At 52.1% G+C, this 569,150-nt stretch overlaps 18 protein-coding genes across 60 annotated transcripts; 7 read left to right on the top strand and 11 right to left on the bottom strand.

Annotated features, from left to right (window-relative positions):
• Positions 1–447: 447 nt before the first annotated feature.
• LOC144730909 (matrix metalloproteinase-17-like) lies at positions 448–20,533 on the bottom strand. Its single transcript, XM_078611760.1, has 10 exons — positions 20,214–20,533; positions 15,772–15,904; positions 15,304–15,442; positions 12,071–12,354; positions 11,053–11,226; positions 10,240–10,315; positions 9,858–9,943; positions 3,428–3,580; positions 1,851–2,108; positions 448–1,509 (listed from the first exon to the last, which is right to left on the bottom strand). Exons 1-10 carry the CDS (start codon positions 20,313–20,315, stop codon positions 1,289–1,291), a joined length of 1,626 nt encoding a protein of 541 aa, XP_078467886.1. The 5' UTR covers positions 20,316–20,533; the 3' UTR covers positions 448–1,288.
• An 8,381-nt stretch (positions 20,534–28,914) lies between these two features.
• LOC144730907 (lysosomal amino acid transporter 1 homolog) lies at positions 28,915–41,565 on the top strand. 2 transcript variants are annotated; one of them, XM_078611759.1, is made up of 9 exons: positions 28,915–29,076; positions 33,416–33,559; positions 35,173–35,495; positions 36,168–36,297; positions 37,239–37,323; positions 37,930–38,081; positions 39,165–39,266; positions 39,770–39,955; positions 40,565–41,565. In XM_078611759.1, the coding sequence occupies exons 3-9, from the start codon at positions 35,254–35,256 to the stop codon at positions 40,688–40,690; spliced, it is 1,023 nt and encodes a 340-aa protein (XP_078467885.1). In that variant the 5' UTR covers positions 28,915–29,076; positions 33,416–33,559; positions 35,173–35,253; the 3' UTR covers positions 40,691–41,565. The 2 variants fall into 2 exon arrangements, with proteins under 2 accessions (XP_078467885.1, XP_078467884.1); XM_078611758.1 differs by having other exon boundaries at positions 33,342–33,559.
• Positions 41,566–42,177: 612 nt separating this feature from the next.
• LOC144730906 (uncharacterized) lies at positions 42,178–57,327 on the top strand. Of its 4 annotated transcripts, none has more exons than XM_078611755.1 (18): positions 42,178–42,298; positions 42,869–43,007; positions 43,816–43,961; positions 45,137–45,254; positions 48,449–48,583; positions 49,340–49,566; positions 49,670–49,778; positions 50,668–50,742; positions 51,539–51,678; positions 51,840–51,993; positions 52,750–52,831; positions 53,162–53,251; positions 53,380–53,470; positions 54,050–54,139; positions 54,447–54,472; positions 54,571–54,629; positions 54,713–54,789; positions 54,970–57,327. In XM_078611755.1, the coding sequence occupies exons 1-18, from the start codon at positions 42,194–42,196 to the stop codon at positions 55,093–55,095; spliced, it is 1,989 nt and encodes a 662-aa protein (XP_078467881.1). In that variant the 5' UTR covers positions 42,178–42,193; the 3' UTR covers positions 55,096–57,327. The 4 variants fall into 4 exon arrangements, 3 of the variants coding, with proteins under 3 accessions (XP_078467881.1, XP_078467880.1, XP_078467882.1); XM_078611754.1 differs by having other exon boundaries at positions 53,162–53,263; XR_013587875.1 differs by lacking the exon at positions 54,970–57,327 and having other exon boundaries at positions 53,162–53,263; positions 54,447–54,629; positions 54,713–54,765.
• Positions 52,540–76,102, bottom strand: LOC144730820 (adhesion G-protein coupled receptor D1-like). Its single transcript, XM_078611594.1, has 29 exons — positions 75,542–76,102; positions 75,092–75,478; positions 74,714–74,819; positions 70,778–70,922; positions 70,572–70,632; positions 68,583–69,087; positions 68,239–68,337; positions 67,834–67,971; positions 66,214–66,456; positions 65,494–65,763; positions 64,873–64,940; positions 63,899–64,087; positions 63,163–63,222; positions 62,729–62,849; positions 62,149–62,256; positions 61,845–61,920; positions 61,557–61,698; positions 61,337–61,398; positions 60,954–61,080; positions 59,590–59,693; positions 59,281–59,392; positions 58,993–59,146; positions 58,605–58,671; positions 58,421–58,487; positions 58,217–58,308; positions 58,000–58,126; positions 57,801–57,842; positions 57,596–57,682; positions 52,540–56,270 (listed from the first exon to the last, which is right to left on the bottom strand). The coding sequence occupies exons 1-29, from the start codon at positions 76,100–76,102 to the stop codon at positions 56,163–56,165; spliced, it is 4,428 nt and encodes a 1,475-aa protein (XP_078467720.1). The 3' UTR covers positions 52,540–56,162.
• A 2,999-nt stretch (positions 76,103–79,101) lies between these two features.
• Positions 79,102–144,772, bottom strand: LOC144730905 (nuclear receptor corepressor 1-like). Of its 10 annotated transcripts, none has more exons than XM_078611743.1 (50): positions 144,678–144,772; positions 130,545–130,828; positions 129,982–130,085; positions 128,557–128,731; positions 125,694–125,876; positions 124,677–124,790; positions 121,143–121,199; positions 120,239–120,291; positions 118,809–118,875; positions 117,843–118,069; positions 117,548–117,638; positions 116,613–116,791; positions 116,432–116,486; positions 116,072–116,173; positions 114,735–114,791; positions 114,120–114,206; positions 107,716–107,888; positions 106,748–107,217; positions 106,503–106,574; positions 103,904–104,046; positions 103,094–103,220; positions 102,285–102,427; positions 101,864–102,156; positions 99,843–99,966; positions 98,877–99,135; positions 98,333–98,461; positions 97,692–97,858; positions 96,893–97,016; positions 96,587–96,682; positions 95,913–96,022; positions 95,294–95,402; positions 94,632–94,769; positions 94,298–94,384; positions 93,660–93,946; positions 93,094–93,153; positions 92,520–92,955; positions 91,534–91,743; positions 90,710–90,997; positions 89,957–90,106; positions 89,358–89,508; positions 88,385–89,094; positions 85,477–85,704; positions 85,232–85,344; positions 84,708–84,805; positions 84,390–84,545; positions 83,660–83,817; positions 82,936–82,986; positions 81,676–81,921; positions 81,081–81,260; positions 79,102–80,458 (listed from the first exon to the last, which is right to left on the bottom strand). In XM_078611743.1, the coding sequence occupies exons 2-50, from the start codon at positions 130,650–130,652 to the stop codon at positions 80,247–80,249; spliced, it is 8,157 nt and encodes a 2,718-aa protein (XP_078467869.1). In that variant the 5' UTR covers positions 130,653–130,828; positions 144,678–144,772; the 3' UTR covers positions 79,102–80,246. The 10 variants fall into 10 exon arrangements, with proteins under 10 accessions (XP_078467869.1, XP_078467871.1, XP_078467872.1 ...); XM_078611745.1 differs by having other exon boundaries at positions 116,613–116,779; XM_078611746.1 differs by having other exon boundaries at positions 117,897–118,069.
• A 376-nt stretch (positions 144,773–145,148) lies between these two features.
• PIGL (phosphatidylinositol glycan anchor biosynthesis class L) lies at positions 145,149–152,178 on the top strand. Of its 2 annotated transcripts, none has more exons than XM_078611737.1 (7): positions 145,149–145,815; positions 146,144–146,243; positions 147,731–147,821; positions 148,102–148,169; positions 149,339–149,370; positions 149,484–149,617; positions 150,097–152,178. In XM_078611737.1, the coding sequence occupies exons 1-7, from the start codon at positions 145,359–145,361 to the stop codon at positions 150,196–150,198; spliced, it is 984 nt and encodes a 327-aa protein (XP_078467863.1). In that variant the 5' UTR covers positions 145,149–145,358; the 3' UTR covers positions 150,199–152,178. The 2 variants fall into 2 exon arrangements, with proteins under 2 accessions (XP_078467863.1, XP_078467862.1); XM_078611736.1 differs by having other exon boundaries at positions 145,152–145,815; positions 150,094–152,178.
• LOC144730904 (centromere protein V-like) lies at positions 150,528–153,839 on the bottom strand. 2 transcript variants are annotated; one of them, XM_078611741.1, is made up of 5 exons: positions 153,767–153,815; positions 153,599–153,735; positions 152,785–152,854; positions 151,912–152,026; positions 150,528–151,271 (listed from the first exon to the last, which is right to left on the bottom strand). In XM_078611741.1, exons 2-5 carry the CDS (start codon positions 153,706–153,708, stop codon positions 151,147–151,149), a joined length of 420 nt encoding a protein of 139 aa, XP_078467867.1. In that variant the 5' UTR covers positions 153,709–153,735; positions 153,767–153,815; the 3' UTR covers positions 150,528–151,146. The 2 variants fall into 2 exon arrangements, with proteins under 2 accessions (XP_078467867.1, XP_078467866.1); XM_078611740.1 differs by having other exon boundaries at positions 153,599–153,839.
• Positions 153,840–156,776: 2,937 nt separating this feature from the next.
• LOC144730902 (uncharacterized) lies at positions 156,777–163,543 on the bottom strand. The gene is made up of 7 exons (XM_078611738.1): positions 163,275–163,543; positions 161,480–161,604; positions 160,643–160,768; positions 160,255–160,279; positions 160,026–160,152; positions 158,509–158,645; positions 156,777–157,836 (listed from the first exon to the last, which is right to left on the bottom strand). The coding sequence occupies exons 1-7, from the start codon at positions 163,483–163,485 to the stop codon at positions 157,661–157,663; spliced, it is 927 nt and encodes a 308-aa protein (XP_078467864.1). The 5' UTR covers positions 163,486–163,543; the 3' UTR covers positions 156,777–157,660.
• Positions 163,544–171,324: 7,781 nt separating this feature from the next.
• LOC144730903 (uncharacterized) lies at positions 171,325–184,144 on the bottom strand. The gene is made up of 7 exons (XM_078611739.1): positions 184,025–184,144; positions 182,653–182,768; positions 181,943–182,056; positions 173,925–173,949; positions 173,198–173,306; positions 172,039–172,178; positions 171,325–171,606 (listed from the first exon to the last, which is right to left on the bottom strand). Exons 1-7 carry the CDS (start codon positions 184,089–184,091, stop codon positions 171,500–171,502), a joined length of 678 nt encoding a protein of 225 aa, XP_078467865.1. The 5' UTR covers positions 184,092–184,144; the 3' UTR covers positions 171,325–171,499.
• Positions 184,145–187,806: 3,662 nt separating this feature from the next.
• MPHOSPH9 (M-phase phosphoprotein 9) lies at positions 187,807–210,178 on the top strand. Of its 4 annotated transcripts, none has more exons than XM_078611719.1 (23): positions 187,807–188,207; positions 190,915–191,158; positions 192,603–192,692; positions 194,479–195,221; positions 195,696–196,377; positions 197,380–197,497; positions 198,327–198,415; positions 199,114–199,209; positions 199,769–199,864; positions 200,233–200,621; positions 201,246–201,392; positions 201,926–202,013; positions 202,414–202,629; positions 202,742–202,789; positions 202,900–202,964; positions 203,101–203,208; positions 203,710–203,880; positions 204,444–204,676; positions 206,192–206,300; positions 207,184–207,287; positions 207,517–208,049; positions 208,397–208,465; positions 208,917–210,178. In XM_078611719.1, the coding sequence occupies exons 1-23, from the start codon at positions 187,972–187,974 to the stop codon at positions 209,016–209,018; spliced, it is 4,776 nt and encodes a 1,591-aa protein (XP_078467845.1). In that variant the 5' UTR covers positions 187,807–187,971; the 3' UTR covers positions 209,019–210,178. The 4 variants fall into 4 exon arrangements, with proteins under 4 accessions (XP_078467845.1, XP_078467844.1, XP_078467846.1 ...); XM_078611718.1 differs by having other exon boundaries at positions 194,404–195,221; positions 203,713–203,880; XM_078611721.1 differs by having other exon boundaries at positions 187,868–188,207; positions 194,404–195,221.
• Positions 210,179–210,989: 811 nt separating this feature from the next.
• Positions 210,990–214,052, bottom strand: TXNDC17 (thioredoxin domain containing 17). 8 transcript variants are annotated; one of them, XM_078611732.1, is made up of 5 exons: positions 213,944–214,052; positions 213,348–213,515; positions 212,830–212,911; positions 212,221–212,296; positions 210,990–211,457 (listed from the first exon to the last, which is right to left on the bottom strand). In XM_078611732.1, exons 2-5 carry the CDS (start codon positions 213,493–213,495, stop codon positions 211,389–211,391), a joined length of 375 nt encoding a protein of 124 aa, XP_078467858.1. In that variant the 5' UTR covers positions 213,496–213,515; positions 213,944–214,052; the 3' UTR covers positions 210,990–211,388. The 8 variants fall into 8 exon arrangements, with proteins under 8 accessions (XP_078467858.1, XP_078467854.1, XP_078467853.1 ...); XM_078611728.1 differs by having other exon boundaries at positions 213,348–213,539; positions 213,944–214,045; XM_078611727.1 differs by having other exon boundaries at positions 213,348–213,539; positions 213,807–214,017.
• Positions 214,009–227,158, top strand: KIAA0753 (KIAA0753 ortholog). Of its 2 annotated transcripts, none has more exons than XM_078611723.1 (17): positions 214,009–214,049; positions 217,133–217,302; positions 218,147–218,744; positions 219,237–219,346; positions 220,243–220,305; positions 220,673–220,873; positions 221,057–221,276; positions 221,542–221,696; positions 222,174–222,334; positions 222,775–222,906; positions 223,082–223,171; positions 223,575–223,662; positions 224,393–224,608; positions 224,740–224,821; positions 225,290–225,416; positions 225,579–225,794; positions 226,051–227,158. In XM_078611723.1, exons 2-17 carry the CDS (start codon positions 217,264–217,266, stop codon positions 226,193–226,195), a joined length of 2,643 nt encoding a protein of 880 aa, XP_078467849.1. In that variant the 5' UTR covers positions 214,009–214,049; positions 217,133–217,263; the 3' UTR covers positions 226,196–227,158. The 2 variants fall into 2 exon arrangements, with proteins under 2 accessions (XP_078467849.1, XP_078467848.1); XM_078611722.1 differs by lacking the exon at positions 214,009–214,049 and adding an exon at positions 214,193–214,269.
• A 1,068-nt stretch (positions 227,159–228,226) lies between these two features.
• On the top strand, positions 228,227–242,835 carry DDX55 (DEAD-box helicase 55). The gene is made up of 16 exons (XM_078611725.1): positions 228,227–228,407; positions 228,721–228,771; positions 230,796–230,882; positions 231,657–231,748; positions 231,944–232,006; positions 232,455–232,604; positions 232,935–233,124; positions 233,451–233,533; positions 234,103–234,234; positions 234,480–234,572; positions 234,848–234,962; positions 235,082–235,250; positions 235,637–235,828; positions 236,003–236,184; positions 236,335–236,464; positions 241,520–242,835. Exons 1-15 carry the CDS (start codon positions 228,312–228,314, stop codon positions 236,461–236,463), a joined length of 1,824 nt encoding a protein of 607 aa, XP_078467851.1. The 5' UTR covers positions 228,227–228,311; the 3' UTR covers position 236,464; positions 241,520–242,835.
• Positions 236,621–246,685, bottom strand: TLCD2 (TLC domain containing 2). The gene is made up of 4 exons (XM_078611726.1): positions 245,118–246,685; positions 243,941–244,023; positions 242,160–242,242; positions 236,621–238,338 (listed from the first exon to the last, which is right to left on the bottom strand). The coding sequence occupies exons 1-4, from the start codon at positions 245,300–245,302 to the stop codon at positions 237,952–237,954; spliced, it is 738 nt and encodes a 245-aa protein (XP_078467852.1). The 5' UTR covers positions 245,303–246,685; the 3' UTR covers positions 236,621–237,951.
• Positions 246,686–246,772: 87 nt separating this feature from the next.
• On the bottom strand, positions 246,773–274,622 carry LOC144730894 (helicase SRCAP-like). Of its 2 annotated transcripts, XM_078611717.1 has the most exons (39): positions 274,425–274,622; positions 271,290–272,228; positions 270,094–270,226; positions 269,644–269,710; positions 269,360–269,427; positions 268,961–269,242; positions 267,634–267,819; positions 266,904–267,044; positions 266,161–266,344; positions 265,123–265,508; positions 264,414–264,483; positions 264,198–264,287; positions 263,930–264,106; positions 263,422–263,657; positions 263,101–263,278; positions 262,716–262,852; positions 262,355–262,524; positions 261,947–262,139; positions 261,353–261,489; positions 261,001–261,187; positions 260,514–260,683; positions 258,974–259,556; positions 258,789–258,882; positions 258,356–258,661; positions 257,003–257,161; positions 256,562–256,702; positions 255,873–256,136; positions 255,415–255,572; positions 254,459–254,627; positions 253,902–254,061; positions 253,469–253,671; positions 253,164–253,333; positions 252,875–253,071; positions 252,617–252,731; positions 252,142–252,285; positions 251,524–251,715; positions 250,889–250,969; positions 250,679–250,739; positions 250,375–250,564 (listed from the first exon to the last, which is right to left on the bottom strand). In XM_078611717.1, exons 2-39 carry the CDS (start codon positions 272,198–272,200, stop codon positions 250,554–250,556), a joined length of 7,311 nt encoding a protein of 2,436 aa, XP_078467843.1. In that variant the 5' UTR covers positions 272,201–272,228; positions 274,425–274,622; the 3' UTR covers positions 250,375–250,553. The 2 variants fall into 2 exon arrangements, with proteins under 2 accessions (XP_078467842.1, XP_078467843.1); XM_078611716.1 differs by lacking the exon at positions 250,679–250,739 and having other exon boundaries at positions 246,773–250,564.
• Positions 274,623–283,801: 9,179 nt separating this feature from the next.
• LOC144730818 (uncharacterized) lies at positions 283,802–290,893 on the bottom strand. Its single transcript, XM_078611593.1, has 8 exons — positions 290,744–290,893; positions 290,408–290,586; positions 288,385–288,570; positions 287,683–287,853; positions 286,909–287,050; positions 285,962–286,140; positions 285,380–285,440; positions 283,802–284,575 (listed from the first exon to the last, which is right to left on the bottom strand). Exons 1-8 carry the CDS (start codon positions 290,891–290,893, stop codon positions 284,420–284,422), a joined length of 1,224 nt encoding a protein of 407 aa, XP_078467719.1. The 3' UTR covers positions 283,802–284,419.
• NOC4L (nucleolar complex associated 4 homolog) lies at positions 290,650–301,324 on the top strand. The gene is made up of 15 exons (XM_078611715.1): positions 290,650–291,131; positions 291,961–292,096; positions 292,484–292,593; positions 292,988–293,095; positions 293,243–293,389; positions 293,592–293,691; positions 294,773–294,804; positions 295,944–295,994; positions 296,371–296,482; positions 297,333–297,393; positions 297,534–297,644; positions 298,013–298,179; positions 298,292–298,374; positions 299,808–299,921; positions 300,705–301,324. Exons 1-15 carry the CDS (start codon positions 291,000–291,002, stop codon positions 300,816–300,818), a joined length of 1,578 nt encoding a protein of 525 aa, XP_078467841.1. The 5' UTR covers positions 290,650–290,999; the 3' UTR covers positions 300,819–301,324.
• An 869-nt stretch (positions 301,325–302,193) lies between these two features.
• Positions 302,194–565,386, bottom strand: AUTS2 (activator of transcription and developmental regulator AUTS2). 16 transcript variants are annotated; one of them, XM_078611701.1, is made up of 19 exons: positions 564,586–565,386; positions 515,276–515,773; positions 480,696–480,800; positions 474,447–474,482; positions 402,813–402,842; positions 328,504–328,552; positions 317,464–317,812; positions 316,667–316,989; positions 315,489–315,754; positions 314,678–314,725; positions 314,201–314,296; positions 313,046–313,117; positions 310,410–310,439; positions 310,020–310,085; positions 309,751–309,886; positions 308,918–308,995; positions 307,923–308,027; positions 306,789–306,978; positions 302,194–306,184 (listed from the first exon to the last, which is right to left on the bottom strand). In XM_078611701.1, exons 1-19 carry the CDS (start codon positions 565,111–565,113, stop codon positions 304,354–304,356), a joined length of 4,836 nt encoding a protein of 1,611 aa, XP_078467827.1. In that variant the 5' UTR covers positions 565,114–565,386; the 3' UTR covers positions 302,194–304,353. The 16 variants fall into 16 exon arrangements, with proteins under 16 accessions (XP_078467827.1, XP_078467826.1, XP_078467828.1 ...); XM_078611700.1 differs by having other exon boundaries at positions 310,014–310,082; XM_078611702.1 differs by having other exon boundaries at positions 309,751–309,883; positions 310,014–310,082.
• Positions 565,387–569,150: the final 3,764 nt, after the last annotated feature.

Genomic DNA, 569,150 nt, shown 5'->3' with positions numbered 1-569,150 from the left:
GCTAATTATTTGCCCAAATTTTTGTCGTAAAGACCCTCCGCCACCCGCATGCCAAACAAATGTGTTCGTCTCGTGTCCCAAGCTTCTGACGACGCGCCAGTGACTCTTGCTTTGGCTCTCCGATGAGAATCTCGTTCCCGCAGCCTCAGGCGGTGTTGCTGCATGTGTGCTTGGAGTTAAGGAGTGTGCTTTGGTGGCGACATCTTCCCATTATCGATTGCCTGAGGTTGAAGGGACGGGGGGGGGGGGGAGTTCCTCAATGTTCGGTGATCTCACTGCAAAGCTGGACATGACGTCCTGTTGCGCCAAGTGCCAGTCTTGTGCCCGCTGGCGCAAGGCAAGCTATCGGCGGCGGTAGATCGGCGTTGGCACATCTGAGGGTGACCGCGGTTTACGTCAGCGGTGCGCACACGGCTTGTGCTCGTCCGAGCCACGACTGAAGCGCAGTGTTGTAAAGATTTTAATAAACCGTAAAAAAATAACTTTAAATATTTAGTCATTATAGCTTTAGCACTGTCACAAGGAGACGGGTGAAACACGGTGGTTTTGTAAAAGCACCGATGTCCTGGGTCTGAGCATGTGCAGATGGCTCGACACACTTCTCCGGCGAAGCTGCTGTCAACACAAAATCGTACAAAATTCACATAATTTAGATGAATTCCCGCTCTGAAACCTAAAACACTTTGGTTTCATTGACATGCAACAAACACTCAATAACACTGGTCAACACACTTTTTCTGGCATAAGGTATTCCAACGGTTTTAAGGTAATTTTGGGGTGCTGATTCCAAATCTGGCATCAGTTTTGTCTATCACATCAGGTTTTTGAGATATCAAACATTGCATTTTCAATAAAAACTGCAGAAGAAAAATATTAAATAAATGTGGATATCTACATACAATGATATTATAAACACACTATCCTAAAATACAGCACCATATTTTAACACTAAAGCAGTCACTGTTCTGATATCAGATTTGGAATGAGCACCCTGAAATTAGTCTAAAACAGCTACAAAAGTCTAGGCCAGAATTTTTTGTATTTGTTGACCAGTCTAATAAAAGCTATGACCCCACTGTGGATAAAGGAAGAGCCGAGTGAAGCCGACTTGATTCTCTTCCGCACAGTACAACAACTTCATTCTCTACCCCAGCGTGGTGCACCACCAGCCCTGTGACGCTGATGGCACAATTAGAAAGTAATTGGGAACACAACGGGAAAAAAAACCACCGTGGAATTTTGACCAGTCCTTTCCCCGGTGCCGCCCTCGGCCACACACTCACAACCGCTATAGCAGGAGGGCGGCGAGCGTGACGGCGAGCGTGACGGCGAGCGTGACGGCCCCCCGCGAGGCGAGGGTGGAGGCCGCGGCGCCGCCTTTGCCGAGGCCGCCTGCGTTGTCTCCGCACGCGAGCCAGTCTGTGATGGGGCGTGGGTACCCCGGCTCGACACTCAGCTTCTTGTCTGACAGCTGCCAGTAGCTGGTGTCCTTGAAGAAGAAGGTTGATCCTGCGGGCGCCACCACACGCGTATTGCACGGCACCATCAACGGCCTAATCTACCAGTGATTGCATCTCCCGGAGGACCCGGTATCTTCAAAGGTCCAGGTTTTACCAGGGTGCTCATGTCTCCCAGGTGTTCCAGCCTTAACTGGCCACCTAATATCTAGTCTCAAGCAGAGAGAGCTAGCATCTCCCAGTGGGCCCAACTTCTCCCAAAATGCAGTCTACCAGGGACCTCTGCTCCCCCAGGAGTTCCAGGCTGTACCAGGGATCAAATATCGTGCAAGGGACCTAGTCTCTACCAGGGAGACAAGCCCCGCCCAGAGTTCCCTGGTCGCCGCCGCTCACCGTTGGTCCAGCTGAAGACGTCGGTGATGCCGTCGGGCAGGCCCTTCCACAGAGTCAGCTTCTTGGGGTAGCCGGACTCGACGCGGCGCAGTCTCTCGTCGTAGCGCCAGAAGTCGTCCTCGCGGAAGAAGTACGTCTTGCCGTTGTGGTACCACTCGAAGGCGGCGTGCACCCCCGAGGGGGGCAGCCCCATTTCTGTCACCGGGTGGGGGTTCCCCTTGTCCGCTTTGGTGTTCTCAAACACCCAGAAATCGCCACCTGCGTGTGGCAGACGTCGTGGTTACGCACCTGGTCATCAACTTGGACACACCTGGACACACCTGGTGGTGTACCTGAACACACCTGGTTGCACACCTGGTCACGCACTTGGTTAGGCACCTGGACACACCTGGACACACACCTGGTCACGCACTTGGTAAGGCACCTGGACATGCACCTGGTTAAACACTTGGTCATATTCCTGGCTATGCCCCTTACAAACGCCGGCCGATCTTCATCAGTGATGCTTGGCGCGCGACTTTGGTTTCATTTTCAAACTGCGGCTGCTTGAGCACAAGCCCACAATACCAAGTGGGCAGCAGCGAACAGGCCGAGGGAAGGTGTAAGAGATTAAGGGTTGACGGGTTTCTTGAATCGAGCAAGGGTCGTCGGACGTTGGGAAAAGATTATATTTCTAAATGCACAAAAACTTATATCCAAAAAAACATCAGTTCCTGAAAAAGTGCGTTGTGTTTCTCTTGGGTTACCACCACAATAAATGCGAGCAAATGTCACCGGCTGAGAGCGGTATGGGGGAAGCACAAAGATCATTGTTGTGACCAATGTGGTGAGTGAGTGTGTTGGTGTGACCTACAGTGTGGTGAGTGTGTGTGTTGTGATCTGCAGTGTGGTGAGTGAGTGAATGTTGCTGTGACCTGCAGTGTGGTGAGTGTGTTGTTGTGACCTGCAGTGTGGTGAGTGAGTGGGTGAGTAAGTACGTTATTGTGACCTGCAGTGTGGTCAGTGGGTGAGTGAGTGAGTGTGTTGTTGTGACCTGCAGTGTGGTGAGTGAGTGGGTGAGTGAGTACGTTATTGTGACCTGCAGTGTGGTCAGTGGGTGAGTGAGTGAGTACGTTGTTGTGACCTGCAGTGTGGTCAGTGGGTGAGTGAGTGATTGTGTAGTGACCTGCAGTGTGGTGAGTGAGTGGGTGTGTTGTAACCTGCAGTGTGGTGAGTAAGTGTGTAGTGACCTGCAGTGTGGTGAGTGAGTGGGTGTGTTGTGACCTGCAGTGTGGTGAGTAAGTGTGTTGTGACCTGCAGTGTGGTGAGTGAGTGAGTGGGTGAGTGAGTGAGTTGTTGTGACCTGCAGCGTGGTGTGGATGAGACGAGACAGTCAGTGTCTGGTAGACCGAACCCTCAACATGGGTGGAGGAATCAACGAGTGAAGTTGACGGGAACAGTCGCCGTGGCAGTATCAATAGACGAACGACAGCGAGAGACGGACCGATCGCCGGTGAGCGAGTCGCTGCAGCATTTTGTCATCAATTGCTGCATCGTACGCTCACGTGAGCGGCAGGTGAGGCGCTGCCCCCTCTCACCTGTCAGGAAGATGATCTTGGAGTCTTGGCTGCGCTCGTAGACGGCGTCCACCTTCTGCAGGTCATCGGGAAGGCCCGACCAGAAGTCCTGGATGGGCATCCCCTCGGGGGCCTCCAGCTTGAGGCCTCGCAGCAGCCGCCAGAAGTGTCGCCCTGCACGGGGAGGGCACAGACGCGGGGCCCGGAATCACGACTGGGAGACGTCTCTGTCTGGGGCCGGGCTCGGAACGTTTAATTGCGCAACACTCAGGGGGCCCACGCTCCCACTCCCCCCCCCCCCACACACTCAGAGACCCACGCTCCCACTCCCCCCCCACACACTCAGAGACCCACGCTCCCCCCCCACACACTCAGAGACCCACGCTGCCCCCCCCCCCCACACAATCAGAGACCCACGCTCCCACTCCCCCCCCCCCACACACTCAGAGACCCACGCTCCCACTCCCCCCCCCCACACAATCAGAGACCCACGCTCCCACTCCCCCCCACACACACTCTGAGACCCACGCTCCCACTCCCCCCCCCACTCACTCAGAGACCCACACTCCCACTCCCCCCCCCCCACACACTCAGAGACCCACGCTCCCACTCCTCCCACACACACTCAGGGGCCCACGCTCCCACTCCCCCCACACACCCAGAGACCCACGCTCCCCCCCCCCCCCACACACTCAGAGACCCACGCTCCCACTCCTCCCACACACTCAGAGACCCACGCTCCCACTCCCCCCACACACTCAGAGACCCACGCTCCCACTCCCCCCCCCCCACACACTCAGAGACCCACGCTCCCACTCCTCCCACACACTCAGAGACCCACGCTCCCACTCCTCCCACACACACTCAGGGGCCCACGCTCCCACTCCCCCCACACACCCAGAGACCCACGCTCCCCCCCCCCACACACTCAGAGACCCACGCTCCCACTCCCCCACACACTCAGAGACCCACGCTCCCACTCCTCCCACACACTCAGAGACCCACGCTCCCACTCCCCCCACACACTCAGAGACCCACGCTCCCCCCACACACTCAGAGACCCACGCTCCCACTCCTCCCTCACACACTCAGGGGCCCACGCTCCCACTCCCCCCACACACTCAGAGACCCACGCTCCCCCCCCCCCACACACTCAGAGACCCACGCTCCCACTCCCCCCACACACTCAGAGACCCACGCTCCCCCCCCCCCCCACACACTCAGAGACCCACGCTCCCACTCCCCCCCACACACACTCTGAGACCCACGCTCCCACTCCCCCCCCACTCACTCAGAGACCCACACTCCCACTCCCCCCACACACTCAGAGACCCACGCTCCCACTCCTCCCACACACACTCAGGGGCCCACGCTCCCACTCCCCCCACACACCCAGAGACCCACGCTCCCCCCCCCCCACACACTCAGAGACCCACGCTCCCACTCCTCCCACACACACTCAGGGGCCCACGCTCCCACTCCCCCCACACACCCAGAGACCCACGCTCCCCCCCCCCACACACTCAGAGACCCACGCTCCCACTCCCCCCCCACTCACTCAGAGACCCACGCTCCCACTCCTCCCACACACTCAGAGACCCACGCTCCCACTCCCCCCACACACTCAGAGACCCACGCTCCCACTCCTCCCACACACACTCAGGGGCCCACGCTCCCACTCCCCCCCCACTCACTCAGAGACCCACGCTCCCACTCCTCCCACACACCCAGAGACCCACACTCCCACTCCCCCCACACACTCAGAGACCCACGCTCCCACTCCTCCCACACACACTCAGGGGCCCACGCTCCCACTCCCCCCACACACCCAGAGACCCACGCTCCCCCCCCCACACACTCAGAGACCCACGCTCCCACTCCCCCCCCACTCACTCAGAGACCCACGCTCCCACTCCTCCCACACACTCAGAGACCCACGCTCCCACTCCCCCCACACACTCAGAGACCCACGCTCCCACTCCCCCCCCCACACACTCAGAGACCCACGCTCCCACTCCTCCCACACACTCAGAGACCCACGCTCCCACTCCTCCCACACACACTCAGAGACCCACGCTCCCACTCCCCCCCCACTCACTCAGAGACCCACGCTCCCACTCCCCCCCCACACACTCAGAGACCCACGCTCCCACTCCTCCCACACACTCAGAGACCCACGCTCCCACTCCCCCCACACACTCAGAGACCCACGCTCCCCCCACACACTCAGAGACCCACGCTCCCACTCCTCCCTCACACACTCAGGGGCCCACGCTCCCACTCCCCCCACACACTCAGAGACCCACGCTCCCCCCCCCACACACTCAGAGACCCACGCTCCCACTCCCCCCCCACACACTCAGAGACCCACGCTCCCACTCCCCCCCACACACTCAGAGACGCACGCTCCCACTCCCCCCCCACTCACTCAGAGACCCACGCTCCCACTCCCCCCCACACACTCAGAGACCCACGCTCCCACTCCCCCCCCACTCACTCAGAGACCCACGCTCCCACTCCCCCCACACACATTCAGGGGCCCACGCTCCCACTCCTCCCACACACTCAGAGACCCACGCTCCCACTCCCCCCACACACACTCAGGGGCCCACGCTCCCACTCCCCCCACACACTCAGAGACCCACGCTCCCACTCCCCCCACACACTCAGAGACCCACGCTCCCACTCCTCCCACACACACTCAGGGGCCCACGCTCCCACTCCCCCCACACACTCAGAGACCCACGCTCCCACTACCCCCACACACTCAGAGACCCACGCTCCCACTCCTCCCACACACACTCAGGGGCCCACGCTCCCACTCCCCCCACACACTCAGAGACCCACGCTCCCACTCCCCCCACCCACTCAGAGACCCACGCTCCCCCCCCCCACACACTCAGAGACCCACGCTCCCACTACCCCCCACTCACTCAGAGACCCACGCTCCCACTCCCCCCCACACACTCAGAGACCCACGCTCCCACTCCCCCCACACACTCAGAGACCCACGCTCCCCCCACACACTCAGAGACCCACGCTCCCACTCCTCCCTCACACACTCAGAGACCCACGCTCCCACTCCCCCCACACACTCAGAGACCCACGCTCCCACTCCCCCCACACACACTCAGAGACCCACGCTCCCACTCCCCCCCCCCACACACTCAGAGACCCACGCTCCCACTCCCCCCCCCCCCCACACACTCAGAGACCCACGCTCCCACTCCCCCCACACACACTCAGAGACCCACGCTCCCACTCCCCCCCCCACACACTCAGAGACCCACGCTCCCACTCCTCCCCCCCTCACACTCAGAGACCCACGCTCCCACTCCCCCCCCACACACTCAGAGACCCACGCTCCCACTCCTCCCACACACTCAGAGACCCACGCTCCCACTCCCCCCCTCACACTCAGAGACCCACGCTCCCACTCCCCCCCCCCTCACTCAGAGACCCACGCTCCCACTCTGCCCCCCCCCTCACTCAGAGACCCACGCTCCCACTCCCCCCCCCCCTCACACTCAGAGACCCACGCTCCCACTCCCCCCACACACACTCAGAGACCCACGCTCCCACTCCCCCCCCCCTCACACTCAGAGACCCACGCTCCCACTCCCCCCACACACACTCAGAGACCCACGCTCCCACTCCCCCCCCCCTCACACTCAGAGACCCACGCTCCCACTCCCCCCCCCCCCCCTCACACTCAGAGACCCACGCTCCCACTCCCCCCCACACACTCAGAGACCCACGCTCCCACTCCCCCCCCCCCCTCACACTCAGAGACCCACGCTCCCACTCCCCCCCACACACTCAGAGACCCACGCTCCCACTCCCCCCACACACTCAGAGACCCACGCTCCCCCCACACACTCAGAGACCCACGCTCCCACTCCTCCCTCACACACTCAGAGACCCACGCTCCCACTCCCCCCACACACTCAGAGACCCACACTCCCACTCCCCCCACACACACTCAGAGACCCACGCTCCCACTCCCCCCCCCCACACACTCAGAGACCCACGCTCCCACTCCCCCCCCCCCCACACACTCAGAGACCCACGCTCCCACTCCCCCCACACACACTCAGAGACCCACGCTCCCACTCCCCCCCCCCACACACTCAGAGACCCACGCTCCCACTCCTCCCCCCCTCACACTCAGAGACCCACGCTCCCACTCCCCCCCCACACACTCAGAGACCCACGCTCCCACTCCTCCCACACACTCAGAGACCCACGCTCTCACTCCCCCCCTCACACTCAGAGACCCACGCTCCCACTCCCCCCCCCCTCACTCAGAGACCCACGCTCCCACTCTGCCCCCCCCCTCACTCAGAGACCCACGCTCCCACTCCCCCCCCCCCTCACACTCAGAGACCCACGCTCCCACTCCCCCCACACACACTCAGAGACCCACGCTCCCACTCCCCCCCCCCCTCACACTCAGAGACCCACGCTCCCACTCCCCCCACACACACTCAGAGACCCACGCTCCCACTCCCCCCCCCCCTCACACTCAGAGACCCACGCTCCCACTCCCCCCCCCCTCACACTCAGAGACCCACGCTCCCACTCCCCCCCACACACTCAGAGACCCACGCTCCCACTCCCCCCCCCCCTCACACTCAGAGACCCACGCTCCCACTCCCCCCCACACACTCAGAGACCCACGCTCCCACTCCCCCCACACACACTCAGAGACCCACGCTCCCACTCCCCCCCCCCTCACACTCAGAGACCCACGCTCCCACTCCCCCCACACACACTCAGAGACCCACGCTCCCACTCCCCCCCCCCTCACACTCAGAGACCCACGCTCCCACTCTCCCCACACACACTCAGAGACCCACGCTCCCACTCCCCCCCACACACTCAGAGACCCACGCTCCCACTCCCCCCGCCCCACACACTCAGAGACCCACGCTCCAACTCCCCCCACACACACTCAGAGACCCACGCTCCCACTCCCCCCCCCCTCACACTCAGAGACCCACGCTCCCACTCCCCCCCACACACTCAGAGACCCACGTTCCCACTCCCCCCACACACACTCAGAGACCCACGCTCCCACTCCCCCCCACACACTCAGAGACCCACGCTCCCACTCCCCCCACACACACTCAGAGACCCACGCTCCCACTCCCCCCACACACACTCAGAGACCCACGCTCCCACTCCCCCCCTCACACTCAGAGACCCACGCTCCCACTCCTCCCACACACTCAGAGACCCACGCTCCCACTCCCCCCACACACTCAGAGACCCACGCTCCCACTCCCCCCACACACACTCAGAGACCCACGCTCCCACTCCCCCCACACACACTCAGAGACCCACGCTCCCACTCCTCCCACACACTCAGAGACCCACGCTCCCACTCCCCCCACACACACTCAGAGACCCACGCTCCCACTCCCCCCACACACTCAGAGACCCACGCTCCCACTCCCCCCACACACACTCAGAGACCCACGCTCCCACTCCCCCCCTCACACTCAGAGACCCACGCTCCCACTCCTCCCACACACTCAGAGACCCACGCTCCCACTCCCCCCACACACTCAGAGACCCACGCTCCCACTCCCCCCACACACACTCAGAGACCCACGCTCCCACTCCCCCCACACACACTCAGAGACCCACGCTCCCACTCCTCCCACACACTCAGAGACCCACGCTCCCACTCCCCCCACACACACTCAGAGACCCACGCTCCCACTCCCCCCACACACACTCAGAGACCCACGCTCCCACTCCTCCCACACACTCAGAGACCCACGCTCCCACTCCCCCCACACACACTCAGAGACCCACGCTCCCACTCCCCCCACACACACTCAGAGACCCACGCTCCCACTCCCCCCACACACACTCAGAGACCCACGCTCCCACTCCTCCCACACACTCAGAGACCCACGCTCCCACTCCCCCCACACACACTCAGAGACCCACGCTCCCACTCCCCCCACACACTCAGAGACCCACGCTCCCACTCCCCCCACACACACTCAGAGACCCACGCTCCCACTCCCCCCACACACACTCAGAGACCCACGCTCCCACTCCCCCCACACACTCAGAGACCCACGCTCCCACTCCCCCCACACACTCAGAGACTCACGCTCCCCCCCCCCCCACACACTCAGAGACCCACGCTCCCACTCCCCCCCACTCACTCAGGGGCCCACGCTCCCACTCCCCCCCCTCACACACTCAGAGACTCACGCTCCCCCCCCCCACACACTCAGGGGCCCACGCTCCCACTCCTCCCACACACTCAGAGACCCACGCTCCCACTCCTCCCTCACACACTCAGGGGCCCACGCTCCCACTCCCCCCCCTCACACACTCAGAGACCCACGCTCCCACTCCTCCCTCACACACTCAGCGGCCCACGCTCCCACGCCTCCCTCACACACTCGGGGGCAGGGCAATGTTCGACCTTTGAAGAAGAAGATGTCTCCTCTGAGCTGCGTGATGGCGTCGAAGTTCGTGTTGCAGCGGTCAGGGACTCCTTTCGCGGGGTTCCTGCGTGGTTGTGGGGATGGAGTGCGGATCAATCGGTGGTCAAGAAAGCCAGTGATGGGGTGATGGTGCCAGTGATGGGATGATGGTGCTGGTGATGGGGTGATGGTGCTAGTGATGGGGTGATGGTGCTGGTGATGGGGTGATGGTGCTAGTGATGGGGTGATGGTGCTGGTGATGGGGTGATGGTGCTAGTGATGGGGTGATGGTGCTAGTGATGGGGTGATGGTGCCGGTGATGGGGTGGTGTTGCTGGTGATGTGAGGATGTTGTGGGCGATGGGGCCGTGGGTCCCCTCACTTGTTGGGCGGTTTTGCTGAGGGGTGCGGCCCGGGGGGGTTGGGACGCGGGGGTCTGATGGTCGGGCGCTTGCTGCCTGCAGGAGGAATGCAGCGACCCGTCTCGTCATCATCCACCATCATCATCATCCATCATCATCCACCATCATCATCCACCATCATCATCCATCATCCATAATCATCATCCACCATCATCATCCATCATCATCATCTTACATCATCATCATCCACCATCATCATCATCTTACATCATCATCCACCATCATCATCATCCACCTTCATCATCATCCATCATCATCTTACATCATCATCCACCATCATCCATCATCATCATCATCCATCATCATCATCATCCACCATCATCATCATCCACCTTCATCATCATCATCCACCATCATCATCATCATCCACCATCATCATCAATCATCATCATCCATCATCATTATCATCATCCATCATCATCATCCATCATCATCATCATCCACCGTCAGCATCATCATCCACCATCATCATTATCCACCATCATCATCATCCACCATCATCATCATCGCCATCATCCGCGTCGCAACTCTAGGGTGTGCAGGGCTGATGGTCACGCTCCCAACTTTTCGTCGTAAGCTCCAGGTTGCACTCTAGTGGTAGTGCCTTACGCCGAGAATCCCGACTACTCCTGGGCAATTTTACCCCCAGCGATTGAGAAAATATCGAGAACTCTATCCCCCGGGGGGGGGGGGGGGGCAAACGACACTGGGCGGTAGCGACAGTGCGAGAGGGGTGAGCCCCCTCGAGTCCCCCTGAGTGGGCCCCCTCGTACCGTAGAGATGGCGGATCCCTCTCTTGTCGTCGTCCATGAGGGAGTATTTGTGCGGGTCCCCCACGGAGCCCTGGTAGTAGGGCCTCATGATGGAGTCCACCGACGAGTGGCCCAGGCCCAGCGCATGGCCCAGCTCGTGCACGGCCACGGTGAACAGGTCCGTGCCCTGGTGGTCTGCGAACACGGGAGACACGGCCACTCGCACTCATCGCGAGCACTCATCGCGAGCACTCACCACGGCTCGCCGTCATGCGGTTGCGTACACTGCGAGGTTCATGGTTTTTGTTTGTTGCGGTTGCACTCGATTCAAGAGCCGCATGGCTCACAGGGTTATTTCCACATGTATATAAAAGGCAAAGTTGTGATTATGTGTGTCTGTTCAAAATGTGTAGCGTACTTCCCGACATGCAACAAACTTGAAATTTGCCATGTGGGTACTTTCCAGACTGTACACCATGCAAAAATTATAAAAATACAATTTTCTATTTTGGGTGGGGGGGAGGGGAGCTCAATAATACAAATATTTTTTGCACGGCAAGTGAGCTGTGACGTCACATCTGTCACGTGACCCGCGCACGTGGAAGCGTAACGCATTGTAGTGTAGTGGTTAGCGCGCTGCGCTACGAACCTGGCGACCCGAGTTCGATTCCCGCTCACGGCCACCACCGGTGACGATTATTTTAACCGCTCCTGGGCCTCCCCTAGATCGACTCAGCCTCAAACGAGTAAGTAGTGTGGTGTGTGAACACCGCCACTGGGGAGACAAAGGCGGCCGGGCGTGGTGAATCCAAGTCCCGGGCGAAGCCGGGTAGTCCAGCTAGTGCATAATAAACGAAACTTAAACTGAACTGGAAATCGCCCATCGTTCGCCCACGCTCACCATGGCTCACCGATTTCACTCACATCAGCTACCGCCGGTGACTCGCGACACTCGCGATTGAGATTATCATGACGCTGACAATGCTGCTGCTGCTGCAATAAATGCTGATGATGCTGATGAAGAAGCACAAGGAGGTACCGTTTGGAGAGAGGGACCACTTCTCGTCGTCGTCGAAGTGCGTGTCCCCCGCGAGCTCGTACTGCCCGGGGAAGAACGCGTGCGCCAGGGTGCCACCGGGCCCGTCGAAGGGGTACGCGTCCGTGTGGTAGCCCCTCGAGAACTCGATCACGATGTCCACGGGGACCCCGCCTCGCTCCTCGCGGAACGTCAGCGGCACCGCGTCGCTCCACACGCGAAACGCCTGCGAGATGATCCACCTGATGGCCGCTTCGTCGTTTACGCGCGACGGCCAGCTGTTGATCCTGCCCAGGGGTGCACAAACATCGTCGTGGTCGTTAGCGGCCGTGGTCGACCCACTGCTAGACGACAACTCTCACGAGACGGGGGGGGGGGGGGGGTTCCATCTCGGGCGAGCCCCCCCCCCGCTCCTCCTCCTCTCGCGCTGCCACCAGCACGGGGCCATTGCATCCAGGGCGGAATCTCTCTCTCGAATAGTCGGGATCAAGGCACTATCAGCAGAGCACAATGTACGTCCATCGATAATTATAATAATACTTGTAGGAACCTCCTGGTTACACCAGCCCACAGGGGATTATTGTGTCCATCTGTCGTGCAGGGAGGGGCTGGGTGGGGAGGGAGGGGCTTGGTGGGGAGGGTGGGGAGGGGCTGGATGGGGAGGGGGGGGGTGGGGCTGGGTGGGGAGGGGCTGGTCACCCCGTGGTGCCCTTATAAAACTCAACGTTTAACCTACTCACGCCGGCTTGTGCCCGCCCTCATAGTCGGGCATATTTGCGGAATACACCACGCCGCCGTTGACCCTGGCCATTGACCGAGCAACCCAACGTTCCTACCAGCTCCCTCCGCAGGAATGTGTTAATACTAGGCCTATATATGATGATTGTACCCTGTATGCATTACCGTTATGCTATGTCTACATGGAGGGATGTGGCGAGCCAAAGCATTCCTGGAATTGCGTTCCAGACTTCCGCATACAATTGCGCATTGCGCCATGACCCAGGGGCGTCATCATCATCATCCAGATGTCATCATCATCATCCAGATGTCATCATCATCATCATCATCCAGATGTCATCATCATCATCCAGATGTCATCATCATCATCATCCAGATGTCATCATCCAGCTGTCATCATCCAGCTGTGGTACCTGCACACGAGACGGCGTCATCGCTGCGGCCTCATGTCGGTGGACGTCCTCTCTATCCCCTCACCTTAGCCACCACCACCATCATCCCTACTAGCGACGGCCACCACCATCATCATCATCCCTGCTAGCGACGGCCACCACCACCACCATCATCATTCTAGATTTGAAGCTTTCGTGACTGCAAGGATTCATATTCTTAGGTTTTTTCGGTAAAGTCACGTTGGTAAAAAATAAAATTAATAAAAGTAAAATAAAAATAAAATAAAAATCACGACGTTTCGGAGGCAACACAAACTTCCGTCTTCAGGTGGAACCGTCACAGCACGATAGCTGTATCAAGTAAGATAAATTCCAAGAAAACAGTCCTTGTATATATACTGGTTGAGGGTGGGAGGAGCCAAGGTAGGCCCTGGATATTATTATTGTGAGGTTCGGTGCGGCTGAAGCACGCTGCTAGGAATGAGCCTTTGTTGTGTAGACTGGTTGAACTCGGAGGTTCCAAAAGTTGTTAAGGTGCGGCTGATGTAAAGGTGCGTGTAAATGGGACTGAGCCTTTTGTTATGTAGAGGTGGTGCGGCTGAAATCGTTGCCAAGAATGAGTCTTTGTTGTGTAGAATGGTTGAACTGGGAGGTTCCAAGAGTTGCTAAGGTGCGGCTGATGTAAAGATGCGGCTGATGTAAAGATGCGGCTGATGTAAAGATGCGGCTGATGTAAAGATGCGGCTGATGTAAAGATGCGGCTGATGTAAAGATGCGGCTGATGTAAATGGGACTGAGCCTTTTGTTATGTAGAGGTGGTGCGGCTGAAACCGCTGCCAGGAATGAGTCTTTGTTGTGTAGACTGGTTGAACTGGGAGGTTCTAAGAGATGTTAAGGTGCGGCTGATGTAAAGGTGCGGCTGCTGTGAATGGGACTGAGCCTTTGTTATGTAGATGAAACAGCACTTTGCTACGTTGCTGGGATTAATTCTAGATTTGCCAAATATGTGTGGTAAAACTTAAAGTAGGAAAACCAGTGTGTGAAAAAGAAGAAGAAACTATACGGTAACTGAAGAATAGTGCCTGTCAAATAAGATGGTCCAAATAAGTGTAGTTAAATCTTTTTTGCATGGTTAATAACATCTTTCCAATGATTACTAAGTTTGTACCCATCACCACGGTTGAAATTATGTCTGTGTTTGTATATTTGGATGGCTTCGTGTACAAACCTTTGATGGTAGCCAGGAGGTTTGCAGAGCACTTTGGTCTCGGAAAAGACAATTTCATGAGAGCCCACAGCGTTGTAGCAATGATCGGCAACGGCCGAAGAATCAGTTTTGCCGTGTTTCAGATCTGACTTGTGCTCGCGGACACGATCAGAGACATGACGTTTCGTTTCTCCAATGTAGCAATCACCACAACTGCAACTCAGTTTGTAGACTCCAGGGTATTGTACCTGAAGATGGAAGCTTGTGTTGCCTCCGAAACGTCGTGATTTTTATTTTATTTTACTTGTATTAATTTCATTTTTTTTACTTACGTGACTTTACCGAAAAAAAACTAAGAATATGAACACCATCATCATCCCTACTAGCGACGGCCACCACCACCACCATCATCCCTGGGAGCGTCGTGACGCTTTTCCGAGCCCAATTACCGTTCTTCGCAGTCAATGTGATGACTTTAACCTGCGTGTGTTCTCCTAAGGCTCTTGTGCCTCTCGCTGCCTCACGATGTAACTCCACTCCACGGTGCTCCACGCACCGGCACCACAGACCGTTTCTTTAACCAAGACAGAGTGTAGGGCGAGAGAGTGCAGCGCGCCTATTGGACGGTAAAGGCGAGCGAGTATACATGAGGGTGAGTGGCGAGAGTGAGGGTGTACGTGAGTGTAATGGTGTAGTACGCAGGGCTGAGTGGATGAGAGTGAGGGGTTTGGCGACGGTGAGTGCGCGAGAGAGTGAGGTGGAGCGATTGAATGGTCGCGCCGTGCCAGTGATATCGGGAGAGTGAGCGCGCGACGGCGTTCGCGAGCGAGCGCGCACGAAGAGAGCGGCAGCGCACAGCCCGTTCGGTGCCAGGCTAGGTGCCCCTCGCGGATCCGCACCTGTAGGTAAGGTCGTGCTTCCTCCAGACGCTCCCCGCCAGCGCGTACCTCTTCCTCCTCCTCTTCATGATCTCGGAGGTGCCCACCCTGTCGGGCAGCGAGCACCGCGGGGTGTTCATCATGCGCACCGTCGCCGCGTCTGCCAGACACACGAGGGGGGGGGGGCACGGGGGGACACGGGGGGGGGGGGGGGGCACGGGGGGACACGGTGAGAGGTCGCGTGGTGATCACGTGGAGGATGTTATCCGCGATCTCGTCGATGATCCTCTTGCTGATGATTTCACTCGTCGTGCGGATGGATGGGGATCGCGCGTGATCTTGTCGACCACGTGCACGAAATCGCGTCTGATGCCCGGGGGAGGGGGGGGGGATCTTGTAAATGAACTTGCGGGTCACCGCGTGGATAATTTAACGGGAAATCGGGTGGATGGTCCCTCGTGATGATGGTGACGGTGGATCATCTCGTACCCACGTTCCCCGTCACGGTGATGCCGGCGAAGCGCTGCATGTCCTTCACGGCCTCGGTGATGGACTGCTGAGTCATCAGCTTCGACGACACGGGGTCCGGGGTCTGCAGGTACCCGAAGCGCATGAGCCAGTCCTGGGGGGCGCCGCACAACGTGAGCAGCGTCAGCGGGGAGAGGGGGGGCGCGCGGCTCATCGAGCAAACATCGAATATCGCTGCGCTCACTCCACGCGCTACCAATCGAACCCTCCTCGTGTCTTGTCCCAACCTCCAGAGGGGCTACCTGCAGCTCCCACCGGCTGAGGCCCCTTCCTTCCACCACCAACGGCCTGAGATGGCGATTGCAGGGCTGCGCCTCTACCTTTGTTTACACAACCCTGACGATCTCACACAGGATGAGCGACCCCCGCGCGCGGTGATGGCCATGGTGATTGTTTCACCATTCATCACCAGCGGGAGGGCACAGCGGAAACGGTTGTGGTCATGACTCGCCACTGATGTTAGCCGTGACCGGGAATGCAACTCAGGTTCGCGGTTTCAGAGCCCGGTGCGCTAACCACTTCGCCAACGCTCCACGCTCACGTACAACACATGCGAATTGGAACGTGTGGAGCGGTGGCGCAGTGGTTAGCGCGCTGCGCCCTCGCGCCGGGCAACTCGACTCCTGCCCTTCACCATTCACGTATCCGCCTTCATCCAGCAGTGGATTTATACCAATGCGTGCAATGCGTCATTGTTACCCGCTGGGATGTCATTAGTTTACGCGAACCCGCCAGCCACGACTAAGGCGTTACAACGCAGAGAATCAATACGGAGGACGAATACGGACTCCGCGCCGAGGGTACGGGGGGTGGGGGAGAGCGACGGGAGAGCGACGGGAGAGGGTGTGAGACTAAAGGAGGGAATGACAGAGTGTGGGGAGAAGCGAGGAGAGACAGCGGAGAGCGAGACGATTGGAGGGGAGAGAGTGAGAGAAGAGGCGAATGCAGAGCGAGCGAGGGGAGAGTGAGGCTAGCGTGGAAGGGAGAGCGAAGTGAGTGAGGTGAGTGAGGGGAGTGTGGTGAGTGATGAGTGAGGTGAGTGTGGTGAGTGAGGTGAGTGTGGTGAGTGAGGTGAGTGTGGTGAGTGTGGTAAGTGGGGTGAGTGAGGTGAGTGAGGGGAGTGTGGTGAGTGGTGAGTGAGGTGAGTGGTGAGCGAGGTGAGTGAGGTGAGTGAGGGGAGTGTGGTGAGTGGTGAGTGTGGTGAGTGGTGAGTGAGGTGAGTGTGGTGAGTGAGGGGAGTGAGGGGAGTGTGGTGAGGTGAGTGAGGTGAGTGAGGGGAGTGTGGTGAGTGGTGAGTGAGGTGAGTGAGGTGAGTGAGGGGAGTGTGGTGAGTGGTGAGTGAGGTGAGTGGTGAGCGAGGTGAGTGAGGTGAGTGTGGTGAGTGAGGTGAGTGTGGTGAGTGAGGGGAGTGTGGTGAGGTGAGTGAGGTGAGTGTGGTGAGTGAGGTGAGTGTGGTGAGTGAGGTGAGTGTGGTGAGTGAGGTGAGTGAGGTGAGTGTGGTGAGTGGTGAGTGAGGTGAGTGAGGTGAGTGAGTTGAGTGTGGTGAGTGAGGTGAGTGTGGTGAGTGAGGGGAGTGAGGGGAGTGTGGTGAGGTGAGTGAGGGGAGTGTGGTGAGGTGAGTGAGGTGAGTGAGGTGAGTGAGGTGAGTGTGGTGAGGTGTGTGTGGTGAGTGAAGTGAGTGGAGTGAGGGGAGTGTGGTGAGTGGTGAGTGAGGTGAGTGGTGAGAGAGGAGTGAGGTGAGTGTGGTGAGTGAGGGGAGTGAGGTGAGTGAGGTGAGTGAGGGGAGTGTGGTGAGGTGAGTGAGGTGAGTGAGGTGAGTGTGATGAGGTGAGTGAGGTGAGTGAAGTGAGTGAGGTGAGGTGAGTGTGGTGAGTGAGGGGAGTGTGGTGAGGTGAGTGAGGTGAGTGAGGTGAGTGTGGTGAGGTGAGTGAGGTGAGTGAAGTGAGTGAGGTGAGGTGAGTGAGGTGAGTGTGGTGAGTGTGGTGAGTGAGGTGAGTGTGGTGAGTGAGGTGAGTGTGGTGAGGTGTGTGTGGTGAGTGAAGTGAGTGAGGTGAGTGTGGTGAGGTGAGTGAGGTGAGTGAAGTGAGTGAGGTGAGGTGAGTGTGGTGAGTGTGGTGAGTGAGGGGAGTGTGGTGAGGTGAGTGAGGTGAGTGTGGTGAGGTGAGTGAGGTGAGTGAAGTGAGTGAGGTGAGGTGAGTGTGGTGAGTGTAGTGAGTGAGGTGAGTGTGGTGAGTGAGGTGAGTGAGGTGAGTGAGGTGAGTTAGGGGAGTGTGGTGAGTGAGGTGAGTGGTGAGCGAGGTGAGTGAGGTGAGTGTGGTGAGTGGTGAGTGAGGTGAGTGAGGTGAGTGTGGTGAGTGAGGTGAGTGAGGGGAGTGTGGTGAGGTGAGTGAGGTGAGTGAGGGGAGTGTGGTGAGGTGTGTGTGGTGAGTGATGTGAGTGGAGTGAGGTGAGTGAGGGGAGTGTGGTGAGTGGTGAGTGAGGTGAGTGGTGAGCGAGGTGAGTGAGGTGAGTGAGGGGAGTGTGGTGAGTGGTGAGTGTGGTGAGTGGTGAGTGAGGTGAGTGTGGTGAGTGAGGGGAGTGAGGGGAGTGTGGTGAGGTGAGTGAGGTGAGTGAGGGGAGTGTGGTGAGTGGTGAGTGAGGTGAGTGAGGTGAGTGAGGGGAGTGTGGTGAGTGGTGAGTGAGGTGAGTGGTGAGCGAGGTGAGTGAGGTGAGTGTGGTGAGTGAGGTGAGTGAGGTGAGTGTGGTGAGTGAGGGGAGTGTGGTGAGGTGAGTGAGGTGAGTGTGGTGAGTGAGGTGAGTGTGGTGAGTGAGGTGAGTGTGGTGAGTGAGGTGAGTGAGGTGAGTGTGGTGAGTGGTGAGTGAGGTGAGTGAGGTGAGTGAGTTGAGTGTGGTGAGTGAGGTGAGTGTGGTGAGTGAGGGGAGTGAGGGGAGTGTGGTGAGGTGAGTGAGGGGAGTGTGGTGAGGTGAGTGAGGTGAGTGAGGTGAGTGAGGTGAGTGTGGTGAGGTGTGTGTGGTGAGTGAAGTGAGTGGAGTGAGGGGAGTGTGGTGAGTGGTGAGTGAGGTGAGTGGTGAGAGAGGTGAGTGAGGTGAGTGTGGTGAGTGAGGGGAGTGAGGTGAGTGAGGTGAGTGAGGGGAGTGTGGTGAGGTGAGTGAGGTGAGTGAGGTGAGTGTGATGAGGTGAGTGAGGTGAGTGAAGTGAGTGAGGTGAGGTGAGTGTGGTGAGTGAGGGGAGTGTGGTGAGGTGAGTGAGGTGAGTGAGGTGAGTGTGGTGAGGTGAGTGAGGTGAGTGAAGTGAGTGAGGTGAGGTGAGTGAGGTGAGTGTGGTGAGTGTGGTGAGTGAGGTGAGTGTGGTGAGTGAGGTGAGTGTGGTGAGGTGTGTGTGGTGAGTGAAGTGAGTGAGGTGAGTGTGGTGAGGTGAGTGAGGTGAGTGAAGTGAGTGAGGTGAGGTGAGTGTGGTGAGTGTGGTGAGTGAGGGGAGTGTGGTGAGGTGAGTGAGGTGAGTGTGGTGAGGTGAGTGAGGTGAGTGAAGTGAGTGAGGTGAGGTGAGTGTGGTGAGTGTAGTGAGTGAGGTGAGTGTGGTGAGTGAGGTGAGTGAGGTGAGTGAGGTGAGTTAGGGGAGTGTGGTGAGTGAGGTGAGTGGTGAGCGAGGTGAGTGAGGTGAGTGTGGTGAGTGGTGAGTGAGGTGAGTGAGGGGAGTGTGGTGAGGTGAGTGAGGTGAGTGAGGGGAGTGTGGTGAGGTGTGTGTGGTGAGTGATGTGAGTGGAGTGAGGTGAGTGAGGGGAGTGTGGTGAGTGGTGAGTGAAGTGAGTGGAGTGAGGTGAGTGAGGGGAGTGTGTTGAGGTGAGTGTGGTGAGTGTGGTGAGGTGTATGTGGTGAGTGAAGTGAGTGGAGTGAGGTGAGTGTGGTGAGGTGAGTGTGGTGAGTGTGGTGAGTGAGGTGAGTGTGGTGAGTGAGGTGAGTGAGGTGAGTGAGGTGAGTTAGGGGAGTGTGGTGAGTGAGGTGAGTGGTGAGTGAGGTAAGTGAGGTGAGTGAGGTGAGTTAGGGGAGTGTGGTGAGTGAGGTGAGTGGTGAGTGAGGTGAGTGAGGTGAGTGTGGTGAGTGAGGGGAGTGAGGGGAGTGTGGTGAGGTGAGTGAGGTGAGTGAGGGGAGTGTGGTGAGGTGAGTGAGGTGAGTGTGGTGAGTGATGTGAGTGGAGTGAGGTGAGTGAGGGGAGTGTGGTGAGTGGTGAGTGAGGTGAGTGGTGAGTGAAGTGAGTGGAGTGAGGCGAGTGAGGGGAGTGTGGTGAGGTGAGTGTGGTGAGTGTGGTGAGGTGTGTGTGGTGAGTGAGGTGAGTGAGGTGAGTGTGGTGAGTGAGGTGAGTGTGGTGAGGTGAGTGTGGTGAGTGTGGTGAGTGCTGCTGCTACCATGCCCTTGGAGACGTCTCCCGGGGAGACGGTCGCCGCGTCAACCGCGATCAGCGCACACGCCGCGAGCAGCGCGAGGCAGAGCGGCACCGCGGTCACCATGGTGACGAGGTGACCTGGTGACCTGGTGACCTGGTGACGAGGTGACCTGGTGACGAGGTGACCTGGTGACGAGGTGACCTTGTGACGAGGTGACCTGGTGGTGAGGTAACTTGACGACGATGTAATCCGACGTGCTAATCTGACAGCGATGTATCCTACTAGCTATGTCGCCTGATAGTTGATGCAACCTGAAGTCTGCCTCGCGAGGAGTCAATCCCAGCGCCCTTATATCCATCTCCCGCACGGGGGTGTTGACGCGGGCTTGTTGCATCACTCCTCTTCTCCATATTACCACATCACCACCACTTCCACGCGCCTGCCTCGATGATAACAGCATTTGTAAACGGTGCAGGCGGTGTCTCGCTTAACGAGCGAGATGCGTTCCGCGAAAAGAAAATGCCCTGTCGCAAGCGAAAACTCGCCAAGCGATTGTCGCTTTCCCATTGACTGCCTCTCCCACGTTCAAAGCTGATCTACGTTTCAGCACCAAAAAGGTTCGACTCTTGAACAACATTTTTTTTACGTGAGAAATATACACGTTATAAATAAATAACACCACAATAAAGTAATAAAACATCATATGTAACGCTAAAACCACGGATGAAGGACCACAGTGCTTGCAGGTGCCTGGCATTGATGTTGTTTTGAAGGGTAGATGATGTTCGCGGGTGGACAGGACCGCCGGTTCAATTTTCACTCGTCACCGATGATGGTATCCGTGGCTCGGAATCGAACCAGGGTTGCTGGGTTCTTAGCCACGATGTGGCAGCGGCGGCGGCGGGGGAATTCCAGACGGAGCGCCCGCAATGAATCAATGTCAGTCTCTCCACGTGGGATGGAGGAGGCGCTGCTGCTGTTGTTGTTTCTGTCGGCCGTGACTCACACTCCCACCCTCCCCGACATCCGTGCAGGTGTGTTGGGGTTTCCCTTGAGTTGGAGGTTGCGTAAGGCGCCCTGGGATTTCTGCTCAGGTGAGGCTGGGAACGGTGGGAGGGGCGGGGTTGGAGGAGATAAGCAGCTGATTTTCAGCAAGTGATTAGCGGAACAGCGGTGTGTGAGCTGGCGTATCGCTGTGGCGTCGTTGGCCGGTGGTCTTGATGGGCAGGCAGCAGTTGAGAATGACGCTCCATCGCTTTAGATTTTAAGTTTTCGTGACTGCAAGGATCCATATACTCTTTGGTTTTTTCGGTAAAGTCACGTAGGTGAAAAAACGAAAACAACTAAATTAAATCACGACGTTTCAGAGGCAACACAACACAAGTAAAGACGGAAGCTTGTGTTGTGTTGCCTCCGAAACGTCGTGATTTAATTTATTTGTTTTCTTTTATAACCTACGTGACTTTACCGAAAAAACCATAGAGTATGGCTCATCGTTTGTTTTTCTCTGCAATCGAGGTGAAGGGCGGGCGTCAGGGCCCACAGGTGAGATAAGGTTGTCAGGGTGGTTGGGGGGGTGAGACCCAAATCCAGGTGATGGAGGTGCGTCAGAGCCCCTTCCTGGGCGCGGCTCCCGTCCCTGCACGCGAAGCTTGTCGTGCTGATCTCGCGGGGAAGCGATGCGTCGCCTCGCCTGACGACTCCTTTATCCGGCTAAATAAACAAACGCCTCTGCAGAGAGAGGGGGGCGCCTACCTTAACGGGGAAATTTTGGTCCGTCACGTGAGAGGATCTGCTTCTGACTCACGGCCGGAGTGTTGGTGTGGCGGGGGGGGGGCATCACGTGAAGCAGCTCCCACCACCGCCTCCTCCCCTCACACGCAGAAGACGAACAAAAATAACCCGCGAGGAAGGGCCATTGCTTGAAACGTCGCCTATGCTATGTTTTCCTCTTCCAGGCAATGCTACTGACGAGTTGAGTGTTACAGGGTGGGTGGGTCCGCTTCCATCCTTGCCTGCAGTCGTACTTTCCTACGCCTGGGCTAGGTCCAGCAGTGGAATGAGCCTGTCCAATGATCACTAATGCTGCGTACAGCGAGTACTCCAGGTGTCTCGCGCCAACATCAGAACTGTGGAGTGTGATTTTTGCTATAATGGCGCCAAATTCACGGACGGACCTGCCTCACTATCACATCACCGCACTGACGGGCTTGGATCAGTTCTGATTTTAAGTTCTGTAATTAGCTGTGAACAATGACACTTGTGCATTGCATGATGCGAAATAAATATATACTGTGCTAAATCTTTATTTTAGACATTGTATTTATTTGTATTTTATTGCCACATGTGTAGTGACACAGCGCTGACTGTTGGACAGCGGCAGGAACTGCAGGTGGGCACTTAGCGCACACGCCGCTGAGCAAATACACGGTGTGTGTGCCGGCAGGGCGGAGGAACTGGGGCAAGGATCACGGTAGACCTCGCGTGGAAGCCCCTGGAACGCTCTGGTGGCTAGGGGCGGAGCCAACCCGCGCCGAGGAGATTAAAAGCAGCGGAGAGCGAGAGCTCTGGGCTGCCGGTTCTGGGAGTGGTCTCGTCATCGCCGTCGTCGCTGCCGCCCTCGTCGCTTGCCGCCTTCGCCCGATCATTGCGTGGCCGGGCAGCGATTGGCTGCCCCGGTCGACGCCGTCGGTGCAACGCGGACAGGGTCGTGTCTGGTACGGGGCGCGTGGCAGCGTGGTCGTGTGTGGCGTGAGCTCGGCAACAATAAAAGGGGAGGACGGTGCCTCCTGCCACCACCTCGTCTCTCCGGCTGTGTGCGCGACGCATGTCACCCGCATGCACAGACGACACTACACATTGATTGGTTGTTCTGGTGGTGTATTTTTTCATCAACTTGGTTCGCAAGTTTAATCATTTTGCGTGAACTTCGAGATGTTGATACATATTGACTTTATTATGATGGTCGGTGCATACACACACGGTGGAGCGGTGGCGCATTGGATAGCGCACTGCGCCCACGAGCCCGGCCACCCGAGTTCAATCCCTGGTCACGGTTTTAAAAAGGTGGCGTATGTATGGCTGAGTGGATGAGAGTGAGGGGTTCAGCGATGGTGAGTGCGCGAGAGGGTGAGGTGGAGCGATTGAATGGTCACGCCGTGCGAGTGAGATCGGGAGAGTGAGCGCGTGACAGCGTTCGCGAGTGAGCGCCTGTGAAGAGAGCGGCAGCACACAGGCCGTCCGGCTTTGAACAGCGTGGTGAAGTATGGTCAGACGAGGGGGGGTTCGGGCGGCGGGGGGGTTTGGTCCCTCATGCTGTGATTGCACAGCCACTAGCAGATTGCAAGACAGAGTCGGTCACCACGCCGCGTGTTTCATAACTAATCTCATATCCGCGCTGACATGAATTACGTCTTCGCATTTCCTCAAACATTTTTACAGTAGACGTCCCGATATCTTCTTGTAAACTGAGCCATGGCGCAACGATTTTTTTTCTTTGCTTAATTTTGAGTTATCGTCTGAACTGGTGTACAGTGAGGGAAAAAAGTTTTTGATCCCCTGCTGATTTTGTACTTTGTCCACTGACAAAGAAATGATCAGTCTATAATTTTAATGGTAGGTTTATTTGAACAGTGAGAGACATAATAACAACAACAAAATCCAGAAAAACGCATGTCAAGTTCAAGTTCATTTATTAGGTATAGCCCTGTGAGCCATTCGGCTCTTGAATCGGGTGCAACCGCAACAAACAAAAAACAAAAACATGAACAAAAAACATCTTAAAGTAAATATGTGACTGAAAATCCAAGAAGAGACAGCAAAATATTGCAGAAAAAGCACCGTACACCAACACTGTGCAAAAATCCCAGTGGGATGCAAGTCAAACAACAACAACCACAAGACAACTTAGATTAAGGCCATCAGTCTAACTCTGTACTACAACAAACAAACATAGCCAAAGCAAAAAACTTTTTTCAAAATCACCAAAATAAAGCCATAAAAGCAATGAAACAGTGGTCTTAGGAACTGTGACCGAATTTTCACAATAAACGACGTAAACAACATGTACCACCAAACTCTGCAGCCATAGCTGGCTGCATGAGTCACTCCACAACAGCAGCAGGAGCATCAGTCGGAGTATCAACATTTTTCAATGCACCTTTAAGATCAGCACACTAAATCAAAACACAGGTCATACTTTGCAGCGATCATCCGGAGCGAAACATTGTATTTTAGGCCACTAAATTGCAGTGGCAGCTCTGGGTGTACAACTCCTCTAGAGCAGTTTTGAGTGAAGATCTCATAGGTAGTGATTCAAGTTGAAGTTTATTGGCAATAGCATTCCAGACCCTGGGGGCATCAATAGCAAAGGCCCTTCCTCTAGTATTTGTACGGCAATAGGGAATGTGAAGCTGGTAAATGAGCGAAGACCTTAGGTCACATTTGTTCTTTGAAACAGAGAGGAGATCCAGCAGGTAATCTGCGGATTTTTTTGTAAGTACATCGTGAATAATAAAATCTGATGCACAAGCCGTCGAACATTGAGAGATGTTAAGTTTGACCCAATGAAGAGATCACAGTGGTGAGTCCTATATGGGCAGTTCAATGCAAATCTTAAGGTCGAGTGATACATTGAGTCAAGCTTCTTCAGTGCAGTACTTGGGGCTGATTTATACACGATGTCACAGTAGAAGGGAAGTAATAAAATAATAAAAATAAATCATAATAAAATCATTCTCACGACGTTTCGGCCACAACGCAAGCAGCCGTCCTCAGGTGAAAACCAGGTCTGTCGGAGAGACAGCGTCTGAATGAAACAGCACACGAGCTTGGAGCGTGTATATAAGCTGGGTTAAAAGGGGCGCTTCGACAAAAGAATTTGCATATCAAGAGGAATTTAGCATATTTATGGGAAATGCAGGAATGTGATTAGTACTACATATGCCCGTGCATTATGCAGGACTAGCAGCATCAAAGGGAGGGGATATGGGAAATGCAGGTATGTGAATAGTACTAATTATGCCGGTGCATTATGCAGGATTAGCAGCATCAAAGGGAGGGGATAGGGGTAGCATTAATAAAGGGAAGGAGTGTTAATAGTATGTAGCTGCAGTAACTAAAACCAACACGTAAACAACTAAAGTATAAACTACATAGTATCATCAGTATACTAACTATACTCTACAATAAGCTGAGTTACTAACAGTAAGTAATACATTACAATTCTACGTCGTAAAAATTATATAATATGCTTCCATCTAAACTTTATTCTCTTACATCACACGAGTCTACACCGTACTATATACTGCCATAGACAAACCCAACATTAAATTATATACTGTATTGCTATAAACCACAGTATATAGTACGGTGTATGGTCGTGTGATGTAAGAGAATAACGTTTAGATGGAAGCATATTATATAATTTTTACGACGTAGAATTGTAATGTATTACTTGCTGTTAGTAACTCAGCTTATTGTAGAGTATAGTAAGTATACTGCTGGTGCTATGCAGTTTATACTTTAGTTTTTTATGTAGTTTATACTTTAGTTTTCTACGTGGTTGTTGAGTAACTGCAGCTACATACTATTAACATTCCTTTCCTTTGTTAATGCTACTCCCTGCACCCCCCCTTGGTGCTGCTGATCCTGCATAATGCATGGGCATAATATGACTATGAAACCCCCCCACCCACCTCCTACGCATTTCCCATGAATATGCTAAATTCCTCTTCATATGCACATTCTTTTTGTTAAGGCGCTCTTCCACCTCCAACCCAGCTTATATATAAGCTCCTAGCTTGGTAGTGTCTCATTCTTCACCTGAAGACGGCTGCTTGCGTTGTAGCCGAAACGTCGTGAGAATTATTTTATTTTATTATGTTTTATTTTTATTATTTTATTACTTCCCTTCTACGTGACTTTACCGAAAGAACCAAGAAGAAGGTGACAACAGTTGGTGCAATTATTCGCAAATGGAAGAAACACAAAATAACTGTCAATCTCCCTCGCCCTGGGGCTCCATGCAAGATCTCACCTCGTGGAGTTGCAATGATCATGAGAACGGCGAGGAATCAGCCCAGAACTACACGGGAGGATCTTGCCAATGATCTCAAGGCAGCTGGGACCATAGTCACCAAGAAAACAGTTGGTAACACACTACGCCGTGAAGAACTGAAATCCTGCAGCGCCCGCAAGGTCCTCCTGCTCAAAAAAGCACATATACATGCCCGTCTGAAGTTTGCCAATGAACATCTGAATGATTCAGAGAACAACTGGGTGAAAGTGTTGTGGTCAGATGAGACCAAAATGGAGCTCTTTGGCATCAACTCAACTCGCCGTGTTTGGATGAGGAATGCTGCCTATGACCCCAAGAACACCATCCCCACCATCAAACATGGAGGTGGAAACATTATGCTTTGGGGGTGTTTTTCTGCTAAGGGGACAGGACAACTTCACCGCATCAAAGGGACGATGGACGGGGCCATGTACCGTCAAATCTTGGGTGAGAACCTCCTTCCCTCAGCCAGGGCATTGAAAATTGGTCGTGGATGCGTATTCCAGCATGACAATGACCCAAAACACACGGCCAAGGCAACAAAGGAGTGGCTCAAGAAGAAGCACATTAAGGTCCTGGAGTGGCCTAGCCAGTCTCCAGACCTTAATCCCATAGAAAATCTGTGGAGGGAGCTGAAGGTTCGAGTTGCCAAACGTCAGCCTCGAAACCTTAATGACTTGGAGAAGATCTGCAAAGAGGAGTGGGACAAAATCCCTCCTGAGATGTGTGCAAACCTGATGGCCAACTACAAGAAACGTCTGACCTCTGTGATTGCCAACAAGGGTTTTGCCACCAAGTACTAAGTCATGTTTTGCAGAGGGGTCAAATGCTTATTTCCCTCATTAAAATGCAAATCAATTTATAACATTTTTGACATGCGTTTTTCTGGATTTTTTTGGTGCTATTCTGTATCTCACTGTTCAAATAAACCTATCATTAAAATTATAGACTGATCATTTCTTTGTCAGTGGGCAAACGTACAAAATGAGCAGGGGATCAAATACTTTTTTCCCTCATTGTAGGTTTAATCATCATCATCAGCCATGGTCTATCAACTGCTGGACGAAGACCTCGCCCACACCATCGCCACAATCCAACTCGCTCCCGCGCACGAACCGCTCTCATGTATCATCACTCCATGTCTGTGGTGGTCATCGTGATCCCTTCTAGAGACGTGTCCTACCCAAGTCCGCTTAACTTAACAGTTAATATAATGTCTATAGATTCTGCTCTCTGATCTATGTGTTCCTCGTTGTCTCTCAGTGCAAATCCCATAATGCATTTTCTTTCTCCGTGATTTTCTGCACAAGTTTAAACTTTTTCTGTGTTTTTGCCCGTGTCCGCCAATTTTTTAAAATTGTTTTTACGTGTTGCACTTTGAATGGCATCCTTTTCACGAAATAGTGCTATAGAAATAAAGACTTCATTGATTTATGACCCATGTCACGATTGGCACTTTGCACTGGTTGAAAGTAGCATTTTCAGACACAGTTGGTGTGTCCCTTTAAATGATCGGGTTCGGATATCGATGACTGCTCCAAATTCGTAAAACTACCCGCAAATTACTCAATTTGGATAACCCACAGCGACTAGTTAGTTGACCTGTGGCCGCATCTGCGGCACTAAAAAGCTCTGCTGCCTGCTGTACGTGCTTGAATTCACGCTCCTATGGTACCTGAAATCAACAGTGGAGTTCAACCTCTTTGGGCCCCACCCCTTCCTGACTTAGCCCTCCACCATAAATATGCTAAATTCCTCTTGATATGCAAATTCTTTTGTCAAGGCGGTCCCCCCTCCAACCCAGCTTAAATAGGCGCTCCAAGTCTGGGGTGTTTCATTCAGACTCTGTCTTCTCGACAGACCTGTTCTTCACCTGAAGACGGCTGCTTGCGTTGTGGCCGAAACGTCGTGAGAGTTATTTTATTATTTTATTATTTCCATCCTACGTGACTTTACCGAAAGAACCAAGAAGATGAGGCCCCCACCTCTTCGTCTTGCGCCTTTCCTTTTTTTAGGACCGCCCTTTAATATTAAAGCCCCGCCTCTTTCTGTTTAGGCCCTGCCCTTCCCTTCCCCCACAGACACTGGGTTTGGCTTATTTCATCAGTGGTGGGGGTTGTGGAAGGAGTGGGGGGGGCAACAGTGGAGGTAGCCGTGGGTGGAGGCCGTGGGGGGTGGGCCAGCTTCTCGCCTCCAGAATCGCGCTGTGAGCAGCGAGGGAGCGGTGGAGCATCGCCACCTACTGGGAAACGTTGGCAAGACCCTCGTGAAAACGAGTCTCGTTCATCCCTTCCTGGGTAAACAAGCTTAATAAATACGTTAATGTTAAGTTTGGAACGTGGGTTTTCGCGACCAATATTATCCATACGAGTTTGTTTTTGTTAAACATAGGCTAACCCAATAAACCTCAATTACAGCAATGTATATTCGTCTTCGTCCGTGACACTCCGTTTTGCAGCGGTGCACAACCACAATTTTACCTCCTGTGAAGAAATACCACACACACACGAAGTGGCATTTACGAACGTGTCCCGTAAAATAATGAAAGGAATTACAGTATGCCGGCGGCGGTAGGTGGAGATGACATATAGATGACATTTAGATGACATAGTTCTGGTTATGTTTTCCTGCCAGGCACAGCTGCTGCTGCTGCCGATGATGACGCTGAGACAAATGCCGCTCGACTGGTCGGAGCGAGACATCCGTGGAGCTGGCCACGAGCCCACAACACGAAGAGAGCGACTACCTCCTCCACTCGCTCCACAACCACCGCATCATTACTCAGCATCACGGACAGTGGGGGGCTCGCTGCTGTGAGAGAGAGAGGTGGTTAACACGGAGTGGGGGGCTCGCTGCTGAGAGAGAGAGAGAGGTGGTTAACACGGAGAGTGGGGGGCTCGCTGCTGTGAGAGAGAGAGAGGTGGTTAACACGGAGAGTGGGGGGCTCGCTGCTGTGAGAGAGAGAGAGGTGGTTAACACGGAGTGGGGGGCTCGCTGCTGTGAGAGAGAGAGAGGTGGTTAACACGGAGAGTGGGGAGCTCGCTGCTGAGAGAGAGAGGTGGTTAACACGGAGAGTGGGGGGCTCCCTGCTGTGTGAGAGAGGTGGTTAACACGGAGTGGGGGGCTCGCTGCTGAGAGAGAGGGAGAGGTGGTTAACACGGAGAGTGGGGGGCTCGCTGCTGAGAGAGAGAGGTGGTTAACACGGAGAGTGGGGGGCTCGCTGCTGTGAGAAAGAGAGGTGGTTAACACGGAGTGGGGGGCTCGCTGCTGAGAGAGAGAGGTGGTTAACACGGAGTGGGGGGCTCCCTGCTGTGAGAGAGAGGTGGTTAACACGGAGTGGGGGGCTCCCTGCTGTGAGAAAGAGAGGTGGTTAACACGGAGTGGGGGGCTCCCTGCTGAGAGAGAGAGGTGGTTAACACGGAGTGGGGGGCTCCCTGCTGTGAGAAAGAGAGAGGTGGTTAACACGGAGTGGGGGGCTCACTGCTGTGAGAGAGAGAGGTGGTTAACACGGAGTGGGGGGCTCCCTGCTGTGAGAGAGAGGTGGTTAACACGGAGTGGGGGGCTCGCTGCTGTGAGAAAGAGAGGTGGTTAACACGGAGTGGGGGGCTCCCTGCTGAGAGAGAGAGGTGGTTAACACGGAGTGGGGGGCTCGCTGCTGTGAGAAAGAGAGGTGGTTAACACGGAGTGGGGGGCTCCCTGCTGTGAGAGAGAGGTGGTTAACACGGAGTGGGGGGCTCCCTGCTGTGAGAAAGAGAGGTGGTTAACACGGAGTGGGGGGCTCCCTGCTGTGAGAAAGAGAGGTGGTTAACACGGAGTGGGGGGCTCCCTGCTGAGAGAGAGAGAGGTGGTTAACACGGAGTGGGGGGCTCCCTGCTGTGAGAGAGAGAGAGGTGGTTAACACGGAGTGGGGGGCTCGCTGCTGAGAGAGAGAGAGAGGTGGTTAACACGGAGTGGGGGGCTCACTGCTGTGAGAGAGAGGTGGTTAACACGTAGTGGGGGGCTCGCTGCTGTGAGAGAGAGGTGGTTAACACGGAGTGGGGGGCTCGCTGCTGTGAGAGAGAGAGGTGGTTAACACGGAGTGGGGGGCTCACTGCTGTGAGAGAGAGAGAGGTGGTTAACACGGAGTGGGGGGCTCGCTGCTGTGAGAGAGAGAGGTGGTTAACACGGAGTGGGGGGCTCACTGCTGTGAGAGAGAGAGGTGGTTAACACGGAGTGGGGGGCTCACTGCTGTGAGAGAGAGAGGTGGTTAACACGGAGTGGGGGGCTCGCTGCTGAAAGAGAGAGAGAGGTGGTTAACACGGAGTGGGGGGCTCACTGCTGTGAGAGAGAGAGGTGGTTAACACGTAGTGGGGGGCTCGCTGCTGTGAGAGAGAGAGGTGGTTAACACGGAGTGGGGGGCTCCCTGCTGTGAGAAAGAGAGGTGGTTAACACGGAGTGGGGGGCTCGCTGCTGAAAGAGAGAGAGAGGTGGTTAACACGGAGTGGGGGGCTCACTGCTGTGAGAGAGAGAGGTGGTTAACACGTAGTGGGGGGCTCGCTGCTGTGAGAGAGAGAGGCGGTTAACACGGAGTGGGGGGCTCCCTGCTGAGAGAGAGAGAGGTGGTTAACACGGAGTGGGGGGCTCCCTGCTGTGAGAGAGAGAGAGGTGGTTAACACGGAGTGGGGGGCTCGCTGCTGAGAGAGAGAGAGGTGGTTAACACGGAGTGGGGGGCTCCCTGCTGAGAGAGAGAGAGGTGGTTAACACGGAGTGGGGGGCTCCCTGCTGTGAGAGAGAGAGAGGTGGTTAACACGGAGTGGGGGGCTCGCTGCTGTGAGAGAGAGAGGTGGTTAACACGGAGTGGGGGGCTCACTGCTGTGAGAGAGAGAGGTGGTTAACACGTAGTGGGGGGCTCGCTGCTGTGAGAGAGAGAGGTGGTTAACACGGAGTGGGGGGCTCGCTGCTGTGAGAGAGAGAGGTGGTTAACACGGAGTGGGGGGCTCGCTGCTGTGAGAGAGAGAGGTGGTTAACACGGAGTGGGGGGCTCGCTGCTGTGAGAGAGAGAGGTGGTTAACACGGAGTGGGGGGCTCGCTGCTGTGAGAGAGAGAGGTGGTTAACACGTAGTGGGGGGCTCGCTGCTGTGAGAGAGAGAGGTGGTTAACACGGAGTGGGGGGCTCGCTGCTGTGAGAGAGAGAGGTGGTTAACACGGAGTGGGGGGCTCGCTGCTGTGAGAGAGAGAGGTGGTTAACACGGAGTGGGGGGCTCGCTGCTGTGAGAGAGAGAGGTGGTTAACACGGAGTGGGGGGCTCGCTGCTGTGAGAGAGAGAGGTGGTTAACACGGAGTGGGGGGCTCGCTGCTGTGAGAGAGAGAGGTGGTTAACACAGAGTGGGGGGCTCGCTGCTGTGAGAGAGAGAGGTGGTTAACACGGAGTGGGGGGCTCGCTGCTGTGAGAGAGAGAGGTGGTTAACACGGAGTGGGGGGCTCGCTGCTGTGAGAGAGAGGTAGTTAACACGGAGAGTGGGGGGCTCACTGCTGAGAGAGAGAGGTGGTTAACACGGAGTGGGGGGCTCGCTGCTGTGAGAGAGAGAGGTGGTTAACACGGAGTGGGGGGCTCGCTGCTGTGAGAGAGAGAGGTGGTTAACACGGAGTGGGGGGCTCGCTGCTGTGAGAGAGAGAGGTGGTTAACACGGAGTGGGGGGCTCGCTGCTGTGAGAGAGAGAGGTGGTTAACACGGAGTGGGGGGCTCGCTGCTGTGAGAGAGAGAGGTGGTTAACACGGAGTGGGGGGCTCGCTGCTGTGAGAGAGAGAGGTGGTTAACACAGAGTGGGGGGCTCGCTGCTGTGAGAGAGAGAGGTGGTTAACACGGAGTGGGGGGCTCGCTGCTGTGAGAGAGAGAGGTGGTTAACACGGAGTGGGGGGCTCGCTGCTGTGAGAGAGAGGTAGTTAACACGGAGAGTGGGGGGCTCACTGCTGAGAGAGAGAGGTGGTTAACACGGAGTGGGGGGCTCGCTGCTGTGAGAGAGGTCGCCATGGAAACGGGAGGGAGGTGCGGGTGGGGGGGGAGGAGGCGGCGAGCGCAGCCGGATCCGAGGGGCCCGCGAGGTTGCAGGCGGCGCACGTGGCAGCTGCTGCTGCTGCAGCTACTGTAGCTGCTGATGCTTCTATTGTTGCTGCTGCTGCTACTGTAGCTGCTGTTGCTGCTGCTGTAGCTGATATTGTAGGTGCTGATGCTTCTATTGTTGCTGCTGCTGCTGTAGCTGATGTTGCTGTTGTAGCTGCTGATGCTTCTATTGTTGCTGCTGCTGCTACTGTAGCTGCAGTTGATGCTGCTGTAGCTGATATTGTAGGTGCTGATGCTTCTATTGTTGCTGCTGCTGCTGTAGCTGCTGTTGCTGCTGCTGTAGCTGCTGCTGCTGTAGTAGCTGCTGCAGCTGTAGTAGCTGCTGTAGCTCCTGCTCCTGCTGCTGCTGTAGTAGCTGCTGCTGCTGCTGTAGCAGCTGCTGCTGCTGCTGTAGCAGCTGCTGCTGCTGCTGTAGCAGCTGCTGCTGCTGCTGTAGCAGCTGCTGCTGCTGCTGTAGCAGCTGCTGCTGCTGTAGCAGCTGCTGCTGCTGTAGCAGCTGCTGCTGCTGTAGCAGCTGCTGCTGCTGTAGCTACTGATGCTTCTGCTGCTGTAGCTCCTGCTGCTGCTGCTGTAGCTGCTACTGCTGTAGCTTCTGCTGCTGTAGCTTCTGCTGCTGTAGCTCCTGCTGCTGTTGCTTCTACTGTTGCTGTAGCTGCTAATGCTGTAGTTGCTGCTGCTGTAGCTGCTGCTGCTGTAGCTGCTGCTGCTGTAGCTGCTGCTGCTGCTCGTCGCCCCTGCTACTGCTGCCGGCGTAACTTTCTGCTTTTGCCGCCGCCGCTGCTGCTGCTGCTGAAGATGTCGCTGCTCCAGATTGCGTGTCGCTCCTCCTGCTGCTGCTTGCTGAAGCCGGCCCTGCTGCTCCTGCTGCTCTAGCTATTAGCCACCCCCGCTACTGCTGCCGGCGTAACTTTCTGCCTCCGCCGCTGCTGTTGTTGCTGAAGTTGTCGCTGCTCCAGATTGCGTGTCGCTTCTCCTGTGGCTCCTGCTGCAGCTTTGCTGAAGCCGGCCCTGCTGCTCCTGCTGCTGCTCCTGCTGCTGCTCTTGGTGCTGCTCTTGGTGCTCCAGCTGGCGTGCAGACACGGGGCGAGCGCCATCAGCAGCCGTGTTGACGCGACACGTGGCTCATCTAGCCGCAGCAGCAGCAGCAGCTGTAGCTGATGAAGCATCATCCCTGCTGTTGTTCCTCGTCCATGGACATCGACTGAGGAGGTGGGGATGAACGAGGAGGGAGGATGAGGTGGTGGTGAGAGACACGGGGGGTGGGAGTCGTGGCGATTGTGGCCGACTGCACCACGAGTACGGGATATGGCTGAACGATTAATCGATTTCAAATCGAAATTGCAGTTTGAAACAATGCGATTGGTAAATCGCAGAGGCTGCGATTTTTTTGCGATTTGAAAAGTCCTATTAACGGTCTTGTTGGAATTGTTTTATGTTTTGTTATTATAACTTTATTTAACTTAACAAGTGTAACATGTTTGATTGTTCTATTTCAATTAAAGCATTTTAAAAAATACATGTTGGAAGCAATTAATATATTTTAAGTTCTCATCCCTGCATTTAGAATATATAGAGCAGTTCATATTTTGATGGTATCCTGTGGTAATGCTCCATCACATGTTTTAAATCTATTACACACTGAATATTGCATATATGTACTGCCCTGTCTTGCCAAGTGGCACGTTCTGGCTGCTAACTTCACAATGCAGTTCATTAGCCGGCATGGCAACGTACTCCGATAATTACATGGTTCAATCATTTCAGTGTTACCTTTGTTTTATTTTTTTCAACAGTTGTGCAATTGTTTTGCTGTAGAGTACGTGTATACTGTACATCATAAAATAGACGCATATGCCATATTCTCATTGGGCCCTTAGCTGCTCACAGAGATGATCTGTGTTATTATTTTGGTCTTTCGGTAAAGTCACGTAGATAGGTTGAAAGAAAATAACAAAAAATAACAACAAAAAACTCCGACGTTTCGATCGCAACACAAGCGTTCGTCAACAGTTTTTTGTTATTTTTTGTTATTTTCTTTGAACCTATCTACGTGATTTTACCGAAAGACCCAAACAATATGAATTACTGCAGTCACGAAAGCTGTAAGTCAAGATGGTCTGTGTTAGTTTGAGATTCTAGGTAATACAGTACCATATACAGGTTACCTTGGGAGTCAGTCTCTCAAAGGCTTTGTAAATCTGTGCCGTGTAATTAAACTCAACAAGGTGTCTGGGCTCTTACCTGGTCATTAAAACGTAAAGGTCACATACAGTATATATATTTAAATGTTTAAAGCATATATGGTTCTTCAAATGTTTGCGTTTGGGTTTATGTAGGGTTCATAAGATGGGGGTACTGTTTGACATTCAGTTCTACAGCGTACCGTTTGCATTATAAAACTGGTTTGATGTCCAACGCAACGCTTATGATTGAATATGACCCACGTGTACCGAGCCTCGCTATAGCAACCTGTGGGACGATATAAATAGGGCCACTGCCCCGGTGGGATCACAGCATCGTGCTCACCAGAGGCAGTGACCGGCACGAATGTGATCAAGTACGTGCTCAAAAAACAAAAGGCTTTGTTTTAATATCAAAAAGCAGCATTTATTTTTTTAAATGTCTATTGTATATTCAGTTTAATGTCACTAGGCCTCAAGACTTAATTTCAAGTGGGTTGAGCAGTTTGACTGTGTCCATCAAAGAGCGATTTGTTGATCGTGCCACGTGCCCTTTGGTGGTGTGAGCCCACTTTGTGTGCACAGGCGGTGACGGGCAGTTGCGTTCGCACCGGGGGCCTTAACCGCCGCTCTACGCCGCAGGTTTTGCCATTGCCCAGTGGGCCATCGGCGCGGCCTTCACCCACCGAGGGCCATCCCCGTCTCGTCTGCTCGCTCCGAGCCATGGCCTACGGCGGGAACACCACGCAGGCCCAGCCCGGCGCCGTGGCCACGTGGGCTCCCGCCGTCCCCGGCGGCAACGGTACCGCCCCGGGCCCTGCGCCGCTCCTCCTGTGCCCCAACGCGTCGGCGGGCTCCCAGTGGCTGTGGCACGTGCTCGGGGAGTGCCCTGATGGGAGCCGGGACTACGCGAGCGTGGCCTTCGCGCTCCTGTCCATCATCTGCTTCCTGTTGGCCATGCTGCCGTGAGTCCGGGGCCCGTCGTGCGTGTTCTTTTTGCTGCCGCTGGCCACGTGTGGGTGATGAGGGGAATGTCGCGGTGGATCAGCCAGCGGTGACGGCCTCCATGAGACTGTCGCTTGGGCAGTTTGAGAGGCAAATATAAACATTGATAATGGCGGAAATTCCAGCAATGCAATGTCCACTAGCTGCATGCCAAAGTGATCTGCCACTTGAAATATGCAGTGCAGACAATCGATCTCTCCTTCGGTGTTATCCTTAACACTGAATACGTTTTAACTATATCGCGGTGCACGCTACTACAGATTGGCAATTGTAAAGTACTTGAAAGAACGGTTCCACAAAATCTGGAACCCCATTTTCGAGGTTGCTTCCACTCTTTTGTGAAAGATGGCGATTGGCAGCTAGCTGCAGCGTGGGGAAAAAGTGCTCCGTTCGCCTGATGAGAGCTCAACGAGATCGATAAATAATTATTGTCCCCTCGGCCGACCGGCATTGGGTATGGCCACCCAGATCACCGTTTCATAAGAGAGTGGATGTCTCCAAAGGGTCTGGCCCGCTGGAATGGTATCACTACTACTGCTATGACTGCATTGCATTGTTGAGCATGCAGCTCTCTGGCATGTCATGCCGTGACTGCCGTCCATGTCGCGCGTTGTTTGGCACGGTGCGAGCAGGCAGCTGTACGAATCGTACCGCTCTGGCAAAGCTGACCAGGCCCTCTCCATTTGGTTTCTGCTCGCTTGGCTGGGAGGCGACTGCTCCAACCTCATTGGCTGCATCCTGACAAATCAGCCGCACCTACAGGTACAGCCACGGCCTCACCTGCAGCTCTTCCCACGACCTTGTGGGCTGACGAACGCATGTGTGCGTGCACGTGTTGTGTGTGTGTGTGAGCGTTGGTCGGAGCGTAACGGCGTGCTTGTGCAGGATGTACACTGACGGTGTGTGAAACGTCGATGCATCGGTACGTGTGTATGGTCCCCGTGAGAATCGGGTTAACCCGTGGTGCTGCTGGCTCGATGGAGATGCAGGCTCGGCTCGAGCTCCCCTCTGATTAGTGAGGGGGGGCACTGGTGCTGTTGTGTGGGGGATCACCATCGCAGTGACATAAACCTTGTGCTGGCACCGTGGGGAAACCTGTTCATCATTGGAACCTCATTTGCCAGTAATAAAATATGATAATAGTTTTTTTACCCTTTTATCTGGCAACAAAACTGACACCTTTTTTACAAGGAGTCATGTTTGCATTGACCACAATACCTGCAGTCGGAATGCAAACAAAAAACATAACTCTGATAATGTATGCACTGTTTTTGAAATTGATTGGTCCACACCCGAGACAGCTTTCTTTAGAGCCTAGTCTCACATGGTGTTGGACCAGATGACGCCAAAAGGCGCATTTCAAGGACAGTGCATACATTCTAGATTTGAAGCTTTCGTGACTGCAAGGATTCATATTCTTAGGTTTTTTCGGTAAAGTCACGTCGTGATTTTTATTTTACTTTTATTAATCTTAATTTTTACCTACGTGACTTTACCGAAAAAACCTAAGAATAGTGCATACATTATCAGAGTTATGTTTTTTGTTTGCATTCCGACTGCAGGTATTGTGGTCAATGCAAACATGACTCCTTGCAAAAAAGGTGTCAGTTTTGTTGCCAGATAAAAGGGTAAAAAAACAATTATCAAACCTGTTCATGTTGCGCTGCTAACGCGTGCGTTTTCTGTGCCGCGCTCACACTCAGACGTTAATGGCCGTGGACTACGTGATGATGGACAACTTGGTGATGTCCCAGTACCTCTACTACCGAGTGAGAAATCGGAATGGCGGTGAGGGAGCAGTGTGCTGCTTTTGTTATCCATTCAAGCATGGCTGTCTGCGGACGATACAAGCAAAGAGAGACGGAGTCGCACACGTAGTGCTGCAATGATTGATCGATTAAAGCAATGTGTTGCTCAGTGATTGATTTAATTGGCAGCTGTTTTGAAATGGGTGACTCCAGGAATCCATCCTACCAAAAACAGGAAAGCGTGGCACGGTGATGATGATCGATTATGGTGAGATTGTCATCCATACCTGCCCATCTTCACCTCGGTAGGCTTATGGTATTGTTATAGTTTCAACTGCATGTATTTTGTTGCCTAGTTATGTTTTTACAATTCATAAAACAATTTATACCGTTTGCGATGTGATAGGTTATTGCAGTTTGGGGCTGAGATTCGATGCAGGAGTTGATTCTGTTGTTTAGATTGTTAGCTGCACGAGCATTAGCATCGAATTCGTATTGCTAACAGCTAATCGCTTCCCACCTGCACGATTTGATGCCTGTAACCGTGAGTGTTCTTCGAGTGAGTCAAAGAACCAAAGGGCCTTTGCGCGCCTACGGATCGGAGAGAGGTGACGCCGCTGTTGTGTCCGCCGCGTGTGCCCTGCAGATGCCGGCTGTCTGCAGTGGTCGTGCGTATGCTGGATGCTGTCCTGTACCCTCCTCGCATTGCTGCTGCCTTTCCTCCTCTTCTGGCACCACCCCCTGCTGGAGGCCCCTGCCCTTGGGACCAACTCCTCCCGCGCTCTTGCCCACGCTAGCGTGAGTTACGAGCGTTTTTACACTGTGCCGCTGTTGATTTTGCAAGTTTGTGGGAGTGCCCCTTTATCTATTTCTTTCATGGCACTGTGACCTTTATGCCCATTTGGGCAGCTTTGACCGTGAAGTGGAATCTAGACCACACGTGGCAACAGCACTAATGTTTATAGATAACCTCTGTGGCCAGAGCGCTTCAGTGAATCAAGTTTGTTTAAACCGGGGGAAAACCCAAAGAGAATAAGTACAGTCTCTAGTAATAGGTTTTTACCCTTTCAACTGGTACAAAACTGACACCTTTATACAAGGCATCATGTTTGCAATAATCAAAACACAAGCAGTCAAAATGCAAACAAAAAGAAACAACTCTGATGATGATAATGATATGCACTGTCCTTGAAGTTGATTGGTCCACACCCGAGACAGCTTTTCTTAGAGCCTAGTCTCCAGGTGACGCCTTTTGGCGTCATCTGGTCCAACACCAATGGAGACTAGGCTCTAAGAAAAGCTGTCTCGAGTGTGGACCAATCAACTTCAAGGACAGTGCATATCATTATCATCATCAGAGTTCTTTCTTTTTGTTTGCATTTTGACTGCTTGTGTTGTGGTATTGCAAACATGATGCCTTGTATAAAGGTGTTAGTTTTAGTACCAGTTGAAAGGGTAAAAACCTATTACTATATTTTGCCACTGGTAAAGGAGGTCTCATAGTGTAAGTACAGTCTCATTTGCGAGAGTGGTCTGTGCAGTGTTCTGCTGCCAGTAGGGGGCGATGATTGCTATGTAAAATCCCTTTTGAGTCATTTGTAGGTCATTTCGAATTTGGATCCCCCTGACACCGGCACACGATGGCCTTACTCTTGTGAATGATGTCAGGGAATCTGTAACGGCCACTGTGAAGTGGATGACACGTAGCGTTGTTATTATTAGGCCTGTACAAATATGGTGGCTGCTGGATTCAAACCTCTGCAAAAAGCGGCAAACGCCCTACTGCTGGGCCGCATCACCGCCCAGTGACATAGGCGGTGTTCATCGATAAACGGCTGGCCCAGAAAACGTTCAACGTAGCCAGTGGCTGTGCCCGTGCAGAAGCTGCCTTCGTTGGGATGGATGGAGCTGGTCGGCTACACTTCCGGCTCAGCCTCTGCCGCCTTCTACCTGGGAGGGAGGCTGCCACAGCTGTACCGCAACGTGAGTCGGCGCCGCTGGTGCCTCTCGACACAATCGACTCAATCGAGCGCACGCTTGGCTCTCTCCCGTGCGTGGTCGGCTTGCGCCACACCTCGTTCGGCATGATGTCGAGCCTTTTTCTGCACGTGCTGAGAGCCTCTTTAGGAACTGACCTGTTGAGGATATAATGCAGCAACTGACATATCTATATATACACACACTGCATTAGTCAAGAACTGAATGCAAGTTGTCGACGTATCTTCCGGCATGCGGAGTAAAAAGTTGGACGTCATGCCCAGCAACACGCGGTACAACCTGAGAGCACGCTGGGAGGCCGTACGGCTCAACCACGAAAACCCACGCTCAAGGAAAGGTTTGCTGACAACTTGTTTGAGGGTATTTGGCAGCGGCCGACCCAGATTGCGCCCATGAGAGTTGGTGAAAATAATAGATCCTTTGAGAGCACCTACCGAGGCTTGCGCTGCGCGTGTGGTGTGAGATGCGCTGCCTCTCCTCTGCTGCAGTACAAGCGGCACTCGGTGGAGGGAGTCTCGCTGGCGCTCTTCATGCTTACAATCCTGGGGAACAGCACGTACGGCACGAGTTTGGTGCTGAAGGCCCCCAGACCGGGCGAAACCGAGGGCCAGGCTATCGTCGCTCACCTGCCCTGGCTCATCGGCAGCTTCGGAACTCTGCTGCTTGACTCCTCTGTATCCTTGACTCACGGCGTTGTTTCGAGCGCATGGCCATTGGCAGCTCAATGGGCAGTTGTTGTATCAAGACTATGCAATAGATATCAACACAGATCCAGGCCGAACTGAATATTATTACAGGGTTTGACCTAAGCCAGATTTCCACTTTGGCAACCGTCACGGGTTTTATTAGGTAAACAAGGTAAGGGTGCAGTCCTGCAACTGCTAACTCGCCCTGGAGAATCAATTTTTTGAATATTTGGCCTACTCTTCATATCCTGGCCAGACACCTCGGAAAGAGATGGAAGCACTCACAGCTACAGTTTACCCCACCACATGTAACCTGCCAATCGACAAACAGTGGTGTATTCATTTATCTACTGCTGGTTGGATAGAGGTGGGGGGGGGGTGGATTTAAGAAACTTGTCTATTGTTTTAAAACTGCCATGCCGGGAGATCAAATTGAACCCGCGACCTTTGAATTGCAAGTCCAGTGTGCTAATGCTTGCACCGCAGTGGCACACCCAATTTATTTACTTTCTAGGTATTCATCAAGCACGTCTTGGGGATTGAGAAACTTGACGTGTAAATGTTGACCGGGCTGGCCCCTTAACCGCGATGGCTCAGATGGTAGCTCAGTTTGTGCGATACAGACGCCGCCACGGCGGCCGCCCTGAAGGAGAGGACACCATTCCGCTGCGGCTGGACGAGAGGGAAGGGGCCCCATTGCTCACCGGCTGGGGGGATGAGTGACGCCGCGCGTACCCAGAGGTCATTGCCGTGACCCCAGGTTCACTGCCGTGACCCCAGGTTCACTGCCGTGACCCCAGGTCATTGCCATGACCCCGCGATCCTGGAAGCGTTTGAGCGACGTTTCTTGGGCTTAGCACGGCCGCAAGGGAGGCCGTGCTTTACGATGTTCTTTTTTTAAACCATCAAGCGGGTGTGAGAATCTGCAGTGTGCTGCTTTCACATTCCTCTCTGTCATTCCAGGTCCCTCCTGCCTGCGGGTCCGACCATGGTATTTAGCCATCACCGCTTGTCTTAATTGTCAGTTGTGTCTCACGTCGGTGGCCTTCTTACTGTAGCGATGTTGAAAAGCAATATTTAGTGATAGCCCGTAACCTGATCGTGACGTGATCTTGAAAACTATACTGAGCCATACGTTGTCCAATATTGCGTCGGCCATAATGCCTTACAATGTGCCTCCAGTGGGAGACAGGGTTGGCCTGCACGGCCTCCTAGGAGCTCCCTGTGTCTCAGGTTTCCCCTGCAAGACAACTACACACGTCTCTCGCCCCTTACAGCTTAGCGACCTGGGTGGCCGCTTAACTTCCCCACCCCTTGATAAGGGCCCGGCTTGGCTCAGGGCACTACTAGCTTGTTGCTTGTTTTTCTATTGAATCAAACTTTAGCAGGGGATTAACTCACGGAGGTTACTTCGTTTACATGACATTGAATCGGTCTTCCGTTGGATCGAACTTGTTTTACATTTTGGCTTGTAAACTCTGTGCAATAATTTCCGAGTTGGAGACACGGGTTTGAGTGGACACTGAGTGTATCGTTATTTATGAGTGCTGGTGTGCACGCACGTAAGGCTGAAATAAAGGCGTCTTGTTGCTGCCATTCTCGTGACTGATGTGCGATTTGCAGGACGCGTCCAGGACTCGAACTCCCGTATCCTCGGGTCAGGGAACTGCGATTCGTACTGTGTACAATATCCTAAGCGACTTGTAGTTCCCTCGATTCGCAATTGAATGAAGTGTTCGTGAACTAAATGTCCTTGTAAGGAATGTCAGGCATCTGGTGTCGCCGAGTGTCTGAATGGCTCGCGTTGTACGAGCTCAGCCGACGGGCGTGGAGTGAACGAGGAGGAGGAGAAAATAACTCGCAACCAAGTCCCACAGTGCCTCTGCACAATTACATCCTGAGAGAGGGGCGGGGTCGAAGGGGGGGGGTGAATGGGGCGGGGTTAAGGGGGGAGTGAGGGGGGTGAAGGGGGAGGGGGGGACGAGGGGAGAGGGGGGGCGAGGCGAGGGGAGGGGGAGGGGGGAGCGAGGGGAGGGGGAAGGCGAGGGGGGGGAGCGAGGCGAGGTGGGGGAGGGGGGGGAGCGAGGGGAGGGGGGGGAGCGAGGGGAGGGGGGGGAGCGAGGGGAGGGGGGGAGCGAGGGGAGGGGGGGAGCGAGAGGAGGGGGGGGCTCCACGCGAGCCGTCACGTGACGCGGCGTTGCTAGGAGACGTCCCCGCGACGCCGCGATGGCGGCGGGCTCCGTGTACCCGGACGCCGCGGGCCTGGACCCCGCAGCCGTCGTGGACCCCGTGTGGCTGTGGCGATGCAAGCGGCGCGTCCAGGACACGAAGGTGCGGGGCGGGCAGAGCCGGGACAGCGGCTGGTGGCGCTCGAGTTTGGGATCGGAGCCTCATCTGTGTGCCCGTGTCCCGCGTCTCGTGCCTCGCCTCGCCCTGTGCTTTCCCGTAGTCCCACGTTTCACCTGCCCTGAGACCCGTGTCTTACCTGAGGCCCGTGTCTTACCTGAGGCCCGTGTCTTACCTGAGACCCGTGCCTTACCTGAGACCCGTGCCTTACCTGAGACCCGTGCCTTACCTGAGACCCGTGCCTTACCTGAGACCCGTGTCTCGTCTCTCTGCCGGACCCCATCTCACAAGCTCCCTGTTCCCATACCACGGACGGATCGGATCCCGAGATGGAGTTCGGGATGAGGTCTTTCACTGGCACCACGTTTCGGGGACAATTCTGCACTCGAGGCGTGGCACAACCTCTCGGTACCCCCACGTCTCCCCGGCCACTAGGTCGTCTCACCTGTGCCCCATGGATCCCAGGGTCCCCTGGTGTCGCCTCATACTCCCCGAAGATCCACGTGTCCGCCTTGTCCCCTGTATAACCCCGGGTCCACGTGCCCCTGCCGGCAGGAGTGGACGGCCTTCGCGGAGCAGCTGTCCCGCGGCGTGCAGTTGCAGCTCTCCGAGGGCCGCGTTGCGTCCTTGGGGGATCTCTCAGAGGCCGAGAAGTCGCTGATTGTCGAGCGGGCGATGTCGTCGCTCCAGGGAGGTTGGTGTTCTCCCCATCGCTCTAAAGCTCTCCCTCTCTCTATTCGGGATCTCTGGCCACGTGGGGGATTCTGCTCTCCCCAGGAGCACGAGTGTGTTTAGCAATCGTGGCTTGAGCAAGCTAGAAATTCCTCCTCGGATTTTTCCACTTTCAGATGGATGAATTTGATGGTTGTAATGAAAAGGCAATGCTATGATGATGTGCCAGTACTGGGCTCCGACCATAACAGATAGCAGTTCTCTTGGGCTATGACTGGTGGAGAAAGCACGGATACATTTACTGCCATTGCAATCCAATTACTCATTCTGCCTGCACGCTTCACCTGAGGCTGAAAACTTCAACCGGTAGTGAGGTACGTGGCTTTTCCCGCAAGAGTTAATTCTGCACTGAAGATGCCGTTATAGAGCAGGGGCGGGGAACCTTTTTCCTGTCAAAGGCCATTTGGATATGTATTACATCATTTGCGGGCCATACAAAATCATCAACTTAAAAAATAGCCTGTTATATTTGGTCAAACATTTAATTAACTCACCCCTAATGTGATGGCTGGAACTGCTTCTCTTTAGCGAGGCGTGTGATGTTAGCTGGTATTGATGACGTTGCTACTCGCAACTGCTTTTCCAGGTTTGCTCCTAGATTTATTAAATTTCGAGTCCCGCCTGCGGTTGCCTTGGCAGGGCCAGACCAAATGATTTTGCAGGCCTTAGACGGCCCGCGGGCCGGACGTTCCCCACCCCTGTTATAGAGAATCGCGTTACTCTGTGCCGATTCCTTGCATTGTTTTACGCCTCTGTGTTGTCACGCCCAGGAGACGTGTACAAGTCCGTCGTGGCCAAAGTGGCCTCCAGCTTGGACGAGCAGTTGGTGCAGCAGGTGGCCGTGGAGGTGGCTGACGATCGCGCCCGTCCCAGGAGCAGGGTCCAGGTGGTGCAGGAACTTCTCAAGAGTGGACTGGTGGGCACTGCTGCGGTCAGCGCACTACGGTTGTTTCATGTGACAGGTCTGTGGACAATGGAGACAAGTCAGTGCAGGCTGGTCAGGATAGAGAAGCTGAAGAGGTGGCTGGGATGGCTCAGGATATCAAATTTTAATCAGAGAATTCAAGAGACCAGGATAGAGTCTAATTTGTGAGCGTGACCAGGATCACCACAATGACAAAAGGGGCCGTCAATAAATGACGTCACGCGATTTTGGACGATTTTTGCCCCCCCCCTTCGTCCCACAGCGTCACAAAAAGTCAAACCCCCCCTCAAAAATGACGTCACAAAGCTCTGCCTCCCCTCCAAAAAAATATAAAACATGCTTCAAATCGCTTTAAACTATTGTCATTGTAGTGCGTATTTAATGTGGCACTGCACTCTGATGTAGGAGAAAACATTAAAAAGTATATTTAATTAAGTAGAACGTGTTGTCTATATTTATTTAAAATTGCGCATTTTGTTGTGACGCCACATTTCTCAAACGCCCCCCTCCCCCCATCATCACACATTGTCACAACTGTCTGACCCCCCCCCCCCCCCCCAGGTGCGTGACGTCGTTTATGGACGGCCCCAAAGCAAAATAAATCAAACAAAGTACAGCAATGAAGCAAAAAGAAATGGGGCATTGACCTGCACTACTAAAATCCTGGATTTGCATTGGGATTGCAGCCACCTGTGATTAGACTTGGTTCTCAAGGTTAGAGGTTTCATGGTCTCAGTCTGGTCACCAAGGACTTCACAAAATAATTATGGTATTAAATTAATATTTTCACTTAATCTGGTGATAAATTCCAGGTCTGATAATTGTAAACTATTGAGTTTTTTTGCTATGTGCTAACATTTCTCCTTAGCAGCAGGATCTGTGGGAAAGTGCGATGTCCCTGAGTGTGGAGATAAATATTCTTTTGAAGGGTCTCAGAAGCAGTTCTGTGATATTTCCTTCTGCATGCTGTTCTCGAACACAGGATGATGCAGTTCTATAAAAAATGGTACAAATTAAATCATAATAAGGATAGAGGACCTGCATTTTTGGCTCACCATAAGATTAATCGGCAAGCTTCTATATGTAAGGATGGGTATAAACTTCCCCCTATTGCCTTTTGTTGTATTTTCAACTTGTGCAAATGTGTCACTGTGATGTTGTGACAGGTCAGCATTCTCCACAAATGGCCAGAGTTGAGATCCAAGCTCGGCGTGCTGTTTAACCACCCCCTGCCATCTGGGATTCGAGAGCCAGTGTGGCACCTGTACCTCGCCAACGCTCGCGGTGAGATTCACGATGCCCTGCAATTACCCAGGAAAGGTTTACGGAGTCTCAAGACTTTTATTCAGAAGGGTTGTGCACTGGAGTGTTTGGCAGATTCCATTAATGAGCGTTTTGCATGTGGAAGAAGATAGGAGTTTCCGAAGGAAACCCACGCATGCAACTTGATACTATTCAAAGGCCCGCAGGGATTGATTCAAGAATTGTCTTGCTGTACTGTCATCATATTCAGCTCCAGTGGCTTACTGTGATGGGGTAGGAAGGCCTCTCCAAGCCATCGCCATCTCAACCATCCCTGCGATTTAACAATCCCCCCAAGCACCTGCACACCATCTGATTGTCTACTGTTGTATGTGTCGGAGTTATGAATTTTTGATGAAAATAATAAAAAAAAATAATTTTCCGAAAAATGCGCAAATCGCATTAATTATGTTAATGTGTTTATTAATATGCATAAATTATGATGCGTGTAATTATATGCATAAAATATGATAATCGCTGAGATAATCGTAGTAATTTATGCGGATGCTTGCGACGATGTTAATGTGTGCAGTTGTGATAATTAGGCTCAGCTTCGTTTATCCAGAGTTGTCAATCAGGATAACACGATTATCATCGATTAAACGTTTACCGATTATCCTAGTGTGTGTTATGATATTTAAGGTCACCAGTTCAGATCTCATCAGGATACAGCTCTTATGAATAAGACAGTTTTGCATGGACTTGGAAAGAAGCACTCGAACAGTTGGTGTTAAGCAATTTTAATTCTAAACAAGCACATGACACTCTCTTATGCGAAAGCAGGTATACGTCAATAAATTCATGGGCAAGATTATGCAATTAACGAAAATGAATGACTAAAAATACTTCTTCATTGGCGAAATTATGCAGTTAACGAAAATGAATGACTAAAACATTTCTTATTCATGTAACTCGACGGCAGCACTGCTTTGCACGATCAGTTGATATTGAACGCACCACCTCGAAATGGCAACCCTTTTTGAAACGCAAAGACAATATTTTTTTTTTTAAGTCTTATTCGTATGCGTGCTGTGTCTGCGTTGTCCCCTCGTAATATTAATTGTGTCGTTAGCTTGTGTGGTGTAGGAGGATACAAACAGCGGCCAGAAGTTTTCTCTGGCTTGGGCGTGGCCGCCGCGAGCCCCTGCGTGTCTCTGCTTGTGCGCTCTCTCTCTCTCTCCACTGCTGGATGACGAGTTGGCACGACGCTCAGTGACGCCCGGTGACGTCCGAGTCGTGCTGCTCTTGCGCTCTCTCTCCCTCTACTGCTAGATGACGAGTTGGCACGACGCTCGGTGACGCCCGGTGACGTCCGAGTCGTGCTGCTCTTGCGCTCTCTCTCTCTCCACTGCTGGATGACGAGTTGGCACGACGCTCGGTGACGCCCGGTGACGTCCGAGTCGTGCTGCTCTTGCGCTCTCTCTCTCTCCACTGCCGTTTGACCAGGCTTTCTCCACTGCTTCGCGCTCTCTGCTTTGCTCGCTTGGTCGACGCTTGGCGATCTCCGCCCTTTTACAGGTTGATTGCTTGTCGTCACTCGTCACTCTCTCTGCTCCGTGCTTCCCTTGTTCGTGAAGCTGCCAGCTTCACTCGCACTTAACTTCGTTCTGCGAGAAGCGACACCTGCTATCGGCATCGGTGTTTCGTTTCCTCACGACGCTCCGCCAGCCGGAGCACGGCTGAAACCCAGCCCCAACTCAGGTTGAACTCAGACTTCTGCGACTCAAACGACTCCTCCTCGTTCCATCACTTCTCGAGGCACAACCGCCCCAGCTCTCTTGCGAGCCCCCGTCGCAACGCTGCGTCGCCAGCCGAGTTGCGAGACCGAGCGCCTCGGACAGACTGCTCTCAGACTGTCACTTTAACGAAGTCTCGTCGTCCCATCTCTTCTCGAGGCACGACTGCCACAGCTCCCTTGCGTGCCCCGTCGCAACGCTGAGCTCGACTCGGACTGACTCAACCCAGACTGTCCTCAGACTGTCACTTTAACGACGTCTCGTCGTCCCATCTCTCCTCGAGGCACGACGCGCCTCCGCTCTCTTGCGAGCCCCGTCGCAACACCGCGTCGCAAGCCGAGTTGCGAGACTGAGCACGACTCAACCCAGACTGCTCTCAGGCTGCCACTTTAACGATGTCTCGTCGTCCCATCTCTTCTCGAGGCACGACTGCCACAGCTCCCTTGCGTGCCCCGTCGCACCGCTGAGCGCGACTCGGCCCAGACTGTCTGTTCGCTGTGTGCGCCCGTGCCTAACTCAAAACGTGACTCCCCTCTGCGCATTCCTTGCGAGCGGGCAACAAAACACAAACAGAGCGAGAAAAAGCAGACATCCCCGCGTCCCCTCCTCGCGACCTTCCTAACCCTCCAAGTATTCATGGGTCATCTGTTTGTGCTGCGGGGAGACAAAGGCGGCTGAGGAGATGTTTGTAATACATTTATGTGGTCCTGTGTGTTACATTTATTCTTGAATTATATTTTATGAGTTCCTTCGGTCTTAGTATCGTGGTAATCATTCGTCTATGTTTAATGAATATTCGTAATGATTCTCGTCACATTATTATTTTGGCTTCGCCAAGTTTAGTTCTCCAGAGATTGGTGTTTATTCTGAGTTATATTTTAATGTCCTGAGGTTAAGCGTAATTATGTTTCCACTTAAGCTTTCTGGAATTCGTACTCTTTAGTTTTTATTTTTATTTTTTTGGAAGGTCGTGTAGGTAGGAAACATATAATAATAGAAAAAATATTATTGTTTGTTGGTTAATTATCTTTGTTAAGTTTCTACTTTTCGGTAAGGAAAACGTTAAGAAAACGCGAAGTTTCAACCGTTATTTATTCTGCCCTTATCTGGACATCTCCAGATGTCTTGGGAGGCTAGTCCATACATCTTTTGTCCATCTGGATGTCCATGACCTCTTTGTGACCGAACTCTCAACATTTTAACCGCCCTCCATGTTTCATGGATTCCTGGTGTTCTTGTGAGGAGAAGTGAGTTGTTTTCATTAATTAATTTTAAAAAAGGTATATATATATAGATTAAAAAAAAAATTATTATATATTTTTTTTTGAATTGTTCTTAATTAAAAAAAAAAGGGTATAGACACAACACTACCCAGCTGGTCACGAGTGCGGATGAAACGAGGATTGTTGTAATAGTCGGTCGCCTGCTGTTTTCTTGCAGAGAGGACCGACTTCCTCGCACGGTTCACCGGCGACCCAGCGAGCGTGCAGTCGACGCAGGATGCGGAGATTTTCCTGCGCTGCGAGTCTCTCCTCTTCTCGGAGCCCACGTTCCGGCAGCTGGCATCCAGCAAAGGTGAAGACGCTTCGTCTGCCGCAGCTGCTGTGCTGCGTTTACCATACGGCGCATCGCAACACCACGCGTGTCGGTCTGCTCCTCCGTTTAACCATTCACACGGTGACTGCGAATTCCTTACATCCTGGAAATTAAAGGTCTGTTTTAAACAGCATGTTACTAAATTTTATTTTATTTTATACCGACGTGACTTTGCCGAAAGAACCAAAGAGTATGTTCCTAAGTGTTACATATGATTTCAAGATCTCATCTAGTATTGCGTAATATGTAAAACCTGCATATATGAGCCACTTCTCTGGTTGGAAAAGAGATAGCTTTTTTCTCCCAAGTTAATTATAGAAATTAAGTAGTTTTTTTTAATGAGATTGTATTATTTGTTTTCACATATGGATTATAACCATGGACATTGATGCGGACAATTAAACAACTGAAATCTGTGCAATAAGTGTGGAGAGATGCACGCTTGGGTTTACATTGAGAAATAGAAAGAGGAACAAGTCTTGTATTAGAGGACATATGTTTACCATTTATCGACGATATATTGGCTTTAAAGACAAGTGGGCTTGGGCAGGACATGTCGCTGGAAGGGATTATGGCCCAAGAGGATGTCCACCCCAGAGATGGAGTGATTAAGAATTAGCTCATGTGCAGGTGCTAGATGGATTGTTACATCACATTAAGGAGTGGATTGCGCATGACTGATGATGATGATTTATCTCCAGTTGCGCCACTCACTGCCACCCGTTGTCCACACAGCCACCGCGAGGACGATGCGCAGCGTGCTGTCGTACTACCACACGCGCAAGCGCCCACCTGGTGTGCTCCTCGACTCCGAGTATCTGCTGGTGGTGCCGCTGGTGAGGGTGCGGTTGGGCAGGGGAGCTCGCGTGGAGCCACAGATGTCCGTCATGGCTCACCTGATGGAGGAGTTCCTCACTTTCATGGAGTCCCGGCCGGCATACATGACCTCGTCCTGGACTAAGGTATCGGTACCAAGGGGTTGGCCGTCAGCACCACGGTGATGAGATCACGTCTCGGCCTCGGGTATTGGGGTCTCGCCGAGTAAGCAATGTCTGTCTCTCGCAGGGCACGGAGCATGGAGAGGCCGAACCGATGCTGCAGCAGATTGCGTCCACGCTGGTGAACATCGACAAGGACCTTGCCGTGGCTGTGCAGAAGGCGTTCGGACAGGCAGGTCTGCAACTTCTCAAGCGGCTCGGCTTGACACTTTGTCATAGCATATTTGAGAGCACAGATGAACATTGTTACTTTATGATAAAGTCTCAAGTGCATCGGACCTTGTCCTTCTTTTATCTGGCGAGACATTGATGAGCAATGCTTATACGTTCATAACGAGGCGTGAGCCAGCGGACGGCTACATAGGACTTATATTCTACCACATCATGGCCCAGCAGTGGGCATGACAACTCTACAATGCACACAGCAGAGTGGTCACATGGCCCAGCGGTATCGCGTTTACCGCTCGTTGCAGAGGTTCATTGGAATCCAGCGGCCGCCCAGCAGGCACCGTCTGCTGATGCAGTGGCCGTTGTGTGTTTGAACTGTGAAGCTGTGTCTGCCAGGTGTCTAATGATTCACTGAATTGTCAAGATTCGATTTGAATCAAGACTTGTTCAGTCTTTACCTCGTTTTCATCATGCCGTTTTGATAATTATCAACGTGGGTGTAATAACCACAATACTACTACTACTTGTCATCTGCTTCACAGTGGATGTTAAAGATCAAATGATGTTATTTGCAAGAGTGGGCCATTGTTTGCCAGTGTCAGGGCCCAAATTTCGCACTATTAGAAAAATTACCTCGAATTACTCAATTGAGATTATACAGAGCAATAATTTCCCCCTCCTGGCAGAGTAATGTCCCAGGTCACTCTTGCAATTGAGACTCATCCTGGTCTCTTGAGCTTTCTCCTTGCTAAACAAAATAAACTTTATACTTGAACATTCACATTCATTTTATAGCATTTGCAGGGCAGCATGCATGTGGCTTTATCTTTGCCGGTACTGTTGTTAAGAATTGTATTTATTTCTTGCCTGCTGTGGGTTTCTGTCGTGTTCTGCCAGGAGAAAATCCAAAGGAAGCTGTGATGATTGGCCTGGTGGCGTTGCTGCAACCCGTGGTTAGGGTCCTATTTGTGGGTGGGTATGCACTCACAGCAATCATCATTCGGTTGGAACATTAGGAGTTTCACGAAATCCAGCGTTCACTTTTCATGCGAGTTTTCCAGAATTCACTTCAAAGGTGCGATGTCATGTTTTCAATGCGCTGGTTCGCATTGTTTAGCATGGTTGGCACCTCCGATTAACACATATGGTGCGAAAGATGTTCAGCATAAATGCATAAATTGTTGAATAATGGTTTTCAAGATGCAACCCTCTGGAGCAACTAGTTATCATTGTTTTCTCTTGTCCACTGATCGTGTGAAAGCCATTGTGAGCTAGGGAAATATTCGGGCAATCATTGGTGGCAGTTGTCACCACCAGTGCTCTGACTAATAGCAACTATGGGAACTTGATAAGGCTGTGGTTTAGAGTGACAGAGTTCTGTCTAGCTAATATAATCAGAGTTTGTTGAAAAGTGTGTTTATGATTCGACAGACTCTACCTTTTGGATAGTCATGTGACCTCTCTCTGTGATTCTGATGGGAAGTTTGCACCTCCATTGAACACTCTGGAGAGCAAGGATAAGATCTGTCCAGTTTTGGCCAAATTATTGTGTTACAATATAGAATATGACAACCAAATGCCAGTAGTGATTGCCCTAAAGATTCCCAAATGCATTATGGCTTAAGAGGGCTTGCTGCTGTGTTGCCTTGGGGTACGGTGGCAGAGTAGGAGTGTGCTGTAAGAGGGTCACTGCACGAACGCGCACACATGCTGTGGGATGCGTGTGGTATGTGACGCGTGGTACACGACGGGGCGTGACGCGAGCCAGGCTTCCTGCAGCTGGAGGTGCTGCTCTATGTGTGGGACCAGTACATCCTGGGCCTAGAGCAGCCGGCCTACGACTGCCTGCCGGCCTTTTGCCTGTGCCTCCTGCTGCTGCTACGCGACCAGCTGTTGACTTGCGACAACGTGAGTGCAGAGCGACTCGCACCGCTAACGAACCCAGCGGCCTTCAGGCAAGCGGGGGCGGATGCCTGCAATTCAGGATCGAGCGCGGAGCCCCGTGTGAGCACCGCCCCCCTCGCTGCGGACGTGTGTGTGTGCGCGTGTGTGTACGTCCTGTGCTCTAGCCCAGCCGCATGATGGACACGCTGCATACTAACGGTCCCAGCCTCACCGTCCACGACTTCCAGGTCACCATCGTCAAGCACTTCTACGACCAGCTGTCTCGAGACCTCAACAAGTGGAACGTCGATGAGCTGCTGGAGCTCGACCCCGCATACTGTGAGCGTCACTCCACATGCACGCACTCATGCACGCACGCACTCACTCACTCATGCACGCACTCATGCACGCACTCATGCACGCACGCACTCATGCACGCACGCACGCACTCATGCACGCACGCACGCACTCATGCACGCACTCATGCACGCACTCATGCACGCACTCATGCACGCACTCATGCACGCACGCATGCACGCACTCACTCACTCATGCACGCACTCATGCACGCACTCATGCACGCACTCATGCACGCACTCATGCACGCACTCATGCACGCACGCATGCACGCACTCACTCACTCATGCACGCACTCATGCACGCACTCATGCACGCACTCATGCACGCACGCACTCATGCACGCACGCACTCATGCACGCACTCATGCACGCACTCATGCACGCACGCACTCACTCATGCCAGGAGGTACGCATCCACATCAGGCAACATCTAATCGAATGATGCAGCATTACATGCCTGTTGTCTACACTTTGGCCTTATCTAAGCTCTTCCAATTAAATTTGTTTTTATCTCAGACCACAAATATTCAGCAATACGCAATATTTATGTTTTTTTAAATCATCGCCACTTATCACACGTGTAGAAACTGTTCCACAGAGAATTGAACAAGAGTCACATTCGAGGCCAACCAAGTACAATAAGCATGTGCTTTCAGAATAACAGCTCCACCGAGACTGTGGGATAAATTAAGATTCTGATTCTCTAGTCAAATCACAAATCCTGTTTTCTGTGCAGCCATGGACGTCCCTTCGCTGTGGATGCGGCTGGCTTCCGTGGAGCCCTTGACGGAGCAAGCAGACGCAACGCACAAGGCCAGGTAACAACGCCCACTGCGGGGGCAGCTATTGCCGATACATGTTGCGCGACTTTCAAATGTTGATACCCCACAACGCTGTGGGGCTCGATGGTACCAAGTAATGTGGCAGCGTTGGGAGTCTATCGGGCAGGACCTTCCAAGCTGATCGGCTGATGGACTTAAACATAATTGATTTGCCTGTGGAGACAGATGTCTGCTTATACGAGTTACACGAATATCAGAGGCAAGTGCACACATAACTCTTTCTTAAGAGCCAATCGGCTGTGCAGGTTGAGTTGAATTATAACTGGACAGGAAACCCCTGTGTTGTTGTCGCCCATGTTGCTGCAGGCAGCCGCTCGGAGCTGAGCGAGTTGAGTGGCAGGCGGAGCGGTTGCCCGGTGACTGGAGGAGAGGCGACCTCCGGGACCGCAGCAGGAGGTCAGGGTTAAGGTCAGAGTGTGGGCGACTCGTTGTTTATCGCCGTGTAGCGATTGCCTCTTAACTGTGAGCTGGGGAGACCGTTGTGTGTCTGTTCACACAAACACGCGTGGGGGCCTGTGTGTCAGGCATGAGGACGGGAGGGTGCAGAGGCTGATGGAGGACAGTCAGAGGATGGAGTGGGAGCAGAGGCAGAGCCTGGAGGAGCAGCTGGCACAGGTGGGGCAGCACGTCGCTACCCACGGTCGCGTCTCCACTACTGTAGACCCACGCATATGGATTGTACCAGAGTGCAGAATAACAATAATAATCAATAATGTCCATTATATCCCCATGAAAAACTCGCTGAGGTTTAAGGCTCTTTTTCATGAGGGCCCTGCAATTGGGATGTTTGGCTAATTGTGTTGAATGTTTGGCTTGCGAAAAACCGGAGTGCATGGCGAACACCCACGCGTACAAGGGGGAAACACTCAAAAGTGCCGCACAGATTCAATCCGCGGATTTAACTCATGGAATATGCAGGGTGACCCACGATTGTGCTTCCATCTCCTGGCCACCACACAGCCCCAAGCCGACAGCACCTGGTAATCACTGGTCACCACTCATCCAAGTACTGACCAGGCTCAACCGTGCTTAGCTTGAGATGCAATGAGATTGAGCACATTCAGAATGATTTGGTGATATGTGGTTCAACATTTAAGATTTTGTCATGTTCCTCACAGCCAGGCCAATGGAATGTCTGGCTGTGATTCGTTGTAAAGTGCGGTTAAATGCAGCGCTGTGTGGTCATCTTGACAGGAGCGACACGCTCGCTACAAGATGCTACGGGAGGCCGAGGAGCAGATGGGACGTCTTCGTGGGGAGATGGAGCGGCTGCAGCGCCGGCAGGTGAGACCTGCGGGACATGGTGCTGTAGTAAGAGAAACACTACTGGATCTGATAAATAGCGCCAACGCTATACCTAATATCACCCCTATCCCCACACTCGTGCTGCCATATGTGGTTACGTCCACACACTTAACGGCACCTCCTGGCACCACAAACCAGTTGATTGGCAGCGGCAGTATTTTTGAGATGCATCTGTGTTTATCATCACGATGCCAGGCCCCATTGTTCTTGGCAGCTTAACGCGTGCGGTTGTGAAGCGGCCACCGTGAGAGTTCGGCCACTAAGCGGTGTTTCCTCTCTCTGACAGCCTCTGAGCGGCTACTACCCCGACAGGTAAGGAGCGCTTCGCACTCACAGGAATCGTTTGGACTTGTTGTTAGTCCACAGCTGCTCGTGTCAATCCGGTGACTTTGCCGTTTGACCTTTGCCAGGTCTCTCCCTCCGTCGCTGTCTCCGTGGGGGAGCACGGGGCCGGACCCCTTCCCACGCGGTGAGTGGCTGTGACGTTGTCGTGGTCGCGTGTTATTCCGCGTGTCCGCTGAGCCCGGCCACACCACTGTTTTTCTACCGCAGCGGCCAACGGCTGGAGCGGGAGTGACAGGACGGCGTTACCCCGGCTGCCCCAGAACTCCCACGGCACGGCCACCCAGGTGAGGAGCGGATGCACTGCACCACGAGTTGATATTTCTTAGAAGAATCGTACACTTGTCTGTTATATTACTGGGCTTGCAATGCAGCTACCGCAGTCCAGCTGTTCGGCGTGAGTGGAGCTGGCGCGAACGTCGTCGCGCTGTGCCGAGCATGACACCACCTCCTCCTCCCCACTGCAGTGGCACACGGCAACAGACAGGAGGCTGGACACGCTGGCAGATGGCGACCCCGGGAGCCAGCCAGGGGCAGCCACAAGCACCCGGCACGGGCATGACAAGCGAGGCAACCGCACCGGCACAGCATAGTGAGAGCGCAACACGGTGCTAGCCACCTCTTTAACCACAAAGCTAACCACGGTTCGAAACACAATTGGCATCACAGCACACCGGGTCCATTTGGAGCCACCTTATCCCTTCGCTAGGGGTTCTTGGCTTTGATTTGTAATAAGTCAACATGTTTAAAATTGTTAACAACTTTACTTAGCTTTGTCACTTCAATCGGCCCACAGCCTGAGAGCAGGGAGGGGTTCGGATAGTTTCATGACTTTCGCCAAACGGGGAATCTGTAAAAGCACTCATCGCTGTCTGCCCTGCCTGCATTCTCAGCCGGAGTCTCGCTAACTTCCTGTTTTGAGTTTGGGTTCGAAGTGGGCGGAGGTCTCTCCGCACGGCGGACACCACGCTGACCAGGGTAATGCCCGGACGCCTCGCTCTGCTTTAACGACCTTGCGGCCCTTACTCAACCGGACACTGACCGGACACGCCTTGCCAGGGACACGTGCGGGTTTCATCTGCTTCATTTTGCTTGCATTGTCAGGTTTACGTGCAAGCGTGGTGTGTTCCAGACACACATTTTCACGCATCACACGGCAACGTCAGCAGCACTGCGCGTGGGATTAAAGCATGGGATCATGTGCGTGCAGGCTGGAAACAAAAACAAATACTACTACCTGGTACAGACTCACCGCGTCATACGAAACAATTCCTTCATTATTTGCACTTTCGCTTTGCATCGCAGTAATTCAAAACGCTTTGCTAAACTACGTAAACATAATATAAAACGCCGAGTATAATAGGGATAGCCTAACAGAATTACGTTGACCAATATGATTCTGTGCATTTTGTGTTGATGCACAGACGTTTAATTAGAGGGGGGGCACATTCACGCGGTGTCGCAGAGGCGTGAAGTCGCGCTGCGGCGTGATTTCGGCCTCAGGGGAACGGCGCTCTTTCCTCCGCGTCGTGATTAACACCGTCGCCAGGCGTGGCCAATGGTGGAGACGGGAGACCTGATCCTGCACTCGGTCGCACGCGGCCCAGTGTCTCTTCCACCACCCCGTCCACCGGCGGAGCGCGAGGCACCGCCAGCGTCGTCACGGCTGTGCGGGGTCGGTGCGGTTGTCCGTGTTGTGCAGCAGCTGGCTGCTCTTCTCCGCCATGTTGAGCTTGGTGTTGGGGATTCCCGTGCGGTTTCCATTCAGCTGTAAATACAAACGTGCAGCCACACGCTAGCCAAATTATCCTCGTGAAAGGCGGTGGGCAATCGCTGTCAAGGTCAGCAACGCGTCTCGATGACTTGGACTCTCGAGTGCTGATCTTGACCACGCTGCACCTCTTCTCACTCGTCCTGTGCCCGATGGCGCGTCTTTGGCTCGCACTCCCTCCATCCTGTTTGGTCTTGAGCTTCTTCATTCACTGTATGACCTCCTCTCTGCCTTGAATAATTCCAGCAACATATTTCTATTTCTGCCTCTTGGTCTCTTTTTACCAACATCCTTCCAGAACTTTCTTCATCAATTTTCACATCTGCCTTCCCCACTCTCTTTTGCTATTTCTGGATTGTTCTCATAGGACTGCTCTCCTCCCAAACCTTCTCTAGAACTTTCTCATTCCATATTCTTGGTTCTTTCGGTAAAGTCACGTAGATAGAAAACAAAAATCTAAATTAAAAGCAAAAAACCCACGACGTTTCGATCGCAACACAAGCGGTCTTCTTCAGGTGTTTTGTTTTCTATCTAAGTGACTTTACCGAAAGAACCAAGAATATGAATTCCTGCAGTCACGAATGTTTTAATTCAAAATTTCTCATTTCATTTCTCTCCGTCCAACGATGTTCTCTATTCGACGCCAGTCCGGCACACTGCACCACGTGCTCATTTTGGGTTTAAGCGAGGCGAGGCGGGCGCACGCACACACACACACTTGCCCTGAGGGGCGGCCCTGGGCGGCCCTGCCTAGCATGGCCTGCAGTGCTGGCCCCACTCCACAGCTTTGGGGTGCGAGTCACAACGATGCTGGCCTCTTCCTCACCCCGTTAACATGCCCAGTCTCATTCGTTATGAAGTAGACAATGTTTCAATGAATTGCTGTTAGCTACTAATTTAAAATGATGAAATGGAAAATGTATAAACATTTCAAGGAAAAAAGTACGTGCGTTCTGTTTGTTGCCTGATAATAATCTGGCACTATCCCCGTTATTGTATAACTCAGAGCAATACGTGTATACAAACTGAGAGTAATAAACATTCATGGAAAGTTTGAGAGCGTAGTTTATTTTTTTATTTTTTCAAGACAACATATTGGTGTTTTCAATCAAGAGAAACCGGATAAACTACCACCCTTGTGTGAAAAGAGACCGACTAACATGTACACGTCTAATCTTCTGGCTGCTGAAGATAGTCGAAGATTTATCGCACTACTACAACAAAATGTTGCAAAGCAACTGAACGGTGGCAATGTTCCAAACCGTGTGTGAGTAAAAGGAAAGGCTTCAGGTGCTACGGCGCTGCGACGGCGCCGCACTCACCACGTCGGAGTTGAGGGGCCGGATCGGCCTCCCCGTGCTGCTGTTCAGCGTCCACACCTTGGTCTTGTGCTTGAAGGCCGCTCGCACCTGGCCGAGACACACAAACGAACGGTTCCTCCTTCACCCCCGCCTCGACGCCTCGTTCCCTGCTCACGGCAAGACTCCAGCGGTGCGTGCGATGCCTCGGGGGGGGGAGGGGGCTTACCTCTGAGTTGAGCAGGCAGTGGAAGAGGAAGATGAATCCACCCTGTGGAGAGAGAGAGAGAGGTCACATGGCAACGGCAAACGAAGGCTAGAAATTGGCCGCGCGTGAGCTCGGTATCGAGAGGCCACGCGAGGGAACCGGGAGTGTCGGAGAACATCTCCCGGTCGTCAGATGCGCGAGGGGTTCACAGTGCGAGTACCTGCAGCGAGTTGAAGATGGCGAAGAGGTACTGGAAGAGGACGGTGCTCTCGTTGACGGCGAGCACGCCGAAGAGCCACGAGATGCCGAGGATGGGCAGCAGCACCGCGACAGCCTTCACCGTGAGCCTGGAGACAGAGGCCCGGTTACCCAAGACCCCGCGGCCATGGCCCTCGCCCGCATCCTGGCACACCGTGCCCTCTCCCCCGCCCGCTCACCTGAAGGAGTTGAGGTCGCCGTGCATCCTGTAATTCTCGGCACTGATGCGAGTGATGATTCGCGTCACCGTCACCAGGATCACGATGTTCACCTGCGCCACGAAGCGCACAGAGACCGCGTCACTGCGAACCTCCGTGACATCGGCGTGCGTCGCGGTATGGCTAAAACTCCCCAACGGGGGACCGAGAAGTGGCGGCACTCACCGCGATCACGCACAGCGCGGGCGCCACGAAGGCCCAGATGGCGCCGCCCGTGATGGATAACCAGCAGCTGCGGGGTAGAGGAGACGGTGAGGGGCTGTGGGGACAAACCTACGCCCTGAAGCCAATCAACCACGGTGAAGCTCACAGCTCAACCACAACACTGGCACGCAGATGATGCGCTCACTTGCTCTCCTCGCCGTAGCTGCCCAGCGCCGACGACACGGAGACGATGCTGATAATGAGAGGGGCCCCTGCTCCCCGCACACAGCCACGGAGAGAGAGGACGTGTGCGATCATCGTGGTCTGCGTGTGGCGAACCACTCTTGTGCGCGTGCAGACATTCGGACGTCGACCTCCCGGTTGGAAATTTTGCTTGTATATCTGTTTCAAGTCTATTTGTCTACCCAGCGTAGAACTCAAGACACCAAGATCGTCTCATTTGCGAGGATCTCAACCGTGTGCCGCACAGGGACAGCTCCTGTTAGGGGATTCCCCGGGCTATACTCTGAAATTCATAGTATCGTTGCGGCGCGGTATAAACGCGAGTCTCGTCATCGTTGTTGTAAGCTCACCCCAACCGATGCCGTAGTAAAGAGCCTGGCTGCTGTCCTCAGAGCCGAACACCTTGACGACCATGCTGTACAGGTGCAGCCCCTCCACCAGCATCCACGCAAACGCACTCAGGTAGAGGAAGTGCAGCAGCACCGACAGCACCTTGCAGCCCAACTGCGGGCGGGGAACAGGGTAACGGTGAGGGGGATCAGGGCAGGGATCAGGATGAGGGATCAAGAGTGTGTGTTGTCCAGCCGGTTTTAGTGCAGAGCAGGTGTAGGTGCAGGGTGCAGGGTGCGGTGCCTCACGGTCCCGGGAGAGAAGTGGCCGCTGATGAGCAGGAAGACCTGCGCCAGCAGAATGGCGAGCGACAGATTGGCGTGGATGAGGTAGCGCTGGTTTCTGATGGTGCTCACTGACCTGTGGGACACCCACAGGCATCGTGTGAAGGCGAATGTGGTGCAGGTGAGTGTGGTGGAGATGATCGTGACGTAGATGATTGTGATGGAGGCGAGTGTGATGGAGATGATCGTGATGGAGGTGAGTGTGCCAGTGAGTGGTGCAGGTGAGAATCTGGTGAGAGGGGGAAGCTGCAGGGAGCCGGGGGCGTCACTCACGAGAGAATGGCGAAGGTGATGAGGGTGATGCACAGGCAGGTGATCGAGATGGCACAGCCTACGTAGCTGATGGTGGAGAGGGCTCGCTGGTGGTGCTCCGACAGCTGGGAACACACACACAGCCTGCCCGGTCACGTGACGCCTACCGCGGCCGCATAGGTTCGAGCCCTGTTTAAGGCACAGTTCAAGTTAACGTCCCGGTAAGCTCCTGAGTTTCGGTCATAAAACCCACGGCTCGCGACACCCATCCCAGGCCACCGGTGGCTGAGTCGGGGGTGTGTTGATTTGTGAGTTCAACAACCTACGTTCAAATCCACGTGGATTTTAATTGCGCTTCAACATGTTTGATACTTAGCAATGTACAAATATTCAAGAAAATTCGTGATTTTGCAAACCCACACACTCCCCACTCAGCCACTGGACTCTTGGCTTAGCGTGCTGGTGGCTTGGTATATATGATTCCTGGGATGTGACTTAACCAAGAGCCGAACTTGAGCATCGTTCATATCTACCACAGCCCGCAATGAGCATTCCAAGCCCTCTCGTAGTTGAGTGGAGCGTGTATGTGCATGTGTGTGCCTGTTGGAGACTCGAGGTTCAAGTCCGACTGTATTTTGTGATTTTAATGCAAATTTTTTTTATTTTTAATTCTCACGAGGAAACACGTGCCATGACTTCGCAAGATTTGTGTTTGTTCACTCTTCTACGGATACCAGTCAAAACGTGACCGTGAGGCGACGATATAATCACCGGAGCATTCCCCCAGCCTGCAGCCGGCACTGCTGGCGTGAGCCACAGGTCGCCTACCTCTTGAGTTTAGGAAGTTGTGTGTTCGACTCCCGTCAAGTCCGTTTTTGTAATTATTTTCGGCGTACGTGATGACAGATGGTGAAGGAGGCCGAGTGACGAGGAGAGGGTGGAGAGGAAACAGCAGCGTATGGAAACGAAGATTTTGGGGGATTTTTTTGTAGATATTATCACTAGGGGTCGCTGTTGCATTAGGGTCCCCATTTATACTGGTTTAAGCTGGTTTCGGGCACAAACATGGGGTTAACTGGCAAAAACGGGTGAAAGCAACCCATTAAACCCGCAATTTGTATGCAAAAACACAGTTTTTACTCATTTAATCGCGAATGTAGCGTCTAAAGCCTCATTCCCCAGGTAACACGAGACCAAAACGTAGCCCCTCAACCAAACACGGCAAAACACAAGCACTCAAACCTACAAACAATTTGTTTTGCTGCAAAATTTCCCATCCAAAGAAAATTCGTGAGCACGTTTCTCAACCGGGGGGGGAGGGGGGGGGGTTGCGCTCAAATTATTGAGGCCACTCCCCGTTCCTGTGACGGGAGCGTGCACGTCACCTGGAGCGGCGTGACCTGCATGAGGATGGCGAAGTTGGTGAGGTGCGTGCACTTGCACACGGAGAAGGAGCCGTTGCCCTGGGTCCTGGCGCAGCCGGCGTTGGACCAGACGCCCTGGGGCTCCAAGCTGCAGTGCAGATACGGCGACGCAGATACATGATCAGTCCGTGGAGACAGCAACAGTGTGGACGCAGCATTGCCGATAGAGCGGTAAAGTAGCGTCAAGTATGCTTGCTGGATATGGGGTGTGCTGTTGGATAGCGCGGCTGCTGTGTGTGGTCGGTGTGTGGTTGGGGTGTGGTTTGTGTATGCTGTGTGGTGTGTGTACGTCGTGCGGTGTGTGTGCGGTGCGTGTGGTTGGTGCATCCAGGGGGCGTACGCACTTGAAGTCGAGGAACGCGCACCACAGCTGCACCCGTAGCGAGCTGTTAGAGGCGTCCATCTCCTGCAGCACAGGGGCAGCATGTGGTGAACACAGGGGGTGCACGAGCCTGGGAACGCACGCTGCGTGCGCTCACGTCACTCGATGGGAACGTGCCACACGTGCCCTGGTGCAGGGAGTCTCGGTGCAGGGAGTCGGTGTCACGGTGCAGTGAGTCTCACGCGCTCGTGCAGGAGCACGACGGTGACGAGTGGGGAGCCGGACAGCGAGGAAGAGAGGCGCGGGGGCGGCTGGGTCTTGAGGGAGATGATGCGACTCACCACCTCCAGTCGGTGGGTGTCCTCCTGGAGGGCACCCGACACCCTGCCCCACCGGGGGAAGGAGCGAGGCGAGGGGGGGGGGGGCAGCAACAGTGATGACGCTGGAAGTTCTTAATCAACGAGTCAGATATCCCTTACCCCCCCACCACCACCCCCCACTACCACCGCCCTCCCCCCACTGTGCCGCACCTGGTTTGGGAGGGAGAGATGCGTCGGTAGAACCGGTGCACCGAGTGGTAGAGCAGCCCCACGATGGTGAGCTCCTCTGCACAGGTGGGGGTGAGTGGGGGGTGCGTGGGTGAGCGGAGGAGATACAGGGGTGAATATCGGGCGCGAGTGTGTGTGGTGAGTGGGATGTAAGTGTGGCGTTTTCAGTCGGCAGTTGGAAAATAGGCGATGGGGTCAGTCCCCTCGCTCCCCCTCAACCCCAGCCCTAACGTGACCCCTGCCGTGACCCCGCCGTGACCCCGCCGTGACCCCGCCGTGAACTGACCGCGTGCGGGGAAGGCGGTGCCGGGGATGAAGATGTAGCTGGCGCCGTGCGCCGGGAAGCGGTACTCGTGCAGGTGCCAGGCGCCGGGGACCTTGACGAGAGCAAAGTCTGCAGCAGAGGGGAACAGGGTCACGCCGAGGTCAACCCGAGGTCACGCCAAACAGGTCGTGACCTCTCACGAATGTCCCGGTGAGAGCGGTGACGAGAGGCCCGCGGCCGCTTCGCAACAACGGGAGTCCGTGGTGAGCGGCACCGTTAAAGTCACGATGCAGAAAGTTTCACTCGCAGCAAAGCGCTGCGTGAATAACAATCGCAGTCGGTGCTGTACACCGCTCGGGTTCATTCGCCGGGCTGCTTCACACCACGTGCCGCAACTCTGCCGTGAGCCACAGTTATAAAACAGTGCCACCGGCAGAGCCTCGCTCTCTGGGTCACAACACTATTTTTGCAGGAGGGTCCTGCTACATTTAAGTAGGCGAATGAGGGAACGCGCTGAAGAGAGAGGAGGTGGAGTGGAGGCGATGTGATGATGAAGGAGGAGGGGGGCGCTGGGTGCTGCGCGTGCCGGGTGGCGCGGTACCGGCGGAGTCGGTGCGCCCGCGGATCGTGATGGGGCCGCCCGAGGAGGAGCCGAGTCGCGAGGCCACGCGGCTCGTCGCCTCGTCCACCGTGAGCAGCAGCCCGCTCACCACCGAGCCGGCCTGGGGGTCGTGAGTTCACGGGGTCGTCACGCGAAAACGAGGCGGGGGGCGGGGCACTGCTTTGGCTCTGGCCGGCAGAGACCTCAACTCTGTCAACGCTGCTCGACCATCATCGCCGTGGAAACGGCACCACGTGGCGCCCGGTGTCGCGGTGACTACATCAGCTCCACCCGACGGGGACTCCGGCTCACACGCCGCCCCGACTCATCCCTCCACTCTCACCACAGCTCATCACACCACGCTCACCACACCGCAGTTCACCACACCATACACCACCCCCTCCCCCACCCCACTCCCCCTCGTAGTGGGTTACCTGTGAGAACTGCGCCATCACAGGTGAAAGGAGGACGTCCTCCACCGAGCCCAGGAAACTCTGCAGGCCATACGGGGTCACAGGGCAGGTGGACACGGGGTCACAGGGTAGGTGGACACGGGGTCACAGGGCAGGTGGACATGGGGTTATAGGGGCGTGTGGACACAGAGCTGCAGGGATACCGGGCTTGTGGACATGGGGACATAGGGAGATGGGGACATGGAGATATTAGGGGGCCGTCCATAAATGACGTCACACACCTGGGAGGGGGGGGGTCAGACATTTGTGAAATGTGTGACGAAGGGGGGGGGGGGTTTGAGAAATGTGACGTCACGTAAAAATGCGCAACTTTAAATAAATATAGACAACACGTTCTACTTAATTAAATACACTTTTTAATAAATGTTTTCTCCTAAAACATCAGAGTGCAGCGCCACATTAAATACGCACTACAATGACAATAGTTTAAAGCGATTTGAAGCATGTTTTTTTTAGGGAGGGGGGCAGAGCTTTGTGACGTCATATTTGAGGGGCGGTCTGACTTTTTGTGACTCTGTGTGACGGGTCAAAAATCGTCCAAAATCGCGTGACGTCATTTATGGATGGCCCCTTAGGACAAGGAGACATGGGGGTACAGGGAAATGGAGACACAGGGACACAGGGAAATATGGAGAGACAAGGGGACACGAGGCAATCTGCGGGGCCACGCGGGGCGCTGGAGGACAGCGGTGCTCACCTGGGTGAGGTTACGCGCCACGTCAGGGCTGATGGCGTGAGCGTCCGGGAGATTGGGCACCAGGGCTCCCAAGTGCCCCAGATCCCTCCCGGGCCCCAGGGCCCGCCCCGACCCCAACCGTGCGGCTGCCCCCTCCTGGCTGAGCTGCCCCGAACCACCGGGGAGACCCCGAGATGCCCCCGGGGGCGACTGTGGAAACATCAGCATTAGCAGAAGTCAGAGGGGGACCTTGACCCCCAGTGTAGAATTAAGTTACGGAGACGTCAACATCGGTGCCGGGCGAACGCTGCCTGAGTGCTTCGGTGTATGGCCGTGATCTCTGACCGTGAGCTCGGTGACCCCCCCCTCCCCCCGTGCAACCTCACTAAGCCAGACACGTGCCCGGCCAGCGAACAGCTGACGCGAGACTCGCAGAGTGACGGCGGCGTGGCTCGCTCCAGTGACACTTAGAGCGGGGGCTCAAGTGGCATCTACAATGGGTTTAAGTACGGATTCATTCAGCTTCAAGTGGGGCCGAATTGAGATGTCAGGTTTGGTTTAATTAGCTTCAAGCGTGGGTAGACTGGCATTTGAGTGTACGCCTTCTGGTGTCATCTGGCCCTACACCAATGGGGACTAGGCTCTAAAGAAAGCCGTCTCGGGTGTGGGCCAATCAACTTCAAGGACAGTGCATATTATTATCCTTATCAGAGTTGCTTCTTTTTGTTTGCTTTATTGACTACTTGTGTTGTGGTCATTGCAAACATGATGCCTTGAATAAAGGTGTCAGTTTTGTACCAGTTAAAAAGGGTAAAAACCTACCATTGTATAAAATGAGGTTTACGTGCGGTTTTTTTTTGAGTGGGGTTTGAGTGAAACGCTCGGCACGGTGTAAGCGGGACTCGAGGGAGGTGTCCGTGTGCTGTGCACGAGGTGCGAGTGGAATCCCCGCGCGGTGCCGGGTCGGTGAGGCTGGCTGGGGCTGGCCGACTCACCGTTCGGCCGCCGGGCTCCGCGGTGGGAAGCGTCGCGCCGGGCTTCGCGGCGAGAGACGCGTCCGCTCCTGCGGCAGCGAAACCCAGGGCTAAGTCACAACGGGACCCCCCCCCCCCCCCACAGAGACCCACCCACAGATACTCAATGCACTCGCGCACACAGCTGCACAGACAAGAGTCACGTGCTCGTACACTCACCCACTCGCTCATGCACTTGTACACTCACTCACACACTCACGCATGCACCCACTCACCGATCCACCAACCCACTCATCCACTCACTCACCTCCCCACCCACCCACTCATCTCCCCACCCACCCACCCACTCACCCATCCACCCACTGACCTACCCACTCACCCATCCACTCATCTCCCCACCCACCCACTCACTCATCCACTCACCTCCCCATCCACCCACCACTCATCTCCCCACCCACCCACTCACCCATCCACCCACTGACCTACCCACTCACCCACTCATCTCCCCACCCACCCACTCACCCATCCACCCACTGACCTACCCACTCACCCATCCACTCACTCATCTCCCCACCCACCCACTCATCTCCCCACCCACCCACCCACCGACCCACCCACTCACGCACCGCCCCATGCTCTCACCAGTCGCCGCGGTGAAGTACAGCCGGACCTCGCGTGCCGTGAGTCTCCTCTCCCACACGATCACCTCGTCAAACGCGACGTCTCCCGCCGGCGCCCCCAGCGGGGAGGGGGGACTCCCGGCCGCCAGGACGAGCCCTCCCCCAGGGCTCGCCCCGTACCGCCCCCTGCAGGGGGCCCCGCGGGGGTCCCAGGCCGAGGGGGTCCCGTTGACGAACACCCGCAGGCCCGAGTCCCGGCTCCACGTGAAGAGCAGGTGGGACCACACGGCGCCTGTGGGGAGTGTGCGGGGAGTGTCGGGGATTCACTCGTGATGCTGTGCACCACCACCAGCAGTGCCACCCGCAGTGCCATCAACACCACCAGCAGTGCCACTAGCAGTGCCATTACCACCTCCACAAGCAGTGCTACCAGCAGTGCCATCACCACCACCACCTCCACAAGCAGTGCTACCAGCAGTGCCACCAGCAGTTCAATCACGACCACCACCTCCACAAGCAGCGCCACCAGCAGTTCAACGAGCTTCATCAGGCGTCGGCCAGATTTGTGGAGAAATCCTCCTGGTGACGCGGCGCGGCGTTGCGCAGCAGCGGATGCACCGGACACACCGAGGGTGGTCCCTCTCGGTGTTCCGGCACCGTCATCAAACCCCTTTTAAAAAGGCGCCATCACTCCGCCACGCTCACCATCCTCACCATCCTCACCCCCACGGACCCCACTCACCGGGGCCCCGTGCCTCGGCCTGCCACCTCCACGCGGCCACGAACGCGAGGATCTCCGCGGAGCCGCGCTCGGGGTCCACGCTGATCGAGAAGCCGCTTGGGGAGGGCGGCCTGCGGCTCGGAAAGGACGAGGAGGAGGACGAGGAGGAGGAGGACGAGGAGGAGGAGGACGAGGAGGAGGAGGAGAGCTGCGCTGCACGGGAGCCACGCTCTGTCCTCTTCCAGAAGAGAGACAACGTGACGCCTGCGTGGGGACAAGGGGGTCACAAGGGCACGGGGGCATCACATGACGGCATCGTTAACACCACTTGCAATACATCGACATCATTACATCATCACCACCATCACTACATTACCATCACTACATCACCACCACTACATCACCACCACCATCACTACACCACCATCATCACTACATCACCACCACCATCACTACATCGTCACCACCATCACTACATCGTCACCACCATCACTACATCACCACCACCATCACTACATCACCACCACCGCCACCACTACATCACCGCCACCATCACTAGATCACCACCACCATCACTACATCACCACCTCCATCACTACGTCGTCACCACCATCACTACATCACCACCACCATCACTACATCACCACCACCGCCACCACTACATCACCGCCACCACTACATCACCACCATCACTACATCACCACCACCATCACTACATCACCACCTCCATCACTACGTCGTCACCACCATCACTACATCACCACCTCCATCACTAGATCACCACCACCATCACTACATCACCACCTCCATCACTACGTCGTCACCACCATCACTACATCACCACCACCATCACTACATCACCACCACCGCCACCACTACATCACCGCCACCATCACTACATCACCACCACCATCACTACATCACCACCACCATCACTACATCACCACCACCGCCACCACTACATCACCGCCACCACTACATCACCACCATCACTACATCACCACCACCATCACTACATCACCACCTCCATCACTACGTCGTCACCACCATCACTACATCACCACCTCCATCACTAGATCACCACCACCATCACTACATCACCACCTCCATCACTACGTCGTCACCACCATCACTACATCACCACCACCATCACTACATCACCACCACCGCCACCACTACATCACCGCCACCATCACTACATCACCACCACCATCACTACATCACCACCACCATCACTACATCACCACCTCCATCACTACGTCGTCACCACCATCACTACATCACCACCACCATCACTACATCACCACCACCGCCACCACTACATCACCGCCACCACTACATCATCACCATCACTACATCACCACCGCCACCACTACATCACCGCCACCATCACTACATCACCGCCACCATTACTACATCACCACCTCCATCATTACGCCGTCACCACCATCACTACATCACCACCACCATCACTACATCACCACCACCGCCACCACTACATCACCGCCATCACTACACCGCCACCACCACCACTACACCACCGCCACCATCACTACACCACTACACCACCACCGCCACCACTACACCACCACCACCACTACACCGCCACCACCACCACCACCACTACACCACCGCCACCACCTCGTGGCGAGCAGAGTGCCGGCTGGCTGACGCACGACTCCCGCGACTCCCGCGCCGCGTGCGGCAGCAGCGCGGTGGCAGCGCCGCTCCCACGCAGCAGCAGCAGCACCCCCCGGCCCTCGGGCCAGTCCACCAGCTCTGGGGATCGTCAGATACATCAGCATCAGCAGCATCATCATCATCAGCATCATCATCAGCAGCATCAGCGGCATCATCATCAGCATCAGCGGCATCAGCATCATCATCAGCAGCAGAAACATCATTGTCATCATCAGCTTCATCAGCATCATCATCAGCGGCATCATCACTGGCATCATCATCAGTGGCATCATCACTGGCATCATCATCAGTGGCATCATCATCATCATGATACTCGCGTGTGCTGTGTGGGTGCTTGGGCCCTACCCACGGTGGCCTCCAGGCTGGAGTAGCGGGTGGAGCCGTTGGCGGCCGTCTCCGCCGTGGCGTTGAGCTCCACGAGACGAGACGAGGGGGTCACCTCGGCTGTGGAGACGCAGCCACCACGCGCCTCTCACACACCCGTCTCGCACCCCCCCCCCCCCGCGTGTCTCCCCGTGTCTCCTTGCCCCCCATGTCCCCCCCCCCCCGTGTCTCCGTGTCCCCCCCCCCCCCCCGTGTCTCCGTGCCTCCCCCAGTGTCTCCGTGTGTGGCCTCCCCCCCGTGTGTCCCCCCATGCCCCCCGTGTCTCCGTGCCCCCCCGTGTCTCCGCATGAGGGGGCGGGGCTCACCTTGCTCCGTGGGGTCACGTGGTCCCGGCGCCTCCAGGAGCCCGGGGACGCGGCCCAGAGGCCAATAGCGGGAGGCGGAGTGGACCAGAGACAGTCCGGGCCCTGGGAGACACGTGACAGGGGGGGACAGGGAGACACGTGACAGGGGGGCACGTGACAGGGGCACAAGGGGACACGTGACAAGGGGACACGTGACAGGGGGACAAGGGGACACGTGACAGGGGGACACGGGGACACGTGACAGGGTGACAGGGGGACACGTGACAGGGGGACAAGGGGACACGTGACAGGCGGACACGGGGACACGTGACAGGGGGACAAGGGGACACGTGACAGGGGGACAGGGGGGGTCCCGGGCACAGGATGAAGGCCTCCCCAAGCCTTCGCCACGTCTCATGATCGACCCCGCTCCTTGACTCTCTCTCCTCCTCCGCCTCCTCCTCTCTCTTCCCCGGCCGCGTTCGGGGGATTCCATCAACCGCTGGAATGGAGGCGCCTCTAGCGGCTGCCGGGATCGTGCGGACCAATTTACAGACAAAACCGAGAATTTGATGACCATCGGAATCGATGAATTCTCAACGCCACGGTTAACGTCATGGACGATTTCATAATCCAGGAGAGACGAGGGTGGGACTCCGTAGTGAAGCAGTGCGAGGGAAGATTCAGAAAGAAAATCGTTCTGACTTACAGTGTGGTGAGCGGGTGATGGGGTGTGTGGGTGGGTGAGTGGTTAGGTGAGTGGGTAGATGAATTGTGACCTGCAGTGTGGTGGGTGGGTGAGTGGGTGAGTGGGTGGTTGAGTGAGGGAGTGAGTGAGTGGGTGAGTGAGTGAGTGAGTGTGTGGGTGAGTGAGTGGGTGGGTGAGTGGGTGGGTGAGTGAGTTGGGACCTGCAGTGTGCTGGTTGAACACAATGCGACACAATCCACTGCTGGATGGAGGCCATACTTCACCACGGTGGTCAGCGTCGGTTGGTGATGCGGTGAGACTCAAGAGACATTTCTGATGCCATCGCCACTTACGTTAGCCGCGTACAGAAATGCAGCTCGCGTCGTCTCGCCGGGCTGATAACGCAGCAACTCGTGAAACCACCGACTGCGGCGCCGCTCCCGTGATCGATTCGCTGATGGCTCAAGCGATTATCGAGACTCCGTGTCCAGGAGGTTTCTGCTCCACTGGTCAAGTTTGACCGATTCCCCTTGAACTGAAGCCCACAGCCGTGCCCGCCTCATCTGACCTGGGAAGCCAAGCAGGTACCAGCCCGGCTAATGCTCGAGTAGGAGACTGCCTGGGACTACCACGTGGTATAGCCTTGGGCTGCGAGGTCGCTACATGATAGTACAGCAATGGATTATTAAATCTATCTGTGTGGATCTATGGGAGTTCCCCCCCCCCCTTAGATACGGTGTCTGGGTATTCTCCGGGTCTCTGGGTTCCTCGCACACGAAGCCAGACATCCCACGTCGCAGGGAAACCTCCCTGAGCCTCAAGAGTACAGTGGGGGGGGGGGTGGCCGTGCCTCCCCAATGTTCAGATCGAAATCCCTAATTTCGATCGAATCGTTGGAGTTTATTAGTTAAAAACGGCATTTTGCGACCCCCATTGCCACTGTGTAGCATATTATTACGTGCCAGGGACTATATGAGATGATAGGACAATAGTCTGAGTCCATTATTGGCAATAAGTAACGGCAAAGTAGTTTTAAGTGACTCAGAATTGTGCGCAGTTGTGTATACAGTACACGACTTCCCTGAAGGCAAACACCTTCAGTGAGCGCGATGCCGATCACACAACGCGGTTCGAATTCGACCCTCGATCGATGGCTGCGCCATCGCCGCACACGCGTCGAATACAAAGCAAGGGACAACAAGTCCTTACTAACAACTCCTCTTTCATTTTTCATTGCTGGAGGGGTTGCCCCCCCCCCTACCTGAAAGAGAGGCTTCCCTGGGTGAACAAAGGTCAATATGATGGAGGCGACTCGAACTCACAGATATCCGCATCATCCAAGGTCCCCTCTCCTCGCGGCGGGGTCCCCTCTGCTCGCCGGGTCTGCACCAAGCGCACGCACGGACACGCACGCACACGCACGTACACGCACGGACACGCACGCACACGCACGTACACGCACGGACACGCACGCACACGCAGGGACACGCACAGCACACGCACGCACACGCACGGACACGTGACTCGCCTCTCCGTGCCGCTCACGGGCAGGTACCAACTCCCCCCCCGGTGTCCCCGCGCGCGTGCGCTGGAGTCGCGAGAGAGTCCTACCGCGGTGCAGCTGACGAGCAGCAGCAGCGCCAGGACCCGCCAGCTCCAGGCGGGGATCATTGCTGCCGGGGTCGCGGTTCCAGGGGCAAGGAGACGAGAGGCCGGATTTTAAGGATCCAGACGGCAGGAGACGAGGGTATTATCAGACACCAGGAGATGAAGGAGCAGCAGCAGGATAATGACGAGAAACTCGAGAACCACGATCCAGAATACGAAAACCCAGGAACTAGAGGAGACTTGAATACAGGTAGTCGGAGGAGGCCAGAAGACCAAGTTCAGAAGAGACTCGGAGTCCAGTTCAGTCGCGACGTCGATATTGACGCTTCATCCAGGCACGAGGTCGTACCTCTCCACGACCTCCACGCTCAGCCCATGTCCCGCAGAGTCCAGAATTCGCTCTCTCCGCTCCGTGCGTCTCGCCCCGCAGCAGGTCCGGCCCGTGGAGTATGACGAGGACGAGGAGGATGACGAGCAGGAGGAGGAGGGGAGCGCGTGTTCTGCCCGTGACTGCGTTGCACGCTGTTTGTGCCTCTGGACTGGAATGCGTTTCGCGAGGGGCCGCGAGGCGCTGGAGGAGACGCGGCTTTAATTGAAACGAAGAGGCGCGTTCATTAGAGCAGGGGTGAGAAGTCTTACGTCGCGGTGAGGAGGGTGAGGAGTGGTGAGGAGGGGTGAGGAGGGTGAGGAGGGGTGCGGATGGGAGGAAAGCGTGGGGAAGTGAGGAGTCTCACGGCGCGGTGAGCAGGGCAAGAGGAGGCCCGGCCCCGTGTCCCTGCAACCCCATCACAGCATCGTCATCATCGTCGTCCGCACGTGTTGAGGACTCGAACTGCCAGACACTGTCTCGTCTCATCCGTCACACTGCGTTCAACCACCACACCGCAGGTCACAACAACGCAATCACCCTCCCACTCACCCTCCCACTCACCCACTCTCCCACCCACTCACCCTCCCACTCACCACACTGCAAGTCACAACAACGCACTCACCCTCCCACTAACGCTCCCACTCACCCAACTACTCTCCCATTCACTCACCCACCGACTCTCCCACTCACTCACCACACTGCAGGTCACAACAACGCACTCACTCACCCACCCACCCACTCACCCACCCTACTCTCCCATTCACTCACCCACCCACTCTCCCACTCACTCACCACACTGCAGGTCACAACAACGCACTCACCCTCCCACTCACCCTCCCACTCACGCTCCCACTCACCCACCTACTCACCCACCCACTCACCCACTCACTCACCACACTTTAGGTCACAACAACGCACTCACCCTCCCACTCACCCTCCCACTCACCCACCCACTCACCCTCTCACTCACCCACCCACTCACCCACCCTCTCACTCACCCTCACACTCTCCCATTCACTCACCCTCCCACTCACCCTCCCACTCACCCACCCACTCACCCTCTCACTCACCCACCCACTCTCCCATTCACTCACCCACCTACTCTCCCATTCACTCACCCACCCATTCACTCACCCACCCACTCACCACACTGCAGGTCACAACGCTTCTCTTTCCGCTTCTTCCCTCGCACTGGTCCACTTTGGACTTCCCCTCCTCCCATCACCGCCTCTTGTCCCCAGGCTCTGACAATCACCTTACTCGGTTTAAGAAACGTGTCATCATACTCTTACCGACTAGAACGTTGACAGTGTTGTTTGTTACTGCCCACCCCCTTGGAGTTGTGTGCGTTTGCGGTCTGTGCTAATAAAACCGCTGTTAACACAACAACGCAAACCAATCACCTCGCGCGCGTTCCTCCGACGAGCACGGTGAGCCACGTGCGGTGCCCGCCCGGATCGGACCCATCCCGGGCCCCGGGATGAGTCGGAGCGCCGCGCACGAAGCGAGACGGCGCCTCTCGTTCGCCCGCTCCTCCTCCTCATCTCGAGCCAGGCCCCCCCCCACCACCACCCCCTCGCTCTGTGAACTTCTTAGATACATTTCTGTCGCCCTGCGCTCTGCCGATGACGGCCACAGCCGTCTGCGTCCCCCCGTGTCCCCCTGCGGGGGGCAGCAGCGCCGCCCGTGGTGTCGCCACGCCACCGCGAGGAGCTTCAGCGAGAGAAGGGAGAGAAGCCCCTTGGCGCTCTCTCTCTCTCCAGCTCCTACTCATCACGCACACTCAAGTGTGCCCGTTTCACTCTCGTGATTGGGATTTCATAATCGACACAATCACCCATCATCACTATCGCTTATGACGTGACAGTGGGCTCGAAACTCGAGACGCGTGCTGAGCTCCCAGGAAGGTTCCCTCCAAAAGATAAAAGACAACTTCCACCAGGGCTGCCGTCCAGCCAGCACCGTCCGGGCCTGAGGCTCCGTCGAAATGCTTCCAGAATAAAAATGAAATCCTGATTTGTAATGATGCGCTGGCGTGATGAATGGCGGTGACGATGACGATGTTCGCGCTGCTGCTGATGATGTTGATGATGATGATGTTGATGATGATAAGTGCTGGCGGGGAGTAGTGGCGCCGTGGTTAGCGCTCTGCCCGCGCTAAAACATTCAGCGAGCCGAGTTCGATTCCCGGCCACGGCAAACATGGCTCGTCAGCCGCGAGTGAAACAACATGAACAGGTCCCGTCGCCCTCCTCGAGATGTGGGTGTACGGACACCAGCACCGGGGAGACAAAGGCGCCTTGGTGGGTTCTGGCCACACCACCACTCCTCGTGCGCTGCACCGGCGTTAATCAAGTTTCAAGTTTCATTTATTAGGTACTAGCCCTGTGAGCCATGCGGCTCTTGAGTCGGGCGCAACCGCAACAAACAAAATATGAACACAGAACATCCCAAAGCGACGACGCGCAACAGAAACATCCTGGAATAAACCAGCAAATATTGCCAAAAAAATCGTATTACAACGCTGTGTGCAAAATCACAATGTGGTACAAGCCAACAACAACCATAAGACAATTTAGATTAACCATATGTTTTCGAATCACGAAAATAAAGCTATAAAAACAATGTAACAACAGTAATCATAGGAACTGTGATTAAAAAATGTAACAATAAACGATATATACATAACACGTACGACAAAACCTGCAGCCATAGCTGGCAGCACGACACTCCCAGTGTATGATGTGTCAATGAGTCAGCGGCAGCGTGAGTGAGTGTATGATGTGCGAATCAGTGTATGATGTGTTAGTCAGCGCAAGATGAGTGAGTCAGTGTATGATGTATGAGCGAGTCAGCGGCAGTGTGAGTCAGTGTATGATGTGTTAGTCAGCGCAAGATGAGTGAGTCAGTGTATGATGTGTGAGCGAGTCAGCGGCAGTGTGAGTGAGTGTATGATGTGAGTTAGCGCAAGGTGAGTGAGTCAGTGTATGATGAGTGAGTCAGTGTATGATGTGTGAGTGAGTCAGTGGTAGTGTGAGTGAGTGTATGATGTGTGAGTGAGTCAGCGGCAGTGTGAGTGAGTGTATGATGTGCGAGTGAGCCAGCGCCCGATGAGTGAACCTGTGTATGATGAGTGAATGGGTCAGTGGTTGTGCGGGTGTATGATGTGTGAGTGAGTAAGCGCATGATGAGCGAGTCAGTGTATGATGTGAGCGAGTCAGCGGCAGTGTGAGTCAGTGTATGATGTGTGAGCGAGTTAGCGAGCGGCAGTGTGAGTGAGTGTATGATGTGCGAGTGAGCCAGTGGACGATGAGTGAACCAGTCTATGATGAGTGAATGGGTCAGTAGTTGTGCGAGTGTATGATGTGTGAGTGAGTAAGTGCATGATGAGCGAGTCAGTGCAAGATGAGCGAGTCAGTGCATGATGTGTGAGGGAGTCAGTGTGTGATGTGTGAGTGAGTCAGTGTCGGCTCCCTCTTCTCGTGCCGTCGGCACCCCCCCCGGCTCCGTCGGCCCCCTCGGCTCCATCGGCTCCCAACGTCGGCTCCATCGCCCCCCCCGGCCCCCTCACAAACGGCCCCGCCAGCCGCTGCTGTGAGCGCGCCCCGGGAGCGCGTGCCTCAAGGCGGCCACGCTCTTTCTGCTCGCTGACAGCCCTTGCCTCAACAGCCTGTTAAAGGCGGCATTTGTCTTTGCTGATGGAGGCGATGGTAATGACGACATCGCTGGTGATGGTGGTGATGGCAATGATGACACCGCTGCTGATGGTGGTGCCGATGTTGCTGCTGATGACGATGATGACTCGCGCTGCAGCTACCGGGCGCGACAGAAGCACCACCTCGCGAGTCTCGGCAACCACCGCGCCCAGAAACTCCCCTCGGACCCATCGTCCGCGGCCCCCGACGTGACAGCCACTGCGCCCGGGTTCCCTGCGGCGGCCGGGCCGAGAGGGCCGAGAGGACCCGGGGCCGCGGGCTGGGGTCGCTGGCGGCGGCCGCTGTGGCCTTGCGGGGTCACGCAGGCGGTCCAGTCGTGGGCCACGTCGGTCTCGGTCGCGCACACGGGGCACGAGATGCGCGCCCCGGAGGCGGAGCGCGAGCCGTGCATGGCGCTCAGGCAGGGCTCGCACAGCACGTGCGGACACGCCAGGGCCCAGGGCTTCCGAAGCGCGTCGAAGTGGTGGTCGCACAGGGGACACGGGGGCAGCGCGAGATGCTCGTCGGTGTCCTCTTGGTCCGACGCGGCGGGCACCTATGCCGGGATGTCCGGACTTTCGGAAGGTTCCTCGTAAAAGTCGTAGTCGTCAATGTTTACGTTGGCGGATCGCCGAGGGGCCACAACATCTGCGCGTTCCTCGTAAAAGTTGTAGTCGTCAATGTCGCCACTGACGAATCCTTGAGGGGCGAGAATGTCTGGACTATCGGAAGGTTCCTCGTAAAAGTCGTAGTCGTCAATGTTTACGTTGGCGGATCGCCGAGGGGTCACAACATCTGCACGTTCAAAACGTTCCTCGGCAAAGTCGTCGTCGTCAGGGTAGATGGACGACTCATCGTCCTCGATGTTGATAAATCCCCGAGCGGCGACTCCCGGCGCGTCGGCATCAAAGTCCCCTCCTCCTCCTCCTCCCGGCGGTGGCGCGGCGCGGAGCCTCCTGAGCACGAGCTCGTTGACGGGGAGGTTCTGCGCTTCTCCATCCACGTCGTGCTCAGTCCGGCACGCGGGGCAGGTGACGAAGCCCTCCTGCTCGAAGTCCAGGTTCTTGACACATTGCAGGCAGAGGGTGTTGAGGCAACAGCCGAGAATCCGCGGGCTGTGAGTGTCCTCGTCGTAATGCTCGCAGCAGATCTGGCAGCAGAGGTCGTCGTCTCCCGGCATGGTTCAGTGACTGACCGACACCACTGAGTGACCCTCACCACCAAGTCGGCCTCACCACTGAGTCACCCTCACCACCGTGAGACCCTCACCACTGTCACCCTCACCACTGATACACCCTCACCACCGTGTGACCCTCACCACCGTCACCCTCACACCACCGGTGCGTGAGCATCACCACTTCACGGTCCTCTTCCGGCCCTTTCGAACGGGCCACACCGCACGAGGCTCGTCACGTTCCACGACTCGCGGCCAAGTTCCAGGAGTCGTCGAGGGTCGACCGAGTCACAGCGGAGGAGTGGAGTGAGACGGGAGGCCGACGAGTGAGTGAGTGACTGCGCGCGATGCCTTCCGTGTTGTGAGAGTTCCGCGGACCGAACCCGGCAAGGCGGGACCGGCAGGACTGGCCAGTTTGGGGGCACGTGTTGTGTGGGTTTTGGGTGTCGAGGTCACAGCAAAACCCACGCACGCCACCACATCGCGGCGAGATCGAGGCCAGTGTCCCATATAAAGTTTGTGTAAGTTATAGGACATCGTAACCTTACACGGGTTAAGGTTTAATGTGGGGCAATAGTTTAACGCAGTTTTATTCGAGATGAATGGGAGCCGCGGACCCCCGCGCACTTGAGCTGAATTCCCGGTAACGGTTGACGTCAGTGTCGACCGGCGTCTCTTCTCACCCTGCGGCTTCTTCCCTCGCTTTGCTGCACGACGGAATTCCCTCCTCCCATCGTCTCTCTCTCCCAAGCTCGCAAAGCCATCGCCTCGCTCATTTCAAGACTCCTCAACTCTATTGCATTCTTACCGAGTACAACTTGACGAGAGCCCATTGTGACTGGCCGCTGACGTTTTGGATCTGTGCCCAGCAATCTTTTTTTTCTAAATGGAAATAAATAATGTGCGCGAATGCGCCAACCCCCGAAATTCACCAACCCCCGACATTCACCAGCCCGAACTGAGCAACGTAGTCGGGCACGGTCAAAACAACCTCGTGCGGACCGTGATGATCGACTTGACGCAACCGTGGATGAACAACGCGCTGCAGGCGGCAGCAGCTGCCCCGCGGCGTGGCGTCTGTGCCCAGGTCGCTCCTAGGGTTGGAGGAGGAGGGGGGGGGTCCCCGACTCTCCATGCTTAGGAACGACGGCGAAACTTCCACGTGAGCGGTCGCATTGTTCGCGTGTTCACGGAATCGGGCCGGTTTTGCCAAAGTCAGACGAAAAGGAACACGGTTGGTTAACGCTGCGAGATGGTATATACGGGGCCCCCTTTTTGCCAATGCCGTATCAAGATTATGAATGAATATTCATTTTTTCATCACTGTGAAATGTGTCTCGGCCGGGCACGAGAGTTCACCAAGTTGTTAACCACCAACCACCGCTCTGACAGCCCCCCCAGGTCTCGCAGTTAGAAACTAAAGCGCGTTGTGTCTATCGACATATGTTTACACGTGCGGTGCATCGGCAACCGGTTTTGCTATGCGGGTTTTAGGTTTTACAGAAAAAAAATCCCGTCAAGAAGACAATTCACCTCTCCTACATATATAGGTTCCATCCTGCGTAAAAAAATGTTGTTTTTCGCGTTTCCGCCATCCACGCTGCCTTCCGCGAGTGCATAATTTCAGCCACGTTATCGGCACAACAGCAGCAGACCCTGGACCGGTTTGGGCACGCGGCGTCACGCGGAGTGCCGCCCCCGCCTGCCCCGACCACATCCACGTGCTATCCCCGCATCGCACTCGCTCTGTTCTCGGCGTTGTGCGCACAGCAACTATGCGCGGTGCAGGCTCCATCAGGCGTGGCTCCTCCACCCCGTGACCCCGGGGAGGAGGTTTGGAAGAGTCGACCAAGTCAGCCTACGGCCCATCTCCACCTCTGAAGAAGGGTCATAGCCCGCGACGTCGGCCCACAACAGGATTGAGTATATACAGTGAGTGTGGTGTGGGTTTGAGTGCCCGTCCGTCCGGCTGTGATGATGAACTTAGCGATCCGAAAAATGCGGTCGCCGGCTGCTTCTGTGACGGGGATTCACGCCCGGGAAGCCCCTTCAGACGAGTTCTCTAAAAATAAAAACTCCTGATGCAGTCGTACGGAGCGGCTCGCCAACGAGGAGGAAGCCCAGATTTTTTAGGCTTTTAAGAAAAACTCACAACAATATACCTCAAGAGCCCCGACTGCAGATAAAATATTACGCTCCTTGAATATTTTTGGCAGCCATTGGGCCCCACAACCGTTCACAAAGTGACCTTGTTACGGGTTATCGCGAAACGCTCTCACGCGTGTCCCCAACACCGCCGGACACCAGCTTCACTCCTACTCGCCCGTCATCCACAACCAACCTCTCGACACGAGCAACCTACGCTCATCAAGTTGAAGCCTACAACTGGTCGAGCACTTTTATCATATTTTTTATCGTCACGTTCATCATCGCTCAACACCACGGCGATCGCATCCATTCCGCACGCTTGTAAACGTTACACGGCTGCCATCACACGGCGTCTCCATGAACGCACGTCAACGGCGGCTCGCCGCTCTTCTGATGTGCGGTCCTGCAAGGGCGTCCCCCACTTGATCGCGTGATACGCCTGCCACCTGTTGGAAACATCTGGGATAAAAAATATTGCACGTGGGAATCGGGATCACGGCCCACCCACGCGGTGTCTGTGCGTCCCCATGTTTCCGTTGCACTCCGTGGTCAATTCCAGGAATGTCCTAAATATTGCTGCTACATGTGAAGTATCCGTAAATTCAAAGTTTTACAGATATAAGAATATCGCCTAAGAATATCTTAAGAGGAGGCTCCTTTAACTGATGGGTGTGGGGCAGCTTGCATTGTGCTCGTGTACCCACTGACCAAGGTGTCCCTGGCAAAGCTTTGCGTTTTGTCGCTCGTTACCCAGATGGCACGGACGGGGCCGTCACACACGGCGGAGAAGCGCGGGCCACGAGGCTCGGTCACCGCCCCACGTCGTCAGTCCCAGTCACGGTCTCGCGGTGTACGTGTAAATGTTAACCTTTTATTACGTCAGATGAAACACTACGTGGATCAAGCCATCTTCGCCATCACGTTTACTACAGCAAAATAAAAACGAGACACAGAGGGGATGCCGTGGGGAGAGGTTCGCGTCTGCGCCTGGGTTCCACTTCATGTTGTCTAGGCCGGGCTGAGCGACGTCACGGAATAAAAACAGAAATGCAGGCAGTGCTGCTATGCGCCTCTTCCTCCTCCTCCTCCTCTTCATCTTCATCTTCTCCAAAGTTTGGCTTTGTGATCAGGTGGCTTCGGGTCCAGTGTTAAATTTACATTCCAATGTTAACGAGATCACGTCGGCAATTAATGAGGGTGGACCTGCGGCTAAGAGTTCCGAACATGTCTTGCGATGGAGGTGCGATGGTCGTTAAAGAGAACTCTAAAAACAACAATTAACGCGTTAGCGCATCTCCACAGCAGACGTGGCAGCCGGCCGGGGAGCGCGTCATACCAACGGGCATCTCACAAACGCTCGACGCCGACTAAACCGGGTGCCGCTTTGCTTTTCCTGTACAGTTTCTATTAGGTACAATAACGTGTGCCAGTCAGCTCTGAATAAATTCACGAAAGACCGTATGAAAAAGAAAACAAGATAAAAGATACACGTATATACAAATACAAAACTAAGCTGTACTTTATACTTTTTTGACCCAATATATAATCTGAAGATGTGTCTGGATGAGCAGGTGGCGACCGCGTCTCCGGGCAGGACGAGACGCCTGTTCGGTGCCACGCTCTAGCGCCGCGGGGAGGGGGTGGGGAGGGAGGGGGTGGGAGGGGAGGGGGTGGGGGGGGAAGGGGGCTTGCGCTGCGACTGTCCCGGAGGGAGCTTCGGCGCCGACGCTCGCCCGCAACGCATCCTGTTCATTGCCGGAGTCTTGACGGCGCTTTGCTTTGGCATTAAAGGAGCCGGGCGAGGCGGGCGAGGCGGTCGAGCCCCCCGTGCGCCGGCACGAGCATCGCACGTGCGGCGGGGGTTTCATTCAGCTTTCGGAAATTAACGTGGTTTCGTGTGGCGCGCGTTTTTTCCGGTCGTCGTGCAGATCGGCGTCCGCGCGGGCGACCCCCGGGCGACCCCACGGGGCGGCGGAGGAGGAGCGAGCGAGCGAGCGGGGGCTCAGTCGTCGCTGTCCGACAGCGTCTCGTACTGCGCGGAGAGCAGCGGCGCAGGCTCCCGCTCCCACGTGCGCTGCGGAGGAGGAGGAGGCGGCGGTGGCGGCGCCGGCGAGGCCACCTGACTTACGGCGGCCGGCGCCTGCGTGAGGGCGGAGGGGGGCGTGCTGCTCGGCAGTCGCATCATCAGGGGGTTAAAGGGGAACGGCGTGGATCCTGCGGGAAGTGGGGCGGCGGCACAAGAGGGCGAGGTCACTCTGCGCACGGAAGGCAGCGTGGTTATAACCCACGCCGGCTGGACTGCCCAGGTCACCACAAAATGAGCGACATCGCACGACAAGCTACTAATCATCGAGCAAGTGGCAAGTGAGCCATCCAAATGTAAGTACATTTATGCACCCTCCACTACCAGAAACATTCGTCTATTATATATTTTTTGCATTATAAGCCGTTGCTAATAACATCTAACTTGATTCTCCACCCCCGAGATTCTATGAATTGCCATGAATTTGGAGTTAAAATTCAAGAAACGATTCTTGTTTCCAATATTGTCAGGAACGAAGACACCTCTCGTGGCCGCACGGAATCAGAACGGGGACACGGATTGTCAAAGGCCCATCCACGCACAGCGACACGGAGCACCAAAAAGAATCCCCACCGACAGGTCGCGACCAGGGCTTTCGTTTCTGGGTCGCGGTTCGACTGGAGCTGGTGGCGCGTGACAAGCAGCAGCCACAGCCACGGGTATACTGGATGCAGTTGTGCCCGGTGTGGAAAAACCTTCCTGGTCACGGACAGACCTGGCGGAAACGAAACCCTCGCACGCCGACTCGCTCACCCGTGGACGAGGGTCTGTCCTCCCAGGCGCGGTGCGTGAGCGGAGTCTTGCGGTTGTTATCGCCCTCCGAGTGGACCGAGGAGACCGATGAGGGCCGCTCCGCGTACGACTGTGCCGGCCCCGGAGATTTGGCCTTCCTGGCACTGGGCCTGCTTGGCAGCTTCACCTTGAGAGAGCTCGCTGCAATGCACACCCATCATCATCAACACCATCAATACTGGAATCACCACCACCATCAGAATCACCATTGCCAACACAATTAGCCGAAAGGTAACAAAAGAAACATTGACATTCGCGCAACTTGACGCATGCACCACGAACCGTTAATATACCGAATCTTTAATAAACTTGATTGGCTACTGCCACCGAGTGACTTCTGTCTGAGCCGTACAGCAAGCATGCTCGATTTGTGACTCAAAGAGTTATGAAGCTTAAACAAAGAACGCAGCAACGGTTTCAGCTACTAACAGCGTCACAAGATTACAGCTCTACACAACGACAATCCTCGCGAACCGTGCGCTTCAGGCAACACAGTGACAACAACCAAACGGGACGCAGCGAGAAACGAGAGACAAACGGAGCCCAGCGCCCGAACCTTGTGCAGAGGAGGAGGAGGAGGAAGGGGAGGGGCCGAGGGCCTGCTGACCTCGTCCATCTAGCGCAGGCGACACCCCCGCTAGGCCGGACATGACCCCCACTCCGGCCGCCGCCACCGCCGACATGGCCGAGGCCTCCTCGTTCTGATCCTCAAAGCTGCCAATGAGGGCCTTCCTAATGATGGCCTCCAGGCCCATGGGCCCCACAGAATCTGCAAAGGAATGACTCCTAGAGCTGACTGCTCCTGGGAGACGGAGAACAGGAGGAGCAGGAAGGAAAAACAAAAGCGGAAGCACAAAACACGGCATGCAATGAAGCGGCGTAACGATCTCGCCAAGAGGACGACGCGAGGACACTGCTGCCGCAGGGCGAGCGGCGACGGCGGCCAGCGCACGGCACGCAGGGGAGGGGGGGGGGTACAGAGAAGACGGACGGGAGTGCGGTATAGACAGTAAGGAAAAAGAGAAGAGTCAGCGTTTAGGAAAAGTAACGGCCACAACTCGTCACCGGAACATGCGCACACAAGCAGCGAAGCAACTCCGACGCCATCGGACGCAGCATGCAGCCGTGGACCAGACGCAGCAACACGGGCGGCCACACAGCGTCTTGCCCTACCTGTGGTTGTGCCCACTCTGCACGTCGTCTAATTGGTACCCAATTAGCTGAACCTCGTTTCCACTAAAGACGTCATCATTGTGTTTAGAACTGCTCCAGGGATATGTGCAACGGATTTAGGTAAAGGACGACACATCCACTGCCAAGGGTCAAGCCCAGCAGGCGTTTGGGATTTGACCACCTTCATTACCATTATTCACAGCCCTCTGTCAATCCACTGCTGGATGAAAGCCTCCCCACACCGTGTGAGTCATGGAGATTGTTTGACCGTACACCACCACGCCGGTCAATGCGGGTTGGTGAAACGGTGAGCGAGGGGGGGGGTGGGTCGCCCAGGCGCGGTTCCGAATCAGCTCGCCACCGACGTTAGCCGTGGTCAAGCTGGCACGGCGCCGTGTCCCCCACGGCGTCTCCGTGCATCTCAAACGGCTCAACCACCCCCTCAAACCCCGCCCCCCTCACCCCCTCCTCCCTCACCCCCTCAAACCCCGCCCCCCTCCCTCCCCCCTCACCCCCTCCCCCCTCACCCCCTCACACCCCGCCCCCCTCCCTCCCCCCTCACCCCCTCCCGGTAGTCAGCACGAGCCCTGGCCCCCGTCTCGCGGCCCGGCATGCATGAGGCGGTGGGGGGGGCAGATCTCACCTGAGGACGTGGTCACGGGCATGTGGAAAATCTCCGTGCCCGGCTGCACTGCTGTACGCGCACGTACACACACACACACATGCGCTTGAGTTATAGATCGCGACACGCCAATGCAGTCTACGCGTGTGTTCTCATTTAGAGCCGACTAACTCTTTGTGAAGGCGATGTTTGGTCATACATTGTTACGTCAGGTAAATTATTTTATGCAGGGATAGGGTGAAGTTTTTCAAGTTTATTTTGTTTCACCAGATGAGAACACAAAATACCACAATAATCAAATTTTCCATAAGTGACCTGGGCCTTAGTCTGCCAGAAGGGGACAGTGATTGCTATGTACGGTAGGGCCAAATTGAGTAATTTGCGGTGTAATATTCGAATTTGCTTTGGACCCTGAAGCCCGCACACGGCGGCCCGCCTTTGCGAATGACGTCAAGGGATCTTTCATGTCCACTGTGAAGCAGACGACACGTCACCTTATCACAGATATTATTACCGGACCATCTGTGAAAGAGCGCTTCATAGCTCGTCGGATTCCTCCAGCATAAATAAACGTTATGATTCCGATGACACCGGAGGAATGATGAGGGCAATCCCTCTCGATTCAAACCGGGAACCTCTGCGTCACCGCTGTGCTACGTCGCCGGCTGAAGTGTAAAACGGTGACAGAGACTGGGACGTGGGCCACGAGTGCGCGGGCAGGGCAGCGAGAGTCGGCTTCACGCACCCATCTCCGGCTCCCCGCTGCTGCCCGCCGAGCTGTGCTTGCGGAATATCTCCTGCTTCTTGGTCTTCACGATGGCCGAGCTGTTCTCGTCCAGGTTGCGGAAATAAGCCGGCACGCTCATGCTCAGGTGCGGCGAGCCTTGCCTCAAGGCGGACGACCTACGCCAGCGGCCACAACAACATCGCCACACAGCGGTCTTAGCGCACCGCACGCACCAGGGTAAAACTATGGGTTTAGTACAGGAGTGGGGACTCGTGGTCCACGGATGAACGGGGCCTACCACTTATAAACGGTCTACACATTACATTAATTCACCATTGCAAGTATCTTAGGCATACTAATCGGGTACGAGAGGGGAAAATATTCTGCCTGGCAACCACACCGTGCTTCGAATGTTAGCGCCACGCTGCATCACTTCTGTCACTGTAAGGGCACCTTTTAAGCCAATCAACAAGTGCGTTGCTTTCCACATTATTATTGCAGGACGCTGGGGTGTGTGTTAATGCGTGTGACCCTATTGGACCCTAAGGAAAAGGTTCCCCACAGTCCTGGTTTGCGAGTCAACATCACAGCAGAAACTCGACTGGTGACCGGTGCAGGGAAAGAGAAACGATCTATCAAAGCACAGCATTTGATCTCAAATCTTTGCACAGAGAATATTTTTTCACAGATTCACGGACTGGGCTGCGCCACGTCTGGCATCATTGGCCGAGAGGCCGTGTGAACACACCCGTGGTCGTCCCCGTCGCGATGGGACAGGCCGGGGGCGCCGTCAGCGCGCTCTGAGCCCGCCAGCTGCTGCTGATGCTGCGGGGGTGAGATTGGCTCGATGAGCACCTCGGGGTTGGCCGGGGAAATCCCAGTCCTCTCTGGAGACTTGCCAGGCCTGAAGATAAGAGCAGCGCCGAGTCACGGGCATGTCCCGGACGCCGCTCGCACCCCGCGCGTGCAAGCGGCAGTTTTGAGTGGCAACTATGCTTGTGGACGTGTGCCGTGCCGTGTGGGTGTGTGCCGTGCGTGTGTGCCGTGCGTGCGTGGCCGCACACACCTGAGCCGGCCCGACCCAGGGAATAAGTACTGCTGTGCTTGCTGCGAGGTGGCTTGAGAAGGTGCCCCAACGCTTTGATAATCTTTCGTTATGATTTCCTGAAACGACAAAACCGTGTGTAAACATCGCGTTGTGCCTTCTCTGGCGTGGATCCGTGGCGCGGTCATGAATGCAATGTACTTTGAACTGGGCGACCTGAGTTCGCTTCTAGGCCATAGCTAATAACATTGGACACCTTTGATTATCGCGGTTGGCTACGTATAGTGCAAAAGAATTTCAACATACGTACATACATATCTGAACAGATCCCGAACGCCTTCCTTCGACCGACCCACACAATGGGCAGCGCAGCAACATCCACTGTTGCACGTCTACACTCCCACGTATGCCAGTGTTCACAAGCTCTCATGCCCCACACGGTGTGGCAAGACCCTCATCCACCAGCGGATTTACAAAAGGGGCGTGCGCGCAGACAATGACAACACACATCTACGGGTTGCGACTGTCTGACACACGCGACTCACGTGAATGTGGTCGGCCAAGGTAATGACTCGGTGCTGCATCCGCCCAGACTCGGGGTGGTGGGGCCGGCCCTCTTGCAGCCACGGCTGCCCTCCTCCTCCGTCTGCCAACGCTGCTGGGTCAGAGACAAATGCAAGGGAATCTCGGCTTCCACGCCAGCGCTGCGCCAACTCCAGAGACTCCAGGTGCTGTGCATCATCGTTGGCGGTCCACCCTGGAGGGCCGTGTGTCGTTGTTGTCATCTCACCGTCCATGTGCTGTCGCTGCGCCCTGGGCATCTCGTGCCGTGGCGGCGTCGGCGTCGACGGGGGGCTGATGACCTCAATGCCATCCGCGCCCCCCACCTGGTAGCGCTGCTGCTGTTGCTGCTGCTGTTGCTGCTGCTGTTGCTGCTGCTGTTGCTGCTGCTGTTGCTGCTGCTGTTGCTGCTGCTGCTGCTGTTGCTGCTGCTGCTGCTGCTGTTGCTGCTGAGCGGCTGTTGGGAGACAAGCGCGGTGGCTGTAACGGCAGCCCGTCTCATCCGGCTGGCCGCCACAGCTGCCAGCGTAAAGACGTGTCCACACAACCGAACCAGGGAGTTGCGCAGCGAGGAAAACTAGAACGTGTCTGGCACAGCTGCAGTGTAACTGGCCACACCGGTTAGAGCTTAGGCACGCCCATTTTCTGGTCATCTCGACTACCCCTACCTACCCACAACACAACTGTAACAACCAATCGTGCGTCGTTCCCAAATGTGCATGTAATAATCAACTACGTCGCTAGAAACTAGCCGAGCAGGTGGCTTGCAAGTCAGAGTCTGTCTCGAGCGTGAGCAACGGGCTGCGCCGCGACTGCTCGCAACTCGCAACAGAGATGCGATTGCATGCAACCAATTTGTGCAATGGATCGTTCGGCGCGAGACAAAGTCATGTGGCTCAAGGCCCTGCTCGAGCTTCATGGGGGGCACAATAGGGGATTCATTTCAGATGGGGATGTCCGGGTTGGTGATCAAGAAAACATTTCCGTGCCCAGCACAGCACATCTAGTATGAGTCACATGATCACGACAGTGACCCATTAAACACTGCGAAAGAAGTTAAGCCCCAGCTAGCAATGCATCAACACAAACGATAATGGTTTGGTGATGCTGCTGCGGCGTTGGCAGTGGTGCACAAAAACAAATAACAAAATCTCACGCTCGTTGACTGCGCAATTACGTTGCTCTCATACAGTGCCAGCGACCAATGTTTTGAGTTGAATTAAAAAATGTGAATGGGCGACTACATCAAAATTCACAAGAGAACTAATGTGGTGACTTGCAAATGTCATGATTCGATTCCATGATTAAAATCGATTCTCGTGCTCAAGATACACGGGTCGAAGTGTGCATACGGAAAATAGATTATTTTTAGTTTTATTCACGATATATGCAAATGTACTCATGTACATTTAGGCTAATGGAGTGGTGAAAACTGTACAAAGGAGAACCACAACAAATTAGATGAAAAATATATCCTTGAATCGAATCGCACCCCATGGATCGTGACAATTCATCGGATCTGCTGGGCAGGATGGCCAACTGTTATGCGCCGACCGCTCCCGTCGCAACGGGGCCAAATTCAAGCAGTGCCAGCCGGGTCACGAGGCCGCCTAATCCAGCAGCTACTTACTCACGCATGCTGCTCGCGCCACAGCATCATTAAAAGGGACACGTGTGTGGATTTCATCGTTTAAGTGCAGGTCGAGGAACCCGAGGAACGTCACCAACGTAGGCTAATCGGGACGAGTCCGAGTGGCACACGCAACTGTGTACACACGTCGGGCGCTTCTCAGGAGTGTTCCTTGAAGAATACCGGCACAGGTAACAGTGCCACTGAGTGTGTTTTTAAGACACCTCATTAACGCCGACATTCACTCACAATACAGGTGATATTTTCGGCCAGGTGTCTCAGAGGTTGACTGTCCATCATCCCTCCGGGGGTTAAAAATACCAGTACCACTTTGCGGTGAAGTCAAAAGTGGTTGTCCTAGGGACAGACTCACCCTGGCATAGGAATGTGGAATTTCCACCACTGTCTCAGGGCTGTAAGCATGAGATTAGCACCAATGCCTCAATGCTCGTTTGAGCAGGAGATCATTGAGACTTTTCCTTTTGTTGTATATGTGACAGAGATGGGCGACTCCACAATAACGAAAGTACGAGATCACTGCCGGCGAGATGCGACACGGCGAGGAATCGGCGTTCATGGCGCCCGTCGACCGTGTCCGCACATTCCGACACGGGAAAAGCCGAAACGGTGACTTTGTACATTAAATTGCGCGATTACGCGGGTGTCTCCCAAACACCGTAATTTCATCACAGTGGAGTTAACCGGACACATGATCACACTTTTTTAACGGGTTTCTATTTTGACCACATCCTATACATGCATCTCCATGGAAAAAAAAAAGGCATCTCATTTGTTCATCCGTTCAGCAATACGAAAGTCTAATTCGTGTGAACCCATTCAGCACCCGCAACCGGAGACCCTTTAAGAGGGCGACCACTGTGGCGGTGGCCAGCGCGGAGGAGTCAACTCCACACTCCACGCCAGGCGGTGGGTGCTGCGGCTCCACTCAAGCCTCTCGCCCACAAGGCGCCTCTTCCACGGCGATACAAGGGCAGCGTGGATGGATCGAGTAAAATCGATCTTCACGTGATGTGCGCATCACAACGTGTGTGCGCAGGAACAAGTTGGTTTTAACTTGCGCACATTTTATGCAGTTGTTACCACCTTCAGGTGACCTAATGCGATAAGACACCGTAATAAATTAAGGCAGTGCGAATGAGGCAAAAAACGTAATTCTTCAATTGGAGCCGTGGCTGACTCGCCGCGTGCCAATTTAACTCGCGCTCTTCGCCATCCTCACCGATGCCCTAGACGAATGAACAAATCGTGGCACATGCACACGGACAGCACGGATGGCTCAGACACAGCGGGGGGCGGGGCAGGGTGGGGCGTGGAAGGGGAACAAAGGGGCTGTGTAGGGGTGACAACCACGACCACAGGTGGAAGGGTGGGGTCGCCATGCCGGGCTGAGCCTTACCGTCCCCAGGCGCGGCGTGCACAGCGTGCGTGGAAATCTGCCGAGTGATTACAGCATCAATGAAGCTTGCCGCCGTCATCGTAGTCTTACCATGGGTTCGCAGCTCCTGCTCGTGCCGCGACAAGGGCTTAGTCTGTGGCCGCTCCTTGCCGCTGCTGTTGCTAACATCGGGGTACTGAGTCATAGGCTGCATGGCCTGACCCCGCTGTTTGCCAGCGCTACCGTCAGAGAACTGCTGCTGCTGCTGCTGCGCCACGGCCTGCGAGCGCACGTCCTTTTGGCCGAGCTGCTGCTGCTGCTGCTGCTCGACGTAGTGGGCAGCCGCGCGCAGCTCTTTCCCGCCACCCACTTCGCTGTAGGGGCCGTACGACAGCGAGGGCAGCGGGCGCACCGACTGCGCCGTGCTCAGCACCGACGTGTGATAGCTCGCTATTTCGGGCCTGTGTTCGGGCCTGTGCTCCGTCCTGTGTTCCGCCCTGTGTTCCGTCCTGTGTTCAGCTCTGTGCTCCTGCTGCCTGTTTGCCAGCTCCGCCCGGCGCCAGGATTCGTGTTGCGCCGACAAGGCGGCGGCGGCAGCAGCGGAGGCGGCGGCCTGCCCGTCGGGGTACGGGTGGTGGGACTTGACGGCCGCGTGGGGTTCTGCACCCGAGTGCTGGGACTTGCTGCGCGACGACGGGTACTCTTCCCTCCGCCCGGAGAACGACTCGGCCTTGCCCTCCTTGCCCTTGTAATGCTCCGAGTTGGAGCGCGACTGCATCCCGCCTCCCTGGGCGTTGGCCGAAACCTCCAGCCCGTGAGACCTGTAGGAGAAGTCACACCCAAAATTGACTACCACAGCAGCACTCCCACCAGCAACCTCAACTCTATACATTTCTCCGTGACAAATTAACACAGCAGTATTCCGTAAAGTCTGGCTCTGGGACACCACAAATGCAAAACACTATCAACACAGACGTTGCACATTAATTTAGGTGCATCTCACAAACGTTGAAGCGCACTACAGAGCAGCGAGTCCGAATCCGTCTCGGCGGACAGCGAGGGAAGCGAGGGAAGCGCCGCTCACCCGGGTCGTGAGTGGACGAGCGACTCGGTGGACGTGATCACCGTCTTGCCCGTGCCCTGCACGATGCTCGGCCTCTGGATGACGTTCTCCCGGGGGCGCGGAGACGCGGGCGATGGAGACCCTTTGGCGTAGAGCCCCGTCGGGTCCACCCCTGCGGAGACAGTGCCACGCAGCAAGCACGGCGCCGTCAATGACATAGCAACTGTGCCACCGTACGGCGAAGACATGCCCTTGAGTGCACCACCCTGTATCACAGAATAGCTCCAGAGGATGATGTCACTTCACCTCGGGCCCTTCATCCACACTCGGGAGCACATCATTTATTGAGCCTGTCATGTCAATGAAATCGATTTTGTTTAAAGTCTCAAGAGCTGGAAATTATTCAAATTACATGAAAATTCAAATGTCCTTTGGTGGTTTTGTTTGTGCAGTCATTGGCACCTGAGCTGAGATGATCAACCCGCCACAGCTGAGAAGGCGGTGTAACCTCAAACTCAAACCCAGGATCCCAGGGGTGCCGAACGATTTGGCCAACATCCGCGGTCATGAACCAGGCGCGGTGCCACGACAGGAGCTGTCCGCGGGGCGGTGGCGCTCACCGGGCGAGAGGGGCGAGGCGGTGTAGGGGCGGCTGAACGCGGGCGAGGTGCCGGGCATGTAGGTGATGCGGTCCATGGGCGGCGTGCTGGTGCCTCCGGGCTGCGGCACGAGCATGGGGTGGTGCGACATCTGGGCGAGGTTGATGATGCCTGAGAGCACACAACGCGCACGGCTGTAGAATCCAGAAGGGAATCGTCCATTTCGGTGTTCTTAATTCACGATCAGAGCACTGCAAGTCGCGTAGCTGTTGACGATTATAAAGATAACATGATAGTAATGCTCCTTATTTAGCCAGGGAGCCTGAGGCTCAGACTTTCTCAGGAGGGTGCTGCATTAAAATGTTTGGCAATTACTTAAATGAGAGTTTGGCTACGCGTGGGAGGAAACTGCAGCACCCGGAAACTGCAGCACCCGGAGAACACCTACACATACGAAGGAGTAACAATCGAAGCTCCGCACAAGTTCCAATGTCCTGCAATCCCCTGGCCACATTGAAGCCCAAGTCTACGACTCCTCTTTAAGTACTAACCCTGCTGGACCCTGCTTAGCATCAGGTCTCTGACAAGATCAGGCACAAACGGTTCTTAATTAAAAAGGACCTTCCTAGAAAAGTCTTGAGACTCAATAGAGCTGTCGCTTGAGTTCCCAACAGAGCGATACAAACCCAACCACTCTAGTTCTAAGAGATGGCTAAAAAGCGAGTTTGTGGCGTGTGCGCATGCATGCATACGTGCATGCGTGTGCGTGCGTACTTGGGTGGAGGGGGTAGGCGGAGACGGTGACGGGGACGTCGCGGGGGGACAGCCCCCGGCCCCCCACCTCGGGGCGCAGCATCTGCTGCGAGGTGATGTAATCGTTGAGCAGCGTCTGCCGGTTCTCCATGACGGCCGCCGACTCGGAGAACACGTGCGGGTGGTGGTGGTACAGCTGGTAGGCACCCGGGTAGGCCGGGCCCGGTGACAGCTGTCGGGCCCCCACCGTCCCAGGCCGCGCCATCAGGTATCCCTGAGCTGCGGGGTTAAGAGCGTAAGGCCCAACCGCTAAAGATAACCGCAATACCAGAGACGAGCGTCAACAACTGCACTTGCTACCCCATGCATTCACCCATCTCCCTCAGTCGCAGGCTCCAACACTTCATTACACAGCACTCGAGTTGCCAATACACAGCAGCAACAGGAACCACCGCTACAGCAGCAGCCATGCTTCCATGACGTTTCAAAGAATGCCCTTGGCAGTGATCATCTGAGAAACCAAAATGTGAAACTATTTGGAGGATATACATATTCGGTCAATGCCGTCACTTAAAGTGTTATTTGACCATACTTCACCACGCTGGTCAGTGCCGGTTACTGAAGAGAGGGAGCACAGAATCACAGTACAACAAGGGGACCATGCTGTGGTAGCTTCTCCTGCCCACCACGTAGGCCTGCGGCCCTGTGACCATAGCGGCCGCCCAAAACTTCGGTTCCAAGATTGGATGCGATTCCGAAAGCCAGGTGATTAAGCTCCCCTTCGTCCGAATTTCTTTACGGTGGGCGGGCGCGCCGCGTGGGGTGCGGGGTGCAATGACGCTCGCCTTGCAGGAAGGCCGGGTGGTAGACGGCGTTGGCGGGGTCAAAGCCCAGCGGGAGGTGCGCGCGGTATATGTCGCGCATCGCTGTGTCGTAGGGGCTGTGCGTGCCGGCGCGCTCCTGCACCGAGCCCGGAGACTTGGGCGCGGCGTTGTCGCGCGGCGTGGGCGTAGATTTGCGCTCGTGAGACACAGGCTTGCCCGTCGTGATGCTCCCTGAAAGAGAGTTGTTTTTTTCCGCGATTAATGTGGGTCGGCACTCGCACGATCCGCAAGAACAGAATTCTCTTCCCCGGCACTTTCAAGAATCTTTCAGAATTTTTAGTGACATCATTAGTCAGGCCACCGTGATGAGCCAGAGTAAACAAAAAAACACCCTCAAGCCAAGCCAATTCCTTTTTCTCAGTTTCTCTGGGAGGATTTTTCTAATTGACTACGTGGGTGCCAACGATTTATGTCGGAAAAACGCAACCTCAGCTGTTATTAACAACAGTTGCTGCATCAGAATTTTTGGAATCTTTCCACAGGGAAAATAAAAACTAGATTTAATACACATTCCCTTCATGGAATCTGCAACCAAAAACAGATCCCATCAAGCAGAAGGGCCCCTACGTTGCGAGTTCCAGACTGTCTGTCAAAAGTTTCAGGCTACATTATCGAGGAAAAATAAGTACGTTAAAGTGACTTTGCGGTATGCTCCACTGACTTCACTGCAGTGACGTTGTATTATCAAGCACAGAAGTGAAGAAGCAGTCATGCCACCACAGTGACTGCTGACATCAACATTATGAAGTTTAAAATGTGCACCGAAAAGCCCAGCAGACACAACCTGGGCACCAACTTGCGGAACGACAGCAGTGGTTTTTCTTCCGCATCTTCCTTTAAGCAGCCAATAACAAACTAAACCCGGTTTAATGCAACCAGGCATCACCGTGACCACAGATCCGACGGTCAGACTCCCCACACCGTGATGCTCGGGCTGCGGTCGGCACCTTCAGACGAGCGGACGAGGGCGGGCGACGAGCGAGCGATGGAGCCCTGGTAGCCGACGGGCAGGCGCATCGTGGCCAGCTGCTCCTCGTACGTGCCGGGGCTCAGCTGGGACTTGCCGGCGTCATGGGGGCCGCCCCTCAGCACCGATGAGCTGGGCACTGCGCTCACTACGGACGTGGAGCGCAGGCGCGACAGGTCCTCGGGTTTGCCCTCCTCGTAGCGGCCACCGCCGCCACCGCCACCGCCGGCCCCCCTGTCGCCCGACTGCCGTGAGGACGCGTCGCCCCCCCCCACGCCACCCCCCCTCTCCGCAGCGCGAGCGTTGTCCGCCATGAGCAGGTGCTGCGCCAGCCCGGCGTGGGCCAGGTGGCTCGGGCTGCCCAGCAGCGACTTCACGTCGTGCTTCAGGCTGCTCTCGTACTTCACCGGCGTGCCCTGTGAGGCACGCGCACACGCACGCACGGGGACGCTCAACTCCCGCTCGATCGCCGCTGTCCGGTGCGTGCGTTAAAAATGAGTGAAAAATTCTTCAATTGGGTACTCGGGTTCAATGTGTAATTTCTTTTGACCTACCAGCACATAATTTACAGCTGTGGCAAGCTGGATTTTTGATCCAGCATGAACCCCAGCAATCTGGAGTGTGAATGGGAAGAGCTTGGGTGAGCAATGAGGCACCTACACCATAGACGCTCTTCCACGAGGGATGGCCTTGCCGCCGCATTCTCTGGTTTTCTTCGTGCACGCTTATTATTAACGCTTCTTGGTATAAGAAGCTATTTCAGTAAAAACTTGCTCTCGTGACTAAGAACACACACTTCGATTTGTACATTTTTTTCAGCATCAAAATAAAACACCGGCTGTGCCGGACCACCAGCTGGGGGCAACGCACCGCAGTGGGAACGCAAGCGCAGGTGGTTCCGTTGGCACGTAAAAAAATTCGCACACAACAAAACAAGGTGTATTTATAAACAGCTGCATACATTTGGGCTGATGTACCCCGGGTACAAACGGCCGTGAACCTGGAGCTCCGCACCTGTGAGAAACCAAACCAAAACCCATCCCAGCTCCCTCTCCTCCTTGTCTTGTTAACAGCGGTCACTGCAGAAATGCGAGGCCATGGCAGAGGCACGAGTGGTCACCTGTGCGATGGAGCCCTCGTGCAGGACCCGCGTCGGCGCGTGGATCACCTCGGGGGTGCGGCGCTGCTGCTGTTGCTGCGCCGTCTCGGCCGGCTTACGGCCGTCGGCTCGTGGGAGCTCGTGGATGGAGCGGCCCGTCTCCTTGATGGTATGAGGCCCGTCGTAGGGCTTGCCCTTGCCGAGGCCACCCTCGTAGCCGCCCCCCTTGGGCGACATGTCCTCGCGCTTGATCTGCTTGCTCTCGCGCCGGTGGAACTCCTCCGGCTCCACGTGGGCCCGGGGCGTGCCTGCTCGCACGTGCCAACACACAACGCTCCATCTCAAGCCACCTCCAAACGGGGGATGCTGGCTGAGCCACTGACTTGAACCACGGTTTAGTTTCCCCACCTTCACAAGAAATGGAATTGATATTAAAGACAATCGGTACAATAACGGGACTCTTGACGAAGAAGAAGCGGACGTCTGTAGTCAAATCAGAATTGCGTGCTTATTTTAACTGTAATGGGCGCACAGCTACGTTAGTGACAGAGCGGGACGGTTCAAACTCCACCTCGTCGCCCCTCCATTGTGACCCCGAAACCAAACGTTAAATGGGGAGTGTGGGCGTATGAGCGACGGGGCTCGCAGGCAGAACGAACCGTGCATGATGGACCCGAGGACGGATGCGCGCTCCTTATTTTCCGGGACGCCGGCGCCCTCCCTGTGCTGGGCTCGGCTGTACAGGCCTGGCACAACAGCAGAGCGGTGGTGGAGCTCATTCAATAAAATACCTGGAGCACGTAAACATCTTCTCATCTCGTACGACAACGATTTACAACAGCATAACCGTGAGAAGCATCGAGCACAACCGACAAGAGACGGTCCCACAGCCCGTCGCCTTCCACCCTTTCCATACAACTCCCTCCGCGAGGTGGCTTGAGCAATCGCTGCCCACGGCCCTCCCTTGGCAGTGCCGGTGCCGTGGACACGCACCTTCGTAGGGGCTGGACTCGGCGAGGCGGTGCATCCTCTGTAGGTCGCCCTCCATCATGTCGTATGTGCGCTTGCTCCCCGCCATCTCGTGCGGGGCCCTGGGGCTCCGCGAGCCCTCGCCGGCGCTCTTCTGGAGAGCTACAAATGCACACCGATCGCCGGTACCTCGGACATCGCAATAGGGAACGGCACGAGCAGCGGCGCTGGTTGGCGAGTGGAGGGCGAGTGCAGGTATACTCAGTCATATCTGTAAAGTGTTACTCACAGACTCTTAGTGCGTTCAACCGAGTTCAGTTGAGACAAATAATAGAAAAAAGTGGTAGTTTAGTGATCAGCATCCCAACGAGAAGCTAAGCAGAACTGAGCCTGCCGCGAGCTTGGCTGGGTGACCAAATGAATAAAACAGGAATTGTAGGCTGCTCCGTGCACCAATGCGCATGCTACGTTGTTCGCAACTTCCATCATTGTGACATACCCAACTCAAAGCGTATACGCTCCCAACCTTCAATGATCATATTTGTGAAATATGGATGTCGAATAACCCCACGACCGCAAGGCTTGAGGAAGCCCTCATGCAGCAGTGGATTGACAAAAGGGCTGTGCGAGCACATCCCGGAATGTGATGTACAAATGCCTGTGCACTCGGTGGAAATGCGACTTACAGGGGTAGGACATTGGATGGCTCGATTTCCCGCGGTCGGAGCCGGTGGACTCATCGCTGGAAGCCAGCTTGGAGATGGTTCCTTTGTACAGTACCTCCGCAGGGATGCCCTGGCGGTGGAGGGGAGGCACGGGGCAATGAGCAACAAGGAGAGGAGAGGCACCAGCTCTCGGGCAGGCCGCCATGCAGTACCGGCCACTACGTGTGTGGTGACGGCCACGCGGTGGCCTCCTTCCCCAACTCAAGGCCTCACTTCCCCTTTTCTGCCTTTAACTAATCAAGTACGCCGCCCTGATCGTGCGCGAGTCATGCAGTTCCAAGTAAATGCGTTGAAAATCGAAATTGTGCTGTGAGCACCTTTCGGCTTAATGATCATTACACTCTTTGTTTAGCTTTGCTTAAACAATGTCTCACTTGTACACGAAACAGTTAAATCTCAACAGGCTCTCACCTGGTTTAACATCAAGTGAACATTTGAATGAGTTCCTTACTGTGGCTACAGCCGTTCAGTGGGTGCATAAAAGGCACGCTTTAACATTTGGTGAAAACGCTCACGAGTTCGAGCGCGACCTTTAGGGGAACGAGTTCACCACCGCCCTCGCCGCCGCGCATCTCAGCACCTGCGAGATGGAGCCACGGTAGTTCACGGAGGAGTCCAGCGACAGCTTGGCCGGAGGCCCCGACGCCTTGGAAACGACGCCCTCGTGCATGGGCGCCGCCGATGGCCCGGCTGCGCCACCGCGGCCGACAGGGAGAGACGCGCACGCGTGACGTGAAGCGACACGGCACAAGTGGCTGCCCTGCCGTATTCATTCAGTCGGCGTCGTTTGTTTTAATCCTGGTAAGTCTCGTGGATGGCAGCCTGCGGCGTTTTAGTTAAATCTGTGGATTTTATTTTGTCGAACTCTCAGTCTCATCGACTCAAACAATCATAAATGTAGTCCACACAGTTACTCAATATTGGTGCGACGGTTGAATAATTTATTTTCTCCCCAATATTATATCAGATTTGCCAATTAGCGAACTCAGTAAATATTTATACACGTTTCAATTTGCCATATTTGCCATAACGAAGCTGCTATATTGTCCCTGTCAGCGTCCTCGTCCCCACACTCATGAGCTCCGTCTCGTCACAGCCGGTCGCGCTTCGCTCTCTGCTGGGCACCGGTCGCAGTGGTCGTTGCGCTCGACGATCATCGTCCACTCAGTCACTGTCGGCTCACATTAAGAAGCCTTACTGACTAATGTTTCCCACCCTAGTTTCGTTGACAATGAGCAAGCGCTGGCTTCATACCTATGAGGATTGAGGGGTCCGAGCTCTGGCGGGAGTGCAGGCCCTCGGGCTGCCCGCGTGGAGACAGCTCCTCCTGCTTGATGACCGACACCGCCGCTGCACGTGCACGCGGACAACCATGCACCGTTACTTCAACTGGGATCATAATGCAGCAATAATCAACAACCTCCTGTGAAAATTTGGCAGAAACCTCCCCAAAAAGTCATGGGACGAGGTGAGGCTTTCAGAGGACCTCCGCTACCCTGCAAAGGCTCGTAATTTACTGCTGAGAGCGGGGAGCATAAATCGTGTGCGCTGCATGCTCACCGTGTTTGGAGGCGTCCGCGGGCCGCGGCGTGCCCATGAGGATGGAGCCCATGGCCACCTTGCCCGGGTCCGTGGAGAAGGCGACACGCGCGTGCACCGCGCCCGACGGGTACGCAGGGATGCCCTGCGTGCCCGCGGTACGACACAACCGCAACACAGCCGCAAAACAAGCACAACACAATTACAACACAAGCATACCAACACAAGCATGACAACACAACCATGAATGACTCGGTGCGGTGAGCAGGGGGTAGAGGTTAGAAGGGCAATCTGTACCACGCTATAGTGTGCTCCTCTCATGCAAAAGTTTTTTCCAGGTGCTCTGGATTGTGTGGTTGTGCAGTCTAGAGGAAGAAGTGTGTGCATGCTAAGGTGGAGCGGTAGTGCAGGACGCGTCCCCCCCCCCCCCCCACGCCACCCCCCCTGTCCGCGGCGCGAGCACTGTCCGCCACGAGCAGGTGCTGCGCCAGCGCGGCGTGGCCCAGGTGGTTCGGGCTGCCCAGCAGCGACTTCACGTCGTGCTTCTGGCTGCTCTCGTAATTCACCAGCGTGCCCCGAGTTCGATTCACAGTGACAACCAAGAACATTGGCAGAAAATATATTTTAACTGGTCCTGGGCCTCCCCTCGGTCACCTTAAACGAGTACCTGGTGCGATGCGTAAAGCATCAGAATGGGAGATACAAAGGCGGCTAGGCGTGGTGCTGGCCAACGGCCCCAACAGTCTGTTAAACACTATAAGGAGGATCTTTCTTTGTTTGCGTGTGCGCGCATGCGGCTGTGGTTGTGTGCGTGTCCCACCTGCGTGATGGAGCCTCCTCCGCCCATGATGACCGTGGGCTTCTCGGCCGTGCCGGCCTGCTTCCCCGACGGGATGAGTGGCGGGGGCCCCGGCATGGCGCCAAGCCGCGCCGGCCGGGGCACGGGCTGCCGGGTCACGTCCAGTAGGTGCGGGGCCGGCTGCAAGCCTGGAGTGGCGACACGCCCCCCACAGATGCCCCTCAACGCCACTGACAACTCGCTAGTGTGTACGGTTTCTAACACTTCACACCTCAATTTAACCTCCACCGAAAGCTCAATTAAACTGCACGTATTAAATCCAATCCAATCAATCAACAGTGAATGAGTACATGGGGAAGCGGACACGACCTTTACTCAACGAGAAGACCATGAGGGGCCCTCCCATCTCGGCAGAGCCTGCTCGCAGCACCGCTTAACACCAACACGACACCTGAGCTACGATCGGGACCTCATTTTTCACCAAATATATTCGGGGTGCCGGAAGACTTGAGTAAGCGGCACGTGACCGTCAGCCACAGCGAGAGGTAGACTGGATGAGGTGCGATTCCGAGTGTGAAAATATTTTCCAGGTCAGTGAACCCGGACGGACCCGGCTGAAATGAAAGGAAGGCGTGGCTGTGAAGCGGTACGTGTGCCAGCACCTGGCAGGGGGTGCCTCTGCAGGTAGAGCTCGCCGGCCCTGCCCGTCTCGCGGACAAACGCGTGGTACGGAGACGATGAGGGCACCGCTCCGCCGCTCGCGTCCTGGTAGAAGAAGGCCACCGAGCGGCCTGCTCGGCAAAGGCCCACGGAATATGCACGCATTACCACACACGCGCTCACTCACTTGGACACGCACACGGATACTTAGCATAAGCGCTCGCGTGCACACACGCAAATGAGCAGGCGTTTACAAAAGCGCGCCCGCGCACACGAACATAAGCGCAATCCCATATGCGCACAAACGGACGCGATCGCGCAAAAACACATACATACCACACGGCGTTTCTTTCAGTTCAAGTAAGCAGCACCATTTCTCTTCACTTTCACACAGCACAACACCATCGAGCCTCAACACACCCCCAAACAATCTACCGTGCTCCCCTGTTACCGACAGGCAAACTGATGGAGATAATTAATTAGCGCTTTGAACTTTAGTCGGGAGAATTAGAAACCGGATTCGGCGAGCTGTACGACGGAGCGCACCGTCTCTGTCGAGGCCGGCGGAGCTGCGGTTGAGCGAACGGGGGCTGGTGCTGCCATGCCGCTCCCCGTCGAGGGAGTCGCGCCGGGAGGCCCCCGCCGGATCCTGCGACTCGCGTTTGAGGCCGCCGGCGTCCGATGCGTCGTGCCTGTGGCCGCTGGCGGGGTCCTCCAGCGCCGACTCCTGCGCCACCACCTTGATCTGCTGCTGGAACATGGTGAGCGCGTCCGCCTGCGCCTTCGGCGGGCCGGCCGCGTACATCTGCGGCGCACACGCACACATGGCAGGTTCCTGGCGCGGCTCCCTTCCTGCTCGTCTTCGGTTCCTCCTCGCGCCTCCACCTCGTTCTCTCTATGAGAGCGAGCGAATACTACGTGGTATGTTACAAATTTCGATTTAAAGCTTTCGTGACTGCAGGGATTCATCTTCTTGGTTCTTTCGGTAAAGTCACGTAGAAGGAAAATAATAAAAATAAAACTAATAACGACGCCGACTGAATATAATAAAATAATTCTCACGACGTTTCGGCCACAACACAAGCAGCCGTCTTCAGGTGGAGAACAGGTCAGACTCTGCCTTCTCGACAGACCTGTTCTCCACCTGAAGACGGCTGCTTGCGTTGTGGCCGAAACGTCGTGATAATTATTTTATTATGTTTTATTTTTATTATTTTATTATTTTTCTTCTACGTGACTTTACCGAAAGAACCAAGGAGGTATGTTACAAGTTTATATAATTTTTATAATTTGTCAAATTTGGACTGTGGCGCCAGGAGAGAATGGCCTTCTTTTTTCGAATGACGTCCCAAAATCTTTTTAACGTCCACTGCGAAGCAGACGACGCGTAGCGTTCAACGGTTAATACGTGCGCGAACATCTGCAACGAGCGGCCAACGCGCGATCGTCGGTCCACACCACCGCGCACAAGTGGTTACAGAGCAAAGTGGTGAGGGCGATGTGTCACTTCACCATATGAGGGATGTCCGCCGCTCGCTGCTTCAGCTGCTGCAGGTCCATGGCGGGTGGCCTGATGGGCGGTGACATCATCATGGCGCGTGGCGGGCACAGGAGGCTCGGCTTGGGCGACACAGCGCTGGACACACGCACACGCGCGCACACACGCACTTTACACGAGAAGCCACACCGACGCCAAGTCTCATCTTACACGACACATTCCTTAAACACGTGCGTGTGTGTGTGTGTGTTTAACACGTCGCACGTTTTCACAACCATTAATGCGATTCGTAACTTTGGGTTAGGTCACGTAATGGTCTCACCAAATGCGTAGTTAAGAACCCTCCAACACCCGACATAGCCAACATAATTGTCACGTGGTGTACAAGTGTTTAACAATGCACTAATTATTAACATTTCCACTCACGGTCCAGTAAGTGGAAGAACAATCCTCAAAACTAAATTTAGCCATTATTGCCCAAAAAGACAAAATATATAATAGATGACGCCTGAGGGAATGGCCCTTCCTCACAACACAACAAGTTCAGCATCACCAAGTAATTTGTTGAATTACGATTTGTAATGCTTGGCTGCAAATACCTCCGTGCTACTTAAACCAAGTCACGTTTCAGGCAGAGTGTTTTAGAGGCGTAAAAGTCCCAGAGACATTAACGATGGCTCTCCAAACATTCGCCCGACAAACGTCACCTCAAGCCTCTCAAGCCACACAGAGCACAGCGACGTGGGTGGGCGGCCGGCGTGACACCCACGTCGCCGATGCGCCTAAAGTGACTGCCCTTGCCAGCCAGGCCCGACCTCAACGGCTCAACCCCAACGCGGCGCCCGGAGGATTTGGCACGCCCGAGTCGCGGGTACAGGCAGCCTCCATGTGACAGCCGAGCTGGTGGCCCCACGTGCCCGCCCAACGGGGGCACTTAGCTTCCACTCAACGCGCACGAACGCGGCTTCCACACGACCACGACGATGCACGTGTGGAGGTTTCACGAGGCCACCTCCTGCCTAAGAGCGGCTTATGGGAGATGTTGTGCTTAGGGAACTAAGCGCTAAGACACAGGGACGAAACTCCCACGGGGGAGCCAGGGCAGCAACACCCGGTCGGGTCACATTTTACATTCTAAGGCCCCTGCACACAAAGCACATTGCGCACACCCCCTACGCCTGCCATAGATTAACAAGCTCTAATCTCACGAGATCCCATCTCGCTCGAGCAGCTTAAGCACATTGTATTTTTACCTGTGCATGTTTTTTTTACGTTGCAGCTGCAAACATCCAATTATAAAATGCTCAAATAGTTTTCATGATGTCATTGCTTTGTGTACAATAAATGCCGCAAACGTGATAAATTGTCGATATTTTGAGAGCCGTAAAATGTCTCTCAAAGTTTCTGCACCACGGAAATTCTGGAGCCAACACTTTGCATTGGTAGGCATCGCATCCCCTCCGTAGTTTAAGTGACTAATCAGCTCATGGGTTGTGCTCATCTCAGTAAAGATTAAATCACACAGATACACAACAAAAAATGTAACTCCAGAGGGAGGGCACGGTTGTAGTCATTCTGTCAAGGTGCAGTAGTAATAGCGGTTCAAACCAGGCGAGAGTCTATGGGAGCTGCCTCCCCCCGCACCCTGAAAACGTAACGTGCCGGACCATGTGCCGCCTTACCAAGCGTTGGTGCTCAACGCCACCGCCACTACGGGTCACTGCTAATTGTCGTCATCATCATCCTCTTCCTCCTGGCAATGCCGGCGATCGTTCGTAGTGGAAGCTTAAGATATTGTCAACACGTGGCCTAACCCACAACACCAAGCCGAGATTATAAGTGACAGCAAAAACCCAAGTGTAACAATCACTCATCACAGAGGCATCGCACACAATACCCACAACAACAGCAGCACATGCTGCGCAAGCGGTGCCCCACGCTCAATAATTAGCACGGTGCAAGCCATGTCGACGCCGACCTAACGTCGTGCACCCGGGCTGCCTGGAAGCTTCGCCGGAAATCTCGCCGGTCTTACCCCGGCACAGACTCCTCCCCTTCGTCAGCACTGCAGGTGGCGCTCGAATCGTGGCTGGAGATGGATGTGACGCTGCCCAGCGGCCGGCGCACCAGCTCGCCCAGCTCCCCTTCCTCCTCGTTGGCGCGCAGTAACTCGACGGGACGCCGGACGTCTGCAGCGGCGACCGCCTTCGCCGGACGCTCCACCTCTTCCTCCTCCTCCTCCGTCTTGCACTCCGCTTTCACCTGCGCCCCGGGGGCATTGGAGTCCACCTCCATTGGCTCCTCCGGCTCCTCCACCTTCGCAGCATCCTGCTCGTACACACGCACAGATACGCAAAGGAATGTACAGGCACACACTGACAATAATATTCAATCGTACAGATATGCACGGAACGAAACGAAACCAGCCCATGCAGCCAGGTGCCGTCTGCCCTCACCTCCTTGTCGGCAGACAGCGGCACGGCCCCGGAGTTGGCCGGCTTGACGTCGGCGCCGCCGGAAACGCCTTCCTCCTCCTTGAGCCGTGTGGTATCCATGGGGGACGGCGCGCTCTCCGTGTCCGAGCTGTTATTGTCTCCGCCTGTCGCGGGGACGGGCAGCAGCGCGCACCGCCGCGTAAGCCGCGCTTCGCCGTTCCCCCTTCCGGCATCCCCATCACCATCATTCCCATTCCACTCACGATTGCATTCAATAGTCCGCCATTATTTTTAACCTCGTTTTGATAAAGCTCCTTGCATTGTTTCTCGATTGCAGATTTAGCGACACGCAAATGTTTTGCGTGCGATTTTTACGCTGCGATGAGTATCTCGGCATTTAGACATTTTTATTAAATTCGGTTGTACATTTAACTCATTAGCATAAGAGTTTAAAGATTGATTTTAATTGATGTATCAATGTATGAATACGCGCTTTGTAATTCGCGGCGATGAAAAATCAACAGTATGCACCACAGCTAAACAATTTCCCGCAGGAAACCCTCCTCATATTTATCACAGCTGCTACCTTCAGACCTAAACGCCCCTAACTGCAGCACAAGTGGAAAAAAATAAAGGCAGAAACGCATTTCTTCAACAGAGAAAGATTACAGAAACTTGGGGGGGGAGGGGAAACGACGCGAGGGAGTTCTAAACGTGAGCAATGGGAGTAAAGAAATAGCGAGAAAAAGCTCAGTTGTCGAACACAGCACGGAGGAGATTCCATCTCGGAGGGGACGGGCGTGTGTGTGCAGGAGTCTCCACCGCCGCACCTTCGCTCTGGTCGCCGCTCGCCCCGGACTCGTCATCGTCGTCGTCCTGGTCGTCCTGGGCGGACACGGTGGAGGCAACGCTCTCACACTGCGACAGCTCGCGATCGGCCCGCGCCCTCCACCGCGACTGCGGTGCAGAGCAACACCGCACGCCAACACCGCACACCAACACCGCACGCCGTCACCGCCGCCCTCCCTCCCTCCCCCTCTCTCCACGGTGCGCACGCACTGCCTTCTGCTGTGCTGCTCTCGCTGTCTAGAGTTTTATCTCCCCGGTCATCCGCTCTGCTTATTCCCTTCTGCCTCTAAGTCCGAACGTTCGACTTTTATTCCCTACCGCTGACGAGTTACATCTGTAAGAACGCTCTCTCCAATCTTCCCACGTCTACTCGTTCACCACCATTCTAGGGGAAATCCCTCCCCATTCTACTCGGCTTCCACATCACACTCTTGCGATGATATATACACGGTGTGCCGCGCCGCCAAGTAATCTGCACCAGCTCGTGGCTAGGCCTGTGCTTTATTTGCAGCGGCTACTACTTCATGCTTTGTTCTGTGCACTGTTCATATTGATATAGATGCCTTGAACAGCATCTTTCATTGAGATGCCCCGATAAAAAACCGTGCATGATATTAGCACGAGAATATTAGCCGCCCAAATCGACAGCCAGACAAGACGGGATGCTCACTTGGCACACAGTTTGCAGGCTGGACACCCCACAATTATCCATCGCAGTACCATCTACGTGCACTGCGTGTACGTGTCTGTTTGTGTCTGTGTATGTCGTGCTGCCAGCTGCCGCCACTCACCCCCTTGGCCTTGTGCTGCTGCAGCAGAGCGTCCAGGTTGTGTCGTCGCTTGTAGTTGAAGTAAAAGTTCTTGCACTGAGATTCCGACTTGGAGCCAACCATTCTGGCAATTGCTGGCCAGTTCCTACCGTGCTCCACCAACCCTGCGGGACATCACAAGCCATGACGGTCTGTCACATGTTCCGATTTCACCCGTCACTGCCTTCACAACACTTGGGAGACATAGCAATTACAATGACCACCAGCCTACAGTAGGTCTCTTGACTTTCCTGCCGAGGACACCGGGTGCGCATCCCTTCCGAATCACACTCTCAGCGACTCTGACAAATCGCTGACTGGATATTATTTTTCAGCATCCGCCAAGCGATAAGCAAAGAGAACAAATGGATCCTAGATTTTAGTATAGGTTGTCACCGACACGCTCCGACTTGGACACCAATGAGGAGCGTGTCAGTGACCACCCGAGCCGTCTCTTCTGTTCCTCGACAACAATTGCAGCTACTGACGTAAGAAGACGCTGTCAAGAATATCATCACCTGCGCAGGTGCCTCCACCGATTAAAACAGTTTTTGCAGCAGTGACGATAGCACTCATGGTAAAGAATGGTTTCATAAAATAAATTTTGCCAGATTTTTGGTATTTGTTGTGCATTTTTTTTAAGTCAACGGCGTCAATAAACGGCCGGCAGTTCTGCTGCTGGGGGCACCTGTTCGCTTACACCTCTGTAGTGACCACAGACAGGCGCTCAGCACAGAGCAGCTATCCCTGTGAGCGTACTCGCAACAACAACACTGGGCACCGCGAATGGACCAGACAGCAATTCACGTGGCATGATGGGCCACCCCTGCAGTGGACCAGACACACAGTCTCGGACTGAAAACTATTCAGGGCATGGCTCGCAAGATCGTACAACGGTATTATTGTTCAGACTGGGTTCGCATGTCATCCAAAGACATTAAACAGCCCCTAAATCGTAACCGACTACTTTGCCATTTTATTATCTAGTAACGATAGCGCAAAGTTAAATGTCAGAAAGGTAGCTGGGTCAGAGTGACATTAGGGTGCTGTTATGTTCTCTTCCCAAATTACAATGTTCCAGTGCTGACGGAGCGGCGATTGTCTTAAGGCACACAGCGGCTCTCATAATGGATTCAATTCTGGTTAGGCTCATTAGTGATTGACAGAGCAGCGTGACCTTGCAATCGCGCACACACATAACCACTCGGGATTACATTTTGCGAAGCAACTGAACCATAACCACCGGCATTTTGTGCTTCTATAAAACATAAACAAGGACTTGTTTACATTTCTAGAAAACCTCCCAATGCATTACATCACTGAAGCAGAATGCTTCTTAGATTAGGTGCCGTTTAATCCGATCATAGCTCATCTCTCCAGGCTGCTTACATTTCCCTACAGATTCTGGCTCAAAAGTCGAAATGATTTTCTGCTCAATTGAACGTTGAGGCCCGGCGCTTGTCATTTCTCTTCAAAAGCCTGAGGCAGGATATTCCACAATCCCATGGTGGGGACGAGTATATCCATAAGGCAACTGCTGTTTGACTTCCCCACATACATGGTACTAATTTCATCAACCCTAGGAGGTTGAACTCACAACCTTGCGATCTGGAGCTGCTCGCTCTACCGCTAAGCCACCAGGCTAGGTTTTCTGTCAGCAACAGCTGCTGGCAGCGATATTTGCTGACTCGCCCTTGCTTAAAACGGTCGCAGGCGTCACGGCGCACTGAAGGAAAATGCTTAGCCGTGACAGCCCACGGTTGAACTCGAAAGCTGCAGCCAATGCGGTTGAAGTAAACAAGAGTCACGTGGTGCCGAACACGACATTACGGCACGAGGGGAAACTTGTGGTTGGTACAATACGGTAACACACGTGACAACACGTGTGCATATGTGCGTGTGTGCAGAGACTGTATGAACGTATATATGTCGTCTACAAACTACGCAACTTTGCACGCGTTTGCTGTGTATCAGAATGCAATGCTCCTCCTCCGTTACGAACGACCAAAAGACACCCTGTCGGTGGCACACCCAGATTGACATTTCGGAGCGGGCAAATCTCGGAAGGGATAAATCACGGTCCAACTGTCTCGCGTGCACCTGCCATTGCTTGGAAGGGGACGGTCTGTTTTCTCTGTAAAGTTTTTATTACCGTAACTTTTAATATCCGCCTCCTATGTCGCATCCTACATCCGTGATCTTCCCATGCATCAGCACTTTCTGTATTGTCGTTTTGCACTGAAAGGACCCACAGCTCTTTCCAGTAAAGTCTGCAATCGCGACATTATTTACTTAGCGGGCATTGCTTTCCTGATGAGATTCAGAAGGTTTAAACTGGTTCATGGTTTTGTATGCTTAAACAAAAGCTGCTCGAAAACATGTCAGGAAGGCCAAGAGGTGGGCAAGCCTGACAAAAATTAAGCAAATTGCTTCATGTATAGAGGCAGACTTTGGTCTGTTTATTTTGCATAAATAAACCAGCGACCCTTGACACGTGGTTCATTAGTGCTGGGATTTGCTGGGCTCATGGTGCTGGGATGTGGTCGCCACAGCGATTCATGGCGATGCACACAGGCCGTACCTTTCCTAGCAATTTCCATTTCTTCCTCGGTCCAGCGTGACGACTCCACAGGTTCCGCGTTGGCTCCCATTGCTGATCACACCAAAGGCATGTGCGCACACACGCACGTGCACACAGCTTCATGTAGCAACACACAGATTCACATTGAAGCACAACTATTCGCAGTTTCAATACTCAACCACAACCACAGCACTGTAACGTACTGGAGAGAGTTGGGCAGCCATATATTGTTTCCCGGCACTCACCCGGCAGTGGCGTGGAGGAGGTGGAGGAGGTGGCGGTGGCAGGGGTGATGCCAATGCTGATGGTGGTAAGGGTGGTCGTGGCGGTGATGGTGGCGGTAGCAGTGCCGGTGGCTGCGGCGGTGGCGGCGGCTATGGTAGTTGGGATGGCGGCAACGGGCGAGGCACCGGCGGTAGTGGCAACGCCAGTGGTGGTGGCGGTGGCAGTAGCGGCAGTGGTACAGGTGGAGACGATTACGGGCTCCGGCAGGGGCGGCTGTGGTGCGGGCGGGGGGTCCTCGGGGGTGGCGCTTGCTGCTGTGTTGGCGGCCGCCGCCGCCGCCGCGGCTGCCGCAGCCTCGTTGGCCATGGACCTCGTGATGCGCCCTTTCCGACGCGACAGGCTGCCCGCCGTCCTTCGGCCCTTGCCGGCCGACGGGCCCTTCTCATCGCCTTCTTCGCCCGAGGAGTCTCCCTTTTCCTTCTCCTTCTCCCTGAACACGTTGACACACGGGGCAGCCGCTCAGTACGGGCAGCGTACGGATAGCCCGGCATGGATTGCGAGCGAGGGATCTCACGTATTCCGCTACGGGACACCAAGGGTAAAAATCCCTCCTGACGCAGCTGCGCACATTGACATGAACATCATGAACCTATAAAGCGAGCGATGACAGCCAACCGAGGAATGTTGGCCAAAATGAAGCTTGCCGATCTTTAAATACACGCAGCTCTCTTTTTAGCTGCGCAGAAACCATATTTATTGTAGAGCTACAGACCGGAGGGCAGCGCTTATATATACGACCAAAGCACAGGCCCACGTGCAGCTAACAGTGCGTTTTGTTTTCTCCTCCCTATTCTATTTCTCTCCCCCTGGGGATTCAACTCGGCTGGGACAGCGCGGCCGCGTGCTCGTTCTAACTGGACACGTCGCCATGAACGGGCTAAATATAAACTAGTCCATCACGGCGACACCACGGTCAGATAGAGTTCACCTGGATGAGTCGTCTTCCTTCTCTCGGCTCTCCTCGCGCTCCTCGCGCTCCTCCACCTTCTCTGGCTTTTCCTCCTCCTTCTCCCTCTCCTTCTCCCGTTCCCTGTCTTCCTTCTTTTCTTCCTTCTTTTCTTTTTCATCCTTCTCTTCCGTCACGGGTCGCGTTATCGCCTGCTGGAAGGGAAAAGGAAAATGTGAGAAACCAAATCATGGGAGCGTGAAGCTGACAAAGCGCGGCACTTTAGTTTCGATTCAATTCGCGGTGCCCGAGGCTCGGCGATGCGGAGTCACGGTCCTCGACCATTAATGTGCAATGGCCAATGGTGTCCCCACTCGTGCGTGAGTGCGTGCGTACGAGTGGCAGCCGGCCTGGACTGCACAGTCCCGCGTGCGAGACATATGTGGGCGGGCTGCAGCGCCGCTCCCCACAGTCCCCCCCTCCCACCTTCCCTCCACTGGCGGCGTGAGGCAACTTCACGAAACGGCACAAGATTCAAGCAGACAGGGAAAGTGACGTCACATCACCGGGGCAGCAATACTGCCGCTGCTGCTGCTGCATCTGTCGGTGCCAGTTACCAGTGCCGGTGGCATTTTGGAGAAGGGCCGCTGTCTGGTTTTGCTGTGCTCCCCCCCCACCCCCCCAATGGAGCCAAGTTGCACGGTCCTTGTGACCGTCACATCTGGGCCGGGGGCCAACACTGCGAGGCCCGTGTATACTTTGTGCACGCAGGCAGCACGGCGTGCGCTGGGAGAGGCAAGCGGAACAGCTCCGGATTGGCGAGAGGGCGGTGTACTCCTCTCTCTCTCTCTGCGCCACGTCCTTTCTCAAAGATGTCGGTGATTATGGCCTTCCTTCCGTTTAAATCTGTCCATGATATTTACTCAAGAACTTTGTATGAGATTCTCTAAGTTGTAACCGATTGTTCACATTGCTTATGTAACCTAATTGGCGGAGTTCCCTGGCTTCTTGTGGTATCTAGCATGCTTCCCAGTCAAAACATTGATATTCTGAGTCAGTATGGATGACACTAAGTTACCCAGTTACTGATTGTGTTTCACTCCGTTAAATAAAAAATAATTCCCCATCCTCTATTTTTGTTCATAAAATAATGCAGACACGTTTTCGACCGGTTGCCTATTTCTGTAACAAGTAAAGCATGTACCGGCTGTTCGTATCACAACCTATGTCACCATGACTTTGACGTATAACAACTGTACCGTCGCGGGACGCCCGTGAAATAGAACCTTGCAACTCATTGGGCCCTTTCTGCTGAAATACATTAAATCTAATTCTGTTAGACTCTCCATGCGAATGGAAGAACTGGAAGAATGTACGCTTTCCCAGTTATTTCGTTGAATCTCCTAGGCATCAGTCTAAGAACCCTATGTTTGATGCCCTCTATTTCCTCACGATGCGCATTTAGCATTATTTCATTAATTGTTATAAAAACATTTAAAACGATTTCCTTATAGCGCGTTCGGACGAACTTGTGTTGCTTCTCTCAGCTCCCGCACAAGGAGCAAGATTTCTGCCATCCATTTTGTTCCACCTTTCATCCCCTACTCTGAAAACGGTTTCATTTATGGCCTCAACCAACTTTTTTTTACCGTTTATATTTTGTGCGCACAATTTCTGTATTGTGAAGAACACTAAAATTCGATGTTTTACAGCCGCTACAGCCTTTTGCTGAATTTTTCCATCAGTTGTAACGAGTGACCCTGAATTGTATGGCTTCCTATTCGTTTCTTTAACTTGATTAATTTCACTCTCATCTTACCATCTTACTAAGGGAATATGGTCGCTCCCACAATCCGCATCAGGATGATAATATACCTTTTTACTGATTAATCGCATTCCGAAAACGTCTATTGATAGCCATGGAATCAATCTGGTGCCAACTATGGTCACCTGGGCTCTTCACAATCTTTTGGGATGATCTCGTCACTAAACGTGCCCATTTACCGTGAACTCTTCTATGCAATGTTCTCTTTCACTCCTCGTTAATAATCCATGTGGTCCAATAACATCATCTACCTTTACTCTCACCAACTTTCCATTAAAGTCTTCTTTCATCATTCATATCATCCAAAATGTACAACCTTCTTTAGCCTCATCGATCTCCTCATATTATACTTGAATGATGGAGATGTTAAATGGCTCGTAAAACTATTTCATAAGCAATACTTTGAGACACTGCAGAATATTGGGTCCAACAGGGAACTTGCTGCCTGTATGTCTATCAGCAGTCCTACTCCTGTCACATGTGCACACCTCCTTCTGAATAAATTCATAACTGCCAATCATTTGGAAAATATCCACGACCTTTCCACCTAACTTCACTCCGTCCTAAAACATTTTAACCGAGTCTTTTCATTTCTTGCTTTACAATTTCAAGTTTTCCCGGTTGGCACAAAGTCTGAACTTTTCAAGTTGCTACACTTATGTTTACTTTTGTTAAGGAGAGTCGCGTGGTAACGGGCGAGCGTCACCTGCTGCCCCTGACAGCCTCTACCGGGCAAGCTGTGGCCGCCGCTCACTGTGAAACCTCATCTAGGCCGTGGTAGACATGAACACTTCTATTTCTAGACATGACATCCTTGGCAAACGCAGCAACGGTTTGCCATTGCCTTCTCCTGGTTAATTTGTGGTTTACTCTGTAGCATATGGGTCACAACCTATCCCACAAGGCCACAGCGGGGGAGAATTTACGAATTGCCCTCAGTGTAAATTTCGCCTTAAAGTTGCCACCATAACCACGTGGTTTGGGTAGGCGGCGACTGTCGACAATCACCGAGTCAACACGATCCTGCAGGCACTGTGCTGGCCACACTGGGCACACAATCGTCCTCCATAGGTGGCATAATAACTTTATGTTGCCATAGCGTGAACACTATTCTTCATAAATTTGGCCCTAGTATCAGGAAATCCGGCCGGGTGGCTCAGCGGTTGAGCGAGTTTGCGATTTCAAATCCTGCTTGAGGGTCGACTCAGCACATCTGGAGTCGATAATATAAGGACCACGTCTGTGCATAAGTCAAGTGTGGTTGTCCGAAAGACTCGATCCACCCATAGGAATATGGAATTTCCACCACTGGCTCAAATAATGTAAACAGGAGAGGAGCACCATCCCCTGGCAATTGAGCAGAAAATCACAGTGATTTGATGATTAAGTAACAACATTTGAATCTTTAAAAAAACATGGGCAAAAAATTCGGCAACGACAAACCACAACAACACTTGCGCTGTTTGAACAACACATATTTAACGGGAGACATCAGGGAAAAAGATGTAATGTTTGCAAACCTATGCGCTGCTCACCAAAGCAATGCAGTAAATCCTAAGCAGACGGACCTTTGACTCAACATACGTTTAACTCTCACAAGTGAACGACGTGTGCCGAGTACATATTTACCGCACACCAGTGCTACAAACCTCAGTAAATGTACAGCGCTGCTGTCAGACTCCACTTCTTCAGGCATCCACGTAAGCTGGCGCAGACGTAAACATCGAACTCCCCCTTTGCGGTGGAAATGGCCGGCGACGCTCAACGCAAAACCGTCGTCTTGTTTTGAACCGTGCGGGAGCAGCCCCCTAGAGAGCTCCTTCAGACGGAGAATCCCGACGGCGAGAAATCCTATCGGGGTCCCATCCCATCCCCTCCACCGCCGTCAGCGAGAGAGAGAAGCACACGCGGCACGCGCGGCCCCGTAATCCCGCTCGGCGAGAGCGCCGGCACGTGGCACCGCCGAGCCCCGCCCACGCGCACGCACAGTTGCCTCCCACACGGATCCCCGCTACAGCAGCCATTACACTGCCCCCCCCCCCACTACGCCCCCATCTCCATGATATCCAGCACTGCCATCTTGACTCATAAAGCACATTGGACGTCGGGCAAATCCGAGAGCCACGCAGACAAATCCACCGCCGGCAATTGCCGAGACGCAACTTGACTCGCCGCAGAGCCAACGCGACGCTCTCTCCCTTGGCCGTGATGTGGCTGGGAACAAGCGGCTCTGCTTCAAACAGCCTTCGCCTGAGAAACTTGGCTGCACACGCCCTACTGTACAGCCGCTGCACAACATTGCGCCCCTCTGTGTTACGCGGGAGATTCCCCTCGCTAACGTACCACGAGCTTCCACACAGAGGCCTCTGAAAGTTTGAGGCGCTGGCAGACTTTGCCCGGCAGGATTTGGCCCGACGGGCACGGGAACGCAGCGCATCCAGGCGACCTCCTGTGACCCCGGCTCGGATTACGATGAGAGACCGGCCGGCATTTGACGATGCGGCGAGACTACCGCACATCTAAAACTTGTGACCGTGTCCCACGGCACAATGCCCATCGCCCAAGACCCAATCACAGGATCCACATCCCGCAGGAGGGGTTGCCATAAAACTCTGACGACCGACAGGATTCAACCCAAACCTACAGTAACCCCTGCGTTGGGGGTGGGGGGAAGGTAAAAAAGTGCAATATCCACAAATTCTGCCTAAATATGTTTTAGTTGGGAGTTCGGTAAAATTACAGGAAATGTGACCAAGGCAACAGGATGACCCAGCTGTAACGGGGTGTTCTGAGGTTTTCTTGGCCCAAGCAGAGGCGACACAACTACAAGTCGGCGCTTCACAGCACCGTGAAACGCACACTGAAGCACACATACAAGCGCAGGACATGTTTATCGACACTTCTACATTATTTAATAACCCAAAAGCAACTGACACGTGTTTATTTGAAGGTACATTCCGCTAACTAGGTCCACCGCGCACCATGCGTCCTGTTTACGTGCCACTGCATACGTGCCCAACGCCAAAAAATCCGGGCGCAAAGCCACAGCACAGAAAGCCCCACGAATACAACGCCGCCACCAACTAAAACTCATTCGCTGTAGCCGCCATAACGAAACAATCCGTTCATGTCTCGAGCACTCGAGGGCGCATCACGCAAAACCTGCAGTCAACGATCCCTCGTAGCCCAAGGAGCAGAGATGCCGAGCCTGACAGGAGTCGACTCATGGCGCTGGGCTGTGCCAGGCGGACGGACACTTCGGGGAGACTGCACCGCACGCATCCTTGTGTGTACCCGCACGGCCTCGCCGCTGTTACCGCCCTCTACACCCGGACCGGCAAATATCGGCGAGCACCCCGGGCCAGGCCGGGGCATGCACACACACTTCTTACATCAAAGAGATGAACGTGCTCGAGTAGAAACAATATCGGATATCAAATGGAAACTGTAGCAGTCATCGCATTCCGATGACTGCTACAGTTTCTACAAACAGTCCAGGCTGCGTCTGCAGTCACTCACCGTAACATACGCTTTCCCGACAGCAACCCCCTTGCACTGCATAGCAAGCGCTGCGGTTTATTACGGCTATCCCGACGGCTTCCCGCACACTGGCTCCGCACGCGCAGTCGGCGCCGCAAGATCTGCTGTAAACTTCACTCCCCGCGCTGGCCGTGAGCCAAACGAGCCGTCAGCAAACATGTGGCCAACTGGATCATGTGCCTGCGCCGCGCGCGGCCTGCAGTGACCCCGCCTGGCGCACACGGCTCTCAGCCGCTCACCCGCGCCGCAGCAAACCCCCCTCCTCGCCCCGCAAGCTTCCACTGCCACAAATTCCTGACAATTACATCCTCCGCAGGCCTCCCCCTTTGGTTTCTCTCGCTCGCAGTCGGACCGCCGAACCGAGCGGAGCCGTTCGTCTCGTTTCCCTCTGCGATATTCACCACCTCGGATTGCCGGTTGCTATGATAGTCCCCCAATGTCTCACACAGCGTCAAATGCACGCGCCTAATACTTGTAAGCTCTTATGTTTGCATGCACGTGCTTACGACTACAAAATTCCGTAAACAAGGCTCCAGAGGATTCAGTGTTCCCACTGAGGATATGTTTCCTGCCCCCAGGCAGCAAACAACAATGCACTGCAGCTCGCACTCCACAACTCAAGTAGCCCCGCATCTCCGTTAACCACGCTCGCCCACGCCGAGTCACCCCATTGCCTGCACTCGCGAACCTCACCAACACCACACCGAGTTGTCCTTTTACACGAATTTGCGAACCACCCCCCGCCCGTTCCTCCCCTGCGTCACGCCAAGGCACTCAATCACACGAACTCGTTGCCCTCCTTCAGTTCTGCTGAAAACCCTTCCCTCAAAGTTAGTAAGCACATCATACACCGTTTCCCGAAGTGCGTCAGTAGTGTCAAGTTGAGACATTTGCATGAATGTATTTGGCAAGCCACAGGGTATTATGTTATATAGCAAAGCGTTCAACAGACACACACACACGTGTCAAGGTGCATGCGGGACCGGCATGATGGTATGCAGGCGTGTGTCACTGGTGGTTGACGGTGGTGAGCAGCTGTTTGAAATGAATGCTTGTGTTTAAATTGAAGCCTTTTACTAACATCGTCACAGGCCTTGGTTCCTGCCATGCTGCACAGTCGACCTGCACAGGCAAAGCCATGGCACAAGCGCAGAGCCAGCGATGCTCGCTGGGCACAGCAAATTAACAAGTTACACTAATTTATACTTGCAATCGCAGTCACCACAAATGCAACACATCTGCTCCATTATAACAGCAATTAAAGGTGTAGCTGCGATTAGCTGATTTGTCAAAATTGCAGGCCATAAACGTGATGCAAGATTTAATCATTTCTATTAGCAGTGTTGTGAATGTAGTGGCCACGAGTGGCTGCAGGGTGCAAATGAAACCATAACAATCAACATGTTCGAATCGATAAACATCGATTCTTACATGCACGAATCGATAAAGGCGAGGTGAGCTTATGAATGTCATCTATGAACCGATGCATCGATCCACCTCCAATATTGATTATGCACATTAGTGTGTCACTTAAAAAAACAGAGCACAATGTGGAATACAACCCACACCAGCAATTAATTTCACCACCCTCTGGCCCCGGTAGGGTAAAACGCGCGCCAATAGGCGGCATCGCGTTACTATACGCCGCCTTGTCAGTGTGACTAGATTTGGAAAACCTAGCTGCAATCACACCCACATCATTGTCCACGGAGGAGTAGTTTCCAGAGCGCCACTGTCTGTCAGCTTGTGAATTCTGATGGAGAGATTCAAATGGCAGAATTACGCTGCACAACAATAGCCACCACCACAATTGCTTCCACAGCACAAAGCGCGCGCGCAAATGCCACACGTCACACAACGCGACTCGGTGTCGCGCAGGCGCCGCGTCGATGTAGGTGGTGACATTCTGCACGCGGGGGGGGGGGGGTATTTGTTCCACCGCTCTTCTCTCTTCTCTCTCCCGCACTGCACCAATCGTGTGCAGGAAAAGATGTCGCAGAAATTCAAATGGCAGGATTGAACATGCCCTATTCTCTATCCCGTCACCAGTCTTGCTAATCAGCCATCTCCCCCCCCTGCCCAAGCCCACTTACTATTCTTACTAATCAATACAAGGGCTTTAATTTGAACAAGTTCTTGAATCCATGTGTTCCTCTGTTTCTCTCTATCAGTGCCCATGTCTCTTGGCATGTTAAACGGCAGGGCAGGTAATGTACATTGATAATAAAAAAAACATTTGACTATTGGCACACTGCTCACTTGCTTTCATTTTTAAATAAAATTTTACAAAAGCACTTAATTCCCCTCTTGTATGTTGTTTTCTTCATTTAATCTCAGTATAATTTATCCATCTTAACAGTTTGACGAATGGGTATACATTTCCATTCATTACTTGGTTTGTGAGTGCTCAGATGACTGCATCCATTTATGCTGAATTAAATGCCTTTTCAAGGTCTAGAAAAACCAGGTATAATAGTAGCCTCGCTGAGACTCAAGCCTCTTTCCGGAGGGTTCTGCATTGGGAAATTAGACCAATTTCAAGAGTACATGGATAACGCTTAGAGCTCTACACAGTTAAGATTCAATAATCTACGTGCTGTAACGCCAACACATCTTCTCCTGGCCACCTTGCAGCCAAACGGAATGATGGGTTTTGTTTTGTAATCGGTGACCAGGCTGCCACCGTCCACTCACTACACTTGGGAACCAGATTTCATCCTGGGTAGCTGAAGCTCGGATTGGAACCGGGGCCCGCGGAGGCTGCAGTGCTCAGATCTGGCACGATCTGGCATGATCCGGCACGATCTGGCATGATCTGGCATGATCCGGCATGATTTGCCCGAGCCGCATGGCCACCTGCTGGGCTAGCAAAGCAACTGCATTCACGAGCCACTCCCTGGGGACAGTGGTTTTGGACCCTCACCGAGTGGGAGGGGAGGCAGAGATTGCCATAACCCCGCAAGTATAACAAGCCCCCGGCTTTTCCACCCCCAAAAGCCCGTGTATCGTGCGTGCCACCCAGCCGCCGCTCACCGTGCCCTTGCCCTTGCGCCGACAGTTGCTTCTCCGCACAAGGTTCTTGTAGTTGATGTTCTTCTTAGACAGGTAGTAGAAAAGTACGCAGTCCGAGACGCTCTGAGAGGGGACGGCAGGCGCGCTCGTCACTCACAAGCAACCGGTGACAGTAAACTAGGCAGGCTCTACCGCTGCACTACATGCACTAAGCGTCGATAATAAGGCAACGTAAACACCGGCCAGGCCACGTTCTCAGCTCATTTGAGTTGGTGGTCACGTGACATGCATGCAGGGCAGCATAGATGTCATGTCTTCCTCCGGTTTGCGGGCACATCTGTGTGATGTTGTGACTGCTATTTCAATAACCGATCTGCTTACCTTTCTATCCAGGTACGAGGCTATGAGGGCAAAATTCTTCGGATGCTGAATGAACCTATATTCGGAAAGAAAAAACGAGACGAAAAAAATCAACATTACCCAGCAAAGCATGTAACCTCAATCGAAGGTTATGACTCATTGTCGCCATGGTGCCAAGGTGCCAGAAGCGAGGGGCACTTGCTTCTCTTTGAAGAGCTCTTTCTCATGGTCGGACCACACGTTGAGGAGCTGCCGGTCGCGGTACAGCTTCACGGGGTCCTCAATGAGGCCGTTATGGTTGATGAACTTGACACGCCGCTGCTCCGTGTCGTACAGCATGGGAGGGATCACCGCCAGCTGGCGCATCTGCTTCTCGTTGTTCTAGACGAGCACGCACGCCGGACACGCGCACCGTCGCTTACTAAGCGCTGTTCACCAAGACACGTGCTAACTACTACGACACATGCCGGCCCCCCAATAGCGACGTGTTACGATTATAATAAGTCACTATTTGAACACCTTTGTCTATTTTTACTGGATCAATTGCAGTCCCCAAAAATTGCAATTTCCTTTCATGATGACCAATGCAGCCAGCAGTCTCACCTGTCCTGCATGGTCAAGATTCACAACCTGTATGTGCATTTGCTCATTCTCCTCTGCTGCCTCCGCAGTCAGGAAGTCCCTTGCCACATGTGCTGTCAACTTCCCACCCCGGTTCAGTCCAAGCTGAAGACCTTCCTTGTTTCCTATGACTGCCTCTCTCTGTAAGATGGAAATGCCCCCTATCTACTGCCCAGTGTCTGGAGAAACGGTCCAATAGGACACCAAAAAACTGCATTCCATCGGTCTGCTCGGTGTTGCACTATCGCACACTGGGGGCTTGCTTCGAATGTTCGCTCATGAGGTTGTGGGTGGGTCTGCTTTGAGAAGCAAACATTTCACGGAATGTGGACTGTTGTTTCCGTGGTCGAGATTAAATCCCGGAGGTTCCTTAAGCGTCAGTGTTTCTGGATATCGGTGTTCACTCAATTCCGTCGCCAATTCTCTGAGGTCATGCACGGTGCTGTGTGCGACTCGCCAGTTTGGGTCCCCTGTGTGCGTGCGTGCATGTTGAGCGCAGCGCGACAGGATGGTTACCTCTTGCTCTGACAGCCCGTCTATAATCTCGGCCATCTCGTGCTCACTCCGGGCCACCGTCGCAGGCAAACCCGAACCCCTCTGGCCGACCCTGTGCAGAATCCCACGCACACCACCGGCACGGCTCGTCACGCGCCCGCCACGCCGACAACTTCCAACGCATTCCCTTTCTCGTGCCAGCGCTCAGAACAATAGCATGTGCTGCAAACAATATCTTTCAACACACCCCGAAAATAAAGAATGCAACAAATGTGTTTCTGCGAGTATGCATGCGTGTGTACGTGCACATACGTACGTAACGTAACAGCGTGTGAACGTGTGTGTGTGGCTCCGCTGCGCTGCCCCTGACCTCTGGAAGCGCTCCTGCTGCTCGCGCTGTTTGCGGATCTCGGGGAACTGCTTCTCGTAATACTCGCGCGTCTTCGCCTCCTTGGCACGCCGCCGCGGGTTATTCTCGATGCGTTCCACCTTCTTCTCCCAGTCCTCCATAAGCTCGTCGTATCTCTTGCACAGCTCCTGCTCCTGAGGGCGCGCATTGCGCACACACACCGCGGCCCGCGGCCCAGCGGTCGCTCCCGGTTTAGCGCATTGGATGCAGGTACCGATGACCCCGGGGCCACGGCCAGTGACCTCTAAACAAGCTAAGTTTCTGCGACCACCGGGAAAGCGAACCGGCCAAGTGTGATCGGCCGAGGTTCCCACCAGAGCCTTACCGGGCCAAACCAGCACCAACCGGGCCGCGCGGCTCCCTTAGCAAGGGCAGCCTTGCGCTTTCATCCAGGGCACTCTAGGAACCAGCGGTGTCTCCGGCGGGTCAATGTGAAAGAGAGACGCGTGGTCAATGGCGTTTCTCACTTAGGTCACCAATTTTGTAAAAAAAAAAAACAGCAGGAAATAGTAATGTTTGTTTTAGCTTGGGACAGTAAACCTAACCCAGGCATACATTACTTAAACCTTGTTAAAAGAAACGGACCATTTCCCTTTAACTGGAGGGGAGGGGGTAGGGAGACTGGAGGAGGCGCCACACAGGTATGAAAGCATCAAGACAAGAATATAATTGAGCAGGGCCATTCAAACAATGCTCCAGCAATGCTCAGGTGCGAGGCAGACAGGCCACAGCATAGGTTTAGTTGAGGGCCACGCGCAGCCCCCAACTCAAACCGACAGCGAAGGTGTAAGATACGCCGACACACGGGGTACACGCGTGACATCGTGGTGTCCGACAATCACGAGAATCCGTGCCGTCGTTTGCACGACTCACCCTCTGCTTTCGTGCGTGGTTCCTCCTCTTGAAGTACAGGATGAGCTTCTTTCTCATTATCTGATTTCTGGAACGGAAAGACGAGGCATTGTCGCACACGTCTCCTTCAGCTACAGAGTGCGGTCACCGCACGGCCTCCTCGTCTCGTTGCGCTCATTCGTGCAGCACGTGCCCCCGTGGGCGACACGGAAAAACAACTGCTGTGAGTCACCGAGCGCTCAACGCGACTGGAAGCCTGCGTCCCCCCACACGTCAGCTGCCTCTACAAACCCACATTAGTCTATTTACAAAATTTTCGGAAACAGAAAAAACAATTATTAATAATGTCTTTCAAGCGTTTTCAAATCCAAAAATTACATTATCCCCACCATCCTTGACCCACATTTTCACAGTGGGGATTCAATAGGGACTAATCTCATTATCATTCATACAACAATATCCTGCAGAGATTACACACGCTGCTCAGAGATCAAACAATGAAACGGTCCAGCAGTCCAGCCCTTAAAACGATACACAAAAGCACGCAAACACACGTACACATATACAACAACCGCTCGCCACGAAGTGAAGGCATCATGGCGTTTGTGCCGTGCTAGGTGCACACAGAACCACACACAAACACATACACAAAAACCCACACACAACCATACGCAACAACAAAGATCCCCCGTATAGCCTTAACAGACGTTTGGGGCAAGTGCTGTTCGCAAGAATCTATGAAGGCCAGCATAGTACGCGAGGGGGCCGGTGGTCAGCACCATGCTACACTGCCTTCGATGTTTGCACATAGCAACAGGTACATATTAAAGGCCGAGTCGATATAAGGGAGGCCTTGGAGCCGTTCAGATAATAGTCAATAGTGTTGGCTGTGAGCGGGAATTGAACTTGGGTCGCTGAGTTCATAGCGCAGCGCACTAACCACTACATATCGCTCCCACACAAAAATACATGCACACACATGCGTACACATGTACCCATGCCCATACAAAAAAAAATATCCCCCGTATAGCCTGAACAGACTGTTGGAGCAAGTGCTGTTAGCAAGAACCTATGAAGGCCGGCATGGCACACGAGGGGGTGGATGGCCAGCACCACACCCGGCCGCCTTTGTCTCCCCAGTGGCGATTATTTTTACACACCGCAACAGGTACTCATTAGAGGCTGAGTCGACCTAGGGGAGGCCCAAGACCGGTTCAGATAATCGTCACTGGTGTTGTCCATTGAGCAGAAATCGAACTCGGGTCGCCAGGTTCATAGCGCAGCGCGCTAACCACTACACCACCGCTCTCCACCATATGCACACACACACAGAGTACAAGAACCCACAACTGGATGCAGCAGCATTCACGATTCATGAAACGGTTTGTGTCCTGTGCCTGTTCTCAAGCTCGGCACCAAAGTCAGCGCTGCCAACTCACGGGGCCGCTTACGTTTTGATGTTTTCATGGTAGACCACGGTATCCGACGGTTGGTTGTATAGGGGCTGCACGAAGAAAACCGGGCGTGCGTATTAGTTTCAACAGTCACCCTATAATACAGGTTTTTTTGGGTTAGATCGCGTAAATATAAATGTGTCGTTAAACCCGCCACCACCCGATTGCAATGCAGGGAATTGAATATTTAACCTTGATTTGAAAAATGATTTAGGCTTGCAACACTTTCTATTCCTCACGTGCAAAGCATTTTTGTTTATTGTTTGAATATTATTTCTTCATTGCCGTACTTTGTTTTACTTGACTTGCTTTTGTAATTTTGGTGACCTAGGTGATGCGTGCAAATGACTCTCCTCGGTTATCACCTATTTAAACAAAACTCACTTCAAACATGAAGGAGGGAGCAGGAGCCAGAGCGCGATGGACTGGGATTACGGCTCACCACCCGCATTCCGCCCGGCGCTAATGAGGCTTCTCAACAAAAACGCAAGCATCTCGGGGACTACTTATTACAGCTGCCTTCGCTCTCACTGGCCCAATCGATCATCTTATCGATCATCTTATTACAGGAGCCTGTAATAAGATGGTCGATGCAAGGAAGAAACTATGTTCCCAGCAACAGATCACGCAGGTGGTAGAATCACGGAGCGTGTGGCGGTTCCTCCCTGCTATCCAAACACGAGCTCCACCACACTCAGATCGCACAAAACACGGCTCTCGTGTTTGATGTTTGATGAAATCTCTGGGCACGAGTGTGCGTTGTGAAACGGTCACATCTGGCCGCGCCGAAACCCAGCGACGGCGGGATAAAACTCGCGGCATTGTGAATGGCGCGTCCACCTTTCATTCCTCAGGATCAAGGGGACAGCGGCTTCCCGCGCAAGAGACGCCGCGCGCTTACCAGCTCGAGCTTCGGTCCCAGGCCCTCAAGGATCTTGTGAGCAGCTTCTGCCTTTTTCTGCAAATGAAACAATGTGCAGCGGTATCAGCACAAAAGTCAACTGCGCATCGCTTTACACAATCATCGATTATTTAACAGCAAACACACCCCACTCCCCCCCCCACTGGTTTTTCCTGCAAAAATACCGTCAACTTATTTTCACAATTTTTTTTTTATCTCCAACCGCTGCTCCTCAGTAAACTGTGCTCGTCGCAAACTCTTCTCTTGCTTTAACCGCAGTCCATGTATTTGTAGGTGACCGTCTCGCAAAACCGAACCGGCGCCCGCTCGCTCCTGCAGCTCGAGTGCGTCGCGGAATGGCGGCTAAGTAACCTCGCCTGCTGGATGCCCAGCTTTAATGAAAGGTTTCCTGGAAATAACATTTTCTGCGGTGTTTTGCACACTCCGGTGACATTGCTGACTGAGCCCAGGCATGAGTGCTGCGCCGGCAACGAGTGGGAGACGATCGGATGGGGAGGTTAGTAGGGGGGTGGCGGTTGTCGGTTGTAATTGTGAGGGTAACCCTGGTCACGAGCATCAGAGAATTGTTAACGTCACCTCACAGCGGGGTTCTTCTCTACACAAGCAATCCACTGCCACTCATGCATGTGTAATACAGCCTGTAGCGGCTCTGGTAAACACACCCATGTTTGTAAACATCGCCTGGGTTTGTAAATGTTGGGGGATGCAGTAGCAGCCGCGGCAACAGTTAACCACGACCAGTGGATGAAGGTTGCGGTGTGCAAATGACATGATTCACGGTTCCCCCATGAGTTCTAAGACCCGCGCTTAAACCCGGTGGATCGATCATGGCTAATTACGAGATTGTTCTATACACAAGTAATAGCCCATTCCACAGCCACGATTCACATCAAGAATAATTATAATTTATTCTGTTTTACCATTCCTATAAATATAGCTCCTCTAGTGGTTGCAAGGGTCACTTCATTTCACTAAATATATATAAACGCACAAGAAGCAATTGTTACGATTTTATGCATGCACTGTGAACGTACAAAGTATCCATTTAACCTACAAATAATGCATCGCTTTGTGCCCTCTGCCTATCCACTAGAGGCGCCAAATTCGCGAAAAGGCTGAAAACGAGTCACGACTCTGCATTGTGACGATTCTGGGCGGTCGCGCAAAGCCCTCCCCACTGCTCGCCAAGATGCACACACCAAGGTCACATGCTGACGGAGCCACGAGTGGGTAACACTCTTCCCAGCGCCGCTAAAAATATCACACTAGGATTGGTTTGTGCAGCCGAGCCAGCGGCAGTGCCGGCCAGCCGGTCGCCCAGGGCCCAACGCTCACTCTGCAAGCTCCGCGCAAACCCAAAGCACTCCCACTGAGGCGCACACTTAATCATTCCACATCGACGGCCAACTCCTAGTACAGACCACCACAAACAAGTGAAACTCTCTCTACTCATTTGATTGTAAAAGCAGGAAGTCGAGATGATTTTAATTAACATAGAAAAAGACAATACTGATTCAGGGCAGCTTAATGAAATTTTAGAAAATGGTCGCCCGAGGTGAATATTGGGAAGTTGCCTCGGTTTAAAATGAAAACGTTGCGCATCACGAGCAGCAGCTGGTGAATCAAGAACTCACAAATAAAGCCAAAATCGGAAAAATGTGAACCACCCACAGGCATAATTGCAGTGAACACACATCCACACACGCCACAGTAACCATGGCAACATGGCACTCACCATGCTGGTCACACACCGAACAGCTCACATACCCACACTGCCACGCCACTCACAGACCCCACAATACTCACACACCACATTGCTCACACACACTACTTACACCACACACAACTCACACTAACACTCACGTATTACACCACACGCACCGCACCACTCACAAAAAATACGTCTCACACACCACATCACTCGCACCACAGTGCTGAAACCACACAGCACGTCAGTGCTCGCACAATGGACTACTCACTCACACACACAGCACCGATCACCGACTCCACACCACAAAGCTCACACACGGCAACACTGACACAGCATGCGGCTCACACACGATACAACACGACGATTGTACAACACGGCTGACGCGCACCACTGCTCACGCACACGACAGCTCGAACATGACAGCTCACGTACACAGCAGTGGTTGCACTGTGTGGGTCAAACACAATACAACATTCTAGATTTGAAGTTTTCGTGACTGCAAGGATCCATACGCTTTGGTTCTTTCGGTAAAGTCACGTAGATGAAAAAAAATACTAATCACTACAGTAATTTTGCTGTGGCTGTTCCACCTGATGACAGAAGCTTGTGTTGCCTCCGAAACATGGTGATTTAATTTAGTTATTTTAATTTATTTATTATTATTATTTTTCATCTACGTGACTTTACTGAAAGAACCAAAGAGTACAATACAACATAAAATAATAACGCTGACAATGGGAGGCACCTCCGTGTAAAAAAGACACATCTGCAGTAATGTACGACGTTGTTTTCTATAACACTTGGTGCAATTAAATTGGGGGGAAAATAATCACCCACTGGTGTCTACAACTGGCTGGTGGTGTAAGCAGAGGGCACAACGCGTGAATTACAACTGCCCCACCACGGCCTGTCCATTAAATTCCAAACACTTTCAGACAAATCACCCTGAGCAATGTGCACAGGGTCACCTTTTCAATCAGCACTCGGCTACAAGCGAGAGCCCAGTGAGTGAAAGCTACAAGTCGCAGATAATGAGCCACGGAAACACACAGCAGTTGCTCACAGTAACTCGATTCATACCGGAGCATCTACACAGGTTTTACCAGCATCAAAAAGTCCTTTTTGCCACACCACAGGGACACACGTACAGGCAAGACACGACACTCAGAGCTGGCACACAATGCGTTTGCAACGCGGACGGTGACATGAACCAGCAGTAGCGCGGTCGCAAAGGTTCCGGTGTAGTAACCGCACAAATGCGCAGTCTGCTTCAGAGTGGCCATCAAAGATCCCATGGCAACATTCGAAACGATGTGGCCATTATGTATGCCACAAATTACTCAACTGGGATCACAAGATTGAACAAGGGCTGGGAAACAATGACACATACGGCTGGGAGAAAAGTGATTTGTACCTTTTGTCTCATTCGTAGCATTTCAACCGTTTAATTTGTACTGCCGGTACCACACCTCCGATTAGCATGGTCGGCTACGTACGGTGCGAAAAAAGTTCAACATACACACATGTGCGTCGCCAGTCTTGTTCGTACCGTCTATATCGTTTAACAATGTCTCATTTGTCCGAAACATGAATTAGCCTTCAGTAAAATAAAGTGCATAGAGAATGCATTTTTAGGGGCAGAAAGACAACTGTGCCATGAACCAAACACCGACTGCTTTGCATACGTACCACTCAATCCACGCGCCCTGAGCATGAACATCAATCTAAGCGTCGAACAAGCGAATGCGGGAGAATGATCGACGAGTCCCCGAGCAGAGGCCGTGTCCGAACGTTTTACGTACGCGGTTCTCGTCGTAGATGATCTGCACGATGCTGCGGTGCTTCGACTCCATGGGCGGAGGAGACACGGGCTTCTCCGGCTCGGGAGACTTTGCCGCCTCCTCCTCCAGCTGTTGCTGTGATCCACACACGCGCCCAGGACACGCACACAAGTCGCCGATTACTTATATAAACAGTAAAATTATCAAAAGTCGCTATGTTTCGCAGACATAGCCTGCAGTCGCTTCCCAATAGGGAGCGATGTTACTATCTGTAATAGAAATCGAGTAAATTGTGGGTAATGTTTAGAATTTGGTGAATTTGGACCGTGTCGACGGTCCACAATGGCCTACTTCGAATTACGTCACGGGATCTTTAACGTCCACTGTCAAGCAAACGGCGCGTGTTATGGTTAATACACCGGCAGTAATAACAGGTAAAGCCTACGGAATCAAACTGCAAACCTCCACAACAAACACGCGAGATTGCATATTACGTTTTAAGATTTGTTTTCAGTCTTTTGCTATCGGCATCAAATCACGAGATAAATAATCCATTTTCATCTCTCGCAGAGCAGTGCAACCATCCTCCATGTTGCAGCCCACAGAAGCAGACATCGAAGTGCTACTTCTGAAACTGCTAATGAGGATATATAGGCCTGCTAAGTGCCTATGGTGACATCCTCTCGGGGGTCATCATATTACAACAGTGTGGTTCACTTCTCACAGTGAGAATTCCACATGTAAACATGACAATGCACACAACGGGAATATAACTGGGAGAAAAAAACATAGAGGCTAGGAGCTTGCATTGCCCATTATAGTGATGCCCGGCAGTGGTGTGGTTGGCATGGGATGGGATGGAGCTCCGTATCCAATTGTCTCCTCTTCGTAGGCTGGCACCTAGGTCCTCTCGGGCCGTGGATGCCACTGCAGTTGCATTTCCGGCACACTCACGAGCTGCGTCACCAGTGCCCAGCGCATGTCGGGTTTACCGTGCGACGGCACGGCTTCCCGCGCCGTCTCCTCTCGCCCACGCACCTGCTTCTTGCGCAGCTTGGCGATCTGCTGCTCCACCTTGGCGATCTCGCGGTCCACGCGGTCCATGCTCTGCAGCAGCTCTTCCTTGGACAGCTTGGACGGAGAAGTGTCCGCGTCCTCCGTGAGTGCCATCGGGACTGCTGGCGGAGACACCGGCTCAACTTTCCCGGTGAACAGCGCCTCCTGACGGAAGAGCAAGGGGAAGGTGGGAACAAGACATTGCGCGCACCGTCCAGGTCAGGTTCCGCACTGGCACAGACGGTAACTGCTCCTGCGGCATTAGCAGTAACGAGGTGTATGCACAGTAGTAAGGAATTCATTTATCAATTAACATTTTCCAGGAAGCAGGAAGACTTAGAGTAGGTGGCTCGTGACCGAGTAGCCACAGCGAGACTTATACTGGATGCGGTATGGCAGATGCAGATTTTTTCTGGGTCGTTGATGTGGACAAACCCAGATGACATCGAGCCCTGGCAGAATGTCAGTAGGGGTTCGCCCCCGTACCGTATCCAGGAGAATCAATTTAATGGGTGAAGCGTTGCTACATGCGTCACGTTATAAAATAAATAATAACCATCTCTGATTTGTTTCACTCCGCACAATACTCCTGTGGTTCAACGTGTTGGACACGTCACCATGTGCTCCACTGCAAACAAAAAACTAGAACGTTACGGATTTTTATTTTGTTTAAGTTTTAAATTATATTTTTAATTAATTTGAGTTTAATCAGTCTTGTCTTGCGAGCACCGGTGTCGATCACCCAAACTCGCCGGCTTTGTAGCTTCAGGCTCCACTGCTTGATGAAGACCTCCCCCAAGCCGTGTCAGTTATGGGGATTGATTGACCATACTTCACCACACTGGTCAGTGTGGGTGGTTGATGGTCAATATATGTATATGTTACACATTGCCCACCCTTTTAGAATCCACTGCTAGATGAAGAATACCCATGGCCATGTGCCATTGGGGCACAATACAGCAATGTATTTTGCTGGAGTGCCCTCTACTGCTAACTACGTAGCCCACAGCCCAGAACAACCTCAAGGCAAGAGCCGAGCAGCGACCTTTATCCTCATCACTGTCAATTACCAACTGCGGCACTGGCGGAGCCAGTGGGGGGGGGGGGTAATAAATCGGCATTTTGTGACCCCCACTGCCACTGTGTAGCATATTATTACGTGCCAGGGACTCTATGAGATGAAAGAACAATAGTCTGAGTCCATAATTGGAAATAAGTAACGACAAAGCAGTTATAAGTGACTCAGAATTGTGCGCAATTGCGTATACAGTACACGACTTCCCTGAAGGCATTCACCTTCAGCGAGCGCGATGCTGATCACACACTGTTCGAATTAGACCCTCGATCGATGGCTGCGCCATCGCCGCACACGCGTCGAATAAAAAGCAAGGGACAAGTCCTTACTCACTAACAACTCCTATCATTTTTCATTGCTGGAGAGGTTGCCCCCCCTACCTGAAAATCCTGGTTCCGCCATTGAACTGCAGCATCAGCGACTGGCAGCAGAAGCGGTTTTTAAATTGCCAAAGGAAGCAATGACTATCATCTTCATCCATCGTCGTTATCACAACCACCCATATCATCATCATACATTTTTATTATCTGCAGATAACCATGGATGAGATTCATTTAGTGCCATGCTATCCACAGCCTTGCTCTGCAGACCGTCCATAACGATAAGATTTTGGTATCATTACAAGAGTCCTTCCCTTATTTGCAAAATCTCAGTTAAGGGAAATAAACGTGGATCGGACACATCTGGCAGATGTTTGGAATCGCAGATAATAAAACCACAAGAGTTGTTTCATTATGTACAGTATTTGTCCTCTTTTAACTGATGAATCATGCTTTTACTGGGATATTAGGAACATACGTGGGGCATGGCTGCTTCACATCAAAAGTACTGGCACATTATTCTAATTTTCCCCAAAAGCAACTCTGAATGACACTGATACGTTGTGATATTCCACCAAAAGGCAGGTTCACGAGAAGTCAGATGAATTTCACAAGATCAAAAGAACCACACTGGGGGATTTTCTTTAGCAGTAATATCCAGCAGTCTTGGAAAATTTTAACTTAAAAAAGTTGACGATTCAAAACTGTCTGTGTCGAATTTCGTTCTAAAAGTTTAAAACCGGGTGACATCACATGCTGCACGTTTCAATATTTTATGTGCACCCGGCACCTCTGAATTTAGAAAATTTACATTTCAGTCATCAGCGCAATTTCTCTGTTGTGAACATTTCAGAGAAATTACAAAAATACCCCAACGGCGAAAGAGACGACGACATTAAAGAGCACAGAGCTAACCACTGGAAGTCCAGCGAGTAGCACGTTGCGACGTGATTACTTCTCAAAGTGAGCCTCACCGCTCCTTACAGCTAAAGGTATCTCCCTACAACCGGTGTGGGGAATCTATGGTCCATGGGCCAAAAAAGACCCTCAACCTCACTTGTCACATGAGGCCTACAACATTTAAATAGGTCTCGAACGAAATTTATCAATTACTGCATCTTTGCCGCACAAATCTGGTACAAGGAGAGGAATATTTTAACCTAGCAACATTGCGTTTATAACATATGCACGCTAAATCACCTGTAAGGGTGAGGCCTAATTATTTTTCACGTTATTTTAAATAATGATAAGCTGTGCCTTCATGCAAGGCCCACAAAGGTATGTGAAAGCCCTATTCGGCCCTCAGTCAGAAAAAGGTTCCCAGGCCCTGCCCTACATGGCTGGATTTAAGATTTGAAAGGCCTCTATGCCCCCGCAACCTCGGGCGCAAGACAACCCTCGCTTGTCGGTACTCTCGGTTTCCCCGCACGCCTCGATAAGTGCCCCTCACCTTCCTGACGACGCTGGTGGCCGTGCCGTCGAGCGCAGGCTGCGTCGGGGGCAGCAGCGTGCTGCGCTGCATGGCCGCCTCCAGGCCTTGCGGCTGCTCCAGCCGAGGCCTCTTCATGTCGAGGTTGTCGGTGTCCTGCACAGTGGCGGCCGGGCCAGCATAGGGAGGCCTGCCGCTGCAAAAAACAAAGACAAAGATCCCCCGTATGGCCTTAACAGACTGTTGGGGCAAGTGCTGTTCGCGAGCACCTATGAATGCCAGCATGGCACACGAGGGGGTGGGTGACCAGAACCACACCCGACCGCCTTTGTCTCCCCAGTGGCGATGTTTACACACCACACCACATGTAACATGAGCATCATCAAGATGATGAAACAGCGGCAAATACCAGAATACATTCACTTTCCCGTGAGTCCATCCATAGGAAAGTAGAGGGACGAATGATTGAAAGCGTGCCAACAAGACATGCAGCCTCCAGCAATGCCAGACCTATTCATGTGGTGAATCATTAAAATGTCACATTTGAGTATCATCAAGTGAAGAATTGATTCTGTTTCGTCTTGTTTATCCTGTCCCCATTTGACCCGTCTTCATTGTTGTGCCACATTCATTTTGCTATCCTAATGCAGGGTTCCTTACTATATTTGTTGGCGGGCCACATAATAACATCACGTGGCCCGTCTGCTGGAAGGTCACGTGACATCATGTGTAACATGGACAGATGTTATGAAGTCACATGGTCGCAACATCTGTACACGTGATTTCCAGGTCTGTCCTCTCCCTCTTCTGTTTAACTCACTCGTCTTCATGGCTTCTCTGCAGCTCTCTCATTTCCATCTCGTTTACCTCCCATTTCCAAAATTAATATTAATGTTTCTGCGAGCCGTATCTCTCAGCAAACTATAGCTCAGCGGGCGAATCCCAAAGCCCTCCTTCAAAGGCCACATCTGGCTCACAGGGTGCCAGCTGCAGAACCCTGTCCTTACAGTAACAAAAGCATGTCATTTGCACAAATGAATCAATTCTCACACGCGCGATTCAATACAAGTATCATGACCAGGGCCATCGAGACATATTTGGGGCCAGTTATGGTATAATGTTGGCCAGGGGCCCCCAAACCCTTTCCATCCGATATCGCCATAATTAACTTGTATTTAACAGTCTTATACTCAATTATTCACCACATTCATTTGCTCTTTGTTCATCAGGTGCATTCGTTCATTGGGAAAACAATCTCAGGTCGATGCCTGTGCGTTGTTTACACTGATGCAGTATTTATGCACCAAATTATCACATGATAGAAAAAAAAAATTTCTGGTAATTTTTGGGAGCCTCCCTGAGCTTGGGTCCCCCAGTACAGATGCACCCCCTTTGAAAGATTGTTTTGCCCCCCCCCCACCTCTCCGCCCCACCAAGCCCCCGCACCTCTCTCCGCTCGGTTGGTACTCCGTGAGGAGGGACGGCCGCCGTCTCTGTTGTGGCGAGCCGAAATCCTGAGCGTGCACCCGGTAATCAGCAGCGCTGTACTCCTGTACGTGCGTAGCACAGACGCAGAGAACAAGAGGCGTACATGCACGGTAGCGTAGTGTCATCATGGCAACATACATCTCCTCACCCGTCAACAACAACAAACACATGTAGAAGGTGACAAAATATCGCGTACAGCTTCACTAAAGTGCCACACATGAGAACACTTCTCTCTCCGCATGACTGGATGAATAGCAACTTATAAGCCTCCGTCCCAATCAGTTGCTCAGTAAAAGTGCTTCCATTGATAGGCAGACAGCTTCAATGCCTCGGATACACTTTTAAAGTTCCCAGTGGTTCACGGCGGTGAGGTTAACGGGCTGATCTGTATTCGCACAATCGCGCGCTGGGCACGATCTGCAGGCGAGGATGCCGAAACGTGGCGACAAGCCGAAAAACGCAGGAGGAACGGGGGGGTGGGGGAAAGGGAAGGGCGACACTGCCCGCGCGAGGTCACACACCTGTGGCTGCCGCGTTGTCTGGTATCCATACTGGAGGGAGGCGGTGGGGTAGCGTCCGGGCTCAGCGGCGAAGCCAGCTTGCGACGGAGGAAAAGCCGAGCCCGACATGACTGCTGGGAAAGCGCCTTGTACCGGGGCCGTGCCGGGGGTGGGGGTAGTGGGCCGGGTGCTCGCACGCTCAGCCACCAAGTCCAGGTGGCCAAAGGTGTTTGCACGAGAGCCCACCCCCCCTATGCGCACGGCGAAGCAGCTCACCACCCGCTCCTCCTCCTCTGTGGTGGCACCTGGGGGGGGAGCAATACAACCGCACAGGACCCATGAGTGGTGTATATTTGTGCCATTCTCCAGCCCAGGCAGTACCGATCAACCCCGTGGCTCATGGACTACGCGCGAGTTCAACTCTCCCCCGGGGAGGTAGAACCACGACCATCTCTGCTACCCACGATGCCTTACAAATCCCCCACAATGCACATCACGGTTCAAGAAACAACGGGACAGGATAGCAAGTGACTAAACTTCCAACGATGCACGGTGATGGTAAGCCAAGTGAAGCGAGTGCGTTCTATAATCCGTCGGTGATCGATGCTCACGCCGCTATGTCAAATTCCGCCACCGTGTGCCATTGCCATGGGCGGCCTCGCAAATGGACACACTCCAACGCAAAGCGGCGACACTGAAACACCCGTACGAGAAAAGGATCGCATGCACCATGCGAACACGGGCCAGCCAGCTCCCTATACACTGCAGCTGGCAAAGCTCGTACATGTACAACCCTTTTATCAATCCCTCCTGAAAAACGTCTTGAGACTTTCCTGGGTGAACTGTTATAATAATCATAAATAAATACACTGCTGGATCAGGGCCTCAACTCCACGTGGGTCGTGGAGGTTAATGACCATACTTCACCACGCTGGTCAGTGCGAGTTGAAGGCCTAGCATAGACGATGGAGCCTCGTACCATACAGCAGATTATGTAGCAATGCCCTCTGTCCTATAACACCTGTGGCCACCCATCCAAGCACCACCCAGGCTCAAACCCGCTTAGCTTCAGATACCTGCCGAGATCTGGTGCATCCAAGGTTATTTAGCCATTGGCTCAACTCCAAGTTACTTAGAAATATAGAATGGATGAAATGTGTCACAAATCATTGCATGAGTGTAGAATTTCTCATGCCTTTAGTCCGTCACAAAGCATATTCTGTATGAAGCCAAGGTGCCAACGCAACCTTAAAAAGAAATTGGCCAAACGTCAAAAATGCGGGACCCAGCTGAAAGAGAGCTTTAAGACTTTGTGATGCTTTCCTTGACGGATAAATTACGTGACATGATAATTATTGACGCAACGTACGGGGTATTGCGCAAGATGCAGGCTGTCGTTCTGCAGGCACTCACCAAATTGCAAATGTCTGTTTTACAGAAACAACAAAGGGCAGCCTATTTATAGGTGCACACATCTGCCACACAGCTACCAAGAAAAGACACAAGGACTTCCGATTATCCAATCCCACCATGACCTACTTTATGTAACGTGGGGCTTGTTTACTCACTGCCAGCAAACGACAGCAGCCGCTCATCGTACAGTGCGACACCGTACAGTGTAACGTGCAAAAGCCAAGGTGCACCTGCCCGGTATTCATTAACCCCATAAAGGATTTAAAAAGGCTTCCCAAGAAACGCATAAATAAGCAATGCTTTGCTTCCGATGAGTGTGATCCGTGCGCCTGAGCAGGTCAGCAATGAATACCATTGCCTGCATGTCAAGGATTCAAGTCACAAGCTCGGTTCACAAACGCGAGGCGACAGGGCCAGGCCAGAGCAGCCATCTCCGCAGTCAGGGCACGAGCATTTACGTGGCTGCACGCCGACTGCGTTCACACGGCCCCAATGGGTGACGCACACGCAGTGGTCTCACAGCAACGCGGCCGAGCCATGGCCAGGGACGCCACACACTCACCAAACACTTAACACACAAAACACACACACCATGCACACTCAACACAAAGACGATGCAGATTCAAAACAGTGATGTGCACTCGACACGAACACACATTGAACACACAGTCACAAATTCAAAACGACTTCCCGCACTCAATACACACGCACCACTCACTGAACATGGCCACATACACATACAATACACACAAGCACACCAAAATCAATGTAAACACAACACGGAATCCACATGTACACATTCAACTTTCTGTACGATATGATGATGGTGCTAACAAACTTCAAACATTCGACATGGCCACACCCTACATATTTAACACAGCAACACCACACACACTCGACACAGCCACACTCAACACGACTAAACCACACATCAACACAGCCGCACCAAACTTGGCCACACCCCACAATCAACACAGCTACAACACACACCATACACTCAACACGGCCACATACACTACACATGATCAGACCACACACATTCTACAAAGAATACACACACACGCAACACAGCCACACTACGCCGTCTCCATACCACGCACTCACACCACACACATTCAACAAAGAATACACACGCACTCAACACAGCCATACTACGCCGTCTCCATACCACGCACTCACACCACACATGTCCAGACCACACACATTCTACAAAGAATACACACACACTCAACACAGCCATACTACGCGTCTCCATACCACGCACTCATACCACGCACTCACACCACACACATTCAACAAAGAATACACACACGCACTCAACACAGCCACACCGCACCCTCCAGGTGGCCACACCCTACACACTCAACCCAGCCACACCACACACTCAACATGGCCTCACGGCCACGCTATAAAACCCGAATGCACTCCCAATGCGCGCAACGCACTCTGGGTGACGACACAAAAGCGAGACATCGCATATTCCGACGGAATGCACCTCGGCCTCAAACCTCAGACAAAACTACCCAGCCAAAAACGCCAAGGGCCCAATAAGGTTTATACAAATCGATCAATCAAACCTTAGCGGATTAGAAAACTTCTCCATGTATCCATCTGCAGTCTACAGGGTTCGGAGCAAAAGCCTCCCAGCCTTTGCTCCCAGCCAGGGTGTTCACAAACTATCATCAGGCGTGGCTGCTTAAGGCGAAGAGAAAGTCACTTAATACATGAATGAAAACATTTACCGTTGAAATTATTTGGTCACGGGGAGCCTGAAACATTTCCTGGGGGGTGGGGGTCCCCTGACCTGAAATAGCTCATCTGCGTACCCCCACATACATACAGTAATGTTCAAAACATATCACCACACATACTGTGCACATGTGTGTATGTGTGTGTGTATCAGATGTGGTGGAGAGTGGTAGTGCTGCGCTACGAACCCAGTGACCAGAGTTCGATTCCTGCTCAAGGCCAGCACCTCTCCTAGGTCAACTCAACCTCAAATTAGTACTTAGTGTGGTGTGTAAAAACAACGCCACTGGGGAGACAAAGGCGGTCGGGCGTGGTGCTGGCCACCCACCCCCTCATATACCGTGTGGCCTTCATAGGTGCTCACTAACAGCACTTTCCCCAACAGTCTGCTAAGGCTACACTAGGGATCTTTATCTCTGTGTCAGACGTTTCACCATTCACAACGCATCCTCTCTCAATCCCCCCACCCTAACCAGCGGCACGATGCAAATAATGTGTGGGTTTCATTAGGGTTGTTAAACTGAAACCGGTAAACCGGCAACCATTTTCACCATTGATTACCGGTTTCCGACCATCAGGAATGGGTAACTGCTGCCAGGGGAATGTTAGTCATGATGAATGCACGGATTTCAGAATCACAGCCAATTGTTTCCACTGCTACACTGAGAGATGGAGTTGAACGGTGGAACTCTGGATTGTCCAGTGGGCTGCTAACCACCATACCGCACCTCCAATTAGCACGGTTGCCTACGGACGGTGTTGAAGAAGATAAACATGCATACATAGCGACCACTGAGGCAGCTCCCTTCGTTTCACAGTTAACAGGTAAACATTTTGTGTGTGTTGATGTAGACGTGCGGCAAACCGGTAATCGTCTATTTTGCTGCATTTTTTATTTTAGTTAACGGTCATGAGGATTAAAAAAATCGATTGTAACTGTAGGTTTTATTAAACCAAGCAGTGTTTTCCTTGAACGGCTAAGAAAAACACACACATGCCAATACTGTACTGGTTATGACAAACGGGTAAGTACATCTAACAGCAAACCGCTGTAATTGTTCCCTCATCGTATATATAAAAATATTCACAGTCACGACAACCACCTTCACCTAAAGTGAACCTGGCCACCCCGTCACAAAACCACCCTTTCTTATTACGCTCTCACTGCAATTAAGTCTCCGGGTAAAATAATAATAAGAAGAAAACCCAACTCCACCAGGCCACGGCTGAAAGACGAGAGGGGGGAAAAAAAACAGCGTTTCCGCACTCACCAACAAGCGCCGGCTATTCAGGCTGCCCACGGCGGCGGCGGTGGTGGTGGCGGCGGCGCGGAGCGTGCACGCTTCTTTCACGACACTGTGGTGCGTCACACGCGGTTACGGCGAGCGCCGTGCACCGACTCCCTCGGGAGCAAACGTCAGCGCTGCACCCGGCGTGACCACCGCGTCGTCACCGCTAATATGGCTGATCCCGGCTCTGCAAGCCCCCCCACACGCTAATAATGAGCTTTCTCGCAGAAGCTCGTAACCGCGCCAATACGAAACACTCTCACCCAAACTCGGGGTCTATGCAGGCGTAAGTGAAATGCGTAACTATGCCTGGTAGTATTTCAATTCGGACGGATGGAGCACCTATTAATCAACGCACAGACGTCAGTCTTCTGACAAATCAGGAAGCGCCTGAGTTGGGAATCGAACCCTGGTCCTTCTTGCTGTGTCGGAAGACTGATGGTTGTCATTTAGGAAAAATGTAGAGACAGGACATCTGCAACATTAACAGTTAACGGAAGGACGCTGTCTGCTGCCGCCCTATCACCAGGAGGCGGCATTATCAGCACAGATGCTGCACGAAAGATAAGCGGGTACACGCTGACAGGCTCCCCATAGACACTGCTGGGCCACCTGGCCGAGGGGGCTCACACAACACCGTGCGAACCACTGTGCCACCGAGCCCCGGCTCCTACAACGCGCGCTCATCGGAAATAAGAATCGATGAAGCGAAACAGCGCAACTCCACGGTACAGGAGGTCAGGCCAAGGGCCTATCCGAGGCTAATGCCGGCACTGCAGCAGTAGTAGCAGCAACACTGTAGCGCATTGCTTTTCCTCTGATTAAACACACCGTTGCACCAATGAAACACCCAACACAAGTGCGCTGTCCCACTGTGATGAGGTCGTTCGTTCTAAATTGGGACAATAATTAAATTATACAAGACGCATTACAGTATTGTTAATAAATGCTGCTAAGTCGGTCATGAGCTGTGAGGATATTTGTTATGCGTGGGACAATTCATCTGGTTAGAAATTGACTCATGATCACAAATAAAATATTTTCCATTTTTCAAATGTACACAAATTGCAAGCACATGTTATCGTTCAGCTGAGAGATAGACAATACGAATGCCAGTGCAATAGAGACAAAAATAATGAATTCTGGAATCATACTGTGACTGCAGCAATATTAAAATTCATACAATCGTGGGTGGGTTCAATCACTAATTACCTAATGTTTATCATCTGCAAGCTTAGAAGACTCTACAGCCACCTCATCCATTTAACTGTGGAAGCACGGTTAATTAGGGGTTAACGAATGTGGGGATGATGGCGAGCTGGCGCAGTGGTGGCGTGCGTGTGTGACGCGTGTGGCGTGATGCTTGCGCCCGCTCAGGGCTCTCTCCTCCACGGGAGACGCGGCCACTCGAGAGGGCCTTTCACACCACACCACGGCCCCCGCAGACCCTCGCATAGCGGTCGCTAATGGCCACGTTTTAATGTTTTTTTTATCCGTCGGTGTTTCTGACGCCAGACCCATAAATAGTCGTACAGTAATCAAGTAACCCGGAAACCAGTAGAGCGTCACGAAACGGACACATGTCTATCACTGCACTGATTGTCTTTTTCCATTAAAGGATAGACGACAGACAGTGGCAAGAGGGAGGGTAATTAAAAATTATTATCCCGTAATTACAGGTGACCGGGTGGCTCGGAGATCACCATGCTGAGATGGCTCTTCTAAGATGCTGGGATTGAATCCAGACAACCTGCCCGCCATGACACCGGGTTCTCAAGTGTAAGGAGTTGATAGTCTCCACCCGACCACCAATAACTGCACACACACAAAACAAACTACCACATTAAATTTGGTTTCGCAGTCAAAGTTGCTAAATACCACCTTTCAGAATTATTAACACCGGTTTTGACTATTGTGACAAATACTACTTTGCAGTAAAGTGGGAAGGAAAGCGCTGCCCCCTAATGTGTGGATCAGAGGTTACTTGAAGGGATGTCAGGAAAATAGTCCTTGAACATAGAGTGGACCATTCTCCAACATGGCGTGATGCACTGCCCTATGATATAGCACAATTATGGCAACCAATTTGGGGAAAGACAAAACACGTACACATTTTAACAAAGCCTATATCACTGGTATCAGTAGGGAGAATACAACGGCAGTAAAACAAAGGATGTGAGCGCTAAAGTCTGGCCGTGTCGCTTGTTGGCAAGAACTCAACGGTCAATATCTTAGGTAGAAAGGACAGCACCATATTTTTTGTGCGTTTGGACACATAAACATGATGACTGTATACAGAACTATTAAACATGGCTAATCCTGCAATGCAAACACACGAAATGGCCCCATAAAGTCATGCACTGCAAAAGGCAGGCCTCACACATGGCAAAAAACAAACCTTACTGCTGCTGGTGCTAGTATCATGCCACATCAGGTGCAGAAGTGAGCGTTGTGTGGCATGCACTACCAAGGTGCGCCGCCGCTCTTCACAGAGGAGGATGTGGCTACAAGCGGCGGTGTGCGTACTCGCACGTAAACCTCGTGCGTCGCACCCCGGCCTAGCTCCAGACTCGCTCGCGCCTTCGCCAAACCGGTCCAGCAGCATGGCCACAGACATCACAACAAAACACTTGCCACGGCTCCATTCCTGGGGAAATCCTAGTCACTCGTGGACAATAACAAAAAAGAAACAATTTAAATGAGCTATCCCGTAGTTCATATGAACACTGTTTTCATTTCACTTATTCGTGAATAATTTGAAACCGAGATAGTTTCCCACATTTCAGCAGACCCATGACTACACAGACAATACCTGGGCTCCACAGAGTTCCTTTTGGACCAATCACCAATGGATGAGTACAAAATACAGTAAAAAATGCCTCTATTTCAACCACAACATTAACTCAATTAAAGCATAGAGTACACACAATTTTGAGTTTGGACAGACATTTCCAACCGCAGCAACCGGGAAAAAAACATTTAAATACCAAGTTATATTGTAAAACGGTTTCCAGTGTATTAGGTCAAAAGGTCCACTTGCATCGGGCCCTTTAACTAGGCCCAAACCAAGATTTACACCAGAGATCCCCCGTCTCTTTTACTGGAGCCACACCATGACAGCAGTCTCCGTCACTATAACATTCACAGGACACACCTCGTCTGTTTAACCACAAAATACTCACAAACCACACTCCGTCTCTTTCACTATCTCAAGACTCAAAGTACACACCGTATCCTTAACCATCCACTCACATCGTACCCACACCAAAAACCCAGCACACACCATTTTTCCTTTCTCAGTCACTCGTAGCACACATGCTTCCCAAAACGCACAGTACACACAGTCTTCTTCATCAAACCAATACCGACAATAGAAATATACATACCCTGGCTCCGTCACTGGTTCCACATCAACACTCACAGCACACACCCTCCGCTCGACTTCATTGGATCTACATCGACACTCAGAATACACACCCTGTCCTCTTCACCAGATACACATACACACTCATAACACACCGTTTTCTTTACCACCCAACACTCAACACACACGCGGTCTGCTTTATCATCCAACGCACACTCCTGTTCTCCTTGATCACCCAACAATCACAGAAAATAACCTCTCCCCTTCATCAGACCCACACCGACACACACAGCACACACCCAGTCTCCTTCACTAGTCTCACACCAACACACAGGGCACACCCAATCTTCTTCACCGGCCCCACAGCAACACACAAAGAGCATACACAGTGTCTACTTCATCAGACCCACACCACCACCCACAACGCACACCCTTTGTCCTTCACCAGACCCATCCCACCACTGACATTACATAGACTGTCTCTTTCACTAAACCCACCACAACACACCACACACCGTGTCTCCTTCAGACCCACAACGACACTCACAGCACACACATCCAGTCTTCCTTCACTGGTCTCACACCAACACACAAGGCACACACCTTGTCTCCTCCTTCAGACCCACACCAAACACACAGCGCACACCCTTTGTCCTTCACTGGTCTCACTCCAATACACAGGGCACACCAACACTCACAACGCACACCGACTCTCCTTCACCAGTCTCACTCCGACACAGAGGGAACACACAGTGTCTTCTCCTTCAGACCCACACCAAACACACAGCGCACACCCTTTGTCCTTCACCAGACCCACCTCACGACTCCGCACACACAGTCCTCCTTCAGACCGATACGAATACACACAGCGCACACATACCCTATGTCTCCTTCACCAGTCCTACACCAACGCTCACAGTACACACCCTGCATCCAGGCCTCCTTTACGAGGTTGACACGGAGACGAGGGTACCCACCCTGCGGCTTGCCCTCACAATTCACCCGTGCTCCCCGACCCATTATTTCATTGCCTGGCCTACATTTCATGGGCCTCCGTTCCATTTTTCCACCAGGAAATCCAAAAACACAGGAATGATGTTTCTAAGAGATTACTCTTCGCGGTATGTGTACACACCCTACAGCGGCGAGCTGGACATTTAAGCCAGTCAATATGTGCATTCTTATACATTTTATTAAAACCTAACACGGGCGCATTATCGCAGCTCTTCGTGGAAGACCGTTTGGCAGATATCATTACATTCCGAGCCTCGAGGCGTTGTTATAAACACAACAGCCGTAAGTGCTCGAGATGTGTGTGGATATGGTGTTGAGAAGTGTCGCATTGTTTACAATGAAATAAAATAAATAATGGCGCAACACCCCCCACCCGCCTCCCACGCCCGCCTGCTTGTGCCATGGGCTCGGATGTTGCTAGGCGACTGCCTTTCCGTCGAGGCCACAAACATTATGAGCGTAAAGGCTTCGGGACGCACGCACGTACGTACACACGTACCACTCTCACTCCCGGCCTGGTTTGCAGCAGGATGCGTGACGTCTCACGACGACGTTCGTCACCGCCAAAACACAGAAAAACATTTCGAGAGGATCCCACACTTGAGATATGTTTGGAGGGGGGTTGGGGGGCACTACAAATCGACGTTATCCACCAACCCTGGACTCCAGAGCACTGGATCAGATGTCTGTGAAATCTAATAAATTAAACAATGATTGTAAAATAATGGCCCTTTTACTTACTCCAAGCCCAGATAAACTGGTTTCCAGAAACCCATTATTAATTATTATCATTGTTGGAAACGTCATTAACCACCCTTGTGCCTCAGGTCAAAAGGTCACCACAAACAATAACACCAATGCCACCACACGTCACCATCGCTTCCTTCCTTTTGCCAGATTCCACAACTTATTGTGCAGATGACGTATGACCTGCAAGGGGTACAGCAGCCTGGACATTTAATAATCGGCTCTGTACCTTTTATGGCTTAACTGAAAGCAAGGCCACAACTTTGACGACAATCGTTTGAATGTGTTGTAAAAAAAATGTTACGTAACACTTGACTGTAAATAAACAGTTCTAAAAGTAGCAACCGCTTTTGGCTTCATCAAATAAGATTGCGCCTCCTGGCTGATACGTCACACTGTACGTGCCAGGAATCCATCTCTAGGTGCTTTTGTAACTTACCATTTAAGCATGTTTGCTTGGTCATGACGTCAAACGAAATGGGACCTTAATTAGAGCTTACATTCTCAGGGGAACCTACTTCTAGAACTGCCCAAGGGCTGCGTGAATGACAACCTTTGAAGCAATCTCTTTTGGAGCTGGCTAAGAGCCAGCCAGGTCAAAAATCATAACAAACCACCACTCACTGGGGAGCTCAAGGATATTCACTCGTTCTAGACATGGAAAAACTTACACTGTGCTTGACTACATCATAAACAATCATGACAGTAGTACAAGTTGGCCTTGGAATGGTAATATTAAACATTTTAGTTACACTTCAGTGTATACATCTTTAAAAAGGCAACATGCTTATTTTGCAAAATCAAATTCCATGTTTAAGATTCACGATTTCCCAGCTAACAAATATTACCAAAGTACGGACGCACAATAAATACTTATGTGACTGTACGTACCAAGGGTTATTAAAAATATTCTCCATAGTCAATCCACTGCTGGATAAAAGCCCCAAAAGTATGCCCGCCATCTCACATGCTCCTGCGATGTAACAACCCGCTGAGCGCCTGCACACAAGCTGATTCTATCGATACAAATTTTAAGAAAAAAAAACCCGTCATTGTCAAATGAATGTCAAATTTTTTTTTAATTGACCAACAGCGCTTCCTCAAATATCAGATGACCTTTTCACCAAACGACGTCCTTCTGTTTAGCAAGAGAAAGTAAATGGATTTTAAATGGAGTTATTAAAGGTGGAACGATTCAACGCCTCCCCTCCACCTCAATTTGATGAATTGTTTCGAATTCAGGGTCGCAATTCCGATTCAAGAATCAATTCTATTTTTAACATTGTGCCGAATGAATGTAGTGGCCGCTAGTTACTGCCGAGGTTATGAGAACCCACTGTACAGAGCGTATCCATACAAATGTAACCAAATTCAATGCTACACGTCTGATTTGAAGAATGTAACATTGAGCTCAGGAAGTTAAATTCATCTGTGAGTCATCTATTTCCAGGAATAATGTTAATAACCGACACATAGTGCTGAGCCCATGTACACAGAAACATATACAAAGAGACATCCAACTACCACTTGAGTAAAATACAATCCTGACTTGACTCAAAACCTGATTATTTTTTACAAACACATTTTCCCACATTCAAATGCTCTTCACTCGCCTGCGATACTCACTAATGCTAAGAATCCCATTTCGCTTGACAGTGAACACTTATCCTCACTTTTTTATTGGACAGTGGCACTCACCAATTAAGGGAGGGTAACTGTAGAAGTAAAAGGGGTAAATAAATCATGCTCGCAGCACTGGCCAAAGCATCAAAATTCTCTGTATTCATACAAGGCCGTTTCACGTGCAGGCATTTTCCCACAAGACCTAGGGTTCACACGGGGTCTTAAACAAGGCCAAATATCCCACCAAATGCAAATACCATGCAATTACTCTACACTTCCAATTACTGTAGCCTTGAAATAATGGGTTAAATTGTGGAAAGATGTGGTCAGATTCGGCAAAGCTTTTCGATTGCACCAAGCAAACTGCACGCGTTGACGCATGTTTCGGTCAATTAAATCGGCGAAAAACGAGCAACTCCCTTGTCGAGTTGCAAGCTACCAGCCACATACATCACTTAAGAAGACCATGGCACCGCAGTCACATGCACGGACACACTGCAACAACAACACCAGCACGTGCTGCTCACTGCTGCAGAAGCCCTCATCCCACCACCATCTCAACCATGTCATTCCTTCAGTGATGGCCGCTACTTAAGACTCCTTTAAGAATTACATCCCTTCTTCAACCGTACCAGGCCACTGTCCAACGATTGAGTACTTCACAGAGGACATCTGGGAAACTGCTATTGAATCCTTAAACTCGCACACTTGTTTTCAATGTCCATTTGATGCACAGGCCAGGTCATACTGACAGAAAATGTTGTTGAAAATGTTGTTGCAACAATACAGCAAATAATACCATCTGTTATAACACTGGCACGTACACAACGCACTGGTATACTAAAATGGCTCTCAAAAGCAACACACGCATTAGGTGCTATCGAAAGAAGTCACCAGGCCAATTAAGGCGGCGAATCGACCTCTACTGCCACTCTGCTACAGCCCTTCAAGTGAATCGGAAGCCCTTTCATGTGAGGATGAGGCTTCTTGGTCCCATGTCTCACGGTAGACAGAAGCTTACGTCTGCATACTTTGTAGATGACGGCATTTGTTTAACAAGCCCAAGTGATGCGTGGTTGTGGTGGTGATGAGGTTCAGGTGTGATATGGTGTTGGGTGCAACGTGGTATGTTTTGTGATGGTTTAATTTCGGTTGGCAGCACTGTTACCGAACACAAAACAAAGAAAATAATACGGTATTTGTTAAAACATGCAATATATCTGAACTGTGAAAAATCATAGTAGGTAAATGCATGTTTTTTTATGACTGGAAATTGGGGAATGATTGCTTAATACATCACACAGCTAATGATTGCTCCAAATATACCTTTACATACACCTGTTATGAAAACATTGCCAGCTATATGTGCTATCCTACCTACTAAACGTGATACTGACAAAATACCTTCTCTTCCACTGCAAATAACCAACTTCCTCCCTTGTCATTGTCACACTCCTCAGAAAATAAACAAGTGAGCACTTGGACGATGAGCATTTCTGCAAGCTCATCACAGGCACACACAGCAGCCTCGCACAACACACGGGCACTGACAGCCGCGTTTTGCTGCACTGCCCATCAGACTGCAGTCAGGACTGCAGTCGAAATCTCCCTACAAGACACTGCAGACATCCACGCTGCTTTCAAGATTTTAAAGCACTGTGACCAGAAGGATCATAGTAAGAGGACAATGGTGATTCTCGGGACCCTTCTGCGTGCCAATCTGCTGTGGAAGAGAGCGTTACACAGCATCCAGGCCCTGCTGATATATTCCATTGTTCCAGCACTAAGCGGGGCATATCACCGCCCTTCTGCTACACAGCGGGGTAAACACCCGCAAGTGCACGACATCATCATAATCATAATAATATGCTTTATTTACCAAGATACGAGGCCACAATGGGGCGACACCCAAAGCTCCGCACAGATGGATTCAATCCACTGCTATACTGATATATCGTGCCCACCTCGCAGCCCTTAACAGAACCCGCAGCCCAATACCCATTAACAGAGCGCGGCAAACAACGCTGGCGTCGACGGAACCTGGCTGACCCCGGAAAGGGGACTCCCCCTCCACACACGTTCGGGGCCGAAGACCGAGGGAGTAGTGGAGCCCAAACGGGCGGCCCTATAACGGCCACGACCCTATAACGGCCACCGAACTCCTCCTGGAGGCCCCGCGCGGGTGACATCTCCGTGACCAAACACAACCGCCAAACAACGCGTACACACAAGGCCCCCCAAGGCCACCGCGACCCCGGGGGCCGCTGAGGCTCCGCCACGGGAACCAGGGGCAATGGGTACGGGGTGTGAGGTCCGGGTTCCAGAGACATTGAGTGGATTTTATTCGTGAGACGAATGACCCCGTTTGGCCAGTTGTCCGGATATTTTGACAAGGGAAATCCGTGCTTCGGAAGCACAGGAATAACATAAGGGGTTGGGTGGCGGGGGCAGTCTGTGGACCTTGGGGACCAGGGTGTGGGGTACAGAGACAGCCATCTGGGCTCGATGATCTGAGGTCGGGGATCTCGAGCCGAGGAACCGACGGTAGCAGAGGGGGACGAGCCGCTGCGGGGTTCAGAGACAGAGGAAACGCGAGTCTGGGTCAAGGGACGCAGGTGATCAACATCTGGGATTCCATGGACCTAACGCTACGGACAGGCTTCTGGAGACCGGGGTTCGGTGTCCCGGGACCAATTTAAGAGCGGGGTGTCAGGGCCACGGTCCAGGGGTCACAGGGCCCTGGTCTCACCCCGCACCGCTCCGGATGTCACCCAACAGCAGCAGCAGCAAGGGGGCGGACAGGGGCCGCGCAGCGCTCCGCAGTCAGCCTGCGCGTAATCGCCCTCACCCCCCACGGCCACGCACCGCGAGATGGAGCCCTGCGGCCACGCGGGGAGGGTCGCCGTGGGGTCCCCTGTGGGCCCCCTGTGGGCCCCGTGTGGGGTCGCCGCTTACCGCGCTCCCCTCACGGAATCGCCGCGACGAGGCCCCGGGCCGCGGCCGCCATCTTGCAGAAGAGGCCTCTCGGGGGGCGTCACTGCGCATGCGCGCCGGGGGCGGGCCTTGCGCCGCATGCGCGCTTCCCATTGGCGGCGCTGCCCCGCGCCCCTCAGCCAATAGGGCAAGCGCAAAGGTTAAATGGGCGTGGAGGAGAAGGAGGTGGAGGAGAGGGGCGGGTGAGAGGGGGCAGGAGGAGGGGTGGGTGAGAGGGGAGAGGGTGAGAGGGGAGGAGGAGAAGGGCGGGTGAGAGGGGGAGGGGTAAGGGAGCAGAGGGGCGGGTGAGATGGGCGGGCGTGAGAAAGAGGGGGCAGGAGGCGGGGCTAACCCCGCATGCGAGCTTCCCATTGGCGGGCGCGGACCCGCGGTTCTCCGCCAATAGTGAACGAGCAAAGGTCTGGTGGGCGTGTCGAGGGAGGGGGGGGTCCCAGGACGACCGGCCGAGCTCATTCAGAGCGGGCCCAAGGCCCTGGGTCTCGGCTCGAACCGGGGCGCGAGCCGGTGACGCGCCGGTGACGAGCCGGTCCAAAACCCGGCTGTGGTGACTCCGGAGACGCGTGCGACCTTGCTCTCGCGCAGACTGGAGGTTTATTCCGCAAGATAAACATTGTCGAACCACCATCATCATCATTCTGCGCCATGCGGCATCAATCCCCGCTGGTCGTGGCCATCCTGGGTGTGGAAGGGGTCCTGCTGGGCCTGATGACGCCGCTCGTGGATTCCGCGAGACCCCTCGCCTCGTGGCTCCTGCTATTGGTCTCGTTCTTCATGGTGCTGTTCCTCGCCTCTTCGGTGTACACGTTGCTCACCTCTTGGTGTCTCCACGTCGCCCTGCTCACACGGCTCACGTGGCTCCTCGTCCCGTGGCCCCTGGTGCTGGTGCCGGTGGGTGCCTTGCTGGGGCTCGTGGCCCTGGTGGCGCTGCTGGCCTTCGTGGTGACATACCGCCACCTCCGCCACCACCACAATAACCCTGTGGACCCCGCACTGCTGCTGGTGACAGCGCATCCAGATGACGAGTGCCTCTTCTTCTCGCCGGCGATACAGCGGCTGCGTCACTCCAGCAGAGCCGCGCACCTCCTCTGCCTCTCCACGGGTGAGTAATCTTTCGTCCCGGCTGGTCATGGTCTATCCACTGCTGGGTGAAGGTCTCTCCGTGCGGACGTCACCTCGCAAGTCACTCTAAACTCCTCCTGCAGTATCGCCTCGCGGAACACGTGTTGGGGGGCCGCTGCTCTTGGCGCATTGGCAATGGCACTGCCCCCCGTTCGGTTTACCAAAAGCACTGCAAATCCGAAGTCATCTGCCTCTTCAATTTGATCCCGGCCCACTATCAGCACCTGGAGCTGTAGGCGATGCTGGTGAGTGGCTGCAGGGTGCTTACCATTGTTGATTGTGGTGGTGGTGGTGATGGTGTCCAACAGGCAACTTTTACAACCAGGGAAACCTGCGTGAGAAGGAGCTGCGAGAGAGCTGCCGGGTCCTGGGCATTCCAAACTCCCGGGTCACGGTCGTGGATCGCAGGTGACCCCCCCCCCCCCCACGTGCCCACACTCACCTCGTCGCCACTGCATCGTCGTCACTGCATCGTCGTCATATTACACGGATATCCTGACCAACATACAGCGCGTTTCAAAAAGATGGACCCGATTTCAAAGCCATATATTTCACGATGGCAACATGTTATAATTACACGAAAAGTTACAAACGGTTTAATGAGTTATCAAGTTTTACTAAGCATTTTATAAATGCTCTCTGTGCCCTCCATCTGCTGTACGGACAACGAAACGATAGTTGAATTCGTCCCAAACGCCTCTCAAAGTGTCTTCTTCCACTGAAGTCACCGCTGCCGTGATTCTGTTTTTGAGGTCATCCAGATTAGTTGCTAATGGTGGCACAAAAACACGGTCTTTTGTGCCACCATGCTCTTTGACATTGGCGGATCAATGCCAAAACGCCGTTGAAACGCACGCTGCACCGCAATTACGAATTCAGTCTTGCTGAACTGCACAAGGCAAAACGCCTTGTGTGTTGTGGGGTCACCATATTGCGAATGACTGAGGCTAGGAACTGTTTGTGCGCTGGGAGAGACATCTCGCGGTAATCATTTGAAACTCTATGCCCCGCTCTTTCAAGTGGGAAGAGTTTCATTCATGGGCGGTTCGTGGTTGCAGAGATATCGCGATTTCAAATCGGGTCCATCTCTTTGAAACACCCTGTATAATACGCTCACCACATGGCACGATCACCAACCACGTGATCAGACGACACAGATACCCTCCTCACACCATCATACACGTCACCCACCTCACTGCACTACACCGTATGCCATATGCCGCAGATACCCACTCACCTCAGTTGCACCACCCTCACCACTCGGATAAGAGGCCGTCCATAAATGACGTCACGCGATTTTGGACGATTTTTGACCCCCCCTCGTCACACGGCGTCACAAAAAGTCAGACCCCCCCTCAAATATGACGTCACAAAGCTCTCTGCCCCCCGCCCCCCCCCCAAAATAAAACATGCTTCAAATCGCTTTAAACTATTGTCATTGTAGTGCGTATTTATTTCGCTGCACTCTGTTGGAGGAGAAATATTTATTAAAAAGTCTATTTAATTAAGTAGAATGTGTTGCCTATATTAATGTAAAGTTGCGCATTTTGATGTGACGTCACGTTTCTCAAACCCCCCCCCCCTCGTCACACAACGTCACAAATGTCTGACCTCCCCCCAGGTACGTGACGTCATTTATGGACGGCCCCTAACCTCACCTTACCACTTCAATACACCATCAAATACCACATAAATTTATACACTTCACCATGGTATACCACAGGTGCCCACAAAAGGAAAAGTAACTCCTCTCTCTTGCTGCCCTGCAGCTTGAGAACACGATGTCAAATGTAGGTTCTGTGTGAAGCGACATGTTTTTTCCTGCTGTGTGCTGTTTAATTTGAAACGGTGCACAATGAGTACGCGTATGCATTGCTTCGTGGCGTTGTGTTTAGCGAGCTGCCGGACGATCCACAGGTGACCTGGGACAGTAGCCTGGTGGCTGACATCATACTGCAGCATGTGGAGAAGCACAACATCGGCTTGGTGAGTCGACAAGTTTTTGCACTCTCTACGATTCTCGATCCGAATCTGTAAGATGCAACAGTTTTCGATATCAGCGGCGCACGTTTTTTTCGTTTGTCGATGTCGCCGTCCACCTGAGATTTGGTTGTTGAAAGTAATTCCTGCTAGGGTCATGGAACATGGTGCGGAAAGCGTTTCAGCAACCCAGTGCTCGAAATATAATTCCTAACGTAATTTACATTATGCCAGCCCCCAAAACGTAACGTGTCCCTACCGGGGGGGGGGGGGTGTGATCGGGCAGGTGCTGACGTTTGACGCGGAAGGAGTGAGTGGACATGCCAACCACATCTCCGTTTACCACGCACTCAGGTGAGTCTTACCGTCTCCCGCTCACCAAGGCCTCGCACCGAGCCGCGAACATTGTCAGTGTCACGGTTTACAAGATCGGATGCTTGAGCAGCATGCAAAAAATCCATTCACCATCATTGGGGCCGATCTATCCACTACTGGATGAAGGACTCCCCCCTACATTAATACCATACCTCGTGGTCTTGCGATGCTAAAATCCGTCCCGCTTTCGCACACAAGCTGACCTTGTCAGTTGTCCACAGATTTTTCTTCCAGGCTAATGGGATGAATGAGACAAAACAGTGGAAAAAGACAGTACAGACAAGAAAGTAATGATAATAAAAAGTCCAAAACAATCCTTGCAAACCGTTACTCTAACAGTACAGACAAGACAGTATGAACTAAGACCTAATCAATTTAACACGTAGGCTTTCGCGACCAATATCATCCATAATACAGGTTTTTTGGGTTCGATCGCATAAATGTGTCGTTAAACCTGCCACCACCCGACAGCCAATTAGTGAGGTTTGTCACGTAAACAGAACATGCTAATTCGTTACTAGTACAGCACACCGGTGTGTTGAAGAGCAAAGCCACAACATTTAAATCTGAGCACGACGTTTTTCCAGTAATTACAACTGAGATCCACCCCTACTTCGCGCAAGAAGGGCACACAAGTAACGTCATCACATCTCTCCCTCTATGTAAGTAACGAAAAGGGAGGATTTCTCCACAAATATGGCTATTGCCTGATTTAGATAGTTGTCATTACTGGCGAAACATCACTCAGATTGTAAATGTTGTGGCTTTGCTCTTCAACACACCGGTATACTGTACTAGTAACGCATTGGCATGTTCTGTTTACGTGACAAACCTTAATAATTGGCTGTGTCGGGTGGTGGCGAGTTTAACGACACTTTTATATATTTACGCGATCTAACCCAAAAATCATGTATTATGGACCTAATCGATTGTTTATGTGCTTCCTGGAATGGTGACAATTCATCGAAATGCAGAGACAGTGAACCATTACACGCCTGGAGTTTGCTGTCTGAATCGCTGCATTGGTTTGTGACGTTGCCGGCATTATAAATAGAAGTTAAACTCGAGTTGACATCAAGGTAACGTGGTTGACAAGTTAATGATTACAAGGCGAAGTACTGAAATAAACTGGTCTTTTGTTTTTTTAGGAATCTGCAGTCTGAGAAGAGACTTCCTCCAGGTAAATGGTTTTAAATACCACATGCGCATTTCAGTCTTGGGCGTCTAATCTTCGCAATCCAGGTGTCTCATGATCTCTGTCTTCATGATCTCCGTCGGACCGTACACCCGCAGGCTGCCGCGCACTGTACCTGCAGAGCGTCTCACTGCTGAGGAAGTATGTCTCCATCATGGACCTGCCCCTCAGCGTGCTGCGGTCACAGGCGCTCGTTTGTCTCGCTTCTCTGGACGAGTACGAGATAGGCCTGGTAAGTCACCGACCCTGCTTTTTCCACCGCAACTGGACTTAGTTTTACCAACGCGGCAATTTCACGAAATGCCTGTGTGACGGGCGAATAAACAAGCGGAGCCTTATACCGGTAGCGATATCCCGTTTTAAGGGTCCGTCAGATTAACATTCTTGGCTGATTTTCTGCACGAAAGGTAAAAAAAAACAACGTACGAGTCATTGTAGTTTAGAACAATGACAACCACTGACAGATACCATAAAAAGCTTTCTGTCGTCATCTTTTGTAATATTTCTAGCCATTTCCGATTAAAGTACTTTCACATTAATGCACAAAAATACAGGGTCCCCACAGCGTATGATGTAATGAGATTTTACTGTATAATGAAATGGCCAACTTGCGTGAGACGGCCTGCGTGACCGAAGTGCATCCCGTGCAATAGTGCGGTCATCATGCGGGTGCCGTCGGCTTCACGATGCCACTCGCTTGTGTTGCAGCAGGCGATGAGACGCCATCGCAGCCAGCTGGTGTGGTTTCGCTACCTCTACATTGTCTTCTCTCGGTACATGCTCATCAACACCTTCTCCGAAGATGGTTTGTGAACTCCGATACAAGTTACGCCCCCAAATCTAAGAGAAATAGGATCTATAATTAAGGTGGGGCAATTGGATTACAAGGTGTTGGCAGGTGAAATGCAGTGAAACATCTAAATTTTATTTTCCAACCTTTAATATTGGAAAGTATTAGCCTTTGGTGGGTGTCTGGCAAATGTCTTCGCAGTACAACATAGTTGGGTCCTGCCACTGCTGCTGCGGTATTAAAATAATTGCCTGAGTGCCGCACACAGACATGCCACGACCTGCCAGCAGATCACACTAGTCTTCCGATCACTGTCAGACGATTCAAAACATTACACTTGAGGTCAGAAAACTTGTAGAACAAGGTTTGCAATTGTTTATTTTTGTAATGTAATTAGTGTTGGCACTGAAAGCCGGCATTGCAGGAAAAACATAACTGTAATTTTCTGTAACCATCATTGCGTGTGATATATAACCACACACAAAACAATATTTGACATTTTTCCAAAAGGGGCCAAGGCGATTGATATTTAAAATGTTGCCTTTTATGCACTGATTGCTCAGGACTACATCCAAAGCCATAGCGGTATGCAAGACGGTGACTTCATTTTGTTGTTTGCACATCAAGCTGGGGGCACTTAATAATAACTTGCACTTACTAGGTGCCTTTCACAAAAAAATCTGAAGGTGCCGTGTATGAAAGGATGACATTTTTTAAAGAGAGAACTGGGTGGCAGAATTATAGCCAGAGGACCAAAACTCTGGAAAACCTTTTTTAAACGTATAGCTTTTGAGTCGTGATTTAGAGATGCCAAAACACATCGAGAGCCTCATCTCCATGGTAGGGAGTTCCACAACTGGGGGTGCACCACCGTAACCGCCCGACCACCCGAAGAGCATTACCAAGATCGAGGTATGCGTAAGCACCTTGTGTGAATGTCGTCACACCTCGGGCTCTGCACAGCTGATCATTCACTCCTGGGATCTGCGATGGATGTCTTCGTGCTCAGCCATGGACTTCTCCCACTCCTGCCCATCGAATACCTCCACGGAGACACCGTCTACCGTCCCAGGGTCCAGACAGTGGGGCATCACACCTGCCAAACACAAGTGGGAAACGCCTTTGGGTTTCTCATGCACGCTGCTGCCTCTCGTGTCGCGTTCCCATGACCGGTGGCAAATAGACTCCTTAGCCCAGGAGGAGTCTACGGCCGCTTGTGCACGGCTCCGATCTTGTCGCCTCACGCTCCGTCATCCACGTGGCTCCGTGGGTTCAGGCCCTATTCCCCCTCAGTATCCTTTGTGGTCAGAGGGAAGCAATTTTAAACTTGAATGCAAGTTTGGATTAGGTTAGGCTATCCCAAAGTAAAATGTACATTTGTTATTTTCAGCCCCTCTGTATTAAAATAAAAACACAGTCCTTGATTTGAGCCAAAGTGAAGCGACAACATTGCATGCTCTTCTCTCTACCGTGTCGACCAATTATGTCACAAGTCCCAAAAGTGGCTGGAATAATAGCACCCACCATGCTCTACAAAAACACAGTTTTAACCAGCTCGATGCCGAATTGACCCGGTGAGGCTGCTGTGGGAAGCTCGGCTGAGCTCACCTGCTCCCCGGCTCGCACACTGGGCCATCTCACTTCCCAGTGGCTGAAGGAAGGCGGCATCGGTGCTTCACAGCTAAAACCGCAGGTTTCCCAGGCACAGCAACAGGTGACACCTCATGCCCTCTTACCAAAGCCGTCCGGGTTGGAGCGTGGCGTGTAGAAGCTCTGCACCCCGCACGTCTTGCAGAAGGTGTGCTTCGCTGCGTGCGTGTTGAATGTGTACGTTGTGAGGTTCTCGGCTCCCTGTTGTAAAAAAACAGCAGCGGCGATTTACAAGTAATTTGTCAGTGTGGTGAAAGTGGGAGTCAATTTGCAAGCGGAGCAATATCATTAGACATAATGCAGTTAATTGTACCAATCCGCAGTAATGAGATTAATAAATAATCACATTCCTATCCTGTTTGTATTTATGTTTTTGTCGAAATCATACGTTTCTATGCATGTGAGTATAACGATAATGGTCTCGGTCCACTTAAGTGTGTTGGAGAGCCAAGCCACAACATTTACAATCTGAGGACTGTGGCTTGGCTCTCCAACACACCGGTGTTGCTGTGTAACGAATTGGCATGTTCTGTTTGCCTGACAAACCTTACTAATTGGCTTTGTCGGGTGGTGGTGGGTTTAACGACACATTTATATCGCGACAGCCTACGTGTTAAACCTTTGTTTATTTTCTAATCGCCGTTTGGCTGCATTTTGGCTTGGGGTAATTTTTCGGTCATTGCACAACGACGAGGCCGCTTTGAAAAGTTTTTTTCGTAAGACGAGAGGTTTGTGCACGGCCTATTTGGACGCACCGGGGCCACGCTGCCGCTGCAACATATCCAAACGTCTTCGTTGTCTCGTGAAGTCGCCGGTATTGCACCGCTAATTTAATTTGGAGACGAAGTTAAAAAAAGATGCAAGGAATTGTAATTTACGTCGATACCTGCCACACTGACAATTCTTTGCGGTGCAGCAATGTTTTGGAGGTCAACGTTAAGTGTGTGAAACGCACGCACCTTCAGCAACTTGAATTGCGACGCTGGGACAATGAAGTGCCTGTTTTGCTTCTTTGTGCAAATGCTGCATCTGCACGGTGATGAGAGGTCACGGTGATGAGAGGTCACGGCGCCGCTGGTGAGTCGCCGTGCGGTGATCGATTTGTCCACAACAAACTCAAGCGACGCATTGGCCAAAACATTTGCGCAAGGCGCACGGCTTCCCGTGCATAACGTTGTTTTAAAGTCATCCGGCGGAAGATCTCGAAGAAACACGGAGAGACGCATGCTTGGCATTTCCCTAAACGGGCAATACATGGATCGGCGAATAACACCGATTTCATTTAAGACCATTGTTATAACAAGTTGACTTGAGCAAGAATGTATTGTTCTGAGCATCCACTGAGGTCTTGTATTTGTTACGTGCAACGCATGTGTTTGCACACAATGTTACTTTATGCATGGAACCCGATCGTGTCGACCCGGTGCTATATAGCTGCTGAATGTTTCCACTCCCAGAAGGCCGCGTGGCTGATGGAATGTGTCAAATTAACTTTTATTTAGTTTTCCATGTGGGAGGGACGGATATGCGGAGACGTTGCCCGCTTATCGATTCTGTTTCCTACATTCCCCACGAAAAGCAAGCGCTCATTTTTACACTTCGTAAAACCCTTCCTCACGCCGTGGGCTCGGGGCTCGTGGGGGGCTCCTTACGCCTCGTGGGGGGCCTCACGCCGTGGGCTCTGGGCTCGTGGGGGGCTCCTCACGCCGTGGGCTCTGGGCTCGTGGGGGGCTCCTCACGCCGTGGGCTCTGGGCTCGTGGGGGGCTCCTCACGTGCAGTCGAGGACGCGGAGGCGAGCCGGCGCCCACACGAGGAAGCGCACGGCGCCGCAGTGGCAGCCGCCTTCGTGACGCCGCACCAGCCCGGCCCCCTGCTCCTCCATGCGGGACACACGAGGAGGAAGGAGGAGGTGGAGGAGATGGAGGAGGAGGAGGGAGGAGGTCGTCCTTCCCCGCCGCACCGAGGCTCTGGGGGTCTGGGACGGGTGCGCGCCCACGGCCCTTTAACTCCTCCCCACTCCACGTGCGGATTATAAATTCGATAGCGATTCGATTCCGAGGTCGTGGGGCTGTCGCGATTCGATTCGTTGTCAAGACGCGATTTCGATATTGTCCAAAACAGAGGCGTGTTTTTGGGTGAGATCGCGTCAATATATAAATGTGTCGTTAAACCCGCCACCACCCGACCACTTAGTAAGGTTTGTCACGTAAACAGAACATGACAATCCGTTACTCGTACAGCACACCGGTGTGTTTGAGAGCAAATTCACAACATTTACAATCTGGGGACCCTGACGTCTCGCCTGTAATTACAACCGGCATCATCAGGCGGACAGCCAGAGTTGTGGGGAACTCCTCGATTGTGACGTGGCGGTGGGGGTGTGAATTGGGTTTATCTCAACGATTCTCTATGATGGTTGTGCAGATTGTCACGTGTGCGGGGTTTATCTCAACGATTCGATTCGTTGTCAAGATGCGATTCTTTATTCAGGTTGTGCAAATTGTTACATTGGCAGGGTTAGGTTTAGCGATTCGATTAATCGTCAAGATGCGATTCTCTATGCAGGTTGTGCAGATTGTCACGTGGGCGGGGTTTATCTCAACGATTCGATTCGCGCCAATTTTTGCAGCTAATCCCGCCTCACCGCGGAGATTCTGCCGGGGATTCGATTCGTTACGAATACATTTGGGCGTCACGACTCGGCTCTTGTTTTCGTCGCAAGCATCGACGCAATTTAGGGATTCACAAGGCGGATAAGCGATTCGATCCCTGGTGACTTCGTGGCGGATACGCGCCTCGAGCGGCTGGCGGGGAGATACGTGACCCCAGCCGAGTGCGGCGCTCGCTTCAAATAGAACTCGCAATGTGACCGACACGCGCGATTCGATTTCATAACGCGGACAGTGAATCGACTCCGGAATCGACCGCACCCGGACCCGCCCCTGCGGCAGCGCGGTCACGTGGGGGAGACTCCAGAAAGGGGGTGGGGGCGGGGGACGCAGATACGTGACGTCATCGCGAATGTTCGACCGTGACGTCATTGCCGCATCTTGTAACGTCGCGTTCACCGTTTACGCCTTTAAAAGCGAAATGACGTCATGTGACGTCCGCAGATGCCGTCGCTTATCACCGCTCGCGGTTGCTATGCGCAACAGCTGCCGGTGTTGCCATGGCGACGCGGCCTTCGCTGGCCAAGGCGCGACCTCAAGCTTCACATCAAGATTGCGATGGTGGCGGCTGTTGTTGTTCTTGCTGCTGCAGACCGCGAAGGAGATTGTCGCTCTCCATTCTACGTTTTGACAACGACCAAGACCGCGGGTCGCTACCCAGGAGCACGGCCAACACCGACACGAGTGTGGCCCCAAGTGCGGCGATAGAAGAAAACTCCTTTAACAAACACAAAATAACACCACCACCTGTTCACCACAATAATCATCGTCGTCTGTTCACTAACACCACCATGCTCCTGGTGCTCCTGCTGTTGTGGAGTGACTCATGCAGCCAGCTACGGCTACAGGGTGTTGGTGGTACATGTTGTTTATGTCGTTTAGTGTGAAAATTCGGTCACAGTTCCTATGATCACTTACATTGCTTTTATGGCTTTATACTGGTAGGAACCTCCTGGTTACACCAGCCCACAGGGGATTATTGTGTCCGTCCGTCCGTCGTGCATCCAAAAATGGGAGGGGTCGGGCTGGGTGGAGAGGGGAGGGTGGGGAGAGGCTGGGTGGGAGGGGCTGGGTGGGGAGGGGCTGGGTGGGGTGGTGAGGGTGGGGCTGGGTGGGGAGGGGCTGGTCACCCCGTGGTGCCCTTATAAAACTCAACGTTTCACCTACTCACGCCGGCTTGTGCCCGCCCTCACAGTCGGGCATATTTGCGGGATACACGACGCCGCCGTTGACCCTGGCCATTGACCGAGCAACCCAACGTTCCTACCAGCTCCCTCCGCAGGAATGTGTTTGTGAAAATTCGGTCACAGTTCCTATGATCAGTGTTACATTGCTTTTATGGCTTTATTTTGGTGATTTCGAAAAAGTTTTTGGTTTGGCCATGTTTGTTTGTTGTAGTACGGAGTAAGACTGATGGCCTTAATCTAAGTTGTCTTGTGGTTGTTGTTTGACTTGCATCCCACTGGGATTTTTGCACACAGCGTTGGTGTACGGTGCTTTTTCTGCAATATTTTGCTGCCTTTTCTTGGATTTTCTGTTTGCACTTAGTCACATTAAGATGTTTTCTTGTGCATGGAGCCGAATGGCTCATAGGGCTATACCAAATACATGAAACTTAAAACTGAACCACCACCAGCACCACCTTGCCCTGGAGCCGACACGATCGAGGCGATTCTCAGTTCCGTGCGGCACTCAGGGGCGATGGGGCTGCCCGTGCTGCTGCTAAACGAGTGCCTCCTCACGCGTGCTGCTTGTAGAGGTTGTTTTGAACATAGGGACCGTCCATAAATGACGTCACGCGATTTTGGACGATTTTTGACCCCCCCCCTCCATCGTCACAAAAAGTCAGACCCCACAACAAATGACGTCACAAAGCTCTGCCCCCCACCCCCCCAAATAAAACATGGTTCAAATCACTTTAAACTATTGTCATTGTAGTGCACTCTGATGTTGTAGGAGAAAACATAAAAAAGTATATTTTATTAAGTAGAACGTGTCGTCTATATTTAAAGTTGCGCATTTTGATGTGACGTCACATTTCTCAAACCCCCCCCTCGTCACACATCGTCACAAATGTCTGACCCCCCCCCCCCATAGTTGCGTGACGTCATTTATGGACGGCCCCATACCTCCCCACGCTCGCAATAGCCGGCTTATGCGGGCAAATGGTTGAGGTGGGGAGGTCATATAAGTACGGTACAGCAATAGCTGGTACTGCACTGCGCTCTGCTGACCAACACGTAGCCCTGCATTGGACTTAATTATTGTACACGTACAGCGATTACATTGTTATGCGATTTATTGAATACAGCAGACTAGCATAGGGTAATAAAGTGCAGCGTATAAACGTGGAATTTCCACCACTGGTTAATGGTTGACAACGGAGAGAAGCGCCAACCCCCCTTCTCTATGTGGGGACATCTTTGGGGAGGGGTGTATAAAAACCCATACATGTCAACCCATATAGTTTACCCGTATTCCTGTACAGGGAAATTGAGTTTCCAGGTCCATACTGCATACAGCAGTTTCAATACGGGAAAAAGTTTTTTTTGTCCATTTGTGTTTCTCCTTTGTGATGAGACTTTATAGGATGAACGTTGAGATTTATAAGGGCACGGGGTGACCAATATGGTCTGAATTGGTCTGTAATAAGGTAAGCCACTGATAATGGGTTGACAGGTATTAAAACTTCGCTTTTGGACAGTTGCCAAACTGACCTCAGCCAAAAATATGGCGAAACTACCCGCAATGTATGTACGCTGAACTTCTTTCGCAGCGTATGTAGCCAACCGTGCTCATCGGAGGACACACAAAAAACTACCTGCATGAATATACACAGCACTCGGCCACGTCTTGTTTAGTTGTTCTCAGTCTGAAACCTGGCCAGCCACAACCTCATTGAGCAACGCGTTTATGTTGTTGTCAGCCTTGGGCTCATGGTGTGCCAAGGGTTGTTACTCATTCACACCTCACTTCCGAGGCTTAGATTTCTCACCTAATATTTTCCAGGTCTCGGCAAGACCGGGAGGAGGTGGTACGGGACTAGTAGCCACAGCCACAGCGAGAAGTACGGTATGTGTCGGCTGTTAGAAGTATTTGAAGGGTTGCCAACCCGGCCGGACAAATCCTGCTAAAATGATGCCCTACTAGACACTCTGGTGACAGCTACTGCTCGTTTTCTTTCGCGAGTGCTTCCAAGTCAGCCAGGTTGCTGAGCGGCGCTGGCGGCTTGGGCTTGCGACATCTCAAGCACAAAATAATCGAGCCCCCTACTATGAGGACGGAAAAGAAGATGAGGACTCCAGTCACTGCCTTCAGGGTCTCTTCGTGAATGATTTTGTCTGCAAAAACAAACCAGAGATTGTGCCATTCATTACACAACATACATATTTTACATTCGCTTATCATGCGCTTGCGCATATGCGGGTGACGGCAAATAGGGTATTTACAAAGGTTCTCAGATACTTATCATTTTGTCTGACAGATCTATGAACACTTATATTATGCAAAAAAAAAATAATCACCAAATCTAACAGAGACCTTGCCATTGAATATCTGCCAGTTTACCAGCATTAGCTCAAGCAAGCCCAACTACCAATGAGACACCGACTGTCAAAACCAGTCCAAAGTTTGGCTTGTGCAGAACCAATGCTGCTGACATTATGCACTCCCAAAAGGCCATTCAGCTGATGGAATGTGCAAATTACCTCCATATTTTGTATAGAACGGACATATGCAAAGGGTGTTAGTTATCTGCTTATTTATTCTGATACATTGTGTAGGAGGTTTGGAATGTGCTCAAGGACCACCTAGCAATAATTTATTTTTATTATGTATTTTTTTTTTCCATTCTACGTGACTTTACCGAAAGAACGAAGAAGATGAATCCCTGCAGTCACGAAAGCTTTAAATCGAAAAATAATTGAAATGTTTTGGTGATAAATATTATGATACTTCAAAACAGGCAAGAAACTCTACAGACTTTACCACAAGGATGGAACCCTACTACTGACCTGTGCGGACTTTTAAGGTCACTGGCTGGCTCCTGAACCCAGGTAGAACACAAACGTACTCTCCACTGTCTGCCAGGGACACAAGAAGTTTGACATGCCCTTTGTGATTTTGGTCTTCCTCCAGTAGTCTTCCATGTCTGAAAGACAATGAGCAGTTGGCATCTTTACCCAAAATCATTCAAATGATTGTCACGCATAAATACAGCAAATCACTGCTTTTCAGCATTTCGAGGCTACCAATCAACCGACGCGTACTGTGCCTTCTCTGCAAAAGAGTTGTCATTGTAGCGAGTGTGCTTGGGCAGGACACTTTTCTAAAAGAGATGACGGAATGGAACGCGTTCGAAAGGACGTCCACTGTGGAGATGGAGATTAAATCAGTTTCTGTGCAGGTCCTGGGTGGACTGTTGCATCACAAAACCATGAGAGGTGGTGGTGCCGGCTTGGAGAGGCTTTCACACAGTGGATAGATCATGGCTCAAACGATTAAAGCTATTTGAGGTTAACTATAGTCCAGTCTGCATGCGTTAGAACCGCACCCACACAATGTAATCATAATTCAGGTGACTAGTTTAGCTCTCCAATACGTGTTCAGGTTGTACCGCATGACTCGTGCTGAAAGACACGTGGTACAACCCGAATACACATCGGTGACACAGCCCAACACATTATCTGCTTGTTGCAGGGGTTTGTTCAAATCTGGCAGGCCACCCTGGTTATTATTGCGGTTGTAATAACCATAATACTGTGCCGTCTGCTTCAGTGGACTTTAAAAGATCCCAGGAAATTCAAAATGAGAAAGCCATTATATGTCTGTCTGGGTCCGTGACTTTACCGAAAGAACCAAAGAGTATGGATTCCTGTAGTCACGAAAGCGTCAAATCAAGATCATACTTTATTGGGTATACATACAACAGAAATCATTGTCTACTACTGGCTATTTAATGCCCGTTTGCAGGCCAGGTGCCAAGTCACCTTGTACCTACAAGGAAAGCTGCCACTCTGGGTGCCCTTTCGAATGTGTTGATATGAGATGGGGTGCCGGGGTGGTGAGATGCTGCTATCTCCCTTGTCTGGTATGCAGGAGGTTGCGAGTTTCATCCCGACCCCTGTATATGTTAAATTTGCATCTTCTCCCCATGGTTTCATGGATTTTTCTCCGGGTCCTCGGGGTTTTTGCCCCTCCACATTTAGAAACCATGCATTTAGAGCATTTGGCTGCTATACATTTCCACATAAGCCACTTCGTTGAGCTATTATTTGTGGCCAGGTCGTTTTTGAGAAAGAGCTAATAGCTCGGTCGGATTTACCTGGTAAATAAAATAGTTAAATAACACACGTGAAAACACATACCATTGTCATCCTGCAGCACAACCAAAAAAATTCCTGTGCACTGGTAGAACTGGTTTTTACCATAAAATGGAGATACGAGGGTCAACAGGACAACTCAAAACCTTGTACCGATACTCAATGCTCCGAGTGTGTGGAATTTGTAACATCTGCGGAGTGCGACGAACCTTTCCCAGCGTGCTGGCTCATGGTCCTGCAAATGGTCGGTGGAGTTAAAGCTGGGCAGGCACACCAGGTCGACGGTACTGCCAACAGGAGCCGGATTATTTGGCAGAATGCCCACTGTTACTGGAACTGATGGAAGAGATATTAGAACGTGCAGGAAGGTCCTTCACATGGTCATTCAATGAAGTATTTGTGTAAATGCACGTGTCTGCGTGTATTCGTCTGTCTCACCAAATTGCCATGCTTTATCTTGTGCCTGCAACCAAAGTAAACGTGACACTGCATTTCAAACCGTGCACACTTCAGAACCCGTGTATGGCACACATCGTATGCAAGAGGCTATGGAATACGTTGTGAGGCTCATTTAATAACATTGATCATTAGTATTTACCCAGAAGACCTCACCGAGTCAAGACTTCAGGAGGGTCCCTGCAACATCGGGACGCTTGACCATTTCCTTTTAGAAGCAGATTTAACAACTCCCAAAGATGTGCTCACAAACTACAGGAAGGCACGACTCGCATTATGCCCCGATTGCATGTCATGTGACCTGAACATTACATGTTCAGCGCACTAATCCTCGTCCTTGTTAAGTATGTGGGACATTACGGAGGCTCACCTTGAGTTCCACGGTGTGGCAACCAGAGAGGGTGATGAAGCAGCTCGCCACGTTGACGCACTCCGGAGGGAAGCACTCATTTCGCACGGGCCCGTTCACGGAGGCAGTTAGCGTGTTTACGCCATTCTGCAACATTCACACAGCAGCACCACCAGTAGAGTTGGGAGAGTAATGCCCTAATATTTTCCTGCATTTGTTTACATGGGAGAGCTCTGTATCGGTGTTTCCACCTCTATGCCCTCATCAGCAGAGCAAGACCCGTTAAACCAAACAATTTCTGCTCTAGGTCATGAAATAACCTCCACTGCCAACATCCTCAAAGCGACAAACCACAAGTCACTTGTTGAGGAGCTCCACAGCCATAGGCAGGCAACTCTTCCATGCGCCCTGCGTATCACGAACCTCTCTCACGCTTGCAGTGTTATGTTAATCGGTCATCTCGAGGTGTTGTAGCCGTGCCATTTTTACACGGTTACAGCATAGATGGTAAGATTGATGGAAATTCCACGTTGCTATGACCTGTAACCGATGTGCCCATATAAACACACCCAGTGCGTATTGTACAGCTGGCATAATGTGCCACGTGTAATGTCTGCAGCTGCCTCGAGCAATGCGTGAGAAGAGGGGATAATTAATTTTGAGCCAAGGTCAGCCTGGAGACGTCAGAAGGAGTGGCCCCCTAGTCACCACACACTGACGTGCCAGGGTCCGGAGCGGCCAGGCGTCCCTGCTGTGTAGCCTGCAGGGTCTCTTGGCAGGAGACACGAGCCCAGTGCCTGGACAACGTGCGTGTGCTTTGCAAGTGCCGTGCGCTGCGTGCAACGTCAGGTTACATACCTCGGCCAGCACGCTCCAGTACTGCGTGGCGTTCGCGTGGACTGGCGAAGAGGCGCAATCGCTCGGATGCAGGGAGTGGGAGCCGGCACCTCTACACTCGTAGTATCCCATCCACACCGGCGTGGCTACGGGGGGTCCGGGAGAGGGGGGCACGAACAACAGGTTCACTACGAAATCGACAAGTCGCGTTGTGTTAGTTTCTCGCGCTTTGGCGACCGACGAACACGCTCCACGTGGACTTGGAGAATGTCGGTTCAAAGGTAGAGAGAGATGTCTTGTGGTGTGTGCGCGTGTGGTGGCCTCCACAGATAACACGCCGCCTACACGTGATGACACTCCATCCCTCTCGCCTCCCGCTGGATTCAACATCAGCATGCTACCGATTACGATGACAATTAAGTGTTGCCGGTTGGACAAGTCCTAACAAACACACATTGGACTTTCTACAACGATACTCGTTGGTTCTTTCGGTAAAGTCATGAAAGTATGAAATAAATCACGACGTTTCGGGCGCAACACAAGCGTCCATCATCAGGTAGCTTCCCCATGCTGGCTCCCACCTGACGATGGACGCTTGTGTTGCGCCCGAAACGTCGTAATTTATTTTATCTTATACCTACGTGATTTTACCGAAAGAACCGAAGAGTATGGGCTCCTGCAGTCACGAAAGCTTCAAATCAAGATTTCTACAACGAGTTTATTCATCTGGAATAATGCCCTGCGGAGAGGAGGGGGCCAGCCAATAACATCGCGGCAACTTCTACGGTTGCACTGTAGTTCTAAGCTCCTCTGGTGTTTACCGGAACAGAAACCCCCCACGACTTTGTTCTGGAAGTGAAAAATATACCAGCAGGTTGACTCACCGCGCCGCCCCCTCATTGTGTGAAGAAAAATGTAAGCAATGCGTCGGCGGCGGCGACGACATGTAAGCATTTACGTAAATCCACTGCTGGATTAACCTGCTACCCCCCCCCACTCCTCAACGCCATGCGCTTCATGGGGGTTATTTGACCATACTTCACCACGCTAGTCGGGGAAACACACGTTGGGAGGACAGGAGCACAGTCCAAACAAATCGATACGTTGCCGCACTGCCATCGACACCCTGTTTGTTCGCGCGGGGTTGCAATCAACCCGAGCACTATGCAGGCACGAGCCTGCTTGGCTTGCCAGATATGGCGAGATGGTGCGCGTGCTGGGCGACTGGGGTGAGAGAGAAGAGAGAGAGAGCGCGACCGTCACGCCGAGCTCAGGACGACCACGGCAACATCCCTCGCTCTGGCTCATCCCGGCCGCGGGACCAGCAGAAGGAGACCCCCACAGGTGGACACCCAACACCGGTCACGAATTGACCACGAACACAATTCGTACCCTTTTCCATATTGGTTCACTATTAAAAAATAGATTCACATTTTGTTTTACATCCCATCGGTCAATCGAAACGTCGTGATTTAATTTATTTTATTTTATACCTACGTGACTTTACCGAAATAACCAAAGAGTAAATGGTCTTTTATAAGTTCAGAATTTCAGCAGTATTAGTTCCACACAAACTCTGGACCGTTTGCTACATTAAGTTTCTCAACAGCAGTGACATGCTTTGCCTGAACAGACGCTGGTGAACTGCCAGATGGTGCGGGCAAAGGACCCTCTCTGTTAGATGGGTCCCAGTTCGACAACAACTCTATAATGCACAGCGCAGACCAAATCATTACCGTCGGTCTGAAGAATGCACCTAACAATACAAACACGGAGACAAGTTAGAACAACGAAACTTTCCGTCGGAGCTGCTCACCGACGGACAGCAGCACGGAGGTGGCGAACACGAGGGAGCAGAGGAACCCGTGGGGAGTCATCTCGGACTTGCAGGTGTGGGGAGGTGGCAAGGTCGCCTTCTCAACACGGTCCGCAACATGCACTGGGCAGGGTCCCGGGTACCATGAATGCCGACACCGCGTTTGGGCCGGGCCGTGTTTACGAGAAGAGAGGCAGGGCGAGTGCAGCATGGGGGTTGGGGGTGGGGGTATGGAATTAGGGGCATTCACTCGCTGACTCGGCGTGTGTGTGTGACGCCTTTATTACACGCCCATCATCGACACCACCACCACCATCATCATCATCGCCATGGCTCGCGATCGTTATTGCGAGGGCGTAATTCGAGTCAAGAACAGCCAAGCAGCTGACCCCACGCAGCCACTCGGCTGAGAAGGAGGCGATTTGCGACCGAGTTTGGCGCACAGCAGCGCGGGGTCGCGAGCGATGGTCGGTGACGTTGAGAAAATTGTTTTCATGCAGCAGTGGCTTTTACCGTGGCCGATGATGATGATGGTGCCGCGACTAGATTGCTACAATGTGCAATTGCATTAGGCAATGTTCTTAATTACATGCACAGCATACCTGTCAACCCCCTATCATTGCCTACTTTATTACGGACCAATTCAGACTGTATGTGTCACCCCGTGCCCTTATAAATCTCAACGTTTATCCTCCAAAGTCACATCACAAGGGAGAAACACAAACCAATAAAAACATTTGCTCGTATTGAAACGGCTGTACGCGGTATGGACCCGAAAACTCAATTTCCCTGCACAAGAATACGGATAAACCGTATTCTTTGACACGGTGTGGCACAGACGCGTCGTGCGTGACATGTGGGCGATTGTGACATCTCGACCGTGCGGTTGCCGAGGAATTGGATCTCCCCATGTGCGGTGGTATTGAGGCTCTGGGTAAAGCCACGGTCGCTGTGGCCACGATTTCATATTCTAACCCAGCGGGTTAAAGGCTCCCTTAGGAAGCCCGGAGACACGTGGAGAGTGTGCTCAGTGGGGTGGGTCGGGGGACACAGCAACTCGATCGGTGCAGGGAGGGAACTTGAAACTTCGGCCCCAGGTGCAGCAGCTCCCTAGCGGAGCGAGGTGGAGGCTAGGACCCGGCACAACCGGAATAACGAGACCGGCGGCACGGGTTCATGACTGAAGGCCCCCATGATATCTACCGTGAGCTGGCGGAGAAATACGCCAACATTCCAGTTACGGCGTTACGAGTCAGCTCCACTGATAGGATATGCATCGCACGTGCTAAGCATGTGCACGGAGTACGATCAGCAGCCGTCCTCACTCCGCACACACCTTGTCAATTACAGCGCATTATCTAATTGACAGATGTGTTGGTGCGGATCGTGTAAGGGAGCGCCGATTTGCTGCGTGACGCAATGAGCAAACGCCCTGGCTTCTTTAATCATCACCATCATCGTCAGTTATTGTTAATCTACTGCTGGATGAAGGCATCCAAGAGTCGCCGACAACTGCCCCGATCCCGCGGTGTCATCGCAACCCACCTAACAGCTGCCGAGACAATGTCATCGTCCTGTCGTGTTCCAGATGAGATGTAAACTTGATTTGAAGCTTTCGTGACTGCAGGCATTACGCTTTGGTTCTTTCGGTAAAATCACTTAGAAAAAATATATATATATAGTACAACGTTTCTATTGCAACACAAGCAACCGTCATCAGGTAGAACTAAATTTGAGAGAGAGACAAAACACAGACACGGAGACACACAGACAGACACACAAGCAGAGTGAGACAACACAGATACACAACATAGACACACAAATTTAGTTCTCCCTGATGACGGTTGCTTGTGTTGCAATCGAAACGTCGTATTCTATTATTTAATTTATTTTCTTTCTATGTGACTTTACTTTTCGATTTAAAGCTTGCAGGGATTCATCTTCTTGGTTCTTTCGGTAAAGTCACGTAGAAGGGAAATAATAAAATAATAATAATAAAATCATTGTATTTTATTATGTTTTATTTTATTGTTATTATTTCCCTTCTACGTGACTTTACCGAAAGAACCAAGAAGGTGACTTTACTTGTGATAATCTCTCTGGAGCGGCCCCTTACTCCCCCTGTACCACCACCGCATTCCTCTTCGTCGGGTGCCGGACGTATGAGCTCATCTCATGCCAGAGTGGGCGGACACGGGGGACCCCTCCTCCCTCGTTAGTGTGGTGCACGTCAGTTCAGGGTCAGGGCGAGGGTCTTCCTCTCCGTCCCCTCTGTCCCACGAGCCGGGGCCGTGGCGTGCAGCCAGCCACGAGTCTTCGTGTGTGTGGGCGGGGTTTTGTGTGCATTCGTGCATCTTACCAAGCAGTGAAACATCAGAACAGCTCCCTAGTGGTGCTGTGAACAGCTCCCTAGTGGTGCTGTAGCGGAGCTGTAAACAGCTCCCCCCTAGTGGAGCTGTGAACAGCTCCCTAGTGGTGCTGTGATGTTTTTCTGATGTTTTTAGAGGGTAAAAGTGCAGCCCTGAAACTTCTCGCTCACGCCACTGCTGGTGGAAAGGCATCCGCGAGAGGGAGCTCTAGAGAGCCACTCCTTGTCAGACGTACTGGTGGGAGTACCTCCATCGTATGCTACTCACCGATCAACTAACTTCGGTAAACCCATGTAAACTGCCACGATTGACGGACAATCATAACCGCTGAACATTACCGCGATCTTCGTTGATACAGCTTTAAACATTTTAATATAAATGCGTGTAACACAACCAAACAAACACATTTACAATAGCTAAAAAGTGTTTAGTAAAACATTCCATCATTATCATCAGACAATGATCAATCCACTGCTGCGATATAATAATCCACTTTACATTTGCTGATGTTGTTGCTCTATATCTTTGGTAGATGACTTCTCGGACGTGTTTCGTTCATAATGAGAGGCATACAATAGTGAAGCTGCTTGCACAATAAAATAATTAACACAAATTTATGGATACCTACATAAATAAATAACGACCTTCATCTGTATGTGTCAAAAACTTGTCGGGTGCTTCTTGATAAGGTCGAAAGCTGAAAATTGGTACACAGGTAGCTTTTAGGACACAAGCAGGAAAAATATGAAAATCCGACATCTCGATTTTAAGTGGCCCATGAACATGTTTGTCCGAGTGATTCAGAAACCGTTCAAATAATAAGATTGCGTTTTTTCGTTTCATAGAGTGTTAAACAGCAAATAAAATGTAAGCGAGAACCATTTTTCTATATTTTATTGTTCCGGAGATATTTCGGATTAAAGCGGGTTTTAACGAAAAAAATACGCATTTTATGGTGTTGAAATATGAATAATTCGAAAACGGTTAAAGATAGGAGCTTCCCCTCAAGGAGCATTAAGTTTATTATTGTTTGTTCTTCCTAATGAAAAGGAACGCAATCTTTACATTGAGTGGTTTCTGATGGGTACGTCTTTAAATTTAAGAAGTTTAATCAAGTAAACAATTTTTGTTTTGCGAAAAAATGCAAAATTTTGGAGTAGATGTCCGTGTCTGATCGTAGATAAAAAATAATAATATCAGGTTAATTACTATATATTTAAAACTTTTGCCTGGCAAAGACATACTTTATGAACTAGTCTTGAAATAAAGTCTTGCACCCCAGTGGATGTGCGCAATGCAGACACGAGGCACGATACATCTGCAAGGGACGTTGGCGAATGACTGTAGTGAGAGGACCAAGAAGACAGACCCCCACGAGTGGGGAAAACGCCAGGAAGAACATTAAATCAGCATCGCCTGAATTCCTCCCGAGCTCTTTGTGACCCAGCGATGACCACCGATTACAGACCCGAACGTGGCGCTGAGAGAAGCTTCCAGGACCTGTGATATGCGGCCGCACCCTGCATCGGAATACCCCCCCAGGGCACCGAGTCCATGCGGGTAAGGTTCATCCCGTGGCCCTGGTGTAAAGACCTTAATGCTTAAGCCATGCCGTTACTGGAGAATGGGATTCGGTTCATTGCCTGAGCTCCTTACAAGATTTTGTTTTCACCAGGGTGCGATCTCAACAGAGGCCAAGATGAGTCTCAATCGCAAGAGTGACCTGGGTCATTAAAGTCACAAAATCAGAAACATAAACACACAGGACCAGTAACGAAGACAATATAAATCGGAGCAGAAGAGAGTGCCGTGCCTTGCAGTTGCACGGTACCAGCGGCCACAAACGCCTCGTCACAGAACTGGCTGGGCCTGTGGCGGCGCTCGGCACAAACAAACCGAGCAATTTGTAGTAATAGGTTTTTACCCTTTCAACTGGTACAAAAACTGACACCTTTATACGAGGGATCATGTTTGCAATAACCACAACACAAGCAGTCAAAATGCAAACAAAAAGAAACAACTCTGATAATGATATGCACTGTCCTTGAAGTTGGTCCACACCCGAGACAACTTATCTTAGAGCCTAGTTTCCAATTTCAAGGACAGTGCATATCATTATCAGAGTTGTTTCTTTTTGTTTGCATTTTGACTGCTTGTGTTGTGGTTATTGCAAACATGATCCCTTGTATTGTGTTTTTGTACCAGTTGAAAGGGTAAAAACCTATTACTACATTTTGCCACTGGTAAAGGAGGTCTCATAGTGTAAAAAACCGAGCAATTGTTTAGAGCTCCAAGCAGCTCGAGGTGTCCCAGATTCACGAACAATTTTAGGATACACCATATATCGAACTCAATTTCATATATTAAAAAGCTAATTCATACCGACACAGTACTGCTAATATGCATTTCATTGTAATGAGTCAATTGCCTTCATTATTTCACAAATATTTAAGCTATGCAGCTTGGCACGCCTATGGTTTTTTTGCCACGTGGCACAACCAAGAATGTTTTGCAAAGGGCCTCTAATGGAGCTGGCACCACCACCACCGCCCTGGATTTATATTGAGACAATACTTCTCACTGATAATTGTTCTCTCAACAACCACCGCCCTGACAGACAGCCTTGAGACTCGGTGAGGCTTTCATGGATAAACAAAGGGCATTGTCACCATTACTGCTTGACAATTAACTTCGCAAAAATTATGGTCTCGAATGGGGTTCAAAAAATTACATTTGATACGTATGAACAACTAAAATTAAGTTCACACGTCTCTAACAAGAGTAAAACTTGTGAATTCTGAATTAAGAGATACCCCGAGTGATTGACGCGCTGTGATATATTCCCGGTGTGAGACGGTGCGTGAGGAATTCAAGGGCGGGGCGATGTCATACCCTGCGGCTGTCCGTGACGGACGCAAACACCCCGACACGAAGGGCAGCACTCTCGGCCCATTGACAACGAGTTTAGTTTCACAAGCAGAGAGAGACAACACAGACACAGAGAGAGAGAGAGAGACACACAACATAGACACACAGAGACCCAATGCCTCTGTGTCGAGGCCTTAAATAGAGAGAGAGAGGGGGGGGGCAGAGAGAGAGAGGTGGGTCTGCTGGGGCAGCTGTTGGAGCAGAGGAATTAGCATGTCCATGAATCCACCCCGAAGCGACCGAGGGGAAGAAGAAGATCGAATGGCCCTATGAGAGCCTGGTAAATTTTAGAGAGAGAAATCGTTTGAGAAAACAAAATTTAGCAAATCTTTTGGAAATGTAATGTAATGCAACACAGAGCTTCGGCTAACACGCAGTTAACGCATAGCCTGGTTGATAACGATCTCCAAAGTTTTAGTTTCACAATTTGATATCGCTACACACCCCCCATTGAGTTAGCGGTGGCGCCCTCTAGCGGACACCCCGTGCAACTGCAACTAAGTAAACATTTCGATTTAAAGCTTTCGTGACTGCAGGGATTCATCTTCTTGGTTCTTTCGGTAAAATCACGTAGAAGGGAAGTAATAAAATAATAAAAATAAAACATAATAAAATAATTCTCACGACGCTTCGGCCACAACGCAAGCAGCCGTCCTCAGGTGAAAACCAGGTCTGTCGAGGCGACAGCGTCTGAATGGGTCTGTCGCCTCGACAGACCTGGTTTTCACCTGAGGACGGCTGCTTGCGTTGTGGCCGAAACGTCGTGAGAATTATTTTATTATGTTTTATTTTTATTATTTTATTACTTCCCTTCTACGTGACTTTACCGAAAGAACCAAGAAGATAAGTAAACATTTTAACTGGTTGTCGCGACAACGGCGATACTCCGATGTCTATCGCTTTAACACATTACATTGGTGATGCTGCTGCGTTGGCAGCGGTGGTCAAGCACAAATAACAAACAACTCAACGCAGTTGAATGGCCTTTCCTTCTTTATAGCACATATCATTAATGTGCTGATTAGAGCTCCAAATCTAGAAATTTTCAGCATGGGTCGAAATATAATTGTACCATGTCTCCTGCTTCTCACCCAAAGTGCAAACTTCAAACCACTAAACTTCTCTGGTGGCTTACGTGAAGAATAAGTGTAATCTGTCCATTAGAGGTCAATTCGGACTTTGTTGGAGTGGCAGCCTTGGCCACGTGGTACAAACCACATGCCAACAGTGAAAATCACATTTTCTGGAAACGCGTAATTCCCCAGGCACGCGTCAATGCCTCCTCGATTTTACAAAGACGCTTACGCTGAGGACAAGGGGTCGATTTGTGACTGTAATAATCAATTACTTACAATTGAGCAACTGATATGCAAATTAGATGCTCATGTTATATTAAGGTTAAAGAGAGAACAACATCGGACAAACGAGATGGAACAAACGAGCACAAACTATGCATGCGTCTGTCGACACCAGGGGTGGGGAACCTTTTTTCTGCCAAGGGCCGTTTGGATATTTATAAGATCATTTGCGGGCCATACAAAATTATCAACTTAAAAATTAGCCTGTGAAAATTTGATCTTGATTTGAAGCTTTCGTGACTGCAGCACAGCAATCCATACTCTTTGGTTCTTTCGGTAAAGTCACGTAGGTAGAAAATAAAATAAATCACAACGTTTCGGGCGCAACACAAGGGTCCATCATCAGGTGGGAAAGCATGGTCTGCTGCTGAGGCAGACTGTTTTAAAAGGTTTGAAATGGGTGTAGCTCAAGGGTCATAAAGAAGTGGCCGGGGCTGGTGATGTCAATGTGAGAAATCAGCATGTAACTGTAAGATAGGAGAGCGGCCTCCTCGACGAGGGCACGGAAGTGGCTATGTTAATGTGATGGATTAGCATGATGTTAATGTGAGAAATAAGAGGGCACGGAAGTGGCTATGTTAATGTGAGAGATTAGCATGATGTTAACGTGAGAAATTAGAGGGCACGGAAGTGGCTATGTTAATGTGAGAGATTAGCATGATGTTAACGTGAGAAATAAGAGGGCATGGAAGTGGCTATGTTAATGTGAGAGATTAGCATGATGTTAGCGTGATAAATTAGCATGTAACTGTAGAAAAGAAGAAGATGAGCGGCCTCCTAGACGAGGGAGTGCAACCCAACGGGTGTAATCCGCAGGGCCTGTGAGCATGAGAGTGCAATCCAAAAGACATGTGAGCATGAGAGTGCAATCCAAAGGCATGAGAGGGCAATGCAACGGACATGTGAGCATGAGAGATCTAAGAGAGAGGCATAGAGAGAGACACACAGAGAGTCAAAATAACAGCTGACATAGGCAGGTTGGATGGAAACATCACAGTCTTTACCTGGTTAATAACGTCCTTCCAATGATTGCTCAGTTTGTACCCATCCTCTCGGTTGACGTTATATTTGGTCAAACATTTAATTAACTCACCCCTAATGCGATGGCTGGAACTGCTTCTCTTTGGCGAGGCGTGTGATGTTAGTTGGTATTGATGATGTTGCTACTCGCAACTGCTTTTCCAGGTTTGCTCCTAGATTTATTGAATTTCGAGTTGCCTTGGCAGGGCCAGACCAAATGATTTCGCGGGCCTTATAAGGCCTGCGGGCCAGACGTTCCCCACCCCTGCTCTACACCCTTGACACCCTGGCCAACGAGATGTTCCATCTCGGTAAAATATGAAATATTAAAAATGTGAAGTTGTCATTGCCTCTTTTATAGATTTGTTTCCCTTAAACGCCAAAGTGTTGTTGGTGAATGTGCTGCGTATGCTGCCATCTACCCAGTGTACAGGTGCACAGACTGGGTCTGCTTTAATCTCCTTGGAGTTCAGCAAGACAAGCGGTTTAATGCTTCTGGCTTGGAGTGGCAATCCTCATGTGTCCGTGTTCAGGTGAGGAGGAGGTCACGTCACAGCAGGCTACTCGAGTTTACGTCTCTCCGCGCAATGAATATCACCACGATGGCCACCACCAGCAGGGCAGACACGAGGAACGCAGTCGAGACTTGCTCAAAACCTGCGAGACAAGGGCAAAGATCCCACCGTATAGCCTTAGCAGATTGTTGGGGCAAGTGCTGCTAGCGAGCACCTATGAAGGACGCCACGGTACACGAGGAGGTGGGTGACAAGCACCACGCCCGGGCCGCCTTTGTCTCCCGAGTGGCAATGTTTACATACTGCACCAGGAACTAATTTGAGGCTGAGTCGACCTAGGGGAGACCCAGGACCAGTTCGAATAATCGCCACTGGTGTTGGCCGTGAGTGGTAATCGAACTCGGGTCGATAGGTTCCTATCGCAGCACGTTAACCATTGCACTACCGCTTCCCTCAAAACCCGCACACACGATGGTGCACTATTATTATCTCTGCGACGTGGAACAACCACACAAATTGAAGGAGGCAAATTCTCAGAGGGAGACGAACGACACAGCGAGGCAGCACGTCTCACCGGACGCCTCTGTGAGGATGAGGGCTGGGGTGCTCTCAAACTCCGGGAACACGCAGCTGAACCGCCCTCCGTCCGCTGGGCTCCTGATCGGCACGAGAATCGATGAGACGTTGGCCGAGCCGTCTATGGCCACTCCATTCCTGCAGCATCCGACACACACATTAAATAGTTTTCCCAGACGTAATAATAACACAATGCCATCCGCTTACCCAGGTACATCTCACAGGGCGTGAAAACTATTTTTCGAGAGGTGTCCTACTACTTTGAGTTGTATGGTCAATTCACGTCGATTCTTTGTGCGGGAGACAACCAGAAAAACCTCACCATGAATGCGAGGGCTTTAACACTCAGTTGTGGTGTGCGACGCAGATGCTGAACTGCCACCCTCTGGCCACCTCGCAGATCAGTTTTCACAAATCTCTTCGTGATCCACTATCCCTTATTACCCCCCAAAGCACTGGAGTCACAGGTATATGTCACCACTCGTGGTTCAAAACACATCTTCTTACGAGACCGACGATGACTCGCAAATTTCAGCCCGACGTTAAATGCATAACCAGCACTGCCTGCAACATCACAGGGGGTTCTAAGATCATTACTTTATAATAATGATAACAAAACATGCATATAAATCTTTATTTGAATAGACCATTTACAGTGTATTAAGATTATATACAAATCATATGCTAGTGGCACTTTTAGGATTGTGGTGTGAAAACTATTATACAAACGAGATACAGAGAATGGAAATCAATACAAAGGAGGGAGCAAAATAAGACAATAGGGCGTTGATTATTGAACTCAATTGTGACCCTGAATGGTGAAAAGTCATCGAATAGCTTAGGTTGGGGTTGAATTTTTACCTGCTTACCGAAAGATGTGAGTGCAGGTGGAGGCTACATCTTGCCTATTGGCTAATAGGCAATCACGAATGTCCCACAGTGTGACTACTGATCTCCAATCTCAAACCATGGATCACACAGAAACACCACTTCCCATTTCGATTATTCACCGGATATTCACCATGATGCTGCTCCTGAAGCTGGCTCACTTCCCAGCCTTCCCACGAACGCAGACACGTGGCTGATCATCTTCCCGCCGTATGAAAGGAGAAGAATCGGTGTTGGTCGTCGTATTTGCTAACGTGGATGTGACTTACCAGCTCCACCCGCTGGGAATGCGTCCGTTTTTATTGAAGCACTTGAGGGTGATGGACTTTCCTGGCCTGACCAGGGCCTCCGGAGGGTTCACAATGGCGGTGTCGGAGACTGCCAAAGAGAAAATAACACAAACATTTTTTTTTGTGGCCTGGACTTTTGCAGCTGTTTTAGACTAATTTCAGGGTGCTGATTCCAAATCTGATCTCAGATTTGCTCTATCACATCTCATTTTATGCTATCGGCATACCCCATTTTCATTGATTTTACCCCAAATTAACTCTGTCACTTATGATTGCAAGTTGTTGCGAGTCAGTGACTGCTTTAGTGTTAAAATATGGTGCTGTATTTTTAGGATAGTGTGTTTATAATATCATTTTATGTAGATATCCACATTTATTTAATACTTTTCTTCTGCAGTTTTTATTGAAAATGCAATATTTGATATCTCAAAAACCTGATGTGATAGACAAAAACTGATGCCAGATTTGGAATCGGCACCCCAAAATTACATTAAAACCGTTGGAATACCTTATGCCAGAAAAAGTGTGTTGACCACTGTTATAAGAGGTGTTGATCAACTTGATTAACACGTGGGTGTCACAGAATGTTTTGTTGTTGGCTTTGTGTGAAGTTGTGTAAACGTTATTTCAGAATATCATGGCATAAATATTGTATTAAATATTGTGCATTTTTTATATTGTGATAAAAATAGTAATTTTTACTCACTGTACACAGAGCTTGTGTTCGCCACCTTCAAAAAAGGAACATCATCATCATCAACACCATCATCATTTCTATATCATTTTCGTGTGCTGTTGTCATTATTTCATGTGTGGTTGTTAGTATGTGTGTATTATCATAATTGTCATCAATATAAATATATACATTCCAGCTGATTATCAATCCACCAATGGAAAAAGGCTTCCCCGCGCTTTGTCGACCATACTTCTCCAGGCCAGTCAATGTGGGAATACAACTTAGGTCGCCGGGTTCATAGCGCAACCCGCTAACCACTGTGCCACTGCACAGATGACCTCATTACAAATGCCTCATTTTGTACCACCTCAGCACCGCACCTCACCCTCACCTGGAGCAGCAAAGTTAGAATAAGGCTCTCATTAACACATTCCTGCGGAGGGAGCTGGTAGGAACGTTGGGTTGCTCGGTCAATGGCCAGGGTCAACGGCAGCGTGGTGTATTCCGCAAATATGGCCGACTGTGAGGGCGGGCACAAGCCGGCGTGAGTAGGTTAAACGTTGAGTTTTACAAGGGCACCACGGGGTGACCAGTCACTCCCCACCCAGCCCCACCCCTCCCACCCCCCAACCAGCCCCACCCTCCCCTCCCCACCCAGCCCCTCCCTCCCCACCCAGCCCCTCCCTGCACGACGGACACAATAATCCCCTGTGGGCTGGTGTAACCAGGAGGTTCCTACCAGTATTACTATTGTAGAGAAGTATTGTGAGTAACCAATGAGGAGGAAAACAGAAGGAGGTGCTAACGGGTTGACAGTCAAGGATGACGTAACGTCACGGGTTACGCAAGGGGCTTTCGAAGAACACCTTCGGGAACGTGGGCGGAGCCGAGCTGGGGGGAGGAGCCGCCCAAGGGGTTCTTAAGGGAGACCCTGTGACGGAGGGGGGGTGGGTCGTAGGGAGCCAGGGTAAGGATCGGCCGAAGATGGTCTCTCTCCTCGTCGCGGAGCGGTGTTGGCTGAACCCCCGCTCCGGGCAGACGAGTGAGAGAGCCCATAGGGTAGCCGAAGGCAGGACCCAAATAGTATTCAGTGTCCGGGGTAAAAGACCGAGACAGAGTGCACCTATACTGGTGTGAGTGTAAGATGTCGAGTGTGACAGTGTTTTAATAAACGGCAACAGCCCTTATAGAATTCCTCGTCTCTGCGTGGTTCTACTGCACTACACTATGATCATGCTTGCTTACCCAGGAAAGCCTCAATACATATGTAATAACAGCTATAGTGGGTTCACGTGGGGCATTGGCTTGCCGGTCCTGCTTGTAGCCAATAAGGGTCGAGATAGGGAGCGTGGGGCCGGCGTGATCACGGCATGTCATCAGGGGTGATTGGCCCAGCCATTGGGGCCCCAGCTAATGGGGATCCGGATAAGAGGCGTGGTCCCGGGAGTGACAGGGAACCATCGAGAACGGTCGAGATTTCCCATGGAGGATTGGCTGGGGGGACCACGTGACGAAGGGATTAAGAGGGAGCAGAGAGGGATGATCGAGAGGAGACGGGGAACTGAACAGGGTGAGAGCCACGCGCGAACGGGGATCCGGGTGCCACGTGCGCGGTGGGAGTTGTGGGAGTCTGCCGCTCTCCGTTGTCTGCCAGCAACGGAGCGTGTGGGAACAAGTGTACCGTGAAGTGAAAATAAAGAAGACCGATTCCGAATCCGTCTCCGGAGAATTATTACATTGGTGTCAGAAGTACTTCTGCGACTGTTTGGACGATCGTCAAGATGTCCAAGCACCCCAGAAAAAAGAACATACCTGTGCCTCTATCGGAGGAGGAGGTCGAGACGGATGAAGATGAGCTGTTGGGAGCTACAGCCCCTATGCCGCCTGCTGAAAATGTACTTCTCGACGTCTCTCAGCGTCGACCGACGGAAGATGCGACCGCTGCAGGAACAAAAGGCGAGTGGCGGCTGATGGCGGAGCAGATCGAGTCATTACGCGCCATTCTGCTTAGTCTGGTGACCGCGGTGGCATCCTCACCAGCCGCGGGCCGCCAGATTGCCGATCAACTGGACGCCGCGGGAAGGAGTCCGGTGAAAGAACCTGCGTCCGCCATTCCTTCTGCTACGCGGGAGGACGCCGTCATTCTGGGTGGAGCGGCTGCGCCGGAGCCGTCGGCCGCCATTTTGGGCGCGCCTACCGCCACGCGGCCGCCGGCCGCCATTTTGCCTGATACGGGTGGAGAGCGGGAACGTCAGTCGGAGACGCCCGCGGCGCGCGCTTGCCACCGCGGGCATCGCCTTCCACAAATCAAAGAATTCATCGCCGGGGGTGATTGGAGTGCTTTCACATGGCGCTTTGAATCGGCTTTTAGATCCGTCAATTGGACGGAGGATGAAGCGCTGGGAGCGCTACCTACACTGCTCGACGATGTTTCTCTGGGGGTCTTCCGTTCCATCCCGGCGGCCAAGAAGAAGACACTGCGGGACGCGTTCGCGGAGATGGCGGAATTCTATGACCCACCGACGTCGGCCACCAGAAAATTTATGTTACGTCGCCGAGCATCGGAGGAATCGCCGTTGGCCTATCGTGGGGCGTTGATGGCGCTGGCCATGGCTGCCTACCCCGACGCGACGGCCGACCATTTGGATCCTCTCATCCTCTCCCGTATGCTGGAGTTGGCTCAGGAACTCAAGATTTCGCTGTCAGTTTGCGGCCACGAACCACTTACATCGCGATGGGTGGCGCGCTGCCTGGACGCAAAATTTAATATCAGGCGTTGGGACCAGATGGCGGCGTGGACGGGGAAACCAGAGATCGACGGGCCACCTTTGGGGTGGTCTCCACGACTGGTGGTCCACTGCTCCGACGACTCGGGCGACGACGACATGCTGGCTGCTGCTGTTTCGCACGGGATTCCGGGACGGCGGCTGCGCGACCAGCGTGGCAACTACATGGGCCGTCCGCGTGCAAGGGCCGGGTCGTCCGACCGCCGGCCGACGTCGGCGGCGTGCTTCAAGTGCGGCAGACGGGGCCATTTCGCCCGTGACTGCCGCTGTCGACCTCTACTGTCGCCTCCTCCGACGAGGGGACCTCCATCTCCTCCACCTACTGCGGAGCCGCAACAACCTCGGGCGAGTCGGCACACATCGGACACCCGGCAGGTCCTGTCACATCACCCATCCATTCGCACTCATTCTCAGACTCCTCAGGAAAAATTTACTTCCCCCGCTACAGTTACGCGCTCTGCTACGCAGTGGAAAAAATTGGCTCGCAGGGTTGTAGCTGCGGCTTCGGGCTCGTCGACGGTACGCGGTACCATCGACGGCGTTGATGTGCGCATCTTGGTGGACACGGGCGCGTCGGCCACCATCATTTCTGATGTTATTTTTCATTTGTTGTCCATCCCTGCGTCGCAGATACGTAAGGTTAATGATGCGTGTGTCGCCGCAAATGGGGGAAGCATGGGTATTTGTGGCCAGGCAGATGTGAGCATCACTATCGGGAATATTACCGCCGCAGGACCTGTATTGATCTCTCGCTCGCTAGCTGTTCTATGCTTACTCGGTACTGATTTCCTGCGTCGGATGCCGCTGAAAATACGAGTCGACCAGGACTGTTTGGAAATGCCGGGGGGTCGTCGAATGGCGTTCCTGCCTTCCTTGCTGGCCAGCGCGCCTGCAAGTAACGCAGTTACTGCCGTTGTTGCTGCTACGGTAGAAGTACCACCGGGAGCACAGATGCTAATACCGTTGCGTTATCGTAAACCCCTTCGAATGGGGAAGGGTGCAGAAGGCGTGCTGCTATCCCCATCGAATTCGGCATCTAAATCCTTTTCTTTAGCGGTGGCACAAACGATCGTGCGACCGGGTCAAGCACCTTTTATACAGGTGTTAAATGGGGGACCTGACCGCGTTATTGTTCCGGAGGGGTCGGTGTTGGCTCACGCAACTACCGACTTCGCCTCTTGCAACGCAGCGCCGCGCGCACGAATGCCCGCTGGTAGGCCCCCACACGATCGCTCTCAAGAACGTTGGATCGCTGATTTGTGCGGAGAAAATTATTCCTTGTCGAACGAACAAAGGAACGCCCTGCGTTCATTATTGATACAGTACACTGATGTTTTCAGTAAAAATGATTTGGACCTCGGCTGCACGTCGCTTTTGTCGCACCATATTGACACCGGTGCGACGCCTCCCATCTGTATGCACCCTCATCGCATGAGCCCGGCGGAAAGGGATCACGTGCGCGGAGCGGTAAATGAATTGTTGGCGGCGGACATCATTTCGCCGTCCAACAGCCCTTGGGCCGCGCCCGTCGTTCTGGTAAAGAAGAAAGATGGTGGTACAAGATTTTGTGTTGATTTCCGCCGGTTAAACAAAGTTTCGGTGGCAGATGCATACCCCTTACCGAGGATGGATGATTCGTTGGACGCTTTATCGGGTGCTAAGTTTTTTTCCACCCTTGACCTGTCCTCGGGGTTCTGGCAGTTTCCCCTCGACGATGAGTCGAAGGCGAAAACGGCATTCCGCACGCCGCAAGGTCTCTTTGAATTTAATCGGTTGCCTATGGGCTTGAATGCGGCACCGGCGACGTTTCAGCGGCTCATGGAATTGGTGTTGACGGGACTGCAGTGGGAAACGTGCCTCATATATCTTGACGATATAATTGTTTTCAGCCGCACGTTCGAAGAACACCTCCAACGTCTAGAGGCGGTTTTTCAAAGAATGCGTACGGCTGACCTTAAATTTAAACCTAAAAAATGCCACCTTCTGCAACACTCTGTCCGTTACTTGGGTCATATTGTCAGTTCGGACGGCGTATCCACTGACCCTCTGAAAACGAAATGTGTACGAGAGTGGCCCACACCCACTTCGGTGGGAGATGTTCGGCGGTTTATTGGGTTCGCTTCCTATTATCGCCGCTTCGTTAAAAATTTTGCGACGTTGGCAAAGCCATTACACGTTCTGACTGGCAAAAATCAAAGGTTTAAATGGGGAGCGGAAGAGGAAAAATCTTTTATGGCACTTCGGGACCACCTCGCCACGGCGCCAACGCTGGATTACCCAGATTTCTCACAGCCGTTCATCCTCGATACGGATGCTAGTGATATCGGCATTGGGGCCGTTTTGTCGCAACGTAAGGACGGGGTAGAGCGAGTAGTGGCGTACGGCAGCCGAGTTTTGTCCCCTGCGGAAACACGCTATTGTGTGACAAGATGGGAACTTTTGGCAATTGTTCACTTTGTCCGATTGTACCGGCCGTACCTGTATGGACGGAAATTCCTAGTTCGCTCAGATCATGCGGCTTTACAATACTCCTTGAAATTAGATCAACCGTCAGGCCAATTGGCTAGGTGGTTGGAATCGCTACAGGAATTTTCCTTTGATATTACATACAGGAAGGGGACCCGTCACACGAACGCTGACGCGCTCTCACGGCTGCCGCCCCTTCCTCCGTGCACTTGCCTGACGGGCACGCACCGCTGTGCGGCACCAGCCACCTCGCCTTGTCCGGTTATGGGGGCGATAGCGGATGAGGATGCAGGGGCGAAAGTGAAGGAGGACGACCAGCAAGGGTCGGTGGACACGGATGATATCTTACGGCTACCACACGCGGTCTGGCTACGTGAGCAGGAGGCTGATGCCTCGCTGTCTCCGCTACGGAAATTGATAGGGAAACAAAAATCTCAATTGGCGGGTTGGAAATGGCAGATGTTCCGAGGCAAGTCGGGATTGTTAATGTGTACTGACGGGTTGTCTGACCGACCACGCTTGGTGGTGCCTACTTCGCTTCGCTACGACCTGCTTCGTGCTCTGCACGCTGATAAGTTGATGCACCTCGGTGTCCAAAAGACTTTGGCCGCGCTGCAGAAGGATTTCTTTTGGGCCGGTATGACGGCAGACGTCAAGGACTTTATTCGCTCATGCCAGGACTGTGCAAAGAGGAAGCCGCCTCGGAACTCCTATGTACCACCGTTACGTTCCATTGAGGTGTCCCGCATTAACGAATTGGTTGCTCTCGATATTCTGGGCCCGTTTCCCCCGTCGGCGAGGGGCAATAGATACCTTCTCGTCGGGGTGGAATATTTTTCTCGATGGCCGATGGCCTGGCCTCTGCCCGACCAGACGGCAGCATCCATTACCGACGCTTTCTTGAACGGGTATGTCATGGACAAGGGGGCACCTGAGAGGCTGCTCACAGATCAAGGGCGGAATTTCTCTTCCAAATTGCTTAAGGAAGTTTGTGACGCGTTGGGTACGAAGAAAATTCGCACTTCTCCTTACCACCCACAAACAGATGGTATGGTGGAACGATTCAACCGCACCCTCTCGGCTATGCTTTGTCACACGGTCAGTGAAAAGCAAACCGATTGGGACCTGCACATACCAGGCGTCTTAGCGGCTTACCGCATGGTTCCACACACGTCCACGGGATACTCACCATTCTTTTTGATGTATGGCCGTGAAAATGTTCCACCCATCGATGTGCAATTGGGTGAGCCGAGTAAGCGACCGTCCCGTTCCTTGCCTGACCACGTGCGTGACTCGCTTGAACGAGTGACGGAGGCGCGAGAGGCTGCCCGGTGTGCGACGGCCCGTGCTCAGGCAAGGAACGAACGTTATGCGCGTCAATCGCATACTCACATGTCTTGGTCAGTGGGGGACCGGGCGTGGCTCCACTGCCCCCAGGTACTGGCGGGCACATCCCCCAAGCTGCACAGGCCGTGGCGAGGGCCTGTGACACTAGTGGATGTTCGGAACTTGCAGAGTATCCGTGTTCAGTACGAAAATCGGCGGTGGTATGTCCACTCCTCACGGCTTAAACCCTATGTTGACGCGCGTGTCGGCCCTTCATCCCCACTAGTTGACCTGCCGGGTTCCGTCGAGCCGACCACGCCGATTGTCACATCCATTGATCCCAAGGGGGACTGTGTTGTGCCTCCTACAGATGAACAGGTTCTGAGGGCTGAGGCGGCCCCAGCCGCCCCCCCTCCAATGAGACCTGCCCTGGACGTGACCAAGCATCAACAACCTACTTCTTCTTCGAGCCTACCACCTCCTGTCCATCCGGAAGCAAGGGGATCATGCGCTGGAAGCGGAGGGGGTCCCGCGTCGCGTACGCGGTCGAAATCTCTTCCGTTTCGTTAACGTTTGATCGTTCGTTTATTTCCCTGTTGTTACTGCGCTGCAGGGGCGCCCTAATGTATGTGGTGATTCTTGTTGTATGGGTGACTTTTTTAAATGTTGTTGGGCGCAGGGACGCCGGTTCACCCTCGTATCGTTAAATGCACCTTGGTGCCCTAATAATGTGTTCGGAATTGGTTTATCACCCTTTCCCAGCCGAGACGGCTACTTTTTTTCACCGGGGGGGGGGGTGATGTAATAACAGCTATAGTGGGTTCACGTGGGGGATTGGCTTGCCGGTCCTGCTTGTAGCCAATAAGGGTCGAGATAGGGAGCGTTGGGCCGGCGTGATCACGGCATGTCATCAGGGGTGATTGGCCCAGCCATTGGGGCCCCAGCTAATGGGGATCCGGATAAGAGGCGTGGTCCCGGGAGTGACAGGGAACCATCGAGAACGGTCGAGATTGCCCATGGAGGATTGGCTGGGGGGACCACGTAACGAAGGGATTAAGAGGGAGGAGAGAGGGATGATCGAGAGGAGACGGGGAACTGAACGGGGTGAGAGCCACGCGCGAACGGGGCTCCGGGTGCCACGTGCGCGGTGGGAGTTGTGGGAGTCTGCCGCTCTCCGTTGTCTGCCAGCAACGGAGCGTGTGGGAACAAGTGTACCGTGAAGTGAAAATAAAGAAGACCGATTCCGAATCCGTCTCCGGAGAATTATTACACATACATCTGGACTGAGAAATTTGCAGCCAGTTTCGTTGCGTGTGTGTGTCTTTTAACTATTGTAAAAAAAAACAATGCAGACCAGGTGGAGAACATACAACCCTCACACAGAAAGGCATGAAAGTTGGGAATCGAACCCAGGACTTATTGCTGTGCGGTGCACGTGTCTCCTCTGCGCCACGCTGCTGCTGCTCTCACCTGCAGTAACACGGCTGGGCAGCGTGACAGGATGAGCGTGCAGTTTGAGAAGACGGCGACGCACGGCTTCACGCACGTGGAGTTGGTGGTACTCGCGATCACCTCCTGCTGGTCCTGTAGATGTTCAGAGACGGACCAAGGAGTTACAGGTGGTGTCATTGGCATATTTTACGTCATGAGAACGTAGAAATGCGTCGTCATCGCCAGAAGCGGATCTATAAACTTCCCATGGGGCGGTGGAGAGGTCCCGAAAAATCAAGCTTGTTAAATAGGGCCCTATACTACTATAAATAAGTATTAAATTCATCCCCTCTGGTAAATAAAAAATAAACAATATTTGGGGTCTCAAAGGGGAGCGATCGCCCCCATTGCTCCCTCTTGGATCCGTCACTGATCACCGCTGACACCGTGGGCGGAAGGCCTTGAGTGAAGAGAGGCATCTTCTTGGTTCTTTCGGTAAAGTCACGTAGAAGGGAAATAACAAAATAATAATAAAACATAATAAAATAATATAATTAAATTAAATAACTTCTTGCTAATATTTTATTATTTCCCTTCTACGTGACTTTACCGAAAGAACCAAGAAGATGAATCCCTGCAGTCACGAAAGCTTTAAATCGAAAAATTAAGAGAGGCAATTGTGTTCCATCAGACTTCCAATGGGTATTTAAAATGAGTGGCCTCACAGGTGAGTCTCAGGTGAGCCCTACCTTGTAGATGGCCCAGGTCTGCGGAACATGCGAGCAGTCCGAGCGATGGACCACGTATGGACCAGCTCCCTCGCAGTTGTAGTAGTGCTTTGCCTCAATCTGCGGCATCAGCCTGTCTGCAGGGAGTGCGGACACAGGGACATATTGATACTTTTGGTGTTGGCAAACATACATAGGTAGAAAGATACTCCACCTAAAACAGAGTTCAGTTCCTCAGCTAAATGTTTTATTTTACAGGCATAACTCCCTCCTGTCAAAGCCCCATTGGTTCTTCCATCAGTGCCTGTGTGATTCATTAAACATTTGACCTATGGCTAGCACAGACGACGATGACGATGGAACAACTCATGGAAGTTTACGTCCATAAAAATTACACGTTTCATGGAGATAACTCGACTGATAGAGGAGTAACTGGAAGATCAATATGACTGAAGTCCAAAGCGTCTGTCAAAAATTAATATTTGGTTCACACCATTGGAACCTCATTCGCCAGTAACAAAATATGATAATAGTTTTTTTTACCCTTTTATCCGGCAACAAAACTGACACCTTTAAAAAAAAAGGTGTCAGTTTTGTTGCCAGATAAAAGGGTAAAAAAACAATGATAATATTTGGTTGTCAGTGTAGACCCACAAACTACTGCCATTATCCTGTGAAAGGTACAGAAAGGCGATTTTAGACACCACGGTGTCTCCCTCTGAACAATCAACAAAACAGTACAGTCTGCGTCCTAACCACATTTACATTTCACAAGAGAATACTGGATAGGCAAATGTGAGAAGGCTGAGTAGGGAGTGTGAAGACATGCTGGAGAAGTCATTACATTATTAAACACACTGACGCAAGACTAAACCCAAGGGAATACGCTGGGATGTGGGGCTGCCATATTTACGCTCGAGACATCAGGAGTGGCGCTGCACCTGTCGGGAAATGTGTTCAGATGATGTGAACGTAGATCAGTTACATCAGGTACTCGGCGATTCTCAGCTTATCTACACAACCTGAATGTAACAAGTCTCGTCACTATTGCATCTGAACTTGATTTTGTGCAATACAACATTCAACACAATTTTAATTACGTGAATATAGCGTATGAATCTGGCCACGTCCTAGGATGCTGCGCAGAAACAGTGGGAACATTTATTTTGAGGCGGTCGGGCAGTCGTAGGCAGAGGAAAACAGGAAGGCCTTCAGTGTGGACTTGACCAGGAGCAGTGGGTGGGCAGCACCAATGGCTGTCGACTCCCCCACCCAATTAATTGTTCTGGCGTCTTTCCGACACACCCAAGTGCCCTGAAGCAGTGTGCGGCTTAGGAGCCTCGACAGCAGACATGGCGTAAAGTTACACTGCGCTGTTGTGCGACGTCCTTACCTTGCACAGTTTCCACGCCGAGAGTACAGAGGGCCCAGGCTGCGACGAGACCCAACCAGGGTGGCATCCTCTCGGTGAAGAGCCCCCTCCTGCTCCTCCACTCGTACCCCTGGCTGCCTCCTCCACTGAGCTCGCATACACAACCCACCTCTAAGATTTAAACAAAAATACGAACAAAATCATAAATACAATTTCCCCATGTACGTCAAAACACTCGTTAATGTAATTGGACAAACATTCCAATGCAGGGACATTCCCCCCCCAAAAAGAGTCCTGTGACTAAGTGAGGATTTCTGGGATCGTAAAAGACATTCTCATGACATTGATCGCAGTGGCTATGAATGAAAATAGTTATGGAATAGGTGAAAATAGTTATGGAATAGGGCCCTCTGTTTAATTGTGCCCCTTCTTCATCGCCCGGCGGCCCCAGCCCGTAAGGCCCCTTTCGGCCAGCACGCTCCATGGCTACGCCACTGCGTGCCAGGAGCGTGCCAGGTGGGTGCCAGGTGTCAGAATGAGAGGTGTGGGATTCGGGAGGGCCACTCACCAGAGCGTTGCCGCGTCGCGGTGGCGGCAGGGAGGACGGATGGAGGAACTCCGTGGTGCACGCAAGAGATGCTTCCCAGAGAGACGAGCTGATGTGGCACAAGCACGAGTCCCCTCTCAAGCGAATGCCTCGGATGCTTCGTTGACGTGACCAGCACTGACACCGCCAGTGCCCCACCCCAGCCCAACCGCAAACCCGCCGGGCAGGTTCACCATCAGACTCATTGCCATGTGTTGCAGTACATTTCCACGAAGTTAACAGAAGTTAACAGAGCTTTCCAACTGAATTTTGCATGAATCTCAATGTTGTCTTGCAGCACTCCGGGAACTTTTGTTGCTACGACATCTTCTGCATAATAATTTATATTGCACTATAACATTTGTTCAATGTTCTGCACAGTATTTTTTGTTTCCAGGTCTCCCCGTGGAAAATAGACTTCTGGTCTCATCGGAAGCGCACAGTCTTCTTGTAAATCCACTACTGGATGTGCGTTGAACTTCTTTCGCACCGTACGTAGCCAACCGCGCTTATCGGAGGTGCGGGGGAAGGACAACAAACTAAACACAAACCTGTCAAACCCATACGGTTTACCCGTATTTTTGTACGGAGAAATTGAGTTTTCAGGTCCATACGGCGTACAGCCGTTTCAATACGAGCAACAAAAATAAAATTAAATATTTGGTTGTCTATTTGTGTCTCTCCCTTGTGATGGGACTTTGTAGGATGAAAGATGAGATTTCTAAGGGCAGGGGTGAGGGGCCGCCCATAAATGACGTCACGCACTTAGGAGGGGGTCAGACATTTGTGACGATGTGTGACAAGGGGGGGGGGGGGGGTTGAGAAATGTGACGTCACAGCAAAATGCGCAACTTTAAATATATAGAAACACGTTCTACTTAATTAAATAGACTTTTTAATAAATGTTTTCTCCTACAACATCAGAGTGCAGTGCCACATTAAATACGCACTACAATGACAATAGTTTAAAGCGATTTGAAACATGTTTTATTTTTTCGGGGGGCAGAGCTTTGTGACGTCATATTTGAGGGGGGCGTCTGACTTTTTGTGACGCCTTGTGACGAGGGGGGGGGGTTAAAAATCGTCCAAATCGCGTGACGTAATTTATGGACGGCCCCTAAGGATTTGACAGGCATGTAAACACAATGAAGACCTCCCCACGTGGAGTTGGTCGTGAAATGTGTTTGACCATACTTCACCACACTGGTCATTGATGCGTATGGGGGGGTAGTTATTTACAACGTTGGGCCGACGTAGGGCCAGCTTTGGCTGCCGATCTTGACGGATCCAACCACATCCCAACGTCGCACCAACGTCATCATGTCTGCTTGGTGGTGGTTATTTGCATTCGTGCAGTCTAAGGTCCCAGTGTTACAGATCAACGAAAGTTTCTGCTCACCTCATTGGCCTTGGCCAATCCGGTATCCACCTTTGGATGAAACTCTCCCGGTGTTAAATGATCTACGTCGTCAAAAACACACCTCTTTAACCTCATGAGCGTGGATAATTTAAGTAACAAAATACTCTCACAATATGCCCGATTCTTGTGGTGTTTGTCTATCCTCAAAAAAACATGTTTTTACACATCCCATCAGCCTGACAGTCTGCGTTTCTCAACAGCATTGGATAAATACTGTACACAGGGTGATCCAGATGTCTTGTGACCCCCATTTAATTCTCTAAAACTTAATATTTGTTTGAAGGTGTATTTTAAACATAAATGAATATGCAAAGGAGAAAAAAGGGGGTCAATTAATTTGGGGTCACAAGACATCTGGACCAGCCTGTACATAAAACTGGAATGGTTTCGACAATCATTGTTCTCATCAGCAGTCAGATAGGATTACAACAATTACCCTCCTTGGTGTTTGTGAGCATCTTGTCTCTCAGGACAAACCTCGTTTACTTGATAACGAACAACCTCGTCTCATACTCTATGGCTTTTTCGGTAAAGTCACGTAGGTAAAACAATTAATAAAATAAAATAAAACAACTAAATAAAAATTTTATTTAAAGCTTTAATGACTGCAGGGATTAATAATCTTGGTTATTTCGATAAAGTCACGTAGAAGGGAAATAATAAAATAATAATAATTTAAAACAATACAATTTTTAAAATTAAATTAACTCACGACGTTTCTGTGGCAACACAAGCCTCCCTCATCAGGTGTTAAATGGTACAAATTACTCTCGCTAAAGTTATTTTGCATGTGCCTGTTTACACCTGATGAGGGAGGCTTGTGTTGCCTCCGAAACGTCGTGAGTTAATTTAGTTGTTTTCATTTATTTTATTTTATTAATTGTTTTACCTACGTGACTTTACCCAATAAAACAAAGAGTAGGAATCCTTGCAGTCACGAAAGCTTTAAATCGAAGCACTGCGTGGCTTTTAACAAAAAAAAACAGGCGACGTTTCGGGCAATGACCCTTCTTTCCTGCATGTAGAACTTTCCCGCCTGTGCGACTGCTTTTTCGGCGGGAGAGTCGGGAGCGAGAGGGAAGAGGAGGGGGAGGAGGGGGAGGAGGAGGGGGGGGGAGGGGGGGGAGGGGGGGGAGGAGGAGTGGGGGGGAGGAGGAGGGGAGGAAGAGGGGGGGAGGAGGGGGAGGAGGAGGGGAGGAGGAGGAGGAGAGGAGGAAGAGGAGGGGAGGAGGAGGGGGGGAGGAGGAGGGGGGGGAGGAGGAGGAGGGGAGGAGGAGGGGGGGGAGGAGGAGGGGGGGGAGGAGGAGGAGGGGAGGAGGAGGGGGGGGAGGAGGAGGGGGGGAGGAGGAGGAGGGGAGGAGGAGGGGGGGAGGAGGAGGAGGGGAGGAGGAGGGGGGAGGAGGAGGAGGGGGGGAGGAGGGGGGGAGGAGAGGGGGAGGAGGAGGGGGGGGAGGAGGAGGGGGGGGAGGAGGAGGGGGGGAGGAGGAGGGGGGGGAGGAGGAGGGGGGGGAGGAGGAGGGGGGGGAGGAGGAGGGGGGGGGAGGAGGGGGGGGGAGGAGGGAGGGGGAGGAGGAGGGGGGGAGGAGGAGGGGGGGGAGGAGGAGGGGGGGGAGGAGGAGGGGGGGGGAGGAGGGGGGGGGAGGAGGGAGGGGGAGGAGGAGGGGGGGAGGAGGAGGGGGGGGAGGAGGAGGGGGGGGAGGAGGAGGGGGGGGGGAGGAGGAGGGGGGGGGAGGAGGGGGGGGGGGGGAGGAGGAGGGGGGGGGACGTCGACTCCGGGCCACGAGGTGGCGCTGCTGCCCGGGCAGGGAACGGAGGCCGTTGCTCGGCTGCGCTGCCGTCCGGGGCCTCTGCTGCTGCTGTTGTTGCTGCGGCTACTGCTGCTGTTGTTGCTGCTGCTGTTGTTGTTGTTGCTGCTGCTGCTGTGAAGGGAACCTGAGCTCCATTGCCCTGTCCCCGGCGAACATGGACGCGGTAATCGTCTCTGGGGCCGAGGAGGACGAGAAAGAGCAGCAGCAGCAGCAGGAGCAGGAGGAGAAGGGGCCTCCATCGCGGAGCTCGCCGGGGCTACACGGAGACCGAGGCCGCTCAGCTGATGATGGTGCTGATGGTGCTGATACTGCTGATGGTGCTGATACTGCTGATGGTGCTGATGGTGCTGATGGTGGTGCCCACCTCGGCTGCTGCACGGACATACACAGGTGCTGCGCGTTTTCTGCTGCCACCGTGAATCTCGCGCTCACTTCGCGTGCCGGCTGCTCTCTCTCTCTCACTGCAACGTTACAATGGAGGTGTTTGGCACGAGTGGGAAGGGCACCTGGTGTTTGGTGCATGAGACTCGGCTTCAATGTCCTCTCGCCTGGTGATACATAGACACCATGTGTTCTGGAGCGTGCCTGTGAGCCCTTTGAGTCGTAATCGAGGGTTACCTCGATGGGCTGTTAATAGAGGACGTTCAGTGGGTGATGGGGTGGACTGTCAGGGGTCCTTTGAGACACGATTTGACATGTCTCATGGGGTCCTCATCTGGCTATAAATGAAAGGATGTTAACTGACTGGATCTACCTGAATCCCTCTGCAGCTGTTATTCGGATTATCTCATTTTGCTCTCATCTGGTTTTATGTAAATGATGCTGAATGCGTTCTAGAGCAGCATGTGGGATATTGGTGCCACGATGAGATCCGTCTCAATGTGCTCTCGCATGGTTACACAAAGTTAAGGATGCTTGACTGGTATAAGCCTGACTGGGGTAAACAAACAGCACGAAAAGTGATTTATGCAACCGGCCTGTGGAGTCAGCTCATAGCAAGGGAGGCACTTGGAGTGTTGTCTCCATGAGTTCTCACCCAGTGGCGATTCTAGTCCACGTTAAACTGGGGGGCATACATCCATATTTTAAACTCTCCGTGAACATTCCAGTGGTTGTCCTATAGATACACTCGCACCCCACCATAGGAATGTGTAATTTCCACCATTGGCTCAGGGCAGTAAATTGGAGATGTAGCACCGCCTCAATGCCCATTTGAGCAGGAAATCACTTTGCCTTTTGGGTGGAAAATTTCAAATGTGGGATGAGACTGCAAGAGCAGACCTAGGACGTCAGGTGCCCACTGTGTAATTGCTGGTGGGATCAATCAAAAGGAAGCCACCGTGTGGTGGCATCAACAGCATTGGCCACGATGACCTCTTTAATATGAACACGAGGGACTTCCCAAGCCACAACCCAGTGGGGGGGCTGCCTGTGAACAGGAGTGGTGGGTGGGGAAGCATTGCTGTTCATTAGCAGTGCATGGGCTTCCATAGCTTCCTCCTAGCTGGGTACGAATGAGTGATGCTGAGTGAATTCTGGAACTGGCTCTAGGCATTTTACGAGGTATGTAAAGTAATGCATATGCCCCCAGAGATTTGGTGTCGTAATTTGACCCAATAATTTATTTTATTTCTGATATTCTATCACCATCTAATTCGTATTGTTTCACATTGTCTGTCTCCTTTGTATGATTGTGTTCGCTTCATTAGCCTAAGTGTAACGTTAAAATATCTTATAAGTACATTTAGAATACAATTCTAATTCAGCAATCTATTATCACGCTCACGATTCAAGGCATTGTATAGTGAGTGCAGGGATCGTCTGTGATTGATGAGTCTGCATTGTTACGTAACCAGTGTTTAGTATTGGAGGGTGTTGGTATCGAAGCTCCTGTACTCGCGAGCTTTTGCCACCACCACGAGGCGCCACAGCGGAAAGGGACCCGTTGGATCGCATTGAGTGAAATGCGTTGTGACACATTCACGCGTTACCACGAGAGCCATTTTTTCATGAATCTCTCTTTTACGTTAAAGAGGCAACTCACATGGACACCCGTGAATACGCTTCCCAATTTAAACAACTGCAGAACATTTCTCATTAACAGACTAACCCTGTCATTGTTGATGAGAACAGAATGACAATTGCATCCGCTGTAGAAATGTGCAAAAGACGGTCCAAGCACTTTCACTGCTCATGCAGTAGAGCAGTAGACTCTCAGTGATTAGAATGTTAAAAAAAACGGCTTCAGTTCTTGGAAAGAGGCCCATATAGCCATTTGGCTCTGCAAAATCACGTGCACCAGTGTCTCTTCTTTTTTCTTAAAACAGAGTGATGCAGCTGGCGTAATGTTCTGGGATTTAAAAATATCCCTGCACCGATTACACATCCTGCAGCTTTGAGCAGCCACACCCAAAAACTAGCAGAAAAAATTACATTTTCTAAACTGATTTCGAAGTGACACACAACAATAACCAAGTTACAGCCTGCCAGCACCTATCTTCCCTAAACCCCTTCCCCAAACAAAACCAATTGATCCTTCTGCATTAGATTGGCTGTAAATCTCTGGTGCTCTGCATTTTACAATTTTCTGCAGCCAAGGAACAGTGCATCAATAACGTAAGTGTTTTGTAACCCATTCTCCGATATATGTAAATGGTGAGATATTTATTTCCCACATTTACAAAGTTATTTTTTTTAAATACAGTATTTGTAGATCGGAAATATATAGATAATTCTGAAGACGTCAAGTATACTATGGTAGTACTGGATTACATAGTATTGTCAATTGAACAACTTTAATCATGTCACATGATTTATTAGAGCCATTCATGTAATTCATTTATCCAATGGCAATCGAAGCAGCAATGGCCACTTGAGGTTTGTAAAAGCCCGGATGTCTGTCGCCGGTGTTCAAGCATTGCGAGTGACGTCAAATAGCCCTGCCGATCTCGCGGATTGAGGTTTAAATCACTCAGTCTGATCCTGCGTTCACTCCCGTGCATTGCATCCACACCCCTGCGTCGCATTGTTCAGTGGGTGCTTTACACAAATTTGCATTGATGTCGACTGAATTTGCCTGACTGTTTCATTCGCCAAGACGGGGAGAATCGGAAGGAGCCCATCTGGAAGAAGGACGATCACCGACAGAGTTGAACGGAGCGACTTCGGGTGCCGGGACGTGCACAGGAAGAGCGTCGCAGGAGGAAGCGGCGTGTGGCTCCGGCTCGTCACGTAGCAGTGGCGGCGAGAGGTGTCCAGCCTCCTCCCTCTCCGCCCTGCTCGGCCACATCCTCACCAGCAGGGACGGGCCGGTGGTTGACGCGCAAACCTCCATCCCAGAGGTGCCGCTCACTCGCACAGCCTCATTTTCCACCGATTGTTTACTCGTCACCGGTCGGATTAGCCACATGACTTATATCGTCAGCCAAGGCGGCGAGAGCGATACTAGATATGGTGTTCCGGGTGCGGAAATATTTTCCAGGTCATTAACCTGGCTGAATGTATGCCCTGGCTGCTCATAGAGACAGATTCAGAATCTTTATTTATACTGGAGGAATCCGATGAGCTACAAATGTCCAGTAGACTCCTTTGTGTGACCCAGAAGCCTGACAGAATAATGTTCATGTAAAAATGAAATTTTTATTATTATTTTATTATTTCCCTTTCTACGTGACTTTACCGAAAGAACCAGGAATATGATTCCCTGCAGTCATGAAAGCTTTAAATATAAAATGTTCATGTAGTTGTGTAATCCACTCGACCCCTTCCTCAAAAAAATTAAAATGACAAAATGGTTGTGTTTTCCATAACCAGTTTACAGAGAGATGAATATTTTGTACACATTGTATAGCATTTGTGGTTCGTGTCGACATTTCCAAAGGGCAGGAAAGGTTAATACCATATTTTGCCCAAAATTAATGAAACACACAAATGTACAGCGTATGGGATAAATGCACAATAATTTCGATTAACACTGTCATGTATACTGTTGGATTTAAATTATATTATTTTATAGTGTATTTTGGGCAATATGAGTGATAGTGCAACTTGTAAATGGGTTAATAATTAATGGTATTGGTGAAATATCTCTTTCCCCCTTGTTGCTAATACACCACAGTCATTTGAGCTGGGAGGGTGGGTACACTGTGTGCGTGTGGCCGGTGCATCATGGCACCGCCGATGCTCCATTAGGGCTGAGCTAGATGATGAAATAGAATCCTGTCTGCTAAGTGTGCTTGAGGCACGGCTAACATCGCCCACGGCTAACGGAGCCCTGACAGGCCCGACCCTGCAGCTCCGTACACGCTTTGCTTCCTCATAAACAATCCCTGGGTTTGCCGCTTTCCACCACAAATAATGGATGTGAGCTTCTTACTAACACCAACATTTCAATCACATGCCTGCGTGCTAGCTGTCATCGTGGTTTATAATAAGCAGAGTTTCGATTTAAAGCTTTCGTGACTGCAGGGATTCATCTTCTTGGTTCTTTCGGTAAAGTCACGTAGAATGGAAATAATAAAATAATAAAAATAAAACATAATCAAATAATTCTCACGACGTTTCGGCCACAACGCAAGTAGCCGTCCTCAGGTGGAGAACAGGTCTGTCGAGGAGACAGAGTCTGAAATTTCATTCAGACTCTGTCTCCTCGACTGACCTGTTCTTTACCGAAAGAACCAAGAAGATAAGCAGAGTTGTTATAAATGTGCATGTATGGCACCATCTATGTTGAGGTGTGGTGCACGCTGCTTTGCTTGTGGCCGTGTGATGCTGCTCGTGCGACAGGAGCGGTGGGTGCAGCTGTTTGAGCTGATGGAGCGACAGCACCAGGAGAAGATGGAAGCCCAGCAGCACCAGTACAAGCAGCACCTGCAGGTCGGCTGGTTGTTTCTTGTTACCTCGCAGTTACTGTACTGAGCACAGCCCCCGTGGACCCACAACCCAACGTGGCCAGCGGCAAGGAGCTCTGGTGATAGTGCAGCAGATTAAATTGAATAAAAAAATTGATGATTTCGAGCTAGGTGACGGGAACTTGAGGAAAAATAGACAGGGGTGCCACAGATAAGCATTGCGAGAGAGCAAGAAAAACATAAATGTAGTTTTCTGCATGATGGTGGTTGAACACAGTGTGGTGAGCGGGAAAGGTCATTCTGATAGAGAGTCGATCGGAGTAAATGAGTGTTGGAGCATTGATCAACTGGAGAACACATGCTTATTGGTGTGCTGTCAATTAGGCATGTAATGATTCGTTCCCTCGCATCCCGATGAATTATGACTTAGGATCATGATCCGATTCACGGATCTTTGATTTTTACCATTGTGGTGAATGTCACACCTCTAGTGACTGCAGGGGTCACTTGAACCCATTACATAGAACATATACGAACCGTAAATAATTAATTCGCACACGCACAATTTGGTGGATGTTTTGTGAGTGTAAGAATTGATTTTAATTGACGAATGGATATGTAGTTACATGGATACTGTCGATCAGTAACCGTCGCACATTGTCCAGTCAGTAAATGGCAGTTAATTTGGGATCGTTTGAAATGGGTAAGTGGACAGAGGGCACTGAGTGGATTGTCCGTTTTTCACAAGTGAATGCTGATGTCTGGCAGCTGCTGGGATAAGTGGGGCTCAGGGCCGGTGACCTTTCTGTGTGGAGAGGGACCAGTCTGCTCACGAATGGGCGCGGAATGCTCAGTGTGCTGCCCGCACTGCTTGGATGCACTCTTGATAATCCCGAGTGCTCATGAAACTTGCATGAGCTCAACATAATTTATGTATGCAGAGCATCAACGAGTTTTCATAGGGCTTTTAATTAGTTAGGCACACGGTGTACTTGGCCGCCATCGCGCACCGCTTCCTACTTCCTCGTGAAACGTCCTCCTCTAAGCTGGGAACATTTTCTTGCCGCCACATTAAACGGTGCCATGCATTGCAGTGAAGGTTAGGAAAAAGTTAACCTTTTAAACAGACATATTACTATCACATCGCTTTTGAAGACACTGAACTAAAAGCGAATGTTCTATTCATTACTTACATGCTTTATTTATACACCAGGTGGAAGCCCATAGATACTAAACATCTCTTTTTCACCGAAGACTTGGGCCACGAAACAATATAGTAAATTTGTCATAAAAAATTCGAAACATCTCACGTCATAAACTTGATCTCAACATCAACATTAAACAAGAATTAACGATAAAATATTACTGCCTGTGACCAAACCACACGAAACGCACTCGATCTCACCAGATCTCGGCAATGAAGCAGGATTGAGCTTTCATAGTGCTTTCATGAGCGACCACTGTGCGTAAAACATGAGTAACCACTGAGCGGGGCTACTTTGTCAGCAGAGGGCATTGTGGCAAAATCCATTGTTGTAATAGACTATGGGCCAAAGTCTACTGCTCTCCGCCTTCACCAGCCCCCGCACTGAACAGCGTGATAAAGTATGGTCCAATAACCCCCACGACCCACACGGTGTGGGGAGGCCCTCATCCAGCAGTAAACTGACGAAAGGGCTGCTTGTGTACAAAGCATTAAAAATAAATGCTTCCCCGTTTGTTTTTTGTTTGCTCAGATGCTGCACACCCAGATAGTCAACAGCATACACGAGAGGAGCCCTGACATCACCCCCAGTCACTCCTCTGTCCAGGAGTTGAACCTCACCACCTCGGAGTCGGAGGACGAGCGGAGCAAGGGCAGCACGCGGAGCGAGAAGTCACTTTCGCTGCGAGGTCTGTCGGAGGCCCCCGCCGGGTCCACCACCGACAATCGGGAGCTCCACACTCACCTCCACGGGCAGGCCCTGACGGCGGAAGGCTCGGCACATGGGGGGGCAGCTTGTAGCAACGCTCGCGAACACCTCGGTGCCGAGTCCCTACAGGGCGAGGGCTCTGACGATACGGAATTCAATCGCAGTAGCGACGGGTCAGCAACGGCGTACAGCGGAAGCTTCGGTGAGGCTCGGCATCTCGAGAACGTTCAAGAATCTCCACGAAGCTTGGCTGCATCACAGCGAATCTGCGCGGAGGGTGAGAATTTGTTCTCGGTCGGCAACAAAAATGGCGAACCGTTCGGCGGACTGGCGAGGAAAGAACAAACCGCGGGGTCTGCAGCGGAAACCTCGGCAGATGGAGCGAAGCAAAGTGCGGACGAGAGTCAGAAAGGTCTGCAGATTGAACACTTGCAGGGCTTCTCTGGTCACATGGGGTCTCAGGAGGACAGGGGTGCCGTGGCCCCAGATGTGTGTGTGACCGGAAAACTTTACCAGGAGAGAGGCCACCTGGCAGGCACAGTGGCTCTGGGACAGACCTATCGAGTGCTGAAACCTCCGGCTAGCACCGCTATGGTCGAGTCTGCCGATGACAGCAGAAACGCTTCTCCGACAGCAGAAAGGTGAGTGATGTACAGATGTGGTATTTTGAATTCAGTCGTATAGGAATAACATACTGTACTTAGATGTTACTGCCAAATGTTGTGAGTCTTGGGCGGCAAGGTAACCAGGAGATGGCAGTAGACACTTGATATCCATCTGTCATGACATTTGAGTGTCACCCCTCTGTATGTGTGGGTTTTCTCTGGGCACTCTGGTGGTCTCCCACATGAAGCCATACACTCAATAGGAAATGGATACGCATCGGTACAGGACCTTCCTTAAAAGAGTCTTCAGACTCAGTGAGGCTTTCCTGAATAAATAAAGGTTATTGCAATGGTTAACTGGAAGATTAAAAAAGCATTGCATAATAACACTCATGTTTGATGTAGAATATACATTTTAATATTGGAATTTTTTGTAATATTTACAGATAATATAAGGTAAAAGCATGTAGTAATTTGTCTCTCGTGTCGATGTATGAAATGCATATCTAGACCCCTGACGTCTTGGGTGGAGCGGCAGAAGCAGAGGCAGGTGTGGCAGAAGGATGCGCCGGCAGGAGCAGAATCGGCAGACGGCCCCACGGGCCACGCAGGGCCCCGGCCTGTAGGCCCCATAATGGCTTCCCGGCATGACAAAGCCACCCAGTCGATCGCGCTTGACCAACCGCGGCATTCGGAGCCTGGTTCCGACGTTGCTCATTTCACTCCTCGTGGCACTCGTCCCGTGGGTCCCATCGCTTCCCCACAGCACCACGCTAAGCACACCGCCTCCCTGATCCCGTCGCTGAGCCGCGCCGGGCCGCTCGGTTCTGCCGCAGCCCAGCGGCACGGCGATCGGGCCCCGGCACACGGCGGCCTGACGCAGCATGCTGCTCGCTCGGTGGCCGATGAGGCGTTCCAGCAGCAACACGTCCACCTGGCGGCGGGCCCCGGCACTTTCCCGCACGGCGCCGCACAACCTCGGGGAGCGGTCGAGTCCCCACAGCATGGCACGCAATCCAAATGGGCCCTCGCTTCGGATGAGCAGCATGACCGTGGGGCCCACGCGGGCCACACCGTTCCCCCTCATCTCGGCCAGCCTGTGCTTTCCATTGTCCCTCCTCCTCTGCAGCAGCGCAGCGCATTCCTGAGGCCGGCCACTTTGCCTGAGCACATGACAACGGCAACACAGCCAGTAGGTTTACCTGCACGCTTGCAGCATGCCGGCACATGGGCACACCCGTACTGCATCTCCGGAGTGTTCGCTTGGGGTGTAGCAATCCGCCAATTGATTCTTTAATATAACACATTATTTGGTGATGCTGCATTGGCAGTGGTGCACAAACATAATAAAACAACTCGACACATTGAGTTTTCTTATCACGTATGTGTTGAGTTTTCGTGAAATTGCATCTAGTTTATTAAGTTCACGACACGTGCATTCGATTCGTATGTTGTTTGTAATGAGTTTTCTCGACTGTTAGCCACTAGAGGCCATTACAGTCACTGCATGAAAAAATATTAATGAGTCAGATCACAACCCTGAATTGCGATGATCCATTGGATTGTTCGGGGGTGAGGGGTGTAAATCACCACATCTGTTAATATTCACCATGGGTCTCGCATCTTGTGGTGACATTCCATGTTTATTTGGACATCGTGATTTTAAGCGAGAATTAATTGATAGCATCATGTTTTATAATTAATTACAAATGCAGTACTGTGCATATAATTGGTGTGTGACCTCGTGTGATTGCCGTACGTTGAATGGCTTCCCGAATTACGGCGCTGTATAATTGTCATTAACATGATGACGTGCACTCCGTTTAGACAATAAGCCTGCATGCCATAACACTATGCCTGCATGTCTTTAACAAAGCGCCAGTGTTGCAGCACCACTCGGTGTGATTGTGTGCGCATGTGTTTGTACTCTGCAACACAACGAGTGGTGGCGCAGTGGTTAGCGTGCTGTGCTTCGAATCCAGCAACCCGAGTTCGATTCCTGCTCACAGCCAACACCGGTGACGATTATCTGAACTGGTGCTGGGTTTCCCCTAGGTCGATTCAGTGCAAACTTCGCCACTGGAAAAAAACCCATCCCCTCGTGTACCGTGTCGGCCTTCATAGGTGCTCGCAAACAGCACTTGCCCAAACAGTCTGTCTAAAAATGGGGATTTTTATGTTTTGTGCTCTGCAGGCCTGGCTTGCATCGATGGCCCTCTCCCCGGTGTACAGAACCCCCGACACGTCGAAGGCCGACAGCCCTGACTCGCTCTCACAGAGTGAGCCCGAGTCCCGGGCGTCCCAGGCGTCCGGTAAGAGAGACGCACGTCCCCGCCCACGCGTTAGTCGTACGAGCCACGCTATGAGTGGCATGGAGTGGTCTGGGTGGTCATTTGTGAAAATTGTGTAGAGCCTTGAGGTGGCTGGGTGGCGGAGGGATCATAGCATTAAGCCGACATGGCTAAGCTTTCTAACCCAGGTTTTGAACTTTAGGTTTCAGCCGCCAGTGATTAAACCTGGTTCTCAAGTGTAGCGAGTTGATGGTTTTAACGTCACCAAAAATTGCATGAAAAATTCGTGTTTTCACCACATTTGGCAACATTTCCGTTCTGAGAATTAAAATATCGTTTGGACTGCCATGCAGAAAACAGTTCACTGGAACGGAGTGTATGTGTGAAGTGCAGTGCCCCCTAGTGGGAATAAGAGGTTTCACAAAAGGGTTCTCGGAAACATACAATTGCATTTATAAAACGCACGGTTTCGTATTATGTCCATTCATTATGGCATGAAGTTACCTTCTTGATTGGCACCTTGATTGAAAAAGAAAGATTTCTCCGAAGCAAAATTAGTAATGGGAGTTAAAGCTGTGTTGTGGTGTGTGGCACACGTGCCTGGACTGCAGGTGGAATGTTTGTATATATGTTGAACTTCTTTCGTACGATACGTAGCCAATCGTGCTAATTGGAAGTGTGGGGGAATGACAACAAACTGCGGCAGCTCCTCAGCCAGCATTTCATGGGCATCTGTGCATTGGGTATAGATTTACCTGTAGCCTTGTATTCTCACCACCTGCTTGTGTTGTTCATGGGACTTGGTGACGTTTGTTGGCTGATGTTGGTTTGTGCTGTGTTTCTGATTCAGACTGCTCACTTTGGCACAAGAGTCACTCCTTCGGGGCAGAGACGATGAGAAACGGATCCCCGCTCCACGGACGTCTGTCACAGATTCAGGTTCCGACTGGAAAAGCTGTAGGGCAACCGCACGTTAGACACGGCACTGGGGTAGTTTTATTGACATCCGAGAGCTCATTAGCCCAGTGCTGCTGCAGTTCTCCAATATCGGCTCACAAGCGACACGTTAATGTTACAGCTCGCACAAGTCACGTTCACGTGGGAAAGCTCTCCTTTCTAAATGTCAGCTCACACACGTCACATTAACGTGAGACAGCTCTCTCGCCCAGTGCTCCAGTGACAGCTCACACAACACATTCCCATGCTTCTGTCTGCTACTTTAAACTAAGCTCTTCCCATAGGTGGGCAGATGTCTCAGGGGTGAGAGCACTTAGACGGTACCGCTGAGATCCTGGATTCAAGTACAGGTTTCTGTTGCCTGTGATTAAATCAGGTTCTCAAGGTAGTGAGTTGATGGTCTCAGCCATGTAACCAATGACTAATTGTAGATCTACAACTTGACCGTCCATGGATTGCTGTCTGACACCGGCTAGTGCATTTCTTTCCGAGAGTTCCAAATGGACATTGTTCCAGCTTGAGACTTGCCGTGAACAGAGCGTGCGAAATGAAATGGGCAAAATAAAAATAGCTATTCCCTTTTGACTACTCTCATAGCACCTCGGAGCTTGATTTTCATTCTCCACCTCCAACCACTTCCTGTATTCTGTCTTCTTCTTCTTCCGCTCGACCAACCGCAGCCACCCGGCGTCTCCCTGCGTGAGCTCTACAGGGAGCGGAGGAGCAGCTCGCTAGACAGTCGGCACCCGGAGCCTTTTGGACAATTTGGCCCCGAGGTAGGCGGCCCTGTGCCGACCGGCGTATGTCGGTGCCGGTTCCGATAGCTTCACGGGGAAGCCCTCTCGCAGGTGGCCCAAGCGCCGTCTCGTAGCTTCAGCAGACTCGTGTGCCGCCAGTTCCGTGGCAGCACCGTTATAGTTGCCCCTCATCAAATGAGATCAAACATCCCAAATAAATTACATTATTATAAACTGGTTATTCAGGGTGTGTCCCTGTGCTTATTGTGCAGGTTGCACTGGTGTATGTGTGTGAAGCAGTGGTTTGTGCATTGCACTCAAAACCCATTCACTTGAGTTTGATTCCCAGTCATGGCTAACATCAATAGCAAGTAATGTCAAAGCCTGTCCTGAGCCTTTCCTCAATTTACTTGTCCTTAAATGTGAATGTGGTACGGTGTGTGAACATCAGCACTGGGGAGACAAAGGGTGTCATGCTGACCAAACCTTTAATTCAAGCATCATTTCGCCTTTATAAACCCTCACTAACATCACTTGCCTCGACAGTCTCTCTGGATACACAGGGGACCTTTGTCTTGGGCTGTGCGTGTGAATTAAGGCTGGACTTGGATTCTGGCTGGACGAGTCGCCTCTGTCCCCCGTGCTCCACGTGCAGAACACAGCTGTCTCCAGTGATGCTGTCGCTGCCTCTCAGGTCAGTCACAGGTTTGCTCAGACTCATGCCCTGCACAGAACTAGTGAACGACACGGACTGATTTATTGTCTAGTGGTTACAGGTGAGATTATATCAAATACAAATAATTTCTTCAAGATAAATCACTTGCACTCATTGCTGACAAGCTTTGGATAATTACGTGCTCAAAGTCTGTGCTATACGCAGTTATTGGCGTGTTAAGTGAACGGGGCTATGTAAAATATTATTGTGGGCATTGATTGCAAACCAATGGAACGATGAGATGTTTTTTTTTTCTCGATTTGAAGTTTTCGTGACTGCAAGGATCCATACTCTTTGGTTCTTCCGGTTCTACGTGACTTTACCGATGAGATGTTTGTTTCATACAGAAGCAGAGTGCTACCTCTTCTCCCCATGGCAAGGCCGCCCAGGCGAGCGCAAATTACCAGGGCCAGGCTGATGTCAGAAAACGGAGCCAGGCACCTGCTTCACCCAAAGTGGCCTGCGCGACTCGCAAAACGCATTCCTGCGCTCGCAATGTGCCTGCGAAGGCCGCGCCGAGCTGCTCGGGGTCTCCAAGGCGTGGTGAGAATCTACCGCACTCGCTGCCGAGCGGGGGCTCCCCCAACAAGAGCGGGCGGCGCGCCGCGGCGAGCCAGAAGCGCGACAAGCGCACCGATGGCAACACGGGGGACGACACGTCGAGCTACGCCTGCTCAGAGAGCGACTGGAGCATGGAGACCTCGCCGAGCCCGCAGGACCCCGTGCAGCTCTCGCGGTGAGACTCGCAGCAGCTGCTCAAAGGAAGCCGCTGGTGGAATCATCGTGCGTGGGATTGCCACGTGTTTTTGTTGTCCATGGGGCTGGTGTACATGTGACGGTGATTATTGCTAGTTGTGTAGCAATGCATTTATTTATTCATTTCATTTGATATGCACATCCTAGGAGGTGGCTGGATAGCTGAGTGGCAATTGATATCTGAACTCATCCTGGGCTCCCCCTATGTTAAGCCTTGCTTGAGTATCTGGAGCAGCGTGTAAAACATCAGCACTGCGTTTACAGGCAGCCACGGTGTGGTGCTGGCCCTTCCACGCCCCCACCGTGCCGGCCTTCATAGGTGCTAATTATAAATTTGAAGCCTTCGTGACTGCAAGGATTCATACTCTTAGGGTTTTTCGGTAAAGTCACGTAGGTAAAAAAATAATAAAATTTAAATTCATAAAAGTAATAAAAAAAATCACGACGTTTCGGAGGCAACACAAGTCTCCGTCATCAGGTGTGACCGTCACAGCTAAATTTGCTGTATCAAGTGCTCGCTAACAGCTCTTGCTCCAACAGCCTGTTAAAGGCCACATGACGAATCTTTGTCTGTTGACGGCCGTGCTCGTGTGTTCCCCTCCAGGCTCCGCGTGCAGCTGCGGGAGAAGCACGCGCGGCACCTGGCGGACCTGCGCTCGTACTACGAGGGTGAGATCGCGTCGCTCACAGAGAAGCTGAGCAAGTCCAGCCCGCGCTCGCCACGCAGGGAGGCGCAGCGCGCCAGCCAGCGGCAAGTAGCACCACTCTCCACTCCCATGTGGAGCCTCGTGCTGTGCGGGAAAGACGTGGATGATAAAACCACAGCTGATTTTAATGTATGTATAAACTAATAACAGGCTAATAACAGGCCTGTAAAAAAATAATTAGGATAACGTTTTGGGTCGTCGACCTTATGGACCTTATGGACCTTCCAGGCCCTTGTTTTCTGTCAATATTTAAGTTGGTAAACCAGGGACTATTTTCATCAGCAAAGCATGGCCTGTTGAACAATGTCGCCGGATTGCCTGATGTTATGTTCAAGAGCCCTCGACAAAAAGCATGATGGGGCCCATTCAGCACAGTATGGTAAAATCGTACAAAATATGATGTGTTTTGATAACGAACCATCGTTTTCTACACTGCCACTGGCATATGTCGTGTTGTACAAAACAGAAAGAGCTAAGCATAAGTTCAGCAGTGCACCTGCTGTAGTAGGGTGTTCATCTGTCTTTCACTCGATGTGTTTATTTTTAATTACATTTGTTTCCGCTTTGTCTATCACAGGTGCGATGAGCTGGAGAGAGCCCTCAAAGTGACGCATCAGCGAATCCGGGACCTAGAACTGAGAAACCGGGAGCTTGAGGCTCAGCTGGTGAGTTGATCGCACAATTCTCACTCGCCACGATGTCACCATTAGAATGAGAGCCTGTGAAATGTGCCACTGGCTCTGGAGAGGGTGGTGCAGTCCCACTTATTGTAAAATGCACCGTGCTTGCTGAAAACATTTGGAAGAGGCACGGTGAGCATCAGGTTTCGTGTTAAATTATTCGTGGCAAAAGGGCCGACCCCTGCTGTGTGGACCCGAGGTCAGTTGGAGGGATCTCAAGATATTGTTCCGTGATATCCGCTTCCGTGGGCCGTTCTCCAACACGAAAGTCCGCACTGTTCTGCGAGAGATCCGAAATAAAATTCTTCGTAGCACCGTGCTCGGAGCGGCGCACGCTCGAAGCCGCGAACGCGAACCTGACGGGGCGGCGTGGCGGCGCGGGCAGACGGAGTGGCGCGAGCGCTACGAGACGGCGGCGGTGGCGGCGCGCGCCATGCAGCAGCGGCTGGAGGAGGCGCGTGCGCACGTGCGCCAGAGGGAGGGGGCAACGCTGAAACTGCAGGCGCGGCTGCGCGACGTCGAGCACGCCTTCGAGACGGCCTACAAACTGTCGGACGACAAGGAGGCGCGCATCCAGCGCGAGCACAAGATGCTGCAGGACGTACGCACGCACCTACCCCACCCACGCGCCCCCCCCCCCTCATGCAGAGTTGCGCGTGGACACTTCTCATCATGTGTAAACGTCGACATTTAAATCAATTTCCTTCTTGCAGCTGCTGGCAGAATACGAGTCGCTGGCAAAGGAGAACGAGCGAGTGAAGGTACGTGACGTGCGTTTGCACTGTCGGTAGATTTCTCTTTGTATGCCTCTAAATAAATGATACTGTTCAGAGCAGCTTTCTAATCGATGCCACCATCTTATTCTACGCAGGAGGCACTTAGAAACACAGAGGACAAGCTCTTTGATGCCAACAATGAGATCTCGGAGCTGAAAAGGTGGGTTCGGATTCATGTGGAGGCGTGTCATTCTCCAGCATGTGTCCTCACACTACGACTACTGGCTTCGCGGTATTTGTCCAAAGCTCCCGCTGCGCTGGGCCAACCGCTGGTGTCGTCCTCGCCCTGTGCCCAGGATGAAGTCTCGCCTGGAGGCCCAGATAAAGCAAATTGAGCACGAGCACGTGACCACCAAGGCACGCTCCAGCGACGGCATCTCCTCGCTGCTGCACATCAACTACAGGTAGCGCTGCTCAATGGTAGTACGCACGATCATTCGCAGTGTGATGACAGGTATTAATACAATATATTTGTAAGACATTCTCGCACAGAAGCAGATATTTCCGAGCTACCTCTGAGAGCCCTTCAAGTGACATTGCATCGAGATATTAGGAAGCAGCACTTTCCCACCCACTCTGCCATATAAGAGTCATATTTATTGCATGACAGTCAAACCGATATTTATAATTGCCAGAGCTGGGATTTGGCCAAAATTAAGTACTAGAAACAAGTTTTAAAAGCATTTTGTGCATGCGTTATTTGTGGGCTGGCTGAGGACATCACCTCGCTCCTCTTGAGAACCCGGTTTAGTTACTGATAGCTGCAGCCTTGATTGGAACTCTGGATCTCAGTGGTGCTGTATAAGAGCTCTGACCTCTGAGCCACCCGGCCACCTCTGAACCACGCACATTTTGAATGTCCACGCTCGCCGCCGTGCATACGTCGCTTTGTCGTCTTATTTCAGCAGCAGCAGCCCGGCCGTGGTGGAGAGCGGCGTGTCTCCTCCGGCCGGCGACTCCCCCAGCAGCCGGCGCCGCTGGCTCACGTCTCGTCGTGACTTCTCTCTCTTCACTGGGGAACCGGGCCCTGGGCCGCCGCTGGGCGGCGATCACCCAGGATTCTCTCTGTCTGAGAGGTGAGTGCATGAAGGTCACATCGGGTCATCGCCATCATCATCATCGTAACAGATGCTTCAATGGGAGCCTATTGGCCTGGCTTCTTTACGATTACAACCGTCATGCAATCTTGCAACCGTAACCCTTTACCAGACATCCACTGCGATGACATCTGCTCCGATTAGCACCTCCAATTAGCAAGGGTGGCTAACATACATACGTATATGCTTGTGGTTAGAAGCTAGGCGGATTGTTGCATCACAGAACCATGACAAGAGATGGTGACGGCCTGGGGAGGCCTTCATCCAGCAGTGAATTAATCACGGATGATGATGATGATGATTACAGGGAAAGATCAAATACAGTGATAACGGCTGTAAGAACAGCACCCATTTGGACTGTAGCAATGCTAAAGCGCAGGCAGTGAGAGGCTACTTACCGCTTTGGCAATAACAAATCTTACACATTTAAGTTGGCTGAGTATTTTACAGATAGCATTCCCCACTGAGAGTTATCGCATGGCTCAGTTGCTGTGGTATGAGGCAGGGCTGTCTCCTCACTGGCTGTGGTGATGTTATCCCAGAATGCACTCCCCGCCGGAGAAGGATGACACCCGGCTCCAGACGTCCCCAGACAGCCCTGCGGGTGCGGCAGCCGCGGTGGCAGTTCAGGCCTCGATCCCGCCGTTCCTACGCCCGTTCCCTGGCAACAGGGACAAGGGCAACGGCACCGATGACGGGGAAGACGCAGGGTCCCGGGAGGGGCCCCCCCAGCATCCGCACCCCCCCCAGCATTCGCACATCCAGGGCATTGGAGGTGCGCCAGCAGCCGATCTGTCCGTGACGCCCGTGGGTTTGAGTGGAGTTTAATTCGGTCACTGTGTCTTGTACGTAGTGTTTTTTGCACATCTTTCACGCTTGAGCTAATGTGAGGTTATTGTGTCAATGGGAAGTTCGGAATGGTTGTGTGCGGAGCGTGGCCGTTGAGATCGCCTAAGCGCGTGGAGTAACGAGTTGTCCTCCAGGCAAGGGTGAATGCGAGTAGAGTGACGTGTTTGCAGACGGAATCGGGCTAGTGGGGGTGGCGGGGAGCCTGGCCAAGCGGGACCCGCCCAGGGGGGGCGGTAAGGAGGGGAGAGGCCGTCCGCTCGGCTCGCCCCCGAACCGGCGCTCCTCTTCGGTGCCGCCTAGCGGGCGTCAGCACCATCCGTCGCCGAGTACGCCCCGCACGACGCCCGCCGCATCAAACCTCCATCGTCGCCGAGCGGCCCCGCGGCACTCGCCGCATGCCGGCCGGGAAGCCCCGCATGCCTCCTTCCCCTGTGCCTCTCATTCCTCTTTTCCACTGTAAAACCGTGTGCCAAGGCAGCCCAGTTTGGCTGGGGGGGTGGCGCTCTAGGTTATTAAATCCTTTATATTAAGTTCACTTGCTTGCTTGCTTGTGCGCTTACGACCGTGCAAATCTTTCAGACGTTTTTTAACCCACTTCCCGTGATCCAATCGAGCTGACATTTTGCACACAGACTCGTTGTGCGTGACAATTTATTTTCGTGAAAAAATTTTCCACTTTTTAGGAATTTTTTTTTTTTCATATTTAATTTAAAATACCAATGTGATAAAAATGAAACTCTTACTCAAGAAAAACAGAAATGAATAATAAAATAAAACCGATGCCACGCATATAAAGGATTTATAGTGAAAAACTTTGTTTTTACGGGTTAATTTTTTTTTTCCACTGCAAAATCCCCTGACGTTACACGCGACGAACGAGGCGAGATGCGTGTTGGTGACGCGGCGATGCTGTGTTCGAGTTGTACTGGCTGCTGTCACACGCAAGGAATGCGTCGTTAGCTCTACCCCTGGCCCTGCTTGTTCCGGAGTCAGATTTACATTTCCTAATGAGAATAATATTATAACAGATTGGGATCAGCACGGCGCAGCAAATAGCCAGTGGAAAAACCACCCTTATCGTGCAGGCTCGGCTCGGAATGTGTCAGTGGAAAAGAGGTGTAAGTGTAAGTGCTTGCTGTGTGTGGGGTCTGTGTCCTATGAACCCCAGTCTTGAGCCCTCTTCACCCATACGTGGCCGTCATCATCCACACAACCTTTCATTTTGTTTGTGCAACTGTTAAAGAGACAATTCGTCTGTTCGAAGCATGGCCATTTTCAATCACATAACCAATTAATAATGAATACCACGTTATTAATTGGATATAACTTGTTTAAGCATACATACTTTGTATTTTTAGAGCTTGCTTATTAAAAAGCTGGGCTCCGTCTAAACAAACATCATTCTTCCATGTCCCCGTGTTGCCCTCTGCTGTATATGAAGCCAAGCAGGCCTTGTCCAACTTCCCGTCACCCAAAAGGGGCAGTCCCATGAGGGACCTCTCGCTGGGGTTCAGCCGTCTGCTCGGCAAGGAGGAGGGGACGCCCACCAGGTACATGGCCGTGGGGGCTTCGGAAACCAAGGGGCAGAGTAATTAATAATCCAAAACTATAGAAGCACTGCTTGTGCGTTATGTGTTGAGGTGGGCTATTTTATTATCTAAGGAACTGTTCGCTACTGATTATCAGATTGATAACTTTTTAAATTTGATAGCACGGAAATAGTTGTGGAAAGTCGCCTGTGTTCCCACGTATGCCGCTGGACGGGAGGTGATAGGCGGCGGGGCTTGGTGACATAATGGGTGTCGCGTGTCAGGGAATTCCTGCCTTCGAGAGGCAGGATGTGCGGGTGGTCACCATTTTTAAAGGGCAAGTGACCACAGAAAAATATTTGATTACAATCTTTAAACAAATTATTGATTTCACGGACTAATAGTTCAAGTCATGTGTTTGTCATGGATAGGGTGAGTCGTGGGCCCAATAAGAGGGTGGTGGCGGGGGGTCAGTGAGAAATGGAAGAATGGGAGCTCTTAACGTGGGAGCGCCAGGCAATAATATAAAATTCAATTAAACCTTCAAAGCTGGTTTAAAAGTTTCTAAAGGCAAGGCAACAAACTGTAAAACACAATGCATATTCTTTATTGCTTTTTCTAATTGCTTAGATGGAAAATCAAGGCCCTGTAAATCTGCACGTTCAAAAATCTGAACTTCAAACGGTGCCAGAATGGCTGCTGGGAGGTCTGCCCTCTGTGACTGGACTTCGGATCTGTTTAGAAACCGTTGAGCCAAGTGGTGCATCTCTGGCTACGCTTGTGCTGCTGTGATGCATCTCCGGCAGGGATCCTCGTTTTGCTTTGCACCTGGGTTGGCACGGGGGCGTGCATTGGCGGTGGGGTTGAGTGTATTCCACGTGCCCGTCCTCGTGTGCATGTGCAGGTTTGACATTCAACTCAGCTCTGTAGATCAGCCCTGTCCACCGACTCCGACGGCCAGTCCCCGTAAGCGGCTGCAGTTCATCCCACTGCAAAACATTTCTACTGGTGAGATTTACTCCTGCTACTTTTATACCGCTTATGCGAACATCAGCCTCTTAATTAGCCCTGCTAATTGTAAACCTGAAAGCATCGGATCTGATGGCTGGCTTGTGATGGTGTAAATTGTGTACTCCTCACCACTACCTCCTCGCAAGTTGATGAATATTCGTGATTCGCGGTCGTGTGCCCGGTGCCAGTGTGTACGTTTCACCAGGGAGTCGCTCTGTCTGTGCAGCCACGAGCCCGGTGTGGAGCGACGGTGAGGGTGCGCGTCTGTCCCCGCGTGTCGAGTCGGCGCTCTGCGCCGTGCGAGCCGGGACCGTGACGGCGCGCGCCGCCTGGGAGAGCGACGGTGCCGCCGCGCTGCTGGCGCAGGGCGGAGGGGCCTCCTCCCACAAGCCGCCCACTTCCTCCTCGTCGCGGACCAACTCCCATTCCACCGGAATGGCTGGGGGAATCCTGCCTTCCCGACAATCGAAAGCGGTTCAGACGAAGGCGGGGACCCCCGGGTCTGCGCCAAGTCCGTCCAAGCCGAGCGGCGACCAGGCCCAAGGGCAGGGCCACCAGGGGAGGGACCTCCCTGCCGGGCCGAGCAAACAGGGGGTGGCTGCCATGAGCGGGGGCCCAGCGAGGCCTTACCCCACGGCAGGGGTGAAGCCGGTGGTTCTGTCGGCGCCGTACGAGACGGAGTTTTCGGTGCAGGAGCGCATGCGCACTCTGGGGCGGTTGGAGAAACAGCTGGACGAGCTGACTCTGGAGAAGCAGCAGGTGATGAGGACTGGTGCTCCCCACACACGATGTGCGTCGAGGATTTTACCATCTTCCGTTTGACCTTGTTTTTGATTATTAACACTTCAGCAAAGGTTGATGCGTTTATGCACCAACGTTTGCCTATGATGGAAGACACAAACCAGCTGCCTGCAAGCTTCCATTTTGCTTGTTGGAAAAGTTTAAACAACCATTGCATCTGCATGATTTTTAACCTGTTAATTATTGGATGTAATATGCTCCTTGTCCCCAGTAAGTGTTCACCCCCCGATAACAGCCAGGTTTATGTAGCACGCAGCAGTGCGCTCTTGCCTCGGTCATCAGCTCAGCCTCCGTGTGCCTTGCAGATCGAGTCGGCGTTAAGCCGGATCCCTTCCTCTGGAGGACGCGTCACTCGCCAGATCCGCATGGACAAGGTACCGCTTCCAAACGCACTCGTACAAAGTGGTGCCGTTGTAGTAATAGGTTTTTACCCTTTCAACTGGTACAAAACTGACACCTTTATACAAGGGATCATGTTTGCAATAACCACAACACAAGCAGTCAAAATTCAACCAAAAATAAACAACTCTGATAATGATAATGATATGCACTGTCCTTATCATTATCAGAGTTGTTTCTTTTGTTTGCATTTTGACTGCTTGCGTTGTGGTTATTGCAAACATGATCCCTTGTATAAAGGTGTCAGTTTTTGTACCAGTTGAAAGGGTAAAAACCTATTAGTATATTTGCCACTGGTAAAGGAGGTCTCATAGTGGTGCTGTTGTGTTCATGTATTAATTAGAAATGACGAGATGGATACCACGCCGTCTTGATAGTTTGCGCATGAGATGTTATTGCGCTTGTGCCACTGGCGCTGGCATGCAGGACGAGCTCGAGGAGCGGCTGGAGAAGGTGAACCGCGAGCTGGGCTCCGTGCGCATGACGCTGAAGCGCTTCCACGTGCTGCGCTCCTCCAACAGCACGTGACGGAACCGCCACTTCTCTCCACGTCCCATCTCCTGCACCGCGTGTACCCGCTAGCGCCACGTGGTAAAAACTCACTTTGTGAGACGGAGATGCTAGCCGTGCCACCGCCATCACTGCAGCAACTGTTCAGTCTCTACCAGTGCGGCACACGCTCAGTGGTATAGCTATCGAGTGTTGCAGGTGGTGCAACTACACTGGAGCCCATGAGCAACATGAGCAACATGAGCCCAGGTGCTGGGGTATGGAGAGGGTAAATGTAATTTCTTGCACCAGGCCACCAATGCCAACTATGCTACCCCACTGCTCGCGCTGGCACTTATCTCACTGAACAAGCCTTCGAAAGTGTAGAATGTCTAGCTATTGAATAGCACTGGTGTACAGGGTTTTATATTTTGCAGCCAACTCATGTAATAACAGCCTCTTTTGTACCATTTGCTGTGTTGCAGTTTGCGAGTTTTCAGTCGTATTTATATTTGCAGAGGTAGTCTGTGGTGTGATTATATGGAGTGGATTGATTATCAACCTCTAACAATTAAAATCAAACGTTGTTAAGACCTCAATGACGATGCAGCTAGTTTGGATTTTTATATGAAGCTAATTTATGTTAATATTTATTTACTTTTTACATTCTATGGCGTTGCTTAACATTCCATTTACAATGCTAATAAGAAATGGCTATGAGCAGGCATTCAGATGTGTACAGGGTAGCACAGCAGTCAAATGTCCAGTAATTTCAGTAATGACGATGCCGTGTGTAACAAGTTATCTTTGGTGTGCTTTAGTCTTGTAAGCCACTGTGTTGTAAAGTTGTAATACATAAAGTGTTAATGGAATACGACCCAGCGAGTACCAGACATCTGCCTTGCCTTATAGACCATTGCTATTTATGCACCAGTATGCACTCATTTCCAAATTAATTTGTAATGTTACAATGCACACAAACTTGTAATGTTACAAAGCACACACGACAGTGTAGGATATGAATCGCGGCGATTTGTTCACAGAACTTCAGCATGGCTATTGTTGCGCTGTGCAGCACTTGTATGCTTTGCCGCTGACTGTTCTGGTCGGCAAAACCTGTGTGCAGTTGTCTTGGTTAGATACGCGTGCTGTGGATTAAATGCACTGAACATTTTTTGCAATAAATGGTTTGTACTCCAGAGTTTTCTATGTACAATGGCCACGATGAACAGTTACCAGAAACCCCTGCCAACCATTTTAGTGTTCGGCAGTTGAACTAATGCGAAATCACGTCACGTCTCACCATGTAGATTCTGGATTTGAAGCTTTCGTGACTGCAAGGATTCATACTCTTAGGTGTTTTTTCGGTAAAGTCACGTAGGTAAAAATAAATAATAAAAGTTAATAATAGAAATAAAATAATAAATCATGACGTTTCAGGCATTTGTTTCTTGCTGTGGTTGTCTCACCTGATGACGGACGCTTGTGTTGCGCCTGAAACGTCGTGATTTATTATTTTATTTCTATTATTATTTATATTATTCTGTTATAAATTTTTCTTATTTATTTTTACCTACGTGACTTTACCGAAAAAACCTAAGAGTATGTAGATTCTGCCCAGGCACCAGGCTCCTTGGTGCATACAGTACGAGGCGGTTGGTGGTTGACATATGCGGGGAAACGGAGCCTCTTGTATTGAAGTGGTTACACAAAGTGCTGCACTCTGGTTACCATGGATGTGGCCTTGTAGGCAAGTAGCCATATAACATTTCGCTTCCCTCTCACCATTCGATAAATTGTCATGATTTGAGGTCGTGATATGAGTGTATCATACCACCTCCGATTAGCGCAGTTGGCTACGTATGGTGCCAAAGAAATTCAACATACATAAATACATGACTTGGGATTATATTTTTACATTGTAGAGAATGTAGTGCCTCGAGCAGCTGCTGGTGTCGCATGAACCGATAAGGTACAAACACAAAATACTAAATCTCTGCACACTTGAGATACATGGGTAAGAATAAATTTTAATCGATGCATCTTTACAAGCATATTACCTGGGGTCTGGCTGTCGTGCTTGAAACGTGGATTTGCATGACCAGATGCGATTAATGATATATCCAGTATCGCACTCCCATCAAAATAGCTGCTTCTGTGAAGCACTCAACGCTAATTGTACGTAACTTTGCAATGCATTAACCAAGACATTCCGTGAAATATTACCACATTCAACATTTACTAATTAAAGTACGCGAAGGCCTCTCACTGATCAAACTGACAAAACTTAGTGCAATCTTTAATTTCTAGTGTTCAGACATTCTAACAGTTGAGCAACTGGCAGGTGTTGCTGTGGAATGGATGGTGTTGGCACCAGGCGTGATCTTGTAGTGAAAATTCTGGTGGTGCTCAGTCCTCGGAGAACAGCATGGACACCAGTTCAGGCTTGAGGCACTCTTCCTCCACCAGCTTCTGCGGCTGAGGATCAAAGCAGTGGGGGGGGGGGGGGTTACGGTTCGACATGGGGACCAGGGATGCCACCTCAAGGCATACAACCAAATCACCCTGAATGTGCACAATATAATTCGATCTCCGAAGCTAAAGATGGGTCGAGTCAGAACCTTGATTGGGAGTCTGCCTGAGAATGCCAGGTTTTATCGGCTTGGGCTGTGAGGTGGTCAGGAGATGGCAGCATAGCAGTGAATTCTCGAATTCATCTGTGTGGAGATGTATTACCCCCTCATAAGTTTGGGTTTTCCGGTTTCTTCCCACATGAAGCCACTTGTTTATGGAATTGACTAAACATCCCAATTTAGCACCATTCTCAAAATAAACATTTCCAGGGTAATTAAAGGACACTTTCTATTACATGTGAGCTTAAGGTTTAATTTCCGCTGCATCTCTCTGGATCGGTGAATCAGAAAATATTTCCACATCTGGCAAACCACATCTAGTATATGTCACGCTATGCTTGTGGTTACTAGCGACATGTCTACTCTAGTCTCCCAGCGACCAAGAAAAAATTGAGTGAGAAGTTCATACACAGCTAGCACTGTTGTGCTAGCTGTGTATGGATTCTCGTGGCTGGTTGAAGCTAGATATGTGTTTGGTGGAATTGTATCCCGCTATCTTTGTGTACAGCTGACCCATCAATGCGGCCAGCAAAGCCTAGAGGCTACACGCAGTAAAGTGCTAGCTTGGGACCCCGGATGAGCCCCTGAGCGGTGCAGAAGTTCCTCACCGAGCCGTACTTGAGCAGTGTGGGCACAGCCGTCAACTGCAGCTGCTTCCGGAACTCGTTGTCTTTATTCTTCCAGCTGTGGGAGCAAACACGGCACGGGCTGTGAGATTCACTGCCGATCAGCGCTGCAATTAACAGGCAGTGGGCAGCGTTGGTGCTCATGGAGATGCCCTGAGCTGTTTGGGCTGCAGTGAGAGAAAAAAACCAGTGCTGCTCTGAATAATAATTAGCATCAGGTTTCGAGTCCAAGGGCAAGAGAATGGTTTAAAATTATCAGAGCATAACTATGCATGGCAAGATATGACAGAGGGCGTTAAGAATGGGTTGCACGTATCTGTAAATCAACTGCTGGACGAGAATGAGGCGTTATTTAAACATTCTTCTTAACATAGCCGGTCAATGTTAGTTCAAGGTGGGGAGCATAAATTGAGCAAATAAGCACCGTAAAATGGATTGTGCTGTGCTGTCCTCTGCTGCCCACCGCCTCGCCAACACGGCTCGGGCTACGGCTACCAACTTCGCGAGCAGCATTTCTAAAATAATGCTGCAAGAGTGCAGGGTGCCCAATGGGTGTGCGCCATGTAAAACAAGTGGCAAGAGATCCCTTACTATGCACGGTCGCCCACTTGGCAGTAGATGAAGACGGCTCCTTCTGGGAGAGTGTTCAGTGCGCCACGCACCACGGGCTCGGCTGCTCGCACCGCATGGAAAACACAGCCACACCTCAACCAGAGTGTACCTCATCCAGGAGACCACACCTCAAAGGAGCATACTTCATCCAGGCAACCACCACACCTCAACCAGGAGACCACACCTCATTCAGGGGACAACCACACCTCAAACAGGAGACCACACCTCAACCAGGAGACCACACCTCAACCAGGAGTCCACACCTCACTCAGGAGTCAACACCTCACTCAGGAGTTCACAACTCATTCAAGGGACAACCACACCTCAACCAGGGGACCACACCTCATTCAGGGGACCACACCTCAACCACGAGACCACACCTCACTCACGAGACAAGACCCCCCCAAACGCGGACGACCACAACTCCACGACAAAACCGCACTTCCAGCTCGGAGTCGGTCGCCCTCGTCCGACGGGGCCACGCCGCCCCTCCTCACCCGCCACGCAGTCCGGGCACCAACTCTGGCCGCTGCCCGCGTCTTTGCTGCCCGAGAAGAGAACGAAGATGTCGCGGCCCTGCAGCCGCCGCACGGCGCTCGTGAACTCGGCGTGGCCGCTCACGCGAACCTCCTCGCAGGTCGTCATCCTCGCGGCAGCCTCGGCGTCTGCGGGGATGGGACGTGACGATGCTGGGGGATGCGGGTGCGGCACGAGCGATGGTTCAAGTTTCATTTATTAGGAGGTGTGGCCCTGTGAGCCATTCGGCTCTTGAATCGGGTGCAACCGCAACAAACAAACTAAAACATGAACAAGAAAACATCTTAAAGTGAATAGGTGACTTTGTGCAAACAGAAAATCTAATAAAAGACAGCAAAAGATTGCAGAAAAAGCACCGCACACCAACGCTGTGTGGTGATGATTGATGAAAGCGGTCGAGTTCACGGTGAACTACGAACCAACACCGCTGACGATGAACTTAACCGGTCGACGGGCCTCCCCTAGGTCGACTCGGCCTCAAATGAAACGTCGCCACTGGGGAGACAAAGGCGGCCGGGCGTGGTGGTTGGCCACCCCCGGGGGATGAGCAACTCACTCGGCAGTAGCAAAAGCAGCAGCGGCAGGCGGCAGACGCGACCCTTGACCCCTCCCCTTGTCACGTGAGCCCCGAGCTCGCTCGTCACGTGGTCGGGCCGCTTCCGGTAAGGGAGCAGGGTGGGGGGGGAAGGGCCCAGAATGCAGCGCGCGGGGTTCAAACGCCCCTGCGCGGGGAGAGTAGGAAGGCGGCGAGGTGGTGGAGGAGGAGGCGAGGTGGTGACTTTGTTGAAGAGATGTGGGGGTGGTGGTGGTGGTGGTGGGGTGAATGATGAGGGGAGGGAGTGAAGAAAAGCGAACAGAGGTGGTGGAGGAGGTAGTGAAGAGGTGAGAGCAGGAGGAAGGTGGCGGTGCCCCCGCCCCCACCACCATCTCCTCTGGGCCCCGCGGGCCGCGACCCCACGCGGCGTCTCCCTGGGAGACCGGGGAGGGCCCCGGGTGTGTGTGGTGTGTGTGGTGTTTGTGGTGTCTGTGGTGTTTGTGGTGTTTGTGGTGTCTGTGGTGTCTGTGGTGTTTGTGGTGTTTGTGGTGTCTGTGGTGTTTGTGGTGTCTGTGGTGTTTGTGGTGTCTGTGGTGTTTGTGGTGTCTGTGGTGTTTGTGGTGTCTGTGGTGTTCGTGGTGTCTGTGGTGTTCGTGGTGTCTGTGGGGTTTGTGGTGTCTGTGGGGTTTGTGGTGTCTGTGGGGTTTGTGGTTTCTGTGGTGTTTGTGGTGTGTGTGGTGTGTGTGGTGTCTGTGGTGTCTGTGGTGTCTGTGGTGTTTGTGGTGTGTGGTGTCTGTGGTGTCTGTGGTGTTCGTGGTGTCTGTGGTGTGTGGTGTCTGTGGTGTTTGTGGTGTCTGTGGTGTTTGTGGTATCTGTGGTGTTTGTGGTGTCTGTGGTGTCTGTGGTGTTCGTGGTGTCTGTGGTGTTCGTGGTGTCTGTGGGGTTTGTGGTGTCTGTGGGGTTTGTGGTGTCTGTGGTGTCTGTGGGGTTTGTGGTGTGTGTGGTTTCTGTGGTGTTTGTGGTGTGTGTGGTGTGTATGGTGTCTGTGGTGTCTGTGGTGTTCGTGGTGTCTGTGGTGTTTGTGGTGTGTGGTGTCTGTGGTGTCTGTGGTGTTCGTGGTGTTCGTGGTGTCTGTGGTGTCTGTGGTGTTTGTGGTGTCTGTGGTGTTTGTGGTGTCTGTGGTGTCTGTGGTGTCTGTGGTGTTTGTGGTGTTTGTGGTGTCTGTGGTGTCTGTGGTGTTCGTGGTGTCTGTGGTGTTCGTGGTGTCTGTGGGGTTTGTGGTGTCTGTGGGGTTTGTGGTGTCTGTGGTGTTTGTGGTGTCTGTGGTGTTTGTGGTGTTTGTGGTGTTTGTGGTGTTCGTGGTGTTCGTGGTGTCTGTGGTGTTCGTGGTGTCTGTGGGGTTTGTGGTGTCTGTGGGGTTTGTGGTGTCTGTGGTGTTTGTGGTGTCTGTGGTGTCTGTGGTGTTTGTCGTGTCTGTGGTGTTTGTGGTGTGTGTGGTGTTTGTGGTGTGTGTGGTGTTTGTGGGGTTTGTGGTGTCTGTGGTGTCTGTGGTGTCTGGTGTCTGTGGTGTCTGTGGTGTTTGTGGTGTTTGTGGTGTCTGTGGGGTTTGTGGTGTCTGTGGTGTTTGTGGGGTTTGTGGGGTCTGTGGTGTCTGGTGTGTGTGGTGTCTGTGGTGTGTGTGGTGTTTGTGGTGTTTGTGGGGTTTGTGGTGTTTGTGGTGTTTGTGGTGTTTGTGGGGTTTGTGGTGTCTGTGGTGTTTGTGGTGTTTGTGGTGTGTGTGGTGTCTGTGGTGTGTGTGGTGTGTGTGGTGTCTGTGGTGTCTGTGGTGTTTGTGGTGTGTGTGGTGTTTGTGGTGTCTGGTGTGTGTGGTGTTTGTGGTGTCTGTGGTGTCTGTGGTGTTTGTGGTGTCTGTGGTGTTTGTGGTGTGTGCGGTGTGTGGTGTCTGTGGTATCTGTGGTGTCTGTGGTGTGTGTGGTGTTTGTGGTGTGTGTGGTGTCTGTGGTGTCTGTGGTGTTTGTGGTGTCTGTGGTGTCTGTGTGGTGTCTGTGGTGTGTGTGGTGTCTGTGGTGTGTCTGTGGTGTCTGTGGTATCTGTGGTGTTTGTGGTGTCTGTGTGGTGTCTGTGGTGTGTGTGGTGTCTGTGGTGTGTCTGGTGTCTGTGGTGTTTGTGGTGTCTGTGGTGTGTGTGGTGTTTGTGGTGTCTGTGGTGTGTGTGTGGTGTCTGTGGTGTCTGTGGTGTTTGTGGGGTTTGTGGTGTTTGTGGTGTCTGTGGTGTCTGTGGTGTGTGTGGTGTTTGTGGTGTCTGTGGTGTGTGTGGTGTCTGTGGTGTCTGTGGTGTGTGTGGTGTCTGTGGTGTCTGTGGCGTTTGTGGCGTCTGTGGCGTGTGTGGTGTCTGTGGTGTCTGTGGTGTTTTTGGTGTCTGTGGCGTTTGTGGCGTCTCTGGTGTCTGTGGGGTTTGTGGTGTCTGTGGTGTTTGTGGTGTCTGTGGTGTCTGTGGGGTTTGTGGTGTCTGTGGCGTTTGTTTCCTCTGGCCTCTGGTATTGCTGGAGGAGGCTCGCGAAGGACGCTGCTGCTGCTGGGCAGATGGTTGGCAGTCGCCATCCAGCAACAACAGCGGAGGGCAGAGGAGCGACGCTCACAACAACGAGCGGAGCGCCGTGCGATTAAAATAAAGCCAGTAGGCACAGTGGGTGGGGGGGGGTTCAGCTGGTTGCGTCTACCAGTCATCTCAGTCGGACAACCCATGGCACCTGCTGGGTCTGTCCCAAGACTTGTCAGCAGTGAGCATTCGATACTTCACGTGGCCTCAAAGTTCACCTAGCCTGGCACAAGCGTCGTCACTGAGTGGCGAATGGCGGGTATTGGTGTTTGTGTGCGCGCACGTCCACACGGCGCGTGTCGGCCAACCGCTGGATGAGGACCTTCACCTGTAGACGCGACTCTACGTCTTGGTCTCGCTTGTACGTGATTCCGTAATGATGCGTGTTCGTGTGATTATGGGTCCTTGGGGTTTCGCAACCTGCTGGGTGTCTCACTGCAAGAAGGGTTCACTCGCTTAGCTGTATTGGCCGATATTCCATTGATTTGTTTTGAAAAAAAAAGTTTGAAAATAGGAACGAGACATTAAATACGTGCTGGGTGGGGGGGGGATCGTGAATTTCAGAGTGCACGGGGATTAGTAACGGACGCTGCTCTTAACTCGGCCTTACAGAGAGGGAAGCCGCGTGGAGGTGCGGTGAGTGGAGGTTGAGAGAGCAACGGAGGCTGCCTCAGCTGCCGTAGGAGGAGACCGACGCCTCGCAGGGTTCTCCGCCGTGGTGGGAGAGGTCGGAGCCGCCCACGATGGAGCCAAAGGTCCGGCCGTCAGGACGAGCCACGCAGGTCAGTCCCCGCCTCGTGCACACAGCTGCACATTTCAGTGGTCACAGGATAAACCATTGGCGATCCCCTGTAGGGGTCTGGGGGAACATGCCCCCAACCCCCCGTGAACACAATTCCCCTCCCAAGAGCCCCTCACTCAGCGATTCAGAGGCAGCTCCGAGGTGGGGAGGGGGGGCTGGGGGGTGGGCTTTGGTTGAAGTTATAAAGGTCACCACACATCGCCATTGCTTCTTTCTGCCAGATGCTGCAGCAGATCCATGTCTGCTCTTTCAGTCTAATTCAAGGTTTTTATTATTATTTTACACCGAGGGTTTAAAATATGAATGCCCCAGGCCCCCTCGTGAATGCCACTCCAGAGACCCTGAGTTTACTTGGTTGAACTTGAAATGAGACAGACTACCCTCCCCCCTCTTTTCCCCTTCGTTCCCTGAAGAAAAGGGATCTGACGCACGTACCACATAACGCTACGGTCCTACACGTCTGCTTTGGTTGCCTGTCCAAGCTGCCTATCCCGCTATGCACAACCCACCTGTCGCAGAAGTTGTACACACCCCCCTCCCCACGTGGTTGGATCAATACAAATAATTTACAAAAAAATATGGATGCCCCCCTGACACAATGTGGTTTAATATGACATAGGATTGTCACTGGGTGAAAAGGATTGAGACAGGTCCTTGGCTCAAAAGACTTCCAAGTACCTAATTTGCTATAAGCTGACTCCAAAGGCCGGTTGCATAAGCTACGTCATATATTGGTTTCCTCTTAACTCTGTCTAACTCCATTTGACATTGACCGAATCCATCACGTGTTTGACTCTCACCCTGTTTTATTTGGCTTCTTGTAGTTGCGATTCAACCTCGACCCTGGAATGACGGCTCGGAGTTTGGTGACGCACTTCTCAAACCCGCGTCCCATTGTCATCGAGAAGCTGGGCACAAGCCGTGGCATCGAGCCACACAGCACTGGCGACGGTGACGACTCGGCGCTGTCCCAGTCGGGACGCTTCTCGGTGCTGTCTGCCGATCGCCTCTCGCTCGCAGTGCAGCTCGCACGCAGGGATCTCAAGAGGCGCCGCGCTGCCCAGAAGATGCAGGGAATGACCTCTGGCGATCTCTTCTTGGGGAGTCCGATTGCCGGGGAAGAGGCCGCTGTCTCGCGCGTCCCCGGGGGGAATGCTGGGAGGGAACAGCGGCGCTCCCAGCTCCCAGCGGGGACGGTGACGGCGTCGGGGGCCGTGGTTTATGTTTATCCCCCTGGGCGCAAAGCGCAGCCAGCGCCGGGGGTCAGGGGAGGGCGCGAACCCAGGTGCTCCAACTCGCCCCCAACGCGCGACCCCGGACCGACTCCACCATCGCAGCACGGGAAGGGGGCGGCCGAGATCCGCAGGCTGCGGAAGGAGCTCGGCCACTACATCAGCCGAGTGGAGGAGCTGGCCAGCCAAGGTGCGGGCCTCTCTGCACGCACTCGTGTTCGACAGCCGTGTTTGTTTCGGTCGTTCGCTTACCGCTGCGTCGCAAAGCGACAAGATAAATTCTGTGATATGTTGTGCGATCTGAGAAAAAATCTGACTCCATTGAAACTAACTGGACTTTTAGGCATGTAATGGTTCACTCAGCTACCGTTCCAAAAATTGGCACAATTCAAGAAAACACATGAATAGTTTTTTGTCTAAAATGTTCATTGTCCCATTTGATTATTGTTGTTTTTTCTTTTGTGGAAAATTTTGTTTTCCCCGTTTGCCTATACGTAGCTTTAGCATGTCATATAATCTGCATAATTCATAATTAATCTATTTTTATTTGCACAGTTACTTGCTTACCCACTATGCAGGAAACTCGATAATTTCCTGGAAACTGCAAGTGCTCTGCCTGTTTTATGGTGGGTGTGGGATTCTGGATGAGTTTAAGATACCTGTGACGGTGCTGCTCATGCAGGGAAGGGAGTCGAAGAGCAACTGGAGGTGGAGGAGAAGAGGAGGGCGCACACGAGGAGACAGGAGCAGGCGGCACGCACGGCCCGCGTCCTCTACATGCTCCAGCAGCAGGCGAGACGCAGCCGTGCACAACCACGCAACCACGCATCCATGCAACCACGCAACTATGCAACCACGCAACTATGCAACCACGCATCCATGGAACCACGCAACCACGCAACTATGCAACCACGCAACTATGCAACCACGCAACCACGCATCCATGCATCCATGCACAACCACGCAACCACACAACCACGCATCCATGCAACCACGCAACTATGCAACCACGCATCCATGCAACCACGCAACCATGCAACCACGCAACCACGCATCCATGCAACCAATCAACTATGCAACCACGCATCCATGCAACCACGCAACTATGCAACCACGCATCCATGCAACCACGCAACCACGCATCCATGCAACCACGCAATTATGCAACCACGCATCCATGCAACCACGCAACCACGCATCCATGCAACCAAGCAACTATGCAACCACGCATCCATGCAACCACGCATCCATGCACAACCACGCATCCATGCAACCACGCATCCATGCACAACCACGCATCCATGCAACCACGCAACCATGCAACCACGCAACCATGCAACCACGCAACCACGCATCCATGCAACCTTTAGACCTCACCCAGCACCGCACTACTCCTGCCTCAACCACACAACCACACCCAGCACAGATTTGCTGCTCCTCACAACCATGAAACTACCCCCAGCACCGCACGATTTCACGCCACAACAATGGCCGCCCCACACGACTGTCCTTCACACCAATTTGCTGACTGTGCATGGAAAACTTCACCATCTCACGATGCAATGCATTTATAATAAATAACAAATATATTGACATTTTGGAGAATGTAGGAGAACAGTGGTTCCGGAATGTATTTACACAGATTGAGGGTCATCATGTTCTTCCCATGTGTCACTGGATTATTTTAGATCAGGGAAATAGAGGAGGAGCTGGACAAGATGGGACCAAACAAGATCAAGCACACCAACAAGGTAACAGCCAGTCAGAACACACTTCACGTGTGTTTGTTATCATTGTTGTTATAGCAGATGTGTGCCAAATGTGTGTGGGGTTTGGCACAGCTCGTCCAGGAGGCGCTGCACAAAGGGCGCAGCGTGGAATACGAGCCAGAGATGTGTGCATCTCCCTTGCACAGCATGTCTCCCCATGACACACTCGCCTACTCTGAGAGCATCTGTACATTGAGCCAGGAAAACCTCATTGAATCTCAGCGATTTTATAAGGATGCCCCTGAGTGGCAGTAAACAAGACTTGAAAGCGCTCGCGTACAAGGGGATAACATTCACCGACCCTCCCAAGTCTTACCGGGCCTCGCCGGGCCCTGCGTTGTGGGTGCAGAGTCGTGCCGAGGCGCGACTGGCGGCAGCGCATCGGGGCGCCGTGCGGGCGCTGCAGATGCTGGCGTCGCAGCTATCGCAGCCGGCGTCGCGGGTTCCCCCGCACGCAGAGGAGCTGAGCCGCCTTGTGCGACAGCTGTCGCTGTGCTCGGCGCGCCTCGGTGGCGGGGACGACGTGGCGCACATCCTGCAGCAGCTGGAGGTGAGCGCCGCTCTTTATAATTCTAGCCTGTGAATTGCTTTGCCAGACTGGCGTTCACTTTGATGCTGCTGTAGTAAACATTTAGAGCACCACGGTATCTAATTGTGTTAGAGGTTCTGGTAACACTGCTTTCCAATTTTCTCTCCATTGACTTAGAAGCTGATATTTTCTGTTATGTTTTAGGATTTAAAAAGGCTGCTGAAAGAGCAGAAGAGCCCAGCAAGGCAGAGGGAGAGCAGCCCGGTTCGACGTGGAGAGGGCAGCCCTGTTCGACGTGGAGAGGGCAGCCCTGTCCGGCGTGGAGAGGGCAGCAGAGGGGGGAGACGCGTCTCGCCGGGAAAGAGGAGCTGGAGCCCCCCCGTGCGACACTCGTACCCCATCGCCAGGCAGCTGCAGTTCAAGGGTCAGACTGTGCGGGTGTACATGCCAATGAATGATCAGCCGCCTTGATAAAAAAAATCCGGTCACTTGATTATATTATTGGTCAATTCCTTTTTTCAAGATTGCGTAGCATTTAGATGAGATGTAATGTTAAGTGATTTGAAACACTGAAGCATTTCAGCACCCTATAAAAGCAAATCCTGATCCATATAAACTTGTCCGTTGCATTTGAAATGCCTTTCGAAGAAAATGATGATCATCATCTACATTTTGCCATGTGTCAGCAGACCGGGGCGAGGTGAGGGCAGGACGGGCGAGGGCCAGCAGTGGTGGCCGTGTGGACGAGGAGGAGAGGAAACGCGTGCTGCGATCAGGACTTCAAGCGCTTGTGCACAAGGCCAGGGGCGGTCGCTCCGGGGTGCTGCTGCCTGGCAAGGCCCAGGTACGGCCGCTGCGGAAGGTGGTGTGTGTGTGTGTTTCCTTGATATTGGCATCTTTGAACTGAGGGATGATGGCTTGGGGAGGCCTTCATCCAGCAGTGGATTTATGATGACTGATGATGATTTCACTCATTCGCAATTGGCTTGTGCACAGCAGAATGTGTTGAACTGTGCGCAATCCTGAGCACTCCAGGAATTCTCACCGGTGATGACACTCTTGGCCAAAGCACTGTCAAGCTTAACTTTATACATACCTCAAGAGCAGAGTACCGGTGCCTCTATTGGGAATTCCCCGTTTGTGACGGTGTATGTGAAACAGTGACAGCGCGTCGGAGAGCAGAGAGCTACATGATTGTACGATGTGTGTGGTGTAGCCACTACGCATGGTGTGTCAGTGTGGACGTGTCGCCCCTTCATAGGTGCTCGCTAACGGCACTCGCCACAAGTCTTTAAAGGCTTTGTCTTTGACGCTGTTGCAGGGGGCGAGTCGAGCGAGGGGCCGCGTGGCGGTGAGGGGCACGTGTTTTCAGCGTGCCACCCTAGCATCGCACCTCAAGCGGTCTCAGCCGGGGCCTCGTGACCCCAACCTGCCCTGGCTGCCCCCCAACCCCACCTCCCCGTCCAGCAGCCCCAAGCACAGGTCGGTTGGAGCCGAGTCTCCGGCCCATAAGAAAAGCTCACTGTTTAGTTATTTTTCTGCACTTGTGTGATTTTTTTGTCGAATACTTGTCAGATTTCACGAGCAATAACATATAAACGCACCCAAGAGGGCATCCACCACAGAGATGGAGATTCTGCGATGAAAGAAGCTCATGTGCAGGCGCAAGGTGCATTGTCACATCGCAGAACCGGGCGACGGCCCAGGGAGGTCTTCATCCACGGGTGGATTGATCATGGTTTATTTGGTGTTAATGCGCCGCGTAACTATTGGAGGCAACACATATTTATTAACAGTGGAATGGTGTGAGATAGCACGGTTTGGCATTAGTGTTTAGGTCACTCTGGGTGTAAGTGGTTGGTGTTTTTTTGTTAGTGTTTGGTGTCGGTGTTTAACACCGCCACGTCCTTGCCCTCCCACAGGTCCCCGGTGCGGGGCGGCTCCACCGAGCGCCGGCCCGCGATGTGGCGTTCGCCTGAGCGCGAGTGCTCCACCCTGCTGCGGGACGTGGTGGAGCAGGAGAGGCTGGAGGCTGCCAGGAAGGAGGCCATTAGGTTAGCCCAGGGCTCCTCCTTCGCAAATTCATGGATGTGGCACGCCACGTTCATACCGAGTTTCTTTAGGAAGTGGAAGAAGTCCTTGTAATATGGTATGGCGTGTGGCATGTTGTGCCATCATGTGGAGTTACGTGGCACTGTGTGGGGTCGTGTGACACGGTGTGGCATGCAGGTTGGCGTGGCTGGACTCGGAGACGGTGCGCCGGATGAGGGAGCTCAACGATCTGTGTCAGCAGGAGATCGATCACATCCGCCAGACCAGGTGCGGCTACGCGGAGGTGCTCCGTGCCTCTTGAAGCCTTTGCCACCTGTCACCTCGGTGGTAGTGTAGGTCGATGTTTAGCGTGCTTGTGCTACGAACCTCGGGATCCGACTTCGTTTCAGCCAACACTAGAGACGATTATCTGATTATCTGAGCCTCTTCTAGGTCGATTCAGCCTCGAATTAGTACTTGATCCAATGTGTACATATCACCACTGGAGAGATTAAGGCAGCCGGGCGTGATACTGGGCAGCCACCACATTGTGTGCCATGCCGGCCTGAATAGGTGCTGGCTAATAGCACTCACCCCAAGAGTCTGTCAAGGCTATATGGGGGATCTTTGTGTTTGTCGCACCATGTGCTTTATCTCATGTCCTGTGTCCTGCGTGCATGACGGGCCACAGGGAGGAGGCCGGGTCACCCTCTCAGTGGGCGACCAAGGCAGAGCAGGCCGTGCGAGAGAAGCTGCAGCCACTGCTTAAGCAGGCGCAGGTGAGCGTGACCTCTACATCTTCCTTGTCTCTCACGTGCCACCTGTAAAGCAATGACTGAGTTTATAACCGGGAGCTGTTAGACCAGGGGTGGGGAACGTCCGGCCCGCAAAATCATTTAGTCTGGCCCTGCCAAGGCAACCGCAGGCGGGACTCAAAATTCAATAAATCTAGGAGCAAACCTGGAAAAGCAGAAGCAACATCATCAATACCAGCTAACATCACACATCTCACCAAGAGAAGCAGTTCCAGCCATCACATTAGGGGTGAGTTAATTAAATGTTTGACCAAATATAACAGGCTCATTTTTAAGTTGGTAATTTTGTATGGCCTGCGAATGATGTCATAAATATCCAAATGGCCCTTGGCAGAAAAAAGGTTCCGACCCCTGTGTTAGACGGAGTCTGGTGTCAGCAGAAGGATTCCGTTTATACCTCCTGCAAAAACGTGCATTGGGCAGTGATCAGTGGCGTGAGTGACCTGAACCACATTCACACTTCGGCTCACAAAGGAGGTAGCTGCAGATGCCATGTCTAGTTCTAACACGGCTAAGTGTAGTCGAGTCTCTTTGAGATGAGAAGCCAGGTAGTTTGTTGGATCTTCACCTGACAGAGTGAGCTCCAGTGATGCACACACTGGTGCCCGTTGGAGCCAGGGGGATCATGCTGGTTGCACGCACGGGCTGTGATTGTCCTTTGTGACAATGACTTGAGCGATGACTGCACCCGCAGGAGATCTCCGATTCGCTGGAGAAGAAATTCTACGACCAGGAGGAGGGACGTGCGGATGGCCGAGGCAGCCGGCTGCCCCACGGCCCGGATGCCCTCCCGGCCGGGGGCCCCCAGTGGGGAGGAGTGGAGAAGGCGAGCGGCGTGCACGAGGCTGCGGTGGCCATGCAGGACGCGCCAAGCGTGGAGACCATCCTGCAGAGGCTACAGGACATGGAGGTGCACTTCAACCCCAGGGCACACCATTTCCCAAAAGCCGGGTATTCATAGGAATGCCGATTGAAACCGGACCACTCGGCACGCTGTTTAGGTTATGACACTGGGTCCCTCATTGCCTGTTTGTTTCTCAGAAAGAACAAGATACAATCAGGAGAAAATGGACTTGCATCACATATTCTGGTCCCGAGTTCTGGGCTCAAGAGGAATGGAAAGGTAAGATGTAGCTCAGAGCCCAGAACGTTTTTACGATGGGAGAACACGCGACAGAGATGATCAAAGAAAGAAACGCGAGCATGAGAGCAGCAAAGGAGCTTGATGCTTGGTTCTGTAATTCACAATTGGTCATCCACAGGGAGAATAATGGCACTGTGATGCACTATAGCGACAGAATATTAAAGTTAGCGGAGTCATTTCATGCATATCTCTGTACAATTAACACAGAACTTGATTTCTCCGATGGTCATTGGTAAAGTAATCTATAATACCTTTTGGATTGATCAGTATTGCCTTTTATTTATCTCAGAATTAAAACACAATCGTATACAAGAATACGGTATGTTCCCAGTGAGTGACGAATACACATGTTGCAATGCAGCACGAATTCTGCTGCATTGACGATGAACTATCATTGTCCGCCATTGTTAGCGAGTGTCCCATGTCCACGTGCGTATTCCTTTGTAGCAGAGCAAGAGCATCCATCGCGAGACTGCAGACCCGCCACCCCACGGGCACTGTGCATCAGCCGGCCCTCGGGGCACGAACACGCGGAGGTGGTGGTGCAGCCCCCAGCCAGCCCCACGCATTCAGAGTGAGCGGCTCATTCCACCTCGGTCAGGAGGCAAAGCATTGAACGCACGGTGTCTCTGGTGAAAGTGTGCGCGTCATCGTCGCGAGGTGTGGGTGCGGGCGATGACAACGGCCGTGGTGCCTGTGCTCGGTGCCTCACGTTCAACGTGTGTGTCCCACGCAGTTCGTCCGAAGAGCGCGACGGCGCGGACCACACGGCGCTGGCGGCACGCGGGGAGGTGCGCCCTCTACACGGCACGGGAGGCGCGGGCGTGCCGCTCGCGGTTCCCACGTCTGCCCTGCAGCGCCTTCGAGACTACGGGGAGCACTTCTCCCACCACCTAAGGATGACGGGACATGAGGCCGTGGGCAGCTTCAGCCCTTGGGGCACGGCATCCGAGTAAGCCGACTCGCGGGTCCCGATAGGGTGGCTCCAAGCTACGTCCACCTTGGGTTCTCCGGTCTCATGCAATTGGCGATCGCGATGCGACGGCAGCACGTGACGATAATGTCACATGATTGTGAGTTTGTGAGCTTGCGAGCGTGCAATGGAGAGCACGTGCGTTGGCGAGTTTGTAAGTGTTGGTGAATGTGCCAGTGTGTTGGTGAGCGAGCGTTGGCGAGTGACCGCGTGCCCCGTCGTTGCTCTCCCCCAGGCTGGCGGATGCGCTTTTGGAAGAGGCGCTGTGTGAGGTGTCGGAGGAGCTGCTCGGGATCTGCGAGGGTTACGCCGAGGCCGTCTACGACTCCGAGTTTTTGCAGCCGGGAGATGCGGCCTCCGCCCAGCCGTGCATCGCGTGATGTCCCTGCTCGGGGAGACGTGAGGCGTAGCTTGTGGAGGAGACAATGGCGCCGAAAATCTTTATGCAGTCCACTTTGTTGCTATTAATGGCAAAATCACTCGCTATGCCGTGCTGTGTGTAAATTATTTTTGAGTGTTTTTTTTTATAAAAGGGGAGTTCCTATCCCATGTGTAGTGGGCTCAACTGAGTCGCAGACGTACTTCTTGGAGGCAACACATTATTTATTAACACCAACACAACACAAAGGGGTTACTGCCCCTTTCCCAGATAACCTATGGTGGTGGACCACCAGGCTAACTACGCTCGTCACTGGGAGTAGCTACAACGGACAAGACCCTAGCTGGGGTCCTCGTCCACGTGTTGGTGACTTCTTCTTGGACGTAGAACGTAACACTGAACCCCGGTCCCTGTGCAGACCCCGTTTACATGCTGCTGGGTCGTGCTGGTCCCACCCTTGGCCACGACCACCTTCGAGAGGACCCTCTTGTCGATTCTCGACGCTTCCCGTAGGATCTTACCCTGACACGTGACCACCCCCAAGCCCCCCGCCTGGGGCCCCTGTGTAGATCTTACTTGTCACGTGCCTTCCAGGGTCAACCAGAGTGCCATGGCCCAGGGTAACCTCATCCCCTGGCTGACACTCCCACACTCCCTCCTGTAGGAGTCGGCACTGCACGCCACGCGTGGTGCCACTGAGCGCTATCCCAGAGCTCACCGAGCCCCCTCTAGGGCTGGTACTACACCCACCTACGGAGTGTCCGCGATGACAATGCATCGCACGCCTTGCCTCGCTATAGCCGGCATTTCACAGTGACATACACGATGTCACTACACATCGACGGTGTTTGTTTGCATGGTTTGACTCGCGTGTTTTTAATCTTGTCCGTTGCTGTAATTATCCATATATATACCACCCGAATCAACATTATTTATTGAAATTAAAGATGGCATGAAGACCAAACTGCACGGTGATATTTGTTTTTGTTTCGTTCGACCCGAGGCCGCTAGTGAAGTTAGCGGTGGCAAGTCCCCTGCCCATTTGTTCCATGGGAAAAAAACAAACAGGTTGTGTCCACACCGCAGCTGCGTGTCTTGGGCTGGCTACCGCGAGCCTGGAGGTTTTGTTCCTGGAAAAAAGTATATTTTAGAATCATCGTCGGACGCTCCAACTTCACTCCCTTGAAGTGATATCGAAACGTATGGCAGTGACGTCATTGTAGTGCAATGTCGCTGCTACCCGTGACGTTCGTGCTATTCGAACGGACGATTCAAGCCCCGTGCGAAATATCTCGCCTACACGAGTGGGGCTCTATTTCTGCCTGCACTGTTTCCACCGAGTGCCCCTGTTGCCCGTCTCGTGTGGGGGGATGACCCTCACGGGGAGTGACGTCGGAGGACGATTGTGTAAGGGGGAGTGACGTGAGTGCAGGGGTGGTCGTCATAAATCTCCGTGTTTTCCTATCGAGGAGGCTCGTGAAAACGCTAATGGGGCAGTTGGAAGCAGTCGCCCTCCCGCAAAAACGGAGGGCAGAGGGGCGACACTCACAACAACGAGCGGAGCGCCGAGCGGCTAAAACGCAGCAAGTTGGCAGAGTAAGGGGTACAGCTGGTGCATCTACCGGTCATCTCGGTCGGCCAACCCCATGGCATCTGTTGGGTCTGTCCCTAAACCTGTCAGCGAGCCTTCGACACCTCAAAGTGCAACTGGCCTGGCACAGGCTGCAGTGGTGACGTCACAGTCACTTAGTGGCGAATGGCCGGTGTTGATATCGGTCGTCGTCAGCAAGAGACTAAGGACGACAGTTCGGTGGCCGTCCTGAACGGAGGAGAAAGCGGAGGGAGACTTTCACATGAAATAAAAGATGACTGAGCTGATTCGTCTCCACTGACTGCCGGAGTTACTTGAGAAACAACTCCCCGTGGCCATTGTCTGAACGCCACGTGCAACGGCCCCCCACACACAGCCCTGCTCGCGTCACGTGGGCGGCCCCACGTGGTCCCCCCACCTCTTTCCCCCCACCCAGACCCGCCCCTTCCCTCAGCGCGTGACGTCAACCAGAAGCCGAGGTCGCGACCCCGGAAATGCGTGCGGCGTGCGGCGAGTTCGAGGCGGCATGGGCGACACGTGGGGCTCCCTGGGCGTGAGGCTGAGCCGCGGGGTGGAGGAGACGCTGGAGGCCCTGGGCTTCACCACCACCACCCCCGTGCAGGTGCCACACGCGGGCAGTGAGCGGGACATGCGGGGGGAGGGGGGTGGTCGTGGTGGGGGGGCGAGTCATTGGTGCGAACGCGACTTCTCGGGACCCCGCTACGGGCTTCTGTGTCCATGATTTCCAGGGCGTTTGGGTCGTCGGTGCTTTTGTCGTCGTTCACGAAAGTCTTGAGATCTGGCTGACTATGTCCTGATGCCGGGTGGAAGAGCCTCTTCTCTGGACCCAGGGCTCTGTGAACGGCCGCTCGGGGTCTCGGGCTGTGTGATGTGAGGCCGCGGCTGCTGAACCCCGTGTCCCCCTCTCTCCCCAGGCCGCCACGATCCCCCTGTTCCTCAACAACAAGGATGTCGCGGCCGAGGCGGTAAAGGCTCCTCGTTCCACGTCTCCGCAGACTCCTCACCCCTCACTCCTCCACCCCCCTCACTCCACTCTCCTCACCCCTCCTCCACTTTCCTCACTCCCATCACCCCTCCACTCTCCTCACCACTCACTCCACTCTCCTCACCTCTCCTCCACCCCCCTCACCTCTCCTCCACCCCCCTCACTCCACTCTCCTCACCCCTCACTCCACTTTCATCCACTCCACTCACTCCTCCACTCTCCTCACCCATTAGGGGCCATACATTTAGTAGGTACGCAAACATCTGTAAAAACTTGCCCCCTCCCCCCACTCCCTGTACGCACGCGTACACACCCCCTCCCCCCACCTGCGTACGCACCCCCCCCCCCCCGAATCTTATAGATCGGCCGATATTTAATCCACGAAGAAACGATCAAGGATTAATAATATTAACGTGTTTAAGCAAACAGTCCACCGCCAGCTTCATTATTATTATCGAGGCTTCAACCCCCTCCCCCCGTTTCCTATGCGTACGCACATTGTCAGTAGACCCCCCCCCCCATACACAAGCGTACGCATTTGGGTTAACCTCCCCCCTCCATGCGTACGTACTAAATGGATTGCCCCTTACTCCTGCACTCCCCTCACCTCTCACTCCTCCACTCTACTCACTCTCACACCACCACTCCCCTCACCCCTCACTCCCCTCACCTTTCACTCCTCCACTCTACTCACTGTCACACCACCACTCCCCTCACCCCTCACTCCCCTCACCTTTCACTCCTCCACTCTCCTCACTCTCACACCACCACTCCCCTCACCCCTCACTCCCCTCATCTTTCACTCCTCCACTCTACTCACTGTCACACCACCACTCCCCTCACCCCTCACTCCCCTCACCTTTAACTCCTCCACTCTCCTCACTCTCACACCACCACTCCCCTCACCCCTCACTCCCCTCACCTTTCACTCCTCCACTCTCCTCACTCTCACACCACCACTCCCCTCACCCCTCACTCCCCTCACCTTTCACTCCTCCACTCTACTCACTGTCACACCACCACTCCCCTCACTCCCCTCACCTTTAACTCCTCCACTCTCCTCACTCTCACACCACCACTCCCCTCACCCCTCACTCCCCTCACCTTTAACTCCTCCACTCTCCTCACTCTCACACCACCACTCCCCTCACCCCTCACTCCCCTCACCTTTCACTCCTCCACTCTACTCACTGTCACACCACCACTCCCCTCACTCCCCTCACCTTTAACTCCTCCACTCTCCTCACTCTCACACCACCACTCCCCTCACCCCTCACTCCCCTCACCTTTAACTCCTCCACTCTCCTCACTCTCACACCACCACTCCCCTCACCCCTCACTCCCCTCACCTTTCACTCCTCCACTCTACTCACTGTCACACCACCACTCCCCTCACCCCTCACTCCCCTCACCTTTCACTCCTCCACTCTACTCACTCTCACACCACCACTCCCCTCACCCCTCACTCCCCTCACCTTTAACTCCTCCACTCTCCTCACTCTCACACCACCACTCCCCTCACCCCTCACTCCCCTCACCTTTCACTCCTCCACTCTACTCACTGTCACACCACCACTCCCCTCACCCCTCACTCCCCTCACCTTTCACTCCTCCACTCTACTCACTCTCACACCACCACTCCCCTCACCCCTCACTCCCCTCACCTTTCACTCCTCCACTCTACTCACTGTCACACCACCACTCCCCTCACTTCTCTCACCTCTAACTCCTCCACTCCCTTCACCCCTCATTCCTCTACTCTCCTCACCCCTCACACCACCACTCCCCTCACCTGTCCTCACCGCTCACTCCTCCACTCACACCACCAATCTCCTCACCCCTCCACTCCTCCACGTCTCCTCACCCCTCATTCCTCCACTCTCCTCACCCCTCACACTCCTCCACGTATTTCTCCTTCACGCGTCCGCATTCCTCCCACCCCGTCCACTCTTTGCAACCCCTGGCCCGCGTGACCCACGCGTTCTCTCCCGCTCTCCGTCCCAGGTCACCGGCAGCGGGAAGACGCTGGCCTTCGTCATCCCCATCATCGAGATGCTGCTGCGGCGCGACGGCGGCCTCCACAAGATGGAGGTGAGGAGAGGCCTGTGCCCCGTGCTTGGCTGTGGCGCGAGACTTTTTGCAAGGGCGTCCTCCTGCGTCGGCACGTTCCGACCGTTTGCATTTAATCAAGACGTTTATTTTTTACTTTCGTGTGGGAGGAAACCGGTGTGCCCGGAGAAAGGCTAAGCATACGAGACGATGACGCTCAGAAGGCCGCGCAGACGAGAGCACGTGAACCCACTTGCGATTGCGAGCCCCGTTATGTTCATGTCATGTTCACGGGCCGGGAGGTGGCCAGGGAAAGGCAACACGTGAATATGACTGTGCGGGGATTTCAGTGTTACCCTCCCTCTCCTGTGCGTGGTGTTTCTCCCGGCGCTGTGCTTTCCTCTCAGTGGGCTTCGCCTTGTGGGATGGGAATGGTTTAGATTCATTTGTGTGTTTGGGTGATTTGTTGACCTTTCTTCTACTTTGCACTACTGTCAGTCACGTCTTTGTTGTTGTCACGCTCTTACCTGCCCCTACTGGACATGTGTGTAAAAGAGCTCTTTAACGCATCGGATTCCTCCTCCAGTCTAAACACAGATTCTGATTCTGAAGTCAAGCACTCACTCAACGCAGTGAGGAGCGCCGTTGCGCGAAAATGTTGTGAGACTCGTTGAGAACTCATGTGCGTGAAGCACAGGGCACGACTTTGGATTGTAATCGAAAGCAAACGCGGAGCGTGGGGGTGGGGGGGTTCTTGGCGTGACGTGGACGACATGAGAGAGAGAGAGACCCCCCCGGGTTCTTCTGCCCTGCCAGGTGGGGGCCATCATCATCACCCCCACGCGGGAGCTGGCGGTGCAGATCGACGAGGTGCTCGGACACTTCCTCCAGAGGTTCCCGCAGTTCAGGTCCGTTGCCCAAGTGCTCACTGGCAGTAACGCTCGGGTTGAGGCTCCCTCTCGAGTCTGGGAATCACGACGCTCTCCCTCCGGTGTCTGTAGCACACGTGCGGCCCAGTTGCGTTCAATATCGGTTACACCGGGAAACGTTCGCGTAATCCACGATGACGACTTACAACTTTAAATACAAATTTTCTGCTTCAGCCATATCCTGTTCATCGGAGGCAGCAACCCGATGGACGACGTTCACAAGTTCCAGGCGAACGGGTAAGTCAGTCGCGACGTCCCTTCCCCCATCCCGTCCGCCGTGACCTCCGTGAGCGATCGCACAATAGTCGCACCAGCCTGAACCAGGCGCAAGGCGTTTGCGTTTCCCTGCTCAGTGTTTCCAACTGTTTAAAGTGGAGCGTCAAGGGGCCGCTCTACGTCGCTGGATAGACCCTCTAGAGTTGTCAAAAATGTCACTCGGCAATATCAGCGGCGTCGGACGGTGGCGAACCGAGACTAGATCTGGAATGCGCACGTCGCGTCCTCGTCCCCTCGACAGAATGTCGCAAGGGAAACCCAGTAAGTCGCTAAATTTCGCGACAAACAGTCCCCGCTCCTGGTTTTGTTCACGACGCCACGGGATTCTGATTCTCACCGGTTCCTCCCACCGCCCCCGTGTCTCTTCCCTCGGCTCCCTCTCTCCGTTGTTGCCGTTGGCCGCGCCCAGAGGCCACGTTATCGTGGCGACGCCGGGCCGGCTGGAGGACCTGTTCAAGCGAAGCGACGAGGGCCTGGACCTGCGTGGCGCCGTGCGCAACCTCGACGTGCTGGTGCTGGACGAGGCCGACCGGCTGCTGGACATGGGCTTCGAGGCCTGGTGAGGGCCGTGTGAGGCGTGGTGCACTGTGACTGCGGTGAGGGGCGCGGTGAGCATCGGTGAAAGACCGGTGAGCGGTGGCGAGGTGCCTTTGTGTTTGGTATCGGTGTGTTCCACACCGATACCAAAGACCATATTTAGCCGCCACTGCAGTGTCTTAGCCGCATTAATGCGGTGAATCGAAAAACCCGAAACCGCGTTTCTGCAACTGCGACCCGACATCCTCGTGACGGAGGACAGCAGGCGCGGACGTCCTACGAGTGCGGTCCTGTTGCCGGCCCTTCCTGTAAATCGCTTCCTGCCGCCCCCTCCTCCTCCTCCTGCCCGCAGCCTCAACACGATCCTGAGCTTCCTTCCGAAGCAGCGCCGCACGGGGCTCTTCTCGGCCACGCAGACGCAGGAGCTGGAGGCGCTGGTGCGCGCCGGCCTGCGCAACCCCGTGCGCATCGCGGTGAAGGAGCGCGGCGCTGCCGAGAGCAGCACGCGGCGCACGCCCGCGCGCCTCGACAACTTTTACGTGGTGCGCTGCCCCCTCGCCCGCTCGCACCGCACCGCACCGTGACCGGGCACCGCGCAGCGACGCTTGCCACGATCGTGTTGTGGCCGTGAGGCCCGCGAGGTGCGGCCAGGAGGTGGCGATGCCACGGGCCGCCCCCTCGTATTCGCCGCGGTGCCGGGGTTTCTTCCGGGTTCTCTGGTTTCCTGCCACGCGAAGCCAAACTCTCATTGCTCATGCAGTTTTGTGGTCAGACATCCCAGTGTAGCAGGACCCTCCTGAAAACGGGTGCCGGGGCTCTTGGCGAGACTTTTCCTGGGTAAATAACAAAGTCACCGTTCTTCCCTCAGATCTGTCGGGCGGAGCAAAAGTTCAATCAGCTCATCGCGTTCCTTCGTGCACGCAAACAGGAGAAACACCTCGTGTTCTTCAGGTACTGTACTCTCGCGACCGTGTGTACGCGTGTCGCGGGGAGCGGTAGCGGTTAGCACGCTGCGCTGCTTTAGTTTGATTCCCGCTCACGGCCAACACAGGTGACGATTATCTGAACCGGTCCAGGGCCTCCCCTAGGGTGACTCGGCCTCAAATGAGTTCCTGGTGCGGTGTGTATAAATGTCGCCACTGGGGAGACAAAGGCGGCCGGGAGTGGTGATGGCCACCCACCCCCTCGTGTGCCGTTTTGGCCTTCATGGGTGCTCGATAACAGCACTTGCTCCAACAGTCTGTTAAGGCTAAACAGGGTTCTTTGTGTGAGCGTGTGTGCGAGTGTGTATTCCCGTGCATGATAGTGTGTGTAGTTGTGCGATGGTGCATGCATGATGGTGTGTGACGGTGCATGAATGTGCATCTGTGACTGTGCCCGCGCAATTGTGCTTTGAATGTGTGTGCATGGCGGTGTGTGCGTGACAGTGTGTGTGTGTGATGGTGTGTGCGTGACTGTGTGTGTGACGGTGTGTGCGTGACGGTGTGTAACGGTTTGTGACGGTGTGTGGCGGTGTGCAGCACGTGTGCCGGCGTCGAGTATTTCGGCAAGGCTCTGCAGACGCTGCTGCACGGCGTCACCGTGATGTCCATCCACGGCAAGATGAAGGACAAACGCAACAAAATCTTCGCCACCTTTCGGAGCCTTCCCAGGTGGGCGATCCACGCTCTGTGATGCGGCGCTTGGTAAAATGGTGACGGCGATGACGACGATGCCTCTTTATCCAGTAAAGCCTCAGGGTCCTGCATTGAGATGATGTTTGGTCACTTCCGTTCGTGAGTGTTCGGCGTTTGGAAGGAAAGCGGAGAACTTGGAGAAAGGTCACCCATACGAGTGTGTAAAGCTCTGCACAAATGGATTCAATAATTCATTGTCCCCCCCCCCCCGCGCTCCCCAGTGGCCTCCTGGTGTGCACCGACGTGATGGCGCGAGGCATCGACATCCCCGAGGTGGACTGGGTGCTGCAGTTTGATCCTCCCTCCTCCGCCAGGTGAGCAGCCTGCACTGCGTGCGTGTGTGTCCGCGTGTGTGCGTACATGCGTGTTTACGTGCATGCGTGTGTGTGTGTGCGAACGCGTATGCACGCATGCGTGTGCGTGGGAGGGATTGTGCTGGGTATGTGTAGTAATTGTGAATCTGCTAGTGTTTATGTAGTGATGATGGATGGGTGGTGGTGGTGACATGTGGTAGTGATTGTGGTGATGTGTGGTGGTGACCTGTGGTGACCTGTGGTGGTTGTGGTGGTGTGTGGTGGTGGCGGCGCAGCGCGTTTGTCCACCGCTGTGGGAGGACCGCGCGCATCGGGAACCATGGCAGCGCCCTCGTCTTCCTGCTGCCCATGGAAAGCGCCTACGTCAACTTCCTGTCCATCAACCAGAAGGTGCCTCCGGCCCCCAGCACGCGCGCCACCTTGCGGCGCCGGCCCCAACCCGCGCGTCGACTCGCGGCGCCGATCCTGACCCTCCCCCTTCCCTGTCCCCTCTCCTCACCGTGGCGCAGTGCCCGCTGACGGAGCGCGCGATCCAGAGGGACGTCGTGGACGTCCTGCCGCAGGTGCGCAAGGCAGCGCGCACGGACCGCGCCGTCTACGAGAAGGGCATGCAGGCCTTCGTGTCGTGCGTGCAGGCCTACGCCAAGCACGAGTGCAGCCTCATCTTCCGCATAAAGGGTGGGCAGCGCGAAGCTCGCCACGGCACCTCGTCTCACCTCGTCTCACCTCGTCTCACCTCGATTCACCTCGTCTCCTCGACGCCCCACGGAATGAACCGCAGCAGTCGCAGCATGGCACCTCTTCTCACCTCAAGGCTCACAACAGCACTCTTCATCTCACCCCATTGTCACACCACTCACCTCATCAACTTCCCACATCACAGCCCTCGCCTCTGTGAACGTCCGGATGAAGTTGTGAGCTCCCCCGCCGTGCCGCCTCCTCGCGTTTCCTGAACTCGTTTCCGTTGTGTGGGGTCGTGACCCCTGGAAGGTGGTTTAAGTTTGGATGTCGCGGCGCGTATGTGTGTGTGCGTTCGTGTGCGTGTACCCGGCGTTCGCACGCAGACATGGACCTGGGGGCGCTGGCACGTGGCTTTGCGCTGCTGAGGCTGCCGCGCATGCCGGAGCTGCGAGGGGTCCGCGTGACGGGGTTCGTGCCAGATACCATCGACACGGACACGATCCCCTACCGCGACAAGCAGCGCGAGAAGCAGCGGCGCGCGCGCCTCGCGCAGCCACCGCCACCGCCAGCGGACGGTGAGAGAAACGCCGCGGCCGCCGGTACCGGGAGATGCAGCATCCGGCGCCCATTGGGTCACTCCCTCCGTCGCGCCCCGCGCAGCGCCGGTGCGATCGACGTGGCAGAACCATCTTTTTGCGCGCGTTATTAATCTTCTCCCCTTGCCGTGCGTCCTCCGTGTGGTTGTGTAGGAGACACCGTGGAAGAGGGGCAGGAGGGGGAGGGATCGCGGGTGACGGGCGAGCCAGGAGAGGGGGGTCAGGTCAAGGGTCGAGGTCGCATTTACAATCCCAGGCCCAAGCCCTGGTCGAAGCAGGCGGAGCGACGGAAGCGCAAGCGAGCGCGCACCGCCAAGGCCAGCGCCCGGCAAGAGGTGCGTGGGGATCGTTGCTCCGCATGAGGCCACGGGGTTCACCGAGTTACAGAGTCACGGGCAGCGGAGGGGACACCCGGCGCTAAGCAGGGACCGCGCTCTGTACGCGTGCCGGCTACAGTCCGTGCCCCTGTGCGTTTTTTCCGTCAGGAGTCGGACTCGGATGATCAAGACATGAAAGAGCTGGTCAAGGACACACGGCTCCTCAAGAAGCTAAAGAAAAAGAAGATCAGCACGGAGGAGTGCGACCGGCAGATGGAGGGTGGTGCAGCGCAGTGAGGTAATTAGCACCGTTGTGCGAGGTGATGGCGGTGGTGGCGGTGGTGGCGGTGGCTCCGTGATGTCCCCGCCAAGCAAATGGCGCACGATCCGAGCGAGCCCATGTATCCCAACTGCGCCTCCGCGTGACAATTCCGAACATTCCAGGCAAGAAAGCTACAGATCAAACGTTTAATTACAGTATGCACCGTTACATAGATCGCTCGTCTTTCCGATCAGTAGAGGTCGGACTGGATTACTAGCAGAGAAGTGGAATAGTCTGCATCGTAACTCAAACCACAAATAAATACTGCCTGAAAAGACAGAGGCGGCTGCCCAAGGTGCGTCGCTAAAGACAAGACCACAGACATGGCTACTCCGCTAGACCGATTACATTTTCATTTCATTGAAAGTGTCACACGGTGGGGAGGGGGGGGAGCACAATGGCATGGGCGGGGGGGAAGTTGTAATCGCGCAAGGAGGTGCGCGTAGAGGTAGAGAGGGAGACGGGGACGTGTAAACACCGCTTGAAGCGCCCGGCACAGACAGCACGGCCACCGGACCGTGCAGCGAGCACCACGCCGCAACCTGAACCCCACCACGGAACACAAACCATGCAAGGAGCCGCAAAGCGCCCATTTTAAATTCGCCGCGTTTGTTGGCGCAATCCCCGGCGAGCGGTGCGGACTCCTGAGATCGCGAGGCCGCGGCGTGGGGAGAGGCGACCGATTGGCTTTTCCGGTCATTTCCCGGAGGAGGCGGCCGATGCGAGCGGCGCCCAGCGACACGTCGTTGATTACTACAGAAAAAATATACTTGAGGTTTTCACGATAAATATAAATTACTATTTAGTGTATTTACCGTAAAAAATTATTCCTAACACCACACGCCGAAATGATTAATCTCACACAGGCATGCAGCACCGGTCAGCAGTCTCTACTGGAAGGCAGACTGCAAGAATAAGATTCATAAGAGCTAGGCCACATGGAGAGAGGGAGAGGCCCGGCTCGGCTATCAGAGTAGAGACCACCGTAGTGATAAGAAGAATCGAAGCATCTCGGAGACCCACGGCACGGATTGTCGGCGTTTTCCGTGTTGGTTCGACTCGCGCGCGCCCCTTGCCACCCGCCGCCATCGCCCACGCTGCCCAAACCCAGCAGAGCGGGGCTACGGCAAGGAACGTGGCACCCAAGACCGGAGTAAGAGGCCGCGCGCGCGCGCGTGCGAGAGGGCGTACTGACACGAGTGGGGTGCCTTCATCGGCGGCCGTCGCGGAAGTGCTGTAATTTCTGTACTAATCGGAGCTTTAGTTACCGTCCATTCTGTGATCACCGTCTCTCGGCGCACGAGGCACGAGAGGGGGGGGGGAGGATGAGCGGCGGCGCGGTAGCAGGCGGTCTCGGCGCCGCCCGTGGCCTCGAGTCGACGGAAGGAGAAAAGCGTGGCCATCGATCCCAGGCCGGCGACGTCGGGCCGACGTCGGGCCGGACGCCGCCAGGCTCCTGCGGCCTACAGGCCGGTCTCCTTGCCGCGGAGCGGCGCGGCGCGTCCGGCGTGCAGGAGGTCGCTGCGCAGGAGGCGGTAGAAGAGCACGATGTTCATGACGGTCACGAGCGCCATGCCGACGCTGCCCGTGGCGAAGGCAGCGGCGGGGATGCCGTCACGGTTGAGCACGAGCCAGCGCGTCATCCACGCCAGCGTGCTGATTCGGAACGCGGCGAACGTGCCCAGGTTGAGCAGGCCCACGACGCGGCCTGCCGTCGTCTTGCCCAGGCCGGCCATGAGCATGAGCTGGCGGCCGTGGAGGAAGACCGAGTTGATCTCGACGAGGAGGGCGACCGTCGCGAAGCCCACGTAGCGGCGGTGCAGCACGGCGACGCCGAAACACACGATCACCTGGGGGGCCGGGGTGGGGGGGGAGCTCAAAACCACCACGGGGACGTCGCCGCCGACTCCTCCTCCACGTGCGCTACCGACGCGTTTGGGAGGTGCGACCGCGTGCTCGCCCTCGCGCGGGAACCGCTGCCAACGCGAATATGGGAAGATTTGACGAACCAGTTCATGCAAACTCCTTAAGCTACGTCCAAATTGGCAAGACTTTTGACTGCAACGATCGTCACCCCAATTCTCCAATCCCTCCACCGGCTCCTCAAGCCACTCCCGGATCAGTTTCAACATCGCACTCGGTGTCGTCATGATCCTCCATGATCCTCCATGGACACGCCTCTGCCTACCTCTCCCCTCTCATCTCTCCTCTCTTCCACACTCTCCCCTCATCTCCCTCTGCTCCCCTCCACTGGTTGCCTGCACCTAACCCACTCCACGCAAACCCCTACAGCCTTCACCCACTGCCCCAATACACAAACCCGTCTCACCCACTACCCTACTTCGCACTGACCCCGTCTCGCCCAGTAGCCCACATGCAGCTGGTCAACGTGTTTTGGTTTTTGCTGCGGTTGAACCTTTGACCCACTGGCCGCTCGGGGGGAGTTGTGGGGGACTGGTCCACGTCAGCCGAGGTCAGCGGATTCCCGCGAGGTGGCGACTCGGTCAGTTGTTAAATAACGCCGTGACGCATTTATGCGGAAAACCTCGGCGAGTCGCAAGACAACGCATCGCGGTGTTTGGCCCAATTACATTTCAAGGATCGATGACTTGTGGGAGGAAATCCCAGTGCCCCACGGAAAGCGGGCTATGACCACTCGGAGCTCCTCAACAGCCCACTCGGTGCGCTGCCATCGCCGGGGCCGGCTCCCAGCCCGGTGGCCTTCTGTACACGATCCGCCAACCCTCGCCTGCGTCGTTAACGACGCCACTAAACTCGTCTCTCTGGTTCCTCCCCGCGCACGCAGCAGTAGGGCAAAGGGCGGCATGCGGGTAGGGGGAGGGGGGAAGCAGGGGAGGGTTGGCCCCTCCCCTGCACCGCGAGGGGCCGCCGAGGGGTCGCGGGGCGAGGAGGGTCGCAGCTCCGTGTAAACAGCACAGCGGCGGCCGCGACACCGGAGAACATGGCGCACGTGCCGTCCCGGTGACTGTGCCGCATGCTCTCGGTGCCGTGTGCGCTCTCTCCACGTGTGCACCTCGGAACGCGGCACGCTCGCACAAATGTCCACGTGCATCGTTGCCAAATACCGCTACCGCACGCACGCGCGACGCGACCGGCACGGCTGTTGTTGGTGAACACCTTTGGATGGGTCGGTAAAAGTGCTCGGCGTGCACCCCTCTGCATTGCGTAACGTGCCGGCTCTTAATGGGCGCGACGCACGTGACGGCACGCCCGAATGAGGGCGTGGGACGGCGCTTGGGTAATCGGGCCCGGGAGGTAGATAACGACGGCAATCGACCTCGTGGTTTCTACAGCCCCTGCGGCGCGTTGTGTTATCGGCGGCTGTGGTTGACTTGGCGATCGTCCGCAAAAAACATCCGGCGCTGTTTGTGTATCGCACCCAACGCGTCGCGTGATGCGCGCTTGTGTGCTCGCTGCCCCGCCTTGGCGCTACCTGCACCCCGCCCCACCTGACGCCTTTCCCAATTTAGACTTTTTTTTTGCCGGATTTATGCCAAATGTGAAAACCGTGGTTTCCACATTACTCTTGCACTACGCCGCACGTACGTAACCGCTCGTGAAAACGGGACAGCGACGCGGCCCAGTGGTAACGGCGTTCACTGCTCGCCGCGGAGGTTCGTCGTTTGAACCCGGCCGGGCGGCCGGCCTGGTTAATACTGCCGGCTTATTAATTGTAAAATAATACGCGCCATCTGCTTAAGAGCGGACGTGAACGATCCCGTGACGTAATTCGAGATGAGTAGGCCGTTGTGTGCCAGCATCACTTGATCAAATTACAAAAATTGACACCACATCGCACTTTTGGGATCGTACACAGCAGCAACATCACCCCGACTGTGAAACGCAGCGGCCGCCTCGCTGCGTAACAGCCTTGCGCTGTAACAAACGTGCTACTTCATCATCATTATTAATATCTGTTGCTCTCCAAAGTAACGTCGTAAATCTTAGTGGGCACGGAGCGGCTGACAAGTCCCAGCGGCTGGATGCCTGCACCTGTGCGCTTCGTGTCAAGCGTGTTTTGTTCGGCGTCCCGCGCGTGTTGGCGTGTCGTTTGTCGGCCGGCCCGTGTCGTAAATCGTCGGTGATGCCTCTCCACGTTGTTAGCGAGCACTTCTTTTGCACTGTACGTAGCCAACCGCACTCATTGGAGGTACGGGGGGAGGACAACAAACTTAACACACAAAGGAGTTATAAAGAAATGAGTTTTCAATGTAGATAATTTAAAAGTACATAGCCCCATTGGCTTCCTAATATCGCAAGAAAGAGCGTTCAAGACGGCCGCAGAAGCGCATTTGAAAGCGCGCGATGCGGTGACCGTCTCTGTTCGATGGCTAGCCATAAGCCGCTGCTGCTGCGAAGGTGACCGCAGTTTGCGTGTTGGTGACCCGGTGGAACAAGTCCGATGGGTGCGTGCGCCGCTCCTGGTCTGACCCGACGTCGGCTCCGTGCCTCCCTGCGAGGCCCCTCCTCGTGTCTAAATTCCCCAGTGACAGGAAGTGCGTGCGACCTCGTGTGACCTCGTGTTTCTGTCTCCTGCGGTCTCGGACACCGCTGGTTTGCTTCACGGCGCTGCGGTTGCGAACGCCACCGACTTTAGTTGGCAAGCACAGCGCTTCTCATCAGGCTTTGGGTCTTTAAATAATTCACCCTCCCAATTTTGACCCTGCAGTGCAAAGTGATCAAAACATCAGGAGGTAAATGCAACATTATCCTCAGTCGAGAGTCTTAATAACCACTCGACCTTCCCCACCGCTGACGTGTGGGGCGTGTGTGTGTGTGTGGCACCGTCGGCCGGAGCTGACGGTGCCCCACAAGCGCGGCGCGTTTCCTGCAGCGGCCTCTTGTCACCTGAAGCGAGAGTGTCGTGGTTTCGTGCGATCGAGTGACCGCTCCTGCACTCGTCCGTTACTTTTAGTCGCGCATCTTGACGCGCTGCATTCGTACCTCTTGCTGCTTCAACGTTATCTGAACACCCCACGTGAACGGCCGCCATTGTCTCTTGCTCCGCAGGTCAGGCCGCGTCGCGCCGGGGGAGAGGGGCAAGCGTCTCCAGCTCCACGGCGCCGCTCCCTCGCCCTCCCCCACCCACAACCCACCACACCCCCAGCCTCCGGCCAATCGCGGTCCTTGCCCTCGAGACGCGGCTGGGTGGGGAGCGCGTGCCGAAGTCGCCACACCTTATCGCGGGTTCGTGGCGTGGGGTGAAAGGCCGCGGACCCCGTGCCGGCCCTCCACGCCGGAGTAGCCGAGTGTTTCGGCTGCTCTCGACGCCTCGTTGTGGATGACGCGTCAACATTAAACAGCGACGCCTTCGCACGTGGGGACGCTGCGGCGGGAGGACGCTGCGCTCGCCTGAAGAGCCGCGGTCGCGCGCCCAGCGGTGCGCACGGAGCACGTCGTTATTCGAGACTTCGCATCTCTAAAAAGGCCCAAGAGTCTAACCCTGCTCCGCCTGCCGTGGCCGTAATCTCAGATGCGACGGCTCCGCCATCACCCTCAAGTGTAGCTCCACCATAAAAGCGGTATCTCGCAGCTGTTGGTCTCTCTGATGTATACAGGTGCAGCGGTGTTATAAAACCCATGGGGACACGAGGCTTGTAAAGTGAGCAACTTTAACGACTTTGGGGTGTGCGGCCTGCGATGGACTCACCACCAGGTGATGCAGCAGCAATTCCCAGCAGCGCTGCACCTTCTGGTTGAGCAGCATGTCGACGAGGTCGTTGAGGAAGTAGCCTGCGCACGCGCGGGGAGAGGGCAGCGGGCGAGCGGGTCACGAACGGAGCGCCTGGCACTCCACGGCACGCGGACGCTCTGCGATGCGCCCGTGGAAGGGGGTGACCGCTCTGGGCCTGCGCCTCGCAGCGTCGTGCCGGACGGCCGCCCTGCTCGCCCACCAATGAGGCGGAGCGGTCGAGACGCCTTTCAGCTGTCCCTTGGCTTCACCTCGACTGGGACAAGGTGCCCCAAACGCCTGTCCACCCAACAGCATCAATGGATACGACCACTGTTATTGGCTGGTCGTGTGCAGTGGGGGTAAGGCGGAGGGACTCCCACCTCCAACTCGTCTGGCCAGCGTGGAAGAGTAGGCCAAATACCCTTACCACCAAATCTAATGTCACGTGACCGTAACATCCGCTGGGCCCTGCCACGCAGTGTGTGTTTGTCACCACGGGAGCGGCGTGGGCCTGCGGGGACACGCCCAGAGCGTCCCGCCGCACCGGCCACGGCTTCACCGAGTCGCCTGTTTTATGTGCGCGGGACGGTTCGCCCACCAACGACGCCACCGATTCTGGGTGTTAATTCCATTAAAAGAATGTATTATTTCAGTGCTGTTTCTCGCGCGAGTTTTGTTTCTCCGCAACTTTTACCGACCGCGCGTTACGTTGCACCCAAAAGGCACGGAAGCGCGCAAAATTCACGCGCGTGCACACCCACTTCGGGCGCGACGCTGCGTTGGGATCGACGGGTGCGTCCGAACGAGAATTGTTCTCCCCTCCCCCCCTCCGCTGCCACTGAGTGGAATCAGAATCTTGAGACTGGAAGAATCTGACGAGCATTTTTTTTCCTACCACAGATGTCCAGTAAGCGGGGCGAGCCGTTAAGCCGATTGAGAGCGATCGCCCCAGCGTGTCTGGCGGCGCTTCGGTCTGGCCTTAATAGGATTTACACCAATCCCAGTAATACGTTTAGTGAAGGCGTACGGAAGGCGAGCGAGCGCCAACCGTGGGTGGGTGGGCACCGGGGCTCCGTTTCGTTTCTTGCCGACGCTGCTGCTGCTGCCACAGATTCTGCTTTTCCCATTTTTATTGCAAAACGTCGCGAACACAAAAAAAGATGATACTGCGTGACTGCCGATAATTGCCTCCGATCTTGAAACGATCGAGGGCAGTCCCCGCAATTATCTGGCGCCTACCGTTCTGATCCCGTCTCACCGGGGGAGGGGGCGGGCGGGGTAACGTAAGCCGATGTTCAACAACCCAACACCGCGTCGGTGCTTTTGGGGTTGGAGCCGAGGCGCGGCCGTGAATTGAAACCAGCGGCGTGGCCGCGCAGGGCCCCGCTGCCGCAGGTTCCGCGCCGGCTGCAGCCAAGGGGGTGGCTTCACTTTGGCACGGAGCCGGCCGGCGGGGGGGCGGTGGTGAGGGCTTCCTCTATCGTGGGGGGGGGCGAGGAGGCTGCCCCTCTCGCGGGTGGGGGGTGGGGGGGACGAGTGGTTGAATGATCTGTAAGCGAGCGTGAACGACCCAAGTGAACAAATGCGTGGGTGAGCAAATACGAGCGAGGAAACGAGCGGGTGAATGGGCAAATGAGCAGGTGCAGTGGGGGCGAATGGACAAGTGGGCGAAGTGAGTGACCACACGCGTGGCTGGGTGAACGATGGGGCCGGATTCAGTGGCCGCTAGCGGCTGCCCGGTGCTCGAGGACTCGCACCGATGGAGACGGCGACGAGGCAATGCGACGCGGGGCTCCACGTGCCGATCAGGTCCTCCGCCATCTCCGGGTGCGAGTAGAAGCTGGTGGGGGGGGGGGCACAGGAGCCACCCGCTGTTGTTCGTGCGCTGTTGTCACCGCTACGCTTTTGACGACGAGGAGCGAGAGAGCTTCAACAACGCACGGGTGCGCTCGTCCTCCACTCGACGGCCCTGTTGGGGGCCTTACACCGATGGCCTGGCCAGACCTCACCACGCTGGTTATTGCGCGTTGGTGCAAGGGGGTGAGAGCAAGGACCGGTTCCAGATATCGATCGCCACTGATGTGAAAGCGATAATCCAGGAATCTAACGGACGTCGTCGAGTTCAAAGTGCGGTGTGTAAGGGGCCGTCCATAAATGACGTCACGCTATTTGACGATTTTTGACCCCCCCCCCCTCGACTCACGGCGTCACAAAGTCAGACCCCCACCCGTCAAATGACGTCACAAAGCTCTGCCGCCCCCCCCCCAACCATATTTCCATTTTGAAAATAAAACATGCTTCAAACCGCTTTAAACTATTGTCATTGTAGTGCGTATTTAATGTGGCGCTGCACTCTGATGTTGTAGGAGTGTTGTTATAACAATTAGTGTTGTTATACCAATTCTATATTTATTTAAAGTTGCGCATTTTGATGTGACGTCACATTTCTCACCCCCCCCCCCTCGTCACACATCGTCACAAATGTCTGACCCCCCCCAGTCGTCGAACCGGTTCGGAGCCGAGAACCCGGCCGGCTGCCTCGGTCTCGTCCGCGCACGCGGGCGATGAGACTCGCGGTTTGTAATGTATCCAGTCTCACCCCCCCCCCCCCCCCGTGTCTCCACACGAGCGATGACTTATACAACAGCAACTTAATTTATTCTATAGAACACGTGGCTTGGTATACATACATATCACGTGACTGCCAGAAACACGTGCGCGCCTCCTCCACGGCTCAAGTTACCGAGTCCGATTTGTTTAGCCACGGAGACTTCGAGCAGGAGTATCGTGCACAAGAGGGATCCGAAGCATGCCGAGACAGACGCGGGGCAGACTCCGTGTGCCGGGATCGCCACCACATCCACACGGGACAGAATCACTGCCCCAGGTGCCACGGTGCCGATAAGGGACCCCCCCCCCCCCCCGTGAGGTTACCAGAGAACGGCGCCGCTGCCCGTGACCGCGCCGTGCACCATGGAGGCGGCGCTGTTACGCCACTTCCACGCGTTCCGGAGCGCGCAGCGCGGCGCGGGCAGGCGCTGCGCGACGCGAGCCACGGCCCAGAACACCCCCGCGGACAGCAGCACCACCGCGGGGCCCGGGAGCGCGCCCGCCTCCATCCCCGTTCGTGCCACGGTCACCCTCCCCTGCCCACGATCCCAGTCGCGGGTCCACGCGGTCCGTTCCTCGGGTTCTAGGAGTCTGGACACTGCGGTCCGCGTCCCCTGCGTTGAGGCTGGGGGGGGGGGGTTCTCGCCGGTCCCGAGCTCGAGACGAGACCGCAGCCGGTTCCTCTGGTGCCCCGCTGGGGATGATCCTCGGCTCCGACTCTCCCACAACCACCACCACCACAACCCTCCTCCTCCTCATCCGCCGCGTGCGCTCACGCGCTTCGCTTACACAACACGCGGCGTCACGCCCACGTCGCGTGGCGCTGCCACAGCGGAGCCGCGACGGAGCGCGTGGAGTCGGGAGAGGTGACTAGGGGAGGGGTTACCAGGGGCGTGGGGGGAATGGTGACGAAGGGCGTGGAAGGGTGACGAGGGGAGGGGTGACGAGGCGTGCAGGGGAGGGTGACGTGGAGAATGCAGGGAAGGATGATGAGTCGTGAGCATGGAATGTGGGCGGTGGGGGTGAGCTGGCAGTGTGATACAGTCAGTGGGGTCTGTTTGGTGTTTGTGGCGAGCAGGGGGGTGGGGCTTCTCGGAGTGTGAAGATGGGGAGTGGGGCTCACGAGGGGTGGTGTGCAGGGCGTGGCGAGCGGGGAGCAGGCAGCCCTGGCGTTCAGGCCAGTGGCGAGGCACGAGGGCCTGGGGGTCGAGGAGGGTTGGGTTCGTGCATCGGGGCGATGGGGTCCAAGCGGCGGGTCGTGAGGACCAGGTCAGGGGGCAGCAGGGTCAGGGAGTCTGGGGAGCGAGCAGCAGGGTTGGTTTGGGGCGGCGTTCAAAGCGTCGCTGCTCTCTCGGCCATCAGCGCCCCCCGACTGCGCGCTCACCTCCACTCGAGTCCATGAGCCCAACCAGGCGATACATCATTACTTGTGGGTGTCACGTGAGGTGGGCATCATCACCTTCGCGAAGACAGCTTTTTGGACGTGTGGATTGTTTAAACCGTTTGAAATGCGCGGGGGGGGGGGGTTATCAATCTTACGAGCCGCAGAAATATGGACTTCGTTTTTCTACCTTAGGTGGTATAAATGTCTGTTTTGGCCCATGGACTCCAGAGCCATGCTGATGGATCATAAGATTGAATGGGTGGGTGTCCCCCCGTTTGGGTGGAAACATTGCTTTGGGTCGAGCGACACTGCTCGCATTTTTGAGCCACATTTTACCCCCATCTGCACGAGGATCGGGGGTTCTCGTTAAAATCATCTGCTGCAAAAAACTTAGCACCAAAGTATAAGGTGACCCACAGAAGCCACCAGTACAGCTTACAAAACAACCACATGAGCGGAGTTACAGCGCACACCTCAAGTGTTCCTCGACGATTGGGACGAGGAACACGCAACTTTATCCTGCGCTCGCTTATAGTAAACGGCGGTCTAACCCTGAGTTTCGTAACACCTAACACACTTAACAGACATTGGCGTGTGTGGATTTACATTTTAATACCGCATTCATTTTTCTGAACATCGCCATTTCTATCAATCGATACTTTTGCACACAAAAATGCAGTCTCGCGATTCCAATACTGCAGTTTCCGTTAAATTCTTATCAAAACAGACGTTGCATAGATAACACTTCTAATAACATATAATACATAAGATGTACAAGCGACCACGCCTGCCACAGCCTCTTCACACAATTTAAGAAATGGAACCAAAAAAAATCACCAAGCCATTTATACAGATTTCAACTTTGTTTGCACAACATAGTTGGTATCAAGTAATGGTTCTTTCAAGCACGTAGTACAGAGAAAAGCGAGACCCAAACCAAAGCACATAGTAAGGTCCATCACGAAAAAAGTGCCTGCATTTCTTGTCACGAGGTGTATATTCATGACTAAACTTTGAAAAATGTACAACGTGTTTTGCGGTAGAGTCCAGCAGCGAGCACATGAACTACAGCATCAAAGTATTCTGAAGGTACACACACACACAGCTAGAGGTCACTACACGTTGTGGCGATTTCCAAAAGCACATGGTTAATGCCAATACAAAGCGGTCAGCAATGCACGGCGACTCCACTCTGTAGTAAAACGCCCGTCGGCCTGTCAAGAAAACATTTAGAATGCCACATGGTAACCAGCCAGGATATTTACATGTTCAACCACATACAATGGGTGTCGCTAAAATACTACATTTCATGATGACAATGTTAGGCTTTTCATTTATTTATTTAACCCTAGGCTACACACAGGATTGTACAGCACATAAATCAAGGCATCACAATGTAATTGGAGACCCAAATGTTACATAATGGACAGAACTTTAGATTCTCGTTGCTAAAAATAATATTAAATCACCAATTCTCCCTCTCATCCATCGCTCCAGGTATCCTGAGCTTCAGCGCTTGCGAGAAATAGGGGGAAAACAGCGGGTCGTTTACTCTGGGGCTACGTCATGATAGCAGTGTCGTTACTAACGTCTCCTATAAGGAACAATGGCTGAGACAACACCCTGCCACATCCAGCCAGCCTATTGGCCCTGTGCCAATGAGCCACCCATATACCCTGCTCCACATGCAACAGGAAGGACCTCTTTCCACCTTCCCTCAATTTGCCAACACTGCCCCCTGGCGCCGAAAAGCGGGAGTCTCCGAGCTCGAGCTACTGACCCACTGCCGAAGCTACACAAATTACAACTCAACTTTTCCAATTGCTCAAGACTTAGATGGGCCCTTTGGTAAAAGTTGTAGGTCTAAAATGCACAGTGTTGCAGGGGTGAGACTGAATTTAGTCCTGTTGTACTACCCGCCATGCGTTTCCAAAACATGTCGCCAGAGGCACTGCCCAATTTTTTCGGATCATGATTCACCAAGGACCACTTGCAGGCATGGGTAAAACACTAGCAGTTACTAATTGGTCACGAGATCGTGGAACCAACATATGCAGACCATCAGGGAACTGCACTCTCTTCCCAGGTCGCATTTAACAACGGCAAGAGACCCAGCTGCGAGCTACCCGCTCTCCGTTGTGTCGCTGGAATATCCGATCCCTCGACGGATCGCTTGACGGGTCAATCGCCTATTCAGAGCAGCGGCAGCTTGACTGGGAGACCGTCGGCTGGCAGAGGAGCTGCTGCCACCCCGGGTGCGGCCAGCACCGACATCGCTGCCACTGATACAGAGGGAGTCGCTTCCGCTTAACCGCTCGTCGCCGCTTGCCGCTTGCGACGATCGCCGTCTCTTACGCGTCGCTTTATCTACAGTCCTGGCTGGCGATTGGCACAACACGGAACGGCGGAGGCTGGCGCGGGTGATAGTCGGGGTACTCGACCGACCGCCTTCGACACAAGTCTCTGAAGGTAAAGACGGCATGCCAGCCTCATCTGCACTTGTTCTGTCATCAGAATCTACTTCCTGCCGACATAAAATTTTAGCTTGGGGTTCTTGGTCATCGGAATTGCTTTGGTTGAGGTCTTTTCCAGGTGAGCTTCCCGTCATGTTGTGTTTATACAGCTGTGTTTCTCCATCAGAACTATTGATATGTTCACTTGGGCTTTTAATTTTTGCTGGTCTTCCCACTCTCCTCTTTACGACATCTGAATGACCAGCTTTTTTTTGCGTTTCCAAGTCCTTCCTTGACAAGGACTTATTTTTTTCACGTTTGTTAACTTCTCGACTACTCGACCTGAGATTCAGTCTTCTTCTTGCTCCCAGCATGCCCGACGACCTTTTTGTATCGCGCGATTTGATGCCAGACCTGGTTCTTATAGGGCTCCTTGGCTTCTCCTTGCCCGTAGCACTGTCCTGGCATTCCGTATGGCTTTGTACAATGGCATTCAAATCGGTTTTCCTCTTGCGGCCTGGTTTACCCATCCTCTCCTCCTTCATCACGGGCTTAACATCAGGCAGCTCTCTACCATCTACAGCATTTTCCGAGTCCTCTGCATCACAACCTGATGGCGTGTCCTCGCACAGAACTCGCTTAAGGGGTTTCTCAATCTCTGCTGCTTCCACTTCTCGAGATCCATCATCTGCCGGGCCAGCTGGCAATGCTTCTGCTTGTGGATGAGACTGACGTTGGATGTTGGCCACCTCTAAATCATCAGTGAAACTGGCATCCGTGACGGGAGAGGAACCAGCACGCTGCTGGGTGCTCACTTCCAGGGTACCCGGACTTACGTTCACAGTCAAACTAGAACTGGAGCCATTGTTACAGATTTCAGCAGATGCGTCCAAATTGCCTGTGGCTGGTAAATCAGCTTGTTCTACATCCTTGGCGACCGGTGAAGCACTATCAGACGGGTCTTCCATTAATAGCACTGGACTGTTTAACTGTTCATCTCTTACGGATGGATTTACACAGTTAGCATTAATCACGCAATGCACATCCAAATTGGGTGAAATAGTATCAGTTTGTTTTAAAATATCATTTTTAAATTTAAATTCTTGTGATGTTATCGTTAACGTGAATTTATTATCTGCAGAAATTGTAGCATGCAAAGTTTGATTTTCCTTGTCAAAATGTGGGCTTTCCAATGTTTCTAATGCATCGATGCACTTTGCTGCGCTGTCTTCAAGCTGCTTGGGATTTTCTGGCGTGCTTTCAAGAGATTCATTTGTGCAGTCTCGAGTACCCGCTGCATCAGCATGCGTCATTACACTGCGCGTACTACGTTCAGAATCGTCAATCTCCCTTACGCCACTGACAACCGGGGAAGTAGCCACGGCAGTTGCGGTACAGCAATTTTCCATCATGGAATCTGTTGTGGCACCTTCTTCCAAAACGTCTCCTTTGTGTGCATCAAGAAGCTCCTCCCTACCCTGATTCGGAGCGGACGCGGGTTGGCTCTCCTCCGGATGACCGCTCATGGCCGAGTAGCTGCCCGATGATTTTGAATTTTGCTCGGCAAAGGAGCAACCGGTCTCCTGTTGCAAGCTCGCAGGGGAATGCAATTTTTCGCACGCTCGGTCGGACGCTTCACTCAGTACTTGTGTGCAGTTACTCGCGCTTTCAAGCAGTTCACTGAAATCCGGCTTGTCAATGGTCATATCGCTTTCGTCGTGCGGAACTGCGTCAGATTGGTCAATTTCCTGAGAAGAATCTGCCGCCTGACTGGTGTCTGACCTGCGGCACGGGCGGCCTCTCTTGCGCGTCTTGGCAAGAGCGTCGTCTTCCGGCTGCGTCTCCTGCGTTTGAATTTCCTTGGCGGCATCGTCACCTTTCGGTTCGTCGGCCTTTGTTAATTTCACATCTTGCTTGCTAACGTTAGCTTGCTCCTGAGCAGTAAAGAACGAAGGAAAACAAATGTTAGATTCGAGTAATTCCAACTATGGACTGTCGTTTATGCTGCCTTGTCGAAGGCAGCTCCGCCTTCACCAACCCACACTGACCAGCATGGTGAAGTATGGTGACACAACCCCCATGGCCCGCACGGCGTGGGGAAGCGCTCATCTAGCAGTGGATTGACAAAGGGCTTTACATGTACGTATATACAGATTTAAGTGAATAACAATGTCAAGACACTATGCCTCCCTGACTATTTGCAGCCGAATTCACATTCCAGTGAGAATTTCTGCAGAATTTTCTTGAAGCTTGCTTACCTTGGTGCTCTTGGGTTCCTCCGTCTCGGCCGCAATTGACGCTTCGAGGTACTTCAGAGCGTATCTTTCTATTGGAGTCAGCTGTGCACACAGGAAAATAGCCTCTTAGCCAACAACTCAAACGGCTCCATTAACAAAAAGCACTCTCGCACTTTAACAACAACATTGTGCAATGGAAGCAGACAATTTGACGGCAGAGCGTGTATACATTCAAGTGCTGAAACTTCCTGCGTTCTGGCATTTTTCCAGAATTTTACTTGAAAAGTGCCCGTAATGGAATTACAAAAACTTTACATAAACATACAGTGGAGCAGTGATGCGGCGGATAGCGCATCGTGCTAACTCCAATTGCCAGCCACGGCTAGCGTCCGTAGCGAGTTATATCCGAACCGGCGCTGAAGGCCTTCCCCGGGTGCATACACCAGGCCGCACCGACCGGTGTGCTACGGTCAAACAACCCGCACGAGCAACACGGCGCAGGGAGGCCTTCACCAAGTAGCGGATTAACAAAGGGCTGGAAGTGACTGTCATAATAAACACGGCAAGTCCGTACGCTAGTTTACACCATCCGACGTGAAGTCAATTGGTCAACCGTGCGAACAAGTGACCTCGGAGGTGCCTCGCGCCGACCTCACCTGCTGCACGAGTGCGTTGATTTCCTCCTCGGCTTTGGAGGGCTCCTCCTCATCACGGCCCTCTCCCCCCACTCCACCCTCCTCGCCGTCGTCGGCCGCGTTCTCGTTAAACTCGGCCAGCTCGGCCACCTGCTCAGCCCGGGCCTGGCTCGCCGCTCGGATGTCCTCCTCATCCTCCGCTTTGCCCAAAGCCTGCGCACGCAGAGAGCACGCAGAGTGCACGCCATCCTTCGCTAACCACAAACAACTCCTAAACACGGGTTCATTCCTACTGCAAGCTATTCATACACATCCCCCAATGTAATTCTAAACCGAGTGGGTCAACGTTGCTGGCGTTATGGTCCACATTTTCCGAATGTATAAAATTACCCACAAATTACTCAATAGGAATCACACAAAGCAGCAATCACCACCCCCTACTGGCAGATTAATGCCAAATCGCAGGCCAGGTGCTGAGGGTGCCCTTTGAGCGTTTTGAGATGCGACGGCGATGCAAGTCGCTTGTTGCTTATAAAGTGCTCAGGCGCCCGTGCGTGAAGGACGCACTCTCTCAAAAACACATCCCTATCGTTACGAGAACTGTCGAGTTGAGGCTGTGGAGAGCCCAGGGCTACGCACCAGCTCCAGGATGTTGGTGTCCTTGGAGGGAACGGCGCCGTCCTCCTCGGTGGAGGGGGCTTGCTTCGGCACCGCCTCTGCCGCCTCCTTCTTCGAGGCATCCTCCATGCCCACCGGCATTTCAAACAACTCCCGTATCGTTTGCTAAGGAACAAAACCAAACAACAGCATGCCGCTTGTAAACCGCCAGTGTACACTCTTTTTATAGCGCTTTGCAGAAGTATGTTTCTAATCATTTGTAATTTAGTTGTAGTTAAATGTAATCAGAGCACCACAGCAATGCATGGATAAAGATATAACAGTTTTTAAATATAACAAATCCACCACAAATTCACAAAAACCAAACAATGTGAATGGATCGTCAAAGAAACTACTTATATACGTCTCATATTTTTAAAAAATGCATTCGTATCCAGTATGCCTTCCATACAACCAGACAATCTGCAGGGAGTAGGGCAAATGACCACTCCAGCACCTGTTTGAAGTAAGCAGTGGTGAAGTTTCCACCCTCGATGGCCACGTCCCCCAGCATGCGCTTCTGGTTGGCCTTTTTCAGGATGTTCTCTTCCACGGTCCGCTCGCTGATCAGCCTGTTACAAGAGGAAGTATCTCAATTTGACGACGCTCCATATAGCAGCAGTGCCTAGAGTCTTAAGCTGAAGAAACGATTGCCTAGCACCTTTAAGCGAGTATGTGGCAAACCGTAGTGCAGGAGGATACTTGAGGTAAGGACCTGTATATGTGGACATCGCGAGTCTGGCCGATGCGGTGGCAGCGATCCTGGGCTTGTGCGTCCATGGTGGGGTTCCAGTCGCTATCGTAGAACACCACCGTATCGGCACCGGTCAGGTTGACGCCTACGCCGCCACTCCGCGTTGACAGGATGAAGCAGAAGATGCGAGCGTCCGCGTTGAAGCGGTCCATGAGAAACTAAAAGACATTAACCGCCAAGCGTCACCGGATACCGTACAGGCACGAGACAGCGTGTCACAACCGCTCATTTCAATCGACCGCAACAGCACCTGTCTCTGTTCGACGCGCGTTGTGCCGTCCAACCGAAGGTAGATGTAGCCATGGAAGTTTAAGAACTGCTCCAAAACATCGAGCATGCGTGTCATCTGCGTGAAGATGAGCACACGGTGGCTGCCTGCTTTGAACTTCCGCAGAAGGATGTCCAGTGTCTGAAGCTTGCCTGCAAACACAAACGCGCAACTTAAGAACACAGCCGCTTGTATCCCAATTCGCAATAACTGTGATTTCACTGTTAAGCACACAATAAGACGCGGCTGTTCCAGGTGGACAACCGAGCCGAAATGTGGCAACTCACCACAGTCGTACTGGATGAGTCGCAGATCGGGGAACTGTGTGCGCATGTTGCAGAGGATGCGGTGCAGGCCGGCTGAGCGTGGCGACATCTCTTCATGCAGACGCTGCCACAGAGCCTTCTCCTTCTGCAGCATGGAAGGCGGGGGGTGGGGCGCGTGCAGCGAGATAGGCGGAGACTCCACGGGCGGCACCACAAAGATAAACCTACACGCCAGCGTGAGAGCCGACACGCACAACACATTGTCCCAACATCCCGAGACACAACACGCCCCCGAGAGAACCTCGCGTGCCGCAAAAGGCGCGGCGCACCTCTTCATTTGACTTGCATTTTTTTTCGCTACTCAACACCAGATTTGCCATACGCGGATGGTACACTTTTCAAGCAGGTTAATTCCCGTCAGCAGTTTGGTCGCGTAATAAGGAGATGCACATGCCTTTCTATTATTTCTTTCAGCTCCCTCAACCTCTGCTCCGAGTTGATGCAGAGACTTTGCAGAGTGCTCGTTTGACTCCAGAAAACATCCGGGTGGCTGGGCTTGCAGCACTGCCGCACACTGCGACAGTGCACGTAGCCGGACCACCTCCAGGCGCCCTCTGTTACAAAACAAAACGCAATACACATTTAGCTCTCGATTGTCCTCAGATGGAAGAAAACTATAAAAAAGGTAAATATCTAATATAGTGAAAGTGAAAAACTAGTACAAGTGACCATATTATTGCAGTTATGAGTTAGTTATCTGGTAAAGGGGTCAAAAAAATAAGACGTCAAGAGGCAAATGCCAGCTTAGTGTCCATCAGGGCCACCACAGATAAACCAGCCACTCAAAAAACCGTAAACAAGCGCACGCACAGGAAAACAATTAAACTAAAAAGACACCTAGAGAAAGATCCATAAGAATTTATGTTTAACACAGAGGCCCTTGGCACTCGGTGCGAGCAAAGTATCACAGGAGGTGGTGCGTGGATGTGCTGCGGCACGAGAGGGCCCCACCGTGGTGGTGCGGCCGCGAGCCCGTCTGCGCCGCGCTGCTCGACAGGTCACACATGCGCAGCACCTCGGTGCCGTAGATGGGTTTGGGCGCGCAGCGCGCCTCGTTGATGCGGTGAATGCGCTCCAGCCGATCCTGCTGCCGCTGAGCTCGCAGCTCCTCTACTCTCAACTTCACGTTTCGCACGCAGACAGACGCAGAAGAAACACAGTCACGTTTTCACACCCGATAAAGACACCACCGTCAACCTGGCCTCTGTGGCACGACGCGCAACGTCACAAGCGACATCCCCCGGGGGGGTCGAACAGAAGCACGCGATATGGACGAGCGGAATTATTTTTCGAGAAACAAGTGCAGTCAAATTGGCTGTCAATTTGTGTCAGTGTGGTTGATATCTGCAGACATGAAAAACTAAGAGAATGTATTAGAGACAGACTGGGTCATTGGGTGAAGGGTTAAAAAGTATTTCAGCTGTCAAAACACGCATATATAATAAGCCTAACTCTGAAGCGTCTCCTTGCATAACTAAAACATAAATTGTAGCCCATCAGCCTATCGACAGTAATACATTTTTGCATTGAACGGGGTCCCATATTTTACACGTATTTCTCTTGCCAGTGACACCTGGTAATCAAACAGCATTTGTTTAACGAGTCAGACTCTGGCGATGAGACCGAAAATGTACAAACCAGTATGGGGTTTTCTTGATAAAAACCAATACTGATTGATATAATTTATCTGGAAAGCCAATCGGATTATAAAAGCTACACTTTTATTTCGGCACTGATTCAACCGAACGGAGTAACGGTTTATAAATGCTTTTAACCCATAAACGTTCCACGGCAACGCCCAATGAGCTTAGTGCCAGAGCAAGGAACAACATAGCTGGACCTTGCTCCCAGTTTATCCTCCTGTGCACCGGGGCCCCGACCGTGTTGATGTGTGAACGCCCCCTCACCAAGTAAAGCGGTGACCTCTTTGCCGGCTTTTTTGGCGCCGGTGCCTCGGCGGCAGAAGCGCTATCCTTGCGTTTGGACGGGGCCTCCTCGGCCGTGGCCTTGCGATCCACGCTCCGGGTCGTAGGACCCCTGGTCAGCGGCGCAGCCGCGGGGACGGCTGACGACCAAAACCGAAACGCGGGCCGTCGTCAGTCCACAAAGCAACGTCACGATACGTAAACAACAATAAAAACGCAGTCGAAAAAATGCACCGATGTAATCTCTCCACAAAGAAGACTTAAATGGAGCAGAAAACACAACCATTTACACCATTTTAAAATAGCAAGGTAATTATTAAGAGTAAATAAAAGAGGCACTAAGAGTTAGGAATGTTACTAAATTACTTAAAACGTGTGAATTATGTGCCGTTTGCCCCAAGCTACAAAAACACAATGGTATCCCACCTTAGCAGCGTTACCTTTTAGGCCTGGCTTGGCGACCTGCGGCGAGGCAACCGGCGTGACCGTGGGAACCCTAAGCAGGGGGGTGCCGCTGCTTTGTGTCAGCATCCGGGCCGGCGGGGCGTGCGGCGCAGGCACAAAAGGAAGCCTCACAGGCGGGTAGACGGCGGCGGTAGAGGGACGTGGGGCAGCGCCTAAGGTGGCAGTGGCGGCAGCGTGGGCGGCAGCAGGAACGACCTGCCTAACTAAGCCAGCTGAGCCAGTAGAGGTGGCAACTGGAACTGCAAAGGGCATGCATGCATCAGGAAGAGTGGAGGAGAGGGAGCGGGTAGAAAAGCCACAGCAAGTTGAGAGGTTATGAGTTTCCCGCAGGGTTAGCGAAAATGAAGCTTTTCAAAGCGTAACGTTTGTAAATGCAGACGTGTTAACCGATACAATTATGGACATTCAAACATTGTTTTGTTCCCTCCAACAGTTACCATTATTTCCCATTAGAGAATGTTTTACCAGAAAAATAACCAGATATACGCTTGCATAGGTGTTTACAGGTATTTAGACGATCATGACAACCACACATCCACCATCAATATCACATTACATATAGGCAATATACAATAAAATGGGAATGTATAAATATGCTTGTTCAAATATTTGGATTTAAACACAAAACCAAGAGGAGTTCTGTAGAGGATGCAGATGGGATTACCTGCTATGGTTCTCGCTGGCATCGAGATGGCAGCACCTGCCAACTGCTGCTGGGGTAGGGTGGCCATGCCCATCTTGGTGTTGCCGGGCTGGGCAAGGACCTGTGTCTGTGACACGGGTTTCACCATGTGCACCACGCCACCTGCCACGCAACAGCGACAAGCAGCCACGCGCTATTACACAATGCTTTATTCCAGGTTGAGCGGTAAACCAACTTTCGTTGAGACCAAGAACATATTTCAGACACTCGTAAAAAGAGTGGGAAAAGTGCAGCACAGGTCATACTGGACAGATAAACAATTGGTTTGTAAAATGGCATCACATTTTCTGAATAACTATTACAGAACAGCAACAATGTAATGAAGAAAATAAACGCTGTATACATTTCATGGAGAAAAAATAAGGAAACGTGTTCATCAAGAAGGGAGCCATGCTCTCCTACCCTGTATGTGTATGTGCTGGGGTCCGGGAGCAAGGGTACGGATTGGGCTGCAGGCCAGCGTGAGTTTGTTGCCTTGGATGTGCAAGGTGAGCGGCTGCCCTGCCTGGCCCTGGCTGTTGGCCAATGCGGCCAGCTGAGCGATGCTGATGACTTCCCCGCCTTTCAAAACAACAACAACAACACACTCAGCATTAGGGCCAGAAAACGTCCATTGAAGCACCAACATCTTTGATCAATGATTTGGTTCACGGTTACAAGTTTATTTTATTATATTCTAACTTAGAAAAGAATCATGTTTAACGCCTCATGTCGAGCATTCTCTACACATTGACTAAAAGGCCATTTATTGTTGCGGTCTACCATGCCGGAGAGGTTAGTATATTGGCACTCTTCCATGTGCAGTCATGTTCGCGTTCCATGTTAATAAGTTAACAAAGTGGTGTCCTGCTGAAATGAGCATTGAGACCGTGCTCGCCCTCCTGTTTACAGCCATTGGCCAGTGGTGGAAATTCTGCATTTCCACGCAGAGCACAACCACGGTTGACTTCCTCACGAAGTGGTGGTACTATTTACCGACCCCAGCAGGACAATGGACCGAGCCAACCAGAAACCAGAGGATGTGAACTAGCAACATTCCAATTGTGTGAGCTGCTCACTCGATAACTAAACCTCCTGGCCAGATTATAACTGGTCAAATTAAAATTTGAGCGAGCAAGGGACATATCTGTACCCCAGAGCTCCTATGGGCATTCCCTCACGTGCCCAGCACGTGTTGCTGGGCGAGATGTAAGGAAGGGGCACGTTTAATTATTATTCCCACTCGTGTCACCTTGCGGCTCACGGAGCAGAGCCACCCGGAGCTTGTGAGGGGGTGTTGGGTTAGAGGCGATGGTGTGTGAGAGAGAAAGCATGATGAAGTCGATGATTACACCGTGCCTTTTTTAAGCTTCACCACCACAACAACAACTCGCATTGTGTACATGGTCCTTTCGCACTCGGGGTGAGATATTGCAATGGGTTCAAAATGATTAAAATTGCCACGAGGTTTCAATACAGGCAGTCAACCGCCGATCTCAAATCACTGCATGGGTATATGAGGTTTTATTGTACCATTACAATTAACTGCTGTTTTAAGATCAGCAGGTGTTGTTTTCCTCAACTACATATTACAGTTTAGGTATAATTCTATACCATGCATCACTTTATGAACACAGAACTTGCATTCAATATACAAGTGCTTTCAGAAGCCATTTGGTTTTTACACAAGTGCTAGAACATGGAATATGCCAAATCCACAGATATGACATCATCACTTTATTTGTTTACACGTAAAAGAGCAGGGAGGAGCCTTACTGGGTAGCCGTGCCTGCGTGTGTGGGGTCAGAACCACCCTCTGCTGCACCACTCCACTAGGCAACGTGTACCCAGTGACGAGCTGGGCCCTCTGGCCCTGAATTGCCAGCGGCGCCATGTGGCTGGCCTGGGCCACCAGCCGCAGCGGGTTTGTAGGGTTCACGGGCGACGACGTGGGGGTCAAGGTGGTGGCGACAGCAGGGTTCACAGCCGAAGCTGCATTGCGAATTATTTGGCCTCCGCTCGCCTGATGCTGCTGAATGGGAACTGCGGCGTACATGCGCGGGGCGTGCGCCAAGGCAGTTCCTGGTGAACAAAAAATAAGGCCATGTCTTCAGTCACACAATGACAAAACAAACTGGACTATAACGTACACATCTCCATTTTCTGCAGGGCATTAACAAGTGAAGACACAAAACCTGTGGAATCTTACCCTGGGTGGTTACAAAGTGGGTGGTGGGTCGAATCTGGGGCTGCCCCTGCAGATGTACGGTGGGGGCGCGCTGTGTGCCATCGATGACCAAGCCCTGCATTGCACAGAGGTTCCACAATATTAAATTACGATGCCTATGAATAACTGTTAAAACTGTTGCTTATTAACATCTTATGAGCTCCTACCTGTGACAGCCTCAATAGGGTGGGGGAAGCGGCAGCAGTGAGCTGGGTCCCCTCTGCAGTAAGGCCTTGAGCGACCCGCTGTGCCTGCAGCATGGCCTGGGTTCCATCGATGGCAATCCCTGGCGCGAGCCTCTGCAAGGTCGGGGATGCCACGTGCTGCGTCAGCTCGGAGATCAGCCTGGGAGCCACGGGCACGGGGGGCTGTGCGAGCGGTGCCACAGGCCGGGTCGTGTCAATGATGGCGCCCAGCGCCTGCCTCTGCACCACGACCGCTGGAGAAGCCACTCGCTCCACGGCACCGACGCTCTTCTGTCCCGCGGCCACGGAGTAGACATGCGCAGCCCCCGCCACCTCCGGCACCACGCCTTGCAGAAGCCTTTGAGGCAGGCCCGGTGAGGGCAACTGCTCTGTGCTAACCCCCGCGATCAGCCTTTGTGCCACAGCAGCCGGAGATGCCGTGGGTAAAATCCCATCTGTGGCGGTAGAAGGCAGAGGTTTCTGCAGGCTGTTCTGCACCAGTGATTTGGGTGCATTGACCATGACCACCGTACGGCCCTCTGACTTCTGCACAGGTTGCACCATTCTGTAAAAAAACAAACCAATATCCTTGCTGTTAGCATGTCACATCACACAACATATTGCGCAATTACAACAAACCAGGGATGCAACGATAATAATAACAAAATACACATTGTTTTTTTAAATAATAATTTATGCCACATTTTAAAACATGCCCACCTCTGCAGGCAACACCACAACACCCATTCGCACATCCGCCCACGCCTGTGGCCCCAACCCCAGGGATAACCTGTTGCTGCTGGCGACAACAAGAAAGTCAAAGTTGTTGAAGACACTAATGATCCAACCTGGTGATAACAATTATTATGTTGCTGCTGTTGACGACACTACCACTGCAGCTACTGATGCTCATAACGACGCTGTTGCTGATGGAAGGCTACGTTCCATTTCAATGTTATCTCCTCGTGTGCAAGGCTTTTCTTTAGTACTCTGGTTTCCTCCTACTTTCAAAACACAATAATTGCCAAAAAACTTCCGAAGCAGAACCTCTGAAAAAAAAAAAATGTATACGCTGTGAGGCTTCATGAATAAAGTAAAGATTATGGCCAATAAGTAAGATTTGTCACGAAAACAAAACATGCCAATTCATTACTAGTTCACACCGGTGCGTTGGAGAGTAAACCAACGGCATTCATAACTCTGGCTCTCCGCCTGATGATGCTCGTTGTAAATTACTGGCGAAACTTCGCACTCGAATTGTAAATGTTGTGGGATTTTACTCTCCAACACACCGGTGTGCTGTTTTAGGAACGAATTGGCATGTTTTGTTTATGTGACAAACCTTACTAATTGGCCGTGTCAGGTGGCGACTGATTTACGTGATCCATCCCAAAAAATACCTCATTATGGATAATAACACATTGGAAACAATGAATATCTCGGCCAGTACGCCAACATGGCTTGCGGGTGGAGAGGCACGCAGTGTGTGTGGGGGGGGGGCTTCCTCAGAGCGCTGCTGCACCTGTTAACCTTCATGCGGACGGGCTTGGGCCGGGGCGGGGGGTCTGGAGCAGTGGAGATCTCCTCGATCAGCTTTCGAGTCACCTTGCGGTTGGGCAGGAACACCTCGGCCTCATAGCGCGACAGCTGGTTCTCGGCATTCACCAGATCAAATATGGACAGGTCCACATGCTGCAGAGAGCACAAACCACACTGTGGTCATGAGTCACCTCAGGAATTTATGTCAAATCAGCTTTTATGACAGTTTATCAGTCGAGACACATCACAATGGTTAATATATAAATGTATATTTGGGTAGGTTACTAGTCAAGTCAATTTATTTTTGGTTAACGGATGGTGCCTTCCTAGCACAAATATGCCATTCAAAGTGCCAGATGTTGACGAAACATTACATTGATCGTTGTTAATATTTAAGTCGGCTGGAAGCAGAACTGTAGTGAATTACACAATGGGTATAGCGTGACAGGGAGTTTGCTAGCGGGGCTTACCCGCCAGGGATCGTATTCCAGCGCGGTCAACACGAGCGAGGCGGTGGTGTAGCAGATGCCCTGCGTGATGAAGGGCGACGTGATTGGCCGAGGATCAAACAGGTTGGGGTGGTTGCAAACTTTGCGAAGCTGCATGAGGATGTTGATTACACTCATGAAGTGACCGCTCGCCAGAGTCTCTCTTGTTCTGAGAAAACAAAATGATCCACGTCATTAATGTATACATAACCCAAGTCCCTTCTGTACACGCCTCATCAGTGAGTAGCACCATGAGCAATATCGTCAATTAGCCGAGTAATTAAAACCAAGAACATTAACCCCAACTTGTAAACTAGCGAGAGACTGTACGTACGTGGCTTGCGACATGAAGTCGTCGTAGAGGTAGCGCTGACGCTTGGACAGCCGGCACCGCACAATGTGCTCGTACTTCTTTGGCATCTGCTTCTCAACGTCCATTTTTATTCTCCTCAACAGAAAGGGACGCAGAACCTAACAGGAGACAATGATAGCAACACACATTCAGCAGCCCCTCAAATGGACCTTCCACACGGACTTACATTCAAAATATGCAGGTACCATGAACTGACAATGCTAAATAAATGTAACACGAGGATACAATACTAATAAACACAATGGATATAGTAAATATAAACATATACCTACACCAGTTGTTAAATCTCTGGACCAGCGAACCACTTGTAAAACCCTCAAAAAAAATTTGCAGACCACCATGCACCAATTACCTATTTCTCAAAATTTAAATTGCTCACAAAAGTAATATCTGCAGCAATTGTACAGAGCACTTCCCACGACCTGGGGACCACAACTTTGGCAACCACTGGCCTTTGCAATACAAACTCAATAAAACGCCTTTTGCACACGCTGGCCACAAAATGCATCGGAAAGCACAAATGTATATTATGTGCATGCGTGCATTGCACCACACCTTGTGCAGACGTTTGACCAGGCTCTCGTTGTACTCCTGGCTGCCTTCGATCATGCCTGTGAGCGGGTTGGAGAACCACTCGCGGAACTCGCGGTGCGACTGGAACACGTGCGGCATGAGGAAGTGCATGAGAGACCACAGCTCCATGAGGCTGTTCTGCAGCGGCGTCCCTGTCAGCAGGAGCCGGTGCTGGCTGTACACACAGTGGATTTGGAAATGTGACTTTGAGATTGACTCAAGCAGCAAAGGTACATCTACGTTCACGACTTAAAGCCAAGCTCTGAGCACATTATTCACTCAGCGTAAGGAAGACGGCACATCACTTTACAATCTTATTCCATAAAAACCTTTAACGTGCCACCAACAACGTAATGTCTTACAGTATAAAGCTGAACATTAAAATCTGACCTGTTGAAGTTAAGCAGTGACTGCCATCGCTGAGACTTAAAGTTCTTAATATTCTGAGCCTCATCCAAGATGAGATACTTCCACTTCTTGCGGCGGAAGGCCTGGTGATCCTGCAGCACCAGCTTGTAGGACGTGATGCACACGTGGAACGCATTGGGCCTGGTCCAGCCCTGCGCATTGCCAACCACACACAACAACAATGCAGTGACTACAATGGACACACCACAAACGTATTGGCAACATCAAAAACATGAACTGCACTGAAGGTAACATAAGAGGAGGTAGCAAGTGTGGCCATCACAAAAAATGGTATAAAATGTAATTCTCATTGCAGCAGGTTTTTAAATGGGAAGATACAAACCTGTCTCTTTTGCTTCCTCTCCTTGGGTACGCCATAGTAGGTGAGGATTTTAAACGCAGGAAACCACCTCTTGAACTCCATCTCCCAGTTTAACATGACGCTTGTTGGCACCACGACCAAATGGGGACCCCAGTTTCCTGGCAGCAGGGACGACATCACCCATTACATATGCTCTTGCACGCCCCACTCACAGGCAACAATCTTTATGTATGTCCGTTTGCATATTTGTTATAAGATCTCTACAATCCTCAATTGAAAATTTGAATGTAAAGCGCTGTCAAGACACTTGAAAAATAGCTTTACAAAATAACACACATTTATTTTCCCTGTAAAAAAATATATTTTAACATTAAAACATCCAAGAGCTTTAGGGTTAAGTACTCACCTCTGTCACAGGCCAGGTGCCCAAGCAGAGCGATGGTCTGGATGGTTTTTCCCAGGCCCATCTCATCAGCCAGAATCCCATTGAGCATCTTCTCATTCATCGTGACCAGCCAGTCGAGGCCGATGTGCTGGTACTCGCGCAGGGAGCCCCTCAGCAGAAAAGGCACAGGAGTCTTAACCTGCGCGCAAAAAATAATGCGACCACTTGTTCAACGTTCTCCAGTTATTTTGATAAGCGCATGTGTTAGGTTGAAAGGCACTCATTTGTAGAGATCCTAAAGTGCAAAAAAACCAGGGTAGCTGTTGCAAATTTCCACATTACCTGTGCGGTCGCCAGCGTGTAACCCTTGGGCTGCAGGCTCTCAGCTGCAGCTGCGATATCCGTTATTTCTTTCTTGGGGCCTACACCATCAGCACCTTCCTCAGCAGCCTGGGACTGTGGCTCCTTGTCGTCGGTGACAAGGAACTTCATCCCAAGGTCGCTTCCTTCTTCATCGCCCTCCATCTCTTGATCCTCGTTCTCATCTCGGTTTGAAATGGTGGGAGAATCTACACTCTCTAAAAGGCAAGACGGGAAAGTAAAAAAAAAACATTAAGGTATAGTAATAATAATGAAAAGAAAAATGTTCTGTAAGCCTTGAATACTTGCCCAGTAACTGATTTGGATACTGTTAGGTCATACAAAAATGTAAGCTATCCAGGCATGGCAGCCAACAGGAGCAAGACTCAGGGTGGGGGTCACAGATCCATCGGCAATACAGCTATTTACTTCTCCATCTGGACTTGATTAACTATTATGGAGATTACATACAATAGACATTTATACCAACCTGGTTTATTATCGTCATTCTTCACTTCTTTTTGGCTTTTTGGTTCCATTTCCTTCACCTCGACCTCTTCCCCCACATCCTCCACAATTAATGGAGGTTCAGGCACAACCTCATCTGCCTGCTGCTCTTCATATGCACTTGCATACATTTTATAGAGGTCTTCCAGAGGCATCTCTCCTGTGAAGCACAGCGCCAAGCACATTATAACACTGGAGACTGTTATAACACTGACGCCGATGTGGCACGTGGAGCGTGAAGGTCGTCTCACCTTCCTGTGCAAGTTCGTCCAGCTCCTGCTGGTAACTGGCAGTGCCTTCCACCCCTTCCTGCTCTTCGATCGTCTCTTCCACATCTTCATCTACTCCATACAGGATGTCAAACGTACAACAACCCAATCAATGAGCAATTTATGGACATTTAAACTTTTTTACATTTTGCCAATTTGTGTCCTAGGACAACCTCTGTACACGAGCGAGCTTCTCACCATCCTCATCCTCTGCATCAAACTCGTCGTCGTCGGTAATAGAGTCGCTGCGCTTGCCGTGCCCGCTGCCCTGCACCAGACGAAGAGCACAACCAACGTCAACAACGCACACCACCGCACAAATACAACCCAGTGGTACTCGTGTGGCATTCATGTCCGTTCTATAGTCTACTCGTTATGACAACACCACGGTAATGACAATTTTATTTTAAACGTCTACTGCAAAAAACTGTCATACTGTTTGCCAAAAATTAAAAATCTTTATGTGAAAATGTGCTTCTAAAAAGGATCATCTACAAAATTCCACATGCAAGCAGCATTGAAAAGAATATTCACGACGTGTTGAGGAATTCATTGACATCACAGTCACAAACACCGACAGTGATGTAAGCAGTTCCTACATTGATTTTGCCACAACATAAAAAGCACACGGCTACCTCACCAGCCGGCACCAGAAAAATGAGTGTGGCTAAAGCTCCATGGGTGCAACAGAGCTCATCTCTTATAGAAAACCGCAATGAAACGTGACCACATCCCGCTGCTATAAACTTGATTACCTTCACAATGGTTAAATTATTGCACGCAAACATCAACCAGTAAATCATGCTTGAAATAATACTCTTCGTAAATGGTGACAACTGATGTGAAACCACCGCTAATTTACACATTATTTTTGAAGACTGTAATATGGTTTAAAATACCTACAAACCTCCTTCACACTGTCATCCTCCGTGTCCTCGTCAACATCAACGTCCCCCTCCTCACTGGCGCAGTGAGCCTCATCTAGTTGCCCATCATCGTCGTCGTCGTCGTCATCCTGGCGGGTGGGCGTCCACGCCTTGCCGTTGGCGTGCAGGTTGCCCGAGCGGCGCCGGCTGTGCTGGCGACTGCCGACGCGGCCGTCGCTCTGCCAAGGCGACGTCAGCATTTCCGGAGGCAGCGAGTCAAGCAGCTCTTCCAGCGAGAGCTCGCCCTCGCGCCGCAGCAGCTCAATCTCGCGGCGCCGCGCCTCGCGGCTCGCTGCCTCTTCCCGCTCCGCCTGCGCGATCGTCTCCTCGTCATCGGACTCATCCGTCGGCTCAAAGTCCCCATCCTCTGCAACAAAATTAAGATGCAGACCGTTTTCATTTTTTAAGAAAAATACTATTGACAATATTTAATGAATCCATCAATATTACCAAAACTTTCAATTTAATCAAAAATCGTGTTTAGCTGAAACTGAAACATTTCAAAACCAACATTTACCAACATGGGCCACCTCAAAAATTACAATGCTAAATTGCATCAAATATAATGCTCGCATTTAAAAGTAAATAATCCTCATCGGTGAATTTGTAATTCCATGTGTTTAATTCGATTTTTCTACAGATGGCAGTGACATGCAATAGCCATCCTACATCAGGTACGGCGAATCGGGGTGACCGCCCTGGGCCCCGCACTTTGTATATATGTAGGACTTCTTCCACACCGTATATAGCCAACTGTGCTAATCGGAGGTGCAGGGGAAGGACAAACTAAACACAAAGCCCAGAGAGGGGCCCCACGCTTCCACATCACGGTGTCAGATGCAATAACCCTGGTTTAGTTTGAGGGCCTAATGGGGCCCCCCACACGGTGTGATTTTCCCCGGGCCCCACAACCCAATATAGACGGCCATGTCTACACTATATGCATTTGTAATAAGGAGTGCCGTGTTGTTTAGAGATGTGTTGATGTCTCAGTCTTGAAGACAACATCCCGCACTTACCGGCCTCCGTGCGTGCTGGGCTCGAGGAAAGGGACCCCGTGTGAGAAGTAGCTATGGAGTTGTTGAGGCCACGGCTCAACCAGTCCGAGTACTTCTCAGTCTGATCCACGATGTAGTTCAGCTGCTTGTCCAGGGCCTTTTTGCGCTTCTCCTCTGCGAGGCTCTGCTGCTTAAACTGCACCACCTGATGGACCACAGCCAGAGGTTCCAATCTCTTTGGACTATGTGCATTCTCACTGTATTCATCCCTTAGCCCCGTGTATTGTTTTACAGCCAGAGATCACAATGTAAATGTAGAAGCTTCCCGAAATGAAACCTATTTGTCCTACACCGCTCAGTTCAAACACTGGTTAAAGCATAATGTCAAATTGTAACAGGGCAGAAAACAATGAAATTAAATTATTCTATGTAGATTTTTGGGTTACACCACAATTATTTGATCAATGTGGCCTAACCCAAAAATGTAAATAAAAATCATAATGATGAAAAATAATAATAGATTTTACCCTTTCTCGGAATAAAACAAGTGTTAAGATATTTAAACACCAAAAAGATACCTTTTGCAAGGCATCAAGTCTGCATTAACCACACATACTTGTGGCAAAACCCTACTTATTAAATAGTATAAAGAAAAACACTTGCAGTCCTTCACATTGCGTCCTTTTCACATGCTGTTAAACTTAGGAGGCAATAGTTTCTACTGCAGAATAAAATGTGCGCCACAAGGCAGCTGTGAACCACACCTTCTCAATATTGGTCCAGAAGTACTTCACTTCTTTGGCAATGTTGGCAGCGATGCGGCGAAGTTTGGACAGCTCCTCCTTCTTGGCCCTCTCCTCCTTCTGCTTTTGCTCCTCGTGGAAGCGCACCACAGTGCGGGCCAGCTGTGTACAGTTACAGCGTGCCAACACGTCAGTGTGCGTGCCTCTGTCATGCTCAACAGCTCAGTCGAGGGTATCATGACTGAAACAAATCTGACAAAAGGCCACTGTGCCAACTGCTTGCGGGGCAGGACATGGGCATATTTGCCTCATCAACAAAACACAAATATAAACACACACACGGTAGATTTGAAGTTTTCGTGACTGCAAGTATCCATTCTCTTGGTTCTTTCGGTAAAGTCACGTTTTTGGCTGCAATCGTTGTCGGTGCTTTGCTCTCCCCCCACCAGTGCACCTCCACCGCACCCTTACTTCTAGCCCCGCCCACTTCCCCCCCCCCTGCCCAGTCTCACGTCCCATTCCCTAGCGCACACACAACGCTCCCCCTCCCCTTATTCCCTCCCCCGCACCGCCCTCTCTGACTTATATAAACCCCTTAACTCCGGCATCTCTCCCGCTTCAGTAAAAAATGCTCTTGCTGTGGTTGTCACTCGTGATTTAATGTATTTATTTTTATTACATTTTTTCACCTACGTGACTTTACCGAAAGAACCAAAGAGTACACACACGGTAGTCAACACAACATTGTTACCTTTTTAGCGAGCGCACGCTTCCACCGGCGCTCCTGGGCAAAATCCCCAGCCAGCCACTGCATCTCTTCAAGTAGATAGTCTCGGTGAGTCTTGGGTCTGGGTGGCTCGGTTACCCGAGTGAGTTTCTTGAGTGACCACAGGCCGGCCTTCTTGAGGTGTGCCACCCGCTGCTGGATATCTGCTTCCTGTGGCCAGACCAGACAGTTAATAGATTCTGCACATTGCCAAAGGCAAGACTGCACTTGCCACTAATTAAAGCACTTTTTTTTAAATGCAGGTGTGTCTAGCTTAACGAGCGTTAATCCTACAAGGATTCGCTAAAACAAGCAATTTGAACTCAGACCCATTTGTTCGCAAAACAAGCAAAATGTTCGCTTATCGAGCAGACAGATCGATAAACATGCATCCCGTGGCAGCTGGCGGCGCACAGTAGCCCGCAGCTGTTTATGTTGCAACTCTGTCCTGAGTGCACGAGTGTTTGGTCGTGTAAGGGAAGAGGGTCTTGTGGTGGCACTCTTAATGGGTGGGTGGCGGGAGGGGTCATGTTACGGTTAGCGCACAGTGCTACAAACCCAGTAAACAAAGTTCGATTTCCGCTCACGGCAAAGCACCAGTCACGATTATCTGAACCGGCTTCAATTTGTAGTACTCACATGAAAAAAAGTTGAAGGAAAATTTTGGGGTTCAAACTTAGCTCAGCTTTTAACATGGGAGCGAGTCGATGAGAAAATGATGATCGTTAAAGAAGTTTTCGCTTAGCGAGTAATTTGCGCGGAGCGTATCTCACTCGTTAAGCAAGACACATCCGTGAAAAAATGTTTACCTGCATAATCTCTTTGAGATGGAACATCTCGTTTTCAAGGGTGTCAAGTGACACCTAAATAGGAGTATATTATTAATACTACATTTATTTACCTATGAAAGCCTCACCAATACTTAAGACTGTTTTTCAGAAGGGTCCTGCATAGTATTGGCAGTAGGTGCAATGTTGCGGTGTGTAATCCCAAATGAATAGGTCATTTTAGCATTGGGATGTTTGGCCAATAACAATAAACGTGTATGTTTTTGTACATTAAGTAAAGCAAGTATTATAAAAGTTATGCTATTGGCATTAACAATAAAACAACACATTTTTATGACATTTTCGCACCTCCGATTAAGCACGGTTGGCTACGTACGGTGCAATAGAGGGTTCAACCTATATATTTTAATCAAGAAATATCAGAGCGTGTTTAAGTGCCTCCACTCCACAAGTAAAAACATCCAAATGAAGCATTCAAAGTTGTCCACAAGCTCTGCTCATAGACACCGACCAGGCCTGCACACCTGCTTTGCCCGCTCAGCGATGTCGTCCTTGCCATCAATGGCGGAGGCGCAAACGGAGGAAATGGAAAGCGATCGCGGCTGCGAAGACGCATGCCCCCTCGTCCCAGTGCTGTGGCTGCCAGGCAGGGAGGTCTGCAGGTTTCTGTTGACAGGGACGCCAGTCGACCCTGCCTCCGAAGTGAGCGAGCAGTGCTGCCGCGTCACCCGCGTTGACCCAGGAGATGAAACCAGCGCGGCAGTTCGGCTGCTACTTCGTAGAGGACCAATGCCTTCTGGAGACGCCTGCAACAAGCAAATGTGCATCCCCGTTACTATAAGCGCATGCACCGCTTGCCTTTCTGCTTTTGGTAAATTAAACAATTAAGGCAACATTCATGAACCATTGATTGTGTTACCCACCTGCTTTGCTAACGATGTAGTGTTATGAATAGTTGGTCCTTCTGAATTGCCAGAAGTCAGCACAGCAGCTGCGTGCAAATAAAGAGTAAGCATTTTTATACATTAGATAGCGGTAATAACCAACACCGACAAGTATGATATGTTTACTACTGGGCAAATTGCAAAAAAGACTCTGTAATGTGTTTCATACAAAACAAATAAATATACTGCTTTTAGAGCTCAAACAGAACAAAAACAAAGTGGGTAGCTACTCTGCAAAAAGGACTCAAAACCACTTTAGTTACCTGCAGGGTGGTGCTGGATACCGACGGCATGGCCACTTGAAGCAGAAATGGTTTCTGAAGAGCCCTCCTAGAGCAAAACAAAACACATTCAGCCCCGTCTTCTCGACCACAGATTAAGAAATGTATGTGTGGGGGGCTCTTTTGATATACTATTGCATTTACGGATTCTTGAATCGACAGACCCTCACGAATGTCACGATGGCTGGAGATAACAAGTGTCGCAGGCTATCATTGGCACCGTTGCGAGGAAAGACGACAACCATGCAAGCAAATCCTGCAGTGCTCTAGCCAGCCGGGTGTTGGAATGGTTGACACGTTAAAGTCACCTTCCTGTTAATTTCGGCTGGCCAAAATCATGACATTGCCAGGTAGCGAGTTCATTTACTAAACAATGCAACGTTTTAAACGTGTCCACTCACTCACTCAATGGAGTTCCAATACTGAGCTCACCTCTTCCACGTCATCAAGGCTCTTCTCCTGCAGAAACAGCTGCAGTGGCTGAGGCGGCGGCTTCTTCAGAAAGATCTGAAGGTCCACCATGTTGCCTCCACGTTGCAAAAAGTAGAGCTCGCTCACCTGCTCTCTGTGTGGAGGAAGCTGCGTGTGAGTATTTCCATTTCAGGTCAAACAAACAATTGGACTGCTTTGGCAGCAGGCATGTAAACCACTCGCTCCACAATTCTAGGAATTGTTGCGGCTAAACAATGGATATTTTTTGTCATGTACCTATATGCTGTACTGTCTTATGCGACGCATTAGCTTAAAGTACAATCAATTTACATTTGTATAAATGAAAAACATTTGATTACCAGTACATTAGATTTATAATGTAAATTATATAGAATTTTAGTTCATTTGTAGAAGTGACATGGCTAAATGGATGTGGACATGAACAAAAATAGTTCCCAAAATGAATGGGTTAATTCAGTTATGGGGTGCCCTGATGCGTCAGCCTGAACAAATCTACGTATTAAAACAGCTTTAACAAAACACATTATTTCCAGTAAGAGTAAATGTAGCCAATAAACAGCTTGGAATGCGTTTCAGATTGCTTTTCATGTCATGTTACACATTGGAAAAAGTTAATAACAAAAAAGAAACCACCGAAAATCATGGCCATTTATAGAGTACTAAATCCTATGCTACAATGGTTATTGTACATTTCTACTAGTAACTGGGACTGCCTGAAATGTGCCTTTTCAGTTCAGTGTGAAGTCACAGCTAAAGGAGCCACAATTGCTTTGCAGTGCACTTCACTTTGAGAGTCAAAGTAGTGCGATGTTCCAACGTGTCCCATTGGTTCGGGCCTCTCCAAAAAAGCATCATGTGGGACACAGTATATGTATGTCCGCTTTCACTATTACGATAAACTTGATCTTTTTCCTGATAAAACGGTGCAAATGACTAGGATGGTGAATTCTTAATACTGAGGATGCTCTATTCACACGCATTTATCTGTTTAAGCAATTGAGCATGTTTCATTTGCCTCAAAACTAATTTCTTTCCAACTGCTTTTGTGTTTAGTATGTTGTCCTTCTCCCCACACCTCCGGTTAGCACGATTGGCGATTGGCTACGTGAGGTGCAAAAGAAGTTCAACGGACATACATACAAAACCAAAATGTAGGTGATGAATGCTGTCACTACCTGTGTATCACCCGCAGCTTTTGCATTTCACTCTGGTCATGTTCGCAGATCAGTCCGCTCAGTCGACTCTTCTCTAGAAGTTCGGTTGCCTGCTCTATGTTTTTCACATCGCCGGATTCCTCCGGACACACGGAGGAAGGAGTGCTGTGCGGTTCAGAAATGGTCACTGTACTCGTCAGCTGTACTGAAGTTAGATTATCTTGCTCCATGTCATGTGACACAACGAAATCTTCTTGCAAGCTTCCCAACTCGCCGCTTTCCAGCGTTGTTGGCAAGTCTGCTTTGGTCAAAAAATTATCGAAGCTGGACAGAGAACACTCCTGCTGCACCACTTCAAGTGAATTCTCTACGACAGTTTCTATTTGGTTTGAGGGACATTCGCTCAGGGAATGTTGTAAACGATAAGCCACTGGCGAGTCCAGCGCATGTTCTGCAAAACATGCCTCTGACAACTCATGACCAGTCTCCAGGAGAGCCGCATTGACGACTTCTGGTGACCGATTCTTTACGCAAGGACTCTGACTACTCTGCCAGACGTGGGTTTGGAGTTGGGAATCTAATGTTAGTGTTTGGTCAGGTTCGAGAAGTCGCGTGGACAACAGTTCCTCCTTAAACTCCGGACTTGTTCCTGGAATGATGTTTGCATTTTGAGACGCGTTGGAATCTCTGCTCATCCCGGGAATGCCGTGCTGGGCTGTCGAGGAGGTCAACACAGGCCTGTGAACGCCCATGGCTTCTGAAGAATCCTGCTCTGCAGGCTCAGGGCTGTGGACGGCAGCAGGAGGTTGACTGGATATAATCCCATGACCAGTCTGTTTGTTGTTGCTGCTGCCGTCGTCGCTACTGCTGATGGTTTTCTCCGATCCCGGTCCCGACAGTCTCACATCCAGCTTGTCCTCCCCATGGTACATCCTCAGTATGCCACGCCAGTACCTGCCCCTTTAAACAGAACGGGAAGACGGATTGGAATGCTAATGGTTTTTTTTCAGGATGATCAATCCGCTGATCAATAACATTTACACATAGTGGGTAGCATGACTGCAGACGTCATAGATTTTAGTGGTTAGATATTTTTACATTTCAGTTTAACTATTTGGATTTCCTAATCCTCACCAAATGAAGACAGAAATAACACGCGCTAACGAGCAGTTGCTAACAGCCACTAACGTTTATGCTAATTCATTCCGTGCGTCTGAATATTCCGAAGGGAATCCGAATTCGCGGTTTCCAACAGCAACGGTGCGATGTTTATCCAGATCCTCACTCCCAGCGAGCACGGCGAAACGACCGATAATCAGTACAAACAAGAACATGACCACGGTACAACACAGAGCACGTAATGAAGCAACTCGCTCTGGGCAGACAGCCATACAAACGTGCAAGAGTACAGACGTAGAGGCAGGCGTACAGCAGGCATTCGTACAGAGACATAGGTACACAGACATGCGTACACGGAAACATCCATACACATACAAACGCACGCGGAAACATGCGTAGAGAGACATTCGTACAGACATGCGTACAGAGACATTCGTACACAGACATGCTTACACAGAAACATGATTACACAGAGACATTTGTAAACAGAGACACGAGTACACGGGAGACATGCGTACACAGCCCCGCGTTGGTAAACGAGCGTATAGGCCGCCCCTTCATCCCTGCAATGATGGAAACGCGGCACGTGACGCGCCCCACGTGGCCACGGTGCCGGCAACTCGGGGCCCGGCCTCGCTCTTTGTCTCTCCTCCCCGCGTCGCGGCCACCGTGGCCCCCGTGTGCGAGGCCACCCCCTCCCCATTCCCTCCCCGTGTGCCTTGGGACCCCAGGGACGTGGTGGCCTTGGTGGCGCATCGAAACAGCCACCGAACAAACCGCGCAGCCCTCCCGGCGCGCCACCGTGACCGACTGTCGAGATGCAGCTGGCGGTCACCGCATTAACATTCACGGGAATTCGCTCGTGGGCGCCGCCGGCCACAGACCCCACGGGTGGCTCTGCCATGGCGAATGTTGCACCCACCCGGTCCGAATCTAGTTAACCTGCCGCGTTTCCCCGTGTTGCACGAATGACTACAGCGGCGCCGTGTAGAACGAGGTACTGTAACAATGTTTGTGCAGCCATTACACAACCATGCTGCGGAAGGCTCGTGCGGAACCCTTTCTCACATTAACAGGTAAAGGTGCAACCCTGCAATTACTTGCTCACTCTACTGCTGGTGAGAGTGAGGGAGCTTTATGGAGCCCCTCCAAATTGTTTTTGGCTTCTTCCCAAGTTGGTGAGACGTCATGGGGAGCTGAGAGTACTCACACTTTACCCCACCACACGTGACACCCTTATGATCGAACTGTTAGCCCCTTTATTTTAATCTCACGTTCACAACTTCACAAATCCGCATTGACCAGCGCGGTGAAGTATGGTTATGCAACTCGGGGTTGATTACGTGGCGAAGCCTTCAGGCAGCAGTGAATTAACAAAGGGTACCGCCAATAAAGCTGACGTTGACATCGTACGAGCCTCATCACACGGTCCTATCCCGGTGTCAAGTCCAGTTTGACCAGACGCTAAGCCGTGACATACCAATGTCGTAACCGTATTAACCCCGTGTTAACTCGGCGCTAACTCCACGTTAACTCCGTGCTAACCTCATGGTAATCTGATGTACACCCGGCATTAACTCCATTGTAACCTCGCGTTATAACACACGGTGCCATTATCCCCACGATAACCACTATGGCAACATAATCTGGCGCTCGTTGCACTGCAATCGCCACGTTACCTCGAAGTAATCCCGGCGTTACTCATAAGTAATCCCCGCGTTACCCGAGGTAACGCCACCCCGCCCGGGGCTCAATACATTTAGCACTGCAAGGACCCCTCCAACCCCCCCGACACAAATAGTCGTCCAAGCCACACACGACTCGAGTGCCAGAACTAAAATACGTTACCATTTTTTTTAAATATAAAACCGGTACCAAGCACAACTCCACAACAAATTAGAGTAATTCTCGGCGACGAGACCGAGGCGCTGGGGGAGGGAGGACGCGGGGGGGCAGAACGACTTCAAATCCGCGCCGAGAAACCCGCGGCCCCGCGCGCCGCCATGTTGGATGGCCTCCACATCCGTCGCCACTCACCTAACTTTCCTTCACAAATATTTCGATGAAGGGCGCGGCATCCACCCGAATCGCGTCGGCATCCGTGTTCCCCGGAGCCCGATGTAACTTTTCGTATACAGTGAGCCCGCGAAACGCGCGCTCTGCGGGGCGATATTTGCGTGGGAAACATCCGCCGCGGTGAGAGGCCGAGCCGCGAGCGAAATGGCGGCTCTGGCGGGGGAGGAGGAGGCGGGGGGGGGGCGCTCGCGTGACGTCACGGCCGCCCGCGTCTCGCGCCGCCTCGCGATTGGCTGAGAGCGCGAGGCGGAGGGGCGCTTGAAACGTTCGCGGCGGGGCCGCTGCGAGCTCCCGCAAGAGGCCGACAACAAACATCGCCACCACCAGCAGCACCACCAGCACCACTACCACACCACTACTACCACACCACTACTACCACCACACTACCACCACCACACTACCACCACCACCACATCACCACTACCACCCACTACCACCACCACACCGCCACCACTACCACACCACTACCACACCGCCACCACTACCACCACACCACCAACACCATACCGTCACCACCACACCACTACCACACCACTACCACCCCGCCACCACTACCAACACCATACCGTCACCACCACACCACTACCACCAAACCACTACCACACCACTACCACCACCACTCGTGACTGACTGACGCGAGATGCAACACGAACACCCTCACACGGCACAACAACAAACACCGCCACCACTACCACACCACTACCACACCGCCACCACTACCACACCACTCAGGACTGACGCGAGATGCAACACGAACACTCTAACACTACACAACAAACACCACCACTACCACACCACTACCACCCCACTACCACTCGTGACTGACGCGAGATGCAACACGAACACCCTCACACGGCACAACAACAAACACCGCCACCACTACCACCCCACTACCACCCCACCACCACCACTCAGGACTGACGCGAGATGCAACGTGAACACCCTCACACGGCACAACCCTCACACACCACGCAGACCCCCACGCGTGTCACCTCGCCTCTCACAACACTCCACGACACTTAGTCCATGGGCCCAGACACCCCCAACAAAAAAAATGCACCTATTGGTACCACCTGAGGTGGCACAGTCGAGTAATGATTTTTGTAATCCTCCATGTGTGTGGGACATATTCTGACATGATAACCTTAGCGGAGTGGCAGCTTAGTTGCAGTTACCATGACTTTTATACACCCATAGCCCGTGACAGGCATCCGGAACGATGCAATGGGCATTATTACTGAAAAACTACCTCGACCTAAGCCAGTTAGGTCACAAGCTGGTCTTTGTTGGTTTAAATGCACAATGAAAACACAGGATAATAAGGAATAACATAGTGAGGTAAAGAACTACTTGAATATTTTGAACATTGACATTCGCATATACTTAGTCAATGATACATGTAATCCCATATATATCGTTAGTGATGGGTATATGTGAAGGTTACATTATTGTTATCAAGCTCTGTGTGTACTTAGATGGTGTTAACAAGGGTAACCAAGTCCAGAATCAATGGACACTACTACCACAGTAATACCATCAGAATCACCACCCTGTGTCACTCATCAAACTGCTCGTCTATCTCGTCATCTGACTCCCCGAGTTCAAAGTCAGGTTCTGGATCATCCTGCAGTTTTTGGTTACTGCAGGTCTGTAACCTGCACATATCTGTGCATGTCAGTCCTTTTGACAGGCACGTGCAGCTTGGCATTTTGCATGAACGCACACACGTGCATGCTAGCAGTTCCAAGACCACATCTGGTGCAGGTGGGGAGCGCACCCAGTAAATGGCGAGCTTGCCATCATCGTCTGTCCATCCATACTCAGTATGGCTTGGCACCACAGGGTGAGCCTGCAGACAGCACTTCCAGATTTCTGCCTGATAGTTGGCTCGTTGATCATGCATGAAGAGACAGTCTACATGGTGGCAGCTGGCTGGACTCGACTTCTCCCCTGTTGGTGCAGAAGAGCTGGTAGCGCAGTTCGTTCACCTCACCAGTGCTGCGATTAGCAACATACATGCGACTGGTGAACTGCTCAATTTTCTGGACCAGCTCATCACTCACATTCCATGACTACCCCAGTCGACTAAAGGTATCTTGGCAGGAAGTGTCCTTTCTCACCATCTTCAGGGCATTCAGCTTCCCTCGACCGGCGAATGCACTGACGCAGCCTGTGAAGGTGTGTAAGCCAATTAGGCTGTCAAAGATGCTGTCTCCAAGTGACTTTGCCAGATTGCTGATATCGACAAACCGTGTGTGATTCTGTGTCCCACACTTCTGGTAGATGGGACAGGTGAGGTCCTTCTGGAAGCCAAGACAAAGCACCATGACATCAGTGTCCTCAGCTGTGATGATAACTGCGTTTAAGCCCACATTTGCTGCATGCAATGCATGCAGGAGCAGACGGGTGTCAGCTTCTTCATGCGTGGAGTGCAGCTCTGCTACTTCCTCACACTCATCTTGTAGCAGGTTTCCTCACAGGAAATGTACAACACCTTGCCATGCAGCATCTCTCTGTATAGTTGGAATTTACACTCTTCCACCAGAAACTTGATGAGACTGGTCTTGTTGGAGGGACTGCACAGGAATCTTCTCCACTGCTGGACGTGGCACCCCCCTGCAATGTTCTTGTACTGGAGAGTGGTGTCTGCACCCCGGTTCAGTCGTTCAGCATTTTTGACCGAAGTGTCGGTAGACATCAAAAACATCAGTCCTCTCACTCTGTGCCCCCTCGTGGAGGACCTGGGTCAGGGCTGACTCTGCCACCTGTGCAAAGGTTTTGTTGTTGTCATTAATTTTTTGGACCAGGCTCATCCCATCAACGATGGAAGTAGATGGGGCTGGGATGTCTTCTGCAGGAGACACATTCTTTTCAAGCTTTCTGGCAAGTGCAGCCTTGTTTGTTTTTCGTAGGGAACCATCAGCATTTGCCAGTGCCCATGGCAGTGGGCCCAGTGGGAGGGCAAGGACATCCTTCATATTCATCGGGTCTTTTGGTAAAGCCACGTAGATATAAAAAATAAAAATAATAAGCGCCAACCTAATCATATTCACCTTCCTGCTTTCAGCCACCAGGGTCATGTGGCTGAACAGGTTTCTATCTGCCTTCAGAACCACATCCTGTGCTTTCTTTCCATGTGCTGTTTTTGTGCAGACTTTGCTTGGTCATCTTGTCGTGGAATTTCAGATGGTGGGTCCTCAGCTAACCTTGTTTGCTTGAATACCTGGTAGGCCTCTTCTCCTATCTCAAGAGCTCTCAAGAGATCCCTGGTCACATCAAGTGGAGCCATGGTGCCAGTGGAGAGGCTAACCAGATTGTCTCATCAGGGGACATTGGATTGCTCCAGTTATTCTCCATAATGTCAATGAGAGACTGGACATCTGCGTTATCTCTCTTGATCCTTGGACTCTGTAGATCTGGATGGGACAGTTTGGACCTGCCTTGACCTATCAGGTCTCTCAGCTGTCTGAAGTACATGCTTCTGTACTCAGCTGTTAGTTAATATTTGGACACTTGACACGTAAAAAAACAAGATTGTCGCCAATTTTAGATATAATACCACATAAAATAAAAAAAAATATTTAAAAAATCCCTCTGAACATTTCTAGCTATTCCAAGTAGGAAGCAGTATGTAGAATTATGTGGCTTTACCTATTATGAAACATGAGTTGTCACACTCGGCATGCAAAATGTCAGTTTGAGAAAATCGCAATGGCAGTTCTGGCACTGTGATGCTCGTAGCAATGAGAGTTCTACTTGTGTGTTCCCCCTGTTATTGCCATGACAGCAAAGTCAATAACCATGTGACTAAGCTAGACATCTGCTCCAGAGAATAAGCTTTTCAATGATATGCAATTCACGTAGGTTATTTCTTAAAATGCGGAGACAAATTGCGATGAAAGATGCAAAAAAACGCGAATTTAAAGCTTTATTTACTTACGAAGTTTGTATTAAATTGTAAAAACTAACTATTTATAAAATATAAATATTTAGTTTTTATGATTTTAATAATCAATTATTACCAATAACAACGTTATTGGTAATAATTGTGTGCATGTTATGAAAGTTTACAATTTATAGAAGCAAAATATTAAAATATATAAAAATTGACAAACTGAACAAAAATAAAAAAAATGTTTGCCTGTAGTACCTGGCCTTAGCTAATACTCTTAACAGGTACATTAACAATACATTGAGTGTAAAGTTAGCACTTTAGATATCTTTACTGACCAGAAATAATAAAGAACCACCAGTACTTGCCTCAACTGCCAGTAAATGATGAGCAAACAAGCTGCTAGAAACAGACTTCACTAAGTCACTGAAATTGAAGAACAAGCGAATATAAATGCAAGAATAGTATGAAATACATGCCTTGGGGACAAACATCCATTTTGTAAATTATGTATTGTCTTAATTAACAGCAGAGGTGTTGGAATGTTTTATTTGTAACGTCCGGGCAAATAGGCGTGATTGTGAAAGGTGCAAAAGCAGGTTTCTTGCGAGAAAACTTAAACAGCTGCTCATTTGGAAAGGTTATCATGTCTTATTTTACTTCTGTTGGTGTAACACATAAAATGGCACCATTAAAGTTTTGCCACCTTGGGTGGTACCGATATCTGGTCTGGCCCAAGAACTAACTCCAACAAAATGTTATTGTACTCGCAATACAGTAGGTTGTAAACAGAAAAACCACGGTCACGGCTACCCGGCAAAAAAAACTATTTTAGTCCTATATAACAAACTATACAAGATGTAATATATAGGAGTGAAATTCAAGTGGGCATAAACTCCACAGGTACATTGCACAGGGAGGCAAACATGCGTGGCACTCAATTCCCAAACCTGTCAACCCATCCGGTTTACCCCGTATTCTTGTACAGGGAAATTGAGTTTTCAGGTCCATACGGCGTACAGCCGTTTCAATACTGGGATTTTTTTTGGTATGTTTGTTTATGTTTCTCCCGTGTGATGGGACTTTGTAAGATGAACCTTGAGATTTATAAATACGCGGGGTGACCAATATGGTCTGAATTGGTCTGTAATAAGGTAGGTGCTGATAAGGGGTTAACAGGCATGAACTCCATGCAACACTATGGACTACAGGGGTCAAGGTTCAAACACCACCACCACGGGCGTTTGCACCTGAAACTCAGACGTGGGGGTATCGGATATTTGCGCCGATAAGTTCAACTCCAGAGTTAACGCGGTGACCACAACGCCAAGCGCTGTGATTCTATTTTGGTGGATCTCACCTGAGTGACCAATTGAGTCGCATTTACATTTTTTGAAGCCTTCACCATTCTGGCAATTTGCCCGATGATGCTGGATGTAATTACCAGCGAAACGTCGTACTAAAAATTGTAAATGTTATGGATTCACTCTTAAACACACCGGTGGGCTAAAGTAGTGAACTATTTGTCTTATGTAAACGTGACACTTTTGTACTGATTGGCCGTGTCGGGTGGTGGAGGGTTACGACACATTTATAAATAACGCGATCTAACCCAAAAACGTTTATTATGAAAACAAGTGTTGTGTGCTTATGCTAGTGTTCTGATTTGTCCCGAGATTAACGACAAAACTAATTAGCGATCATCCGCGTGTGGATGATCGTTTAGACCCACATACGGGGATTTAAAGTAGGGCACACAATTAAATACTTCAATCTTGATTTGAAGCTTTCGTGACCGCAGGAATCCATACGCTTTGGTTCTTTCGGTAAAGTCACATAGATAGAAAAAAAATTAATACTTATTATCTAAATAGTCGCCATGTGACAGGGCCTTACGTGGAATCACGTTTGGAGGTTCGGCAAGCACATCATTTGGACACACAAGTCTTTATTTTGACCTTCGCTTGATTATTATCACCACATGCTTTCATATATCATGTACTGTATTGCATTTCCAAGTCTAGTTTTGGTTCAAATAAAGTGTTGTTCATTGAAAGTAAAATCGTTAATAACAATCGGCACAAGAAAAAATGTGCGTCCTTCAAATGCACGTGACATTTGCAAACAGGATTAAAATTATATTCTTGGTTCTTTCGGTAAAGTCACGTAGAATGGAAATAATAAAATAATATAAATATAAAACAATAAAAATTCTCACGTTTCGACTGCAACACAAGCAATCATCATCAGGTGTGATGACTTTACCGAAAGAACCAAGAATATGAATCCCTGCAGTCACGAAAGCTTTAAATCAGGATTAAAATGCTTTATATTTTCAGATTATTTAGGAATCCGTGAATACTTTTGAGTTGACAAGCTACACGTGATCGATTCTATCCAGTTATAATCAGGAACACTCAAATCACAGTACGCATTCCGGAACCAGTGGCTGTTAAACACACGCAAACGATATTTGATGGAATTAGTGATTCCTCTTCATGGAAACTCCTGATCGTTATCGCGATGGCTGATGGAGGTCAGTGTCAACATCAGATAGTGGACAGCCACATCACAGAGCACGCTCTTCATCCAGCACTGGGCTCAGAATGGATTTGCTAATGTGCAGTGTGGTCTGCCAGACTGTACCCGAAGCCCTGGTACATTGTCAGTCCTGTCAGATTTGTGGTGGCAAATGTTGGTCATGTCAGGGCCCTCATTACAATCAGGGAACCTGCAAGCAGCCCTGTGTGTGTGGCACTAGCGGCAAGGGCTCTGGGCGAACAACCACCCATTGAGTAGTGGCGACACACGGTGCCTTGAACAGAAATCAGATTCTTATAATAAAGACAATTAGGCAGTTTCTAAACAGCTTTAATGAAAATGTTGATGCAAATTAGTGTAAAATATATTTCTCAGTACTCTGCGAATTATAACCAAACACAAAGATTGATGATGGCTGATTGCGATGTGGTATTTTGTAAAACGTGTTTTAATCAAAAGTCGTATTAACCTTTTATATTGCCTCATGAAACCGTGGATACTAATAAGAGACACTAAACATTGATGATGGATTTTCTTCACATCTCTGTCCATACGCATCTCACAATAAGCCCTGCAATCACAAATGTCAACTTCGCAAGTGTTTTGTAAGGCCCTTGAGCTGAAAGGTGTTAAAAGAAATGTACTATTGTATTGTTCACCCTATTCATTTAAGTACAGTTAATCAGCACCATCCGTTGAAATGTTTTAAGCAATAAGACTTGGCACACACAACTAACCGTGGCAGTATAAATCGCCTGTAACCTGCATGAAATATTAATGTTTTTTCTACTGGTTATTGGTTACCTTCCTCCGAAATTTACATAAAAGTTGTTTCCAGTTTTTGACGGCACAATAAAAAAATGCATTATCACCCAAAGGCCTGGGGCTGCATGAGGCACGAACAGCGATTGGGTTGGAAGCACTCTCATGAACCTAGCTTGTAAAGACTACAATCCATGTACTAACTGAACAAAAATAACATTTCGCGAGGGCTGAATCGATCCTAACAAAGATATACTCGGACCCCAGTCCTGCACGTCCAAACACAATAGTTAGCTGAAACGCAAAGCACACTTTGTGGATTTTGATGGTAAAGGTCCATGAGTATTACTTAAATATTGATTAAAGACCTACACATTGTTATATTTACGCGATCAAACCCAAAAAAACTCTATTTTGGATATCGGTCGCGACAGCCTCCGTGTTAAAGAGAGGGCCAACGCACATTGTGCCCCCTCGAGCCAATTTGCATGACGGTTGTGCAAAATCCACAGCGGCCGTGCGGTTGGACCTGCTTTGGTGATCAGGCAGTCCCGACCGACACCACGTGTCTTGTTTTGTGAAAGATTTATCACATTGTTTTGCTCATTAGCCTATTCAGCTGTTGAGCTTTTATTGCCATCAGCTTTACACACAGTCGTATTTTTTGTTAGCTTATGCCTGCCTGACTGTTATGTATCTAAGAAATTATCCCCTTTTATGCAAAGACCATGAAAAATTCATACATACAGTATGTCTATAAATTTATTTAACATTATAGTATATGTATCTCCCCCACCTTGGGCGATGATAAATGCACTATTATTGTGAGTGTACTTTAAAAAAAATCATTGTTTCCAGCTTCAATGTACCCTATTATATACAGGTTTTCGCAGTCGGTGGTCGCAATGTAAATGCACAAGTGCCGCTTTAAAACATATTCCATCTGCAACCCATGTTCACTGCCGTTTTCCTTCGGCCAAAACACCGTAGTGAAGGAATAGGAACCGTTCTGAAAAGTACCGGGACACATTCGGGGTTCTGGTGTCAGTCCGGCACAGCGGCATACACCAGCGCATCCCCACCACTCATTCCAGTTCCACACGACTTGCTGTGGTAATTTACCACAGCATAATCTATACAGTTGCACACTACATCAGCCGTACAAATTCGAGGGAGTGTATGTTGAACTTCTATCGCACCGCACGTAGCCAACCCTGCTTATCGGAGGTGGACTTAAGATACACAGTACTAGCTCATATATTTGCACGACATTTGGTAAACACCCCATGTCGGGTGTGGAGGTGGGGCTATGACACTACAGCACCACACTACAGTGAGGCTGCCCCAGGCTGGAAGCTGCCTGTGTGATTTTGCGAATTGCAGGCGCTCCAATCAATGTTTGCTCCTGCAGCAATGGTTGCCTGTGCTGCAAGGCTCCATTCTTCGTACACGGAAACCCGCGCCACATCTTGCAATTGTACGCACTCCACATTAGACGTCGGTGCCTGTACACACACACACCATAATCAACTCTCCACACATGATTCCGACTAAAAAGGGTCTGCCGCATGCAAGGGAAGACTGCCACGCCCACTCTCGTTCACCATAATCTGTTCACACGCAGGCAGCTCAGAGTGGGAGAACTAACCAGGGAAAGAGAATAACTCACCTTTTCTCAGGCAGTCATCAGCCTCTTCCCAGAGTTTTACCTTTCCCTGAAAAACCCCTGGTTGCGTTAGCTACAAAGTTGTTCGTGAAATGTTTTATCAAGACAAAATCCTGATGATTTGTAAAACTACAATAAAAATTAACTGAACACTGCATTCTCGATATACTGTAGATCAAAGTCACATGGTGCAAGGTCCTGCTTAAAAAGAGAGCTCCGAATCCAGCTTTGCGGCTTTTTATAGACGATTCGTAAGCTCGCGGTTTAAGTGCAGTCAGCAAGCGTATGAATGAGGTCCGTTTGAAACACAAATGGGTCAGTCCCTGTGCTGACCTGAGGTACCTTACCCACTCGACAGCTCTACACGTCACTGAAGGTAGCTTCACAATGCAGAGTCCATCAAAAGAACAGTGTTATGGTGTTATCTAACAGTCAATAACATATCTTAGCTACGAAATAAAACACACATGTGGATACTTCCACTGAAATATATTTTACTTTACCGTGTGGAGAATAATATGAAAACATGGTCGCAAAAGACACACACAGCTTTACAATGTAAATTACTCAACCATTCTCAAGTAAAGACAAACCAGTTATGAATTCCTTGTGCAAGCATGCCAGTCAGTCAAACATTCAGAGACTATTTCACTCTGAGTGAGAAAAATCTAAAGATAAATTAAAACAAATAAAATATTCCCAGAAACTATATTCAAATATATGTACACATGCAGCCGTGTCTCAATTAGCTGCCGGATGAGGGCTTCCCCATGCCGTGCTGGTCGTGGGAGATGTTTTACCATTGCCACGTTGGCCACTGCAGGTTGGCAAAAAGTGGGGAGCATAAACACGGCAGCATGGAAATGCAGTACAACAATGGATTTAGCCTCACCGACTTCTGTTTCCCACAACATAACCCATTGCTATGCATGGTAGTCGCCCATCTATGCACCATTTGGGCTCAACCTTGTTTAGCTTCCAAGATCTGGCACATTATTTGGGAAATATAAAGACGAAACTAACACTGTAGTCTATATTATGAGGATGGGATCTCATTGTGCAGAGTTCTATTTTTGACTTGCTTCAATTATTTCCTCAGGTCTTTTGCTTCCGTTTCTCCCTTGGCCTTTTCCTCTTCTTGTTGGGCTTTGCTTTGCCCGTCTGTGATGCAGTCACCGTCTTGGCTTTAGACTTTGCGGTCAGAGCCGGCTTCGCATCCGAGACAATGTTCAGTATAAACGAGTTGGGGTCCTTCAAAGGAATCACAAGGGACAAGAGGGCGCGGAGGCGGCATCAGGCATGAAACCAACACCACCGTGATGTGAAAAAAATACTAAAACCAATACATCGTGTAATAGCTGCAACGAGAATCGTTCATATTAACCCTTTCACAGCGGTCCCTTCTATTCTCGGGTGGCAGCGATGCCCTCTTCTGCCCACTCCAGATATGTCACGTGACTGAATGTAGGTTTTTGTTTGCGGACCAAATCTATTATGGAAATCAAACGTGTTTGCTTCCATCTAGTGACAATCTAGAAAATAAAAATATTTTTACATAAATATTGTACAATATAAATATTTTTACATAAATATTGTACAATATAAATATTGTACAAGTGGGTCATGCCTCCTTCATGTGTTTTTTATTACAAATAATCAAACTGTCCAAGTATAAAAAGTAAGAGTAGGTGTTACTCTTTCTGGCAATAAACCAGGTGTTAAGATGATCAAACGCCAAATAGAAACCTTTTGCAAGGAATCAAGTTTGCATTAGCCACACGTACTTGTGGTGAACATGCAAACAAACATGCTCCGAAACTGATTGGCCTACACCAGAGACAGCCTTTCTTCATGGTCTAGTCTCACCAGTGTCAGACCAGAGAATGCCAAGAGGCAAACAGTACAATAGCTCTGGTTTACAGAATTCATTTAAAAAAGTGGTTGGCTACAGAGTGATGTATTATAGCTAAAAAAGACACATGGCTGTGAAAGAGCTAAAATGCCATAGTGAGGATGTGTCACCCGCGCTGGATGCTGTGGTGATAGAGGACGTACCACCACTCTGATCTCCACACGATCAGTGTCATCCACTCCACCTTCACCGCACATCTCTTCCCTAAACACCCACAATACACGAGAATCACACGTCAGCTCAATCAATTAAACCCACACAAAGCCCTGATGCTGGTACATGATGTGTTTGCAGAATACAGCTGGCAGCATCTTGTTTTTGCGTATACTTGGACCAAATTAAACCTGCATTTTCATTATCTGAATAGCACTGCTAAATTGTTTCTGTACAACACTCTCAAAGGCTCAATAATTCCAATATTATTAGTTATATCGTAAGAGTCATAATTTTTAACTGGTAATGTTGCATTTTACCAAAAAATCTGAACTTAAACTAATTTGCTTTATTTACTCAGGAAAGCCTTTCGTAAGTGAAGACACTCTTTCAGGAGGGTCCTACATTAGGATATTTAGCCAGAGAAAATCCATGCGTGTACATGAAGATAACAACCACAGTTCTGCAGAGATAGATTCAAGAATACAGTGCCATTGCAATGGAACATTCTTGTCTACATTCAGATGTAGGAGAGGACACACCAAACGATTTCACGGGCTGCTTGGGCGTACCTGACATTTTCATCCGTGTCCTCGACTAAGGCCTCGAAGGAGTTGACCAGAAAGACATTCTCTTCGCTCTCGGTGAGGGTCTTCGTGCGCGTTCCGTTGCATATCCGCTGGATGTACTTGCTCCAGTGCTGCTGCTTCAGCTGCTTGCTACAGGCGAGCAGCCCCCAGACGGCCGCCCCCTAGGACACAACAACAACAATCCTACGACACACAACAACAATCCTACGACACACAACAACAATCCTACGACACAACAACAACAACAATCCATGGAAAGCCCGACCATCACAGGGCACCGAAAGAAACCCCTGCAAAAGACCGTTTAGTCTTTTCAAATCTATAAATGAATTTTGATTTAAAGCTTTCGTGACTGCAGGGATTCATCTTCTTGGTTCTTTCGGTAAAGTCACGTATAAGGGAAGTAATAAAATAATAAAAATAAAACATAATAAAATAATTCTCACGACGTTTCGGCCACAACGCAAGCAGCCGTCCTCAGGTGGAGAACAGGTCTGTCGAGAAGACAGACTCCATTCTACGTGACTTTATCCATAAATAAATGTTTAGTGCCGCATTTTATTTTATATTCAAACTAAATTCCGCTTTAAATGTTGTTTCCAAGCTATCATCTTGTATGGGTAGGTCGAGGGAATTATTGAGAAAATAAACTTAACACAATACAAGCAACGTGTAATTTTTACAAAAAATTTCATGTGATTTGAATGTACGATGGGACACAATACTCTTTTGCTTTTGTATGCTTTACATTTGTATATAAATACAATACACTACTATGATGTGGAAAACAATTATGGTGAAATTGTGAACAGTTGATGTTAGAAATGAGAGGTTTCCTTGCTTTACTCAATAAGACTTTAAACAGGCCTCGCCGATGGAGGCGATTCAGAGACAGAATAAACACAGATTCTGCAGAGGAGGACTTGAACCTGGTACTGTTGGATGAGAGGCTGAGGCAGACGCCGAGCCTTGGGAGAGGACGGGCGTGCTCCGCACTGTTTTGGCCCCTTTGGGGTACGGCTCTTGTTCTGATTGCGATGATGCAGCTCCTCCTCCTCCACCTGTCCTTTCCTGACAGTAGTCAGACACACGGCCCTTGTTCACATCAAGCCAAGTCTGCTCATTGACACAGTGCCAACCTCTCTCTACCTGCGGACAACCATCAACCCTCAAGCTATCTTTCATGGACCACCATGCAATTCAAAGATGGCGTTTTGTGAACAAATAATTGCATCTGGACTAATGGTCCACATACCAGAGGTTGAGCGCCACTGGTGTATAGAATTGTGCGTGAAGGTTATCGAGAGTAAGTAACAGGATGGTGACTGATTGTTCAGGGTTGTGAGAATCTGTATCACTAAAATGTTCTGCTGTACATAATATTGGCCGCAAAAAGTGATGCGTTCAGTTAACAAAGACGGTCAGGACATTTCATCAGATGGACAAGAACTGCAAAGCAAGGCAGGTAATGCACTGAAATTTTGAAAAAAGGATATTGAAAATAAATAATTGGAAACGATCGACAGGAATTTAAAGATCAATGGAATAACAAGAGATGATGTGGCTCAGCCAAAGTTGTTGCGAAACTGTTTCCCAATGTGCTGTCGAGCACAGGAAGGACTAAAGTCGTAGGTCAGATCAATACGAGGTATCTTATCTTCATCATGGAGTAGAAATCCTGGTCTGGAACTGGGGACACTCACAGTTTGTCACGTGGGGCCTCCTCCCCAGTAGACGTCCCATCCGCATCGCCGGTGCCACAGACGTCCTCATGTGACGCACTGGAGCTCCCCTCTCCGAGTTCGTGCGGGGACGCTCTCTTCCTCAACACCGGCAGCTGGGTGATGAACAGATCGTAGTCCGTGTCTGAGGAACTGTGGGAGTAAGAAGGAACTTCATCCGGACAGCGCATGCTTAAGCACCGTTGCGACTCGCGATTAGGGCCGTCAATTGATTATATATATTTCTATAACTGTTTTTATAATCGATTATCAATTTAAAAGATAATTGATTTGATAGTCATCGTCCATAAACAATCCTCTGCTGGATGAAGGCCTCCTAAATTTGTTGTCATCTCTATAACTGATAATCAAATCCAGTTAAATATTATGATTAAACCGATTGGCACACACGAACGTCAAACTGCACGGCGCATTCCAACGTGATTGGTCAGTTGCAGCCATCGTAATGCACCAGCGGCAGGGTTCACCAGTCACTGCGTGGTTCGCTTAAGCAGATACACACAGGGCTGAACGTGCATAATGAGACGATGCTTTATGGGCGCCAAAAAATACAATTATATTTTTGCACGTAATTATCGATCGTGTCAAAGAAAATGAAATTAACAACCCTGCTGCCGCCAACGCGTTGTGATGACAGCACAGCGGCTAACACGGCTAACGCACCTGCTGGAGTGCAGGGGAGGAGCGCGCTTCCGTTTTGTCCCCAGGATGACGTGGGAGATGCTGTCGTGGTCCGAGTCTTCGTCCCCTCCTCCTTGCCTCTCATCCTCATCCGTGTCCCCATCGTGACCGACGGTCTCGTCACCCATCACGCCGCCCAACTTCTCGTCTTGTGCCCCTCCGAGCATTCTGTAGCGACATTCGGGTCACGCGCAACGCGAGCTGTTACAGCACCTCCGTCACCATCGTCACGTGTACAGCCAGAGCCCCGTTTGTGTCAATCCACTGCTGGATGAGGGCCTCCCCACGGAACGGCATTCACTCGTAATTAATGTTGGCCACGGCTGGGAATCGAACCTGGCTGACCAGACTCAAAAGTGCTGTGTGCTGAGCGCTGCGTCACTCCTCCACTAGACACCAGAGGTCGCAAACGGGTTTTGATTCCTTACCCGTACCTGGCCGCACCAGGGTCGCAAACGGGTACCCGTACCCGGCCGTACCCGTACCCTACCCGGCTGGGTACGGGTAGGGTACGGGTATCGAGTACCTGAGTGCGACCTCTGGGATGAAGCCATGTTGCAGGCGCGGGTGGGTTGATTCTAGGAACTTGAATTGTGAGAAGAGACAAGACGTTGGGAAATGAGTGACAAACGGTGACTCACCAGTGACTCACGGCCTACCCGTACCCGTACCCGGCCGCACCAGGGTCGCAAACGGGTACCCGTACCCGGCCGGATACGGGTATCGGGTAGGGTACGGGTATCGGGTACCCGGGTGCAACCTCTGCTAGACATCGAGTGGTTTGTGTTTTAAAATAAACCGTGCGAGGCTGCGGCAGAGTGCAGTACAACGATGGGTTTCGCTGCAATGCCCTCTGCTGACCACGTAGCCAAGTTACAGTATCACGGCCACGGCCACCACGACGGACGCTACCGCGGTTGGGACGGTGGGCACAATCCAGAAGTCGCCGATTCGAATCCTGGCAGTGGGACAATAAAACAAATACAGCCGGTTTCTTTAAACAACACCCGCGCTATCCACCCCGCAGTAGAAATGTGTGCACCACAGTTTGTTTCATTGGGAGGTCGTGTGTGGTGGGGTCAAGTGTGGGTACTCCCACCACCTCCTCATATACTCATACTCTTAGGTTTTTTCGGTAAAGTCACGTAATAATAATAAATGAAAATAACTCAATTAAATCACGACGTTTCGGAGGCAACGCAAGTCTCCGTCTTCAGGTGGGACCGTCACAGCTAAATTTACTGTATCAAGTGAAGAGAAATCCAAGAGACAAGATCTTAAATACTGGTATTTGTGTTGCCTCCGAAACGTCGTGATTTAATTGAGTTGTTTTCATTTATTATTATTTTATCATATTATTTTTCCTACGTGACTTTACCGAACAAACCTAAGAGTACGAATCCTTGCAGTCACGGAAGCTTCAAATCTAGAACTCCTCAAAGACGTCTGGTCAGCGTGGAGGCGGAGGTCAGAAAGTGAACCCTTTGGAGGGGCTGACGAGAACGCCCTTTGGCGGACACCGTCCCGCCAGCAGTGGCGTGAGCGAGTAATTGCGAGGCTGCGCCTTAGCCTCAACCCTTTTGCCATCGCCGTGAAGTTGACCCGCGGGAAAGTCACGAGAACTCCGCACGGGGAGCAGTGCTGCGCACAGACACAAAGGTCCAAAACGCCAAGCGACCAGCAACAAACAGCACCATCAAAAATGTACGTAACGTAAAACGGGTTAACCCGTTTCTTGACTTGAGTAAAGTTGAGGAAGGGACTCCGCCAAAGGGGCCCTCGGCCTCACCCGACACTTGGGCCCCAGGGGCCGCTCCCTCACCCGCCACTTGGGCCCCAGGGGCGCCAGGGGCCGCTCCCCCACCCGCCACTTGGGCCCCAGGGGCCACTCCCTCACCCGTCACTTGGGCCCCAGGGGCCGCTCCCTCACCCGTCACTTGGGCCCCAGGGGCCGCTCCCTCACCTGTCACTGGGGCCCCAGGGGCCCCAGGGGCCGCTTCCTCACCCGTCACTTGAGGCCCTCGGGGCGCGCCGAGCTCCTGCCGGGGTCAGGGGTCGCCAAGGCCCGCGCGGTCCCCGTGTGCATCCCCCGCCGCCGCCGCCTCTTCTTCCGGAAGATGTCTGCAGGAAGCCGAAAGAAACGCGCGTGTCTTCTCTTCCAGGAAGACGGAAGATGTCTTCCGCCTCGTGGAGAAATTCTGGAAGACCACAGGAAGGCAACGCCCCCAATCTTCCGGAAGACGAAACGTCTTCTGGAAGACGGAAGATTCATTCCGGAAGACGGAGAAAAAAACACGGGGACCCTGATCTACTGTAAGGCCGGGGGAGTCCACGTGCGTACCCTGGTGACCACGCGGGGTTCATCATCTAGCGGGGGTCCATCATCTCTCGGGGGTCCATCATCTCGTAGGTTCATCGTCTCGTGGGGGTTCATCGTCTCGCGGGGGTTCATCATCTCGTGGGGGTCCTTCATCTCTCGGGGGTTCATCATCGGGCTCTGCTGACCACGCGGGGTTCCATCATCTCGCGGGACACTTTGTAGCAGCAGCAGGAGGAGGAGAAGGTTCCGCAGGCGACCCGCAGGTCACGAACTGGCGATGGGCCGCGGCTCTGTGCGGGGCTCGGGGCCCCGACGCCGCGCCGCGCCGCGGCTGCAGGAGGCGGCGCGCGCCGTGCTGGGCAGCCCGCGACACGCCAATCGCCTCCTGGAGCTGCTCGAGGCGCTGGAGGTGCCGTGAGCCGCATCCTCGTCCTCGTCGTCGTTGTTGTTGTCGTTGTTGTTTTAAGGGCGATGCTGTTGCTCGCGCTCCTGGGCTGCTTGTAAACTTCCGCGCGGCGAGCCACTTCGTCGAGATATCGTTTGCGATGGCTTCTGCTAAAGAAGCGATATCGCTCGGTGGGCCTTAACATGTTAAAATTTAAAAAATAAATGGTTTTCATTCAATTACAATTTTAAGTGATTACATTTTAAATGCAATGTTTAAGTTTACCGTTCATATACTTTGCACTCGTATCGTGTGTTTGTATCGTTTGTTGTAACGTTCTGAGCTGCATCTGTGAAAGAGATCTTCATAGCTCATCGGATTCCTCCTGCGGTATAAATACACAGATTCTGAGAGCTCCATTCACGTTGGGCCCTGGGTGGTAATGCCTGATTCCGCGGGGCGCTGATGATGATGATGCTGCTGATGATGCTGCTGCTGCTGATGATGCTGCTGCTGCTGCTGCTGATGATGATGCTGCTGCTGATGATGATGCTGCTGCTGCTGCTGATGATGCTGCTGCTGATGATGATGATGATGCTGCTGCTGATGATGATGATGCTGCTGCTGCTGCTGATGCTGCTGCTGCTGATGATGCTGCTGCTGCTGATGATGATGGTGATGCTGCTGCTGCTGATGATGATGATGCTGCTGCTGATGATGCTGATGATGATGATGATGCTGCTGATGATGATGCTGCTGATGATGATGCTGATGCTGCTGATGATGATGCTGCTGATGATGATGCTGCTGATGATGATGCTGCTGATGATGATGCTGATGATGATGATTGCAGTCGGAGGTGGAGGAGGAGGTGGTGGCTGGCATCACGGCCTGCAGCGGCCTCTTCGCGAGCCTCGTGCGGCGCGGGGCCATCCACGGCGGGGCCCTGCCAGCCGAGGAGGAGGACGGGGATGAAGAAGCGGCGGCCGGTGAGCAACCAGAGTGGAGGGGAGAGCGGCGTGGGGTGTGATGAGAGGTGGAGAGTGGCGTGTGTGTGGTGAGAGTGGCATGTGTGTGATGAGAGTGGTAGTGTGTGGTGAAAGTGGTGTGTGGTGAGAGTGGTGTGATGAGAGGTGGAGAGCGGCGTGTGTGTGGTGAGAGTGGCATGTGTGTGATGAGAGTGGTAGTGTGTGGTGAAAGTGGTGTGTGGTGAGGGTGGTGTGATGAGAGGTGGAGAGTTAAGTGGGGTGTGTGTGTGATGATAGATGGAGAGTGGACAGATGGAGAGTGGTGTGGGGTGTGTGGTGGGAGTGGTGTATGTGGAGAGATGGAGTGTGTGGTGTGTGGTGAGAGTACCGTGGTGTGCGTGCTCACAGGAGCAGAGTGTTCCGCGGAGGAGAAGTACGAGCAGTGGCTGAGACATCGCTACAACGACTGCACGACGCAGCTGCTGCAGCTGCTGTCGCATGACTCCTCGGACGTCAGGGTGAGCGATCGGTGCCGCTCGATGCCCTCCATCGTGACGTGCGTCGTTGTGCATGTCTGGTTGTTTGTGCGTGGATCTGTGTCTTCCTTGCCGTAGTGGTGATGGCCACCCACCCCTTCGTGTGCTGTGCCGGCATTCATAGGTGCTACTGACTCATGTCCAGGGATTAATTTCAGCCGGGTCTGTCTGGATCGGCGGCCCTTAAAATACTTCCATACCAGGCACACCACATCCAGTATACATCTCGCTATGGATGTGGCTACTAGTCACGTGCCACTTTCTGCAGTCTACCAGTGACTTGTAAAATATTCAGTGAAAAAGTAAGCCCCGATGATGATGATGATTAAACGAGTACTCGACTGGATGATCATGATGATGCCACCATGCCCTACAGGAGCTGGCACTGTGTGCCCTCATGAAGTTGGTGCAGACTGAAGGACATCACCCGCTGGGCAATCGGAAGACCTCTGCCGCAGGAAACTTCCCGTACCCGCTGTTCAAGGTGCGAGCGCCCAGCCGGTCCAGAGCGGCTCACCGCCCCACCGCCGGCCTTGTGAACGCTCGAGAGACGTGCACGTCGGCTCGGCCATCGCCGTGCGTGCGTGCGTGGCGAGGCTCGGTGCTAAGGGCCGCGTTTGTCGCCGCGCAGGCCGTGCTCGATCGCCTGCTGGAGGAGGAGACGCCGGCTCAGCTGCTCGGGCGCTTCCAGGAGTTCCTGCAGCACCACGACACGGGGCTCCACACGCTCACCGCGCTGCGCTCGCGTCTGCGCACGGTCGCCGCCACCACCGCCCAGGTGCGAGGTCGCACCGCATCCTCGTCATCGTCATCATTTAATATTCTATTCGTACCGTGCAGTGTGTCTCAAGGTGCTAATCACTGGAGCAGCACCACCCATGGTGCACTTCACTTGGCGATTCCTCCGACCGTGTGGAGCTGTGCGGTGTGGCCGGAGAGAGAGCGACTGTGGAGCTGTGCGGTGTGGCTTTGTGTTGCAGGGCCCAGGGCCCGGGCTCCAGGAGAAGGCGTTCCTGCTCCTCACCGCCGTTCAGATGCCATCGGAAAAGACGGAGCTCAGCCTGCTGGTGAAGGGCGACGGTACGGAGGGCGTCCTGGCGAGCGGCGACAGACAGGCAGACGTCGCGCAGTGCAGAATGCTCGGCGCTGACAACTACACCCCGTCGTTTGGGATCCTGCGTTAGCAGTGGTGCACGAGCACGTTTTAGGAAGTGGCCCATCTATGAAGAAGAGGCGTTGTCTGACATGTCACCTACTCCTTTACACGCGCAGTTTCCTGCTTCACGAACGTTGAGATTTTGTTAGAAACGCCACAAAACCTTAAGCCTTCCTAGTTTGGAACTTACTCCCGCCTCCCCCCAGCCATCCACGCAGTTGATTCCCTGCTTCGGTCGTAGTGCAAATTCAAAACCTCCCTTGTTCTCATATGCCTCTGGACTCTCTTGTCTAAAAACATGATATATACAATGCAATGCACAACCTCCTTCCTCATAGCCATGCGTGGCCCTCTCTTTTGGAGAGCATCGAGATGCAGTTATGTTTAGATTCTATCATAATGAGCCGTGATCTATCCACCGCTGGATGAATTTCTCTCCGAAACGTCGCCACCCCCACAGTCTCGCGATGCAGTGGACGTTGTTTCGGGTGTGTTCCCTCCTGTGGACGCCGCTCGGCCATCCCCGCTCTTGGCTGCGTCGCCTTCACGCCTCCCACGTGGCGACTCTTGACTCGGCACGCTCCGAATCTGGTCCTCTTTGTCTCCCATTGTAATTCCAAGCGTTCACCTGCAGCCTTCGGCTTTTGTACGTACGTACGTATGTTGAACGCCTTTCGCTCCGTACGTAGCCAGCCGTGCACATTGGTGTCTTAATTTTTCACAATCAAGTCGAGTTTGGGAGAAGCGCTTCGCCCTGCCGCGGCCCGGCTCTCTACGCGACTGGCACGACCGGCGGTCCGCCGCTCGCTCTCCGGCGAGCAGACGCGGTCCATTGCAGCGTCCCTCCAGCAGACGTCCCTCATTTGCTCGGCGAACTTTCCGCGCACGCGCGCTTGTTTGCTCTGCTTGCACAAATTGTATTCGTCCTGCCCAAAAAAATACAGCGCAAATATATTTGTTGCGGTAACCGTAGATCGAATTGACTGCGAATCTTTCACTTCACAGATACAACGGAAACCAAGGTGACGGACATCAAGGTGAGGAGACGGCGCCTGCTTGCGGCCCGCGAGGGCGTCGTGGCCCACGGCCCCAGAGCGGACGTCCCGCTCGCCGCCGGCACCGCCAGAGCGGACGTCCCTTTAGCGGTTCCAGTTGCTCGATGTGGCCAACCGGCGGCTTACACGATGGCCGTTTGAAACGAGTGGGATTATCGCGATTCGCTCTCATGAGACACACGCACAGCTGATACGTCGGTATTAGGTAGCACCAATTCCTGCTGTGCCCTCCGGATTACGGAGATTCTGTGGAGGGAGCCCAGAGTGTGTTGCTGCTGCCCTCTTGTGGCTTGCGTCGGGGTTGACGCGACACCCGCGGTTGGCTCCGCGGCTCGACACGGTCGTCCGTCTGACGAACAGGCAGCCGGTTGCATTTTGCCGGTTGGTCGCTGCACCTTGGCCCCGACTCGCACTACCATCACGTCAGGGGCTGGAGGGGCTGGGTTTAAAGAGGACAGATTGAGAAGTCCTCACCGGGCCTCGGGCGATGGTGGTGCTGCCCTCTGCTGGCCGGCCTCGGAGCTGCATGGGAGACAGGCGTTGAACGAACTTCCAATTTGTTCGAGATTTGAAGCTTTCGTGACTGCAAGGATTCATACTCTTTGGTTTTTTCGCTAAAGTCACGTAGGTAAAAAATCTAATAAAATAAATGAAAACAACTAAATTAAATCACGACGTTTCGGGCGCAACACAAGCATCCTTCTTTAGGTGGGGACAACGTAGCGAAAGCACAACCGCTTAAGCCAAGGTTTCTGATCTCATCAGTCGAGTTCACGAGTTACGTAGTGGTGACAGCCATGCCGCACAGCAGGAAGGACCTCGGTTCGATCCTAGACTCGGTCTACAGTTTGTATGATCTCCCCCTGTTCTGCATCGGCTTCCTCTTGAGTTCTCTGATATTCTCACATAGCTAAAAACAAAAGCACATACAATGTAAATGGTATTGCCGAAATATTCCAATGCTGAAACATTACCCGCATATTCCGACCGCAAAAGCTCGACAGGACCCTCCTGAAAAGGTCTTGAGACTCGGCGAGGCTGTAGGTAGGCTGAATAAGCGTAGAGTGGTGACAACGACCCAGAAGCGCCGTGAACGAGCACTGCTTTCCTCTCTCCGCCAGGAGCATCGCAAGGTGTTTGAGAATACGTGGCTGGAGCTGCTGAAGCACAAGGTAACGTCATGCGGCCTAGCGGGGGGCCCGGAGTCTGACCCAGGCCTCACTGCCATCCCTGCAGATCCCATGTCATGTTGTGCAAAAACAAGTTCCACGTGTTGCAATGGGATTTCCAGCGAGCTCGGGAGTGACGTTTGTGCTGTGTGTGCTGTGTGTGCTGTGTGTGCTGTGTGTGCCGTGTGTGCCGTGTGTGCGCTGTGTGTGCCGTGTGTGTGCCGTGTGTGTGCCGTGTGTGTGCTGTGTGTGTGCCGTGTGTGCCGTTTGTGTTGCTGTGTGTGCCGTGTGTGTGCCGTGTGTGCCGTGTGTGCCGTGTGTGTGCTGTGTGTGTGCCGTGTGTGCCGTTTGTGTTGCTGCTGCTGCTGCGGGACGGCAGCTGCCCCAGGGGCTGTACAAGCGCGTGCTCGTGATCCTGCACGATCGCGTCATGCCGCACATGCGCAAGCCTCCACTGCTCATGGACTTCCTTAAGGCCTCCTACGACATCGGTGAGGAGAGCGCGGCAAACCAGAGCCTCCTATAACAGTGGCGGCGGTTTCTGAGGCTCCTGAGCGGAGCCGATTGGCGGTGACCGACTGGGAAGTAAAATGAAAGCAGCTTGTGCAGGAGATTTAGCGGCATGCACAGCGCCGTCGCTCATGACCGGCGGGAAGGCGCCATTCTCTTGCGCTCGCGCCCTGCACGCGTGCCGTGTGACCGCCACGTGGCACGTGCACTTCTCTCGGCCGATGGCATCCAAATTTGAACGTGAAAAGTACAATTAGGGGCCGTGCATAAATGACGTCACGTGATTTTGGACGATTTTTTTACCCCCCCCCCCCTCGTCACACGGCGTCACGAAAAGTCAGACCCCCCCTCAAATATGACGTCACAAAGCTCTGCCCTCCCCCCCCTCAAAAAAATAAAACATGCTTCAAATCGCTTTAAACTATTGCCATTGTAGTGCGTATTTAATGTGCCGCTGCACTCTGATGTTGTAGGAGAAAACATTTATCAAAAAGTCTATTTCATTAAGTAGAACGTGTTGTCTATATTTATTTAAAGTTGCGCATTTGGATGTGACGTCACATTTCTCAAACCCCCCCCCCTCCTCACACATCGTCACAAATGTCTAACCCCCCCCCTAGGTGCGTGACGTCATTTATGACGGCCCCTTATGCACCACGCCATACGTCGGTTGTTTACTGGTTAATGGGACGTGGGCAAATGGTGCGCTTACTGCTGGGGCTGTCACGAGAGGCGTTCGCGGAGCGTCGCCGCGACAGCGCCCATCATGCACCGCTTCTGCGCTCCTCCTGGTTTCCACCGTTGGGACCCCCGTGTTTGCGTTTGTTCCAGGTGGCGCGGTCTCCCTGCTGGCTCTCAACGGGCTCTTCGTCCTCATCCACCAGTACAACCTGTGAGTGAGCGCCTCGCAGCGCAACGCCGCACGCCTCGCACGCAACGCAGACGACGATGACGACGGGGAGCGCCCGTGTTGCGCCGTGCGAGCCGTCACCCGTGTGCCCGTGGCTGCTGCTGCTGCTGCTGTAATTACAGGGAGTACCCCGACTTTTACAAGAAGCTTTACAGCCTGCTCGAGCCGTCCATTTTCCACGTCAAGTACCGAGCGCGCTTCTTCCACCTGGCAGACCTCTTCCTCTCCTCCACGTGAGATCCTGCGAGTGCCGAGTTGTCATGTTGCATTTGTATCGAACGTCGTAAAAAATTGAGACGCACTCTGTACGTATGATGCGATGTAAAGGAAAATGATCATCTCAAAATGCTGCTGGAGAAATGGCGCGGGAAACCACAGACACGCGGGAAGGCACCCAGAACCGGCACAAACAATCGTACATTGGAGCGTCGCACCGGACTTTAATCCGTCGTCACGACGTGGCGTCGACCGAATTGGACCTCTCCTGTAGCGTGGAGCAGCCCCCACACAACAACGCGCGCCCACCTACCCCCCACCCACCCAGCCACGTACCCACATGACGGCCTGCGGCGGACGCGTCTCTCCCCGTCTCCCCACGCAGCCACCTGCCCGCGTACCTGGTGCTGGCGTTTGTCAAGCGGTTGTCCCGGCTCTCGCTGACGGCTCCGCCGCACGCACTGCTGCTCCTGTTGCCGTTCATCGGCAACCTCGTCCGCCGACACCCGTCGTCGCGCGTGCTCCTGCACCGCGCCGCGGCCGGGCTCGCCGGTGAGTGTCTCCCCGCGGCACGCTGCCCCCCCCCCCCCCCCCGTCTCGCATTCTATGTTTTCGTGGCGGCTCACGCTGGTGCCCCCTCGCGGTGGATTTGCCACGCTTGCAGACGTGACGAGCGACCCGTACGCGATGGAGGAGGAGGACCCGGCGAAAAGTGGCGCGTCCGACAGCTCGCTCTGGGAAATCCAGGTTGGTGCCGGCTGCGCAGTTGGTCGTGTGTGCACCTGCACCCTGCGCTGGGCCTTCTCATGAAGGCTTCCTCTGTTCTGACATTTGGGCGAGGTTTACTACTGAGGACTCCTAGACCTGTCACGATTCAGTGGTTATATTCACGCATCGATTGTCATCTTGTTTTCAAGGTCTTGTTTGTACGTTCATATTTTTTCACAATCAAGACTATTTATACTGGAGGAATCCGATGAGCTATCAAGCTCTTTTTCACAGATGTCCAATAGAAAATATCTCCGTGTGCCCCGTGTGAGGATCGAACTCATGACTTTCAGATTGAGACGTGACGTGCTACCTACTGCGATTACGAGGCAACTCGTTTAGCTCAGTATTTGTGTCGCTGGCTTCAATAGCCCCAATGTTACATTGGCAAATAATTTGTATATCATTCATCTGCTTCTTGTACTCGCAGTACACACGAATTGATGTCACCATTGAGCCTTAGCATCAACTGTAATAGTTCAATACAGTAGAACCTCGGAGATCTAACGCACCAGAACTCGAACAAATCGGTGTTCGAACGATATTTCCGAACATTTTTTGCCCCGGAAACCGAACGAATGAAAGAACCTGTACGGCTGAGACGCGTATGGCCAGCGTGCATGACGCTTGCCCAGACAAAGGTTTTACTGTACGATAACCTCTTTAGATACGTTTTTAGTCAGAAAGAGTTCAAGTGACTCACAGTCAGTGGCATAAAAGAGGCACAAAAGAGAAAGAACCCCAGAAGGGCAGTTACCCGACATTATTATGGAAGGGGACTCCCCTTCCAAACAATAACACCATCACCTCCTCATCACCACCTTCCACTCAAGCCATCAACTCTCCTTACTACAGGTAAAGTGAAGTTCAATGTTCATTTATTTCATTTATTCAATTTATTTATTTATTGCATTTCTTGGTTTTTTGTATTATTTTATGTAATTACTGTAAACTTCATGTAAAAATGCTTATAATGAGAGATTTCTTGTGTCTGGAACCAATTAATGTCATTTACATTCATTCTTATGGGGAAAATTAATTCGGTGTTTGAACAAATCGGTGTTCGAATGGCCTTCTGGAACGAATTAAGTTCGATCTCCGGGGTACCACTGTACGTAGTTCACCCTTTCACAACCGTCTATGATGCCCTCTCGTGGCCGGTGCCGTGTATCACGTGAGCGGATGTCAGGTTTTGTTTGTGGGCCACACACTGCTGCTGCTGCCATCTAGTGGCAACATCTGTAGAAGAATCGGTGCACACGAATAGAATTCTGCAAGTGACGTACAGTTGAAAAACGCACGGCTGTGATTAGCCGCAGCCGAATTCTGCGGAGGTCACGTGACCACACGGTGTCGGCATTCGCTGAACGGCGGCGCTGTGGCCGTGCGTCTGTGGCCGTGTGTTTGTGCAGAGCCTGCAGCGGCACTACCACCCGGACGTGGCCACCGCGGCCACCGCGCTCACACGGCCGCTCTCCGACGTGGAGGAGGACCTCTCTCCACTGCTGGAGCTCTCCTCCACCGAGGTGGGTACCTCGCAACCCCTCAGCGGAGTCGATCGGTGTCGTATTCTCCCAGGTGGAGGCTAACGCGGTGGAGGCTAACGCGGTGGAGGCTAACGCGGTGGAGGCTAACGCGGTGGAGGCTAACGCGGTGGAGGCTAACGCGGTGGAGGCTAACGCGGTGGAGGCTAACGCGGTGGAGGCTAACGCGGTGGAGGCTAACGCGGTGGAGGCTAACGCGGTGGAGGCTAACGCGGTGGAGGCTAACGCGGTGGAGGCTAACGCGGTGGAGGCTAACGCGGTGGAGGCTAACGCGGTGGAGGCTAACGCGGTGGAGGCTAACGCGGTGGAGGCTAACGCGGTGGAGGCTAACGCGGTGGAGGCTAACGCGGTGGAGGCTAACGCGGTGGAGGCTAACGCGGTGGAGGCTAACGCGGTGGAGGCTAACGCGGTGGAGGCTAACGCGGTGGAGGCTAACGCGGTGGAGGCTAACGCGGTGGAGGCTAACGCGGTGGAGGCTAACGCGGTGGAGGCTAACGCGGTGGAGGCTAACGCGGTGGAGGCTAACGCGGTGGAGGCTAACGCGGTGGAGGCTAACGCGGTGGAGGCTAACGCGGTGGAGGCTAACGCGGTGGAGGCTAACGCGGTGGAGGCTAACGCGGTGGAGGCTAACGCGGTGGAGGCTAACGCGGTGGAGGCTAACGCGGTGGAGGCTAACGCGGTGGAGGCTAACGCGGTGGAGGCTAACGCGGTGGAGGCTAACGCGGTGGAGGCTAACGCGGTGGTGTTGCGCGGCTCCCGTTGCAGTTGTTTGAGCGGGAGGTGAAGAAGAAAATCAAGAACGTCCCCTTGGAGTTTGAGTTGCCCCAGGGGCTTCTGGGAAAGAAAGGCGACACGCTCACTTCTCGCTGGACCCTGTAGCACGACCATTGGCAGCGGCGCTGGTTTGGGGAAGGCACAAACTGCACGTCGGGTGTCGTCTCGGGTAAAGAGCACGGGGACGATTGAGTGAACCGACGGACGTGACTTCACCTGCTCAGTCTACGGATAGTCCCATCATTTATTTTTGCTGTAAATGTTTTGTCATGCGAATGAGATTTGTCACCGGTTGTACGGCAGACCTGGGGAGCTGCCAACCAAAATCTGCTGCTGCTGTTCAGGGGTCGTTCGCATAAAACAACTCCCGAGCACCGATTTCAGTTCGTGCCGGTTAAGGAAGCTTCTCATATCGGGGAGGGGCGGTGGGGGGCGGGGTTGTTTTATGCAAGCGGTCGTGGAAGCTGACGGGCGTCGTCTGTGTTTGTTGACGTCGCTTGAACGACTCATTTGGCGTTGGTCGTTTGCAGAACGAAAATGATGCTTTGTGGTTGTTATTTTTTAAGACGTTTGTGTTTCAAAGCCTCTTTAGAAATAAATGTGAAAGGACATTCGAGTGTTTTTTTATTTGTTCTCCGCATTCACGTTGCACCGTGTCCACCGGCCAAGCAGCGAGGATCACGCTGCTGCAGGGAGGCGCAGCATTCGTGCCGAACGCTCGCGGACGGTGCCGCCGCGTTCAGGGAAATTTCGGTGGCCGATTGTGGTCATAGCACGCACACCGACGTCTTCTCCATCGCGATGAAGACGTTATTGTGGCCAAGCCATCAACGCCACCACCACCACCACCCCTCCTCGTCAACGCCGCCTGCCCTCCAGTTCCCGCAGCTGCTGCACAGGCGACAAGCAGCGACCTCCTAAGATCTGGCCCGAACATCTCCCACCATCTGCCCTTGAGTCTCGTCTTCCCCTTGTGTCGTTGACATCTTGACGTCCGCTCCAATACCGGTCTCGGCAATGGCGCTCCCTCATCCTGCACGGACGTCCCACCCGGCGCCGCCGTGTTTACCTAATCCTGTCCACAACACCCACCTGCCACGTTCTCTTTCGGACTTGTGCATGGCTCAGTCCCATCTTCTACCGTCAACGTTGTGAGAATGGAACTCTCTAACAGCGTGTGCCAATCTACAAAAGGTAAACAAAGTGGATGCGGGTTCATGAGGTTTATATTGACGGAAAGCAATGGGTGGATATTCCACCTCCACGTTGAGTGCCTTCGACGCGATTCCTCGGGTGCGATGTTCACGGTGAAATCTGCTAAGGAGGCGCAGTGTTTGTTCAGGTAGTGTTACGTGTCCGCTACGCACGAGTCCCTGGACTCCCCCCCCCCCCTCGCAAGCGAGACGTTCTGCCTCCAGGGACTGTCCAGGTGAAATGTTTTAATTCGGCCGCGGCAACACTCAACACAGCAACACGGACGTCAGGAGCCACGTGGCTTTATTCTCGGCCGTACTTCATCTCGTATGAAATAGCACGAGGAAAACGGTGGCCAGGAAACGTAATTGTACGCGGCGAACGGGGCCAAACAACGTAATAATTACATAAAACATTGTGTGTATCAACAGGCTGCTCATACAAATAGAACGGAACATGGCACCACAAAAACCGCAAAGCTTTTTTTGATTATATAATCACGGGACGGACAAGACCACCTGCCGACCGACTCATAAATAACGCGTCCGCGAGGCCCCCCCCCCTTCCCCCCCCAGCCCCTGCCCCTCTAGTCTGTACACATCGGGCACGGAATATAAAAATTACAAATTTAATTTGTGTCACCCGCACGGCTAACGCTGTCCCCGCACTCCAGCAGCTATAAAACATATGTACACGTTCCCAGATTGTGTGATGCAATGGCAGTTTAACACGGGAGAAACGGCTTCCCGTCTCCCTCTCGAAACGATTCTCGTCAACGTCGCCGAAAAACGCGGTCGCTCGCGGAACTCGTCGACGTTCGCGCCGGACGGTTGCGGGGTAACTCGTCGGTCTCTTCCGACGACACCGGGTCTTTTTTGGCGTGACGGATAACGGCGGCTGTTTGTGCTATCCCCGTACACACAGAGTTAAGGTTTTGAAGGCAGGCAAGTTTGTTTGAAACGGAAAAGGCATGGTCTCCGAGCCGGCCCCGGAGCAGCGTGTCTGAGAGCCGCCACGGCGCGCCACCCCCGGCGCTCCCCGTTCGCCCGAGCGGCCGCCCCCCCACCCCCGGCGGTCGAGGCCAAGGCCAAGGAAGCGGCCGTCGCAGCAGCCGGTTAAATGGCGCGGTCTAAAAAAAAATAACACGACGCGCGTTCGCAAACAGTCTGGACGCGCAGAGCGATCGAAGCGAGGGCGCCAACGTCGTCCTGCCGAGCGGCGGCGCGACGCGAGAGGTCTGCGCGGCCTCGCTAATCGGGGGATCTAAATCGGATATGGATGGGATAATCGCTCGATTGACCGCACGCTCGATTGACCGCACGCGCAGTCGTCGGCGCGACGCGGTCTGCACACCGGCAGCTATGTACACCTTTATACACGGCCTTTAGGGAACCCCGGGGGTTAAAAATTCCCCTCGCGTGACGCAACGGCAAACCCTCGCGTGACGCGGAACACGCGAGGAGCCGGCGACGAGGCCGGGCCCACTTTGGCTTTGCCTGGCTCCCATGGCCCTACCTTCCAAAATTCTACAAAACAATTAAAATTATACAGCGTTAGACATCAAAGTTGTATTCATACTGCATCACACTTTAAATAGGTACTGTAATATAGACTTCTGTCACCTACGTATGCACGTATATTGAATCTGCCCGTGCTCTTGACGCCGTTCCTGCTGCGGCGGAAGGGCAGGGTCGTTATTTATTTATTTACACGTGGCAGTGGCACCCTGCGTCCGCCCTGCGTCCGCCCTGCGTCCGGGTGTCTCCTCCGCGACCGGGTGCCTCCGGCCGCTGGCGGGTCACGGACACCGGCGAAGGAGTTTGCTGCTGCGGACGAGGGGGACTCTGTAGAGAGCAGGGACCACGACAAACCCTGTGCCGGGACGGCGGCACAAAAACCACCCGACTTGAAACGCGAGCGACAACGGGGAGCTCTTGCGAAAAGGAGGTCGTGGCTGCACTGTGTCGAGACGTCGCACTCGTTCGAGAATTCGCTCCGACCGCCGTTAGTTGCACAATCAGAACCCGGGCCGCTATGGAGACTGGAACTAAGTGCTGCGTGTTGGCGAGTTGACGTGGAGCCTTCGCGTTAAGCACAGCCCAGACGTCGTCGGTCCCTCTACGGAGAGGGTCCGGGGAATCGTGGACAAAGACGACGACGCTTGGCAGAGCGGCCGGCCGTGCAAACCTCCGCTGTCTGCCAAACGCCGAGGCTCGTTTCGGCAGCTAAAACGCGAAGGCCGAGTTGAACTTGCAAGTCCGGCCCCTACTCCCCCGCTCCACCTTGCCAAGCGTCGGTTCGGCGCACCGCGCGTGCGCAACCAGCAGCAGCGGAGGCTGCGCTCCGCTGCGACGCCTCCACGCGAACGCCACTCGCTCCGCGAGACGCCGGCACGGAGACGCGCGCGCGGGTCCCACGCTCGGCGAGCTCCGGGAGAGGCCGGGGGTTACCGAGCCTCCACCTCGCGGCTGCCGCGCGGCGTCGGGGAGCGGTCACGCGCATCGCCCGGCGCCGCCGACAGCGGCGTGACCGGCGTGAGCGGCGTGGAGCGGCGCGGCGACGGCGCTCGGGCCGAGGCTGGGATGAGCGGCGGAGGGCCGCTCGTGGCGGGGGGCCCCGCGGGCGGGGTCTTGGCGAGCGCCCCGTTGTGGTGCCCGTGGCCCACGTGAGCGTGCGGGTGGGAGGAGGGGGGCGCGTGGCCGTGGTGGGGGGGGTGCAGGGACGGGTGCATGGAGCCGGGGTGGAGGTGGGGCCCCAGGAGGCGTGGGTAGTGCAGCCCAGGGAAGCCGGCGGGAAGCAGCGACGCCCCGGCCAGCGACGTGTGCAACTGCGCGTCGAGCAGCATGGCGGAGGAGGCGGCGGAAGAGACGGCCGGGTGCATGCGCGAGCGCTCCAGCTCCAGCGAGTGGAGGCGCTCGCGCTCGTCGCTCGCCAGCCGGCGCGGGTCCAACAGGAGGCCGCTCGCGATGGCCTGCTCGCGGCCGTAGTCGTGCGGCTCGCGGTCGCGGTACGCGCGGCTCTGGTCATACATGGCCTGCATGTTGGCGTAGCGCTGCATCGCCACAAAGTCTCGGCCCAGCATCTCCTTGCGGTGGTCCATGGCCGCGGCGTAGTGGTCGCGGAACGGGTGGCGGATGCCGTCCCACAGCGGGTAGCGGTCCCGCCCGGCCAGGTGAGACAGGCCCAGGTAAGGGTTGGTTGCCGCGGCCGAGACCATCCGCCCGCGCTCCAGGCCGGCCATGCCGTTGAGGCCGAGCGGGTAAATCTCCATGCCGTGCGGCGGCGGCGGGAACGCGTGCATGGGGGCCGACAGGTGGGAGTTGTCACTTGACCGGGTGTGGAGTTGCTGCGGATGCGGTTGAGGTTGGTGGTGCTGGTGCTGGTGCTGATGCTGCTGCTGCTGCTGCATGGGTTCAGAGCGCACCAGCACCACGTCGCTCTCCTCCTTGCGCTCCTCCTTCACGCGCACATCGCCGGGCTTCCTCGGCTGCTCCCCACGGCGCTCCATCTCCCGGGCGGAGCCCTCCGCCCGTCTCTCCGCCTCTCTCAGCTGCCGGCTCTCGTCGGCCGTGAGGAGCCGCGGAAAGGGCGAGGAGCCGCCCCTTCCATCCGCCGGCACGCCGCGCAGGTCCAGCCCGCCGCTCTTGGCGAGCTCCTCTGGGTTAAGTCTCCGGTCGAGGCTGCCCGACTTGCCATAGTCCTCCAGGCTCAGCCACCGGTCGCGGCTGCCGGGCCGTCCGTGATCCTCCGGGGCTTTTCTCTGCTCCGCGTTCCCCGACCGCGCGTGCTCCTCCGCACTCGGCCTCCTGTCGGTGCTCCCGGGCCGGACGTCGTCTCCACCGCCGCCGCTCTGCCGTCGCGCCGACGCGGCCTTGCCGTAGTCGTCGGCGTGCGCCCTGCGCTCGTGGCTCGCCTGCTGCTTGCCGGGGAAGGTGAAGTCCCGGGCCCGGTCGTCGTCCTTCCTCTCCGCACCCGGCGGCTCGCGCTCCGCCGTGCGGTCCCTGTCGCCGCCGCCTCCGCGGGCGTCGGCTGCCGGCTGGCGCTCGACCGAGCGATCGTCCCTCTCGACGGCGCCCCGGTCCTTGTCCCGCGAGTCGGCGTGCGCCCGCTCGGCCGCACGATCCCGCTCCGCGGGCCGCTCACGGGAGTCGGCGCGCGGTCGCTCCGGCTCGGCGGGACCCGGCCCTCGGCTCGCGCCATGGCCAGGCGTCGACGTTGTCGTTGTCGCCGCGGGAGACGAGGAGGAGCTGCAGTGCCGCGATTTGCTGTGCTCCGCTCTGCCGAGAGATCACCGCACGATCGCAATCATCGCACCGCACGCGCCGCTAGTCGGCTTCCGTAGAGAAGAACCCACGATGCACAACAGCACGTTTCCCGCTATTTCATGGAGCAGGCAATTTGGGCTTTTAGTTTAACTGGAGGTAAATTATTTCATGAAAAATTACCTCCGGATGTAGGAACGGGGTCATTAGCATCACGTCGTTCATGAGCGAGCATGTACAGCAATGCCAGTGGACAGCGCTAGCCCGTGGACGTTGCTCATAGCGAGCGCGTGACAACGAGCACCAACTGCTGCGATCGCGGTGCGGCAGATCTTACGAGTCGGCTCTCAGCCCAAGCGTTTAGAGGAGCGAGCGCGAGGACTCCAGTCAGGTTCGTATGGGTCGGGACAAAGGCTAGGATCATATTTGTCAAGCCTAGAGTAATGGTTGTTAGGACAATGGCAACAGTCATACCTCGGTATTCAACTGTAGGTATAGCTATGGTCGGGGCTACAGCTTCAGCTATGACTAGGTTCCACAACTAAGGATACGGCCAGGGTTGTATCTGGGCCCAGGTTGGGACGTGCCGGGCCCGGCCGTGGGGGAGCGGTCGCCTCACGTGGAGCGGTCGCGGTGTTCGCTGGGCCCGGCCGGCGCGCTGCTCCGCTCGGGGTCGGCGGGCGGCTTGGGCCACGGCGGCGGCGTGGGGAAGGAGGGCGGCGTGCGGTGGAGGCGGTTCCACGGGTCCTGGGAGCCACCCATGGCGGGGACGCCAAGGGCCTCCTTCTGTCCGTACACCCCGTTCGAGGCTGCAACAACAACGCGCAGCGGCGCCCACGCTTCACCTCCGGCCCGCGGCGCGGCGCGCTCCCACGGGTCGCCTTTCAAGTTTGTTTGGCCAGGTGAGGGCTCAAGAGGCCGGGGTAGAGTCTCGTTTCAAAGGGCGACCCACGAGCCGCCAAAGTGACAAAGGCAATAACGCGAAAAACACGGATGGCAACGGAGCATTTAGCTCCGATTTCTATTTGCTCCAGCTGAGCAAAGACTGAGGCTGGCAACAACCGCTTCTGTTACGCGTAGAAGCCTTGTCAAACAAAGCCTATAATGCTCGTACAATATTCACAAACGGTAAACACTGCAATGTTGATCATCTTGGCATGCGTACGGCGCTTGATCAAGAGTCTCAGCAACTCAAAGGGCCTTCACGTCGCATTTCGAACATTGAAACGGGGTACCCCCCCGGGCCCCCCCCACCCCCCCAGTGGCAGATGTTCCTGTACGCCGCACCGTGACTCGGCGCCTGCCTGCAAGTGGGCTTTACTCTGCCAGAACGAGGGGGGGGTGGGGTGACGATTGCAGCGTGCAGCCCCAACTGAGCAATTCTTATCCGCACGAGTCCATGCACGTATCGTGCGCCGACTCATCGGAGCTCGACGGTCGCGTCCGGAGCGACGAGAAAGACGAGAGAACCGCCGGAGCGCATCTGCACGAGTGGCGCAGCGCGCGCTCGGCACGCGAACCCCGAGCTCCCCCCCCCCCCCCTACTCCCGGACGACCCTCCTCCTCCCCAACGGAAACAGATGGGGAGCCATTTGCTTCCACTCCACGACCGCCGAGGGGTTTAACCGCGAGCCCCCCCCCCTCCACCCCCCCCCCCTCCACCCCACACCCCCCCCCTCCACCCCACACACCCCCCCCCTCCACCCCCGCCCCCCCCACGCAGCTTTGAGACAAGAGAATGCGGGAGTTCAACCTGCCACGGGGAGGCGCTTACTGAGCGCGGGGTTGCCGAGGCCGCCAAACGCATTGGTGCCGAGCGAGCAGAGACCTCCAAAGCTACTGGGCCGACTGAAGGGGTCTGTAAAGACAACGCAGCAGCAGCAGCAGCAGAAGAAGAAGAGTTACACCTCGAGTTTAGCATTGAAACTCAAAGTAGTAGTAATAATAATAATGGTGCTTACAGTGCCAGGGCCGTGCAGGGTGGCAGAGCAAAGGGGGCAATTTTCCCCGGGGTGGCCTCACACAGAAGGGTGGCCGCCCCCACAATGGGCCCACGTTTTTTTGTCGCAAATCAGCGAATAAGGGGGCCTTCACGTGGCGTTCTGCCCTGGGCCTCCAGCCCCCTGGCCACCAGGAACCACTGGGCGGCTCCGAATAGTGCCGCTCGTTTACCCAGGAAAGCCTCGCCGAGTCTCGAGGCTCACTTTCAGGAAGGTCCCGCTACACTGGGATGTTTGGCCGATCCCATGAATAAATGTTTGGCTTCCCGTGGGATGAAAACACAGTACCTGGAGAATACCCACGCATCCATACGAGGGGACAATAACACTCGCAGCTCCGCTCAATACAGACGTGACAATCTATTACGATGCTGCCATCTCGAGCCTATAACGTCTGGTATTCCCAAGCAAGTCTTTCCGCATGCGAACTGACAAGAGACTCAGCCCTGCTTAGCTTCCGAGATGTGACAAGTTCGGGGCACGGTCAGGGTTACTTGGTCGGAGGCGACACAGGGTCAGAGGCCGAGATGCTCGCGGCAAAGATGCCGGCTCTCTACGCTCGTGCGCCACGCACGCAACGCACCACGCCCTCACGACCCCTACAGCGTCGACCCCCCCCATTGCAACAACCCCGCCACCACTGCGTGCGTCCCTTGGCATGGAACGTGATCTTAGGAAGCGAGGGAGGCAATGCACGTTTGAGAGGAACCGTGCTGCTGCTGCTCACTGTGGAAACGCGAGGACGTACCGAGGGCGGCCGGGTTGAGGAAGCTGCCGTGATGAGTGGGGGGCCCGGGCATGCACTGCGTGGGGGGTGGCCCGGCCACTGGTGACGCGCACACACACACGCATACAGGCGTGAACACATGAACACACGTACACACGCAGACAGATACACGTACACACGCAGACAAATAGACATCAAATAAATATACAAAGATCTCCCGTATAGCCTAAACAGACCGTAGGGGCAAGCGCTGTTCGCGAGCACCTATGAAGGCCGGAACGGTACACGAGGGGGTGGGTGGCCAGCACCACGCCCGACCGCCTTTGTCTCCCCAGTGACGATGTTTAGACACCGCACCAGGTGCTCATTTGAGGCTGAGTCGACCTAGGGGAGGCCCAAGACCAGTTCAGATAATCGTCACTGGTGTTAGCAGTGAGCGGGAATCGAAACCGGGTCGCCGGGTTCATAGCGCAGTGCGCTAACCGCGACACTACCGCTCCCCAGATAGACATACGCATGCACACACGGACTCACATGCGAACATATACACGCGGCCACTCGTGCACACGCATTAACACGCAAACACACACACAGAGTTTTAAAAACATTTCTGCCGTCCATCGCATAGGCCTCCTGAACAGGGCCCTGGTCCTTCACGCGTAGCGTGATCTGAAGCCAGGGCTCCGGGGCGGGCTGCGGGGCGCTCCCCGCAGTGCACGAGTCCAACGCAACCTCCCGGCTACCCTCAACTTTCCGTGCTCATAACTCGGAGCCATTCACTCGCCCAACGCTCGGCGGTAAGAGGAGAAGCACGTAGCCCCCCCCCCCCCGCCACCCCCCCCCCAGTAACACACCTGCCGAGAAGAGGGTGGCGGGACGCGTCAGCTCGTGGGGGTGCGCAAAGCCCGGGAAGAGGCCGGGCACGGGGGGGCGGCCGAGTAGGTCGGCCTTGCCCCCGAAGTCCAGCTTGTGCGGGTCCAGCTGCATCTGCTGCAGGGGAAGACGACCCCCGTGAGGACGGCGTCGCCGCTCCCTCGCCACCGCACAACCACCGTCAACCCCCCTCCACCACCGCCGCCGCACTCGCACACACGCTCACACACGCGCACACACTCACCTTCACCTTCTGCTGGTGGTAGTAGATCTGCCAGGCCACGCGCACGTGAGCCGCGCACCACTTCCCCGGCTTCTGTGCAACAACAGACAACCACCGCCATTGCCGGATATTACTCCGCCCGGCGTGCATCACACGAGTCACTCAGCTCAAAACGAGCCCGGTGTTTAACCCCGCACCGCAGGTACACAGGGAACGCGCTGCGGACAATGCCCCGTTTACATCGAGAGCAGGGCCGACAATCGATCACACGCACCGTGCCAAAGGGTTAAAATGCTTCAACGGGGACGATAACGACGCCTGCTTGCCGCGGGTGTTTGCGCAGCGCCACAAGCGCACGCCGGTGTCGGTGCGCGCGGGGCGCTTATGAACGAGCAGGTAATGAAGTGATGCACTTACGGTCAAGGGTAGTCTGAATGGGTCCGTGAACTGTCGAGGAACAGAAAGGGGAAATCGTTACCACGGTGGTCAAGCAAAGCGCAACCGCCGCGTCTGCGCCGTCCCCCCGGCGTCGCCGCGCGCCGCGGGGAGCCGCGACTCGGAGCGCGCTCGTGCCGAGCTCGCGGTCGCCGCTCGCTCCTGACGCGCCACGGGCGGCTACGCCGGGGTAACCACGCTCAGCGCGCACGAGGGACAAAACTCCGTTATACATTATCAGAGTTGTGTTTTTTGTTTGCATTCCGACTGCAGGTATTGTGGTCAATGCAAACATGACTCCTTGTAAAAAAGGTGTCAGTTTTGTTGCCAGATAAAAGGGTAAAAAGCCAATTATCATATTTTTGCTACTGGCAAAGGAGGTTCCAATGGTGGACAAAACTCCCCCAACGAGAAATTAAATCGACTCGACAAATACAGCACCAGATCCGCATTTGCGCCGTCGTCGTGGTCAATATACGTAACAGAATAAACAGACGACGTGCCTCCTTCCCATACCTGGGACCACATCTAACAGAGAGGGTCCTTGCCAATCAACATCAGGCAGTTCACAAGCATTGGTTCAAGCAAGCCTGATTCTGCCAATGATGAGACACTGAATGTGAAAACTGGTCCAAAGTTTTGCTCATGTTGAACCAATGGTGCCGAGTGGCTGATGAGATGTGTACAAATATTATCTTATTCTTTTGTGTGCAAGGACAGATATGGGAAGGACGCGAGTTGTCTCGAGCACAATTGGGCAATCACCACCCGACGCCCTTGATGGGCACAACGAGCGTCGCGTGGCACGAGCGCTCCGAATCGCTCAGGAGACAGGTCACCGTGACCAGCAGGCCGCGTGTTGCAGGTGCAGCGGACCCAGCCTTCGGGGCTGTGCAGCGGACGGCACAAGGCGCCGTGCGCGAGCCAACGGAACACGCTGAGCGAGGGTTTACCGACAGGCAGTGGAGAGGTGGCTTAGCCAATGTTAGCAGGGAGGGAGAGTCTGGACGTCATGGGCGAATGCCGCGGGGCCCATGTGAAATATTGTCGAAATTTCGGAGCACAGCGGCGGCAAAACTGCGGCCTCTACGGTTTTCACGGCCACGTGCGGCGGTGTCAATTATGCATCCGTGCTGGGCAGGCCGCGGCTCATTCATTAACACCGTGGCGGCGCCCAAGGCCGTCTATTTGTGCCCGACGCTTAAAGAGTCGGGGAAGTTCTGCGAAATAACGACTCAGAAATGTTTCCAGGAATCGTGGAGCCCCGCGGGCCAGGCTATTTTGTACAAAACGTCCAGACGGGGACGGGGGATGGGGGGGGGGGCGGAAGCAGCTGTTAGCGCTGTGCAGGAAATGCTCAGGTGGTGCGCGCTTTAGAAACGGCGAACGGGACCCCCGAGAGGGCACGGCAAGCGGCGGTCGGCACGCGACGCCCTCCTCCTCCTGGCAGCCATTGCAGTGCAGTTGTGGTCACGCCGCTTCGCCCAGAGCGAGCGAGCCGAGATCGCTCACCGAGCACCGCCAAATAATCAGCTACGGAAGACGTCGGGCACAAGAGGTTGTTTCTGAAAATCCTGAACGCGTGGCGCTTTCGGCCTCTTACGTCAGCAGCCGCGATCTATTTGACCTGTGCCCAAAGTGTTCCCTGTGCTGCGAGTCTGTCCCCAGCTCTGCGCGTTTCAGATTTGAGCACTCGCGGCACCAGGCATTGTCATCTACTGCGCACGATCCAACCGAGACCTTGGTGCCGGTAGGGGCCGGCTCCGGGTCTGTGCCCTTGTGATGCGTTTAATGGAGCTGGCGCTCGTGACAGCGTCTCTTTCAGCAGCTCGGCGGAACGAGGCTCGGGAAGGATCTGTGATTGCCGCGGATCCCTTGAGGGGAAGTTTCGAGTTGATTTTGTCGAACCAGGTGAGAACTCAAGAGACCAGATGAGTCTTATTTTGAGGAGTCACCCGGGGCATTAGTCTGCTGCCAGTTGGGGTGATGATTGCTGCTGTGGAATCCAAATTGAGTATTTGCGGTGTAATTTCTGAATTTGTCAAATTTGGACCCTGACGCCGGCACACAACGGCCCACTCTTGCGAATGACGTCACAGGATCTTTAACATCCACTGTGAAGCAGACGGCACGTAGTAGTAGTAATATTCCGGTTATTACACCGCAGTATTAATCAGGGCGGCCGCTGGATTCGAACCACGAACCTCAGCAACAAGTGGCAAACGAGCTGCCGCTCGGCCACCGTGTCGAGATAGGGTGGCTCAAGCTTTCTGCGCTCTCCGCACGGTGGCAAGGAGGACGTGGCGCAGTTGCTGAACACAAAGACTGGGATTCCTTAGGGAGCGGCAGGGACAAAGGAAACGCCTCTCTGCAGAAGCCTACGGTGGTGCAATGAGACCAGACGATAGGGAATGGGACGCCTTCGTTTGCGTTGTCCTCGCTCGCTTTGGCTTTGATCTCATTCGAAGCACAGGGAGCAGCTTTGCTTGCGCTGGGGCTCTGCCTCACGGCCGGCACCGCCCGCCGCACGCTCCGCCGGCGAGCGTGGCCGGGACGCGGCGCCGCTACCCCCGGCCCTCCCGACAGCAGAACGCTCGGAGCCTTCTCGGCGCGTTTACCCGGGGGTCTTTGGGGAGCATGGAGTGAGGCGCAGGCCCTGGTCTGCCCGCTACGTCAACTGCACTGGAATTCTGGGAAGGAAGGGCGGGGCAACGCGAGGAGGTTACCGCGGCGACAGGCAAGCGCCACTCGGCCTATCGCAGGCCTCAGCAGTCAACGGCACCGACAGCAGCAAAGCAGCGGCAAAGGAGTCGCGAGGACCAGTGCTTTAATCAATGTCCGCTCAATGATTGTTCATCAATCGCTCCGGCCGCGTGCGGAGAACAGCGAGAGCCAGCACCGCACTCGCTCGCTGCTGCAACGGCCAGCGCATGCACAGCCTCGATGGGAGCAGCTCAGAGAATAGACGCAGCGCTCAACTGTAAACGAGTTAGTCACAAACGATCACACCAATTAAAATTAGTTTTAAATTATTGTTAAGTTTAGGATAGGTATGTTAAGATTTAAAACATTCTGAAATATAAAGCGTGCTTTGAATGACTTAGATGTAATCAAAAGGGGCAATGTTGTTTTAGGTCTCCCAACGGTTCATTTTCTCCAATGGTTAAATAAAGAAGACCGACTGAACAACTGCTGGGCAACGGAGTTTTCAAATCGGCATTCACCAAAACAATCGTCGACACGAGCAGCCGGAGCCGACAAAGACGCGGGGAGAGGCATGCGTTGTTACTGACAAAACAACCAGCGTGGCATCTTCCTTCCCAACACGACGTATTCAAGCAATGATTTACAAGTACATTCTATTTTGTGAAATATAGACAATATCCTTGAGCAGGCCACGACCTTCGTACGCCGTGTTTACCGGGTGCCAGGTCGTGACATTATTTTAGGGTGATTCTATGGGCGAGGATTTATATTGGACATCCGTGAAAAAGAGCTTCATAGCTCATCGGATTCCTCCAGTCTAAATAAAGGTTCTGATTCTGATATTTGGAGCGTGCTCTTTGAAGTCGATCTAAACGATCGACGACCAGCAGGTCGCCGGGCCCGGCAGCGACGGCGAGCAGCACCCGGCACGCCGCGCGGGGTGCAACTCCCGTCCCACAATGCCCCGGCCAGCTACGCCGCGGTGCCCCCCACGACGCGGTGCCCCCCACGCCGCGGGCGAACCTCCGTGGAGGTGTGCCGGCGGCGTCGCCGCCACAGGGCCTCACCTTGGGCTGGAAGGCGCCCTGCAGCGAGGAGAAGGGCCCGGCCGGGGGGAGGATGGGGGCCAGGCCGGGCAGGCCGGGGTGGTAGGGCCCAAAGAACTGCGCGGGGAGGGAAGGGCGCGGCCGTGAGCGGCGGTGACCAAACGCGCGCTCACGCTTTCGTGAGCTCGCCGGCGCGTGCGGCGCCGTCATCGCGGCTCTGGCGCGACGATGGAATGTTTGTAAAACTATTTTTAAAATCTAATTCCGTGTTGCGATGGATGCATTTCAACACGGCCAGCCTAAAACGCAGATACATTCGCGATAACATTTACGCTCGATTTAACGCGTCCTTTATTGCTTTTGGAATGTTTCGTTTTTTGCGAGCGCCGAAAGCGTTCGTCACTGCCCGTGCCAGTGAGCGAAAGCTGCCGGGAGAGGAAGCCGCGCGGCAAGCAGGTGGTGCGAGCGTGCGGTGGTAGTGGTGGCGGTGATACTCACGCTGTGTCGATAGAAGGGGTTTTCTAATCGGGGACCGTATTTGTCAAACTAGGAGAAAACACAACACCAACATGATTGCTCATTTCTACTGCCACGGAAAATGACAATAGCATCTCGTACCATTTAACATACTGTTACGCGATATACAGTTATTTTAACACGTAGGTTTTCGCGCCCAATATCATCCATAATACTGGATTTTTGGGTTAGATCGCGTGTCGGGTGGTGGCAGGTTTAATGACCCATTTATATACAGTTATATATGTGTGTGCAACATACATGCCTTGCTGTAAAGTTTATAAGTCACACTAAAACCAACACTTTTAGCCCAAGTAATGCTCTTACACAGTACGTAATGTATGCCCAGTTAGAAGCGTAACGACCCGCAGCACTCAAGGTGGAATGCATGACTCAATGCAAACCACGAAAACTAGATTCAAGACACGTCACGCGACTGTGCGCATGGCCTCAGTGTCCCACGGGGACGCAGCTTTGCGTGCTCCTGCGAGCACGCACGCACGTGGCGTATTCCACGCTCAGCGCGCGTCGCCTGTGTACGTCGCGCTCACGCAGCTGCCCGGCTGCACGCCAGCGTGGGGAACACGGCTCGTTCCTGTGATGTCGGGTATACCGGATAAACATCGACACAGCTGCAGGTCAAGTCGACCATTTATGCGCCCACAAATGGCCCACTCAGAACAGGACAACAATGTCATCTTTGACACGCAGAGCGCACGCACGCACACACGCTCCAAGTTACTTGGTCGCGCACACGCGCACACACGGAGAAAAGTTCAAAGTGCATTCTCACGTTTCTGGGGGCGGCGGTACCCACCAGGGGCGGGGGTGGCGCGGGTGCGGGCAGGAGGCTGGGCGGCAGGCCGGGCGGGTAGGGCGTGAACGTGTGCTGGTGCGTGTGCTGGTGCGTGTGCTGGTGCTGATGCTGGTGCTGATGCTGGTGCTGGTGGAACTCGGCGCGCATGTACTGCGCGGCTGGGCCTAGCGCCGGCCCCCGCTCGCCGCTGGCCTGAGATGCCAGGAAGCGGCTGTCCAGCTCCTGCCTCAGCAGCAGAGGGTCTGCGGGACACAGAAGAGTTGCGGGTGGCGGTGAATCACATCTGCAAACGCTCAGCGCCCACCCCGGAGACGTCCGGATGAACGGATGTCTCGGCGCGCGCGGGGAGTTTGCCCTCGCTCCACAGCAAAAACAAACAAAACAAAAACGCGATTCACGTAGGGAGACTTTCACGAGGACGTGCGAGACGGCTTCGCGAACCGAGTCGACGCAAGATCGTCGCGATCGTAAACGCGGGCCCCCTGGCCGTGGTCTGGGTGGCCTGCAGTTCACGGCAAAGTAGTAAGGAGAGTTGTGTTTCGGGCTCAGCCGGTCCGTCGGTCGGTCAAACGCTTGCCAATAAAACCACGGCCACCACGGCCGCACCGGCACGCACCGAAAACGTTCGAGCGCTGTCAGCCCTGGCTGCGGCGGCACGCCTGGGTGGCCAGGTCTGGAGCGGTTAGCACTCCGCTCTATGAACTGAGTGACCTAAGTTCGGTTCCGGCTCACAGCCAACATAAGCGATGAATATCTGAACCGGTCCAGGGCTTCCACTAGGTCGACTCAGTCTTAACGAATGCCTGGTGCGGTGTATAAACATCAGCGACAAAGGTGGACGGATGCGGGATTCTAGCCACACACGCCCCCTCATAGGTGTTCCGTGTCGGCCTTCATTGGTGCTCGCTAACAGCACTTTCCCCAACAGTCTCTATAGACTATAGAGGGCATCTTCGTCTTTGTGAGCGTGTGCGCGAGTGTGCACGAGTACTAGCCGGTGCACGCGCGTGCATCTGTGTGCGCGCCGCCACCGCAACGTGTCCCACTGTGTACGGCGCATCTCGCCCTCTGCACGGCACCTGCCCCGCAGTCTGTCGAGCCTGCAGGGCGGGGGGGGGGGGGCTCTGCCCCGTGTGCGTGTGAGCGGCACGCACCTTGGTAGCCTGCGGAGGACGGGTGCGCGGACACTTGCAGGCTGCCGGACGTGAGCGGCGGAGGGGGAGGAAGGCTGGGCGGTGGGGGCGGCACAAACATCCCGTGGCCGTGGTGGGGGTGAGGCGGGGGGAGGGAGGGCGGCGGGCGCAGGGGAACCCCCGGGTAGGGTAGCGGGGCGGCCTGGCTGCCCCCGACGGGGAAGGAGAGGGACTGGGAAGGAGCCCCCGGGGAGGGGTGGTAGGGGATGGTGGGCGTGGGGGGAGACCGGTGGTAGGGGGGGAGGTGCGTGGGTTGGGCCGGGCTCTTCAGAGGCGTCGCGCTCCTGCACGCGGCGGCGGGGAGACAAAGGCAGCTGCGTCACGACACGGTGGCTTGCGTGCACTCCCAGAAATTCACGTGGCTCGTGGGATGTGTAAAATGTACTTTTCAGACACATGTAAGAAAGGCTATAGTCCGGTTATTTATCTAGCCCCTATATAAACCATCACCATGACCCAACGCCCATTGCGTTTTGATTGTGGGTAGTGGATTTAACGTGTGATTTATTTTATGAAGTGAGTGCTCGAGGCCTGTGCCGGTATTCCTCCTGCGGTTTTTTGGGCCAGAAAAACCACAAGAAGTCTCCTAACCCCTGACCCCAGGCTCAAGGCTACGGCCTCCTCATGTCGTTTGCCCGGTCAGTGACGGTTCAACCCATCTCACCGAGCTCCACACGGCCACCGGCTCCCAGCGGAGTTGGTTGGCGTGCGTTCCCGGCGGGTCGGAGGGGTGGCTGGGGGAGGGGGGGGCGGCGCACCTCCTGGCGGCGATGTTGTGGGGGTGGCCGTTGGCGGTCGGCGCCGCGGGCGACTGGGCGGGGGCGACGTGCGGGAGGCTCCCGGCCGTGGGCGTCGCCGGCGGTTGTCCGGCAGCGCCGTTGCGGGGGTGGTGGTCGGTGGCCGACGCGGCGGGGGGCCGGCCGGCGGAGCGAGGGGCGGCCGCGCTGCTCGGCGGCGGCGGTGGCGGCACCACCGCGTGGCGGCCGACCGACGCGTCGCGGTGCCTCTCCCGGCTCCTCTCTAGCCCGGACACGGGCGGCGGACTGGCGCTCTCCGCTACCGCTTCTGTCTTCTCATCCGTCAGCACGGCAATGCTGAAGCCAGACACTGAGAACGATAACACGCATGCACGCACACGCCTACATTAAAAGGGCACTTTTACTTTAAACGAATTCTCAAATGGAGCAGTGCGAGGGAAGAAGCAGAAAGCGAAGTGAGGTGACCCGCTGTGTGGTGAGTGAGTGTGTTGTTGTGACCTGCAGTGTGGTGAGTGAGTGAGTTGTTGTGACCTGCAGTGTGTTGAGTGAGTGAGTTGTTGTGACCTGCAGTGTGGTGAGTGAGTGTGTTGTTGTTGTGACCTGCAGTGTGGTGAGTGAGTGTGTTGTTGTTGTGACCTGCAGTGTGTTGAGTGAGTGTGTTGTTGTGACCTGCAGTGTGGTGAGTGAGTGAGTTGTTGTTGTGACCTGCAGTGTGTTGAGTGAGTGAGTTGTTGTGACCTGCAGTGTGGTGAGTGAGTGAGTTGTTGTGACCTGCAGTGTGTTGAGTGAGTGAGTTGTTGTGACCTGCAGTGTGGTGAGTGAGTGTGTTGTTGTTGTGACCTGCAGTGTGTTGAGTGAGTGAGTTGTTGTGACCTGCAGTGTGTTGAGTGAGTGAGTTGTTGTGACCTGCAGTGTGGTGAGTGAGTGTGTTGTTGTTGTGACCTGCAGTGTGTTGAGTGAGTGAGTTGTTGTGACCTGCAGTGTGGTGAGTGAGTGTGTTGTTGTTGTGACCTGCAGTGTGGTGAGTGAGTGTGTTGTTGTTGTGACCTGCAGTGTGTTGAGTGAGTGTGTTGTTGTGACCTGCAGTGTGGTGAGTGAGTGAGTGAGTTGTTGTGACCTGCAGTGTGTTGAGTGAGTGAGTTGTTGTGACCTGCAGTGTGGTGAGTGAGTGAGTTGTTGTGACCTGCAGTGTGGTGAGTGAGTGAGTTGTTGTGACCTGCAGTGTGGTGAGTGAGTGTGTTGTTGTTGTGACCTGCAGCGTGGTAGTTGAACACGGTGTGGGATGAGACGAAACAGTGAGTATCTGGTTGACCTCAACATGGGTGGAGGAATCAATAAATGAAGGTCATGGGCACAGTAACCATGGTAGTAGTGGCAAAAGAGTGATAAGGAGGCGACTGACCTCAGGCGAGCGAGTGACTGCGGTGTATTGGCGAGTGCGATCGCACGGCACAGACAGAAGAGTGTTCCCCTGCGGACATCCGCCCCTGGCGACGCGGTCCCCGCGAGCGGCAGGCGATCCCGCCGTGGCACCGCAATCGCGCGCGAGCCCGTCCGTCAATCCGGCATTCACAGCAGGCGGGGCCACACGCGCGCTAATGCCGCCCGAGATAAGGGGCGGACACATACGGGGCGAACGTAGATAGCGCGCGGAGGAAGCGCGCAGGAGAGCGCCGTCAGCGCCGAGAGAGATACGAGAGAGAGGCGCGGTTTTATCGTCCCCGCTGGGAGATCGGCGGTGGCGGTGTGGCGACGCCCGTGAGGAGGATGCGTCGCACGCAACGGGATGCAAATCGGAGGGGAGGTTGCGAGCGGCGCGACGAGGGGAGAGGCCGTGCGCACGGACAAATCCTGAAAATGAGGCGCGCGAGGGCCCCGTGTTCAAGCCTCAAGTGTCTCTTCCTCCGCCGGGTGAGAACTCAAGAGACGAGGATATGAGTCTCAAATGCAAGAGTGACCTTGAGGTTTTGGGCTTTTGGGCCTGCGCTCAGCAACTGTCACGAGTCCACAGTGGCTGCCTGACCACCACCAATGTCTGCACTAAACACCAACGCAAAGCTACAGCCGCACGCCGGCGAAGCTACATCCACACGCTACATCCACACGCCGGCTTCCATGGGGCCCGGAGGCACAGCGCCACCCCCCAATGACGCTGACCTCACAGCGGAACAAAATAACGAGAGCTCGTGGAAAATGCCGGTCGAGAGGTCACGGGTCGGGTCCGTGACCGCGGGACCCCAGTTCCTCTCGAGGAGGCTCCGCACCCCCCCCCCGAAAGTGCGTCCGAGCCGCCGTTCCGTTTCATCAGAGCACGGCGGCGGCGCCGCCGCGTGTGGTGGGACGGGCTCGCCGGGAGGGAGCCGTCGCAGCGGGCGATAATAAGAGCAATTCCCGGTAATTGGAGGAAGCCTTGTGACTTATCTCGCAGGACGAGCATAAAGCAGCAGCGGAGGCAGAGCGCGCCGCGGGAACCGTACTTAGAGCGCGTGCCGCACAAGCTCGATGGGACGCCTCTGTGTTGGCACACTCGAGGACAAACAATCAGCCGTGCTCATCCTCAGAGGCACTGTCCCGTTGATAATCGGCGTGGCTGGATTCAAAACATAATCTCCGACTAAACAAAGGGAACGGACTGATTGAATTATGGAGTTTATCATTTAAAAAAAATCAACGACAAAGGCATCGACACACATGCTGCGCTTGACGCCAAAGAAAATCTGCGTTGGCAAGCGCTTGCCTGTGCTCCCCGCGTCTATACAAGGAAAAGCACGGAAGATGGATGGGAGTTGCAAACCGCGCTCCCTTCCGTATGATCGTTACGGCTCCGAGGAAAGAGAGCCATTCCGTGCGGGCAGCTCGTGGCGGCGGCGGTCGGCAAAACGCCGCAAATTCATTCCCCGGTCCTCGGGGGAGGGCGCTTTAACCTCTCCCTGCAGCCAGCCGTGTTTGCTTTGGAAAACGGCGCACGAGAGGACGCAGAGCGCGGTTTCGCACACTCCGGTAACAAATAAAAAAAAATTACTGCAAATTGAACCCTAAAGGAGGCCTGTGTTGCTGCAATGACAGGACCACCGGGCTTCCAGATCAATTAGAGCGTTTGGGGTGGGGTGGGGGTGGGGGTTGAGACGAACCCCGGTGTTTGGTTTGGCAGGAGCCGGGGCTGCTGAAAGGGAGCAGTCACGGCCTGCCAAGCGCAGAGACGAGGGCTCTGTGTGGCTTTTTTTCTGTTTTTCAAGGAAGTCCCTTGCTCCCAACACTTACTTGACACTGTGGCAAATTTACTTGGGCAGCTTTGGACTAATTCATAGCGACAGTGAAATTCTAAAGAGGCCGTCTGGCGAGGCAGGCAAATACACAAAAGGGAAAAAAAGGGCCACAGCTTAGGGAAATCAAAGCCTTGGAACGCTGCCCGCTCACGCATACGCGAGCAATTAAGGCTCGTTCAGTTGCACAGAAAGGCAGATTAAGCGCATGCTTGCGGCGCGTGTGTGAGCGAGCGCGCGCGCCGCACCTCCAAATCTAAGGCCCTTTCAAACGCGCACCTGCACGCTGCTGTAAATATCATTTCCTTTCGAACGACGCCGTATAAACACCGTGCGCGCACGGCCAAGTCGTTAGCGAAATTGAGGCGGTGATTATCGCCGAGGCTCGGGCGTTCACGAGACCGCCGACTCGGCCCCGGCCCATCGGCGCGAGCGACGACGACGACGAGTGAGGTGGGGGGGGGGGTACTGTTTCTGGGCCCGGCCGCCGCCCACTCAACGCTTGCACGATTCCCGTTCCCCCGGAGCGGTGGCTGCCGTGCAGCCCCGCGGGTATTAACCCAGTGGGGAAAATGTGCCCTCGACCGCAACGCGGCCAAAACAAACAATACCGTAGCACGTTTGGTGCTTGCGCCGTTCTTACGGCGCGACGATACTTGCGGAGGCGCTTGCCGTACGTCACGCAGTCGGCAGTAGTTTCACACCCGGGGGGCATGCTGCTGTTCGTTACCACAATTTAATTATTTTCAGGTAATTTTCTTTAAATTTGGCAAACTGCAACCGTGACGACGGCACACACGATGGCCTATTCTTTCCGATTGACGTCACAGGATCCTCAACATCTAATGCAAAGCAGACCGCGGGTAGTATGTCCCGGTTAATACTGCGCCATATTAACCGGGACATCCTCCCGAGTTGGAACCGTGCACCTCCGCACCCAGCGGCAAACGCGCCGTCGCCGGGCCGCTTCACCGCCCCGTAGGCCGTGGACCAGTTCGGTCGCGCGGGTGGTGGCAAATAATTAGCGACACCAGATTTTTTTCTCTACGGCAAACACAAGTGAGTTAGGGAAATTGGATAATTGTCACCTCCGATTATCACGGTTGGCCACGTATGGTGCGAAAGAAGTTCACTGATGGAATGTGTAAATAACACATTTGTATTTTCTCTGCAGAGTGAGAGACGTGTGATGGAGGCGCTAGCCTGCTCGTCTCTGTTGCTGGCATCACTCACGAGCCTTGCCATCTCAGAAGAGCGGCAAGGCGGCACGGTGGTCGCATCCTGAACGAGCGGCAACAGAGACCTGGTTTCCTATTTCTGACTCGAGCGCTTTTCTGCGTAGAGTTTGTATGTTCTCCCCCTGTTCTTGATCGGGTTTCCTGCGAGGCTCTCCGGCTCCTCGCCTATCTAAACACGTACAATGCCATTGTCGTTGGTCAAACATCCCCATTGCAGAGCTTTCGCACCGAGTGTGGCTTTCCTGGGTCGATGAGTAATTTCTTATCGTAAATATTATAAACTCTTCTTATTCTCGTGAATGGCATCAATGAAAGAATAGAAAGTCGTCAGGAGGTGAGAGAACTGGACTGGACGCATTCTAGGGATGAGAGCGAGAGGAAGGCTGAGGATCGGGATGCTGCAGGAGCTCACGGAAGGGTGCATTTGTGGGAATGAGGAGGAGGGCAGCGAACAGAGAGGCCCCGGCGTTAAGGGGGAACGCTAACGAAGCGACGTGCGAGCTCTGAGCGGCGTCTCCCCTTCGTGCGTGGAAGAGCGCCGGCGCGCGTTCCGCATGAAGGCGCCGCGAGCGCCGCCCCCCCCTCCCGCCCCCCCCCCTCCCGCCCCCCCCCCTCCCGCCTCCCCCCGCCCCCGGAGCCAAGCAGGCAGATGCAACGAGATGTCACTTCCAGATTGCATTCTCACGCACGTCAGCTGGCGGGCCCGTTGTTGTGCTCGCCCGTCAGGGGATGCGTTGAAAAAACAGCCGCCACATGGCGCCCGCTCGACGCTCCGCGGGCGACGTGGAGGAGTCGTGAGCTCCTGGCGCGTGCGGACGCGACGCCGCGTGCGGATGCAACGCCGCGTGCCGGCTGGGTGGCGACTCATTAACGCGGTTTCGCCAGCGACCGTGACCGCGAAAGGCGGCTTCTCTCGTGTGATTGGACACCCCGAGGGCACGCTGTAATTGGCGCGCGGGAGCTCGGCGAATGCGCGAGCTCCCGTAACAATTCCCGGTTGCGCCAGGAGGGAAGGTGCGCGCGAGCTCCCGTGCGCTCGCACGACGCATACAACCACACGCCCGCTGTTTTGGCAACGATGACTGTCGCCGCCAAAGTGGCAGGAGACGGTCGATTAAACCGTTGATCTCGCGGTAATGTGCGGTAATTGGTAGCGACCTTTTCAGGACACACGGAATTTAAAATAGACGCGCACATCCTGGAAGGTGCTGACCATTGCTCAATGAGACTGCCGGTTTACCTGACCCCTGACACCAAGGTTGAAGGTCATTGGCCCTGAAACAGCAATGAGGGCGGCCGCACAGAGCCATCACAGCTACCCCGCTGTGTATAAAAGCGACACTCACCTTCAACATAAACCAACAAACAACACTCCTCCTGCCCCTATCTCTCCACGTAATAAATTACAGTAGATATTACACAGGCCACCAGCCACACACATTCTGGGAGTGGAAAATTTCAGCAGCATTGCTTCAACACGAGCAAACTCTGGACCCGTTTCAACTTTCAGCGTAGCATCAGCAGCATCAGGCTTACTTGAAGCAATGATGTTAAACTGGCAGATATTTCCAGGCAAGGACCCTCTCCGTTAGATAAGGGTCATCCTGGTTTGACATAAAATTACACAATACGCACAACGCTCATGGTTATTTGTGGAACGTCTCATCTTGATGATGATGACAGCCATGATGATGGCAGCACGATACCACCCACTGGCACCGCACTGCCACCGCACTGGAACAGCGCCGACACTACGCCGTCCCACAAAGATCCAACGCTCCCCCCCCTCCCTCCCGCCCTCTCAACTCCCTCATTTCACTTTCAGTTCAAATAAAGGAAAAATGGATACAAAAATACAGCTCTGCATTTTTCTTATTTAAACAGATCGGAGGATATGCAATCGTATTCTCTGAATAATCCCGGTATTGTTAACGCACCCATTATGCTGCAAAGTGCAGCCATCGCTCTATCACTTAGCACGACCAAAAGCCCCTAGTGAACCCATCAGTCAGTAAGCTGTGGCAGCAGCAGCAGCAGTTACCCGCAGCCCCCGCTAAGAAAACACACGGCTGTGGCGGTGATGGCCAGATAACTGGGCAGATTGTGGGCGCTGTCGGCATCCCCATTCCAGGGCAGTCAAGCGGCATCGCAAACACTCGCAGAACACTCGCGCCCGGTCGCACCGTCGCTCCGTAGCATACGTGGGTGGCAGCGGGGTCAGCTCGTAATGAAGATAATGGAGCGGAGAGCTGTAGACCACAAAATAAACAAGCGGACGCTACGTACGCCTGCCTCCCGAATGCATCTCTCCGCATAAAAAAATAATCCAGCACTTTTTATGCTTCTCATCGGACACGCGACTGTCTGGAATTTTCCTTTTTTTTCAACAGCATTGGTTCAAAACAAGCAAACTCTGGATGGGTTTCGAGATTCAGTGTCTCATCATCAGCGGCATCCAGGTTTGATTGAATCAGTGCTGGTGAACTGCCAGATGTTTACAGGTAAGGGCCCTCTACTGTAGTTAAAACTAATTTTTCTCGCCGAGGTCACCATCAATTGCCGGAAACTTAAACGGAAATAATCCGTAACCTCTCGACAGTTTAGCACCTGCGGACGGTAAACATCGAACGACAAAACAATACAAAGACTCACTGCATAGGACAACGGCGAAGTTCACAGCTCTACCAGCTCACGGTGGGAGGGCACGGCTCTCCGTGGCAGGGCGCGGCGCCACTCCTGGAGATGGCGCAGGTACCCTCCTTGGAATCGGCAGCCACTGTGCTTTTAAACGAAGCACCGACCGGAGCGCACGGATTTTCTGCGTAAGGGGGCAACCTTAGCGTCCCCGACGACGAAAGATGACGCACGGACGAACAGCGGCGACGTTACGTTTTGATGTCGAGTCCAGAGCCTCGGGAGATGCGGGGAGCGAATGTCAGAGATGTGTCAGCAGACGGTCGCTCGCTACAAGTACCATGACGACGGCAATCGTGAGGTCGTCGCGCGCTCCGGCGTTGCCGTACCCCCACGACGGTGCTCTCGGCCAGCATCCCCCTGACTCGCTCGTCGTCGCACGAACTAACCGTATCGCCACCGCCAGCTGCTCGCCCACAAACCACTGCTCGGCCTCGGTGCAACCGGATTGGGCAGACCGCCCTCGAGTCAGCGCCGAGCCGGGAACGTGTACCGGCAGCCACTGAGTGTGACGGTCCCAGCTCCGGCCTTTTCCAGCCCGTACGCGCCACGGTTAGTTGAGGCTATTTGTAAGCGGATGTTTATGTTTTGAGGTTTTGAGTTTGAGAGCGATAATGAGGCCTCTGTCAAGGCAGAGTGCACTCGGGGCAAACGTCATATCGCAAAACCGGCTCCCGCACCCAATCTCCCTTGAACACACGTAACTACCTGGTACAACCCAACACCCACACACAGCCCTACCTAACACTCACACCTGCCCTACCCAACGAGTAGACATAGCCCTACCTAACACCCACATACAACCCTACCCAGCATCCACACACTGCCCTAACTAACAGCCAAACACAGACATACCTAACACCTACACACAATCCTACCCAAAACCCACACACAGCCCTACTTAACACTCACACGCACAGACCTACCTAACACCCACACACAGCCCTGCCTAACACCCCACACACAACCTAACACCCCACACACAACGCCCACACAGAGCTCTAGCACCGCGCACGCGCAATACCTGCACACAGCTCTGCCATCTGCACCGAGCACCACGGCGTCCGTGTGGCCGGCGAGCGGCGCGGCCCAGCGCCACAACCGCCGCCACCACCACCAACCACCACCAGCACGGTGCCCGTGAGCGCAGGAGGACGTACCGGGCGCAGAGTCCACCACGCACACGCGCAGCGCCGCCGACCTCAAACCCTCCCGACCGCCACGCGCGGCACGGACGCGGCGCCACAGGCCGCTCGCCTGCCCGGCTGATGCTATCGCTCTCCGCGCACCCTTCGACCCCGGAAGTGCCCCAGCACCTGTTTGCTGTACAAATACCGAGCCGGGCTTCCTGCGCGGCGGCGGCCGCCGCGTCGCCCACACCGGCTCCCGCGTCCGATGTGTTCGGCAGCCGCCGCTCGACGCTCTTCCGGCCCCCGAGCGCGCCCCGAACCCCGCCCTGCGGGCCTGCATGCCGACGCGACGCAAGCGCGCGGCCGACACCTGGCCTAAACGTTGGAGCCCATTGACAGCGGCGGCGTAGCTTCCACGCCTTTGTAAATTATAATGCACTGTACAACTTCGCAGCGGCCCGAAACGCAATCTACACATTTCATCGCGCGTCTACGCTTCGGCGAACGCACGCTCAAGAATGTTCGAGATAAGGCGGTCGGGGGAGTGATTTTTTTTGCCCGCACGCCTAAAGTTGCGGCGGTGTCGAGTGTCGCGCATGACGAGCCCCGGCGGCTCGCGTTTCCACGCGACGTCGGCCTCGCGACGCCGACCTCGCACCCCCAACGCGCCGGCGTCTCTCGTGACCCCCCCCAGAGACACGCGGGCTTCGTTTTAAAGTTTAAAGCTCAACGGGGGGGGGGTGGCGGTGGGCTCCTAGCTTCATACCCAACCGCGTCTCCAGACCGGGCATCGGGGCGGCCGACACACCAGGTGCACATATGGACAAATGTGGATTATTCGTCAACTTGGGAACTCATTGCAGATTATTGTTATTATACCAATAATTACCTATTCACCCGGCTAGGGCAAAGAGTCTGTTTGAGCAGGGTCCTGCTACATTGGGATGTTTGACCAACACCAATGACATTGCGTGTATTTAGCTGGATAGCCCGGAGGATATCCACGCGGAACAGGGGGAAAAGCACGAGCAAACATCACACAGAAAGGTACCCAGGTTCTTCTCTCTGTTTGGCACAAATATTCCCACCGTGCCACCCTGCCACTCATATAAGTGTGTACCACGCCACTCCTGCCTGGCCACCCCCACTCTAATCCCCTTCCCCCAGCCGCCCCCCCCCCCCCCCGCTGTGAGACCGGACACTGCCGCTGCTCTCCATGCAGCAGCAGCAGCAGCGTCGTGGCGCTGATGCAGCCTCTTCCTGCCTAGCCTCGTCTCTCTCCTGACCCCTTTGCCTCAGCAACTGTGCTTAAAAATGAAAAACATCGATTTGCACGCGAGTGACAAACGCGTTGAATTCTGCATGAGAGAACCAATTACTTGAGATTCAAACGAGTTGCATGCAAATTATCTGCCGATAAAAATATCGGGTCAAGTCTGAACGGGTTCTTCATGTAGCGGAGGGGAAGGGAGGACCGTGACTTGTCAGCTGACCCCTTGTCATCTCCGTGGTGGCTCCAAGGTCCGGCGTAATTGGTAAGTCCCCCGTCACCGTGGGTACCACGTCACCGTACGTACCACGTCAACCGAGGCAGCAATTCGACAAACCGTACGCCAGTGGCACAATTGCGGCAATCGCACGACTAAAACCAGGCAAACGAAATTGTGAAAACTGGACACAAGCCGATTAAAAACGAGGGCTTCGTTCAAAAACTTGGGAGTCCGTTGGGGACAAAAGAAGAAATCGTTCTTTGAATGAAATTTCGATGCCGATTCGCGACAACTCAGCGAAACCTCGAGGGCGTGAGTCAGTGGCCGATCCAAGAGAAAACCCAGAACTGGTATTTTATTGATATATACCAGACACAATACATTATATGTTTTTTATTATTTACAAGCGGCCTTATTGAGAAATCTCAACACTCTAGGATCGCCTGCCCCCACCCCCCTGCCGGGTAGTCTCCAGCGAGGCCTCCGCGGTGAATCTCTCGGCGCTGGCCGCTGAGAGGACGGAGGGACACGGCTCTTCACGGGGCACGGCTCGTCACGGGGCACGGCTCGTCACGGGGCACTCGCGCGACACCGAGATCCGCGCTCCGCCACGGCTGCGCAAGGCCGGCGAGAGGTCACCTCCAGCTGGAGGGGCAGCGGCGGCGTGCAGGAGGCGCGTGCACCGCACGGCGCGTGTGCACGGCGAGCGTGCGTGGCACGCGTACACCGCACGGCGCGTGTGCACGGCGAGCGTGCGTGGCACGCGTACACCGCACGCGAGCCGGACGGAGACAAATGCTCGCTGCACCTGTGCAAACACGCGCCGTGCGCTACGGCGCACCGCAGAGCCGCTCGGCGGGTGACCGGAGGCAAATGTGTTTTGACAGCCCAATCTGGCCACCTCCTGCTATACGAATTGAGCCGCGTGCTGGCACCGCGATGCGACGCATTATCGGCCGAAACAGTGGGGGAACTTGTGATTATGTTCTTGGCAAAATGCAGAGGCGCTCCCCGCCGGGGCGTTCCGACACGTGGACTTCGCTGTACGTCTCCCACAGGGCCGCCGCTGAAATCGCTCCGCCGCCAATCGCAGACTCCGAGGGGCGCCGACGCCTTAGAGGTCACGCAAGGTAAACAACTGCCGGTCGCCACGCGACCCCCGGTAACGAAGACGCGGGGCTTTCTCGCGGCATCGCAAACGGCGCGTCGCGACCTCCGTCCGTACCTTTAGTGGGCGCGGCGCTGAAGAGCTTCTCAGAGCTCACGTCGGAGACCTGCAACGGCAAGGGAGAGAAGTCGCTGTCAGAGACGCAGGATCAGGGAAGGAAACCAACAGCTTGAAGTGTGTACAGTGCTCAACGGTGCAAACCATTCGTCGGGTAGGCCGACTCGAAGTGATCTCCTGCTGCTCAAGTAACCATCGAGGTGGTGCTCCTCTCCTGATTACAACGCCGAGCCAGAAGTGGCAATTCCACATTCCTATGACGGGGGCGACCCATCGTTTCATCTACCAAAGGGCTTGTTAAATAACATGACATGCATTCAGCTTCATCCTCGATCACCAATCCAGTTACATAAAAACACAAACTTGACGTATTGTACGCAACACGTGTGCCCAGCGTGGAAGAGTCAACGAAACACTCTCTGGAGCCACCTCCCGCTAGCAGTGGCTCGAGCCAGACACTGCAGGGCTGAACAAAGCATCAAAAGCTGCGCCGGGTGTTTGGACATGAAGCGATCATCACACGCCCGACCTCGGCGTCGGTACGGTGAACGACGCGCTGCCATGAACCGGCGCCACCGCCTCTCTGCCCGCAGCCGCCACTCGCCGCGCGTGCGGTCGCCGAACAGCACAGCCGCGACAGAGGTGAACGATTCGTCCAAAACACCGCGACTCCACGCCGCCGCCCTGCAAATCTCAAACCGCTCCCCACCACCGGGCCGCTCGCGGGGCCATAGCGCTCGCGGGCTCATCTTGCGCGGAGCGACGGTGTTGCTCACCGCCGCCGCCATCACCGCCGCCGCCATCACCGCCGCCAACGCGTGCGGGCTGCGCCGGGCGAGAGCCACGGGACCGGTTTGTGTCGTTCCACTCGGATCAACCTCCCCGTCTCGGCAGACACCTGTCGCACGGCGTCTGTCCGCTCCGACTTCGCACGGGGCGCCGAGGCTTGACGCGCGCCCGCCGCAAATTACGACGGCTCCGCAGAGGGCCCACGCAACAAAATTAAACAATCAGGAGCTGTGTCCTTTTATTTAATCCGGCGCGGCAATAACGCCGCGGCCTTAAAGGACGCCTAATGCACAAGTGTAAGATCAAAGGCTCGACTGTGGCTATGAACTCCACACCAAGGGACCATGCAACGTCGCATTGACGTATAACGAAGTCTCTAATAACCCGCCGTGCGAAAGATGATGAAAGTTATGAACAAGGACCAATGTCTGAAACGTTAGCAATTATATACTTTCCTTTTGATGTCGCTGTGTTATTGCCGAATGTGCCCCATTTGTATTATTTGTACTTGTGCACCACTGCCAATGCAGTACCACCAGATAATTGATTTTTATTTTCAATACTAAATGGCTACTTTGTGATCGGGAATGGGAAAGCCCGGCTGTAGTTATGCAGACATGATAGTAATTCATTGCACTCCTCCGATAATTTTGTCTAGAATTCATTTGCAGGAATGGTTGAAATCAGGGATTTGCCTTTGGACAGACTCGTGGCCAATGGCATCACAGGCTCGTGAACGTTCTGCATCACTGCGCAATGTACCAGGTGCAATCCTGGGACACCACTTCGTCGCGGCCACGAGAGTTCAACCCCTGGCCCCGTGCAAAGTGGCTCTGCGGCGAGTACGCCAACTCAAACTAATTAAGCAGCCCATATTTACACACCAACCCCCCCATCCAACATTTACACACTTCCACAAACACTCTCCCGTGTAGCCCACCAAAGGACATTTAGACAAGCGTTGTTGGCGCGCATCCGTCACGGCGCACGAGGTGGTGGTGTGGCCAGAACCACGCCAGGCCGCCTTTGTCTCTCCAGTGGTCGATGTTTATACACCGCGGCAGGTACTCATTTAAAGCCGGGTGAACCTCGGGGAGGCTCAAGGATCGGTTCTGATATTCGCCATCAAAAGGGAATCAGAAGTCGCTGGGTTTGTAGCGCCGCTCGCTAACCACTGCACCACCGCTCCCCCGTAACGTACACAAGTCTTCTCACACACACACACGGGCGTGTCGGCCAGTGTCCCGCCCTGTCGACAGGTGGCAGCAAACCCACACGCACCTCTATCGCGCACACAGACGCAGGGACTGCACACGGTACACATGCTGCGTAGTGGAGGGGAATACAAATGCACCCCGAGGGCAGGAAGCAAACAACAACAACATCGCAGGAGAGAAAGTGCTTCTGCACCCACACGCACTGCAGGGTGCGTATATCGACACACGGGTGGACCAGCAGCGGCGCGTCCGCCGCTTGTTGCAAAGGCTCCCGGTGCCGATTCAGAGGCTGCCCTCTGCGGTGGCATCAACCGTGCAAATACCACGCGCGGTCATTCGCAAGAGGAGGCCCTTGTGTGCTGGTGTCACCGTTCAAATTTGCTAAATATTATGACACCACAACTTTACTCGATTGGGATTTTGCATGGCGACCCATCAGAAAAAGTCCTGAGACTCGGCGAGGCTTTCCTGAATAAACACAACTGTAATCATATTAACGATTGTCTATGAACACACACGAAGTAGTGTATGTTAATACAACCTCTATAAGTATACGAGAAGACAATCTGCAGCGTACAGGCCTGAAGAACACACACACCACATACATATTATAAACGCACACACATACACGCACGCTTCTGTTCCCTTGCTTCAAACACTGAGGATCCCATTCATTCTCGTCCCACATCACAATGAGCACAACAGCACGACCGCATTCTCTAAGCCGCAAGCGTCACTCTGAACAGAATGACGCCGTCGGTGCTTGACACGCGTTCCACGCACAGAGACGGGTGAAAAATACAACATTTATGGCTTCATAACCACGCTGAAACATCATCGTTCGCGTCGCTTTGCCGAATACAAGCAACAAAATTAATCGGCAGACAACTCTCCCTGTGATTCGTGTAAAAAAAACTGACCACACATCCTATCAGCCACAAGTGCATAATTTCAGCAGCATTGGCTCAATGCAAGCAAACTCTGAACCGGTTTCGACAGACGGTCTCTCACCAGCAGAGCCACGCTCCCTTGAACCAATGCTGAACCCCCAGACGTTCATAGGCGAGGCCCCGTGCCATACACCACGTGCTCATACACGCTTATAAATAACTCTTGAGTCAACTTAAAGGTCTCCGAGGAATAGCGCTTACAGGTCAGCACGACGTCGCAGACTGGAACCGCGCGGGTGCGGCAGCGCAGAGTGGCCCCCTGGCACAGAGCAGTGGCCGTGCGGCCGGCGCGGCGGGCGAGCGAGCCGGCTCGAGAAAGATCAACTATTTGCTCGCTCGTCAACAACTTTCCCGGGTTGTGCTATGCGCGTCGGGCGGCATTCTCGCTTTATATAGCGGCCGGCTAAGTCAGCGCTGGGCTCCGGTTACGACGGCCGGCCGCCCGCCAGGCCCCACCGTCGATTCCGTCTCCGCCGTGGCCCCCCCCCCCGGCCGGGCCACGCTGCCGTCTGCGCCCGCGTCTCTCGCGCCGGTTCCTTGGCGTGCGGGGTTTGTCGGGCCCCGCTCCTGCTGTCAGCCGCCAGAGCCGCAACCTTTTGGTTAAGCCTCTATAATCGCACCGCGCAGGCTCGCTCGTGCACGCGCAAACGCACACACGCACACACGGGTGATCCGCGTGTGCGTACAGGTGCACGTGTACACGAGGGCTCGGCCTAGACACCAACTCTCTCATCCGTACTGTGTTCCACCGCCACACTGCAGGTCACAACAACATGCTCACCCGCTCACCGACTCACCACACTGGAGGTCACAACGCTTCGATTTATGCTTCTTCCCTCGCACTGCTCAACGCTGGAATTCCAACCCACCATTTACTTTTCCCAGGCTTTTACAATTAACCTCGCTCAATTTAAGAAACGTTTAAAATCTTATCCGTTACCACTGACGGTGAGGTTTGTTGTTGGCCACTTGACGTCACGGGCCTTTGGGCCTGTGCTCATCGACTGAGATTCAAGAAGAAGAAGACACGTGCACACAACAACAACAACCGCCATTCGCCACTAAGTGGCAGTGACGTCACCATGACGCTTGTGCCAGGCTATGTGCACCATGAGGCCACGTGAAGTGTTGAACGCCCGCTGGCAGGAGGTCACGGGGCAGACCCAGGTGCCACGGGTCCACTGACTGAGATGAGTGGCTGATGCACCACCTGCGCCCCCTCCTGTGCCAACTTGCTGTGCTTTAGCCACCCGGCGTTCTGCTCGTTGTTGTGAGCGTCGCTCCTTCGCCCTCCGCGTTGCTGGAGGGCGACTGCCTCCAACTGCCCAGTAGCGTCCTTCACGAACCTCCTCCACAGAGGCCGATCTTGACACCGCTGGTACCAGTCCTCGGCAAGTCCACTCAGCTCTACATCCTCCTGTACCACATCACTCCATCTCTTCTCTAGCCCGTGCCGCGCCCGTTTAGCCACCTCGATCCGGCCGAACAAAAGCTGTTTGGGCATGCGGTGATTGGGCATGTGGTGATTGGGCATGCGGTGATTGGGCATGCCCAATCACGTGCACACGCACACACACACGCACACACGCCGAGCGAGCGAGCCGGTGCCGCCACGTTCCTCACAACCGCTTCACAGGTGGACTGTGCCCCAGATTGGGGCCTCACACAATTACTCGCACTTATTTCAATATCTCTGCACTTTCAGATGCTGTTAATGCAAAGATACAGCCGCTAAATATTGATCAAAATTTATGAGCAGACAATACACTTCCTCCTTCCTCGTACAAAAAAAATGTTAGGATTTTTTTCCCACATCTCATCAGCCACACAAGCCTTGTGGGTATGCATTTTTGAGCTCCTAAGTTCAACACAAGCAAAGCTCTGGAGCGGTTTCAACATTCAGTGTCTCATCAGCAAAGCCAGGCTCGTATAAACCAATGGTGGTGAAGTGCCGGATGTTTATAGGCAAGGGCCCTCTCTGTTAGATAAGGGCCCTCTTTAACGATCAGTTAGTGCTCCAAGTGGAGCCGCGGTGTCGGATGCCAGGGCCTGCCAGGGAGAAGCGCCCCCAGCGCCGATCCCGGCTCTCGCTGTGCCTCACCCAGGCCCCCCCCTCCGTTCCCGGCAGGAACCGCGCCGCCACGTGCCCAGCCAGAGCCGCCGTACGAGAACGTGAACGCCGCACTCTCCTGCCCAGGAAACGATTCCTTGACGCTTCACGTAGAAAAAAATATTCACCGCGCTTAAATCATGGCAGCCGCGTGAAAACACGAAGCTCCACGCTGTAAACGCTTATGATGAATGGACTCCGGTGATAAATATTGCACACTGCAGATGCATTACTGCTCATAAAATATAGCTGTTTGTAAAAACAGGGGATCTGAAGAATGTTAATGTGCAGTTCCACTCATTACGAGCGGGTCCCCGGTGAGGGTTCGCACAGCGAGCGCTCTGCCACCAGCGCACGCCGCTCGTAAAACAAAGCTGTTCTTCTCGTAAAAGTGCGGGAAGCGGTTTAACGGAGCGGGCGCTCTGCGAGGAGCAGCCGGGCCCGGCTGGGAGAACTGGCAAATGCTTTCCGACGGTAAACACCGACCGCTGCCAATATTTACAGAACGGCTCCTTTTACTAAACGGGTTACGCCACACACCTCAAAAACGAAACTCATTTTTGCGCTGTAAATTGCTTCTCAAAAACGTAAACAGCGGGAACAAAACTCCGGTTGTGCGCACCGACGTTCACGCAATTCGCCCGCGAGCGGTACGTGGCGAGCGCCACCGAACGGGCCCCGACGCGAACTCTGTCGCGATGGCATCGCTGGGCCCTCTCCCCGTCACGGCGTGCGCAGGCCCCCCCTCTCCCTGCCGAAGCGAGACGCCCACGCGCCTCCCGCGCCATCGCCCTGTGCGTGCGGTGCCGCGAACGACTGCTGCTACCGCCGCAAGTGGAGATTCTGCGGATGGAAAATGGCGTCGTGTTGCATTTGTGCAACACACAGATGCGTTTGCAAGGAGGAATAGGTTTGGCCACGAACACTGGGAAGTGAGGAGAATGCGTCACTGGAGTTAGGTCCCTGTGGCTGCTGCTGCTGTTGGAGGAGGAGGACGAGGCCAGCAGGATGCACTTGAACAAAAAGTTGCACGCAGCGCTGTTAACTCGTAAAGATCACAAGTGCTGTTTCAACGATCGGTCCGGAAGGCCCATTTGCTCAAGGACAACAATAAATATTTGTATTTTTTTGCAGCGATGGGCTTTTTCCAGCTCTTTTTATTTAATTATTAACTCGGCCAGCGGTGGTTTATGGTTCCGCCGGGTCAACGTGCGCGTGAACGGGAGCTCGCGGCGCGATTCTCGATGCGACGTAATCGGAGAAGTCGCATGCACGCAAGATGGGGCTGGCTGCCAGGCCCCTGCGAGGTCCAGTCTCATTATCCCAGACGGAGGCCTGCATCACAGATTGCGCAATTCGAGCTGTAGAAATGGCAGCGGTCAACAAATCGTGTTTAAATCTTGTTAAGAGGCAACTGTGCTCGCATGCGAAGAGATCTCTCTGTGCGCGGGGCTTCGCTGTAACCAGTCCGGCCGGCAAAGTTCATCCGGTGTCCGAGACGTGGGGACGGAGGGGTGGGGGTGGCTGAGATCCTGGGTTCAAACCCAGCCCCCTGTGATTAAACCAGCTCACATCAGGTGCAGTGAGTTGATGATCTCAGTACAGTCACCAATGCCTGCACGAAAAAACTCGTAACATTCAATTTTGTTCTACCCTTAATTTGGCTACATTCCCGCTCTGATACTTAAAATATGGGTTTGACTATCTTGCACCCTCCGATTTGCCCGGTTGGCTATGTATGATGCGAAAGAAAATAAACATACCTATGTGCAACAAAACCTTGCTATCATATACAGAGTGGGTGGGTGTGGGAAAGTGCTGCCCTCTACTGCGCGGAGCAAAGGTCCCTTGAAGCAATATTAGAGGTGCCTCTGCGATATCCGCTTCCGTGGACCGTTCTCCAACAGGATGGGCGGCACTGCGCCGAGAGGAGGGTCGCTGCACGATGCCGATGGCGCAATCCGGATAATATTGGGGGAGAAAATTACAAAAAGAATTCAACAAACTGTGTTCAGGCAAGTCATCGGTTCCTTGCAACGCTCAACACCGGTTGTTTACGCCCGGCGTATCGCGTTGGGATGGATGTCCCACACGGCGATAAACGCCCTCGCAGATTGTTTCTGCACAGTGCGCATTTTTACCATTTATCTATCGCCCGGCAGGCTCGGGTTTGTTTTTGCTCCCCTTGTTACGCCGCAGCGGAGCGCAGCTCGAGCCGACCGAGAGCCGGGCTCGGCGCAGGAGAAATTGAGCGCGGCGCCCGGTTGCGTGGCACCTCGCCCACCCGGGCCTCCGCGCGACGCGCCATCCCGCAAGGTCGCCGACCGCGCAATGGGAGCTATGCCAAATTATAAATTATTAAACGTTTTACATTATTCCCGACGGCTGGGTCGGGAAAGCACGTTGTACTTTGTTACTGCTGCGTTTGAAAATGTCTACGCGGAGGGCCCCCCCCCCCCCATTAATCCGCAGCAGAGTCCCGCTCACAATGAAGCCTTGTGTCGTTTTTGAAAACGGCAGTGTATTTATGGAGAGCAGCTCGGTTGCAAACAATGGGCCACTCTTTTCAAGGGGGACTTTAAAGGATCCTCCACTGCTGGCTTATAGAGCTCACTCATGTTTCCCTCCCTTGTGGGGCTGTCTGCGTCTGCTGTCTGTGTCTGGAGGCTGTGTCTGCAGGCTGAGTCTGTTGGCCATGCCTTGTGGCTGTGTCTGCTGTCTGTGTCTGGAGGCTGTGTCTGGAGGCTGAGTCTGTTGGCCGTGTCTTGTGGCTGTGTCTGCTGTCTGTGTCTGGAGGCTGAGTCTGTTGGCCGTGTCTTGTGGCTGTTGCTGTGTCTGCAGGCTGTGTCTGCTGGCTGTGTCTGTTGGGTTTTCTTCCACCAGCCATGTGTCAGACCCCTGCTGTGATGTGCTCCAGGGATATTTATATTGAGCTCACCGCTATGTTTGGGGGTCAGAATTAAGAGTTCTAAAAGGCACGGAATGTAAACACTGCAAGATCGTCTAAACATAGGCGACACCTCGCACGCCGGCGAGGACAGCGTTGGGCAGAGAGTCGAGTGCAAGAAACTGCAGCCGCGTTTAAAAGGAATCGCTCCACAGAACTGGCACCGCTCACACTTGAACGAGCAAGCGAACTCGTGACGTGCGACGAAGCAAGCGAGACGCGCCGGTACCGAACACCGGGGAGGGCTTTGCCAAATACTTGGCCCGCGGGCGGCGGGGCAAGGCATCGAGTTTCTTGTCCTCGTAAAATGGCACGACTTGAAGCCACTTTACGGCTTAAATTACTCGTAAAGAAAACAGCAGCGTGGTTGGCTTTTACTGCTCGGTCGCTAAACGCGCAGACAAAAGCCAAGGGCCCCCACGTGAGCCCACCCGGGGCTCGCTCCCGACGGCTCGCCAAACCAACGGCGACCGCTTCCAGACAGGGCAAACACGGCCTTCGCCAACGCAGCCTCGACCGCCGTCTCGCTCGGAAGTGGCAGTGATGTCTCCCGACTCCAGGGCAACGAGTCAGGAAGTGATGTGATCGTGTCGGGCATGCCAAACCTGAACCTTTAGCCTTTCACCTTCAGGGGTCAGGCTTTGATATCCCAATCTGACACTCCCCCGGGGCCACATCAGTCACATGTGCAATACTATCTCGGCTAAAGGCAGACGCGCGCAAATTACACTCGGCACGCCGAGCACGCCCGGCCGCCGCAGCCCAGAGGCTCGCTCTCTCCTATCCCCCACGGGCCGCATTGCCGGCGTTATTTCTTTTAGGCCCGTCTGTCCATCTCAGTTACAGGCAGATTAGCACTTCGGGGGTGTGACAACGCCTGCGACTCACGTCCTACGGGCACCGCTCTGACCTTTCTCTCGGTAACGCACTCGCACTCTCTATCGTGGCGGCGCCGGTGCCGCATCCCCGGGGCCTGTCCTTCAGCGGCACCGCTTGATACCGTGCCGCAGTACTTCATTTCGGCCTTCGTTGCGGCAGGGCTCGCTTGACGACCGTTCGGGGCCTCAGGGTGGCCCAGCGGTAACACAAGAAGAGTCTGGACTCGAGTCCCGTCTTGGGTGCCTGTCTGCGGGCAGTTTGCACGTTCGTCCCTGCTCTGCACGGGTTTCTTTCGGGTTGTCTGGTTTCCTCGCATAGGAAACACAAATCCCCCACACAATGTAACTGGTGTTGGCCAAATATCCCAATGCTGAAAAACTGCATGCAAAAGACTCCATTGGGAGCACGCAGACCTACGTTGCTCCCGCCCCCCGCCCTTTTGCGAAAACTTGGCAGGACCATCCTGAATAAGAGTCTTGAGACTCAACGAGACTTCGCTGGGTGTACGAGCGAGTGGTGCTCAGCGCTCGACTGCGTTGCTACAGAACGGCGGTGGGGAACCATAGGCAGTATGGGCACGAGCGAGCGAACAAGCGTGTGGATACCGTGGCGCACGCTCGCTCGTGCTAATGTGTGTGGATACCGCGCGACGGTGCTCAGTCCGTTGTGTCATGCGAACTTCCTGATCTCTGACCTGAGGATGCTTGATGCAGTTTCAAACCAAACACCCTAATCACTACATTTGGCTGCGAGGGTCATTCTTCAGCTCACCGGTGAGCTGAACCGATTAGAGTTTGCGGTTTGTCAAACGCTCATGCGCAGGGTCACAATTTAAATTGACTGGCTGTGTTATGTAGTAGAGGGTGACGCGACATATATGGCGAATTATTTGAGTCGCTTAATCGAAAACCAATTATGAATCCTAGTTCGTAGAAATTTCTCAAATATTTCATCAGTGCTGCATTAACCACACAGTGCTAGAGCAAGAGACACTTCAAATGGAATATTTCAATTAATTGGGAGAAAAAACTCAGAATTTCAGCCAAAACCACCAAGAATAGGCCTTCATCCAGCAGTAGAGACTGGTGACAGAAGCAATAAACAAATTAACGGTGACAGCATGCGCACTCTCACGTGCATGGAATAGTGGACTGCGTTTGACTCTAATTTTACAAAATATTTGTCACTGTCAAAAAACACAAAAGATGCGTAGAGGCAGTAATTGTTTGAGCGTGTCGTCTTGTAGCGACGTAACAATATCGGGTGCTCATTATCTCCAGCGACAAAGGGCAGAGCGGCGTTACGGCTCTTAATGATTGTTCCCCGCGGTCCGCAGTAACCCTGCCTTTCTCCCAGGAAGGACGATGGAAACAGCTTGCCGGGTCAGCGCGGGGTCTCGGGCCCTCTCAGCCAGCTGGTCTCCACCCCCCCTGCCGTAAAACGGAGGGCCTCGGGGGTTGGGGGTAGCGGCGAGGGGCAGGGGGGGGGCCGCCACGCCGCTCACAAAGCGCACGGCTCCCTCGTCCCATTCTCCCGCGCCGCTCTGCCCGCGACAGCCCGGCAGCACGCTAGGGTGGGCCCGTGAAGCACGGCGGCCACGTTTCTGGCTCGCTGAATAGGAGCCGACAAATCAGCGGCGCGAGCGGCGCAGCGCTCAAAAGAGCCGCTCCTTTGTTGTCAACATAAACGCAGCTCTTAGGACGCCGCCGCCGCCGCCGCCGCCATTCAGTGCGCTCGCCGAGAGAGACGAAGGCCCCGATGCCTGGCTCACGCACGCGGACGGGGGGGACGCGGTTTTGGGGGGGGAGGGGGCTTCTCCAGTCTCTTCCCGGCCCCTCGCCGACGAGGAGGCTCGGCGGTGGAGCGAAGCGGCTCGCAATGGCAAGGGGCCCCCCCCCCCCCCTGAGTTCAAATCCTGGTCCGGAGGTTTCCTCGGCCCATCGTCTTTCTGGGGTCCGTAAAATGAGCACCGCATTGAGAGGAAGTCAACAGTGGTTGTGCTATGGATAGACCCCCCCCCCGCCCACCTCCAATAGGAATGTAGAATTCCCACCGATGGCTATCAGGGCTGTAAACAGGAGACGAGCTCATTTGAGCCGAAAATCATTTCGAGGTTTGAATGAATTATCGGCTCCGGCTGAAAGTCTGCACTGCCGGTCACTGGAAGGTCACAAGAATGGCAACGTTTGGCCAGAGCAAGGCATATCATGTGACCGTCAGTGAAGCGGCTTCATTCTTGCTCTGTTGTTGGCATGCCGCTTCACACTACGATTTCCCACAAGCGGCCGCTTGAACATGTTCACTCGCAACCTCACCGCAACGAAAACACGGCCGCTCGGACACGCACACAAAGCCGGGCGGAGAGGGGCCTCGGCCTAATCACACCTAAACTGTAATAAGACGGGCCCAGATCGGAATTGATCCATTTTCCACCGGTAGTGCTTTAGATCACAGCGGCGCGACCGAAAGCCACATAAGCTGCACACTCACGCTCGCTCAAACACGCTCACTCAAACACGACCCACATGCTGCAGCAGAATCAGCATCGCACGCAGTGCCGCTCCTCCCCCCACCCAACGCACGCACCGCGGCTCATTATCCCCGCTGCTGCCGCCACACCTGCGCCTCCTCGTATTGACTCCCCACCGCGGAACTCTGTCGCTTTTATCCCGGCCACAAATTATACCGTGAGTGTGCGCCCGCACGCGGCCCGCCCTGGCGGCCGCGGAGCCCACGACGCGCCCCGCCACAGCGCCCTCCCCAGCCTGCGCGAATCCACCCTTGCCTAGCCACCGCACCCGCACCACCCACTCACCTGCACCACCCACTTATCCACACTACCCTTGCATAGCCACCGCACCGCACCACCCACTCACCTGCACCACCCACTTATCCACACTACCCTTGCCTAGCCACCACACCGCACCACTCACTCACCTACACCACCCTTGCCTATCCACCACACCACCCACTCACGCACACAACCCTTGCCAACCCACCACACCACCCGCTCATGCACACAACCCTTGCCAACCCACCACACCACCCACTCACCCACGCCATCCTTGCCCAGCCAACATACCACCTGCTCACCCACACCACCCTTGCCTACCTACCACACTGCACCACCCACTCACCCACACCACCCTTGCTTAGCCACCACACCGCACCACTCACTCATGCACACCACCCTTGCCAACCCACCACCTGCTCACGCACACCACCCTTGCCTACCCACCAAGAAGGGAGTGCAACGTACAGCGACGCCACGATCGTTTTGCCCGTTGTAACTGTGCACAAGCAATGTGGTAACGACCACGCTCACCGCTCTGTCTTTCCACTTGGATTTGGGAAACTTGTGAGACCTTCACGAAGTTAATAAAGCAATGGAGCGCACCCTCAACACTCGTGTCTTTTCAACCTGCCAGTTCATTATCACGACAGAGATGATGTCGCTCCGGATCGTTCCGTGGTTCTGCGATCGCGGATGAAATCCCACTGCCGACGGCCGTGCCCTCGGTGCCCGGCGACGCCGGCGTCTCGCTCTCCGGGCCCGTCGCGCCGTCGCTGCGCCGCGCGCAACCGGAGGGTCGCGGGCAGCGCCCCGGGGCCGCTCGTGGAGCGCCGCCGCGCCGCCACTTCGTGTTCACAACAGAGCGCCGATGTAATCCCCGCGGCGAGACAACAGCCCCCGCGCGCGCTCCATTCGCGCGGCAACAGAGTGACAACCGTGCCGCGCCATTTGACACCGCTTGCATGCACAAAGACGGATTAGTGCGCGCCTTTTCAGCCCTAAATCCTCCACGAGGCCTCTCGCTGGAGACCCTAATCCTCGCAACGCCGTCTTCCCGGCCTCTCTTCGTCATCCAGGCCTTTTTTGGCATGCACAATAGCCGCCTTTACCTGTCTCGTTCGGCACGGCTCCCAACAGCTTCCCCACCACCCCCCACCCCTCCTCTCTCCTGAGCTGCGCCGCATTTGATCCCAGAGAGGCCGCCACGCCGAGCCCTCGGGGCCCACCGCTAATTGTGGCTTTGAGGAGCGCGGGGGCGGAGGAGATGGCGTCCGCACGCACCAATTGTGATCGGGGAATGGTGCAGGATTCTCAGAGCCCCTACACGGCGCTCCTCCTCCTCCTCCGTGTGCCTTTGCCGAAGCCGAGAATGCGCCATCTTACCTCGGCTCACAAAGCCACGGGAGATTTCCTCTGCTGTGAAGCCGTCCAGAGATCCCTGCACGTCGAGCACTCGGGTGTCCCTCCCCACCCGCCACCCTCACCTTCCCCCCCCCCCGACCAGCGACGGACGCATTACACATTCAGACGCCGAGCTGTCAGCCGGCCGTTCAACTCCGGACACGGTGGCACCATGACTGGGTTACACCGCGTGACGGTGTCACACGGTGTTTACGCCGCTGGTCGCTGTTAATGTCACCTGGTCAACGGGCTAGTGCCCAAGACGTGGAGCCAAAAATGAGAGGCAAAAGGATTCGCCTTGGCATTCGCGATGTCGTCCCTGCGCGTGACGCGATGTCGCCGTGCGGTTTGAAACGTAAAATTATTATCAAACCAAACCCATGTTGGGAAGTGAGACCGAACCCTTCCTTGCTTGAAGTCAACATAAATTGTGCCAACGTTATCCGACGCGCTTAGTCCACGAGACGCAGCGAGAGAGTTGCCTTAAAGAGGACAACGCCGTAGCCGTGCGCGCCCAACGGTTGACCCCACCACGCGACGGGGTGACGCGTACCCCGCGTGCCGCGTATCCTTTGTTCTGCGCCGTGGGCCAAGTTCGATCGCCCCGCACACTCTCGTGAGCTCATAACGAACCTTTTAAAAAGTTTACAATCCGTTCAAAAAATTACAGCAGACGCCACGCCGTTGGGTCTGGCGGCGCCGCGGAATGCTGCCAACAGCCGCGACGTCTTTCAAACTTTTTACTTTATCGCCGTTGACAAGGTACAAATGAGTCTGCGGCTCGTCGAACGTGCGAACGGCGCGCGCGCAGTACCGTCTAAAAATAATCCGCAAGTCGGGCGAGCGAGGTCCACCTCAAGGACGGAGCGATGCTGCCCGCGCCCGTTGCGAGGAGGTGCTAATCAAGCTGTCATCTCCATCCCGTCCGAGTAGACTCCCATCCCACCGAGCAATTCATGCGACGCCCTTTGCTCCTGCAGTGATAAAGCGAAGCGTGCGATTACGCCGCACACACGCTTCGGTCCAAACTCTCCCGCGGCGCTCGCTTCCTGCACGCCATTTTACCTGCACTTTGGTTTCCATGGATACCTGCTATCAATCGCAGGCATAAAATGACCCAGATGGCGGCGACGCAGAGTGAAGGGCGATGTAGACAAGCCGACCGCACGAACCTCCGGCCCACGTCCGTCCCTCCGCGTCAAACATATCAAGGATCTTTGCACAAGGCCTTCTTCTAGGGAGTGTACAATTTCAGCATCGCTGGTCCAACAACAAGCAAAGTCGGCACTTGTTTCAACACTCAGAGTCAGGCTTTGCCTGAACATTTCCTTGTAAACTGCCAGAGGTCCCCTCTCCTGCCGATATGGGTCCTCGTTCAACGCAAAAACTGAGACTGAATTAAGAGTAGGACGTGTAACATTTATTTATTTAGTTACTCGTCCTCCACGATGCCAGTGGCTATTTTGTATGTTAAACTTCATTCGCACCGCACCGTACGTTGCCAACCGTGCTAATTGAAGGTGCGGGTGAAGGACGACAAAGGCCTGTTTCCTTCAACATTTTAAAGAACACTGGGCCTGGTTTTCAGGGCTGTCCCGGGGCCAACGGTCCATGTCCTTCTCTGCCCGCGTGTTACATGGGCCACCTTCAGCCCCTGTGTGATGCAGTGCCCAGCATGCCCGCTCGGTCCAGAGGACGAGATGCCACGCGGAGGCTGGGAGCACAGGTCACAGGTCACAGCGATCAGCGCTGTGCATTTCGACCGCGTGCAACGCAGCATTGCGCGGCAAAAATCCCTACATTACAATCACTCCAGTCACTCACTCACAGCCGGTCTCTGTTGCCTCCTTATCACTCTTATACAACTACTGCGATGCTTACGGTTGCCGTAAATCTCACTCATTGATTCCTTCAACCACGCCTCATCCACACTGCATGTAACCACCACCGCCACTGCAGCTCACAACAACCTACTGGCTCACCGCACCACCCGCTCACCCGCTCACTCGCCACACTGCAGGCCTGAACGCTTCTCTGCCTGCTTCTCCCCTCGCACCGCTCCACCGTGGGATTCCCACTCTCTCATCGTTCCCTTCCCCAAGCCTCTCACACAAATCTCGCTCAACTCAAGCAACGCGCTAACTCTTTATCTGTTGCAACTTTGATGGTGCTGTTTGTTTCTGGCCGCTTGATGGTGTTGGGCCTTATTGGGCTGTGCTCAGCAAACTGTGTAAGTAAAAAAAGAAATCAATCCAGTGTCTTCCTTGGACACTTAATGCAAAACAGCAAGACGCACATCCTGGAAGAGAGCCGCTACGCCTGATGAAACAATTCCATCAAACCTTCCCTCGTTTATAATAACGCGCTAATGTTCATGCAGCGCTAAATATAAAACAACTCGTTTAAACACTCGGAGTAATCGTGTTAACGAGCTGTGATCTGCCTGCAGACAGAGTCCCTCTGCCCCTCATGGGCCACTAGACACACACTGCGTGGTGCCCTGTATCACGTGTGGTACCCTGTATCACGTGGTGCCCTGTATCACGTGGTACCCTGTATCACGTGGTACCCTGTATCACGTGATCACCCTGTATCACGTGGTGCCCTGAATCACGTGGTACCCTGTATCACGTGGTGCCCTGAATCACGTGGTACCCTGTATCGTGTGGTGCCCTGTATCGCGTGGTGCCCTGTATCATGTGGTACCCTGTATCGCGTGGTGTCCTGTGCCGCGCCGTACGTATTGTACCCCGCTCCCGACTGTCCGCCATGGTGCGGCCCGTGGTGCGGGTGGTGGTGCGGTCCGCGCCGCATGCTGCGCCTGACAGCTGAATAAATGGAGCCCATTACGGTGTCACGCCCCACGGTGGGGGCCCTGCCACGGGACGCGCCACGCGGTGCCCGCTCGGGAGACAGAGCTCTCGACAAAAACGCTCCGTAGCACCACGGAGGGATGATGGTGGCCTCGGCGTTTCCCTCCCCATCATCACAGCCTTGCTCCCCAAATAGGGTCGCCAACCTTTTCCACTGTAAACAAAACCGGGACTTGTTTCTCAGTCGGCCTAGGCCATCAAATCTGCGCAATGTATCGAGATAAAGTCCAACACAAAACCGGTACCAGATCTTGGCAAAAATCAATTCCTGCCACCTGAACGCAGATGGCAATACCCGGACGATACGCGTTCAAACCCAGACAGGTGACATACCCTCTTCCAAATGGACAGGCAGGTTTTTGGTGGTAATCGTCGCAGTGTGGATTTGCTCCACCGCATTGCTCCTGCGTACAAGACGTGCGATTACGAACTCGAATATTTCAAATTCTAATGCTCAGTTGGCAACAGGCCACCAAATGACAACATCCATGCTTCTAGCGGCATGATTTTTATAAGAAGCTACTTTAAAAAGGCGGCTTAATTTTTTTAATGCACCGAGCACGATTCGTAATCTTTAAAATGGTTTGGAGGGCAGCGAATCAACTAATCCTTCGGCGGAATTGGGTTTCCTGTGCGTGCGTGCCTGCGCAGCCCCACAAGAGATGGAGAGAGCCTCAAATCAATGCAAATGACGTTAGTTGCACGGGCGGCGTTTCGGCAAAAACGTCCTGGCGGAGAACGGAAAATAAAAACGTCTATTTGTCTTAGTGTGACGCGGGGTGGGCTGGGGCGGGCGGCACGGAGCGCGGACGGCGCGGCGGCTCCCGGGAGACCGTACTAACAACTGCATTTTCCTTACAAATAACCTCCCAGGGACGCAATTAGTCTGCCGGCAGCGCGGTGATGGATTGGAGCCGCGTAATGCGGCCCGTGCAGCTGGCGCGCGATGCTCGGCGGGGAGGGGCGGCGGTGGTGGCACCGCGAGGGGGGGGGGGCAAGGCGCGCCGGCCGTGCCTCGCAGGTGGGGGAGGAAGGAAGGAGCTGTTGGGGAAGGGCTCTAACGCGAGTCGACAGCCGGAATGCGGCGGGGGCTACGCGCGGAGGGGGATGCGGTTTGGAATTCCCGCGCCAGAGCCACGGCCGATGAAGCGAAGAGCGGCCAAACGCAACGGGGGCGGCGGCGTGGTCGGAGTGGCCTGGAAAACCGGGCGATGTCTGCGAGCTATCCGTTTTCAACGGCACAATTAACAATGCAAGTGTGTCTCTGGAGATTAGAGCTCCGATTGTGGGCCTAGGAGCACGTAAACGTGATACGCGGTGATTAAGTAACCCAACATTACAGGGTGAAAGGTGGCGGCCCCGGGTAACCCTCATTCGCTCGCACGTCCCGTCGCAAGCCGGCTCTGGTATCTAATCCTAATCCACGTCACCTACGGCGGCTCGGATTCCCTTGGCCTAAGCCGGCATGCGTGGCTTCGAGGAAGAGATCACCTGACAGGGATTTCTCTCTCTCTCTCCGGTGAGCCACAAGAGTTCCACTCAGGCGCGGCATGGCACGCAGACGCCACGCCGGCGTTTCACAATGTTCGCAAACAACTCAAAAGGTTGAACAACGTCGATAAGTTCAAACGCCGGTGCGGCACGAGGGCTTCTTAAGCAGTGGAGACGATCTGCTCAAGTGAGCGGTTGCCGTCGCACGCCTGCTTCGGCTGTGCCGCCGGAGGCCCGGTGGCCCGGTGGCACGTGCAGCAGGTGCTAGCTGACCTGTTGCCAGAGCCTCGCATTTTCACACCGTCGCTGGCCTGACTCCCACGCACCCCGCAGTGTCACCACCGGGTGCCCCCCTGGTACTCGGGGTAGCCGAGTCAGCAGCGCCCCCCGCACCTCTCCATTACATCTCACGGAAACACATACCGCCGCCACCGCGTATTGCTTTGCAATTAAGCCGGCTTCAATTTAAAGTTTTCTCGGGCGCCGTTTATTAGTCGGTGCATAAATAAGTGTGACAATGTCTACGCATCACAATTTGACACCGTTATTTTCGCACGTGTCTGTTTACGCGATCGCTTTCATTTGCAGCCGCGGGATGACTTTCAGCAGCACGCTGGCTGCGCAGATGCAGCACGTGAAATATCGCTGAACTCAACACCGCGGGCTCAGTGGCATTTTCCAGTGGGTAATTTTAACCCTGGCTCGAACACAAGACTCGCTTGCGATACGAAAATAAGCAATTTACATTTGTAAACTGCTAAAACAAACACCTGCTTTGTACGGGGATTACGTCGCAGCGGGCTTCGTGTGCACGTGATGCGAAGGCCTCAATTGTCAAAACACATTCGCACACACGGCACGGATGTGTGCGCCAGTCGCCCTGTAAAGCATTACTTAGCAAATTAACGCACCGAGCGCTGCACGCCACGGAGCGTAATCCACGGCTGTACGGACCGGCTGGGCTCACGTAGCCAGGGCTCAGCGTAAACATCACTCTGACAATCCAGACAACTGGTATTTCTCGTTTCCCTCACCTCGACAGAGATGGGCAAGTGTCCGATCAAAGCTCTCTTTCAATTCCACTGGCCACACGAAGCGTCCCCCTGCAACTCAGCGAGCCGGGCTGCAGCGCTCGCGGCGCTTGTTTCTACGTGCGACGAGCTTCGCCATCTCCCAGGGTCCACGTGGGGCCTCGCTCGCCGAGGAGGGGGAGGGAGCGGCCACGTGACGCGCGCGGTATCAGTGTCACGACAGGCAAAACAGGAGATCGCCCCGGGGTTATCTGCGCGGCAGGCAGGACGGCCGATAAGGGCCCCCTCTTTTGTTTGCGGGGCTTATCGGCGGTGCGGCGCGGGGAGAACCAATCTTGGGATTTGAGCTGTCATGCCCTCCAGGGCTCACGGTGGACTCGCTCGCGCGGATTTAGAGGCAGACATTTTTGCAGAATTTACGCGACGTAAACTAGGATGGGCGGCTGGATTCATAAACAAGTGAGATTTTCTTTTTTTTTTAAACGCTATTACACAGTCGAGTAGATTTCGTGGGGCCAGGTCAGTCACTCTTGCAAATGAGACGACCCTGGTCTCTCGAACTCTCCGACCGGCCGAACAAAATAAACTTGAAAATATTATTTTTTGCAACGAATTATTTGCTTGAAAAACAGCCAGCAGGCAAGAAGCTATTAATGCGTGCATTTTTTTATCCCAAGGAATTTGAAAAGTGGCACACTAATGAGAAGTGCTCGTGCCACGCACTGTATTGCGTAAATACGGCCGTGTGTGTGCGGCGCACACGCAGCGTGAACGCTTGCTCCCCCGTTGAGCGAAAGGGCGGCTCTTAACGCGGTGGCCCCCGAGCACCATCTCGCTCGCTCGCTCCCATAATGAAAGCTCCCGCGTCGCTCCAGGCGAGCGCTGGCGGGAGCGTGGGTCATTAGCGGCGAACGCAGCGCGGCAACGACAGAACAAGCCATTGTTTCCTCCGCTCTCGTTGGGGGGGTGGAGGGCACGGCCGCTATGACCCCGGGAAGGCCTCTGCCCTCATCTGTCCTCGCGGTTAAATAGAAGCGGTGACCTCGACCCAAAGGAGCCGTCTCCTGCAGTTATTGCGACACCGCAATCGGCACGGGCGCGTACGGACGCGGCGCCGCACCGCGCCTCGCTAAAGCCGCCCTGTTCGGCGCCTCGGCTCGGGCTTCCCACTCCGGCAGGCGCATTCCGCGCGACGTCAGCGCTAAATCCGCAAGGCCGAGGCACGGCCGGCGGAGCCCCGCACGCCCGGCAGAAGGGGCCCGCCATGGCGCCACCGTCACGCCATCGCCCGCGTCGCGGTCGTCGCACGGCGGCACAACACGAACACCGGAGGCTTGCGAGCGCAACGGACTGAACGCGCTCGCCCATGCACACGTACCGTTCCTCTGGGAGCGTCGCAACCCACAAATGAACGAGGAGCCACCACAGACGCGGAAAGTCCAGCCGCTCGCGAGGTTCTCCGCACCCATCGGTGCGTGCGTGTGTGGGTGCGTGCGTGTGTGGGTGGGTGGGTGCGAGCTCAGGTTCACAGGTGAGCGCCGTCACGCTCTTTGCACTGCTCCAAACTCCAGCGTTTCCGGAAACACCGTAAACCCGCGGGTCCCACTCGCCTCCCTCCTCCTCCCCTCCCGCCCACTCCGCCTCTCGCCGGACGTACCCCCGCCCGTGGAGGCTGCGCGGGCCTCCTCTCTCGGGCTGGCTGATGGCAACGCGCAAATCGGCCCCGGTTCAAACGCGCCGCGGCGGCAGCGGCGGCGCTTCACGCGGCTATTGCTCAACATCGGCCAGGTGCTTGGCACGGGCTGTCAGGGCCCCGGGGGAGGTCACCGGGGCAACCGGGGGCAACCGGCGGAGATAAAGGAGAGGGAGGCGTGGGCGGTGACCGACGCGCGGGCGGGGAGGGGGAAATAACTCCCGCGCGACCATCTGCATTCCGAGCACGGGGAGGCCGAATGTAAAATCACTGCTCGCAGAGAATACTGCCATTGATCGGGGGATCAATCTCCTGGACCACACTTTCACAATCAATGCCATGCTGGCTCAGGCAAGCACTGAGGCAGAGAGCACACAGACGCCCTCCCCTTCATCCTCTTTGCAAAGCCTTTCATCGCTGCTTTTATACCCCCCGGCAAAAAAACCTCCAGCTCCTTTCTTTGCTTTCCCAGCCCCCCGCTCCCTCCCTCCCTTGGCCTTCCCCCCACACCCCCCCCCCCCCCGTGGATCTCAGCCGCAGTCAATACACGCAGGAGCCCGAGGCGTCTCCTCCTCCTTCGTGGGACGAGCCTGCAGCACATTCACAGGGCCGGCACGAGATGCACGTGTGGCGCTCGTGCGGCCGTGAGCGCCACGCAACTGCGTAGAGGGCTCGAGGCTTCCGTTCAGCTCGTGGCTTTAAGTTAGCAACAGAAAACTGCAAAGGTAATGGACACGTCTTTTTGCCAACGACAACCGCCGACCCATCAACCAAGACCTCAACACTGTCCCTCGCCCCGGACTCAAGTCCCTCACCACCCTCTGGAATCGTGCCGCTGTCGCCATCCCAGAATCTCCAGAAGAACGCCGCGGACCCAGTGGTACAATGCGGACGTCCAGAATAAAATCCTCCATTTGAGCCCCACAAATCGCACCTCCTGGATTTCACGTGTTCGTATGCGTGTGTGTTGGACTTCTTTCGTACCGTACGTAGCCGTCCGCGCTAATCGGAGGTACGATGTTCCTCCTCAAAGACACTGGTGTACATTAACGGCATCAGAACATCAACAGGCCAATACGCACATCCCTCCTTCATGAATGTAAAATTCAAGACAAGCCACAGGAGTGCCACTGTGACCGTGCCACTCAAACTATGTACCATATAGTAAACACTGTAGTCTGCGCTCCTCCAGCAGAAAAATCGATAAACTTTATAAACTCTCCCGAAGCCCTCTCATCGTGGCGAGGTGACCATGACCCTGGCATTTAGCTCCTGGACATAGTGCTGCCGTACGCGAGAATAGAATGGAATGGCTTTAGTTTATGGACGTGCGTCCCTGACCCAAGACACAACAAGGCACCAGTTGCATCCCAGTGAAGCCCTCTGTTTCTGGCTCTGCAGAGCACCAACACAAACTCAACCACCAACGCAAACACTAATACCAGCACAACCACAGAGACACATTTAAACCACCGACAATGGAGCCACAAATCACCACAAACTACATGACAAAAACACAACCACGACAAAAAAAACACAACCACAAACGCCAAGTCAAATACACACGCAGTCAATCACGACCACCAACAGCAAGTGAACAGCAATCACCGACACCAACAATAAACCCCTCCGCTGCGCCGCCGACGAACGCTTCTCTCGCGCACGCCGGGCCTGGCCGAGGTGTCCCCGGCTCGCCTAGCGGCGGGGATGACCCGTGAGGCTAACGGTGCACGACAGAAACCACCACGAGAAGAACCGCAAGGCCCTGCGTCCCGTGGTCCTCACGCTACACACGTAGGCCACGGCCATGGTCACGATCGCAATCATCCGGCGCTCACAGATTCACTCCGGCCACTCGCTCTCTCGCTCTCTCTCACTGGCGGCCAGTCGCCTCCTTGTCACCGTTCTATCGCTACTGCCACGGTCACTGTCCCCGTGAACTTCACTCGTTGATTCCTCCACCCATGTTGAGAGTTCGGTCGACCAGATACTGACTGTTTCGTCTCATCCACACCACACTGCAGGTCACAACAACTCACTCACCACGGTGCAGATCACAACAACACACTCACTCACTCACCACACTGCAGGTCACAACAACACACTCACTCACCACACCGCAGGTCACAACAACACACTCACTAACTCACCACACTGCAGGTTACTACAACACACTCACTCACCACACTGCAGGTCACAACAACACACTTACTCACCACACTGCAGGTCACAACAACACACTCACTCACCACACTGCAGGTCACACCAACTCACCCACTCACTCACCACACTGCAGGTCACAACAACACACCCACTCACTCACCACACTGCAGGTCACAACAACACACTCACTCGCCCACTCACCACACTGCAGATCACAACAACACACTCACTCGCCCACTCACCACACTGCAGATCACAACAACACACTCACTCGCCCACTCACCACACTGCAGATCACAACAACACACTTACTCGCCCACTCACCACACTGCAGATCACAACAACACACTCACTCACCCACTCACCACACTGCAGATCACAACAACACACTCACTCACCCACTCACCACACTGCAGATCACAACAACACACTCACTCACCCACTCACCACACTGCAGATCACAACAACACACTCACTCACCCACTCACCACACTGCAGATCACAACAACACACTCACTCGCCCACTCACCACACTGCAGATCACAACAACACACTCACTCGCCCACTCACCACACTGCATATCACGACACATCTCGTTCTGCATTTTCCTTGAACTGCTCCACTTCACAATTCTCTCCTATCGTTCTCGTTTAATCGTTTTTCTCATCTCAAGAAACACGTGAAACTCTTATCTGTCACCAGCTTTGAATAGTCGTGCTGTCTGCATCTGGCCGCTTTGACATTTTGGGCCTGAGCTGAGCAGCCAACTGTGTTACCAAAAAGTCAACCCCACGTGTTGACCGGCACTCAACCAAGCTGGGATCGACCTCTCGCTATCATCATCGGCCTTTGACAGCACGAACTACAATAAACAGCACCACCAACCACCATCACCAGCAGTGGCACACACACACAAAGCACAACCGTCGCGCAGTTGATGCACGCTCGCCACGTCTCAACACCACTCCGAGGATACACGCGGAAATGAGTGGCTGCATTGGGAGTTCCATTAACGTTCACACGTGGTAGTTAACGTGTGGACTGCATGCGGTTGACGTGCGCGTGTACACACGGATACCACCACTATCACACACAGCACCCCATCCCACTCTTACACACCACCCCACTCGAACAGAGACACCATCCCACTCACACACACACCACCCCACTCTCACACACACCACCCCACTCTCACACGCACACACCCCCACTCCCACACACACCACTCACACACACACACACACCCCCACTCTCACACACACACACACCACCCCACTCTCACACACACCACCCCACTCTCACACACATACACCACCCCACTCTCACACACATACACACACCACTCATACACACACCACTCACACACACCACTCTCACACACACCACTCTCACACACCCACTCACACACACACCATCCCACTCTCACACACACACCACTCATACACACACCACCCTAATCTTACATACACCACCTCACTCGAAAAGACTCCATCCCACACACACACACACTCCACTAATACACACACCACTCACACACAGCACCCCACTCTCTCACACACACACCACACACACACCACTCACACACCACTCTCGCTCACACACACCACTCACACACACCACCCCACTCTCTCACACACACACACACCAGTCACACACACCACTCACACACACACACACACCACCCCACTCTCTCACACACACACCACACACACCACCCCACTCTCTCACACACACACTAATCACACCCCCACGCCACCCCACTCTCTCACACACCACCCCACGTGTACAGCAGTACAGTGTCTGTTGTTTTTGGGTAACCCCTATTCACTACGCTACTCACACAGACACATTCTGCACATTCACAGGCGACCACAATCGCAATTTACGACCTAATTCATTGTAATGTTTTGATAAATTATTGGTAATAGTATTGCATCCTAGCGCAGCGAGTAACTTATAGTAGTACTGCAATTAAACCGTGCATTCATTAATCATGGTTCAACAGATAAGAGTTGACTTGAGACAAACATATCTCACACCCAGCACGGCACGTGTACCGTGCCGTGCACACAGACAAGACACAACATAGGTGTAACACGTGCCGTGACACATGCCGTGTGACACGTGCCGTGCACACAGACAAGACACAACTTAGGTGTAACACGTGCCGTGTGACACGTGCCGTGTTACACGTGTCGTGTGGAGACACGCGTGTTCACGTTTACAGGAGCTGCTGCACAAGGCGCCCACCACCACTACACCACTCACCACCACAACACTCACCACCACACTCACCACCACCACACTCACCACCACCACAACACTCACCACCACTACACCACTCACCACCACAGCACTCACAACACTCACCACCACTACACTCACCACCCTAGAATGCTCACCACCACAACACTTACCACCACTACACTCACCACCACTACACTCACCACCATAACACTCACCACTACAGCGCTCACCACCCTAGAATGCTCACCACTACAGCACTCACCACTACAACACTCACCACCACTACAACACTCACCACCACAACACTCACCACTGTCACCACTACAACACTCACCACTACAGCGCTCACCACCCCAGAATGCTCACCGATATCGCGACCCCCCCCCCCCCACCATTCGAGTGCTCACCACTCTGGTAGCCCTGCAGGAGGGTGGTGAGTGCAGTACACACACACTGACACACACACACTGACACAAAGATAAGGCAAATATCCCCCGTATAGCCTTAACAAGACTGTAGGGGCAAGTGCTTTTAGCGAGCACCTATGAAGGCCGGAACGGTACACGAGGGGTGGGTGGCCAGCACCACGCCCGACCGCCTTTGTCTCCCCAGTGGCGATGTTTACACACCGTACCAGGTACTAATTTGAGGCTGAGTCGACCGAGGGGAGGCCCAGGACCGGTTCAGATAATCGTCACTGGGTGTTGGCCGTGAGCGGGAATCGAACCCGTGTCGTCGGGCTCATAGCGCAGCGCGCTAACCGCTACACTGTCGCTCCCCACACACTGACACACACTTACACACACTTACACTGACACACGCACACTGACACACGCACACTGACACACGCACACTGACACACGCACACTGACACACACACACACCGACACACACTGACACACACACACTGACACGCACACACTGACACACACTTACACACACACACTTACACACGCACACTGACACACACACACTGACGCACACGCACACTGACACACACACACGGACACACACACTGACACGCGCACACTGACACACGCACACTGACACACGCACACTGACACACGCACACTGACACACACACACGCGCACACTTTGTCGCCGCAGCATCACACGAGTGTGGCCGCCAACTCCACGAGGCCTCTCCCCCCGCCACCGCCTCGCTGTGGCCACGCGTCGCTCTCTCCCGCACGAGCGGCGGCAACTGACCTTGAGTCGTCAGCCGGGGACACGACGACGACGACGACCACGGCGGCGGCGGCCCTCGCGACTGTAAAATCCACGGCTCCGTGTCTCAACTCGGTGCACTCTCCACGACTACTGCGATGGAGGGAAGCGACGCCCTGCGGCTGAGACGCAGCCCGGCCGCCTCGGCTCTCAATCTCTCCGATCCCCCAATCCCTCGGGGGTGAGGGTGGGGGGGGGTGGCTTCTCGGTTCGGCACAGGCGGCGGCGGCGCCTCCACTGGGCACGCACGGGGTTGGGGGGGGGTGGTGGGGGTCGTGCCCGTCCGCTACTCGCTCCCCCGGGCGCTTAGGTCGGCTTCGTGGCGAGACGCTCCGCGCCGCTGCGCGACTCTCGCCCGCAAAGCGCGGCGCTCATCTCTGGTGCCACAGCTCCCATCCCCTTCACTCGCTCCCTCTCCCTCTCTCGCTCTCTCCACGATCTTCTCTCCTCGCAGCGAGACGGATCAGCCGGGGTTCCTCTCTCCGCGGAGGAGCCGTCGCGCTCTCTCCATAATAAATAAATCAGCTGTTGTTTCTCGTGGGGGGTGGTGGAGGTTTGGCTGCTGCCGCTACCGCTGCTGCTGCTGCGTAAATTACCGCGTTTCCTGCGCCGCGTGGTGCTGAGCGATGCCGACAGCGGGCGGCGGCGTGGCCCTGCGGGGATGAGCGGCGGCGGACAGCTCGGATCGGAGCCGATTGGTCGGAGAAGCGACGAGAGAGAGAGAGAGGGGGGAGTCAAAAAAAATCGATGTGAAACCCAAGCTGTCTGTACAGCTGCTTTAAACAGAGCGTGGAAGCGGCCGCGCCTCCCTTATCGCTTCGGCGCACCGCCAAGGCGCAGCGGGGCTCTCCAGGGCGCTAGGAGGACAACAGCAGCAGCAGCAGCTCCGCGATAATCAAAGGGCAGACAAACGCTGCTCCTTGGGTGGCTTGAGACGGGAGAGGGAGACGGGAGGAGAGCGAGAGAGGGGGGAGGGAGAGCGAGAGAGGGGGAGGGAGCGCACGCGCGCCCCCTCCCTCCCTCCCCGCGCGGCCCCGTCAGCTCATTAAGGCACCCGGCAGGGACGCGGTTGTGATCCCGCGGCGGGGAGAAAAGGTCACGCAGATTAATCGCAGACTATTTCTCCCGCACAGATCCGTCTAATTCCCACGATGAGCCGAGAGAGATTACTCCCGGAGCAGTCACAGATTGCAATCCTGTTAGCCGCTCAGTCTCTAAATCAGAGAGGGGGGCTGCTGCCGCTGCCTCGCCCCCGGTGGAATTAGCGCCTTGGGGGGGGGGGGGCGAGAGGCAGGGGGCGAGAGAGGTGGGGGGGGGAGCGAGAGAGGTGGGGGGGGGGGGGAGCGAGAGAGGTGGGGGGGGGGGGAGCGAGAGAGGTGGGGGGGGGGAGCGAGAGAGGTGGGGGGGGGGAGCGAGAGAGGTGGGGGGGGAGCGAGAGAGGTGGGGGGGGGGGAGCGAGAGAGGTGGGGGGGGGGGAGCGAGAGAGGTGGGGGGGGGGGAGCGAGAGAGGTGGGGGGGGGGGGGAGCGAGAGAGGTGGGGGGGGGGGAGCGAGAGAGGTGGGGGGGGGGAGCGAGGTGGGGGGGGGGGAGCGAGAGAGGTGGGGGGGGGAGCGAGAGAAGTGGGGGGGGAGAGCGAGAGAAGTAAGGGGGGGGAGCGAGAGAGGTGGGGGGGGGAGCGAGAGAGGTGGGGGGGGGAGCGAGAGAGGTGGGGGGGGGGGGAGCGAGGTGGGGGGGGGAGCGAGAGAGGTGGGGGGGGGGAGCGAGAGAGGTGGGGGGGGGGCGAGAGAGGTGGGGGGGGGCGAGAGAGGTGGGGGGGCGAGAGAGGTGGGGGGGGGCGAGAGAAGTGGGGGGGGGGGGGCGAGAGAAGTGGGGGGGGGGGGCGAGAGAAGTGGGGGGGGGGGCATCACTCGGAGAGAGGAAATCGCTGGTAATAAATCGAAGGCAGTGGCTGCAGGGTGTGCGGTGCGCGGGAGAGGAGGCGCAGGAATACCAAGAGGGTCATTACGGGAGCGCGGCGGCGGCGGCAGCAGCAGCAGCTGCTGTAATCCAGGAGACTATTTACAGAAAATGAGGGGAAGCTGAACCCGAGCAGACATCACCCGCCACAGTGTGCAGGGCCAGCAGAGTACACAGGGACCGCCGCAGGCCTTACACTCGAGACAACATTGAGCGCGATCTCTCTCTCTCTCGGCTTCTGTCTCGCTTAAGAAACATTTCCCGAGCTAGGCGGCCACTCCCCGCCTGGCCGTGCGCGTTTTGCATTGCAAAGAAAGTCACAGAGCCATCTTGCTTTGCCCCAAACGAGCGAAATGTCTGCAGCGCGAAGGACGACGCCACGGGCTCTTGTAAGGGCCTTCCCCACCTCCCCCCCTCGCGCGGGACCGGTGAAGTCGAACGCCGGCTCGCCTTTTTAAAAAGCGACATTTTTCATTTCGAATCCGCCCACAAACCCTACCAAATATATCTAAATCGCGCCAGCAGCCACGGGAGAAGAGCAGCGTAGATGCGGGAAAGGGCCCTTTGGGGTGGCCCGGTGTGGGTGTACCCCCCTCCCAACCCCCAACCACTCCACGGTGTGCGGCCCCCGTGTTGTAACGAGGCGGCGGGGTGCGCGCAGGGCCGCTGCGCGGAAATTATTCCGCGGAGAAAGAATTGGCCGCGCAGCGCGGCGGTATCGGATCGCAGGCGAGGGAGCAGAGCGATGCCGCACCCCGCGTGGTCACAGCGCAGATTTCCCCCGAGAGCGCCCGACCGCAGCTCAAGTCGATGGCCGAGGGGCGCTGGATGCCAGGGCAGCAAGCGCACCGGCTCCGTCGTCGCACGCCCGTCGACGCCCTGCACGGATGATGCTGGCTCGCAAGTTCGATTCGCATCGCGGCGTTCACTTTCCCGCACGGGCGGCGTGGCACTTGCACGGCCACTTCAAATCTAGACCGATACGTCCCCCAGTGCGAGGCCCGCCCGCCCGCCCGCACCCTCGCGCGCGTGAGCGGGGCCCGACGCGCTCCTGAGCACCGGGCTGTCGAGCTAAGACGATTATAAACACGTGAAGTAAACAGTCACTGAGCACAGGCCCCAAAGGCCCAAATGTCAAACGGCCAGCAAAAAAAACCAGTACGATCACCACATTTCTAAGAATGTGACAACACGTTTCTTGAATTGAGCAATATTATTGTTAAAACTTGAGAATAGATGGGAGGGAATTCCAAAGCGGAGCCGTGCGAGCGACGATTCATAAAGAGAAGTTAGGTGACCTGCAGTGTCGTGAGTGGGTGGGCGGGTGGGTGAGTGGGTTGGTGAATGGGTGGGTGGGTGAGTGGGTGGGTGAGTGAGTGGGTGAGTTGTTGTGACCTGCAGAGTGGTGATTGAACACGGTGCGGATGCGATGAACCTGTCGATCTGGGAGGATGAGTCTTCAACATGGGTGGAGGAAGCAAGGGGTGATGTTCAGAGGAAAGACCAACTACGGTAGTAGCGAGAGAAGAGTGATAGTTTAGCAAGTAACTGGAGTGCACAGCTGAGAGCCGGATCATCCGTCAATGGAGCTCCGCCACCTCAAGGAACGGCACTTGTAGGGGGCCGCTGTGTCGCGGTTACGAGGGGCAAAGCCTCAGAATCAGCGTGGCCCAGAGGTGCCGCGCTCATTAGCGCTCTAATCAGCCGAAGGGTTAAGCGCTGCCACGATACACAACATCGGGCAGTTCACCCAGCCTTAGTTCCAGCGAGCATTACTGTCGATGGGACATTCAATGTCAAGAGTTTGCTTGCGTTGAACCAATGACGCTAAAATTGTGCACTGCCCGGAAGGTCGTGCGGTCGATGGGTTGGGTGAAACAAAAACTTTATTTTTATTTTTTAAGTGCAGGGACGGTTGTGGGAAGCAGGCGAATTGTCTGCTAGTTTATCTTGTGAAATGCAACTGAGATTGTACAGACTTAATAGGCACTCATCAAAAGAATTTGCAGTGCGAGAAGCAAACTCTAAAGGGGCTCTTTGTACACGACTGTGTGTGCGTGCGTGGATACTCCGTGGCAGTGTCAGGTGTCCGTTTCCTCATTCCTGTGTGCCGGCCGCGTGCTCTCTCTCTCCACGGGGCCCGCTGGGGCCTGCAGTCGAGTTATTTTAGCTGCGGGCTCACCGCCTGCCACTCAAACGGCCCCTTTGTCGCGACGCACAGCGGGCAGCAAAAAACCAGGAGCTGATAAACGCCTCCGGGTTTGGTAACCCGACTGCCGCCAAACGCTTCCAAAACCACCTCCACGTGTGGACTGCAACGGGCGGCTCTGAGAGAGCGTGTTTGATCTCCGAAAGACCGAAGAACCGTGACGTGCGGAGGTCAGGGCTCCTGCCCGTGGGGGGGGAAGGGGGTGGGAGTGAGCGCCGTCGCTGGCGACCCCGGTCAGCCGAGGCGCTCCACGTCTCCCCGTTGGCCAAATGGCTTCGGAGAGGTTGACCCGCTGGGGCATCCCCCGCACCTTCACGCGGCAACCCCGTGGAAAACAACGCGCGCCATCACGGGCGCACGCCACACGCGCTCCACACACCGCGTAACCACCATGACGCCGCTGCGGGCGTGAGAAGATGAACTGAAAAGTGCGCAAATAACATACGCAGGTTCATGACATCACGCAAAGTCGCCAGAAAAGGAATTGGGCAGACATCACCACCTCCGATTAACACAGTTGGCTACGTACGGTGCAAAAGAAGTTCAACGTGCATACACCCGTCACGGCTGGAAGGAACGATGGCCGACGAGTGGCTGCCAAGGCATGGGACGCATCTCAGGGGAGCCGCAGAGAAGAGACTTGTGTGCCGGATAGATTGTTGTATCACAGCATCGGAAGAGGTGGCGGATGCTTGGGGATGCTTTCATCCAGCAGTGGATTGACCACGGCTGATGATGAGGAATCTATTGCACTGTATTTATAACGCAACAATCATCGGCATTGTTGTGGAGAAAGAGTAACGAATTAAACTAGCAGACAAGTCGCCTCCTTCACACATTTGTCCATCCAAAATGAAAGTCTTTTTTTAACACATCCCATCAGCCATGCGGCCTTTAAGGAGGTGCACTTTTTTCAGCAGCATTCGTACAACACAAGCAAACTATGGACCATTTTCAACAATCAAGTGTCTCGTCAGCACATAGTCTTGCTTAAATCAAAGCTGTCTTTCGGTAAATGCAAATTATTTCTTTCTCTTGCAGGGAAGTGTTGTTGTGCAACAGAGGACAGGTGTTTTGAGGTGCCTAATCATATTAAGAAACCTGTAAGAGAAGCCCTGGGAATGTGGGCACTTGGACAGGCGCAGTGACACAGAACCTGCACTGATAGCCCACTGCAGGACAGGGTGGCGGCCAGCACCTCCCCACAACATCCCCCCCCCGCATCCTCATTGTCCCTCAGGCACCATCGCCGTCCCTCCCACACCCACATAATCCCTTCTGCAGCCACAACATCCATCTCTCACCATTGCAATCCCATCTGCACCCTCACAACCGCCACCGCACCTCCTCCATCACTCCTGCATCCCCGCCATCCCTCCCACACCGACCCCAACGCTGCTGGCTGCAGCTGCTCACTGCTTCCGTCTCCACTGGACACCGCTTTACAATCTCCTGCCCAAAGCTTTGTAGCCTTTTTGCAAACAACAACAACAAAAAGACTCGATTGTAAATCTCGTGACACTCTCCTGCCGGATACGACAATCGCCGGATACCACGGGGGCACGGCTCCGGCACCGCCTTGAGCGGGCACGGGCGGCGAGGTGGCCACCTTGGCCACACGGCCGTGGCGGGGGGGGGGGCGGGTGGCCGTTCCTGCGAGCTCTCGTCTCCCGCCGGCTCCACAGACGCGCGGCAACGGCGGCTCACTCGAAACGGCCGTGTGCAGCACGGGGCGCTAAGTGGGATCAACGCAATGAGGAGCGTTGCCATCACCTGAGCGGCACTCAAAGGCGATGGAACTCTCGGCGTTTCAATGTTCCAATTACACACCGCATCACGGCGGGCACTGCATGACAAAAGTAGGCGAGCACGAGCACGAGCACACGCGCTCTCCCTCCCGGGCCACTTAGCCGCTGGTGCCCCCACACTGCCCGCCAAACGGTGCCGGGACTTCACCTGGGTCGTCTCTGTGAGGGGAGCGACAGGGCGGTCACGCCGATTCACGATCCAGCACTCACCGATTCACTCGGTCGGTCGCTCGCTCATCGGTGGTCAGCCATCTATCACTCTTCTATCGCTGCTCCCATGGTTTACCGTTCTCGTGAACTTCGCTTGTTGTTTCCACCACCGACGTTGAAGACTCGGCCCATTCCAGACCGACTGTTTCATCGCATCCATGCTGCGTGTTTCATCTACTCCACCACAATGCAGATTAGAACAACACATTCACTCACCCACCCACTCACTCACCCAATCAATCTTCTGTCACTACCTCCATGGTTGCCGTTCCTGTGAACTGCTAATTTATAAACAAGCATTGAGATTATTTAGATTATCTTGGTTCTATAAATGTCCAAATGATGGCCAACTTTGTTGAACTATCATTTGTTTGCCAGATCGCTTCTGAAAAATAAGTTAATACTTCAGTGGGCTTTGCCTGGTAGGATGGCGATGGTTTCGATGTATTTGTGTTTGGGTGATTTGTTTACATTTCTTATACTTTGCACCACTACGGTGTTGTTGTGACTGTTTGTTGTTGAAACGTTCTAATCCGCCCCTACAAGACGTCTGTGAAAAAGAGCTTCATAGCTCATCGGATTTCTCCAGTGTAAATAAATATTCTGAATCCGATTCCTCCACCCAGATTGAGGACTCGGTCTACCAGACTCACTCGTTTCATCTCGTCCACACTGCGTTCAGGCACCAGCAACACTGCAGGTCACAACACTCCCCCCCCCCCCCCCCCATGATGAGATGCACGGTCACAGGACTCGGCATCACGAGACGGAGGCAACACAACGAGCGCATTTAACATTCTGCGCGCGCACACGTCCGCCAAAGACCGTTTTTATTACAGGAATGTAGATTTTTTTTTTATTAAAGGGCTGCGATAGAAAGAACTGCCCGTTCACATTGCCAAACAGGGCATGTGCTCGCAGGAGAGATTAAATGAAGAAAGAGGGAAAAAAAAGAACTAAGGTTAAATTCACAAAACCTTGAAAGAAAGTTCTATAAAAATTCAGCTTTATTATGAAACCTTGGGAGGACTTTGGAAAGGATAACATCCATAGGCGGACACTTTCACCACTAATCTGCAAACAGTGCAAAGCGAATGAAAGGAGCCTCAATAAAACGAGGTACAAAGCCAACAAATCCACGGGATTATGGCTCCTTGATTAATAGGACAGACGTGGTCCTGTTTGCTTGCCCGAACGAATGTGCCAAGCGCACTGTGTGTGCCTCCTTCCCAGGCCTACACTCATTCCCAACCTGCACTCATTCCCAACCTGCACTCATTCCCAACCTGCACTCATTCCCAACCTGCCCTCCCTCCCAACTTGCCCTCCCTCCTAACCTGCACTCATTCCCAACCTGCACTCATTCCCAACCTGCACTCATTCCCAACCTGCCCTCATTCCCAACCTGCACTCATTCCCAACCTGCTCTCATTCCCAACCTGCACTCATTCCCAACCTGCCCTCCCTCCTAACCTGCACTCATTCCCAACCTGCCCTCATTCCCAACCTGCACTCATTCCCAACCTGCCCTCATTCCCAACCTGCACTCATTCCCAACCTGCACTCATTCCCAACCTGCACTCATTCCCAACCTGCACTCATTCCCAACCTGCACTCATTCCCAACCTGCCCTCCCTCCCAACCTGCACTCATTCCCAACCTGCACTCATTCCCAACCTGCACTCATTCCCAACCTGCACTCATTCCCAACCTGCACTCATTCCCAACCTACACTCATTCCCAACCTGCACTCATTCCCAACCTGCACTCATTCCCAACCTGCACTCATTCCCAACCTACACTCATTCCCAACCTGCACTCATTCCCAACCTGCCCTCCTTCCCAACCTGCACTCATTCCCAACCTGCCCTCCCTCCCAACCTGCACTCCTTCCCAACCTGCACTCATTCCCAACCTGCACTCATTCCCAACCTGCCCTCCTTCCCAACCTGCACTCATTCCAAACCTGCACTCATTCCCAACCTGCACTCCCTCCCAACCTGCACTCATTCCCAACCTGCACTCATTCCCAACCTGCACTCATTCCCAACCTGCCCTCCCTCCCAACCTGCACTCATTCCCAACCTGCCCTCATTCCCAACCTGCCCTCCCTCCCAACCTGCACTCATTCCCAACCTGCACTCATTCCCAACCTGCACTCATTCCCAACCTGCCCTCCCTCCCAACCTGCCCTCCCTCCCAACCTGCACTCATTCCCAACCTGCACTCATTCCCAACCTGCCCTCCCTCCCAACCTGCACTCATTCCCAACCTGCACTCATTCCCAACCTGCACTCATTCCCAACCTGCCCTCATTCCCAACCTGCCCTCATTCCCAACCTGCCCTCCCTCCCAACCTGAACTCATTCCCAACCTGCACTCATTCCCAACCTGCCCTCATTCCCAACCTGCCCTCATTCCCAACCTGCCCTCCCTCCCAACCTGCACTCATTCCCAACCTGCACTCATTTCCAATCTGCACTCATTCCCAACCTGCACTCATTCCCAACCTGCCCTCATTCCCAATCTGCACTCATTCCCAACCTGCACTCATTCCCAACCTGCACTCATTCCCAACCTGCACTCATTCCCAACCTGCCCTCATTCCCAACCTGCACTCCCTCCCAACCTGCACTCATTCCCTGGCCTACACTCATTCCCAACCTGCACTCCCTCCCAACCTGCACTCATTCCCTGGCCTACACTCATTCCCAACCTGCACTCCCTCCCAACCTACACTCATCCCCAGGTCTACATGCACTCAAGGAGCTCAGTCTCCTCTAGGTCACAAGCATCTCTTTTTCTGTCGCACAGTTTCTGAGCGTAGACCCCAAAGGCCCCAATACATCAAGTAGCCAGCAACAAGCAGCCCTATTACAGTTGTAAAAGGCAAACACATTTTTTGTTACGACGTTTAGTGAATTGAGTAAGGATTACGAGAGCCTGGAACAAGAGGAGACAATGGGAGTGAGTTTGAGAGTGGCGCTGTGCAGGGGTCGAAGCAGATAGTGAGGTGAGTGGCTGGGCGAGCGAGTGATTGGCAGGTTTGCCGCCAATGGCGGAGCCAGGATTTTCAGGTAGGGGGGCAACCCCTCCAGCAATGAAAATTATAGAGGTTTTGTTAGTAAGTAAGGACTTGTCCCTTGCTTTTTATTCGACGCGTGTGCGGCGATGGCGCAGCCATCGATCGAGGGTCGAATTCGAACCGCGTTGTGTGATCGGCATCGCGCTCGCTGAAGGTGTTTGCCTTCAGGGAAGTCGTGTGCTGTATACACAACTGCGCACAATTCTGTGAGTCACTTAGAACTGCTTTGCCGTTACTTATTGCCAATTATGGACTCAGATTCTTGTCCTATCATCTCATAGAGTCCCTGGCACATAATAATATGCTCCACAGTGGCAGCGGGGGTCGCAAAATGCCGATTTATTACTAATAAACCCCAATGATCCGATCAAAATTAGGGATTTAGATTGGATCATTGGGGGGGCACGTGCCACCCCACCACCCCCACTGGCTCTGCCAGTGGTTGCCGCCTTTTCCACAAACCAAACCCAGGCGTGATTTCCAGTCAGTCTAGGTCTATCAAGACTGTGCAGTGCACGGTAATAAAGTTCAACAGATATCGGTACAAATGAAACCCTGCCACCCCAACACAGACACCATCCCAGGCAGATAGCGACCCTACTCATGGTATCAACTGCAAGAACATTGCCTGTGCAGGTTCACACCACTGAGTCACCAGTGTATACCACAACACAAGGCTTCATTTCTCACTGTGCGATAGATAGACTCACTCCCGCCATAGGAACGTGTAATTTTCACCACTGGCTCAGGGCTGTAAACGGTGATGGGCACTGCCTCAATGGGTCTCTGTGCAGTCTATGGGCCTCTGTTTGAATATGGCTCTCCATATGAGCCCGTGGGCGTCTCTGTGTGAGCCCATGGGTCTCTGCGCGAACTCGTGTCCACTGTGAGCGTCTCTCCGACGACACGAGTGGGATTCACACCCTCGCTGTGCCGGGAAGCCAGCAGCTAGATTCACAACTCCGACATTGATGTTATTGTTGATACGGACCTCACCCACGAGAGGAAGGGAGGTGTGAATTTCCGCGGCAGGAGCGGTGCCGGCCAGGCGCACGTGCCCGCCGCTCCAGCGCCATCCCCGAGCGGCGGCGAGCTCCGCGGCGTTTGCTTTATTCCCGTGACCTGTAACCCGCGCCCCTCTTTGCACGTGGACTTTCATCGCTTGCTCATGCATTGATTGACACAGAAATCTCAAAGGAATAAAGGATCTTTTTAATGTTAATCAACAACTGCTCCTCAAAGGCCCCTGAAAAGAAGGGCGGATTTGTCGACCGAACCGTGTGTGCGGGCGAGCCCCCGCCCGCCCGCCTGTCCACTCGCGGGATCAAGCCCGCTGCGACGCCCGGTAGGATTTTTTAAACGTATTTTGCAAACGGAGCTTAGCGAAATAATGTACTCCCAATCAGCTGGCTCTAGAGCACCCACTCTTCATGTACACACAGCTTTATACGCATTCACAGCCCCGGCCATTCAAATGCTAATCGCCAAATTAGCTGTAGTGCCTTTAAACCGCCAACAGCGCGGAGAATGATTATCATCTGTAATGGCTCCGATGAGAATTGACAAACACTCCGCCTTTGTCTGGTGTTTGCGTCGTCCCGGCAAATGCGCGCGGCGAGAACAAAAGCCAGTGAAGCGCCCAAGCACTCTCCATCCCGCGCGCAGAATCCACTAATCGCCCCGCCGCAGACCCGCTCGGCCCGTCGCTCGGCGGCCTGGAGAAAAGTTCACTAATCAGTTGCCGTGGCTAGAGCCCCTCCACCCCTCCCACCCCCACCCCCCCACCTCGGCCTTTCGGGCATCGTTACCACGGACGACTCGCAGAGAAAGGGGCCTCCGGGGAAGGAATCCCCCTGCGCGGCGTCTATTTGAGGGCCTCTTTGTCGCGCAGTGCTTTCGGGATCCGCAGGAGACCTGATGAAAGGCCCCACTTCGCTCTCGCATTCGACAAGAAATTACCCGGCCGGTGGCGACGGGGGGTGGGGCCTTCTCGGGTGGTTATTTAATTATTAAGACAGTTGCCGAGCCAAGGCCCAAAGGCCCAAAACATCAAGCGGCCAGCAACAAAGCAGCACAATTGGAGTTGCGTTGAGTGGCATCACAGCCTCCGTTGTCGAGCAATCACAGCGTCTCACGTTTGCGTCCCAATCATTTGCCCGCTCTGCGACAAGCTTCACTTTGCAGCTGTATTCCACACAAATCCTCGTCAGTTCACGCACTCGTGCAATTACCACCCGGCTCCATCTGACGGGTTTTACAAGTTCTCTGTCAGAGCTAATATCTGTTACGGAAAATGTAATTCGGGTACTATTTATTTACGTTCGTGCAGTGTATTTGAGTTATTGTGTAGAGCTCTGTTTTGTTCTTGCTCTGCCTTCTAAAAGAGGTTGGAGGCTCGATCCGGCCCTCTCTTCGTTCTCGCCTGGTTAAACGAGTACACATACGACTCCCGTCACCAACGCACAGACATCTAAGCTACCATCACCTGACTTGCCATTATTTTTAAAATCATATATTGTACATTTACTGCCGTAGGGAAGGGCACACTGTGGAGGGTCCTACTACATTGGGATGCTGTGGCCAACATCAATGGGCACTGAGTGTGCTTTTACTATGGGAAACAACCAGATAACCTGGAGGAAATCCATGCAGAACAGAGGGAGAACATACAAACTCTACTCTCACTCTCTACAGAACAGAGTGAGAACACACAAACTCTACTCTCACTCACACTCTCTACAGAACAGTGGGAACACACAAACTCTACTCACACTCACACTCTCTACAGAACAGAGGGAGAACACACAAACTCTACTCACACTCACACGCTCTACAGAACAGAGTGAGAACACACAAACTCTACTCTCACTCACACGCTCTACAGAACAGAGTGAGAACACACCAACTCTACTCTCACTCACACTCTCTACAGAACAGAGTGAGAACACACCAACTCTACTCACACTCACACTCTCTACAGAACAGTGGGAACACACAAACTCTACTCACACTCACACGCTCTACAGAACAGTGGGAACACACAAACTCTACTCACACTCACACGCTCTACAGAACAGAGTGAGAACACACAAACTCTACTCACACTCACACTCTCTACAGAACAGAGTGAGAACACACCAACTCTACTCACACTCACACGCTCTACAGAACAGAGTGGGAACACACAAACTCTACTCACACTCACACTCTCTACAGAACAGAGTGAGAACACACCAACTCTACTCACACTCACACTCTCTACAGAACAGTGGGAGAACACACCAACTCTACTCACACTCACACTCTCTACAGAACAGAGTGAGAACACACCAACTCTACTCACACTCACACTCTCTACAGAACAGAGTGGGAACACACAAACTCTACTCTCACTCACACTCTCTACAGAACAGAGTGGGAACACACAAACTCTACTCTCACTCACACGCTCTACAGAACAGAGTGGGAACACACCAACTCTACTCTCACTCACACGCTCTACAGAACAGAGTGGGAACACACAAACTCTACTCACACTCACACTCTCTACAGAACAGAGGGAGAACACACAAACTTACTCTCACTCACACTCTCTACAGAACAGAGGGAGAACACACAAACTCTACTCTCACTCACACTCTCTACAGAACAGAGGGAGAACACACAAACTCTACTCTCACTCACACGCTCTACAGAACAGAGGGAGAACACACAAACTTACTCTCACTCACACTCTCTACAGAACAGAGGGAGAACACACAAACTCTACTCTCACTCACACTCTCTACAGAACAGAGGGAGAACACACAAACTTACTCTCACTCACACGCTCTACAGAACAGAGGGAGAACACACAAACTTACTCTCACTCACACGCTCTACAGAACAGAGGGAGAACACACAAACTTACTCTCACTCACACGCTCTACAGAACAGAGGGAGAACACACAAACTTACTCTCACTCACACGCTCTACAGAACAGAGGGAGAACACACAAACTTACTCTCACTCACACGCTCTACAGAACAGAGGGAGAACACACAAACTCTACTCTCACTCACACGCTCTACAGAACAGAGGGAGAACACACAAACTTACTCTCACTCACACGCTCTACAGAACAGAGGGAGAACACACAAACTCTACTCTCACTCACACGCTCTACAGAACAGAGGGAGAACACACAAACTTACTCTCACTCACACGCTCTACAGAACAGAGGGAGAACACACAAACTTACTCTCACTCACACGCTCTACAGAACAGAGGGAGAACACACAAACTTACTCTCACTCACACGCTCTACAGAACAGAGGGAGAACACACAAACTTACTCTCACTCACACTCTCTACAGAACAGAGGGAGAACACACAAACTTACTCTCACTCACACTCTCTACAGAACAGAGGGAGAACACACAAACTCTACTCTCACTCACACTCTCTACAGAACAGAGGGAGAACATACAAACTACACACAGAAAGGCACCCAAGTCGGAAATCAAACCCAGACCCATCTTGCGGAGGCATAAATGTTACCACTGAACAAGCACTGTGGCACCCTTCCGCCCCAATTAATACCGATGATTATTTTTTTAGAAATGTGTAAAGCTTCAGTGGTTAGATTGAACGATGCAAAAATGTTGTGGCGGAACAAATCCCACGGCGTGGTTTGAGAACATCACAGTAACGAAGAGAATGGCAAAGCCCGACGACCCAAGGGGGCACGCAGCGCGCCCGGGTGATCATGTGCGACCCCGGGGTCACGACCCCCGATGACCCACAATCACCGCATGCGCATGCACACACACGCGCGCACACGCACGTATCCGCCTTCTCAACCGAAACGACCCAAATCAAAGTTTACCGATCCTTCACTTTGTCACCAACGGCTAAAATCGCAGATCCATCATTTTTAGTGATTCAACGTAATTACGATCCGGCCGATTGGACAAGCCGCTCGCGATGGGAAAGCGACTGCAACGTTTATAAACGCGCGTGTCTCATGTCCGCCCGGCGTTCACCGCACGGACGATGTCACTGCCACTGCCGCTGCCGCCGCCTCAGGCGCGGCATGGGACCTCTCCCGGGTCACACGAGGTGGCCTCTGGGCATTTTAAATAAATCATGATTAACTCAGCCAATTGTTGCGAAACGACATAATCACGAGCGTTGCTGTGCAGAAAATAAGTCACCAAATAAATCATCAGGAACTATATAACAACTCCCTCCCATATTTGTCTCTCTGCATAAAAAAATAAGTGTTTTTTTTTTTAAATAAAACTCACACGGTCTTCTGGGAGAGTACAACATTTCAGCAAATTCTGGTTCAGTTCTGACATTCAGTGTCGCCATGGGACCTTTTTTGCCAGCATCAAAATGACGACACAAAAATAGTTTTTTCTACCCCTTCTGGCAATAAAAAGGCAGGTGTTAAGATGTTCAAACACCAAATACATCCCTTTTGCGAGGCATCATTAACCACATGCACATGTGGCAACACATGCAAACACACAAGCTCTGATTATAGGCAATGCAAATATTATCAGATAATGTTGTTTGCATGTTTTTCCATAAGTACGTGTGGTTAATTGTAGACTTGAGGCCTTGAAAAAGGTATCTATTTGGTGTTTGAACATTTTAACACCTGTTTTATTGCCAGAAAGGGTAAAACCTATTCTTGTGAGTTGTTTCATTGAGTGTCTCACTCTATTTGCCATGGCTTTTTCCAAAGCTGCATCAATTAAAAAAAATGTTTTGTTTAACACAGCTGCTGAGCACAGGCCCGAAGGGCTAAGACATGAAACAGGCAGCAACAAACAGCACGCTCAGTTATATATATAGAAAATACTGCATTCATTGATTTGAGCAAGGGTATTTTAAGAGTTTGGGAAAAGACATGACAGTGGGAGGGGATTTAAACATGCAGCAGTGCGTGGGAATAAGCAAAAAGACAAGTGTTGTGACCTGCCGTGGAATGTGTAGGGGGTGAGTGAATGGGTGAGTGAGTGGTTGAGTCGGTAGCTTAGTGAGTGGGTGAGTGAGTGGTGAGTGAGTGGTTGAGTCAGTGAGTTAGTCAGTAGGTGAGCATATTGAAATGGACGCAGCATGCATTGAGATTAAACAGTCCAGCGGCCCGAGCCCTCAATGTGAGCACAGGAATCAACGAGGAAGTTCATGGGAACAAAATAAACGTCAAACCAAATCTTAAAATATGCGGCGAAGCAAACCAGCAGCGGCGCACGGTGGGGACCCGCGCGTCACCGTAGCAGGCCACCCATAGCTGGCCCGTGCGGCCGCTTCCCACGTAACCCAACGCGGCCGCTCCCCGCCGTGCCAACCCCCGTCCCCCTCCCACGCTGCCAGACACCAGTCCGCTGCCACCGCCGCCACCGTTCCTCACGAGCCGGCAACAGAGGAATAAACGGCGAGTCGCGGCACGTCGATAGCGACCATCGACCCGTCCGGCAGATAAGGAGCGGCGTATCGACCCGCGGGAGTTCAATGCAGCCGCTTTTTAATCCTCTGCAGCCCCCGAGCCGTCAAATACGGCCTTGATGCCGCCAGGATGCGGACCACGGGAGCGCACGCCGTCACGTGTGGCCCCGCTCACTCGCTCGCGTGGCCCTCGCGCCCAGCGGCCTCTGCCTTTCGACGAGAACCTAGCCGGTCCCGGCCGTCGCCCCGCTCGTAAACGCATCGCATGCGGCAATCGTAATCCTACTGAGATGATATAAACCCAATGCGAAACGTGAAACGTTGCGGTGGGATTTGCTAACGCGCGCAGATCTCACACGGGGGAAAATGCGAGCACGCGGGAAGGCGGCCAGAACCAGCAACAACAATTGCCCAAACTCTGTGGTCCTATAATTATAGGAATTTTGGCCAATTCCTAACATCTCATGCAGGATGTTTTCTTTTATTTCTATTACATTTAAACGATTGTGACCAGAATGGGCCAGGTGGCTATCGGCAGAGCCAGTGGCTCGCAATGAGAAGGTGGCGAGGTCACATCCTGGTTCGGGGTTGACTCTGCCCATCATCCCTCACTCTGGGGTCATTAAAACACGTAACACTTCGTTGGGAAGTCCACATTGGTCGTCCTATGGATAGACTTGCCCTCGCCATTGGAATGCTAAATGTCCACCAAAGCAGGAAATCACTGTGAATTTATCACTGAATCATTTCATGGATGCTGCTAGACTGGTGTGGGCTACAAGTAGGTATACGGGACGTGGGGTGTGCCGGTTATAGTCAGTATTGTTTTGGGTCACCAACCGCGACAGAGCCGGTTGTAAAAAAAACAGCGAATCAACGCGTGACCGCACGTGGGCTCCTGCCGCAGAGTCCACACCGTCGCCACGGCCGCCCTCCTCCTGCAAAGGCAGACGTGGGGGCGGCCGTGTGGGGGTCCTGATTGCTGACTCGGGGGGGGTTATCGCTCACGGAGTTGGGTTAACCTTCCTGCACCTCAAGGAGAGGGGGGTGCGGGGTGGACGGATGCCACGGGAGTCCTGCTCTCCCCCCAGCCACACGGCCACGGGGACACACGGACACACAGCTACATAGTCACACAGCTACATGGCCACACAGCTACATGGCCACACAGCTACATGGCCACACAGCTACATGGCCACACAGCTACATGGCCACACAGACATGCAACCACGCAAACACACAGCTTCACAGACACACAACCACACAGACACACGGACACAGACGCACACACAGCCACACATACACGTGTGCGCGCTGCAAAGCACAAGGAAGACGCCCAAGGCAAGCCCCAGGGCAGCACCAGGGATGCGGAGGCGCCGTTTTAAATTCAATGACCGTTGGTTTAATGTAGAAATGTAAGATGCCTGCTCGCACTGCAGCTGCACCACACTTGAGCATAGCTGGGGAAGCCACGTGTCCCTGGTGCGCTCACAGACCACGCCGTACGCCGTCCACTCATGAATAAGGGCAGGATCAAACTGAGATTGAATTATTTCGCATGAAACTGATTTTACCGGTAATTTCATCAGGAAGTTACGGTTGGGTCAAGCAAGGTGAATGTTGATGCGCCCATAAAATATTTAACATCGTGCAAAGGGTGAAACGCGTGGATGTAAAAAAGGGGAATCTCCACATCATCCTTTAGCCAAACGTCCACGAGGATTTGAACGCGTGTTCCGGGGGAATGACCACGGTGTTACGTCGTGTCAACGGCGGCAGAGCGTTGGCGCCAAGCGCCGCGTGCGCGTGGAGGCAGACGGCAGGCGACCGCCGGCTCCGGTCGAGCCGCCATCTCCACCTCGGACACGTCCAACGGTCAGCCCAGGTCCATCTCAACCTTGCAGTGTACCGCAGGAAGCGAGGCGTAGCGGACCTCGGTACAAATCGAATCTCGTCACCCCAACGCAGGCGGCAGTGCCCGGACTGCGGCGGGTCATGCCCAGTGCGGGTGGCGACCCCACGCCGGAGGCTAACGTCAGCGAGAGGCAAACAACCGGGGCGGAACCGTGTCCTCCGAGACACCCGCACAGCGCCAACATTTCGGCGACCGCGCGGATCGTTTCGTCGGCACGGCAGCTGCACGAGCCGCCTGCCAAGAAGCAGCCACGGGCAAATCAGCCTCTCGCCGACACGGCCGCGCCAGCCCCTCGCTCTGTCGGGAGCGGCGGTGGCAGCGACGAGCCCAGCCGCTCCCGCGCGCTCATCTAATCCATCACGGCCCTGCTGGGAGATTGCAGGCGTAAGCCCTGGGTGCTTGGCCCTGTTCCCCGGGCTTAACAACCCGATATCCATGTAGCTCGGGATAATTGCTCCCCGCTAATGAGAGCCCGCCCAGAGTCCCGTCCGGCATAGCAATCGTCCGCCCATCCCCACCAACCCCCGCCACCCCACGGGATCGATCCGGCAGCGGTGCGGGTGAGGATTAGAGGCGGCGAGGGCGTCGTGGCGGCCCCGATCGATTGCGGAGCGAGCCGACGGAGATCGAGGGGAGGAAGACGGAGGAGCCGTCGCTACGAGCCACTTTCGCGGCGCTGTCACATAGATCACGCAGCGGTGGCGCCGCATCGCTGACTCTCGATGCTCTCCTCGTATTTACCGCTTTTTAAAACACATTTGCACAAATGTTGTTATTTTTTTTCTTCCCTCTGCAGTTGTCTGCCTGCAGGCCATTCCAATTCTATTACTCGACAAAACCAATTGCAGCTTCAACCACTGAAATGATTTAAAATAAAAAATGCATTGGATCTTCTGTGTTGAATTTTTTTTTTACCTTTGAAAACCAGACATGGCTCAGCCAGACACTTGGATTGACATGACTGGCACAATGACTGACAAGAGTGACTGGCGCATTCCCTGCGGAAGTGGTGTCGTGACTGGCACATTCAGCAAGTGGCTGACAAACTGACTGAGTGACTGGCAGAGAAACCGAGAAGTTGACTGGCACGGTGACGGCCTCCCAAGTGGACAGCGTCGGGGTCGGCAGCCACACCGCCAGCTGCCCCACCGCGGGCACCGTTCAGGCAGCGCGCGAAAGTGAATCTCACCGAGCACAGAGGCACAAAGCACACTCTTGGGCCTCAGTTGGGAACTGCTGCCATGTCTGGGGTGCAGCAACCCAGTCCCTGCCTCACTGTTGCCCGGGTACAGAGCCGTCAAGGCGGTCGAGGAGCCAGCACTCACCGATTCACTCAGCCACTCGCTCGCTGACGGTCAGTCAGTGTCTACCAGTCACTTGACTTGTTTCATCTCATCCACCACACTGTGTTCAACCACCACATTTTAGATTACAACAACTCACTCACCCAGTCACTCATCCACTCACTGACCACACTTGCAGGTCACGTCACTTCTCCTTCTGCTTCTTCTCCTCGCACCATTCCGCTTGGGAATTTCCTCTCGTCTCTTTTCTGCAAACTCTTACAATAACTTTCTCTATTTAAGAAGCACATTCACCCTCAATCTATTACAACGTTTGGCAGTCCTGTTTGTTGCTGCTCGCTTGACGTTTTGGGGCCTTTGGGCCGATGATTAGCGACGGTGTTTCAAAACAAAAACCCGAACGCTCGATGCCAGAGCTCCTCGCAGGAACCGAGCAATCCCTGCACCACTGCCTCCTCCTCCATTTGCGTATGGATGCTTAATTTATGCTAAATGTCACCGCAGCTCTGCGACGTGACGAGCAACATGAATATAGTAATGAATGCCTGAATTAAACAGCCACTGTATGCATAACATGCGTTTACATTTCAAAGGTTTTCGGTTTACATTACGCGGAACAGGACAGCCTTTAACAGGCCAAGCTGTGCTGCAGCTGTTGTGATTCATGGGGTTGCGCACCACCTCCATGCCAGCGGTCGTTAGCACCGCTAACGCGCACACACGGTGCCACTAGTGCAGACCCATGGTGCCACTAGTGCAGACACCGAGGAGGAGGGCCCCACAGGCATCTCTCTGGGCATCAGAGACGTCCCAAGTTGGACCCCACGATGTCCTACCACAGGACACAGTCATGCTGAGAACTGCAGGGTCTGCCTCCATCTCCCCGCTGGGGCCACTAAAGCACTTTAGCAAAATCAAACCTGTAAATCACGAACATTCAATGACAAAAATGCGCATACAGTACAGTATTTACGCAGGCTAGAAATATCCCCTTGAACACGAGCTGCCAATGATTACGCAGCCGAGGACGCCGATCCAGGCCACAACAACACAAACAAATAAAGCCACGTGGAGATCACAGATCAACAAAGGGCGCTTAACCAGCCCTCGCAAACGCTTCCGCACTCCTAATTGCTGGGCCGGCGCCCCGCACCACTCGGCAGAGCGAAGGAGCACTTAGCGAGGAGACGGGCGTCCTGTCGCACCCCATCGCTCATGAGACGTCAACAACTGCCCCGAGCATTAGCGAGCAATCTTGCCACTCACTCGCCCGCAGCAACCTCGGTCATACCAGAGGTATCGACCACCTCAAAGGTTCAATGGCCACACATTTACAAGCTACTGAAGACTAATTGTTGCTTACAGTGTTTCTGGGGCTCGTGCTTTTGTCAAGCGAACCTTCAGGCGGAATCCCTTCCAGAACGTCCCACGATCAGCTCCACGTGAGCCAAGCACGTGGAAACTAAACAACTCAGCAGACCATTCACCTCCTTCCCGTACCTGTTCCGCCACATAAACAACGCAATAATATTATAACGCAATAATTTATTACCCATCCAATCGGTCACACGGCCTTCCTTCTGGAAGTGCATTATTTCAGAAGGATTGGTTATTTTGTAATATTATATATATATAACGTATAGCGTTAGACTCTACAATGCGCTCCAGCGAGGCTCGCGAGTGTCTCGGGGTTTGCCGGTAGGAGGGCAGGCTTCTCCTCCGCCTGATGGAGGCAGAGCCACGAGAGGAGCGCCTGAGCGCGCGACGCCGAATGAGCGCTGACGCCCCGCCGACTCGCGAGACGCAACGGCGACGCGATGATGAGAGGGACGCTCGTCTCCTCAGGGGGGCAGCCAGCAGCCGGGCGTGGGGGATCGTGATCGCGTCAAACTGGGCCCCGGTCCACCGCGATGGCTGTGATAACCTCTTTGCATTGAGTGGTGCACCGATCAATTTGTTATCAGAGTTTTGTCACGAGGTCTGACGATGCAGGCGAGCGACTCACAGATGCGGCTAGCTCCCCCTGGGCACAGGGCTACATAGAGACAGCGCCGTGTTACGCCATATCGCGTTTGCTGCGGAGGCCTTAATGTCACGGCAGATGTTGTACGTTTGCGGGGAAGGTATTCGGCGGATTAAGCACTCCCACTGGTGCCAATTTCGGCTGAGAAGCAATCCCTAAGCGCAAGCCCCATCCCAAGAACCACAGACACACGAGGGAAAGCCAAGACCCACGCTGAACCCAAACACGGCCTCTAGTGTGTGTGGTCAACCCAGCCCTGCACACCCAGGCAGTCCGACCTTGTAAACACAAATAATAAACAACCCCCCTCCCTGCTCTCCCAACTAACAGTGAATAGCTCGGGTACTGCGATGAAACACTTGTTCAAATGTGCCACTACAGTTTCACCGAATGAATGTTGAGACGGTGCAACCGCAAATATTCCACACCGAGCATTGCATTACCGCACAGGCAGAGCCACCGAGAGGAGTGACAGTGTAAAAAAACAATGGGATGTCAACCACAATTACAACCACCACAGTCCCCCTCGCCCACCACAGCCTCACTCGCCCACCACCACAGCCTCACTCGCTCACCACCACAACCTCACTCGCCCACCACCACAGACCCACTCATCCACCACCACAGCCTCACTCGCCCACCACCACAGCCTCACTCACCCACCACCACAGCCTCACTCGCCCACCACCACAGCCTCACTCGCCCACCACAGCCTCACTCACCCACCACCACAGCCTCACTCGCCCACCACCACAGCCTCACTCACCCACCACCACAGCCTCACTCGCCCACCACCACAGCCTCACTCGCCCACCACCACAGTCCCACTCATCCACCACCACCACCACAACCTCTTCCACGATGCCACGGCACTCTACTGAATGACGCATGCAGAGCCGAGTGGCAGTCGCAGTGCAGGCTAGAGAGGAGCCCAACCGTTAGCGGGAGTTGTTTACGCATCCCCACGCATCATAATACGCGCCGTGAAGGTAACACGTGTCTGGAGGCTGGGTACCTTTCAACAGCCGTAAGACAACAAGGTAAAACATGTGCACTCCCAATCAAAGGACCTCGCTTTCGTTCATTAAAATTTGCAGCTCAAAAACAAACTTTTAAAAGCACGAGGCCGGCGAAGCTTTGATGGTCACGAGTGTGCTGCGCCCCGCTGGCGGCGGGCACTGCTGGTGTACCGCGTGCCCTCCGCGCGCTCCTCATAACAGCGCACGCCCTGCCACCTGCTCGCTCACCGTTTTAGCCTCCAGCCGATTATTCAATTGGGCTGCTCGGCTTGGCTGAAACAATGACAAAAATCCCCCGCGTAGCCCGCATTGACTGTTGGGGCAAGTGCCGTCATTAGCGTGCACGTATCGAGGCCGGAACGGCGCAACGAGGCGGGGCGGGTGACACCGCCACCACCACCGGCTACCACCGTCTCTCCCCAATGCACCGGGTATTCGTTTAGGTCCAAGTCGACCTTGGGGGGGGGCCCAGTAATCGCTGCGATATCCGCCAATGACGCGGTTTCGCACTTCGCCGACCGCTGCACTGCTGCTACCCGCAAACTCCTGACACACACGTGCGCACGTGCACGCTGGCAGGCAGGCAGGCGCACGGGACAGGCAGTGGGATTTTTAGAGAGCAAATTACCAGTGATTACACGTGCTACGGGAGGTGCGATAATGATGCTAGACCCACAAATGGAACGATTCATGTATTTGCTTCTCGCAGCGCCGGCAACGCGAGCACGGCTCACGGTATTAGCAGCTCCTTTATTTGAACGGCTCTGCGAATCTCGCCGGCATGGAATTTTTTTTTAATGGCCAATTAAGTTTGGAGTTTTAAATTCACACTTTGCTGCACAAGCATAAAAAAAAAGTTTCTTCTGCTTTTGAAATTTTAAATATCTTACATTAGAGACATAATTGGGAATGTAATTTGCAACAACCCCCCCACAACGCTGCATACTTATTAAGTTGGATTTGATTGAAGGTTTATTTCCTAATTCCCAGAATAGGAAAACACATATTCAATACTAGCTTTACTACCCGGCTTCGCCCGAGACTTGGATTCTTGTCTTAGGTTAATACACGGCCTACGAGGAGGGTGGGGGGGGTGAGATGCGTGACGTCAGCAGGCACACTTCGTGACGCTGCCGCATGCGGGTGACATCACAAATGTGACATCACAGATGTGACGTCACCGCTCACTTGCCAAATACAAAAGTATTTTTTTATACTGTTTGCATTGTGTACAGTCTGGAAGCTACCCACGTGCCAAATTTCAAGTTTGTTGCATGTTGGGAAGTATGCTAAACATTTCGAACAGACACACATTCACAAATTTCCATTTTATATATATAGATGTATTTCTTGAAAGCGCATTGTCATTTGAAGGAAAAGGTGGTGATGGTGGCGGTGATGGTGGTGGTGATGGTGGTTGTGGTGGTGGTTGTAGTGGTGATAGTGGTGGCAGTGATAGTGGAGGTGATGATAGATGTGGCGGTGATGGTGGTGGCGGTGATAGATGGTGATAGCAGTGGCAGTGATGGTGGTTGGTGGCGGTGATGGTGGTTGTGGTGGTGGTTGTAGTGGTGATAGTGGTGGTGATGGTGGTGATGATAGATGTGGCGGTGATGGTGGTGGCGGTGATAGATGGTGATAGCAGTGGCAGTGATGGTGGTTGGTGGCGGTGATGGTGGTTGTGGTGGTGGTTGTAGTGGTGGTGATGGTGGTGATGATAGATGTGGCGGTGATGGTGGTGGCGGTGATAGATGGTGATAGCAGTGGCGGTGATGGTGGTGGTGATGGTGGTTGTGGTGGTGGTTGTAGTGGTGGCGGTGATAGTGGTGGTGATGATAGATGTGGCGGTGATGGTGGTGGCGATGATAGATGGTGATAGCAGTGGCAGTGATGGTTGTTGGTGACGGTGATGGTGGTGGTGATGGTGGTTGTAGTGGTGATAGTGGTGGCGGTGATAGTGGTGGTGATGATAGATGTGGCGGTGATGGTGGTGGCGGTGATAGATGGTGATAGCAGCGGCAGTGATGGTGGTTGGTGGCGGTGATGGTGGTGGTGATGGTGATGGTGCTGCTTGCGGGTGTGACCAGGGCTGACTCGACCGCCGAGACACAAACACCGCTGCTGCCGTGAACCCCAGACGGCCGCGTGGCCCGTGGGATGCATAATAAAATACTTCTAATTTGGAGGGGCAGATGTGTGAAGGCGGCCTATTGGCTGTTTGTCTATTTTCATTCTCCTCTGCACGGGCGATCTGGGATACATGACAGGATACCACGGTACACAGCACCGTGGATTCGCAGTAGGACTGAGGAGGAAGAGCCTGCATTCACAACAACCAACACTGCGATGCATCGTGAAGACGAACGTAATTATGAGAATAACCCGGTACATTACATATCTTGCTACGGGACCAATATGAACGCAGAGCATGGCAGAGGTTTGACTTGCAGGACGCGCTTCACCACGACCAGAGGTTCAACTTGCAGGATGTGCTTCACCACGACCAGAGGTTTAACTTGCAGGACGCGCTTCACCACGACCAGAGGTTTAACTTGCAGGATGTGCTTCACCACGACCAGAGGTTCAACTTGCAGGATGTGCTTCACCACGACCAGAGGTTTAACTTGCAGGACGCGCTTCACCACGACCAGAGGTTCAACTTGCAGGATGTGCTTCACCACGACCAGAGGTTTAACTTGCAGGATGTGCTTCACCACGACCAGAGGTTCAACTTGCAGGACGCGCTTCACCACGACCAGAGGTTTAACTTGCAGGATGTGCTTCACCACGACCAGAGGTTCAACTTGCAGGATGTGCTTCACCACGACCAGAGGTTCAACTTGCAGGATGTGCTTCACCACGACCAGAGGTTTAACTTGCAGGACGCGCTTCACCACGACCAGAGGTTCAACTTGCAGGATGTGCTTCACCACGACCAGAGGTTTAACTTGCAGGACGCGCTTCACCACGACCAGAGGTTCAACTTGCAGGATGTGCTTCACCACGACCAGAGGTTTAACTTGCAGGATGCGCTTCACCACGACCAGAGGTTTAACTTGCAGGACGCGCTTCACAACGACCAGAGGTTCAACTTGCAGGATGTGCTTCACCACGACCAGAGGTTCAACTTGCAGGACGCGCTTCACCACGACCAGAGGTTTAACTTGCAGGATGTGCTTCACCACGACCAGAGGTTTAACTTGCAGGATGTGCTTCACCACGACCAGAGGTTTAACTTGCAGGACGCGCTTCACAACGACCAGAGGTTTAACTTGCAGGATGTGCTTCACCACGACCAGAGGTTCAACTTGCAGGACGCGCTTCACCACGACCAGAGGTTTAACTTGCAGGATGTGCTTCACCACGACCAGAGGTTCAATTTGCAGGACGCGCTTCACCACGACCAGAGGTTTAACTTGCCGACTGCACTTCACTACGACCAGGGGTTCCGGCGCTCACGACGCTCGCTGCCCCTCGCACTGCCACGGGAATCTTCAATTGGTCCGTTAATCTAACAGGATGACTTTCATAAAAAACGTGTCATCGAGCGAGCGATATTGCAATAATCCTCAAGCATTCTTCCATTCTCTAATTATAGGACATGTGCCACAAAGCCTTTGAACAGTGTTCGTGAATCTTTGCAAATACTTTAATGCGAAGCAGTCAGTTTAAGGCACTCCGCCGTAATGTGCAGGCTAGCGCTTGTTATCATCATAATTGAGGGTTTGAGATATAATTGGCAGTCTACAGAAGCCAGTGATGTGGTTAACACCTTGACTGCATGACCAGCTTAAGCAAGCGACGAAGACACAGCTGTGATTATGTGGTTGAGCAATTAAGTGGGGCGCCCGCTGCACCCCACCGCTCTGAGTGTTTCGCTGTGTCCCGCAGTTGTTAATTGAAACGCTTACCCGATCATGCGCCGCTTCACTTTTTTTTCCCCTTTTTTCTCACCACTCAAAACCGCCCGGCATTCCAATCTAAGCCTAAAATGTTACACTTACAACGTTTGGGGGATTGGCGTTTAGGAAATGAGGGTGGATCACCGCAGATTAGACGGAGGATGGAGCGTGTCTAGGTTAGCACGCGGGTCACGGGAACGTCTTACGCGACAGCAGACGCCGCAGACGCCGCAGCCGCCGCAGCCACGCCTGGCTCGCCCGCCGCTCCACTTGCGCATGACAACGGGCGGCCTCTGGGCCGGGCCCGGGCACCCGTCGCAGGTCAGGTCGACACTTGCCATGGCTTGGACCAGGTCGATCTAGGAATTGGCGTCCATGTTCGGGTGGCAGCAGGAATGAATCTGTACCGAGGTCTGGTTCTGGTATTGTGCTGAACTTGATAATAGGTTTACTGCGTAGTTTTGAAAATGGATCGAGGCTGACCGGGAAATATTTCTGGGTTTGATCTACAATCGAAAGCAACCCTAGCAGCAGGGCACCGACGAGTTAATTGGCTGACGAAGGCAGAGCGAGATGTCAACGGAGTGGGAGTGAGGCTGCGCCGGAAAGCTGGCCTTGGAGCGGTGCTCACCACAGCTGTGAAATCTGCCAGCAGCTGCCCTTGCTGCAGTCGTGGCGGCGGCTGCCAGATCAAGCGTCTTTTTCTGAAAGGAATTGGGAATGCATGGGAGAGCTAATGGCGCGTTCTCCGGGCCGGCCGCACGCCTTTCCCCGCATGTGTGCGCGTGGGTGCTTGGTGCGTTCCTCGCCCTCGACAGTGCCGCGGGGTCGGGGCCTAGAGGGCGCGGAGCCCCGGGGCTTGGTCAGCGGAACGTTTCATTTAGCATCAAGCTCCCAATCGTGCATGTGCACTGTGCGCTTGATAACTGATGCCTTGGTGTCTGGTGCCTGGTGCCAGGTGTCTTGATGCCTGGTGCCTGGTGCAGTCGGTGGGGCGGGGTAATGTGCGGTGTGCTGCGTGTCTGTCTCAGACACCGCTCTGTGGCAAGCGCCAACGCAATACGAACACCGTTCCGGAGTGAACGCACGCGCGAAGCTCGTTACGTGCTCAGTCGCACGTCATCGTGACACCATTGTGTTGTGCGATTTAAAATATTTTAACAGATAAAGTTGTGCAACTTTAGAAGAACCTATTTGAACTTTTATATTCATTCTCATTCACACGGCGCTCGGCCACCGCACTTCAGGTCACGACGCTTCTCTTCATGCTTCTTCACTCGCATTGCTCCACTCTTGAATTCCTTCCAATTTCTTCAAATAACTTTGCTCAATGCAAGAAAGGTGTTGCAATCTTAAATAACTTCGATAGCGCTGCTTGTTTCTGGCCACAACAATTCCACCTGTGAAAACGCTTTTGTACGCACTCTGCATAGACATGGCACAGAAACCTACAGACACAGCACAGGAGCAACGCACTTTTAAATTTCCATTGAAAACTAATTTCTGTAGAACTACTTTTTGCGTTTAGTTTGTTGTCCTTCCCCCACACCTCCGATTAGCGCGGTTTGTCTACGTACCATGCGGAAGAAGCTCAACAAACGTACATACAGGGCGCACCATGCCCGGGCCTCGTTTCCATCTCTGCTTTTGTGCACCGTGAATAATTTGCGCAGTCTGCGAGCAGGACTCGCCCTGGCTGCGAACTCGCTCAGATGTTTTTAACGAAGCCACGTCGCCACATCAGCCGCGTCTGCCTCCGAGCGGCAGCGAGCGGCTGATTACAGCCACACAGACGGCAACTCCCGGCGAGCCGGCACAACCCCAACAAAGCCGTCGCCTCCCCACGGGGGCCCGCTCAGCAGATAAAACAATAATTCCATCCTTCTTGCTAATTAACGAGCGGCACCTTTCTGGGCAGCTGATTAAAGCCCCGGTCGCCTGTGATCCCGAGCACTCCTCTTCATTACCGGAGCACGGGCGCTCGCGCAGCTGCTCTCTCGCGGTAACGACAGCGCTAATGACCACGACCGGCAGCGGTAGCGGCGCCGCTCCGCGCTGATTAAAACCTCATCACTTAATGCGGCCGCCTAACGAGCACGGAGCCCGGGCGGCAGCTTCTTCCACGCGAGGTTCTACTCAAAGATCCTTCTCTGGATTCGTTCGCATTGCAAATAGAATCACTACTTAAGGCCGCCATTTAATTTGCAAATCGCCGCTTACTCCGGTGCTACGAAACATTTATTTACCGCAAATGTCCCAAAAATAACGGTCTTCTGCGCAAGTAAAACGTGGGAGTCATTAATAATTTTTACACGATTGACACAGCTGCGTAAACCACAGTCACAACGGTTAGGGAACGGCCCGTGGTTTACAAACTTTCCAACACGGCTGGGGTTTCTTGGCAGCTGTGGGACTTGGGAATGCCATTTTGCTTGCTGGAAAGCAGCGATGCAAGATCAACATCTGCTGAATATAAAATTACACTTCATTCTGAATGTCTCGCAAAAAATAGGGCACGTTACGCCGCCAGCACCGACACTCACACTTATCGTACAAGATTCAGACCCGCGAGCTGACCGACCAACACCGTGATAGATGCCAGAAGCGCACCGCGGGCGAGCTGGCCAGGCCGCGGTGCCGGCGGCAGCACACGGGCCCCGCTTCACGGCAAAGGAGCTGGCAAACTGCTCCCCCCCCCAGCCCCTCGCGCTTCACGCGGCGGACGCAGAACAACCCGTGACCCTGCAGAGCAGGCGACAGGCGGGATCCCCGACAGCTACGGGCGGCGCGGGCGACAAACAGGGCGCAGCGCGGATTCCGACGGCACGCTCATTGGCCGGTAATTCACGGCCGGCGGTGCCGACGTGGCAGGACGGCGCACGACGCACCGCTCCCCAACTCCGCAGAGCGGTCGGCCAACTGGCCGACCGGCCGCCAACCCATTCACGAGGCTTCTTCGTCCGACGCCAGCCCCCAGCCCTCCCCTGTGACAGTGCTATTAATGGCGGGGACGAGTCGGGCAGGCGGTAATGGGTCCCTGCGGGAGACAGGGAGACAGAGTAGAGCCATTTGTATGCTGGGGGGGCGTCCTACGGATCAGCGGAAGGGAGGACCCAAGGGAGCCACGTTTCCATCAGCTGCTCCCCCTGCCTGCCTCCATTGCCCCTCCTCCCTGTCGCCCCCCCCCCACACCTCCATCACCGGTCTCAAGCCGGACGGCTCCTCCACCCGCCTGCCAGCCCACCCGCCCCTCCTCCCCCCCCCAAAAAAAAACCCAACGCTGCAGCTGCCAACAGGCAGAATAACAACCGGCAACGTGGCAATTACAGGCGACCTCCTGCCTGTGCGGCCGGCCCCCTCTCATCCCGCGCGCTGCAACGCCACGCATTACCGCCGCTTCCCCCTCAATAAAAATGATTTAAAGGTCGTTACTCCGACCCAGCAGAGGGCCGTAATTAGCACAGCGCCGAGGTTACCCTCCCAGCTTTTATTGTTTTTCCCATCGCGGGGAGCGTTTGCGTTGTCGCCGCACTGTTCGGCTCCCACAGCCGCCGTCGTTTGCCGGCGCAGAGCGCTCGAGAAGTGAGTGTGTAAGACTCGCCGCCCAGGTGGCCGGTCCTGCTGACCCCTCGCGACCCCCGTCGCCGGCAGCAGAAATACCAACGCGTGCGGCGGCGGCAGAGGTGTGGGGCGCACCGGGAACGGAGGAGCCGCACGGCTCCCGTTCGTGTCGACACAATGATCGCATATCGCCGCCAATTGTAAGATGTGGAATAACATTAGGTGTTCCTCTACAAGAGCCGTTGCACATTGTGATAGGAATGAGTATTTACTCACAGCCCATTGTCAATCCACTGCTGGATTGGGTTGATTGACCACACTTCACCATGCTAGTTGGTGAATGGGGGGTGATCCACGACCATTTCAGAAATCACACACCACCGATGTTAGCCAGCAGTTGGTAATCAAACTGGGGGTCGCCGGGTTCACATCGCAGTGTGCGCTAAGCACTGCGCCAACGCTCCCTACGTATGCAGCGATGGCTGAGGATGGACGGGGTGATGTCATATTTAGCGCAATGAGGAGGCCGCGCGGTCCGAATATCACAGGGTTTGGCGTGGCCCAGCCTGGGCCTCCGAACTCGTCTTTCATTGATGGAAAAAGGGCGATAATGCTAACCATAAGACAACCACTGTTGATCTTCCCCATGAATTGGTACTAGTTTTATTTACCCCAGAGTCATGATGGGCCGAGTCAACGAGGATTTGAACTCATGACCTTCCAATTGCGAGCCGCTCATTCTACCTCTGAGCCACCCGGCCGGTTCCATATTTCAACCCAGGGAGCAGGAAGAGACAGATTTCACCGTCGCATAAACAAGAAGCGCCGTCAAGACACGAGTGGGAGCGAGCGCACGCGTCGGTCCCTGCGCGCACGGCACCGGCGTGGGCCCCGCACTTGGAAAGACCCACGTGGGAGTCGTTTAAAATATTTAAAGTTTTGTTCCAAACGCTCCCTTCCTGTGCGATTAATTTCCACCGTGCAATTATCCGTGGGGGGATGATTCAACCGCACGTGGGATTAAGGACCTCAAAGAGGAGAGCTCAGCTCATGTGTCCACACAAGGTGCACGGTTTCTCAAAAACACGAACAAACACAGCTCTAATGCGACCCAGCTGCCTCCAAACGTCCCAATAATAATGAACAATAATCGCAGTGGAGGATTTGTAGCGTGCGCAGTTGTCGCTCACTTTCACGGAGGGAGGGAGAGAGAGAGAACGATTCAGAGGCACGGGAAACCACGGACAAGCGGGATGGCGGCCAAAACCCGGCACGAACAATGCCCAAGCTCTGTGGCCCTATTTTGGGATGTTTGCCTAACTCCTGAAAAGCACTCTGTCCACTCGCCTACATATAAAAAACAAATCACCGCTCGTGCAAAGCACATGCTGGACGTGAGGCGTCTGGGGAAGCCAGTCGCTCCACCGTGGAGTCATCAGCCACGGCGACCAGGAGGAATTCTGGGAGGCGGCCTCCGGAAGGAAGACGCAAACACGCGGAGCGGAAATCCAGCGAGCGCTGCGGGCCAAGCGTCCTCGCCCTGCCCTGAGGCGACTTCTCTGGGAAAAACAAAGTCACCGATGCGCACCTGACTTGCGTTGGGCGGGCAAACGAGCTCCTCTGTGGGCGAGGGTTAATGAGTGGCCGGGAGGCAGGTGCTGGGGCGCGACACCGCGCCTAACGTGTTTACAGGGACAGCTCGCCACAAGCAGAGCGAACCGACTTCACTCAGCACAGTTTGCCGTCTTCATTTTTAAGCATGAAAGGATGAGTCTCATTAAACTCGCGGAGAGAGGCGGCTGCCATTACCGGTGAACCGCGTCGGGACGCCTCATTAGTATTTCTCAGCAGAGTTGACAGTTTCAACATTTCCTCCTCGAAGTTTCGGAACGTGCGGTTTAAACAAGGGAATCGCCCCGGACGCTTCCAAAGGACAAACGGGACTCCTGGTTTAAAATTAAAAATCGCCCTCTTTCCTTGGCAATGCTTTAGGCGAGGCTCCAAGCGAAATGCGCTGCACTGTGACAGTACGAATTAATCTCCGCGGCATTCTGACCGCAAGCTCCCTGCCTCCTCTCTTGCTGGGCCCGTGATATAAATCACCTCAAATTAAACCACCCAGTGGAAAGAATTGGGCAAAGCGGAATGAAAATTTACGCCCCGCAGGTGCAGTGGGGCCCACGCTAATATATCTGGACAGGTTTCTAATCTAGTGCTGGAAGCCAGGGGGTCAGCGGCGAGCACTTCCTTTTATAAATTGTAAGCGTCAAGGCAACAGGATGAATGATGGAGAGGAGGGGGAGCGGCGGCGCAAGCGCACGGTTGCTGAGAAAGCCCTGGGGGGGGGGCACCCCCCCCCCCCAGACTCTGGCACTGAGCTCGTGCCCTAAAACAACACGGTGGTGGCGTGCCCGCCCCCCAGGACACAGGAATTAAGGTGATTAACAAGGCCCTCTGCAGGCCAAGCAAAACAGCTCACATCTGGTCGTGCAAGAGAAATATTTGCAGTTGAGCTTGGCCGTTCCAATTACGCCGCACAAAGAGCGAACCTGTTGTGTTTGATTTAGCGAACATACAACGCAGACTGGAGAACAACATGGGCAGCCTGTCAAGTGCAATAATATTTGTGAACGTTGGCACATGAGCAGCCTTTTCTGCATTGTAATGGCTCGCTTAAAAAAAGACCATCTGGTCAAAATATAGACGCTACCTTGCGTGCGGTAAAGGCGTACGCCAAGACAGAGAAATGTAAGGTGTACACTATCGAGATAGATAAACGTCCATAGGCAGAGGGCTGCGACATCAACGCACGAGCGCCGCGGATGGAGAAGATTTTCCCAGCAGGCCACGGTCACCACCACTCCCCCTCCGTGGAGACAACAGAAGTGCCGGTATTTTGAGAAGTGCCGTCGCAGGCATGGCGTCGTACACCGGCACGGTTCCGCATCTTACGGTGTGGCCAGGCGAACATCGGTCGGCACAACAGCGCACGGAGTCTCGGGATGCTCGCCGAGTAACGTACGGACACGCCGTCTCGACGTCTGCCTCCATTGCCCGCAGATTTCTATTCACTCTGAACTCTCTCTCTTTACATAAAGAGGCTACTTAAACAGATGCCATTCTGTACCAGAAATGTACACGCGTTAAAATCCAGGCATTCTTGAGCTGCAGTCCAAATTCTGTTGGTAAGGGAGTGTCGCAGTTTTAATATTTCATGAATACTCAATCTCTGCTGCTTTTCTTTCCATTGCAGTGACATGCATGACCCTGTTAAAATGGATTTACATTCGAATGTAAAGGCCTGTTAAATTAGAACTGATCGCATTCTTTATAACCACGGTAATATTTTACAAAATTCTTAACGCGTTACATCTGTCCAAAGAATACACTTGGCGACGACGCTGCACATTTCAAATTAATTCTCAAGCGCCCGGTCGTGTGCAAGGAAAAAAAAGAGAGAGAGAGAGAGAATTTGGCAAATACACATTGTGCAATATCCCTGAGTTGTTGTGAAGAGCTGGCGAGCACCTCAGACGCCGGTACGGAACGCACAGTGGGTCAAACTGGGCAGCGGCGGCGGTTGCTGGCGCTGGCCGCTGCGCCGAGCCACTCGGCCGTCTGGGGTGATTGTTTTTGCAGTTGTGCCGGCGAGAGAAAGGGAGAGGGCTTTCCGGAGGGGAAGTGGAGCCGCTGGAAGGCGAGACTCCCCGGGGCGGCTCGCGCGCCGTTAGCCGCTACGCTCCGTTCGGAGGGACGGTCACGAGTGGGAGAGGAAGCAAACATAAAGAAAAAGAAACACCTCCCCCCCCCTCCTCATTCATTCCCGGGTCAGGGTTTTACAGGAGGTCTCATGGCCCCGGCTAGAAAGTGCAGATGCTAATAAAAAAATGAGTGTGAAAGAGACCATTATGGAGCCATAAAGCAGGACAAAATTAGAAGGGACAAGGCCGGTCTGATCAGAAACACTGCTTTTGGCCAATAACTCACAAGCTGACAGATTAAAAAAAACAAAAATGGTTTATTACAATGAGCACGGAGCACTGCACGACCATGTTTCTGCAACTCCCGCTGCGCAGCAGCTGCACTCTTCGCTGTTGGCCGTGCACATCACCCCGAGGCTTGATGGCTACAGGGGCTTTGGGGAGCTCTGGTCTGGATGACGGCTGTGGGCTGGTGGATGCTGTCTGGCGCGGAGACAGCCGATATTATTGCACTGTCAACTCGTGACGCTAACACATGTGCACGCAGGCTCCCGGCGCCAAAAGTGCTCACAAATACGCATTCAACGCACTCTCGACGCGCGCAACACCCAGCCCACGCATTTTAACATCTGTAAATCATGTAAACAAGTACAGTACGCGATGACTGTCACGGTCGGATGTAATAATTTAAAACGGGCATGTGGCAATACAACGTCAATTTTCGGAAAAAGAGCACGCCGCTGCCACGAGTGCAGCGTGCACGAGTTCGTGAAACAAAACCGCTATTATGCTGCACGGAGAGAATAAAAGAAAGACGACAACTTTGTGGCCGCGAGGAAGGCGTGCTGCCTAAACCGGAGGCTTGGAAACACACCCAGCAGTGTGCCTCCACGTGACGCACGCACGTAGCCGTCGTGACGGGCGCGGGAGGCTCATCACAGTGGCCGCCCCCCGTTGTGCGACCGTCCCTCCCGTCGCCATCGCCCCCCCCCACCCCCTTCTTCTCTCCACGACGTGGGGCTGGTGGAGAGGCGTTGCCGAGGCTCGCGGTTCCAACCGGGCAGGTTGCCCTGGTTACTACCGTGGCAGTACTAACCGTAAACCACGCGCCGTCTGCTTCGCCGTGGACCGTCAAGGATGCCGCAGTGCCACTCGAATGAGTCGGCCATTGCGTGCCGGTGTCACGGTCCAAATTAGCCGAATTAAAACAAATTTACCTGGAAATTACTCATTTGGGATTACACAGAGCGATCATCGGCCCCTTCCTCTGTGCCCACATAGACAGCTGCCACTGGGGGTGCCCCTTTCAAATGCTTGAGATGGGTTGTAAGTCGCTCATCGTGTGTCAAGTGCTCAGAGACGCCCTGGCATCACGGGCACTCACGACGACCTGCACCCCCCCCCCTCTCGCCTGTCATGCCAGCGCTCGTTTCGCCACTCAATCCTCATTGCCCCAAGCACATCGTCCAGCTCAGGCCCACTGCTTTGTCATCGCATTGATGGCGCCGTCTCCACCGTTGCTGTGTTCTCTGCCCCCCCACGTGGTGCGCCTCTCTTTGTCCCCGCGAGTTATTCCAGGCACGCGAGGTTCGTCATCCTCCGCGTCGCTTCCCGCGCCTCTCTCGATCCGCGTGGCCTCGCTCAAAGACGCGTTGCACCGCCGCTTCCGTTCACAATGACGCCGACCACTTTACACGACTCGCGCGCCTGCAATCCACTTGAGCGAGATTTGCCTTTTTTACGTGTGACAAAGGGTTCATTTCTCACCTCCTCGCTCGTAAAATCCCAAACATTCCATGCCGCACCAGGCAGGCTGAAGCGACACCTGTAAGCGATTGGATCGCGGCTTTCGAACGCCGCTTCTACCGTTGGCAACATGAGCAGCTCCCATTGCTGCTCACGGGCTGTTGTAAATGTGTGGGTTATAGAACTGCGTTGTGTCCAATTCCCAGCATTCATAACTAGAGGTTTCACAAAAATATTATTTTATTATGTTGCTAATTCATGCAGCTGCATCTTACAACGCTGAGCGCTCCGCAACACGCAGAAGTGCGCGCCGATTGAGATGTTTCCAGACAATGAGCATCTGGAGAAAACCCACGCATGCGAGGGGGCAACACTCTATCCATTACAGAACGGTATGGACAGAGATTAGTCCACATTTGCTGTACCCGCCGCCTCTTGGTTAGCCAGGGTATGGGCACCTTCTCGACGCCCATGGGAGGGGCGATTAACAACATGTGAGCTTGGGCAACAGAGAAAATGAGACGGAGTTCCACCCTGAAGCAGTGTACAGGGGAAGAATTCCACTACAGTGTTAATAAGGTAAAATAAGTAATATTTAAAATACTTTTTTTTAAACACGCTTTAATGAAATGTTCCATACGAGTAATGGCAGAACTCCACGACTCCAGGAAGTGGCCCCGAGGCTTGCCATAAGTAAGGGACCGTGGTGATTTACAGCCAACGTGAGTTGAGCGTAGACAATTAGACCCAAGCCGAAATGTAACATATAAAAAAGATGGTTTAAAAAAATATATTTTTATTTTTAATGATAGAATATAGTATTGTCACCAGTATGACATAAGTATACAAAGTTTGCAGTCAATATGACATTGGGAAGTGGGTTAAAATTTAGTTACAAGATTTGAGGATACGACAACAGACAGAGTGAGTTTATCAAAAGCGTGTAAAATAATGTTTTAAAATGTTTTTTTTCTGATAGAATATAGTCTTGCCATCAGTATGACATAAGTATAGCAAGTTTGGAGCCGATAGCACATTGGGAAGTGGGTAAAAATTGAGTTACAAGATTTTTTGAGAATACGACAACAGACAGGGTGAGTTAAATAAAAGCGTGTAAAAAAGTAATATATTACAAAATAAAATTGCCCGTTCATTGGACAGCAGGGCCTGACCACTTAATGTCCATTCACTATGAGATGGATTCAACATGGTTGGTAGCCTTGCGCCTCACTGCAATAAGGGCCTGGGTTCATTCGATTTCTGACTCGGGCGCCATTCTGTGTGGAGTGTGAATGTTCTCATCCAATCTGTTTGGGTTTCCTGCTCGTTCTCTGGTTTCCTCCCATAGCTAAAACAAACAAGCAATGTAACTGGTGCTGGCCAAACATCCCAATGTAGCGGGACCTTTGTGAAAAAGAGCCTTTACATGAGAGCTGCCACCCATCCAGGTTTGACGTGGACAGTCCGGCAATTGGCGCCTGCGTTTGGGTTTGCAGGAATTGATTTGTACCGCTATCTGATGGAATCGTGTTGAACTTTATTACTGTGCGCACCGCACGAATTTTACGGCTCTAGGCTGATTGGGAAACACAGGCTACAGGCTGAATAGGTTCACACTGGGATTTCCACGTTTAGATTTCTACAACTGATGGTTTCCACGAGGGGTCGTGCGGCGATGTGGTCGGTGCAGCGCATCAGGACTTCCACCTGCCCAATTATCCTGAACGGCGCGCTGCCGGGAGGAGATGGAATGCAGTGGTGTCACCACTACCACCACCCCCCACCCGCTTCCTCCCCTCCCACAGACCTGGGCAGCCCCGGAGCTGCTACCCAGGGGTAATGCAACAATGCTGGAAGTTTTCTTTGGCAGAAAGTTGAACGCAGGGGGATCCCACAGAGATGCGCACCGGCACTGTGGTGAATGTTTTGACTCCGCAGTAATGGGAGCGTGCACCAGGCCTGAACCCAGGGCTATTTTGTTGCTGGCCGTTTGACATGTTGGGCCTTTAGGCCTGTGTTCAGCAAACGGGTATAATATAAGAATATATATATAAATGATAAAAGCAGAAAATACCCCATCCCATGCATAGGTTGTGGTCTAACCAGCGCCGACGTGGAATTCCCGACGCAGCGCGCTGCCAGGACGCGTGTTCCATCGCGCCGCGGATGGCAGCGTCGGGGAATGTCTCAAATCCGTGGCTAAACGGCGCAGATTTTTGTTGTTGTCAATGAAACGGTGGAGATTACCGGCGCGGAAGAAAACCCCCGGCAATATTTAGAGCGAGTTCGTGAATATTCAGAGCGACCGTGATGGACGCGGGAGGAAATGATCTTGCTACGACACAAATACAAATAAACGCAAGCGGATGCGGGGGAGAGGGGGGGGGGCGCTCCTGGAGCGTCGCTCCCTCGCGGGTTCTGATTTAGGGGCCAGCCGCGCTCAATTAAAGCCCACGTGTATTTACAGTGCCGGCGTGCCCCGGGGCCATCGATCACGCTTCAAAGGCCCCCGTCGCGGACGGGGCTGGGAGAATGAAGCGAGTGGACCACCCGAGCCACCCGTAATGTGCGCCAGATGAGTCTGGTTGTTTGGACACCGTTGGCTATTGGCATGCGTGCCAACTAGAAATGTGCAGCAGCGCGGGCCTTCATTTCACAGCGTTCACTTCCGTTGGGTCCGCAGCGTGGCCAGGAATTACAAGGGACAATGTAGACTTTGAGGGTGAAGCGGTTAATATCAAATGCTGTCGCTTCGCTCCACCAAAACCGTGCGTGGCGACGACGTAGTTCTGTGTTGAACTAGGATCTGCATCCAACAGAGGGCCCTTGCAAATAAACTCGTGGCAGTTCACCAGCATTGGTTCAAGCAAAGCCTGACTGCTGATGACCACCGAGTGTCAGACTGGACCAGAGTGTTACTTGTCTCAAAGCGATTTTAAAAAATAAAACCACTCCCAGAAGGCCGTGCGACCGACGGGATATGTACAAAAAATACGTTTTCTTTTTCGGGCTTGTCTCCCTCTAGCCGCCGTTCTGTTCCCTCTCTTTAGATTTTTCTTCTTTTTAACTTTTCTCTTCCCTTCCTCCACTTTCCATCATCCTCCTGTCTCCTCCACCTCCTCCCCCTCCTCCCTTCTCCCCTCCCCTCGCGCGGCGCTCTCTGCTCTATTTCCCCTCCGTGTAAACCACGGAGCAATTTTCTAGGCAGAGCAGACAGCTCCGTATATTCCATAACACACCTCAGGCAGAGCGTTTAACCTCCATCCTAAATCAACATAAATTGCCTGCCAATTGCTCTCCCACTGAGCTCACACAATCTCTCAGAATTCTTTCCATCGCAGACTGCTTGCTGTCTGGATTAAATTTCGTGGAGTGAGAGAAGGTTGGAAAAAAATCAGTTGACCTTCGCAACAATTGTATGAATGTGCACGGTAACCTATGCTGCAACAGCACCAGCAGCAGCAGCAGCTGCATTATAGGGCGCTGAATAAAAACACTCCCATCCCTCAAGGTGGGACATTGTAAGAGAAAATATTCCCCATTACGACATCATTTTGGGGTATGGCAGAATATTTTATTTTTGTAAGCGACTGCACCTTGCAGTGGTCACCCAGGAGTGATTCTCTTTAAATGCTCAAAGCAGGGTAATAATAATAATGATGATGTAATATTTTATTACAGCATCATTAAAGCACATTTCAAATCCAAATGACGTAGGCATTTTTCACTCGCAGGAGGCGTGGGAAACCGCAGGTAAGCAGGAAGGCAGCCAGAGCCAACGCTATCAACAATTGCCCAAGCGCTGTGTTCCTGTGTTGGGATGTGTGACCAAGTCCCATTCGTGAGTGTGTCATACACGTGGGAGGAAACTGTGGAGTACCCCCGGGGACAACTCACGCATGCGAGAGAGAGGTGACATTGAACGTAGACCCAACAAAAACTACACAACTACTTTGGAAGAATTAAATAAATGTGCGTAAAATAAATTCATCTAAAGATAGCTTCATTTTAACAATAATAATGATTCCAAAGTGCAGTACAATAACAACACTTGCTCATCCAAAGGCAGCTGAGAAAAGATAAGCTTCGGGGCTGAGAACAACAGATGCTAGATTTTTTTTTTATGAACGACTCAATGGCAACCTTGGGAAACTGTTCTCATTTTAAGGCGTTCTATTTGCAAGGACTCAACATTCTCTTAGCGATCCGGCCACATGCTGGGAGAGCACTATACGAAGAAAGCACAACACTCTGCGACGTTGCCAGCTAATGCCCTTTCCACCCGTGTCGCTTAGCTGACATGAATGAGACCACGTGTGCACAATCGACAGAGCAAAGCTGTACGGAGGCCTAGGATTATTTCACTGCATAATGCGCAAGCAAAATCTTTTTTTTTATCGGCAGGCAGGATAACTTTTAGGAATATGAACAGGGTGCCCTTGGTTATTCCACGTCTGGCCGTGGCTGTCTCAGTTGACGTGCTACCGCTGTGCTAATAAATGCGTGTCAGACACAAATGTCTCCCCCCCCCCTTTCTCAAATTCTCTCAACTTCGCGTCTCCTCGCCCACAGCCTCGGAGCTGTGAGCAAGTGCTGGCGCCCTCCTGCGGGTCCATATGCCGGCCAGGTCCTTGGTTTCGATCCGTTGCTGGATGAGGGCCTCCGCACACCGTGGGGATCATCGGACCGAGCTTAAGTAGGGGCTGGCGAAGGTAGGTTGATTTACGCAGGGAGCAGAGATGTGGGAGCAAAGATGTACAGTACAACAACAAACATTTCTGCACTGTCTGCTGCCATCCACCGCATAGCCCTGCAAACTCTACGACGCCCTGTTGTTTGTACACGGTGACCACCGAACGCAGCTCTGTGCACCCTCAAGCCTGCTTAGCGCACTCTGGGCTATTTGGTCGGTGGACAAAAAATGGTGACAAGCGTCGGACTCAATTTCTCTCGAACGCAAGAGCATTGCCTCCCTTGCGCCCTCCGAAAGCTCAGCGCCACGGAGTACTTTTCTACGTTCACCACACGCGCCGTGAGCGATGAACGGGGTCGTGTGGTTAACACCCAAGAGGGCCGGAGGTTGTGAACAAACAGCGTGCGTGAGCCGCACGTCACCAAGAATTTACATGATGGAATATAGGAATGATCCCTTGAAGATGTCAAGCCGTGTTGACGCTTAGCGGCGTGGCCGGGGTGACGGATCAGCACTGACCCCCGGTGCTGTAAGCGGAGGCCACACAACACGTCGGGCAAAACGCGGCGGCGCACGCTACAGCGGAACAAATGCCTCCATGTGGGCTGCACTAGCTGCACACGCCCGCGCCCTGTGTACAAACAGACCCTCGCCGTGCACAGCACAAGGCAAAGTGATCTGCTGCTCAAATGAGCGTGGAGGCAATGGTGAACAACCCCTGTTCAAAACCCTGAGCCAGTGGTCATATTCCTATGGTTGGGGGTGAGCCTATCTGCAGGAAAATGACTGTTGACTTCTCCATGGTGGGCAGAGCCACCCCCCGACCAGGAGTTGAACTCGCAAACTTCCAATTGTGCGCTGCTCGCTCTACGCGGAGCCACATTTGCCCGGTTAACACTTCCGAGCGTAAAAAAAAGCGTAGGCCATTGTGCGGAGGCATCAAGGTTCAAAATTTAAAAATAATACCCGCATAAGAATCATTGTCCCCTCCTGAAAAAGAGTCTTGGAGACTCGGCAAAGCTTTCCTGGGTACATAAGTAGAATCATCATTATTACCGTCATGGTGTGCGCACCTCGCACGATACATTCTGGTCACTCCCGTGCCGTTTGTTTTGGGCCGTGCAGCCATGCGGTGTTCAACGCGACGTCTGACGTTTCATCCCGCGTGCCGGGAACTTTTGTGACAGCGGTGCAAAGACTTGTTATTTTTGACACACCAGAAACTCAATTTCAACTCCCGGCACGTGCAGCGAAACATCAAATTTCACCGTGGCGCTGCTGCGCTGCACAGTGTGACCGCTCACGCGTCGCGCGGTCACGCTCTAACCGTTGGTGTTTTGCATCCGGAGAGCGATTACGACGACACCAAAACACAGCCGTGATTACGGGCGGCGGAATGAGTCGGCGATGCCATCGGCGGGCGTCAGGAAGCCCATTCCGCCGACACGCCGACTGCTAAAAACTCCATTCGCAAAAGGGATCGCAGTCATCTCCCGTTAGACGCAGCACGTACAGTAATTAAAATCGTAGTGATCGGACATGATGACAGTTAACGGCCCTTCACAAGAGTTTTAAATTAATTCTGATTTAATGAGCATTAAACCTGCGCTCCACTAGACAATTACGAACAAAATATTATGTTTAAATTAAACTGCGCTCAAACACGTACAATATTAGCGTAGAGCCGTCGGCGTGGACGGCGAACGCCAGGACCGCCGAAATCTCGTGTGACGCCGTGAGCTCAAGAGCCACACGCCACAAGCCACACGCCGAGAGCCACACGCAGTGATCCACACGCAGTGAGCCACACGCCACGAGCCACACGCAGTGAGCCAAGCGCTGCATGCCACGCGCCGAGAGCCACACGCAGTGATCCACACGCAGTGAGCCACACGCCACGAGCCACACGCAGTGAGCCAAGCGCTGCATGCCACGCGCCGAGAGCCACACGCAGTGAGCCACGCGTCGAGAGCCACAGGCAGAGAGCCACAGGCAGAGAGCCACGCGCCGCGAGCCACAGGCAGAGAGCCACGCACCGCGAGCCACGCGTCGAGCACCACACGGCGAGCACCACACGGCAAGAGCCACATGTGGCGTCACACTGCACGTGACAATCACGGACTCGGGCGTTAAGTAACATCTCGTGCTTTACTCGAACACAACTTTGCCGTAAAAATAATAACGGTCCCTGGACTAAGCTCAGGTGATTAAAATACGCAGTACATAAGCAGACAACACGGCTCCTTCCCATATCTTTCCAGTAACACAAAAACTTCCAGGATATTTTCTATAAATTCCATCAGCCAGATATCCTTCTGGGGGTATACAATCTCTTCAGCAGTGGTTTCAATGCAAGCACACCCTGGATCGGTTTTGGCATTCAGTGTGTCATCGGCAGAGTCAGGCTCGCTTAAACCAAAGCGGGTGACCTGCCAGGTGTTTATCGGCAAGGGCCCTCTCTGTTAGATAGGGGTAGGTGATCTGTATGTATAAAAAAAATGCAGGCGCGAAAAAAGTGGCATTGACTGGGATTCATTATTCATGAGCCGGTGTCAGGCCGCGGCGCGCGGGGGAGGGGCTGGCAGCCTCTCTGGGTGACGAGTGAAATGTTTTCCTGCAGGCCATCCGTCCGTCCTGGCCGCTCATTGCGATGCAGCCTGCGCGGCAGATCCGCGCCGTCACACACGCCACTCACCCACCCCCGGCTCTCGCCCGCACCCAGGAAATCGACATCGAGCCACAGGTTTAACCGTTTGTGCACCGGCCGCCTGCCTCGGCCCGGGGGCCTTCGCTTTGGAATTGGCCTTCACTTTGTTGCGTGTGCGCTCGCGCACCAAATAATTGATCGCGCAAGGTGCGAGGCACTGGCCTTTGTTTGCCGCAGTCGTGCCAAAGTTTATCCCTGCTCAAATGAGAGAGTGGTGGTGGTGGTGCTCTTCTACATTGGTGTCCCCGAGACACTGGTGGAAAATACTAATTATCTCACTGGGGTTGAGAGCCGTGGAGGCTGATGTTTGTGCGTGCGTGCGCACTATGCCGCGTCCCGTGTGTGCAAGTACAAACCGGCCGGGTGGCTCAGCGGTAGAGCGAGCAGCTCGCAATCGGAAGGTTGCGAGTTCAAATCTTGGTTGGGGGTTGACTCGGCCCAATATCCCTCTGGGGTCAAAACAATAAGTGCCGGGATGAAAGTAGTGCCATTGGTGGTAGTGGTGACAGTGCAAATGAAGGTGGTGGTGATGGTGGTGGAAGTAGTGGTATTGGTGGTGGTATTGTCGGTCATGTGGTGGTTGTGGTGGTTGTGGCGGCAGTAGCGGTATTGGTGCTGGTATTGTTGTTGATGTGCACAGCTTCGTGATGTAATAACTGGGCCGTGGGTGCGGCAGCTGCCGGCCCCAGTTACCCCGCGCCCATCCGCGCTGTCAGCGGCACTCACCTCTCGGCGTAATCACACGACGCGTCCTAACCCAGCGTGACGGCGATGACGTACGACCACCATTACCGCAAAAATATCGCTCCAGCGACCCGCGTGACCCCGAGCGCGGGCCGCGCGCGTGAGCCCCTGTGCCTCCAGAAGGCCGCTCTCAGCCGGTAAATACAAACCCCGTCACGCCACTTACACGCCACGCACAGGGGAGCGCACGGGGCGCCCGCACCGAGTGACATTTCATTTGCGTTGACGCCGTGTTTTGTTGTCGCACGCTCCGAGACTAAAAAACAAATAAAACTCCCATGAAAGTAATTATTTGACACCGAGCCTCACCGAAGGTGACAAGAGGCGCGATAACGGTGGACGTCTACCGCGGGACCGCGGGATAAAATCCCAACCGCTGCACAATCTGACACTGCTATGACTCATTTTACCAGTGTCCCTCGCGCATCTTGATATGCCGTCACTATTAGAAACACAGCCAGGCGGCCATTAATAACGACGGACGGAGATCTCGCTAACCGCCATAAATACGCATTTAAAACGGCGCAATTTACGACCGCTCACGACACAGGCTTCGACACGATCGATGGGCCGATGGGTGCGATTTGTAAAGTTGCGCGCACGTGCATACGACCCACGTGCATTGAATACAATTCACGTGCGCACGACCCAGGTGCATACGACCCACGTGCATTGCATACGATCCACGTGCATACGACCCAAGGCACGCGGCGCATTCCCGGGTGCTGCCGCTCTCGCGTTTGCAGAGGCCTCCCCTCTCCGGGGCTGCCTGCCATTCTGTCCCTCATCAAGTATTCATGTCCGAGGACGACCAGGAATTTATAGTGCATTGGAATTCACTTTAATTAAAATTTAACAAGCCTTCCCCTTTTTTACTGCCGCCGTGGATCACCGCAAATTCCCCGCAGCGCTGCTCTGATTCTGTCCCGCGCCTGTCTTTGATCCCGCGATAATTTATTTCGCTCCCCATGGAGTTCCAACTGGCTCTTGACTTGTTCATCACACCAGACGCTTCCATTTATCTCCTTAACCCTTCGCCGCCCGGCAGAAGGCGGCGCGCGCTCCATCCCGGCTACACCGTGCCGCCGCCGTGTTTGCCTGTGGCCCACGCGCCACCGCGCGCTAATTGACTAATTAACGCGCGAAGGCCGTTAAGCCCGGGTCAGGATATTCTACGCGGATCAGCGGCGCGAGCTACAACCCAAGACTCTCAGACGAGCTTTACCACTTCTCGGGCGTTCGACCCAATGCATAAATACGAATGCAGATTCACGTCAGTATTAAACAAAGAAACATCGCGGATTTAAAATATATTCGACACTGTATCTGAGAAGTAATAGAAACACTGCAGCAGGCATTGCCACCTCTACTTCTGCAAGGAATTACCGCATTAACACTGCGACTTCCATCTTCTTGCAGGTACCAACGCCTTTGCGAGTATCAAAGCTGCCAGCTGATGCACTGCCAATACACGCCCCCCCCTTGCACATCCCCCTGCCACTTCACACGTGCATTTGGCAAGCCAGCGCCGCGTACCCCAACCTCCGTGTAATCTGGTTTCAGAAATGTTGCTTTCTTCAAATGTTGGGGTACACAATCCCTGTCCGTGTCAGCTCTCCACCCGATTCCCAGAAACGGACGCTTTGTTTACACCGGGGACAATCGTGGTACCTCTAGTCGACGTTATACTCCCCCCGCAGCCCAGCGGCTTGCACTCACCGCTGTGACGCCTTTGTGCCGCTTCAGGGTGTGATGTGGATTTGCGGGTGCCCTCCGCAGGACACGAGGGGTTACGAAGGGCTTTAGTGCCGAGGAATATTAGTACCAAGCGAAACTAAAGCTCTTTTTACATCACATATCATACAGGTTTGTGTCGAACTAGAAACCACATCGAACGGAGGATCCTTGACAATGAACATCCGACAGTTCACCAGCGTTGGCTTGAGCAAGCCTGACTCTGCTGATGAGATGCTGAATTTCAAATCGAAACCGGTCCAGAGTTTTGCAGGTATTGAACCAATGCTGCTGCAAAGAAGCACTCCCAGGAGGCTGTGTGGTCGATGGGTTGTGTAAAGAATACTCGCATTGTTTACATGGAGGGATGGGTCTGGGAAGGAGGCGTCTTGTCTGCCTTGTTATTCTAGGACCGAGGGTTTCCAGGATTGAGCACCTTGAGCCTCTGGCAGTCCAAGAGAACGTCATCAAACAGCACGTGCGCTCATTTCCACTTTGAGATGCAGTTGCTGAGCACAGGCACGATGGCCCCAAAACGTCAAGCGACCAGAAACAAACAGGACCGTCAGGGCTGCAAAAGATAAGAGTGTAACGCGTTGCTTGAATTGAGCAGGGCTATTATAGGAACTTGGGTATGGGAATTCCATAGTGGAGCGGTGCAAATAGAGAAGTGAGGTGACCTGCAGTGTGGTGAGTGGGTGGCTGAGCTTTTGTTCGGCCGGATTGAAGGGGCTAAACGGCCACGGCACGGGCTAGAGATGAAATGGAGCCATGTGGTACAGAAGGACGTGGAGCTGAGTGGACTTGCCGATGACTGGTACGAGCGGTGTCAAGATCAGCCTCTGCTGACGAGGCTCATGAAGGACGCTACTGGGCAGTTGGAGGCAGTCGCCCTCCAGCAACAACGGAGGGCAGAGGAGCGACGCTCACAACAATGAGTGGAACGCGGGGCGGCTAAAACACAGCAAGGTTGTGCATCGGCCTGTCATCTCAGTCAATCGACGCATGGCACCTGGGTCTGTCCCATAACCTCCTGCCAGCAGGCGTTCGACACTTCACGTGGCCTTAACGTGCACATAGCCTGGTACAAGCGCCATGGTAACGTCACTGCCACTTAGTGGCGAATGGCGGTTGTTGTTGTTGTTGTGACCTCCAGTGTGGTGAGAGGGTGGGTGAGTGAGGGGAGTTGTTGTGCCCTGCGGCGTGGTGAGTGAACACAGTATGGATGAGACAAGACGGTGAGTGTCTGGTCGACCGAGTCGTCAACATGGGTGGAGGAATCAACCAGGTTCACGGGATACGTAACCATGGCAGTAGTCATAGAAGAGTTACAAGGAGGCGACTGACTGCTGGCGAGAGAGCGAGTGACGGTCGATCACCCTGGCTGCTGACAGGCGATCTGTCAGGCCGCCGGAGCAGTGCGGCAATGAGCCCGCAGCAACCTCTCCAGCCTCCAGAGAATTCTACGACTCAAATGAAGTTATCCTGCGGTGCAATTTCGCATTGGAAAGTATTTAATTGATCTCAATTAAAAATACCTAAGTTTAGTACATTAGGGCAATCTTAAAGAGATATAATTTGAAGCACTTTTGAATGTCGTATAGTTGTGATTGACAGAAATGTATAATGCCTATCAGTGATGAAATTTTTGGTAATTATCATTAAATTGTAGGTGATTATTTTTGACAGAAAAAATTGGCACACTGCCATTTAGGCTTAAGGCCCTTTGCATGGCGGAGCCTGTTCCCGCATTAAATGTTAATTTAAAAAAATACATTCACACAGCCCTCCTGTTACATTAAGACGATTTTGATGAGCACATTTTATGGAATAGTTCAGGGAAAAGAGACCTTTAGCGATATTTTCCCTTCGCTAACCAAATAAATAATCAGACAAAATGCTAATTTCCCAATTTCGTCCCTCCGCCTAAAAAACAAAAGTACTTATGGGAGTTAATTTTTCAGTAGCATTGGTTTAATACACGCAAACTGTGGACTAGGTTCGACATTCAGCGGTTCAAAATGTGCGCGTGCTAAACCAATGCAATTGAAAAAAATCACTCCCAGAAGGCCGTGTGGCTGATGGGACATTTTATTTTTTTGTATGTTTTATTTGGAGATACACATATCTAAATTAGGCACAGTCTGCTTAGTTATTCTCTGACTCATATTCTCCACAATGGCGCAAATTGTTATTTTGGTTTCCCTTAGCGATGTCAATAAATGTGAACCAAGTGGAAATCACTTCAAAACTGCACATTGTAGCGTCATGAAGTTCAACACAAATTCCACCAGATCTTGGCACAAACAAACATGCCAATTCCGAAGACTGTCTGGGGTCAAACCCAGGCTGCAGACGGGTGGGCAACTCTAGGCCCTAGGTGGCACAGGCCTCCAGAAGCCTCACACACAGCTCGGCGATCGGTCCAGCCTGGCAGGCTCAGCCTGTGACCATGGCAACGCTTAGTTCACTGTACGTGTTACTATAACAAGTAACAGGGACATTAGTACGTGAGCCGGACTGGCTGAGCAGGTGAGATGGACGGGTCTAATCGCCTTAATCGGTCTGGGAAACCGCCTCTCCGCGCGTCTCATCGAGCTGCCGCGCCACCTCATTTGCAGCCGACGGCTCGCGGAGAACACAGATAGCGCGGCCCGGATAACGGATCCGACAACCGAACGCAAGTAAGACGGCCGCGTGTCATTTACATGGAAAACAGCGCCCCGCTCAGAGGGGTGCAGCTGCACCGTACGGCACGGAATGACGTGTAGCTTCCTTTAATGTAAATAAATATAACGAATAAAACACTGAGAGTAACATACTAATTAAATTGTGTAATTTTATAAGTGTTAAAATTAGGTTATTACTCACCATCCCTTCGGACTGTGTACAATCGTTTTGTCACGATTGGATTGATTAGGATGACACATTTAATGGAATAAAGGCGGCAGAAGAACCCCACACATATAATGATGTTTATGAGAACAAAAAAGTTTGTCTGCTACTGTTTTCCTGCAATTGTGGGAATCGTACAACCCATTCTTGGTAAATGTTTACATTGAATTCTTGTTATGCTTCCAACGTTAAAGTGACTTCCTGTTCCACGTTCCTGTGGCGGGCGGGGGGGCCACAAGTTTAGACACAGGACAACAACCACTGTTAATTTCCAAAAAAGGCAGTACATATTTTATCGACCCTAGCAGGATGATGGGCGAGTCCACCCTCTTACAGCCTTCCTCTGATTGCGAGCCGCTCCACTGCCGAGCCTGCCGGCCGGTTTGCATCGAGGCTAAACGTTCTACTTCTCACTCGCACTGCTTTCATGTCGGGTGGGCTCTGTTCCGTTTCTGTCGAGCAGTCAACGACCCCTGCTGTCCCAGACGAACGCGAGCACCGGCGCCCTCACCGTCATGGTGGCACAAGCGCTCGTGCGTCTTCTCGCAGGGATGCCCGGAAGAGAGGAGAGGGGGGCGGAGGGCAAAATGGGACATTTGCCCCGGGCCTCACACAAACGAGGGCCTCACAACGAGCCTGCGCTTTTTTTTTCCTTCCACGAAAAAAACAAGGGCGCCCCCCCACGTGGCGCTCTGCTCCGGGCCTCGAGCACCGGGCCTCCAGGTGCCTCTGGGCGGCCACGTCTTCTTGTGTCGCCCGACGGCATGCTCTCGCACACACACACACACGTCGCCAGCTGCTGCTGCGTGGGTGCAACGGGCTTAGCGTGCATAACACCGTACTCACCCGGTCATCGATGTCACTCTCGCTGTCGCACTGCAACAGAAGAACAAAGGAAAGTAATTTAGTGAAACGTGTGGACGTTTGATTTCCTAATGTACAGAAATTCTATGCATGTTAAATTAGCGAGCAGCGATTTATCTGCAGGCCCATAAATCCTGGGCTGCCCTGCACACCGCGAGCGGCGATTGGCGGCCGTGCAGCCGCCGCTTAGCAGATCCAAACGAACCTCGGGAGCGGCATTGGAGTTGGCGCTTCAGCGCAAAGGGACGCCAAAGAGAAGCAGCGACGCCGCGTTTGTTAACGACGCAGACGTGGCAAAAAAACATGGAGAGAATTCACATTGTGAAAGGCAGATTGACGTTGAAGCTGGTTACCAATACAAGTAACTTACATAAAACATCACAGGGCAAATCTTTGTCCTTTAAAAACACAATGTCGATGTTCTCAAAGCGATGCATCGTGAGAGGCGACGCGTCCAAGTGTCACTCGCAGCGAGTTCCTGCCTCTGGATCAGGTGCACCAGAGGCCGAGCTGGGCTGCTGGCCCTCCTCGCCCACCCCTTTCACAGAACAGGCATCAACATCCCACAAGTTCCAAAGAGCTCAAACGAAGACACTGAGGTGGTGCTCATCTCCCATTTATAGCCCTAAAGGCAGCGGTGGACATTCCATATTCCTCTGACAAGGACATAGTCTATCCATAGGACAGCCATCATTGACTTCTCCACAAAAGTGGTGCTCATTTCATTGACCCTGGAGGAAGGGACGATGGGCGACCCCTAACCAGGAGTTGAACTCGCGACCTCCGGATTGTGAGCCGCTCGCTCTACAGCTGAGTCACCACCTGGCCGGTTGTAAGGGAAATGAAAACACCATTGAAGAATTACACCTCGGCAGTGTTTATAAAATTACGTTTTTAATTTACGTCTATGCACACATTTACATTTTAATCTAAAAGTCTGCCGCTAATACAAACCGTGTTTACACCATGGAGAGTGTGATTTTTTCTTCTCACGGTGCTACAAGAGATGACACAGATACGAGAGAGGGCCCGCGGCCAGATACAAGAGGGGGAAGTGTGAAGGGCCCCTTTAAGGCTTGCACATGCAAGCCTGGCCCTCGACAGCCCCGTCTCCGCGGCGCATATCAAGTGTGGAGCAGAGCCGTACAGTGCGGGAGCCTGAGCACCACTGTCCTGCAGCAATATAGAAAGAGCAGCACTCAGGCAAATGGCAAATCAGCACCCATCACCGCAGCCCCATTCCATAAATCAAAGGCAAATATCACATTTTAATGCCTTTCTGAATGTGAAATGGGTGCTGAAATCATGCGAGAATTGCACATGAATATTTAATGCGGGGCCCGCTAGCTCACGAGAACGGGGCAAATGAAGGTGCTGATGGATGAATTCGCGGTAAGTAATTTCTACACGTGTGCCGCGTGTTATTTCGCATGCCAAGTTCACTCACAAACGCCAGGCTGTGAATTATTTTTCGCAGCAATTCCCAGACCTAATTTTCACCCATGAATATTTTATAAAACGTCAGGGGCGATTTGAGGAGCTGCAGGCTACATTACAATTTCTGACAAGTTTTTCTGGCACCATTTGATGCGCTCTCCTCCGGCAAGCCAGAAGCCCTCTCTTCCTCCCCTCGACCGACGGCATAAATCGACCCGCCCCCTCCGTGCCGCCAAGGCCCACGCTGGGCCTTTAATGTGATTACTAATGAGCCAGTAAATGTCAGAGCGAGGCTGCTCGCAGTCACTGAATGTCGCCCTAACCAGCGCGCCACCCACGTACCGCGCGCGGTGGCGGCGGTGGTGGCGGCGGCGGCATGTGTCTCACCGCCATCTTACCATCTCTTGCCTCCTCTGCCAGGCTGAGATATTCTTTTTGCCAAATGCCAAATGTGCACTTAGATTTTTATATATATATTTTTTTCAAATGCCACCCATTTTCGCATTTCTTGCTAGTTATCTGACATTTTTAAAATAATCCTTCGCAATTGAAGCGGTAGGAAAATCCATCCACGCATCGGTCGCCGTGTGTTCGCTCTCCGCCGTGGAGCGTGCGGGCGCTGGAAGCGCCATCGCTTGCGGGGGCGTCGCGGATCACAATTACAGGGTGATAATTGCGACGGTGACGCAGGAACGCGTGTTGCAAAATACGAGGCCAGCCCAAAAAAAACAAACAAACACTTGATCAATGCAGGGGCCAACACGAGCTGCGTAAAATATACACGAGCCTCGGAGTCAAACATTTTTTATCACCCCATTAACTCTCTGGGGGGAAGTCAACAGTGGTTGTCCGATGGAGAGACTCGACCCTGCCATGGGAATGTGGAATTTTCCATCACTGGCTCAGGGCTGTAAACAGATGAGCACCGCCTCGTTGAAAGTTTTAGCCGGAAATCACCAACTTTTTTTTTTAAACCTCGGTCCAAGTCGGTATTAATAGTACCTCCGCTGTAACCAAAGGGCTTTAGTTACCGATAGCAACTTGGGTTGCAACTGGAATTTGGCGCTCTATTTATTTAGTGACCCTCTGCACCCCGGCACACTCATTCCAGCCGACGTGAATACCCAGGCGTGAAACGTGAGCGCCAGCGAGCGCACGCACATCTCTCGGTGCGCGCCACGCACCCAGCAGAGCACCGGGCTGGCGCCCCGTGCAATGCGGCCGTCATGTTCTGTCAACCAAGAATGGAAAAACCGCGATGCGCACGCACCAGCATTGCGAGCCACGATGGAGAGCTTAGCTCTGTCTGTCCCTGACGCGGCCACTGCGCTCCTTCGTTACGTACGCCGGCACTCGCTTCAGAACCGCTAATTCCTCAGCTGACAGAAAGAGAATGTACGCGACCTCGCTCCCGTGCATTCGACTCAGTTTGTCACCTGTAATTCCCTGCCTTTGTTCAGCTTTATGGACGAACTGGCCTGGAAACCGTCCACCAGGACCCTGTTCTGTTCTGATTAAAATAAAATAGGCTCTGGCAGGATCCGCAGCATGACGGGGCTATTCAACTGCAGCCCCCGTGAGATCGAGAGACAAGGCAAGTCCTGATCAAGGTATAAAGCAACAAAGCCTTCAGTAGTAATGTACGATAATCATGAGTGTCGTGGTGAAGAATACAACGAAATAGATGAGCAGACAAGACGAAACTCTGTCACCTATCTATCCCTCCACAAAATCTAAAAGTATTTGACACTTTCCATCAGCCACACGGCCATCTGGGAGGGCATAATAATTTCAGCTTCATTGGTTTAACACAAGCCAAACTCTGAAACGGTTGTGACATTCACTGTCCCATCAGCAGTCAGACCTGCTTGAACGGATGCTGGTGAACTGCCAGATGAGTATAGGCAAGGACTCGATGGTCGATACGAGTCCTAGTTCAGCGCAAAACGCCGTGACACGCAAAACAAATTAAACACGAGAAGAAACGCAGATCGTCGTCACATCAGTCCTGTCCTCAACCAAGTGAGAGCCACAGTCATCATTATCCCCAACCATGGTTAATCCACTGCTGAATGAAGACCTCACCAAATCGCCACCACCAGAGTTGCTGTAGAGAAAAGAATGGAACGGATGCTGCAATTGCCGGAGTTGTAGAAGCTCAAACACCAACACTCGCAGTCCTATCTCGTTGTTGCAAACCCCACCAGCACCCAGGCTCAGCTGCTCACGTACAGAGGAAGGGAAGGTGCAACTCTCACCCACGCTTCCTGCACGCGTGCCATCTGGCCACCACGTGGCACGTACAATGCTCTCAGCCTTATCGTCATTTACAGAAAACGCTGGATATCAATTCAATCTTCTCCGGAGCTCCGTCGCTTTCATATAGTTAATAAAAACCTCAGAACCTGGACACAGTCTTGATATGAACGAAAATGTAGGGCAACCTGCGTCCACCCCCGGCTGCCCCGGCCCTCCTGGAGAAAATAACCCAGCGGGATAGTTGCCACGAGACGTGTGCCCCGGGCTCTCTCCAGGACAAGGACGAGAGGGGAGATTCCTGAACTCCGCGCTCAGCGTGAGGGTCAGGCGGGAGACAGCCCACCGACAGCGCTGCCATCGTGAGCGGCCGTGACCTCCAGCAAGACCCGAGTTCCGCTGCGGTTTGGAACCGCAGTCCAAACTATATCGCGGCCCGTCCTGGAAAACTCTGCTCAGACGAGCGTGGTGGAAAGAGAAATGAACGGCTACATACCCAAATGGGTATTTATGTGTAAGTGAAATACGTTGTACCTTGAATACCAAATGTTCACTGGCGCTGTTGTGGAGAGTACACGCAACAACAAAATGAACAAGGAGACAATAAGCCCCCTCATTCACACCATTATCTGTCCCTCTGCATAATAAATGAAGGCTTTTTTTTTTACACATCGAATTCGCCGAAGGGCCTTTTTGAGAGTCTGCATCTTATCAGTAGCATTGGTTCGTCACAAGCAAAACTCTGGACCAGTTTTGACACTTAATGTCTCATCAGCAGACACAGGCTTGCATGAACAAATATTGGCGAACAGCCAGATGTTTACAGTGATGTGAGGCAAGCGTATCGTCTGCGAATACATGACTTTGTTATATTCTCCACCACGCCACGAATAACTGTCTTGTGTTGTGTATTTACATAGTTTTGCAAATAACTAGGACCTCTCAACATCTATTCAATTAAATAAAATCGTGTTAACGCTCACCTATTACAACTTTGACGGTGCTGTTTTTGCTGGCCACTTCACGTCCTGGGCCTTTGGGCCTATGCTCGGCAGGCAAACGAGTGGCTAACCCGTCCCCATTCACGGAAGAGCATCGCCAAAAATACGAACCGGCAAGATGTGTTGGGCATTTTGACTACACACGTTTCCCAACGCACGTACAAACGGGCCAAACGTTTCTGCAACCCAGCAACTACCGCCGCCGCCGCCGCCATCGTGATGAATGCCTGACAAAAGGACAAGCGGTCAAGTGGCAGGACAGAAAATCAGTAATGCTCTGCATCACCAGCTACGCGCAAGATAAGCGGCCCCTAGTTCTATCGATCCCGCACATTTCCTTGGCGAGACAGTTGGAATTGTTGACACGGGAGACTTCATTTAGACCGACTGCCTCTCAATATACCGACTGCCGCAACACGACCAGTCCGGAACCGCCACGGATCCGTATTGGTTCCACGAAGAAGCACCAGCTCATTGTCCTGGTGGGTTCATGAAGCCTTCTGCTTTACTGCGTGGCGAGGGTGTCGTGGGTTAGCCTGACAACGCACACAGCACAAGGCCGGTGCCCGCTCTTTGCAGCACTCACTGCCACAACGATTCCCCGCGACAGAAATCAGGTTCATCGCACCGACTTGGGATCGTGAATGTACTCAACAGGCAACCGTTCCGTTTTAACCATCCGGTTTGTATTGTTTCTTGTTCGTTCTCTCTTGTCTGTGCTGTCTCTTCCAACCCATTAGCCTTACATTTGCATACGTTATAATCAGTTGATTGTCACATGAACAATTTGACATGTGCATCGCGAGCGTCATACTTGGTGTTAATTGCCGAATAGCTGCGTCGTCACAAGCCGAGTGATCGCCTTCAACCGGAACGCCAATGCTCTCCTGCTCACGCCGGCACTGAGAAACTGGTGCTCACCTCCGCATTACAGCCCCGAGCCAGTGGTGGAAATCCCACATTCCTACGGCGGGGGTGAGTCTATCCATAGGACTACCGCTGTTCCCTTCCCCGCGAGGGATGGCGGACCCTGGAGGGATGGTGGGTCACCCTCCCAGACGGCAGGATGTGGCCAGGCGCTCGAGACGGGCGTCGTCCTCACCGAGCTCGTGGCTGACCTGTCGCCACCGCAATTCACCCCGAGTCTCACCGTACGGGCGCCTATCCTTAATCTCCCAAATCCATTTAGTGATTTTTCTCACGCGAGCTAAATACGGCGATGCGCGCGAGGCCGTGCGGCGTGCATGGCAAGCCGGGCGCTATTTAAGGCTGCAGCCCAGCCCAGGGTGCGCACGCAGACCGCCATTACCCAGAAATGTTCCACAAGGCACGGATCTAATTAAACGAATGTAGGTGTTAAATTGCCTTCAGAGAAGTTAATTACCAAGAATGATTGCTCGTGATTCTGGGTTGGAGGGAACTGCGGCCTCCAATGGTCTCGAGCCCAACACAGTAATTAAAGCGCATTTAATTTTTATAAGGCCAGCGTAGGAGTAATTACACGGATTACGACCGACCACGCCACCTAGCACTGAGACATTGCTAGCCCCACTTTTTGTCAGGATAGAGAAATTACTACATATGACTTTATAATCACAATTAATGTACCACTGAAAAACATCGCAGTAGCTACCTGAGTTATGGGGCCTGCCACGCGATACTGACAGCCCAAAACGGGAAAAATTATAAACTCCGCGGACAAAATAGAAAAAGAAGTAGCGTTAATCATGCACGATGGAGCGCTAGCCTTGCTTTAAATATAAACGCGGAATGGTTGGACAGCTGAAGACCGAAAAGACTACGCTGTTTCGCTGCTGCTGCTGCTTGCTGCTACATCGTCTTCCAAAGGGTCTTGGCGACACCGTGGGAGCGTTGGAACAATGTCGGAGCCAGGATTTTCAGGTAGGGGGGGCAACCCCTCCAGCAATGAAAAATGATAGAGGAGTTGTTAGTAAGTAAGGACTTGTCCCTTGCTTTTTATTCGACGCGTGTGCGGCGATGGCGCAACCATCGATCGAGGGTCGAATTCGAACCGCGTTGTGTGATCGGCATCGCGCCCGCTAAAGGTGTTTGCCTTCAGGGAAGTCGTGTGCTGTATACACAACTGCACACAATTCTGTGAGTCACTTAAAACTGCTTTACCGTTACTTATTGCCAATTATGGACTCAGACTATTATTCTATCATCTCATTGAGTCCCTGGCACGTAATAATATGCTGCACAGTGGCAGTGGGGGTCGCAAAATGCCGATTTATTACTAATAAACCCCAATGATCCGATCAAAATTCGGGATTTCGATCAGATCATTGGGGGGGGGGGGCACGTGCCACCCCACCCCACCAGTGGTTGGAGACAGCGAGGGGTGCGAGCTCAGAAGAGTGTCGTGAGGCCTGGTCACTTCTGAGCTGCCCGTCTGCCTGTCTATCGCCCTGGCTGTCTGCCTGTGGTCATCGGAAATTTGCGAGATAAAAACCTGGTTGGGTTTGCTTACTCGCCCATCATGCCTTTGGGGTTGATAAAAATAGGTATCGATTTGTGGGGAAGTCAACCATGGTTGTCCTATAAACGTCCCCGCCATATGAATGTGGAATTGTCACATTTACTCAGGCTTGTAACAGGAGCTGAAGCACTGCTTCAATGCTCATTTGACCGAGAAATTATTTTGACTTTATTTTGGAGCGGTCAAAAAAACAAGCCCTTTTATTCAAGATGTTGCTATCTTGGATATCAATATTCAATGCAACCGTACACACAGTCAGTGTTATAACATGTGCTATGGTTCAACAACAAAGGGAAGCACTGTTAAACTCATACTGTAAAGTAAATCAAACATAAGATAAAGTAACATGAAAAGAAAAACAATATTTTATTTTAACTTACCTACAGTCCTGATGCTGGTTTGCTTGCCGGAAGGGGCATATAACAAGTCCCAGGCGGATGCTGCGACTCATGACATTCCGCGGAGGATCGCACCGCTGAACAAAGTAGTTTCGCCTTGCGCAAGTTACGACCGAACGTCAGATGGCTAAAAAGAATAGTGTCGTTTCGGAAGGTTTCGTTCGCAAGCGCGGATGTTCGCAAGTCGAACGTTCGCATCTCGGGAACCGCCTGTGCACGTTGCCAATTACCGTCGATTTGGGTTTACGATGTCTATTCTGGTGCGCTCTCTGCCTTCCTCCATCAGCTGTGTGACTGTACCACAGATACAAATCTCATTCTGCTCATTCGCTTTTACATCGACTCTGATGTTCGGAATTAGCGAAGCGCTTATCGTAATGGTCTCCTTATGCCGAACAGATGGCAACTCTTTGATCATCACCACCAGCATCACCGCCACCTAGGGCTCACCACCTTCTTCATAGACCAAACCGGGACGTATTCCTCAGTGAGGCTCGGTCTATCAATACCGCGCAGCGTGCCGAAGTAAAGGTCAGCACAGCAATACCGGTACCAGATCTCGGTACAAATCAGCTCCTGCCACTCGGACACACAAGAAGCCAATTCCCAGACTGTCCGGGTAAAAAACTGGACAGGTGGCAACCGTACCACCACAACCACCACACCCGGCTTCTCTATAAATCCTCACCGCAGCAGCATTAAGCGGGGGGGGGGCGGGGGGGGAGAACGAATCCTCGCGGTGCAGCCGCATTGATTGCCCTTGCTGGAATTGAAAGCATCTCTCTCCGGGAGCACGGGCAGCGGATGCAATTGGCGACAGCGCGATGCATCTCGCACAAAAAAAACCGCCACGCAGGCACCACCACCACCTGCGCTACATGGCCACCGAGCGGGCGAGCGCATCTCGACTTCAACAATCAAGCCATTAGAGCCGCGACGGGACGCTGCTGTGCTTAATCAGCCTTTGATTGCTGCCGTTAAAGCTGCGCTCCCCGGCGAGCGGGGGAGAAGAGGGGGGGCCCCGCGAGCGCCCTGGCAGATCCGTCCATTACCCCACGCGCACAGGAGAAGCACGGCAATTTCCGCAACCATTTTCAAAAACGTGGCCCTTTCCCTCCAACGGCGTTAACGCGCCTCAAGCACTCCCTGCACGTCAGGGCTGCCGCATAACGCACTGAGCGCGCTGTTAGGTCCGGACACTCTGGGAAATGGCGCCTGTGTTCGGGTGGCGAGCAGGGATTTATTTGTACCGAGATCCCGGTTGCGGTGGTGCACCGATCTTGACTGACTACGGTGCATCAATCTTGACTGACTACGGTGCATCAATCTTGACTGACTACGGTGCATCAATCTTGACTGACTACGGTGCACCGATCTTGACTGACTACGGTGCACCGATCTTGACTGACTATGGTGCATCAATCTTGACTGACTATGGTGCATCAATCTTGACTGACTATAGTGCATCAATCTTGACTGACTACGGTGCACCGATCTTAACTGACTACGGTGCACCGATCTTGACTGACTACGGTGCACCGATCTTGACTGACTACGGTGCACCGATCTTGACTGACTGTGGTGCATCAATCTTGACTGACTATGGTGCATCAATCTTGACTCACTATGGTGCATCAATCTTGACTGACTACGGTGCACCGATCTTGACTGACTACGGTGCATCAATCTTGACTGACTATGGTGCATCAATCTTGACTGACTATGGTGCATCAATCTTGACTGACTATGGTGCATCAATCTTGACTGACTATGGTGCATCAATCTTGGCTGACTATGGTGCATCAATCTTGGCTGACTATGGTGCATCAATCTTGACTGACTATGGTGCATCAATCTTGACTGACTATGGTGCACCGATCTTGAATGACTACGGTGCATCAATCTTGGCTGACTATGGTGCATCAATCTTGACTGACTATGGTGCATCAATCTTGACTGACTATGGTGCATCAATCTTGACTGACTATGGTGCATCAATCTTGACTGACTATGGTGCATCAATCTTGACTGACTACGGTGCATCAATCTTGACTGACTATGGTGCATCAATCTTGACTGACTATGGTGCATCAATCTTGACTGACTATGGTGCATCAATCTTGACTGACTATGGTGCATCAATCTTGACTGACTATGGTGCATCAATCTTGACTGACTATGGTGCATCAATCTTGACTGACTATGGTGCACCGATCTTGACTGACTACGGTGCATCAATCTTGACTGACTATGGTGCATCAATCTTGACTGACTATGGTGCACCGATCTTGACTGACTATGGTGCATCAATCTTGACTGACTATGGTGCATCAATCTTGACTGACTATGGTGCATCAATCTTGACTGACTATGGTGCACCGATCTTGACTGACTATGGTGCATCAATCTTGACTGACTACGGTGCATCATTCTTGACTGACTATGGTGCATCAATCTTGACAGACTATGGTGCATCAATCTTGACTGACTATGGTGCACCGATCTTGACTGACTACGGTGCATCAATCTTGGCTGACTATGGTGCATCAATCTTGACTGACTATGGTGCACCGATCTTGACTGACTACGGTGCATCAATCTTGACTGACTATGGTGCATCAATCTTGACTGACTATGGTGCACCGATCTTGACTGACTACGGTGCATCAATCTTGGCTGACTATGGTGCATCAATCTTGACTGACTATGGTGCACCGATCTTGACTGACTACGGTGCATCAATCTTGACTGACTATGGTGCATCAATCTTGACTGACTATGGTGCACCGATCTTGACTGACTACGGTGCATCAATCTTGACTGACTATGGTGCATCAATCTTGACTGACTATGGTGCACCGATCTTGACTGACTATGGTGCATCAATCTTGACTGACTATGGTGCATCAATCTTGACTGACTATGGTGCACCGATCTTGACTGACTATGGTGCATCAATCTTGACTGACTACGGTGCATCATTCTTGACTGACTATGGTGCATCAATCTTGACTGACTATGGTGCATCAATCTTGACTGACTATGGTGCACCGATCTTGACTGACTACGGTGCACCGATCTTGACTGACTATGGTGCACCGATCTTGACTGACTACGGTGCACCGATCTTGACTGACTGTGGTGCATCAATCTTGACTGACTATGGTGCATCAATCTTGACTCACTATGGTGCATCAATCTTGACTGACTATGGTGCATCAATCTTGACTGACTATGGTGCACCGATCTTGACTGACTACGGTGCACCGATCTTGACTGACTATGGTGCATCAATCTTGACTGACTATGGTGCATCAATCTTGACTGACTATGGTGCATCAATCTTGACTGACTATGGTGCACCGATCTTGACTGACTACGGTGCATCGATCTTGACTGACTATGGTGCATCGATCTTGACTGACTATGGTGCATCAATCTTGACTGACTACGGTGCATCAATCTTGACTGACTATCGTGCATCAATCTTGACTGACTACGGTGCATCAATCTTGGCTGACTATGGTGCATCAATCTTGACTGACTATGGTGCACCGATCTTGACTGACTACGGTGCATCAATCTTGACTGACTATGGTGCATCAATCTTGACTGACTATGGTGCACCGATCTTGACTGACTACGGTGCATCAATCTTGGCTGACTATGGTGCATCAATCTTGACTGACTATGGTGCATCAATCTTGACTGACTATGGTGCATCAATCTTGACTGACTATGGTGCATCAATCTTGACTGACTATGGTGCATCAATCTTGACTGACTATGGTGCATCAATCTTGACTGACTATGGTGCATCAATCTTGACTGACTGTGGGGCATCAATCTTGACTGACTATGGTGCACCGATCTTGACTGACTACGGTGCATCGATCTTGGCTGACTATGGTGCATCAATCTTGACTGACTATGGTGCATCAATCTTGACTGACTATGGTGCATCAATCGTGACTGACTATGGTGCATCAATCTTGACTGACTATGGTGCACCGATCTTGACTGACTACGGTGCATCAATCTTGACTGACTATGGTGCATCAATCTTGACTGACTATGGTGCACCGATCTTGACTGACTATGGTGCATCAATCTTGGCTGACTATGGTGCATCAATCTTGGCTGACTATGGTGCATCAATCTTGACTGACTATGGTGCATCGATCTTGGCTGACTATGGTGCATCGATCTTGACTGACTATGGTGCACCGATCTTGACTGACTACGGTGCATCAATCTTGACTGACTATGGTGTATCAATCTTGACTGACTATGGTGCATCAATCTTAACTGACTATGGTGCACCGATCTTGACTGACTACGGTGCATAAATCTTGGCTGACTATGGTGCAGCAATCTTGACTGACTATGGTGCATCAATCTTGACTGACTATGGTGCACCGATCTTGACTGACTATGGTGCATCAATCTTGGCTGACTATGGTGCATCAATCTTGACTGACTATGGTGCATCAATCTTGACTGACTATGGTGCACCGATCTTGACTGACTACGGTGCATCAATCTTGGCTGACTATGGTGCATCAATCTTGACTGACTATGGTGCATCAATCTTGACTGACTATGGTGCACCGATCTTGACTGACTACGGTGCACCGATCTTGACTGACTATGGTGCATCGATCTTGGCTGACTATGGTGCATCAATCTTGACTGACTATGGTGCATCAATCTTGACTGACTATGGTGCATCGATCTTGACTGACTATGGTGCATCAATCTTGACTGACTATGGTGCATCAATCTTGACTGACTATGGTGCACCGATCTTGACTGACTATGGTGCACCGATCTTGACTGACTATGGTGCATCGATCTTGGCTGACTATGGTGCATCAATCTTGACTGACTATGGTGCATCAATCTTGACTGACTATGGTGCATCGATCTTGACTGACTATGGTGCATCGATCTTGGCTGACTACGGTACATCAATCTTGGCTGACTACGGTGCACCGCGCAGTTTCGATGGCCGAGGCCGCCCGAGGACCATGTCCGGGTTACCTCTGTGGATTCAGCGGCACGCCGAGGGCTTGTGGTGCTGCTAAGCCACACACTTAAATACATACAAAGATATCATTTGGGAGCCATTTTGGGTTACGGTGTTGTGGGGGAATACGTCCGTTTGTTGAAACTTTGTCGAGGTGATTCAACGGATACTTTTACAAAGGAAGTAAATAAAATGCTTTCAACGAATGTCTTGTGGCATCACCGTGTGGGTTGTGGTTTTAGAGCACTGCAGAAATCACCGGCTGGCAGGCCGCGCAGGAGATAAACGCAGCAATTGCAACGAACGCGCACGCTTTTAATCATCCAAAGGCTCAAGACATCAATTTGCCAGCAACAAACAGCATGATAAAAGTTGCCATATACGAGTCCAAATCATATTTTTTTTTATTGAGCAAGGTTGTTTCAGTAGCGATAGAAGGGTGACGAGGAGGTGACTGATCAGTGGTGAGTGAATCGGTGAGTGCTGGTTCATCAATCACTCCGACTGCTCTACGTTGAACGCCGATCGAGTGCAGCGAGGTCGCAACTGGGTGCTCCACCACAGATATGACAGCAGCGGGATGACTAGCTTATGAACGATGTGCGCTCTTGTACAGCAGCGGCGATCGTCCGGTGTTCAGGACGAAGGCTCCGTGTGCCGCTGCAGGGACACGCGCGCTCGGACGCAACGTGCGGCGTCGCACTTGCAGACACGGCCGAAGCACCCTCCCAATGGTTTGCGTATAAATCCACAGGCGGAGGGCGGGCAGGCAGGCCACGGAGAGCTCGGTTTGCCGTGCGACGCTCCCGCCGCCAGCAGCTCACGAACCGCCGCAACGGCGTCCGCAGCCGCCGATTAATCCCGGCCCGTGGCGCGCAAAATTAAATTAATAAAAATGAGAGCACTGACACGACCACAATCAGCCCAACGCGGCCAGGGCGTTTGTGCAAGGTCGCGTTCAAAGGGAAAATTGAGCCCCCCCCCCCACACCCCCTTTATCTGCTAATGTGACATTCGGTAAGATGCAGCTAGCGTCGCGCCCGCGGCAGGGCCGTTGTATATTAACCCATAAAGCACGCCCGCACGCCCGCACGCCCGCACGCTCGCCCGCCCCCCCTGGCCCCTGGAGGCCTCTGCAGAACGTCGCCCTGGGGAGTCGGAATGGATGCGTCGGTGGGCCCCACCGCGCGCACCGCGGCGCTTTTATCGGCTTGCCCAAACCACTTCCATTCGCTAAATGGGAGATAAATAATTTAGCGCTGCCGAGCACATGTGCTGGCAAACAGGCGGTCTCCACTGGGCCAGATCCTAACCGCTCTATTAAAATGGTTGATTCATGTTGGGCTGGAGGCAGCCTGGTGGGCCTGCGATTCTTTACACCTGCGAGCGTGATTTTATTGCCTTGCCGTCGCGAGTCTTGCGCGGACGTCCTCACTGTTTCCGAGACGTACGGCTCTCGTAAAACGCCCGCCTCGGGAGAGCCACACGCCAACGCGGCAGGGCGGCGCAGCGGCAACGCCACGATTCCCGGCTCGGGCTCCTCGCGGTGCGTTCACGTTCTTGAATTAGAATTACACGAAGCAACATCTCCCCCGACTGCGAGAGCCTGGCAAGGAAGGACCCTCCTTAAAAAACGAGGTTCTTAAGAGTCAGTGAGGCGTTCTTGGGTAAACAAGCGTCATGATAAAATTATAAATAAAGGCACCAAGAAAAATCTGAATAACTCATCATTACTAATTTATATAAAATCCGTAACCAGTAGTCACGTGTTCTTGCTGTCAAGCGGCCAGCAACAGACAGCGCTGTCACAGTTATATAAGTGTAACACAATTCTTAATTTGAGCAAGGTTTATTATAAGAGCTTGGGGGGGGAAAGAGAGGATGATGGAGGGGCATTCCAAAGTGGAGCTTTGGGAGGGAGGGATCAGAAAGAAAAGTGCCGTGAGCGGCCGGCAGGGTGGAGAGTGAACACAGACCTCGGCTCAATGGCACGAGCTCATTACTGTATTTCAGAAAACCCGGAACGCTAACACTGCTGCAAACGGACAATATTGTAATCGCACAGCTTTATATCCGTGCAGCTTATCTTTTCTTTTATAAATGCTTAAAAACAGAACGCTGCTCCGGTTGACAGAAACTAAAATGGCTGCGAGAATCTGTCCAAATTGGCCCGTGAGATTTGCTTTGTGTCGCTGTGCTTCGTTATATCCACCTGTGCTCTGCATAATCGCCCACGACCCGAACCGTCACTGTGAGGGTGGACAAGGACTGTCCACAGCAGCACCAAGCGCGGTTCCACCGACCGACCGCGCGCAGCCTGGGCATGTCTCCTCGGCAGCCTCAACGGCTCCGGGAGAGCCACCTTTGGCCTGCTGAGCTTCTTAGCCTCTCAAGAGATTGATAAAGATGCAAAATCAAGTGTTGACAGCTGGCTTGGATAGGGTTGCCACCTGTCCAGGTTTGACGCAGTCAGTCTAAGAATCGGCATCTGTGTTGAGGAGGTAAGAATTGATATGTCCTGAGATCTGGTACCAGTATTGCGATGCATTTTAATCCAGTGCACTGTACAGTTTTGATAGGTCAAGACTGCCGGAGAAATGCGTTCAGGAATGATTGTGTAACAGCTGGCAAATCCAGCATTGGGTGACCGGCCAAGTCACGGCCTTCAGTCGTCTGGGTCACGTGTGTCGAGGGGGAGAGATGTGGAGGCTGCCATTCCTAGACAAACCTCAGCCCACGCTCGTGGAGGAGTCATTTGGCCTGCTTAAAGGCCTCTGGCAAATTCCACAAAACCAAGGCCAATAAGAGGTTCCCGGAGGCCGGGGGCAGAATTCCGAGCAGTGCCTCCCTTCTTCACGAGCAACCAAAAACAGGCCTGTTGTGGGGGCCCTCTTTCGTGTGAAGCCTGGGCAGCCCTGTTACAAACCATCTCCGGTGAAACATTCCCTTAATTAATATTGATTTTCAAAACGAAGAAAATACTTCACCCCAGGGGCTTTATTTAACTGAACCCCCCCCTCCCATCAACAACATCAAGACGTCACCACGGCCAAAGCTATTGATGCCACCCGGCGGCACCTCCTTGCCAGCGCTTTCTACCCTGCGTCAAATCCCACAGCAGCTGCACAGGAGACGACGTGACCTCCAAAAATCTGCCGTGGCAGCCTCCCACCATCTGGCCTGAGGTCTTCCCCTTGGTGGCCGGACACATGGAGACCACTGCAGTGCCCGCCTTGGCAATCGGCCCTCACCTATCCTGACACGTTGCACCCAGCACAGCCGATTTACCCGAATCGTGCCTCCGACACTCACCTGCCCTGTTCTCTTCCGGACATCGCTTATCCTGTCTCGCCACGAATTTCCCAGCATGAATCTCAAGGCACCTGTGCTCAAAATGCCAGTAACTTATTTCCCACCGAATATATCTGGCAGCCAGCTGCACTGTTCGGTACATGTTGTGCAAACACTTTGAAACCCCTGGACACAAAAATTAATACCCCCTGACGAGCAAAAAATATCGAGGAACGTCTTGGGAAATGGCGGTCATTGAATACGCACGCATTTAGTTGGTTGTTTTTTATTGAAAAACCCCGCTTCTTAAAACAATGTAAAAGATATCCATTGAGCATTTACAACCGCAGCGTTAGCTTTTAAATATAATGCAAGAGACTGCAAGGTTATGGGAAATGTTATAAATGTGAGCTGAAATGACAAGTAGATAAAGCTTTTCACAACTTCAATCAGTTTTAAATCTGCAAATTACATTTCTAATGTTAACTGTCATCTATGACTAAGCTTGTTTAGGAATTAAAGGCAAGCGTGCGACGACGAGAGTATACGCTGCCGCTAAAGCAGCTCTTGAATTTGCATTATTATTCTGCGCCGCATGCAACCCAAATGGTGCGGAAAATAGCTGAATTACCCCGGGTGTTCCGCATGGGAATTAATCTGAACGATCGTGAAATCGTCTCTGAAAATTAACAACGAAATGAAAATGTCAGCAAATCCCGCGAGGTTGGCGCGGGCCCCACCGCCGAGTCTCGGGAGACTCGTGTTCCGTCAACACAAACATAAATTGAAGTCTCCCACACTGCGGAGGTACACTGCAAAAATTAACGTCTCCAAAACCAATTATGGCTCTCGATTTTTTTGGCAGGTGCTGTCAGGCCCCCCGCCTGCCAGCCCTGCGGAGCATTTGAGCTTTCGTACCCACGAAACCGCGGGAGCAAAGAGTGCGTTGTTTGAGAAGTGTGCAGCTGCTGCGAAACAGCAGGGCCGGCTATAACTCAAATGTCAGCACTTTGGGGGGTGGGGGGGGACGGCTGCAATAACGCAGCAGGACCTCTTCGGTGTCCGGCACTGGGGACCGAGGAATTTGTCCGCTCTTTACGGGTTTAATTCCAGGAATTTTGCACTTGAACTCGGTGATCTAACTACAAGCCTCGCTCGAGCAACAAGCAACCAAATACCGGAGCAATGCTGCTGCCCTGCAATTGCTCGCTCACGCGCACGCCGCTGGTGGAAGAGCCCCTCCACGAGACCGACTCGAGAAGGTATTTGGTCTACACTCCCACCCCGAAGACCGCACGTGTTGGAAGAGGAGGCTATGACCGCACATTTTACCCCATCACACGCGGCGACCTGCCGGTCGATAACTGCGGCGAGCCCACGCAGTGCCGGGTGGATAGAGACGGAGACATTTGAAAAAAGAATTGCTCTGTTGTTTCAACTGCCGCGCCGGGAAATAGAATCAAACAGGGGACCTCAGGATTGCAAGTCCAGCGTGCTGACCATCAGATCGCGGCAGCTCTGTCACAATCAATAACAGACACCGAAATAGGTGTATTTTTTTTAAAGCCTAAAAAGCCAGCCACATTGCCCAGGACACGAGCGTGGGCAGGGCAGATTTTTTTTGCCACCGTGTCTCTGCATCGCGAGTTTCCCTCAGCCGCAGTAACTTCACAAGCCAGCGCGACACGGCGTGGGTTAACTATTCCGACAGCTCGCGTGTCACCGCGGCTTTCCGTCGCGGCAGTGGCGGCGGCGGCAGCAGCGTTATCTGGGGCTGGTCACGCTCGCTCTCTGCATGGCCAGTCGTGCTTCTACACTTCAATGCAGCACCCCTGTGCTTCAGGTCCGATAATGGCTTTCCTTATCTGAGGTGCACAGGCCTCAGCACACACTATCGTCTGTTTCAGATATGACAAACCATTTTCCTCTCCACTAATCCAGTCCCTTTATCACGGCTCGGCGAGGCTATTACGGAGTGCTACTGTAGCCACGTTCCATCAACTCCGTCATTTGGCAGATAACGCCGTGCGCGGGCCTCGCCGCACGGCCGCGGCCTAATCGCTGCCGTGGCGGCTTGTTTATCTGGACGCAGACGTACAAGTTACTTTTGTGATGTCACACTATACGTTTCCGATTATTATTCTAAAGTATAAACGTTAATGAAATTTACATTGATATTGCCGAGCCTGCCGTTTAGGCTGCCCAGAGATTGAATTAACCACCGCTGATGTACGGCGAGGGATGGCATTGGCTTATCGTCCAAATAAATCCTAGGGGGGGGTTAACGGCGTGAAAAAAAACCCACGCGCTAGAGGGGTCCGCGCAAGCGCTGGAAGACACACGAATGCCAAGTGAGCAGCTGCAGGAAACCCCGGCCCGGTGGGATGGGGCGATGATGAGGGCACGGCGGAGACGGCGCTTCCTGCACGACGGCCACGCTGGGACTGGCTGCCGCGTGACCTTGCCAATCGAGTGACCGCGGTGAACACACAGCACTGTACACTGCTGGGCGGATTTGGGGGGCTTGCTCCGTTCTCTCAACCGCCGTAACGGGAGGCGGCACCGTGGGGTCGGCTGCCCCCACGGCCTGCAGGTCCAGCGTGCTGACCATCGTGCCTGCCGTGGAAGCTCCCGCACAGCGTAACATTTTTCAGAATTTTTCAATTTAAAATTGTAATTAATTTTATGTCGTTCCCAACTATAAATGAGAAATTATTACAACGTAATTTTCACCGATCCACAAATTATCAATTAAACATGCCTCGGCGGTGACCCCTAATTTAGCGACGTTTAATCGGAGGCAATTACAGCATTGCTAAGGTCTGTCTGCTGTCACGAGCGCGGCAAAGTTGCAGTGGCGCACGGAGTTTTGGCGAATTTCACGGGCGAGACTCGGAGTGATGGCGCTCAAAACCCATCTCGACACAAGCGACTTGGCCGGTAAAGCTCTAGAAAAACCCGCCGACTACCTTTGAACCCAGCCAGTTGGCTCAGCGGTGGAGCCATCGGCTCACAGTCAAAAGGTTTGCGAGTTCAAATCCTGGGTTGGAAGGGTTGACTTGGTCCAAAAATAAGTACCAATTGATGGGGAAATCAAAAGTGGTTGTCCTAACTTAACAGGCAGTGACCTCTGATAGCCAATGTGGCTCTTAATCGACTGCTTGGCTTGGCCACAAAATGATCTGACACTGAACTCGTTTGGCTGCGTCGGGTGGTGGAGGGCCCTCTGCACAGATTTGGTTAGATCGTCACGTGGCCGAACCTAAAGTGAATGGTGAATCACTAGTTGTTCTCTGGAGACCTGTCCCCACCATAGGAATGTGGAATTTCCACCACTGGCTCAGGGCTGGAAGAAGGGGATGAGCACCACCTCAATTTTATCAGCAAATCACTTTAACTTTCTCATGTGATTAAAGTTATATCTACCTGTATAAGAACAATGTTTCAAACATTGCATTCTATTTTTACCTTTATTTACGCACCGATTTTATGGCTTTAATGCTGTATTTGATGTGTTTATCGACCTCCTTATAACATTAATGAAAGCTCCACAGCCAGGTTGGAGGTCGACACTTCGACAAATATTTCTCATGCATTCACAAGTAGAGGCTGAGAATGTCTTTCATTTCTGTTATAACAACATCACAGAAATGTTAAAGCTGTCGTCAGAAATGTTCCGTACTTGTCCTAGCTGCCAGGGAGACAATTGTTCACAGAGAATGAGGCATGGTGTGGCCGGGATGCTGTTGTCAGTCTCTCCATGAGCGCAGAGTGCGTGATTGACCCACGCTGTGGCGGTGCTGCTGCGCTGCCCTCCACAGCGTGACGCTCTCAGTGGCGGTCGTGTGAGTCACGCACCCTACGTGGGGCTCGTGCGGGGAGGGAGCAGGGAGCCATGTCAACGGAGACCAGGGTCCCCGTTTAACCCCGTGCTAGCGGAGATCAGGGTCCCCGTTTAACCTCGTGTCAGCGGAGACCAGGGTCCCTGTTTAACCCCGTGTCAACGGAGACCAGAGACCCTGTTTAATCCCGTGCTAGCGGAGACCAGGGTCCCTGTTTAACCCCGTGTCAACGGAGACCAGCGTCCCCGCTAAACCCCGTGTCAACGGAGACCAGCGTCCCCGCTTAACCCCGTGTCAACTGAGACCAGAATCCCCGCTTAACCCCGTGCTAGCGGAGACCTGGGTCCCCGCTTAACCCCGTGTCAGTGGAGACCAGGGTCCCCGTTTAACCCCGTGTCAGTGGAGACCAGGGTACCCGCTTAACCCCGTGTCAGTGGAGAACAGGGTCTCCGTTTAACCCCGTGCTAGCGGAGACCAGGGTCCCCGTTTAACCCCGTGCTAGCGGAGACTAGGGTCCCCGTTTAACCCCGTGCTAGCGGAGACCAGGGTCCCCGTTTAACCCCGTGCTAGCGGAGACCAGGGTCCCTGTTTAACCCCGTGTCAGTGGAGACCAGAGTCCCCGTTTAACCCCGTGTCAGCGGAGACCAGGATCCCCGTTTAACCCCGTGTCAGTGGAGACCAGAGTCCCTGTTTAACCCCGTGTCAACGGAGACCAGGGACCCCGTTTAACCCCGTGTCAACGGAGACCAGGGTCCCTGTTTAACCCCGTGATAGCGGAGACCAGAGTCCCCGTTTAACCGTGTAAACGGAGACCAGGGTCCCCGTTTAACCCCGTGTCAGTGGAGACAAGGGTCCCTGTTTAACCCCGTGTCAGTGGAGACCAGGGGGGTCCCTGTTTAACCCCGTGTTAGCGGAGACCAGGATCCCTGTTTGACCCCGTGCTAGCGGAGACCAGGGTCCGTATTTAACCCCGTGCTAGCGGAGACCAGGGTCCCCGTTTAACCCCGTGTTAGCGGAGACCAGGGTCCCTGTTTAACCTCGTGTCAGCGGAGACCAGGGTCTCCGTTTAACCCCGTGCTAGCGGAGACCAGGGTCCCTGTTTAACCCCGTGCTAGCAGAGACCAGGGTCCCCGTTTAACCCCGTGCTAGCGGAGACCAGGGTCCCTGTTTAACCCCGTGCTAGCGGAGACCAGGGTCCCCGTTTAACCCTGTGTCAGCGGAGACCAGGGTTCCCGTTTAACCCCGTGTCAGCGGAGACCGGGGTCCCTGTTTAACCCCGTGTCAGCGGAGACCAGGGACCCCGTTTAACCCTGTGTCAGCGGAGACCAGGGTCCCTGTTTAACCCCGTGTCAGCGGAGACCGGGGTCCCTGTTTAACCCCGTGTCAGCGGAGACCAGGGACCCCGTTTAACCCCGTGTCAGCGGAGACCGGGGTCCCCGCTTAACCCCGTGACAGTGGAGACCAGGGTCCCTGTTTAACCCCGTGACAGCGGAGACCAGGGCCCCCTGGTCACCAAACCACCCACACGCCCAGAGCCTCAAACACACACCCGCCCACCCCAACGTGACAAACATACTCTACGATTACAATATTTTTTTTACGTTGTTATCTTCAAACAAGAATACGTTGGTGCATGAGTACGCTCACTGTGTGTGGCAAGTGAAGAATTTTTTACGTTTAACAGACACTAAATCAAAGGGAGCAGGTTCCGGTCAAACACAGAGGAGAGAGGCGGCAACAAGCGGTCAAGGTAGAGTTAAAGAAGCGTCGCGGAAGCGGAGCTGTCAGCCTCTCCCTGCGCGCCGGCAGCGGTGCCCTCAGTTGGCCGGCTGTAATGACCTTGCCGAAGATGTCCTTTCTGCTCTTTCGCGGCCGCTGATGGATGGCGCTCAGGCTAATGGAAATCGCGCGCTGATTTCCCACCTCATTACGCTCACCGAAAGGTGATAAAACACCACATCAAGCCATTAATTCCGCAGAGGTGGCGCGCTTCACTCCGGTGGAAACGTCGTATATTATCCCTTGTCCTTATCCCCGGCTCAATCCATACCGGCCGCGGTCTTGCCGGCACCGTCGTGCCGCCGCGCCGGCCCCGCCGAAGATTAATACGACGCCGAGTTAATCATTCCGCGGCCACTCTCCCCGAATTCCCCAAAGTCTTAAATTCTACTTTGCTACTAAATGAGAGGTTATAATAAAAATGCACACTGCCCCTAAAAAACGGCAGAAAGCAAATGTCAACCGGTATGGATAACCCCATTAGGGTTCATAAACAAGCGGCGCGCGGCGGCGGCTCGGCCCTGCATGGGCGAGGGGCGGCTTCCCCGCGGAGGAGCGTCGCCCCCCCCCCCCCACGTGCACGCTCTCTCCCCGCTCTCCCCGCTCTCCCCGCTCTCCCCGCTCTCTCCCCGCTCTCCACGCTCTCCACGCTCTCCCCGCTCTCTCCCCGCTCTCCCCGCTCTCCCCGCTCTCCACGCTCTCCCCGCTCTCTCCCCGCTCTCTCCCCGCTCTCTCCCCGCTCTCTCCCCGCTCTCCACGCTCTCCACGCTTTCCACGCTCTCCCCGCTCTCTCCCCGCTCTCTCCCCGCTCTCCCCGCTCTCCCCGCTCTCCACGCTCTCCCCGCTCTCTCCCCGCTCTCTCCCCGCTCTCTCCCCGCTCTCTCCCCGCTCTCCCCGCTCTCTCCACGCTCTCCACGCTCTCCACGCTTTCCACGCTCTCCCCGCTCTCTCCCCGCTCTCTCCCCGCTCTCCACGCTCTCTCCCCGCTCTCCCCGCTCTCCACGCTCTCCACGCTCTCCCCGCTCTCCCCGCTCTCTCCCCGCTCTCCACGCTCTCTCCCCGCTCTCTCCCCGCTCTCCCCGCTCTCCCCGCTCTCCACGCTCTCCCCCCGCTCTCTCCCCGCTCTCTCCCCGCTCTCTCCCCGCTCTCCCCGCTCTCTCCACGCTCTCCACGCTCTCCACGCTTTCCACGCTCTCCCCGCTCTCTCCCCGCTCTCTCCCCGCTCTCTCCCCGCTCTCCACGCTCTCTCCCCGCTCTCCCCGCTCTCCACGCTCTCCACGCTCTCCCCGCTCTCCCCGCTCTCTCCCCGCTCTCCACGCTCTCTCCCCGCTCTCTCCCCGCTCTCTCCCCGCTCTCTCCCCGCTCTCTCCCCGCTCTCCCCGCTCTCCGCGCTCTCCCCGCTCTCCGCGCTCTCCACGCTCTCCGCGCTCTCCACGCTCTCCGCGCTCTCCCCGCTCTCCCCGCTCTCCCCCGCTCTCCACGCTCTCCCCGCTCTCCCCGCTCTCCCCACTCTCCCACGCAACGCACGATGAGGAAACGGCCAAACACTGAAAGGTGAATTGGTGAACGTACACGCCGCGCATTAGTGCCCAATGAATATGTGTTGATATTTAAACCCAGGACGCTATGCAACCGCTCAAGCAATCTGCGAACGTTAAATTATAAAGAGGGCTAATTCGAATTTAAAAGCGCAACTCTGCACATCTTTGTAATTGCGGTACATTCTCCGATGCATTGTTTTATGTCATTTATGATCAAAGGCATTAAACATTTTAAATGCTTCACTTTCAGGAAGCAACTATATTAAGTACACAATTAGTTATTATGAGTCGCAATTGTACAAAATTTACATGATACAAACACTTAAGATTATTCCTTTCCAACTTCAGCACATACTTCCTATTCTAGCTCGACTCCGGGGTAGCCACCTGTTCCATTGCAGACCAAACCTGGACATATTCCGCAGTCAGCCTAAGGCCAATCAGACCTGCACAGTCCACGACAGATGGCGGCTCCCGGACACTCTGGAAGCCCTTTGGCCCCAGAGTGCTCAGCAGCAGACGCACGCAGCACCACCCACAGATTCCGGGACAACCCGGGGAGGAAGCCGCGTAGGGCCCCCCCCCTTGCTCGAGAGCGACGTAACAAGTGGCCCGTAGGGGAGCCCTCGTTTGTGCGAGACTCGGGGCAAATGGTCCCCTCTGGGCAGGCCTGGACATATGTAGTAACGCTCACGACTCGTTCACACCGGAGTTGGAGGCACACTTGTTTATTTAACACCAACGTTGTGACATACACATTTGAGGGGGTATCGGCCCCCTCACCCGTCTATCTGAGGACACACCTCTCTAGCTAACCCTAGCCTGCCTCTGAGTCCTCCACTAATGGGCTAGGGGAGGCTATCTTGGCCCGACACTGGTCAGTCGGGCCCGGTACCCAGAGTCCAGACCAGCACTGGCTCTGGCTCTGGTACCACGCCACTGGCTCGAGCCTGCGCGGTCCTGATAAGGACGGCGTACCAGGGGGAGTCCAGGGCTCTATCTCAGACGTCTTCCGCCTCCTCTTCTTTAGCTAAACATCACTCCCGAGCCCTTCGATACAATCCCCTTTTATACCCAACCCCTCCCTGAGGGGTGGGGCCCCGGGGGATCATAACGACCGAATCGACCCCCCAGGGTGTCTGGCGCGGACGTCGCAGAGGGCACCTGCTTGTGCACACATGTAGCCCCGCCTACTGTGTTTGTTTACCATAGGCTGCCATGCATAACGGGCTCTCTGTAACAGCCCTACATCACTCCCCCCCACATAGCATGCAGCCGTCCCGGCTGCCAACATACAAAATTTGACAATAAAGGTGCCTTCACCCCCTGACGTGTGCCTCACTATTTTTGAACCATAACAGGAACCAGAACAAGACACAACAACAAGATGAGAAACAACCCGTCGCACCCCCCCGAATAAATACGAATTCCGTAAAAAAAACAGCTTATATACAACCAGCAGGGAACCCACCCCGCACACACAACAAACGGTGAACCCAACATATGTACATCCGAGGAGCGGGAAACACACCATCCACACAACAGCCAATAAACACAACAGCTATGTACACATTTTCCGGCCTCACAACAGTTTGCGCATTTTAGCGCGCGTCCTTGCAGCGGGCCCCTCACACGGGGTAACCCCGCGTGGCGGACCATCAGGTGGCGACTGTCCGTCTTGAGGTGAGCATTCCTCTGACTCCGCGTGACCCTCGGTATCCGCAGGAGGGGTGATCGGGCGTGAGCCCGTCACTCCTGATGCTCCTGAAGGTGGCACAGCCGGCAAGGCATCAGGTGAGAGCGACAGAGACGGACCCAGCAAGTCGGCCGACCCCCCACATGTTTGGCCACGCGCGTGTGAAGTGGGGTCGTGTACCGCAGCGAAGGGTTTTAATCTGGAGGGGTGCACGAACCATCGCCGCTTCCCCCACTTGATGCGCACGCACTGCGGACGTAACACCTCCACCACTTCCACAGGGCCCCGCCACGGCCGCACAAGTTTAGAGGAGGTTGCCAGTGGCACCTGGGGGCAGTGCAACCATGCCTTGTCCCCCGGCTTCCACTGCAGCATGTGCGCTCGACTCAATCTGAGGCGCTCATTTGCCTTCTGACGGAGGTCAGAGTTTTGCATTGCAGCATCCCGTGCCTCGGTCAATTTGTCCAGATTAAATTTAACGTGGTCAGCCAGATTAGTTTTTCCCTGCGGCACGGGGATCCGCAACTGGGCACGAACAGGCGGGTCTGGTTCTCGGCCGTACATGAGGTAAAAGGGAGAAAACCCCGTAGCCGCATGGGGTGCCATCCGGTACGCCGCCAAGACCCCCTGAATTTGTAGGTCCCAATCCGTTTGCGAGTCCGAAACTTGTTGTGATAACATGGACGAGATGGTGCGATGCAAACGTTCGACCATCCCGTCAGTTTGTGGGTGATATGGGGAGGTCCGAATTTTCTTTGTGCCCAGGAGATCGCAGACTTGTCTGAGTAGTTTACCGGAAAAATTTCTGCCCTGGTCGGTCAGCAGCCTCTCCGGAGCACCTTTGTCCAGGACATAACCCTGAACAAAGGCCTCCACGATGGCTGCTGCCGACTGGTTGGCCAAAGGCCAGGCCATAGGCCAGCGTGTAAAATACTCGACACCCGTCAACAAATATCTATTCCCTCTGGGGGTGGCGGGGAATGGTCCCAAAATGTCCAGAGCGACCAGCTCGTTTATCCTGGACACTTTGATCGATTGCAAGGGCGGGTTAGACTCCCGTGCCGGCGGTTTGCGTTGTGCACATTGAGGGCACGATCCCAACAAATCCCCCACATCCCTCGTCATGCCAGGCCAGTAAAAATCAAGTTGCAGCAAGGCGAGAGTCTTTTGGGTCCCCAGGTGTAGGAGGCGCTCATGAGCGGCCCATACCACCCTACCCCGCAACCCAGTAGGGACAACCAGCCGATGTCGACGTGACTTCCCGTCCCAATGCATTAGCAGACCTTGGCACATTTCCCATGCGTCGGAACCACCACTTTTTCCCCCCGCCGCACCGCCAACGCGACGTCGCCACCCGAGGAGGGAGACATCCTCCATCTGGAGGCGCCCCCATTCAATGACGGGCAACCCCAACAGGGAATCTTTGCCCTGCTGTTCGATCGAATTAGGAACCATTGCATCGTCGTCGTTGGCGGCCGCCAAGACAGGTACCGATGTGTCCCCTGGAGGCCTGCAACGTCCAGACCCCAGGAGGCATGCACACTCGGAGGTGGTTGGCAAGCGTGACAGAGCGTCCGCGTTGGTGTGGCGAACGCCCTTACGGTATGTGGTTTGGAAATCGTAATCCTGGAGGACCTCCAACCATCGGGACAATTGTCCCGATGGCTGTTGAACCCTCAGGGCGTACTGCAGTGCCGCATGATCTGTACGGACGGTGAAATGCCGACCGTACAGATATGGGCGATACTGTTGGACGAAATGGACAATTGCCAACAGTTCCCTACGGGTGACACAATACCGTTGCTCCGCTGGAGACAACACCCGACTGCCGTACGCAACCACATGTTCCACGCCGTCAACCACCTGGGAGAGCACGCCCCCAATACCCGTGTTGCTCGCATCGGTGTCGAGCAAGAACGGTTTTGAAAAATCAGGGTAAATCAGGGGAGGAGCGTTTACCAAAGCATCCCGAAGGGAGCAAAAAGCAGCCTCCTCCTCCTGACCCCAGCAAAACCGAACCCCTTTAGATGTTAAAGCATGTAGGGGTTTGGCGATAGTCGCAAAATTAGCGACGAAGCGTCTATAATACGACGCAAACCCAATAAAACTCCTAACCTCTCCCACTGAGGTGGGAGTCGGCCAGGAGCTTACACACTGCGTTTTGGCGGGATCGGTAGAAATACCTGAGCGCCCCACGATGTGCCCCAAATAACGCACCGACTCGCGTAACAAATGGCATTTTTGGGGCTTAAATTTCAAATTAGCAGCCCGCATCTTTAGGAAAACCGCCCGCAACCTCTGGAGATGTTCCTCAAAAGTTTTGCCAAAGACAATGACGTCATCCAAATAAATCAGGCACGACTCCCATTGCAATCCAGCCAAAACCAATTCCATCAACCGCTGGAAAGTTGCCGGCGCTGAGTGTAAGCCCATCGGCAACCGGTTGAATTGAAACAGGCCGTGCGGAGTACGGAAAGCAGTTTTAGGCTTTGAATCATCGTCCAGAGGAAGCTGCCAGAATCCCGAAAGTAAGTCCAATGTGGAGAAGAATCGCGCTCCCGCCAAGGCGTCAAGCGATTCGTCCATCCGTGGGAGCGGGTATGCGTCGGCAACCGTAATTTTATTAAGGCGCCGAAAGTCAACGCAAAACCGCAACGAACCGTCCTGCTTCTTAACCAGGACGATCGGCGCTCCCCAAGGGCTGTTGGAGGGAGAAATTATGTCGGCGGCTAGCATGTCATCAACAGCCGATTTGACATGGTCCTTTTCGGCGGGACTCAACCGAAAAGGATTTTGGCGTATTGGCGCGCTGTCACCCGTATCAATATGGTGACGCAGCAGATGAGTGCAGCCCAAATCGTATTTATCCCGACTGAAAACGTCGGAAAATTCCCTCAGTAGTGTCTTAAGACGTTGGCGCTCTAAATTTGACAGGTCCGTCGATCCCGCGCAAAGCACCTCGAGCCACCCTTCATCGCTGTCTGAATGTGGTCGCGGTGCAGGGGCAGCGCCGACATGACTCGCGACGGGTTCCTCACAGGGCACCGGCGTTGCGTGAGCAAGCACGGTCCCCTGTGGGACCACCACCGTCTGCGAGCCCACATTGAGGACCGCGATGAAGGGTTCTCCATCCCCTCTCACTATGGTCTGGGCCGGGAGTAAATTAGGTCCACTGACCCCGGCCCTAGACGGTCCCAGCAAAACCCCTTGAGCCCCAATGCCCTTAGCGAAGGGCCGCCGAAGTCTCAAAGGAATTAACATTTGCGCCCCCGGAGGAACGCGCACCGTTCTATCTACGAACGCCGGCACCGTCGCGAACGCCGTCCGGCTCGTAGCGGGGGATGGCAAAAACGCCATGCGTCGGCCCGATGGGAGCTCAATGCATCCCTGGTCGATTAATATCCTAATCGGCATTTTGGCCAGGAAATCCGTCCCCAGCAGGCACGGAACCGCCAGCGAGGAGGAAACAAAAATCGGCCCAGATAATTTAATATCCCCGACACAAATTTGGGCTCGAATTTGTCCGATGATGCCAAGTGAACCCCCGTTAGCAGCAAAGAATGGCACATTAACAGGCATCAAAGGACGGCTCTGGGCAGGGAGAATGTTATAAATCAACTCCGAAATAATGGTCGCCGATGCTCCTGTATCGACCAGGATGCGCACCTCGACCCCATCGATGTGACCCACAACGGCCGACGACCCCGATGACGCGGCTACAACCCGATGGGCCAACACGGACCACTGGCTGGGTTCAATGTGAGTACCCAGAGCGGTGCGTGTTGGTGCCATGGTACGCGATATTTGCCCCCCCTTCGCTGCGGTGTTCGAGTGTGTGACGGGCGTGTGCGTGGGCCAAACATGAGGGGTGCCGCGACTCGCCGGATTATGATGGTGGAGCTTGTGACGAGGGCCGGCGTCCCGTTGAGGTGTCGTTCCGCGCTGCCGAGGAGAGCGGCACCCCGAGGCGACGTGGCCCCGGATGCCGCAGTTATAACAGCGTGGAAGCGCTGGTGGCGACGATGGACGTTGTAGACGGCTTGAACCGGCCCGGTCCTCCCGCGCTCCCGCTCCGTGCTGCCGTCGATGGTTGATGGCGCAAACCTCTTCCGCCGGGAGGGTGGCCGCAGCGACGGCGCGCCCGCTCGCCGCCTTGCTGGCCTTCCGTCGTTGAGAGGACAGGTTTGCGTGGAGGAGACGGGCCGCTTGGAGGGAGCACATCTCTGCATCGTCCTGTGCGACAATGACGATGTCTAAGTCGTCCGCCAGCAAAAGTATCTTCTCTGTCACCATGGCGTCGACACCCTCGTCATCCATTCGTGGAAAGGCCTCCTTCGCCAGTGCCAGGAGGCTTGTGCGGTACGCCAGGGGCGACTCCTTCGTCCCCCGCTGGCGATCGTAAAAGAGTTGGCGACAGTCCGATGGTGGACCATATACCGCCGACAGCACCTGCATCGCCTTCCGCAGCGTGGAGCGCCTCTCCTTCGAAGCCGATGTTAGAGTGGCGAGGGCGTCGCTGTCGAGAAGTGCTGGCAGCGCGCGGAGAGCCTCGGCGTCTGTCCACTGTGCCATCTCCTGGTGAGCGAGGAAGCGCCGCTGGAAGCCGCCCCAGTCGCCATCCTCGCCCACAAATTCCTTGAGTGGAGGTAGCCGCTGATGTAAGGCAGCGGCTGCAGAGGAAGAACGCACTCCCTCGTCCGCCTCACTGAACTCAGCGTCGGCACGAACCAGCGATGGCATCGCCGGTCGCACCCGTGGTGACGCGGCAGGCACTGTACTCCCGCCGTTGGACGCGATGCTTAGAGCGGCCACGCCCTCAACAGCAGCTGCGGCGATGGCGGGAGTTTCAAAATGTTGCTCCGTTGAAATGGCGGGAAGGCGCTGTGGTCGTTGGCTGCTGTCGCCTCGTGGCGGTCCCGCAGCCCCCAGCCGCGTGATGTTGTCGAGCATGGCGGCTGCGGCGTACAGCAGCTCGGCCAGCTTCGCGTGCGCCTGCCTCAGCCCCTCCGTCGACGGCTCCCCTTCCTCCAGCTGCTGTGGCGTGGATGCACCCAGCCCCGGCTGCTCGATGGCATCTTCAGCCATCTCGGGCCCTCCGACTGCAGCGGTGTCCTCCGCCCCTGGTACTCCGACTCGAGTCGTCCGGCGTGTATCCATGTTCGTACTTTGTTTCACTTCTGACGCCAGATGTAGTAACGCTCACGACTCGTTCACACCGGAGTTGGAGGCACACTTGTTTATTTAACACCAACGTTGTGACATACACATTTGAGGGGGTATCGGCCCCCTCACCCGTCTATCTGAGGACACACCTCTCTAGCTAACCCTAGCCTGCCTCTGAGTCCTCCACTAATGGGCTAGGGGAGGCTATCTTGGCCCGACACTGGTCAGTCGGGCCCGGTACCCAGAGTCCAGACCAGCACTGGCTCTGGCTCTGGTACCACGCCACTGGCTCGAGCCTGCGCGGTCCTGATAAGGACGGCGTACCAGGGGGAGTCCAGGGCTCTATCTCAGACGTCTTCCGCCTCCTCTTCTTTAGCTAAACATCACTCCCGAGCCCTTCGATACAATCCCCTTTTATACCCAACCCCTCCCTGAGGGGTGGGGCCCCGGGGGATCATAACGACCGAATCGACCCCCCAGGGTGTCTGGCGCGGACGTCGCAGAGGGCACCTGCTTGTGCACACATGTAGCCCCGCCTACTGTGTTTGTTTACCATAGGCTGCCATGCATAACGGGCTCTCTGTAACAGCCCTACACATACACCCTTGACAGGTTCCACACCACGATTACACACCAGGATCCCCCACCAGGGTCCCACACCAGGGTCCCACACCAGGATCCCCCACCAGGGTCCCACACCAGGGTCCCACACCAGGGTCCCACACCAGGGTCACACACCAGGGTCACACACCAGGGTCCCACACCAGGGTCCCACACCAGGGTCCCACACCAGGGTCCCACACCAGGGTCCCATGCAGGGATCCACGCCGCACGACGTGCATTCCCCCCAAGCTGTGGGGGTGGGGGTGGGGGGGGGGGTGACACTCCGCGCCACGCCGAGGGTTAACCCGCACCCGGCTAAATTCGAACCCACAGCGAAATGTCGGAATTTGTCTAAATGTCCTCAGCAGGATTTACGAGCTCGCTGCGCTGCACTTTAATGCCGGCTGCTTGTTTAAGGCTGCTCATTCTCTCGGTGCATTTCACGGGGGGGGGGGGGGTGAGGGTTGGAAGCAAAGCTGGCGGCGAGCGTTCGTACAATCGGCCTGCGTCACTCCCACTGCGTGAAGGCGGCAGGCCTCACCATTCCGTTTTCGATGAGAGTCCATTCGGTGCAATAGAAATAGATGCCAAATACCACCGCACATTTCATATATGTGTGAAAAGTTTAAATGTACTCTTAAAATATTAAAACGAGATCTAAGATACTCGTGTTGTCCCTTTTTTGAGACGTTTTTTATTACTAAATGTGATGTACGTTATATGAATTCCAAATTCTGCAATTTTGATCGTGTGAAATATTTTGCACGAGGTGCAAAGCAATATTCTGTGCACACATTTTGCTGAAATATTTTCTCCTGGCCTGGATAATGCATAGACTGAGGATTACAATTGTCAGTCACGTAATGGGCGATTTGCTCAGCTCTACCCTGAAATCTCATAATCCCAGCCCTTCCTGCAATCATGAAACACAACAGCTGTCCAAGCGCCGCGTTTAACCACATAATTGGAGTCTAATTGCTCCCAGCAAGGCAAGAGCAGATGTAATTTCTGTGCGCCGGGCCGTCGATGGAAGCCAGGCCCATCTGTCAGCGTTCCGATAAACACGCACGCCAGGCTCGACAGAGGCACACGCGCGCCAGCGTGCAACCCCGCGGTCGCTCCTCACACGTGCGCGCACTCACGCAAACACACGCGCGCGCACTCACGCAAACACACGCGCGCGCACTCACGCAAACACACGCGCGCTCACTCACGCAAACACACACTCACGCAAACACACGCGCGCTCACTCACGCAGAGACACACGTCGCTTCATACGTACGTCGTGAGAACGGAGAAGTATACGTGCCAGACTCGCAGGCACAACTGTGCAGACATCCACACACACAATAAAACACACACACGCACCCTTACACACGCACATAATATTTGAGTAAACTCATGCACAACATACACGCACACACACACTAAAGGCACACACACAACAACCGTTCGCCACTAAGTGGTGGTGATGCCATCACGGCGCTTGTGCCAGGCTAGGTGCACTTTGAGACCATAACGTGAGGTGTGGAAAGCTCGCCGGCAGGAGGTCACGGGACAGACCCAGGTGTTACGGGACGACTGGGAAGCATGGCACACAACACGCACGCACTGGAACAGACACGTGACGGACAGAGGCAATACCCCACGGATTACCAAGACTTACAGACATCCGAGTTAATTTCCGGACGACAAACATGGACAACAAACACGTACAACACACTGCTATGGGCCTTGGTCAACAGCCATTGCAAATCAGTCTCGTGTGTGCACAGTGTCAAATGTAAATTACTGAATAAATAAGCTTACTTAATGGGTACGCTGAAGGTATAGATGTTCGGCTAGAGTTAAAATTAGAGGCTTACTCAAAGCATACTTGTGCTGTGCCTTGCTTATTTGCTCAGTGTTGGGGAGTGAACTTTTGACCCTTCTAAAGGCCAAGTTCACGCCACACAATCATCGAGTGTCAAAGTCCGTTCCAACGTCCCAGCTGGCGAAATGGCCCAGCGGTACCGCGTTTCTCGTTTGTTGCAGAGGTTTCGAAGCTAGCAGGCCACCCTGGTTATCGATGCGGGTGGACTAACCTTTAAAAAAATACGCACCGTCTGCATTGCTCATCGCTCCATCAACCCAGGAGGCAAGTATTCAATGACCCAGTAAGATGTAAACATTACACATCTCGCGGTCACTTTACGTTTACATTTCATTACATTCCCACTTGTTTTCTCAATTAATTTTGGTTGAGCCTCACACGAGAAGGCACTGACTAAATATAAAAAAACAATCACTACAGTTATTTAAATGTTCGTCAAAACTAATTGCAGAAATTAGTCTTCCTTTCATGCAAACGTATCGAAAGTCATTTTCTGTGGCCAATGCCCATCAAGCAACCCCCTCCTCATTCATCAATAAAAGCTGAACGCAAAACGCCCCTTTAAATCGGCTACATTTCTGCTACTTGTTCATCTAATCAAAACGCTGCACATCGCTGTTAGACATGTGCACGCACACACACACGCACAAAGGCAAATACTCCCCTTATAGCCTTAACAGAATGCTTGGGGAAAAACTGTTACTGAACACCTACAAGTCAAATTTCAGTTAAGTTAGCCTTAACACCTTTGAAGGCCAACACAGTGCTGATATTAACACACCGCATCGGGTATTAACTTTGAGGATGAGTCGGCCTAGCACAGGCCCAGGACCAGTTCCATTATTCATCACAGATGTGGGCCATAAGTGGCAATCAAACTCGGGTCTCTGGGTTCGGAGCGCAGCGCGCTAACCGCTACACTACCGCTCCCCCCCACACACACACGCACACACACCACCACGTCCAGGATGGTTTTGTTTTAGGATGGCGGCTCTTGGGTGCCAGAGGGCCTCTGTTCCACTCGTGCCTGCCAGGGGAACGCATCAGGGAGGCAATCGCCCCCAGCCAAAACCTCCCCTCTGCCTCTCCGATCTCAGCAGGGCCAGAAGGCCAGCCATTCTGTTCAGTTTAAAAACCAATTATGATTCCCCGTCTCCAGACGGGCCCCAAGCGGACCATAATGCATCAGCGTTAAATTATTCAGATGCTATTAGAGGGGAACGGCACAGCCCGTGTCTAATCGCCCGGGTTCCCTAAAACTCTGCCGCAAACAGCGCAAACAACATTAAGCAAGCAATTAAGGATAAATGGGAGGAGACTGATTTAGTGTGACATGCTGTTATTAATCACAGCCGCCCCCGAGTGTATTGCCTTCTCGTCTTGCATGGACACACGCACGCAGCCCCGCCGCACCCTCTCGTACAGTGCAACGCCGCAGCCTCCCAAGACAACCACACCGCAGGTCACGACGCTGCTCTTTCCGCTTCTTCCCCCCCGTGCTCCTCCACTTTGGGATTCCCTCTCACCATCGTCGTCTCGGTTCCCAAGAATTTCCAATAACCTTGCTCAATTCAAGACACGCGTAACACGAATTATCTATGATAGTTTTGATGGTGCCGTTTGTTGCTGCCCCCGCTTGATGTTTTGGGCTTTTGTGGGGCTGTGCTCAGCAAAACGAGCGAAGAAATAAAAAAAAGCCCCCACAGCTTTGCGGATTCTCCAGCGGAGCAGAAGACCAGCTCGCAAAGCCAGCCATCTAAGCGCGATATGCACAGCGCGTTTGCCAAAGCAGAGTTACGGGAGAGTTACAGTTATCCCTTTGGCTCGCAGCCAGCGCGCCTCAGCTGCCATTACGTGGATGCGATTGTGACAGCGCAGAGGAAACGAAGGGAAATAAATGTCCAACATTTAATACCGCAGCGCATTAAGAACGCAAGCGTTAAGGAAGAAGCATTTGTAGCACAACAGCTACAGACAACAGTAATGCGCACCAGCATTGTCACTGATAGTCATGGTCGCTTGCCATTCTATTTAACTTAATAGTCGGAGTGATTTCCTGCTCAAACGAGCATTGAGGCGTTGGTGCTCCTCTCCGATGCACAGGCCTGGGACGGTGGCGGAAATGACAAACTCCTTTGGTAGGGGCGAGTTTATCGATAGGACAACTACCGTTGACTCCCCCCCCCCCCTTATTTTATGGACTCCTTTGGGATGATGGGTTAAGTCAACCCCACCAACGAGGATTTCAACTCGCGACCTTCCGTTTGCGAGTCACTCACCCCACCGTTGGGCCACCTGGCGGGGTTCTCTTTTACTCCGTGGGCACACGCAGTCGCTGTCAGAGGAGGTTGTCAGGGGCTCGGAGATGAACGTATTTGTTCATCTCTGAGCGCGAGTGGCCGGTGTGACGTGACCACCTCGGCGAGACGCTTCACGCCGACCCCTGGGATTTACTGGCGAGCGCACGGCGGTCGTTGTTTGCCGCCAGGCGTTGCACAAGGAGCGACGCGGGCGTCGAGCGAGCGGTATGCTGGAGCAGACCGGCTCTCTTTTTGAAGGGATACAGCAGCAACCGCGTGCACCGATTGGCATGACGCGAGTGTGAACGTGCGCTCCCTTTGCGAGGCTGGGACATGTGTGACGGGTGAAGGAGGGCCGACTCCCAAGACAAATGTTGGAGCAGTCTCCACGAGTCTGGGAGCCAAGGGAGAGAGAAGACCGAAGGCCGGATAGCGGGAGACGGTCAGGACAGATCTTGGAGGTCGTCGCGTGCCGATCGAGCAGCGGCTGCGGGGTCTGACGTAGAGGACAAGGCGTGGGGAAGAGGCGGTGGCATCAACAGCCTTGGCCACGATGACGTCTCTATCTTGATTCTCACGCAAAGGACGCTTTCAGGCAAAGTGAAAAACAGACACGGATCACAAAGCGCAGCCGCCTGCCGCCCCGGTGTCGGCGGCCAGTTAGCGTCGACGAGAGCAGAGCGCGACGTCACCCTCTGTGACCTCCGTGCCACCACACGAGCCCAGCGGCCTGCCAGGTGACGGGGGGGGGAGCGAGGGCCCCAGGGCGGCTGTCAGAACGGTCCCCGCTGTGGGCGGCGGCTGTGCCGTGAATGATTGCAGCCCCGGTTACCGCCACGGCAGGGGAGCAGCCAGGGCTGGTGGCAGCCTCCTTCCTCCTCCTCATTATTAATGTGCGGCATTTTCAGGCGCCCTTAAGCTCGGCAGCGTGGCTGCCGCGGCTGTCGTACAACACTCGCAGCAGCTCCGACACGCCGCAGCCTGCCTGCCTGCCGCTCTATCTGGCAAGGCCACCAGCCAAGAGCATTACAAATTGGCACCGAAGCCGCCGCGCCGCTTGTGCGATGGTTCATCAGTTTACCAAAACATACATTTGATCCTTGAGCCGTTTGGCCCCAAAATGGCGTAACGGTACCACCCTAAGTGACAAACGCTAACGACTCTTTTCTTAAAGAATGGTTTCTCGAGATCACGAATATGGACAACGGCGAGGGTGCGGTGGTGCCACGTAAGAAAAATTGTCGATTAAGGATAGCGGAGAATGTTTCATAGAGAATACCATCTCGGCATTGATGGCACATCGAGAGAATGAGAATAGCCAACGGTATGTACGTCAGGGTTTCTCCTCATGGTGGACACTGCCCATGGTGGACACTCCCTTGGTGGACACTGCCCTTGGTGGGCACTACCCATGGTGGACACTCCCCATGGTGGACACTGCCCATGGTGGACACCGCCCGTGGTGGACACTCTCTTGGTGGACACTACCCTTGGTGGACACTGCTCATGGTGGACACTACCCGTGGTGGACACTACCCATGGTGGACACTGCCCATGGTGGACACTGCCATGGTGGGCACTTCCATGGTGGACACTCCCCATGGTGGATACTCCCCGTGGTGGACACTCCCTTGGTGGACACTACCCGTGGTGGACACTGCTCATGGTGGACACTCCCTTGGTGGACACTCCCCATGGTGGACACTACCCAAGGTGGACACTCCCCATGGTGGACACTCCCCATGGTGGACACTGCCATGGTGGACACTCCCTTGGTGGACACTACCCATGGTGGACACTCCCTTGGTGGACACTCCCATGGTGGACACTGCTTGTGGTGGACACTCCCTTGGTGGACACTCCCCGTGGTGGACACTGCCCATGGTGGACACTCCCCATGGTGGACACTCCCCGTGGTGGACACTGCCTTGGTGGACACTGCCCATGGTGGACACTCCCTTGGTGGACACTCCCTTGGTGGACACTCCCCGTGGTGGACACTGCCTTGGTGGACACTCCTCGTGGTGGACACTGCCCATGGTGGACACTCCCCATGGTGGACACTCCCCGTGGTGGACACTGCCTTGGTGGACACTCCCCGTGGTGGACACTGCCCATGGTGGACACTCCCCATGGTGGACACTCCTCGTGGTGGACACTGCCTTGGTGGACACTCCCCGTGGTGGACACTACCCGTGGTGGACACTCCCTTGGTGGACACTGCCCATGGTGGACACTCCCTTGGTGAACACTCCCATGGTGGACACTGCTTGTGGTGGACACTCCCTTGGTGGACACTCCCCGTGGTGGACACTGCCATGGTGGACACTGCCCTTGGTGGACACTCCCATGGTGGACACTACCCATGGTGCACTCCCTTGGTGGACACTTCCATGGTGGACACTTCCATGGTGGACACTGCCATGGTGGACACTCCCTGTGGTGGACACTGCTTGTGGTGGACACTTCCATGGTGGACACTTCATTGGTGGACACTCCCATGGTGGACACTACCCATGGTGGACACTCCCTTGGTGGATACTCCCTTGGTGGACACTTCCATGGTGGACACTCCCTTGGTGGACACTCCCATGGTGGACACTCCCATGGTGGACACTACCATGGTGGACACTGCCATGGTGGACACTCCCATGGTGGACACTGCTTGTGGTGGACACTTCCATGGTGGACACTCCCTTGGTGGACACTCCCATGGTGGACACTACCCATGGTGGACACTCCCTTGGTGGACACTTCCATGGTGGACACTGCCATGGTGGACACTGCCCGTGGTGAACACTGCCCTTGGTGGACACTCCCATGGTGGACACTACCCATGGTGGACACTCCCTTGGTGGACACTTCCATGGTGGACACTGCCATGGTGGACACTGCCCATGGTGAACACTGCCCTTGGTGGACACTCCCATGGTGGACACTGCCCATGATGGACACTGCCCAAGGTGGACACCAGCAGTATTTTCCACCCCAGGTGTTGCCACCGACCCCCGTGGGACCTCAAGGGCGAGTGGCTCAGGACTTGGGCCCCGCGTGCTGCAGCCGCTCGCTGTGCAGCTGCAGCAGCAGCTACTGCTGCTGCAGCAGACACAGAGCAGCAGGCGCAGGGCCGCACCTGCTGCAGGTCGTGTGCTAGTGGTAGTCGGTCAGTCGACCCGTGGCACCTGGGTCTGCCCCGTGACCTCCTGCCAGCGGGCGTTCGACACTTCACGTGGCCTCAAGGTGCACTTGGCCTGGCACAAGCGTCGTGGTGACGTCACCGCCACTTAGTGGCGAATGGCGGTTGTTGTGGTGGTGGTGGTGGTGGTCACTCTGTATCACGAAGGCCGCCCCTTTATCTTTGATGGAAAGTGGCCCAAGGTTAACGATCAAAGCACACCTGTGGCGAGATGTTACCAACCTCGCCTGGTATACAGTTCAATCCTGACCCTGGCGCCTGCTGCTGTATATTTGCTGTTTGCGTGTCTCTCTCTCTCACCGTGGTCGCGTGGATTCGGTTTTTCCCTCCACATTTAGAATCAACGTCACGCGTTTAAAGACTATTTGGCTGCTTATAAATTTCCATTCTAGATTTGAAGTTTTCATGACTGCAAGGATCCATACTCTTTGCTTTTTTCGGTAAAGTCACGTAGGTAAAAAAAATGAAAACAACTAAATTACCTACGTGACTTTGCCGAAAAAAACAGAGAGTATAAATTTCCACTTGACGATAAGCCAGGTGGCTTCTGAAAAAGACCTCCATAGCGCAGTGGGGCCCTTACCTGGTAAATTAAGAAAACGAATTCAATTCGTACAAAGCCAAATGTTCCGTCTCTCAAAGCGTCGTCGTCGGGGTGGGGTCCTCTTCGTCGATCCGCCGCCGCCACGTCCGCACCTGGCGCTGGGGCCGCGTTCACGATTACGAAACTTGGCCCCTCTCGAGGGTGGACGTTTCAGAGCACGGCTGCAATCGCAAATGGGGCTAAGCTCTCCAACGACGGAATGACAAAAATGTGGAAAGTAGATGTTGATACACACATTACGAGGATGCTATCTCGGGCATCAGACAGGCGGATTATGTATAAGTTTCAAACCCACCGGGTCACTTCACAGTTTACTGACGGCTACAAGAGCCTGTTCACAAGAGCATGCTTATGACTCGGCCAAGGAGATTAGAGACAGATTGCAATCTGAAGGAGTGGCACTATTCATTAGATTGTTTTCCTTTCCTTACAGCTGGTTGGGTTGTGTTTTTCTTTGCAGCTGCCCGGTTTGTGCAAACAGGCCGGGCCTTATCTCCAACCCCTCGCGTTCGCAGCCCAGCCAGCCTGCCTGCCGTGCTGCTCCAGTTCTGCCGGGCCGGGCCAGCTCAGCGAGGCTGAGTGTGAAGAGCTTTTAAAACAAGCAATTACATTGAATAAACACCGGCGGCATTAACAGCTTTGCCCTGTCACGCCATTACATTTGACTGACTTTTCGATTGGAGCTGTGTTTGGCGAGAGCGAGGGGGGAGAGGGGGGGGGAGACGAGGAAGCAGGGGAAGTACACCGGTGGTGCTGTGACATTTTGTGCAAACTGCAAGTGAGCTGTGCAAACATGCCTTTCACTCTGCCCGCTCAGGCCTGCATTGTCTAAACAGGTCATTTTAAAGACAAACAGTGGGACAGACCTTCACGGTGCAGCGGGCCTGCCCGCCTCGCCGCGCTGAGCTGCGACACACGAGATCACCGTCACAGGAAAACAGACGCACCGAGACGGCGCATTCCACCGCGTACATCGATTTCGTCGTCGTCGTCAGCCGTTGGTCGATCCCCTGCTGCTGGATTAAGGCCTCCCCCCAACTCTCACGATCCGGGCACCCGCTGCACATGAACTGGTCCCATCGCTGCTTCTCCTCGATGGACGTGCTCGCCGACGCGTTCCATTACCGTGGCCTGCCACTCCGTGATTCTTCTTGACCCTCGACCACCGTTCAGTCTGGCTGTGATGAGTCTTCCCTAAGTCCACTCACGTTTCTTAATAGTTTGGATGGTGTCATTAACCTGCGTTATGTTCTCTAATCCTCTTGCTCCTCTCTCCGCATTGTAATCCCAGGGACGTGTCTTTCCATGATTCTTTCAGTTTTTGCGTGATTTTTTTGGTTTGTTAACGATCAAGGTTATGAGTCATTGCATAGCAGGGAATACACGCTGACGACATACATAAGACTTTCAAATTGTATCTTGCATTGATAAGAATGTTTTTAGTTTTTATTTTAAGGTGGTGTTTTTTGCCAATGTGTTGAGTTGTTTTTTGCTTGTGCTTGTGCACCAGTGTCAGAGTAGCAGCAACAACACCACCACCACCATCAGATAACTTGCCGAGGTCTGTAAAATGATCAATCATTGGCTCAGGTCGTGAGCAAATCAAGAACGAGGTCTCTAATCTAAGAGCGAATGTGCAAACTGATGGCTCTCTCTCTCTCTGCGCGCACGCTACAAGCTCTCGGTTGTTAGATTATGATCAGGGACGCCAGGTGTCACAAACACGCGCCACGTGGGAAACAAACGTAGCAGCCCCCACGGCCACCCGCACCCCATCTCTCATCGCCAGAGCCGCTGAGTCACGACGAGCCAAAAGTGGAACCCAACTTTCGTACAAGTCGCTGAGATGTCCTGCATTCTAGAGAGGGCGGAGGAGGAGGAGGGGGGGGAAGAGCCGTGCCACTCGAGAAGTGTTGGATTTCCATGTGAACTGGCTTTGTAGGAGTAAACAACATTCCCAACTCAAGCCTGTTGTGGAAGGAACGTAGGCGGTGTGGATTATGCGTTGGGATGCTCCCAGAGGACGATTAAATCCTTCTCGAGTTTAAAGTGTAAGTTTTATGTTAACACTGGGGAACCAAGACATTTGATTCCTTTGAAATGTCACAATGCTCTCCCCCCCTCCATCATACCAGCTGGATTTGATCCTTGCCATCTAGAAACGATACAACTCCAAAATGTTAAACATTCAAAGCTATTTCCTGCTCAAATAAGGAATGAGGCGGTGTTAATTTCTTGTTTAAAGCCCTGAGCCAGTGGTGGAAATTCCACATTACTGTGACGGGGGTGGTGCTATCCATTGGACAACCATGGTGCGCATCCCATCATTTCTAACCACGTGTGTGTGTCTGTGTGTACGAATTAGAAACGGCATGACCAGCGTCACTTCTGGGCCGAGGCAACACACTACGCGATACTGGAGTTACTGACAAAAGTTGGCCCGCAGATAATTAGGGAGGACTACAGCCTTGCAAGTGATGGAAATAAAGCAGCAGAAGTGGACGACACGGGCACATGTCAATTAGCACACGTGCACACACGTGCACACATTTGAATAGAAAGGCAAAGATCCTCAGCAGGCTATTGGACCAAGTGCTGTGAGCTAGCAACAATGTAGGCCAACCCAGTAAACGAGGGGGTGGAGTGGTGAGAGCACCATGCCCGGCTACCTTTGTCTCCCCAGTGCTGATGCTTAACACACCGCTCCAGGGAGCAATTTAAGGCTGAGTTAACCCAGGAGCAATTGGGATTTTCATCACGAAACAAGGCGGTCGAGTTGTTCATTACACTTGGAGATGCAGTGCGAGACACAAACAGGGACAAGTGGAGTGGAGAACATCCGAAGGGTAATGGCATCATCTGCACTGTGAATGTCGGTAATTAGGCTGGGGCAGGCCTCGTCACGGTCAGAAGGGACAACGGTCAAGAACAAGAACGGAGCGGCAGCCTCGGTATAGAATGAGTTCTAGAGCACGTCCACCGAGGAGACTGAGCGATGAAACCGGTCCGTGTGCATGTGCAGGGTAGATTTTTGCATCGCAGGATCGTGAGAGGTGGCGGCGGCAGCGGCTTGGGAAGGCCTTCATCCAGCAGTTGATCGATCACGGCTGATGACTACGTTTGCTCACTATTAACAAAGTACCGTCGTATACAAAGTGTAGTTGTATTGCTAAATCTCATTATGAATCCGCTTAAGCCAAAAGAGAGGGAGAGGCCACCGGCGCAGCACGGTGCTGGTCAGGGCGCAGGACGCTGCACGGATGCGTTCACAAGCGTCCGCCTCGTGCTCGGTGCAAAGGCACGGCCGGGCGTCGCACGGCACGGCCTTCTCACGGCGCGGCCACCGCCGGCCGGGGGGAGGTCGCGGGCCGGAGGGCCCCCAGCGCTCCACCGCGCTTGCCGGGACGCTCTGGATGCTGCCAACGAGAGGGACGCTCCCGCCTGCTCTCAGGCCACTCGACCGCCACGCCGCCGACCGAGAGACGCACGTGCACCCGTGAGCCCGGACAATTCAGGGGAAAGCCGCCTCACGAATAACGCGTGTGCCAAACCAGCAGTTTACACGCGGCTCTCCGCCTCGAGTACGATCCGCAGCGAGTAATTTTTCTAACGTTTAATTTACACCTCCGCATCTTATTTACGCCTCATTTACGACCCATCACTCGCTGTTTTGACAAGTGACTGCAATCTCATTTGTGCAACTTAAGCGGAGTGTTACGCGTGGCAGGGATACACAACTGGAGCGCCGAAAAAGCGCCGCGCTATGTTTAGTCTGCCGCCTGAAAAAAATTCCAGACATAACACGGCCTCGGAACGACGCAGCGGCATCCGTCGCGCGCTAACGGACTCGGGCAGCTGCGTGCGAGCGGAGCTGTTTGAGCGCCACGCCTGAGCTGAGCTGGGGGGCGGGAGACGAAACGCGGCCCAAACTCTGCCGCACCGCCACGTGGGATCGGCGCTTCGTAACAGAAACGTCTTCAGGCTTCCGATTACAAAAAAAATATATAACACAAACGGCAGAATGTCAAGGCTTTCAGGAATAATTGCACACGTTTGTAGAATGAATGAATTGGCTTTAACAAGCCTGGTGCCGCCAAAGCTGCGTAATTATGGACGGCAGAGTGCATCCTTTGTAACCAACTTTACTGTAACTGATGAATGCTCGCGCCAAATTTTACCATCCAAGACTCAGAAAAATTGCCTCGCGCACACATTTACAAAATTTACAGCCCGCCACACGCCCAGCGTGACCTTCCTTTCTCTCATTATATTCCGCATGCTCACAGATCGAAGTGTTTATAAATTATGTAGAGAACATTCTTTAGAGCATTTCATTAAGCTGTGCATCACGTCGGCAGAGGCGCCGCAAAGCAGCTTGCGCGCGCGCGGCGCGGGACGTATAAATACGGGCGGCACCATGCCACCATCGTTCATTTTCCCGAGTCAGCAGCTCCAAACAGTCGTCGGCAGCAATGGTGTGGAAAGAACACGCAGCCTCGCTCGCTCCACTCACAGGATAAACAAAGCGCACAGAGCACGTTCTCCCCACATCTGTCCATCCCCTTTCAGCAGCAGAGGGTTCAACACAAGCTAAACTCTGTACCGGTTTTCAAATTCAGTGTCTCATCAGTAAAGCTTCTCCCCATATTTGTCCATCCACGTGAGACATATAATGGGGGTTGTTCTTACATCCCATCAACCACATGACCTTCTGGGAGTGTGTGATTTCAGCAGCCAAGGGTTCAACACGAGCCAAACTCTGGGCAGGTTTTGACATGCAGTGTTTCATCAGCAGAATCTGCTTGAACCAATGCTGGTGAACTCCCAGGTGTTTACAGGTAAGGAAGCCTCCTTGCCAGATATGGGTCCAAGTTTGACACAAGGCTACGTAATATACGACGCAAGTATAATCACTGGCGCAGTTGTGAGGAACGTAAAATAAGTAAATAAACAAGTGGCTAAAATTGGGAGGAGGCACATTGACTGCATCACATCGTCTACGAGGGCGCCAATCATTCCTGTTACTCCCACAAACATTCCAGCTACTGCTGCTGCTTCTTCCGTACAGAACCCAACCGCCGCGGCGTTCAACGAGCAGGGACGGTGCGTCATCCAGACGGCCTAACGCTGCCTCTCTGGGCAACACCGTGCACGTATATAATTACTACGACGACTACAATTGTTTACCCACGAAAGCCTCTCACCGAGTCTCAAGGCTCGTTTTAAGGAGGGTGCTGCTGGGTTTTTTTGTCGCAACAAAGGGGGTCAATGTTGCTGTGTGTGATCCCAAACGAGTAAATTGCAAGGAACGTTTCAGCATTGGGATTGTTTGGCCAATACCGGTCACATTCTGTGTTTCTGGCTTTGGGAGGAAAGGGGAAAAACCCGTGCAGAATGGGACAGAATAAACTGCACGCAGAAAGGTGCCCCAGTCAGGAATCAAACTGGTGTGCCACTTGCTGTACGGCACAAGTGTAACCACCGCACCACCTTGCTACCCGATTGCATGTATTAAAGTTACACGTTATATACTCACGCGCGTGCACACACACAGAGTTCTCAAATGTGAAAGGCAACACATGGCACCGAGGCGTTCTACGTGCACGCGGAGTTTGAGCGGCTCGGACTGGACGGGGGAAAGGGGGTCGAGTGGCACGGCTGGGGCCGCGGGACCGCCACCCGTGCCGCTAACGACAGACATCATCTGTAGCCACGCAGGGCGATCGCAGAGGGGTGGCGAGAGAGAGAGGGAGCGGGCGACGCGGCTCGCGTTCAATAACCCGGAAATATTCCGCTACTTGACGGCGGGAACGGAGCGTCCAGCGCGCCGTTTCGCCGCCCTGATTGATGCTGCGGTGCGTCCACGGTGACGTGCAGTCCCCATCTCAGTGGACATTAAAGAGTCCGTGACATCGGGGCTCCAGGCGTGCCAAGTTGAAAGAATGGCACGCAAATTGCTCGACTGGGATTAAACATGTCGAACCCGCTACTGTGAAATGCGAGTCATGAGAACCGACGAGGATTTCCTGGGTAAATCAGAATCATAATATCTATTTATAGTGGAGGAATCAGATGAGCTTATGAAGATCTTTTTCGCAGATGTCCATTTGGAGGAGGTCAGAACGTAAGAACAACAAACCATATAAAAACAAGCATAATCAGAAACAAATAACAGAAATGTTATAAATGCATGTGTACATCTCGTCATTTTTGCTGCAGAGAGGAGTATATTTTATAAGGCTGTGTATAATTTCAAAAGGGGCAATGGTTGTAAGGGGTCCTTAGGGTTGTGGGCGGATGCGTTGGCCACGAGACATTGCAGGGTCGTCCACACGGTCCACACGCATGATCGGCGAGGGAAATGGGACCACCAGATTAACGTTACACGCTCTCGCTCCAGGCGACGCCGGGTGGGGAGTGTTTGGATGCCCACCCGTCGTCACCGGGACTACGAAGACTTCGATGTAAACGCACGCCCCACACCCTGCCTCTTCGCAGGCGCCCGTGGAAGCATGGCACCACGCGGCCAGGGCACGCGAGGTCCCTGCGGGCCCGAGGAAGGGTGAATAAGAACTCGTGGCAGGTGCCCTTGCTCCTACGCGTGTGCCCCAAACCCCAAGAGATTTCGTGTTCAGAATCAAAAGTCGGAGCGGTTTGTGGCACCGCGGCGGTGCTCATCTCCACTTTACAGCGCTGTGCCAGTAGTAGAAACTTCCACATCCTCATGGCAGGGGTGAGCCTACTCGCAGAACGACGCACTGTTGACTTCCACACAAAGTGGTGCTTAAATTATTTACCCTGGACCGGATGGTAAGCCAAGTCAACCCCAAATCGGGATTTTAACTCGCGCCCTTCCGGATTTCGAGCCGCTCCATCGCTCGACCGCTCAGCCACCTGGCCCGTGCGTAGAATCCCGCTTGTGGTTCTAGCCGTGTGCGAGTTAAACTTATGAGCCGAGCCTTCCCAGGGCCTCAGCGTTAATTTATAGGCTGGGGGGGCGGGCTGCTGTTGTTGGCGGATGTGCCACAGCCAGGCCAGGAGACAAAATGTTCCAACGCAGAGCAACACGCCGCAATCTGGGAGGGCCGGGCCATCTCGCGTTACCATGAATGATTAATATTCGTGGCCAAACCGGGGACAACCGATATAGCAGAGTTATCGCGATCGCCATCGCTCCGCATTAAGCGTTTCAAGGTGACACGGGCGCTAAAACGTCGCGTGCGCGCCGTGCCTCATTGCTATGCCGGCAGCAGAGCGCGATGTCAGGCCTCCAGATTACTCATCATGTCCGGGGAGTCTTACTCCATTAATTTTAAATAGTGCGGGTTAATGGAACAATGCATTTTATGTGTTCATTACAACCTGGGCCTGTCAGCCTCCTTATTAGCCTCCAACTGCCCTCCTGTGAGCCATTTCCAGCACCGTTAGCACGTCTCCACTTAGCTCCTTATGTTGCATCACTCGCCCTGCTTCTGTCCAGCAGCAGACAGAAGCAGCTGTTTTCTACTCACAGAAGCGATCCACATTCGTGCAAATTATCTGACTGGGAAACCAAATAAAATTCATCTAACTGGGAAAACCAAATAAAATTTCATAATTAATTTTGGGTTCGGCGTCATAGAACCCTCCACCACCTGACACGGCCAAACAAACTGTCACGGGCATAAGCATTTAAGAACACCGCTTACTATTGTTAATATCGGTGTTGTTGCAGCTCACGCCGAGTTGAAGAACAATCCTCACAACATCTTCTTGGTTCTTTCGGTAAAGTCACGTAGAAGGGAAGTAATAAAATAATAAAAATAAAACATAATAAAACAATTCTCACGACGTTTCGGCTACAACACAAGCAGCCGTCTTCAGGTGAAGAATGAGACACTGCCAAGCTAGGAGCTTATATATAAGCTGAGTTGGAGGTGGAAGAAGAAGAGAGCCTTAACAAAAGAATGTGCATATCAAGAGGAATTTAGCATATTCATGGGAAATGCTAGGAGGTGGGCGGGGGGGTTTTCAAAGTCATATCATGCCCATGCATTATGCAGGATCAGCAGCACCAAAGGGAGGGGGGGGTAGCATTAACAAAGGGAGGGCATGTTAATAGTATGTAGAAGCAATGACACATGTGAATGGGAAAACTGTGGCAGGAGATCCGCAGCGGAGCAAATAATGCATTCCCTGTGGAGAACACAAGATACACAGTTAATGCCAGTGAGTGGACTGCGGTCTGAAAGTCACCATAAACGTGAACAACAATCAGTTAAGATCCGAAGTGGTTTATTACGTCCTTCCAATGATTGCTGAGCCAGAATCCATCTTCTCGGTTGAAATTGTCTCTGTGTTTGTATATGTGGATCGCCTCATGAACGAATCTCTCATGGTAGCCAGATGGCTTGCAGAAAACCTCTGTCTTGGAGAAGTCAATGTCATGTGAACCCACTGAATTGTAACAGTGATCTGCCACGGCTGAGGTGTTTGTCCTACCGTGCTTCAGGTCTGCTTTATGTTCACGGATGCGGTCCGAGACACGTACGTAGATGACACTTTTGTCATCTGGCCACATGGCCGGCCTGCTCTAGACAAATTTCTCGACCCCATCAATTCCATACACCCAGCCATCAGATTCACCATGGAAGTCGAAAAAGATGGCAAGCTACCCTTTTTGGATGTCCTAATTAAAAGGAGACCTGATGGTTCAATGAGCCACTCTGTCTACAGGAAAGCCACCCATACGGATGCCTACCTAAAACCGGATTCCCACCACCATCCATCCCAGAAGAACTCCCTCATCAAGACTCTATACCATAGAGCCCAATGCATCTCCGACCAGGAACACATTGCCAGTGAACTCAAACACGTACGCCAAGCTCTTAAGGCTAATGGTTACTCCGACTACACAATCCGCAAGGCCATCACTCCAACCGTCAAGAAGGATCCTGCTGAGGAGCCTTTCAAAACCATCACCTTACCCTACATTGCTGGGGTCACAAAAAAGATCTCCAAAATCCTGATTAAACACAAGATTCAGGTACGATTCAACACAGTACATAAAATCCGTGATCTGGTTCCGTCTGTAAAAGACGTGGTTCCAGACATACAGTACCCTGGCGTCTACAAACTAAGTTGCCTCTGTGGTAGCAGTTACATTGGAGAAACCAAACGACATGTCTCGGACCGCATCCGTGAACATAAAGCTGACCTGAAAACACGGTAGGACAAACACCTCAGCCGTGGCAGATCACTGTTACAATTCAGTGGGTTCACATGACATTGACTTCTCCAAGACAGAGGTTCTCTGCAAGCCATCTGGCTACCATGAGAGATTCGTTCATGAGGCGATCCACATATACAAACACAGAGACAATTTCAACCGAGAAGATGGATTCTGGCTCAGCAATCATTGGAAGGACGTAATAAACCACTTCGGATCTTAACTGATTGTTGTTCACGTTTATGGTGACTTTCAGACCGCAGTCCACTCACTGGCATTAACTGTGTATCTTGTGTTCTCCACAGGGAATGCATTATTTGCTCCGCTGCGGATCTTCTGCCACCGTTTTCCCATTCACATGTGTCATTGCTTCTACATACTATTAACATGCCCTCCCTTTGTTAATGCTACCCCCCCCCCTCCCTTTGGTGCTGCTGATCCTGCATAATGCATGGGCATAATATGACTTTGAAAACCCCCCCGCCCACCTCCTACGCATTTCCCATGAATATGCTAAATTCCTCTTGATATGCACATTCTTTTGTTAAGGCTCTCTTCTTCTTCCACCTCCAACTCAGCTTATATATAAGCTCCTAGCTTGGCAGTGTCTCATTCTTCACCTGAAGACGGCTGCTTGTGTTGTAGCCGAAACGTCGTGAGAATTGTTTTATTATGTTTTATTTTTATTATTTTATTACTTCCCTTCTACGTGACTTTACCGAAAGAACCAAGAAGATGAATCCCTGCAGTCACGAAAGCTTTACATCGAAATCCTCACAACCTCCACCAGGACGGCGGGAGGGACTTTACGACCCACATTTGGTAGAATCATCACGTGGCCCAACCCAGAAATGAATGAGGAGCGACGCTGGAGGCAAACTCCGACGAGTTGAGCTCGCGTTCCGCTCGTTCCTAGCGAGCCCATCAGAGCCATGCGCTCTTCGTGTGCGGTCAAGCAGCACCTTCCTGCACGCGGTTTTTCACCACACATCGCGTCAGGTTCCACGACCCCTCTCTGTATCTATCTAGAAGGTCTTGCTTGAGAGCGCACGTACGCAGACGCGTGTGCGCGGAGTGCAACGCGACGGGAACTACAACGGTTCGGCTCACGCAATGGGGACACGTTTTGCCACTGTACACCACGCAGTTTACTGCTCCTGTGAATTTCACTCTGTGATCCACCACAATGGGTTCCAACCACCTCCACACTGCCAGCCCACAACACATTCAGCCCACTCGCCACAAATTAATTGATTGGAAAACACAGCAATCCGCACCCTCGACTGCCAAAACTTAGCAGGACCCTCCTGAAAAAAATCCTTGAGACTCGGCGAGGCTCCCCTGGGTGAACACGCGTGGTCCTTCCGCGCAACGCGGTAAGAGTGGTGCCTCTCGCCAACCGGCGCGGCGAGCGATCGCGGGCCCTGCCGCCCGGTCACCCACACATCCTCCTCGTTCAGAAACCATCAGGCCTACCAATTAACATTAAGCGCAGGCCCCGGCTTTTCCGTCCCTCTGGCAGCGCACTTCAAACGCCAGGGGCCATTATTTCCGTAATAACTTCACGTTGCTGTGGTATTAACGTGCGCCGTCTGGAGTGGCCGGGCAATCTGGAGCCATTCAGCTGTGAACGGCGTGTTATGGAGATGGGGCCCTGGCCGCTGTGGGAAGAAAATGATAGCCTAACAGCCTCCATTCTCATAAATTAGGGCTGCCGCTTTCCTTGGGATTGGAAGGCGAGATAGATAACGGGGGCTCTAATCATTTCTCTTCCCGCCCGCGGTGGCACAAATCTCATCAGCGGAGCGCCGCGGGGTAATTGCGGCGTATTCACGGCTGCGCGCTCCGCACCGCGCTCGAGAGCCCTTTTAAACTGCCACACAGCGCCGGGCCAGCTCCAACACCTCTCGTACCTTTCATATTTCAGCTTTGCTTAACAAATACAAATTCCTGCAATTTATTAACTTTTGCTCGGTGCAAAGGAACCACGTCTCGAATCGCTTGCTTTTATCAATTGAATCGGTAATAATTATCCCATCCTGTCTTATTGAGATATCACCCTCAAAATGTATCATCACCGACATTGTCATCACCATCACCACGACTGCATGGCTCCACTGCGGAGGGATTTCTAGGAAATCGCACCGGGCTGTATCTTCACATAGAATAATTCTCTCAAAGGCTTTTTGTTTTCATTTGCCTAATGAACACGTAGCAGAGTCTTAATCAATCTATCTCCTTTATGGGCATTCACTCCCTCTAGACCTCTTTACAAACACGTTTGAATTGATAACCTGCTGTAGGAGGCACTGCGCTTCCACACCACACACCGGCACACGAGCACAAAGCGTTTCCCCAAACCACCAGGGTTACTGAGCAGACTATTCGCCTCCTTCCCACGTCTGCCCCTCCATATAACAACATCATTTTTTACACATCCCATCAGCCGCAGAGGCCTTCTGGGAGTGTATCATTTCAGCAGCTTTGGTTCAAAAAAAGCAAACTCTGGACCGGTTTCAGCATTCAGTCTCTCATCAGCAGTCAGGCTTGCTTGAACCACAATGCTGCCCCCCCCCCCACGGCCCATCCTGCCTCCTCCCCCCACCTTAACCAGTATATCATCTCGTGTCTCTTAGAGCTCTCTACACCTGAAGACAGAAGCTTGTGTTGCCTCCGAAACGTCGTGATTACATTTTTTTTTTTACCGACGTGACTTTACCGAAAAAACCCAAGAGCATGAACTACCACCTGTTTATGAGCAAAGATACTCTTGGTTAGATACGGCAAAACTAGACAATACAAGAAAAATATATCACAGTGTGAGCAGGCTGGTGGCACATATAGAGAGAACAAGCCGATGGCAAAAAACATTTTTCCACGAAGGTGACGTCAATTGCTCAACGCAATTCAGAACATGGCACTGGTGGTTCAGCTATCGAGGTGGTGCAATTGCAACGGGACCCCCATCGGGCCCCCATGTGGTGATGTTACTTCTCGGTTGAGCCTCGGTCTATTATAAAAACTGTGCAGTGTACCGTAGTTAAGTTCAACGCAGGAATACCGGTACTGGATCTCTGTACAAATTAATTCCTACCGCCTGAACCCAGATGCCGATTCCCAGACTCCTTTGGCACAAACCTGGACAGGTGGCAAACCCCGAGGTGATGTTATGATCAGAAATCTACGACTATTAACAACGTGACTGACGTAGTTTGTCTGTAAATGTACTTGGCATATATTTTGGCAAGAGAAAAAAAAAGTCACACTTTGTTATTGTACATTCCACGCAGACTGCCATCACACATCATGCGCTATTGTGCGACTGGAATATGCATTACACATGGGAAATATTGCATCTCCAAATGCCACAGCTACTCTAAATGTAAACACCTCCATCATGAGCAGGCAGCTTTGACAGGCCATGACAAGGCCACAGCTGTGCTGGTTAATCTTTGATTTGCTGCTGCCCTCTGCCAAGCACACTTGAGCGCTCGTAGGAATTCAATCCTGCTCCGGGGCCACCACGCAAGCACCCGCGCGGTGGCCACCCTGCACTCACCCGCGCATCTAGGTGGCCACGCACCCACGCGTGGCCACCCATGTTCAGAACTTGGTGTACCAGACTGACTATTCATGTAATCCACACTGTGTTCAACCACCACGCTGCAGGTGACAACAACACACTCACTCACGACACTCACCTACCAACTACCCATTCACCACACTGCAGCTCACGATGGTTCTCTGTCTGCTTCTTCCCTAGCACTGCTCCACTTTGGAATTCCCTTCCATCGTCTCTTTTCCAAAGCCCTTATCATAATCTTGCTCAATTTAAGACACGTGTTAATTCTTATCGCTTACAACGTAAACAGTGTTCTTTGTTACTGGCCACTTGAGGCTTTGGGCCTTTTTTCCTCTGCTCAGCAAAATATACATTTCAAAGGGTGTCAAGTTAAAAAAATCGTCCATAGTTATTTATTTGTATTGGTTCCACATCGTAGTCTGAAACAATGGGATTAATTGACTGTGCTTTGCGTCGAGCAAATTGGTCGCTGTGCTACCACCACCGCCGTGCAGGTGCACAGGGACCGCCAGCCTCCCCTCGGGCTGCTGACCTTTCGTGTTCCGACAGGGGAATTTTAAGGTGGTAGCAGGTTTTTTTGTTTGCATCAAATCATGCGCAGACAGGCAACAATCATTTTTCATCAGCAAAAGCAATCTGTTGTGGCAGTGTGGCCGCGCGGAGCGCCACTCCGCGCTGCCCCCGGGCGCTCCGCGCGTGCGTGCGTGCGTGCGAATGGTGACGCACGCACGGCCGTGCAGCCATCCGACCGTCCCCCGGAACTGACACTCGACAGATTTACGGTCGTGTCCTGCAGATAGATCAGCGGTTCCCAACCGCCGTGGACCGCGCACCCCCCCCCCCAACCCCCACTGTCAACCCTTAAACATTTTGCCGCGGACCAAAATGCACCAATAAAAAATATAACAAAATTAAAACCACTCTAATATGTAGCAGATAACTAAACAGGCAACATTCTCTTCCTCCTTCCCATATCCGTCCCTCCGCATAAAAAACAGATTGTTACACATCCCATCCGCCAACCAGCCTTCTGGCAGTGAGTTTTTTCAGCAGCACTGGTTCAACACAAACAACCACTGGATCCGTTTCGGCATTCAGCGTCTCATTTGGCTTGAACTTGCTTGTGACAAGCCTAGAGACAGCACAAGAAAGCAAATGCACCGTGCTCTTTTCAAGTGAAACTGACAGTGATAGTGGCTGCAAGGTTGCTGCTTAAAATAAATGACGTATCCGCACCTGCATGGAAACTTTCTACGGCGCTAGCAAGTGCACGGGACGTTTCTGTCTGCGCTCGGGCATTCAAACCGAGCGGACGAATCGATAACCCCGCACGACGCTTGTCCAACGCGGCCCCCGTGGCCGCTGCATTGCTCGGGAGGGAGGGAGGCTCGGAGACGTGTACCGTTGGTGTGTACGTGCCCTCGTGCGTTTGGGCGTAATCACCGATTCCTGCTGGCCGTGCAGAACGGCTCCATTACCTTCAAATGGCAAAGGTATTTTCTGCACTCTGATGTGCCAAATGCTGCCGACTCGGCAGTAACCCGGCGAGGAAGACAATTTATTGCCGCAAAATGCCTTCCCGCGGCTTGTCGCTATCTGCTTAGCATGTTAAGGGAAGTCGCTGTCGACCAACACAGCAAATATAGCCGACCGTGTTATTGCCAAAAACATCAGCAGATTCACATTTGGACAGGCATCAAACAAACCACCGGCCGAGGCTCCGCGAGCAGGCCTGGGTGAGGACTTCACTTGGTAAGGACTTCACTTGGTGATGCTGCGACCGATTTCATTCACGATAAATCCGGGCCGGGTGGCTCAGCGGTAGAGGGCGCGGCTCACAACCCGGAAGGTGGCGAGTTCAAATCCCAGCTTGGGGTTTCACTCAGCCCCATGCTCACTCCGGCGGGGGGGGGGGGAAGTGAGTCCCACTGCCAGAGGAATGTGTAATATCTACCACTGACTCGGGGCTGTAAATGGGAGGTGAGCACTGCCTCAATGCTCACACGAGGAAGAAAAGCTCAAACAAAAAAAACGGCTGTAAAAAAAAATTTGCAGTGGATTCTTCGATTAGACCAGGGAGAGAACACCATGGAACGATCCCCGTTACCACAAGTGCCCATGATTTTCCTGTCACCATGTAATTAAGCCAGTTGGCGACGTCCAGTGCGAAAGAAGTGAACAAACGTGCAAACATAATTAAATAATCGCAAACAAAATGCATCGCAGTGCATCAAAGAGCGGATTTACCACCACGCAATTCCCAGTGAATTAATTGTGGCACCTTGGTTGGGAGCGTGATCCGTGGTAATAGGCAGTGACGTAGAGTGAGCCTGGCACCACCGTACCGCGCTTCGTTGATGAAACGCCAGCACCGCGGGACCGCGTTACCATCAACTCAGGGCTCAGGGCAGGACATGTGCAGGAGGCTACGGTGGCCTTTCATTACGAGTCGGAGCTTTGATGGGAGGAGGTACAAGACGCATCACTATGCTTGGGGTGGACATGAATGAGTCAGCGCGGAGACCATGAGACCCGGATCATGAGATGATGACCGCTCCCAAGAGGCAGGAATTCAGAGAGTCAGGAATTTGAAAAAATTAATGCACCGATAGCTCTCGCTTTTCAGCCAAAATGTAAAGGAGCAGCCCTGCAATTGTTCATTCGCTCAACTGGTGACGGAAGAGGCCTGAGAGTAAGTTCGAGGCAGCCAGTCTTTGAATAGGTGGGCGTACCCACACTTTACCCCATCGTACGGAACCTGGCAATCGAGTGAGCCGACCATTACACAATCGCGGCAGCTCTCTTCATTTCTGAGTTCAAAAGGTTAACACGTTGCGTTCATTGCTTTTTGTGCGGCAAAGTGATACTGCACAAAAAACATCTTAACAATCCTACATGAAACTACACAGCACCTGGTCACGTGCTCCCAAAATCAAATGCAAATCTCCCAAACAATCCAACGTGCGCTGCAATGAATAAATGCGCTCGACGTACAGCTCCGCGTGGCTCCCGCCAGCGTCTCCAAACGGCTGCGCTCGCGAGCGCTATCGCTAGCGCTCGCGCGCGTAACGCGGCAGGCAAATGGCGCCGTGGAGACACTTAGCGGGTCCCGCAAGCTGCGTCGCGTACGGGCGCCTATCGGACTCATTATCGGCCCGTCTCAAGTCCCAGCATCCTCCCAGATGTGCACGCAGAGACACGTGCTCAACCTCTATTAGGCTCAGACTCGCAAGCAGGGGGTCCCCAAACGTGCTACGCAAATGCGCACGGAGCCACTCCTGTCCGGGCGCGTTCGTTGCCGTGGCGGCGGCGCGTCTGCTCGTCAGCGCAGCTGCTGGACGAGTGGAAGAAACGAGGCACGGGGGAGGAGGGCAGGCGGGCGGGCAGGCAGCGGGCAACTCCCCCGCGTGTTGGGGCGCGCCCGCTCCACCACCCTGGTGCTCTCATTTACAACCAAGCACACCCCTCGCGGGGAATTCGCCGAGACGGTGATGCCACCCCCAGTGGGAATCTCACGTCTAACGAGCGACTCTACGGACAGGAACCACCGCCCAGCGCCGCTAATAAGGCACGCGTTACATTTATGTTCTAGTAACTCACTCCAGTCACTAATAACGAGCTCCAATTCTGGGTTCAAATCCTGGTGGAGGGTTGACTCAGCCCATCAACCCTCCTGGGTCTATAGACAGTCTAATCCCCATTATAAAAATGTGGAATTTCCACCACCGGGCTCAGGGCTATGAACAGGAGATGAGCACCACCTCAATGCTCATTTGAGCTCCTGTGACGCTTCGCAAGCGAGTAAAACACACCGAGAGGGAAGCGTATCTCTGCAAGCCCTGCCGCCTACAGCGCTCCCCATGCGGCAGGTGACTTGGGATTTGAATTGGGAACGTTTCACTGGCTGAACGTTTGACCCAACGTATATTGACTGACGACCGCTCAACATGCTTCCGCTTGGCTTTAGTCCCAAATATTCTGAAATACAAACCAGAAGAGCTGAGCCGGGGGTCACTGACCCTTCACATTGCTCCAGCAATGTAACCAATGAGAGAATGTGACCACTCGTACACTCAGCCCTCATTTGTTCACCTAAGCCAGTGGCTGCGTTTCCACCGCTGCCAGGCGGAGAGTGTCACTGTGTGAGATGCCTCGTTCGAGCCTCTTAGGACTACCCCTTCACACGTGGGACCCTACAAGCAACAATTATGGAGCTAGAGAATATGATTTGTACGCCTCCACTTGTACATTAACAGTACTTAAGAGCCAATAAAATGTATGCATATACAAGGACGTCAACTGAGGAGATGGAGCGGTAAAAACTGTCCGTGTGCAGGTGCTGAATGGATTATTGCCATGCTTGTGGGGCGGTGACGCGGTGGCCCAACGTGTTCGTTCGCCGCTTGTTGCCGAGGTTCGTGGTTCGTTCGCGGTTCGGCTCCTGCAGGCCACGCTGGTTAATACCCGCGGTGTGCATTCACCGTGACGTTCTAATGCACACCGCCACGCGACTTCACGAACGGATATTAAAGATCCCGTGTTGCGATTCTGACAAGCTTAGTGGGCCACTGTGTGCCAGTCGCGGTCAAACTTTGCCAAAAATTTGAAACATTACTTGCAAATTTCTGGGTCATTGGGAAAAGCACAGCAATCAATGCCCCCCTACTGCAAACACTTCCCACGTAACCAGGCGGAATAACAAGTCATCAGCACTAACAGCAGCACTAACAGCAGCACCTGCTGTAGCAGCAGCAGCAGCACGAACAGCTGCTATAGTAACAATAATAAGTAGGGGCAGTGAGAGCGACAGCAGCTCGTGGCCGGGCCCTGCTGGGCTCTGCTGCACAGGCGCTCTAACCCTCTCTGCCGAGAAGCGTCAGATGGGCCGAGCCCCGCGTGGGGCCAGGGGGGGGGGGGAGGGTGTGGGGGGGGACTCAGCACACGGCGGTGGAAACACAATTAGGCAGAAAATGCGCTTAACTCAGCGATGGAAAAGAAAAGGCAACTTGTCACGGCGGCTAATTTGATTTTCCCTCAGCGTGTGCTAACAGCCTCCCACCACCATTCAGTGCAGTCTATTCAGGCAGGCCCTCCCCGGGGAGAGGCATTAACGTGTAATAATCCCCTATTTAGAGAGGAAACAAAACCCAGCAGGAGGCTCCCAACCCTGAAATCCAAGGCAGCGCCCATCTGGCTACATTCATTAGAGGGGCTGGCGCGAGGTTTCTGGCCCAGAGTTCACGTCGCGCGCCGAGCGGCGGCCGTGAGCCACGACCCGAGATGACGACTCGCGATCGGGAAGCTGCCGTGCTCGCAGAGCGGCCGCGCTCATCATGCGCGGCACGCGCAGAGGAGGCCGCTCGCGGTGCCGCACTCGCACCACGGGGGCTCGCGCCGTTCTATAGTTTAATTTTATTTCACTTGGAAAATCCCATGCAGAGACGGATCTAGAAATTACACAAAGGGAGGAGGGCAGGCCCGAAATTTCAATTTTTTTTAAATAGGGCCCTCCTACGCAAACAAAGAAGAACACATTCAATGGATTTTCTCCGGTAAACATGAATAAAACACCGATTACCGGGGTCTCAAGGGGCTGGATGACGATGGTCCCCATCGCCACCCCCTTGATCCCTTGAGATGGAACATCTGGCACGCAAGGGTGCGCAGGGTGGCGACTGTCACACACGCAGCACCGCGCGTTGGCACGAATTCAGACTGCGGCTTGGAGCGCCGGGAAGGAGGCCCGGCGAGACCAGGGGAAGCGTTCACCAGTTCAGATTTGTTCCTGGGGCACATTGATCGCAGAAACGGGTGAAATGTTTTTGTTCCGGCTCCAGATGAAATATCGAGGATAAAATATGGATTCCTTACAACGCACAGTGCTGTTACCTACAAGTAGAAAACACTGGGCACCGTGTCTTCACCCGGGATTACGCAAGAGGGACCCGGCCTGACAGATCGTGGACGTGAATCCAAAGGTGCCCTCAGGGAGCTGCTGCTGCTAAAAGCAAGCCGTGTTGCCTGCCCTCACGTATTTAACTACAATGATGATGTTTCCATAACCTCCAAAATATATCCAAAACGTAAGTGCAGTCGTCTCCCAACTCCATTAGGGGGTCGATGCGTGGGTACCAAATGCATCGCACCGAGCACTAAAGAACGCTTTATGCTAACTCATCACACGCAGGGATTTTTGGCAGCTTTGGCCGATCAGAAAGCAGATTAAATGAAAAGATTAGGGAGGGTTTTTTCTTTCTGCCTTTCCAGCACAAGCTTCGGGATCAATATTTACATGCGCAGGTCCTTGGGCACAGTGGAGTTGGCTGGGCAATTCATCGTCACATTCTCTCCGCTCCGACGGACCGGCTTAAAGCCACGGGGGACGGCGAGGAGGGAACAAGGGAGGGCCATGCCTGCCACCCGACTCACACAAGGGGCGGGGAGGGGGCATTCTTCTCGGGCGGCCTTGCGGAGGAGAATTGGCGTATTGTGGAGCTGCGTGGGTTTTCACAAGGAATTTAACACACTCCACGGGCATTGTCCACATTAAAAAGGGGAAGCTGGGGACCCATAGCCGGGACCCACTGCTAAAATACCCACAAAGAAAATTCAAGGTCTTTGTGTGCAGGTCAGCGGAGGTCGGCTAAGGTTCTGGCATCCTTCAAAGCAAACACAACAGGTTGGTCAAGGCTAGAAGGGGCCTTCAGTTCAACGCATTCCCTTTTAAAAGTGAATATTCTACTGCCATACTCCTTGGGAAGGCTCATGGCCTAGCGTGCCTCTGTGTGGTGCGCGAGGTGAATAAAGAACAAAAGAAGAGAGGAAAAAAACGCAATGAAATACACAACCGCGTTCAGCAACACACGTGCACAACACTGGGTTGGCATATACTATTGCACCTGGAGTCAGGGTGGTGACTACATTCTATCGCAAGACAAGAGTTTGGCAGGGCCACCCTGAGGATTGCCACCTGCCCAGGTTTGACCCGGACAGTCTGGGAATTGGCATCTGTGTGTCAGGTGGTAGGAATGTATTTGTACTGAGATATGGTACCGGTATTGTGCTGAACCTTACTGCAGTAAACGGCACAATATTGATAGAAAAAGGCTGACTGAGAAATATGTCCCTGGGTTTGGTCTATGGTGGAGAATGTGGCGACCCTAGCCACCCCTCCGATACGCAACAGAAAATATACGACGCAAAATATGCAACGCAAAAACAATCACTCGTGGCTCTGTGGAGAATAAGTAAGTAAATAAGTAATACGTAATTACTACGTATGTACCAACCGTTGATGACACAGTGAGTCTTATTGAGCGTGCTTAAAATTCCACAGGCTAATTTTTACTTGAAAAATTAGAAAAGAGAAGTACAATGATTGGGTTTTGCTTCGATTGAAGCGTAACTCACTTCGAGAGCTCCTCACCCCTCCAATTGCCAAAGAACAACCACATGTTATAGCCGTCATTATAAAGGAAAATTAGGCTTTCTCATCCATAGAATACCAAGCAGCCAATTGCACACGTCTTGAGGGCACGCACTTAGTTATTCATTCATTTGGGAGGAAATCTTCACGTGCAGAGAGAGGGAAGGGAGAGACTTCAGGACACGGCTTTACAGGAGGGAATTCAGCGCCTGAACGGGCGGCCAGGGAGGCCGGCTTTGTGATGCTAATAGTTCGGTCGATCCCAGGGTTAAGGGGAAGTGAACCATTAATCAGTGCGTTACAATGCGCCTTTTGTGAGTAGCCGGCATGTTGTCTACAATCAAAGGCCTCCCACACAGACACATGGACTAACCCGACACTGGACCACTCCCCCTGGGACCGGGCTCGCTTTAAGGGTGGGCTGGTGTGTGTGTCCGCTTGCGTGGATGTGCGTGCGCGTGTTTAAAATCCAGACAGAGAAGCTCTAAGTGTTTCCCCAAAACCTCAAGGCCTTTACGTTTTCGTGACCACGGTACTTTTTGAATGATTGTGGCTCACGTCTGAGCTGCCATGTCCGATCCGACCAGGTGGATTCAGCGGTGGAGCAAGTGGCACGCAATTAAAAGGTCGCGAGTTCAAATCTTGGCTGGGGGTCGACTCAACCCTGCTTGGGGCAATAAAATGAGAGGTACTTGGTGGGGAAATCAGCAGTCGTTGTGCTATGGATGGCCTGTCCCTCGCCACATGAATCTAGAATTTCCACCACTGGCTCTGCCTCAATGCTCACGTGAACAGCAGGATATCACTTGAAGGATTTATAATTGATGCAAATATTTTTCACGCCACGCAATTTAATTTTGTTCGACTCACGGGCAGCGCCACCGCTTGCTATAGACGGGCGCGGCGCGCTGAACCTCTGTCGTGCAAACGCGGCTGTCGCGAGGCATGGCTGTGATCTTACGCGCTATCAAGCGCCGACACAAGGCACATTCCTCTGTTGTTGCCGTCTGCGCTCTGCCGGCGCGGCCCTGCAGCGCTGGCAGAGAGCGACGTGATGGGCTGCTCAAGAAAGCTGCTGCAGTCGTTCCACCCTCGAGCCACTCATTACGGAAACAGAGACTCGCACTAAGCATGTCGGCCTGACGGCTCGCAGGGGCCTCCAGAGAGCGCAGCAATATCAGAGGGATGACTGCAGGCTAAGATGTGCAAAGAACCATGAAAAACAAGTTTTGTGGGAGAACGATCTTCATCAATATTTCAGCAAAACCTGGGAGGGCAATTCCTTCCATTAAACATTCAGGTCCACCTGTCAGGTCAATCTCCTTTCTTGTCAATGTCTCTCACAGCGGCCAGTGTAGAATTTAATCTGCACAAGAGTTGCTGTGCATTAAAACGCCTTGCCCTCTGATCTTCGGTCATTCGTTTTTTCCCCTCTAAATTAGTATCAAAATAATAATAACCACTTATTTACCCAGAGACAATTTTTCAAGAGGGTCTTGCGATGGGATGTTTGCCACACACCGACGACATTGCACGTGTTTACCTCTGGGAGGAAACCGGAAAACCCGGAAGAGACCCATGCAGAACAGGGGAGGAACATACAAGCGCCACACAGAAAAGGAGCCCAGCTTGAGACTCAAACCCAGGCCCTTGTTGCTGTGAGGCACGAGTATTACCACTGTGCCACCCTGCCGTCCAATAACCCAACAGCTCTTTTAAAAAGCATCCATGTTTTGAGGTTTGTGCCAAACAATGAGCAGCTTTACGGGACCCAGCACAGCAATAAACTTTGGTTGGTCGGTGAAATCTCATTTTATCACCAATTCTTCTCTGGCAGTTATTGCCGTCATGCAAACAAATTACTCTGATGGAAAGGACCCCTGAAGGCCCGCGCACTGGAAAAGCTCATTTCCTCCACCGCCGCTCTTCCCTGTTATCCGTCGAACAGAAGCGCGCTGTGTAACACAAGACTCCCAGAGGTTCCCATCATCCCAGATCTCATTTTATCTGCCCAACTCCCTCGTGGCCCTTGCCAGCTATCCCATCCCCCGGCAGTGAAGTGGGCGAGAAAGCATGTAGAAGCATTACTCTTGTATGCTTGCCTCTCATCATAAAGCTCCTGGCTAGAAGACGACACTGCTGTACATGCACCACCGCCCTGATACGATGCACAAGAGTTCAATTATTTAAACACTCAATCGCACGCCCAGATATAACTGTCATAGTCGTTCCATTGACCCCATCGCTTGTGAGTGTACGATTATGCTTTGGGGCAGGCTTTCATGACCCCCAGCAGTCCTAAAACACGATGACGCCACCAACTTGGCCACCCACCAGGCCTCAGACTTAGGCCACGGATTAGATCACCAACTGCATCAACAACGACGCACACGATTAGGTCACCGACTAGGTCAACGACTTAAGCCACCTCCTACGCTACCAATTACACCAATGATTAGACCACCAAATCAGCAAATGATTAAGGCCATCGACTTCGCCACAACTAGGCCACCGAATGTGCACGCCACCGACTAGGCCACCAACTAGGCCACAGATTAGACCACAGATAGAACAGAGACTAGGCCACTGGCTAAATCACCGACTAGGCCACAAACTAGACCATAGACGAGATGAAAGACTAGGCTACTGGCGACACCACCGACTCGGCCAACGAATAGGCCACTGACCATGCCAGACTAGACCATCTACTAGGCCGCTCACAACGCGATCGACTCGGTCACTAAGCCACTGTGCGCCGGTAACATTGACGACAGCAGCAGCAGCAGCAATAAGCATTGGGGACCCACACAGTTAATGTTCCTGAACAGTCACAGTCAATAAGTGAGAAATCCAGCATTATTGCACCCTCAGATGCATCCGAATGCTGAAGAGATTGCTAACTTACAGAGTAAACAACATGCGGGAGCTGACACACCGATCTGAGAAGACGATTTATTACAATATTATACTGGAACAAGCCACCTCATAAACATGCAAAGTCTGAAGGTTACACAAAATCCACCACGGAGAAAGATGAGCCATTATCATTAGTAGTAGTAGGCTTGTTTACCAAGGAAAGACGCCTGATTCTCAAGACTCACTTTCAAGAGGGTCCTGTTAAGGTTTTTGCACTAAGGGGCGATGTTGTTACGTGTATTTCTAACGGATTAATGTTGCCCATGTACTGCTCCAAGCCTGACTGCTGATGAGACACTTAAGTGTGAAAACTGTGCCAGAGTTTTGTTGTATTGAACCAATCCTGCCAAAAAGTATACACTCCCAGAAGGCCGTGTTGCTGACAGGATGTGTAAAAAATATAAAAAATATATTAAAAATATATATATTTTAAAAAGATATGGGATTGACAGATAGGGGAAAGTTGTATAATATGGATATTTATTATGTAGTATCAGAGCAACTACCCGTACCAGGAGACAACTACATTCGTTATGTTATCTGAATGAAAGTACATGGCAAAGTTCTAGAGCAGAGACTTACATATTAGCAGATATACACATTACGCAGCAAGAAACCCCGACCATCTCAATATTTCTGTTTATGTATAATTTAACGGGTATAAAAGTTCCCATGTAGCATGCAAAGGCAAGCCAGATTGTTGATGGTCCCAGAATCAATTCGGATCCATTAAGCCGGAGCACTTATCTGTACCAGGGCTCTTACAACATTTTATGTATAAGACATTACAGCGTTAAGACAAGGTACAAGGTATAAGCTGCCAATCTAATTTCCAGCATATTGGGCTCAGTGGGCACATTTAATGCTTAATGGAATGGCTGCGATATTAAAGTCATCGGCTGAGCAAGAGGAATGTCCCAGCTGTAATGCATCCGTCCGTTCCCAGCCAGGAGATGGTGAAGCTGGCATCAAACTAACCATCGCGCCAGCGACGTTGGCCTCACATCCTCACTGCCACCCTCACCAAATCGTTACAAACTCGGGTTGTTAACATCGTCTTTTTTTTGCATTTCCGGTAACAGCGTGGAAAAAAACGGTAAACAACGATAACCAGTTTGCTGCGCATGGGGGTTGAACAGTGTGGATGAGACATAATAGTCAGTGTGGGAGGCCAAGTCCTCAACATGGGTGGAGGAACCGGCAAGTGAGGTTCACGGGGACAATAACCGTGGCAGAAGCAACAGAAGAGCGATAATGAGGCGACTGAACGCCGGTGAGCAAGTGCCTGGAGTGAATCTGCGAGTGTATTCATCACAGAACTTCCAACATTCAAACTAATTTTCCAGCGGGTTTTGAACCTCTGCAAGGAATGCCACACAAGTCAATGATTTGGTCGACAGCTCTTTATTGTGATTTCTCGATTAAAAAAACCCCAACAGAAAAATAGATGGCATAACATTGTAATTCTATCGAAAACGATGGCTTTTGTATGATGAACAGTGCGATTTGTCATCATATAATGCCACACTAAAATTGAAAACCTAATTCACTTTCACATTTTACTATTAAAATGTGAGCTAGAAAAGTAGTGAATTCAATTTAATGATGAAATACTTTCTGCTCATTAATTTTTTTATTCTAACTTTTTTCTCCTTCTGCCTGACGTAGGGTTATTGAAAAGGGGGACGGGGGCGTGCGTTGCATCACTAAACACGCTGTGGGGCTGGCATTTGGGAGCGACACAATGCGGTGAATGGTGCTCAGTGAAGTACGGAGCGTCAGCTGCAGTGAGACACCTCATTAGGGCTTCTAAGGCAAAGTGGCAGCATTATCCTGCACATTATTAACACAGGGTCAGGACTGGGCCAGGCCCACATCTGTAAGTGAAAGCCTGTTGTTGTCTTTAGTCTCCATCAGCTTAACCTAATCTTGAGCTGCAAGGCTGAATTGGCAACGAAGATAAAGCAGATTCTGATAATCCCTCCCTCCCCTTGTTCTGTTGTTCTGTTTCCTGCACAGACCACAGCATTTTCATCAATTCTAACGATGAGACAATAACGGGATAAAGGTGCCCTGTGCCACAGTGGGAACGACTTGAAGGAATAACTCGGAGGCGCACGCAGGAGAGCCACGTAACCAGTTGGTACCGCAGATGCGTGAAAAAACAAACACTCGAAGCGGTATTGGCCAAACGTCCAAATGCTCAAAACCTCCCTGCTACTTACTCAATTGGGACTACGTAAAGCAACTGGCTCAGGGCTGTAAACAGATGATAACACGTAAAAAAAATCTGAAAGCATCATTGTGCAAAGCATGTAATGTATTATTGTGTTAATTATATTCTCCAAAGTGACACTAAATTATTTGTACGCATCAAACTAATTGCGATAGATATTGGTCGCCACACGGTAACGCGACACGGAGAGGAATATTCAACTCGTGCAGTAGACATCTAGTGTCGTGCCCAATTTTGTTTTTTATGGACAAGGAGAATATCGTACAAACTCCACACAGGAAGACACCTGAATAGGGAATCAAACAAAGGCGCTGCTTGCCGTGAGGTACGACGAGCATTACTACTGCGACGATCTGCCGTGCAATGAATCATTACGACTCAGCCTGGCGATTTCACTCCGGGACTGTTTTGAACGTTGCAGTGAACGTGGTGGAATCCGTGCCTCTTGGCGGAATGTGTTACTGCGTGGCGTTGCGAAGCGAAACAAAGCACGCCGCGGTGAGCCGTGGAGAGAAGGGAAGCCTTTCAGGTGCTGCGCGGCGCTCTGGTGGGGACAGACCAAACCCGAGTCCAACATGCTGCGACATTAATTTTTGAAATTACATCTTCTGCCACAAGAGGCTGACGGGCGCACTATTTAATTCATCTCTCAACCGCAGACAGACTTAATCTCTGCGGCCCCCTGTGCATGCCGCCTGCAGCTGTATCTCTGCGAGGTCCGATAAGCCCACGGCGCCCCCCCATTATTTACTGCATTTTAACCGCGTCATTAAAATGCAGCGCCGATGCGGAAACGACTGCGCTGCACCGTGCTAATCTCCCACGATGCAAGTTGCTGCAAAATGACGACCCGTCTCAGATTTCTCTGTGCCTTCTCTCCTCCCCAGCGCCAGATTTGATTTCTGAGTCGCTCCTTCCGTGGTGGTTCTGCGGTCTGCCATTCCGGAATTTCTCTGATGTTCATTTGCTTATTTTTGCTCAGATTTATATTTGCTTAATAATTGACGCTTTAATTGCTTGCACGCACGACACTTCATTTGTTTGGCTGTGCAAAAGCCTACGTGATGAAGTTAACTATCATATTTTGTTTTAATTTTCATGGCAGACAGGTGTAAAATGTGTGCCTTGACATTGTCATTGCCAGGACTATTATTGGGATTCATTACAGAAACGTAACCACGTTTAAAAAAAACGTTAATGTTTTAGTTGCATAGAAAAACTGTAAGGAACAAAGACACTAGGATGGTAAAAGTAATCGAGATCTCGAAGGTAAGCCAACTATCAACCTTTCCGTACATCTCAGTGCAAGAACAGCAAGCATTACTTGTTTATTACACACAATCAAATTCAGAGTGATTTCTGGCTCAAATGAGCATTGAAGCAGTGCTTATTTCTTGATTTAAGTCCTGAGCCAGTGGTGGAAATTCCTCATTTCTCTGACGGGCCGAGTCTTGTTCAAAGGAAAACTGTTGCTGACTTCCCCACAAAGTGGTACTCAATGTATGGACCACAGAGGGATGATGGGCTGAGCCACCCCCAACTAGAATTTGAACTTGCAACCTTCCGATTGCGAGCCGCCCACTCCACCACTTAGCCACCACCGGGCCAGATAGAATGACTTTACACGGAGAGCCCTCGTGGATAGCGGCACAATGAAGACCGTCCACGATTATGCCGTCGCTCCTCTCTCTCGGGAGGCTCCCGCGTTACGATGCCGGGTCACACCGTCTCCTCACCCACACTGCGCTCAGCCACCAACACCGCAGGTCATGACGCTTCTCTTTACGTTTCTTCCCTCGCGCTGCACCACTCTGGAATTCCCTTCCATCGTGTCCGAGTGCTGTTTGTTGCTGGGCAGCTTGAAGTTTTGGGCCTTTGCTCAACAACTGCGTTTAAAAATAACCAATCACAGCGACGGCCACGGTAAACGCCCGCGGTGGTAGGTGGGTAATTAACGACGGTGGAGACGTCATGTCTGGCTGGCCCCGTCTCTCCGACGAGGATGGGGAGGAGGGTAACGAATAGTGAGGCTGGCCCTTCGGCTGCACGGCGGGACTGAGCGGAGCTGTGCTGAGCGGAGTTGCGCTGAGCGGAGCGAGCTGCCAGTCGGAAGGCCACTCGGCACCTCTAGGAGACGTGACGGCAGGGCCGTGGGAGGTGTGGGGGGTGTGGGGGGCGTCCCTTGAGCCGCAACAAGAAACTCCTCCACGTAACACATTCAAGTATTTTTTTACACGTCCCATCAGCAATATGACATTCTGGGAGTGCATTATTTAATCAGCATTGGTTCGAAACAAACTCTGGACTGGTTTCAACATTGACTGTCTCGTCAGCAGTGAGACTTGCTTGTAGCAATAATGGTGAACTGCCGGATGTTTATAGGCAAGTGTCCTCTGTTAGATATGGGTTCTAGTTCAACACAACTCTATAATACACAAGACAGAATAATCATTCACGTTCTGGAGAATATAAGTAACAAAATAAATAAGCAGACACTGTCTTCTATCTGTCCCTCCACGTGAAAATATAAATGCTCACAAAGCATACATAAAGTGCTTCAAATTATCTTCACACTTGGTGGAAGTGCAAATAGGAGTTAATGTTTGCGTTAACCCCGTGGCTGCTTCTGTGAACGCTCCAAGCAAAGTCGGGATATGCTGCGTTTCACTTCTGCACGAGCGCCTGCGAGACGGAGGCGAGCGTTGGGTCGGCCGCGTGCTCTGGCTCACCGTGCTCACGAGGGCGGGGCCCACACGCGTGGCTTTCTCCTGCCGCTGTACACACGTCGGAGTCAAATTGTATAAAAGCATTGACTTTGTAAGGAACGTGCGCTCACGATAAATTATATGAAATTATATTGAAAATTGCCTTTGACATATATATATAAAAAAAAAACTTTGGCAATTTTACTAATTTTATAAATGTAGTGCAATTTTGAAAATTGGAAATTTTCCAACAATCTTGGAATATTGCCAACATATCGCCAATTTTGTAGACTAAGTAACCTTCATATTGCGTTTCATAAACTTTTGGAAATATTGTATTTAAACACCTAAATTATAAACACAGCGTAATTGTCTCCAGCAAAGTTTAAATTTAATTTTGCATTTTTATGGGCCCAATTGCAACATTGTAAAACGTTGCCACATGTTACATGTACATATATTTCCACGCAAAGCAATATGAAAGTAATACGGAAGGCCTGCTTCCCAACGCTGGTGCGACGTTGGCCGTTGCAATCGCGACCAACCAACATCTGGCCGCGTGGCTCGGTGGTAGATCAAGCGGCTCCGAATCAGAAAGTCGCGAGTTCAAATCCCTGTCGGGGGGTTGTGACTCAGCCCATCATCCGTCCGGGGCCAATAAAATAGGCACCACTGTGTGTGGAGAGAGACGTTAACATTAGTTGTTCTACGAATGAGGAATTTCCCACCATTGGATTACGGCCACCAGCACCGAGTTTCCCACAAAGGCGCAAACCACGTGCATGGACAAAGACACGCAAGGCTTTGTGGGCTCAGCGATGCGAGCGAGGAGCACCTATGAAGGCCAACACAGCACACGAAGGGCCAGGTGACCGGCACCACACTCTTCATCTAATCCATGTTGATGTTTACAAAACGCACAAAGTACTTAAACAAAAACTGAGGCCCACTGAGCTGTATAGCTCTTCTTCAGAAGCGACTTGGTCAAAAATGATAGCTCAAAGAAGTGGCTCATCACGTTTTAATGTAAAGCGGCAGCCAAATATTCTAAGCGGATGTTGATTCTAAATGTCGAGGGACAAACTCGGAGGACCCAGAGAAAAATCCACGTGACCACGGGGATAACATGCAAGCTCCAAATATACAGGTGCCAGAGTCATGCTTAGCAGCCCTAGGAGAAATCCAGGACCATTTCAGACATTTATCACCGATGCTGGAATCGAACCCAGGTCATCGGGTTCGTAGCGTAATGAGTTAATTACTGCACCACCTCTCGCTACGCTACAAACAAGGACACCCGCACACACGCACACTACCAGGAGCAATCGTGTGTGTGTGTGTGTCGTCACGTGACGAGGGTATTGGGTGAAAGGTCGAAGGTGGGAGGGTCTCGGTGTAAATCTGGGAATAACACAAGCCGAGAAAATGAGAAGATGCGCATCAATGATTCATGGCACTCAAGGTTAGCCCCGAGCTATTCAGTGTTTCTCTGCCCTTTACCACCAGCAGGTCCCCTAGGCCACCTGCAGCCCGCCGCTATCTCTTCTTCTCCCATAACCTTCAGCTGTCAGCGGCAGCGCTCCTGCCCCGAGCGGTTTTTATCGGCACCTACACCCCTCCTGCCGTAGCCGCCAGCGCCGTTCCGCTGGCGCGCGTCCACGGCGGCTGCCAGAGCGAGCCGTGCCACGCGCGTCCCGCGGGCCGTCACCTGCCAACTGCTCCCACCGCAGCCTCCCCTCAAGCTGCCACCCCCAGATCTTCTTCCGGCACACAGGGGCCCTCATCAGCGAGGCAAGCGAAGCTTCTGTCCAAAGGTAGCGCTGAGCAGCAGACGAAGCAGCAGCAGCAGCAGCAGTATTCCCTTCTGCCTTCAAATTACGCTCAACAAACAAAGATAATGTTTATTATTAGGTGCTCCTATGCAATCCGGCCAGGTGGCTCGGCAGGACAGCCAGCGGCTCACAATCAGAACGATGCGAGTTAAAATCCTGGTTGGGGGGGATTGGTCGATAAAATAAATACCACTTTGTGTGGGAGAAGTGAAGAGTGCTTATCCAGCGTAAAAACTCATCCCCGTCATAGGAATGTGGAATTTCCACCACTGGCTCAGGGCTGTAAATGGGAAATGAGCACCGCCTCGATGATCATATGAGCAGGAAATTACTTGAAACTGTGTGACGCAAAACACCAATCGGAAAGGGTATGCGTTGATAAAATGGGAGAGGCCTCAAACGCAATCGCCACCCACATTGATGGCCCTATCAGTGTACCATAAGAGATCTTAGAACCACTTGGGATGAGGAGGAATGACTACAATCCCATGGCCAGGCTAATCCTCCGATGAGTTAACAGTCTCTGCTGGACCACACAAAATGAGGCAATAAAAACACGACCGCCTCACGTCGCAACTCTGAGCACCATAGCCCGAACGGATTGTGGCACATGTCACTCCGCAAAGTAGCGAGAGATTTATGTTACTACAACTATTATTACCACGCTTGTTTGCACCAGGAAAGCCTCGCCGAGTCTCACAACTTTTCTTCGGGAGGGTGCTGTCAGTTTTCGCAGTACGGGGTTGGTATTGCTACGTGTAATCCCAATTTTGTATATTTCAGGTAATATTTCAACATTGGGATGTTTCGCAAACACCAGTTTCATTGTGTGTGAGGGTTTTTTTTTTAACTACGGAAGGAAACCGGGGAACAATGCAGAACGAGCGAGAGAATAGGGGCAGTTTATGCAAACTCCAAACAGACCGTCACCCAAGCAGGGAATTAAACCCACGGCTCTCTTGCTGGAAGGCACAAGTGCACATACCCATCCAATTATAAAAGCAATAATCACACTAATAAAGCAAAAGCACAACTGAGTGAACACATTTAAACACGAAGGTCCTGCACATCAGAACGAGAAGCGAATCAAAATGTCTCGGTGGCCTTGAGCACCACGCAGTATTTGTTGACGGAGACTTCTTTTGAAAGAGCGCTCCCTTATCTGGGGGGCGCAGCGCGACCGAGCCAGCCAGCTTGTAAGGCAAAGGGCTCGCTCTGTGTACGCGAGATAACGTGCTATCTTCTCGATGGGCGCTGCTCACTGGTCGGAGAGGGCCTGTCAAAGGCCACAGCTGGAATATGGCCCCACACACAGCACATGTTGCTTTTCCCACGCATCTTGCAGCAATTAATGGCATTCCTTTGGAATGACCACAGCTTCGCGGCTGATAAGTGGCAGGAATGTGTCCACGATCATCCTGCCAACTTGCCCATGGGCTTGTCAGCACGTTGGGGTTTGTTGGGCTTTTAAAAGTGGAAAGCAAATTATTGCTTATTTTTGTTTGTTTATCGTGCGATAAATTATTCCCACAAAGTATATGGAAGAAAATCTACTCGTAAGTCCTCTGGCCGTTGCTACCCAGAATTTTAAAATGTGAGATGGGGTTTAAAATACCATTCCGCTTAAGGCAGGCATAGCCTAACAACCCTGAAGTTAAGGCCCCTCATTATCTCCGCAGGGTACGGAATGCTGATATTTCCCCAACAGAAGTCCTACCAATTTCCTTGCGGCTCACTTAACTCCAGCTAGAATTTGTTTATGCATTCAGGCGCTTTTTATTGCCCTTTAACACAAAATTGTCATTTCTAGTTTCGCATCGAACTAGAACCCATGTCCAACAGAGAGGGCCCATACCTATAAACATCTGGCAGTTCACCAGCATTGTTTCAAGCAAAGCTCGACTCTGCCAATGAGACACTGAATGTTCGGAACCGGTCGGGAGCTTTTCATGCGTTGAACCAAGACGTCTGGTCAGCGTGGAAAAGTAGGCCAAATACGCACGAGGCCCTTCCGCCGGCAATGGCACGAGCAAGCAAGCCAACTGCGGGGCTGCGCCTTGTCCTGTTAGCGCACAGTGAGTGCTGCTGATGCTGCTGCAGGAGCTAAGTAGAGACAATGCTGCATGAAGCAACTAAATACCATATCACTCACACAACCAACATTCTGACTTGGTGTGACTCGACAAATAACACAGCAAACGAACCGCTTCTTTGCTAAATCGACTCCTCCCACCTCCTCGATGAACTGACCCCTCTATGCCTCTTAAGTTCTTAAAAATAATGTCTCTTGTCATTACACGCTTTGTCAGCTGTGCAATTAACTCATAATTAAGTATTTAACCAGCGCACACCAATTACCGTTATACTCCGCTCCGTTAACACCAACGGAAAAAAAACACCGCTTTGGGATGTCAAAAAATTAACATTTTGTTAACACTTTTAAGCGGCAAAGTAAGTTTTAAAACAACTGCCATACTTTGAACGCAGTGAATATCGAAGTCACACAATTACAATGTGCTAGCCGCGTCTTCGATTAAAACGTACATTTACATTTGTGAGGATATTTTTCATCTCGGTGTACTGTCACACAGCATTGCAGGTGTACTTACCAAACACAGCGTGGTGGGTAAAGTGTGAGTATGCACAGATGATTACACATCGGGGAGACAAATGCGGCCGGGCGTGGTACCAACCACACCACTCCCTTGAAGCATCACGTGCAAAAAAAGAGATGAATGCACCAGGGTGCATACAGCTGCCTACATGAAGATTTCCGTTCACATTTTACAACTCAATTGTGGGTCGAGTTCAAGTGTTAGTGTTTGGTTATGAGCCGGTGCCATTGGCAATGGCTTAGGAAGGGATCTGTGGCATTAGGAGAGAACCTGTTAATTCGAGCAGCAGATTTGCAGGATTTGGTGCACGACTCTTTAACGTTGGTTCAGAGAAACGCAGCGGCGGTTCTCCCCCCCTGGGTGTAGAGAATTGGGCTCAAACAACACCGGGTGGATTTGCTCAGCTTCTCGAAAATTTGACAACGCTGCCACCTGCCGTTCGTTCCGCGTGGCTGTGGCCTCGTTCCCAGGCCGAGCGAATTAGCAACACCGATGGCCAACTTTGTCATTGTGATTATTATTCACTCCGCAAGTAAAACGTTCAATTAAGGCAACAACAAATCAATCGTGTAAACGAGGTACTCACGATGTAGCCTCTTCCAGAGCCCGAATGTGTGGAGATCTGAAAAGATACACAAAGACATTTATAAAACACACGTGCCAACCAACGCAGGAGTGTAATTACAGAGGACCCCGTTGGCGGGCGTGGTGGGTCAGCGGTAGAGAGCGAGCGGCTGCCAACTGGAAGGTTGCTAGTTCACAATCCTGGTTGGGGGTTAACTCAGCCCATCATCCTTTCCATGGTCGGTAAAATATAAATTATTTTGTTTGAAGATCACTTTCTCGGGGTTATAAATCGGAGATGTGTTCTGATTTCAATTTGGTTGTCTTTTGCTCCCATTTCTATTCGGTTGTTTTTTGCACGGACTTGTTTTGCTTTATTATCGTTATACTTTATTCAATTGTTTTTTAAAATTATTTTTGACAACCCACGTCAGCCACACTTGCAAATTAAACTCTCGTCGTTTCTTAAGATCTCATCCGGTAAAACAAAATACCCGCTTGAACGCTCTGCTGCATTTCACCGCTAGACTATGGACCCAATTTCAAAGATATAGCGATTTCAAATCGGGTCCATCTTTTTGAAACACCCTGCATATTGCAGACATCCTACCAAGCGAAACCTCGACCATCAGTGCATTCAAGGCCATTCACTGAACCCTGCCATCCACCAGGGTGTGTGCGCGGTGACACGTGCAAGGTTTGCACAATCATCAACAGCGAGCAACGTGTGTTGCCTGACGGGAAAGTGTGTGCTCACTGCTTTCTTTTGTACGGGAAGGGATTTTTTTAATCTGCAAACATTTTTACATCGGCAAATACAATTTGTTCGAGGCTTCATTGGTTTTACATTTGCATAACCAGTTTAAAGGATCGCCTCTCATTATTACGCAGTGTATTTGTAATTATAATCTTTTGCTTATTTTCATTAAACATTGAGCAAACACATCGCTTAATCCTTTCAATTAATGTCGCACCACGAGAATCGCAACAAGGCGCTGTACTGACGTTTGTCTCGAGCAGCTGGGCGGCTCCGCGGCGGAGCGAGCAGCTCGCTATCGGTCCGCGGTTTTCCCGAGCCCATCATCCTTCTGGGTCGGTAAAGTGAGCACCACTTTGTGGGAAGTCAACAGTGGTCGTCCTATGGAGATGCTCGCCCCTACCGTAGGAACGCGTCATCCCCACCACTGGATTTTGCTTATCAGGGCTGGAGGAGGAGGAGGAGTCACCGCTCACTGTGACGGTCTCCGCACCGATGCCTCGCAGCGGGGTTCAGAGCACTCGCATGAACCCCGTGGCCTCAGCGCCAGCGACTGGCCCTGGCGACGACCTCGTCACAGCTGGCGAGCCACTATTCTCCACCTCCTCGCGTTTAAGAGGGCTGCACTACCAAGGAGGAAGCTGCGAGGACCGACATTAACCCCCGGCTGAGAGCCAAGCAGCGGGAGAACGAGGCAGGCGTAATAGCCGCCTTGAGCTTCGGGGACACGGGCACGGCGATGCATTTCCTGCTCTGGGGCTATTACACAAAGGCTGCATTAAATTGGAATCGGAAAGGGCCCTTTCAATTTCCTGCAGGGTCTGTTCATTACATCCCACACGGACCGAGAGTGCTGTGATGCCGGTTCAAGGCTGCACGTGTCTTTCATCGGCGTCCCTGGCGGACTACGCGAGCACTCACTGCTCCCACTGCAAGCTCCGAGTGCGTCACGTCACTGTTCACACCGCCCACGAGTTATTTTCTTCCGTCGAGATACAAACGTGAAGCTTGGGAAAACCGGTATAAGCCGGGAGCTACATTTGCATTAATAATACGTTTTATATTTTAAAAAGTTTTTTTCCCTGTCGATTGTAGATCAGTGCGCTGCAGAGTTTTGCAACGTGCACCGTGTAGTGCACGGATACGTGGGAAACCGTAGACAGGCGGGAAGGCAGAAACAGTCGACGTCAACGATCGCCCAAGCTCTATGATCCTTCACTGGGATGTGTTTGGCCAACTCCAAAAACGAGTGTTTATAATTTTTGGGAGGAAATGGGCTACCTGGCCCACGTGTGAGACGGGGGCAACGCTCAATCCTCGTACAGATGGAAATGAACCCACTTGCTGTACTGCAACCACACCCTGGCAAGCCAGGAAATGGCGACCTGAATGTCCAGGGGGAGGGCGTTTCACGAGCGAGTGCGATCCAGCGGCCCTCTGCTGCCTCCCCAGCACTGCGGCCCAGGCCACGTGCAGCACGGCCCACTGGCGCCCGGCCAGTGAGCCTTGCTTCTCGGCGCGTGCACCCTGGGGGGTCCCCTCCGGGGGCCTACGGGCCACGTGGCTCACTCCCGACCGTGAACCCCACGCGTGCGCCTTCGACATTCGTGCCTCACAGCGGGAAGGATCTAGGTTCGATTCCTGACTCGGGTTTCCTCTGGGTTCTCCGGTTTCCACCCATAGTTTAAACCACGATTGTTCGTCGATTCCTCCACTCGTCCTACCAGGTTGTTTTGTCTCATGCACAGCGTTTAACCACTGCACTGCAGGTCACAACAACTCACCCACTCACCCCATCACTCACCATACTGCATGTCACAAACACTTCTCTTTAATTACCAGCGAAACATCACACTGGAATTGTAAATGTCGTGGGTTTACTCTTCAACACACCGGTGTGCTGAAATAGAAACTAATTGGCACGTTTTGTTTACGTGACAAACCTCAACTAATTGGCTGTCGGGTGGTGGTGGGGTTTAAAAATTGGTCGCAAAAGCCTCCGTGTCAAACCGACTTCTCTTTCTGCTTCTTCCCTTACACTGCTCCACCCATCATCTATTATCCATTACAGCTTCATAGTGCTGTTTGTTACAGGCCACTTCACATTTTGGACTTCTGACCCAGTGGTCAGCCAATGTGTTTAGATAATAATAATAATGTCACTGGTGTTTTGGCCAAACATCAACAACAACAGATGATATTGGAATAATGAAACATCTGGTGTTAAAAAACCTGACCAAGACGATATCAATGTGGGTGTAATAGAAGGGTCAAACGTGAGAGATGACGCTCATATTTGTAACCCACTCTTGCCACCGAACCCTTATCGGTAAATGGTCAAACGTGCCGCCAATTGTGAGTGGCCCTTCACGGCAATGAATAACGCGTTTGCGGTAATTAAATATCACACCATGAAACGGCCTCGGATTGGCGTGGCTAACAATGTGCACGCTCATTAAAGCCTATGCAAGGGGAGGCTAATTGCAGAAACGTGGAGATGGGTTTAGGCGAAGAGGCAGCTCACATTCCAGCTGTGATGGAGGAAGCACATTAGAAGAAATTATCTGAATCAGGAAAAAAAAGCGAATTGAAACAACGTACAAGAACGGAGGAATAACGCGTGAAGCGGCACAGCATTGCTGTTGAGTTTAGGGCACATTTCGTGCGCTTAGATTCCTGGTGCTGCCTAACAGCAGGAATGTGTATTCGCCGTTTGCTGCATACATTCATGGTTCGACATAGGCAGGCCGCCCTGGTTATCACCGCGGGTCTGTTAGCTGCAAAATATGCACTGCCTGCTTCATGTGCTTCACAGTAGACGTTAAAAGCTCCGGTGATGTCATTAAAAAATATTAAGCTATTTTCTGCAGGTGTCACATGCTCCATATTTGCCAAATTTAACCACAAATCACTCAATTGAGATACACATCAGCAACACCGCCCCCTACTGTGTAACTAGTGCCGACCATGCACGTGACACACGTTGCCTTCGTGATAGCCTGGGCTATACAAACGGCATGAATACCAAATGTACGAAATTATTAATTGTTAAAACGGTGCACGTGATAATTCGGGTCTGTACACATTGTAATATCACGGAGAAAATCATTCATTTCCCCTTTTGGACGGCAATCTCAACCTGTGGGGCGGAGGGTGCGGCGATAATACTTGTGCAGGAGAATGTAGAATTCGCGCGGAGAACATCGGCGCCACGTTGTGGCGACAAAACCCACACCGGTACGCAACGTGAAAACACGTGCCTTACGAAACAACGCTTTTGCTCGCAAGCGTGGCTGTGTCCCGGGCGCAGCGCCGCCACAAGGTGGCAATGCCGTGCAGCGGGTGCCGTGCGCACGCTCGGCCTCCTCCCTCTCCGCCGCACAGCACGGCGTGACAAACTGAACGCAACCGCGACACCGCTTCCCAACTACGGTCGCCGCCTGCCCGGGTTTGACCCGGACAGCTGGGGGAACTTGCGTTCGGGCGGCAGCAGGAATTGATTTGCGCCGAGATCTGGCAGCTGTACTGGGCTGAATTTTATTGGAGTGAACTGCACAGTTTGGATCGGTCTGGGCTGTGAGAAAAGATAGCAGCTCTGACACTCGATCATATTCTTGTCAAATATGAGCTCATCTTCTTATTATGTTTGCAAGTATGTGCTAAGGCCGATACATTAATGCCCATCAGCATTCCTGCGGGATTGGAACCCACAGCCTCCCCCGTTTGTGAGCTCTACCACTGAGCCACCTCTCATGCATTAAAGTTAATAAGAAATTCACACAGGCTTCACACTGAGCACTGTATGGCTTCTTATATTCCACCTTTGATAGAACACTCAGGATATAACTTGTACCATGAACCTGCAGGCACGTGCACAAGTGCACATGCAATGAGCAGAGCGGGAGTTCTCAACCAGTGCTCTGCAAGGCCACTGGAAGCTCTCCGCGGAACTACTGCAAACAGAAACTGTTTTGTTTCACAAAAGACTGCAATTTCGGTCCTGAACATTGTGCAATGATAAAGATATTTTTCACAAATCACTGGTTTCCTGGCTTTTTTATTAAGATTTTAAGTGGGTTACTTGGATTAGCTTTTACTTTGCAAAACATCATTGGTGCACGGGGATCCGTGGGTCCAGTTGCTGGGAACCACTGATATAGAGCGCAAGGTTTCAAACACCATAATTAGAGCACTGACCAGCATGCCCGCGTGGCTGCGGGTTACAAACAATAAAGGCCAAGGGCTTCAGCGATCCCTACGAAGGAAGGCATGCAGTCGTGTCAGCGGGCAGCAGTATTCATAATATAGGGTTTTGGGTCAGATCGCGTTATTTATAAATGTGTCGTAACCCTCCACCACCCAACACGGCCAAATAGTAAAAAATGTGTTACGTTTTCAAAGGACAAAATAATTCACTTCTTTAGCCCACCGGTGTGTTGAAGAGAGAATCAACAGCATTTTAAAATTTGAGTACGACGTTTCGCTGGTAATTACAATCAGCTTCATCGGGCAAGAATGGTGAAGCTCTCCTGTTGCTCCCGGTCTTAAATAGAGCAGCAGCCGGGTGAATTCATCATTTAATTCAATCTGGTGCAGTGATTCGAGGTAAAAGAGGGGGAGGGTATTGTAAGCAGTATGATTGTGGGAGAGATCTGAAGATTTGGTGGAAAAGATTTGGGCTTAGCAGGACAAACCGAATCCCTGTGATGAAAGAGAACACGTGGGGGGGGGGGGGATTCAGAAGCCAAGAGACCAACAGGCCCCTGGCCCTCACGCAGTGTTTGTGGAGATGTCAACACAAATCGTCGCCGGTTTCACCACCGACTAAAAAAATAACCCTGCAAACATTACTGTGAAATTACTGGATCTAGTAACAATCTAGCAGTGGATTTAACCACGCACAAAATATTGTTGAAAAAAATCAAGACAAGTTGATTTACTGCACAATTGAGTATTGAGGTGGTGCTCACCTCCTATTTCAGCTCTGAGCCAGTGGTGGACATTACAGATGTTTTTACGGGAGCGAGTCTCTCCGTAGGAAAACCACTGTTGATTTCGTCCCAAAGTAGTACCTATTTTATTGTCCTTGGAGGGATGATGGGCTGAGCCACCCCCCCAACCAGAATTTAAACTCATAATCAACGTTTTTGGGTTTAGATCGCATTATTTATAAATGTGTCGTAACCCTCCACCACCCGACACGGCCAATCAGTAAAAAAGTGTCACGTTGACAAAAGACAAATTAGTTCACTGCTTTAGCCCACCGGTGTGTTGAAGCGCGAAACCACAACATTTACAATTTGAGTACGACGTTTCTAAACCCAAAAACGTTGATTATGAATAATATTGGTCGCGAAAGCTTACGTGTTAAACTAGAATTTAAACTCACAAACTTATTTTTGCGAGCCACCCACTCCACCGCTGAGCCACTGGGCCGGTCAATAAAACAGAGCAAGTCGCGTGCGGAGCGAATGCAGCGCGCGGCGCCAGCAGCGCGGCGGGTCCACGACTTACGTCGCTCTGCCGGTCCTGCGACGAGCTGCGCTGCGCGTCCTTGCCGTCCCCCCGGAGCGCCTCGTCGGCACCGTTCCTCTCGCACGACTCCGCGAGTGCCTTCACCTGCAGCAACGATAAACGCTCATGACACGGTCGCCCAGCGCCCACTGGCCAGCACCCAACGCCCACCCCACCCCCCAACACACAGCACCCCCTGCACCTCCGATTAGCACGGTTGGCTACGTGCGGTGTGAAAAAAGTTCAACATACATACAGCACTCACGTCCACTGGTCCCGCTGTGAAACGGTCGTGTCAATGTCTTCTGCTTCAATCTCAATGGGATTGTTATTGCTCCGATTTAGATTTTAATAATAAACCACATTTATATTGCACCGCTGTTCCAAAGATCGTAAGGCGTTTGCTGGACCAGTAATTTGTCCGAACTCTGCTTCCGAAACCAATCGAGAGCTGTGCTTGACTGGCTGCTTATAGATGGAAGGACCCCAGCTGACCGAGTTTCAGATGCTTAGCGTGGGCGCACGGCTACCCCGCACGGCCTTCACGGCCTTCGCTTGCGGGGTTAGTGCGTCACCTGACCGTGGCAAGCGAGGTCAACAGTGCCACCGATGGTTTGCTCCTTGAGCAGGCCTTGTAGTTGCGTAATTCTCTGTACTTTAGTTTAGTTTTTTCATTTTGATGACCACGGTCAACCCATGTAAATGAGACTCTATCCTCGTCTCTTGGGTTCTCACCTGGTTACACAAATTAACTTGAAACAGGTCGATAATTAGACCACCGCGATGACCCCAGCCATCCGAGGTAATTATGAAAATCCCAGCAGGACTTTTTCATTTCAAGATATCGCTCCCCTTAGGAAGGATCTAAGGAAGTGCCACTGTCGTGCATTGTGCCAGTGTGTTTATGTGGCGGGTCGCGGGGTGGCAGTGGCCTCTGGGTACCGCTTCAGGGTACAAAAGCACACGGGAAGCGAGAACGGGAACCCTTCGTTGGGGACCAGCTGAGCGAGTTCGCACAGAGACCGCATCGTTGACGGCACCACAGCAACTGCTGTGGTGCCGACAACGATGCGGTTTGCGTGAGAAAAAAAAAAACAAGAGTTAAACTTCTGCTGTTTATTAAAGTTGCACGTATCGTCTGATTATGAGCAGCAAACCGCTGCCATTAATTGGGGAACGCTACGGCTGGGCCGCGTCCCCGTGTTGAGTATTTAAAGCATCTGCGTGAGAGCTCGTGTCGGGGGAATTGCTGCAGCGCCATTGCCTTGGAGGTATCGACGTTTTCACATTACATCTCGCGCTATCTTATCGCGCAGCAGCAAATAAAGCATTTACAACCTCCAACTGTAGACCCTAGACTCATAAAACACGAGCAATTTCCCCCACTGTTTAAAGCAGATAGTTGCACATTAGCAACAAGGCAGTGTAAGTGAGGCAATCTCATATCGCCGCCAATTTATGGGTCATAGTTAATGGACAATCTTAAATTTGTCACAATCGAGTTTTGGTGGATTAAAGGCAATACAATAAACACGAGCTGTATAACGACGCATCAATAATAACGAAAGAAGAAACGACATTCTACCGATGTACGTTTCAAGTGAAACAACAAAAAACGTAACACAACAATCAAGGTTTTTTTTTGTAACATTTTTTTCCTAAATTTAGTACACGGAGGGAAACAAATGTCAGTGTGTAACAATGTACAAGTCCAGGGAGTCTCTGGGTGGCTCGTGCACTGAACGTGAAATGAGCGACGGCTCTGCCCCGGAGTTGAGAGGGGAGGAGAGCCGATCTTGACTAAGTGATCACGGCCATGAGAGGAATCGTGTCGTCAAAGCACAAGGGGGAACACCACAATACAATGCGCAGCACGGTGGCCTGGTGGTAACACTCTGACACACAGACAGCAGCAACATCATCCCCTACTGCAAAAATTTGGCAGGACCTTTCTTAAAAAAAAGTCTCGGCACTCGGACGGTCGGGAGACAGAAACCGAGGATAAGGGGTAGAACAACCCCTATGGTTTACACGGGAGCCAGACTCTTATATCATTCTTGATTATATCATTCTTTTATTTATTTCAGGTGCATTTGGGTTACATCCCTCCCCTCCCCTTGTCATCCCCCCCCGCCCTTACTTAAAAAACTACCCCTTGCCCCTTTCGGTGGGGACCCCCGTCTGGTTTGGTGCAGCAGCAGGTTCGTTCCCCATCGTTCTATCCCCTGCCTTTTATAACCGGATTAGTGTATGTTGAGGGTGTGTACGTGCGTCACAAGGTGATGTATTGGGTCCACGCATTGCCTCAATAAAAAAAAGTCTTGGGACTCGGTGAGGTTTTCCTGGCTAACAAGCAGAACAGTAATTATAATTTTTAATAATAATAATGACTAAGAAATACCCCTCCTTGCTGTGGGATGCGCGTCATGGCTTACAGAGCCCAGCAGCCTCCGTTGTGAGCCACCGCGGGGGGGGGGGGAAGCCCCTCTCCAAACACACTTGGTCGCAAAAGCATGTGCGCTGAGAAGGGTGAAAATATAAGTGTGTTTGGCAGCAAACCGTGCTCTCGTGCGGAACGCAACGCGGCCTGCCACAGTCAATAGAGACATTTAAACCCCGCAACGCGCGAGTCGCTGACCTCTGGGCAAACACACAAAGAAGACCCCTTTGGTACAAATGTAAAGAATGTACGAGAAAATACGAATGGCTAACGTGATCATTCATGGCCATGAAAGAAATACAACCGTGTAGATGTACCGTATTTAAAAGTAAAGTAAAATTATTATTTTATCAAGTGCACACTCAACCTATGAAATGTGTTAGCTACAGCCAAAGAAGCTCTTGTTAATTTATCACCCAGAGAAGTTATGCTAATTTATAATCTGCAAGTAAAAATTATGCCGCCGTGTAGATGCGTTTCAACATCACGAACGACACCGTGGGTTAAACGAGAATATCGTGACCACAAAAGGACTTGAAAGCAATGTAAAACACTCGGTAAAATCCGGCATAAATAATAATAAGCACCGAGGCAGTGGTGCTTTCTTGTTCAGAGCCCTGAGGCCGTGGTGGAAAACTTCATATGGCGGGGGCAAGTCTGTCCATAGGACAACCGCTCTCGGCTTCACATCAAAGTGGCACTCCGTTTCATTGACCCCGGAGAAGATGACGGGCTGAGTCCCCGCGTCTCCTCGGTGGACGTCCTCTGGGATGCGTTTGCCCACCTGATCCCGCTCCCTCGCACTCGACCATTTTCACCGTTACTCGGTTAGCCGCGAGTTTGGCGATGCCATTCGGTGGCTCTCGGTGGGTTCTCGTTGACGCCCACGAGCCTGGGATCGGGCATCAGATCCGGAAGTAAATATTTTCCATGTGCAGCGTGGCCGCTTTCTACACCGCACGGTCTGCTTCTCATGCGCAACAGGAACAAGACTTCGGAAAATCTGGTGACTTTCTTGAAAGCCAGACCCGATGGAAATATATGGAGTATTGTTGATGAGAAGCCAAAACCTGCAAGAACTCACGTCAAAGTGAGTAGAGGGTGCGCGCTAGGTTTCTATATGGTAAAATAAAGGAATCAATGTATTACCACATCAAGGTAATTTTTACTGAAATGAGCATTGACGCATTGTTTATCTCCTGTTTATAGCCCTGGAGTGTCAGTGGTGGAAATCCCAGATTCCGATGGTGGAAATGGGCCTATGCACAAGACAACCACTCTTGACTACCCCACAACGCGGTGCTGGTTTTATAAACCTCGGAAGAATGATGTGCTTAATCAGCTCTCTAACCAGGGTGTGAACTCGCAAGCATTTTCTCGAGTCACACGGCTGGATACTCTCTCGTCCTGTATGGCAGATGTTGTTTATGGGCTCTAACACTCTCTATATGGTGGGAGACGCTGTCATGAAACTATTGAAAAAAAACTATATAAACTGTGTTTATTTACCAGGTAAGGTCCACTGAGCTATATAGGTCTTTTTCAGGAGCAACCTGAATGATAGCTCAACGAAGCGGCTTATCATGTGGAAATGTATTGCAGCCCAATACTTTAAACGCGTTTCTAAAATGTGCAGGGAAAAACCGGAGGACCTGTAAAAAAATCCACGCGACCACGGGGAGAACGTGCAAACCCCAAATATACAGGTGTCACAGTCGAGATCGAACCCACCACCTCCTGTATACCAGGCGAGGCAGATAACATCTTGCCTGGGTTCGACAACTCTCAACTCCGGCCCTTGGCGTGTGGAGGTTGTAAGTTCTCCCCCTGTCCTGCATGGGTTTCATCTGGGTTCTCTGGTTTCCTCCCATAGCTAAGCAAACAAAAAAACACATCCAACGTGATTGCCATTGGCCAAACATCCCAATACTGAAAATGTACCTGCAAATTCCTCACCCGCGAAAACTTGCCAGGAACCACGTGAAAAAGAGTAGTCTTGAGACTCTGTGAGGCTTTCCCTGAGTAAACGTACGCAATCATGTTCAAAGTGCTGAATAACAAGTGGCGGGTAAAGGACGGCACGGCCGCTTGCGACAGTTACAAGCACAAGACACTGGTACTTACAGATCGCCCAGAAGCAAAAACTCACGCGGCGTTAGCACCGCGAACCGCAGGTACCGCGGCATGCAAGCGGAACGTCCAAGTGGATATCCATCTCGCCGTCACTACGAGCCGTGAATCAAGATAAACCGAGCCGCGCGTTCCACCCAGGCGGCAGCTGAAAGAAATAAGCGATAAAGCCATCGCCGCCGCCAGCAAGGAACGCACGTCGCGTGCGCGCGCCAGGCCCACAGCAGGCGCACGCACGTACATACACACACACACGGTACTCAGAATGGGAAACGCTCTCTTTCGAGTTTGCTTTAAGATAACATCGATTACTGCGCACAGCCCACTCGACGGCAAATATTTCACAGAAGAGCCTGTGACAACAGAAGAGAAAGCTCACGCTGCCAGGTTTCAAGTGAGCGACCGGCTCGGCATGAAGAGGCTCTGTATATTCACAGCGCCGGAAGGGGTCCAGATCAAGACCCCGCAGAAGTGACACCTCCTGCTGACGGAACATCACAGCTAAACCCCCCCCCCCCCTGTCCCTGTCTCCCCCAACAGTGCGACTGGGATTGGACAAACATCTCAATGCTGAAGAATCGCTCAATTGGGATATCGCACAGCAGCAACTTGGAACCCTGCTGTGCAAAACTTGGCAGAACCCTCTTGAAACAGTCTTGAAACTCGGTGAAGGCTTTCCTGGGTAAATATGCGGAATCGTCATGTTTGCGATCCCGCATTACACGACAGTAGATTGTGTAAATGGATTTGAAGCTATTTAAAATCATCCATAATATTAAACCAAGTAAGTAGGCTGGGCAGGACATGTCGCTAGCAGGGATGACGGATGAAGGTTGGAAATAAAAATGGAGTGGCAGCCAAGAATGCATCCGACAGGGCATCCACCAAGGAAATGGAGAAATGAATTCAGTGTGCGTGCAGGTGCCAGGTGGATTTATGCCTCGCAGGAGCATGAGAGGTGATGGCGGTTTGGGGAGGCCTTCATTCAGCAGCGGATTGATCATGGCTGACGATGACAATAATAATTGCATTGTGTACCAGATGGCACACTTAAACGTGAAGGGGAAGCACTGGCAGTTATGACGCTGCACGTAACGCAATGCCAACATGCAACTACCCAACACCCATGCCAACAAAATGTTCTGCATCAAGGGATTATCAAGGTTAAAATATTTTGATTCATAGATTAAACGATGCTGTCTGTATGTGCGTCCACGTACAGCGCAGACAGCCGGCCGGGCCACCTGACGCAGGTGGGTAACCGGCCGAGCTGAGCGAGAGGCAGCCGAGAGCGGCGCGCCCGCTCGGTCACGACGCGCTTCGCAAGCGGGCACTGCCGCCGGTCCAGGGCCATTCTGAGGGTTGCCGACAACGCCCACGTACGTGGCCACGCACACAATTGTGAGTCACCAAGAGCGGTGTTTTATGGTTCAATATATTATTCCACGCGCCGATGGTTCCTTGGGCAATTCGCCACGCAAGTGCACGTTCTCAGACTATGAACCTCAGCACAGAGCTGGCGAGCCGCGAGCACTCTTGTCGCTACTGCCACGCTCGTGTTGTGCTGTTCCAGAGAACTTCACTCGTCTCAATCGATTCCTCCTCTGTGTGCGAGGGCTCGGTTTCTACCAGGCACCGACTGTTTCATCTCATCAACCACACTGCGTCCAACCACCACTGCAGGTCACAGCTAATACTCATGTTAATAATCTAAATCTAAGTCTCTGAGTGACTGGCACAGGATGGAGTTCAACTATACCGAATCGGAGCGTGTCGGTGACCAAAGTATGAATAATCCTCACCGTTAAGTTTTCGCAGTAGGGGGCGATGATTGCTGTGTGTAAGCCCAGTTGAGTAATTTGCTGGTACATTTCTAGCAATTGGGATGTTTGGCCAATACCAGTTACACTGTGAATTATTTGTATCTATGGGAGGAAACCAAAGAACCCGGAGGAAACCCAAGCAGAACAGGACAGAACATACAAACTCCACGGAGTTGGGAATCGAACACAGGGACTTCTCGCTGTGGGGGCCAGAGGATTACTGCTGCGCCACCCTGCCGCCCCCACGACGGGACATTTGAGATCGGCCGCGTGGAAATGGTAACGCAGAGGTACATCGCACTGGCGGAGAACGTGCCAAACATGATTATGAGCCACAACAGAGGCTCAAATGATCATAATGAAAAGTATTAGAAAGTGTTTGTTTGCTCTCGTGTTTCTCACCGGGGCTCATTAAGCTACCACCAGGGCGGCTGCCCCGCCACAGCAAGGTTAATGGGCACTCTCATTACACTTCACAGGCCGTGATGAAGTGCCGCCTCAGTGGTTCAGGTATTTGTCTCAACAACCTTTCAGACAATGAAATTCTATATTTTTTTTAGTCGACAAGCTCTCCGTTAATAGTCCCTTTTAAATACGGTATACCACTGCACCGCACATCAAAGTACACTTTTACAAGTACCGTATGGTAATGAGAACTTTGAGAATCCTTAATCAAACGGCATGCGCTTTTAAGCGGAATTGCAGTTCACCGAGCTCCTAATTATCGGTAGCGAGGGCACCGTTTTTTTTTTTTAACCCACGAGCAAGAGAAGTCATGCACTCGCAATCAGAAAAATGGTTAACCTCAAAGACCAATGTACGTCAACATTGGCTGTGAAACCGCACACGATTCGATTTCTTATCTGACTGTAACGGGGGAGGGGGGGGCGGAGCTGCGTTTAACACCCAGAGCGGCGTGGCGGAGGGACAGCTTCCTTGAGCCAGCCGTCAGCCGTCCCTTGGGGCTTTGCCGACAGGTCACCTCAATTCTCTCTTTGCTTCCTCCCTCGCACTGCTGCTCCACGTTGGAATTCCCTCCTCCCATCGTCGATTTCCCTTTCGCAATCTCTTACAATAACCTTGCTCTGTTACAACTTTGATCCTACTTTTTGTTGCTGGCTCCTAGACGTTTTGGGCCCTTTTTGGAGCTGTGCTCAGCAACTGCGTTTACAGAAAACTAAAATAGTGCCAAGTAGAATAGAATGCTACCCCTACACATTGCATTGGTGTGGACACATCAGTAGGGACAATAAACCATTCATTACATTCCATGCCCTACACTTAAAGAAACACGTGGTCGAGTTAAAACCAGAAATGCCTTAAGAGGTTTTTTTTCCATTTGGATAAAATGAAAAAGATAAACATTTGTAGTTCATGACATTGTAATTCACGTTTTTTGTAATGGAAATGTCAGGAATGAACCTGCCACGCGAGAGAGTAGTCATATTCTCTATACGTAGATATATTCTCAAAATATCCATATCCACATGCTGTAGCCAGGTGATAACAAACGAGCGAGTGAAATGTCGCTACCGCTGTGTGAACTGGAGCACTTTGTGTACGCCGCCACTGGACTCGCGACATGAAACTACATTAGTCAACGCAATCATTGGGGGGGCTGGGAGATGACTGTAAAAAAAAAAACAGCCCTACTCTGTTTGTAACGCTAGCGATCGATATATTGCAAATACAAAAGAATAAAATGTTATAAGTAATGTATATTAATATGAATAGAACTTGTAACAAAGCACACAACAAATATTACATTCACTGGCATAAGCTGGATATGAACCTTATGGCGGGACCCCGGGGTCCCGAATCAACGAAAGTAAAAATCCTAATTAATTTACTTATTTTTGCCGACTCCGTCCCACCGCGCACATAAACGCCGCGACCCACTTGGCGCGCATCATTCTGTTGTCATGTCGTGTCCAAGCGGAGCAAGGATGGGTATGCGCAGGATCACAAGTCTTATCCCAAGCTGCTCAAACTGCCTACACGAACTATATTTGTCATCACGGTATGCATAACACAGTGAAACTGCTCTCTTATCCTTTGGTTCTTTCGGTAAAGTCACGTATAAAGATAAAATAATAAATTAAATTAAATACTAGCATACGACGTTTCGATTGCAACACAAGCAATCATCATCAGGTATAACTTAAAGTGAAACACAAATCTAGTATACTTAGAAATGTAATGTAATACAACAGAGAGTTGGATAACATAACAGTCAACACCCTATCTGGTTGATTACGTTCTTCCTGAGAATGCTAAATTTGAGAGAGAGATTAAACACAGAACCAGAAACATAGACAGACATATAAGCAGACAGATATCACAGAGATACATAGAGAGAGAGCAAACATAGGCACAAAGAGAAACTACGCCTCTGTGTCGAGGGCGGGGAGAGAGGGAGGGGTTAGAAAAATTAGCATGTCCATGAGTGGAAACGGTGAGTGGAAAGGTGTAAAAAGCTTGAGAGAGGGGGGCAGGGGCGGAGAGAGAGGGGTTAGAGAAATTATCATGTCAATGAGTAGCACGATGAGTGGTACGGTACGAAAGCTTGAAAAAATTAGGAGGCAGGGAGAGAGACACACTAAATTAACTAACCTAGCAAAAATTTCGAAATGTAATGGAATGCAACACAGAGGGTCGGTCAACACACAATTAACGCATAGCCTGGTTGATTACGTTCTTCCAAAGATTGCTAAATTAAGTGTGAAATTAAAAAAACACAGACACGAAGACCGATACACAAGCAGAGAGAGACAACGAAAAAACCCAGAGAGAGAGAGAGAGAAAAAACAAACTTTAAACTTCCGAAAGAACCAAAGAATAATTCCTGCAGTCACGAAAGCTCCAAATTATGCTCTCTTATCTTCATTATTATTTGTGACCTACCAATGTCTGTAGCCAGGATCAATCGATGACAATCCTATTACCTGCAGATATTTAACAGATGAGATGCGTTGCACCGTTACTTCCTCCTGTTAATACTTCTTTTGTCCGTATGCATCTGTGCAAATAGGTTTTTTTTGCGGTTAAGCCGTAGTCCCCACATACCGCTCTCGTATCAATGCGGATAAGAGGAGCGGCAACCCACTACACTGTAGAGTAACATTGGTATAAACGCTTGTTACAATATGAACAACGGATTGAAAACACGTACTATTTCATGTACTTTTGATTTAAAACTTTCGTGACTGCAGGGATTCATATTCTTGGTTTTTTTCGTTAAAGTCACGTACAAGAGAAATAATAAAATAATAAAAATATTAAACAATAAAATTCTCACGACGTTTCGACTGCAACACAAGCAATCATCATCATGTGTGAAATCCACAGCAAGAACATTTTCTTGCTGTGGTAGAATATTTTTATTATTTTATTATTTCCCTTCTACGTGACTTTACCGAAAGAACCAAGAATATGTTATGTACTGTTTACAAAGTGTGTTCATAAATCCACACGAGGGGTGTAAATATTTTTTTCGATAGTGTATTTAAATAGAGGTACTGCAGGTAAGTAGTTTTCAGTTTTAATGGCATAGTTTAACAAGACAACACTTGCCACCATCCTTCAAAACCATTGGTGAAAAAGAGCAAAGTTTTTGTTTACATTATTTCTAATATGTTTATGCGAGAGCCGGCTTATGGGACCCCGGGATTCCGCCATGAGGTTCATATAGTACATGTGTTTCTAATAATATTACGCAGCATATGGTTACTGGTCCTTATCAATCCATTGCTGAATGAAGGCCTCCCCATGGGAGGTTGTATGGCCACTTGTCACCACGCTGTAGTCAGTGCCGGTTGATATGGGGGGGGGGGGGGGGACTCAGGACCACTTCAGATGAATCGCACCACTGATGCTAGCTGTGCCGGAAGAGCATCGTAACGAATTAATCACATGGGCCATTCTCATTGACCGCAATTGGAAGAAGAAAAGAAAAACCCCGATTTGATTCAGGAGTCGAATCGCCATCCATGACCGTCAGGGGTGTGGCTGACAGTCCTCTCCTGATGTAGGACACTGCGTGCTAGCGTCACGGTCCAAATTTGGCCAGATTTGAAAATTATGCGCAAATTACTCAATTGGGTTTACACGTACCAATTCATCATCAGCCCCTACTGCCAGCAGAATCGCGCCCGCTCGCAGACCAGGTGCCGAGTCACCTTATGTCGCACAGGGTTAGGCTGCCACTTGGGGTGCCCTTTCAATGCGCTCAGAAGAGATCCGAGTCGCGGACTGCATGCGAAGCACCCTGTGACGCCCTGGCAAAAAGGAGGGCGGCTTTACCAGAAACGATTAAATTACACTGGTCAACACACTTTTCCTGGCATAAGGTATTTCAACGGTTTTAAGGTAATTTTGGGGTGCTGATTCCAAATCTGACATCAGTTTTTGTTGATCACATCAGGTTTTTGAGATATCAAATATTGCATTTTCAATCAAAACTGCAGAAGAAAAATATTAAATAAATGTGGATATCTACATAAAATTATATTATAAACACACTATCCTAAAAATACAGCACCATATTTTAACACTAAAGCAGTCACTGACTCGCAACAACTTGCAATCATAAGTGACAGAGTTAATTTCGGGTAAAATCAATGAAAATGGGGTATGCCGATAGCATAAAAATGAGATGTGCTAGAGCAAATCTGAGATCAGATTTGGAATCGGCACCCTGAAATTAGTCTAGAACAGCTGCAAGAGTCCAGGTCCGAATTTTTATTTATTTTTTTGTTGACCAGTGTTAGCATTAACTCTGGCAGGCTGTGGCTGGCGAGCCTCCGCTGGTGTGGCTGTGGGCAGGCTGTGGCTGGCCAGTCTCCTCCGCTCGTGTGGCTGTTGTTGTCAGGCCGTGCCAGTCTATGGCGCTGGGTTATTTCACCGCTCGCATTATTCCATCAAACAAAAGAGCTCTGCACTCGGATGCTTGAGAGCCTCTGGAGTGGAAGCAGATTGCTTGCGGCTGTTGATTTCGACAGATGTTCTGCCAGAGGCAATCGCGGCTCCCACGCCGACAGTAAAACCATCTCTATTGGTTTTACGTGCCACACCGCCGCCGCGTGTTTACGCTCCCAGTATAATTGAGTAAACTGTTTACTCACTCCCTTCGTCGGTAATACGCTTCTTGGGAATATGAGCAGTGTGCTGCACATATTAAGTTAAAACATTTTTGTTTGTTCATATTAAATCTGCAATGTTGTTTCCGCTAATCTTAAAACTGACGTTTGACGTGCGCAAAAACGCCGTGCAATGTGGCAATGTGTGAAGCTGCTGCAACATAACAAACGCTACCGTGCTACACGCATGCCGATTCTGTCACGCTGCATCGTCGCCGCCGCCGTCTTCAACCGTGGTCGATCCACTGCTGGAGAACGGCCTCCCCAAGCCGCAACCACCACCTCTCAGGATGTTGTGGTGCAACAATTTTGGACACGTTTGCAAACAAGATGTTGCGCAAGCATGGGATTTCCTGGGTGATATATTTCATAACAATCCATCCAAATGAAATAGTTCATCAAAATGGACTATTTCATCGCTCTATCTCCCCAGAGGTCATCCTCTCAGACACATTCCACTCCTTGGCTGCAACTCTGTTATTATTCTTGGACATCATTCATCAACCCTTGTAGCAATGACAAGTGCTCACCATGTCCACTCACTTATTTAATCACGTGGATGATGCCATTAACCTGCGAGTGTTCAATAAACTTCGGCTTCTCAGTGTAATTCCCAGAGTCAACCTCTCCACGCTTCTCACGCTGCACGTACAGGCGTAAACATTAATGCGACCTACTGATGTTGTCTGTCAAATCCCTTCCCCATCCATAATGAAGCCGGCAAAAGCTTGATTAAAAATAGCTGTGCACGATGGGCGAACAGCACTAGGATCAGCAGCACATCTTAGCCTGAATATGCACACAACTGCCCAGGGTGAATCTGTTTCAGAACTACGCTCCTCTCTGCATCAAACGCCTCTCGAGATTCTGGGCCAACTGCGTTAATAACTACCACCTATTCATGACGGGCCAGGTGGCTCAGTGATAGAGCGGGCGGACGGGGCGGGCGAGCGTGTTGTTGTGACCTGCTGTGTGGTGGCTAAGTGCAGTGTTAATGAGGCCTGGTATCGTAACGCGGGAGCCTCCTGAGAGAGAGGAGTGCCGGCTAAACGTGGACGGTCTTCATTGTGTCCACGAGGGCTCTCCGTGTAAAGTAATTCTATCCGGCCCGGTGGTGGCTAAGCGGTGGAGTGGGTGGCTCGCAATCACAAGGTTGCAAGTTCAAATCCTGGTTGGGGGCGGCTCAGCCCATCATCCCTCTGTGGTCAATACAATGAGTACCGCTTTGTGGGGAAGTCACCAGTGGTTATCCTATAAGTAGACTCCCCCCCCCCCCGCCATAGGAACGTAGAATTTACACCACCGGATCAGTGCTGAAAAGGAGATGAGCAATGCCTTAATGCTCATTTGAGCCGCTTTCACATTTTAACAATTTGTTCAAAATTATAATGAAGACATGACTAGCTACATAACTGCCGTTTCCAGCCTTAATGCGAGTAACATCAACGATATCTTCACGATAACACCTCGCAAGATGTGCTCTTAAACAAACAACATTTTTTTTAGATAAATGCAGTGACAACATGATTGTTATGTCGTGCAAGTGGCTCAAGTGCATCGCAAGGTGCCTTGTTAACCATGGGTTGTCGAATTGGGCACTGCTTCCTTCAACGTCTCGGGCGAGCTGTTCGAGTGCGCGCGATGCCCTCTCTGGTTGGCTGCTTGGTCGCGGTGACGTCACGCCCTGCCACCAATCGGCGCGTGCGACGGGACTCATTAACATAATTTCTATACTTGGCACCATCGCACAGTTTTCAAGTTTCATTTATTAGGTACTAGCTGTACAACCCGGCTTCGCCCGGGACTTGGATCCACCACGCCCGGCCGCCTTTGTCTCCCCAGTGGCGATGTTCACACACCACAGCAGTTACTCGTTTGAGGCTGAGTCGACCTAGGGGAGGCCCAGGAGCGGTTAAAATAATCGTCACCGGTGGTGGCCGTGAGCGGAAATCGAACTCGGGTCGCTGGGTTCGTAGCGCAGCGCGCTAACCACTACACTACAATGCGTTACACTTCCACGTGCGCGGGTCACGTGACAGATTTGACGTCACAGCTCACTTGGCGTGCAAAAAATCTATGCATTATTGAGCTCCCCTCCCCCCCCAAAATACAAAAGTGTATTTTTATAATGTTTGCATGATGTACAGTCTGGAAAGTACCCACATGGCAAATTTTAAGTTTGTTGCATGTCAGGAAATACGCTAAACATTTTGAACAGACACACAATCACAAATTTCCCTTTTTTTATATATATAGATAGCCCTGTGAGCCATGCGGCTATTGAGTCGGGTGCAACCGCAACAAACAAAACATGAACAGAGAACATCTTAAAGCAGCTGAGCCGCTACCTTCCCTATAAATTACCTGTAAACGTGAAGCTATAAACTTCCGATAATAAATTTAAGGTGAGACACCCTATCCATGCATTAATCAATATTCCCGTGCTACAAAATTCGACATTATTTGCAACTCACCGTCAGAACACTTCACGCCCAGTTCCTGAGGCTCGTTCATTATTAGTCCAACCGATTGTAAGTCGACACACTCACTGGACAAAAGCCTCACGTCAACACGGAGTTAACAAATTCCGTGACATTTTTTTAAAATTAAAACTTGTAAGCGCCTATTCGTACTGGCGAAACGAACCGCCGAACTATTCGGTGTGTGTACACGAGCGTGTGTATGCGTTTTGTGTATATATGTGTGTGTGTCAGGAGCGGTAGTATAGTGGTTAGCGCACTACACTACAAACCCCGGCCACCCCAGTTCGATTCCCTCTCACGCCCAACCCCAGTGACGATCATCAGAACCGCTCCTGGGCCTCCCCGAGGTCGTCTCGGCGTAAAATGAGTACCTGGTGTGTAGGCAGACAAAGGCGGTCGGGCCTGGGTGGCTGGCCACCCACCGTCTCGTGTGCCGTGTCGGCCTCCCCATAGGTGCTCGCTAGCTGCACTTGCCTCCAACAGTCTGTTAAGACTATACGGGGATCTTCGGTTGTGCTGCGTTAAAAACCTGCCCAGTTCCATTCCCGCACATGGCCACCACCAGTTGCGATTATCTGAACCGGTCTTGGGCCTCCCCTAGATCGACTCAGCGATGTTGCTGCTGTGTGTAATCCAAATTGACTAATTTGCAGGTAATTTTTCAGAACTGGGATATTTGGGCCAATACCAATTACATTGTGTTTTTACACGCTTTTATTTAACTCACTCTGTCTGTTGTTGTTGTCGTATCCTCAAATATTGTAACTCAATTTTAACCCACTTCCCAATGTGGTATCGACTGCAAATTTGGTATACTTATGTCATACTGATGACAATACTATATTCTATCAAAATTTGTTTTTTAAACAATCTTTTTTATATGTTATGTTTTGGCTTGGGTCTAATTGTCCACGCTCAACTGACGTTGGCTGTAAATCAACACGGCCTCTTACGTTATGGCAAGCTTTGCGGCCACTTCCTGGAGTCGTTTTTATATTTAAATATTACTTGTTTTTTTGCTGTGGAAGGAAACAGGAGAAGCTGGAAGAAACCCACTGCAGAACAGGAGATAAAACATACTGCACACAGACAGGCACACGAGCCAGGATCGAACCCAGGGACTTCTTGCTTTAAAACACCGGTATTACCACTGATGTGACCACTGCACCACGCATCCAAATCTCCCTATACAAGTCAAATGCACGTGTTTCCAGAACCTTACAAACATCAACAAATAACAAACGTTATTTGGTAGGGGTCTCTAATCTGTACAGCGCACATGCACAGCCCTCTTCAAACTAATCAATGGCTGTGGTCACAGCACAGTGGACTGATAGCAGTGGCATGGCTTCGACTCCGAAGACCCTTCATCGCAGTGTCCATCCTGCTGCTAAAGTAACGCGTAACACACAATCATCATTGGTGCCGCTGTGCAGAATATACGAAACAAAATAAACACGCAGGCAGCACGCCTCCTCCCCATGTCCGTCTCTCCACAAAAAAAATACAAGAATACAATTTTTAACACGTGCCATCTGACACGCGGCCTTCTGTGAGCGCATAATTTCAGCAGCGTTGGTGGTTCAAGCAAGCCTAACTCTGCTGATGACACACCGACTGTTGAAACCGGTGGTGGCTATGCACGTGTGTCATCCAGCACAGTGGAGGCAGGGATGTGCAATACCCTGGCTCGCCAGGAAGAATGCAGCACACAAAAGTGTGGACTGATGTCGTCTATCCCTTCTTAAGCTTCGCATATAGAGAACTGCAGAGCAATTCGTGGCGCTGGCTCTTCCGCCTGGCAGACTTCCAGCTTGGTCTGTGGTTCCTACTCAGCGATTGTGAGAAGCAATTTGCATGAACGACGCTATATAAAACTAACCATTAGATTTTTTTTTAGATACACTTTGCCTGTGTTAAAACCAAGGCAGCTGAAACAATGCGCTCGTAAAGGGCCGTGCGGCTGATAAGATATGTGTTGTTCACGTAGAGGGACAGGTATGGGAAGGAGAATGTGGCGTGCGCATTGTCCGCTTATTTCTTCTGGATGGAACCATTTCAAAAGAGCCACACGGTCCTCGTGACTCCCGCAATAGGTGGCCCGCTTCGGTGCTTAATTCAAGCACCGAGTTTACTCGCTGCTTCTGTACATTTTGCTTTTCTTCAGCAACATTTGTTTTACAGCCTTGAAAATACATTTGTCAAGATGTGTTCTGAAAGGCATCCAAGCGCTGCGCGTAAACGGAGCCACGTGCGCTCGACTGTGAGCAGCCAAGCGGGGGATGGGGGAGAGATCATTATTTCATCCTGGCTCACAACATCGGCCTTTGAAGCCAAAGTGCCGCTGTACAGATGCCAGGGTGTCCTGGCGTTGCAATAATTAATGCCGTGCTGCCAAGGCACTGTCACTGTGATTCATAACGCAATGAACAGAACCCAGAAACTGCCCGCCGGTGGCCGGTAGCAGTAACCTGCTCCGGTCAACAAATCGGCACGCTGCAAAGACAAATGAACGCACGACGGGGACAGGGATCCACACGTTGGCCTGCCACGAAGCGCTCAACATCAACTGCAACCCGGTACTGCAACGGATGTGGCACGACAGCTCCCATGAGCATGCCTGGCTACGTACGGTGCAAAATAAGTTCGAGAATATGAGTAACAAAATAAATAAGCAGACTATTCGCTTCCTTCACACGTCTGTCTCTCCACATTAAATATTTGTAAAAATACTTTCCAGCAGCCAAAAAGCCCTTTGAGAGGGATGTTTTTCATCAGCATTGGTTTAATGCAAACCATTTTTATCATTATTATTCCGCTTGTTTACCCAGAAAAGCTGAGTCTCAAGATACTTTTTCAGGAGGGTCGTCGCCAAGTTTTTGAAGTCGGGGGGCGATGTTGCTCCATCTGATCCCAGCTGAGTAATTATCAAGTAATCTTTCAGCATCGGGATGTTTTGCCAATTACCAGTTACATTGTGTTTTGTTTATTAGAGGAGGAAAAGCCATACAAGCTGGAGGAAAGTCATCCAGACTAGGGGGACAGCTCACAAACCCAACAACAATCAGCGCCCGGGACGGGTATTGAACCCAGGTCCTTCTTGCTGTGAGGAGCAAATGTTTCCACTGCTCCACAATGCCACCTAACTCTTGACAGGTTTCAGCATTCAGTCTCTTATCAGCAGTCAGGCTTGGATGACTGGAAGAGAAGTTTAACATGACCTCTCAACAAGATGACATGCCAAGGATAGCCACCCCACTCTCATTAACGGATGGTAAGTTCTTCTTGGTTCTTTCGGTAAAGTCATGTAGAAGGGAAATAATAAAAAAATAAAAATAAAACATAAGAAAATAACATTTTCACGACGTTTCGGCCACAACGCAAGCAGCCGTCCTCAGGTGAAGACACTGTCTTTCTGACAGACCTGTTCTTCACCTGAGGACGGCTGCTTGCGTTGTGGCCGAAACGTCGTGAAAATTGTATTTTATTGTTTAATTTTTATTATTTTATTATTTCCCTTCTACGTGACTTTATCGAAAGAACCAAGAAGATGAATCCCTGCAGTCACGAAAGCTTTAAATTGAAAGGATGGTAAGTTACGTAATGTATTTTTATAACAGAATGGTCTACGACTGTTTATTGGTTCGCTCTGGTATATATCAAGAATTATTTTACAAGGTTTCATGCTGTAACGACCCTGATTAATCTGTTTATGTTATTTGCAGAATAAACCCATTAAAGCTTTTATAACACACGAAAAAAACATATTAGCAATTATGTAAGTGCTTAACCTGTGCTGGGGCCATGACAAACGATGTGTTATTTTATTCCATCGCTGGTATTTGCACAAAAATGAATCCTATAATTAATGCACGAGCAAGATTATATCGCCTAATTTTACAATTCAACCAAGCGCTCCCGTGCGATGGAACACTGCGGCACACAGGCACAAAATAATCATTCGTGCGATTGTGGAGAAACTACGTAAGAAAAAAACGTGCGGTCAATAATGTCGCCTGCACAAATCGATCACTAACAGAGGTTTTTGGTTCAAATTTCGTAAATATAAACGAGTCGTTAAACCCGACACCACCCGACACAGCCAATTATTAAGGTTTGTCACGTAAACAAAAGATGCCAATTCTTTACTAGCTCAGCACATCGGTGTGTTGCAGAGCAAACCCACAACATTTACAATTTGCAACCCAAAAACCTCTATTATGGATAATATTGGTGTTAAACTGACATCTATCCCTCCATGTATATACAAATTTTATTTTGTACACATTCCATGGGCTGCACGGCTTTCTGGGAGTGCATCATTTAAGCAGCAGTGGCTCAACAAGAAAACTCTGAACACGTTTTGACATTCCGTATCTCATCAGCAGCCCTGAGCCAATGCTGGTGAACTGTCAGATGTTTATAGGCAAGGACCCTCTCTGTTCGACGTGGGTCCTAGTGTCATGCAAAACTCTAAAATACACAAGACAAAGTGATCATTAGCGATATGGGAAATATAAATAACAAAATATATAAGCATACTTCTTACATCTAATAACTCGACACATACTTTCTAGAAATCCCACAAATATCTACTATTTAAGCCATGTAACTCTATGCAAAGAAACACAGAGAGATGTGTGCTTGGGATCACATTGGCAGAGAAACATCATCAGGTTAATGACATCGTGCAAACTATTAGAATGGAACGAGTCTGAGTGAACGTTCACCCAGGAGAGATGGAGCAATGAGATCAGCTAAAGTGCTGGATGGATTTTTGTATTGCAGCATCGTGAGAGGTGGCGGCGCCGGTTTGGGGAGGCCTTCATCTAGCAGTTGATTGACCATGGTAGATGATGATGATGGTGATGACGATCATTAAAATAATTAAATGGGTATTACAACAATCATCTCTTTCCGGGAACGTGATGCCTTCGCGAGCCTTTGGTGTTTCGCTGCACAACGTTGACGATGAAGGTGAATTATTCCCGTACTTGTTCGCATAATGTTTCAATATGGGCAAGAAGCGTGGCATTGACATTCCAGGCCACTTTTATCCATTTAAGAGGACGCATATTTGTTCAAATTGAAATCATCTGCACAAACTCCCAACGCCACTTGAAGTGGTTCTCTAACCCCACTGTGGCCACAACACGTTTCCAAAATTAATGGAAACGTGTAAAATGCTCTTGATGAAAATCAGATTTTTGTTGTACATCATTTTCATGTGACAGAATACGTATGTCGAGGGTTATAGATCAATATAATATTAAAAATCAAATAGATAAACTGACAATATGCCGCCTTCACGTATTTTTTTTTACACAATCTATCTGCTAAACGGCTTTCCGAGAAATATTTATTTCACAGCATTGGTCTCATAAAAGCAAACGCTGTACCAGTTTCGACATGCAGTGTCTCATGAGCAGATATAGGCTTGCTGAATGCAATGCTGAACTGCCAAGTGTTTATAGGCAAGGACCCTTTCTGTTAGATATGGGTCCTATCGAACACAGACCAAACCCAGACATGTTTCTCAGTCAAGCCCACCAAAACTGCGAAGTGTACCACAATCAAGTTCGACACAGCAATACCGGTACCAGGTCTCCGTACAAATTCATTACTGACACCAAAACACAGACGTAAATTTTCTGGACTGCCTGGGTTATATACCTGCACGGGTTGCAAACTGTACTTGGCATTAACAACTATCTACGCAGAGAAAAAAACCACGTCGAGTTTTTTGCGAACAAAGTATCCATAATATCAAAGGAACCTTGAATTTGCAGAAATACGATTCAAGAAAGTTCGTGCCAGATTTACAAGTGAAGCCGACTGACCTTCTCCACGTACTTGAACTTCACGTAGAACCAGCTAGATTTGATCATCTTGCCTTCACAGCCTCGCGTTCTCACAACGTCCGCCGTGCGCTCTGAAGCCAAAACGGATTCCAAGCACCACGCCTGGTCGTGCACGCAGCCGCCGAGCGAGGAATTTGCGAGGATCTTCGTAATCGTTACTAACACGGTCTTAAATGCGCAGTAATCCTCCTGAGACACTACGAGCGATGGCTACACGAGCAGAGCAAACACACCTCGCACGCTCGCACCTCGTCTCCTCGCACACTACTCGCAAATGCGGCCAACGTGAGCGACGCGCAGGATGGCAGCTCGCACGCGAACACGGCACAGGCGAACTTGCAAGAAAGAGAATCTCCACGTAATTGCGCCCGGCTGTGCCGAGTTCAGCCACCACATGTCGCTTGGCAGCAGCAGCAGCAGGCTGGATCAACCCACGCTCCTCCCACAGCCGCCTCCAGCCACTGAGCCACAGATGAAGCCCTCACTATGGGGCGTCCCCACGGTGGCCGCCTTGTGGCAACAGAGGCCATAGGCACGTGCCACTCAATTGAGCAACCAGGCCGCAGCCACCAACAGCCATTCATACTGCAGAGCACAGAGCACCCACACTGCATCCATTATAAACACGCTCGTGTGCGATGGCCTTGATCGCAGCATTAAGAGGAAAGCTTTCTGAATGTAGATTATTAATATATATTGTTACAGAACCTCCAGGAAAATACAATCAGCTTTGACTTTACAATAGCAGTAAGACGCCACAGCTTACAAATGGATATTCCTTTGGTCAGAGTAAAGGTGCCGCCCTGAAATTGCTTGTTCACTCCGCTGTTGGTGGAATGGCCTCGCTCGTGGGAACCCGAGAGGGCATTTGCTCGACACTTCCAAGTTGACTAGAATAGTCAGAGGAGGTGGTGGGCGTATCCACATATTGCCACAGCACACGCGACGTTCTAATTGACAATCTGAGGATTTAAAAAACCTTGTTTCAGCTGCCGTGCCAGAAGATGGCAACGAACGGCGACCTCTGAAGTCCAGTGCGCTCGCGCTACTGCGGCAGCTCCCTTTCCCTGAGTAACACTGGGCAGTGCATTACGAGTGGAGGCGAATGAAGGCGCACAGAAAGTTCCAACGTCTACGCTTGAAATTTTCATCAAAATAGCAAATGAACAAATACACGAGCCTGGCCTCGGACGCATAACCTCACTGGCGCTGGCCCACAGCAAATGAGTGCATTTGTAGGGGGCCTTTGTGACTGTGACTGACAGATTGAAATAATCTTCCTGTCTGGCCGGGGGCAGCAGTGAGCGCGAGTCCCATGAGACTGCTCAGCCAACTGTAGCAGCCTCAGCCCTGCGGCCTGACTTTATGCACTTGGCACTCAAGATCCCACTTCACCTCCATATAGATTCTTACTTATTCTCACCATTATGCTTGTTTAACGCCCGGAGAGTCTCAAAGAGGCTCCATCGCAGGAGAGTCCGGCCACATTTTCACCTTAGAGGGAGACGATTGTAATTTGACAAATAATTTGACCGGCAAACAATGGCCTACTCATCGTTGAATGGCACGAAGGAATCTCTTAACATCCACCGCGAGCAAAGCGGACAGCGAGTAGTCTTTTATGGTTGACGCACACCGCGATGTCACCCGGGGCGACGTGCGGAATCAAACCGTGGAGCCCTACAACGAGTGGTGAGCGTGCTACCGCCGGGCCGTGCCACCGCTGTGCTGCAGCGGCCGTGCGGTAGGCCCATGGAAATCCCCGACTGCTCAATCCCACAAACGCCGGCGTGCGTCAGAACGGAAACCGACAGCGAAGGTCCACAGATCAAGACAGAGATAATGTACGTTTTGAATAACTTTAAATGTAAAACCGTTCGACGCTGTATGCATTACCGAGTGTATAATAGCTTTCGTGTTATAACAGTTTGGCATTTATTTGGCAGCAAGGCGGTGGGCGGTTATATGCATACACTGTACTGACAATCATAGGTTGAGTGAGCCGTCCACCTTTTAAAAGGGAGGGGAGTAGATCCTTCCACATGCATTGAACTAGGGCCGCCACCTTTTCCACTGAAAACTAAACCTCGATATCCCTGAAGGCCTATCATTACCACTGTGCAGTGTACCGTAATGAAGTTCAGCACAATAACGGTACCAGACCTCGGTACAAACCAATTCCTGCTGCCACCCGAACAGAGATGCCCACTCGTGTCTGTACCAGGTCAAACCGGGACAGGTGGCAAACCCTGCTTCTAACCTGTGCCGTGTCCTCCACTCTCCCGTTAACATTTGCACTCATCTGCTTCGATTCCCTTGCACCGTCTTTTCTCGTGGCCATACCTCCACACACGAACAAGAATAGCTCTCCCAGACGCTGCGACTACTTCATCCACACGATGTTCAACCAGCACAATACAGCTCAAAACACTCTCCGCTTGTCCCTCCCTGAGCACTGCTCCACACTGGAATGCCCTCCCATCGTCTCTTTTCCCAATCTCCTGCTCAATTCAAGAAACGTGTAACCCTCTTATCTACTGCAGCTCTTCGATAGTGCTGTTTGTTGCTGGCCACTTAACATGCTGGGCCTCAGCAACTGTGAAAAAAATATATAAACACTCCAGTGTAATGTTCAACAAGCATCGTATGCATGCACAAACGAGAACTGTTTGGCATATTACGATGTGTTTTGTTCCTGAAAGAACGAAAATAAGTCTAGCACGCACCCAACAAGCGAAGAGTGAATGCGTGCGAGCGTCTCGCACGCCCCTAAACCCCGTGCCCACGCGGCCTCGCCATGCACGAGCACCCAGGATCTTTCTTGCAAGGCAGCCAGCACACTTTAGTTCCTTGCTGACATTTCCTGCAGGCTTGCTGGGAACTGGAAACTAATGGCTTGTGACAGGGGAGGAAGAGACCCGTAGGGCACGAAGGCTGTTGGAATGGTTGGCCTCCGCCTGGCAGAGTGTGGATCAGTCTGCTGCTAAAGCACACTTGCAAATGCAAGCTTAGCAATATGCCCATCTAATGCACCGTGCATTCGCTGCCACTGTGTATCTAATGTATCACTTAAAACACGTCAAAGATGATGTCCTGGTTGAATGAGCAACGAGGTGGCGCTCATCTGCTTACGGCTTTGTAGGGCCTGTGGTGTAAATTCCACGTTCCCATGACAGGGATAAGCATATCCAAATGAGAACCACTGTTGACTTCTCCACAAAGTGGTGCTCGTTTTATCGAATCCAGAGGAATAGATGATGGGCTAAGTCAGCCCCTCCACCAACCAGGAGTTGAACTCGCAAACTTTAGATTGCGGGCCACTCGCTCTATGGCCGAGTCACCTGGTCCGCTAAGATATAAACTGGTAACAATGCACTTTGATGGCATGGACAGATGGATTAAAGTCAAATGTCACAACATCAGATATTAATTAGTAAAATTGGATTACCTAACTCCAAACGTGTATAACGTTGAACACATAGGTTTTCACAGTCAATATTGTGAATCATCAAAGATTTTTGGGTGAGGCCACACAATGATCTGGCCAGAGAGTGACTTCCTGGATCTTGTTCCCAAGACGCTTGACGTAGTTTCAAGAGAAATGCCGCGTTTTGAATTGCTAAGTTTGTTTCTGAAAATTCTTCTTCAAACTTTATTGGTGGGCTGAAACAAAATTCATCGGTGCATTAAATACTCGTGCGTGTGAACATTTTATTATTTGTTTGGGTGTTGGAAGGGTTTTTAAGACACGAAATTGGCCAGATATTTCCGAGGCTTAACCCCAAATTAAATCATGCGTATACATGTCACAGCACCTTAGCCGTGTGCAATTCCCATCCGTGCTGAGAGGCAGCCGAAACAGAGCGACATGTGAAGCGAAGAGGCGCGCGGACGCAGCGTGAGCCGTGCACCGGCCCCCCCCCCACCGCTCCCCCCACCGCCTGCCGACCTCGCGTTACCCCCGCACTTCATGCTCCGCAAACATCCTTCAGCGTGACATCTGTTTGAGCCGCGGGCTCTACCTGCCCTTCATTCCGCTCCGCAGCAGCACGGCCACGCCGTCCCGTAATCATTACCAGTCAGCCAGCGCTGCTCGCTGCCCGCGTCTGATCGCGCAGTGGCACGCACGGTCGACGGAAACGCACACCAAGAGCCCGCCGATAGAAGTCAATTGATTTCTGGATTCAGAGCCATTCACTAAACCTTTCCAGCATCTTACAAATTATGAAAATGCTGTTGAAACTGAAGCCATTGCGATGCATAAGAGGAAATCAAAGTGACCGCCACGTGCACCGCACAGACGCGTACATCACTGCTCGGCAGCTCGCCTGGGGGGTGGGGGGGTTCAAACACAGCTGCTGAGCACAACCCAAAGGCCCAAAACGTCAGGCGGCCAGCAACCGGCAGCCTACCATTAAAGTTTAGAATCGATAAGAGTTGACACGTTTCTTGAATTGAGCAAGGTGCGTGCAGAGCACAGCTTCCCGCAAACCCCTTCTACTCCTTCTCACTGAGGAAACAAACACTCAAGAGAGGCAATGGCGGGTGGATTTATGCACCGCAGGTCGGTGAGAGGTGGCGCCGGCTCGGCTCAGACAACAACGCTCCAGAGACGTTGTTCCTGCTTGCGCTGCTGCGCAAAGGTCACGTGGAACATGAAGTCTCTGAAAACCGGCAAGTCCCCTCTAATAGCGTCACCAGATGTGACGCAGACCAATCACCGCTGATAAGCCTGGAATCAATATGGATTACCTTAAGGGATGTACAAGTCAAACCCTCAGATTACTTCGTAAATTTGGCTTGGATAATACAAAGTTTAAGCACAAACAGATGTAGTTGCTGCATACAAAAATAGTGTATGCTATTCAATAACAAAAGTAATAATTTACATTTGTAAGGGGCATAGATGCTAATGCAGTATATGTACAGTAGACTCGATTATCCGCCCTAATGATACGGAAGATGGCCCCGTCAAAGTAGAGAATTTAGAAAAATGATTTTTCCGTGGATCTCTATGCCAAAAAAACACTAAACTAGGTATAAATTATGTTTAATTTAAGAAAATGTAGTTTTTGGTAATGAACAAAAAACATGTGTACAAAAGAATCGACCGACCGATACGCGTGTCAGTGATAACACTTTTCTGCTCCCGTGCAGAAGACTGCGCCCACTAAGTGGATAGCAGCAGAGCCACGCCAATCAACATCAAACCCAGCCCACTGTTGTAAAGATATGCAACTACTGCACTGTAGAGGCGATCAAGTGGATTTAGGATTAACCGGTGCAACATATTTCTTCGGTTTAAGCAGGTGACTTGCGGTAAAAATTTCCACCAATAAGAATGTATAACTGTTTTTAGATTATTCATTTTGGGCTTAAGGGAAAATCCGTGAGTTATTAATTCATGTCAAAATGTCAGGTGTGAGGTTAATCCGCAAATCGGATAAACCGCATGCGGATAATAGAGAGTCTACTGTATATTTTGCTAACCACAGGGCCAAAGGCCCAAAAGGTCAAGCAGCCAGCAACAAACAGCACTCATAAAGTTGTAATCCAAGTCAAAGTGAATTCCTGCTCAAATGAGCATTGAAGTGGTGCTCATGTCCTGCTTACAGCTCTGGAAACAGTGGTGGACATTCGACATTCCTGTGGCAGGGAAGAGTTTATCCAGAGGACAAGCACTGCTGAGGGTTGTAATTGATCAGAGTTAACACCGTTCTTGAATTGAGCAAGGTTACTGTAAAACCTTGGGGACAACGACGATGAGAGGGAATTCCCAAGTGGAGCCGTGCGAGGGAGGGAGCAGAAAGCAAAATGTTGTGAGCTGCAGTGTGGTGAGTGGAAGAGTGAATCGGTGTGTCAATGAGTGGGGGAGTGAATTGGTGTGTCAGTGAGTGAGTGGATGAGTGAGTGAGTGGATGAGTGAGTGGGTGTGTCAGCGAGTGTGGGGAGCGGTGAGGCAGTGGTTAGCGCACTGACCCGGGTTCAATTCCTGCTTCACATCAGTGAAAAATATTTGAACTGGTCCTAGGCCTCCTTGAGGTCGACTCAGTCTTAAATGAGTAACTGCTCCGGTATGGAAATAACATCCGCACTGGGAAGCCAAAGGCGGCCAGGCATGATGCTAACCACAACACCCTTTTGTGTGTCGTTCTGGCCTTCATATAGGTGGTCGCTAACAGCACTTGCCCATGAAGTCTGTTAAGGCTATACGGAAGATATATGTCTTTGTCTTGTGTGGGTGAGTGGATGGGTCAATGAGTGAAGTGGGTGGGTGAGTGGATGAGTGTGAATCAATGAGTGAAGTGAGTGGGTGAGTGCGTTGTGACTTTCAGTGTGGTGGTTGGATACAGTGTGGAAGAGACGAGGTCGGTTTCATAGACCAAGATCTCAACACAGGTGGAGGAATCTGTGAAGTTCACGGGAACATTAACCATGGTAGTAGCAACAGCAGAGCAATAGGGAGGCGACTAACCACCAGTGAGCAAGGACCAGACGAAAGTGAATTAGTGAATGCTGGATCATCAATCAACCAAAGTGCTTTGCCATTCATGATGCCTAATCACTCGTCTACACTTTAGGTGTGTACATTGTATTCATTAGTGGCGTTGACAGCCACACGACTTGTGAGACAGCGCCTCTTGCCCCCGTGTCATACGCATCAGAAGCACCACGTGCCACCGACCGCCAGCAATCACTCGCGTGACACCGTGACCTCCCCCTGTTTAAAAGGGGCCGCTTGGCTACGGGTCGATGACAAAACACACTCGCTCCACAAACCACCTGTCAAAGCAGTGTTTGGACACCAAAACCATATCAACATACTGCCACCTATGGGCCTCGACTCGGCAGTCGTTTCACAGACACCGCAAAAATCCATTTGGCACTGGCATGTGAACATCACGGTCATGTTAGAGTCCAGTAGAATAACAAAATGTGCTGTGCGCAATCGCACAGAGAAAACATGGCCTATCAATTCATAGTCGTGAATATTTCATTATAACTGTGCACGATAAACCCGATGTTGAGAATGACGATGAATGCACACGAGGTTGAACACCCATTGCTTGCGACCACTGCCGCAGTGCTGTCGCAAGGCAAAGCGGCCCCGTCACGAGGAAACAGTGAACGGGTTTGTCCTGCAACCTTTTCTCAACTTCTCAGCAGCAGCAGCTTCTGTTGCATGAAGATAGCTAAGCTAAACAATTCCCCTGCTTCCCATATTTGTCCCTCCACAAAAACAATACAAGTATTATATTACACATCCCGTCGGCCACACGGCTTTCTCTGGAGGAGCACCATTTTAGCAGCATTGGTTCAACACCAGCAAACTTTGGACTCGTTTCAAGATGCAGTGTGTCTCCTCAGCAGCCAGGCCCACTTGAAGCAGTGCTGTGAACCTCCAGATGTTCATAGGCAAGGACCCTCTCTGTTAGATACGGGTCCTAGTTTTCATGCAGAACTTTATATTATACAACGTAAAGTAATCATCAGCGTCGTTGCGGAGATCACATGAAACGAAATCATATTTCTGCACAGCGAGGCGAACGACGAGTGTTGCGCTGTGTGCGGACAGCAGAGGGAGACAGCTGCCAACGGAGGCTGGCCGCTTTGTGCACAGCCGGGCCATGCCAGCCCACCGACTACACGGCTCAGCAGACGGGCAAGGCGGGCCACTTCAGTGGCTCTGCCCGCACCGGCGTCTCAATGACTCGCATCCACTCAGATGCAGTGCCCTCTGGCATGACCATCAAGACTACAAAACAACACCGTATTTAGCTAGCCAATTTGGAGCACGGTTGGCTATGTGCAGTGCGAAAGAAGTTTAAGTTCAACAACACCAATGATTAGTTTGTGTTGTGTTATGCAGTTTTGCCATACCTAACAGTCAGGGTCCTCTCCTATGTCTGGCAGTTCATCAGCATTAGTTCAAGCAAACTTGACTGCTGATGAGACATTTAATGTTGAAATAGGTCTCGAGTTTGCTTATCTTGTATGTCTGTGTGTTGATCTTCTTTTTCACCGTACGCAGCCAACCGTGCTAATCTAGAACCAATGCTGCTGAAATGATGCACTCCCAGAAGGCTGTGGCTGACGGGATGTGTTAAAAACTTTTATATTTTACGTGGAGAGACGGATATGCAAAGGAAGAATATCATCTTCTTGTTTAATTCGATTACAAAATACATTTACTGTTTTGGATTCACACAGCTAAAGGAAATGCTACATTACAGTCCTGTATTTTTGTTTGTAATAAAAGGCCATTCCAGACATAAAGCATCTTACGTTATAAAAAATATAAACCGTTAGTTTTTACAAAGCCCAATGTAAATTTGCAGGTAAATTCATTGGAATTTTTTTTTTTGAAAAGGTACAAATTAAGAGTGCATCTTCAATTGCTACATAATCAATGGCTCGATAATTATTAGCAGGGCTCTTAGCACTTCATTTGCTTGGATTCTAGGTTGGCAATTGTCCTACTTAATGTGATTTCATTTGCAATCTCAGTTAACGCCCTTGCTCAGTCCAGGGGCCAGCGCTTTGTGGTGTTCACTTCATTCACTGCAATTATATCTCATTCTTCACACTGCATCTAGAATCATCAATGTATAATTCTAATTTAACACGTAGGTTTTTACAGCCAATATTCTAAGTAATAATTGATGTTTCAACAAGGCCACATAATTATCTGGTCAAGTTTGTGTTGTACGATCATCCACCACCATAAATAGCCAGACAAATAAAACATTCTGACTTTCTGTATTCTATCTTAACTTCCTTGATTTTTCCTGAAGATGCTTGGTGCAGTTTCAAGCAAACTTCATACCTAATCGCTAAATGTGGCTGTGAGAATTGTACCCTTGACTCACCGGTGTACTGAAACAATAATAATTGGCGCATTAAAAATGCCTGTGCACGCGCCATTTGTTTGGCTACGTTGGGTGTTGAAGGGTCCTATAACCCAAATTTGATGGACGTAACAAACAATACGCATCAAGAGCACACGCAAGCGAGATTCTGAAGCCCATTATCAGGTGCAGACAAGTCAACAGGGATATAGATCTTCCCATTTGGCTCCCACAGCACATGATGGATAAGGCCTGGCGCTCCGTCACGCAATAAACGCTGTCACGGTCGGAGGTGGGCAGAGTGCCCAGTGCACCAGGCAGACCTGTGGACTTGTGCCACCAGTATCTGCCGCCCATTGGCACCGCCCATGCTGCCACTGGAAGCACAGCGGACCGTTTCAGGCACATGATGACCCCTCACCTAAATTCTGATTTAAAGCTTTCGTGACTGCAGGGATTCATATTCTTGGTTCTTTCGGTAAAGTCACGTAGAAGGGAAATAAGAAAATTATAAAAATCTAAAACAATAAAATTATCACGACGTTTCGACTGCAACACAAGCAGTCATCATCAGGTGTGAAATCCACAGAAAGAAAAATTTGATTTCACACCTGATGATGATTGCTTGTGTTGCAGTCGAAACGTCGTGAGAATTTTATTGTTTAATATTTTTATTATTTTCCTTCTACGTGACTTTATCGAAAGAACCAAGAATATGGACCTCTCACCTGTACACATTTATCAATAACACTGAGGCTTTAAAGGGAAAAACAGAAATAATAGGCACATGTGCTTTGACGACGGGCCATGGCCGTAAATATATATTTTAGTTTTGATTTTTTATTATTATATATTTTTCGTTTGAAGGCTGCGGTATTATTGACGATCATGATTTGTTATTGCGAGCTCTTGTTATTCGAGCACGACTGCCAATGCAGGGTCACCAAATCACGCAGCGTTTGTTAAGTGCCGGACATATAATAGGCACATGCCGTTTATATACGTGAAAGCGACGAACAGGAATGGTATTTGGATAAGGGCAGTTTTGGATCCGTTTTGTATTTTGGGATTTTTGATTTAGCTCTATAATGTACTCACGTGAAATGCCTTTGTGCTGACAATCACGTGTTCCGCATCCACAAGAGTGTATTTTACCAGTCGCGAGACAGCAGGACACGGAGAATCCGTGGTGATATGAGGCCACCGTACCGATGAGGATCCCGTAATTTACGAAAAACGTTCGCACCGACACGGTGAGTGGCAGATGCCGGGAGGAATTAGTCGCTCCTGAAAGAGATCAAGAGAGCCGTGATGTTTTTGCAGATTTCAGGATCAACGGTGTCGTAGATCGCGGACTTCAGGAGGAGCCGCGGGGAATCCATGGATGATTGGAGCGCTGGTTTTAGGAGGTCTGCTGTGATAAGAAACTATGAATCTGCAGTGCTTCAAAGAACATGGGTGATTAATTGTATAACGTGGCACTTTGGTACACCCGAAGTCTGGAATTCATAAACTAATAACCATGTGCCAATAAACTGAGAGATGACATTTCTGAATGTAAAAAAATAATCAAACTAAAATCGTGGTTTCACAAGCACACTCACATCTGAACCTTTTTCCCGGGTTAAAACCAAAAACCCATCTCATGATCTGACAAGCAATATCAGATGACAGCCAATTCAAGTATTCATTAAACATGGCAACCAGGATGAGCTGGTATTATGTCGCTTATTGTTAACAGTGCAGTGCTTGCTGTTACCAGAGCAACAGATGTCATTTAAATACGAACAGTGTTATTTTTTTCGTATATTCTCCAAAACGACAGGTATGATTTGTGTTATGCATTCTATGGTTTTGTGTAGAACTAGGACCTGTATCCTACAGAGAGTCCTTGCCGATAAACATCGGGCAATTCACCAGCATCAGTTCCAGCACAGCGCCACTGCTAATGAGATGCCAGATGTCAAAACTGGTCCGGAGTTTGCTTGTGCTGAGTCAATGCTGCTGGTATTAGCACACCCTGAAAGCCGTGTGGCTGAAGGAATGTGTAAAAAAAATGCTTGTATTTTTTCTGTGGGGGGCGAGATATGCTTATGTGATGTATAGTCTGCTTATTTATTGTGTTACTTATATTCTCCTGAATGACGCTGATGGTTATCTCGTGTTGTGTAATGTTGGCTTGTTGACAACATAATGTCAACACATGCATGACTGATGCTGTGAGCTTGTCCCCGCTGGTTACTGAAGGGAACACGCGGCTTCCTCTTCAAAGCCATTCTATTCATTATCAGTCTCCAGAGTGAATGGCAACCTGCATTTTGTCTCTCTGAACAAAATTGCTTCACTTCACGAATGTCCCATGAATGTTGAATATTGCTCGAGAGAAGCTCCAGCTGCAAGAATAATCAAGACATGTTCCCCAGCAGCACCTGCTCAGATCAAATCAGAGGGCAGCACACTGGCCAACAGCCCCTCTCAATGGGCAAAGGTGATAGTCATTTCCTGCCTAAATGATCAATGAGACAATGCTCATCTCCAGTTTACAGGCCTGAGACAGTGGTGGAAATTATACATTCCTATGGCGAGGGCGAGTCTATCCATAGGATAAACCCACTGTTTAAATTCCCTACAAAGTGGTATCTATTTTATCGATCCCAGCTGGATGATGCGCTGAGTCAACCTCCCCCCAGCCAGGATTTGAACTCGCAACTTTCTAATTGTGAGCTACTCGCTGTGCCATCCGGCCGTATCTCCACCAGTGTGCAGCTATCCACCCTGCCTAAACCCTCCTCCATGTTACATTGCGCATGGCAGCCATCAGGTGGCTCAGCGGGAGGGCCGGTGGCCCGCGATTGGAAGGTTGCGAGTTCAACTCCTGGCTCAGGGTTGACGTGGCCAATTGGGAGCGCATTTGCCGATTGCTGCAGAGGTTTGTGGTTTAACTCCAGCAGGTTACCTTGGGTGATGTACTGTATTTCGAACTTCTTTCGCACCGTACGTAGCCAACCGTGCTAATCGGTGTGCATTCACTGTAAAATAATACCTCGTCTGCTTAACTGATGGTGGACGTCAAAGATCACGTGACGTCATTCGAGCAGTCCATTGCGTTGGGCCATCAGGGTCTAAATTTGACTAATTTGAAAAATGACACCACAAATTACTAAATTGGGACACACACAGAAATCGTCGCCGCCTACAGGGAAAACTTGGCAGGAGCCTCATGAAAAAAAGACAGTCTCGAGGCTTTCCTGCGTAAACAAGAACAATAAATAAAACGCACTTTGTTTGACAGAATTAAAATGGTTACCTATATTAATAAATGTAAACACGAGGGAGTGTAAACACACGGTGTTTTGAAATGAAAGCTGCCCAGTCTCGCACTGCCTTGGGGACCACCTGGCACCCAGCCAGACGCGCGCTATGAGCAGCCTAATTACCCATAGGGGGCAGGCCCCTCCTCGACCACAGAGACAGGGCCCACCGCTGACAATTGGAAGCGTACCTTGAAATCCACGCGGCGATATAAACGCGGGTGTCAAGCGAGCTGCGATCACCTCCCCTTCACGGGGACATTGTTTACAAGCGGCGGCATTGTATTCATGCGTCGATTGGAAAACAACTAGGCGGCTGTTTTACATGAAAAACATTGATGTGCTCCACATCCACTGGCTAAATACCATAAAATATATATTATTACAACATTGCTTGATTAAATAGGAAAGCCTCACTGAGTCGCAAGCCTTTCTTTCATTTTGTGTTCATTTTTTGTTGTTGTTAATTGTGCAACACTGCAGAACACAGCAGCAGCAGCAATAGCACCGAATACTTTGTTACTGATGAATTTGTTGAGTTTTTTTAAAGGAGGGTCCAGCCAAGATTTCGCAATGGGGAGCCGCCAATGTTGCTGCTGTTTGTAATCCCAATTGAGCAATTTCCAGGTCATTTTGCGGCAATGGGATGTTTATTCAATACAGTACCAGTTACATCATAGCTTTTTTTTTAGCTATGGGACATGGAAGCACCCAGAGAAAACCAAACTCCATATCAGTGCCTCAGCCATTAGCGCATCGTATTAAGAACCCAGCAACCCAAGTTCAATTCCCGCTCATGGCCAGCATCAGTGAAAAATATCTGAACTGGTTCTACGCCTCCACTAGGTCGACTCAGCGTTAAATGAGTACCCGGTGCAGTGCGTGAACATCAGAACTGGGGAGACAAAGGTGGCCGGGCAGGGTCCTGGCCACACCACCGCCTCTCGTGTGCCATCTCAGCTTACCCAGGCCTGTTGGAGCACTTGCTCCAACAGGAGCACTTGCTCCAACAGGCCTACATGGGGGGTCTTTGTTGTATTCCTTGTCTAATTTACACCTCTGTATGAATTCCTATCTATACGCTAATAGCAGTTCTAACATGATCATTAGTTGGGGGTTGCAATCTCGCCCAGGTCCCCCTTGAAAAAATAATGTATTTCTAGGCATTCAAAATAACTCAAAGGGTTCCCCTCCTTCACATATCCATCCCTCTGCATTAAAAAAAGTCAAACATTTTTTTACTCAACCCATTGGCCTTATGGGCGTGAATTTTAGCAGCGTTGGTTCAATACCAAAAAAATCCCGGACCGGTTTAGAAATTCTATTCTCATCAGTCAGCCTTGCTTGAACATATCATGGCGAGCTGCCGGGTGTTCATAGGCAAGGACCGTCTCTGTTACTTTGTATAGGAACTTATACTTGAATATGGGCAGCACTTGTGATGCTTGTCATAATACCTCCATTAGGCATTGCAATCAACGAGTGGGCGACAGAGTGGCATGGTGGTAACACGTGTGCCTCACAGTACGAAGTTCCTGGGTTTGATTCCCAACTAGGGCACCTTTGTCTAATGAGTTTGAAAAAACTGTCCCTGTTACGTTCTCCCTCTGTCCTGCGTGGGGTTTGCCGCAGGTTCCCTGGTTTCCACCCATGGCTAGAAACCACACAAAGTGACTGGTTTCGTCTAAACATCACAATGCTGAAAAATTACCTAAAAATAACTCAATTTGGATGACACACTGCAGCAGCATCGACCCCTACTTCAAAATCATAACATGACCCCCCTTGAAAAATTATTTACTGGGTAGACAAGGGTTAACAAAATACAGTGATGTCTAAACCAGACAAATAAGTAACATAAAACCCACATATTCTTGGTCCTTTCGGTAAGGTCACGTAGAAGGGAAATAATAAAATAATAAAAATAAAACATTATAAAATTCTCACGACGTTTCGGCCACAACGCAAGCAGCCGTCCTCAGATGAAGAACAAAGCTGTCGGAAAGACAGCGTCCTAATGACAGTGTCCTAATGACAGCTCTGTTCTTCACCTGAGGATGGCTGCTTGCGTTGTGGCCGAAACGTCGTGAGAATTTTATTGTTTTATTTTTATTATTTTATTATTTCCCTTCTACGTGACTTTACCGAAAGAACCAAGAATATGAATCCCTGCAGTCACGAAAGCTTTAAATCGAAAGTCATTCTCTCTCTTGGTGTTCAGAGTGGTACCTTAAATCCAGGTACAACTGCGAAGTAATGCGTCGATGTCTACCGGACTAACCGTTTGGCCCCATCCACAGTGTGCACTGCAGATCACAACAACACACCCACTCACCCCTACTCACCCACCCACCAACTCACTCCACCCACACTGCAGGTCACCCCACTTCCATGTCTGCTTCCTGCCTCGGAATTCCCTCCCATCGTCTCCTTGCCGAGTGCTCATAATAAAATAATCATCGTAACCCTGTTGCCGAACGCACGACACGACGGCTGCGGATATATAAAGAGACGCGTCACAAAGCACCCGCACCGTAGCCCATACCTGCTGGCTGGGCCTCAGCAGCTGTTTCTTCCTTGCGGGCTTCTTATCCGGCTCTTTCTCGACATCCAAGCAGCTGTCGCCCACCACCTTGTTCTCCTTGTGGTCACCCAGAGGGCCTTTCTCTCTCTTGTGTTTAGCTGCGGCGAGGAGGCCCTCTTCGTTGAGCTCACGCACCGTGTCAGAGTTCACGGTAACTTTGCCCTGAAACTGCGAGTCGACATCTTTGCTAAGCACTGCACTGAATTCCATCTCCTCCGTGTGCTGCCGCAGACCATTTCCAGCTGTGTCGAGGTCCAATTCACTTTTTAGTTCCGCTTGCGCAACTTCCTCCTGACCTAAGAGCTGTAGATTCCGATCGGCGCCCAGCTTGGCCAAGCCCGGCACGCCGCCGACGCCGGCATGCTCCAGCAGGGCACCGCATCGCTCGCCTTGCCTCTTCTGCACCAATCGCTTTTCCCGCTTGGCAGCTCGTTCGTCGGGTCTCAGAGTGAAGTCGCTCTACAGGGGACACAACCAGAAGACAGCAGCACGCAGACGCTGTCAGCAGATCGCTCGCAGCCGGTGGCCGTGCTGCCCGCGGCCCGTCGCGCAGCGCCGCGGAGGCCGCCATGGTCGGTGGAACGTGCTCGCTTGCGAAACGCCCTCCCTACCCCGTGGGCGCTGAGGTTAGCATCTCCTGGCTTGCCAGAGTGTGGCAGTACAGCAAGTGGGTTAATTTCCAACTGTACAAGAATCGAGCGTGACCTCCCTCTCACGCACGGGATGGACGGCCGGTGACATCCAAAAAGGACGTGCGGGCTGCCAGTTATAAAACAAAATATATTCTACAAGGACTGGGATGGAGCTGAGATAGTAAGTATCAGAGGTGGGACAAAGTCATTGTTATGCAAGTCCAAGTCGAGTCGCAAGTCATCAAATTCATGACTCGAGTCTGACTCGAGTCCAAGTCACATGACTCGAGTCCACATCTCATAGGTGGGACAAAGTCATTGTTATGCAAGTCCAAGTCGAGTCGCAAGTCATCAAATTCATGACTCGAGTCTGACTCGAGTCCAAGTCACATGACTCGAGTCCACACCTCTGGTAAGTATGCACATTGTTGGTTGTCAGACACTGTACAGATAGTCACCCTTGCTCAGGACAGCGATCATTTTAAGAATAAGGGTATTAAAGCAGTTATATTTATTTTGACACCTAATTATCTGCTATGATGAAATATAAGACACGTTTTGCCCAGAGCTTGCCATGTTAACATGTAAACCGTTCATAATGAGTCTGCGTTTACTTTTTTAACGTTGGTCTCAAAATGTTTCGACTCGACAACACCAGTTCACAAATAATTATCGCTTCATCTTGTTCAATTTATCAATGTTGATACGTGGCCATTGCCGTCACAACACTCTGATAATGATCGATTACACCATTTACTTAATTACAAGCGCAATGGCTACAAAGCTGACACCACGAGCTCCACCACCAACCACGGTTGAACGTTAGCGGCGAGTTACATCCCAACCATTCCAATGACCTCCTTCTCCATCCGTTCACCGACTGCACTATGACTCACGTGGTGAAGTATGGTCAATCACCCCCAATGTGGATTTCCATCACTGGCTCAGAGCTGCAAATGGGGGATGGGTGCCGGCCGCCTCATTGCGAGCAGGAAGTCACGGACTTGCTCTCTCCACTGCACCGGCTTGGTTTACACCGCCTCCCGTGCCCTCACCCACTTCTTCCCTCTCTCATTCACCGTCACCACAACTAAAGAGGTAGACACTTTGGTGGTACCTTAAATCCAGGTACTATCGCAAAGTCACGTGTCGATGTCTATGGGACCGACCGTTTCGTCCCATCCACACTGTGTTCAACCGCCGCACTGCAGGTCACAACAACACTCACTCACCCCTCTAGTCACCCACCAACCCATCCACCAAACTCACCCACTCACTCCATGCACACTGCAGGTGTTTCGTGACCGCGTCGTCGCGCGCGTGCTTAGCGACGCCCTTGCGCACGGGGCGCACCATCATCGGGGGACTTTCCGGGTTAAACTTTTGAACGGAAAACAAAAATCTAATCTCACCACTTATTGCAGGCACAATGAAGTGCTTGTTATTGTGATAAGAATGTTTATTTATTCTTACACCTGTTTACCCAGGAAAGCCTCAGAGTCTCAAGACTCTTTTGAAAGAGGGTCCTGCCAATCTTTTTTTTTCCACAGTAGGAGGGCGATGTTGGTCCTATGTTGTGATCCCAATTTACGTAATTTGTAGGTCGATTTCTCAGGATTGGGTCAGTTGGCTAAGAGCAGTCACATTTTATGCTTTGCAGCTGTGGGAGGAAACCATAGAACATGCAGAAATTCCATGAAGATCAGTAGAATAATATACAAACGCCACACAGAAAGGCAACGGTGTTGGGGATTGAACCTAGCCTAGGTCCTTGTTGCTGTGAGGCACAAGTATCACCCGCCGTGCCACCATGCCACCCAACAGATCAATCTAAACTCACTCCATTCCTGCCGGCACCACCCCTCTGCACCCCATCTCTGGATGCCGTGCTCCCCGCGTCTGTTGGGGCTGCGGATCTGCAGCAAGAGGCCCCTTCTGTGCTGCTCGCAGAGCATCTCCGCAGGGGCTCCTAAATTGAGCATCCACTCGGCTGCCCCTCTCCTCCCCAAGAGGCGGCACTCCTCGCCGCTCTGCCGCTCTGCACACCATTTCCAGTCACCATCGTGGCAATGGTGCTGGGGTGTTCAGCTGTTCTGGGCATTGTGCCAAACAGTTTATAGTTTAACCTCCAAAATGGGCAAACCACGTACACAGAGGACGTAATGACAATTTAACGCATCGTGTAAATGAATGGGGCTCCCCAGGCAAATATTTAACTGGAATGCACAGCATTTGTGACACTGTCCTAAAGAAATCTGAAAAAATAAACACCGTAATTTAAGATTTATAATAGTTTACCTAGAAAATGTCACGAAATAGTACTCTTACATACAAAACATGCACCATTAATGACACCGTGGGCTTGGCCAGGACACGCCACGGCCAGACGGTACACGATGGACGGTGGTCAAGAACAACAACCGAATGGCAGCCAAGGAATGGAACACGTCCTAGGGGACGCAGCGATGGGACCGGTTCATGTGCGGGTGCCGGGTGCATCGTTGCATGGCAAGATCGTGAGAAGTGGTAGCGGCCTGGGGAGGAGGCCTTCATCCAGCAGTGGATCGACCATGGCTCGTGATGATGATGACGGTGACCAAAAAATCAGGCGTCAGAGGCTTCATCAACTGCTGGCCGAGTCAATAATTTAGTCAAAGTGATGTCCTGCACACTTGAGCATTGACGCGGTGCCCATCTCCTGCTTATAGCTCGAAACAAGTGGTGGGAATTCCGCATTCCTATGGCAGGTATCAAGCCTCCCACCGTTGACCTTCCCCACAAAGCGGCACTCACTTTATTGCATCACAGGGATGAGGAGCAGGAAAACCTCACCCAGGATTTGAGCTCGCAACCTTCCGATGCCGAGCCGTTTGCCCTACCGCTGAGCCACCCGGCTAGACTACCTATTAGAGCAATTTTAATGCATATCTGACAAAACAAAGACAAGCGGTAGCTTACTGGCACCGATATAACGTGCGTAAAAAAAGACAAAAGCACGCACACACACACACTCTGCACTCTTCATAAAACCAAATGCAGTATCAAAATAAATGGCACACGCACATTGTTGGGGCAAGTGCTGTTAGCGAGCACCTATGAAAGGCTGGAACGGCACATAAGGGGGTGGGTGGTCAACACCACACCTGACAGCCTTTGTCTCCCCAGTAGCGATGTTTACACACCGCACCAGGTACTCATTTGAGGCTGAGTCGACCTAGGAGAAGCCCAGGACTGATTCAGATAATTGTCACTGGTGTTGGCCGTGAGCAGGAATCAAACTCGGGATGCCAGGTTCGTAGTGCAGTGCGCCAACCGCTACACTACCGCTCCCCACAATGCATATCTGAGTAGACACACAGTTAAAATGCGCACTTAATGTTTCCAATCGCCAACAATGTTACAGGTAACAACGCTTCGTAAATGTAACCACCAGTAATTTCCCTGGAGCTATGACCAATGAGTTGTTAGAACTTTCTTCTGATGAGGGTAGTCAACTCCCAACGATATTTTTCCGGTAAAGTCACGTAGGTAAAAATTTAAAAATTTTAATTAATAAAAGTAAAATAAAAATAAAAATCACGACGTTTCGGAGGCAACACAAGCTGTCGGGCTGTGACGGTTCCACCTGAAGACAGAAGCTTGTGTTGCCTCCGAAACGTCGAGATTTTTATTTTTATTTTACTTTTATTAATTTTAATTTTTTACCTACGTGACTTTACCGAAAAAACCTAAGAATATGAATCCTTGCAGTCACGAAAGCTTCAAATCTAGAACTCCCAACGAGGTTCGCAGATGATCATGGGCTGCTTGCGCATACAGGACTCCCTGTATGCGCAAGCAGGGAAACGAGTCCCAATAAGTGAAGGAAATCACGTCCTCTTGAGTAAGTGGAGTAATCCAACGGTCCTCCAACTGTCTCAATACATTCCAACACATCAGGAATGGGTTATTTCATCATGAAAGAAGCTGGCTTACACGACACTTCAGAGGCAATGTATAAGTAGACAGCAGCTCAACCATATTTGCTTTAATGGAAACCCTTTCACAGACTCTTGTGGTGTCAAAACGAATAAGTGATAAGGCTAATGACACTATGTTTCTATATCAACGAGACTATTAATACCTTACACGGCATGATCATTGCAACGTCACTCTTCATCTCCAGGCTCCTTCAAAGTTGTCAAATGTAGAGTGACATTTATAAACATTTGCAAACAGCGAAACGCAGACACCACAATCTGCGGTCGCTTTCAACACCAATTGAAACTAAAGGAGCGTTTTTATTTGTAGAAATATTGTACTTATAAAGAATCAAAAGCACAGCGAATTAACTTAGCTGCGGCATTAAGAAGGCATTAAAATTATCCTCCGGTGGGCTTATTATCTCGTGCAATCATATTCCCTTTGCTATGGCCGATCACACTGCCGGCAGAGCGGAACTCTCCTCGAGCCGCAGAGCGGCGGGGATTGTGTCTGACAGCCAAACAAACCCTCATTCATGAGGCTAATCCCCATAATCCCCCCCCCCACTCCCAGCAAGGCACTGCCTCGGTGCACCGCACTGCAAGCTGCCACACGTGTGGGTGCTCTGCAAACGCCGGGTGACGAGGTTCGCGCCGGGCGCCAGTGGCCGTGCTGCACGTGGCCTGCGAACCAGCGGAGGGTCGGTGGATCGCACTCGCTCGTGAAACTCTCTTGCCTACCTACCCCCCCCCCCCCCCCCCGTGGGTTGTCCAGGTTGCCGTCTCCTGGCTTGACTCAGGTACGGCAGTACAGCGAGAGGGCCTAACGCACAATCCGTACGGATATTGAGTGCTGTCGCCGCCCCTTGCACGCGTGGGTTTTCTCCGTGGCACTCCGGTTTCCGTCCACGCGCACGGACGCTCGTGAGTGGAGCTGTTGGCTAAACATCCCAAACAAGAGCGGCAGAGCTTGGGAAATTCTTGGCGCCAGTTCTGGTTGCTTTCCTGCTTTCTCTGCGGTTTTCCCTTCACTTCTGTAGAGGAACATGAGCAAGTGTCTGCCGGAGATGAGGAAGTTTGGTACAAACATTAGGAGCTTGTAATGCCTCCGTCAAATATCTGCCCCTCCACATGAAAAATAAAAGTATATTTTACAGCCTTCTGGGAGTACTGCAATACAGCATCTGGGCCGGTTTCAACATTCAATTTCCCATCAGCAAAGTCAGCCTCGTTTTGAACCAATGCTGGTGAACTGCCAGACATTAATAAGCAGGGACATATGTGACAAGCTTTGTGTTTATGGTGAAGATATACAGAGGCTTGGATAAATCCGAGGAAATATACTTTGCAGAGGGTCTCTTTAAAAAAACTGGTTTTGTAAGGAATCTATACACCGAGACTCATCTTATTACAACGACACGACATTGAGAGTGCAACAACGACATAGCCGGCCAAGTGGCTCAGCGTTAGAGCAAGTGGCTCGCAATCGAAAGGTTACGAGTTCAAATCCTGGCTGGGGGGGGTTGACTTGGCCTGTCATTTCCCTCCCTCCGGGGATGAGGGGCTGAGCCCCTATCAATTACAGACGGATGCCGCCACGCCAGCTCTCGTCAGCAAAGTGGCAGCCTCTCTCTGTGTAAAGCGTAATGGGTTTGTATACAATGTTTGTCAAGTTGAGCACTACAAAACCCTCGCGAATGCTGTTTCAATGATCATGTAATTATTTCGTAATAAGGGGTCATGTGACGGTCTGGGTCATATTTAATAGCAAATAAACACCGTCCACGGTAGCTCGGTGCCGGCTGTTGGACTCGTACAGCGATTACACAAAATTAACAACACTATCCCAGGGCAATTTGAGACAAATTGCCGTGTGAAACAGTGAGTCTGATTTGCCAATAAAGCAAGACACAATTCATTATCTACTCATCATGTTTATTAACTGTACACTAATTTAATAAATTCCGCTAAAAACTGAAAAGTGCATGCAGAAGCATGCAGAGATGCATGCTCGGAATTGCGAGACACAAACAGGGACAGGTGGAGTGGAGAACATCCGCAGGGTAATGGCATCATCTGCACTGTGAATGTCGGTAATTAGGCTGGGGCAGGCCTCGTCACGGTCAGAAGGGACAACGGTCAAGAACAAGAACGGAGCGGCAGCCTCGGTATAGAATGAGTTCTAGAGCACGTCCACCGAGGAGACTGAGCGATGAAACCGGTTCGTGTGCAGGTGCAGGGTGGATTTTTGCATCACAGGATCGTGAGGTGGCGGCGGCGGCTTGGGGAGGCCTTCATCCAGCAGTGGATTGACCACGGCTGATGATGTTCCACCAACTAGTTAAGTTGGTAGTCGAAATGACAAAATGGCAACACACCGAGTTCTTTTGAGCCGGTGGTGTGGATCACACGGAGAGCTTCTGCACACACAATGTGTGTGTTTTGTTGATACTATCCACGAGGGTTAACAGCCATGACGAGCGTGAAGTTCGTGCACAGACGCCACCGTGCTCAATTACATTTACACTCGCTCACAGAAGTGACCTGCACACAGACGGTGACGCCGACGATGGAGTAGCTTTTCACGGTACGGTAAATTGATGCCATTTATAAATCGCACGATAACGATCGATTCAGTATTTTTGTAACTTTCAGTTTGGGGTTGACAACTTATTCAAATCGATGTAACGCGCGGCCGTGAGCGACGGCGAGACGACTGTTATGACGCGAGCGACGCCGCACCTCTGCGATGCCCGGCTGGCAACTCGCTCTGCCGAGCGGCGAGGACGTCCGCCGTTCAGTTTTGAGCTTCGTTTCAGAAACGTCGATGCATCGCTCCCGAGAGGACGACCACCGGGGAGACGGAGCAATGAGACCAGTTAGCGCGTCGGTGCCACGCGAATTGTTACATCGCACGATCATGAGAGGTGGTGGTGGCTTGGGGAGGCATTAATCGAGCAGTGGATTGATCATGGCTGATCTGGATACATTTATCAGTGTTTAAAATGGTTTAAAAGTGCATTGCTTTGGCTAATTCAGAGGACCCTACCAACTTACGTGGATATGGAACCAGTACAAATTATTGATTTTAAAATCACTCTGAGTTAAATCTCCCACAACCTGAGGAGACATTACACAGTGTGCCGCACTGCATTTTGTAATTAGTCTAATGGGATCACACCGAATCTTTTCCGCATCCATCAATATATATATCCACTCCAGTGAATACGCAGCATAGGCACTGCGTGAGCGGCTGACCCACCCCTGACGTGCGTCTGCTGTACGGCGCACGCCAATCCAATCCGCTACGCTGGCACTCTGTGGAGAATGTAGGGCCTGGGTCAAGCGGCGATAACAATCCAAAGCGTCCACCGCACTCGACTCAAAATCGGCTGCGCATGCGTGTGCCGTTTCGTCAATACGCAGAGAAAACAATTCCTTGAAAACGTGAGTGTCAAACGACAAGCGAAGGTGGCACCAGGTGACGCAGCATCTGAGCAATGCCACAGGGATGCTGGATCGTGACTTATTTTCACAAAAGCGCTGAGCACAGGCACCACAAGCTCAAAATGTCAAGCAGTCAGCAACAAACGGTACTGTAAAAGTTGTAATAGATAAGAGTTGGCACGTTTCTTGATTTGAGCAAGGTTATTGTAAGAGCTTGGGGGGGGGGAGTAAATGAGAGAGAATTCCCAAGTGAACAACCACGGGGGAAGAAGCAGGAAACGAAGTGTTGTGACAGTCGGTGTGGTGAGTGAAAGGGCGAGCAGGAGAGAGGGTGAGTGTGTTGTTGTGGCAGGCAGTGTGGTGAGTGAAAGGGTGAGTGAAAGGGTGAGTGAAAGGGTGAGCGAGAGAGAGGGTGAGTGTGTTGTTGTCACCAGCAGTGTGGTGAGTGAAAGGGTGAGCGAGAGAGAGGGTGAGTGTGTTGTCACCAGCGGTGTGGTGAGTGACAGGGTGAGCGAGAGAGAGGGTGAGTGTGTTGTTGTGACCAGCGGTGTGGTGAGTGAAAGGGTGAGCGAGAGAGAGGGTGAGTGTGTTGTTGTGACCAGCGGTGTGGAGGATGAACAGAGTGAGGATGAGATGAGACAGTCCTCAAGACGACTGGAGGAATCAATGCGTGACGTTCAAGGGAAGAGTAACCGCGGGAGTAGCGATAGGAGAGTGATAATGAGGTGACTGACTGCCGGTGAAATTGATCTAGGATTTGACTGGGAGTGAGGAGAGGGTTGCAGTGTGAAGGTGATGCAGATGAACACAACTCGTCGAAGATGCAAAGGGTTAGGGGAGAAACGTCCCAAGCTGCCATGCCCGGCCACCTTGTTAATGTTCTTCAAAGCGTACTGTGTATAATGTATTAATTATTACGTGTTTTATGTAATATAGTGGAATCATTGTGTTTTTTTGTTGAGTTTACTATCTTTTATGTAATGTGTTGTATGTATTATGCATTGTATTTATTAAACAACTGACATTGATCAAATGTGTTGAATTTGTTGGTAATTATACTTGTGCAGCACTGTCAATGCAGCATCACCAGATATATCGTGTTCACGATGAGGCTCATGTATGGATGTAGCACAAGTACAACATGATGTGCTGTGTTTCATGCAATGTACCGTACGCACCGCATTATGCATTTGCGGTTTGTGTTCCGCATCAATGAGGCGCGCGTGTTTAATGTATCGTGAGTATGGCATGCACTGTGCAGTGTACGTGTGTGTTAAATAAAAATAATGATAAATACTCACCCCTCTGCTCCCACAGTCCGCCCTCCCTCTCGTGCCATAATAACATGGAGCCGACCGTGTTCGCTTTAGCGATAACGCCGACTCGTATATACAAACAAACAGATGGATATTCGTACAAAAAAAAGACGCGGTCGTTGGAAAGACGGAACCGCCAGATATGTGCAAGACGGACGGACACGAGTCCAGCCAGCGAGCTCTGTGCAGCGCCGACGACCAATCACAGCCAAGTTGCCGATAAATACCCTCCCCGCTACACCGGCCGCGTGTCAAAGCGGATTTGACTGTGGCTGACAGCCAGCGTCGAACCATTCCTGCCAATTCAACTAACCGAGTGTTGCGGCCTTATTGGGCGACACACCCAGCAATCAGGGAAGATGAGGCGCACGGGGTGGATTCTGCAACGCTTCCCAACTCGCGTCGCCTTCGGAACAAGTGCTTGATTCGTGATAATAGCGGTTACGCTTAAAACCTCAACGTGGCGATGTGATGGCACGCGACGGGCGACGTCGAAATGATGTCACAGCAATGGATGTCATCTGGAGTATCTTCAAAGGGCAGAGGGCTCTGCCACCCATGGCGCTACGGGGCAGACGTTAGCTCTCGTTGAACGGTTGCATTAGGACGCCGAGAGCATCCGAGGGCAGTGTGACGTGACGCAACCGCCCAGCCAATGAGCGCGCATGCTGCATTTGCAAACTGAGGTATGGGGCCTCCACTTCGCTGGATTTTGACACGCTCACCTAACGCTCAGCCTCAGCAGATGGTTAGCGCCTGTCACGATGCGCTCTGGGCTAACAGGTCGTTCAATTGATAAGCACCCAAAGCGCTCTGCCCATTGAATGCACCCCAGGAGGCGAGCGAGAGGGTGTGTAGGAGTGTGCACCACCACAGGTAAGGTAAATCTTTCCAACCCTGGTTTTGCATCTAATTTTGGCACTCACCCTTTAATCAATGTGACCGGTTTTCTCTAGGGTATTTCCCTAATAGCGACACAACTTCATACTAAGGTTGTATTCATATTGGATCATCTGTACGAGAGTTATCGTGACCCCCCTAATGCGGATGGACAGAGTTCACTCATTCAGACAGCTTTCAGCTCGAGTTGCAAAACGAGCATGTGATGTGTGCGGATATAAAAAAAATGTGCTCCACTAATTCAGCTGCTGCACTGAGAGATGTAATCGAACCAGAAACCTCCGGATTGCAAATCCACTGTGGTAAGCGTACACCACGATAACATTCCTCTATCTCACAATTACAACTGTTACAACACCGCCATATAGAGTAACTCTGCCAGAATGAAGGGCATTAAGTAGCAAACATTCGTTTAAGATCAATCAATGTTCGCCTACCCAAGGGCGTCCGTGGTTTTGTGGCTCGCGTTTCGCGCTGAAGATGTCCCGGCACGGCAGGTCACTCGCTGTCGGGAGATCTCATGACGCGAGCAACCACTGCGGTGTTGCTGCTGAAAACTCTGTAGGCGACTGACCTCACAGCTGCGCCAAATAATCGTGACACGAATCCACGTCCAGATTGACTCCCATACGGGTAAAGACACCTTGCGTGGGAGTCATTTTTACTCATTTCTAAGGCGCGCTTAAGAGAGCACTTCGGCGGCATTACTCATTTAAACACTCGAACACGTGACAATTTAATTTGTTTGGCTATGTCGAGCGGTGGAGGGTCTTACAAACACTAATTTGGCCAGAGCAGTTGATGCCCTGACCCACAAATGAATTACGAAACATTATGGCTGCGAAACCGCACGTGTTAAGGTGGTTTAATTGTTGTCTTGTATGGTTGATTGCCCGGTGTCTCGGGCCATGAGCACTGCACACACTCAGCGCGTTGAAGCAGATTCCAAACACTGCCGCCACCCTCCCGCTGATTCTATTAGCAGCTCTCTGACAGCCGAGGGCAAGGGTCAACAACTTGCATACGTCTAAGCTTTCTCTCCAGGCAGACTGGGGGCGGCCGCACTCTCACACGGCCGCCGCTGTGCAACAGGGTAACGTGTAACGGCACTTGGGTCAATCAAGAGGACACTTCACTCACTGTGCTCTTGAATGGTAAAAAAAAACCAATTGCTAAACTGCCCCATTCACCACCGCATTGACAATTTCTACGTGTACATGGTAGTCAAACGTCATAGTACGCAAAGAAGCGTGGAGAGACGAGAACTCCATTGAGGGACCGAAAGAGGAACACATGGGCTAGAGGAACATGTCCGTGTTAATGACATTATTCAAACTTCTAATATTAAGAAAAGTGGGCTTGGGGAGGCGTTCATCAAGCAGTGAAATGATCTTGATTTAAAGCTTTCGTGACTGCAGGGATTCATATTATTGGTTCTTTCGGTAAAGTCACGTAGAAGGGAAACAATAAAATAACAAAAATATCAAACAATAAAATGCTCATGACGTTTTGACTGCAACACAAGCAATCATCATCAGGTGTGATAATTTTATTGTTTTATGTTTTTATTATTTTATTGTTTCCCTTCTACGTGACTTTACCGAAAGAACCAAGAATAGTGAATTGATCATGAGCGATGATGACAATGACACTAGTAGCACGAATGCTTCGGCGCTCTTATTTGGTCATATAAACGACAGCATGAATTTAATATGACGATCAAAGAGTCTCGCTATATCACATCAACAACCTTTACATCTGTCACTGGCAATTGCCAATTCCACACCTCTCTCCCATTTTGGTTTAGTCTGTCATGGCTATGCAATGTCCAGAGATGCCGTTCAAGTGTGACACGACATCAAACTAGATTTAATTTCAAGTAACCAGGTGAGAACCCAAGAGACCAAGATAGAATCTCATTTGCAAGATTCACCTGGATCGCTAAGATGACAAAAGTAATTGTCTGTATTTGTGCCATTACACGGATGCATCGATTGACAGCCTGGACAGCCTCGCAAACAACATGTCCCATCACAAGGGATTTTTGCAGGTGAAATTTTTAAGTAAAAATATAAATTCTGGTGGTTATTATAATCTACTATCAAAGTTTCAGGGCCAGTGGTTACAGATGTCATGACATCTTCAGATACTATTTTTGGATCATGTTCCAATTCAAAGCCATTTTTACAATGCTCCGTTATTTTGTATTCTGCCGCTACGAGCAATAGCTACTGCTGCGGCATGAAAGTCTTTTCAATAACTCATTGATGTGTAGATGCCACCATTCATCAAAAGCGAACAAGTCCATTGCTCCGGGGGCTTGGAGGTCACCAAATATCCACAACGTGCAATTTAAATTTCATGTCCAAAGAACACGTGATTATACACGTTGTGTGCATGCGTAACCTGCCAATAGGCGTGTGAAAAATTAAGCAACATTGCTGCCGTATATCGACTATCTTCACTAGCTTCTAATGCAATCCCTGCCACTGCTTAAAGGCTGAGAGTTGGTATGTGGAAACCGGTGTTATAATGTGGTAAAACAGAAACTGTCAGCAAAACATGTAAAGATGAAACATGTTATAACTAAAAGCGTCCGACCCGCGGGTTGATGTTGTCATTATTTTTGTATACCTTGTTTTACCAGGAGTTGAAATAAACTCAATGAGACGTATGAAATGTCACTGCTTTTTTTGTTGTTGCAAGGGTGACCTGGGTTATGTTACAACATATTCAGAAAGAATGCCATGACGTACTGCCTGCACCTTCATGTTATAAATAACAGCAAGCAGTTCTTATGAATGAAAGTGAGTGGGGCTTTGGCAGGACAGGTCTGGCTGATGGACGACGCTCAAGAAAAAATAAAGGAGTGGCAGCCAAGGAAGAGAACGCATCCAAGAGGTCTACCAGGAGATGGAGTGATGACACCGGTTGATGTGCAGCCGCGAGGTGAATTTCTGCAAAGCAGGATTGTGAGAGGTGGTGGCGGCTTGCGGAGGCTTTCGCTTCACACAGCAGTGGATTGATCATAGCTGATGATGATGGCTCACAAGGGCATGTGCCGTGAGCGCAGGGTCCGTGAACGTTTGTGAAGTGGTAGCGGCACACAGGGCCAGTGCTGCGAGCGAACAGCTTCACTGGTGGAAACGGGCTCCAGGCAGTACCAACCGAGCTTCCAGCTGACACAGTACAAAGCATTAACAGCTGAAAACAAATACTGCGTAGCAATAAGTGCCGAATCCAATCATATTAAAGCGAAATCCAAATACAAGTTAAAGCACTTTGCTGCTCAAATGAGCAGGGAGCATCACATACTCATCTCCTGATTACAGCCATAAGCCAGTGGTGGGAATTTCACGTTCCACTCAGGGCATACATTACTCAAACTCTACTGGAACCGGTAATCGACTCTGTTTGCCGATTATCATTTAACAAGCCTACCACTATGTTGCTGACCATTGGGGCCAAAGAACCAGCCACAACAGGAAGCCTATCCAGCCAGGGTGAACAACACTCACTTGGCTGTTCGGCCCCAAAATCATAACAATTTGACTGTCGCTCGAGTAAAAACACAGAGCTGCTTCAACTTGGAACGGGCTCATGGGTGCCGCAAGTCTCGACGCATTTAAATCTTTATTAAGACTCGCGAGCACAACATCTGCGACTGTTACCCGCGAGAGCACATGCTACGTGAACCGGCGGTGCGCACCACTTCGTTATTTACGTGTGTATTTATGCGTGTGGCTGGGTGTGAGATTCACCGCATTAATGCATCCCGTATAAGTTATAGATTTAAAATATCTATACACGCGGCATCGTTACGCGTGCGCTGCACGCGCGTCAATCGACTCTGTGAACGGTCTGGCTAACGAGACGTTCCATCTCGGGGGAACAACCCGGATGAAATATTTTAATTCAAAAATATAAATAAAATCAATGTTCATGAGGTTTCACTGGGTTCATCCCTTGGTGCAACCGCCGTCACAGCACAATCACACTCATTTTAATTGCTTTTGTAAGCGTTAAGTTCAATATAAATCATAGTTTAACTTCACTAAAAACTAAATTAGGATGATGCTAAACATGAAGGAATGGTTTAGATTATTTACATATGTAGATGTCAAAATATGTTAAAAACAAAACACAAGTCACACAGAAATAATGTTGCAACATAACTAAGCACACAAAACGCCCCCACCCCCCCTTCAGATATCAGTCCCTCGACATAGTACAATGTTTTTTTTTATACACATCCATCAGTCACACGGCCTTCTGGGAATGAATTCTTTCAGCGGCGTTGGTTTAATGCAAGTAAATTGTAGACCGTTTCAACATTCAGTGTCTCGTCCACCTCCAGTGCACAGTGTCGGTGCGTCTGTCACATGCTCGTCAAGATAATCTGACATAAACAGACGAGTTACGGTGTGACCAGAGGATTACTGCCTTGTTGACACCACGCTGACAAAAGCGTTAACCTTAACCAGAGCAAAAAGAGACTGGCGGCAGCTGACATGCGCTTCGAGTGTAACGCACGCCGGCTTTTAAATAACTAATCCCCAGCTTAGCAAAGCAAAACAGAGGGCAAACGGAAGATTTTACGCGATGAAATAAACGCACACATAGTCAGCGTGAACAGATCACAGGCAAAAATGCTCAATAGATTTCAATAAATCCTTCTTCCGTATTTATGAAAGCACCGCTTTCCATCGGGACAAGAGTACTCAGTTTGTGCTGGGAAGTCAGCAGATTAGCTCACGTAGGAATGCAACATTTAGATACTCAGCAATGCCACGCGATGAATAACACTCGGATACTCGTGCAGACAGAGCTGTCCATACGACTCTGGGCTGGATTCCCATTTCTGTGCAAAGCAATCACAGATTCACTCCACTCACTTGCTCACTGGCGGCCAGTTGCCTTCTTGTCACTCTTCTATCGCTACTGCCATGGTTACTGTTCCCGTCCTTCTCCCAAGTCGAGGACTCGGTCTATCAGACACTCACTGTTTCGTCTCATCCATACCTGTGTTCGACCAACACGCTTGCAAGTCACAACAACTCACTCACTCACCCACTCACCACACTGCAAGTCATAACAACGCACAGCACACACTCACTCACCACACTGCAGGTCACAACAACTTACCAACTCACTACACTGCAAGTCATAACAACGCACACACTCACCCACTCACCACACTGCAGGTCACAACAACTCACCCACTCACCACACTGCAGGTCACAACAACACACTCACTCACCCACTCACCACACTGCAGATCACAACAACACACCCACTCACCACACTGCAGGTCACAACAACACACTCACCTACTCACCACACTGCAGGTCACAACAACTCACTCACCCACTCACCACACTGCAGGTCACATCAACACACTCACCCACTCACCACACTGCAGGTCACACCAACTCACTCACCCACTCACCACACTGCAGGTCACAACAACACACTCACTCACCCACTCACCACACTGCAGATCACAACAACACACTCACTCACCCACTCACCACACTGCAGGTCACATCAACACACTCACCCACTCACCACACTGCAGGTCACACCAACTCACTCACCCACTCACCACACTGCAGGTCACAACAACACACTCACTCACCCACTCACCACACTGCAGATCACAACAACACACCCACTCACCACACTGCAGGTCACAACAACACACTCACCTACTCACCACACTGCAGGTCACAACAACACACTCACCTACTCACCACACTGCAGGTCACAACAACACACTCACTCATCCACTCACCACACTGCAGGTCACATCAACACACTCACCCACTCACCACACTGCAGGTCACACCAACTCACTCACCCACTCACCACACTGCAGGTCACAACAACACACTCACTCACCCACTCACCACACTGCAGATCACAACAACACACTCACTCACCCACTCACCACACTGCAGATCACAACAACACACTCACTCACTCACCACACTGCAGATCACAACAACACACTCACTCACCCACTCACCACACTGCAGATCACAACAACACACTCACTCACCCACTCACCACACTGCAGGTCACAACAACACACACTTACTCACCCACTCACCACACTGCAGGTCACAACAACACACCCACTCACTCACCCACTCACCACACTGCAGGTCACCTCACTTCTCTTCCTGCTTCTTCTCTCCCACCGCTCCACTTCGAAATTCCCTCCCATGGTCTCTTTTTTCCCTCAAGCTCTCGCAATTACCTCCCGCAACTCAATGGGACACGCGTTCACTCTCGTCAATTACAAGTGTTGCTTGTGGCTGGCCACTTCTTGACGTGTTTGAGCGCTCAGAAGCTCTGGTTTACAAAAAGTAAATGAGCGCTCACATGCCGATGCACATGGGGGGGGAGGACAGGGGCGCCCCCTCCTGCCCATCCTCTTATCCACTTCACCCACATGACCCACACGAAATGTAGCGTTCAGTGCCAACTCCATTGCCTAGCATCGCTCCATTCAAGAACACAATGTGCAACTGCGTAGCAGTGATCTGTGCAGACGTATGGATAAGGTAATTATACGGATCAGACTTCGGGAAGAGATAAGACGAACAGTTATGGATTCAACGGTTTACGCCCATCAAGATTCAATACGAGCTGCAGCCTTGCAAAGTCTCACTCAAGCGACTGCTGGTGGGAAGAGCTTCCAATAAAGCGACATCTCGAAGGGCTTTGGTCTCCTGTTGCAGGCTGACCATGTGTGTTGGAAGAGGTGGGCGTACCCACACTTTACCCTACTGCACGTGACATGCCAATCGACGATGGTGATGCCATCTGTAACTGCTAAGTGGACAGAGACCGGTGTTGGGAGGGGGGATTTAAAAAACGTGCACCGTTGTTGGAACTGGCAACCTCTGGATTGCAAGTCCAGTGTGCTAACCTCGACACCACCACTGTGGTGGTGTCATGGTTACAGCTGCCATCGAGTGGCTCAAGTGGGTCACATGAATCATTTATAAATACAGTGTCTATATACATAAACACAATCTATTCTCACACGTGAATTTATGCCGTGTATCATAAGCTTCTATCAACGCACCGATGCTCATACAGATGGCTCAGCGGTAGAGGGAAGTGGCTTGCCATTGGGTGGGTTGTAGAGTTGAAATCCTGGCGGGGGGGGGGGGGTTGACCCCGCCATCATCCCTCCGGGATCGATAACACAAGTACCACTTTGTTGAGAAGTCAACGGTGGTCGTCCTTCGGAGAGACTCTCCCACCAACACGAGAATGTGGGATTTACCACCACCGGCTTAGAGCCGCGACCATGGCATGAGCACCGCCCCAATGCTCAAATGTGTCGGAAATCACCGTGAGCTGCCCACTTTACTCGTTCAGGAAATGTATGCGTTTTGGAACAAAAGTCTACGGGGCCTTCACAAACTGCCGGTTACACAACAAAGCAATTACCGCATTACCGAGGCATTCGCACCGAAATGGTCAATGTGATAAATTGCCAAATTAATTAGTTGGCAATTAGGTTAAATCTAAATCAGTGCTGTCAGTCTCACATGAAACACAATGGAAACAGTCTGTGGCTTCCAATGGGTAAAAAAAGCCTTTGGGATCGAGCAAGGAGGGGGGAGGGGGGTCTCCTTGGGGTCCGAGTTGCAAGGGCGGCTGCGACGAGTAGCGATATGCAAGTAAACAATCGTAATCATCTCCACATTCGTACGACGCTCAATTAAAAGCCTCACCAGCTCATCGTCGTCCCTTACGTCCCATCTCTTTTCAAACATTCCAAGGGGCACCCCCCAGTGGCAGCTGCTCCTGTGCATCACAATGCGACTTGGGACTGGGCCTGCAAGTGGGCATTCATCTTGGCGGAGGGACGATGCTCGCAGACTGGGTCCACGCTGACCCCGTGTGCGTGTGCGAGCCGTTGACGTGGGCTCACGCACGCTCCGGCTGCCAAGCGGCAAAGTCAGCCTCGCCGCTTGCCTGGTGCACAGCGGTCCCTTAACACCACCTAAGTTGCAATGTCGAGAAACTAGGGTTGTTAAGCAATAAACCGGTCATCGTCTTCTGAATCGATTGACCGTTCCGAGTCAGGAACCGTAATTTTTTTCTAGTGGCGTTGAGACCCAGGCGCCGATTGGCACGTATGAATGTACCAACAGCAAGGCGGTCCAAGTCACCGCGTGGTTCCTGTATCCTCATTTCTGGGTCACAAGATAAAGGCGCAGCCCTGCAATCCATCGAGCACCTTCATGTTGACTGATAACGTCGCTCCATCTCCGAGGCAGATGTCCTCTTGGACACATTCCGTTCCTTGGCTGCCACTCCATTGTAATTCCTGACCATTGTCCATCATCTCTTTCAGCCGTGATGCTGACTTTCTAAATAGTTTGTACAATGGCACGTGTTCCTCTTCCCCTCTCTTTGATTCACTCAAATCACAGAAGCTACTCCAAGGGCCTCACAAAATTCACTTGCAGCCAATCAGTATGCCATGGCAATAAAAACAATTAGCCCAGGTTTGCAGCTTTTGTGTACACAGCCGAGCAGGGGACATGCCATCTGCCTCTCTCAGCCACAGCACAGCTGTGCACGACAGTTTAATAAGGCAGACAGCATGACTCTCATATATAACAGCCAGGCCATTAGAAGCCCGCCTGGCTTAGCACCACACTTGGACAATGCATGGCAATCACAGTGTAGTCGCTACATGTCGAGGGAGCTGCCACACTGGTGTTATGGATAGCGCACTAAACTTTCAATCCAGACGTCACCGGTTAAAACTCCATATTCTGGCCCAGCAGTTAAAACAACATGCTAAGGGCCCCCCCCCTCCAGTAGCAGCTGTCCCTGTGTGGCACAAGGTGACGCAGCACCGGCCTGTTAAGTGGGCATTCGGTTGCCAATGGGGCGGGGGGTGATGATTTTTGCACGTCATCCTGATTGAGTAATTTGCGATGGATTTTTCAAAAACTCATACAATCTCATACTCATACATACTCGCACACTCTCGGCCGTTTAATCTCTGTGGAAACAGCATAGTAGGGGAATATTAACTGTTCTGAAAGCAAAAGCACCAGTACACGTTTGGTGTTCTGAGAAGTTCCGGTGTGGCGTCCCGACGTACGTCTCCACCACTGTTTATATTTCCAGTTCACATATGCAGAACGATGCGCAAACATTTCCCTCAGATATGTATTAGAATACACACATTGGGGGCATGCAGTTGGCCTTGGCTGTTCCCTGCAGCAGCAACATCAGTATGATGTGCCCTACTTTGATTTGGATCAATGCCCAGTGCCTGCGGCTTGTACTTTAAACCATTTTCCTGTAGACGTCTAATGTAATAACCACCCCTCGCATATGGCATCGCTGACACCCCGGAGGATTTGAGGGCATTGAAGTCTAGCCCACAACTGACACTCCGACGCATTTAAGACACGTCCTATGGGGTCTGAAGACAGGCTGCACACAGCCAATCGAGAGGGAGCGCTTACGCTGATGATAAACAGCGTGCTTGATGAGGGTTCTTATGAGGTGCTGTGAAGGCTGCCCGCATGTGCTCCATTTGCTTTCGGTGACGTGCCCGGGCCCCAGCCCCCCAGCCCTGCGCTCAAAGCAAACGTGTCGACAACTCCACGGCAAGTTAGTTTGGTGATGCGCTGTGTTTTGTATGGATTAGATAGACCCAGCCTGGTTGCGGGTTTAAATCCTAACTTTATTCAGCCCATCGTGCTCTTTGTGGACGATAAAAGAGGTACCACTTTGTGGGGAGCATAACAATGATTGTCCTATGGATATATTTATCCCCGTAATAGGAATGTGGAATTTCCACCACTGGCTCAGGGCTGTAAACAGGATATGAGCACTGCATTAACGCTCACCTAATGGACGAAAGCACATGGACGCTTTTGTTCAAGTAAAAAGTGTTTGTTACACTTCCCATCAGCCATATGGCCTTCTGGGAGCAGATAACTTCAGCAACATGGATTTCAATGCGATTCTATTTACATTCTGCCAAAAACGGGTAAGCTAATAATGTTAATTTTGACACTGAATGGCTCACCAGTGGGCGTACTAACCGTTTTTGTCAACAACGGCAGCTTAAGGATTTGAGTGTTTTATGGAAAACAGAGCCACAGAGAAAGTGAACGCAATGTGAAATGGTCTGACGCGAAGCCAGGCCATCACCCACATGTTCAGCACAGTGATTGGCATCTGTCCATTATCACATCCAGCAGTCAATCATTGCCCTGTGGCCATCACTTGCCTTAGAAACCAAAACCTTATGCACTTCAGATAAAGCTTGTATATACACACACAGTTGGTGAGCATAGACCCAAAGGTCCACATCACATCAAGTGGCCAACAACAAACAGCATTCTCAAAGTTGTAATAAAACTGATTATTTTGTGATACTGCATTGGCAGTAGAGCAACAGTACAAATAACAAAAAAAACATGTTTGTGAATAATACTGCAGCCTTCAAGGAATATAATAAGCAATGTTTTAGACAATAGCCCCATTTCATAGCTCATAAAAGCTGCGCATTACACAATTTCCCTTCTAAATGTTTTCAAAAGAGCAAACACGTGAGTTGAATTGAGCAAGGATGTTATAAGAGGTTGGGAAAAGAGATTACGGGAGGGGATTCCAACGTGCAGCAGTGGCAAGGGAAGAAGCAAAAAGAGAAGAATTGTGACCTGCAATGTGGTGAGTGGGTGAATGTGTTGTTGTGACCGCAGTATGTGAGGCTATATGGGGGATCTTTGTCTTTGCAGTGAGGATGAGAAGAAACAGTCAGCGTGGCACACCACCCACGTTGAAGTTCATGGGAACAGCAACCTTGGTAGTAGCAATAGGGCCATCTAATTAATTGTAATGTAATATCTAAAGATTATTTTCAGACTGTTAACTGTAATGTATGGAGTGCTTTCAAACCATTCTTTAATCCAGTTTACAACTCGTGATTCACAATTGAGCAGATGACGAACAATCCTGTTCCCAATGCCCTAAATGTAATGTCCAGATGAGCTGTTTTACGACGCACTGGAGTAAGGATGCATATTTCTTGGCGGACCGAGTGCCAGATAATCTCCGATGCAAGAGGCGTAAATGGGTAATTGAGTGGCTGTGTATGCCTTCTGCTGTAACTTTAATGCCGCTAGCTACATTCTGCATTTGTCGTACGATAAAATACGCACTGGGCAGAGACGGCGAGACGCAGAGAGATTATTCGAGGAAAAAATACATTCATTCGGTTTCTCATCCGGAAGCAAAATAAGCAAGCTTTTGACACATTTACTGTAACAAGCTAAATGTTACCACATTAAAAAACAGGATTTTAATGTGCTTTGTAAAATGTTCGAGCCTTCAACACATTAAGACAAACGGTGAAGCTTTCTTTCAAATTTACTCAACATGACATCCAAAAACACTGCCAATTTTCCGTGTGTCAGCGGCAGATGTGTCAAACACTCCAGACAGGGAAAAACGACACTTAATCATAGCCTCATGAATCGATGACGCTGTTAACCCTGGGCTCCTCTAACATAATTGCCCTATTAATGCCAGAGTAAACAGGAGGAACGTCATAAAGCATACACAAACTCATTTTACGGAGATTTTACATTTTAATGAAGGTGCACGGAATTTATAAAAAAAAAGTAATGTTATATAAACTTCTCCTATCACAAATATAACTCCATGCCATTCGAGATGAAGCAGTCAATTATCAGCTGTCTGCTTGAATGTGTTTGACTTATTTCTTAATGGTTTGGTATTTATTCCAACCGGGCCATTGTCACAAAATAAGAAATCCTTTCAGAAAGCTCCCGCAGCAGAGCGCCTCGCATGCGAGAGAGAGAGTGAGAATGGCCGAGGAAGGCATTGTTTGTTTAGTGGAGTGGTGACCATTCACTCCAGTGGCCACTGCACCCTGCCATCCCCGCTGTTTAGCCAGGAGGTGAGATGAGGCGTTGATCTGTTTGGGGACCAAGGGGGCCCAGAGGACCAGTGGGGACCAATGCGAAGCGAAAGATTGGGGAGCAGCAGGGGCCAGGGGGGATGAGTGGGGACCAGCGGGGACCAGGGAGGACGAGTGGGGACGATCAGGGACCAGGGGAGACCAGTGGGGATCAAGGGGTACGAGTGGGGACCAGTGGGGATCAAGGGGTACGAGTGGGGACCAGCAGGAATCAGGGGAGACAAGTGGGGACCAGCAAGGACCAGGAAAAGTGACGGGATCATGCGAGTAGAGGTATTGGAGAAAATTGCGCAAAAAATGAAATATATAAATTACATGGTTTAGGCAGTAAGGAAATATAAAAAAAACAATTTAATCAAAACATTTATACTAAATCGTAAAGCTTTCGCTTTCCCAAATACTTCTCTCCTACGAGGTCATAGCATTGAGAGTCAAACTGATCATTTTAATTCTCAGCTGCAATTTAGCAATGGAATTCCAGGTTGTCTTGGGCATTGACAGAGAATGAGTAAAGAAGCACGTTGGGAGGCCAGCAGACATCACTGGCTGGGGGCTGCTGCTGCGTTACGCAGGGCAGTGCATGCCTTGCACAGGAAGTGTCGGCGTTTCCGGGTAATACGAGCTCTGCCTAATGCTGCGCCAGCTTGTGCCTTGCAACCCCTACCCGCTCACTCTGCCTTGCCTATAATCACCCATCACTCCCACGTTGGAGGTTCCCCTCCCGTCGTCTCTTCTCCCAAGCTCTTGACGATTCAAGAAAGGTGTCGATCTTTATCTATAAACATGCCAAAGTAAATGCTAACCTTTCGATTTAAAGCTTTCGTGACTGCAGGGATTAATCTTCTTGGTTCTTTCGGTAAAGTCACGTAGAAGGGAAATAATAAAATAATAAAAATAAAACATAATAAAAGAAAATTCTCACGACGTTTCGGCCACAACGCAAGCAGCTGTCCTCAGGTGAAGACAGCGTCTTTCCGACAGACCTGTTCTTCACCTGAGGACGGCTGCTTGCGTTGCGGCCGAAACGTCGTGAGAATTTTCTTTTATTATGTTTTATTTTTATTATTTTATTATTTCCCTTCTACGTGACTTTACCGAAAGAACCAAGAAGATAAATGCTAACCGTCAACTTTCCCTCCTGCATACATCCACCTACACTCTGTATGAATTGGCCACTGCCCAAAATTAATATCCTAGTATACATTACCATTACATTCGTTTACTCACGAAATCCTTCCCGACTCTTTTTCAGGATGGTACTGCACGGCCCATGATTGCTTTGCACATTCCAATTGAGTAATTTGCGGGTAAACTCTTACAACGTGGGGAAATTTCCTCAAAGTGCACTTAAAACATTCGAGCAGAGCGTAGACCCGTTGCGCAGTACAATGCGGAGCAGCCCCAACTCACGCGCCCGAAATATCTGCTGGAATAGATACACCGTGTTTACTCTTTTTGCTAAATAACTGAAAACACAAATGGTAAATAATTCAGTACACTCAACACACATCGTATCGCGTATCACGCAATAGAGCGCTTCCTTGCCACAGGCCTCAATCAATTCAGCTTTCTTAAATTTACTCTGACACTCCGTGACAATCCGTATTTTCATTTGCACAATTTTATTCATTTTTCAGCATTTCAGCAATGCTCTTGGAAATTGCATTACAAGACATCGCGTGTGCAACTAGGTGTGTACTACTTACTGGTACTGCAGTGGGGAGTCTGACATAATTATGTATCTTCATGATTATTGCATACCACATTACCCTCATTTGCGTAGCTATCGAGAAATAAAAGCCATCGTCATAATCAGCCATGATCTATCCACTACTTCACCAATCATTGATTAGCACAGAAGCCTATACCCATCCAATAGAACCTGCAACACGAGCTGATGTCATCACCCCATCTCCACAGTGGTGCATCCTCTTGGGCCTGTCCCTGCTTTGGCTGCCACTCTGTTGTTGGTCTCGACTGCAGACCTTCATCAACCCTCCTAGCCATGGCGGGTCCTCCCCAAGCCTGGATACGTTTTCTGAAGAGTCAGCGCCATGTCTCTAGCTTGTCTATCTTCTCTCATCCAAGTGTTCCATTTTGTGTCTTAGTATAATTATAAGATATATGCTTCTTTGCACACTTATCATATTCTATCCCATTTCTTTGGCGACGTCCATGTCTCTTGCCCATGGCACAGCTGGTGATGTGCACCGATCAGAGACACAACGCTCCTGTAGGGACACTGCGGTGTTGCCTTTCATTGGGTTGCATTTTTGAAAAGCACCCAACTCCTCTTGCCCACATCTTTATTTCATGTTGATCCCGACTGCCTTCAATAACTGGCCTCTGTATACGCGCCATCACGTGTTTGCAGTCATGTCCCTCCAGCAGGCACCTTCAATCGTTTCGAGTTTGGTTTTTATTGAGCCGAACTTTGAAACCGTCTTCATTAACACCTTCATAAATGTCCTGCATCTAATTTCCATCGGTTGTTACAATGACTGCACTTTCAGCCAATCTGAGATGGTTAAAATGTAGCAGGAGATTATGTTTGATACGCCACCATTAGTACAAACACATGCCAAGTGCGGGTTTGGGCACTGCATAAGATAAGTGAACACTTGCGTCCCAGGGCGGTGATAATCTGTGTAAGTGCTCTGACGAGGCTTATTCACACCAATCCCATAGCAACGGTCAGAGCCCGTGCAATATGACGCGCGTGACATCGCTAGCTCTTCGTGACAGACTGCAAGGTGCTCCGTATTTCTCCTTGAACCTCCAAGCATCGTTGTGTGCGAGTACAGTGGCTCGTTTCAAAGCTGAAGCATGACAAACACGACCAATTTAGACAACATAAAAATATGTCTTTGTGGAGTATGAGTTAGTCCACAGCTGTTACTCCACAGTTGTCTTCAACCAATGCTTATCTTAAACCGATGCTGCCAAAAATACTTAATCCCAGAAGGCCGTGCGGCTGAAGGGATGTATAAAAAACGTAAATTTTCCATGTGGAGGGACAGATATGGGAAAAAGGCATATTAAAATTTTGTACCCATAAATTAACATTTTTATAATATCAGGATATCATACTTGGAGCAGTGGCACTTATTTAAGGACCCTTTGCTTCAAACCAAAATATTTAGTTCAAAATGTATCGCAAAAAAATGTCTATGCACAGTATTATAGGACTAACACTTCACTTAAGTAAAGCACATTTAAGTTGAGCAAATCAAATTTAAGTTCGGTAAACCAAATCCACAAACGGACATTCACAGCCAGGAATTATGACTCCATAAATTGTCATATATATGTACAGTCCATGGCATAACCCAAACCAGCATTCTTAAACAATGACTTAGTGTTAACGTGTTCAGCCAGCTGCCAAGTAAAACATCGGCAGCCGAGTCGATTGGGCAAAAGAATAATCACACTGCAAAAACGACGGATTACTGCGGCGCTCACTTAGCACATAGAATTGGGATCGCTGTACACATGCTCCTACATCTTACCGTGAAATTGTGGATAAATGTCCACATTCACGTGGCAAGCCCCATCCAATCCACTCTGTGTTTGTAGTTGAAAATAAAATCCTCTCATCAAACACCTTAATGTTTCCCCTCTACAATTTCCTTTTTTGTTTTTATGTAGTTGAACCATAATGTCCGTGATGCAGTCATTTTTAGTATGTCTCGACGAGCTGTACACGATGCACCACCACGGTGCATACGAGCGTTCAGGGTTTCAGCGCAATCGTCCTCGCTGCGTTTCGACATCGCGGAGTGTGGCACTGATTTCAGATTGATTGGTACCCCAGTCGCAGAGTTAAGTACACCCCTGGTAAAAATAGTGTCCCAGAAATAAAACATTTAATTGCCTCGGCCATTTAGTATTATTTGGTACCCCGGGGTACCGCCATGAGGATCAGTTGCTAAGCGCAGGCCCAAGGCTCAAAACGTCAACGCAGCCGGCAGCGAACAGGATTCTCACGGCTGTGATAGCTCAAGGGTGAACAGGTCGTTTTTTATATACAGCAAAGGTTATTATTACAAGAGCTTGAGAAAACTAGATAATGGGAGGGAGGGAATTCCAAAGTGCAGCGGTGCGCGGGAAGAAGCAGACAGAGAAGTGTTGTGACCTGCGGTGTTGCGAGCGAGTGAGTGAGCGGGTGAGCGAGTGCCCAGAGTGGGCGAGCGCGCTGGTTGTGACCTGCAGCGTGGCGACAGACCGTGTGGATGAGGTGAAACAGTCATCTCTGGTGGACCGAAACCTCACTGCTGTCAGACATAACAGCATGAATTGTTGAGTAAAGATTGTATAGAAAAGTGGAGAAAAAAAGCTGTGAAGAAAATTGTAAACACCGAATGTTACATCATCTGCCACGTACTCCAGGTCCAAATGCTTCTCTTGCAACTCCATTGTAATGCGAAGACATTTCACGGGGAAAATCTGGAGCATTCACAAGACTGTTTACATATAACCAAGTACAGATACGATAATTCAAGATGCTTGCATTGCCACTCTACTTGCACTCTTCTATTGCTACTTCCGTGGTCACTGTTCCTGTGAATTCCATTCACCGATTCCTCCACGCATGTTGAGGGCTCGGTCTACCAGACACTGACTGTTTTGTCTCTTCCACGCTGTGTTCAACCCCCACACGTTGCACGTCACAACAACTCACTCACCCACCCACTCACCACACCGTAGTTTACAACACACTCACTCACCAGACTCACCACACCGCAAGTTACAACAACACACTCACCCACTCACTACACCGCAGGTTACAACAACACTCACTCACCAGACTGCAGATCACAACAACACACTAACCCACTCACCCAACCACTCACCACACCACAGGTCACAACAACACACTCACTCATCCACTCACTCACCACACTTCATATCACAACAACACACTCCCTCACCCACCCACTCACCATGCCGCAGGTCACAACACACTCACCCACCAACACACTCACCCACCCACCCACTCACCCACTCACCACACCGCAGGTCACAACAACACACTCAATCACCCACTCACTCACGACAACGCAGGTTACAACACACTCACCAACCCACTCACTGACCATCCCGCAGGTCACAACAACACACCCACTCACCCACCCACCCACTGACCCACTCACCACACCACAGGTCACAACAACACACTCACCCACTCACCACAGTGCAAGTCACAACACACTCACTCACCACACCGCAGATTACAACACACTCACTCACTAACCACGCCGCAGGTCACAACAACACACTCCCTCACTCACGATTCCGCAGGTCACAACAACACACTCACCCACCCGCTCACTCACCATGCCGTAGGTCACAACACACTCACTCACCCACTCACTCAACCACTCATCACACCGCAGGTCACAACACACTCACTCACCAAACTGCAGGTCACAACAACACACTCACTCACCAGACTGCAGGTCACAACAACACTCACCCACTCACTCACTCACTCACCCACTCACCACACCGCAGGTCACAACACACTCACTCACTCACCAAACTGCAGATCAAAACAACACACTCACTCACCAGACTGCAGGTCACAACAACACTCACTCACTCACCCACCCCCTCACCACACCGCAGGTCACAACGCTTCTCTTTTTGCATCTTCCCTCGCACTGCTCCACTTTGGAACTCCCTCCCATCGTCACTCATCCCAAGCTGTCGCAATTACCTCGGCTCAATTCAGGAAATGCATTAACTTTAACCTAACACAACTTTGCTAAGCGCCGTTTGTTGCTCACCGCTTTACATTTGTGGGCCTTTGGGGCTATGCACAGCAACTCTGTGAATAAATCGAGTATTAAGCAAGGATTTTGTAAAATCTACAAACCTTGCAAGCAGCATACTCGTCCCAAAATTCTCAATTGTGACATGGCCATGGCAACAAAGTGCACACTTCAGTTTTTCTTCTGCACACATAACGGTTTTGTGTTTGGCATCAGAGACAGGGGGGGTATTTGTTTTAAGCCGTCTTTAAAGGCAGAACACGTGCATTTAATTACGAATAGACACAAGTTGTTTAAGCGTCCACTGTCTTAACAGCGTGCTGTTAGAACTAATATCCAACAACAACAGACACTTTCTGGCAGCTCAAAAAACTAGAAGTCTGGAGATGCCGTGGCGGTAATTTAAACCACATCGGCAAGTTCCAGCCAGCTTACTTTCAGGAAGCCACTCGAAGTGTTATACGCTCCAAACATCTGGCCCATGTTTTTTTGCAAGTGTGCCCAATGCGACTCTCTCTCTCACAAGCTCACGTCTTGCAGCGAACGGCATTGTCAACGGAGGCCGACGCTGCATCTCCACGCCGTGCTTACACGACAAAAATAATTCATTGCAAGACGACAGACAGAAGCATAATTGAGTCAAATAAATTGTGAACACATTGCATGCAATAAAACAGTCAATAAAGGGAACACTGAAATTGCAACAACAAAAAATGTGTTACTCTAAGCGTGGCCTCTCGTGTAAAACTGCTTGGCAAATTGTCAAACGCTTTGTACGCATACCTTCAAAAAACAGACCGACGCACTGTATTTATAAAGTGAACCACGAACTGGCCTTGAGGCTATTCTGTCGACTTGGCAGTTAAGCGCATGTCCATGACTTTTTTTTCTGAACCATCAGTGGCCAGCGTGGTGCAGAAACACATGAGCGAGGGCTTGTATTAATTGCGCTTTTTGTAAAGCGTTAAGGCGGATTATTCATTACATATCTGAAATTGATAAATTCTGTAAAACCTTGGACCAATACAGAACGTTTTAAATTGCGTAAGTACGGTACTAACTAATTATTAATTAGGCTACACAATCGCACAATGCCCTCGTTTAACTAACAGTTATGACAATGTATAATTGATGTTTGGGTCAAGCCACGTAATGATCTCACCAAATGTGTGTTCTTCAGACTCTCCATCACCCGACATAGCCAAACAAATTAAGTAACCACGTGTGCAAGCGCTTAACATGCCAATTCTTTCTTTTGTTTCAACTCACACCACTAAGCCGCATCATAATGTCGGCTGCGAAAATCTAGACATGTTGTGCTCATGTTTAATTTTCAATAGTTCTAGATTTGAAGCTTTCGTGACTGCAAGGATTCACACTCTTTGGTTTTTTCGGTAAAGTCACGTAGGTAAAAAATAAATAATAAAATTTTATGTAAACTAAATTAAATCACGACGTTTCGGGCGCAACACAAGCATCCTTCTTCAGGTGGGGACAACGTAGCGAAAGCACAACCGCTTAAGTGAGAAACACATAAGTGTTTCAATAGTTTCTTTTTTTAACCATGTTAGAATTCGTTACACAAATACGTGATTTGATCATCATTCTTTGGGCATATTCAAATAGCTGCTGCATTGTACGAACCAGAGCCACGTTTTGCCATTTTGAGCTCCAAGTGTGTATTTGTGTAAAGGGAAATCTCAAGAGGCTTTAGGAGAGTCTCTTTTTCAAGTGATCTGTGTCACCAAAATAACAAGAAACAGTAAACATACAAAGTACAAACAATAAAGCAAAATAGAAATCATGGAAAGAGAGAAAAACAACCACTTAAAATTTATAGCAAAAAAAACCCAACAAAATAAAAGTGAAAAACACTGGCATCTTTCAGACAACTCAGCATGAGAACCAATCATTCATTCTTCAAATGGGAAAAAAATGCTAAGCCGCTATGTTAGGGACAGGTTACAGAAATACTGGCAGGCTCTCTTATAATGTCAAAATGACAGACAGCGTTGCTGTTGCCGGGCTAGGTTATAGTACAGCAGCCACTTGTCATTGTCGGATGAATGACTCTAATCAGCTCATGCCACCCACAGTGAAAACACACATTGTCAGATGAAAACCGCTGTCATTGTCTCTGCCTGAAACCACACTGCATCTCGGAAATAGAACACTGAGACGACTCTTTCATTGGGGTATTTTTCATTCCTGAGATCACACCATCAGATGTTTTTCTATGAACACTTTCATTTACATGCACTCAACACATTCGTCAATACCACTGTGGCCTTAAGAGGAGAACATATATATAATAGGCAACATTGTCAGGCAATGTTCCTTGATAGCACACTGATCTATGTTGCCTGTGGGGAGTGTTTATGGCCAGAAGATTTGAACAAATGCTATGTAAGCTGTAGATTTTTCCCATTTAAGGCCACAATGATATGAACAAATGTGTTGAGTTTTTGTTATTATGCTTGTGCACGACTGCCAAGGCTGTATCACAAAATAATTTGTTTCAATTATTTGATTTATAATCCTTGGATAAATACTCCTTGGCTAAATACAATAAATCAGCTTCATGCACCATTGTTTCCAGTAGTTTATTAGTAATGGATTGTTTTCTAAAGTTACAGCTAATATAGCATTTGTTTTAGTTTTATGGCCACTAACACCACCCCCCATGCCAAGGTGTTATAAACTCAAATCATAACACGTATTTGATGAACGACGTTATCAGTACACACACACTTCAGTTCCGTATTGTGTAATGACCGTGTTAATTAGCAAATGATTGAAAGGGAAGTCTTCACTTATCGTGTTCCGAAGTTATAAATATACAGAGTAATTTTGGAAAGTCCTGCATATCAGATTCTTCCTTCAAACAGTAATCTCATCCAAGAACGCTGACGGAACGTACAAAGGACACTTTGTGTAAGTACTTCTGGCCATTTGTAAACATGGCCCTTACTCGGAAAGTACAAGAGAACAAAACATCAATCGTGTACTTCCTTGGGCTACAGTGTGCGCCTGCGACAGGAAACAACGAGGCCACGCACACAGCAGATTTCCAGGAGCAAATGGCTGAAGCTCCACTGCCACCAGTGCCACCACCTCCACCACCCTCTCCTCCACTGCCACCTCCAGTGAGGACAAAAACCCGTGTCCACAGCTGTGTCTTCGTGTCACCGCTCGTCTTTGGATGGCCGCATTCTCTCAACCCTTTGAGTTTGCGGTTTGCACTATTTGGCCACGCGTTCAACTCTTTTCAGCTGGTGGTCTGCATACAAGGCTGAGAGCTGCTTCTATTCATGCACTTTGCACATCTTTAGGTGCTGTACTCTACTGCCATCTCGGCATCTCACCTGGCAGGGCACAGCACTTTGCGCTCAGGTTTTTTGGAACCTGACACCAGCACACGGTGGGGCCCTCTCTTGCAAACGACGTCGGGGGGGGGGCCTCTAACGTCCACTGTGAAGCAGACGGCGTGTAGCATTATTATTATTGTTGTGGTTCGAGCAGTGAACCTCTGTAACGAAACGGTGAACGCGCAACCACACCCCAATGAGTACCACGATGTGGGGATGTGACCAGTGGCCGTCCTATGGATAGACTCATCCCAATCGTAAGGGATGTGGGATTTCCACCTCTGGCTCAGGGCTGTAAACAAGACACGGCCAACGCCTCTCGTTTGTGCAGGAAATCACTCCGACTTCGGCAAAACACAAATTGGATTTAAGTTACAATCGTGTCGTCATTTATGGGGTGGAGTACTCAGTTCCTGCCTAACTGTACTTTATAGAATCCAAGCTAACGCTACCAGAGTACTGTAATTGATAGTCCGACACTCACGGATTCACTCCAATCACTCTCTCACCCACAGGGGCGATCAGTCTCCTCCTGACCACTATTTTTGTTTAACTATTGCCATAGGTGCAGCTGTGCCATAGGTACTCTTCCCGTAAACATCGTGCGTTGATTCCTGAGACGTTTTGATTTTGCTTAACATTTCAAATGTTTGTAAACAACAACAACAACAAAAAGGTCAGCCTTCAATGCCACCTAGAGCACGTGGTTTGCAGTACAAGCACACACGCACACACACCTACATGCAAACATAGCCACAGGAAGGGGGCCATGTGTTTTTTTTTAGCTCCCTGTAGCCCTGTCTCTCACTCCCGTTTGACTTTCTGTTACTCTGTTTTAACATCAACACAACAGCACGTTAACAAAAATATAGTACGGATTCATTTTTATTATCGACTTAATGTTTGACACATTAAACGTAATCTAGCGCCCCTAATGCGTGGACACCAACGCGTAGAAAGCGTTGACGTTGACAAAACGTGCTCGCGCAAACAACCGGCAGTAACGTTTAAAACATTTAGAACTGGGGCACCATTGAAAATAAAATTAAAACAACAAAAACAACAAGTGCTCAGCTAAATCTCACGATCCGCGCAGCTGTTCAGCAGCGTCAATGTGGCAGCCTCAAGCCAAACAAACATAGGGCATTACGCATTCAGTATGCCCGAATACACATCCCTACCAGCATATCATTACATCCAACAGTCCAGCATTTGAACGAAAGCCAATAATCTCATATCAAAGACATCATATTTTATATCAAAGAGTGGTGCGGCAGAAACGCCTTGTACCTCGGCAAGAAGGGTTTCATTCCCAACGTGGGCGCCTTTCTGTTTGGAGCTAGTATTTGGTTCCTCCCTGGTTCTGCATTAGTTTGCTCCCAAAGCTCGTTCAAAAAGGCATAAAATGTAAATGGTATTGGTCAACGATTCTAAAGCTCAACATGCTTTACCCACCAAATACTCAATTGGATTATATCGTCATTCACAAACAATGCATATCTCAAAACTTCTGTAGGAACCACAACGTCCACAGGTTTCGCTGTTGTTGTTGTTGTTGCAACGGGAAGCAAGAGGAAACCACAGACAGGCAGGGAAACAGCCAGAACCAGACGACAACAGTTGGCCAAACTGTGGTCCTATACATTGGGGATGTTTGGACGACTCCACGAATGAGCGTTCGTACATTTACAACGCAACTATGGTCAACATCGACACACGATCAATCCAGAATCAGAATGTGAATTTATACTGGGGGAATCCAATGAGATATAAAGTTTTTTTTCAAAGATGTCCAATCAAGGCGGGTAACAACGTAACAACAAACAATACAGAAAGGTAGACAAATCACACACACACACATACAAATAAAAGTAAACGATCCCCCATATATCGGCCACCCCAATTGCCACCTGTGATGCAGCAATGCATTCAGCACCTGCGCATAAATGAATTTCAACCCTCCAAAAGGTCCACATCCTCTCAGACTAATATTTAGTACCATTCTTTAATATTTATGTGAGGAGTAGTTCTACAACACTGCAATGAAAAGTAAAACTTTCATTTGATGCTTCCATATCCGATTACGCATATTTCTGCACAACCCTTGTAATCTTGACCTAAAGCTTTCGTGACTGCAGGAATTCATATTCTTTGGGTCTTTAGGTAAAACCACGTAGATAGAAAAATAATAATAAAAAATAATAAAATATCACGACGTTTCTATTGCAACACAAGCAATCGTCATCAGGTGAAAAATATAGCGGGAGAGCTACTGAGGCAGGGTGTTTTAAAGGTTTGAGATGGGTGGGGCCCAAGGGTCATAAGCGAAGTGGGCGGGACTTGAGATGAGATTAGCATGTCAATGTAAGATCGGAGAGCCGAGCAACCTCCACCACGACGAAGCTGTGGAAGTGGCCATTGTATTGTGAGAGATGAGCATGTCAATGTAAGAAAAACGAGAGTCACCGCCACATCGAGGAAAACGAGCAACGGTGGCTGTGTTAGTGAGACATTTAGCCTGTTAATGTAAAGACATTTAACCTGGTAATGCAACTCAGAGAGTCGAAAATAACTGCATAAGCAAAGTGGGCGGGGCTAAAGATGAAATGTGCATGTCAATGTAAGATCGGAGAGCCGAGCTACCTCCAGGACGACGAGGCTGTGGAGGTGGCCATTGTTTTGTGAGAAAATGTCACGCGCTTGAATTCCTTTCCAATTTAGAACGCAGGGAACATTTCGCAGAACACACTGCGTGCAATGCGTAGGGAGGCCTATTGTAATAACATACAATGTTAGCAATATCAAAAAATAACTAACAATCAAAAAAGACACGTGGTCACTATATCTTTCGTGATGTTAAGACAGTTGGAATTCGATCCGATAGTTTCCAAATGAACAACAAGATCCATGGATCAGATGATCAAAGAATGAGTTACAATGAAATATGAAGGCACAAGACTTTAATCTTTCCAGCTTAATGTGTTTTTAATCCTTTCTTGGAATAGAGAGCACTGAACAGCACACGCCTCTCCTCCTTCTGAATTGTACGTCAATGCAACACAAAGACGACTGCGATAATGACCGGCTATAAACCTTAATGCATCGCATTTCAAACCCTTTAACCGACTGACACGCCACGTCAGAGCCTAACTACACACACACACGGCGCCCGCAGAATTGCTTCAGGAAAAAATGTAATATCTCAGTGACAGCTACAAGCCTTAACACCAGATATCACTGTTATGATCAGACACTTTGATATCAGTGTAGATTAATATACGAAGCACTACAATTCTTTTCCATAATAGCAATGTGTTTAAATCAATGAGTCGTGCACGTCGTGTGTGAACTCCAAGATGACAGAGTGCAACGCTGGACTGTAAAGATATGTAATTTCTTGAGCTGCTCCTATGCTACTAAACACACAGTCGTTGTGATATACTTTATAAGTAAAGCCAGCAGACATACAAACAAAAGGGCTGCACAGTCAGTTATGTACCATCAGCCGTTCCTTGCCAAATGCCGATGTGTGTATAAAAATGATGTTGACAGGTAGAAATGCCGATAAATATTATTACTATAATGAGCCAAGTATGTCTGTTTGTGTGTAACGCGCGTGGCGTCACTCCACATGCCGCACCCCTCCCCCCCGTCATTAATATTCATGAACGGGTGGATTTTTACACTCACGCAGAAGAAGGTCGAGCGGAAATAATTGTTTTCGCAAATTTGCTTTAAGTTTGACGTTTCTTTATTGAAAGTGAATCTAATAAATAATTATACGCAGCAACAAAGTGGATTTGGTGTCTGTATTTATTTCTTCAGCACTTTGGACAAAAGGTAAGTCTAATTTATGCTTCCACATTATGGTAAAATAAACATTTCTCGGTGATTTTCTAGATATTGTATCGAATTCCAATTTATTTCAACCCCAGCGACCGAAAGCAGAAGAGAATAAAGTATCACAGCAGTGAATTTGAACAAATTGAAGGTCAGTTATATACAGTGCTACAGTGACATGAAGTGAGGTGTTTTATGACTTCGTTTTGTGCCAGATTCACTGCCATTAATACAGCGCTACAGTGAAATGGAGTGAAGTGTTTGAGGACTTCGCTTTGTTGCAGATTCACTGCCATTAATACAATGCCACAGTGAAATGCAGTGAAGTGTTTGATGACATACTTTCGTGCAAGATTCACTGCCATTAAATTTACACAAGATACAATTATACTCGGCTCAATTTTTTCGTAACTATTACAGCTTCCGTCCTCGGACGGGCAAACAAGCTCGTGTATAATATCCTGTTTTAAACTATACTGTTATGACACTTAGGAAAATATACTGCTGTGGTGCACTCTTTATATGGCTCTCTCTCATAAACACTCTGGGGCATTTACAAGATCACAAAAGTACCACTTGCGCTCACATACTGTACCCGGTTCACTCATTCATACATTTGCCAAGCCACCCAGTAGCTCACCCAATCACCCCACGTCCTCACCCACTCAAAGTCACCCAGTAAATCACCCAATCACCCCACGTACTCACCCACTCAAAGTCACCCAGTAGCTCACCCAATCACCCCACGTACTCACACACTCAAAGTCACCCACTCACTCGCCCAATCACCCCACGTACTCACCCACTCAAAGTCACCCAGTAGCTCGCACAATCACACCACGTACTCACCCACTCAAAGTCACCCAGTAACTCACCCAATCACCCCACATACTCACCCACTCAGAGTCACCCAGTAACTCACCCAATCACCCCACGTACTCACCCACTCAAAGCCACCCAGTAGCTCGCACAATCACACCACGTACTCACCCACTCAAAGTCACCCAGTAACTCACCCAATCACCCCACATACTCACCCACTCAGAGTCACCCAGTAACTCACCCAATCACCCCACGTACTCACCCACTCAAAGTCACCCAGTAGCTCGCCCAATCACCCCACCTCACCCACTCAAAGTCACCCAGTAGCTCGCCCAATCACCCCACGTACTCACCCACTCAAAGTCACCCAGTAACTCACCCAATCGCCCCACGTACTCACCCACTCACTCGCCCCATCACCCCACGTACTCACCCACTCACTCGCCCCATCACCCCACGTACTCACACACACACTGAAAGTCACCCACTCACTCGCCCCATCACCCCACGTACTCACACACACACTGAAAGTCACCCACTCACTCGCCCCATCACCCCACGTACTCACACACACACACTGAAAGTCACCCCACGAGGGGTTTTGCCTTCTGTGTTCAGATGGCAGGACTTGATTTGTCACCGAGATCTGGTGGCGCGGGCATTGCCGTGTTGAACTTCACTGGCGGTACTGTGACGTTATTGGCGCCTTTGGCCCAAATGAGGAAGCATGTGGCCAAGGTGGTGGATCCTCGTTGAGACGGTTTTTTGCCAATTGTCACGAAATATATTCGTGAACGTCATTGTTCAGCAGCGGCAGAGACACGAGGATCGGGAGGGCGTACAGTGCGAGACGGGGTGGGGAGAGCAGCGTGGCGGGGGGCTGCCGTGGGCGAGATTGATGGTGGGGAGTGGGGAGAGAAGAGACTTTGGGAGGAACCGCGACATTTCGTGGTCAGGGTCTAGTAATACAAATAATTAACATCAGCTGTTCTCATTTAACCAGTGAACAAACAATGCGCATAAGTGGCACTATCACCCACGAAACAAATAAATAAGCATATAGTAAGGGCCCCTTCCCATATCTGTCTCTCCGCATAAAACAACATATTTCTGACACATCCCACCACCCCATATGGCCGTCTGAGATTTATTTCCAGCGGTTTTGTGGTTGAATGTCAAAACTAGTCAACCTTTTGACTAGTTTTGACATTCACTGTCTCATCAGCAGTCATATTCGCTTACAGGCGGGTCCTGGTTTTGTGCAAAAATATATAGTAAGAGGATTTGTAAATATTCTCCACAACAATGCCCATGATTATTTTGTTTCATCACAAATATAAGCACAGCAACAATCGACCTCCTTGAAAGTAGCCCTCATTGTAGCTCCCCTTATACATGGCCCTATTATCCTAGACTCCTTTAATCCACGGCAGCTGTAGGGTCCACGTGAAAAATCTTATTATCCGTGGCCCTATTTCTTTCCACTATCCACAATCATCCACGATTTTACCAATCACGCATGGCGAAGCAGACTCACGTTTCTAGGCACAAATTGCCCGATATATTCTTTGTACGCAGAAGCTGAGCCAATGCCCAAAGGAACAACAACACATCAATCGTCCAGCAATAAACGGCACTATCAAAGGTTGCGATAGATAAGAGCTCACACATTTATTGAATTAAGCAAGGTCACTAAAAGAGCTTGGCAAAAGAGACAATGGGAAGGAATTCGTAAGTGGAGCGGTGTAACGCAAGACGAGAAGTGTTTGCCACCTGCAGTGTGGTGGTTGAACGGAGTGCGGATGAGACAAAACAGTCAGTCGGTGTCTACGAGACCGAGGCCTCAACAAGAGTGGAAAAATAAATGACTGAAGTTCATGGGAACAGTAACCATGGCAGTAGCAGTAGAAACGTTAGAAGGAGGTGACTGAGCGCGAGTGAGCGTGTGATTGTAGTGAATGCTTCATGTTGAATTCTATCAAGTGCAGCGAGGTAGGAACTGCGTGCTCCTCCCCAGACACGACAGCGGATGTATTTTGTCTTTGGCGAGGGCAAAACAGCAGGGAAATGGCGACAGTTTTCCCAAGATGCACATCGTATAAATGGCCAGCCAGGTGGCTCAGCGGTAGAGCGAGCGGCGGCTGGATAACTCGGCCCCATCATCCCTCTCGGGTTGAAAATTTTGTACCCCTTTGTGGGGAAGTCAGGACCGGTTGTCCTCGGGAAAGCTCATCCTCACCAAAAAGATGTGGAATTTTCACCATTTTCCCTGCATAGCTATAAACAGGAGATCAGCACCGCGAGTGGGAATCACTTGCTTAACTGAAAATATTATTTCTCCACATACAAACGTCTGTTATTTTTCACCGACTTCCATGCACTAATGATTATTTTGTGTTGCGTAGTATATATAGTGTTGCATCAAACTAAGATCATATCTAACAGAGGAGATCCTTGCCTATACACATCTCGCAGTTCACCAGCATTGGTTCAAGCAAGCCTGACTGCTGAAGAGACAATGCATGTTAACACCGGTCCAGAGTTTGCTGGCATGAGAAAACCAATGCTGCTAAAATGATGCACTCCCAGTAGGGTGTGTGTGTGACCAACGGGATGTGTAAGAAAAATTCTAAAACAAAATTTTGTGTAGAGACAAATGTGGGAAGCAGGAATATTGTCCGCTTATTTATTTTGTTCCATGCAGTGGAGAACACAAGCTCCCCTGTGAGATTCACAGCATACAGGGCACTTCTGCAATAGTGTTTAATTGGTGCAAGGGCACTTCTTATCCAGCCACTTGGAAACGCAGTTTAGTTAATCACATGTTTGGAGCCGTCAACGTGTATTGACCCACGCCTTGCCATGCAACTGAAGATTTAGGGGGCACACTTGATCTTGGTGAAATACTGTATTTCGGCAATATGCCCACATCACTCGTGCCAGAAAGGACTCGAGCAGGAGCTCTGCAATGTGCTGTCATGTTGCCAAACAAGTGGAGCCACTCTCTGCACAGGCGTAAGACCCTCGCTCACACATTTCCACAAGCTATTTTGAGGTCTTAGCAGCAATTTGGGTAAGAGTTAAAAACTCCCAGCCATCATGCTTGGCTTAAATCCAATTTCGTCTGCGTTTATTACACTAATCAAGCATAAAGTAGTCCCAAGACCAATAATAAGAATGCAACTTTCTAATAAAGTGTTTTGCTACAATCTGAACAACATTGCTAGAAGCTCAATTATTTAAACAAATGGTTGTTTGCAACTATAAACGGCCCTGCATGGCACGAAAATCATGGTATTCAAACACATGACTGTGCCAAGTGAACAGCTGTTATGTGGCATCATGGTATGTGGACTATCCGTATATCTGAGCCAAAAACATGTGCTTCTACAGATGAATGAATACAACAATGGCAAGCAGAATGATGCTGTCAATAGCACAAGGTAATTGCGAACTGCCTCGGGCAGGACATTACATAAACCAACCAAAGAGAGATCATTAAGTGGCTAATGATGGGTAGCAAGTGATGTTATCATTTTAAATACATCCAACCATTTTTAATTCAACTGATCTGGAATGTAACATACCAAATTAAAGTAATAACTATGATGTCTTATAATGAACCTGATAATTAAACAATAGCTTTGTTTGTGAGGGGGGGTGGGGGGGGAATTATTCCAACAAAATTAGGAAATATAAACAATCATGAACGTTAACAAGTGTCAACGATTCGGTCATTGCTGAAAGAGAGATGTCCCAGTATCATCGTGTTTTGTATACCATGCATATACACCCTCTGAACAATTATCACGACGAAACAAAGCACACATTAGGTCTACGTTGGAATACTGCCGTAATATCTGGGATGGGTCACCCAGTTGCTCCCCTCTGTGCACTCGATAGCATTCAACAAAGAGCAGTTGGAGTGATTGATGAACCAACACTCACTAATTCACTCCAGTCACTCAATCACCAGTGATCAGTCACCTACTTATCACTCTTCTGTCACTACTACCACGGTTATACTGGTAGGACCCTCCTGGTTACACCAGCCCACAGGGGATTATTGTGTCCGTCGTGCAGGGAGGGGCTGGGTGGGGAGGGGCTGGGTGGGGAGGGGCTGGGTGGGGAGGGGAGGGTGGGGCTGGGTGGGGAGGGGAGGGTGGGAAGGGGCTGGTCACCCCGTGGTGCCCTTATAAAACTCAACGTTTAACCTACTCACGCTGGCTTGTGCCCGCCCTCACAGTCGGGCATATTTGCGGAATACACCACGCCGCCGTTGACCCTGGCCATTGACCGAGCAACCCAACGTTCCTACCAGCTCCCTCCGCAGGAATGTTTTGTTCCCGTGAATTTCACTCATTGATTCCTCCACCCATGTTGAGGACTCGATCTAACAGACTGGGCCGATGCATTCCCCCCATCCACACTGCAGGGCACCTTAACTACCTTTAGGACTCTTCCCTTGAACTTCTCCATGCTGGAATTGTCTCACATCATCTCTTTTCCCAAGCTCGTTTACAATAACCTCGCTCAATGCAACAAATTGTTAACTCTAATCTATTACAGATCTGACAGTGCTGTTTCTGCTTCAAGTGTTAGGCCTTTGGGCATATGCTCAGCAACTGTGCTAATACATGTTTTTTTTTCAAGAATGTTATTCGCTAGCATGGCAATGCTACTGGTCTCATGCAAACATTAACAAGATCGATCTCAGGCAAATATACTCAGGCTGGGTAATTAATAATTATGTTAATTATAAATTCGTACATTTGTTATTTGTGCAATTCTTACAGTGTAAGACTATCGTGGAGGAACTGTGCTTCAAAGACACAGCCTGCAGTAGTTTGACAGTAGGGGGCGATGTTGCGTTGTGTAATCCCAAGAGTAATTTCCAGGCAACTTTTCGAATTTGGTCAATTTGGAACGTACCGCCAGCAAACAATATAACAGGAGGGGATCTTCAGCATCCCCTGTGAAGCAGACGGTGCAGTATTTCACGGTTAATAAAACTGCAGTGCTTAATAACCATGGCGGCCTGCTGGATTCGAACCACGAACCTCTGCAACATGTGGCGCTGGGCCATGCCACCGCCCCAACACAGTCAGGTGATCCGGGTCACACTGCCAAGAAAGCTTATCAGGTCAGATTACCAAGGTGGCATCTGTTAGGTGTGTATGTACATTGCATGCTCAAACAGTGAATTCAAGGAATATTCAGTTTGCAAACCAGTAACCATGGGGATTTTGTTGTTGTTGCAAAGGTAGGCACGGAATGTGGATCTGTTATGTACCATCGATGTCATTATTATTCATAAACTCTGGTGATAAGAACGCACAATGAAAAGTAAGTGTGCATTGAACTGAAAGTGGTGGTACACCAACGATTTAACTCGGTCACAGAGATATTTTACGTTGTGTAATCGTTTTGTTGAAATTCTGTATGTCCTGAAATGGACCCAGTTGCTTTTATTATCCAATTTGAATTCTTTCACACAAATATGAGGCTCGTAATAAAAATTTCAAGCTTGGAATATGTTGCAAACAAAACATTAAATCCCGACTACTGACATTAACACAATCGCGCGTTTGTAAAGCAATGCCAAACACACAATCCTGTCTAGCACTTGCTATGTTAATAACTGCGTCATTGCAGTCATACTAAAGATGAACAGTTGACTAAAATGACTGTTCAGTTGTTTCAAGCGATGCGCAATTGATAAAAGCAATACTTTGCATGGGCAGTATTCACCAATAAAAGGGGTTATATGTCTTAACATCCCCGATAAGTCACAAGGTGATTTGTTGCTATCTTAATTTTAGAACTTTTGTGACTGCAGGAATTATTATTTGTTTCTTTCGGTTAAGTCACGTCTAAAGATAAAATAATAAATTAAATTAAATAATAGAATACGACGTTTCGATTGCAACACAAGCAATCATCATCAGGTATAATGAAATAGCGACATAAAATCTAACCAGAAAACTATAGACAGACATATTAGCAGACAGATATCACCAAGATACATAGCAAGAGCAACACAGGTAACAGAGAGGGGTGATCGTCTCTGTGTGGTGGCCTTAAATAGACAGAGGGGGGGGCGGAGGCAGAGAGAGGGAGGAGGGTTAGAGAAAAAATTAGCATATCAATGAGTGGTCAACAGACGTGGTGCTGCGAATGCGATGGCACGGCAAGCAAGCCTGAAAATCAGGAGAAGGACACACTAAAATTAAATAACCTAGTAAAATATCGAAATGTAATGTAATACAACACAGAGGGTCGGTCAACACACAATTAACGCATAGCCTGGTTGATTACGTATTTCAAAGATTGCTAAGTTAGAATTTAAGTGTGAACAATCTAAAGAGAGGACACAGGCAGAGAAAACAAGTCGCCAGAGAGAGAGAAAAAAGATAAGCTTAAAACTTCCCCGTAGAAGTGGTTCAATCTTAATTTTAGAACTTTCGTGACTGCAGGAATTATTATTTGTTTCTTTCAGTTAAGTCACGTCTAAAGATAAAATAATAAATTAAATTAAATAATAGAATACGACGTTTCGATTGCAACACAAGCAATCATCATCAGGTATAATGAAATAGCGACATAAAATCTAACCAGAAAACTATAGACAGACATATTAGCAGACAGATATCACCAAGATACATAGCAAGAGCAACACAGGTAACAGAGAGGGGTGATCGTCTCTGTGTGGTGGCCTTAAATAGACAGAGGGGGGGGGCGGAGGCAGAGAGAGGGAGGAGGGTTAGAGAAAAAATTAGCATATCAATGAGTGGTCAACAGACGTGGTGCTGCGAATGCGATGGCACGGCAAGCAAGCCTGAAAATCAGGAGATTTGTTGCTGGAATCAGCACTGCGGCGATGCTCATCTGCCCTTCACAGCCCTAAGACAGTGGTGGAAATTCCCTATTCCCACAGTTCACTTCCTAAATACGTTTGGCAGTTTACCAGCATTGGCTCAAGCAAGGCTCACTCTACTGATAATAAAGACACTAAATGTCGAAACTGGTCCAGAGGCAGCTTGCATTAAATGCTTCTGAAAAAAAAATGCGCTTCCAGAAGGCCATGTGGCTGATGGGATAGGGAACTAATACTTTGTTTTTTTATGTGGAGGAACAGATATGATAAGGGGGCGTGTCACCTGCTTATTTATTTTGTTACTGCAATGCAAGGTCACAATGGACAAATCCTCATTGCAAATCGTAGGATGTCGCACAGTGCATACCTCTGAATCTCAAGTCAATGCCTCTGTTTGCTAAAGCTTGCGGAGACCCCTTTTCCAAAAGGCCAAACCTCAGGCTATCTGAAGACTACTGTGTGCACAGACGTGTATGCAATCACAGCTATAACCTGGCCAGTTTCAGTGTACTTGTCACCATAGGAAAACACTGCCTAGCACTTCCACTGCAGTGCTTACTAAAGCATTAACTGCAAACAATACTATAGATGATAATACATTTTAAAAACTGCCTCAGGCAAAACATTAACCATCAAATCCACACTGCGTTCAATCACACTTCTCTGTCGGCTTCTTCTTCCCTTGTACTGCTCCACTTTGGAATTCCCTCCAATCGTGTTTTTTTCCTCCCCAAGCTCCTCTAAATAACGTCACCCAATTCAAGAAACACGATGACTATTTATTGATTACAACTTCGATAGTGCTGTTTGTTGCTGGCCATTTGGCATTTTGGGCCTCTGGGTCTGTGCTCAGCCCCAAGCGTAAAAAAAAAACTGATCCAAGGAGTTGTTACGCAAAACTTCAGAGTCATAACTCATCTCTGTGTGGACGTCAAGTTATTGGCTGGGAGCATAATCTTACTTCAACTTGTTTTCCAGGTGGCATCACAGTTCACCCTGGTTCTTTGGCCAATATGGCATTGATGTTCCTACTGCTGGGGAGGGTGGCCACCATCATGTAATGAACAATACTGAACCTAGCCAGGTGGCTTAGCGATAGAGCGAGGAGTTCAAAATTATAAGGTTGCGGATATCAAATCCTGGTGGGGGGGGGGGGGGTGACTTGGCCAATCATCCCGGAGGTAAAGTGATGGCAATGTCATGGGGAAGTCAACAGTGGTTGTCCTATGGATATACTCTGTATGATGATGTGCGTTGAACGTGGCCAACCGTGCTAATGATAGGAAAGTGGAATGTCTGCTGTGGGCTCAGGGCTGTCAATGAAAGGTGAGCACCATCTCGTTGATGTATGAGCAGAACTCACTGACTTTTGAATGTGCATATTGCAATTGCTTAAACCTGTTACAGCGTGAATGGTAACACAAGCTAAAAGCAATAAAGTAAACGTTGTTCTCTTTAATGTCATACCAAATTAAGTATTATTGTTGTTGTTGTTGTTTTGAACTTGCAAAGAAACCATTCAATAAGACATATCAGCACAGTAGGTCACACGAGCCCACTTAAATATAATAATGACGACGATCACTTTATCTATCCACTACAAAAAAACTAAATTCTTCAAGTGCCATTGACCATGATTAGGGGTAATCAAATTCAGCTTTGTATAATTATTGTGAAGTCAGCTAATGCAATTTTAGTGTGAACACACACACACATATCTCATTAAAGACTCGCTTTTATCATAAACGACATTGATGTGCAAGTAAAGACAGTTTTGGACAGTCGTGTTGTAACACTGCATAGGCGATCTAACAAAACAAAGCTACGTCTTATAAATAACCAAAAAAAAACGTGCTACCTAGAGACAAAGCACAGTGCTGCGACATAGCCACGAGATATATCACCCTAAAGTGCTGGCAATTACAGACGATCACCTAACAATGCTACACTTTCACAAAGAAGCCGTGTGAAAATCATTAATATGACACGGTTATAAAGTACAGCTTACCCAAACACAGAAACTAGACAAACGCAACTCAGTGCACGAGCTACTGAAATGGGCAAATGCATAGCGGCTCACAGCCAGCTATAAATTGTCAAATCAAAGGACTGTCTGGCTACTAAGATTGGCCAGATTGAGCCATAAAATCCACAAGTTGTCGTCTCTACACGCATGTGCATATGGGTTAATGTTCTTGAACACCAGTGTTCCATCCAAGTAAGGCTTCAGAAATCTTTATTGACTCTTCACTTCATAATAAAGCAAGTGCGTGTCAGAACCGGCATGGGGGGATGACAACGAGATGTATTACTTTGACTGCTTGCTATACAGTAGTACGACCGTGAAAACACAGCACTTTTGATATGAAGCATCATTAAATACATCGGTCTACCAGACTGACTGTTCGTCCAATTCGCACTGTTCAACCACCACACTGCAGGACACAACAAACACCACCCGCCCAGTGTTTCACCCGCGGTCATTCCACCACCACCACCAACACTGCAGACCACGTGGTGCTCTCTCTTTCTGCTTCTTCCTTGCCGACACTGCTCCACTTCAACATTCCCCCCCTGCCGTCGTCTCTTTTGTTCAGGCTCTTATAATAACCTTGCTCAATTCAAGAAACGTGTCACCTCTTATATACTAAAACTTGGACAGTGCTGTTCGTTGCTAGCCACTTGACGTTTTGGTCCTACGTTCAAACCTTGGATTAGAAAATAAACAAATGGTATTTGTTGCAGGGGTTCTTATAAATGATGATGATGGTATGATCGTCCTTTATTGCACTGAAACATGTTATCGTGGACATATCTCGTGTGCTGCTTCTGCCTACTGCATAACAGTATTTTTTTCAAATAAGTACGGCGGATTTGCTTTCATGTATAAAGTCCGGCAGCCTTTTGTTGATATAAGATTACAAACTTGATACTGGTGGCCAAAGCATGCTTTTATCTCCTCTGAGCACTCTCAGTACAAGCTACTACAAGACCCCACAGCCTCAATATACACGAGTACAGTAGTTACTACGATAATATTCATCAGCCATGAATAATCCACTGCTGAATGAAGGCCACCCCAGGCAGCCACTGCCTCTTACAATCCTGCAATGCAATAATCCATCCAGCACCTGCACACAAACTGATCTCATCACTTTTTCTCCTTGAGATTGACGTCAATGATACCGTGCCACGTAATGTTTCTCTTGGAAACACTTCTTTTTTTGTAAATATATTTTTGAAGAAATATGTACACTGCGAAACTGCCAATGGTGCTCCTGCTGTTGTTAGCAGGATTTCCGAAAGCCAGGAATAGGTAATCCATTCCAGTGACATTTTAGTCATCAATGCGCTTATTGGCACACGCAAACGTACAAACAGCATGGTGGATTAAGTCACCGTGTGGTACATGTGCCCTTATTTCTCATTTAAAATACAAAGGTTCACTCCTGCAAACTGCTTGCTTTACGGTTTACTTTTTGACATGGTTACTGGTAATGAAAAATATATTTTAAAAACCCTCATCTAAACTGTCGGTGCCAAACTTCAGACGTATGACTGCGTTGAAAAATTAGTGCGAAACATTTTGATAGAACCTGTGTGGAATTGAGATAAATGTAAGTACATTTAACAGCTTGCCAGCCGTCTGCACTCCCCTTATTTGAATAGTGAGCAGATAAAATGTCTCATCTGCAAAAATGTTCCATTGTTGTAAACATGTCAATGTGTTTGCGCAGAATCCATGGATAACTATTATGAATACAGGCTCCATTCCATTATGAAAAGAGGCATTAAAATGTACTTATACATACTTAGATCTTGAAAAAAGGTTTACCAAATTGAGTAATTAGGATACGGGGTTATTAAACTACCTGTAAAGGTACTTACCAATTTGTCTCATTGAAATTGGCAACTTTGCTAAAGCATTCATCTTGCAGACTGTCAATGTAAATATTTTCTTTCATGTTTATAAATAAGGTATTAAAGGTACTTATGGGCAACACTTCTGCAAGATTTTTTAAGTAAATATTGTCAGTGATGAAATGTTACATTGTCCGCTTGTGTATAAACGGTTTAAGATGTTAAAACTGGCGAGACTGAATTAGCATGAATAGCTTTATAAACGGAGTGATACGAGCTTTAGGCATGCGTCAACTCATCTATGCAATGGGTGTTGCATTGACATGGATTTTCAAACTGCTCACAATAGCGATTCAGTCACACAGGGAATGGTCTTTTATTCTGTTATGTAAACAACATATACTCTCCTGATGGCAATGTAACCCTAAACAAAACAGATAATCATCTAATACTCTCCACATATTTGTCCCTACACATAGCAGAATACAAGTATTTGTTTTCCATATCCCATCAGCCGCGTGACTGCTGTGGACTGGTTTCAACATTCAGTGTCTCATTAAGGGATTCTACACTTGTTCAACAATTCGAAATAATAAGCCACAATTTGGTTTCTACAAAATCATAAAATTGGGTTTTTGTGAAGGCCATTTGCAAACTTGATTACGTAGATATCCAGGTCTGAAAAGGTGTACATTATTATCTATTGTTAAGCTTGAATGCTGAGGAAAGCCACACTTAATCTCAAGACCCCTTTTTCAGGAGGGTCCTGCCAAGTTTGCACAAGCGGGGGGCGATGCTATTGTGCGTCATCCCAGTTAATGCTCATGTAATCTTTCAGCACAGGAATGTTTTGGCCAATACCAGTGACTGCGTGTGTGTGGGTTTAGGTTTGAGGAAACCAGAAAACCTGGAGGGCGCCCATGCAGAACACCCCACAAGATAGGCCCTCGAGTCAGGAATCGACCTCATCTTGCTGTCATGCACAAGTGTGACAACGGGAGACTACTCTGTACTAGGCAATAAGAAGTGAATATATCTCAGTCATGGTAAACAATTGCTGCCTACTAACTAGTACTAGGGCATTTTCCAGGATGAGCAGAGGCCATAGACCACATACGCTGCAGACACCTCGTGCACAAAGTGGAAAATAAAAGGACTCTCCCGTGTGCGACGAACTCCATCCACACCATTGGACCAATGTAGCCTCGCACTGCCCCAAATATACACGTGAAGGCGGGCGAGTGGGTGAACCTACGATTCACCAACTCTTGACACAAAACAGCTGAACGGCTCAATCACGAGTAAACGTATGGTCTCTAATAGCCGCACTTCATAGGCCACATGAAGAAGTTAGAACAGAGGTTGTGGTGAGGGGGCACCACGACTGCCACTAAAAACCCCGCGACGACAACCACCGTTTCAACGAGGAGGGCACTTTAATAAGAAAAAACTCCGCGAGTTAAAATGTTTAAATGCCACAGCTGTCGTCAAACACCACGCGGGCAGACATTTGACAGCCACCAGCTACGCACACTCGGAGGGGGGTGGGTGGGCACAACAGTTCACAACTCAGCTCACCGTTTGCCTTTGTAAACACGGCACCGTGTTGTATTGTTGTAGGCTTTCATTTTACACAGCCGGCCAGGAAGGCCGCAATCACAAGGTTGCGAATTCAAATCCTGGTTTGGGGGTTAGATAGAAGTAACCACTTTGTGAACGGCGGTTGTCCTGCGGAGAGACTCGCCCCCGCCATAGGAACGTGGAATCATCCACCACTGGCTCAGGGCTGCAACACGATTATGAGCACCGCCACAGTATTCATTCTCATCTGAGCAGGAACTCACTTTTGATTTAACAAAGTGAGCAACCCTACACAGTGCGGAGACGTGAGAAAAGGGTGTCTTGTGTGGGGGGTTTAACTTTTCTGAGCATTGTCCACCCTCATGACCCTGCTGTTCACGGATGTCCACTGGGTAAGGTCTCAATTATTAAAGTAGTTGTGAAGCTGGGGTTTATCTGGGCCCACAGGCACCCTTCCCAACAGGGTGTCCAGTGCAACATGGGCGCTAGTACCTCCTCCTTCAAAGCTCAATGCCAGCAGCGAAATAACTAAGCGGACAACACGGCTCCTTCTTGTCCGTCCACATTTAAAATGTTTTACACAACCACATCAACCTTTCTGGGAGTACATCCCATCGGCAGCATTGGTTAAACACGAGCAACCTTTGGACCCGGTTTCAATATTCAGCGTCTCATCGGGGGCTTTGCTTGAACCAATTTCGCAGGGCTTCTGGAACGCATGTCCTGATGCCATTGATAGGACCACCACCTTACTCAAGGTCTAATACATACCCTTACCACCCAAGAGATCACCCTTCTACTCAAGGGGTCATCCCCTGATTCAGAAGGAAACACAAGGAGCACCACCACCACCACCACCAGACCCCGCCACGCGGGGACACAGCCCTTACCTCCAGCGCATCCAGTGACGAAAAGCTCACGATGGCATAGCCATCGATGATGTCCTCCTCCTCGTCCTCCTCTTTATCCTCCTCCTCCTTCTTCTTCTCCTCCTTGTCGTGATGTAGTAGTAGTATTTCCTTGGGTGGAGGGGCCGTCTGCTCGGCCCTCTTACGGCGCCTGGGCGGCCGGGACGAGGCTGGCCCTGCCGGGGGCCGTGAGCCTGGGGGGGCCCCGAGGCCCTCCGAGCCCGAGGAGGGCGACGTGGCGGCCTTGGGAGGGCGACTTTTCCTGGGGCTCCCGAGCCCCGACAGATCCATCTCCTTGTCCCTGTCCCGGTCTCGGGCATCCTTGTCTCGGTCTCGGCCCCGGTCTCGGCCCCGGTCTCGGGCCGAGCGGGAGCGGCGGCTCAGCTGCCGGGCCCCCCGCACGCAGGCCACGGGGCCCTGCGTGGAGCTCATGGCCCCCCGACCCCCCGACCCCCTCGATGTGCCTCGCCCGTCCCTCCCCGGGCTGTGCCCGCGCCGAGCCCCACGCATGCACGCCGATGGCTGCGGCCGCTGATGTTGAAATCCCTGCCGATGGCTGTCACAGCAGCCTCCTCCTCCTCGCCACCACCTCCTCCTCTTTCTCCACACCACGTCGCTTCCCTCGCCTCCTCCTCCTTCTGAGATTCTATCTTCTCTCACCACCACCACCACCACCTCCTCCTCCTCACCACCTATCTGGCTCCGTCTCTTCCGTGGCCGTCAGCGGCCGCTGCTGCCCGACACGGGCCGAGCCCCAGAGGCGGCGCGTCCATCACCGTGCGGCCCTCGTCCCCCCCCACCCCCCCACCCCGAGAGACCCCATCCACAGCCAGGGCCCGGGAGGCCCCCCCGGAGAGGACCCCCTTCTCCAGGACCCCCTCTCTGAGCAGAGCCCTAGCCCAGAGCCCTAGCCCAGAGCCCTAGCCCCGAGGGGCGATACAACCCAGAGACAGCCCCAGACCTTGACACCTTGACCAGACCCCTCTATGTCTGACCCCTGCCCAAGCCCTCTGTGTGTACCTGACCCCTAGTGTCTGACCCCTCTCCCAGACCCCTGTCCCTGACCTCTGTCCCTGACCCCTGTCTAGACCCCCCCCACACCCTACCCCAGACCTCGCGAGGAGGGAGAGGAGGGACGCGGCGAGAGAGAGAGGGGAGAGGAGGGAGAGAACGATGGGAGGAGGAGAAGCCGCCCGGGCGAGGGGATATTGCGAGGCGAGGCGAGCGCAGAAGCTTGCGGCAGAGCAGAGGGAGGCGATGTCCCCGGCGAGCCGGGGGGGGGGGGTGAGGAGTCGTGGTGAGGAGTCCGGGCTGGGTGAGGAGGAGTCGGGGCTGGGTGAGGAGTCGGAGTCGTCGGTGAGTGGCGCTCCTCTGCGCCGCGCTCGGCGCAGTGAAAACACTCGACGCGTTTCCGCCCCGTGCGCGTATCCCGCCTCCACAGAAAGTAGTGCGCGCAGAGGGCGAAACTCCCTCCCTCAGTTCCCTCACAACACCGCCTCGAACTCACCCCCCCCCCTCACCCCCCCCTCACCCCTCACTCACCCCTCATTCACCCCCCCCCTCACCCCTCACTCACCTCCCCCTCACCCCCCCTTTACCCCTCCCTCACCCCCTCCCTCACCCCTCCCTCACCCCTCCCTCACCCCTCACTCACCCCTCACTCACCCCCCCTCACCCCCCCTCACCCCTCACCCCTCCCTCACCCCCTCCCTCACCCCTCCCTCACCCATCCCTCACCGCTCCCTCACCCCTCCCTCACCCCCTCCCTCACCCCTCCCCCCCTCCCTCACCCCCTTTCTCACCCCTCCCTCCCCCTCCCTCACCGCTCCCTCACCCCTCCCTCACCCCTCCCTCACCGCTCCCTCACCGCTCCCTCACCCCTCCCTCACCCCTTCCTCTCCCCTCCCTCACCCATCTCACCGCTCCCTCACCCCTACCTCACCCCTCCCTCACCGCTCCCTCACCGCTCCCTCACTCCTCCCTCACCCCTCCCTCACCCATCCCTCACCCCCTCCCTCACCCCTCCCTCACCGCTCCCTCACCCCTCACCGCCCCCTCACCACTCCCTCACCCCTCCCCCATCGCTCCCCCACCCCTCCCTCACCCCTCCCTCACCGCTCCCTCACCCCTCCCTCACCGCTCCCTCACCGCTCCCTCACCCCTCACCGCTCCCTCACCCCTCCCTCACCCTTCCCTCACCGCTTCCTCACCCCTCCCTCACCCCTCCCTCACCCCTCCCTCACCACTCCCTCACCCCTCCCTCACCGCTCCCTCACCGCTCCCTCACCCCTCTCTCACCCCTCCCTCACCACTCCCTCACCCCTCCCTCACCACTTTCTCACCGCTCCCTCACCCCTCCCTCACCCCTCACCACTCCCTCACCCCTCCCTCACCCCTCCCTCCCTCACCCCTCCCTCACCCCTCACCGCTCCCTCACCCCTCCCTCACCCCTCCCTCACCCCTCCCTCACCGCTCTCATACCGCTCCCTCACCCCTCCCTCACCCCTCACCACTCCCTCACCCCTCCCTCACCCCTCCCTCACCCCTCCCTCACCCCTCACCGCTCCCTCACCCCTCCCTCACCGCTCCCTCACCGCTCCCTCACCTCTCCCTCTCCGCTCCCTCACCCCTCCCTCACCCCTCCCTCACCCCTCCCTCACCCCCTCCCTCACCCCTCCCTCACCCCTCCCTCACCCCTCCCTCTCCGCTCCCTCACCCCTCCCTCACCGCTCACTCACCCCTCCCTCACCGCTCACTCACCCCTCCCTCACCGCTCCCTCACCCCTCCCTCACCCCTCCCTCACCCCTCCCTCACCCCCTCCCTCACACCTCCCTCACCCCCTCCCTGACCCCTCCATCACCGCTCTCTCACCCCTCCCTCACCCCTACCTCACCGCTCTCTCACCGCTCCCTCACCCCTCCTTCACCCCCTCCCTCACCCCTCCCTCACCCCCACCCTCATCCCTCCCTTACCCCTCACTCACCCCCTCCCTCACTCACCCCTCACTCACCCCCCCTCACCCCCCCTCACCCCTCCCTCACCCCCTCCCTCACCCCTCCCTCCCCCTCCCTCACCGCTCCCTCACCCCTCCCTCACCCCTCCCTCACCGCTCCCTCACCCCTCCCTCACCCCTCCCTCACCCCTCCCTCACCCCTCCCTCACCCCCTCCCTAACCCCTCCCTCACCGCTCCCTCACCCCTCCCTCACCCCTTCCTCTCCCCTCCCTCACCCATCTCACCGCTCCCTCACCCCTACCTCACCCCTCCCTCACCGCTCCCTCACCGCTCCCTCACTCCTCCCTCACCCCTCCCTCACCCATCCCTCACCCCCCTCCCTCACCCCTCCCTCACCGCTCCCTCACCCCTCACCGCCCCCTCACCACTCCCTCACCCCTCCCCCATCGCTCCCCCACCCCTCCCTCACCCCTCCCTCACCGCTCCCTCACCCCTCCCTCACCGCTCCCTCACCGCTCCCTCACCCCTCACCGCTCCCTCACCCCTCCCTCACCCTTCCCTCACCGCTTCCTCACCCCTCCCTCACCCCTCCCTCACCCCTCCCTCACCACTCCCTCACCCCTCCCTCACCGCTCCCTCACCGCTCCCTCACCCCTCTCTCACCCCTCCCTCACCACTCCCTCACCCCTCCCTCACCACTTTCTCACCGCTCCCTCACCCCTCCCTCACCCCTCACCACTCCCTCACCCCTCCCTCACCCCTCCCTCCCTCACCCCTCCCTCACCCCTCACCGCTCCCTCACCCCTCCCTCACCCCTCCCTCACCCCTCCCTCACCGCTCTCATACCGCTCCCTCACCCCTCCCTCACCCCTCACCACTCCCCTCACCCCTCCCTCACCCCTCCCTCACCCCTCCCTCACCCCTCACCGCTCCCTCACCCCTCCCTCACCGCTCCCTCACCGCTCCCTCACCTCTCCCTCTCCGCTCCCTCACCCCTCCCTCACCCCTCCCTCACCCCTCCCTCACCCCCTCCCTCACCCCTCCCTCACCCCTCCCTCACCCCTCCCTCTCCGCTCCCTCACCCCTCCCTCACCGCTCACTCACCCCTCCCTCACCGCTCACTCACCCCCTCCCTCACCGCTCCCTCACCCCTCCCTCACCCCTCCCTCACCCCTCCCTCACCCCCTCCCTCACACCTCCCTCACCCCCTCCCTGACCCCCTCCATCACCGCTCTCTCACCCCTCCCTCACCCCTACCTCACCGCTCTCTCACCGCTCCCTCACCCCTCCTTCACCCCCCTCCCTCACCCCTCCCTCACCCCCACCCTCATCCCTCCCTTACCCCTCACTCACCCCCCTCCCTCACTCACCCCTCACTCACCCCCCCTCACCCCCCCCTCACCCCTCCCTCACCCCCTCCCTCACCCCTCCCTCCCCCTCCCCTCACCGCTCCCTCACCCCTCCCTCACCCCTCCCTCACCGCTCCCTCACCCCTCCCTCACCCCCTCCCTCACCCCTCCCTCACCCCTCCCTCACCCCCTCCCTAACCCCTCCCTCACCGCTCCCCTCACCCCTCCCTCATCCCCTCCCTC

The sequence above is a fragment of the Lampetra planeri genome, chromosome 37 (assembly GCF_965212315.1).
Source record: "Lampetra planeri chromosome 37, kcLamPlan1.2.h2, whole genome shotgun sequence".
NCBI lineage: Eukaryota > Metazoa > Chordata > Hyperoartia > Petromyzontiformes > Petromyzontidae > Lampetra > Lampetra planeri.
This window is presented reverse-complemented; position numbering and strand designations above follow the sequence as displayed.

Bases quoted from the DNA above. Each gene is read 5' to 3' on its own strand.
- AUTS2 (XM_078611697.1), bottom strand. From the start codon at position 565,113: ATGCGTGGGGCTCGGCGCGGGCACAGCCCGGGGAGGGACGGGCGAGGC. The intron at 313,118-314,200 runs GTGAGGCCCTGT...CTTCCTTCCCAG, and splicing joins AGGGCGCCTTCCAGCCCAAG to AATTCCAGTGCAGTTGACGT. The intron at 308,996-309,750 runs GTGTGTTACTGG...GCGCGTCACCAG, and splicing joins CGCCACCCTCTTCTCGGCAG to TGGCCGGGCCACCCCCCACG.
- TXNDC17 (XM_078611732.1), bottom strand. From the start codon at position 213,495: ATGACGACCTGCGAGGAGGTTCGCGTGAGCGGCCACGCCGAGTTCACG. The intron at 212,912-213,347 runs GTGAGGAGGGGC...CGGTGCGAGCAG, and splicing joins GTGCCCGGACTGCGTGGCGG to CCGAGCCCGTGGTGCGTGGC. The intron at 212,297-212,829 runs GTAAGGGATCTC...TTGCTCCCACAG, and splicing joins CAAGTGGGCGACCGTGCATA to CTGGAAGAATAAAGACAACG.
- DDX55 (XM_078611725.1), top strand. From the start codon at position 228,312: ATGGGCGACACGTGGGGCTCCCTGGGCGTGAGGCTGAGCCGCGGGGTG. The intron at 233,125-233,450 runs GTGCGCTGCCCC...TTCTTCCCTCAG, and splicing joins GCCTCGACAACTTTTACGTG to ATCTGTCGGGCGGAGCAAAA. The intron at 233,534-234,102 runs GTACTGTACTCT...GGCGGTGTGCAG, and splicing joins AAACACCTCGTGTTCTTCAG to CACGTGTGCCGGCGTCGAGT.
- LOC144730907 (XM_078611759.1), top strand. From the start codon at position 35,254: ATGGCCTACGGCGGGAACACCACGCAGGCCCAGCCCGGCGCCGTGGCC. The intron at 38,082-39,164 runs GTGAGTTACGAG...GTGCCCGTGCAG, and splicing joins GCGCTCTTGCCCACGCTAGC to AAGCTGCCTTCGTTGGGATG. The intron at 39,267-39,769 runs GTGAGTCGGCGC...CCTCTGCTGCAG, and splicing joins TGCCACAGCTGTACCGCAAC to TACAAGCGGCACTCGGTGGA.
- MPHOSPH9 (XM_078611721.1), top strand. From the start codon at position 187,972: ATGGACGCGGTAATCGTCTCTGGGGCCGAGGAGGACGAGAAAGAGCAG. The intron at 206,301-207,183 runs GTACATGGCCGT...GTGCATGTGCAG, and splicing joins GAGGAGGGGACGCCCACCAG to GTTTGACATTCAACTCAGCT. The intron at 207,288-207,516 runs GTGAGATTTACT...CTGTCTGTGCAG, and splicing joins ACTGCAAAACATTTCTACTG to CCACGAGCCCGGTGTGGAGC.
- LOC144730903 (XM_078611739.1), bottom strand. From the start codon at position 184,091: ATGCCACCCTGGTTGGGTCTCGTCGCAGCCTGGGCCCTCTGTACTCTC. The intron at 182,769-184,024 runs GTAAGGACGTCG...CACTCCCTGCAG, and splicing joins CGGCGTGGAAACTGTGCAAG to ACAGGCTGATGCCGCAGATT. The intron at 173,307-173,924 runs GTGAGTAAAAAT...TCTCTTTGGCAG, and splicing joins GAACACAAGCTCTGTGTACA to TCTCCGACACCGCCATTGTG.
- PIGL (XM_078611736.1), top strand. From the start codon at position 145,359: ATGCGGCATCAATCCCCGCTGGTCGTGGCCATCCTGGGTGTGGAAGGG. The intron at 145,816-146,143 runs GTGAGTAATCTT...GGTGTCCAACAG, and splicing joins CCTCCTCTGCCTCTCCACGG to GCAACTTTTACAACCAGGGA. The intron at 147,822-148,101 runs GTGAGTCGACAA...GTGATCGGGCAG, and splicing joins AGAAGCACAACATCGGCTTG to GTGCTGACGTTTGACGCGGA.
- LOC144730909 (XM_078611760.1), bottom strand. From the start codon at position 20,315: ATGGTGACCGCGGTGCCGCTCTGCCTCGCGCTGCTCGCGGCGTGTGCG. The intron at 12,355-15,303 runs GTGCGGATCCGC...ACCCCTGGGCAG, and splicing joins AAGCACGACCTTACCTACAG to GATCAACAGCTGGCCGTCGC. The intron at 11,227-12,070 runs GTACCTCCTTGT...CCGTGTTCGCAG, and splicing joins GTGGTCCCTCTCTCCAAACG to ACCACCAGGGCACGGACCTG.
- TLCD2 (XM_078611726.1), bottom strand. From the start codon at position 245,302: ATGGAGGCGGGCGCGCTCCCGGGCCCCGCGGTGGTGCTGCTGTCCGCG. The intron at 242,243-243,940 runs GTGCGAGTCCTC...GCGCGTGCGCAG, and splicing joins CCTCGTCGCCGTCTCCATCG to GCTACTTCCTCAACGACCTC. The intron at 238,339-242,159 runs GTGAGTCCATCG...CCGGCCCCCCAG, and splicing joins TGCTGCTGCATCACCTGGTG to GTGATCGTGTGTTTCGGCGT.
- LOC144730818 (XM_078611593.1), bottom strand. From the start codon at position 290,893: ATGATGAACCCCCGAGAGATGAAGGACCCCCACGAGATGATGAACCCC. The intron at 287,051-287,682 runs GTGAGTGTCCCC...GACTACTGTCAG, and splicing joins GAGGCCCCACGTGACAAACT to GAAAGGACAGGTGGAGGAGG. The intron at 286,141-286,908 runs GTTCAAGTCCTC...GTTGTGTCCTAG, and splicing joins CTCTCATCCAACAGTACCAG to GGGGCGGCCGTCTGGGGGCT.
- KIAA0753 (XM_078611723.1), top strand. From the start codon at position 217,264: ATGGAGCCAAAGGTCCGGCCGTCAGGACGAGCCACGCAG. The intron at 219,347-220,242 runs GCGAGACGCAGC...GGATTATTTTAG, and splicing joins TCTACATGCTCCAGCAGCAG to ATCAGGGAAATAGAGGAGGA. The intron at 223,663-224,392 runs GTGAGCGTGACC...CTGCACCCGCAG, and splicing joins CACTGCTTAAGCAGGCGCAG to GAGATCTCCGATTCGCTGGA.
- LOC144730820 (XM_078611594.1), bottom strand. From the start codon at position 76,102: ATGCCGGGAGACGACGACCTCTGCTGCCAGATCTGCTGCGAGCATTAC. The intron at 58,672-58,992 runs GTGAGCTTACAA...TGCGGGGAGCAG, and splicing joins TTACTACGGCATCGGTTGGG to GGGCCCCTCTCATTATCAGC. The intron at 57,683-57,800 runs GTAAGCCCCCTC...TGTCTCGGCCAG, and splicing joins ACTGCCTGCTCAACTCAGAG to GTGCGAGCGGCCTTCAAGCA.
- LOC144730904 (XM_078611740.1), bottom strand. From the start codon at position 153,708: ATGGAGGAGCAGGGGGCCGGGCTGGTGCGGCGTCACGAAGGCGGCTGC. The intron at 152,855-153,598 runs GTGAGGAGCCCC...ATCACCGTGCAG, and splicing joins CTCCGCGTCCTCGACTGCAC to ATGCAGCATTTGCACAAAGA. The intron at 152,027-152,784 runs GTGCGTGCGTTT...TTTTTACAACAG, and splicing joins CGCAATTCAAGTTGCTGAAG to GGAGCCGAGAACCTCACAAC.
- LOC144730902 (XM_078611738.1), bottom strand. From the start codon at position 163,485: ATGCTGCACTCGCCCTGCCTCTCTTCTCGTAAACACGGCCCGGCCCAA. The intron at 160,769-161,479 runs GTATGTAACCTG...TGAATGTTGCAG, and splicing joins ACTGGAGCGTGCTGGCCGAG to AATGGCGTAAACACGCTAAC. The intron at 160,280-160,642 runs GTGAGCCTCCGT...CTTTGGTTGCAG, and splicing joins GCCACACCGTGGAACTCAAG to GCACAAGATAAAGCATGGCA.
- LOC144730894 (XM_078611716.1), bottom strand. From the start codon at position 272,200: ATGTACCATGGGGAGGACAAGCTGGATGTGAGACTGTCGGGACCGGGA. The intron at 256,137-256,561 runs GTAATCCCATCT...TGCCCTTTGCAG, and splicing joins GCCAGCGAGAACCATAGCAG to TTCCAGTTGCCACCTCTACT. The intron at 253,334-253,468 runs GTGAGTTGCCAC...TTGTGTTTGCAG, and splicing joins ACTCATCCAGTACGACTGTG to GCAAGCTTCAGACACTGGAC.
- LOC144730906 (XM_078611754.1), top strand. From the start codon at position 42,194: ATGGCGGCGGGCTCCGTGTACCCGGACGCCGCGGGCCTGGACCCCGCA. The intron at 43,962-45,136 runs GTGGGCACTGCT...ATGTTGTGACAG, and splicing joins AACTTCTCAAGAGTGGACTG to GTCAGCATTCTCCACAAATG. The intron at 45,255-48,448 runs GTGAGATTCACG...GTTTTCTTGCAG, and splicing joins GTACCTCGCCAACGCTCGCG to AGAGGACCGACTTCCTCGCA.
- LOC144730905 (XM_078611743.1), bottom strand. From the start codon at position 130,652: ATGTCGGGCTCGGCTTTTCCTCCGTCGCAAGCTGGCTTCGCCGCTGAG. The intron at 120,292-121,142 runs GTAAGCGCGCGG...TTCTTCGTGCAG, and splicing joins TGGGACCGAAGCTCGAGCTG to CCCCTATACAACCAACCGTC. The intron at 85,345-85,476 runs GTGAGATGACAA...TCTCTGACCCAG, and splicing joins GCAGCGACAGCACATGGACG to CAGCGTTGGCAGACGGAGGA.
- NOC4L (XM_078611715.1), top strand. From the start codon at position 291,000: ATGGGCCGCGGCTCTGTGCGGGGCTCGGGGCCCCGACGCCGCGCCGCG. The intron at 292,594-292,987 runs GTGAGCGATCGG...CATGCCCTACAG, and splicing joins ATGACTCCTCGGACGTCAGG to GAGCTGGCACTGTGTGCCCT. The intron at 297,394-297,533 runs GTGAGTGAGCGC...CTGTAATTACAG, and splicing joins CTCATCCACCAGTACAACCT to GGAGTACCCCGACTTTTACA.